Source organism: Colletes gigas, unplaced genomic scaffold (assembly GCF_013123115.1).
Source record: "Colletes gigas isolate AHSC1104 unplaced genomic scaffold, ASM1312311v1 Colletes_gigas_Sc00005, whole genome shotgun sequence".
In the NCBI taxonomy this organism is placed as follows: domain Eukaryota; kingdom Metazoa; phylum Arthropoda; class Insecta; order Hymenoptera; family Colletidae; genus Colletes; species Colletes gigas.
In genome coordinates, this window is record NW_025106634.1 from 6,073,633 (window position 1) to 6,544,637 (window position 471,005).

Below are 471,005 nucleotides of genomic sequence, written 5' to 3' on the forward strand. Positions count from 1 at the left end.
ATTAATTATTCCCAAGGTTCAATTATAAAACGATATTTGCTTGTGTGTGTTGAACAAGAGTACTTTACTCTGTATTTTACGCACACGATGTCGCATGTTCGGTTTCCGATTTGACGAACAAGTAGAAATTCTGAAAGAAGTGGAGTGAAAATTACAAGAAACTTAGTGGTGATAATAGTTATGATTCATATTAATATACAAAATCAAGTGATGGACTCTGTAACATTGGCACAATAAAATTAAAAATCTTCGAATGATATTGTTATCTGTTTTTTGTGTTAAAATATTGCTACACAGAATCGCCTTTGTTCGTTCATCTACATGTATAAATTATACCAGGAAATCCCATATTTATCATAAGAATTTGATATCTGTTTGCTGCTGATAATACTTGCGCGAGTGTGATTGAATAAGCTTGGTCAGCAAATATAATGCCATGTTAGTTCTTAATATCAGTTATTAGCTTGCACAATGTACCTAAATTTTCTGATATAAAATAAAATATGTTTTTCGATGATGTTACGTTATCGTGTTGTCATACTTTAGTGAATTATAACTGATTTCCTGGCTTTCGAACAGTGTTACGTAACCGCTCACCACGATTGTAGTATCAATAAGGAAGTTACGAGTGCGAATTGGTACCTAAAATTAAACGAACGAAATTGCTCGAGAGATTTAAAAGTTTCCTGATTGTAACGGGAAAACAATTGACATCGGATATATGCATCATCGTATTAAATACATAAGAATATACAATGCATAGTTCCTAACTTATATGCATCGTATCGAACTAGCGACGTGGGGCTCAAGTGTGTGGATTGGATTAAATAACGACCTTGATGACGTAGAAACTGTCTGCGTTCGTACAGTAGCTAAAGTCATGATGGTCAATGCACCTGAAAGCAGTTCGAAGCGGATTTATAGTTGATAGGAACTCACGATATCATCACTGAATACGTACGAAAAAGTACAAATTGCAAGGGATGCAACGAATCTTACAAAACTATTCACATACGTTTTTATTAAAGAGAAATTACAAGCACGATTACTGTCTTCGTATCAGTAAAAATGCAGTTATACGTATGTAGATGTTCATCGTTATCGGAAATAAGATACGATTTGGCCCTTGGTATTGATGAGCAGCTGCGTTATATAAAAATAAATGTGACATTAGTGTTTCCTATTGCTCAATTCGCCAGCCACGCGAAACAAAATTTTTCCGTCACTGTACGCTGTAAATAAAATAATTAGTCCAAATATTTTAAATATACGTTGTTAGCAGGGAGTGTCGTAGATAAAACTTTCTTTATTTGTTCCTTGCTATTAAAGTATCAAGAGACTTGTCTCTGATCTTATAATATTTAGACAGTAGTAACAACAGTATTACGTGAATCTTGTCGATCAACTCATAATTGTTAGCGTACTGCAAAGTGCTTCATTGCCAGGGTCGCTTGTACATTAGAACTACTAACGTCTCGTTCTAAGGTTTCTGCGTATAGTATCTACTGTTGGTATAGTAGCATAGATTCAATGTCAATCTCGATTAAAATAGACTAAGTTGAAAATGATAATAAATTATGTATTTCATGCCTATATTTCACAAATTCTTTAGAATAGAATAGAGTCACTAACGCTATTTGACAAGGCCATTGGAGCTACACACGTGTAATTAAAATATACGTTGGTTATACCCTATAATTATAGACATGTATAGCATAAACGGACGTAAATGTATAAGTTACCATGAACAAGCACAGAAATGTTTAATGATGGATTTTGCATGATTTTAATGCACAAATGTAGACCTAACACCCTCTAGTGGTTCTATGAAAAGCATATTAAATTAAGGAACGTGTGGAATATGAAACTGCGAAGTACACAGACGAATCAAGCCGGACATTTATGAAACGTCAGACTTACAATTAAATTACGATTTTACGGCATTTTACGGTAAATAACGTGCTTTTCGTCAAGAGTTTTCGTTTATCTAACAGTTCTTTATCGATGATCACAACGCAACGATATAGTGAAACTTTTGATTCGGTTTATCGTTCCACAGTGAAATCATTTTTTGTCTCAGGTTATGGCTTTCCACAATCTATCATTTTTGTTACGCTTTAATTAAATAATACGTATTTTTTGTTTGTCATCCGTTACTACTTTGTGGGAACCAGAAATTAGAGCCTTGTATGTTTGTAATATATCTGTGACAATACATAGATACCAAGATATGATTGTGTTATTTTTCAATTATAACAATTTATAAACATTATTGATAATAAGCGCTAATGCGCGTCAGACATCGTAGTACCTGACGTCAAAATGATGTTGAAATGAATAGATTAAACAATATTATACGTATATATGTGTTTATCTGTTTCATTTGTACTTATATTTTTTATTTTTAGAAAAAGTAAATGTTAAAAGGAGCATCTTACATAACATATTTTCTCTATTGTTTTAGAATGAAAATGCTGTGTACCTACATGACATTACTGAGTATTAATGCTGCCTGAAGATAAGGCATACATAAACAATATGACCGAAGGTTAATAAATATAATTGTTTGTAGTTCACTATATCTTTTGAAGTTTATTATCTTATGTGTTTACTTTACACAGTGATATCTATACATGTGTATATATTGTATGAACATGTATGTGCATATATACACATATATATATATCTATTGAAAGAGATACATAATAAATTAAATGATTATATTGTAGGAGGAGAAACACAACCAACTCCTGGAAATGAGGCTCAAACTGGTATGTTTCTAGTTTTAGTACAAATTTTTATACAAATGTGTTCTTTTCAAATTTTCATGTACTGAAAGTCAAGTATCAAGCTTAATATAATTAAGTTAGTGTTCATTGTAGGCATCTGTTACGTTACAGAATGGGGCTTCATCTGTTAGTCTCTAACATCATGCAGAATCAGTAGTGTTAGGACTGAGAATATTCCTTTAGTAGTAGCTTTTAGAATTTATCGTATAAAATAGTTGTGTTTAAAATATCCTTACAGTTTCGTTTAACAATAGTCGAGGGAAAATTCCAAATTTCCCAATGTGTAAATTTGTTTTTTTTATCAGAAGCCTTTGAACCCAGAGCCATACATGGCGAGGGATTACACGAAACAACAGCAGAATTGTCTTCTCAAAGTGTACCTGAACCTTGTCAAGACCTACTTACCGTTCATGGAACAACTCAAGGAGAAAGCAGCGATGCTGTCAGTATTCATACGGCTAGTACTTCGGTTTCTGGCAATGGTAAACTCACAGTTTATATCACAGTGGTTAATAAAATATGAACAAGCATTTAAAAAAATTTTATTGTATTTTAGAGTCAAGTTCTAGTAGAGTGAGTGCAATAACTGTAGTGTTACCTTGGGGTGCTCAGAAGGAAACAGTGAAGCCTCAACAAATGGGAGATATGGATCTAAGACCAGGAGAGTTTGTAATGCGTACCTTGTTTGCAGAATTCACATCGCAAGCAGAGAAAAAAATGGAGGCGGTCATGACAGAACATGTAAGTGACATATTTGTGTAATATTTACTTATATCTAATACTAAATATTTCACAGGAAAAACCGCTTTCAAAAGTTTTACAAAGAGGAGAAGATCCACAATTTGATCAACTCTTATCTGCATTTGGTTCAGTCGCAGAACATTGTTTGCCTTCTATCCTGCGAGCGCTATTTAATTGGTACGAACGCCAGTTGGTTGATCAAGGCAGTGATCAGAAAAAGCCTGCTCCTGGCAAAGAAGATCAAAAAGGGAAAAGGTGAGGAAATATTTTGAGAAATTCTATCAATGATTGTGAAAATCTGCAAATCAGTATTTTATTTCAGCATCATGTATACAATAGTATCAGGAAGCGTGGAAACAGTTGAAAGAAGTGAAGCAGACTTGCTTCAAGAACGGAGGGATCTTGCAGTTGAATTTATATTTTGTTTAATGTTGATAGAAGTACTACGTCAATTACCATTTCATCCTGGTCATGAAGATTTAGTAACCTATATAGAAAATATCGCTTTCAAACACTTCAAATATAGAGAAGGGTAAGGATTAATAAGCTCTGTAGAATTACTCTTCTATATTCTTTCTATATATTCTACGTTTCAGCATCCAAAATGAACCAAATGCGGCAAATATTCATATCATTGCTGACCTTTATGCAGAAGTAATAGGAGTTCTTGCACAGTCTAGATTTATGTCAGTTAGGAAACGTTTTATGATCGAATTGAAAGATCTACGCGCTAAAGAACCAGGACCTCATACTACTCAAAGTATTATTTCATTGCTAATGGGAATGAAATTTTTCAGAGTAAAGGTAATTAAATAATAGCAGTTACTTCATCATAGTTTTAACATTAATTTACGCTCATGTATTATTATATAAATATATAGATGGTACCAATAGAAGAATTCGAGGCCTCGTTTCAGTTTATGCAGGAGTGTGCACAGTATTTCTTAGAAGTGAAAGATAAAGATGTTAAACACGCTTTGGCTGGTCTTTTTGTCGAGATCCTAGTTCCTGTTGCTGCTGTAAGTTTACAATTTACAACACATTACACATATACACATCAATATGTTTGATCAACATTTATTGTTTCTCAGGCTGTTAAAAACGAAGTTAACGTACCTTGCCTAAAAAATTTTGTAGAAATGTTATATTCTACAACTTTAGATATGTGTACCAAATCGAAGCATAGATTGGCGCTTTTTCCACTTGTAACTTGTTTATTGTGTGTAAGTCAGAAAACATTTTTCTTGCAAAATTGGCATTACTTTCTAGCAATGTGCCTTTCACACTTGAAAAATCGGGATCCTAAAATGTGCCGTGTTGCTTTGGGTATGATTTTTGTACTAAGAAACGTTACCGTGTATTTAAACATTGTGTCCATTATTTATATTGACTTTGCAGAAGCGTTGTATCGTTTACTATGGGTATATATGATACGTATCAAATGCGAGAGCAACTCAGCAACTCAAAGTAGATTGCAAAGCATAGTAAATTCTTTATTTCCTAAAGGTTCGAAGGCAGTAGTGCCACGCGACACTCCATTGAATATTTTTGTAAAAATTATTCAATTTATTGCGCAAGAAAGATTAGATTTTGCGATGCGGGAAATAGTATTTGATTTGTTATCTGTGGGTCGGCCAGTAAAAATAATTTTAACTCCTGAACGGATGAGCATTGGACTACGAGCTTTCTTAGTCGTTGCCGATAGTTTGCAACAAAAAGAAGGAGAACCTCCTATGCCGCGTACAATGGGTGTATTACCTAGCGGCAACACCATACGCGTCAAAAAAACGTTTCTCAATAAAGTAAGTGTAACAAATAATTCTATTCATTATTTTATCGGCAAATATTTACTATGATTCTATATAATTTAGATGTTGACAGAGGATACCGCAAGAAGTATAGGAATGTCTTCATATTTTCCACATGTTCGACGGGTATTCGTGGATATATTACGCGCTTTAGATGTTCATTACGGAAGACCTCTTATGATGACAAGTACGCAAAATATGAATAAAGAACCAGACGAAATGATCACTGGTGAACGGAAACCTAGAATAGATCTTTTTCGAACTTGCGTCGCTGCAGTTCCTCGTTTAATACCTGATGGAATGACTGGTGCTGAATTAGTTGATTTATTATCTCGTTTAACTGTTCATATGGACGAAGAGCTTCGTGGACTAGCATATCAAAGTCTACAAACTTTAGTGATAGATTTTCCTGATTGGAGACAGGATGTTGTTCTTGGGTTCACTCAGTTTCTTGCTAGAGACGTTCAAGATACTTTTCCACAGCTTGTTGACAATGGCTTAAGAATGCTCCTGCAACTTCTTACAAGTTGGAAAAATGCATTGACAAGTCCCAGTATAAGATCTAAAGAGCAATCGGCAGAGAGTACAAGAACAAACGCACGTACGGATGGTATCATTAAAAAAAGTGAATCTGGACAGAAAATAGAGCCTGTCTCGAGTGTTTTCCATTTAGTCGAAGGTTTTGCATTGGTTATGCTCTGTAACTGTCGGCTTTATCCACGAAGAATAGCTGTTCATATATTACGCGAAGTCAAATATTTATTAAAGACGCTGGGTGAGTTATATGCAGATGGAAATTAATATAAAATTATTAAATGCTAACAAAAAATGCTTGTGTACTTTAGGAGCTTTGGAAGACGATCAATCTGTAATTGATGTGATAGATGCTTGTTGTCCTGTGGTTTTGGAAAAATGTTATCATATGTTGCCACCTGCAGAAAAAGCAGCAGCTGCTTCTACATCTAACGTCGATCTTCAATGGATAGCTGAAAGAAGCAGTTGTGTATGGACAGCAGGTAACAGTAATGTATATTTTTATGCAGTCGATTTAATTTTTAACGTTTACTAACATGTACATATTTTTTACAGGCCTTCATGATGACACTAGTACAAAGAGTTCGTCTTCTTTAAATTTAAATGGAGCAGATCCATGGGGAAGTTGTCTGTTTGCATTTTTAGAGAAGGATAGAGTACTTACAATGTGTCCTACTGCTGTCGCACATTCGTGGCCTATTGTTTTTACTAGAATAAATTCTCTCTTCTCAGTAATCGATCCTACGTAAGACTATATTAAAACTTTTAAAATTGACAAAATGATTTATCATTGCAAAAAAATAAAGTTTGTTTCTATCATTCTTTTTAGGCCTGTAAATGATAATAGAGCTTCTCTTCTGAGAAGTTCGACTGCAGTTCGGAAGCCCGTAAATGAAAGGGACGTCTATATGCACGTTTGGAAGAATTACTTAACTTTTGGTTATAGAGTTGTACCACCAGTGCCAAGTCCAGTTGTACGGTGTGCCAGTCCAGATCTCAGTCTCAGGTAAGTTGACAATTAGACAGTATTGCAGGAACATTAGTATCACGTCATTTCATTATTTATTATTCGTTCGAACCAGTTTGAAATTATTATATCAGACCATAAGGGTTGAGTATATTGTTCGATGATGTATTAGTTATGTAGTTTTAAGATTACATTAATTCTATTTGCACAAACCAATGATAGATCCTAACTATATATATTACATTGTGGAGTTTACAGTTCTATCATTAGAGCTTTACGTGTATTAAAAAAAAAAGAAATGGATTATCAGGTGGAATTAATATTATTTGGTATTAATTGGTGTGGGGTCGTGTCTGCTTATGTCTGTTGTATCACGGAAATACTTTATGGGTACCGGTTTTTTATTCGTTCCGTATAATTCTAACAAAAATTACAAATGCTGCGCACTGTGGAACATAAAATAATTCTTGATTATGACATGCATTTTTTGCTGTGGCACGCACGTGACGATTTGTATATCTAATGTCCGATATAACGCAAGAATGTCTAATCTCACGTAATGTTTTCTGGATTGTTCTGCACTTTGCCCCCGGGAATCTATCGTTGTACTACAGTCCAGAAAAAAAATGATAGAACGCTTGAAATACTTTTTATATTAAATAATCCTTAACAATAACAATTACCCAAAGTTTCTTTGCTAGATATTATTTTGGGAAAATGATCGTCTTCTGTTTACTAGTAAAAATAGAATTCGATCAAAACTTTGCAAGGACTTTTGATGATTTCAAGCGTCTTATCATTGTACTCAAACAAACGGAGTCACAGTTTACATTTTCTTCTGTAACTTTGTTGAAATATATTCTATATGGATGACCGTTAGTGTACAGGGTGATTTTTATAAAGTAGTACAAGCTATAAATCTTTTCTATAAATGGTTTTCTAAGAAAACAACTTGTAACTGTTTACGACGGTTCACCCTGTATAGAGTATGTAGAAATTGTATATTTTCTTGTTCTGATTTTACAAAATATACAAATCTATAAAGTGTTTCATCGTTTCGTCCCGCACTGTGGTAATATAAGGCGTCATACAGAAAGGAGGAGCACCAATTTGTACCAAGGCGCGCTTTGCACTCGGGAGCGGGACTCGATTTCGCACACTTTGTTAAAACGCACATCTCGCTTCATTCTCTGTAACATTTCTACTTCGCATGCCACTGGTCACTGTCTCGCACACGTACATCTGGATCTTAGAATAGTAGTTTCTGAGCAGTAAATAATGTCTGATACAAGGAGCATTGGTGGTACACTGTATTGCATACTCTAGTGGTCAGCATACGGTGGAGTTTGGTGTGTTGTGCATGAGTAAGGAGTTGAGTCAGAGCCTGGAGAATCTCGGCGGGGCGCAGACCCTGCCGGGTCGGTTCTCCGTTCCGTCCATTTCCGGCATCTACACCAGGCATAAGCGGACCAGGTGAGCCTAATTAACCATTGCGAACGACCATGCTTCGAAGTCACCCGGGATTTAAACGGTCGTTGGTAATTTGCACTACTTTTTCGTACGAGCCTTTATTTATTTGTAAGTCTTTTAGCTCGAATCCAACCTAACCCGCCTATTTACTATCTGTACCATGTATTTTTTATTTAATTTCCTTGCATAGCGTTACGACCGTTCCCGACCGCTTTAATCGAATATTATATTTATCAGTCGCGCACGATCTGTGTGTCTGTTAGCGTGTGACAAACGGCTAGAAAAAGATCACACCGATGTACGACAAAATTTCAACTTACTCGTAGCTCGTCGCCGGACAGCCTTTCCGCCGAACGGGGCGACAACAAGTCACCCGGTACAAATGCAAGTCCCGCGGCCTTGTACAAATTAACCGTACCTCTGTTGAGATGCGAGGTGGTGGATGTTAGAGATGCCGCTGTGCAGGCCATTGGCAAAGTGAACTCCGATGCTTTGAAGTAAGTAGACTGACGATAGATAGAGATGATACATTTTAAACAACGGTTATTACATTTTAGAGATTTGATGGAGGAATTGGTTCCTTATATTCGCGAAGCGGTTGACCGTAAACAAGAGAACATGAGGCGACGAAGACGAAGAGACGCTTTAAGATTACAGCTGGTGAGAGTGTTGGAATTAATTGCTGAATATGGAACATTCGGTATCTGGTTAGTCGCTGATTTCATGCTTTTCTATACATTCATCTCGACAAGTTTGAACAATGAACCAATCCCTCTCGTATACATTTGTTTAGCCCCGCAGTATTGGATCGCGAGACACAATCGCTTCATCCAACGTTCGTCGAATACATTGATGGCGCGCGTTTGTACTTGGAGAACGAAACCGACAAGGAGGCACCTGCCGTGCGCGACATAAAATTGCACTTCTGTAACTTCATTAGAAAAATGATCAAGAGCTTTTCGTGTAAGTAATTTATGCCTGGAGAAATATTCGCAATAATGTTCTGAAACGACTGGTATTCTTTGTATTACAGTGGAGACGTGTCATACGTTGTTAAAGAGAGATTTAAGACGGAACTTGTTTATGCTGTTCGCTAGTTGGGCTGGCCCCTATGGCCGACCGCTTTCGACCACATCCTCCCTGCACGAAGAAGAAAAATCTTGCACGGAATTACAGCTCTCGTCGCTACAAGCTATGAGCGGACTGTTGTGTTGCGGACCTTGTTTCAATCCGCAATCGCTTTCGGAAGAAGGGGCGATATTGTACCAGTGGTTAGACTTACTGTTAGCCAGCAAGGACGAGAAAGTAATTGTTAAATTATTCGTAACGTACATACGACTCACGTTTAATGTTAATCTCTTTAGAAAGACACGACGCTACATGCTCGACGATATTTCTCAGATTTACGCCCTCGCCCGTGAAACAGTGGTTTTGTTGTTGGAATGTAACCCAGATATTGGAACCCTTCTCGATTGGGTAGTCGACCGATGCTATACAGGAGCTCCTCAAGTAGCTGATGGTTGTTTCCTCGCCTTGGCAACCATATTTAGCGCAAGGTTAATGCCACATACGCTTCTTCAAGTATTTAAATATTTTTAGTCTAGCACGAATTTTATTTTGCAACATCCGATGTGTAATCTTTCTCAAACGTTTTAAGACTAAATTAAACTGTCTAACGTTTCATTTATTTTCACGTGATAAATCATCTTTTCTAATAATTTCTCACCAGACACCACAAGTAAATAATGGACAAATGTTTTTATTTGTTGGACATCGTTATAAGTGTACAAAAAACTCGGTTGTATCTCTCACGCAGAAATATAATAAAAAGTATGTTAACAATTTCTTTTTATAGAGAATACCCTTGCGATCATTATACGAGCATCATCAACGTTACCTTGATGAGCACGGGTTGCCCTCGTGCCCCTGTTCATGACGCGGCGCTTCAACTTCTCCAGCTGCTCGATCAAAGATTTTTCGGAAACGTGGGTCCTCTTCCAACTACGGAACCGGAGACCGGTATGTTTATAAAACATAATCGCTCGTTTCCTTTATATTCAACATGCCCCTACAATAGTGTCTAGGAAAAGAAGATTTCAGCATCATGTTTTAAATATTTGTAACATCCTTCACGGTGAGATAGTGATTGGTTCTTGAAATTCTTCCCGTGGTTCCTTGATCACGATCGTGTGTTGCATTATTTTGCCGCGCGATCGATGCTAAAAGTAAATACATTCAATACTAATTAACAAAGCCTGTAAACGAAGCAACTGTCGATTTAAATGCCTTATAAGTCAGGATCACAGGTCAAATATGGTAAACATTTAATGCTTGATATTTTATAACAGAATTAATTTTGCCTCAAAACCTCAAGTATTAACGGGTACCTACCATTTTGCGTTCCATTGCTAGACACCTGCGTGATGGTCAAGTTCCTTCGATGAAACCGCTTCAAGAATATGCAACGTATCGCTCTTCGGAAATTCTGCCCCGTGGCACAATACAAGATGAAATTTATCCCGAAGTTGGTGTTGAACAACAAATTGGAAACTTGTTGCGCCAGTTCCACGTAACGGGGTGCATTGCTCTCCTGAAACTATATTTTTGTTGTATATACAAGGTATGAGCAGAGCGATAGATCCGATAGAAAGTCAAAGGGAATATTTACGTGCAGAAACGCATGGATCCTCAAGACGTACGCAGGCAAGTTGAAGCAGAGAAAAACGCTGGAAACGACGAGGAGCATTTTCGTGATCTTTGTTTGCGCTAGATTGTTACGTGGGTTCTGCGCGGACGGTTGTCTTTCCTTCGCTATCCGCGGCTCGATGGTCAGAGATTTTCTAATTTTAATATGTCTATAGATAGCTCGCGCGATCAGCACGTTCAGGATGACTATCACGACAAACGGTATCGCGAACGTCAATACAGTGTCGATGACATTGTAAACGGCCGCCCAGGATTCCAGCCCTTCGGCCAAGTGGCCACATTCGGTCACGTTGCCCTTCTCATTGTGCTCGAAACGCGGCGCCGAAAACCATAGGACCGGACTGCATAAGATCATTGCCAGTCCTGTTAGCGCGGCGACCATAACTTTTGCCCTAGCCACGGTGCACATCGACCGACGATAGAACGGGTATTGCACGGCTATGAATCGTTCTATGGTAAACGCCACGACCAGCCAAACGCTCGTGAAACTACAAAGGGTGGTCAGATAGATGAAAAATTGGCAGAAGCCCGGTCGATTGAACAGACCGACTTCCAACATGTTCAACCAAACTACGAAAACCGATGCGAGAAAGCCGGTATCGCTGATGGCCAATGCACCCAGGTAGATGCTCGACGAGTATTGGCACAGTTTCGTTCCGAAGAATACGATCACGGACAGGCAGTTACCCAAAGAACCGAAGTACACCAGGATCGGCGTATAGTAAAATTGGATGCCACGGAATATGTTTTCTATCAGCTCGACCATCTTCGTTCGGTGATTTCGAGCAAGAAGGTTCCGTCGGTACCTCGTTCCGAGCCCGGAGTGTTCACGATGACGCGTGGCGTTCAAAAATATTTTGTTTTTGTTTATCAACTGACATCCCGCAGATAAAAATACATTTTAAGGGGATTTATATCTTTCACGTGCAGCATATCGGACTACCTTCTGTTTAGAACAAACTTTGGGAACGAGAGCAGAGAATGTTTTACAATGTTTTTAGTATATTGATAATGCGATAGTAGGAATTCTTCGATACCATTGATCCTTTTAAAATAATTTTAGCACGAAGCAGGATTTCAATTGTGCAGGATTTCATTTATCTTCTCTGTTACAGTAACGCGTTAGAATCATCGAGCTTTACCCAGTTTCTTAATCACTCGCTTTCAGTGATTGACCTTTTTCATATTTTCTGACTCTTTAAAGCAATCTAACAAGAAAACAATTCTGCTGGAAAGCCGCCAAATTCTCTTGATGTCTTCGAACGTTCACGAAGAAGTTCATAGTTTATTAGGATCCTTGAAACGAACGCAAAGAAAATTCTGTAGAACTTTAAAGAATCGTCGTGCGTCAATGAATATTCGATATAGCAATTGTACAAATTTTTTAGACGACTTACCGCGCACAGTATGGAAATACACTTTAACGGTTGCTTGTGTAAATGCATTCACTCAATTTTTATTTTCAAACTTATTAATGTATTTTGTTTGAACGCTCGATGATAATAGTCATCCAGTTTTTTTTTTATAATTTCACAACAAATGTTTAAATTGTTTACACGTGTATTTTCACTTAGAAATGTTTTCCGGTAAAGTGGTCCTGGGTAATGGATGAGCAACTTAACTAGTGTGTATACTGTGGGATGCCGTCTCGACTATTTCTGCATGGTGCATCGGCAACCGTTCCTGATAAAGTCCAATGCATCTAGCTTCTGCGCACCGAGGCGTTGTGCGAATTCTTGCCGGTTGCGTGAAATCCTAAAAAAAGATGAAAGCGAATTTTTATCTCTGATCATAATTCATCACCAGTATAGTAACAGACCTATAGGGCAATTATTTCCATTACAGTAGTGCGTTTCATTAAACGCCGTGGTAACGAAACTGCTAATTAGATTACCAATTGTATACTTCAGCGCGCGCTATTATGAAAATTGTACGCATGCAGTGTATAGTTAAAATTTAATGTATTCTCCGAGTACTGTTAAGGCAAAGTACGTTCTTTAATTTTATCGTTTCTTGTTTCAGGTCAGGATGATATCGTTGGTGGTTCATCGACTACGGCCACTTCTGCACCAGGACAACAAAGCAATCCTATCGGCGGGTTGTCCTCGAATGGAACAATTAAGGGTGGCACGCTCGACGTACTTCTGTCGACCACATATTGTCGTAATCAGATGTATCTTTCTCGTCAACTCGCTCAACTTCACCCGGAACTGACGATGCCTATGTTCAGCGGTGAGTTCCTCGTTCTCCGTAAAAAAAAAATTTTCGTGGAACACCCGAGATCAAACAACCAGACAAAGATGTTCGAGTGCTCGAAATATTCGGATGATTCGAATTCGAGCCAAGAAAAATTCGGTGCGTCCAAGTGGGCCGAGTATACATGATCGTTCGAGCAGCGTTGGGCAAAATGTGATCTGATTAACTCGAGTAAAGATAATTTGAGATTCGCAGTCGATATTACATTGGACAACTCAAACCTTTTGCTAGCAGTCAGCTAGAAATAATTCATCCATTTATAACTCCGCCTAATACCTCTTTCTCCAGATTGTATGTTTGCACAGAAAATATGTTTTGTTCGTGCCAGCTTTGAGCACCGTTTCCGACGAGCAATGATAAATTATATTACTCCACCGAATTCAGATGACATTTTACACCTATAAAAGCAAGTTCCTTTGTTTGATTATTTAAACGAGTCATCGTTTAATTTGATAAAAAAAACGGCAAGCTGTAAAATTATTAAAAAAAGAGTGAACGTTGAGTGGTTAAAAAGAATCAAGTTATAAGTCAATATCAATATATTTTTTAACATAAAGGCATTATACTAGAAAATTTTGTGGAAGATCCCACCGAAACTGACCCAAATACCATAATGCGAGCACACGCAGATGCAACTAATATTTCACTAAGAAAATTACCAGCATACATAAGTAAAGCTATGCGATGTATAATATGTACATTAGTTCTGTATCACTTTCAGAAATTACACACAGATTTCAAACAGCCAGAAGAGAAGTACGACAGCTGTTACTCCAATATTTGTTACCTTGGCTGCACAATATGGAACTGGTTGACCCTAATGTACCGCCTCCTTCCAATCCATTGAGTTATTACCAGGTAATGTTACCAGAGTATACAATAAATTTGAAAAATGATCCTATTTCCATTTGAAATTGACTGAAAATCAATCTCGGAATAAATTAATCAATGGTTCAAGGTAAAACTCCAACGATATCACGATAAAATTTATCGGTTTGTATTGTTCGATACGAAATGGACAAAAAAAAACAACACTGCCTCTGTATAATTATTAAAAAAAAAAAAAGGATTTGGAGGCGCCGGGTATCGATCCCGGTACCTCTCGCATGCTAAGCGAGCGCTCTACCATGTGAGCTACGCCCCCTTCGATCTGATTTAATTCACGTGTCGTTTTCAAGGTACAGCGTGATCTACTTTTTGGTGAAAGGATTATAAAAGGATTTTGGAGGCGCCGGGCATCGATCCCGGTACCTCTCGCATGCTAAGCGAGCGCTCTACCATCTGAGCTACGCCCCCGTTGATCTGATTTGCCTCAGAATGTCATTTTGTATGTGCACTGCGATCCACTTTTGGCGAAAGGATCAAAAAAGGATTCTGGAGGCGCCGGGTATCGATCCCGGTACCTCTCGCATGCTAAGCGAGCGCTCTACCATCTGAGCTACGCCCCCGTTGATCTGTTAACTTTGAAGGATCATTTGTCGAGTTGGGAAAGGATTTTCCTTAGTAAAGGATCATACTTATATTCTTGGAAGCACTGTACGCTCATTTTCTAAACCACTATACGCTGCTTGTCTATTATTGTACATCAATTGTATGCTACTCTATGCTATTCACTCCGATTAAATTTCATTTCTCATCTCTTAACAAAACATTGTTTTATTACTTCTAAGGGATCATCTGTGTATGTAACTCATTCCTTAAAAAGTCTAGACGATTATTATCACATTGATTGCCTAGAGGATTTTTATAAATATTTCTCTGGAATATACCTCACGATTTTTTTTTTTTTTATAATTTACTGTACGCTCACCATGGCACAGTATTTTTTTATCAACGTTTTTATTCTCGCAAGTGTTTAATCATTAGAAATAGAAATGTCAGTATCACTTGTATGCTAGTAACATGGCAGTCAATGTGTAATAAAATGTTTCGGTTAGAGTTGTTTTTTTTTATCGGCATATAACATTTATTTATCGCATTATCGTGTTCTAGAATGTTTTGTGTATGTATAAACGATGTTTTCAGATGAAAATTTGGGAAAAAAAGTATTTTGGAGGCGCCGGGCATCGATCCCGGTACCTCTCGCATGCTAAGCGAGCGCTCTACCATCTGAGCTACGCCCCCATTGATCTGATTTATCTCGAATGCCGTTTTGTATTTACATTGCGGTTTACATTTGGCAAAAGTATCAAAAAAGGATTCTGGAGGCGCCAGGTATCGATCCTGGGACCTCTCGTATGCTAAGCGAACGCTCTACCATCTGAGCTACGCCCCCTTCGATTTTCTCCCTTTTACAAATCACAGTATTTGGTTCATCTTTTTATTTCGATTTTTACTATTAAACCATCAGCTATAAAATATTACTCTGCGACAGAATTGTTGTATTTGCTTTTTTTGTGATTACTTTTGTAAGCGATTATATCTTTAATCGCCTACTGAAGTGGGTATCACAGATAAGGATGCATCAGATTTATAATGATGATGAGCATATAAATTGTAATAACTCGAACAAAATAATATACATTAGATAGAAATTGTACATACATTTTTCGAATTCAAGCGTGAATTCGGTCATCGCTAAAGTCAATACTGTGTCGTGCGAGTATGGGGGTATTTGGCAACCGTCCTGCAGACGTCTCGAAAGGGTCAATTACCTTCGAATTCAACCCCAGAAGCAATTATCTCGAGTATATGGTCGAGTGTTCTTAGATTAAAAACTCATCAATTATTTTAGAACGTTTAACTCTCCACCTTGTTTAAATTAAGATCTTTTAATGTAATTACGAGATCATTAACTAGAACGTAATGATTTGAGCATTTGTTAAATTAAATGTTAAATTTGTTTATACAGTATTATGCGAGTGACATGTCGCGTGGTGGAGCACGAAGAGAGGGTTGGGGTAGCGCCGAGGCAACGGAAATGGTGCTAAATAACTTATTTTACATAACTGCTAAGGTATAGTAAATGGTATAAAATATTAGGTCATCAAAAATATTTGCAGCGATTTTTAATCAAATTAAAAATTATACAGTTTTCCGACGAGCATCCCAAAGAGACGGAGGAACTTTGGTCAACTTTATGCGGCTGCTGGCCTAACAATTTGAAAGTGATAATTCGATATTTAATAATCGTCTCTGGAATGGCACCGCAAGAATTACTTCCATATGTAAGCCTATCTTCCACTGGAAATTTTATGGTATTTAACTAAGATTTAACAAATATTAACATACATTTCAGGCGAAACGGGTGGTGTTGTATTTGGCAAGAGCACGTCCAGATCGTTTAGTGGACGAAATGATGACGGAACTGCAGACAGTCGAAACATTAAATTGCTTAATCGAACGAACGGAAACTCCGCCGTTTTATAGATTAACCAGTATGAGAAAAGCTTCTTCTCACAGCGACGCACCCGCTGCTGATCCTGGAAATCCTCCTCGCGATCTGGGCGTCGAGAAGGGTACCATTCATACGAAAAGGCACTCGGGCGAAGACCCCGTCAAAACAGGGTAATTTTTGCTTAAATTGCTGTACGAATGCTCGCTCGTTGCATTTGTTTATCGATTGATTATATTAATAATGAATTGTACGTGTACAGCTCGAAATCCGATACCGCGTTACGGGCACTCGCTGGATTTCAAACCCCAAGGGCAGAAAAGACGAGGACTGCGAGCGGTCCGCCAGTTCTTCCAGACGATTTGTCCACTCCTACAACGGAAGCCGAGGTACGCAGACTATTTAATTTTAATTTGTTCATAATGTTCAGTCAAGGTATCAAGGTGGGAACACCAGGGAACTCGAGATATAACTTGAACAGGAAATTATAATTGATTTTACATCCTAGCTTTATGTTCATAGCGTTTGTATGATTGATTTCAGTTGACCACCGACGAATCCTGTTACGGAGCACGTAACGGACCTGCTGGAGTAAACGGAAAAATTTCGGCCGGCGGCGAAAAGTTTGATATTCCTCAACCGCATCCGCTACCGATGCCCGAGTACGGTGGATATTTTGCTCCGCTTACAGAGTATTTGCCGGATAGTTCGCAACCAATAAGCGGATTTCACAGGTAGAACGTTGTCGTTTATACAACAGGTCCCCGGAAGATTCGTTTGCTCGACGCATTTGTGAATTTCAGATGCAACATTGCTGTGATGCTGCTCACCGACGTCGTCGTCGACGGCATACAACTCGACTGGGCTATCCATGTCCCCTTAATGTTACACATAGTTTTTCTCGGCTTGGACCATTCGAGGCCTCTCGTAAGGGATCATTGTCGTTGTCTTTTGTTAAATTTATTAGTGGTCCTCGGAGACCATCGGGATCATCTAGGCGTCGCGCGAGTATTGTTGGCGTCAAAGACCGAACAATTGGGTTTAGGTCTTTCTACTCCAGCTTTGCCAGTACTCGAGCACAACTTCACCGAGGTTGATCCAGAGTTTGATAGTTATTTGTACGGTCCTCCGCCCGCACCACCTCCTACAACGCCTCCTCCGTCATCTTCGCCACCGCCGCCTTCTTCATCTCCTCCTCCGCCTCCCCCACCACCGCCGCCGCCACCACTTCCGCCACCGCTGCCGGAATCCTCCATATTTAATTCGACGCCTCCGCCCCCTCCGCCTCCTCCGCCGCCACCGTTTCCACCTTCTAATAACGGAACGCCTACGCATTCACCAATTCCGAACTCAACGTCCACCCCTCCGACATCAATGAATCACGTGAATCACTCGGTCACGGACAACTGCAAAGATTACTCGAACGCTCACGCATACGGTGAGGAGATGAAATGTCTGCGATTTTATATAATATCTAGACACGGGACTAATATTATCAATGCTACAGAGTCATCGGTATGTAACAATTGGACACCGACAACAGGATCAACAAACGTGGTACCTCCTGTTATTGTTACACCGGAAGATGCAAATAATTGGGTCGGTCCGCAACCTGGACCGAATATGCCAATCCAAGATGTAATCAAATCTTTGATAAACTTCCTCGCTTCTAGGTATGCTTGATCAAATTATCGGTGATTAGGAGAATACGTTTTCAGAATATGAAGTATCTTTTTCGATAGGATCAACCAACCACTGTGGAATTACGAAGATATGACTGCTAAAGTGTGGTGGGTTCGCAGTGCTGAACAACTAACAGTATTGTTGCGACACGTACTACGAGTATTTAGAGATTCCTTGCCTCATGCTCTGGTTAGTCAACGTTGGGCGCAAACCGCGTTGCAATTAGGCTTGTCCTGCTCATCCAGGCATTATGCTGGAAGATCGCTTCAAGTATTCAGAGCATTGCGAGTTCCTATTACATCTCGAATGTTATCTGATATCTTATCCAGATTGGTGGAAACGGTCGCTGAACAAGGGGAAGACATGCAGGTATAAAAAATTGGTAAAAATAACTCTGTTTTGTCGCTGTTGAAATGGCGTAATTCGTCCATAATTTTATCAACAGGGCTATGTGACAGAATTGTTATTGACACTCGAAGCAGCCGTCGACTCGCTAGAATCTGATTTCCGGCCTCTCGATTTTATGAAAGAAATATTTAAATCTACTCCGAATCTGAACAATAAGGACCCAGCATCGGGCGGTTTGATTGGCGGAAAACGCAGTCCAGGAGGAGGAAATGGGTATCCAGCCGGTCCGTGTATGTTTTCTCATCTGAATCAAGGTGGTCACACAAGGAGTACCAGTTACTCGGTCAGCTACTGTATGAAAAAGTCAAGCGGCGGTAATTTGGCAACGAGCGAAATGAAAGGTTTGTGACACCTATATCCGCTAATACCTTCACAAGTGACCATAGTAATCTTATTAATATTTACAGAATTAGATAACAGATGCAACAAATATCCAAATTCGAATCTTTCGCGTTCGAGATCGGCTCAGTCTTTGAAGTTATTGGGCGACTCGGCAACTCAAGATGATAAAATGACTATTTTGGCACAACTATTTTGGCTATCTGTATCCCTGCTCGAATCGGACTACGAACACGAATTCCTCTTGGCATTGAGATTGTTGAGCCGTGTACTGCATAGATTACCACTGGATCGACCAGATGCTCGAGACAAGGTCGAGAAATTGCAACAGCAATTAAGATGGAATTCGTTCCCGGGTGTACACGCATTATTGTTAAAGGGATGCACTAGTCCAAACACGTATGAACCAGTGGTAACATTATTGTCGCAGTTTACCCCGTTATTGGATCTGCCCGTTGTTGATCCCACTCAGAGCCTCGCATTTCCAATGAATGTTGTGTCGTTGCTTCCCTATATGCTTCTAAATTACGAAGATGCTAATGAGTTGTGCATCAGGAGTGCCGAAAATATTGCACAAGTAACTATTATACATCAATAACAGTTGTAATATTATACTCTGTTTCAGTTTAAACGTTACCAAGTTCGACATGTATTTTGTTTTGTAGGTGAGTGCTGAGAAGGGAAAGAAATTAGAGAACTTAGGCACTGTTATGACGTTATATAGTCGACGTACTTTTAGCAAAGAAAGTTTCCAATGGACAAAATGCGTTGTCAAGTATCTTTATGATACATACGCCCATCTCAGTTTCAATATGCTTGCTTTTCTGGTGGAAGTACTTGAGAAGGGCCCGGGAAGTGTTGCGTTACCAGTGCTCAGTATCATACATTGTATGTTACATTACGTTGATTTAGCTTCTCAGGCTGCTCAACCGATTAACACAGAACTTCTCAGAGTGATTTCAAAATATGTCGAGGTATGGGAATTTTTTCTAAATGCTAGCGAAGTCTAAGAAGCCACAATATTTGCAAACGTTTTTTGCATGTAGTTGATATGTCATGATGTAATACTAGGGTCCCCATTGGAAAGAAGCCCTTAAAATATTGAAACTCGTAGTCACAAGATCGTCAACTTTAGTAGCACCACCTACTTCAGTGCACGGTTCATCTTGGGAATCTTCTTTAGCATCTCCGCATCCGAGCTTCACCGATACCGAAATATTTACCAAAAAAGAGCTACCCGGTAAATTGATACACCTTAAAATATATTTTGCATGAATGTGAACGTTTAAAATCATTATATTCTGTTTTTCCTATTACAATGCGGAACACGCTCACTGCATGGATCGCTTATCTGACGATGCACAGGTTGCGATAAGAATAATAATAATAACAATAAGTTGTAAACTATCCACGAAATACAGTTATTATTTTTTTTAATCAAACTCCGTTACGTATTTATAGTTTATTTCGATCGACTTAGACTTTCAGACTTTTTCTCTCGAAATCTTCATTATTATACATTTCAAACGCTTTACCGTTCTCATACTTACATTTATATTTTCATAGAAAAGGTAAAAAGGTATTTGTTCAAATACATAAATTATTAAATTATTGGCTATATGTAAACGTTTAAGAATGTTTGACGATAAATTGAATTGTTACGTTGTATTTGTAAATAGGAAGGACTATGGATTTCACATTTGACTTGTCTCAAACGCCTGTAATTGGTAGACGGTGGTTAATACGTCAAGGTGTGGAAGAAAAGTCACTTGGTTCTCCTCGATGTTCATTGTCTCTATCACCAGCCGATAGCAATGCAGTTTCCGGTTGGAAACGACCATGGATGTCACAGGTTAGACAAAAATAAATATAAAATGTTAACATTATTTATATCGAAAAAAATTTATTCTTCAGGGTCGAGTTAGAGAATGTCTGGTGAATCTTTTAACCACATGTGGGCAACGCGTTGGACTACCAAAGAGCCCCTCTGTAAGTTTTTATCAGCTTAAAATCTTTGTCAAAAATTTGTGTGATTTATACATTCCCATCCACATTCCTATCCAGTAGTTTTCCTTCGAGAAATGATATCTTTTATTAAAACTGACTCTGGTTATGTACCCCTTTTTAGGATGAACACATTAGTTCAATGACATTATATAGCAAGGTAACAGGTTTCTTTAAATGCAGCCCGCACTCATTGTCACGAGAGTACAAAAATATCTGTTTCTACTCATATGTGATGTCTTATCAATACAAATTTAACCACGCTTCAATATGCTTTGTACAAATGTTTTGACCTGCACAAAATATTTCGAGACAGAAAAAGATTTCTTCTAATTTCTGTAGAATTCTTATTGATGCGCAGTAGATTTTTGTGTAGCATGTTATTTGTATGAAAAAGAGTATGTCGGAACACAATGTATACGTGCATTGTTGTAATTATTAAATTATTGCTATATCAGAGATTATGCAAACAAAGTCTGTATAAAAGAATTTCAGTAAACACGTACATGCACAATAATCGCTAAACTTCACAGCATCGTCACATAGTGGAAAGAAATGTTAAAATGTCATGTTGAATAAGGATCCTGTTGTTATTTTCTCATATTCCTGTTCATTAATTAAAAACAACAAATTTGTAATGCAGGTGATATTCAGTCAAAGTTCAGATTTAATGGAAAGACAATCATCCATGGCTTCTTCGACGGAAGAAGTTTCTGGAGCGAATAACGATTTAAGCGGAGGATCTAGAAGAGACGATGAACAATTTGGCGTGTTTAAAGATTTCGACTTCCTTGAATATGAAAGCGAAAGCGTTGAGGTAAGAATTTCAATTGCATAAGTCAATTTTCGTTATTATTTATATAATTTAATAGCATGCTAATATCTTTAAATTTATTAATATATTGCAGGGTGAAAGTACTGATAATTTCAATTGGGGAGTGAGGCGACGACCTCTTAGCGAAGGAGAAGAAAGAGAGCCAAGTTTGAGACAATTTGAAGAAAGTTTAAGTGAAAAAACTCAATCATCCAGTAAACATACCAGCCGGGTAAATAAATAATAATCAATTTTTAAATATAAGTATAAAATCGTAACGGTAGTTACTATAAAGTGATAATATTGAAATGGTAGCGCGGAGTCGCGGAAGAATCATCGGATGACGAGGCTGGTTCAGAATCACCTTTAGACGAAGTACCCGGTGGATCTGGAACGGGGCAAGAAGCGAATAATATTCCTGGAATGTTCCCTCCGTCCTCTCTTTCATTGATTCCTAGTCGCACACGTCACGATTCTTCGACAAGGTCTGACACATCGTAAGTTTCTCGTTTGAACATTAAATAGGTGCATTTAATTGATTTATTTTTATCGTGTGTATACAGTGGTTCTAGCGCTGGAGATTTAGGGGACGTAACGCCTTGCAACGCATCGCCAAATCTTTCGGCGTTAATGCCTTTTAGACAAGTGGTGCGAGACGATGCCGAGGAACTTTGGCGGCAACAAATTCAAAATCTCATTACGCAATCCCTATACAATACACTAGACTTTTTCCAGCTGTTAAGCAGGATTCTGAGGGTAAATATGTTCTCCATTTCAGCACATTAATAATAATTAATACATTTTTTATCACCGCCAGGATGTAAGCAGTAAATCTGTTACTCTCACGCGAGAAGCCAGTGCCTTATTGTGTAACGGCAGCCCAGCCGCCACCCAATTAGGTCATCATTTATCTAGTCACGCTGATCTGCTTAGCTCAAAGGCTGATCCACCTTTGATCTGGTTTTCGATTGCGATTTTTGCGAATCAACGACTGAACGAATCTTTACGCTTCGGGATGTTAGAAATCCAAGAGCATCTTGAAACGTTCCTCGACAAGAAAGATCACGCTACCGAAGTAAATAGCCGCTAATTAAATGTGTTACGTATACATCCCGTTATTAATACGAAATTGTTTACAGTGTTTGGAAGCTGCCAAAGCAGCAGCTAAACTCCAAGCATTAGGCGGTGGACATACTACAGAGGCAGGACTCGAGGAGATGCTCTTAGATTTAGGCAGAGCTCTTTACAAGCTTCATCTCCAACTATTACTTTTGATCGAAGCTTCGAATAAAATGTTATGCACTCTTATGAACGCCGCGAAGAACGTACAAATTCCACTCCAAGATATATCTACAGAAATTGCGAATATGAAAATTGCTCTGAGTAGAGCACTTGAGGAGAGCACAGAGAGCGAAAGAGGTACACCAACTCCAACGCCTAGTCCTAGTCCTCTGCCTGGCACTGGCGCTGTCGAAGAAGTTGCTCGAGTCGCGGAGCTATTGAGGAATGCACGATGGTGCCCTGCCCTTGAAGCTGTAAGACTGCACAGAGCTCAGTGGCCTGGAGATCCCTTTCACGATGACGATGATGTGACGACTGCTGTTAATATGTATTGCAAATACTTAGGGCAAGATAGATCTGGTACATACACTAACAACTGAATTACCTAAAGCTACGCAAGTATCGCGATTGATCGCCATGTCTTTTTTTACAGATATTTTTGTGGTTACACGAAAGGACGACGAGATGTCAGAGATATTCAGTAGATTAATGGAAAGTTTGTTCCAAATTTTAGCGGCTGTTACAGGTTTGGAAGCATCTACAAAGGCTGCTCGGTCTCAGCAAGATCATCCTAATAATTCAAAAAGTGACTGTTAACTTGATAAGTATTAATATCATATTATAGCAAACTATTTCTCTAAATTCAAGTCTTCGTATAATTTAATTGTGCGTGCGTTTTACCTGTGTATTTAGATATCTTATATACGATTATAGACGTATGTATGCGTGTGTGTATGTATGTATGTATGTGTGTATGTGTGTATGTATGCATATCGCGAATAATTGTCATAGTAATTAGAGAAACACGCACGAGCGAAAGCACGAAGTCGTCGATTTTGTCGTTTCTTTTTTTAACACGAATGCAATGATGAATGTATGTAACTATTCGACTAAATAAATTCTCGAAAACTTAACGAAACGGAATATCTTTTTCACAATCTCTGCATCTTAAAAAGATGCTTTTGGGTAAACAACGTTCTGTATTCAATGTTCTCCCCGAAACCGATAATCGATATCCTTACCAATATTATCGTACGACAACCGATTTTATCGAAAGACTCGTAAATCATGCAGTTGGAAACGCACTGAAGATTATATCGAATATGGTTTGTAGAAAAGAACTGGAATTTTCATTTCTACGATAAAAGTTACACTTTCTGATATAAATATGAAATTTACCAGGGCATCCTATCCAGTAACCGTTATTCTGGCAGAACTATGCGAAAAATGGGCTATCATGGGAACATGTGGCCTACGTGCGGCAGTTTTACCATTCGAACCGGACTAGAAAGCGTGATCGCAGAAATGGAGTCGTGGAATGCATCAGCAGTACAACTTTTATGAAAATATTTCTTTTTTACAAGAAGTGTACATGAATATTCTTGTACAAAACTTTTGTAGGCTTTGAAGGACTGGATGTTTCATGCGACCTTCATTGGTCTTGAATGTAAAAGTGGTACGGAATTTTACTCGTATCAAGTTCTTTGGAGTGTTCCAACTCCAGCGTATCCTGAACCCCAAGTAACGGTCAGCGTGTATTTCTACATCGCAGCAAGTCCCGTTTATCCCCATCATTTCCCCATCGATGTGAGTTGTTTATATTTTAACGATATGAAAATCATTTTAATGCCACGAGTTCATTTGTTACCAGGTCTCGTACGGTTACGAAGGATTCCAATTTTTACATGACTTAAACATGATCTTCAGACCGAAATGGTTGTACGATATCTTGGATATGAAAACGATGACGTTTAAATCTCTTCACTTTTAACACATCATAATTTTACTTTGTATATAAATCGACATTATTTGTTTGTAAATTTCGATCAATACGTGCACAACCTTAACAAACATTCCGATACTAAAACCCTCGAACAAGAGCTAATAGCAACGAGACTTCTGAGAAGCATATGCGGTACGCAAAGTGTCGTAAAAGTAAAGGTGTCATGTTCCTACGAATCAGACGTGCGCCCGGTGCACTTTGGTCGAGTACCGGACGTGGGTTTACATCAATTGGTCAAGCAATAAGAGCAGGTGACAGCCGCAATGGAAAACATACCTACCGCGGGTGCTGTTTTCACTAACATTTGCACGCCTCGCAATAACTCGTCAACGTCAACCTCATTGAAACGTTTCCAATTTGCAAATCCATTTACCACTATTTCCCAAACAAATATTTAGTTTATATTTATATTCGTAAATCCAGACTAAATCCGAATGCGTTTTCCAAGAATAAGTTACTGATAGTGTAGCTGGCAGAAACCAACGTGTTTAAAGAGTCTATTAAAGCTTAGAAATTAGGCGTTATTTTGAATTTCTTTTTTTCAAAAACTATTCAACATATCAATTTCAAACTTTGTGCATGTACTTATTTATGTTTTAATAAGCAGTAGGAATTTTGTCAAGCATCGATAATTGATTTTGCGTCGCCAGACTCTGTTGTTTCTTTATATGGCAAAATAGAAACTTTTACAGATATCCTGTTTATTTTAATTCAAACGATAGTGGGATATTTACTTTATACTTGTGTGCGTCAAATTTCAAACCAATTAGTTTATTAATTCCCGAAATATCATGCCAACCAGTTTGAAAAATGTCTTTCTAAGAAAGAGTAATTTAAAGTTTGGCGCACAACGCGAGTTACATATATATGTGTACGGAGTTCCGGTCAAAGTCCTGTAATATTGCCAATTTTCTGAATTTGATCGTACTCTTTGAAGCATAATGTTTCCAAGACTTGAAACTTTTTTTTTTTCGTTTTTATATGTTCTATCATGTTAAAAAATACTGTAATGCCAACCGATCTCTCCCGCGTGGTGTTTGCCGCGCACTTGTCGTTTCGAAAGAATCTATTTAAATTTCTACTGGGTACACCGAGGAGGTGTAAACCGTGCGTTGGTCTTTAGTACGGTTTCTTTGTGTGTTTTTACGCGCTATTCGGTTTCGGTGATACCGACGACAAATAGAAGACGATTTGAAAACCTGAGAGGGACTTTACCGTGGTTTCGTGCACATGGTGGTCGGATGACACTGGGAGGTCTGTGTTTCTCGGCAGGAGCCTGGAATATCGACAACCACGTGTCGAGCATATCCAACTGGATCCACGCGTCGTATACCCTTTTGGATTCACTAAATTGGACAATAAATTTTATCATTTAATATTTATTCGAGTGGCACCATTAACACATTAGTATACAAAATGAACCATATAAATTGATCATCGATTATTTCCTATGTTATCAAACCGTTGCAAATTGTCTTAAATTCTTTCCTTAGATCATTTGGTTCGGAGGGAATCAAAAGCTGGTTATAGAACATTACTTATAAATCATTCATTAGTGAAAAGAGCAAATATCCTTTTGAAGAGAACTGCGTATAGGTTTCTTTGGCCCAGCAGGTTGCAGGTTAGAAAAGATTTGACTTCCGAAACCCGAATGGAAACAGGTCAACAAGTGCGGATCTTTATAACTATCGTGTTACCAAAGCATTTAGACCTAATTTGAAGTACAAATAATATTTTTCATTTTTATTTTAAATGCATTCTGTTTGTACCAAGCTTCCGAAGACTGCCGCATGGTGGCTGAATTTTTAGATTTAGACGAACAAAAATAATACACGAGATACGGACTTTATACTCTAGCTATTTTGGAAAGACATAATTTCTCTTATTCTTGCCTAATTAGCCACTGTGCACCACCGGCATGTCGTGCATCCCTTGCATCCACGGCATGTGAAGAAGAGAAAAAGAGGCGGTACCCGCCTTCACAAACAATCGATGGAAATATGTGGGTCAAAAGTTAGTCGGCATTAGCAGTACCAACCACCGTCGCCTATTTATACGATGAAGATTTTTTGTCCGGGCCATGTCCTAAACATCACATCCGTCGAGGTGCTTCCTTCGTGGACCGCGTTTTACCGCGATCGCGGCTAACTGACGAAGGGAACGCAACAGGAAAGACGGAGAAAGAACGCGAAAGGAACCACCGCTTCAATTTCAGCAGCTTCAAACATCCGCTGCACCAGCCGCCGCCAGATCTCGTTTACCTCCCCGTTCGTTTCCCCTTTAGCTCCATCTCGAAGAGACACACGTTGTTCCTTCCTCTTACTTTCTTTCATTTTCCAGGGCCAAAGACACCGAATAGCACAATTCCAAATGGTAATCGAACCATAAAGAATTCCCGGCTACCATGCGTACCCTTTAACTTTCTGAATTTCCGGTGATCGGTAAGAGAAAAGAATTTATCAAACGTGACATAAAAGATATACAAAATGGCGACCTAGCAGAAGGGTAACTTTGAAAACAAACATAATACAGTTCTAGTTTGATCGGTGCCCTTTAACTTTCAGAACTTCCGGCGATCGGTAAGAGAAAAGAATTTCTTAACCGTGACATAAAAGATATACAAAATGGCGACCTAGCAGGAGAGTAACTTTGAAAATAAACATAATACAGTTCTAGTTTGATCGGTGCCCTTTAACTTTCAGGACTTCCGGTGATCGGTAAGAGAAAAGAATTTATCAAACGTAACATAAAAGATATACAAAATGGCGACCTAGCAGAAGGGTAACTTTGAAAATAAACATAATACAGTTCTAGTTTGATCGGTACCCTTTAACTTTCAGAACTTCCGGTGATCGGTAAGAGAAAAGAATTTTTTACACGTGACACAAAAGATATACAAAATGGCGACCTAGCAGAAGGGTAACTTTGAAAACAAACATAATACAGTTCTAGTTTGATCGGTGCCCTTTAACTTTCAGGACTTCCGGTGATCGGTAAGAGAAAAGAATTTAGTAAACGTGACATAAAAGATATACAAAATGGCGACCTAGCAGAAGGGTAACTTTGAGAACAAACATAATACAATTCTAGTTTGATCGAGTTTGAACCAAAGTCGAGTCGCGAGATGATTCAAGTATCATCCGGTCGTAGTATCCAACGGTCCATCGGATGACATCGGACGCAATGCACATCTGGAGCGAACCAAGTGGACAAGTCGACCTCCTTCGAGAGGAGAAACAAGAAAAGGGGGATGTCCGTCGCGCGTGAACGGTGAGACACGTACCCACGTGCAAGGCTTACGTCTTGAATCACCAGCTGCCGATTCGCCGACGACTCCAGGAACCCTGGAGACGGACTAAAATTAGCGGCGTGCACCCCCGCTTAGCCCTTACATGGCCACGTCACGGGGCACACGCACGGCTACTTTCAGAGAGGGTGAAAAAGGAAAAGAGGAAACAACGATAATCACCGTCTGACCGGCACGAGTCGATCGTGCGCGAAATGTCACAGCTGGGCCAGCCGGCCTACCAATCATTCGTACGGCCGGTATCGGTGATAAACGTGTCACCCTTGAGAAACAGTTAACGCGCATAAAACTTCGACGTAAATAGTTTAATCGCCGACCGGCTGCAAATGACGGATAAATTATTTCCCGTTATTGAGAGCAGTATTTATCCATTTCTTAAACATCTCTGCTCACTGTTCGTTAAATCGTTTAAAACCATGGTCGACGTACAGGATTGTACTTTGTCAAAATGTTTTGAAACATAGGTCCCTTATAACGTGTCATTTTGTGTCATAGGAAGGGACAGGAAGTACCACAGGATGGATTACCATCTAACCACATGGCTCCTACGTGAATGAACGGATTAATGAACGAACTCGCGGGACGTACGATAAGACAATCGGGAAGAAACGTCCTCGTTAAGGGGCCCGTCTTGTTTGAAGATAAAATACAATTAAGCTTTCAACTACTGCGTGCAAATGAACATTTTATAACCTGGGTTACAAGGAACGAAGATCGTGCAAGTAGTTGAACGTGGACATGGTAATCCGTAATGATTTCATCGACTTCGTCGCGTTTTGCTTCGAGGAATGTACCTGTAGTTCTAATTGTTTTAGCAATGGACGATCGGTAATCGTTGCAAGAACGCGGAACTTGAGAAGAATCAGATGCTCGGAAACGGTCAGGTCGGTTTCAGTTTAAAATTACGGGTCGTTTCGCGCTACTTTCGCGATCGATCTTCCGAGTCAAGCAAGAACCCGGGGGGATCTGTTTCTATCTCGTACGCGTACGTTCAGGTTCATTGTCCTCGATATCTGGTAGGCCACAGAACCCCGAAACGAGAGATCCTTTTGGTCTTGTCGTAGTACTGGAGCTCCAACTACATCTGCGCCGAGCGGATGCAGCCTGCATTTTATGGCCGCCCAATGCAACCGATTCTCATTCGTGCACCCGTACTCACACCCTCCTCCACTTTCAGCACACGGTACAACGACTTCTATAATTAGATTTCCTTCCCTTTAGCTTAGACACCTTCGAGCATGATCTCCGTTTGCCCCGCGAATCGCAAAAGTCCTCCACCTGGTTGGGAAAATCGCCCGTAGATCTCGCGCGATTAACGCTGCTCGATTCCGTTCGATCGGAAACGTTTCAGACGCGCTATCAATCCGTGAACTTGATCGGTACGATCACGAATACTCTTCTTTCGTGGCGTATCCCCGTTCAAAGGTCGACCAACCTATTGATAGAACCTTTTAAATAATCGACATGTTAACCCATTCGTGATCTAAGCCAGTTGTGACTCGTGCCACGTTTTCTATCCGAACGCTGATCGCGATGTCGTTGCTCGAATACCGATCTACATGTTCAACGTGCTGACATTAACGGCACACCCATCGACGTTACAGGTTTCATGCCGGCTATTTCGAACAGGTTGCGCTCGGATCTATTTTTCGATCATTGGCATCGACCGGATCCATGGATCCACGCTTCTGATGACAGGTAGCCAGAAAAATAATTGAAACGACGACGATTAAATCGAGGCGCGATCTATAACTGCTGTTTCACATGCCAAGACAAGGCATCCTCGTAATTATAAACGCCTAATCGCCGGTAATTGGCCAGCAGTTCCCAGAACCTTTCAAGTTTCAATTTCATGCATTCGAGCCGAACTGAAATTTACATTTAAAATAATTTCCTTCTTTCTTACGTGTATCTTTCTATCCGTTGCAAATTGCAATTAAAATCATCTCTATCGTTAATGTCACCGAGCGCCTTGTATTAATCGCTCTTGGCACAGGTCTCGTATGTTCCTAGCCACTCCTACTTGGTCCTTTGTGGCCATCGAAATATCGATCCTCGTATAAAGGATTTTAAACCACTGCAATGTTCTCTCATTACAGAAAGACGGAGGAATCGACGGAGAAAGATTCTTAGATTATTATTCCTAGATCGAAGGAAGGAATCTTATTGCGCAATATCGGCGCTTCTTTCAGATCATTGCCAAGTTCGTAATCATCGTCGTTTCTAGTTGGTATGAATGATCCGACGTTTTGAATCAAATTTTTCTACGAACAGTTCAGAGGCGAAAGTAGAAAAACGTTTCAAAAGCGACATCCATTTTTTGGCGTCGAACGAATACACTCGAACGTGTTGAATCGTATACGCGAAAAAAAAACACTGGAAAGACTGAAAAAATTGGATTAAAAATTTTGTACTACGGGCCTTGCAAGACTTTGCACGTTGTAGCAGCTTGGCAACCATATCCGATACGTCCCTGATCCGCATGCAAATAGGAGCTATACTTAGAGACGTCCGATTTCCCTCGTTACGACAACAGATCGCATTTTCGTCTTCATCGACCTTAATCATTTTTCGCAGAATTTACCCGCGATAATAATTTCACGGTATACCGTTGTGACATAATCGAATTTCTTTGAAACATACTTCTAACGTCGATATCGAACGTAAATCTTTTAAAATTCAGTTTAAGGTCGCTTCCTTTTACGGATTTTCTAACGTCTCGCTGTTGTATCCTCTCGGTTAACAGTTTCTAATGCTTCCCACGATATAACGTTAATAGTTACTAAAACAGCCTTACGAATTAAGATACGGTGGCCGGTGAGCGTCTACTTGCGCCTGGATCCTTCAATGGGCCACTAGAAAGAGGAAATCTGAATGGGCATCCACGTGACGTGCACCGTGCAGACGCGGAAGGTCACTTGAAAGCGTACAGCATTTTTGATGACACGGAAAGGGACCTAGTGGATGATTGGACATTAGATACAATCATAGTCTGAACTTGTGTATGTAGTAATTGGTTCCAGAATAGCTGACATGTGTGCAAAGAGTGACATTAAAAACGTAACATCACAAAATATATAAAACAACTATTAAGGAACTTAATGCAAGACTTAATACTTAGAAAGTTAAACAAATTAAACGGGTAAATCCACTTTCGATCTAGTCAAAAAAGAACATCTCTAGTGGTACCCTGCATTTTCAGATTAATTTTCAAATTATGCCACCTTAAATCATGAGGCATACCACCAGCCTTTCGTCCCATACGCGCGCGAACGTCGACTTAATTTTTCAATTAAAAATATTTCGAGTCCTCGACGCGTTGCGTTTCAAAAATTGCCGAATGTTTCAGATCGGATCTGTTTCGAAAGAGATGAATGAATATGCGAGCAAAGGGAAGCTGCGGTGGAAAAGGAAGCGCCATCAGAGGGGAGATAGGAAGGAAAGAGACGGAAGAAGGGCGCGTGTCGGTCGCGTGCCCGTTGCCGCTGGTGACTCGGTGTCTGCGACCCTCCTGCCCTTTAACCCCTCCTACGCTTTTCCACCGGCTGATTTCTGAGTGGGGGGCAACGTAACCACCAGACCTTCAAAGATACACCAACGTATCGATCACTTAATAACGCGATACGAACTATTAAATACATAGGTTGATATCAACTACTCCACCTTCTATATTTTTTATCTGGAAATAGTACTATCTGAGTATAGTATTTCCATAAATGTAAAGGAATTAGATGTACGGATGTGCTCTGAATCATTGCGTATGTTTTAGAAACGCGTATAAATTATTTCAAGTAAACTGATTAGAAGGTTGTAGAAGAGGATGGGGTGGAGAGAATTCGACGAATCCATCAGCGAACTGTTCAGGACCACGACCTCAGCTCCCTCATCGTCTAGTCCACTTCCTCTTCTTCCGTCCCCTTCATTTTTTCATCTCCTCCTTGAAGCCGTCTGGACGACGGCAATGGAAGAAAGAAAATCAACCGGGGAGGATCGAGGGTGGCACGTGGTCTGTACACGAGGCAATAGAAGAACCACCTACTGCAACAGGAGATGTATCCATTGGAAAGCAGACGCTTCATCGAACAATCATCGAACGGTATCCCCCCCCAGGTTAACGGATCGTCCTTCGAACCGTTACATCCTGGTGTTTTGCCGCGACAAAAGTCATCAACATTCTTCGAATTTCAAACGAGCAATAATCACCGCGATCATTAACCATATTTCTGTCACTGATAGATCAGTGGACTCCTTTTTTTTTTTCTACGAATATATCGCTTTTACTAATGTTCCTACGGCCATCGGTATTAATTAAGCGCCGGGGCTTTTTCAGTAATTCCTCCGCTCACGCTTCCGTCGGGCATTGCCTTAAGTAACGATCGTTTAAAGATCTCGTACTTGCAATCAGCTGATTGCCCGTTCAAAGTAAATTCCTGTACGCGTACCGGTCGTATTTAAATGCATCGTGCACGCCATTGTGAGCGGTCCTGGTTTTGTATTCGTTGCGCGCGTAAAAGAAGGAGAAAAAAAAAAAGGAACGAGGAAAAATTACGTGAATGTAAACCAGAGGTTTTACGAGAAAGAGAATATCGCGGTCTCTGTTGTTCGTTCGCCTCTCCCGTCTCGATCAAGATCGCAGACGGTCCGGCCGAGTGTAGAATTTCGTCGTGAAATTTTTGTGAATGAGCCCTCGTGACTCGCGCATTTTGAATGGAAACCGACGGGCCGGTTTTTACGAAAGCACTGTGCTGGCACAGGATGCGGGTGCGGACGAAGGGGGTGCTCATTTTTATCCTTTTTAATTCTTTTTCCTCGCTGCCGGAGGAGATAAGAGGGAGGGGGAGGAAGAGAGAATACGGCCAGCTGATCGCCTCCGCCTTTGAAAAGGTTTTGCAAAATGCGAGCACGTGCTCGTGTGCGTGACCCTCTTTAGATTTGCATGCCTGCTTGCCACCTGCGAAGGCAGTTCGTTCCACAGCCCGATCGGCACGCAATTAATCGCGGCGTTGCTGTGATTTTTCGTTCTCGACAAATTTCATTTAATTTTTTTACCGTACGACATTAAACGTCGTACAATTGTTTCGAGAATGGTAAGTTTCTATTTAACTTTTACACGATGAATTTCGAAGACCGCGGATCGAAGTGATTTTTGTGTAATAAAAAGCGTTCGTTTGATTTTTAACAGGAGGCAAGTGACTAAGAGTGTAACGATGAATCGCGATACAGAAGAACGATGTATAGAAATGGAATAAATCGACGGGGGCAAGAGGGGTGGAACAGGCGGCTGCTCGCTGTCTCCGGAAGGAACTGTCTCCCTTTATACCCAAAGACATTCCTCCAAACATGAACCAACGTGCTCCTTGACGGTGTTCTCCCCTCGCAGAAGCACTTCCACGGATGTCCCCACCCTGTGTTAACCTCTTGCACCCGAAACTAAATTAAGGGTCGTTCCGGTCCAAGTTTTTTTGCCCCCCGATACTCTCGTCGTTTTTTATTTGCATTTAACTAACTCTCTTTCTCGAGTGAATCACGAATCCGTCACGTTCACGAGCATCGAGCTTAACCATACATCCAACATCGAATATTATCGCGATACGCGTTCGATCGGTACGAACAATCCCTTCGGGAGTCTGAGAATTCGTAAAAACGCGACGAACAAATTATTCGCGTAGAACGAGTATTCGTGTAATGAGTCACGTACTGTAAATAGAAAATTGTCATCTAAGACCCCAGTGTCATTGCACCCTAGGTCCTAGAGGACGTGCACGGTAACTAGAAGAGGAGACAGATGAAAGTTGGAAGTACACGTAGACGGCTGAAAATCTCGCCTGGCTCGTTGCCAAGAACTTCGAATCTTGTCATCTTCTTCATCTGCGTCTCTTTCATTCTCCAGCGCACACTTACTATCTGCGTGCCTTCGCTGGAGGCAATCAATTAAATGGTTCTTGTTCCGCTTTCCGTCCTCTTTCTATACCAGAAAATAGTAACTTTGCAATGTACGATCTCTGTTTTCATCGATTCCTCTCTGAGAAAGGTATTTAGCTCGATAGTTATTACTGCTTTAACGATGAACAGTATCTTGGATCGTGGAGAAAGTCGAACAAAACAAAGAGGCTCGAAATTATTAAAATACTCGTTCGATGCTGTATACTATACCGTAGAATAAATTCTGTATTATAAACAAAGCAACGAACAATGATTTATACTTGAAAAGGTTTCTACAACCTCTCGAGACACAAATAAACACAAAGTTCTCGAGTAACAGCAAATATTGCTCCGAATTAGGAACGACCCTTAAGTATAGGGAGCGAAGGACGATCGTAAGAATATTAGGAAAGGGAAAGTGTGAAGGATGAAGTTGAAAAGATGCGAGAATTTTGTATCGCGTGCGTTGGTCCGATTTGAATTAGAAAATAGAATTCAGGAGGCCGCGTCATCCTCTGCGAATCCTCGAATCGTGAATTCAGAATTCCAATCTGTTCGTTCTACCTTGTCCCGCGAGTGACCGTGGAATAGAAGAGAGGTGGTTTACCCGAAGAACACGACAGCTGCATCGAGCCACCGGCCTGAAAATAGCACGGCAACCCCATGCCGAGGCCGAAGAGCGAAGTCGAAGCCCTCTCCCTACGTCGGTATACACCGCGGCTTAAAAAGCCACCCACCTACGAGCCTTTTAAATAGTGATCGCGTGCTTTTCCCTCCAGCAGAAACTTCTCGCTAAATGACATGGCCGAGGAAAGAGGGAGCGTACCGCCGTTGATTTATAAGAAGAACCAGGCGTTTCCGGATACTTCTCGAGACGATACCCGGTCACGCTCAACGGAACATTTATTTTTCACCGAACGATCGCTCCGAGTGGGATTACACCTAATGACTCTGTTTTCCTTATCGGGCGAAAAAACCGTCCCTTCCATCGTTTCCCCGGGTCGCTTTTTTCGCCCTTTGGCACGAGTCTGATTAACCGCCACGGATATTACACACATGTGAGAGTTCCGTCTGGTTTTGGTACGGCAAATTTAAAAAGATGTTTACAGCGGAGCCCCGATTCTCCAAAGAAATTAAGAAACTTTTATTCCCGAATAACGAACACAAAATTCTAGATAACGGAGTTTTTTAATCTTACATTTTTATTTGTTATTTGGAAATAATATTTTTAATAATAGTAATAATAAGGATAGCCATTTTTCCAGGCGTTTGCTCGTGTGTTGTGTGTGAAACCGAGCTGAACGATATTTTGCTAAATCCGTCGAAGCGCAAAAGTTACACGGGCGTTAAAATCAAGTAATCAGCGATATTAGCTGCCTAGGGCGCAAGTAGGCGAATATGCGTAAAAGTTTTCAATCTTGTTACAGTGAGTAATGGCGATACACGTGGTGTCGCGATACATCTAGTCAGCTCCACTCTTTCCTCGTGACGGTTTATACGTTCTTCCTCCTCCGCCACCTGGAGCTACTCCAAGTGCGCCGAAAATACGCGTTTTACGCGACACGTTCCATCGGGAACGCGTTCCGGGCACCTGTAGAATCCACGACCTGTCAATTAATAACGCAGAAACCACGAGGTGAAATATACCGAGCGCCTATCCGACGACACGCAGAAACCAGAATAATGACAATCCATCGTCGAGAAAAGGTTGGCGAGTCTCGGAATTGCGTCAGTTGAAGATGCTTGACACTCGTGATTTTATTTTTAGGCCCCGACGTCGATACCACGACGATTGCAATAGCGGCTCCGAGACACCTGTTCTTTGAATCGCTCTGAAAACAATCAACGTCGCAGATTCCAGGATTTATTCGGTTGGAAAAATAACTGGCAAGACGGGATGAAAAATATAACAGAGCTATCAGGATTTTACGAGTTCAAGTATAAATAGTTTTATACAACGTGATCCTTCGTAATTGGCAATAGTGAGTATTATAAAAGAGGACTGACTCGAGCGAGCCTCTATCATCTTCAAAAATATAAAACCTAAATCTAAGAACAGACAATATAATTGTAAATATAATCCTATCTATCTGTCTTGTGTCTCGCGTGAACAAAATGCGCCATTGGATAATTCCTTTAAAAGCTACGAGCTGTCGATGAGCATAGATCGTACAGGGATTGCATTTTTAGCGGCTACGGGACAGAGGTCGGAGAACATAGGCGACGAACGATGGAAGGTGGCAAGTAAATAGGAAAACGGCGTCGCTCTCGCTGTTTCATTGGTGGCTACAGGATAGAAGCAGGTTGGTGCGCTGGGTGGTTCTTCTGGAGTGACGCCAGGCGTCCGCCGAATTTAGCACCGCGACGCTGACTAACTCGTGTGGCATTCATTCAATCGCCGACCAAAAAGCCTGCTGCCTGCATAGCCTCTGTTTGCATGAGCGACGTCGTTCGCGTTGCACTTGTCCAGAAAACCGCAGTTTTCATTCCCTTACACCTTTTTTTCGCTCATCGCGCGTCCATTGGCGACGATCTAAACGCGTGCAAATCGGAACCACCCAGTATGTCGCGATCATGGTCGTTCGACTGTATCTTGCGCGTAAAACGTACGAGAGACGCTGTAATTGACGAAGTTCTTTTTGGAAATATTGTCGTCTGAGGTATTATTAGGCGAATAGGAAAAACGATATGATCGATAAAGTTTAGCTGAAACTATCGTATCACTTTCATTGCAGCATTGTTAAAATCATCTGCAATGTATGTATGTACGTATGTAGACTTTGATAGGAATTATATGTCCTGTTGTGTTCGACGTCATTAATTCTAAGAAATAGTTCAAGATCATCCGTATAAAGTAGATGTTTAAAAAAAAAAATCAACATTTGCTTCAAACTCTCCTTAAATTTGTAAATATTACATTCGTTGATCTGTGGAATTGAAATCTTTGTTAACAACGTTTTGCTATTAATAGAGGGTCGCAGAGAATCAAAGAGCGTATCTTATGCTATCTGCTTTCCGTCGAAGTGTAATATTTACCGTTCCGAAAGGCGCGAAATCCTTTGACGAAACCAACATATGGTGTCATAAAAACTCTTTTATCATTGAATCAATTGGCGTTAACTTTCCCGTCATCCGCGAAGATCGTAAGAACGCGATGAAATTCAGCGCGTGCTTGCTCATCGTTTCGCTTCCCGAAACATTTGCATCCCCGGTGACCAGACTTCGAGGAAGCTTCACTCAACTCGCAAGTAAAAAGTCCGCGTGTCCTGTTGTGTCGCTGTCTGCCATCTTTGCGCTTTTTTCCACATTCTTTTTCTACACCATGGGGCCTAAAGGAACCGCTAGCAGAACGACACGCTTCTTTCTCTTTCTTTTCTTCTCTTCTCGGTCCGGTGGCAGTTAATGAACATCGGACGCGTGCCGTCGGTCCCACAAAATCTGTCTACCAACGGTGGCTTCGCACAGAAATAGAATGCCTATCCTTTCGTTTGCCACTGGTAGATATCGTTCCGGTCTTTCGTTTCAGTTTGTTTCGTACCGTTGACAAACTAAGGTCTATAAATGCCAGTATTCACTGACAATGCATGGAAATAATTCTTCCTACCGTCTTACAGCTTCAAAAGCGTATTTTGGAATCCTAGCGACTATAGCACAGTTAACTCTTCATAACGTAACGTGACTCTGAAGATGCGAACCCATTCCACGTTTTTTAAAGCCCGATTTGATTCTGCATATTGTCAACCATTACGTCGGTATAGAGTGTTCGGGGATCGTGTATGAATCACGGGATCGTATTGAAATTTTCAACAGATAAACAAATATGTAACGAGCTACCTCTGGCCCACCTTCATCCGCGTGTTTCAACCCACGTCAAAGAGAAAATAAATCTTGAAATCGCTTCTTTCCAAACACGAACAGTCTAGCTTGCCACGAAAACTGAATATAATTTTCCAGTTCGTAATACTCGTGGTCGAGGCAACTCCAAGACATTATAGTCCGGACGTAATTGTTTAAATCTGTTACGTTGTTAGAATCTAAACACTCGAGACCATTCTGGAAATTGGTCATGCTTCTTTAGACATGTTTATCTTGATTAGTTTATGATATGTCGATCCATTAAAATGACTGGCGGATGGATGTGTTCCAAAATGCTATGTATCGATATCTCAAATATTTTGATAATTTCTACCGATGGTAAACATAGATCTTTCTTTAGTACAGCGCGTAAAATACTATTGTTGATCTTTTACATTCTTCGGCATAGACTGAATCTCTGTTCTTACATTTACGCGAGAATGATTAAAGAAGTTTTGTTAATATACTGCATTGATTTAAAATTATTTTTTTTCCAGATATATAGAACAGTCCACTAATGCGAACAATGGAGATTCTCCTGTATAGTGTATCGCAGCTTTCACGATATTTAACAAGAGTTAAAATGGATAAGTGAAGTAAGAATCAAAATTCTATGAAATCACGCTTATGGTGCAATTAAACCATTAACGTGTAAACCAGGGCCGTGTGTCTGGGCAAATTCGAGCACTGCCCTTGCAAACCAGCAGGCAGTCAACATTAATATAATATCGAATCTGTTTCCCCAGACTTCTGTCTGCACAATCACGATTTCGTAGAAACGTTTACACGGTAAGGATTGAAAAAAAGTGTGTATGCCAATTTGATAATTTATATGGACTCGCTGTATAACACATTTATGAAATAAATATACAACGTTTGTATATTTATGCGACTACCATCAGCAATGTTTTGTACAGGGTTTGTTTCGACGTGCAACGAGCTTCTGTGATCGCGTTGGTATACGCGCGACAATGTCCTCGTCGTGTAGGCAGAAATCGAAAAAGCGGACACGGTCGTGGACACCGGTGGTCGCACACTTCGCCACCACGCAAACAGAGGCAGCCGACAACGCGACACACGAGCCAATCGGGCACCCTTCTGAGCGCGTGCAGCGCGGCGCGCAGCAGCTGAAGAAGAAGAAGACGACGAAGACGACGACGAAGCGACGGCGGAGGGCGAGGGAGGCTGCGCTGCTATATGTAGCCCCGAATCTTAGCCGGAGCAACTATTACGCCCGAAATCCTCGAGGCGGACGCACCCCCTGTGTTCTGCGACAGGTACAGGGCACGGTCGCTTTCAACCAAAAGAACCTTTCGACTTTTCAAACCACGCGACATTGTTTCGTCCGGTTCGATAACATTCTCCTGTCCGAATCTACGAGTGATCGCGTGTGACAGTGGACAGTAGAACCGAAAATCCGAGGTATGATTTGTGGTGATTCGTAGAAGAGATTAGAGAGTAAAGGAATACGAAACGGGTGAAAATGCCGAGAGCTTTTCTCATCACCCACCGCCGATACAACGGCGTCGAAGAAGAGTTCGACGGGTCCGGAAGAGGTACGTTCGCTTTCGTAATTGTCTTCTTGAACGGTACCGCGAGCATTCTGTGCCAGAGCTTTCCACGATGGTTCGCGCTCTAGCTATATTTTAAAAATAAAGTTCTCCGGAGGACGTTCGCGAAAGAACGACGCGAAGTCTCTTTCCCTTTGAGCTTCAATTGATACGACGTAGCTTCGGGCGAGCTTTCGGTGGCGCGAGAATTGCGCGAGGTTCGAAGGGACGGCGCAAAAGTTCCATTAATGGCAATGCAAGCGCCACCGAGACGTAAACGCGTTTTGGTATCGCTACATCGTCGATTATCGTCAATCAAAGCTCGGTGCCAAGGGAATTCGCTGGTCGTTGCTTCGTGATTAAGGTGGTACATCGTGCAGATTTAAGAATAGGAGACGCTAGATGCGTCACGAAGCTCACGCGGCGCATACCGCCGCGATGCCGTCAACCCCTCCAAAGCTTTCGTGCAAACGCGAGACTTGTACATACACGCGCGTACACGCGTATACGTGTACACAGAAATACGCAGAAAATACGAGGGCCGGACGGAGAAAGAACGATAAGAAGAAGGGAGAGGTACAGATAGCTACTCTATTTCCGTTCTCCCCAAAAACAGAGCAGTCGGTTTACTCGCGAAGGTGCTTTGCGTTTCACGAGACGCCTCCGATACACGGCTCGATGCCGTAAATACGAATATTTTGCTTAAGTGTACGCGACAATCCAAAAGCCATGGTTGCATTTCACGCTAGGAGGAACTAGAAAGCTCATAGTCGAATGTAACTCTATAATTTTACAGCCGGCGAACGCTTACGGCGCTCTGAGCACCTGTTTGGTTGCGATAGAGAAGACGCTTTAAAACTCGAATCGTTACGATAAGTTTCCTTTCTCGATCGTACGGTAAAGATTGCAGCGATGTATCTGAAACTAGTCGAATATAATAAGATCGAGGTACAAATTAAAATTTCTCACCGTTTGATCGCAAGATTCCTATGGACGTTAGCCAGAAGCTTTCGAACCGTAGGAACCTTGCTAACGATGATAAACGATTCCGCGTGCCGCGATTCGATCGTCTGTAAAATCCGCAAAACGCAACACTCTGGCGCTCATTCTTCGCTTCGAGCAACACGTTACAATTTTGAACGATGAATGTAAAATGTTGTGTTTGAATTGTTATTATCTATTACATGTTTCCTAACCGAAACTTGGGCCATTTATAGACGCAAACTCTAAAGTAACAAACACTCGAGGCCTCTTTGACTTAGAACGACAGAATAGGAGAATTGAAACGGAAAATTGGTCGTGGATCTAATCGTTTCGATCTTTCGTGCAGATTTCAGCCCCGAGAGAGGGGTAAGACTGGCCGATTACAGCGGGAACCATCCAACGTCCGATGGCGCGAGCGAATGCGGCAGCGAGACGTCGTCGGAGTGTCCCGAGGAACTGTACAATCTAACGAAACTGGCGGAAGTGAGCCTGGCGGCAGCCGCGGGCACGCTAATTCATCCCAGCAACGTGATTTACCAGCAACCAGCCTCGCCCAGGTGCGCTCAGCTCTCGGACAAGTGCAGCAGGATCGTGTCGCCGCGATCGAAGAGGCAGGAGTCGCAGTTCCAAGATCACCCGGGTACGCTGGAGGACGAGCAGACCCTCGGCGAGAGGACGAAACTGTTCTTCGAGAGGATCGAAAGCGAACGAGAGATACTGCAAACCCACTCGGAGAGAAATACTGTTCTGGGTATCCGCGTATCGTCCCCTCGTTCCCATCGTTTGCAGGAGGAACGAGGTCTCGATGTCTCCGACAACTCCCTCGACAAGACCGAATTGGAACCGGCACCGTCGATACCGTCGATACCCGAAAGCCGAAGAACGACCTCGACCTCGACGGAGACGTCGAAATCCGAGGACAACGAGGACCACGAGTGCCCCGATTGCGGGAAGAAGTACTCGACTTCCTCGAACCTGGCCAGACACAGGCAAACGCATCGATCCCTAGGTGATAAGAAAGCCAGAAGGTGTCCACATTGCGACAAGGTCTACGTTAGCATGCCCGCGTTCAGTATGCACGTCAGGACGCATAATCAAGGGTGCAAGTGCCATTACTGCGGCAAGTGTTTCTCGAGGCCGTGGCTGCTACAGGGACACATACGCACCCATACCGGTAAGAATTCGTACGGAAACCCGTATAGAAACATGGCGTACCGCCTAACTGCGAAAGCAGAATCAATGGTATCTCGTTGTTTTTAATCGCTTAACGTCGTTTGTTTGTTCCTCTTGTATTAGGAGAGAAGCCGTTCAAGTGCACGATCTGCAACAAAGCGTTCGCTGACAAGTCCAACTTACGCGCCCACATACAAACGCACTCGAACACGAAACCGCACGTGTGCGGTCGTTGCGGCAAAGCGTTCGCCCTGAAGTCGTATCTGTACAAGCACGAGGAGTCGTCCTGTATGAGAGCGCATCATCGATCATCCGTGGAGAAAATAGATGGAAACGATCAGAAGGCTGCGTCCTCGTCGGCGAAATCGTGCGCGCCACTCTCGTCGTCTTTCGGCCGACTGCAGACGACACCGTGCCTCACGGCGTCCCCCACCAGCGTCATAGTTCCTCGTTTAGGTCTGAACCGCGACCAAAGAAACCCGTCGTCGGCGTTCTCAGCGATCATCAGGCACACCAGAATACCGGACGCGTCCGCGGTATCGCCGCCGTCGTTGAAACGTTCCTGCAGAGATAAAACACCGATCGAGGAGCACGAGGGGCAAACATCCGACGGCTCGACGAAAGACCCGGAGTGCGTGTCCAGGATGGTAATCAGAACGTCCGTTATATCGCCCAATCCGGAGCATCTGAGTCGCTTCAACAACGATAGCCAAAATTCTTCCAACGGTTTTGATTTTTCTGATCCGACGAGGTCCTCCGCGTTTTCAAGGCCAACCACGATGACCCTGAATTTGGCGATCGCGTAGAATCACTCGTCGCCCTTGAAATTTTAAACCAGGCACGCCAAACTTTTTCTTTGCCATCGTCAAAACTATCTTAACATGCCTGTTTTAAATATATCGAGGAAAATAGAGTATTCGTCTAAATTGATAAACGAAATCACGGCAAGTAGTTCCGCCGAGTAACGTGAGAACATTATTGTCGAATGTAGATAAGGCAGAATCAGTTCTGTAGTACACCAAAGACTACCTTAATTCCTACGGATTTTTCAAACGCGCAGAGGAACCGTTATCCAAAACCGAAGGCGAAACAATCATCGTTTCGCGGAGGTAACGAAGACGTCATTATTTGCTAGCAACTAGTGTCATTCCTACCGATATCGAGATAAGTCCATTAAGTTTTAGAAGTGAAACGTTTGAAATTGTATCGTTATACTTAATGGCGCCTTTTTACAGCGATTAACGCCCACATTTATAGATAAAGTGAAGTCAATTTTGATGACAAGTTCGATAGCACTACAAACAAGCACGATCGACAAAGATTACGTGACAAATATTATTCCATACACCTTCCTAATTAGGGACCATATAGCACATAGTATAGTAATGATAAAATCATGGATCATCAATTCCTAGTATCGTGCCTTAAACACTATTCGTATGTAGCAACATTTTTTTTTTAAAGACACATCGCGTCGTATGAAGGAACGAAAGTAATTTATTAATTTGGAGTGAAATGCAGTGCCTATTATATGCGTACTTACCTTAGTATTAATTGCGTCGATCGAATCAAAGTTCTCCGAGCTCTTCCAGGCAGCTAGAAATTCTTTAATGCTTGAAACTAACGTAAATTGCTAATAAACATCGATCGAATTATAGATACTCGTATTATTGAGAAATACCGTAAAAGAAACTATTTTTACTTTTATCTTTACACGACAAGTTACACTTTTAGAATCTCCCGTTGAAGTTACGCGTTTCTGTGAGTATTTTGTGCGCTAAACTAGGCGATCAACTACGATAGTCTGATGAACATTTGGAAGAAGTTGGTGTAGTTGAACCGCGCAATTATAAGTATTTGAATAAGTACTGAATAGTTAATTAAGATTTCTGTCAAAAACGGTAGATAAGGATAAATGTAATTTCGGGTCTCGTCATATTTGCTGCAAACGTATATCTAAGAAGGTAGTTTTATTTTGTAATGCATTAAACGCGTTTTTAAATACAAGAACGCGTATCGTCTGTGATTCGAAGTTGCGTAAAACAGAATTCGGCTGCTGTACACGCAGTTTCGTAGCCCTCTGTCGGCGGTATTGTAGAATATTTAAGAATTTCTTGTTTTCGATCCGTTACCAATCGATGGTATCGATCCGAGTGTAAACTAGTCCAATCCGTTTTGCTATTCCAAGCACAACCTATCGAATTTTTCTCGTAAATAGCATCGAACACTTTGCGTTTTATGTTCCATTAATTGTTCTCACGAGAACTTCTAAAACGACATGGTTGTGCAAGAATTCGAATAGCAACGGTTATGATAAAGATTTTCCGTAGTTTATGGATTTTGTTCAGAGTAAAATCGTACATTAGAGAATTGTGTTTGCATTAACCTGGAGCAACGGCGTACGCATGCGCGCGTGTCCTAGTCACCGATCTACCGCGAAGATCGAACATATGGATCCCGAGTTGTAATATTATGTTATATAGTCGTGTGAGTCACAAATTGTAAATAGCATTCCCTACATTATATATATATATATATATATATTGTATGTATGTATATATATATATATATATATTAGTACTTAGAATGACTCGCATCGTTAGTCCTTTTAATTAGCCCAGTTTAATGTATTGTTGTTTTACGTATGTAATGTGCCATTTGTACACCGGAGTGCCTAAGCAAACATTTTACCAATTTTTCTACGAATTGTAAAAGTCTTGTCTATTACAACGAGAAAATATATACATATCGCTATACAAGCATATCCGTGTGCGGAATATTTTTACATTAATCCTTTCTAGTAAAGTTGCAGGAATACAGACCGGGCCTCAAGATGAGATCAAGATCCGGAATTCACCGTGGCGGAAAAGATCTAGAAATGCTTGTCGGCTCGGTAAGGGTCTCGAAATATTCATCCGTTATTGTAAATAAAATAAAACTGAATACGCATCGGTATGTAAATTGTAAGAACGAAGATACCCTTTGTTTAATGAAATACACAACCCATGTTACAGTACCGCTGCTTATATCAGTTCTGAGACAGTATAAATAATCATGGATCTGTACCGGCGACACGCGTAAAACGCAGGCCCCGTTCGAAAGACGAAACCCAGCGTCAAGATTTAGAAAAAATGCAGCTCCTGTCGGATCGATAACGCCAAGTGCAATTGCACTTTTTGTAACAAGGAACGCGTTTCCAAACTGTCTTATAGAAAAGTTTGATGTAACGCAATTGGTGAATCGGTTTGCCCGTATAACGCGATTAGAAACCCATGGTTGCGACATACAAATTTACATAAAAGACTTCGTTCAAATTCACTTTGCTTTTACTCATCGATCTCATTCTAGAACCGATGAACCATACGATAGTTAATAGCGACTTCAAACGAAACAAACAACGACTTGCTGTATTTACCAAACGGATTGGAGTTCATAATTAGGGCAACGAAGGGGAAAGCATCTATCTTAGTCAGCCGACTATGGTCACATAAGCCGACTTTAGGTGATATCGTTTACGATTAGAAAGATATTTGCGTCTTAGTAGACTGCGAAATGGTACAGACCTGATTATTCTTGTCCGGAACAATTTCGCACAAACCAACGAGGGAATCCCGTCTTTCGATGATGTAAATACAAATATCAAAGGCGAACAAAATACTATGCGTTTAATGCTAACGATTACACGTAATTATTTTGAACAATGTATTTGTAGCATATCGGTATCGTACTTTTTGTATCGGTATTGTACTTAAGAGAAATGATTTGTTTCCGTTTACCTTAGATTTCCATTTCTGCTTCTCATATTTTTTACGAAAAATGTAATCGACCCGTTGCAATCGTTTTCCGACTTTGATTACGAATGAAATGCAACTGTTAGCAAAGGAGTAATTTCGTAAATGCGCATAGTCGCGTTCCAGTCCGGTAACGAGATCCGGACATCGCGAGACGACACAAGATAACGTAACATTTACAACAGTGCAGACGCACTTACATCACAATTTACATACCCGCGCGCTTCTTAGAATTTCTCCCTATCAAACCGTTCCCCCTTCTACGTTTTAATCCAAATCCTCGTGCTTCTTGATCTCTTCGCAAGATCGAGCACAAGTAAGCCGAAGAAGAGGAAGAAGAAAAGGAATAAGGTGTCTGGTGGGAGTCGACGATTCAACCTACCAGGATTATCGTCAAATAAGCGCGAACAGTCGCGGAGAAGATCTCGAACTAGGCTCCAGCCATGCGGCTGATCCTTATTATCCTGATCCTCTCCTCGGGGACAGGACTCCCGAGGTACTACGTAAGTTGTCAACGATTCTTTTTCTCGTTATGCTTTTAAACGACACTTAAACCATTTAAATAGTTTTGTTAGTTTATTTTCAATGTTTCGGTGGAACAGATCGTTTATTGGCAACGGAAGATTTTTATGCATACGAACGAATAAATTGTTAATTTATTTGCGTAATTTATTTATCAGCTCGATTCATCGATACAAATTAAGTATTTAACGACTAGAGTTGCTTGGAAGAAAGATTTGAAGATCAAAGTTCGTGTGATAAGTTGATAGGAAATAGCTCGGCCCATTCCAAATTCCTCTGTTTCGTGTCTTCTTTTTTGTTTTGCTTTCTTTGATGAGAGTATTATCCAACTCATTCATTTTCGCTCAATAAAAATTGTTTGACGTTAGATATTTGAAAACTGTAACGATATAAAATTGTCTGCACTGTTATCTTTCCTATTAAAATTTTATATTTTATTTCGATCGCTGCTTTATTCATTTTACAATTTGAATAATTTGTTTGCAGGAGAAGAGGCGCTTCGACCGTTCCGTTTACGATGATTTCGAAACACATATCATGAATATACATTTACCAAAAAAACAGTGGACATTCATCGATCATGAAACGGTAATATATGTTTATCTCTACGACATTTATATGAACGATACTTTCATTCATGTTTGATCTTTTGCAGCATTTCAAAGCGTACAAAGATAAAAAAGAAAACGACTGTTATTTGGAGAACCTGGAAGATAGCGTTGGTCTAGAAGAACTTTCAGAAAATAGATTCCAACAACGAAAACAAGCATCAAGAGTTCTGTATGCGTCAACGGAAGCTTTAACAAAATTAGAGGTGAAATAATATTACTTATAACAATAATGTTACTTTTATAAGAACAATATTGCTTTATTTTCTACAGGCTTGGCGAATAGCTGGGGGCAGAGTAGTTGATTTTTGTCAGGGACGACAAATTATTTTACTGCAAAGTACAATGCCCATAGTGATCCAAACAGTAGATCCTTTCTCCAATGTGATTCCGCAAGATGAAAACGATATCGTGACTAGAAGAGTAACTGACGTAGTTTTAACGCCTTTGATAAGTCGAGCGAAGAGGCAAATTATGCTTGAAGAACGACAAAAGTTAAATGAGAAATTCCGAGAGACTCGTATACGGCGTCAAGCACAGCAACAACCACGTGGAAAATTTCGAGGACAGACGCAGTCTCAGTATTTAAATATCGGTAATAACGATCAGAGCGAAGGCAAAGCTGAAGCCGAAGCCACTCAACAATCCTCCCGTGCACTTGTCAGTGAGTATTTCAAAAGGTTTCCATACTGATTTATCGGTCGATTTACACGCGAAACAAAAACTTTAAACCTGTCGTAAGGTGGAAGTAGAGGTATGGGCCAAGCGCAAAGTATGTCGTCGAGTGGTATTGGATGCGAAGATTGCCCAAAATATACTAGCGAAGCCGTACCAGACAGATACATCCAACATCCGGGCACCACGGGTACGAGTACTTTACAAAAGCAAAATTATTCCTATAGAAATCGATCAAAATGATCGAACATATCCCGATATGTTCTTTCAGGAACCGCAACCGGTGGAACTCATTTTCCCAACGTTTTTCCTACAATCGGACAATCAGGAGGTAGAATAGTTCACCCTGGCACTAGAGTAGACGCAACATATCCGGGTGGCGTTACACCGGGAGAAAAAGTATATCCAGATACTATTACACCAGGTATTGTAACAAATAAGATAGTATAACTTATCGAAACGCATTCATAGCAGGTACTACTTCGACTAGAAGTGGTATAATTTACTCTATTAGTGTATCTGATGCTCCAACAGGAGGTGGTGTAGTTTATCATGGCAATGTACCAGGTGGAACAAGAACTGGAGGTGGCGAAGTTTATCCTGGCGGTGTACCTGGTGCTAGAACGACAGGAGGTGGTGTAGCTTATCCTGGTAATGTGCCTGGTAGTACAACAACTGGAGGTGGAACAGTTTATCCTGGTAATGTGCCTGGTGGTACGACAACTGGAGGTGGAACAGTTTATCCTGGTAATGTGCCTGGTGGTACGACAACTGGAGGTGGAACAGTTTATCCTGGTAATGTGCCTGGTGGTACGACAACTGGAGGTGGAACAGTTTATCCTGGTAATGTACCTGGTGGTACAACAACTGGAGGTGGAACAGTTTATCCTGGTAATGTACCTGGTGGTACGACAACTGGAGGTGGAACAGTTTATCCTGGTAGTGTACCTGGTACTCGAACAACAGGAGGTGGTGTAACCTATCCTGGTAATGTACCTGGTGGTACGACAACCGGAGGTGGAACAGTTTATCCTGGTAGTGTACCTGGTAGTCGAACAACAGGAGGTGGAGTAACTTATCCTGGTAATGTACCTCATGGTACGACAACTGGTGGAATAGTTTATCCTGGCCCTGTACCTGGTAGTACGACAATTGGAGGTGGAACAGTTTATCCCGGCAATGTACCTGGTAGTACGACAATTGGAGGTGGAACAGTTTATCCCGGCAATGTACCTGGTAGTACGGCAACTGGAGATGGAACAATTTATCCTGGTAATATACCTGGTCTTAGAACAACAGACGGAGGAGTAGCCTATCCCGGTAGTATTCCTGGTGTTAGAACAACAGACGGAGGAGTAGCCTATCCCGGTAGTATTCCTGGAGTTAGGACAACGGACGGAGGAGTAGCCTATCCTGGTAGTGTTCCCAGTGTTAGAACAACAGATGGAGGAGTAGCCTATCCCGGTAGTATTCCTGGAGTTAGGACAACAGACGGAGGAGTAGCCTATCCTGGCAGTGTACCCGGTTCTCAAACACCAGGAGGCGGTGTAGTTTATCCAACCAATGTACATGGTAGTACCATAACTAGAAATGGTGTAGTTTATCCTGGCGGTGCACCTGGTACTACAACTGGAGGTGGTGTAGTTTATCCTGGCGGTGCACCTGGTACAACTCGAGGTGGTGTAGTTTATCCTGGTGGTGCACCTGGTACTACAACTGGAGGTAGTGTAGTTTACCCTGGCGGTGTACCAGGTACTACAGCTGGAGGTGGTGTAGTTTATCCTGGCGGTGCACCTGGTACAACTGGAGGTGGTGTAGTTTATCCTGGCGGTGCACCTGGTACAACTGGAGGTGGTGTAGTTTATCCTGGTGGTGCACCTGGTACTACAACTGGAGGTGGTGTAGTTTACCCTGGCGGTGTACCAGGTACTAGAACGACAGGAGGTGGAATAGCCTATCCTGTTAATGTACCTGGTAGTACAGCGCCTGGAGGTGGTGCAATCTATCCTAGCAGGGGATCAGAAGACACAATAACAACTAGTAAATTTGGTCCTTATCCCGGTTTAGTACCAGATAGTGATAGAACCTATTTAGGAAATACAGGGGACAGGGGAGCTACACGTGGTCAAGTTATAACAGAATCGAACGCCTCTGCAGATTCCAGAATATATCCAGGCCAAATTCCGGGAGTTCTGTATCCTGGAATGGTTGGAACAGGCCCATCAGTCAATGGCAATGTAGGTAGAACTACGACGACAGGGGCTGATGGTGGTATTGCTTATCCTGGTGGTGTTTCGCCGTCAGATAGACAATTAATATCAACTGGTGGAGATAGTACATCAGGAACACGTACTATAACACCAGGTGGTGTTGGTACATATCCTGGAACAGGTGATCGTATAAATTACCCCGGAGGTATTTCTACAGGTACTGGTGGTACAGGATTATACCCAGGTGGTGTTCTTCCAGGAATTAATCAACCAAGCGTTGATCGTGGTACCATATATCCTTATCCTGAAAGTACCCAAGTTAGACAAGGCGGGTATCCTCCTGGTGTTCAAGTAGGATCTGACAATACGCATCTTCAAAACATTGGAAATGGAGGATCAGGAATATTATATCCTAATACCGTACTAAAATATCCCGGAGGTCCCATGACACAGTACCCTGGAGCGGAAAAATATCCAAGCACATATCCTTCTGGATATCCACCGCAAGGACAATACCCTGGTGCGACGACATGGAATACTGGACAAGGTCAAACTATACCAGATATAACCGGAGGGCGTGTATCAGAGGAAATTAATAGACAAGGAGCTGAACGATATCCAAGTCCAGAACAAAATGTTAGACAACAATATTTAGGAGTACGGTATCCAAATGAAATGGGACCAGCAGGAAATACTAGAGAAATTTCCCAGTATTATCAACAAGCCGGTAGTTTTCCATCCACGGGTGATGACAATTCTGATTCTCAAGCGTCTAGTTCTGTAAAACAAACCGATTCAGGTACACAAGCTAGTGCGTCGGCTCAAGGGACGCAAGGTCAAGGTACAGCCCAATCTCAAGTGACAGGTACGTACAGTGGCTCTGGATCATTTGCGGCCCAGGCTGGTAGCAGTGATGTTAATAAAAGTGCTCAAACTGAAATTAGCGGCGATCAAAATGGTGCTACAAGCAATTCTCAAGGAACGGGTGGTTATGGAAAAAGTCAGGCTCAAGTTCAGCTGGATTCTGAATCTGGTGCTACGTTGACGGATGCACAGAGCAGCGGTTGGAATCATGGTACTAATTCTCAAGTACAAGCAAGCACAAGAGGTGGTATGGCGGACGCCCAAGCAAATGGCGAAGGGAGTACTTCAAGTCAAGCGCAAATTGGTTTTCAACCGTATCTTAAAACGGATGAGAAGCTTGAAAGACATTCGAGACCTTTCCGCGGAGGCGGAACAGCCTCCGCTCAGAGTGGTACAAATAGAGGTCAATCTCAATCTCAACTCGAAGGATCCTTCCAATATGGGATTACGTACACCGGCGCTGCGCAGGCAGGATCAGGATCCGGTGCAGTAGCTTCTAGAAAACCGTTTAATTTTAACCGCACAGATACAGAGCTATTCCATCCATTTAAACCGTACAATATTCCACAAATTGGAAAAAATAATAAGAGCGAGACAACAAATTTATCGTCGGACGCTGATTATGAATACAATCAAAGTAAACTTCCACAAGGTTTACAAACAAGTTCGAGTTCTCATAAAATAATTACTAGTAACGTAACGGGTGAACAGTCTCAGAATGGGGCTAACAATCAAAATCAGTCTTCTGAAAAATCACATGTAGACGATACTATGTACGAGTACGATGAAGAATATGATGGAGACGATTACGATACCTCGCAGATGCAAACTTCAATGACTTCGAAACAATCGAAATCTTATATCGCGGAACAAAATAACAGTGATCATCAATCGCAAATAATACAATTTACAACTGGAAATCGATACGATGTCCGTGTGAACCAGGATTCCAACACAGCACAGCCTGGTGATACACTTCAATTAGGACAATCGTTACCAGGGTACACAATTCCACCGGGTTTTCGTGGTAGAGTAACATCTATAGCTGGTGATGAAACTATTGCTCACGGTGACGGTAAATCTCAGTCTCAAACAGTTTCTTTAACTCCGATAGAACCAAACATTACTCGTGAGAATAAATCGCCTATTACGGAAGTCAGGTCACTTGAAACCGCTCATGAAAAATTAGCCAAAGATCATACTTTATTTAGAGATAAACACCAAAGACATGGTTTCCCTCGTATTAAAAATCAATTAACATCCATGGAGTACTCTAAGCCTACTACTAACGTGCCGATAAAATCAAGTTATTACACGGTAACAAACAGCTTTGCTGGCAAAATGGACGGTAGTAAAAATTCACCGAGGAAGTATGAACATCGCTATTATACCAAAAGTTCTACTTGTGGATACTTCACATTTTCGTGTAACGTTGTGTATGGTTCTAATGGCAGGACAAAAATCTGCAAGCCTAAAATGCCAACACATCCCGATGGTACACCTGTGAAATGTTAACTGAATGTTATTAATTCTGAAATCTCATATTGCTTAGGAAAATTTTCCTTCTCATTTTATTTTCGTACATTACTCCATAGTTTACTAACATTAGACATACTTTTTATTACAATTTAGACTATTCTTCTTTTTTTATCTTTTGCATTAATTACAAACACAAATATTTATGATCGTTCATACACTTTATGAATATACGCATAGTACTATTGTCTCTTACATACATACATAGTATATATCATTTTTTATTGAGGTAATTGTACTGAATGTACGTCATTATCAATTTAATAATGCATACATCTGCTACTAGTATTTATCCATAAATACTTTATCAATAAAACACATATTCCACAAATAAAAAGTTCTGCATTCTATTCTTCTTCAACTGTAAATTGCATCAAGTGATAAATATATATATTTCGAATATTTTCATTAAATTGACTACAGACAAATGCAAATTTAAATACTAATCATTCTACTTAAAATTAATATAATAATTACTACGTAACATAGATAGATACACGCACAAATGTTTTACCTATTTTACATGTATTTGTGACACCGTGGGAATCGTAAATTATAAATATCAGGTATCATAGATGGTACAGATCATCACTCATTTTTCAACTTCACCAGTCTTTAGGTAAGAGGCAAAATTTATAATTACATATATTATTTACCTATATACAATGTTTATATACATGCAATAAAAATATTTAAAAAATAATATGTTGGAATGTAAACTTTTTACATATATGGATATACAGGAAAATACTTTCAAAGCAAAAGAAAAAATATATATATAAAGATAAGTATATACAGTAGAACAAAGAACAAGTAAGTAATATAAATCTAAAAACATATCCTAATAATTTTAAACAATAATACAATACTGAAATAGGCAGTGATTTACCATTACTCAAGCTCACCTGTTAAATAAATTACTCTTGCCTATACCCTTAATAGTCATTTATACAATTAGAAAGAACTACTAAATCAACTGACAACATTTCCAAACATTTTGGAAAATTTAGGAAAAAATGCTTTTCACATTTCAAATCAAATATAATATTATCGAAATGAGTGAATACTAGGCTTGTTGAAATTCATACGCTGAAACAATATTTATACAATGTTACTTTAATTTTTAAATTATAACATACATTAATATGTTGTAACATACCATCTGCCAATTTTCCATCACTCTTTGTACGTAATTTGTCTTCAATATTTTCTCCTATTCCTACGTCTACTGTATAGGAATCAGTACTGATAACAAATTAATTGACAGTAAGTGTTCTACAATCTAACTAAAAAAATTTGAATATGAAATATTGTAAAAGTATCAATCAGTATTATTGTTATTTACCTATTTCGAAAGTGCTCCAATTGTACATTAGCAGATTCTAATTGTTCTAAAAGATCTTCATTCGCCCGTTGCAATTTACGAACACTATTAGCTGCAGCATCTACTTCATCCTGAGCTGCAGCTAACTCTTTCTTCAATTCTTCTACCCTTAATCTTACTCTTTTCACTTCTGCCTCATACTGTTCTGATCTCCTCATTGCATGCAAAAGCTCTGTTGTTTTCTCCTCCAAAGATTTTTTTAATATCTGCCAATTTTTTTAATTTGATCAATAAATATAAGGGTACAATAAAAATATATTCCATTTAAATGAAGATCAGACGTTAGTTCACGATACAAACCGTATTTCTCACTAAAAGTTCTTGTTGCAACTGTCTTGTATCGCTATCAGATGTGGAAACCGGACGCGTTCGTCGGGATTCTATTCTTTCTTGTAAATCATGTAACTCATTACGAAGTTGTTTATTTTCTCGTTCTAACGAAATTTTGTCTGTTTCTAAACGTTCTCGTTTCCCCCATTCTGCAGCATTTTCAGCTTGAAGCTTCTCTAACTATAATTATATAATTAACAAAAAATAAAAATGTTTTAAATATTTGTCTTGCTTGTATATCCGTATATGTTCTATTGATAAAACTTACTTCAGCTCTAAGCTCGGACAAACGACGATTCATGCCTTCTCTGCTTGAAGCTTCATCAATTAAATCAGCTTGTACATCACTAAGCTCAATCTGAAACCGATCTTTTAATACAAGTAGTTCCCTCATAGCTTGGGCTTTATTTTCTTCCAATTCTTCGCATTGTTTTCTTAATTGTATTATTTCTGCCTTTAATTTCTCTATACCGCGATGTAACGAATTTTTCTCCCTGATAAAAAGATTTTAAATCAGTTAAATAAATACAAGTCAGAAATAAAACTAAACAAATGCCATTTTATATAATTACTCTCTTTCCGTAGAAATAATTTTTGTTGCTTCATCTAATTTTTGTTGAAGAGCTAACATTTTTTGTGCAGAAAATTCATCATTACATGTTTGCGTTGAAGACTGATGCTTTTCTACATTATCTTCTACAGAACTAGCATCTGTAACTAATCTTGCTATATCTTTATCCAATGAATTAATAGAATTCTCTTTGTATAATTCAACCCTGTGTTTTGGCACTGCCCCTTGCAGCACATACTCTTCAATGTCTCTGTCTGGTAAAATATTATGACTTCCTAAACATATGTTAGATTCCTCAAATGAAGCTTCACACGTGAGTAAATCCTTCTGGGGATTTATACTTTCACTCTGTTCTACATTATTGTAAAATTTTAAAAGTTCATCTATACCTAATGTACTTCTTAATTGTGGATCTGATTCTAAGACAGTGAAAATTTGTTGGTCAAATTGCCCAGCATGCTTCAACAATATTGTATGTACTTTCTCCATTTCCTTCTTTAATTGTTCATTTTGTAATTCAAGTTCTTGGCACTCGTGTTTATAACTATTTGCATCCTTTACAGCAATTTCTAATTTTGATCTAAGCATCTTTGCCTCTTCTCTTGCCATATTCCTTTCATTCCGTATTTTACTCCATTTTTCTCGCCAATTAGCCGTGCACTCTGACCACCACTTCATTGTCTTTTCCATTTGAGCTGCTCGTGCTCGTGCTTCTTCAAGTTCTCTTTGTCGTAAAGCCTAAAAATATTACTCTAATAAATGAATTAAAGTAGTACACGATGGCAACATGTTACAATGCATTATCTATTATTATAATATTAATCGTGTATCAAAAAGAGTGTATATTATTATTTTATTAACGGTATAACAAAAATTTAATATATATATAAAATATAACTTGATCTATATATAAACTAATAGAACAAATAATCCAGTGACAAATGTAAAGAATAGTAAACAATTACCTCTTTGGTTTCCCAGTCACTATCCACATAACGCGACGAGGACGATACACTATCATCGTGATCTCTCATATATCGTCGGGAAGACGTTCCACTAGTTGTTGACTGTGCCATAGTAAATGAAAACGTAACCTATAATGCTGTTTTCTATTCTCTTTTGAATTATGAAATCACTTTATGAATTTATAGATAATTTAATTCCGATATCTTATTTACACTTTTATTTGTATCATATTCAAAATAATTGCAACTTAAGTACAGTTTTTGTGTAATTTTAATCTTCATACATCACATATATGCATCTGGTGCTGCATTCGTATTATCTATATATAAACATATATAGATACATTATGTACATATAGATGTTCTATAGTTAGGTACTCCGTAGAAAGAGAAGGAAAACGTGTATACGCACACAACAAGTATTCACCTTACTACACTTATTTACTTTTACTTTTTATTATGGCTAAATGCAACAGTAAATGAATTAATATACGTTAAGGAAAGAATGCTATTACATAAATTAATTAATTAATAATAATCAAAGAGAATATTGGTAATTTTATTGTCATCAACACATACGTACATACATTCGTATAATACTAAATATCTAACAAGTTAGAATAAATTCAGACATCATATAAAGTTATGTGCAACTGTGTATAGTAATACAAAGTGATTAGAGATAAGGACTCAAGCAAAAGTTTAGAAGTAATTCTAAGTAAAAAATGAGAAATATTTGTATTATAGATTAACCACAATTTTTGTATAATCAATACAGTATTGTAAATATACACTTAATTCGTGACAAAACGACATTGTATGAAAGAAGATAATAATGAATACTGTAAAAAATAATTGCGAAACTGGAAGTGGCTTGGAGGACCTTGGTATACCCGGACAAGTTTTTTTAAGGGATGCTCTAACAAGTTGTACAGATCCATTAAAAGCAATCGAAGAATTTCAATTAGAAAATGGCATTTTGCTGCCGTCATTACGGCCTATGTTACCTTTACTTGATCTTCATGGAGTGAGAAGATTGGATTTCCATGCATCAGTTCTCGAAGAACTACGAGAAAAATTAGTAAAAAGGATTACAGAAATTGGACCAGAAAGAGCTGACAAAGGTTCAGCAGGGGATAGAAGACTAAAAGAATTACTATCAAAAAGTTTTCCAGCTGTAAGAGTTTCAGCACTAAGGCCTGTTGTCATGTGTATTTTAAGAAACACACCACACATAGAAGATAAGTATTTACGTGTACTTGTTCGAGAAAAGGAACTATATAATGATGCAGACACGGAAGTAAAACGACAAATTTGGAAAGATAATCAAAGTCTATTTGGGGATGAAGTTTCTCCATTATTTAGTAGATACATTATTGAAAAGGAACAAATTCTGTTTGATCATAGAAACTTAAACAGTCTCTTCTTCACACCTTCTCCCAAGGTATATATGTGTGTATACATTACAATGAGCATTAGAATGCATAGAATTTGATTCATTAAAAATGTAAAAATCTATTCTAGGTGCGAAGGCAAGGTGAGGTAGTACAAAAACTAGCTCATATGATTGGACATAGCGTGAAGTTATATGATATGGTATTACAGTTCTTAAGGACTCTATTTTTACGCACAAAAAATATACATTATTGTACATTAAGGGCTGAATTATTGATGGCCTTACACGATTTAGAGGTAGATTAAATCAGATTGCATTATATAGTATTACATAGAATTAATATATTGATCAAAAAATTATTTAATATTTAGGTACAAGATATTATTTCTGTTGATCCATGTCATAAATTTACATGGTGCCTTGATGCATGTATCAGAGAAAAAAATGTTGACATCAAACGTTCACGTGAATTACAAGGTTTTCTGGATAGCATTAAGGTACAGCAAATTATATTTGTATTTTATAATACTAGCACTTATTGCAATAGGAAAGTGAAATGATCTACAGTTTTATACAGAGAGGACAAGAACAGGTGTTAGGTGATTTAAGCATGACATTATGTGATCCATATGCAGTAAACTTTCTTGCTAGCAGTGCAATAAAAATTGCACTTCATTTAATAAATGGTGAATCATTGCCTAGAGAAAATGCAGTTCTTGTGTTACTGCTAAGAATGCTTGCATTAGGCTTGTCTGCCTGGCAAATGATTGATTCACAAGATTTCAAGGAACCAAAATTGGATAGTCAAGTGGTTACAAAGTTTCTGCCAGCACTTATGTCTTTAATGGTAAATTGATGTGCATATTGTGATAAACACTTTCAAACTTACGTAACATAATCAACAATAAATAATTTATTTTTTAGGTAGATGATCAAATAAGGCAACTAAATTGTAAACTTCCACCTGATGAAAGAGAAAGTGCAATTGCTATAATAGAACATTCTGGTCCACCTCCTGATGCTTGTCAAGCGTATGCACAACTCTCAGGAGTTGCAGCGGTTTTATCTATGTATTATGCATTACATGTAGGAGGAGGAGGTGGAGTAGGAAGAGGAAGAGGCGATGCTAGAGGATTAATGAGGGTATTAGCCACTTTACCAAATTGCCAAGCACAACGTGCGTTCGAAGATCCATTTTTACACACTTTGGTAAAGCTATATAATTTATAACTTGAATAATCTATAAATAATATAATTACTTAAATATAATTATACTATATGAAACCAAATGTTTTTTTATAGGTATCTTTGTTAATATTAAACATGGCCGATGAATTTTCTAACGAATCATTTTGTACAGTCATATTTGATGAATTCTTCTTAGCAGGCTTAGGCAGAGACAATGTTACGCGTCATTTGTTAAAATTACTTTGGTACATTCATCCAAAATTACCACCAACTCGTCTACATACGTTAATGAAAGCACTTCAACCAACTAGTCAGGTACTGTTATTTAAAATGAAAAACAAAACAGAAATAATACATAAATTTTATCTATATTTATCATCTTAGCACAATGAAGCTGTACATAACCTCTATGAAGCTTTACGTGATAAAATTGGAAGCCGTTCTGCGGAAGATCAGTTAGGAACAGCAGTACAAATGGATACATTAGGACTTGATTGTCCACCTTCTCCACTCACTGGCGTACCTACACCGTCTTCATTGTAAAAACCAGAGTATGCACGTTTTTGAAATTTAAAATATTGAAAAAAAAAATGACTTGGTAAATTTACTTGCAAGCAATTGTATTTTATATTTTGTATGTTTTATCTTACTTAAATTGTAAGTTGAAAGACCAATACAAATTTTATATTTTCATACAACTGTGAAAAATCACATGGCAATATGTGTTTTCTATTTTTATTTTATTTTCATTAACTGCTAAATACAAAAACATTTATTTTCAAAATGATTACATTGTAATGTCAATTGAAATAATTTACATAATTTGAAATATATTAGAAACTGATGGTATCATCTATATTTACTATTTTGGTGTTATTAGTTAGTTCTGCCACTGTTCTATCTAAATAATTTGAATCCAATTTATATGACATTAAAATCATTGAAATATACATTGAGGCCTGTTTCTTGGACAGTAAAACTTTCAACTGTGGATCTATCATGCCTAACCTAAAAAATACAGTTAAATAATGGTATTTAATAGAATAACGAACTTATATTATTTTGTAATACTCACATTTTAATAATAATGAGGCCAACAAGAGTCCATTCAGCAGTTTTAAAAGTAATGTTTGTGGCAGATAATGAAAAAGTATTAACTAATGCTTTAATCAAAGCACTTTTCTCACTGGTATAAGTATAATGTGGTAATCCATTACCAGCTAGAGCCTGTATTAAATCCGGTAATCTGTAAAAACAACTAATTATTAATGTTCAGAAAGATACAAATTTATAATAATATTTACAAATTAAGAATGACATTACATCCTATCAAGTTTATCCAAAAAAATTCGACGTCGAAGTGCTTTGGGTGTGTGTACATCTATTAAAGGTAACAATGGGATAGGTTCATCCTTTTCTGTATCATCTGTGATCTTGCTTGAAGTTTCTGTAACCAAATCTCCTTTGTAGAATGCTCGTACCTAAAAATGATCTTCATATGAACCAGTAATCATTAAATAACAGTTTAAGTTATATTGATTATGCTTACTTTTAATTCTATTTTCTTTCCCTCTTCTTGAAGAACAGACAAATGTGGTAAAGGTTTCAAAGTACTTTTGGTTATATCTATACGATCATCTTTTTCATCTTCTAATTGTAATTTATTTAACTTCTTACATAAATGCAAGTATTTGTTATGCTGCCTTATATTATCTAGTAACTGCTGTTTAATGTCTTCTTCACCTGATAATAAACAAAGAGTATCTTCAGTAATCCACTCCTTCACACTACATTCAATGTGCATTGTAAGATTATAAAATTCGCTTGATTGCTTCTCTTTAACATGATGTTTTTGTTTATGTTTTTTATTTTTTTTATTTTCTATTTTTTGTTCAAGATGGTTGCTATCTTGTTTAATAGCAGTTATATTACATTCTGTTTCTAATACCTCACTTAATCTAGTTTGTTCTTCGTTATTAATCTTATTACAATCTCTGGCTTCATTAAGACAAGTAACGTCATTATTTAGGTCTTTGATAGTAGTATCATTTGTACATTGTTTAGGATTATTAGTTGTATCCTCCAAATGAATGGATTCATTTCTCACATATTCAGGATCTTTATCAGAAATCTTTAAAAATTTTTCTTTCATTTCTTCTGATTCTTGAATACTATCACTTATTTCTGTGGCTTTAATAATTGTTTGTGAACTTTCTAATATGCTACACTCATTATCAAATATGACATCCTTATTGAGAGGTTTGTCTTTCACATCTTCACATATTTCATTGTGTTCTACCAGTTTATCTTTGTTATCAGAATGTACTGTTATATTTGTATTCCACAAAGGAATTTCTTCTCCAGGTGTACTTCTTTCTAACAAATCTTTTTCTGGTAGAAGTTTAAATTCTGGTATTTCTTCTTTGTCTCTGAGCCAAAGTGGACTTGTTAACATTTGTTCCAACAGGTAATTACAAGCTCCATAACACCGGGAAGTACAAAAGTTTTTACGACGAGTTATATCGTAAACTTTATTTTTTCTTGTTGAAATATGATACTTTTGATCAATTACAGTTGTTAATGCATTGGAACATAATACATAGCCACATAATTTAATTATAGATCTTTCTTCAATCACATCTTCCATATGATTTTTATTAATGTACCTTAACTATGAAAATAATAATATAAATATCGATGAGCAAACCTTTAATATTATTTTATATTACTTACATTATACAAAAGCCACTGAGAATCAATATTAGGTTCTAAAAGTTGTTCAACAATTGTTAAAGCTTTAGCATCACATTGTTTCTTTTTAATTATTGCTAACTGCATTTGTGCCTTGCTTAAACAAAATCGTAATTGTTTAAAAAAAGCGTCATAAAGGTTTCCCAATATCTAATTTACATTAACAAATACATTTTCAATTATATTTATGATAAAACAAATCTTACCTCATTTTTTTTTTAACTTTTTTTCTTTCTGGTGGTTCTTGTTTTAGCGTAGACGTTGACATTTCGGAACAATAATTAAAAATGATAGCTGTGTATGTAATTTTAAACAATCTGTTTCAATCCGTAGGTACGACCAGAGCAGTGTGGCGGATTGAGTGCATCAACGACGACACTAATAACGACGAACTTCCTTAGCGTCTAACGAAGACATGAATGATCTACTGGAGGAGCCATGTTACGCGAGCTCGACTTTCCTTCTTGATCTTGAACAGTGGAAGTCCGTCTTCGCGTCAATGGCATACAATTTCGAATCTCGACTTCACTCAAGATCGAAGATGATCAAGAAGATGTTTCACGAATAGCGGCCAAGAGACAACCCGGGTTTTTTTGAAGACGAAGAAAGACGAAGAAAATCACATTTTTGGGAACAACTATGAGAGACATCTCTCATAAGGAATAACTCCGAAATAAAACTGAACATGATATATTTGCCTATATTATACAAATTGAATTAAATATTAAATAAACATTCTTTGTTATAAAATTAAAGAATTATTAGTAAATAAATCGTTTGAAAATAATTTCGAAAGTCTTACTAGATAGACTATATTCAAACGATTTATTTCCAAAGTATTGTATTATTCCAAATAATAGTTTTTTAATTTTATAACAAAGAATGTTTATTATTAGTCCTTTCGTAGACCAGTTTTAACTTTTATTTTGCATCGCTCCACTAGAGATCGCATGAACTACCAGGAGTATTGATTTTTTGTTTCAGTAAACAACTGAGCGCTGCCGATAGGTGCTGCCCACTGGTAGCTACTTGTCGACAAGTAGCATGCACATGAGGAAATAATGCTCATTCATAGAAATTAAAAATAATGCCTTGGCACTACTGAGCAGTCGAGATTCGAAATTGTACGCCATTGACGCGAGAACGGACTGCATTTGTTCAAGATCGAGAAAGAAAGGTTCGCACTCGTCTTCTTTCTCGATTTCCCGAAGTTGTGCGAAGAGCCGAGCTCATGTAATATGGCTCGTGCAGTAGATCGTGTCTCTATTAAACGCTAACGAAATTCGTCGTTACTAGTGTCGCTGTCGATGCACTCAATTATGCGAAATCTGACCACATTGATTGCAGGCTAATGTAAATGAAAATGAAATGATCGAAATTGTCGATGCTCAGTGATACAAATTTATGCTGTATGAGAGGAAAGTAAGAGGGATTGTTTTAGTAGCGTGTGAATGAAACCCTAGATGCTATTTAAACTTTATAACAGGTAATCAATCCCGTAAACAGATCATTATTTATTAAAAATGTATCGCTGCATTTTATTATTTGTGTACGTCATTTAAATAAAATATGAACAATACTAATTATGCATCGTGGATCTAGTAATGTCTGGGTATACTGATATTCAATATCAAAATGCAACGATACATATTTAATAATTAATAATTGAATTCTTCGATGGATAATCTATTTTAAACTTAAACGCGAAGCAATTTTATAATTTGGTTGAATTAATAACTTATAGTTTATTGTTAATTGGACCATATTCTAGTAAACTTTGTATCCTTCTAGATCCAAAAGATGATAGTAGTAACGTTGGTCAGCTTGTCTTTAGTATTAATCAAAAAATAGCAAATGTAATTTTGTTTGTCATATACAGTCTCTAATTTTAACAAAATCAAATCCATATATTATTCGTCCTTGTAACTAGGACAAAAATGTATTACCATTGCATTGTAATTAATATTATAAAGGTCAAAAATTTAATAGATAGATTTAGTGTGTCTGTATAACATATAACACACTCTAGTGGTAATTCAAAGAAACACTGAACCGGCTGTCTTGTAGAAGTAGAGGTCTACTGAAGTAAATGGAAAAAGAGACCAGTAGAGTGTGACTGATTGTATGGTGTGATCTTGAAGTGGTGTTACGTTTTCAGTATTATCTTGTTGTGCTCGCCATGACGTTAGTTTGAAATTGTATTTCAAAATATTAATCCCGATGTTGGTCGCAGGACTGTGCCAATGTAGTTTTCATGCTTTTAACGAGGAGAGAATCCGGGGAGGCAATTCGTGGATACCGAAGAAAGCTTCAAACACGTTTGAAGCTTTCGAGGTCGTATTCATGGAACTATGAACCTGGACTCGTTGTCTTTTACTTTGTCACAAATCAGTTATTTGGTTGCGAATTTAAATAAGAAAAATTTTCGGGACAGCTGCCAAGAAATATCAGTTGTAAGTAGACAAAAAAACCTGTTGTTCTACACATCTCTTATGCCCACCCCTTCCACTTTTCTGTTCATCACACGCCGTCCTCGAAACAGCGCAATATGCTTTCTGAACATTTTTATCAATTTCATTTAATTTTGTTCATTAAGACAAACTTTTTTATAGAAAAAATAATGCACGAATTTGTGTACAACTATAAATATTTATTAATAATTATTGATAATTTAGTATTCATGCGGCATGAAATACACCTTGAACTTAGCCTCTTTCCGTGATTTGTCTGTGTTCCAACGTATCATTTCGAACGATGAAACTTTTTTAGGTCTCTCAACACGCATTTCTCTCTCCATAATAATAATAATAATATAGTTATTTAGTAACTAAATCAATTTTTAAATACATATTTTGCTTCGCATTATTTTGAAATGATTTTTACAACCCTTCCTTTTCGCACTTCTATTGTTAAAAATCTAATTATACCTCAGAGTTTGTGTTTTATATATTTCCTTTTATATAAATATTCAATATATGATAGTTCAGTCTATTTTAAAACACATTGTATTCTAGCTGGTGCAGTGGAAGGGTCTGGAGGCAGACAGACACTTGCTGCGCTCTTTGCTCTCGTGCATCGATTTTTCAACAGGCGAGCCACCAGAATTAAGTGCGAAAGATTATTTTCAAGTGCAACTTCTAAAGCAAGAGTGTACTAATCTTCTTAGCAAACCCTCTTTTATTTCTAATCTGTGTTTTGCTATAGACCACCCACTTCATCAACAAAAGGTTTTTATTCTACTTTTTATTTAGGTTAAACTACCATAACAAGTTTTCATATATTAAAAATTTTTCTTTACTGTAATACTTGGGAAATTAGTTTTAATTAACTTCACTTTTTCAGACTTTGAATCCATCGCCAAAGTTTTTTTTACGTTTGAAAAAGGTACTTGGTTTAACTTTGGTACAAGAAGTTGCATTCGCAATTGGATTGCTGCATTCTGAGAATACTGAAATTTGTACATTAGCTCTAGAGCACGTACAAAAGCAGTTACCTGAATTGATAAAAAATTATATTAACTCTGAGACGAGCAATAAACATCACGAGGAAGGTTTGCACGATTCACTGCCTGAAGTTCTACATCTTATATTATCACAGGCTTTTCACTCAGCCAATCAATTTGGCCTTTCATCGGAAGCAAAAGAAAAATTTCTCAAGAATTTAAGGCGCGATTTTCCCCGTGAGCTGGTACCAGTGGTGCTAGCACCACTCTTGTATCCAGACAACGGGGAAACTCCGCAAGCCAAAATTGAATTAAACATGGCTGTTAATCAAATGGTAAAATAAATTAATGTTTGTCATTGTGCAGTTTTTTTTTGTTAAACTTCGAATTTTAATCTTTAGAATACATATAATGTATGCTTTTCAGGATGGGAATTCTCTAGTAGAATTGATTATGGAATTAGGATATGGATTTACTAGCAGTGTTGAAGAATGTCGATCAGCCTTAGCTGGCCTAGGTGCTCGAGAAATATCTCCAGCATGTGCTGCAAGAGTTTTAGCTCACATGGCACGTAGCTGCAATAACCTTGACGATGCTGGAGGTTTACAATCATTTTGGGGTAATTCAGGAGCTGCACAAGATGCAAATAAAGAAAAGTCTGCTGACAATGCTGCTCCTGGTACATGGAATGTTGAAATCTTTATTCAAGCTTTAAAAGAAATTGTATGTAGTAATAGTTGATATAATTATGGTATTCTAAATTTATCGTGTTAATTAAATATTAAGCTGTATTATTATTTCAGCAATCTACACTGTCTTGGAATGATGTGATAATTAAATTGGACCATGCAGAGTTTGTTATTAAAGATAGGCAGGGATTGAGTTTACTTATCACAGGCTTGAGGATGGGATTACAACATCAAGGATATCCACCAGATATGTTTCCTGTAGAACTTTTTTATCGTCATTGGGACAATGTAGAAGGACAATTCTCTATAGTACAACAAATTCTGAAGTGTCCCGATATATTTTGCTTCGCTGATTATCCATATCACTCAGTGACAGTTGATGTGTTAAAAGCGGCACCGGAAAGTGACAGTAAGGAAGCACAAACTTGGAGATCCTTAAATGTAGTTGAGTTGCTCCTACACATGGCAGAAAGAGGACTGTACGGACCAGTTCAAGAAATATTCAAATGGCCCATTCAGCACTGTCCTGATGTCCTTGTATTGGCATTATTACAGATTAATGCTCCTATCACTATATTGAGACAAGAATTACTTAGTACATTAATGCCTATTTTTCTTGGAAATCATCCAAACTCTGCTGTCATTTTGCATCACGCATGGCATGGCAATACTGTTAAAATAAAATCTATTATCATGCATGCTATGGCAGAGTGGTACATACGCGGAGATCACGACCAAACAAGATTGTCTCGTATTCTTGATGTTGCTCAAGACCTTAAAGCATTGACTCATTTGCTCACTGCTCAGTCATATCCATTTGTTATTGACTTAGCTTGTTTAGCTTCAAGAAGAGAATATTTAAAATTAGAAAAGTGGTTAACAGATAAAATCAGAGAACAAGGAGAGGTTTTTGTTACTGCTTGTGTAAAATTTTTACAACGGCGGTGTCCTCAAGTAATGGGACCTGGAATAAAAGAAGATCTTACAGTTCCAAAAGCAAGTCAACTTCCACAAGAAACATTAACAACTATGCTTGCTTGCTTACAAGTGTGCGCCGGGTATGTCTCATGTGTAAATTTTTAAATAAAAAATTTGATACATTTGAGAACACTTTTCCATTTTTGATATATTTCTTTCAAAGGAGTGTTTCTCAAGAATGTTCCGAGGCAATAATGGGTATGGTACAAAACTGCAGTTTAATGTTGAGTAAAACTACAATGAGTAGGCCCCCACCACCAGGAGTTTTAAGACATCGGGGATTAGAGCCATTTAATCCAGCTACATTAAGCGGACAGGTAACTAGTAGAACTATGTATGAACAATTTTTTTTTATATTTTACTGTATATGAAAACACATTCTATTTAATTCTATAGCTATTTTCTTCTAAACAAGTGGATCCACTTGGGAACTTGAGTTCAAGTCTTGCATCTATGGGTCTAGGATCCAGTCTTGGACCACCAAGCAGTTCCGCGTTCAATTTACCCGGTGCTCTTGGACCTTTGGTATCAGCGCCTGGTTCACCTTCGCGCCTTATGGGGCCTTCTCCAAGTCCATTTCCAATGTTGCCATTATCTTCTCAGTTGCATTCAGGGCCAGTTGGTACACAAGGGCCATCTGTTCTCCCTAGTAGTACAACGATTGGAGGATTAGGTCGTCTTGGTCCACCAACGGGCATTGAGAAAGCAAGAATACCCGAAACTTCAAATTTATTTCCTGATATGACACAAAATGTTTCCAAAGAAATTGAGGATGAAGCGAATAGCTATTTCCAACGTATATACAATCATCCACCACATCCTACTTTATCAATTGACGAAGTTCTTGATATGTTAAAAAAATTCCAAGATTCTGGTAGTAAAAGAGAAAGAGAGGTATTTAATTGCATGTTACGGAATTTATTCGAGGAATATCGTTTTTTCCCTCAATATCCCGATAAAGAATTGCAAATCACGGCACAGTTATTTGGTGGAATCATTGAAAAAGGCTTAGTTAATAGCTACATGACACTTGGACTGGCTTTGAGATTTGTTTTGGATGCTCTTAGGAAACCAGAAGGCAGCAAGATGTATTATTTTGGCATAACAGCTTTGGATCGTTTCAAGAGTCGTTTAAAAGACTACCAAACATATTGTGAGCACGTCAGGGCAATTCAGCATTTCAGTGAGTTCCCACCTCATTTAATTGAGTACATAGAATATGGATTACAGGGGCAGGAGCCTCCTACAAGACCTCAAGGTCCAGTTCTCCCAAAAACTTTAGCAGCTATGTTAGCACCTGTTACAACACCATATAAAACTATCACAACAACAACTATAACGACGAGTACCACTCAAACAAAATCGTCCACGACACCCACTACATCTCTCTCAGCTAGAGTAAGTAAAATTTAAATTTTATTGAACCCTCCTGCTGTATATTCCATACTTTAGAATTCATCACATAAGACGCTACAAAAAAAATATAGAAGCAACATGTTTTTCTGGATTATTTATAACAAATATAATCTAAAAAAAAAGTAATTATTTTTTAAATCATATTTCATAATTTTATTAAACAGTGAAAGGATTAAATTATTCGTTACATAGTATAACTATTTTTATAGTTTTTATCATTTTTCTTTTTAATTTTAGCCTTCAATTGCCAATGCAACAAATATTGATACATTATTAGTAGCAACAGATAAAGAGGAAAAGATTACTACACCACCAGAGGCTTTACAAGATAAAACAGCATTCATTTTCAACAATCTTAGCCAGCTTAATTTACAGCAAAAATGTGATGAAATTCGGGAAATTGTCACTGAAGAGTATTGGCCTTGGATGGCTCAGTATCTAGTAATGAAACGTGCAAGCATAGAACTAAACTTCCATGCCTTGTATTCAAATTTTTTGGACTGTTTAAAGTTACCTGAAGTAAATAAAATGGTTACTAGGGAAACATTTAGAAACATAAAGGTATTTGAAGGATTTTATTTTGCATGCAATTATTTTTAAAGCATCTGTGTTATTCCTTACTTTGATTGCAGGTTTTGTTACGAAGTGACAAAGGAATAGCGAATTTTTCTGATCGATCGCTTCTAAAAAATTTAGGTCACTGGTTAGGAATGTTAACTTTAGGCCGAAATAGGCCAATTTTACAAATTGATATAGATCTAAAAAGTTTGCTTGTTGAAGCATATCATAAAGGTCAACAAGAACTTCTTTATGTAGTTCCCTTTGTTGCTAAAGTGCTTGAAAGTTGCGCAAAAAGTCGGGTGTTTCGTCCACCTAATCCTTGGACAATGGCAATAATGAATGTATTGGCAGAACTTCATCAAGAACCTGATTTAAAATTAAATTTAAAATTTGAAATTGAAGTACTTTGCAAGAATTTAAGCATCGATGTTGGTGTGAGTTTATTAGCGATAAATGTTGTCTTGTATTATATACCAAAATTAATAATCCTATTATTATTTTACACAGGAATTGAAGCCCGCGCTTTATTTGAAGGATCCAGAAAAATTACGGAATTTAGAATATCAATTATCACATCCTAATAAGAAAGCTGAAGCAAAGAACAATCAGCAACAAACACAAGGTCCTATTGAAGAATTAGTTGGTCCTACTACAACTGGAACAATTGTTTCACAAGCACCTCCTGCAAATACAACGCCATCTTTGCCTACTGGTCCACCAGAACCGCGCTTCAACTATATGGATATATCCGTAACAAGCATTGCTAACATTTCTCAGCATATCACCATTAATAATCAGGTATAAATTGATGTTTATTCCGTTTTTATTTAATTCTCACATAATATTAACTATATCCTTTATAATTAATACAAATTTCAGCTTCCATTGTTCCAAACTCACCCGCATTTAAAGCAATTCGTTCGCCCAGCTGTTGAAAGGGCAATTCAAGAATGGATACATCCTGTTGTTGACCGTTCGATTAAAATAGCTCTAACTACTAGTGAGCAAATTGTAAGAAAAGATTTTGCATTAGATCCAGAGGAAGTTCGAATGAGAACAGCGGCAAGACACATGGTTCGTAACTTAACTGCTGGAATGGCTATGATCACTTGCCGTGATCAGGTAAGTTTTTAAAAACTTTTATATACATACATTGATTCTATGATTCCTGTGTAATAATCCTTTGCTATACATTCTTTCAGGTTCTGGCGTCAATTAGTACAAATTTAAAACAAGCCTTTCTATCCGCAATGATGGGCACAACTCCGCAGCAAAAAGAACTCGCGGAACAAGCAGCTAATGTAGTAGCCACTGACAACATGGAGCTTGCTTGTGCATTTGTACAGAAGACTGCTATCGAAAAGGCTATTCCAGAAATGGATAAGCGTTTACTGAATGAGATTGAATTACGGAAAATTGCACGTCAGGAAGGGAGAAGATACTGTGATTCTTTAGCTAAATATCAAGCAGAGAGAATGCCTGAGCAAATTAGATTAAAAGTAGGAGGTGTGACACCTCAACAAATGGCTGTTTATGAAGAATTTGCAAGAAATATTCCAGGATTTTTGCCACTTTCAGAACGCGATACGCAAGCTCTGTTAATGCCAAAACCCGTCACAGTAAGTGTTTTACACCGTACGTTCCTAATTCTTACACAGTAGAGCCTTGCTAATCCAAATGTCGGATACTACGGTAGAATTCGTAACTTAAAAGACGAATTCCTCGGCATTAAAATATTCAAACAGCCAAAATATTTTGAGTGCTGGAGTACAGTAAATTCTCGCTAATCTGGACACATTTAATTTGGTAAAGTTCATATTTTACATGGCACGCAGGACTGCAGGATTTAAAATGACAGACAAGTTACTCTATTGATGGAACAAACATTATATTCTAGTAAAAAATTTTCCTTCCTATTTAGTATTGTTATTAACTCTGAATGGAGCAGATGTTATTACTTATACCGTTTCATTTGTGTATTTCTTTATACACGTATCAGTTAATATATTTTATATAATTATCTTTTTTCAAGAAGAAACAAAATGGGGGAAAAAGAAAACATGTTATTTTAACTATCCTGAATAAGTTCATAGTGATAGAATAATTTAAAAATGCTGTTTTTAGCTGAAAAATTTAATAATTGTACAACAGACAATGTCAGGCATTATAAACCAAGAAGAAACTATAGAGCCGTGTATTTAAAATTTTAATATTAATGATGATGACAGTATCAAATAGACAAACATTGAAAAAATAAAAAAAAAAATTATTTAAATGACAGATTGGATGAAGTCTGCTGCTATCGGCAAGGCTAAGAATCTAACAGCATTAAAAGACTACATATGCATATTACCTGTTGTATATTACAACTAAAAAAATGCCTGATTCATACCACAAAGAGACATTAGAGGGAAGAGTTAAAATTTCCAAATGATCAGATCAATCCTTTGACGTCTACATCTATATCTCGTTCAGACTCCAAATTTTATGCTTGGTGTCTATTAGAAAGTTTTGCTTTTAAGAGTAAGACTTTAGTAAACAGAATTCAGAGTAATAGGTTCTTTTATACGGATACGCAGATGTTTGAAAAAAATTAGATGACAGACTAATTTTACGAGATAAAGTCTTTCAGGCTGTGCTAGGAACAGCTAGAGACACTGAAACCACAAATGAAAATATCCAAGATTGGCTCAAACTGAATAAAGGAGACCCTGATTTTCAATATCTAACCGAGGAAGAAATTATTGTAGATATTGTTAAGGCATTTGCTATAAAAGAAGTATCAAATAGTGCACTAGATAAACCAAAAGAATTTACAATTGAAAAACAACTTTTTAGTTCTTTAAAAAATAGCACTGATGCTGTAATCAATTATGTGTGGACTCTTTATCAAATCAAGAATTGCAAGCATATTATAAACATCTAAGAACTGTGAGAGCTATTCAAATTAAAAAAAACTGCAGCAGAGGTCTGTTTAAACAAAACTTGACAAAAATTGTATCTTTTATCAGTTTTTAAATAGATTTCCATCCAATTAATCTGGATTAACGAGGTTTTACTGTACCATAGTGTTTGTTATATATTTGAAATAATTTTTTTTTCTTGGAGGAACCTGCTGTAACTGCATTTGCCGCTAATCCGGCAGTTGCGGTAGCAACTGCACAACAGGTAGCTGCATACGCGGCAGCAGTAAGTAACGATGAAGTTGGAGCTATGTTAGAAAAGCTTGCAGCCGAAGTTGAAGTATTACTTGCTGCGATGGGCCCAGCTGTACCTCCTCCGCAACATGGCGCCCTTCATAGTTTGCTAGAATCTATTATCCTTACACGAAGATCAAGAGATGCAGGCGCTGCTATGACATTACTTAAGAAAGTAAGTTGTTTAGATTGCAGAGGATCTTTTACCATTTCGTAATCTATTCGGCTTCGAGATGCGAACAATTGATATTTAAAAATTTTTTAAATATAATAATCACACGTGATCAGCATGCCTGCAAACTATCCATCTTGAATTTCAGGCTGTAGAAGGACTATTAGATGGTCCTACAATTTCAAGCGGTGTGATAGATTCTGAAATTATACTGCGATATAGAGAACTTCATTTACGTATTTTGAAGTGTCTTCAAGATCCACGTGCTTATGGTATGCAGTGGACAAACAAACACGTCACTCGTTGTTTAACAGAATGTAGAGAAGAATTTCGATACAATTTTGAGGCTGTCGATTATCTTATAAGGTATATCGTTATTTATTAAACATTTCCAAATACGGTGTTTACTGAAACATTCAAATACAAACAAATTATTTATTTTCAGATCTCATTTAATTAGTCTTCCACAATATGACTTAGCTTTGGCTCAAGCTATAGATTCTGGAAATGCTATGGCAACAGCATTTGCTATGCAGTTGGTGCAGCTTTATTTAATTGACGAAAGACAAACTACACACGTCACTGAATCGGATTTGTTCCACACTATTGAGATATTAGCTAGAATGGCGCATCATAGAGCACCGCCCGAAGGGTTATTATTAATTTCAATGTAGTATTACTAATCAACGTAGGAATTAGTTCACAAATACATAAAATAGGTTTTATATATTTTCAGGATTTTATTGTTCAGATTAACAAGTTTGATAGATTCGTTGCGCGCCAATCATGATCCAGGTGTATTAGCGGACAGAGCACCCGCTGGACCGACGGCGCATATCCACTCTGGAATTCTGCAGGTGAGAGTAAGTAAATTCTGCGACTCTTGAGACTTCAAGAACAAACGTGTATATTTACAATACATGTTATTTGGCTTTTTTTCTTCGCAGGCGCGTGATTTCGATGATCCACCCGGATTGATGGAAAAAACGGAGTATTTATTACGCGAATGGGTTACAATGCATCATAACCCGACACACGCGCGTGATCCTACAAAAGCTTTCGGAATGTTTGTCCATCAAATGAACATTCATGGAATTCTAAAAACCGATGATCTCATAACAAGATTCTTTAAATTGAGCACTCAAATGTGTGTTGATCTATGTTATCGTGCTTTGGCCGAAACAAATGTAGCTCCATCGGTTGTTCGTGCAAAGTGTTTCCATTCATTGGATGCTTTTGTCCGTTTGGTCGCGCTTTTAGTGAAACATTCTGGGGACAGTACAAATACTCATACAAAGATTAATTTGCTAAACAAGGTTCTGGGAATTGTAGCCGGTGTACTACTGCAGGATCATGAGATACGTGGAACAGATTTCCAGCAACTACCTTATCACAGAATCTTCATTATGCTCTTTTTGGAGCTCTGTGCTCCCGAGCCTGTATTAGAAGCAGTGAATTATCAAGTATTGACTGCTTTCTGTCATACATTGCATATACTTAGACCAGCCAAAGCTTCCGGGTTTTGTTACGCTTGGTTAGAACTAGTTTCACATAGAGTTTTCATTGGACGTATGCTCGCGATTACGCCGCAACAGAAATGTTGGGGAATGTACGCGCAGCTTTTAATTGACCTGTTCAAATACCTTGCCCCTTATCTTCGAAATGCCGAACTTGCAAAGCCTGTTACTTTATTGTATAAAGGAACACTTAGAGTATTACTGGTATTATTACACGATTTTCCGGAATTCCTTTGTGATTATCATTATGGATTTTGCGATGTAATTCCACCCAATTGTATACAGATGAGGAATCTTATTTTAAGTGCGTTTCCAAGAAATATGCGCTTGCCAGATCCATTTACACCAAACCTGAAAGTTGATATGTTACAAGAAATAGCACACGCTCCGCGAGTGTTGACCAATTTTGCGTCGATGATACAACCTCTCAGTTTCAAAAAGGAACTTGATTCGTATCTAAAAGCACGTGCTCCAGTCACTTTTCTTTCCGAACTTCGCAGTAATTTACAAGTATCACAAGAAGCTGGCGTACGCTATAATATTCAATTAATGAATGCTCTAGTACTTTATGTTGGAACACAAGCTATAGCTTTTATTCGTAGCAAAGGACACACACCGAATATGTCTACTATCGCACATTCTGCACATATGGATATATTCCAGAATTTAGCAGTCGATCTTGATACAGAAGGGCGTTATTTATTCTTAAATGCAATTGCGAATCAACTTCGATATCCCAATAGTCATACACATTATTTCAGTTGCACACTTTTGTACTTGTTTGCTGAAGCTAATACCGAAGCGATACAAGAACAAATCACGAGAGTTCTTCTTGAAAGACTTATCGTGAACAGACCTCATCCATGGGGTCTTCTTATTACCTTCATTGAACTGATTAAAAATCCAACCTACAAATTCTGGACGCACGAGTTTGTTCACTGTGCACCAGAAATTGAAAAGTAAGTCGTCATAATGTTAAGAAAATTTCATGGTATCGTCTTCTAACATATGTTTCATCTTTCAATTTACACTGTTTCAGATTATTCGAGTCAGTAGCTCGATCGTGTATGGTTCAAAAACAAGTGCAGCCCACTCCGGAACCAGAAATCCCAGAGTGATAGGACGCTTTATTTTTCATTGTCGATTTATGTACAGTAAAACGAAGGAACGTAATTAATAAGAATCGCGTGTAAAAAGTTGTTAATGTACGAATAGATGTACTATACTTTGGGCTTAACTTTTGGTGGATAGATACTAAATAATCGTATATTAAGTGTATCAATTGATCTAGAATAAGTAAGACTACTATTATGTTAATATTTTAATAAAAATATTGTTGCATCGATCAAAAAGCAACGAACATTCAACCTCACAAAACGTGTCTTTCGAACAATGTACTTGAAATCGTATGTTACCATGACATTGTAATATTATAGCACAAATGTCAGTATAATGCGTATCATAATGAAGGAGAGTAAGTCAAGATAAGGGTGTTCAAGAAGTAATAGTGAGTTTTGTAGATTAAACTGAGTATAAATGTATTATGAGTAAGTGATATATGGAGTCAGTACCAAAATTAATATGTTGTGCTACATAAGTCATTTAGGGAGTACATGCAGAATGTATGGTGCATTTGGAAAAACTGTAATATAGTACATAATTACTAGTATACATTGATGTAATTTTTTAAGAATTGTAGCTACGAAAGAAGATAAAGCTGATTAATTAAAACGTGGTTTACGTGATCCTTTGTTTTAAGTGTTAAGTAGTAATTTATAACTCTCACTTATTAAATAATTTATTAAATTTTTTTTTATATACATTATTTGTACATAATTCAAAATTTATATTGTCAGAGTCGCACAAGGTAATGATCACGCGTTGCATGATAGGAGTCCCTTTCTTTATCAGGGAATTTGGTTGGTAAATTAGGGCTATGTAAGTGACATTTTGCAGGATACTTTATACCTGCTACATCTACTTCATAATCTCCCGATAATACGTATTCGTTTGTCACTTCTTGTCGTTGCCCTTGCGAATCGAAGTTTTGTATAAATCCAAGGCAAACCTACATTACGATCATATTACTTATTTTTTACATAAGACAATACATATTTTGCAATTTTGATGTAGTGTTTGAATTTTTTAAAAAATTTTCAATAATAATTATTATGGTAAATTAATATCACGGATCTATAAGTATACACGTTTAATAGATAATTATGAATATTATGTTAATACCTGTTTCTTAAACGTGAATCCGTAACCAGTGGTAGTTGTCATTCCACAATATTCTCCGTTTCTAAAGATGGGTTCATTACCCCAACACCATGTGTCCAATTCAAGATCATGATCGTTTAATAATAACTGTACATACTTCCTTTTTACACCTTCTTCGCGTTGTTTCAAGAGCGCTTCTTTTCCAATAAAATTCATTTCTTTCTATTAAACGTATAATTTATTAATATTTATCAATACTAATTTATTAATATTCTTTGTAAATTTCAGAAACACCCACATCAAGTTTTACTCTCCAGGATCTTCCACACTCTAAAGGTGTAGTAAAAGTATCTAAATCTTGGCCCCAGAAAGCGTAAAACTTTTCTACTCGCAACGCTCGTGTTGCATAATAACCAGCATGTTTTATTCCGTACTTAGCACCAGCATCTATCAATCTTGTATAAACATGTAATGCAAACTGTGAATACATAATATAAAAATTATAAATAATTGCAGCAGAATAGCCAAGAATAAAATATTTTGTGTTTAAGCACAGAATACTTACTTCGTTCGGAATATATAAAACATACCCAAGTTCTCCAGTATGAGTTAGATTCATTGTGCGTATTCCATTTGCAAGTCCGACGTCTAATTCCTTTCGTATGAATGATTATACATATAACAGGTATAAGATATAAAATTATATACAATATAATACTAATAATAAATACCTTAAACGTAAAAAATGGGAAGTTTTTAGGATTAAGATCTGTGTCTGTTAATTCTGACAATAGTTGCCTTGTTGCAGGGCCCATTATGCAGATTGCTGTATATGCAGATGTCACATCAGATACTGCAACTGAGCCATCAGCAGGCAAATGACGATTGATCCAATGTTTACAGCGAGTTTGTTGTATAGTCGGAGCGATCATCATGTAACTTAAACATTAAAAAAATAATTATATCTCATATTCAATAATTTAAGTACTTTATTTTGGTAACTTACTGATTAGGTGCTATGCGGGCTAAACTGCAGTCATTTTCATAGCCTCCACGATGATTTTGCATACCTGTGTGGATAATACTTCCCACCGGAACATCTACATCGTTTGAACACAAGTATTGTAACAGGTCTACTACTTCCAAATCATTTGACTAAAAAATTTCATAAATCACATGATTAATTATTGTGATAATAATTCTAAATAATGTCTATAATGATGTACCTTACCCACAAATCAATTTTAGTGAAAGAAGAATAATCGCTAAGCCCAATTCTTTCACGGCACACAGCATATTCTTTCGAGACTGATTCAAACCATGGCGGTTTGCTAAATGAATTTGTATATGCTATCTTATATCTTTGGAATCCATCAATCGTTTCCAAATCTGTGTAGCAAAGCAATCTGTATAATAAAATCCAGTTTTTTTTTTTATAATAGGAATAAATTACCAAGCAACATTTTATACAGCACTTAATAATTCCGAAATATTTGATTTTTGAATTATAAAATATTCACTTTTAAATTCAATATATTTCATAAAAGTGATATACCTACCGATTTCCTCATTTAAATCAAACCAGGTTGGTCGCTCATATCCCATTACCTGGCCAAAAATAGCACCTGCTTCTCGAAGTTTTGGATAAATTGGAGACATTCTCAAATTTCTACCTGTTTTAAATTCGTGATGTGGATATTGCAATCCATAATGCATCCCGGGAACTTCTTTTACTCGATCGCGTAAAAACTTGCGATTGTTGTGAAGGCCTAAGAAACGCGATACATCTAATTCGTACATATCTACAGACGTCGAACCATTGACTATTAATTCTGCAGTGGCTCGACCAACGCCACCAGCTGCCGATATACCCACCTATGAAAATTATGCTTATATATTTAAATTATATCTATTCTATTATCAAACGATCATTAATTTGACGCTATTTACCGTTTTCATACCAGCGGCAATGTAATAATTACGTATTTCTGGCGCTTCACCGACTATCCATTTACAGTCCGGAGAAAATGCTTCAGGGCCATTGCATAATCTTTCCAAAATTGCATTTCCTAAATCCGGAATTCTATGTAACATTTGTTCAAGTAAAATGTGAAAGTGGTCCCAATCTTCCGGTAAAAATCTTTCATCCGTACACTCTGAAATGCAATTTATGTTAGATTCACGTTAATGTTAAATCAATCGTGTATAAAAATTTATATCCAACCAGGTATTATTCCATCTTCGAATGCTGGTTTTGCAATAGGCTCAAAACCTCCAGCCAAAAGCCTACCATTATTTTCTCGAAAATAAATATACCCATCTAAATCTCTTACAACAGGAGTCATGGGATCTAATCCAGCAATAGCTTTTGTGTGTAAATAATAGTGTTCTACAGGATGAAGGGGCACCTAAAAAAGATTCGTTATTAAAAAAAAATTTTCATTCTTTCTTATATATTTAAAAATAATTACTATTATTGCAGGATACCAACCTTTACATACGGCTCGCTTAATTTACCTACATTACGTGCCCAAAATCCAGCGCAATTAACAAAATGTTCACATTGAACAGTGCCGCGCGTTGTTTCTACAGCCTCAATTCTACCATTTTGAGTAAGAACTTTTGTAACTTTGCAGTTTTCAAATACTTTAACACCTAAAAGTATTAAAAACTATGTATATTTATGGTCATTCATCTTCATAATAAATTGTACCTTTTTTTTTTGCCTCTCCTATTAATGTTAAGCAAATCTGATATGGATCTCCTACACCATCATCTGGTATCCATAATCCACCGACTAAATCATCCACTCGTAATAATGGACATATTTCCTGTACTTCTTTTGGTGTAACCAAATGACATTCAATATTACATGATCTGAAGATTAATACGGTATAATTTTACATGGTCTTTTTGATACCTGCACTTACTTAAGACTCATATATTTACAAATGATACCTACATAGACTGTGCTTTCATTCGTCTAAATACTGTCATACGATCTCTCGTGCGTGCTATGGATAGACTTCCACACTGTTTCCAGCCTGTTGATAAACCTTTTTGTTCCAGTTCTCTATACAATGCTATACTATCCTGTGCAAGTTTGACTTGTGAAAAACTTGGTTTAAACGCTCCAACTAATCCTGAAGAATGCCATGTTGTACCACCTCCTATTCTAAATTGAAATAAAGTAAATGGATGAATAAATTATACAAAATTCATGATATTTTTTATATAATTACGAAAAAATTAAATCTTTAAGGAATACACTTTGAAGAATATTTACCTGCCGCTTTCTATAATAATTGTTCGAGGACCTAGTCCCATAAGCGAAAGATGATAAGCAACAGCACCACCCATAGCTCCACCTCCACAAATAATGACTTTTGCATCTTTAGGAAGTGGATCATCAACATCTTCGTTTGATACTAAAGTAGATTTTGTACTGCTGTGTTTTACCCGTTGACGATTATAAAAAACAAAGTTGCTCCATTTTGTTACATATTTAGTACAAAACGACTTCGGATTATGCCACATTATAATAAATATAAATCTAAAAATTGTGATTATTTATATATAAAATTGACACGTATATTAATATGTTCATAATTCTTACGTGTTTATAAATAATTACATTTCTATTAAGGTTAGATTATCACAAAATACAAAGTATATATTCACTGTAAACCTTATTTCATATTTATTGTGAAATATAATTGACTTCGTTAAATTGAAAATTAATACTCGAAATGTAAGCTTATGACTTGAGAGACATTATATATTCTCATCATAATTTTTTTCGTAATAAAATAATGCTGAATGTAAGTAACCATTCGAAGTTCAAATTATTCCAAAATTTAATTAAATATAATTATTATCTACAATAACAATCGTCTTTTAAAAATACTAAAAAACTGAACGCTTATTCTGCATGAGTGCAGACAATAAAGGTTACGTAGAACATCAGTCTATTTAGTGATTAATACTGCAAGTTTATCAATTTGAAACATATTATAAAGTATTTTCGTAGAAAAATATATTGTAAATTAAAATATTATGATAAAAATAATTTAAAACCAGAATTTTAATAAAAAATTCGTATCTTGTAATTTTTGTTAAAAAAAATATTTCCAAGGTATAAAAAGATAAGAATGCCTAAATCGTCTATCAAAAATAAGTGAAATAAATAAAATATTTCAAAATTAAATATTATATATTACTAATTAGTGATATTAACAAAATTCTATTTATAGTTTTACAAATAAAAATAACAAATAGTAGTATACCAAGTAGTCATTAACATCAATAATTAAATTTTATTTATAAAGTGTGATGTAAAAAATATCGGAATTTTATTTACGTTTATTCAAATTGTTATAATTATCAGATAATAATAATACACATTGTTTTTGATACATTGTTAGTATTTATTAAATAAAATTCCATAAAAACAGATACAAACTGGGTAAATTTATTATTCTTAATCATTTTAAAAAATAGACTTTCAATAGTATTTATCAAAAGTAATTGCTGTTAGTTATTACTGCAAGTTAGAAAGAGGGAAATATTGTATCAATTTTTATGTGTACATAAAAAATGCGATGTATCGCCGAAAATATTTTTGTAATTATCTCATATAATTATACTTCATATACTTCATATCCTCCGAAATCTAGTACTGATAAGTAGGAGATAATTTCTCATGAAAGAAGAAATTGCAATGTAGAATGAGGTTTACAGAACAAATTCTACTCTACATTCTGCTCACACTTTTTCATAGTCCACCCCCTACCACGTTTTGTTAGACACTGTATATGTGCAAACGAAGTTATTAACAAAATTTTCATTTGTACATACATTCGGCTTAAACATTGCAAATACTTCTTAATACATAAGAAGTGAAAATTTCATATATTGTGCATGTTTGCAAATGTTCATAGTACGTGCGTGTTACAATATAATGCAATGTCAAAATTGATGCAGAGTGAAATGCAATAAATATCAATTCTAGTATCATGTTGTTTTATCTCCTGTAACGGCCCAAATAAGCTTTGCAGTTAGGACAATTGTGATGAACATCCATACATTCATCGATACAACAAGGAATTAAACAGCATCCCAGCCAACATCTGTGAAAATACATAAATATAAAACCATTGAACCTTTTAGATCGTCGATTTGAAAAAAACATCTTTATATTCACCCCATTAATGTAATTACAACACCAGATATATAAGCAATCATGCCAGGCTCTGTTTTTGTTGTAGTATCAATTTCTGCATGACAGTGTGGACAGATTGTATGTGTTGATCCTGGTCCAAGTGGAACAATTGTTGTAACAATAACTGGACCATTTGTATCTACAAAGTGATAAATACTCTTTAAGAATCGATTGGCTTAACATATTTAACTAAATTAAATTTCATAATAGAAAACATATATTTGTTATAAACATACAGGTTTCTGCAGGTGTAAAAGGGCTAGCAGGTGGAACACCACCCATTGTATTTGAATAACCAGGTGGTGCATATGGAGGTGGTTCATAAGGTGGTGGTGGCCCAGATTTATTCATAATGGTCCTGTACTATTTATATATAGAGTATCTACAATTAAACATGATTATGTAACTACATAACAATGAATAATAGCAGCAATGTTATTATTTCATATTTATTAGTACTGAAAATTATAAGTTTTAATATAGATTATATTATAAAAGGATATAAAGAAAATAATTTTCTAAAGTTTTGTAATTAGTCTTTTAATTGTAAATTTGTGTACACTACCTAAAAATATGAAAACATTGTAAAATAATGAAATGCACAAGTAAAATGAAAATAATTTCTCTTGTGAAATTATTAAAACTGAATTGAACCATCAAAATTCAATTTTAAATGTAACTTACAGTACGAATTAACGCATACAATGATTTATCAAAAGTAATAATAATGATTGCCTCATGAATGTACGTGAACTGATTGCGAAATTTAATGTCACAATTGACATCTTTGCCTATTTGAATAAAAGTGTAATAACATTTGACGGCTCTTTATTAATGTTTATACCAACGTATATTATAACAAGTTCCGCCTACCTTAACGAAATAATACTAAATTGGTCACTGGGTAATTATTTAGGCGATGTGTGAGTAATATCTAAATATGTATTCCATGTCTATAGTTTCAATAGTTTGAAGTGTAAACATGAGAAAGATAGCAAATTATTCTTATGCGCGTATATAGATGGCGTAGCATAAGTTTCATATATGGCGGCCCTACACGGCCTAGTACGCCTCTACATTCAGCAATCAAAGCTATAATAGTGTAGCAGAACTGTTCCACATTTACAGCAACCACAAGGAGTGATCCATTGGGACAAAAACGAGGGATGTACAAAAGAAAAGAAGACAGTTTTTGTTTAGAGTTTGATTTAAAAAATAGAATCGAGCAACTTGAATATAATTTCGCCCAAACTTTTATATCCTACATACATCGTTAAACCAATGAAAATAAAATGACCATTTATATACCAAAAAAACAACACATTCCTCAGCACGACTATGCCATCTTTGTCATTAGTGGTAACCTCTGGTCATACACCACAGAGTACACATTTACACAACAAAATTTTCACCAACGTAACAAATGTATGCAACCCATTACAAACGACCCTGAGATGCACATGAGGAAATAATGCTCATTCACAGGAATAATAAAAATGCCTGGGCATTTAGATGTTTAAGCTACTAGCGCTGCTTTTATTCAACATTTCGACAATAAAAAGAAGTTGCAATTCCGTACAATGGTGGAATGGGGGGATAATGTATATGTAGTATGTGTGCGTAAATGTCATGCAAGTGCTATGTGTACGATATATAGAACGCACAAAGATATTAATTAAACGTCAACACGTACGAATTAAATAATCCAAAATGGGAAAAGGATTTAATAATTACATGTGTAAAAAGTTTTTTCACCCAGCATCTCGGGACAACTTGAAACGAGTTCGTTCTTTCTTTTGTTGTGAAAAGTAATGTAGGTTATCCATACACGTCTCATGATTAAATTAACGATTGCTTTTTTATTAGGTATGGATGGCCGAACAGCAAGCTGAAGCTTATAAGAAAAAGCAAGAGGAATTACGGGTTCAGTATGAAAAGGAGCAAGATCTTCATAATAACAAGTGAGTCAAATGATTTTTTTTCCTGATGAAATTCAAGAACAATTTCTTCTAAATTTTATCCTATTTGTTACAGAGCTTTGCTCAGCAAAGAAAGCAAGGATAAGCTTAGTGTAAATTTCATGTATGAGCCCCCTCCTGGTGCAAAGAAAGAACGAGAAAAAGAAGATAACGAACCGGAGTATAAGTTTGAATGGCAACGCAAATACAATGCACCCAGAGAAAGTTACTGCAAAGGTGACAGTGAAATTAGAGATCAGCCATTTGGTATTCAAGTACGCAATGTACGTTGTATCAAATGTCACAAGTGGGGCCATATAAATACAGGTTTGTATATTAATTATAATAATATATGATCAGATTAAAGTATAAAACCATAAATTTGCATTTGTCAATAAATGTTGCTTTTAGATAAGGAGTGTCCTCTGTACAGTCAAGCAATGAGTGTGGTAATGGCAAATAATTCACAAACTCCAACTGCTCCAGATGCTTTAACTCTGGTTCAACAAATGAGGGAAGATGGTTTAGCTCTTAAAAAGTGAGTTCAAATTATATTGTTATTCCCTAGAAAAATTTTCACCTATTTTTCTTATTAACAAGTCCGTATTTTTTAAATAACTTTGTTTTATTCGCAGATCGGCGCTCAACGCTCAACAACATTTACGGGTTCCTGAACACGAACATCTTATGGTCTCTGATGATGAAGAACAATCGGAAATAACATTTTTAAAAACTCTCTCTAAAAAAGAGAAAAAAAAATTATTAAAGTAAATAATTTGCTTTATATATATTTTCAATTACAATTACTCATAGAGGATAAATTAAATTTCTTTTGAACATATCGATTACAGGAAATTGCAGCAACTTGAAAAAAAGACCAAAAAAACGAAGAAAAGAAAATTGAAACACAGAAAAATGAAACGCAAAGAGAGCAGCAGCGATACAGATAGCGATACAGACAGCAGTAGTAGCAGCAGTGTTAGTAATAGCAGTAACAGCAGCAGCAGTAGTAGTAGCAACAGCAGTATCACCAACAGTAATAGTAGTAATAGTACGAACTGTATTAATAATAAAAATCATGGTCATGCATCAAAAGAGTCTAAAAGGAAACGGCAAAAGAAGGAAAAAAGTTCAAAGATTTCAAACAGTGAAATTACGAACCATCATAAAAAAAAAGAAAAACGTCACAAATCAAGTAGTCGCAAAGAGGGACGTAAATATGAATATAAAAAAGAAGATAAATATAAAAAAAGTTTTCCGAAGGATACGAAAAAAAGTAAACATAGAGATTCAGTCAATTACAGAAAAAGAAAGGTCATAGAATTTGACGAGGACAGAAATAGTGAGAGGTGCGATAGAAAGAGAACAAAACGATCTTAAGATTAATTATGTTTTTTACACATTTCAGGTATACAATAAATTTAGATTATACGCAACATGTACGTGTGTATGTTCGAGCGCGTGCATGTGTGCTTACGCGTGTTTCTTATTCGTACAGAATCACAGAACACTAAGTAAAATAAGATGTACGAGGCGTGTGTAGCTTTTATATGTGTATAATGGAAAGTACAATGTAATACGAATAGCAGTTTTATTCTTATTACTCTGTATAATGTATCTCAAATAAACAACAGAAATTACTGCAAAACGTTAAAAAACTGTGCATTTTTTTAATAATATTCATGTCTGATAGGTATTTTATATAAGGAGTCGTTTGAAGAACATTTTCTTAAACAAATATTATTTCAACTGTAAATGGCTAAAATAGATAAGTTCTTAAACGGCTCAACATTTTAACAATATTTCATTATGCGTGTCTAAAATTATCATTATTAAATTTTTGTTTTGATGGGTTACATTAAAAAACAGTAACTCCTTAATAAATACTTAAATAGGACTACTATTGTAATATCACATACATGAAAGTTATGCAGTTTTGTAAGATTGCCAACAAGAATCTTAAAATAACTTAAAATAACAGATTAATGTTGGTAAAATTTGAATCGAGTTAAGCGTTAAGCTTTTCTGTATTTTCTTTTACTTGTAAATACCAAGAAGCAAAATATGTTCACTAAGATCCGGCAACTGAAAAAATCAATTTGGGAGATCTCTCACCAGTTGCAACGTCGACGAGAACTCCTCCACCTACTGCTTTGGCTAACAATGAGAGTGCTCAGAGTTTGGCAGCATTAAATGTAAGTAGCGACGATATAGCCGAGAGTAAGAGCTGTCCCTGATACCTAAATCCCTAAAGTTGACTATTTCGCTTGCTGGACCTTAGATTAGTGCTGTTTGCGTTATTTTAAATATGTATGTATCGCGAATCAGTACAGACATATACGTATATATTTGAAAACGTGGCACTCACTTCTACACATTATAATTTTATTATAGAAAAATGTAATAGAAGTGAAACATTCACTGCATTTCCTGTCTAAAGAAGCAAGAGGGCAATTTCCTATCTCTGAAATGTATACATATAGATGTGTATTATGACGTACGTACGTATGTATCTTACAAAGTATTAATTTCTCACTCTCAACAGTTTACTTTTATAATACAATGAGCTATTAACAAGACTTTTACATACTTATTTTCTAACACACGTGTGTACACGTTTTTTTTCTATGTAAAAGTTAATACTATCCAGCTGGTAGCTGTGAACACTTGGGCAGTTTGAATCTGTTGTGTAATTGTCACTTTCACAATGATTACATCTAGAGTAGAATCGGATTGGTTGGTGATTAGGGAATGATAATCCATTAAGTATATCAAGGCGATACGAATGCAGTTTGACAGTGTCGCCTCTTTTCTAAAAACAAAACTATTCCGAAAATTATATACAAGATATTACTGCTCATTAAATCACAATTAAGTATGAGCAAAAATATGTCTGTTTATATTACCCTTCCGATTCTGCTATAATATATATCAATGCAGTTTTTTCTTTTTTTTTCTTTTACACTGCTATTCTTTTATGTATCCTATATTATTTTGAAGGAATCAACATGTTATACAAGTGGCAGAACAATAGTTTCGAGTTTGGTTATGTCCGATACTTGAATAATTATCATAATTTTTGTGTAAACTCGATGTCTCTTTTTACCATACAAGACATTCGAACGATTTTAGAACGTACGTAAATATCCATTTTCGAAATCATTTAGTTTACTTAAAAAACGATCAAGGAATTGCACAATCTATAAATTCTTATAGGAAAAACAAAACAAAAATACAGTACATTCTTTCTTCTCTTTTGGAACAAATCTTTAGGTACACTCAAATCAATTTTCGTTGATCTAATTTTGTACACTAACGATAAACTCGTATTTGTTGACGAGTCTGATATTTTAAAAAATTTCATAACTCGGTGCAACGATGGGATAGCGTGTCATCAAAAATATCTTTTTTAGACCTTTCAACAGTACAGCGTCTTTCTTCAAAAGAATGCACTTGTTATCAAAAACCTACGTATATTTACATAACGAAAACATATGTAACTTTCCTTCTTCACATCGTAAACGATCATTAGTCACGCTAGGGCAGTCACAGGCCTGCGTAAAACTTTTACGCCGGTAGCACCACTGCTCTACAAGCGTAACTCTCCTTAGCGTTTAAAATTAATTGTTGCTATGTATATATATATATATAAGCAAATCGCGTTAAATTTGCTAAACGTGACTGTTGTACTACAGAAATATAAGTAAACCGAGAAAATGATGCTGCGAACATTTCTCCAAGTTTAAAGTCGGAGGACAACGTTTTCTCGCATACTTCTGTCACGATTCGATAGTTGACTTACATCTGTCATCTCGGTATCTTCCATATTATTTGAATCTACTACATGATGCCTAGAAATTAAAAAGAAAACAGTTGTTATAACGGATAATTGATTCAATATCCGCTACATTTATATCTTCTATTACAATAAGTAGGATATTGGACTTGAGAGTACCTGTGGTGATTAAAATGAGGTGTACGAAGATGGGCGTCAGGTGATCTTGGCGACAAGCTGTGAAGACTTCCGCTAAACCCTGTACATAAAAGACCTTTTCGAGGACTTCTAGCATTTACAACTCTTGGTTGCGAATACATTTCCTCTAGAACGCTTGGCGCCACATATGTAAAACCCTGTAAACATTTAATTTTATTTTGTTCTGTTATTTCAAGTAGATAATTTATTTAAACATTAAACATTAGAAGCACCATGTCACCTACTTGAAATATCATATTAGCAGATTCGCTTAAAGTACTTTCAACCGGAGAATCGACTGGTATAGTTGCCGTAAATTGTTCGTCAAATTGCGATGTGTCATCGGCACTTTTCTATAAATTTCAAAATGTCTTTAACATCATAATGTTATGTATTAACCAAAACTACTTACTAACGATGGTTTGAAGGGTGGTTCTAGTTTTCGTGAAATTACATCCTGCCAATTAATATGCTTAAAAAAGTTGTGATTCATAATTTGTTCAGCATCTTCGAAACCGGATCCCAATCTTTGCGACACTTGTCTCTGTAAGCGATATGCAAAACGAATTTATTATATAAACAACTTATTTGAACGATATTATATTGTACAAAAGATTTGATTGTGCAAAAAATTTCACGCTCAATACCTTTAATAATTTTCGTATTAAGTCTCTTGCATCTGGTGTTAGATATTGCGGGAGACTTAGTTTTCCCCGTAAAATTTTTTCAATTGTTTTCCTTCTATCATCTCCTGTAAATGGTGGCTGTAAACGAGAAATACGCAGAATTATTCTACCTACTTCGATCTTCTAAAGAAAGTTTAATATCTCGCTGTTTATTCAATTCGCGTACCATTCCAGTAAGCATGTCAAACATTAGCGCACCCAAACTCCACCAGTCAACAGCCTTACCATGTCCGCTTCTCGTTAAAATTTCCGGCGCCCTAAGCACGTTAGTGATAATAAGAATCAGAATATACATTATTTGAGGCAAATTATTTTTATGTGTAGTTTATTCTTGGCTTCAAGACTCAGCTGATTAATCAAATGATTAACGAAGTTGATCTATTATTTCAAAAACAACCATTTATGACTTCATCGAATAAAAGCACTACTCACATGTATTCTATAGTTCCACAAAATGTATGTGTCACTGTACCTTCTTGTATATGTTCTTTGCATAAACCAAAGTCTGTTAATTTAACATGACCTTCACTGTCTAATAAAATATTTTCTGGTTTCAAATCTCTGTAGCAACAGTTGATATCATTAGATATACACAAGTACATATTTTAAGTATCATTATCAAGTTTAAAAATTGTACCTGTATATAATACCCTGATTGTGAAGATGTTGCAACGCAAGTATGATTTCAGATAAATAAAAACTACGAGTAGAAATAGGAGAAACATTAATCTATTTTTTCAATTGGTCAACTATGTGTAAAATTTACATGTCAATCGTAGCAAACTAAACATTGCATAATGATCAGTTAACTTACCAAGCAGTATCTTCTAAGAAAATGCCTTCTCTATCTAAGTATGTGAAAAGTTCTCCGCCGCAAAGGTATTCCAAAATTAAATATAATTTGCCTCCAGTTTGAAAAGCATACATTAGATTTACAATGAATGGATGCTGTAATGAACAAAAAACTGAATAGCTATAATATTATCACATTTAATAAATTGTACTTACTTTTACAGCCTCTAAAATATTCCTTTCTGCCTTTGTGTGAGCTGTATCTTTCTGATTTCGTATAATAGAGGCTTTTCGTAATACCTACAAAAAAAAAAGGAATTGTAGAGCTTTTTCTATGTTTACACGCACACGCGCGTCACGCACGCGCGCGCGTGTATATATATTTACCTTCATAGCAAAAATACTGCCTTTGTCTTTCCCGGTAACTTTTTTCACTTGAAAAACTTTTCCATATCCACCCTCCCCAAGAATCTTGCACAATTCAAAGTCTTGGGGTCCAGTCTTTTCCTGTCCTGGGTTGACATTTTGTTCTGATAATTGAACTCGTTCTAAATTATCAGATCTGCAATAAATGTCAATATTCCGTTGTGACTTTTTTTTTTTTCTAGCGTCGGAAGGGTAGGGAGATACTTAAAATACTGTATGGTTTGGTTGTAAGGTCAATGTCGTTGACCTTCAAAAGATATATTACTTACTCTAATATAGTGTCTGCGTTTGTGGCGTGATTGTATTCATCCTAAAAAGAAAGGGAAACTAATGAGAGATCCAGTATCGCAGAAGAATTTATCAAATGCTCAGCAAAAAACGAACTTCTTTGCTTTCAAGAATATCATTGTCCGACTCGTCTTGATTTACGGAATCTCCTTCATGCAATTCTATGTCAAATACTCCTGCCATTCTCTTTTCGATGAAATCACATTTATGAGTTTCTCTCGTTAGTGGTTTTAATTGATCGTAACGCGTTCAAATAATGTAGGTACCTAAACGTATGTGCGTAAACGCGATGGAATGTTACTTCTATTCATTCGCGTGTCTCGCACTTATTTTGTCACGAACAGATTAAATTATTTACGACCGTCAGTCGCAAATTATAAAAAAAATCATTCGTGATATCGTGAAGAATGCTTATTCTCTTTTAGGAAATAATCAGACTGAAACGTAAGAACTTTATAAAAAAACACACGATTTACGTAGCCTATAACACAGGGCCTCGAACAGTACGAATAGGAACTCCGATCTAGCATGAAATATATTAAAGATGCACAGAAACTTTTACAAGGTTTCGACTCATCTGAAGTTAGACGCGAAGACTCGACGTTTTGCTTTGATTGCAAAACCCCAAATATATACTATATGAATTAATTATATATTCTCACTGTAATGCAAATATGTATACTATACATAAATATTCTCATATATTGTATAAAGTTCAATTTTCAAAACTTCAAGCCTTTCTCTGAATATTATTAAATCTATTTACACCAGTTTGTGTATTTGTTTTATCTTCAAGCTTATATGCCAGTATAAACAATAATTCTACAAAGAACAATATTATAAGAATTATTCCAAATACAATTAATTCAAATAATTAAATTTATCTGCACACCAGGGTGCATCACCGGTTGCCTATACCAAAATGGCTGAATGTGTTTGGAGCCATTATAGGTGATTTTTCCTTCCATTTTGTGATTCAGCTCTCTTAAACTAGACGCCATCGTTTAGGTCCGTGGTGTTACTTAATGTTGCTCAGTATGATTATTTAGTTCAATCATGTTCAACGAAAGCATCGTCTTGATTCGTTTATCTTCAAGTATGTTAAGTTACAAAGCGTTGATGCGTTAATCTAATGGTTATGTTTAATTCCACATAAAACTGAGGTAAGATTATCATTTATCAATATTTCTTCCGAAGTATCGAACTCTGATGAGACTGAACATTTTTTGCGCACCAGAATAAAATGGTGTAAGCTATTCGTGATTCTAGTTCAACACGATGCGCCGAAATTTCAAATACTTTCGTTTATTGTTTCGGTTAAGATAAACTTTGAGTTATTTTTATAAATGAATATCGATATTCTTTTTTTTTTAATACTTAATTATATTATTCTAATATTATTTTTTAATTTAAAAAATTTTCATTTCTCTCATTAATTATGTGAATTAATTATATAAAAATTTATGTTTCATATTATATGAAAATATATAAAGTTCCATAAACATTATTAAAGTACATTTTTTAGAATTTTCACTCCAACATGTCGATTCCACCGTACTTGTTGGGTCCAAATCCATGGGCCACCATGATGGCCCAACAACAGGCCCATGCCCAACTAGCAGCGGCTCAAGCTCATGCTCAGGCAGCTGCCCATGCACAAGCTGCACACCATGCTCATATGCAAGCTATAGCAGGGCCACCATTACCACAAATGCCTAAACAACCTGAAGTTTTATCCGAGGATAAACTTCAAGAGAAAGGTATGCATGATAAAACATGTAATTGCATATAAGAACAGAATTAATTTTATCCTTTCTGTGTTCTCTTCATGTGAATATTATTGCAGCTCAAAAATGGCAACAACTTCAATCAAAAAGATTTGCAGAGAAAAGAAAATTTGGCTTTGTAGATGCTCAGAAAGAGGACATGCCACCGGAACATATTAGAAAAATTATCAGAGACCATGGTGATATGAGCAGTCGCAAGTATAGACACGATAAACGTGTTTATTTAGGGTAATAAAATGTGCACATTTTAAATATTTTATATCATTAATCTGAAGGGAAATAGAAAGTAAGAAAATTTCTAACATTTTTAATTTTTCTATAGAGCACTGAAATATATGCCCCATGCAGTAATGAAACTTCTGGAAAATATGCCAATGCCTTGGGAACAGATTCGAGATGTAAAGGTTTTATACCACATCACGGGTGCAATTACATTTGTAAATGAAATTCCATGGGTTATAGAACCTGTATATATTGCTCAATGGGGGTGAGAGATGTTTTTATTTTTTTATCATTTACTTTTATAGAGTATTTAGTAAGTAACAAGTACAAGTGTACATATTTTCCCTTTTCATGGTATATAGTACAATGTGGATTATGATGAGAAGAGAGAAAAGAGATCGCAGACACTTTAAAAGAATGAGATTTCCACCGTTTGATGACGAGGAACCACCGTTAGATTACGCGGATAACGTTTTAGATGTAGAACCTTTGGAAGCCATTCAGATAGAACTTGATTCTGAGGAAGATGAATCTGTAGCATCTTGGTTTTACGAACACAAACCACTAGTCGGTACTAAGTGAGTATTAAAACTTTTTTTGACGACTATGATCATTTCTTTTTTTTAATGTATTTAATGATGAATCGCGTAGGGGTCCTGAAATCAACTGACGTGTGAGTTGATGGTTGGTAGTAACTACACAGTCTTGTCCGAGATGAGCACTGTGGGTTGCTATTAACTGGACAAAACGCTATACTGAATTATCTCCTTAGATATTAGAATATATATATTTTTAATATAGACTTCCTTTAATAGTTTATAATATTGCAGGCACGTGAATGGATCCACCTATAGAAGGTGGAATTTGACTCTACCACAAATGGCGACTTTGTACCGTTTGGCAAATCAATTATTGACAGACTTAGTGGATCAAAACTTTTTTTATCTTTTTGATCCAAAATCATTTTTTACTGCTAAAGCATTAAATATGGCTATACCCGGTGGTCCAAAATTTGAACCGCTAGTGAAGGATTCAAACGCAGCCGACGAAGATTGGAACGAATTTAACGATATAAATAAAATTATAATCAGACAACCTATCAGAACAGAATATCGCATCGCTTTTCCTTACCTGTATAACAATATGCCGCATTTTGTTCATTTATCTTGGTAAGTACTTTACAATGATGATATGCATTTGTAGTTTATTTTTTCCTTTTGTTGGATATTGTCCACACTAGTTTTGAGACTGGTTTAATTAGTATATTGTTAGTCTTACTAGCAGCGTGGTAAAGAAAAAATTAGGTGGTGATTGTTATTCGTAACCTTCGCGAAGTATAGAAGGGAACTGCTGAAATCACCTACACTCTTAGTAAATACGTGAAATTACATAGTAACGTGTAACTGTATAGTAATTCGTGTTAATATTCTCCAGTATGTTTGTTTGATATATTTACAGGTATCATGCACCAAATGTCGTTTACATAAAAACCGAAGATCCCGATTTACCTGCATTTTATTTCGATCCTCTGATAAATCCTATCTCTCATAGGAATTCATTGAAGGTAAATTTCAGATTTGTACAATGTCATTAAGTTAATTTGTGTAATTGTTACAGAACTTATGTAACTTATATATATTCGTTACATCTATTTTTTAGACTGTAGAACCACAAATCGAAGACGACGAAGATTTTATACTTCCCGAAGAAGTACAACCATTCCTTCAAGAAACTCCTTTGTATACTGATAACACGGCAAACGGTATAGCTTTGCTATGGGCACCAAGGCCGTTTAATACTCGTTCCGGCAGAACTAGAAGAGCTATTGACATTCCTTTGGTGAAGTCTTGGTATAGAGAGCATTGCCCACCAGGACAACCTGTTAAAGTTCGTGTTAGTTATCAAAAGCTGTTAAAGTACTTCGTTTTGAATGCTTTGAAGCACAGACCTCCGAAACCACAAAAGAAACGTTACTTATTCCGATCGTTCAAATCAACAAAATTCTTCCAAACCACCACAATAGATTGGGTCGAGGCTGGTCTGCAAGTATGCAGACAAGGATACAATATGTTGAATTTACTTATCCACAGGAAGAATTTGAACTATCTCCATTTAGATTACAATTTCAATTTGAAACCGGTTAAAACGCTCACCACCAAGGAGAGAAAGAAATCTAGATTCGGGAATGCTTTTCACTTGTGCCGTGAAATCCTCCGTTTAACAAAATTGATCATCGACTCTCACGTGCAGTATCGTTTAAATAACGTTGACGCGTTTCAACTTGCGGATGGATTGCAGTACATTTTCGCGCATGTCGGCCAATTGACTGGAATGTATCGATATAAGTATAAATTAATGAGACAAATCAGAATGTGCAAAGACTTGAAACATTTGATTTATTATCGTTTCAATACGGGTCCTGTCGGGAAAGGCCCTGGTTGTGGATTTTGGGCTCCCGGTTGGAGAGTATGGCTATTTTTCATGAGAGGAATCACACCGTTGTTAGAAAGATGGTTAGGAAACTTGTTGTCCAGGCAATTCGAAGGTCGACACTCAAAGGGAGTCGCGAAAACCGTAACGAAACAACGAGTGGAATCTCACTTTGACCTTGAATTGAGAGCGTCAGTGATGCACGATATCGTGGACATGATGCCGGAGGGAATCAAGCAAAATAAAGCTCGAACGATACTTCAACATCTTAGCGAAGCATGGAGATGTTGGAAAGCCAATATTCCTTGGAAGGTACCCGGCTTGCCAATCCCCATCGAAAATATGATCCTGCGTTACGTCAAAATGAAGGCGGATTGGTGGACGAACACCGCTCATTACAATCGAGAACGTATCAGGCGCGGAGCAACCGTGGATAAAACTGTTTGTAAAAAGAATCTAGGGCGTCTTACTCGACTCTATCTTAAAGCCGAACAGGAGCGTCAGCATAATTATTTGAAGGATGGACCATACATTTCCCCAGAGGAAGCAGTAGCTATATACACCACGACTGTCCATTGGTTAGAGTCCAGGAGGTTTGCCCCTATACCATTTCCACCATTATCTTACAAACACGATACCAAACTGTTGATATTAGCTTTGGAACGTTTGAAGGAAGCGTACAGCGTCAAGTCAAGATTGAATCAAAGCCAACGCGAGGAACTTGGTTTGATAGAACAAGCGTACGATAATCCGCACGAAGCATTGTCTAGAATTAAACGACACCTTCTGACTCAAAGAGCATTTAAAGAGGTGGGGATAGAATTTATGGATCTTTACAGTCACCTGATTCCCGTTTATGATGTCGAACCGCTTGAGAAAATTACAGATGCTTATTTGGATCAATACCTGTGGTACGAAGCGGACAAACGAAGGTTGTTTCCGCCATGGGTAAAACCTTCGGACACAGAGCCACCCCCTTTGTTAGTTTATAAATGGTGTCAAGGTATTAATAATTTGCAAGATGTTTGGGACGTCAGCGAGGGAGAGTGTAACGTGTTATTGGAATCGAAGTTTGAGAAACTGTATGAAAAAATTGATCTAACGTTGCTGAACAGGCTTCTCAGATTGATCGTTGATCATAACATAGCCGATTATATGACTGCAAAAAATAACGTCGTTATAAATTACAAGGACATGAACCACACGAACAGTTACGGGATAATCAGGGGGCTACAATTCGCATCGTTTATAGCGCAATATTACGGTCTCGTGTTAGACTTGCTCGTTCTTGGGTTACAAAGAGCTAGCGAAATGGCCGGCCCCCCTCAAATGCCGAACGATTTCTTGACTTTCCAAGACGTGGCTTCCGAAACGGCGCATCCTATCAGATTGTATTGCAGATACGTAGATAGGATACATTTATTTTTGAGATTTTCTGCCGACGAAGCTAGAGATTTAATTCAAAGATATTTGACCGAGCATCCGGACCCCAATAATGAAAATATCGTCGGTTATAATAATAAAAAATGTTGGCCTCGCGATGCTCGAATGCGACTTATGAAGCACGATGTGAATTTGGGCCGTGCAGTATTTTGGGATATCAAAAACCGTCTGCCCCGTTCTACGACTACGATACAATGGGAAAATAGTTTTGTCAGCGTCTACAGCAAAGATAATCCTAACTTGCTGTTCAACATGAGCGGGTTCGAGTGCAGAATTCTGCCGAAATGCAGAACCACGCACGAAGAATTCACGCACAGGGACGGCGTGTGGAATTTGCAAAATGAAATTACAAAGGAAAGAACAGCTCAGTGTTTCTTGAGAGTCGACGACGAAAGTTTACAACGGTTCCACAACAGGGTTAGACAAATTCTCATGGCTTCCGGTTCTACGACATTCACCAAGATCGTTAACAAATGGAATACAGCTTTGATCGGGCTGATGACATATTTCCGCGAAGCAGTTGTAAACACGCAAGAATTATTAGATCTATTGGTCAAGTGTGAAAATAAAATCCAAACGCGTATTAAGATCGGGCTAAATTCGAAAATGCCGTCACGATTCCCGCCGGTGGTGTTTTACACGCCCAAAGAACTGGGTGGACTTGGAATGCTTTCGATGGGGCACGTACTCATACCTCAGGTAAGTCACCGTTTCTAGATAGATGTATTGCTAGACATGATCGTATTCAACAAATATAAATTATTATTCTTCAGTCGGACTTGAGATGGTCGAAACAAACCGACGTTGGTATCACGCATTTCCGTTCTGGTATGAGTCACGACGAGGATCAACTGATTCCAAATTTATATCGATATATTCAGCCGTGGGAATCGGAATTTATCGATTCGCAACGTGTATGGGCCGAATACGCGTTGAAGCGTCAAGAAGCTAATGCACAAAATCGTAGGCTCACTTTGGAAGATCTCGAAGACAGTTGGGATCGTGGTATTCCTAGAATAAACACACTATTCCAAAAAGACAGACACACTCTCGCCTATGACAAGGGTTGGAGAATACGCACAGAATTTAAGCAGTATCAGGTAATACTTATGGCAATTTTAGAAGACGCGTTTCATTCATTCAGATCAAAGATTATATAATCGCGTTACTTAGGTCTTGAAACAAAATCCATTCTGGTGGACGCATCAACGTCACGATGGTAAATTATGGAACTTGAACAACTATAGAACAGACATGATTCAAGCTCTTGGTGGTGTAGAAGGCATTCTGGAGCATACTCTTTTCAAAGGGACATACTTTCCAACTTGGGAAGGTCTTTTCTGGTAAGAAGTTTTTATATTTGACAATTAAGCTGGAAGTAAGTTTAATAATAATGACACTTAATAAATCACCGCTTTTTTTTTGTTCATATCAGGGAGAAAGCATCTGGATTCGAAGAATCTATGAAATACAAAAAGTTAACTAACGCTCAAAGGTCGGGTTTGAATCAAATTCCAAATCGGCGGTTTACGCTTTGGTGGTCTCCAACTATTAATAGAGCAAACGTATACGTTGGTTTCCAGGTAAAATAGACATTTTGTTTCACCAATAAACTCCGGTTAATTTCTTTCTTTTCAACATAGTTGTATAATTGTCTATTTTTGTTAATTATTAGGTACAACTGGATTTGACAGGAATATTTATGCATGGCAAAATTCCGACCCTAAAGATTTCTTTGATTCAAATCTTCCGTGCGCATTTATGGCAAAAGGTGCACGAATCGATCGTGATGGATCTTTGCCAAGTTTTCGATCAAGAATTGGACGCGCTAGAAATTGAAACTGTCCAAAAGGAGACGATACATCCTAGAAAATCGTACAAAATGAATTCCTCTTGTGCGGATATTTTGTTGTTCTCTGCTTATAAGTGGAACGTTTCTAGACCGTCCTTGCTTGCGGATTCGAAGTAAGTATTGATTTCTATATGCCTAATTTGCGTTGTTATGTACGAAGGTAAATTCCCCTTTAAAATAATACTCTGTAATCCTTTAAACAGAGATCTCATGGATAACACTACAACGCAAAAATATTGGATAGACGTACAACTTCGATGGGGAGATTACGATTCTCATGACATCGAAAGATACGCCAGAGCTAAATTCTTGGATTACACAACCGACAATATGTCCATCTATCCATCACCAACTGGATTACTAATTGCAATTGATTTGGCATATAATTTACATAGGTACATATTTAGATATTTTAGTGATATTTTTTTTTGATTCTGTAATATATTCAATGACTATTTGTTAATGTTTCAATTTTGTTTGTCAGTGCATACGGCAATTGGTTCCCAGGATGTAAGCCTCTCATACAGCAGGCAATGGCGAAGATAATGAAGGCAAATCCGGCTTTATATGTGTTGCGAGAACGCATTAGAAAAGCGTTGCAACTTTATTCGTCGGAGCCTACGGAACCGTACCTATCTTCACAGAATTACGGCGAACTATTTTCGAATCAAATTATCTGGTACGTGTGTCATTTTTGTTACATTCGTTCGTAAAGAGGAGCAGGTGAATTTTTTTGCAAATGAACTATTTTTTGTTAGGTTCGTCGACGATACCAATGTTTACCGTGTTACAATCCATAAAACGTTCGAGGGCAATTTAACCACGAAACCTATAAATGGAGCTATTTTTATTTTTAATCCTCGAACCGGCCAACTATTTTTAAAAATCATTCACACTTCTGTTTGGGCTGGTCAAAAGCGTTTGGGTCAGGTACATAAATTACATTTAATCGTTTCGAACGAGGCGTATTCATAAAACTGTCGATTCACAATCAGCATCGTTCGATTATAGTTGGCGAAATGGAAAACCGCCGAAGAGGTGGCTGCGCTTATTCGATCTTTACCAGTCGAAGAGCAACCTAAACAAATTATTGTAACTAGGAAGGGAATGTTAGATCCTTTGGAAGTACATTTACTTGATTTTCCTAATATCGTTATCAAGGGATCGGAGCTTCAGTTACCGTTTCAAGCTTGCTTGAAAGTTGAGAAATTTGGCGACTTAATTTTGAAAGCAACTGAACCCCAAATGGTGTTGTTCAATTTGTATGACGATTGGTTGAAAACCATTTCTTCGTATACGGTAATTTGCTATTTCCCTCTTTTCTTTCTCTTTTATATATTGTGTAATTACTTAAATTCGTAAATTCGTGATTTTCACAGGCATTCTCGCGTTTAATTCTTATTCTTCGCGCGTTACACGTCAATACTGAAAGAACAAAAGTTGTCTTAAAACCTGATAAGACAACCATAACGGAACCTCATCATATATGGCCATCTTTGACGGATGATGAATGGATTAAAGTCGAAGTACAGCTAAAAGATCTTATACTAGCCGATTACGGTAAAAAGAACAAGTACGTTCCGAAATGATATTTCTAACTGTAAATATATAATGTAAATACCCCTTGTTAACTAAATTGTTGGTTTTTAGTGTAAATGTCGCGTCGTTAACTCAATCGGAGATCCGAGATATCATTCTGGGTATGGAAATTAGTGCACCGTCCGCTCAACGTCAACAAATCGCTGAAATAGAAAAGCAAACGAAGGAACAGTCACAGCTTACAGCGACGACCACCAGGACGGTTAACAAACACGGCGATGAAATTATTACTGCAACAACTTCCAATTATGAAACGCAAACGTTCAGTTCTAAAACCGAGTGGCGGGTGAGAGCGATTTCAGCAACAAATTTGCATCTCAGAACAAACCATATTTACGTGTCGTCCGATGACATAAAAGAGACCGGTTATACTTACATATTGCCAAAGAACGTTCTCAAGAAATTCGTTACCATTTCCGACTTACGTGCCCAGGTATGTGCATACATTATAAAATTTGTGTATATATTTAATTTAAGTTCATTTCGATTCGTTGTTGCTATAGATTGCGGGATATTTATATGGTATTAGCCCACCGGACAATCCTCAAGTTAAGGAAATCAGATGCATAGTTATGGCTCCGCAATGGGGAACGCATCAAACTGTTCATTTGCCTAACACACTTCCGAATCATCAATATCTCAAAGAAATGGAGCCTCTTGGTTGGATACATACTCAACCTAATGAATTGCCGCAATTATCACCACAGGTACGACGATACATATACGATACATAATCATTGGCCTCTTGTTAGTATATAATTTGTTCATTATCTTGTACATATGAAGTACTGTTACTCACCTTATTGTACATATTAGGACATATCTACACACGCGCGGGTAATGGCGGAGAATCCTATCTGGGATGGAGAAAAGACTATTGTCATTACTTGCAGTTTCACGCCAGGATCTTGTTCACTCACAGCCTATAAGTTGACACCAAGGTTTGTGTTTCTTGCTCCGTAGAAGATCAGTTACGCGCATTTTCAAATTTTATTCTATGGACGCTTCATTTTTCTTTTTGTTGAATTCTGTGTACGCTTGTCTTTTCAGTGGTTTCGAATGGGGGAAACAAAATACCGACAAAGGAAACAACCCTAAAGGTTATTTACCGAGTCATTACGAAAAAGTGCAAATGCTGTTGTCCGATCGTTTTCTCGGGTTCTTTATGGTCCCAAGTCAAGGATCTTGGAATTATAATTTTATGGGTAAGGCTGCTAGTATAAACTACATTTTATCGATGCGTACACGATTTACGTGAATAAAGTTTAATTATTTTTCTGAATAATTGTAGGCGTAAGACACGATCCGAATATGAAATATGAACTTCAGTTGGCAAACCCGAAAGAATTTTATCACGAGATTCATCGACCTGCCCACTTCTTAAACTTTTCGAGTTTGGAGGATGGCGACGGTGTCGGAGCTGACCGAGAAGATGTATATGCTTGAAGAATACAAGCAGAGAGAAATGAAAAGAAATCGATAAATCTGTATTTTAACACTTTCATAAGATTCCAATAAGACTAATTCACTTCGAAGGTTAGTTATAGCATAATCCAACAATGTTTAATCGAAGATCGAAACTTTGTTTTCAAATATGAAATATTTGCACTTGTATATACACGAACTGAGAACACGCAACTTACCGAACGTTGTAAAAGATGTTTCTTAAGAAATTGACAAGCGTATGAATCGAGATTGCTTCGTGATACAATATGTTTAGTGATTTTTTTGCCTTCGAGGAACATACGTATCTGGTTCGAGGAACATACTTTGCACACGTGTAGCGTGATTATATCTCGGTATAATCATATGCTTGAAATTTTTCGGTAAGTCGCGTATCTGTAATGTTTAGTTAACAGGTTGATTAGTATTATGTTAGGCGTAAACTTCGTGTTTGTACTATACTTTAATATCATTTTAGAATAAAAAATACATAATTTATACACATACGTATTATAAGGGAAATGTACAAAATTTTCACACATTTGACCTCGTAAGAATAGCAAATAACATACACATTAAAATACATTCGGCGACATGCTTAAATTATTCCCTTAGCATACAACGCTACTTGCTGAACTTTCCGATGCACAGATTCGAGCTTTGAATATTAAATTACAAACATGGAAAAGAAGAGCATGATTATAAGGGCTCCACGATTAAATACTTATCACGGACACGGTTTGTCCTGAAATCTCTGATAACGTTCGATTCTTTTCCGATATCCCATAAGTTGTTACATTGTGCTATTTGTAATCGTACAGCGCAAAGTTTAATTTAAGTTTCTCGAGTAGACACGAATAATTGTCACGACAAATTGAAAGGTTATGACGATAGCCATTAGCGATGACTAGACTACTTCTGGCCTCTTTTTTTTATCATTTTGTTGATATTCGTACCATTCTTCCGCGAGAAGAAGGCACAGCGTATTGGTCGAAAACGGTGGCAGCCAATCAGCTGACTTCAGCAAGAGTGGGGATGTAGACACGCTGTGCCTTCTTCTTGTAGAAGGACGATACTAGTCGAACCAGTAACATTTTTCCATAAAAACTTAGCGAAGGATATCGCGCTTTGAAATTAAGAAAATGCGCGAAAGCGATGATCAAATTACACAGTGTCCTACGCAATTGGGGAAAGCTATATCTCTAAAACAGTTAAAAGATACAAAAAAAAAGTATCACAAGGTAAAATAAAATGGCGTCGAACGATGCGGATGACATATTTTTGTATCTGTAACTATTTTAGAGATAGATTTTTCCAGTTGCGTAGGATATTATCACACCAACAATGGATAAATTAATCGAGCGATTATGGTAAAATGCGTTAAGCGCAATCGTTCTTATCGAACGTTGGTCTACCTGTACGCGAAGGTTCGCTCACATAAAGATTGAACTTTTCCTGAAGCGGTGCTGCCGATGTAGTGCAGGTGCGAGAAGCCGAACTATGATACGCGCTGCGAGTTGAATTTCTCGAAAGAACGTCAGTGCCACGGCAACCGAATCTTTTCAGGAGAAGACGCTTGATTTTATCCTTCCAAACGAAGATCAAGAAAATGATAACACCTTGCAAGGTATTTGTCAGATCGGTCAGATACCAAATGTAAGCCGGCGAATTGTTGCACAGCCAGGATACTATTTCCATTGACCAATTGATGCCCATTACAATGAACAGTTTCAGGTAGAGATTGAACCTGAAAAATTCCAAAAGTAAAAATTAGCGTACCTATAAACATTACGGATGCAGCAGATTTCAGCAGGTGAAATTTTTAAAAATACTTTTATTTTTACTTTTTAAAAAATTAGCGAGTAATTTCAAGAATATTAATTTTTCCACCCATGTGTATTAGGGATTTTTTCTTCCATTTGGCGAGTACTGTCTCTCCTGAAATCCTTCTTTTTAACACGCTGTATAAATATAAGAGGTAAGTGATGGTGGACTGGAATGTAAAACACAACCATGTGACCCTGCGCGAGATAGGGACCGGATGAGTATATTTGCTACTTTAGAGGAACTCGTCATTATGAAAACAAATCAAGGCATGGGAAAGTATTCGTTTGACTCGTTCTATGAGAAGATCCAGAAATAATTTTGCCGTCACAAACTTAGTTACAATAAGAGCAGCGCGCACGTATTACGGATGGTTTCGAATTATTGCGTACCAAGCTCGAGGATATTGTATTGATCGTTTTGATTATTTTCTTTACAGAATCCGATACTTAAGATCCTATTACAATTTTATGCTAAAATAGGAGCCTACATTTGGTCGGATAAATAAATGAAAGAGAAACGCACCACTGTTTGTTGTCGTCGTGGCGTCTACTGTCTACGCCTTTGAATTGATGGGCCATGTCTTGTTTGTGCTGTACGATCTTCAGTGCAGTCGAGACGAAAAGACATATGTTACATATTACCGTAACGCCCATAGGTCCGTAAAAGTATATCGCCTTCGCTTCGTTCGCTGAAATTCAATAACGATAACAATTATCAATCACAACTGAGAAGAACGCCCATAAAAGGTACAATTATTTCAAATAATTCTATCCATGTAGCCTAACAGCTGGCACGTCTGACTATACAAATTTTATAGGTGCCTATTCCGATCAAAAGGTGTCGTTTGAGAGAGAAATTTTTTTGGAAATGGGTTGCATCGAGTAATATTTATTTTTTTTTTTTAATTCACAAAAATTACCTCGAAAATAACCGTTCGAAGTAAAATATCCTCTTAACGTGTATTGAATCGAATAATGATAACAACGTTATCGTTATCATTTTCCTGCAAACAGGCGAGATCCAACATGCAATTTAACGTATTTCGAATCTCTGTATCGATGCAGAAAGATAACGAAGGTTTGTTAGAACTCGTAAAACCCAGTCTTAACACTAATGGCCGCACGTATCACGCGAAGACCGTTGTTCTTCGCTACTGATATTATAGATCAAAGTGAGATACACGAAGATGCTAGGAATATTATTATAAGGAATTATAGATGTAATCTCAACAAACGTAATAAGTTGAATGTTTAATGAAATGGTGACTGATACAGTAGATCACGCACACGCGATAATGGCCGACGTCTGCTAGCTCGCAAAGTCACGTATGCGTGACAGCAGCCGTCAAAGTGTTAACACGACAAGCAGGGTTGGGGAAATTTTATTTTCAAAGAACGAATAAAAATTTTTAGGTTCATTTGTTAAACTAGCATTTGAAATGCTTCGAAAGAATCTAAAGAACAACGTAAAAAAATAGACGAATTTTGAAACTCATCGGAACTAAAAATTTGTTTACAGCGTGATTGCGAATCATTTATACGATACGTGGTAGGTTTCGAGTATATGACTTACTTGTGAACCAGCAGCTCTGTTCACCGAATTGCGGTCGAATAAAATGATCCGGGATATTGGGAACGAAATCCATAATGGCGCAGACTCCGGTGAGAAGGGATGCGCAACCCCAAGCGTAGATCGAGTATATTATAAATTTCTTGCGCTCCCTTTGTTTCACGCTACCTTGCAGTGACCGGAAACCTCTGAAAATAAGTATCGTTATGTTACGGGTTTTCATTAATTTACTTTCATGCGACTCGACTGGACTCGATGCGCCACAAGAACACGTGGTACTTGTGGTTTCTACGTGAATCGAGTTGTAAAAACCGAATGCAATAACCATGTGGTTAATAACATTCTTGAATATTATTATCCTCTTACTTTTCCATCCATTCAAAAAAAAAAATGCTTTATTTCAGGTTTTTAACCCTTAAAGTTAGGGCACAGTAAGTTATTTTCCACTACAATGAACGATGAATACGAAACAAGACGTACAACCTGCAAGACAACCTGCACCCAATTTACACCTAGTGTATGGGTACATGACACGCGCTAACGGTCACACCCTTAGTTATGGCGCGTACATATCTACCTACATGTTTATACAAAAAAGGGCTTGGCAAAATGAACGCACAGTTGAAACAACAGTATCATCGTATTAATGATTATGCCCATACATTATACCCCCGTACGTGGACGTGCTATTACTTTCCGTGCGACGTTCTCACGCGATTCCATGAAACATTGCTCTATTCGTGGAACGCTTAAAAATACCGGTAAACCTGGGTGTAGTGCACGAACTCTAATTCGAACTCGGGAAAACCGACGAATATTTTTGAAAGTGTAATATTTACACAAACTTTTGGACGCTGAAACAATTTCTAGCGTGGTATAATTGTATCGTGCCAAGTATCGACGAATCAAAATCGAATTACTTATGAACGAAATATTCGTTACCCGCGAAACGTTTCTTTTCCCCGGATTATACGTTCGTATAAAATCGACCTCGGCGCCGGCAACGCGGTCGAAATCAGCATCGAAGCGAAGACCGTTTCTCGGCATTCGAGATTTGTTTAGACGATACGTCACGATTTGTTTGCTGTACACCTGGCGTTCTATAGATACTTAAGTGGATCTGAAACTTTTATAACAATTCGTTGGACCAAAGACGCGTTACGCAACGATGTTCGAAGAGATTGTTCCAACGATACATCGACCGATGCGTACTTTCACGCAACGATAATTTATTCCGTCGAACCAATATTTGGAACGACAATATTAGGGTCCACGCGGATGAAAACGCGCCGCGATAAAACGAAGGAGATATTTCACGTAAGATTTACCGCGAACGAGTTTATTTGGCTAATGATTTTCGCGTAAATCTCTCCGTATTTTTTTCTTTTTTTGCAACACGAACGCTGCGAATTATCGTTATTCGGGTATTATAAATCGTAGTTTTTCGAACGGTATAACGATATCCATCGTACGTCAACACTCGGAAAATAATATAGGAGGGAATACTTTGTGTGCAGAATCTAGATTACGTTTGTCAACGTCCTTTGTCAATAAATTCTGTCAGTGATGCTATCGTTTGATTCGCCGAGTCGAGTCGAGAGATATTACCGTCTCTTATACACGCGATAAATGGCACTCTGGGAGAGCCGTTCGCTTCGTGGACCGATCGAAATTAATTTAAGAATGTTTGCGGTGTATACACGCGCTGTCACGAACCGGATATTAATTCGCGTTCTAACGCAATCAATTTTCCTCGATGTTTGTCAACTATCAAATTTCTCTTCTTCGTGCAGAAGATTAATGGGTTACGTTTATAGCGCGTTCACGGCGCGCCGCGGGAAAGAAATTTTTAATGGCTTGATTAGCAGGGGAGCTAGCTACCACGCGTTCTCGATCGACGAGAGAAATTGGCGTCGGTTAACGCGCTTCTGGAGACCGGAACACAGTAATATACTGATTCCTTACCCCAGCCTTACTCTGTCGTTAATAGCCCATTGACTTAATTAAATCGATATTTGTCACTTTAGGTAATACTCACTTTTATGTACTTTACGCAAACAAGATTCGTATTGTTACCTAAAGATCAAGAGGATTTTATTGTAAACCTCTAAAAAAATCGTTCCTTATTTCTTACATTGTTTCTTTCGTATTTTTATAGTTTGCAGAAATTATAGAAACCATTTAAAAAATTCGATAGTTGTACTTCAATGAAAAATCGAAAAGACAGGAAGCAACATATAAAAACAAGTGGATAAAACGTTCGACTGGCTTACCCAAATGTCCACCAAATATCGAAGCACATGACGTTCAGCCAGAAAAAGCTAGCCAAGAACGAGAAATGGATGATGAAGGCTGAAACAGAGTACAATAAAAATTTTTAGTTTTGCTCACAGTTGCGTTTACGCGTAATATTTATTTGTTTATTCGTTGCAGGCGCAGAACCATTTCAAAGCGAAGAGAGAACACATATACAGGGTGTACAAAAAAAGAATTCAATATATATATGGTATATAGGATACACTGTGCTGAGTAAATAAGCTTTGGTAAACATAGGTCGAAAGGTCAACCGTTTCTGAGATATAAACATTTTTGTTTACTAGTATCAATCTATGTTTACCAAAGCTTTTTTACTGGTATACTATATACCTTATAAATGTTGAATGGTTTCTTTTGAACACCATGTATATGTAGATACATAGACACAAGCCACAGAGGTATATTTGTTCACAGAAAAGTAAAAAGATCGCCAAATTGCAGTATATGCGTAACAAGGCCAATAGCAAAAGAGAAAGAGAAGAAAGAAGTACTGCATGGTTCCACAGTTAAGTTTCCGAACGAACGACAACGAAGTAACATAATATGTTTAGTTTTTTTTTCATTTCTCTTCCTTTAGATTTGTTTTCGAAAACGTTGATCGTCCCGATCGCTGTAAAAAGTACCGTGCAACGTGTACCGAATGCGACGCAGACGGCGTTCGAGATCCGCTCCTGCGGTGTGATTTGTATAGTCGCGAGCATCACGTAGGCAACCAGCAGCGAACCAACGTATCCGCGTAGCGTGAACCCGTGCATGTTCTTCAGTTCAGGTATCATCGTGTAGACCAGAAAGGTGGCAAACAGGAACGGCGCCGACACGATCAATCCCACAGGAAACGCGATAATGACGTTCTCGTTATCCTCCTCGTCGAAACAGAGGATCACGTTGTACGTGTCGCTATCGACGATACCGAAGCAATACTCTGTCTGCTCTATGATGTGATTCTCCGTCTGCTTGTAGATCGTGCCATTGTCGAGAAACATGAAAGCGTCGGTGGGATACTTGTCCGGGTCGAGGTTGTACGCTTCACGGGCTTCGCAAGGATCCCGAATGTAAAAGTCAAGCTCGTCCCGATCTGGCGTTTCAGCGAGCAACGCGAAGCTGTTGGAATCGTAAATTGGCGGGAAACGAAAGATGCCATTCGCCTGGATGCACCCGTTACGAGACACTCGCATCCCGAGCGGGCAACACAGGGGAACGAGGACCCGGTTCGAATTTGTCATTTTGGCAACGTTAGAACGATTACCAACGAGCATCAACGTGTTCTCCGTAGTCTTCTCCGCGTTATCGAGCGAACCACTGAAATATCTGTTCGTTGCATTATGACCGGCACCGTCATGGCGTCGCACATCGTCCACGAGACTGTCCGACTCCCCACTCGCGGTGATCGTTTCAACGATCGAATACTCGATCCTAGTAAAATTGTGAGACTGCGAGGATGTTACGTTTGCCGGGAACACCGATCGCATTGACAGTAACCAGACCGTAAGAATCGTTATCCGACCGTGATCGACACTGAACATCTTGGTAGGTGCGTTCGTCTAAACCAACTACTTTATCGCGTGTCGTCCGGATTCCTTGCAACCGCACGCATTATCGCGTTACACGGAAACGGTCGGATGATTGGAAACGTCTACGCAGCCAGTTACTACCGAAGCAACAATTTTAGAAACTCTTTATACGTGAATCATTACGTATGAAACACTGTTACTTTGCGCTTGTCTGCTCTCTTTCCATCCATCGGACAGTCGATACACGTGTTACAGGTGTTGAAAGAAATTAATTGTATATGCGACGATCGTTCGCATAAAACGTAAATCCTCTGTACGTTTTATTTCCGCGAATGAAAACTCGCGAATCTTCCTTCCTCCATGAAAATGTACTCTTTCGTATAGCCATAGACTTTCCGGGCGAGATTTTCCATCGTAAGAAAAGTTTGCAAGATAATTATCTCAAACTATATATACTCTCTCGTTTGGAACCGAATCGGTTCGAATCGAATGAAACGAGTTCGGTACCTCGAGTCTCATTAGCACGCGAATGTACAGGATTTGAAACTTTCAGGATCGTCGTATTGTCGTTACGCGACTGGTAACAACGTTTAATCTGCGAACCATGATTCACCGTATTTCACCATGTTTCGGCCATTTTTATGAGGATGTGACGAAACGACGATACTTGTTCCGGAGAATGTACTTTCTCCTTTCCCCGTATCCGACCATTTGTCATGGAACATTCGAGCGTTGTCTCTTGAAAGTACGATACCGAATCGACAAAAATGGTTGATCGAATATAACGCGCAAACGGGCATAAAGGATGCTCAAAAAGAAGCCAACGTCTTTGCGTATCGACGATTGACGCAATACTAACTTGTAAGCATTCCATGCGACGATCGTTTGTGCGGTTCGTTCATTCTCGCTAGAAAACCGGTATCTCTGGTTCCCAAGTACAAGTGCGTGAATCCTCGCGTGCGCGCGTTCACGTTTTACCCGAGAAAAAGCAAGAGAGCAAATAAATTTTCGAACGTACGTAATTTACGCTCGTTGCAAGCTTTTTGCAAATTTCGTAGAGAAGCGTACGCGTACATTTCGATCGTATATTTCTTTCTTGTTTTCATTCGCGTCACGTGCGAAACCCACGAGTAGCCAGCGAACGGGTTGGCTCTTCGTTGTGGTTGCCAGTGGGTTTCGAATCTTATTATACGCTGTGATACAGTTCTAATACAGACTCCAAGTTAGGAATTAATCAAAGTTTCTTGAAATATCAAATTATGTATAGTTAACTCCTGACGAATGTAAGAATATTAGGTAAAAGTACAAAGGGGCAACGTCGTTTCGATTCGTTTCCTTATCTACTGTATGTACATACGAACACAGAGAATGACACCTCAGGCAAGCGTAGAAACGTAAAAAAGGAGCATCGAGGGGCTTGGCGAATCGAATCGCGAACCGATAAGATGATTTCCTTGCGATGCAAGCTTGCCCCGATTTTCGTACGTATGTATCTCTATAGCAACTGTCCTCGTTACTTTTCAATTTGAGAAAACCATTTTCGACAGGTAAAAGGAAACGCAGAGAGCAAGGGAAAGAGCGAAGAAAGAAGCAACAGTAACAAGATAGCGAAGAAGCAAAGGAGAAAGCAAGGCAGAAAGATCGTAAGCGCGGTGCTCACCTATCGCCGAGCAGAGGCCAAACGCAATGTAAAACAATTTGACCATCATGAGGAAGGTGTACGCGGCAAGGAGACAGGCGACATAACACATCAACGTCTTTCCATAGAGATTTCTCAGCTCCGGAATGATCGCGTACACCAGAAACGTGGCGAGAAAGAACGGGATTGAGATTATGATACCGACGCTGTGTACTTGCTCGCTCGGGGAACCGTCCAATGACAAGCAAACGATAGCGACGATCTGTTCGAAGGATTCGTTCCACTCGAGGCAGTAAGCCCCTGGTGGAAACATGTTCAACGTGGTTCGAAGCGTGCCGTTCCGCTCAAGAACAAACGCATCGTCCTGGAAGGTTTCCGGCTCGAGCACGGACTTGAACCTGTTCTCAGGACACGACATGTCTTCCACGAGAGCGAACATCTTGCCGATGTTGGAGATCGATTGGATTTCGGGGGCCAGCTGAGACCGCTCGAGTACGAGATCGTGACCGGGCAGCCCGTTCGGTAGTTGTTTGCAAATCGGCCGATCACCCGCTCCCAGCGCCTCGTTACGTCGGCAACACTTTTTCAGGCACGTTTGGAGTTTACACGGGCACCCGTACGTCTCGTTCTCAAAGACCCGATAAAATTCAACCGGGTATACCAGGTGGTTGTGCACTAAACTTCCGTTCTCGAAGCCGACGGTTTTATTTCGATCCAAAATAATTCCAGGAAACGGTTGGCAAAAGGAATCTCTCTTTGTTGTTGATTCTCCTTCGGTTTCCGCGGACCCGAGCCAGTATACGAGAGTTAACAAAATTACGCGAATTACGGTACGGACCCGCATCGTGAGGTTCGCCCGCCTCTTCGAATACGTTAAAAATTACGTTTCTTTTGTGTCTCGCGTTTACTCGACGGTTCGAAACGTTCCTAAAATTTTCGACGGATTGTCGCTACGTTTATCATAGTGCCGCGTCAACGATCGACGGGTCTTCGGTCGCTGTATACCCAATGAATCGCGACGAATAACTCAAGACGGCTCGGGACTGACTGCCCTCCGAATTTTTCGATCGTACTTGGTTGCCGCGTGCGCAAATACAGTATCAACGCCACCCGCCAAGCTTATTTACGGCTACGGAGTAGCTTCCGTCGGGCGACCAACAACCCTTTCTGACTCCCTTGTACCGTTCATCGATCACGATAAAAGCACAGACGAGGTTTGCGTGTGAACCTTATCATACACCGATAAATCTTATGGATTTTCATTTAAGGCAAGAACGCCCAAGTCTGCCATGGAATAGTTCATTGTCTTCCACGCTAGATGGCGCTTGTTTATCGGCCTTGTAGCCGTGATAAATTAGAACATATGTATGACTCTTTTGAATATCTGGATTACGCTTAATATAGACAAAGCATATTTTTATTGTGACTTTTTTCATTATACTAGACAAATGAATAAAGCTGAAATTTATGTAATTTCATTTTCTCTCTCGCTTCCTCTTGTGTTTATTTCTAAATCTGTTGGTAACGCTGCGAGTAACGCGAAAATGGTAATGGGGCTCTAGAGCTCCAGAGAGAGGGCCATAAAAATACATTGGGTGAAAGGTTTACTCGTATATCTTGTCTGTGGTTGTGTGTCACTGAGTTCAGTAAGGCAGAGAGGTTTTATGAGACGAGTACAATGGCGGCATCTGGTTAAGAGATTTCGTATTAAATGTCTTGTTGAAAGATGTAAGCACAGATGAGTGTAGCAGCGTACATTGGATTCGTTTCGGTTTTAACGTTGTTGGATTTGAGTGACGAGGTATGCGTGAGCCAGGTTATGATGACGCCGGTATCTGTGTTTCGATGCAAACGCGAAGTCTGTGATTCCTATACTTTACGTTAATTTATTACCAAGGATACACCGAATAACCAGAAAACATGTAAGTCATTGATTCGCGATAGATTTTGCCACAATGTTGCTACTTAGAAAAGTCAGAAGATTCTCTATCCTAATAAGAGGCATTATTCAAACGCTTTATCGCCATTGCATTTACTACTGCTCTACTTTGTTCCTGGTTAATTAATTATCCCTATCTTTGTCACTTTTGATTGCTTGTAATATTCTGTAACAACCTCTCTAAATTGATTTTCAGCAACACAAACAAAGGTGCAGGAATATGTTTTCTTGTATCGATAGAAGATCCAAGACCTAAAAACATGTAAATATGGCAGAAGGCGGAACGGAACCAAAGTCCAATGACAATCAATTATCTAAACTTCAGTTAGAAGTAAACGAGTGTCTTGGTAATTGGCTAGTGTACTTACAGGTTTGTTCAGTCACGATGCAATTTATATTGAGGAATGTAAAGAGCTAATTGTTTTATTTGATGCAGACGCTCAATGGCCTATGTACAGCTGGTACAAAGTTGGCTCAGTCCTTACAAACTCTCCTATCTGCTCATAATACATTGGCACAATGCAAACTGCCGGGACAGTGTCTTGCTGGTTGGGAAGAGCTCACGAGAGCAACGTATATAGCAAGCAACACCGTAAAGAATCACATTATTTCTGCCTTGAGGGATCATGAAAGTAGAGAAAGCAAAGGAGACAAACATGTAAGCAATCACTTTGTTCCAATTTAAATTACAAAAGATATACTTTTTACGTAATATAATATTATTTGCAGGACATACTTAGAGATAATTTATTAACTTTCATAAATCTGCAATATCAGTTCTGCGTTGCTTGTTGTGAATGCGTAGGTGAGAATCAATAATTATTTTTTCTTGATAATTATGTTTTGTTCTTCTTTGTCATACTTAATGAAATGGCTGTTACAGGTGGAATGGTTGAATGCTCTTGTTCGCAAAGTGGTACCACCGAATGCGATGTTATATCACTTCAACAATGTTTCGAAAGATTGTATAGTTCGCCGCCACCAGTGTCTTTGTCGTCGACACAACAATTGGTGCAAAGTTGTCATAGATCGCCTTTACCATATCCTTTATTTCCTCTGCAGGTAATTTTGTTAATTTAAGTATATAATTGTCGTCGGTGATTTTCTACGATTATCTAATTTTCTGCCATAGGTTCAGAGGAGGTGGTCTGAAACAGCAGCTGCAGAAATGTCGGGTGAAACAGCGGAGAACACGATGAGAAGGTGGTCTATGCCATGGGATTGTCGAAACATCACGGATTGGCCGCGACAGGATGTAAGGTTACGATTAAGGGTTCCTCATCGAGACATAAGTAGGTCCACTACGCCCGACACCACATGGAAAACATCCACCATGGCCAGTCAGGATGGCCTGCAGGAGGCAATCCAATTGTTATCTTGCAAACCAGGTACGGTCGAACGAAATAACAAACGTAACTTTCCAGTATTTGTTCCAAGAATAAATGTTATTTATTATTTGTATATAAAACTATCTTAACATCTATGCAGGAGTTAGACCCTTAAATCAACTATCGGCTTACGCCAATCAACATATTCCGGGTGTTACTTTAACAACGTGCAATTTCGAGTCAAACTATGACCCAACGATTTGGCCAGGATCTCGTAAAGTGGGTACATCGAGGTGTTGGCCCCATGATTCCCACTCGAACGACCATTCTGACCAATCGGGACGTCGTGAAAGTGACCAAAGTCCACACAGTGGAGAGCACAGAGATTCAGGTACTGTTTAATACGTATTAAAGCTTACTCGCTCACTGTTTTGCCGATAAGTTATTCATTGTACTCTGTATAGAACAAAGTGGAGCCAGCGGTAGTCACGCAGACAGCAAAGATAGCATTCATTCGCATATCGATCATAGAGAAATCGAACTCGGTACGTATGTACGTTCATAACGACGAGTAAAAACAATCGCGTATGGCATTTGATTTTTTTGTTCCATTAGGTACTGTAGATGTATTACCGTCTCGCAAAAGCAGCTCTTCAACAGATTCTTGCATATCAGCACATAGCCGTTCAGGATCCGAAAGCGCTGGTGGTGGGGTAATGCATGATTACAATTTAAAATAATTATAGCTATTGTTGTCGATTATCATTCTTACATATATATTAGCATCGATCTACGAGCGACTGCCGAATATTCATCGTACATTATCAACATTCATCGTTTCAGGAATGTGCGAGATCTCAGTTGTATTCGATGTGGAGCGGCAGTGATTTGCCTTTCATTAAATTACCAGAAAGCAATGAAACACAGGACGAACACCCGCCTGTATAAATATACGGTATTTGCAGGCAAATTTTCTCTTCTTTTAAACGCTGTCGATTTTTATCAACGGAAACGATTAAAATCGTTTGGAATCGTCGCATATGTAAGCGTGATACAGTAAAGCGCATTAATAGTGCGTATGTGAATCAATGTATACGGTTGTTGAAAAGACGCGTAAAACGCGATATTTGATGACCAATATAACAAAGTAGAGTTGAATGTGAAGTGTTTATATATATCACGCGATACATCGGTACATAATCATTCGAAGGATGGAACGTATAGCAAAGTCGATTTATTTATGAAACTTAAGTATAACGGTTTTTTTTTTTTTTTTTTTTTTAAATTATTTACGTTAGTTTAGCCACAAATAATTAGTCGATATCGATCCCGTTTCCCCTCGCTAGTCTATCAATTGTTTCCAGGGGAGAGTTGTTCATCGTTACCGTCGTAATGAAATTTAGGTCTCGGGTATCGCTCTTCGTAAAGCTTTAACGACACCCGCAATATTAAGTATTCATATTTATATATATTAAAGTTTTTATTTATATTTAACCGTATGAATTGGAAATTAAAAGTTGGGAAAAAAATTTCCTATTCGATCCTTCGTATTATCTCAATGTTGTGCATTGGCATTATCAAGTGCAGTATTAAACCATATCATATAAATTGCATTTCTTCCGACCTGATTATTCGTATGTACACCTATAACAGTAGTACGTATCGTCCATGGTCCTTTAAAGCATACACCTCTACTATCCTTTTACTACTGCTAAAGTATATTCTCCGTTATCTTCGCGATGTATGTGAACGCAGATTAAGCGCTCTGCTATTACACCGTAGAAGGAATCGACGTTAGAAAAACATGGACAACGTTTACTATCCGAGCGATAAAATCGGCAGATAACAGTACGCGTAAATCGGTCGAGAACGATTCAATACATGTACAACTTTATTCATATGGCACAGAAAAATAATAAAACATTCGACTCTACAGGACTACTTACATACATATTTAACAATTAAAAACGAGCTATGACCTTTACGCGCTTTGCCGTTACAGCCACGCTAAGAACCATCAACAACAAGTCTGATCATCGTTTTGTTTGCATTTGCTCGGTTAAATACGGATACGATATATCGGGATATCTGCGTCGATAGTCCATGGCTTTGAGCCAATTTAACCGTGATTATTTAAGTTACACACCTCCTAACTGGCGAATAATCCTTTTTAAGAGATTTGGGTCTACCTCGCTTTTTCGTATAACTTCTAACAATCGTTCAAGGAAGACGAAACGGTAATCGATTGCGGATTATCGAATTAGCTATCGAGTACGAACGTTTAGACTTTTACGAGCGAATATCGAAGAAGCATCGCGATTCGTAAGTCTGTCTCGCGAGAATATCGTCACCGGGATTATACACGCACCGTCGACACAACCACATTTTTTTTCAAGGGGGAAAGAGGACACGGTGTTAGTCAATCTCATCGTCGACCAAATCGTCCTCCTCCTGACCGTAGTCGTCGTACTGATCTTTCAAATCGTCCTCTTCTTTATCCAGTGGACAGTGGATACACCTCGACTCATTGATACCATAATTGATGCAGGTATCCCCTATGCACTCGCAGCAACCGTCATGGAACCATCTATAACTGGTAGCGCCCATACTTTGACAAGACGCCCGACACTTGTTCCAGGAGTTGCATTGAGCCATGAACGCAACGGTGCAATTGACCGTCATCACGTTGGTCTTTAGCGGGTGCACCTCCGCGTCGGCAGTCTCTGAAAGAACGAACAGATTTCCATGAGACGAAGATCGGACGGTAAAGCAGTTACGCACGGAACAAGAGAATTATGGACACCACGATACGTACGCATATGGTACTTCATCTCTTTCTCGTGTTTCGGTGTGAACAGGGACATATCAAAATCCACCGGAAACGTGAACGTGAGCCACCGTTCGTGCGGATCCGGCTCGGCGGTTAGCGCTTGAAACAGACCTGGCATCGGTTCGCTGAAGTCCTCCACGTGAGATTTTTTACTTAGCGGATTGTCCGTGATGTTTGGTTTCGGACATAGGTCTGCGAGCAACGAGCACACACGATTCAAGACGATAATAACGTTTCTTTATTACGCACAGATACAGGCCGAACGAATGAAAAGTACAGGAAACGTGTTAACTGCATCGCAGAGGGTGAGGTTCAGCGACATAACCTAACTTGTACTGTCGGTAAGAATCACATAGAATCGCGTAACAGTACAGATCGTTTTATAGACATACGATGTTCTTTAACTTGATAGAAATTTCGTGTTTTTATTCCGTCTTATTCAGCAGCAATGTAAAGAGACTCTAGACGTAAACGTTACCGAGGAAATATTACGTACATTCATATTCAATACCAAGCAAACAAACTCGTAGGTAATTAAAGAGCAATGTGTTTGGCATTGTTTGTTAAAACCACGTAAAAATTTTAGTGACTGTATGGAAATTTCGGGAAGCGTAGATCGAAAGTATATCCGGTGAACAGTTTTAGTGGTTCGAATGAAGCACAGATGCCGCGAAGATTCGAAATGATCGTTAAGAAGCGGAAGACGTTTGGCTTACCTACGCACGAGCAACACTCGTCGTAAAGGTAGCTGAGGCAGTTGAAGCATTCCTTGCAGCAAGTGCAGGTGACGACATCGCACTTGCAGCTCTGCGTAAGCATGCACTTGCTCACGACGCTGGCGCAGATTGCCTCGTTGCAGGCCTCGGTGTAGCTCCTCGCCGCCGCCAGAAGCAAGATTCCGATGATACCCACGACCAGCGTCCTGCTCCAACTCGTCATCGTGTTCTAAATAAACAGCCACCAACGGAGATTAACGTCCCACTGGCCTAGTGTCGGACACATGTATCCATCGCGATCGCTGCACCAGCGAGATAATTACGAACAGGGCCACCAGATCCACGTGCATCGGAAAAAGGTTATCGGTAACAATTAAAAACCGCGATAAATATGCGTCGCTTCCTCCAAACAACGTGACGTCGCGGAGGAGCAACAAGACGCGTGTCTACACCGTAAATCGCGTGCGTTGATTACGACCATGAAGCTCGATTAAGGTTATTAAGAATATTCATGAACATGAGTCAGGAGATATCATTAAGAGGAGGATGCGTACCAAAAAAAAAAAATAAAAGAAAAAGGAACTTTTAATCTCCCGCGTTTACGGGTGACCAGCTTATCACCGCGAATCGTTCATCGTAATCTTTCGCGGATACGAATCGATCGATGCGGCGTTCAAGCTCGATAACGACTGTATATATCAAAAACTTGATTCGTTTTTTTACCAAATATGGAGAGTATAGAATCAGTCGAGCATGGTGTTCGATGCAGCGGCGAATAGTACCGCGAGAGAAGGTGTCTCTACGTAGAAAGTATTTAAAATAAAAATTGTAAAAGGCGTCTTTCGACACCTTCGGTGGAAACGGCGTTGAAACGCGATCGAGAGAGGAGATTGTTGGCGGGTAAAGAGGCGGCCGCTAAGATGCAAAGTCCGATAATTCGATGCAAAATGATTGCACGCGTAACGATTACAGCTTTTGAGCGTGCCAATTAAACGAGTATTTATATCTCGCATAATCACGTCCTACGACATTTCGAGCGAATTATTATTGGAAAGGAATTCCGTTTCAACGACTCGTTACGTGAACCGATCTGGAAAAATTTCATGCGAACGTTACCTCTTAAAAATGTATTAGCACGTCGTAGCTTCGCTGCGGGTTATGATCTCGCGATATACTCGGAACGTTACCGGGAATATGTTAAGTGCATCCGATACCGTTTTCTGTACGCGAAAAATATCGAAAAGTTCGCGTCGCGTCCTCGCTCGATATTTCGCCGGCGCCTGTGCTACTCGAGCGAACTTTAACCGACTAACAGAACCGAGGCACGAGTCTCGTTTCTCACACGGAGTCCCCACTCGAAACGTTCGAAAGGTGCAGTCATAAATGAATACCGAACGGATGAATTGGTTTTACGATCGTTTCTTCCAGGTAATTGTTGCCCGTTGTCCCTTTGACGCTAGTTTAACCCGGTGCTACCCTCGACAAGCGCCACTCCATTAAATCTCCGCTATTCGTTGGACCAAACGCAACTCAATGAGCCAGCCGTGGTCGACGATTTCAAGCATTCGCAACAGGTGAACGCGAAGAAAGAGAGATAGAGATACGAAGAAGATATTTTAAAAAATTCTATTCCTGGCTGAATCGTTTTACAAACGTCAGTCAAATTAAAATTTCGTAAACAAGTCTAACATCTTGTTCGTCCGTTTGTCTCACAGAACATTGTATGCAGTTTGCAAACCGTACGCACGGACGCTTTGCATTCTTCCAAGACGTACAAGTTCACTGAATGCGATTGAACTTTCGAGCGTCGAATAGTAGCTGATTTTACATTCGCGAAGAAATATCTAACCGCTCGACACGTTCGCAAGGACGAAGAGGATATATCTTCTCGACGTTTTTATCAAGAAGAAATGTCTATTGCGACGTAACACTCCCGAAATTACGATCCTACGGAGGAAAGCAGCCGTCCTGGCGACGTATCGAAAACACACCGTCGCGATTCCGGTGAAACGACTGCAATTTTTATTCCACGAAGCGACTAATTGAAATGCCGCGGATGTCCTATGCAACGAAGGAATCACGACGGAGGCGCCACGCGCATCGAGGAGACGGGAGACCGAACGAACGGTTTTAGAAAAATTCCAGCTGTATTGAAATGTAAACGCTCGTCATCCAGGGACAGACGTGCTGCTTACAGCCTCGCCTTGTTCTGGCCCGAGGCGATGGAATAACTTCAATAACAAACGGCAATCGGCTTCGTGGAAGGCACCGTGGCGTCTACCTACGTTCGGATCGCAACCGAGGGCTTTCGAATCGCTCTCTTCTGCCCTCTCGCGTTTCGCCTTCCACGTTTTCTTTTTTTACTTGGCTGGAAAATCGTGTCTGGCCAATCGCCTGCACCGCAATAAAGGTATCGACTAGTCTTTCCTCCCGTGAAACTTAAATCTAGCAAAACCACTGCAAGCCTAATTTATTTTCAGAAATGAATTCTCCATTCGTCCAAAGTGCGTATTTCTAACGCATCTACGAATAGACGATCCTTACACACATTACGATTTATAAGGAATGTCGGCAACGAGGAATGATATTTTACAAAAATATGTGGAAAATAAGAAGAAAATACTCGATGAAAACTTGTCTTGGATCGTATGACCAGATGGAATTCCGCGGAGGCTATGATTAGACGATTTACGAGAACAAGGGATCCAATTTAAAAAAGCATCGACCGAAACAAATTTTACGCCTCTCTGTCGAGGAGTTTCTGTGCGTATCATTGCCATTGCTGTCGGCAAACTTTGTCGTCGAACAGTTTACTGCTTCGATAACGCTTATTTATCGTAAATTAGTCTGATATCGACAATATCGTCGTTCTCAGAAACCACAGGAAACGCAGGCTCGATTGATCGTGAAATGATCTACTGTCAGAGACAAATGCTATTCGCGAATAACGAATAAGAATTTCAACGGGTATCGGAGGATTTTTTAAATCGACGTTCAGGCACGAAAAGTTTGTTTACGAATAAATATAAAATTTTTAGGACAGCTAAGCTAGGAAACGCTTGGACAGGTTTTCATCGTTAAATTATCAAGCCACGGAGACCATATTTTTCATCGATCATGGATAATAGTAAGAATGCGCCGCAATCGAAATCCAATGGCGTTTCGCGGATCGGGGATTGCAGTGGCTCGCGAAGCTATTCATTCTCTAGCTGTGAATTCTGTTATTATCGGGGCACTCGAGTCTAGCCGATGTTCTTAAAATATCGTTAGGGCTACGGTAATTGGCAATGCGTCAGCAAAGTTTATAACATAACAGTCGTAGAACGATGTTAAACAATTTCACAACGCTCGTACGTTGTTAGCATTTATGATATTTGATAATTGTCATTCACCGTTCACTCTTCTTTTCGACAATTTCTTTTATCAGCAGAACTACCTAACTTTCTAGCTTTTTAAAAGGCAAATACAGCTTTTAACGTATCAAGTTATTTATTTTTAATTAGAAGATATATAGAAACACAAACATATTCGTTATATTCAAGGGAAATAAAATTCGTTCTACGTTTGTTGCACGATCCAACGTGACAGTTTTGATTTACATTCTTGTATTCGAATTAGTCTAAAACGCGATACGGTACAAAGAGGGATATTTCCCCGACTGGTTGGCAATGTGTTAAGCAAGAACTTGGTCTTTTCGAGTGGTTTCGCGTCTGGTTTGCAACACGTTGTCGGAAACTGTTACGCTTTTGCCAATACCGTGGTCGCGAATCGGGGCTTGTAGCGATACTTTGAAATGGTCGGGTTCGCTGGTGTATCTTGTTCGTTACGGTGTGCGATTGGCAAACGTTCTCGAACGCGTTCATGGTCCACTGTACGTTGCGAGATCTCGGTCGATCGGGGCAACGATTCGAAGCGCAGTTACCGCGAGCGGGGACCGATGGTGCGTCGCGATGGATAACAGATCTCGGAGACGAGGCCAGAAGAGCGCCTCCGTAGAGGCGTTCTCCGATTACCAGGTCGAGAGAAGAGGACGGTAGATCCGTCGACATTTACCTGGCAGTCCTGCGACGTGTTTCCAGCGAGCGAGGCGGTGGGCAGAGCGGTAAACCTATGCGCGGATAACTATTTTAAGAGCGCCCAACCGGTTCGCGTTGCGACTGCCACGAGACATATTTCCTCCGTGAGGTATATCCTTATCGTGGCTCGTCTCGGTCGCGAAGGGAACCGTCGCGTCGCTTTCACTTCCTGGAAGGTCCTTCGAGTCCGTGTTTCTGTATAGGCGAGCACACTCGCGAGTCTCATCCGTACCGTGCACGATTGATCTCGGGGATTTCGTGGTATCGAAAAACTGACCGATTCCGTTACCACCGGGCGACACTTTCTCCCGAACAACCGATCGTCTCTCGGCGTTCCTCGTGTTCACGGACGGGACGGACCGGTACGCGAAACTCTCTGATTCCGAAGGCGAATGGAAGACGGTAGCGTCGCAAGAGTCGAGGAACCGAATCGAACCGCGCCGCGGCACACTGGTCGCGAAGGCGATTCCAGCCGAAGCACGCACAGAACGGGCAAAACGAGGAAAAGGTATCCTCTGGAAATCAACGCGGAGAGAGATCTGTGACGGGTGCGACGAATCGAAGAGCGGCTCTCATTGGACTGAATTAAGGAAGGACGTGGACCGAGAGAAACGGAGAAGCGGAAAGGGAAAGAGGTGAAGGAGGAGGAAAAGGAGGTGTTGGCGATGGTAGCCAAGCGAGTCGGTTGGTGGTGGTGCTGCTGTAGCCGCTGGCGTAGTTGTTACCGTAAGTCGTTCCCGAACACGATGGTGGTAGTGGTTACTGATAGCGATGGTGGTGGAAAAGGAGAAGAGAGCGACTCCGCACGCAGTCTGCCCAAGACTCCGAACAACCAACCGCGCGAGACTGGTTTTCAATTTTTTTCCAACTTTTTGTTTTACCTGTTCCTCCGTTGTCTCCCTATCTTTCCCGTCCCTCTCTCCTTTCCCCCCTTTCTCATTTTGCCCGTCCTCGTGTCTCCTTCGCCGCCCCCGCCGTATCTCTTCCCTTCGGCTTCATTCCCCGTTTCGTCGTCCGGTTTTATCCATGGACCGATCATCCCTTACGGCGTGGCTCGAAGCAACGCACCGGTCGACAGCTCGAATGTACGGGCCTCGATTCTATCGGCGACACCAGGAACTTACGGTACCGCGGGTGCCGCGACGAGCAAGAAAACCATCAGGAAATCTTACGGAAGCGACTCTTCGCGCAGGACCGGAACCTCATCAGCGTTTGCCCCTCGTGCAAGATCCGACCAAGATACAAGGTACAAGGGTTGATCGTTAACTAAGCTCTTCTATCAACTTGTTTGCATCAATTATCGGATAATTAGTGTTACGTCTACTGAATTTTGTCCAGGACTGTAGGTGCAGCGCGCAGCCAACGAGACAGGCAGGCGAGATTAGTGTCAGGGCGAACGAACGAACGAGTCGAGGCGTAGCTTTCGAATCGGGAATCGGGCCGCGTGTCAGCCACGATCGAAAGGAGAGTGATCATCTATCGGGAAGGACTCGAATCGGTACGCCAGCCGCCGTCTTTACGAACGTTCTTAGCCACGAGACACGAGTCCATCGTGCAACCTCTCATTTCCCTCCTACTGCAATCAACGGCATTTAAGCCCCGGAGTTTCGAGCGTTTAAGTATTTAGCTGCTTCCGTCATATCTCGCCGTATACCGAGAACTTTTTTCTGTCCGGACGGACGCTACGGCTCCCTGGAACCCGCTTCTCGCGGCGCCGGTACGCGTTCACGAATCAGCCATTTCGCCTCGAATGCAGGTCCCGAGGTTCCTGCATTCTCCGATCGTTGCATCGTTTCGACCGAGAAAAATTATTAATATATGATATTTAATGGAAAATGTTGACGTTTCGATAGCTTCTTCAACATTGAGGAGTAACCAGAAGTCTGATGTAGAAAGAAACTCTGTCAAAGATCGTTGCTTGGTACGCAACTCATGAGAAATAACACTGTTATGCAACGATGCTGCACGGACCAGCAACCTCGTATCTCGCGACAGATTTAATTTTGATCGAGGAAACGTGGTTCGATGCACGGAAATCGGCCGCGAACTTTGGATTTTCGCCTTTGACAGGAAGAGACATCAATGCCCACGCAGGACAGTGGACGAATGAACAAAGGTAACGTCGACGTTGGTTCGTCCCACTTTACGCGTCGGAGCGAAATAATTGGTTACGCAGGGGCAAAAGCGAAGAAGCGCGGCCAAAGAGGGTGGGAAGAGAGGACCGGAGTAAGAGATCGAGAGGAACTCGTTCCCGGTTTACGCACGCACAGCGAGAGAGAGAAGGACAAAGTCGAAAAGACAAAAGAGGCGAGAGGAGACGGCGCAGGATAAGTCAGGTATACGAAGGTCGTTAGCTCGAAGAAAAATTAGCCGTTTGTCGGAGCGTTCTGTCCAAAGATGGGTCAATCAGATACGAAAACACTTGTCGGGCCGAGCATTGTCCAAAGGTAACAGGCCTACGAAGGATCGCGGACACAGGTATACTTTCGCTCTAATGACCGTTCGAAGAATTCTAAAGGTTCACGGGGTCTTGGAGCGTGTTCGCCAGGGTGGTCGGAATCGTTGACGAGTTCTCTTCGTTGCCATTTTCTTCCTGAGAGCCGTGGGCTACACCACGATTACGACGCGACCACGGTATTTCCGGACCACCGACTCTGCCTTCGACTTTAACTTTCGCGTACAGTGGACGAAATTTCTATACAAACAGTCCTTTAACTGATACAGCCACAGTTATATCGCTTTAAATATTCTATTTTTTGTAGTACTAATTATCTTGAGGCATCTTAAGAAATCTTAAAGAGCTCTCTGACTTTATTGCACGCAATAAAGTTCCCCACAAATTTGCTATCTGATTTGAATCGGGGTAAGTGGCAAATTTGTTTGCTTAAACACTCTCGAGTCTTCTTAGCGTTATATATTGCTGAAAAGTAAAGTTGTCTTCATGATTTTCTTCGATAAGACAAATCAAAACTGCGTTCATTGTCGTAGTTCTACAGTCAAGAATATTTCGAAAAACGAATCGGTCTTGGCTTTTTGCATTTAGTTCTCCTGGCGTAAATAGATTTGTAACGGATAGATTTATGATTAGAACCGCAACCGAAGGATCGTATTCGCCATTTCGATTACTGCTATTATTGCGGTGGACGTTATAAAACGATAAATTTTTCTGTGCCTTTGTCTCGTTCTTTGTGTTACGTACGGCTGACAGGGCAATTTTGTTGTACAGTACGGGTTTCGATCGGTTAGGGGCGTGGTCATAATCTCCGTTATATATTCTATTTCCATATATGCATTCGATCCTTTCACCTCCTGTTTAGATTTGTTTCGTCCGTCAAGGTAAAACTGCAGAAACACTTGTTCGACGAAAATTTTTATAAATATCTGCATGTAACAAGATAAAATCAGTTTACGTTAATGAGTTGCAACATCGCCCATAGGTGACTTTAAACGGAACGAAACAGATATTCATCGTATGTAATTATTAAGTTCCAGGTATAATTGAAACGCGCGGTGAAAAGCATCGCTCGTACAACAAACGATAGAGTAACCGAAAGAGAAACAAATGATCAGCAAAAACGCGATCACTATCAATGATTTGACCTTCAAACATTGAAAAGAGTTGTCAATCATAACGTCAAGTTGGATATCAAAAGCCAAATATTAAAGAAAAAACTTGATCGATCGTTTTATTGTGATCGCTATTATTTATCGAAAAATGAGTAATGATTCACAATTTATTTGTAAACAAACTTTCATTCGTGACTTTATTCGTCCGAATGTCGGTTTAAAAAAAAAACTCATTGGTGAATTGCAATTTACTTGCACTCTCCTTGTTAACAATCGGAAAGATATTATCTGTGAGGCCTCATAGAATTTTTCTTTACGAGTTATATCATTTTTACCATGTCTAATATCAAAATAAATCAATTTTAACGTTCCATTATCCGAAAAATCAATCGGAACATGTATGTTTCCTAATTATTTCGGATAATCGAGGTTCTGCCATAACACTGTACATATATACCTGTCGCCATCTAGCGCAGAAACGGTACAACTTTTACAATGCGACATTCTCGATCGCGTACATACATACGCACGAAATGTCGACGCATAGCTGAGACCGTTTATCCGTGAATAAATTAGTAGCAATCGGTACTGATCCGTACTGATCGGTACTGATCAGTACCAGTCTCGCGTTTCCGTTCGTTTTCTCGTTTGTGTTTTCTTTTTTAAGTTTGCGATCGTGACGTCAGCCAGTATCAATTACGGACGTCAGCGATTCTACAAAGCGGGACACCGAGTGGGGAACACCCATGGATCTTTTTTCGTGTCGGTGAAAATACCGCTACCGTGGTACACGTCATTATCCATTTTGGAAACAAACACGCGGCCGCGTGTCGCGATAGTCCTCTCATTTTCGCCGTAGTTACACGATCACCGAATATTTTCACGGGTTTATCGTTCGATCTTTCTTGATATACACATACGTATTGTACGCGTTGTCAATCTAATCTCGCAATTGATCAATCGCGTACGATTATATGTGATTGCGATTACTTACTTGTGCACCAAGATTATCCGCGTACTTTCATTGGTTAGATTTTATGCGAGAACAGCTGCGAGCCTTCTGTTGTGGTTGCGTCGAGTGAAAATTGTTACATCTCTACTACTTTCACCGAGGCCGATCCAAGTAACGGTAAGCCGTAATATTAAGAATATTTCGTTGTGTATGTATATTTTTTTTTTACGTGACCTCATTTAGTCTATTTCATTTTTAATTTGTGGACATTTCTCGCTTTTTATTTCCCCGAGTTTTGTCAGATATATTTCGCCATACGACGATCGTGATTACCAGAGAAATACGTGGATTTAGAGATTTCTAATTCTAATATATTTGATTTCTTGTCTGTTTAATAGTTGGGCGTAAACGTTGCATGTATCGAATGCCCCAAATGTGTAATCGAATTAGTGTATTTCTGGTGTGAATGCTTCATCGTGATATCTTTCGCGAGTAAACATCTGTTGCATGTTCGAAAAACAAGTTATCAGTGAATTTAATGAAAACGCGGTAAAGTGAAAAGGCGTAAACCAAACTGATGCTTCTAGTAAGTTGTTCTGGAATAGTCCCTAAATTGGAATAAGTATATTTTAAAAATTTAATGGCATTACTTGTTTTTACCTTGGTAGTCAATGTGTTAATGTGTTTAAAGTTATAATTGTTTCTAAATTTAATCATATTGTGTTTTGTTGTAGAAAAATGAAGTACTACCTGTTATTCATCTTAATAATTGCAACAGTACAGTTATCCGTTGCACCACCCGTCAATCAAAAGAATAAAGATGGAGAACACGACGGAGAAAATGAAATTGACGATGTGGATGAAATGGTACGTTCTTTTGCTAAACAATTAATTTCTATTTCATTGACAAAACTAATAATGTATGGTCTTTGCGCAGGCAGACATTATGGAGTATCGCAGGTACCTGATGGAAGTTGTGCAGGTATTAGAAAGCGATCCTGACTTCCGAGCAACATTGGAAAAAGCAGACGAAGCGGATATACGCGTGTGTTGAAATTACATTATTCCATAGTTAAGACTTTGAATTATTCTTTACTCCTACATGTATTTTTTTTTATCAGACTGGGAAAATAGCTGATCAGCTACAATTTTTGAATCACAATGTTAGATCAAGGTTGGATGAGATAAAGAGGGAAGAACTAGAACGGTTGAGACATCTGGCAACGAAGGAAAGCGAATTAAAAGATGGTCTAGATATCGATCATCTTAAGATAAGCGAACATTTAGACCATACTAATACGCGTACATTCGAAATACAGGATTTGAAGAAATTAATTGCCAAGGTAATAGAAAAGTATAGTCGGTGGAAATTGCAACCGGCAAATAGCGACGACGTATTCATTAGTTTTTTACACAGACCACAAAGGACTTGGCAAAAACTGATAGAAAACGACGAGAGGAATTTAAGCAGCATGAAATGGAAAGAAAGTTCGAGGAACAGGAAAAATTAAAAAGTAACACCATTAATCGAACTTTTAATTTATCGATTTTGTACTAATTGTATTTATTTCAGAAATGGACGAGCAAGAGAAACAAAAATACGAGGAAGAATTACAAGCGATGAAGGAGAAGCACAAGCCGCACGAACCCGTAAGTTGCGTAATACGCGTTGTCCATACTTTCGTATCTCTTACGATTTATAAGTTCTTATCTGTAGGTACATCATCCAGGTAGTAAGCAGCAATTAGAAGAGGTATGGGAGAAACAAGATCACATGGATACCGAAGATTTTAATCCTAAAACATTCTTTTTCTTACACGGTAGTAAAAAATTTACGTTAATTATTATTAGGTTAGGATAAACTGCTACGTAATATTTTTCGTCGAATGTAGCTATATAACAAGAAATATTTTAGACGTTGACAGTAACGGAGTGTGGGATCAAGATGAAGTTAAAGCACTGTTTTTGAAAGAACTGGACAAACTATATGCGCAGGGTGCAACGAATGATGATTTATTGAAGCGCGCGGAAGAGATGGAAAGAATGAGAGAGCACGTATTTAACGAAGCTGATCTAAACAAGGATGGACTTATTAGGTATGTATATATAACTTTTATTTGCTCTAAGTAATTTTTATAACTACACTGCTATTTCAGCTTCGAAGAGTTTGTAGAACAAACTAAAAAACCAGATTTTCAACAAGATCAAGGCTGGCAACCATTGGACGAGCAGCAAATTTATACTCAAGAAGAATTTGACGCTTTCGAGAAATATAAGCACGAGGAGATAGAAAGACTTATTGCCCAAGGAATGGTAAGTACCGAAATGTAGATAAAATTGTAGCAAGGTTTGATTTTGATTGATACAAATGTTTTACTGTATAGATTGCGTTATCTTTATTGCTTTAATACACATCTTTAGTTAGTAGCATGCAAAAAACTAACAACGTGGCTGTAAGTTTAAAGGTAACTATCTAAAAGGTACTGTTAGAACGAAAAATGTAAACTTGCGAAAATAAAGCGCGCCAAGCCCGGTGACACCCATCGCGCGTTATTTGTAAGACACTTGTAACAACAAAGGTTCAAAACTTGTTACCTGAGATAGCACATCGTCTAGTATTTTAATTTTGTTTCTAGATGAAGAATTTATAATTTCTTGAATCATTAATCGTTAATCTTTACTCATTCGTTTTGTTTCTCTTTTTTACGTCGCGTTGTTTGTAACGTTTTCGTAATGGATAATAACTAGCTTGTGCACTTTTTGTTGCTGTTATTAGCTACAACCAGATCAAGGTAATATACCTGCACAACACGAGTCGGTAAGTAATTGTAATGCTTTCAATAATATTTTGTTGAAAATACGTACGAAAGAAAAGGAAAATAATTGATATTTTAAGAGAGTAGAAGAAATCCCTAAGAAGCTTTGCTTTGTACTTAGTACGCTCTGTGCAGTTGAAAATTAACATTTATTAATGAAGCGACACATTATGATGCGAGTGTTGTCAACATTTTGCAGTTCCCACCGCAATACGCACGCCATCCAGTGCCTCCCCAGGAGTACGCACAACCAAGAGGACCGAATCAGAATATCCCGCATCAACAACAGTTCCAAGATCCAAATCATCTGCAATATCAACATCCACCGCAACCCGTTCATCAGCAACAGTATCCTAATCACGTGCCAATACATGGGCAAATGCCGCAACAGTACCCAGATATGTCGCAACACCAGCAATTCCAGGGTGAATTACCTCCGAATCAGCAACACCACCAAATGCAAGTACCTCAATCGCATGTTCCGGTCCAACACCACCAAGGACAAGTTCCGGTTCAGCAACACGAGCAAATGCAAGTAGCGCAGCCCCATGTACCGGTTCAACAACACCAGGGACAAGTTCCTATTCAGCAGCACGAACAGATGCAAGTAGTGCAGCCGCATGTACCGATGCAACAACACCAGGGACAAGTTCCGATGCAGCAACACGAACAGATGCAATTAGCGCAGCCGCAGGTTCCGGTTCAACAACACCAAGGGCAAGTACCGGTCCAGCAACACGACGGACAAGTTCCGGTCAAACAATACGGGCAGATTCCAGTTCAAGAACATGGACAAATTCCGGTACAACAAAATACCTTGAATCAAGTACCGCACAGTGTCGAAAGTAACGCAGTTCCGCCAATAAATAGCCCGAATCAGTTGAACTCGCAGCCCTCGCCCGTATTGGCGCACCAAGAAATTAATAGGAATAATATAGAAACTGGCGGGAAGGTGTAATCTCGAAATCTCTGCCGGAAAAGAAGGAACCCAGTTTCAGTAAGTATCGGAAGACATACAATGAGAATGAAATTTAAATTTAAAAGATAATACTCGAAATACTCTGCTTCGAAGATTTTCTTTCATGCATTTCTCCATTTTTATCTGCCCAACGATTCTATAGCGTCTTCGTACGATCGATATACAAAGTTTTGGCGTTGCGTTTTATCACGGAAGGTCAATTAATTTATTTATCATGATATGTAAATAAAATCTGTTTTCAAGAAAAGCAGACCTGGGTTAGGTTTTCTCGTCCGTTCGACTCCTCGATCCTTATTGTCCAGTAGAAACTCGTCGTTCCTCGAAATCGTTTTTATCGATGGGGGGTGGTTCAATGAAAGAGATCGTGTTTAATTTCTCATATTTATTATTGCATACTGTTTATGTTAGTATATTACTTAGGTATACGTGCCAAATAGCAACTTAAATGTATGATTGCGTGATTCATCTGTTTGTTTCACCCGTCAAGCACGGATAGGTAGGTAGGTAGGTAGGTAGGTAGGTAGGTAATATAACGCTTACTCCACTATATATAGGGTGTATTTATAATTATAGCATATGTCGGTAGAACGTCATCTTACATGCTAATCGGTAATAAATAAAAGAGGAATTTGTAATGGGTGACAGGTTTTTGCTTTGCATCCGTGACTAAAAAGTAAACTATCTCTCCAAAGCCTCGGTTCGTATCAAGGTGTTCGGAAGAGAACGGAAAAACAAACGTCGGTTTGCGATTCGTCACGGTTACATACACGTTATTTCGAGCGTCTCCGTTGAAGACACGCGCGCAACTATTCGTATATTGGTGTGTCGGTTTAATCAATTCTCGACTATCTACTCAAAAGAAATACATTGTTTAACGTAAAATAGAAACAATAATAACTATAAAAAGTATCGCCACCTGCAAAGAAACGTCGCGCTGGCCGTCCGTAGGACAGCCGAGCGTTTTTCTATAGGCCGCGACGATTTCGAACGTATCGATCGAGATTAGAAACAACAACGAAGACAGGATAGACGCTCACGACTCCGTGGTGTCGCACGAACCAAGGCTGAAACGCGATAGAGATACGAATTCGACGCGTAAAGTCGAACCAACCGGTCCTGTATCGGTCTCGTTTCCCCAATTATCGCGACGCATTGGTCGGAGGGCTGATACTCTCCAAAAAACATCATTCGCAAGCGCTTTGAAAAATATTTTGTCATCGTACCAAAATCGTCCCGCCTCTCGTTGAAGCGACCAATGCCGCCGTCGCGTCGGCGCGTTTCAGCGACAGATTCGAACGAAACGGAGGCCGTCGGATCATCCGAAAGTACGTAAAGTATCTTCACGACCGGACAAATAAATATATTACAGGTTACGATAATAAAGATGAACTTTGCCGTATAATTAACGTTGCATTCTCTCTATTTACAGTGAACGCGCGGTTGTGCCTGTCTGTCGCATAGCGTACTGTGTGTTCTCGAGTGTACTTGTTCCAAGAATGTGTCTTTCCTTTTCAATCGCACCCCTTCATCTACCGTTCCCTCTGTCGTTTTAATACTTTTTCGATCCCTCATCGAGCACAGGCGAAAGAATTTGGCCGTTTCTTTCCTCCGTCTCTTCGAAGGAGCGAAAGGGAACCTTCGACCTTGAACGGCCAATATCTTTCGCCTCCACCTACGCGACCAGTAACTCTTCCGATTCTGTCCCCCTTTCATGCATACGTTCGTAGGTAAGTGTCGTGTCGTGTGTGTGTGTGATCGTAGAAGTATCGGATGCGCGTGTGTTAGTGGATGCGTGTGTGTGTGTGTCGGATATTGGCAGGCGGCCGGGTGTGTACGATTAAATAATCAGTTTCTGAAAAATGTGCGATTCTATTGCTCGACTACTAGTTCCTGTAAATTAGGATGCCACCTAGAGTTTATTCTCGAACTGTTCTCGGTCGTTACTGCAGCAGAGAAACGGAAAACACGCGAGTCGAACGCGCCTTTTTCTCCCCCATTCTGTTTGCTACTCCGAGCGCGTTTCTTCTTCCGCTGTCGTAACGTTTCTCTCTCTTTCACTCTCTCGCTTTCTCTCTCTCTTTCACTCTTACTCGCTTACTCTCTCTTTCTCGCTCTCTCGCTCTCTTCCTCTCTCTCTCCGGCGAATGCCGTTACGCGTTACACGTCCTGTAAACTAGCTCGTAAATCGCGGATACGATACAACTACGGTTTGTTTATCGCTTTAATTCTTACAGTTTGTCGGGATTTCTTTCGGTGTCTTCTCTTTCTTTCGCGTATCAAGGGTGGCTTGTACGTCGTTTCGACCATTAATCGTAATACGATGTTACACCTCGAAGCTAAGGCGAAAATAAAGAAAAGAGTTTCGGCGCGTGCGTGATACATTTTTTGTTAGATCCTGTTTCACGGAGTCCCAAATAGTAGAACGAACGTTAGAAGTTTGTGTGTACAGGCGTTAACGTTCTGGCGGACCGCGACGCTCGAGAATCTTCCGACAATTTGCTCGTTACACCAGTGACCAATTATATCGTTACATTTCAATACATTAAAAACGGGCGGCTCGATCGAAATACCACTAATATATTACGTGTATTTTTCCAACAGGATCGAGCATCGTTTCTATCGCTACTCGTTACAGGGAACAACGGCGCACGAATCGACTGGATCGAATCAACGGTTCCCAATCGACTATACAACGAGAGAAATACAATTACGTTCGTCGTACGCGTTACCAAGCACCGCGCACACGGAGGAAAGCAGTTTTCTCGAGTATCACGGTTTCCAAACATTAACGCGAGCCGGTGTGGCCCTGGCCTGAGTGTTCCTCGCCTCTCGCGGGCTGAAAACGCTTCGCTCGCGAGTCCTCCCCGTTCGATTCTACGTTGCCCGCGCGTCCCAAACTTTCGCGAACGTCTCTCGATCCCCGTGTTTCGCGAAAGATGGAACGAGCAAGACGGATCGAGGGAACGGAAAACCCGAGAGACCGATCGATAAGCGAGCGAAACGTTAGAAGCCACGAGGACAAATGGGCAGGTGTTCCTCCTCCCCCTTTCTGTTTCTGGAAAGTAGTATACTAGCGTCACGCCCGTCCGTCCTTACGTTGCCTCGATAAAAATTCTAAGAGCTACTTTGTCTTCGACTCTACGGTCCTTATACTTTTGTCTAACTTAATCTCATCCTGTGAACTTTTGTTTCGTCCTCGACGACGTTTGAACGGAAAACTGTGCGCCATCTTCCTTCAAAGTAAAACGCATCCAGCAGCAACCTTATATAGCGTCAATATATCAATTTATGTATATATATATATACTTTTTTTTTGTCTCATATATATATTTACTTTACTTTGTGTTCTATATCAATAATAGCGTATTAGATGCTTTTTTTTTTTTGTTCACTTACACCTTATGTATGTAATATAAGTATCTTTGTTTTTTTTCTTCTTCATCTGTTCACAGATATATATCAAAATGCGTAAACGAAAGTTCCTCGAAATATCCGTTCCCTCCGTTGATTCAAGTTACACGCTCTTACCCTCCTCCTTCTCATCTTCGCTTGATCTCTCTCTCGCTCGCGCTCTCTCTTTCTTTCTCTCCCTCTCTCTCTCTCTTTCTCTTTTTCTCCCTTGTTCTCTCGCTCTTTCTCTCTCTCTCTCTCGTACAAGCGAATCGAAAGAAACGTTTACGAGAATATGCCATTCAGGGTATTACCGGTGATGAGTTGATCCGAAACAGAAATTTTGTCCGGTTTGCTTGTAAAGATCCTGTACATTCGCTCTGTCACGCACACAAAAGGATTCGTAGACACATTGCGTAATCGACGAAAAACTATTCCGCCGCGTCGTTCGTAAAGGAAAGCCAAAAGTTTTCGCAAAATATTCGAGTTCCTCCATTGGTTTCTAATCCTCGACTATTAACCGTGCGCGCTTATTTTCCTCTTTTTTTTGTTATATGTTTAAATTTCGCGCAGCGTCGCTGAGACTTCGAGACGAGACGAAGAGAATATACGTTACTCGGAAGAAATGTTCATTATTTTTACGCAACGTCCCCACAAATAATATTATCTGGTTTCCCTTTTCTTTTTCTCTCTAGTCACAAACGATTCATACGGTGATGCGAAATTTCGAACGACTTTTCATCATGTACAAGTGGTCACGGTCTACGGGACACGTTAAATTTTTTACTTTGGAAGGCACTTACTACTTTTTTTTTTATACAATATTAATTTTAATCTCTTCCACATTCTCGCCTGTTCACATGCCCCATCCTTTTCTCTCGCACACTCCCTCCCCAATCTCTCTGCCCTCCCCCTACGCTCTCTTTCACCCCCCGCCCCCCTCCCTCACCCCGCTAAAATTCTCGCAATTTCGTTCGCGGCTCTTTGAACTCGTATATTTTTTCTCTGTTTCTTTTCTCAAACCGATCTCTCAACCACCGTCGGCCGGGCTCGCGAATGTTCTTTCGCTACGGCCTTGCCGCGCCCGGTATTCGTTCAAATTTACCTTCTCGTTGAACACATTAAGCCTAAATTGTAATAAAATCTTTTAAAATCGCGACCTACCGTATTCCATCAGGTTTCCCCTACTTTCTTACATTTCCTCTCGATCGTTCGCTCTCCCGCGGCGTTGTTCCGATTCCCGCGGAAAAATAAAATCGTGCTCCGTCGAGGTACTTTTACCACCCCGTCGACCCGTGCGTAGTGCGCCCTAAACGTTTCCTCGTTTTTACGTCCAAAAAAATCTTTCGTATCAAGAATAACGCGTTTCAGAGTTTCCCCGAAATTTAATTTCCTAATCGCCGATAATAATACAACTTTGCTAATCGATCCGCCCTCGAACGCCTTCCTACAAACCGTTTTTTAAAGCTTCCGGTAGGGGAGTGGCACGAGAACAACGTTTCATTTTGTTTCGCTCCCGAAAAATTGTCTAGACAAACGGATAACACGACGGACAAACCTATGCGCTCCATTATTTTTAGTTATTTTTTTTTTTTTTCTTCTCTCTCGAGCAAAAGCGAAAAGCGATGGTCTTTTCCTTTTACAGAAGGCCACTTCGAATTTTTTTTTCTTGTTTAGTTTTTAATACTTACAAAGAGTCACTCGAACCGGTGTGCCAGCTTTAAAAAATCTGTACTTTTACGTCTTTTTTTTTAGAAAGTTCCGTTCTCACTTTTCTCTGTCTCACGCACCCTCATCATTCTTCCACATTCTCTCAGCGTTCTCCCTCTTTCTGACCCCTAAGGATGGCCGTGGGTCGCACGAAATCTCCGAATCGCGGTTCGTGGCAAGAACGATCGAGGAGTAGACGCGGATCCGGATTTACACGCCCGATCAAATCGTCGTTCTTCGATTGTCGAGGATCGAGGGTCCTTCGCGAAAAGTCGTACGCGCAACGTGTAAAATTTTGAAAAATAGCACGATCTTTCCGAAGCAAAAACACTCGTTCGCGCACGTCACGCCCATTCTCTCAATCCGTCTCGGACTAAACCAGTAAAACTCTCAACGAGCACACGTTACGCGCAACATCCACACACGCTCACGCACGCACGCACACACGCACACACCTATCGACGTTTTCTCCAGTTCCAAATTCAATGAATTTCGCGGCCGCGTCGCCGGTTAATTTTTTTTTTTTTTCATTTCCCTAATCTCTAAACCTTATAATTTTTATACTTGGCATACCCCAAATATGGCAGGAAGGCAATCTTTACGCTTAATAAAGTACAGCAATCGGTATTGTTCTCTCTTTTGCGTCCTCGGGTGTTCGCTCGAGCCGAACATACATATTTATCTGTTCTCTTTCGTTCCGTAAGAGGTTTTTATCTTTTTTTTTTTTCCCCCCTTCGTCTTCTCGTCTCGACGGACAGTCGTAAGCAGATCTCGCAGGTCGCGCGATCTCGTCGGACTGTTCGCGGTTACACGGACGCGCAAACGAACTACGATCCTCTCGAATTTTTGATTTCTCGACCGGATATAATATAGGCCGGGCCGCGGGATCGTTTCCTTTGCTGTTTACCCGGACGTTGATCGAGAACCGCGATCACCGACGAGACCCTCTTCATTGACCAAAAGCTGCGACGCGTCACGTTCGGAGTCGATCGATCGACGCGGACAGTGGCTCGCGACTCGCGATCGCTCGCCAATTACTATACATTTGGCATTAAACGTACGGTTATCGTATATGCGTGGATATATAAATCTCGAGTCGAAGCGTGCTAGTCGCTTCTCGTCGCGCGGAGCGTTTTCGCTCGGCCGAATAAATGGCGCGAGCAGGTAGCTACGGAACGTTTTCCTTCGAACAGGCGGTTCTGCGGCTGCTACGGCGGCGATCGAACGCGCGCCCGATCGATCCTTCACGGATCGAGGATCGATCGGCGGCGCTCGGCGTCGCCGGATGGCTCGCGGCGCGCGCCTCTCGTCCATTCGTCTCCCTTTCTCTCTTTCGTTTTGATTGTGAGCTGTCGATCCCGTTTCGAGATCGATATACATGGTATACTCTCGCGTCGCTGCGAGGACGAATCGTCGCGCGGGGAGATCGAACAACTCGAGCAGCCGCGCTCGATCGCGATCGAGCTATCGCTCGAAAGAGCAGGGGCCGCGGAGCGGACCAAGCCCGCCGCGAACGCCGATCCAACACGATTAGCTCTTTCGTCCTCGGCCCTGTTCGGCTTACTATTCGCAGCGGGAGTCGGTTAGCGGCTCCAGCTTCACCGGTATCTTGTCTTTGTCCTTGAGTCCGTGGGGACTCTTGACGAGGTCCGCGATGTCCTCCTGGAAGAGATTCTCGGGCCGCGGGCTCACGAAGCTCCGCGTCGGCTTGTAGGTCATTCCGCTGACGCCGATTCCGACCTCCACGCTGCTCGGTATGTGACCCGGGTCCATCAGAGGGCCCAACGGACTCGCCAACGGACTCTCCATCGGGCTCTCCGGCGGACCGCCGGACCCTGGACTGGCCAGACCCAGATTCAACGGCGAGTTACCGTTGTTACCGCCGCCACCGACGCCCACGCCGACGCCCACGCCTCCGCTGCCGTTGTTGCTACCGATAATACCGGCACCGCTGTTGTTGCTGTTGTGGTGGTGCTGGCTGGCCTGCATCGCCGCTTGCAGGTTCGACGAGAGGCTGGTCGACAGGTTCGCCGAGAGATTCGTCGACAGGTTCGTCGCCATCATGTCGTGCTGCTGCGAATGCGCCGCCGCTACCATGCTGCACATCTGATGCCGCAGACCTGCGCCAGCAAACGACCTCCATGTTATCCTTTCTAAATGTTAGGCATGGAAGGATTTGAAAAAGCGTGAGTTGGAACAACCGTTCGACAGGCTTTGGTGTCTGATCGAGTAACGTATCCGTCCTTTGTGTCTGTCGGGTGTGTTTCACGCGGCAGAGTCGAATGTATCGCTGGAAGATGAGACGGACCAGCCAACGAACATGTTTTTACTTGTATTCTCTTTTCCAGAAATAAGAGATACGATATGTCAAAGACTGTCGAGTATTGAATAACCCGTTGCAAGAGTTAAGAGCCAGAGTGGCGAAACTTTGACAAAACGCGACGATCGAAACACCAAGAAAAATCAAACGTTATGCCAAGATTGTCGGAGGAAAGGTTGGATCGCGAACCGTGTGTGCTGGGTGTGGAGATCAAGGACGAGAAGCGGAAGAAGAAGAGTTGGAAAAGACGTTACCTTGAGCGACCGCGGCAACCGCGGCCGCGGTCACGGCTCCGGGGCTGACCGCACCTTCCGGTCCGTTACAAGCCGCGTAATTCGCCAAACTCGGGTACATGGAGGTCGGTTCTTCCTTGACGATGTGCGGAGAGTGACCATCGCGGAACACCACTGCTCGAATCACTCCGCGGATGTGCTCGTCGGGCCAGACACCTAGTAGAATCCTCTGCGGCCTGCCTCTTCCCTTCGGGCGAAGATCTGAGCAACCCAGAAGCGCCGGAAATCGTATTTAGGGATCGAAAGCTGGCTCTATTGGAGTACTCGCGACGATCTGCCGTTTCTCGACACCCGACGCCCCCGACGTTCTTCGCGTTTCCGATTTATCCTTATATCGTTCCTCGTTAAATTACCTACCTTTCCTTCTACGTTGAAGCGCGAATCAGGTACCGTGCGAAAAATCGAGTTTCGAGCCAAGGCGGCATAAACAATGTACAGCGTGTAGGACTCATATGTTATCTGTATAGTTTTAAGAAGAAATTATGCATATCAAATGGCTGCGCTGTCGCTTGTCGGAAACTTTATAAACGTAATATATACAATTTTTGGAAAGTTTCATGCATAATTTCTTCTTGGAACTTGAGTGAAACGGGGTTTGCACTCCAAATTCATCCTTTTGCAAAACAAATTTAACACCGTGGTGTTCCATGTCAGGGCAACTGACCCTGCGCTAAAGCATCTGATTTGCAAAAGGGTGAATTCGATCTGTGAAAGGGTTAATTCGGAGTGCAAAGCCTGTGTCGGTCAAAATGATCCCCGCGAGTCCCTCCAAAAAACGAATTGGCAATTAATCGACGCTCAATGGACGCGGAGTGATCAAGGTCGGCGGGATTCGTTTCTCGAGATCGCGTTTCCGGTAGATCCGTGAGACGAGAAACGGCCGTGACGCGAGGGTTTAGTGAAAATGGCAACTAACACTCACCGGCCCCGCCGTCGGCGCTCGGACCCAGCATGTTGTGCACTCGATTAGCATAGAGAACGAACGTCGGGTACGGGATGTCGTATTTCCTGAAACAGAAACCACCAACGAGTCTTGGAAAAAATTCCTTGCTGTCGGTCGATCCTAGAGGGACGATCGATTTTCGTTAAGATTGCCGTTCGAGGGTCTTTGACCGCGTTTTTGCGTTCAAAGAAAGGGACTTTGTAATGGCAACGCGTACGTCGGCCGAGTTTTACGACCGGGGGATACAATTTCCGAGAACTCGCGTTCTTCGGAGCCCGACGCGACCGATTGTTTACTAGCTGCTCTGACTCGTTTGGGACGCGGTCGAATAGTACTACAGCCGACGAACGAAATTATCGGGTTAGGTCTGCTGTGTAAGGTCTCATTCTAGCACGAATCGTTACAACGAAATCATCCAGCGTACATTATCCACTGATGGATTTTATATTACTCCTAACATATTTAACGTATGCGTACGACAGGGATCGGTTTCGGGGTTTAAAATGGTTCGTGGATAACTTATATTCCGAATAGATGTTTGAATAACACTTTGAAATAATCATTTTTCGAACTTTTTCAACATTGGTTTTAGAAACTCCGGTATTGAGTGAAATCCAGGTAGAAAAGTGTGCCAAGACTCAAACAAGAGGGTACGAAAACACCGTGTAAGTGAATTAAAACTGCAGCGACTGTTTCTGGATGGCTGGATGACAAATCAACAATGGATCGACGAAAAGTTTGGGCCGTGCGAAACCTTATCTACTGAAAAGAGTGAGTAACAAATTCCTTGGAAAATACTCGTTTATTTAGTATTTACATGTACACACTTTGCGATAATTTTTCCAACGACAACGAAATTCACGAGCAAATATCGTAAACAAAAGGAACCGACGACTCTTATTCTTTTCGACATTTTTACTCTTAGCGAGAAGCAGAATTTTGTTAAAAGTTCTCTCGACTTGTTACAGACGCGAGTCTCGTAACCCTTGCTCGTCCATCGAATTTGCCGACAGTTTCGTTTAAAATTCGGCATTTCGTTATATCGGTCCGATGAACTTTCTTAGTTTAATTTACTCCGTCGCGCCGCAAATATCCACCTAATAATGAAATTCTTCTCAGCGAGTTCCTTAAACGAGGGGGGAAACGTCTGACGCGGACATAATCCAGACGATTCGACTGGTTAAATAGCGACGCGACGCGCTTCTCTATTCAGCAAACGTGCGAAATTTAGCTTTAACGGTGTTTGAGTGACGGAGAAACGACGACCGCAAACGAAAACGAACCGACCCAACCGATTTTCCATGATTCCAGTGCGAAATAATTCGCGAGACTCGCGAAAAACTCGCTGTTTCCATCGTGTTCCATAACTTCTGATTTCTTACGTCTCAAAGTCTCAAACGATCGTAAATTTAATCGCTATTGCGTTTCCTATGAGCAGATACTCTCGAATGCGAAGCTTTCGTTCTATAGAAACACGTTTCCTCTCTTTCTCTTTGGGCTTTACGATCGAATCGGGCAATCTGTAGAGTTTTAAAAAAAATCGACCCTCCTCTCGATCGAATCGTATTCAAAATATCGAGGACATAATAGTGAAACTCGAGAAACGTTTAGATATTTAATGGTAAGGAAAAGTGTGTTACCTTGCGGCTTGGCTCAAGGACAGTCCCTCTTTAAGGACGCTGAAGATCGCCTCCGCCATCGTTTCCGGTCGCCAGGATTTGAGGGGCCCGCGTTCCCTGAAGCGTAGATTGTGCACCAGGCTCTGATTGGTGTTCCAGCACTTCTGCCACATCGACTGCAGCTGATATTGGTAGCTGTCTGCTAGTTTACGCCCCCCGCGGAAAAGAGAAAACAGAAAAAGCACAGCTTTAGTAAATGTTCGCGTTTCGATCGGGGATAGGAGACGCGAGAGAAAAAATCGATAAGCGGTTATACGTAATATCGATCGCGACCAACTTTTCGATCGTTTCTCGGTCGGTTCCCGCGTGGTCGAATTTCGTTGTTTCGCGATCGTTCGAGAAGTTGGTCGCGCGATCAACGGCGAAAGAGTTGGCGCGAACGAAATGTAAATTTATTCGAAACCTCTCGAATCGTCACGGTGGATTCGTGTACGACCGAACGATTCGAGGGAATGGCGTAAATAGCGTATATAACCAGACACACGCAGGTAACTCGAGTCAAGGTGCAAGTATCACGTGGATAGGTTCCCTCGTAGCTGGTCGGCCGAAGCGTACCTGCGAACAGAGCATTGAAAGGCAAATTGCGGCGGGAAATCGGGGACGGGGAATAAAGACACTCCGCGTCGTGTACGTTAAACGTATCGATTGTATTATCGTTGGCCGTACAATCGCTGCTGAATAAAAGTGAGAGAATGAGTTCGTAACGGAACGTAAGCGCGCTCGTTTAATAGAAAATATTTTGCTTAACGTTAAACCAGTAATCGCAGGCTTCGCAACCGTTTGCCTCCGCGCGCGATACAACTCGAACATACCGGCTACGCCACGGACGGTTGGCCTCAATTCGCAACGATTATTTAATAGTTAACTTATTGGGTTTAATTGAGCATCCTCCAATTTGACGATTAATACAATTAATTGGAAAGACGGACGCGTGTACCGACGCGCACGCGTGCCACGGCCGGGGACCGCGAGTCGTTCCTCTCCGTGTTCCAAGGATCGCGATCGGGCAATCGACAGAAACCCTTTTAGGACCCTACCTTCGGATATTTCCCAATTTCTCTACATCCAAAAATTACTAACAATATTTTCAAAACCATAGACTCGATCGTTGTTGCGTCCGATAGGGAGCATTTCGGCGAAGAAACATTTTTGCACAAAGACAATAAAAGTAATTAAATATGAAAGAATATGCGTCGTGTTTGGTCTTGGCGGAGGCAATTTTTTTTATCGAATTAATTGTCCCGATGGCACGAATTTCCGGTGTTTCCGCAATTACGGCGCCTGCCGTGTCAGAGAATGCGTAACGGCAATAACGATCGAGTCTCCGGGTCGTTTGTAACTTCAGGGATGCCCTGTAACGCTGTAAATTCTGCATTCCTCGCATCGCGGCCTTCGCGAACGGGGCCCGTTTTCGAGCGACAAAAGGGACGGTAGTTCGGAAGCTCACGGAATTCTCCAAAGTATCGGAACCCCGTCGGCTTACGGTTATCTCGGCCGGAAGATCAATTAACGGCAGGCTTCCGGGTCGGAGGATTCGCGGACCCGGCGCCTGTACGTCGCGACGCGTCCACGAAACGCGAAACGAAACGAAAGAACTCGTTTCGGCGAGGTAGCGCTAACAATTCGACAGGCCGTTCCGTTACAGACAGGCTACCTTGGTGTCCTCGCGATTTATAAACGGTAAGAAAGGAGAAAAATAACGAAGGTGTCGCAAAGTGGACTGTCCGTAACGGGACTCCTCTGTATATTACGGAATGAAGAATCTTAACGCTAAAGTGTCTACGTGTCTCGTTGACCGAGTAACGCGTTTCTTCTCGTCGAGCGATGCTAACAAGGAGAGCGCAAGAACTTCGAGTCGCCCATTTTAACTGAAACTTTGCTACCAGGTTTCGAACACCCTCTTTACGAAAATGTACCATTGCTCCAGAAACTAAAGATTCTTTCAATTTTATTTATTTTTACATTTGTCCAACAGTTTTGACCGCGATGGTCAATCGAAAATTGTTTCTCGCAAAGAGGCTGCCCGAGTGAACCGATACGCGAAGTTTGAGGGAAATCGTCGACCCCGAGGGTCTTGCACGGTTCTTGTAAGAGTATATATTGCGAGAGTCGGACCGCGAATTCGTCGAATAATTGCTGGAGTTCGGTTTAACGCGAACTCTGATGCAATTGAAGCGCAATGACGCACGAGCGCCCGTTCGAGTATTACCGCGACGCGAAAGCGACTATCGTGTGTTTACCAACGGGACCACGAGTTAATTCGTGTTGCGCAATGTATGTACAAAGGACGCGTATCTCGGGCGGCACTGCGCTCTGAAAACTGTCGCTTATTCGCTACAGCCGGGACAAAAGCTTTTAACCGTTCAAGGTCGCTTCTCCGGAGCGGCAATCGCGTCGAGCACACGAGCTTCGCCTTTTACGGCCCTGTCTGTCGCCTGTGCATCGCGGTTCCTGCCGTCTTCCGCTTTCTTCTTCGCCGCTTCCACCCTCTCTGTTTCGTGAGACTAAACGTTCCGTTTCACGACCCCGAGCTGTTTAAACGTTTGCCCCGACTTCGGTTACAGCGATGGGATCGTTACCTATCGATAGTGATCGATTCGATGCCACAGTACTCGACAGGAAGTACTATTAAAAGGTGAAAAGATGACGAGCATGCAAGAATCGAAATTCCTTAGCATCGTCATCTTTCCAGCTCCGAATAGTAGGTAACACGCGGTAACACACGGTCGGTAACACGATAAAAAGCAGAGTAATTCGTGTTGATAAAGTAGGAAGACTGTAACGGGGTAGATGGCGCGATCGATTCGTTTTAAGCTCGTATTAATTGATAATCCTAACAAGTACTTGTTATCGCTTTGTGTCTTGGAGTAAAGAAGTAAAAAATTATAAAATGGCGTCGATCCCATCGCTGGTTGTAGGAATGCACGATCTTGTACGACAGACTACACTAACAACTATAATAATTTCGTACTCGACTCCCGTCGAGGATAAGGCTAATTTCATTACCACGAACAACATTCGCAGTCCATTTATTGCTATACGCGATCGGACGGTTTCGTAATCGCAAACAATCGTACAAAATAATCTCCGACGTTCGATTTCCGAGACTTGCCCGTCGTCGATAATCGCGCGCGACGCGTTATATATTAATTTCTAACTTGGGGGATCGTACGCTTTGCACCATAATCGTTGCTACTTGGACTCGAGTCGCCGACGAAAAACGACGGCTAAATTTACCCTAAATTCTATCGAGTGGAAGACGCCGAGCAGAAGGCACTAATGCTGTCGTCGGTTATAATCGTTGGCCGCGACAACGTAATATATATTATCGTTCTTATCACTATAAAACATTGCTATTAGTGCTATTATTGCTATCCGTTTATCGTTAATTTGATTGGTCCCGCTATAAAAGAGTAAGCGTAGATTTCGAACGCGAATTGGGTTCGTTCGCGAGTACGGAATGTGCGTGGAATGTGGAAAAATATGTCGATCGAAAAATAGAAGGATGGAACGCGAGACGATCGTCGATCGGTAAAATCTAATCTCTGAGAAGGTCTCGTTAAAAAAGGCACGTTATTCTCTATATAAGAGCCTCTGACGATACGAGACTTGCCTCCAGGCATGCCCGGGGCCAGGCTCGATCGCTTGGAGGCCCGTTCTGGAAGACGACGCCGCGCCGTCGAGAAATGTCTGTTCTCGCGAAGCGAGTCGATCCGTTCCATCGGTATCGAATCTCGACTATTTATTTACTGATCGTTCTCGTTCTCGTCGTTGAAGTAAAGCGAGACTATAGAGTGCTTTTTACAGAATGCCCACCACCAGCGGAAGCCCGAGAGACCGTTAAAGACGAAGCCTGGATCGCGTTTTCGCCGTAGCTTCTCCACGAAGTTCAGGATCGCGTTTAGGGACTTTTTGGTGCGACGATTGTAGGGACTGACGCTGATGTCGCAGCAGAACTCGAGGACGGCCGTCTCCTCGCTCGAGTTCAGTCCCGCCTCTTCGAGGACCATCATTCTCTTCGTCTTGCCGAGGATGTTGTCGTAGAGGGTGCCTTTCGGTATTCCGTATTTGGTGGACGCCTGGGTGAATCGCATCTTCTGAGTGACCACGGCCTCGATCGCTTCCTGGAGATCGTGCCGCGTCCACGTGGGCGCCTTCAGCTTCAGCAGGGTCGTATAGTCAGCTAGAAAACAGTCAGGGATTTCGACTTTTTGTTTGGTGACGCCCTGGCTGCACCCAACCCAGATCGACCGATCTTGGAGGTACATAGCTGGCCGGCGAAACACCCCTTTTCTTTTTTGCTTTTTCCGACGCCCCTAACCCTCCCAGGATCTCTCCGTACCCCTTTGCTTCTCTTTCTGCTCCCTTCGCGCGCCTCGTCGACTCTTTCCTTTCTCGAAAATCACGACGGGAGAGGGTGGTAAAGGCTCGTTATCTTAATATAAAATCGCGCGAAAGGGTCGAAAAGAAACGGGGATGCGGTTGGACGAGTCGGACGAACACACAATGGCGCTTGCTTTACAAAATTCGTTAAACCCTCGAAATACTAGCCCCTCCAAGTCGGAACGCGTTGATAGCAATATTTGCGCCGACAATTTTTTCAGAACTTGCAACGATCGATCGTATCTACGACCGTTCCTTTATCTTAAACTTCCTTTCGAACGCCAGCTGTATAATTACATTTGTTGCAGAATTAATTGCGTCGACCAAATTGGTTTCTCGGAAGCAGCGAAAAGTAAAGAGTGCGACCGGAGCAAGAAATCCATTCGTCGCGTGTGCTCGCGGTATCGCGTGTTTTCGCGTTTCCAATGCATGTACGACGAGTACCATGCGCGTCGTTGATGCAATTATAAATGAAAGCAATTAACAAAAAAAAAAAGAAAAAAAATATGGAAAATTCAATGAATGAGATTCAAACCAGGAGTACATAAACCGTGGGACTTATTCATCGGGATACTTGGACGAAAGAGATTCACAGTAAGATACATTAGGTCAAGTTGGGTTGTTCTAATTACTTGTGTCTCTAAAAGCATACGTTGCGCCGAATATTTAACGGATAGTAACAAGAAAATCACCCTGTAAAAGTTGTAGGACACTTTTAAAAATGTATATTTTAGTACGCGTTGCGTGGCGGGAGGGAAAGAACGCGCGTGGGAGTTTGCAGCGCAGTCGGTCGCGCGTTATCGATGACATTAACAGCCTCGCCGCTTGGTTATCTACCTAAATTGCTTTTCGTGTTGAAGCAACGCGCATCCCCGCGCTTTATTATCGTCAGGATAACGACGCGGCCCTTCTGCCGTCTCTGTCGTTTCTTTCTCCGGTTCGGTCTTCTCTATTTTCGACTCTTCTGCGTCCGGTCGAGCGTCCATTTCGGCCTCCCCGTTTCTTTCCTCCCTTTGTTCCTCGTCGTAGCTATCCTGATCGGTTAATCCATGAGCTATAGACCGGTTGGGAAAGCAGTCGACGGCGGAAAGGGAAATCTCTCGAGTGCAAGGAGCACCGAACGAATGTGTATCGCGCGACCTTCCGAAAATCGGTAGCGGACGTAGCGCGCACTTGTCCTCTCGACCTGAGATCTTTCGATCGATCGATTACTCGAAGAAGAAAGGATCGTTAGGTGGTATCACCGTTTCCTGAAATGCGCTGCCGCGAGACAGCGGTCAGAGACCATTAGGCAAGCGTGGAGAAACGTTGGGCAACTTACCTGCTATACTCGACGTGGAGGCTCCGAGCCAAGCGTGGGATGACTCCAACAACTTGGCCTGTAACAAGAAAAAGAAAAGAACGTTGTAGAGATTGCGTTTACGTCGAATACGTGCGAATAAAACGTAGAAATCGAGGGGAATCTTTAAAATTATCAACGCGTTGCTGAAGATACGTTCTTATATTGGGTCTGTTGCGTTACTCGATGGTCGTACGGCGGGATAGGGTTAAAATGGAGGCGGCGATCTCGGCGGGAAGAGTACGCGGAGGCTGGAAGATGCTCGACGGACGCGATCGCGGCGTAACCGCTTCCGGAGAACGGAGGCCCGCGTCTCTGTCGAGACAACTTTGCTAATATGCGAGGCTTTTCGGGACTCTAGAAAGGGGTTGCGAGACGCGCCGAAAGCGCAAGACACACGCAAAGTTGGCTCATTTGAAAAGTTTTCGTCCGCGGTCTGACGCGGCTCGCGATTTCCGCAATACGGAAGGTCCCAGCCTACCTCGAGACTTCTCATATATCCGAATCGTTCGTATCCGGAACCCACTCGGCTGACTTTTCAAATTAATTTTTAAGGGCCGAAGGGCCTCGCCTCTCGTTTGATACGCGCCTCGATCCTCTATCAAACTCGAAACCCTTCTTCTTGCCCCCCCCCACCCCCTCCACCCATCGTCGCTTTTTTTCTCGTTGCGTTACGCCCCGCGTTCGTTCTCCAGGATTTCGAACCCCCGCCTTCCGGCCTCCAGGAATTTCCGCTCGGAGGCCGTCGAGAGGCTCGCGCTTTCCACGAACTTCCGCGGAAATCTAATACCATTGTGTCTTCCGCTTCTTGTAAATTTTTACCCTCGGTTCAGCCAGAAATATAAGAATTTTTTCGAGACAGTACGTTCCTCTCAACAGCCTTGATATTTAGAAAAATATAATATTTCGTGGCCCCATCTTTAAAAGAAAATAACAATTTCCGAGCAATTTGGCCTCGGTACGTCGCGATAATCGATGCATTATCCTCGCGGAGGATGTTATTGTGCCTAAACGCGAGCGAAAATGAATGGCGGAACAAAGACCGTCGGAACGGGCTCTATTCGCCGTACAACGGAGCCGGCATTACGAAAGAATGTAGACGAAGCATTCGAGTTAATAATACTTGTAATAGTAATTCAAGGCGCGGCTGTGCGACGGTTCAGAACCTTGAATAAGAAGATAAGGTCCGTGATTGTCCTACGTTCCTTCGAGATGACGACGCATAATTTATTCATACCGTGGACGTATGCGCGACGCAAGACGTTACGAGAGACCCGGATTGGTGAACGGAGAATAATTAATGTTGAATTAGGCAGCTGTACTCTATGTGGAAAATGAACGCTAAAAATAGACGTATTAACGCATCCAGGACCGGAAACGAGATTCCTCTTCGTTACGAATCCTGTTACACTTATCAGATAAAAAAAGTTTCGTTTAAGCGTATACCAAAATACTAAGTTTAGCTAAAATCGCTGGTCCCACATCGTATCAAAGTACAGTATCTTCTATAATATAAGTTATTATTACCGTAAGACGAACGAACTATAGAATAAACAGTATTTGTGTGGAAATGTTAATCGTTGGTTTGCTAACAAATACCTGGAATAGGATCTGATTTAATTAGATTACTTTTAAACGGCCGGTAACGAGAAAGCGATACGCGGTAGGTAAAGGCCTCGGGAAATAATTAAAGCGATTAAACCGAACGCGCGAGCGTCGTTGATACGAGCGTTATTAATCTTGAGCAGAAAAATGAAATCGTCGAGGACAAAACTATCATGAATAGTCAGTAGGTTGAGACGATTCGGAGTGAGCGTGTAGAGGTGATCGATTCTGTCCATATAATGACACCAGGCTGCGCGCAGCGAATCGGAAAGAATTTTTGTTGAACGTTATTCTTTTTTCTCTCTCTCTCTCTCTCTCTCTCGACCGCGGTAATGCATTTCGCTCGACGGTACGATGAAATTACGCCCGGTACAATCGAGGTGAGAACGGAACAAGAGAGTTGCACGGTATTAAGTAAGTTTGCGAGCTATTAAAATCCTTCATAAAACGCTTGATAAAACCTAATTGTCTCGTAGTAATATCGATAACGGTGTGTATTGATATGCAGAACGAACGACAGAGACGAGTCGAATGTAACGCCAAAGTCGCGTACTATGTAAATGAGTGTCAGCGGTATGCGATTAAGCGCGTAAAAAAAAAAAGTTTAGCGTACCGTGTGACCGCGAAATATCGAGAGTAAGCTTATTATTATTACACCGACGCCCGTCCAGCCGCGAAACGAAAGTAAGAGATAAATATTTGAAACAATACTTTAGTCTTTCGTGTACGGAGGTAATCGAAGTATCGATTTATTTGTAACAATAGGTTACACGACGAAGTTAGTTTATTATTTAAAGTAATTTCGAGTAAAGTTTGTAACTGGATATTTTGAGCGAGCCTCGCGAAACATCGACGATAGAATTTTTTTTTTTCCACGCGACTAGGAATACGTATTCGCAATCGCGAATAGAGACTTAATAAGTTTTCAACGATGCATACAACATTTTCGGTTTATTTTTAGTCGCGGAATGTGCTAGGAAAATTTTATGTGTGGAAACCTGTTGAACGCTTATACTTATAATTTATATAAGTCCCTGCTACATCGTGTATTTGAAATTATAAATATGTATGATGGATGAGAAATACGTATTAATAATATACAATATACGTCGTACGATGTACAGGGTGTTCGGTCACCTTTGGGAAAAATTTTAATGGGAGATACTAGAAACTAAAATAAGACGAAAATCAAGAATAGCAATTTGTTGATTGAGGTTTCGTTAAAAAGTTATTAACGATTAAAGTTCCGCCTGCGAACTGTCGCTATAGAGTGGTTCTCACTTACGAATCTCTAAGGCTGTCGATACGTCACTAACTAGAGTTTTTTATGCTGAGTGAGAACCACTATCACCCGCACGCAATTTCTCCAATGCAAATTTGCCTCTCCCACTCCAGTGTTTTGTATTGTTCGGTATTTTTAGATATCCCGCGACCAAAAATACGAATGTCGACCTCTGTATCGTTTATCGGGAAATCAAGAAAACTGGTACAGCAGTGTTTGAATTATCAGGCACCCCGTTATCCGAATAACTATAACAGAAGATGGAAAAATTTTTCGGCGAAATTAAAAAATTTCAAATCATTCTAAAAAAATTATTTTTAGTTGCAGGGGTCAATTACAATCATTTTTTGTCGTTACACATACCCCCGAATTCCTACTCACTTTCGAGAAAAAAATTCGAGAAGGTGTGAAATTTTTCGACAAAAAAAAAAATTTCAAATCGTTTTGAAAAAATTATTTTCGGCTGCAGGGGTCAATTACAATAATTTTTGGTGAATAGACATACCCCCAAAATCTTACCCACTTTCGAGAAAAAAATTCGAGAAAGTGTGAAATTTTTCGGTGAAAAAAAAAATTTCAAATCGCTCTGGAAAAATTATTTTCGGCTACTGAGGTCAATTACAATAATTTTTGGTGAATAGACATACCCCCGAATTCCTACCCACTTTCGAGAAAAAAATTCGAGAAGGTGTGAAATTTTTCGACAAAAAAAAAAATTTCAAATCGTTTTGAAAAAATTATTTTCGGCTGCAGGGGTCAATTACAATAATTTTTGGTGAATAGACATACCCCCAAAATCTTACCCACTTTCGAGAAAAAAATTCGAGAAAGTGTGAAATTTTTCGGTGAAAAAAAAAATTTCAAATCGCTCTGGAAAAATTATTTTCGGCTACTGAGGTCAATTACAATAATTTTTGGTGAATAGACATACCCCCGAATTCCTACCCACTTTCGAGAAAAAAATTCGAGAAGGTGTGAAATTTTTCGACAAAAAAAAAAATTTCAAATCGTTTTGAAAAAATTATTTTCGGCTGCAGGGGTCAATTACAATAATTTTTGGTGAATAGACATACCCCCAAAATCTTACCCACTTTCGAGAAAAAAATTCGAGAAAGTGTGAAATTTTTCGGTGAAAAAAAAAATTTCAAATCGCTCTGGAAAAATTATTTTCGGCTACTGGGGTCAATTACAATAATTTTTGGTGAATAGACATACCCCCGAAATCCTACCCACTTTCGAGAAAAAAATTCTTTACCGCAAATATAATGTTTAAGAAACGTTTTTGGGTAGATTTTGTAAAAATTGTGGGTCAACGAGTTAGTTAAGCAGTACTTGGAAGGTATTTCCATCGCTAGCGAGTCAAAATCAGTTTATATTAGAGCGAGAAAGAAAGAGCTGTTCCGGATTAAGGGGAATGTGGCGGTACGAGTAAGTAGAATGTGGACGGCGTCGAGTAATTTGCCTTATAAAGGCTGACTATAACGTCTGACCCAATACGACTCGAAAGGTTCTTTTTTCTTCGTAGAATATACGCGGGACGTCATCGACAGAGGTTATTCTAGAAAATAATTTAAGTTTGCCGGTAAATTGCATTCTACGAAGCATCGACCACATCATTTATAAACATAAAGAAAAGTAAAGGGTTCGGTTGTTCTCGACGGATCGAAGGAACCCAGATATCGCGACCATTCAATAAGATAGACTATTCTTGATTAAGTATTACAACAATACGTTACAAATCTTAATTTTTGTGTTCATGTTGAATACATAAAAAATAGTATAGGACAACATATAAAAGAACAACAAAGTTTACCGCGTTATCGACTAGGTCAGTTACATCGTGGTGTTATAACCCGATGTACGAGCAAGTTAGTAGCATAATCCAGCAGGTTAATGTCTCCATACAGTTCCCGTGTAACTGATAACCTAACCTTAGGGTCAGAATCCCTGATTCCGATCGCGTTGGTTGCCAACGAAAAATTGTTGTTCGTCGCGTGGGAAATTTGGGCGATTTCGGGCAGCGGTAGGATACCGGTTAAATAATTTAGAGAGTTTCCGGTATCGAATGGTGCCCGGTAGCGGAGAAAACGTCGCGGCGCGGGCGATCGGACGATGCACGCGCGTCTCGAGGAAACCGCAGAACGAGCGGCGTGCATCGGTGCGCCGAGACGCAGACGACAGGGAAATCGAGTTTGCCGCGGTTACGAGTTCATCGCGCACACACGGCCCATCCTGTCGTGCGTGCATTTTTCATTGTCTCGTGTGTCCGTCCGTCTGTTGGCGGGGCGCGCCTCGAAGAATGCACGTTGCGGTGCACGCGACGCCGAGCGACGCGACGCACCCGCTGCCCCCGACCGCCGGCATTAACGAGAAAATTGCTCCTCGCATTCTTCCGACTTTTTCCCCTCTCCCGTTCCGCTCGTACCCGCTCGAATCGGCTCGTCGATTTCCAGGGGAAGGAATCTCGAGTTCTCGCGTTCGCTCGAACGCGATACTATTTCCGACCGGATCGACTCTATCCAGCGGGGGCGTTCGAACGGACGCGATCCACATTTTTTCCCCTCCCCTTTCGCCCCCCTGGACCGAATCCCTCCTAGCGATAGGTGTCTTTTTTGCTATTCGTTCTATTCTTTCACGCAAATCGTAAAATACTGAAAAGGAAGAAGTCTTGTCAGATTCATCAGTTTCCAGCGACGTTAGGGTAGCCATAATTCCCCGAACGTCGGTATCGTTGGCTCGCGTTCGCCGATGACGATCGAACGCATACCAAGATTAGCTTTCCTGTTTTACATTCTGCACGACACGGTGCCGCGATGGTAGACCATTTCTCGGGGCTGGAGTGTTGGACCGTTTAAACGATACAAATGGGTTCGCGGCGGTAACAAATGGGCCCGCGAAAGTTCGCTCGTGTCTGGCGCTAAGCAGCCAGCTTCCGAATCTTGTCGTTTCCCCGGGAGTCGGGGAGGGAGGGAAAAAGCTCGCGGAAAGTTTCTTTCGGGGGGTGGTGAAACTTCCACCGGTCGGAAATTTCGCAACGTCATCGCGGATCGCGCGACACATCGGTTGTTTTTCACGGGGGTTTCGCGATTTTCGTCGGGCGTCGGGAATCCAGAAGGACGGCGATAAACAAAAGTCGTAACCCGGAGGCGGACGAGCGACGGTTGGCCTAATTAAGAAGGGCTTCGAATTCACAGTTTCCCGAGCATTCTCACGGAAAATCCCGTGAACCTTCCGGCGAGGAGAATTTACGAGGTAGTCGTCTATCGTTGCTAATTCCTGCAAATATTTGCCGGGCAAGGATATAGGCGTGGGCGAGACGAGTAGGCGTCGGAAGGACGCGAGGGGGTGGTGGGAAGGAGGAGGGTAAACGAAAGAGAGCGGGAGAGGGATGTAGAGAGAGAGAGAGGATGTATGCACGGGGATTTGAGCGAACGCGAACGCGACGGGACGAGGACGAGGACGAGAACGAGGACGAGGACGGGGACAAGGACGAATGCTAGTCGGTGAGCAGGCTCGTTCTCTCCTTCGCCGGTGCCACAGACGCCCCACCGACGCCGTCGACGTCCTCGTGGCTCCCGTCGACCGGCTGGAGTTTCACGCGGCAGAATGCACCGCGCCACGGCAAATTTCTAATCAGATTAGCACGGATTAGCAAAGTTCGTTTGTTCTAATGAAATTCGTCTAAATTAACGTCGGAAGAGGGAGCGCCGCCGGAGGAGGAACACCGAGATCGGGAGAAAAGGGTAGCGGGAACGACGAAGGGTACGGAGACCCGCAGGGGCACAGGATCTTCCGAAGAAGCTGGATGGATCGCTCGAATCCTCCGCTCTCGAACCGATCCTCGCGTTACGAATCGACCAGACACCCTCTCCAACCCCTTAACGATCGATACGCGTTACGTTTTTAATCCAGTAGTAAGTTAAATCAGGTATACGATAGTATGAGAAGTACCGAGAGCAAGGAAACGAAACCACTGAAAGCACGCGGTAAAGCTGAATATTATATTTTGATGGAATTTTTAAGTATTTGTTTTACCGTCTAAAAACAAGCGGGAATTAAGCGGTTAATTTCGACCTTCGTGCGAAAACATCCGGGTCGCGGAAAAGAAATAATGGAAATTTCAATTTCTTTAACGGTTTGCCCGTGCAACGTTGGATTTTTATGAATTTCGCGAATATAACATTCGATGGGAATCAACATCGGAAGCGGACAACAATATTTACGGTTTTATGAAACGGCGCGTTCGGAAGTTTAAGAAAGGCCGAACGTGCAATAATAGATAGGAATATCCCGTGAGTTTGAAAAAATCTCTGAACCTAGTGGTCGAGGGCAATATTCACGGATGAGTCTATGTTAAATACGTTTAGATTCGATCGTATGAAGTTCAAGAAAATGGTGAATTCGAGGACAAGAGAGGAGCACGTGACAAAAGCGTGGTCGGGCAGCGTGGTACGATGCCACGGGAGAGAGACAACGGGGGAAAGAGTAAAAGAAAGAGAATAACTCGGAGCACGCGCGTTAATTGTCGCGGAGACGCGGAGAGAACCGTGGTCTCGCGCAAAAACACACGAGCCGCGAATCTGCGCGTCCACACGTCCCGCGCGCGTTTATCCCGACACACGCGATCCTCTCTCTGCCTCCAGCTCTCTCGCCACGCACGCGCTGATATTTTATTCACCGATATCGCGCTCAAACTATTCCACCGATAGTCGCCGCGTTCAAGTTTCCCTCTCTGTTCCTGTCAATCGTTTCTCCTCTCGCTGGCCGCGTGCAAACGAATACGAACGAGCCGTGTTTTATTCATCGGTACACAGGATGCGCCGAAAATAGCGGGTTTCAGCCGCAGGATCGCACCGCCCTATCAAATTCCCCGGTAATATTCAAGAAATTTTCGTCGATCTAGAATTTAAGAGGCTGTTCTGGCCTAGAATTTCCTACCGATATCGTTTTATCGTTACGGTTTTATCAAGTTCACAGCCGTGCGTTCGATTTGTTGTCAGCGAACGTTTAAAGAGCTCGTATTATCGAAGAACGAGCGTAAAACGATAGTATTTTTTATTTGTCCGCCTAGCAATGCCCCGAGTACAAAGTGATCGCGGTACTGAATAAATGAAACTTTATTCGTTTGACGTCGAATCGTGGGAAAAGGGCAGGAAGGATCGCGACGAAACTCGAACCGTATCTGCAGGATATCCCGACGTAAAACCTGAGCTACGCGACATTATTACCGGGGAAAGAGTGTGGAGGGATCGGCCATAAAACGCACGATATCTCTTTGCTGACTTTCATAGCTACAAACGCCACAACGAAGGTTGCAAATGAAATTTAGAAATTCGTTAGGAGTTTTTGATAAAAGAGAATATCGACTCTGGTCTTTTGAGTGCCACGGGGGTGGATAGCGACGGAGTTTACTCACGCCCGAGTAAAGAAAACAAAAGCGTTGCGCATCGAAAAGCGCAAAAGTAATTTTTTTCCCGCGCAAACATCGTTTGGGCTGTTTGTCGTAAAATCCCTCCCCGACGAACGAATTTGTTTACGAAGAAAAAAGACGGGAGTATAACGGAAACGCGGGGGGAGGAGGAGGAGGCGGGTGGATGCGCTTTCGAGCGGAAGTCGGGTGGCAGAATTTGAGGGTGGAGAGTGAAATTGTTTACAATTTACCGGAGGTAATCGAGAGCACGCCGATGCGGAGAACAGAGTCCCGTTGACGCATTGACTCGGCTCCGTCATTATCACTTAACGAATCGTCCGGTTTCGATTGGAACTACGGTTTTTAGCGAGGTTTATTTGTGTACCGCTGGTGGCTGTCGTCGTTTCGACGAGCAAACGGTCCGGCTCTCTCTTTCCGACGCTTCGCTCGTTTTCACGAGTCTCTTGCGCTCTTTGCCGGTCGGTGCTTTTTCGTCGTTCGGTTTTATTTCGAGCGGGACTCTACAGGTAGTCACGTACGGGGCACGGTCGATGGAAACGACCGTCCAGATAAATCCTCCTCTCGAATAGTCGCGCGGACGCGACGAAATATGCTGGCTTCCACCGAAAACCGGCCCGTCCCGCCACTCGATTTTAACGCCAACTCTCTCCGAAAGCGTTTAGTCCCGCGTATCCGATTCCCTATCGCGACTTACTCGATACTCGACAACGATCCCGCGCTTTTTCCCCAAATTCTTCGACAAAAAAACTCCATAGTTGGTTTTTCCTTGCGCTGCTCCTCTTTCGCCGCGGTGGCAATTATTGTAATAACCAATTTATAAGATGCCTTTGAAAAGAGGGCAAGTCGATATTGTAAACTCTGTCTGAAACGGCTCGAGTCATAAATTTGACTAATTCGAAAGCCAGTCTGTTCCTCCGTCGCGACAATGGGGCTCCGGGGTGTCGGAGTATTTTCGTACGTCGAAGGAATCGGACACACGCGGAGGATCGAAAGGCAGTCGATTTAGGAATAAAATCGAGAGGCCGGGCGTGCGAGTGTATTCGGCCAGAAGAAGGAGAATAGAAATGGAAAATTGCGTGCGCGTCGGTGATCTATCGGTGCGATAGATCGTTCTCAGGCTTTAACATATAAGGAATGGATTATCCGTTGAATAATGTGCCGGGCCGTGCTAAGCCGCAAGCAACGTCGGTGGTCGGCGAATTCGTACTCGCAACGCAGTGACGTGCGGGGTTGTGCGGGTGTGGGGTGTGTGGGGGTGTGGGGGTTGGGAGTGCACGGTTGCACGCGTGCAGTCGCGCGTGTCCTGGCGAACACACTCGGTTCGGTCAGATCGGGGTGTGTTCGACGCTGCGTTAGGAATAGGGATAGAAACGTGTACGGGCGAGGTCGGGAAGGGCTACGCGGAGTAGAGCAGCAGTAGCAGCAGAGAGTAAAGCAGAGTAGAATAGCGAAGAGAGAGAGAAGATGGTAGGCCGTAGCTGGCCGGAGAACGGAGTTAGCGCGATGTAAGCTCGCACGTATGTAGATAGAGTACTGAACTATGTATTAGAGTCGTGTACCTTCCGCATAGATATACCGGGGTTTGTACAGCGCAAGATTTGCCATTGGCGGGGCACCGGTCGTACTGAAATCCTTGCACAACGGGTGCTCTCGAAATCCGGACTGCTACGGGGCCGATATCTAAACGATACTTTACGATCGCACGCATATACCGGGGATTAAACCGATTCCCGGCCGGAACGTCGTAAATTTGAAAAATTTTTCTTCGTCGAAGCCCGAAGTGGCGAAAAAAGTTCGCCCCCGGTGTTCGTGGACGGACGGAGCGTGAATTAACGACCCCCCCCGCCCCCCTGCGCCCCTGGCATCGGCGGCCAGCACACGGACGGGGTTGAATTTATTTCGTCGGGACTGGAATCGAAACTCGGGTAAGCGCACGCGGTACAGAGCGGCAAAGAGCGGAGAAGAAACGAAGAGTACTCGTAAACCGAGTGTATACTATAAAAATACACCGGCAAGAAGCGCAAACAGAGGGAACAAAGGCGAGGAGAGACGAGAAAGAAAACGAGTCGATGCAAAGAGGGCCGTGCTCCGCTAACGCGAGAGATCATGCTCCGAAAGATGCTCGAGAAGCAGAACATTCTTTTTAAAGCGGAACCGAGGGGATCGCGGAACCGTCCGAAAGAAAAGGACCGCGAGCGGATCGGGGGCAGGCTGGAGGGAAGAATCGAGGAATTGTAGGCGGTACGCGGCCCCAACGGTAATTAAGATAAACAAGAGAGAGAATCGAAGGCACAATGGAAGGTTACGCTCGTAACGCAAAGAAAACAAAGGCGAGAAAGAAAAAATAATACTGCCGATTCCGTGCAAGGAGAAAGCCCGGAGAACGGGTCGAGACGGAGCGAGAAAACCCGAGCGAACCGAAGCCGAACGAGGGAACGCGTCAAGCGGGGGAGGAGGACACAGAACCGAGAGCGGCGGCGCGAACGACCGTAAACTTTAAATTTACGAAGTGATATACACGCCAAACATCCGGTAGATATTTAAACCCCGGTTTCACTAAATTCAACAATAACGTTCGACGCTATTTCGGGGCTAGCCGTGATTCGCTCCGACCTGCCCAGCCGTGTCATAACCGTTTAATACCATTCAAATAGGTACGACGTACCCAAAATGCTCGACTACGACCGGTAGCCACGCTCGTTTTCTATAAAGATGACGTGTTACGATTCGAAACGCCGTTTTGTTTACTATACGTTTTATTCTTATACGCATCGAGATCACCCTTACGAATAATGGTCTATATTATTTCAATTTTGCGAATCGGATATTTTGGTAACCGTAACGGGGCAAAGAAGGGGGACAAGGGCGTCGGTCGAGGGGTTAGGAGATTGGATTTTCGTGCTCGGAAGCGAATTATATAGATATGGATAGAATCGGTCGCGTGGTCCAAGTGCATCGGGATCGATCGGTTCGCGCGAGAAGCGCGCTCCTTTTCCCGAATGGCGAATGCCATCGAGTGCCCTTCGAGAACGATCGGAACGTCGATGGAGCGGGATAAGCGAATCGCGTTTGAATACCGTGTCAGTGATGCGGCACCGATTAGTATCACCGAGGAACGACAACGCGGTCGGGAAAAATCCTCCTCTCCCGTTTCGCTCCCCAAGGGTTTCGAGAGTTAATCGCGTTATTTCCGATGACTTCGCGCGGTCTGGAGGAAAAAGCGACGAGAGACGTCGACGCGCGGCGCTGCCCCTTGTGCCCTTCGTTCCTCCTCGTTCTTCGCCCGCGATTTTATCCGACAACCGTCACTCGGTTCTCTGTTTCACTGTATTTCCCTTTATTTTCCCGCGGATAAAAGGCCGGAGCACACGACAATAATTTCAATATGTATATTAACCCCTCGAGTCGACATTTAACCCTTCTATGCCGCGCGGTAATTTTTACCGAACGCGTTATGTCGCGAAAACCGCGTCAGCTAATTGGACGACGTTTTCAGGACAACTTTTCAATCGAAACACGAACGAAACGGCTCCGCCTTTTCCATCGATCTATCAACCCTTCGCGGAACGGACATTTTGGACGAACGTTGAGGAAACGCGGACAATTTTACCTCGATATTAACCGTACTCAATGTTTGTTCGTTTAAAACGATAAAAATATATTGTCTGGTGTGTCCAGACGTCCGTCTGTAACGTTTAAGTTCATCTATTTGGAAAGACCAATAAATATTTTATAATAATTGAAACTAAAGCTTCGCTTACTAGCTACGGCCACAGAAAATAGTAATAAAACGGAAACATTTTAATTCTTTACGACTCTCAGACTCTTCCGAGAGAAGAAAATTCTTTATTAATAATATATTTAAAGTTTTCACTCTATCGTATCCAAGCTATAACCGATTCGTGTATCATAACGTACATCTGCATAATTTGTATGCACTTATACGTTATTATATGCAAACCGTATGCAAGTATATGCAGAACGATGACGATGACGATACCGATACCCGTGACGATAAAGATGACGATGACGTTTTACACATTTTGCATATAAGTGCATATGCTTGGTATATTTGCATGTATTCCACACATTTGCATGCAAAATATGCATTTGCATATAAAATATACATTTGCATGAACATCCGCGATCTAATCAAATCCTCGATATCCGTATAATTTCATATACTAAGCTTTGTTTACGGGAATTCAATTAATTCCCAATTATCGTAAAATATTTACGTCTTTCCCGGCAGATAGAAATCACGCTCGAAGGAAAAAAGTCCGCAAGAAAGTCGCGCTGCGTTGCATCACGGATCTCTTGGAGAGAGAATTCGAAAATGGCGCGCGATTACGATCGATCGCGCGCTCGATTTCTGGATCCGTTCGAATCGAGTCTCGAGGCACGGAAGATTCGCGAGGATGGAATTACGTTGGCTCCGCGGTGACTTTTGTTCTCGACTCTTTAATCGCGGTGCCCGGTCCGTTAAAAAATATATATGTACCGGGCCGCCCGAGGGCAACGTCCTCGTCCGGTGATGAATTCAGAAGTCCACCCCCGCCTGCACCTGCTTCTCTTTTCCGCGACCTTCCGCCCCGTCACCCTCTGCAATCCCCCTCGGACGTTCTACAGATGCATCCGTCTCGTCGAAATTAATTATTAATCGACGGATCCGCGTCACGACGCGCGGAACGATACTCCCAGCCGCCGAATCGACAACCATTCTTTCCGCCGGCTTCCGGAAATCGCGCGTTCGGACGAATATTTCGAAAATATTCACACGTCCAGTCTAATCTGATCTGTAGTTAATAAATCAATTTCATGTGGATTAAATTTACTATTAAGAATGTATGCAAATAATAATAAAAACCCGCAATTCTCGCGATAAAAGGGAACGTTTTGTTCGGTGGTAGCGGGAAAATGGGAAAAAGAAGGAGATCACTGTTGGCGGAGTGTGAATATAAATGGAAGGGAGGCCCGTAAAAGGGGAGGTTTAAACGCGTGGTTTCGGAAAGAGTCGAAACGGAAGGCAACGACGCGATAACAAGATCGCTCGCGAGGAATCTGGTCGATGAAGGGGCAACGACGGAAACGAAAGCGACGACAGACGGAACTTGGCTCGAGAACGAGGTTAGAATAATTCGGACGAGCTCGACGAGCGTCGAATTAGTTTTTGTCGAATTAATCGGCCGGATTAATCCAATCGAATCGCGCCGGGAATCGATTTGGATTCAATCGAGTCGGCACCCCGCATTAAATTAAATCGCTCGAACGATATTGCCGAGACGTCGTGGTTTTAATCGGCTCGAATTAGAATCGGGCACGTTAATTGCCCGCGAATACGCGAACCGGAACCGGTGCTTCCGGGTGTCGTGATCTTGCGCGATTGCGAAACGCTTTTTGCCAACGATATTATTCCGCTCGAAACAAATTAAGTCGTTCGGGAAGTATTTTTACGTACGGGATACGAATAGGAAAAGTTTGTTGCCGGTGGCTAGCACGGTTCGCCGCCTTCGAACAACGCGAAAAAACGGAATTAGAATCAGGAACAAACCTGAAACGCCTAGACTTTCAGCGGAAATAATATTTCGCGAGATGTTTGAAAAATTTTTTAATCTTCGAACACGGTCTGCTCGGATCCAACGTTTGCATCTCGATAATGAAATTTGCAAACGATACAAAAGCATAATGTATTAGAAATCGCGGGATTCGCGTGCAAATCGGGCTTAAAAATGGCTGCTTCGATACACGTTGCATCAATCTGGGAATTATTTCTCCGTGGATCGTGCATAATTGAGACTGCAAAGGGTTAAAGCACGGTGATCGTCCCGTGTAACCGAGGGAGATGCATCACCGTAGACGGGAGAAGGGTAATTTATAAAACAGACGTCGGTACGATGTAATCGCGTAAATAAGGAAACAGTTTTCGTCTGTGACCCGGTCGCTGACTAATAAAGAAACAGCCGACCTCGGGGCAGAAAAATTCGATGAAATGCATTCAAACGAACCATTTATTCGCGGCAACGGGGCGCAACGTCTTTGTCCCGACGACCATGCTTCCAACGAAAAGAAAATGACCGCGATTGCCGTCGAAACAATAAGTCTTGGTCTTCTTTTCCTCGACGAACATCGATACTGTATTTTTACGGGAAATCGATCGTTCGAAAAACGTAACTAAATCGGTTTCGATAAAAATGTGTGCGATTAATTCGGTTTAAAAGTACGCGAGAAATTAATATTTCGATTTTTTTTTAATCAGAGAAGACAGAGGGAAAGTTTATCCAACTTTGTCCCCGTAAAATCGCTTCTAAAAGATTGCTCGTCCGTAGATAAACACCCTTGTGTATATATATATATATATATATTTTCTTGTTTGCGTTGTATCGGAGGGATTTGTCCCCCTTAGACCAACAAACGCATAAATAAATAAATATATTTATACGCGCGTTCTCGCAGTTCTATTATGCCATTCGTTTAATAGAGAGTTAAACGCTCGAAGCCCCTATCCTCCCATCAAACTCGTACCTGCACACCAATATGTCGTAGGATTAACACAGTTCTCTGACCCATAGCAACGAATAGGATTAAACGTTGGAACCGAAGGTTTACTTTGCGTTTATTTTGCAGCTGCAGGAATATTGGGATTGGGGACAACGAATCCGTCTGGGTAGAGCTCGATCGGTTAGAATATCCAGACTCTCCGAACGTACGTCTAGCTCGTGTTTTAACGGTTTGACGGCCACTGTCACGCGTCCGAGATTTTACCCTTTCAAATGTCTAGGTGGTTGTTATTTTCTTTGTTTCCGAAGAGGAATATTAACGCGTGCAAACGACTCGCGAGAAAAGCTAAACAATCTTAGGACGAGTCGTGCATCAAAGGGTGGAAACTGGTTGATATTATTCTGGGTGTGAGGGAGCCAGGTGGGTCGGAAAAAGCGGAGGAATCGTTTTGATGGGTTGGTCGCGAAACTGTGTGAGCTCGCGGGAGATACGGACGAGCCGGATTCGGACAGCGAAACGGTTTCGATCGACTTAGCGGTTAGAGGATAGGCTCGAGCATTATTCGTACGTGCCTGTGCCTCGGTTACGCGGGCTATCGATTCCTTGGTCGCTCGCCGGGGGTAGTAACGTTTCCCCTCGAAACACAAACACAGGGCCTCGCTGCATGCGCGATGCAACCCCATGGTATGCATTCGATACGCACGTAGGTTCCTACCAAGAGGAAAGAGGTCCCTGCATCGCGCGATCGATGTTTGATTGCACTTTATATCCCGCTGTGTGTTCTCTGTTACCCTATCTTCCCGTTGGTTTTCCCGTCCGCGAGTTTCGTTCCCGATTTCTTCGAAAGTTGGTTCGTTTCGAGTTTCCTCGTCGTACGACGTCACGCCCAACATCGAGGATCGCGAGTTCGCGGTTTACGGGGCTGTTCAGAGAGACAGAGAAAGAGAAAGAGAGAGAGAGAGAGAGAGAGAGAGAGAGAGAGAGTTGGTCGAGTCGTCGGATTCGGTATTCGTTTAGGCGGCGCGAATGCATAGTTGGTAATTAATTTGGTGGCAATGGATGCAGCCGTAGCGCGGCGGCACCGGAATACTTCTTTTTTTGCAGTTTCACCCGCGACGGCTGATGGATGATCCTCCATACATTTCGCAGCCCGCAAGAAAGGTAAGACAGCCCCGGCATCTATCACGAGCGAGTCTATATCGCCGGTGTTTCGCGGCGAGCATCTGCAGGAGGAGAGGCGGGCCGGACAGAGGAAAATATAGAGAGCAACGCGGGGCGAGACAAAGAAAGAAGGCTATTAATAGCTAGGGACGCGGGCTCGATGGTTCTCGCCTCGGTAGATCGACGATATTAATGGCAAGAAATGTTTATAACTTTGATAACGTTCTAAATTCCAATAATCTATTTCCGCGGGTAATACATTACGCGACCGGATTTTACCTCGGGACATCGAGACCGCGCTAATGGCAAAGTTCGCTAGCCCTGCGCGCCGATAGGGACTCGGAATAATAGTTTGGACGCCCGTCGGTCCCCGCACCGCTTACAACCGACGTCGATAATCCGTCAGGATAAGAGAGGACGAGTCGACGCATCGCGATCGCCTCGTTTAACCCTTTGCGGCACGCCGGCCCTCGCCTCGATTCAATCGCTCCGCGTCACGTTACATTTCCCAAACCAAAAGACTTGGACGTTTGCTACTCGTTACGAAGGAATCAATTTTTACTTAATTGTCTTTGGAAATACGCGTGCAAACCCATCCATCTAAAAATTTCGCCACCCGCAGAGAGCGGAACAGCGATTCCGAGGGTCAGTGCGATCGCATCGCGTTTCGAGACGCGGCGCCAAGTCGATAAATCGCGGAAGAATCGCGTAAAATGTAGGTTACCGAGCGGGGGATGATCCCTCCGCGATGGTCGCGGCGGCGAAATAATCGCGACGGACGGGCAGAGGACGGTGGGTAGATCCTCGCTCTGGGTATCCCTCCTCGCTTTCCCCTCGGGCCTTGCCTCGGTCTCCGCGCCGAAAGCCTGCTCCAGCTGCCTCCGCGCTCTGAGCGAGCCGCCCCCGCGCCCGCGCCCGCACTCTCTATATAATGTACGGAGCGCGAGCGAGATGAATGGCAAGACGGCGACGAATATTTCATGAGACGCATTAATATTGCAACGTCTCATCTCACGGATGTATCGAGGTAACATAATGCTCCGCTATAGATAGCTCCTTATTAAACCACGACGCCGCCGCGTTGAGCAACCTTCCGACTACGCTGCTCGCTGCAAAATCCCGCCTTTCCGTCGCTTCTCTCCATTCCGTCTGACGCTCCTCTCGCGAGAATCGCTCGGCCCCGCGACCCCATCGCGCGTCCACGTTCTCGTTCAGATGTTTTTCGTTGCAAATATGTTACACACGGTGGAAGAAACGAGCAAACTCTGCTGTCGAGCATGGGACACGTCTGTCGTCCACAGCTACAATGACTTCTTTTCGCGTTTGGACTCACCGATTCGGAATTTTCGATTAAGAGCTCGTCGGCCGGGAATCGTAGGATCGTCGATCGCGCGCGCGGCTTTTGTCTCGAGGGCGTTCGAAGAATTATCTCCGGCGACTGGTCGCGGACGAATATTGGAGGGAGTCGCGCGCGGGGGTGCAGATCGATCTTGGAGGCGAGCCGACTGCGTATCGGCCGTTTCTCCGCGATAAATTTTTCACCGTTCTCGTTGTCTCGTCGGCGGGTGGCACACGCGCGCGTAACTCACGCGTCCTGGCAGAAGGTTCGCGTTCCGCGTCGCGGATAGGCGATTCGGAAAGGACGGAAAGAGAGGAGCGAGAGACCGACCGGACAGGAAAGGGGCGCACAGAAGAGGGAAAAGAGTGGTAGTAAGGGTTGTCGAGAGGGGGATGACGAAGGCTGTCGGCGGTAGGTCGGGGGAGGGAGGAGGGGGGGGGCAGGTTGAGCAGGCAGGGAGCGGTGGGTGACACGGAGGCAGGGTGGAAGGGTGGAAGGAGAGGGAAAGCGAGGGCGAATGCTAATATTAAAAGTAATATTTCTCGGCCCGTCCGCGGCGCAGCGCCGCTTGGAATCGCGCTCTCGTTCTCCGCGGTTCTATTTATTTTTAATATAAATTAAACAATTTATTCTCCGGCGGAGGCGGAGGCAGCCACGGCGGAGCCGAGAGCCCGAGAACCCGGGAGGGTGGACCGAAGGGAGCGGGGAACAGGCTACTGAAATAGAGAAATAATGCCGGGACTGCAATATCGAATGAAATATCGTTCGCGATCTCCCCGCTACGGCCAGAAGGAAAATACAAGCGTATTCTTTCCGTACGCGGAGCCTGCGTGCGCCTGTAATTTCCGTCGCTCCCAGAGAAACGCTATTTACTTACGCCCCCATCCCCCTAGTCGCTCGCCAAACGACAATCAAATCCGGCTGCGTGAAAAAAAGCTGGTCGAACTTTTAGGGCACCGTCGTCGGACTCGAACCCCTAAAAAACTTAGGATTCTTCAAAATTATTTTTCGCGTCGCGACGCACGGCAAGATTCGAAACGTCCATCGGAAGTTGTAGGTGGCGATCGAGTCGGGTCTTGGAAAGTTTCTCTATTCACAATTAGGGCTCGTTGAAAGTTTGAAAAATCTCCCCCCCCCCTTCGAGCGTCCCGATAAATCGTGAATGTCCGGGAAAGTCTTGAAACGTTAAAATCTTTCGCGCTGCGATGCAAGTTACATCAACGTTTGAATTAGTGATCCGAGTTTCGTAATTACCGCGTTATAATTTTACCGTCCTCTTCCCGGAAACTCGGCCGAAAACGATTTGTATTTCGCGAGCTACGGTCCCACGAGTGGCTTCCCTTTACCGTCTTCGGGGCTTTAAACGTTTTCCTTTTTAAATAAAAGTTTCCCGTTGCGTTCGATAACGCTTTGCAACGGTGTCCGTTACCATCTGGATTTTCGCGCCGGTGTATTTTCGTTGACCCGCAAATTATCGATTGCACCAAGTCTTTAAAAGGTTCTCGCCGTAGTCACCCGACACTTAAATATACACAAGTATAGCGCCGACATTGACCCGCTTAAGATGATACACACCCTGGGGTGTATTCTCGACGATCAATCGGTGGTGGGCGAAACCGTAAGCAAATCGTGCCGTTACTATATCCGGAAACCAATTTCCGATCGATCGGTAGAAATCAGTGGTTTGTACGATTAACGAAAGTACGATAGTTTCGAGTATCATCGGTGCTGGCGATACGGAGCTTTTCGGCAAGGAAGCGAAGAAAGAGAAAAAAATAAAATGGAGAAAGTTTGAGGGAAACAATGGACGCGGTGAACCGGTGTCGAGGTAGCCAAGTCACGGCGGTGATTTACAAAGCGAGCCGTCCGGTTCGAGATTGTCCAGCGAAAAGGCTGGCTGGCAGGCAGGCAGGAGGGAAGGCAATGCACTTTATGATCGAATATAGCGAACGGTCGAGGGGTAGAGCGGACTTCTATGTATAGCGCGTCTGAATCATAAGCGACGCGTACGCTCGCTACCAAACTGTCGGTCCGCGTAGTACGTACAAGCGTACTTTCGTTTCTACGACCGTGCTCGCCTCTAACCGACTCCTTTATGCTCGCGCTGTTCATCGATAGCATAGCCTTGCCTCGACTGCTCGCGTCAAAGTACCGGCAAACCGTTGCTTTCGTTCTCTGGTTTCCACCCCCGCGATCCGCCCTTCGACAGTATACCAAACCTTTGCAAAGAAAGTTTACGCGTACAGAGATAGACGCCTCCCGACGCTGCGCGTCCTCGTTCGAAACGTTCGATATCAACTTGAAGATCTTCAGTCCGCTTATTTAACAATTTAAATCGCCCGAGTAAATCGTCAATTTTGGCGTTCGAGTCACGAGACCCGATAAAGCGTCTCCGTTCGATCGTAAATTGCAGGTTTCGGTCGAACAAACGGGTTACGGAGCTTAAGAATCCAAGTGTTGTTTGGCGTCGGGTCGCGCGCGTGTCGCGACGCCGCGTAATCGCGGAACGAAAAACAATTTGATCGCGAATCGGGAGCGGGAGCACGCCTGAACGCTTAGCGTGTCGGGTTTCTATATATTTTTTTTTTCCTCCTCGGACCCCGATAAGGGCTCGACGAGCGTGTCGCGGTACAAGCCCGTAAAAACTCGGCTGGCAAAATACGACGTGAACACGCTGTTTAACGGCCGTCTCGCGATTAACGTAACGCGTTCGCGCGATCGGCTACCGATAACTTTATCTCGCGCAATTACTTCGTTCGCGGATGTTGATCGTCCGTTAACGAGCCTCTTCCTCGAGGAAATCTCCTATTTCTGTTCTGTCAGCCGTTCTGGAAAATGCGTGTTCCTTCGGTGGTTTCGATCGATGCGAAACGGAATGCTCGTAGACCAGGTCGAATTGAAAAATTTTCGGGAAAGTTCGTCGGACGTCCTAATTATCGGCGAAAGTCTAACGTTGTAATTTTTCCTGGAGGAAACGCGCGGAATAAGCGAGCTTGGATCGTGGACGCGCGCAGATCGGAGCTTAATCCGCGTAATTACGATGCGAGAACACGACCCGAGGGGTCGAATCAATTTATCGGCTTAATTCGACTACCGAATCGTTTTCCGCGCGAGTTTATAAGCGGCATTCTTCTGCAACCTGTGCAAGCGTCCGTTGCTTTCCCTTTTCCTCCAGCCAGTCTGGCCTGTTCGTCTCCGATTCGCTTCCACGATCTTCGCTCTTCTCTCCGGTTCTCCGGTCCTCCGATCGTCCCTCTCGTCGATGCACCGGCTCTCTTCTCGCTCGGTCTACTCTCGCGCTAATGGTGTTGCGGCTATTACCGTGACGTGCTCCGCCTTTAATAGGTGTCGAGGCTCGTTTCTGAGCCACGATAATGTCCGCGGGCACCTTCGGCCGTGCGCGCTAATTACTCGACGATCGATCCGTTCCGGGATCGAAGCGGTATCCGATGCTCGGACACGGACACCCGCCGAACGACAAGACAAACCGTGTCGTCGCATTCTTTCCTCGTTCAAACCGTCCTCCCCCCATATCACCCAAGAAATTTCGACCAACGGACGCCTAATCACGACCCTTAAACCTTCCTCGGAGCGTACAGTTCGATATTTTGCAGGCTAGTGAAATTAGGAAATATCGAATATTCCAGCAACGGATCTTTCTACTCAGAGACAAGCAATATTTTGTCCCGCGTAGCATTTTTTCATTAATTTCAGTTTAGTTTCCTCTTTAAATTTTAACAAACAATGAAATTGATATTTTATAAATTCATACGAAATTGGTACAGAATTTATAAATTTAATAGACGATTATTATATCCACAAGCTCTGCTACAAATTAATACATAAATACTTGTATCGTTACGTTTCTAACAAAATGTGTGGTAAATCTGCGTTCCCCTCTGAAGTTCTTCCTCGTAAAGTTTCTTTTTCCAAGAGTCGATTCAACTCGTGCATTGTAAAGCGTCGGTGATCCATTAAGAAGAATCTTGATCTTATCACGGACGTTGGAAACACATGTTTCAGCGAAATACCGCGAGGTCTGTTTCGCGTTAAGGAATATTTATCCAGCCCCTGGACGAGTATCTAGCGCATTCAGAAACACCTGGCTGTGTTTTTCCTACGATATCCGCGAGTTTAATCGCGCATCTTCGTTTCCCATATCCCGTAGGCTGCTTTTCCACGAGGCAATGTTAGATGCTCCGCCTCTGCCGTCTAACCTATGAAGTTTGGACTTCCGGAACTCGATCTTACCTCGAAGCAATACCGTGCTCTAACTCGCAAATACATATAAGTTACTCAACGAGACGTGCTTCCGGTCTCGCTGTTCCACCATCGCCGCTCGTCAAAATTTCGTGGCTTTGCTTCTTTTAATATAAAAAAGAAACGTTCGAGGATCGAGGATCATTGCATAAGTACGTTCGAAAGATTGCGAGCATCGCTTCGTCCGTTTCACGACGAAAAATACCGAACCGGTATCGCTAACGGCATCAGACAAGCAAATTTAATTTGTGCAAAATGTAACAAAGGTCTTCGTTTATGTTACGCTTTGACGAACATGAATTTATATAGTTACCTAACGGAAAAACTTTGTCGCAGTAGAATGAGCGCCAGTCGAGTCTATTAGGGCAATATTCGATATGGAAATAGTTAAAGTCGGCAGAGTGTCGAATAATAAAGCCCCGAGGCTTTAGAGCCTCTTTATATACCGGGTATATATTGCAAAGTAGAGAGTAGAGGTAAAGACTACTCCGAGGCCGTGTATTTTCCCTGGCCCATCCAGCTCAGTGTCATTAACGAAGTATACAACTTTAATTATACTTTTTTTCTCCGACAGAAGCGAACGATACGCTGCGTGGAAATGGTAACATATTATTCTTAGTCCATTCATTAAGGCTGATTAGGTCTTTGTGCGCCGCGACGGGGCATCTAAGATTGTACCCGTTGGGAATTTTTATCACGAATCTTACTATTTGGTTATCGAATTTGTAAACTATAATGTATAATGCGGTGTCTGTCGAATAACGCGGAAATAAATATTGGAAGGATCGTCGAAGGGGTTAACAGGTTGAACGGACGGTGACACGGTGACCGAAAGAGTGAAATGACGCGCGCGTGACAGCCGCCGTGAGAGCGTTAACGAGGGGGACGTTTGCAAAGCGACGTGGACGTCGTCGTTGGTACCGGAAGTGGGCCGCGTCACGCCGCCACGCCTCCGAGAGATCGAAGGCTCGCGGCGGCATAAATCGCGTAATGCCCTGCCGGTTTCTTTTCTTTGCGGCTCGGTGTCCCGGGACACCGCGGGACCGTTTTTCGCGCGTATTGTTTTTGACTTCCGGCCGATAAAAGTGGATTCCGCCCACCGGGCAGCCCGCAACCGTGCACGGTGCGTTCCTATCGGTCGGTCGGATCAGAGGCTTCGGTAGCGAGCCGGAGCGTTCGCAATATCCCGTTCCCATCTCGAAACGACTCGCTCCCTCTCCACCCTCTTGGACGGCGTTCCTCCTCGGTCTCGCGGTTGCCCGCTACTCGAAGAAATATTATTTAAGCGCTTCCTGCCATATAAATAGTCCGTACGCGATGATAATTAAAGTCTCTCGGGACGGTATCGGGACCGACGATCTATCTGTTCCGGTGTACCGATACAAGCCGCGTCTCTGCCCCCTCTCACTCACTCCCTCTCTTTCTCTCTCTCTGTCTGTCTTTTCCGCGCGGACTCGGCAACTCATTTGAATATCGGCGGTCGTGCGAGGCGGCTAACAATGCCCGCGACCTCGGGATACCACGGCGACGATCGTTCGGTTCGTTTTCTGCGCGCCGTGGATTTCGCAGCCCCAGTTTTCCGAAGAGACAGAATCGAACGCGAACGAGATCGATTTCGACGGTCTCGTCCTCGGCTCGGGAGGCTCTCGGAAGGATGCAAGGGGCCGAGGAGGTGGACGACCGACAGATAGACAGAGAGAGAGAGACATAGAGTGAGAGAGAGAAGGGAATAAGGGGGGTTGGGGTGGGGTGGGGTGGGACAGAGGGCAGAGGGCAGAGGGCAGAGGGCAGAGGGTGGCGGAGCGGGGGTTGCAGGAATGGATCGCTGAATTTCTCGAATAATTAAGTTAGACCTCGGTGAGCTAGGGGTGGTCGCTTACCTACCAACACACAGTCTCATACATTATGTACAAGTGGTGGTACATGGTGCGCGCGTACACCCGTAGTCTGGAATGGCGGAGAACGAGAGGAGGAGGAGGGGCGTAGGAACGGAGGATGGGGAGGAGAGTGGCGGCGGAAGAGAGACGGAGAAACGCGTACGCGTACGCGAATGCGAGCGCGGTACCCGTGGCCGTGTTCCTGGAACTGGTCGGGGCGCGTACACGCGTACTTACGCGCGCGTAAGCTCACGTAAGCGCGTACGTTGCGACAGAATGTGTGTCGGGCCTTCGTACGTCCACCCTCTGCGAATCTCTCTCTCGTTCTCTCTCTTCTTCTCTGCCGTGTCCCCGGCGCGTCGGTGAGGCTCGCTCGCGCGCCCTATACTCGCCGCTATTGGATATATACTTAATGAAGCGTAAATAATTGAGTAATGTGCTCCAGGCCGTTCGATCGACGTTCCTATTGGTCGGTATTAATCTATTCCGGCGCATTAGCGGCCGGTATCTCCGCGAACCAGCCTAGGACCGCGCCTAAATACTATCCTGGACTAGCCACCGGCTACGCGTCTGCCATCGACCGCTCGCACGATGCGTTAACTCGCGTTAAACATCCCTCGAAACGATCCCCGACACACCCTCGCTTCTTACAAGACGCGTAACCCGTTCCTTCGTCGCCCCCTTGCTCCCTTGTTTTTCTAGTTTTTCGGGTAGGCGGATCCCACCCCCTCCTGTGTTTATCCCTTTTCCAAACGTAAACGTTAACGTTCGTAATCCTCTCGCGCGTAAACTTCTCTTAATCTGGACGATTAAGCGAGCCCCGGCGGCAGTTAATCGCGAAACTTGTTCGGATTTTCCGGCGACAAGGCGTATTTTATTCGAGTCCGTAACGCGTCGAGCCGGTCGCGCTATTCTCGTAACCAACGGTTGAAAACTAGCTTTAAAGGTTTTAGAGTCAGCCGCGCGATCGTTATCCATCGATCGTTCTAAACGTTTAATTACGCTTTTCTCCCCCCCCCCACCCCCCTTGCTCGACGTGTCTTATTCGTCGCGGTGTACTATGCAAATTCGACGGAATAATTCGTCGGAGACAGAACGCAATAAGAGCGTAAAATATGCTAGCGCTTATTCCGAGGCGTTAGCTACTTGGAGGAGCGAGAAGATTCGCCGACCGAAATAGCGATCGCGTCTAAGGAGACGGAAGGATCTCTATTCTTGCGGGATGGGAGTCCGTTATAGAAATCGAGCGAGCTATTTTCGAGGGCGAAGGAATTTACGAGGCTGTCGGGAAAGGAGACGACGGCGCGACGGGTCGAACAGGTAGCTTGTTGGAGACGGAGGCCGGAGGTTGGGGCTTCGAACGACGAGGGAAACCGAGAGGGAAGAGGATGGCTCTTACTATCTTTGGAAAAGTCGCGCGAATCTAACGAGCGGAGCCACAGGTGTTTTCCCCGTGAATATATATGGAGCTCTGGCGCCCCTCTCCCGCGGCTCGCTTGTTCTTCCGTTGTGCCGAGCCATCCACCAGCCTCTACCATTTTCGATTCTAAACGTCGCTCGTCAACCCTCCGCGATCATCCCGACGACCAACCTTTTTTTTTCCTTCCACGATCCAAGGTCCCTCGAATCGTTATTCTTACGCAAAATTCAACTTTACCTGACTTTTATCGCCTCGATAGTTTGCACAGCTCGAAGAAACTCTTTCCTTCGAACCCTTAATTTCCCGGTTTCCCTTTGCCGCTGCAAAACAGTCGAACGCGATGTTTTGTCATTCTAAATCACGCGCCCCCGCGATTACGATATTATGCAACGCGAGCCCGAGGTTTATTGTCGCTGGAAAAACGTCGAGTTCGCGTCGAACATATTTTTCTAATTTATCCTCCCGTTCTCTTTTCGTTTGCTTTTGTTTTTTTTTTGTTTTTTTATAAGCGCGCGCGCGTACAATTTGCTCTGTTTTACGATCGCACCAAAAGGAGCTTTCACCTGTTAAATAAATAAACGTTTCTCGATAAAATCGCGCGTTTCTGCGCCATCGTGCGCCAAAACATTCCGAACATCTTTTTTCGGATCTTCCATTTTCGGAGTATCGTGATTCACGATTTTATTCCGGCCTCGAGCGTATTCGAAACTTAGTTAACCGTTTTAGATACACGCGAATGTAACGCAGTTATACGAGTTACATTTACAGAAATAACGTTGCTGATTCTAATAACCGTCGAGAGTTTATCCTTTTATGTCACCGTGATCATTATCCTTGCTATTTTAATCGTTTGTATTATTAATTGTATCGCTTTGGTCCTCGCCACGGTTATCGTTATCCTTCTTCGACACTGTTCCGATAATCGATCCATCCTCGAGAACCGAGAAGAATGTTTCACCGGGAGAAGGTTCGCGGAAAATTCGAAGAACGCCCGAACAAATTGGGATGGAAACGTCAAGAATTCGGCAATCTGCCATGGAAACTAACGACCATTTAAACTCGACGATACGCGTTTCCGTTCCTCGGTGCTTCGCCTAAGATAAAACTTCAACGACCCCGCAACGCGTCGTTGTTTGACCTGTCTCCTTCCAATTTGCGTCAAATTGTCGTTCGTAAAAACTGGTCGAATCGTAGCTTTTATTTCGACGTCCAACATTATCGTTTCTTCGCTCTTTATTATCCGATTAAGTTGAGACAATACGCCCTAGACTTATTGATTAAAAGATACAACGTCTCTATTATTCTTTATTAGCAACTCTTAGAGAAAAGATACTCCGCGAGAGTCGTACTGGGTCAGCCATTACAGTCTGCCTTCGTAAGGCAGAACTACTTGATTCCACATAGTCAGGAATGTCTCCAAATATAAACCAAGATCTCTTACGATAGCCATGTCCGCATTTTTTATTCACATGAATTGACACATTAAACTTTTTAACAACCCGCTTTAATAGTAACGATTATTTAATTTTGGCTAATTAACGATTCACCGTTTGGGAATTAATTTATAAATGACGAAGATACACGGCTGGTGAAATATGCAAAAAGTCCGCGGGTTTCCCATGACTGGTCCGCGCGAATTAAACGAGAGAATTAAACTTTTACCTGTGACGTTCGGAAATTAGATGTGGATTCGTCAATGCAAAGGTTTTTAACTCACCTGGAACAAAAAAGAAAATATCCAGTTAGCGACAAAGAGCAGTTTTCGGTACACAAGGGCCGCGAGCGTGCAATTAATTTTGCCAAAATTCTAACGAGACGCTAACCCGAATACAAGGTGATTCTAGAAACTGGGACAAGTTGTAATCCTCCACGCGGGGGCCTAATTCTGCGAGCGTAACTGCTACGCAACTTAAGAATGTAATAAAAAATGTAAGGGAGCGGGTAATAAAGTGTTTAAACCTTCATGCCGGGACGTTTGAACACCTACAGGGATAAAGTACGAAATATCTCGTAAAGTATTGCGCTCGCAGTGGTCATATTTCAACGCTTTTATACGGGGAAACGACGAGAAGAATCGATTTATGTAAAAAGAGGAAGTTCATAGTTGAACGTAAACGAAAAAATTATGCTATCGAAAGATAGCCCCGCGCGGGAGATATAATTTTTTTTATCGAATTAATTTTTTGCACCTCCGCACGGAAGAGAGTTACAAGCTTGTCCTACTTTTCAGAAACACTCTGTATAAATTAATGTCCCATCAAGCGCCTATAAACGGCCGAATGATTTTTTAGCTTACGTTTTATTTGCGCGTTTTGTCCGCGGATTAAGCAACAAAGAGGACTATACACACGACGACCGTGGGACAATGGACAGATCGATAAAAGCCGTTAACTTTTTAATAGTGTGCTTTAAAGATAAGGATATTTCAATTTTCATTAACTTAAATGGACGCCGTATAATTCGGTATTTTAAAAATTTCCTTATTCTCGCGGAGCCCATACGCGAAGGAAAACTTTCAGCGTGCAGAACGGAATAGAATTAAATTGTTATTTTGTTAAATAACGTACATTTAACAAATTTTTTAATTAATATAAATGGCATCGTGTTGTTTACTATAAACATTCCACGTGTTGTTTACTAAAGAAATGCACCAAAACAAATAGCGAAAAGCACGAAGGGACTCCGGATGAGGTTTTTCATAATTTATTTAATACTCCGGTATTTCTACATTAATAGAGATAATTAGAAAAACCTGAGGTTAACGAGACGTGTGATCCGGAACGAAATAGGGGAACGCTGGGCGCAACTCTGGAAAGTAATAGTCTTAGATCTGACTCTGTATTTACTCTTTCCTGTATTTACACATTAATAAAATTAACGAAGAGAAGCTTTCCCGTGCAAGTACGTGGTGCAAAGTGAAATTAAAAATATTAAAACCTCCGCTACGAGAAGCAAATCCTTTTTTTGCTCGTTGCACAAGGCGTCTTGTTTGTGCCTCGTTGCAACGTGCCTCTATTCGGTTTAACGAATCTACCTGTTGATATCAATTATATTTCTAGAAAGAATTTGGAAGCTATACTTTATAATTAGAAACGAGATCTTTCTCTCTATCGACTCCCTATACTTTGCAAACTTGCTCTAGTTCCAGTTCGAGTTTAGGGTTTTTGTAATCTCCCGTATCTTTTCATCTCTTGTGTCCATGTTCTCTTAGGTTGCTCAACTTACTCGAAATCTTTGCGTTCGTGGCTCTGATCGTGTATAGAGTCGTTCTATAAACCACAAATAGCCTCGATATTCTTCTAAAACTTCTCCTTTTGGGGTTTGTAAATTTTTTATTTAGCCAACGATTAGGGCGAATAACAATTTATCACCGATTATTAGCGTACTTTGTAATGGGGAACCTTTCCGTGGAATAGATCACACGAAATAAATTATTACGTATCGATAGATATTTTGCAGGTATTTCGGGGGTTGGGCGGTTCTAGATCGGTGAACGAAGAGGCGAGCAAGTTTCGAGAGGATCCATCCAGAGCGATCCAGAGGGGTGGCGGAGGCCGAAGGTCGGAAGCACAGAGGGCGGATGGATGGCGGGCGAAATGCGCGCGGTCAAATGCTGAATATTAGCTGGTGATTAATTATTAATAGTATCGGGTGCTTGCTAATAGATATAATGTTATTGGACCGAAATCAGTTGTCCCTGGACGAAGAGGTCGAGCCTCGAACAATATCGAGCGACCCCGTTTGCCGTCGGAAACCGAGCAGCCGAGCGGGCAGGGTAATCGCGCGCATTTTTAGGCAACCCCCGCCTCCCCCCAGCCCCGTGCTCGTCTTCCTTCCACCTTTGTCGTCTCCGTCGTCCGGTTCTTTTCCGTCGCGTCGCCCTTCGGCTTCCCGTCTTTCGCTCTCGCGAACCTCATCTCGAGCGCTTATTACCGCCGGGCGAGGCAGGCGCGAACGACGGAGGAACGAAGTTTAGTTCGTAAAGCGGATCCTTGATGACCCGTCGCTGTTTTTCCGGAAGAAACGTCGGATAAACGACGTTACGCCTCATTTGCTGTCGGGGATACGGTCTCTCGTTCGGGAAACTTTGCACCCCGTGCCTTCGGGAACGACTCGACCTCGTCCTCGAATTTGGCGGGAAACGATGCAACCGCGGCGGAAGAGGACGGTAGTCGAGTACTCGCGAGAAAGCTCGAACATGTAGCCCTCTGTCGTCGAGACCTCGAATCGTTCGGTGGTTGGAACGGAATTTGAAAACGCGTTGGAATTTTTTTCCGGCTCCCGGGGAAGGCTGTTATCGTCTCGCCGCCCAGCCTTGGACGGAACACGAAATATTTCAGCGCGAAATCAAAGGCCGATCGAAAAATAATTCCGGGAAATTCCCTGGCTCTCCTGGCCAGGGAAGTTTCCACGGGGTTTTCTCCTCTGGCGCGTTCCTTCTTTCCGGGTAAACGTCGGAAAGCCGAAAGGAGAGTCTCCCTGGAAAGAAAGTTAGCTGGCTGTGGCGGTATAATACAGAATACCGGTAGGGTTTTGTAGGAAGGCGCGGGAGGAGAACCGGAGGGTGGCGGGTGGTCCCAAGCCACTTTCTTTGAAGCCGGCCGAGCCACTTGGAAAGGGTGGCACGGACTGCCGAGTTTGGGGCAGGTCGCACATCAAAGAGCGAAATACTTGAAGCCGAGATTCCCGTTCCCTCTCTGCTCCTTACCGTTCCACCCCCTCGGCACTTCCCTGTGGCGCAAACCCCCCTCCCTTCCCTCCTCCGCGGCTCTTCCTGTCTTCATCCTCGTCGACTGCGCGCCACCCTCCCCCTAAGGAGGGTATCATCCTCCCTGCGTTTCTCACCGATGACCTCCGTTCTATTGTCCGCTCTCGAGCAAAAATGCTCTCTTGGTTTTTGCATGCACCGGAAAAAGTCACCGCTACCGCGACTCGTTCACCCGAGGAGGCAATAAGGGAGTCGTCGCTTTAAAGCTGCTCTGCGCAGCCTCTTCGCCCCCAAAGGCCCTATACGACCGCCGGACTAGACCCTACGCGTTTCGACTACCCACCCACCATTCGCCGGAATTCGATTTCATCTCTCTTTATTACTATTTTATCATTTTATTAACCAGTCGGCTGTTTTTCACGAGCACGAATTGGTCACGAACAATTGGCAACGGTTAGAAAGTTTTTGGTGAATCAGTGGACCCAGCTGTGATTTCTGAAAATCGTATCAGCCCTTTGAACGTAGGATAAACGTGACTTTCAATAATATTTTTAACAATTAACGCAAGTTGTCTCGGCAGCGCGACCGTCGGCTATTAATCGGTTCGAGGACGCCATCTTCGCTATTTTAAATAACAAAAAGGACACGGTGGCAATACGTTTTACGTGGGTGGAGGCGCAGAGGGCACTCGATGGTCGACTATTGGTTTTTTAAACGGAATGTCCAATATTTTATGATAGAATTCGATGGACCAATGGATTTCCAGAATAAAAGTACGTCTATCCTGAAACTAATTGCTATTCAATATTCCGACTGCACGGTGTTTGTAAGCAGCGTTTCCTCCTGATGTTGAAAATAGAGAGAAAGTTGCCAAAATTCTAGCAGTTATTATTACGTGGAAAACTTTGCATCGAGGAGAATCGAAACGTACGGACTTAATTGATACAGAGCGAATATAATATCGGGCGGAACCGAAATATGTTTGGAAATGTCTGTCCTGCGCGCGAGATTGCTCGGAACAAAGGTTTTAACAATTATTTCCAACCCGTGGCACGTTTAAAACGTCTCGCGAGATCGGAGCGCGAGACTTCGAGATTATGTTTTCACGCGGGTTCGTGTTCCGCGCACATTATGTTATTTCGAATCCAAGTTTGCGTATGGATTCCGTCGGATACCGCGAAGAAAATTTGCGTGACGAAAAGCGAGATCCGACGATTACAGTTATTCCCCGCGATGGATGCGGTTTCGTTCGCAGCCCAGAAACTCGATAAGATAACGAAAGGGTAAAGCGTATCCTCGAGATACGTTTCGCCGTATCGTCGATCGCGAGGTTGCCACGGGCTCGCCATAATCCGTGCAAGGGTTGGAAACGGCGTTCGAATTAAAAAAAAGTTGTATTAATCGAAACCGTCGGTCGAAGGAGGGCGTCGGCGAGCTGAAAGAGAATCGAGCCCCGACCAAGGGGCGTAATAATAAAAATTGCCTGGACAAAGTTTCACCGTACACACCGGAATAATGCCGCACTCGTTACGCTGGTTCGCGTAACGCGATATAATATAATAAACAAACCACGGGCTCATTATTATTGCGGTGGAAAGCGGTCTCGAACGCTGTTTTGCTGCACCGGCCCGTTTTCTCCCGGGCGCCCTCCGTCCTTTTTTCATCCCCGAAACCTCCTCGAAACGCGTCGCAACTTTGCCGAGCGTTATAAAAATGAACGGCCGCGGATAACGTTGTCCCTACGAGTTATTAGGTCGTACAATAAGTAATGTGGTTTGCCCAGGACCGTGCAGTAATGCGATAAAACTGGACGCGACGCTCACCTATCCCTATTCGGGGTAAATCCACGCGAAAATGGAGACACTCGTTCGCGGCGTTTGCCGGAGTTTGACCGACTGCCTCCGAAAATAAAGGGGACCTTACGCGCGACGAACGAAATTATGCAAAAGTAAGGATTATTAGCGATATTACTCCCAGAAATCCATCGAGGGGGTCTGAAAACGAGCGCCAGAGTCCGAACGAGGGTTTTAGCAACGTCGATCGAACGCCCGAATCCGTTTTCGCGATAGCAACGGGAACACTGCCGGTCCATCGTTAATTCCAAAGAACAATGTTTTTTTTTAACTCCAATCGGAATCGAGCGAGCTGTTCGCCGATGATCACCGGCTGTGTCTATTTTTTTTTCGGCCCGGCCGTGTGCATTAATTCGTAATTGCGCGTCGTTTTTACGCGTCGAATCCGGCGATCGAAAAATGATTGTTTCGAGTTTGCCGAACGCGTCCGTTTGCCTTTTGTTTTGCGTTTTAGACGGAGCGGCCGGTCGGAGGAAACGGGAAAACGAATACGCTGACAAAGAGGGAGGGAGAGAGAGCGGAAGCTGGCTTTTTCGTGGCTTAAAATTAATATGCATGGACCCGACAGCGAAACGTTTATCTTGCCGGCTTGATTTCGTTTTGATACGCCGACAAATTGCCGGACTCTGCTCGTGTCTCTACTCGGTGTAATCTAGCGTCGAGAAAAACGAAACGCGGAACGAGATGCGCCCTTCCTCGTCCCGGAAAGGGAAAGAAAGAATCGATGCGCGGCCGCGCTAGCGACGGAAACTCGCAGACGGAAATCGGGGAACGCGGTGCGCGTGGACGGGGGCGGAAGCGGAAAAACGGTGGGAAAACGGCACGAGCGTGAAAAAAAATAGCCTCTCTATTTTTTCTTTTTTTTTTTTTTTTTTTTTTTCCGTTCCCCTGCGAATTTTCACCGCGAGACAATATTCAACATCTGGACCGAACGGAACGGCGATTAAAAATTAATAACGAATATCAACACCGAACCGGGGGCCGGTGGCGCTTCATTACCCGAAATTAAAAATCGTCGTTCGAATCGCGAATAAAAACTGGCCGCGGCAGCTTCGGTTCTGTAATTACAAATATCCACATGGCGCCTGTGGAAAAATCGGTAAACAGACTCGTGATCGATGGCTGCGCCCCTGCCCCTACCCGCGTGCCTCCCTCGCTGCTCGTAGTTTTTTCCGCGGTGCCGCGAATTACCATTGCAAACGTCCGGTGCCTGTGAAAGTCCCGAAACGTATGGGGTCTCGATATGATTTTCGAAATAAAAAAAAAAATATACGATCCGGAGAGAGTGAGAGAGAGAGAGATCCCCGGGACTTTATTATATCGGTGCATCTTTGGTTAACCCTTTGACCAGTTAGTCCGTACGATGAACTCGGATAAACTGTATTCATTTATAGCGAATCCAGCATCACGGCGTACGAAAACAGAGCGGGTAAAGCGCGGATAAAATGTTAGGAACGCGTCTCGGGAGAAACGTTATCGAGATAATCCGAGAGGCCGGGGAAGGATCGTAAAGCCGAAAATTCCGGCGGAGCCGGTCGCGGATCGTCATTCCACATTTAGCGGCACCAGCACGCGGAATCGGCGGTCGTCGGTGACACCAACACCGCGGCGCGATATTAAAACGACGGCCGGTGCGAAAATAATTACATTTCATAATTGGCTAAAATATCAGAAATGAAAATTAGTTTATCGAGCGCCGCGTTAATAATTTCGCTTAATCGAAGCGAGCGACGGTAGGCAGGCCGCCGAATGATATTCGGTGGCGCCCGAATCAGGTGTGTAACCCGGCATAAATGATCCGCGAATCCCGACGATCGACCTTTCGTTTCTTTTCCCTTTTGTTCGCGCGAGAAAGAACAGAATCTCTTTTTCCCTTTCCAGGTGGTCGCGAAACGCGGAAGGTGCACTCTTTCCCTCAGTTCGTGTCGCGTCGGTTCTCGTGGTTCGTTGGACGTTTAAATATACTCGCAACGATGGACGGGGGAGAAGAAAAGAATAAATATCGAAAATATTTCGATTTCGAGTTGTCGCGTCCGGTAAAAATGTAATTGCGCTCTTGCGCGTTGAGGGTCTTTCGCACGTGTCACCGGTCCTTCGGCTTTTAATCGCGATTATCAATTTCGGTGCAGAAAATAGCGGTCGTTTAATTGGCGTATGACACGCTTACCGATGCGGTAATTTAACGTCAGCCCCGGCGTTTACCCGATCCCGGGATCGCTGATCCTACGCTCGATTCGCGGGATGATCAAAGTTTCACGCGTGGTCGCCGTTCACCCAGACCAGATCGTCCCGGTTTAATGAGTTTGTTTAGTAATAATTACCCTCGCTGTCCCGTCGCGCGGCCGTTTCTCCGATCGAAACTGCACCCTTTAATCGCGCGATTAAACCACCTTCTTCTACGAAACCGCGATTCGAGCCGTCTGCTCGCTACCCTTTGCCACCGGTCCCGCTCTTCAACCTAACCCTTTCTCCGTTCTCCTTTTCACCGTAACCCTTTCCATCGTTGTATCGGGCTCTCTCGGTCCCCGGCCGCTCTCCGTCTCTCTTTTTTCCAAGCCCGATATTCGGACGATCGATAACGCCCCGAAGAAGGCAATGAAAAATTGTCTTTGTAAATTTATGGGTTTACCGGTATAATACACTTACGGCGGTATATCATTTAACGCGGGTTTTACGAATACAATGGGGTTCATTATTTTTAATTAAATTTAAAATTATATCGCACACCAGCGACTGAACGGTATTCCGCCGTACCGATGTAATTTATATTTATGCATCGCTGATTCATTCCCTGCGGTTTAAGTACACCGAGATTTTTATTCCGCCCCTTTAATTACTCAAATGCCGGCGAGCGCGCGTTCCAAGGATTTGCAACATAAATTTACTAAATAAATTAACTTTTGTTCGGCGAACATTGATAATACCCCACCGCGCTTTATAAACCGCCTGAAATAACGCGTGTATCGCCGCTCGCTTTCGGCGTTTTTGATTTCGCTTTGTTTCGCGCTCCCACGCCTCCGACAAACGTCCAAAGTAACGGAACGAACCGCTTCGACTGTTTGGCCGGCCAACAGAACAACGCGGCACTCGACCGAACGCCACGCCGGATGCTTGAAACACCCCCGCTTCAAACTTTTCGCCAAGGAACGCTGACGCTCGCGATATTCTCTTCGATCGTTTCCTAATTTTCAACGCCGCGCCGGCAAACCGGTTTCCCCAAACTATTTCACCCTCCCCGGGACTCCACTTTTGCCCAAGTTGAGAAACAAAGTAATCTGGAAATTATTGCGATTGCAAACCTTGGTCGTCTTTCGAAATACCAGGCCTTCGATTCTTATTTACTCGATGGACGGCTTTTAAACGTTAAAGGCGTGATCGATCGGGGGTTCCGGTGATTGCCAAGTATCGATAGGCGGAAAGAGCGGCGGCGAGAGTGTGGGATCGGTCGTGGAACACGCGAGAACGCGAGTCGATCGAATTAACGACGCTCGTAGGCGGAAGATTTTCGATGGCCGCAACGAACGCGATTTGTAGGTGAGAAAATAGGGGTGGTGTCGAGGGTCGCGGTGTCGGCTGGGCCGAAAAAAAAGCTTACGGTGATCAGGGTAAAAGCATTTTTAACGAGACTCGCGTGAAAATCGTTAGTTATTCAATCGGACGGGCGGGCGGGCGGTGGCGTGGTCCGTAACGAGCGGATTGATTAAGCCTAAGCGATTCTCGCTACGGCCCGTACCTTCCACCCTCGTTTCTTATTTTCCATTCCTCCTTTTTTCGTTTCCCGCGCCAATTAAACGCGCATCGAAAGTCATTAGCGTACCCGTAGGTGCTCGGGAGAATTTGATCTCGAGGAGACCGGGCTGCGCGGAACAGAGGAAAGACTCGGCGCGCGGGGGATACGTTCTTAATTGGAGTAGCCTTCGACGAATTTTTCGTGAATTTATGCTCGCGCCTAACAGTCCTGTCGTCCGTCCAACGGACTCGCACCGTTCCTTAACGAATATATGTATACGCTAATATATACGTGAAACTTAACGCGACGAGCCCCTACGAATTTCGCCGCGTCGCGTTTACCCGCGATCGATGCAGAAGCTAGCAATTGTCCCACCCAGACGCGGTTTTCTCTTAGACGGACGTTTACGAGGCTCCTTTATCGTCCTGGAATGCACATCTTACGACGGAATAAAGATTTCTCGGGAAACCCGCAGAATTTACGCAACAAAACTCCTCGCGAACGACGCAAGAAACGCCGGAGGTAAACGAGCGTTTACGGGTGCAACGACTTTTCTCGCGATCTATCTTTTTTTTTTTCTACCGGAGATTCCTGACTAATAACATTTAAACCTACGATTCCTCGCGTGAACGCGTAAACATCCAACGAAGGTGTTAAAAATTAAGGTGAGGGTGTCTTGAAATTCCCGAACCGTGTTGCGATCTCTCGATAGCGTTTCGTATAGAAAGAGTCCTGATGAGTTTGTCGAGCTTTGATTCGGCCGCACCTTGGCGATAGAACGAAGTAGGCCGAGCAACGGCGTCTCGCATCGGGAACGAAAATAAATTCCACGAAGAAAACAGACGGCCTGACAAAAATGCGAGAGTGCCGGGCAATTGGTTCGCGCCGGTGCTGGTCGGGGCTTGCTCGCGCGTACAAGCAGCAGCACGCGCGTTCCCGCGCGCTCGCCAGCGCAAATAACGGTCAGTATTTTGCAGTAATATTTCACCGGAGCAGTTGGTATTAATTCGTAATATGTTACCGGCAAACTATACGAAAGCCCGCGACCCACCCCCTTGGCCGGGAGTCCCTCCGCCTCCTCACCCCCGCGGTCCCTCCTCTCCTGGTGCCGGGTCACCCCTCGACCACCCTCGCCCGCGATGGACATCGTCCCGCGACCACCCTAATATATGGTCCGGTATTATTGCAATGCAATGGACAGAATACTGTCAAAATTTATCGGCAGCCGTTTTTCATGCGCCGCGTCAAATGAGCCGAGCGATTAAAGCGCGTGAATTAGCCCCGAAATTTTCGAGCGCTGTCGCACGACAAGGAACAAATGGAACCGGGACTCTAATAAACGAGCCAATTCGGAGGATCCCTGCTGCTCTCGATCTCAGATAAACGCGACCTTTTTATCCCTACGCGCGATCCTCCTCGACCGGCGCTTGCCCCTCCGGCGCTCGACGGCCTCGAAAACGATTAAAACACCTTGCAATATCGATCTATCTAATTTTCCACTCGTTTGTCTATCCATTCAACGACTCGGTTCGCAGCGAAACCCAAAATTGTTGAAAGAAACGTCCATCAAGGGGGCGATTGTCCAGGATTTAAACAATTTCTAGATGCCCGTGATTTCGACTAATCTATTTACTCGTCGGAACGGCAGCTATCGGTAGAACGCGACGATCAATTCCTGTCTCTTTTTCCAAACTTGAGCAGATTAAGAGTGCACGGCCGGGCAATAAAGTCGAATTAAAATACGCCCTAATCGAGTAAAGTAAATTCAAAGGATCTGGGCCGGTATTTAAAAACGAGAGGATCGGCTGGAAGAAAACGGTGATAGCCAGGAAACGGTCTCGATCTCCGTTTCCTCGCTCTGGCCGTGTTGCCCCGTCGACGTTTGCCCTTCTTTTCCCTCCGCCTTCCGTCGCTCGATTCGTTCTTTCGCTCTTCTCGAGGAGTTTCTTGCCGCTGCAATCTCAGGCTAAATTGCCAATCAACGGGGTATTATTTTCCCGTTAGTCTCCCTGGGCGAGGAGGAAAGCTGGAAGCTAGCGGGCCGACGTGCCCGATCGCCGTCCGATCCTTCGACGCCTCCTCTCTTCTACGCTTCCAAACAGTCTCTTCCTCGGTTAACCAACCGCTGCAAAAGATGGAACGGCCGGCCCAGAGAACCATCGATCATTCCCCCGTTCCTCCTCGAATCCACGAAATTTACGTCAAAGTTATTCCCGATAAAAATCCCCTCCTAATCCCTGATTCTCTTGTCTTTGCAAGCACCCTTTGTAACTCGATTCCCAGGGTTTCTTGAACGTGTACCGATCAGATAGCTGTGCGTTTGACCTGTACCTTCCTCGATAAGGTTCGCGCGATGGACCATAGCCAGCGACCGTTAGCCAAGACTCGGTGGATTTTGTTCGAGTCTGTTGCAAACGTGGCCTGGCGAAAAGACGCAGAGCGTAGGACGCGAGGCGTAAAGTTTGAGGAAGTCGAAGATCGGGCGAGGGCGCGTCGCGGGAAACGACGATATCCTCTTTAGCTTTAAACGCGTAACTCTCGAGTGTTGGGTTCTCTTAACCCGCTTCGGGTTGGCGCGGCGAGAGAGGCAAGCGCGAAGGGGATGCGCGAAGTCGAAGACAGCCGTTCCTGTGGGGGTGCGGAAAACCGGGGGTGGAAGAGAGGGGGTGGGGAAGGGGTAGGGGAAGGGTAAGGGAAGGAAAGAGAGTCGGGTAGTTGGCGTATTCGAAGCAACGAAGCGGCCGTCTGTATTTTTATATAAAATACTCGCGCGAGTCTCTTCCCTTCCCTTGGCTCTTCTCTCGCACCACCGCCGCCACCGCCGCCAGCAACAGCACCACCGCAGCCGCAACCACCCCCCGCAACACCCGTTCCTCGTCGGTGGTACGCCCGGTGCATTCAGGCATTTACATCAAGAGACTGCGCGACGATGATAATTAGTATATAAGAGGGTGGTTGAAACGCGAAACCCCTAGACCACGCTGTACTGACTTCTGTAGACCACTAGAGGGAGGTTTACCCTGTCCTGTCCCTCTGCCGCTATCCGTCGCGCAGCCACGAGAATAAAAAGTCGCGTAGGCACGTACGTATACTTAAACGTACGCGTGCCCGTGTATCCTCCATTCTTCGTGTTCTGCTTCCTCCTCTTCCGCCCACCGACACTTTTTCTTCTCCCTTACCCCGTCCCCCCCGTGGCCCCCTCGCCGTCGCCCCTGCCCCGTCCCATCTCTCATCTTCCCCGTCATTCTTGTTTTTTTTTTTTCCCCCTTTTCTTTTTTTTTCGTTCGCCAAACCTTCTTCCGTTGCGACCGCACTTTTCACAGACCTTCCGGCGAATTTACCTACGCTCGAATATGTGAATTCCGTACAACTCTCGTGCCGAGAGTATCGCAATTGCGATTAATTAGGACCGCCACGAGGAAGCTGGAAACGTGTCCGCCTGGGATTCCACCGACCGCGTTGATCATTGGCAATTACCGTACTTTCCCGACTTATTGTCTTCGGGGTAGGCGCGCGGATAAGGTGCTCCCAGAGGCGTGTCCGTTGCCAAACGGAGACGCGAGAACGTTTGTTACTTTGCGGTACTTCACACACGATCTATACGAACGTCTCGCGCATTTTTCACGATGGATCGATCGATATCTCCGTTGCGTCAAGTGCCCTACATCTGTACTTTGTAATTAGGCAATAAAGGCGTAGCAATAATAATAACAATAGTAATAATAATAGAAACTCTCATTAGCAGCGTACTCGGGGCTTCGATGAAATCGATTCCGGCATGCGTAATTCTGTTTCGCGCGATAGAAACTCGATCTCCAAAATATCGTTCGCCTCCGAACAAAGAGGGGAATGGCGGACATTGGGATATCAGGCTCGGTGGCGAGAACGAAAATAAGATTCGCGGAGGGCAGGGAAACGGCGTAAAAGTAGGCGCGCGTGTCGGATAAATGGTTCGAGGGAAACGAGTCGGTGAAATCGAAGCGGGAGAGGCCAGGAGGGATCGAGGATGCGTCTAGGGACGCGGAATAATGCGAGCGGAGGCGTCGAGGGGTGGAACGTCGCTCTAAATTACAACCGATATTAAGATCTCGCGATTGCGCGAAATGGTATGCAAAGCAATTCCGGTGGACACGCACGAACGCGTAGCTTACCCTGGACACGACCGAGAGACCGAAGGCGCCACGGGCCACCTCGCGGTCGAGAGAGCCTCCGGGGCTCCGACCGGAACTCCCTCCGACGATCCTCAAAACTAACGCCCGGTAACCTCGTTCCAAGGATCTCTGCATCGGTTCATCCTCGTCGCGAAACAGAGAGAACAATGAGAGACAAATATCTTTTATACGGATCTCTGAAAATATCGGTCTGATCCGTTGCGGGACTATTCCACTGCGAAACGCATACTTTTAGGCGATTCATTTTTTATTATTAGCGTGCTTGAATTTGTAATTTCCATTCTCTAGCAACAAAGCCAAACAGAAGCAAAGGAGCGATCTTGCAACGTACGCATCGACGTTTAACGCAATAATAAATCGACTAACCGAATCCGATGCAACGTTTACCGCTCTCGATTCCTTTTGACCGTCGCGAGACGCGAATTCGGTGAAATCGACGGATTTAAAAGCTCCGATCGACAAGTGCGGTCGGCGAACGGAACCCGTGGGGGTGGCTTGTTAATAATCGCGAAAGTACAGACGCATCGCTGTCGATCGGCGATAGTATTTCCAGGTAATTCGATTTCACGGATGCCGAGGCGGCGGGTACTTGAGCGTTTTCGAAATGGTTCGATCGACGCTTCGCGAGTCCGTATCGTAATCGACTGTGCCGCGCCCGGTAACGGATATCGAGTCGTCCTTCGTAGAATATTTATCGAATTCCGTGCACGAAATACTTGCGGGGGGGATCGAAACGGACCAACTTCACGAATGGTAACCGATTCGACGAAATTAACCCAGACCCAGTTCCAATCCGATTCCGACGTTTTCACGTCGTCTTCGCAACTTTGGTTTCCCTTCAAATTTAGCCCCCTTGTGTCGATTCGCGCGATTATACGTTGGTTTAGGAATTCCGGTAATTATTTAACCATTATTTATCCATTAGCAAGACGCGAGTGAGACCTTTGCGCCTAGACGCGTTTACAATTTTATCCCCCCCGTTAGATAAATACGTACGAGGTGGTAATCTCTGCATAGCTTGGGGGTTGAGTTTGCGTAATAATTGATGCAAATAAAGAGGAAAGCGTTGGTAGTTTGGAGGGGCGCGGGGTCGGCTGATAGGAGTGATTTGTCTGTAGCGCGTTAAGCAAAGAACGCGTCGGAGAGCAAAGGGATACTTTCGGGCGCTCGGTCGTTACACAGATATTATTATCCTCGAGAGACAATAGCCGATACACATCGATCCGACAATGTCGGACGATAGCGGAAAGGGAGGGCGCGTATAACAGAGCTGTCTCATTAACAACTTGTAATGGAACGGCCGTATCTATTGGTAGGTTTCTGCGCGTTGCAAGAGGAGAACGACGGTACCCTTCGTTCTCTCGCGTTTCATAAAACGAGCGGCAAAGGATAGAGAGGAAAAGGAAACAGGAAAGGGGTGAAAGGAGAAGGGAGGGTTAGGGGGTGGTGGTGGAAGGATGCGAGAGATGTCGAAGGGGAGGGCAAACCTTCGAGAATAGACGATACGAAAACGAGCCCAACGGCCGACGAACCAGCGGGAGCATACGTTCGTTGATACGAGAGACCGACCGGGGAACGAGTGCGCACACGTCCGATGGATGCAACTTCGCCATCCGCGCATCGGCCCGCATTGTGCACGCGCCATTGAAAACAACGAAACAATGCGTCGAAGCCAGGTTTTGTCCCGTGACTTCTCGCCCGTTTCGAAGCAGACCGCAGCCCGAAAAGGAGACGCGCCCCCGCCCCCGTTCCCGCCATCGCGTCGCGCCCTCAAACCCAAAAGACTGCGCCGTTTCGTGTACCCGAGTGTGTCTGCACACGCGAAATCCCTAACGACGCTCCTCCGATACGGCCATTGTGTATCTTCGACCGTCTTTTCAATTTTCGCCTCTAGCAGCGGCCGCAATTCCGCGCGACCGCCGAGAATACGGAACACCGCCCGCCAGCCTGGGCTGCCCATTGGAAATTCCTTCGAAATTCCTACCCCTTCAAATTTTATTCATTTACATACATCGTCTGGACGTACAAATCGTTATTATAGCAAAAGTTTCGCATGGTACAGTGGGAACTTGCAAGAGAGCGTGACTTGGATCTCAACGCAAGTAGAAACAGCGATTACTGGACAGACGTGTCAGAGTAACTCGTACGCAGACAAGGAGCAGATGTTGCTCTTTATTTGAGATTTGATTTTTTCATGCAACGTATCGTCCCATCTTCTGTCCTTCCGTTAGACAAATTTCCCACCCCCGTGTATCGGGAGAGACTAGTTTTTTCTTGGCATTCGGCGGATTAGCGGGGCACGGCGGTGATTTTTAGCGAGCGGAACCGTAGGTTATCGTTCGCGATCGTTACCCCGGTAAAACGGGGCCGGATTATAAGCGGCCGATAAACTCTTTTATTTTATTCGCGCCTCCCGCGCGCGAAAAACCGAGCGTCGCGCTATTCCACCTACCGTTTTTTCCCCCCTCGGTTGCATTTTATTTATTTCATTGGCCGCGGCGAACCGGCGATTTCGATGGCTATCGGGAGCGCCGTAATTGGCCGTCATTTGCGGCGAATCGGCCGCAAAAAAAGAAACGACTGGACGACGTCGCGGTTGGCGCAAGAACGCGCTGAAACTTGGCGCGCTTCGTCCCTGCCCCGTCGAACAGGATATGTTTACTAAACGGTTTCGCCCGTAAAAAGTTTGTTACGAGGCGCGATTGTTTGCTGATTTCGGAAATTCTGCGTAGAAGAATCGACCGAGGGGGAATTTCGAGAAGATCGACGCGTCGATTCCGCCGCGAGGGTTAACGACGAATTAACGACGCCGCGTTATCGTGCCGGGTGTACATACGCTGGTGTATATAGACCGGAAGCTCCTGCTCGAACTCGTGACGGCGGGTCTCGCAAACGGGCTAAAACGCCAAACTGTTTTACCACGACAACGTGCTAACGATTAACCCACCCGGCACACGTATCGTCGTACCGCGCGCGATACTACGCTGTACACGCGCGTACAACGTATCTCTTTCTCTGTTGGAAAACGAGCTCCAGCAGTGTCCGGCACAAACGCGTACACCTTCCATCTTTCTCCTCTCTGCTCTCTCTGCGCGGCTCGATTTTCCTCTCTGTTCTCTCCGCCCGGTCTCTTTCGCACCACGCTAAGCGTGTCGCCCTCGCCCTCGCCACCCTCGGCCACCCTCAACCACCCTCGCGCCGCACGCACCACCCCCGACCCACGCCTCGTCGACCCACCGATTCTCTGCCAGCCTCTCTTTCACCCTCCAGCGAGCCTCTCTTTCTCTCTCCGCGCCCCCGACACCCGATACTCGACACCCGATACCTAATTATGTTAAACGCTTCCGGATTTTGCGGCCGGATTATGCGGCCTCGTTGCCCTCGCGCGCCTCCTCTCTCACCCGTTCGCCGCCTCTCTCGTCCTTTTACGCTCGTCACCGTTCCCGCCCGCCTCGAAAAAGGATTTGTAGCCCCGAGCGTTCGCGCAAAATCGCCGAAAATCATCGCTCGTCCACGTGCTCCCTGTCCCTCGAGGCTCTCGACCAACTGTCGGCGTATCCTCTTCCTCTCTCCCGCCCGCCGGCCTGCTCGACGACGTTTTCCGGCTCTTCCGTTTCCACCGCTCGAGACAATGGTGAAATTTTTTAGATCGCGCGCATTCTGCCTTTGCGACCATCCGGGGCGAAACGTGTTGCGCGCCGAGCCCCAAAAGAATCCGCCCGAAACTACGAAACAAAGGGGTTGGCGCGAGCGTTTTAATTTCTCGGTAAACGCGAGGCAAGTTTGGCGCGTGCCAGATTCCACCCTTTCGGCGCGACGCCCGCTCGATTCGTTCCCGGCTCTTGTTTGGCCCTCGACCGTCGAAAACCGACATTCCGCGGAGTTGCGATTTTCCTGCGGACGCGTCCCCACGCCGTATCCCTTTATCTCCTTCCCTCTCCCTCTTCGCTCCTTCCTTCTTCGGGACAACCGTGCATCAACCCCTAACCTAACCAAACTTTTTCTCCTTTTTTATCGAGCGGTCGAAATGTGTAATTTAAAAAATCAAATAAGTACAGACGTACCGAGTTGGCCGATTCTTCGTCGTTTGGTTCGTTATTTGCCGTGCGACAAACACCATCCTCCTCTTGTTGAATTAAATTTTCACGGCAACTTAAGGGGGAACTGTCCCTCGCGCACACCCGCTTAACTGCGCCCTACACGTATACACGAACATCCCGACGCCCCGGAGAAAACGGACACCCGGCAACGGATCTCGCTGTTCTTTCCTCGAGCGTAAAATCGAATCACCGAAACTCCAGAACGGTCCCTCAAATTTTTCGTACGTTTCCACTAAAATTTTAGATACGTCAGATATTCTTTTTTTTTAATCCTAAGAAAATTTTTGTCGCCTCGGAGTAGGTTTAGTACAGGGAATACGCGTTAAAAGTTAAAACTTCCAGGGCGGATAACTCGATTTCAACATGCCGCGGACCCTTCGAAATTTTAAGCACCCGCGGATAATGCTATTAATAACGCGCTTAAAAGTTTAAAGAAATCCTAAGATGGACGTTTTTCCACGAACCTCCGTGTTAAATATAATTGTCGGGAACATGACTATAATGATGTAATAATAAAGAACGCATTGTACTTGTAATGTGTTCGTATACAGGGTGTTCGATCACACCTGGGAAAAATTTTAATAGGAGATTCTAGAGGCGAAAATAAGACGACAATCAAGGAACACCCTGTATAGTACCGAATAGTCAAATTTCCTTACTCGGTTCTCTCTGTAAATTAATCTCTGATAAAAAGCGAGCGCGTAAAACTTATAAACAGCCGTATAATCTGAACGTATAAATTTCTCGCATTCGCGCGAACGTTGTAAGCTATTATCTAACGAGCGTTAAACTAGGTACGTTCCATCCATTGAAGCTAACATACCGAATAACATTAGTGCCTTTCGGAGTTTCGTTATGGCCGACATTTTTCACGTACCTAACTTTGCCGTCCAATCACTCGAATTCTCGTCACGCGTATTTAAAGATTCGTTCGATAACATCGAATCTGGTATACGATGCTCTTACGCTACCGTGTCTGATCCCCGTGAATAGGAATTCCTCGACGGGATCGCGATTGCTCCACTGTAACGTATTTACCGAATAAATAAACTCCGATGCAGAAAGTATAAATTTACTTTCAAACTATTTCGAATAAATTTACGATTCGCGTAACCCGTCGCCGTGCGATAAAACGGAATTGCGATATCTGAGGGGTAATAAAAGTAATCATCGAACGCTTCGTTTGGGATATAACGCGACGCTTCGTTAAGGTCTACGCGCCATAAATTTGAAAACGTTCTAATCCGCGAAAGGGTATTAAAGAAATGATAGGTTGCATGCGACGTAAAAAGTGTTTAGCCTAGAAACGCAATAATCTATACTACGCGAGCCAACTTAATCTTGCGCAACCGGTAGACGCAATGTTTAAAGGTAATATACACGGTGAGACTGGCTCGTTAGCCAGTCGTAGATTACAAGATAACGTAATTGTTGCAACTCTTATTGCCACGACGAGACGTTACGGCTAACTTCGAGACTGGTTTGGCTCGACAAAAAAATAAAAATAAAATATGAATATGCATTTGCGAGCTAATTGGTTGTCTCAGGTTTTAATGGCCGGCAATTTGTCGGTGTATCCACTTCGAATTTGGAGGAAATATTTATCGCCCGAAAAGTCATTGGTTTTTATCATTTCTCAAATTATCAAGATATCGACCTCTCCTTGGCGAATGCCTCTCTAACGAAAATACTTTCCCCTACGTATCAAGCCCCTTATCAACGCAGTTTAATATAACATTCCGGGAGCTGTCGAAAAATAAAGTAATAAATTTAAGTGGAGGTGCGAATAAATAGCATTTCACCGCGGTACCTTTTACCTATAGAACTGACCTACATCCACCGACCGTGGACGCAATAAAATCCTTTAATATTACAACTGGTATCCGATTTCTTTTCGCGTGGTCTAAAACCGTGCCAGCGTATTAGAAATACGGCGCTCGGCGTCGGTCATTTTTCCCCGACGACTTGGACGCGCTTACCGCGAAATGCAAAAAAAAAAAATGTCGGTCGGGTTCGCGATTGGCGGAAACGGGAGGAAAAGAAACGACTGGCGTGTACTCGATAACGAATCGACAATACCGTATCGGATGTCGAATTTACGCTGCGAATTAGATAATGCCGGTGACACGTAGCTGCGGAGCGACGATACGCGTGCACCGCGCGAGTCGGAGGATTATCGCGACCGTTTCGGTTTAGTTTCGATGCGGCTCGCGATACGTTTAACTCGGCCAGGCTCTATCTCCGGCCGTTCTCTCTTTCGCGAACACGCGACAAATCTACCGGAAGACTCGTTCGACGCGAAAACTGTTCGAACGTAGACCCGGTTCCAGCGATCCGGTAAAACGCGACGCCGAAAGGAGCGCGGTTTTTACGCCGCCCCTCCACCCCCCTGATGGCGTCGTGTTCTCTCCCGGTTTTGTGTCCCCGTCGCGGCGCGGGGCCGGGCTTTTTTAAATATTTCTTTCCCCGCTTTGTAATTCGAGACTTAGCGTCGTAACGCGAGCCGGCAAAAACGCGTCTGGAGTGGGTTGTACTCGCAACGTGTTCAGGAATAATTAACGTTTGTTTTACAGTAGGCGCGTTCGCCAAGTTCTCCGCGAGCGTCGGTCCGTGATCGCGATTTTTACCCCCCCCCTTCCAGCCCCTCTCGAATCCGCGGATTTTTACCAGCCTCTGGATCGACGGACGATCGGTTATCGCGTATCGAGAGATCTCGTGCCCCGGGAAAGACGACCGATCCCGAGTTTTTCCGCGTTTGTCGCGACGGCACGCGCGCGCCTCGACGATATCCCGCTTCTTCTGGTTCGTTTTAATTGTCGGCGACCGGTCAACGAGGCGTAAACGTTGGCGCAACACGTGTACGGTCGCGTTAATTGCCCGATAAAAATCACAACACGCCAGCCGAGGCAAAGCACCGGCAGCAGCCTAGGTCGCGTGGTCGTAAAATTAAAAATGCCACGCTTCCGTCGAGGATCGCGTTAGTCGACCATTAATTCATTAATTATAAGGGCACGCGTGTCGCGACCATGCAACGCTGCTCAAAGCTGAATCGCAAACGGCACTCCCCCACTTCTTTCCCGCTTTTCCTCCTTTTCCGCTGTGTTTTCTGCTCTTCGTCGCTCGCCACGCGCGTTTCGTCTCGCCTCGGCTACCGAAAGAATTCCCAAACCTCGAGTATACAATAAAAGATATTAATTCTTTTGAGGGTTAACAATTTACCATTCCGTGTTTCCTTCGTTCCAGCCATTGTACAGGTTCGAAATAGATTCTTAATCAAGATGTAACGCGTTGAAAGTTTACTTGGACTTTTCTGCAATTAATTCGCGTAGAAATGAGAAGACACAAGATTTAAAATCGTACGATTTTGGCAACTCTTGACAATTCCGCCGTGAACAAGAAGTAATTCGCTCATTGGGACAAAAATCGCTGGTCGTGAAAGAGAGGAGATACGTAACGCGCATGCGATATTCCGAACACTTCCCGGCCATCTAGTAGTTTTGCAAAATGTTCTGCTTTAAATAGAAGTAATCGATCCTCGTTTACAATTATAAAGAGATCGTGTTGCTTCGGTCGCGTTGGATTATTTATTACTTTCGCATTCCTGCTAGCGGTGACTTTATTGTGGGAACATCGGGTGGATGCCAAGTAAATACGCGGATGGAAGGGCTACATGTACACACTATTCTCGAAACGTATCGATCAAAGTGTTGAAGCAACGACCTACAAACAATCGTTGTAAAATAACCGCGTTACGGTATCTCGTTATTAGTATCGATACTCTGTAATTTTTCCTTTTAAAATTTAAATTTCCTCACTTTGTGGAGCGTAACGAGAATAAAGTAAAGAGTTGGATTCGCGTATCGATCGGGCGTAAAATTTAAAAAAAAAATGTTGAAAAACCAGAGTTAATCGCCCCGGCCTGTAAACAGCTCGCGCGTCGATGTCGCGGGGGGGAGTGGATAATTTCACTTTCCGACGGATTTCGGGACCGCGGAAAAATTACAACGCGTCGTCGGTGTCGCGAACGAGTTAATTTTCCGGCGGTTTTTCGCGCTCGCGGGTATTTCGCGCGAAAGAGAACGCGAAACGAGGCGACGGAAGAGCCGAGTTTCTTCGAAGGTTAAACGAACGAAGTCGAAACTGCGACGCAGTTTCCTTCCCCGTTTTTCTCTCTTCCCCCGGCACCCTCCCTCGTCGGCCCGTTCTCTTTTTCCGCGGATCTTTTCACGGCGGCGGGGTTGGAGCGGCACGGGGCGGGCAAAGGTGGTCGGGGTGGTTTTACGACGAGCGAAACGCGCCGCTCGTTCCTCACCCTCGGCCGCTCTCGCTGCCGCTACCGAGACATAAACTTTATGGTGTTTATGAATATTTATATTAATCTACATTTTATGCCGGCGTCTACGCGGCCGTGCGAATGGAGAGTGCGTGAGGGGGACGAGGAAAAAAGAGAAGAGACCGAGGAAACCGGTGGAAAGGGGGGTGAGCGGGGCAGGGCGAGGCGAGGCGAGCGGGGCTTGAAAAAGGAAGGGAACGAGAGCTCGAGTTTTATCCAGGCGACGAAGGAGGCACCGACGATGAAAAACTTGGATAATATTTTCCATCGACGAGCAACCGAGCGTCTGCGCGGTAATCGTTTCTTTCGCGAACGCTGACTCGGGCCACCGGGGGCCGTGGAAAATTCGGGAGAACCGTTCTTTACACTCGAACCCCTGACAATCTCCGTGCCTCGTTCGACCACCGTTCCTCCTTGAAATCTAAATACCGTCGGGGCTAACCGACTTGGACCTTAAAAATGCATCGTCCCTAACGAGCCTATGGCCGGAGGGTGGGGGGGGATGGGGGTGGCGGTTAATTTCGATTCTTGGCTGTTCTTGGCGCGTTTTCCGCGGTCTTTGGAGCAAGAGCGGCCGGGGAACGGTAACGATAACGGTTACGGGAATGGGAAGTGGAACGGGAACGGGAACAGGAACGGGAACGGGAACGGTAACGGTAACGATAACGGCGATACGAGGGAGCAGAGCGAGTGGGCTCGGAACACCAGGGTACCAGGCGCGTCAGCGAGCGAGCGGAGCGGCTGGCCGCCGCAACAGGAAGTCTTCGGTGTTCGGCAACGACGCCAGATCGATATACCTCGAAGAGACTGAGGCTCCGCCAATGGCTATTATATCACGCGTATATATGCATCGCTCCGTGCATTGCTCGGTACACTGAATTCCCCGTACACAAATACGTCCACGTATGCCTATGCGTTACTTGAGCGCTCCGGCGCGCATACCTACGTCCGCGCCCCCGCCGCGACGCCGCTCGCTCCTGCACCTACACGCGCACGGAGGCGCGCGTGCACGCCGAGAGGACACGCACACCGCGGAAGCGAGTATAACTGGGCGGCCATCTTGGATATTAGCCAACCAGAACAATAGTATACACAATAGTACGCGAGCTAGCGAGCTAGCGAGCAGTGTTTGGTACCACCCCGACCCTCCGAGTTCTCTCATCCCATCGTTCCTACCACCCGACCCACCCCACCCCACCCTACCCTCCTCCCGCTCCTCCTCGGCTATTCTCCACCGCCACCTTCCGCCCGCTCCGTCGACGATCGCCAGGATCGCCTCTTTCGCAACCCCTACCAACCCTAACTTCTTGCCTCCTAACCCACTACCCACCTACTATAGGTGTCTGCAAAACCCTCTTCGAGCACCTCCGTCCGCCGTTCCTCCCAAGGAATTCGGACTCGATGGGATCGAACCTGATGGCCCCATCATCCACTTCCACTCTGCGAGTCCCACTCCCGCGACTATCGACAAAAAGACTCGAGGGTTGACGACATTTCGAGTTCGAAACAGGGCTAAAATTCGAATTTTACTGTTATTTTCCCCTCAATATAAGATCGATCCACCCAATAAAAGAGGTTAATTTCTGTGTGAAACGTTTTCAACCTCGAGACGTAACTTTTCCACCGCAAACAGCACCGCCTCTACAACCCTGTCCATCCTCTGGCATCCTTTATCAGCCTCTTATCCGGTGCACTCGATGGAACGCGCTGCTCGTTCCTCTCGAGGACTCGTTCGCGATCGGCTTTTCTTTCCTTCGGCCTCGCTGCCCACCCCCTCCCGTTTTCGCCGATAAAGATTTCCTGGAGGCGCGACCGCGCGCGAATTCCTCGCGAGAACGGAGCACGCTCGGCGATTCCTTTCGATAAGAATGCGGGGAAACAGGCTCGCGTGGAACGACGCACACCTGACGGACGCGAGGGAAAAAGCAACTTTCGAAACGCGCCCCGTTTCCTGCTCGGGGGGAGACGTTATCGAAAATTTGACGCACGTCCGTTCCGTTTCCCCAAAGTTGCATTGCTATTGATCTAAGGCGCATCGTTTCGCCGTCCGACGGCGGCGCAAGATACGCACGCCTACCAAACTGGGACGTATAAACCGAACTTTTTTCCAAATTCGACTTTGCTCGTTCGTATTGCAGAGATGCTTATTGATTCCATTTATTTAATAGAAGCAATAAAATGGATTTAGCAATGGAGAAACGAATAGGGGGTGAGTTTTAAAATTGTATCGCTCAAGATAATTTGTTTTCCATCCTCTATTTGATACTGGCTCGTACGTCATATTTATGTCGAAAACTGTAGCATGGTCTTTAAGAGAACAAACTAATTCATAAGCTCGTTCATAGCATAGGGTGCAAGGTACGGTGTACAAAAAAAATAGGACACAGGCGCACATATATTATTTGTATCGACTAAATATTTTATCCGTAAGATTCTCTCCCAGTTTTTCTCAACATATTCTTCTCATAATACCAGGTTTCTCTTGTTCCTCCGAGGCCTAGATTTCCGGAAGGGTTGAACGCGATTCACTGCTTTCCACGAGTTCCATACGTTCGAAAGTTGTATTAAAAAAAACCGTCTGCGCGAACAATGTTTGACGATGGATTCGCATCGCACGCGGGGCAAGCGGTGGGCGTCGTACCGAGGGTGTCGGGGGTAAGCAAAGGGGTACGGAAGCGAATATTTTCCGTGGATCTAGGAGTGAAGCGACGTAGATATTATTCGCGGGCGCAACAAAATTTCTCCGTCGACGCGCGAGAAGAGACGGGGCCGAAGGCCGGGAGGAATACGGGAACGGGAGGGTGGCTGCGAGGGGGATGGCGACGGCGACGGCGACGGCGACGGCGACGGCGGCGGATGCATTCTGCACCGACTGTACATCCTATTCGCGCACGTGAATATATTAGGGTGGTTCTGCTCCCCCTTGAAACTCAAACACATACAAATTAACGATATTACTCGTACGTACGCGTGCTTACTGTCTGCGTAGATCGGAGAGAGACATAAAACGCGGTTGGTACGGGTGTGCAGTATAACGCGGCGCGAAGGGGTGGAGGAGCATGTAGGTGTGCACGCGTTGCCACGGTGTGCGTACGACGGGGATGAAATATTATAATACGTCACTTGGCAACTGTGCCGCGCCATCGAGCGGTGTATACCAAGTTTCAAATACGCTAATTCGAAAGCCACCCCTCGCTCGCGCGTTCCCTGCAGCGCGCTCCGGAGTCGCGGGACTTCTTTTTCTCCTCGACCCATCGTGATCCCCCGCCTTCGAGCGCATCGCCCCAACCGTGACGCGGTTACGCGTCGCGACAGACCTTCCGTTCCGAGAGAAAAGCTCGCGCGAATCCTCGTTGGATTATTTCCCTCCGAAGTCCGATCGCGAGGAACGCGGCGAGTCTCCGGTGCTCCAGGAGACGTCGAGCCCCGTAGCCCCGAGTTTTTCGGCGGCCTCGTCTTTCATCCGGGTTTCCGCGAGCCTCGAGTAGGACAGTATTTTACACCCCCGTTCTATCCGGCGTCTGAGCACGGCCGTGGGGGGATCGCAACCTTGCTGGAACCACTCCGGCGAAGAACGCAAGCTAAATTTACACCGGTGTGAAGTGCACTAGCAGGCCTGCTACCGGAGCCATCCGATACGTGACTTCTCTAATTCGCTCGGCAGATAGGAAAGGTTACTCTCGCGATCGAGATCGAGAAATCCACTTTGCGCGTCGCGGACGACGTCTGTGCGTCGATGGAATCTCGAGTCTCGCGGAAATAAAGCACGCTCGGGGGATGAAAATCGTTCGGTTTCATGTGCTGGTAATATTGCGTGAATTTTATTAGCAACGGACACGTAAATTCCTCCCCCATTCGTAGGACAAATTTAATAATTTATTTAAAATATTTTTGGGAATTTACTGACAAAGGTGGTGTAAAAGAGAGGAAGAGCGTCGAAACGAAGCCGTGGGGAATCGGTTCCACGAAAGACGCCCGGTATACCGTGCCTATTCGCGAGGGTGTGGTTTGATTAACGACCTATTCGATAGCCCTGCCTCTACCCTTCGTGCGGGGATGCCTCGCATCGAGCGTACTATCGAATTCTACGTAAATACACTCGTACGAGAACGTAAGCCTGGCTCGTCGGCGTAAATGCGCCTATCTGCTCGGGCTCTCGTCCGCTGCGGCGACGAGGACGGAGAGAATCGGAGGGAAACAGAGCGTCCGCGCACTTACGTAGAGAGACGCCGGTGCAGAGAGCGGGACGCATTAATTTTACCAGCGGCGAATATTCGCAACTTTGGCAATTTCGGGGTGCGTTCGTGGAGCTCGCTCGAGCGGCTGCCGCGGACGGGCGATTCGCGATCGCGCGCCCCGCAAAATACTTTGACAAATTTGCCTCGATATCTCTGGAAAGTCCGCTGGCAGGCTCGAGACCGTGCTCTAATCGAAAGGAAACATGGCGTCGCATATAAATAAGAATTTATAGACGATGAAAAATGCGGACGAAAGTTGGAGTTTCGCTCGAGTTTTCCAGCACCCCCCCTCCCCCTCCACCGCTCGCCGCCACCCTCCTCGTGTTCCGCCCGCCCGCCTCCTCTCGCGCTCGCTTCCGCGTCCTCCTCCTTTCTCTCCCCCACCGCCCCCGTCCCCGTCCCCGGTTTCGTTTCGCCCACCCACGCCCCCCGCGCTTTCGTCATCCTTCTTCCCTCGCGCGCAGCCTCGCCGCGGGAAAGAAAGGGAGAATTTACGGGACGGGGTAAAAGTTTTGCGCGAAAAGCGAAAACTCTCGCTAATGGCTGTTTTTCTTGAGCGGAATACTTAAAAATAAAAGGCGGGCGAAACGGAGGAAATAAAAACGAGAGAGTTACTCGTCGGCGGCGGCGGTGGCGGTGGCGACGGAGGTGGCAGCAGCCGCTCTAGACCGGTCTTACCCTCTTCTGTGTTCGCGAAAGAAGTAAGAAGGCGTAATTTGCCGCTATTAGGCGACACCCTTCCTCCTCTTGGTCGTTCCTAAGCCACGCGGTAGAAACGGGGATCGAAGTCGACTCGGTTTCGTCGCTTCTGCTCGTCGGACGGCCGCTCGACTTCCGTCCTCGTGCCCTCCAGTAGTTTCATCAGGAACGGAGGACGAAGGGTGGCCTTCGATCGGCCTCCGATGTCGGACGCGTGCCTCCGCCGATACAAAAATATTCCAGCGGGAAAAAGAGTGTCGCGTACGCGATTCTGCGGCTGCTTTGCACGCTCGCTCTCGCCGGGTGGCTCTCGTCGGCGGGCAACTTTAATTATACGGCTACGGAACGAGGAGAGCGGTTCGATGCTCGGCCAGCATATCAAGATAATGGCTTCCATCGGGCGATGGTTCGTATATACCAATCCGCGGTAAGGGGTTGCGCTTGATTTCCATTGCATCGCGTTATCCCTCGCTAGCCGACCAGCCGACCAGCCGACCAGCCGAGCGGAATCCACTCTCTCTTCCTCTCTCCCTCTCTCTCTCTTCCATTCTCTCTCGCGAACGCATCCCTCTTCGCTGACTCTCTCCGCGCGATAGATACGCTCGTCTACCAAAGCATCGACGCTACCCCGAACCTATCGCAAATCGCAAATCGCGTTCTTCGCTTACGTCGCACCCTTCCATCAAATACCCCAAAATTCGATCTTAATTTGAACTCGATAACCTTTTAAAATGTTACCATACGCGAACGATAGAAGAATGCAATCGAGTTTCGACCATTAACAAAGGCTAAGAAGACGAATGTATAGGTTCTGGCCGACACGGAGCACGCGTCGCGAAACGACAAAATATTTTCGCGGGGGTGGTTTGTCCTTTTCGAGGCACGTACGCCGAGAAAAATATTCGCGAGGCAGCCGGGCGGATCGGGAACGATTGCCACGAAGACAATTAATTTAAATGTAATTTCCCCACATTTAATTCCGTCGGCGTTGCCACGGAACTTTTATAATCCCGTTTTTTAATCGGAACGAATTAATTTGCCGCGATATCGCATACGTTCGCGGGCGTCGAGAATCGCACAAAAATTTAATCGACGGGAAAAAAGAGGGGTTTTAATTATTTCAACGGTAAATTTTTTAGGAGCTCGCTCGTAATACGAATACAAATACATACCTCCACCGTCCGCGGGCAAACCAACTGATCGATGCAATCTCGTCGATTACAATATTCGCAGTTGCTAATTACCAATGCAAAAGAATGCCCCTCGAATATTACTGTACTTTGTGGAAATAAAAGAAAAGGTTGCCTCTGGAAAACAATAACCGGTTGAAAAATTTATCAACCGTTGATACGACCTCGGGTCAAATCGAAATTACAAATTTTTAATAAAGTAAATAATAATATTATTCCGTTAGTACAGAATATGGAAACTTTAGGTCGTAAAATTTATTAACGCCAGATTCGAATCGAAAGTGTTAAAAGTGGAAGGGAGAAGAGTTTCCAATTCGTTCGAATAAAGAGACATTTTGTTCGAGGGTAGTCGGGGTTGATCGTATTTTGCATGTCGCTTGTAAGATACGTCGTATACCTTTTCCTATGATCTCTGGGAACGATAGAGAGATAATGGTTTACCGGTACGAGTTTGACGCCGCTATAACGCGTACTGTATTAGAACAAAACGAATTCGGTGGGAGGGCTGGGGTGGCACGTTGACGTGCGTCAATTTGACGCGCACGCAATACGTCAAATTTGCTGCACCGCGTCGGATTTGCTGCCACAAACGTATTCTCTCTCCTTCCCGGTCCGTTCTCCCTTTTCCGCGTTCTATTCCACCCCTCCCCTCTGGCCGTGTCGACGAGCAGAGATCGAAGCGGGATTCTTATCGGAGAAAGGAAAAAATGAACGGGGAATAAATTGTCTGGTTTCTTCCTCCTCGTTCTCGCTAAGTCTTTAATCCTATCCACTCCAGCGTCCACCAGTGCCGGATAAAACACCCTAATTGTTACTTAACGCGCGCGTAGAGCTCGCTTCGGAGGAGGACGATATTTAAAAGGCGTTCTCGCGATCGATAAGCAGGTTACGACGTAATCGAAGAAACAAGCGTTCGCGCGGTACTTCCGGTGGTGGTGGCGCGAAACTTTTTGAAAATTATACAAAATCCAAGCAGAGATTTAATCGCGCGAATTTCCTCCGCCAACCCGTGGTAATCAAATATCGAACGTCGAAGGGTGGATCGTACAGATAATTAATTTTTGTCCCCCCCACTCCCAACCTGGCGATAGAAATAAAAATCGTAAGAAATCGCGACTCGAGGCTCGAAACGAATCTTTTCGAAGAGAGTCCAAACGATCACGGGATCATTTTCTAACCGAGCACGGTTACTCCCGTCGCGTCGGGTAATAATAACCAAGGGGGGAAGCTTGTCAGAGTATTTACCCTCGATTAAACTTTCGATGGCGAGAACGCGAGCTGGGATTTCTCGGAATTCATTTACACGGATTCTTTTCCGACGCTCTCCCCGGCATCTCGTACAGCTGTAACGCCCTTCCGTACCCTGATCGATTAATCGAACTCGAACTGGCTCGGGGGTGTTGTTAAGGACAGAGGGATTACAGTTTTTGTACTCGGGATTCAAGAAGATATCCATAGGCGTACCTTTAATTTTTTTTAAAACGCGTGTACAGTCTTGCGAACTTTTCGACAACCTACATGACACGGATCATTTATAATTTATGATAAATTCGACCTCCGAACGAGGGACGTTTTTGGTCGATACCAACGATAATGCGTCGACGGGGAATAATCGACGTAAGCTGTTTGAAAATCCATGTAAGTGACGTATCGTCATGAAGAGTAGTGCAACCAGGGGTTAGATGTTGACGAACGGTGCTTTTGAATGTCCCTTCTATCCAGACACTAGCTTGTTTTAGCGTAGAATCGAGACTCTATTTGCGTTTCATTTTAGCGCATACTTTGTAGGACTCTGTTTAATCTCTTTGGACAGCTGCCCTCGTTAATTCATCGTGGCATCGATGTAAATACTTCAAGGGCTTAATGTAAACGCTAACACAACTAAAAAATGGCCACGTGCCTCGACATGCGACACTCGAGGTACCAACAATAGTATTCCTGTTAATAATAAGTGCATTGCACTTTTTCATCGGATTTAAAGCCTTTAAAGTTCTTTTTTCACTGAGAAAAGTTTCTTCCAAATTGTATCCACTGGTACAGAAAAAAGCAAACCCTTTCGCGATCATTCGACCCCCGCGATGTTTCTGCCATTCTCGACTTTGGACAAAGATTGAGATTCGTGCGGCCTACAAGAAGCATCCCCTCGTCCCCGCGGATGCTGTAAATTCCGGTCCATCGTGTTTGGAACGGAGGACACACAGAGCCGATAGATTTTATCCCGGTGGGAGTACGCGAACGGAAAGACGGAAAAAGATGGTCGACGACATAGAGGAAAGGCGGGGAGGGGATAAGCGGAGCGAGACGGGGGCCAGAAGCGGAACGCGTCGCGCAGAGACTTACGAGGAGCATAACGCACACGAGTGCCGGGGCCTCTGCATGGCGGAAAGAATCCGTAGTGTAAATAAAGACCCGTTCGCAACGCTGGCGAATGTTTGCCGTATGCATTAAGGCGGTAAGAGCAGTGCCCGGCGGATAGCAGCTCCGCGTCGCGATGTATCGCGCACGGCACGGCACGACGCGTCGCGACCTACGGAAGAGGAAAGGATAGGATAGGGGCTGTGGGAGGAGGAGGAGGAAGAGAGAGAGAGTGAGGGGGGAGGGAGGGAAGAGAAGCTAAGGGACGGGCGGTTAAAAGGGGCCAGGGGATCGGCGACGATGCGGCTTAAGGCCTATGTAGCGCTCGGAAGCTTAACGTTTCGAGGGGCAAAGGGGCTCAGGACGTACGGTTGACACGGTCTCGCGGATGCGCTCGCTCGATCGCTCGCTCGCTCGCTCGCTCGCCGAAGCGCGCGCGCGCACGCGTGTATCGAACGCAACGACGTAGGCGTATATACGACGTGTATGTGCATATAGAGCCCCGAAGAGAGCGACGGTTTCGAGCGCAGCTCGCGCTCTTGGGGCCACCGCCACCACACCACCGCGCGCTCCCCTTTGTCTATGTCTTAGGGCTTACATATAATTCCGTGTTTGCGAAAAAGATCGGGAACCCGTATCCGGCAGAGTTAGACCGTCCCCCGTTCCCCATCCCCTTGGAACGTCCGCGGACGCGGATTTTTAATATGTCGTGCCGTAGGTGGATAAACGCGCGAATACGAGGACGCGAGACCGCGACCGTCGGCGCAGAGACGGTTTCAGCTTTCTCCTCCATCCCTCCAACCCTCGCCTACGCCTCGCCCCTCCGCCCGCCTCACTCGTCGCTTCTCTATCGAGGATCACCGTCGGAGCCGGCATAATTAAAAATAGCTCTATTTTAAAATGCTGATCGCCCGGCCGCCTCCTCTCTTCGCCCTTCCTCGTCTCCGTTTGTCCCCCGTTCGCGGTCCTGTTTCTCCGCCGACGAAAACGCCCGGCCGTAATATACCAGCGGCCGACGTGCTCTCCGCGCGTGTGTACCCTGGCGAGTAATTGCGCGACGACGACTGGCGGCGGAGTAAGTCCGCGGGTACCCCGTCGCTTTTCCAAGACGATCCCGCGAAATTGTGCCGCCGCAGACCCGCGTTGCTCTTTTTCAACCCCCCCGATCCCCCTCGAAGACCTCGACGATATTATTCCGAGGTATTTAGAAATTCCAGGCAGTCTCGGGGCTCGTTTTATCGCCAGGCCTTCTAACTCGAACTCTAACGGCCGATATATATTTTCCAGAAGCGCTCGGAGATGCCCGAGAGGAGAGGAGAGAGGACACGGGGACGAGAGGGAGAAGGAGGAGACCCAGCTGGATGCGGTAGGGTGGGCGTAGACGAGGCGGCGGAGATAGGGGGTGAGTTATAAATTATAAGGCATTAGGGGGCCGGGCTGACTCCGGTGGATGTGCTCGTCGGATGTGTAAGGGGATGATTATGCCTAATGGTGAGATATTACCCGACTGGTATTACTTGGACACGGGCGCGGCCGTGTTCTAATCTTTTCGACAGGATTTCCTACTTTTCCGCCATCGCGCTACCTACCTACGTTCCCGTAGACGAGTCGACGAAAAAAATAATCCACTCCCAGCGCCACGGTGACATCGTCGAGAGTCGCCGACCTGCTTACCGCCGCCCAGCCCCCGACTTTGCCCTCCGCGAACGACACACATGCTCCCCCCGACCCCCCTGATAACCCGTCGTTGTACAAGAATTTCCGGCCGCGCGGTCCCATCCATTCATCCGACGCCGCGTGTCGCGAAACCAGTCCAGCTTCTTTCCTTCTTTTTCACCCTCCAAGTTTAAAGGTGTCTGGAGGCGACTAGATCCTGATTTCGCGATCCGCCCGGCTGCACGCTCGTTAAACGTGACGCACGGCTCCCTTGTCTACGCGACACAATTTTTTTTTACCCCGCGACGTTGCGGCGTGAAACATCCCCTTGCCAGGAGATCGTCGCGTCTACTTTACCTTAAACAAAAATTAGTAAACGGAGATCGTGGATCGTGGCGCGAAGATTCGCGGAGACACGCATCGAAAGGCGGCCGATCGTTCGCGGTTAATTTATTTGCGAGCCCGGGACGCGGGATGGTTTTTCCTGACGGGGAGGCACGGTGTCGTCGCGAACCGTCGGTCACGCGAGCGGGTCGTTTCGACCGAGGGGGTGAGAAATCGACGATGAATCGAGAGTGGAAGGACGAGACCCTCCAGAGATTCCGCGCGAATCGTCCAAAGGGGTGAATGAGCAGGGGTGGAGGGGTAGGGGGCTGGCTGTCGGAGAAACCGCAAAGGAGAGAAAAGGAGGGCTGGTAGAGAGAGGGTGCGAGGCGGCATAAGGAAAGTGCTCGGGTTGGAATCGCCGGCGCACCCTAAAGCGGGCGGAGGCTCTCGAGAATCGTTTTACAGGTATATATCCATAACCGTGGGAGGGCAGTTAGACCCGTTAGCTAATATCTATTTCCTCCAACGCCATTTTTCTTTCGTTCGTAAAACGCGAGCCCGATGGGCGCGGCCGACACGCGGTCGGCACGTAATATGTACTTATTGCGGCCGCGCTTTGATGCAAAGTTTCGCGTTTGCTTAAGAAGAACGGCAAACGTAACGGGATACCGGTACGATGACCGGCTCGTACCGAATTCGAAGCTATTCTTAATTTTTCTGCCCGGTGCGCGCGTACGCTCAACTTGCTCGACCTTTTTGCGCTCGCGGCCGACGAAAGTTTCCTACGTTCGTGTATCGTTCGTTATTAAACGCTTCAACTTTCAAATCCCGTTATTAAAAGTGTAACGCTCATGGACGACGGTAACTGAACGCGCTGGTGTTCGAATCGATACACCGTACAACCGAACCGCATTTTTTGTTCCGACGGCGACTAATCTTCCGGTCGATGAATAAATTGTAGATCGTAGATTGCTCGATTCGCCAACGAACAACAATGTAACTCGCGCGAAACTTTCGCTCGAGCTTCGCGTTTTCTTTTTTTTTTTTTTTTTTTTTGACAAAACGTCGGGGATTTTCTTTCTGCGGCGTGGAGGGTGCCAGACGGGAGAACAGACACGCGAAAAGAGACGGTGGTCTCTCTCCCCGTGTCGGGCGTCGAACGCGATTCGAGGCCGCGAGAACGAGAAAACAGGCGTCGCAAAAATGTCGCGTGATTATCGGCTCGGGGTCTCGCGCCTTCGTGAGAATCACTTCGTCACACAAACCCGAGGTTACCGTCGGAGAAGACCGCCGCGTTATTTATAGGCGAGGCAACGACCACCGCCCGACGCGAAGATACCGATCGACCATTTTCTAAATCAGTTCCGTCGTTTAGTCCTCGTAAATCAAGAAACCCGCCCTCCCGGCGGCCATGGCTCCCGCGAATCTCCGATTATAATTAAAGGTGCTCGAACTAATAGAGGCCGCGTCACGCGAAATTTCGTGAACGCCGCCGTACGACTCGAAAACTCGATTGCTTGCTTTCTACGAGTGGCGAGAGTCCTCTCCACTCGACTCCATTATTTTAATCCACCCCCCTTGCCAATCGACCGATTAAGTTTTGGTTCGTCCGACCTCACCCAAACCAGCACTTTTCTATGATCGTTCGTATCATGTGCGTTTTATACGGGGTTCAGAGCATAGAATAAAATGAGTCAAGATAACAGGCGAGAAAGTTGATAACGATCGAAGCGAGATTCGATCAAACACGGACTGGAAAATCCAATGAAAAAACCAATTTTGATCTCTATCGGACCCGCGAATATTTTTTTTAATTTCGCTACTAACGCCGAAATTTTATTACGTATTTTTTAATCTGCCTTAAGCTTTTAAATCGTTCCGCGACTCGGTCGACCATTTTTTAAATATAAAATAAGTTGCAATTTGGAAGTCGCGACGGTCGTAAAAAGCAGTATGTTTTTAATTAAAACGTGTTCGACCATTTTAGGCCATCGTTGCTACGGACCGGATGCTTTATAAAATAAAAAATGCTTCGTACCACCGCTCCGTTGTTGCTATATAATATTCGTATGGAGAATATCAAGTATGTTTCTTTAATCTCACGTTGAACGAGGCACTCTTTATTTCCTGCATCATTGAATTTTAACTCTACCCACGATAACCCAAAGTGCAAGGTCGCGAACGTTTCGTTACATTATCGTAATTTTTATTCGCGTATTATGACGCCATATGTTTGTCAATTTTACGTGTTATTACAAAATTTGATAACACTTTCCGCGGTTCTCTCGCAGCGAGTCTGGTCTACGATGACTTTTATTTCTTCTTAGTTCGACTCGTGGATTATAAATTAAATTTGCACCGACTCGTGTTTATATTATGCACGTCGGAACGCCGGTGGAACGCAAAGAGTTAGAAGCAATTTGCACGACTGGAAATAGTACGTTTACGTTTTCCACTGGTTTCGCGCGCCATGTAATCGCACCGTCTCGACCGTCCGTTTCGATATCTCGCGACTCTCGATCGCCCGGCGCGAATTTTCAAAGAGTCCGTACGGCGAACAAGGTGTACGGACATCGGTGGGTAACGAGTAAAGTTCCGTGGACGGATCTGCTCCGGTTCGAGGAGTTGACGACACGCCGGCATTCCCAACGCGAGGAACGCGGCAAGATATTCAAGGTCGAGTTTCCGAGAAACTTCGCGGCCGATGTTTGCCCTCGCGAGGGATTCTCGAGGAGCCATCGAACGCGTACCTCCGGAAACCACCGACCCGGCACTTATTCATCCTCGTCGATAAAATCTCGCGACCGGCTTGCCAAGACGCGGCGAACTATTTCAAGTATTCGAAAATGTTTCGTCATCGGTGGATGCGTGCGTGCACGCTCTCATCTCGAATAGCATCGCCAGGAACTTTCCGTCTAGCGCCATTTTATGGGACTTGTCTCGGTTTCCAACTTTGTGGATCGATTTTAAATCAGCCACGGTACGTTTGCAAAAATCCGGCGGAGTAAATTTTTAACAATTTTTTATCGCTTTCGTAGTGGTATCGTTAAACGGAACAGCTTCGATTCGGATCGATGCGAGAACGGCGGGGAAAAGAAACAGTCCGAAAACGAAACGGTTGAACTGCGGAGGATCGTAAAATTGACGCGCGTGGGGTGATGGGCGAGGAGGTTTGAAAAGGCGAGAAGGAATCGCGAAACGCGGGTATTTACGTAGTCGGTTGTATATATTCGCGACAGGTGCGAGTGTGACGGCGACAGGCACGCATACGCGCGTTTCCCGTACACAAGTTGTACGCGTGTACACACATCGAGTCGACACGCATACGCGCACACCAGCCGGCGGAACAAACTTCGACATGAATTACTTAGATTAATTTAGTTGGGCGGCAGGGTGGTTGGCTGCCGTTGTTGCTTACTCTCCGACCTTCTCTATATCGCGCCACGATACATCCCCACGACCACCACCGCCGCCACCACCACCGCCAACCACCACCACCCTTGCCACCACTAGGTGCTGCTATCGATTCTAGCTCCTGCTTTCGCCTAATTTTAGAAGCCTCGCTCGAAGAATAGCGGCTGGCTCCTACCAGCCTCGAAGAATTCCAGAGTCGTCCTCGAAACCTCGAGGATCCTCGCGCCCCGACTTTTGCGCGGAAGCCCGGTAAAAGAAATCGGGAACGGAGAAGAGGGTCCGGTTGATATCGGTCGCGCAGAAGGCGGCTTCAAGGCGCTTCCCACGAGAAGCCAACCCCAAAGTTTCCGGCGTTGCGCAGCGACGCGCGAATAAATCAGCTGATGCATCAGCCGCGGGAATTTCGGCCAACGATAAATTTCGAGCGGCGTGTTTACCCGCGTGCACGCTACAAACTTTCGACTTTCGTGGGCTGCGAGCGTGGAAGCGAACGTCGAACCTACCAAAGCCCCCTACGGTTTAAATTCCCCGTCGGCCGTCCTCCCCCGACTCGTCCCAATTCACCCTGCTTTTCGTTTCTTATCTTCTTCGTCCTTATTTACAAGCCTCGATGCCCACGAATGCAATAGGCACTTTCCAGTCTCGTTTCTAGCTCGTTCCGTTGACGTAGATACGTAGTCCTCGCGAGTGCTGTTCGACAACAGCGGTGGTACCATAATACCGCTGCTCTAAACCTCGACTTATTTGTTCAGCGGGTGGGTCCGAAAGTCGAGGATCGAGATGTTGGGCGCGGAATCGAGCGCGAAGAAAGCCGTCGACGGAGCGCGCGATCAAAGTTGCAAAGAGGAAGAAGGGAAAAAACAGAGAGGAGGCCGGACGCGCGCGTTCCGCGTGGCGCGTCTACTCGGTGTCGCGGAAATAATAGATGAACCGGTTACTCGGACCGTGGCACCAGGGGGCTAAACAATGTTTTTCAGCCACTGAAATCCCCTTGAATTTTTTATCGGCCACCTATGTTTTAACCCTTTCGCCAGCCCGGGAGGAAGGTTTTTCCCTCCCCCCGTAGCCGTTCTCGCGTCCAGCTCTCTCCTCTGCTCCGCGCGCACGGCCCACCCGGTCGGCAAAGCGAGCTACGCGTCTCTCGCTTCTTGAATTATGTAGCCACGGTTGCGACGATCTCCGAAGCCCGCGGATCCGTGCGAGCGAGTCGTCGCGAGCGCGAAATAAGCTTCGACGTTAGCCGGCGATCGAGAAAACAGCGAATTCCAGGCACCGTTAACGGGGATGGGGGGCGCGGGGTTCGGTGTGCATGAATGTTTCAACCGGTCGATATAAGAGAGAAGGAAATATCGCTTCGCGTACGGACCCTGATTTCTCCTTCATCCCGCATTAACCACGCACCAAGGGGATGAACGACTTTTCCGATCAACAAGCACGATCGCCAAGAGGCTAGGAGAATAATGACAGGTTTTTTAACGAGAACGCTCTTTTTTCCTTTTCCTCTGTTGTTTCCCCCCTCGTGTAAGCAACCGTGCAATATTGATAAACTGCGAGCTACGTATTTCTCCCGTTGCATCGAGAGGGGAGAAGGAGGGTCGGTGCGTGCTGCCTAAGCGAGCGAGCGAGCGAGTGCGTGCGTACGTGCGTGCGTGCAAACTTTCCTGCCTGCCTGCCTGCCTGCCTGGCTGCCTGGCTGCCTGGCTGCCTGTCCGTCCGTTTAGCTGGCTGTTTGCCCCGTTTCGATGTCTAGGTGCATGCGCGCGAGACCACCGACACGCGTACGCGAGGGTGTAGAAGGCTACGCTTATAAGGGGGAGGACGAAGCAACAGAGAGAAAGGCAAATTCTCGGGGGTGGTTAGGGGGGGAGAAGGGAACGCAGAAGAGAGGAGGGTGCACGTAAAACCATTATGTAATTACATCTAGACCGGTCGGTCGAATGGACGAGCCGACGAACGAGCGAACGAACCAACGAACGAACGAAGAAACGACCACTGGACAGAGACGCAAGGAGCCGAGAAACCGCGGAACCGAGAGAGAGAAGGCGGCCGTCCCGGCGAGCCAGGAGGGCGAAAGAGGGTCGAGTTGAATTTGATTTCAGAGAAAAGGGTTGATACCGCCACCGAGCGTTCCGATCGCGTGATCCCAACCTGCCTTTTGTCGGATACGCGTTACGTACGTATCGTGAGACCGAACAAGACACGCGCCCGACGGACGACGGACGCCAACCAGCCAGTCAGCGAACGGACAACACCTCACGCTCAAACGTTTCTTTATCTTTGTTCGCGTAATCCTCGATGCGTCCCGGCGGCCAGGATTGCCCTACTGGCCCACCGACGCGTTAAAGTAGCCACGCAAATCTGCGTTTCGCGAGCTCTCGCGTCGCCGACGACACGACACGATGGGAATTCATTCGTTTATTCCCGGTCGGATTCCGACTGGCGTCAAACGCGAGCGATCTTTCCGCGCGATCGAGCTTAACGAGAGACGAAACGAACGGTAGGGAGAAGAGAGGTCTCGCGTACAAATCGAGGCAGTGGACTCGATGCGTCGGGATCCTGGTCTTTGATTTCGTCCTGACGTGTAGGCATTACGGGATACGCTTTGGTCAACCTCCCGTGGAAAAGGCACCCTCCTGGTCCTGGATCTCCATTACGGTAGTCATGGCGACCGCAATTGATTCCACGGGGGTGAGGGAGGACGAAGAGAACCGGAGAGAACCGGAGAGAACCGGAGAGACCGTGGCCGAGGGACGAAACGCGGCGCAAGGGTATTCGAGACGGCAGGAGGAAGCGAGAGGACAACGAAAAGGAGAGAGCGAGAGAGTGTTGGACGGTCGAGAGAAGGATCGAACGGGGTTAGAGAGAGGTCCAGCGGAGAGATCGACAGAGGGCATGGTGTTACTATGGTGGTGGTACACGGTACTCGCTTTATCCGATACAATGCAGGCTAAATAGCACCGGTCAGTTCTATGGCGTTGGATTAGAGATACGTCGCTCGTTTGAGGCGAGGCTGGCTGGCCCACCGCCGCCGCCGCCGCCCAGCCCCCTCCGCCGCCACCCCTCTCGACCGATTCCCGTTTCCATCTACCTGGTCCCGTGTGCTCCTGACGCGACTAACTCACCGCCACCGCGATTCACGACTAACCTCTGACCACCGCCACCGCCGCGTCGTCACGTTCGAATTACCTGCGTGCCACTCCGGCACTCGCCATTCCCCGCGCCTACCGTTTCCACCGTTTCCACCGTTTCCACGATCGGCAATCGATTACACGGATCGGCCTTTGGACGATCGCTCTTTCTCTCCAAACACGTCCGCGACGTCTGCGAGCTTTCGACGGAAGTGCCACCCTTCCGCAACACGAGCCCCTGCTGCCCTTCGGAACTCGTTCCCTCCGCCGCCTTCGCTCCTCTGCCCTTCGCGCTCGAAATTTCACAGATTTACGAACAATTAGTCGCGGAACATTTGAGCGGGCAACGAGAGAGATACCCAACGGTATGGAAATACCGACGACCGTGTCGGAACGCCGATGTAGAATCTATGCTAATCGAAAGATTTCAACCCTTCGAGAATGAAACGATTTTCAGTTTTACGCTCGACGCGGGCCTGCTGAATATTTCAAGATTCGCTCGATACCATCCTCCGCTATGGAAATTGTTGCCAACTTCCTAAACGAATCGTAATTCTCGAAACCGATTCTCCGACCCAACAAACTGGACGATCGTCAAAGGACCTGTGTCTATATACTCGTTCGAATAACATTTTAAGAATACGTGCAAGTTTGATGAAACGTTTCTACACCGGAAGTACTGTAAAAATCTCTGCGGGTTTCGAAGACGGTGAGAAGAGGAGGACTCGAGAGGAGACGATACCTGAACCTATTACGGGTCGTAGGGGACGCGGTGTCGACGTTGGGCTAGGTCGGGTTTTCTAGGCCCTCGCGATACGCCGGTACGTCGAGTATTTAGTAGTCGTTTGTGCTGTTCTCGGGCGAAGAGCGTGCACGAGCCGGCAGGATGCCGGCGTAGACGCGAACGAGAACAGATTGGAAGAAGAGAGAAAGGGAGTCGGGGGCGTCTGGGGGGGGTGGGTGAGGTGGGAGGGCGAAAGAAGAGAACGAGGGAGCCAGAGACGCAGCTATTGTCCAAAGTGCCAAAGTTACATGGCGCGTCGTAACTTACATCGTATTATGTAGGTACACGCGAAGCCGCCGCCGCCGCCGCGTATACCTAAGGTACACGACCGCTTAAGTTTCGTCGAGGCGCCTGCTATCTCCCTCGCGACGAGCACCGTAAACACAACGACGGAGGGTGAGCGAGGTAAAGGATGAGAGGCGAAGGAACGAAGATAGAGACGCGGCTACGTCGTCCGGCCGGAACGATCGATAAAAGTGGAATTGTCATAGCGCGAGATGGCAATAACGACCGGGGACAACGGCGACGACGAGGATAACAATGACACCCGGCGTAGCGCGCAAATAATCGCCCTTAGGCCCTTCCTCGAGGACGCGTACGAGGGGAGGCAGGACGCGCCGTCTACGGGGCGGACCGGCAGACTCCCCGCGACCCGACTTTTCATCCGTGACCCCGTGTCGAAGACGCTTCGAACGGAGAAATTCGCGCCAAGGGCGACGCGGCCCGCCGCGAAACGCGAGCGAGCAAAACTGTAACGATTGCGTAAGAGTGGCAGAGAGAGAGAGAGAGAGAGAGAGAGAGAGAGAGAGAGAGAGAGAGAGAGAGAGAGAGAGAACGTGTGTGTGTGGGCGAGTGTGTGTGCCTCGGACGCGGAAGAGAGCAGCCGGTGGCATTTTGTAAATTAAATTTTAAATATTAAAAATGAGCCGGCCGCGCTCTTTCTCCCTCGCCGCGGATCTCTCTTGCTTTCGCCTTCGGTGCCGCGAGCTTTTCCAAACGCCATCCATCGCGGGCTGCCCCTCTCGCCCTGCCGCCGCGACTCGACGCGAGCAACCCGCCTCCTACCCGATAACCTGCAACCCACTTACTCATTCGTCGATAATAATTTTATTCGAGGGTGAAAAATTGGTGTTTCCCCTCGCGCTCTTTCTCTGCCGCCCTTTACTCTCCGCCCTCTCTCTCTCTCTCGCTCCGTCCGTCTCTGTTGGTCACGGTCCGTCTGTCTCCGTCGGATCGTTGGCAGCCGTTTGGCCAGCGTTTCTCTCTCGACGAATATCCTCTTGTTCGCTTTTCCTCTGGTCTCTCGCGGCGCGACCGGCACAACCAGGTACCAAAGGTAGATCGGACTTCCCATGCATACTGCAGAGTGCTTTTGATCGGGCCGGACCCCAACGGAATGAAATATAAAAATCGCAATAAAGCGTCGCTACCGGTGCTGGGATGTTTCTGTTCCGTATCCGTATCCGGGTATTCGACGACGCTCTCTCCTCCCGACGCGAGCAAATACACCGACGATATTATTCGCGAGTATCGCCCACCCCCCCCTAACCCTCCTCCCCGTCGCGTCGGGGCTATTTTTTTCCCCCGAATCGGGCAACGACGCGAGGATCGTTCCTCGCTCTGCCGCTTGACAAATGGACGCGATCGAATAGTAAACCTGCCGTCGTCTCGTCCTTCTGGCGAACAACCGCGAGCCGTTTCGAGCCGCTGGAAACCGGCTCTCGCGACCACCGTGCACCGCACCGACGATCTTTTCTCCGCTCCAGCGCGACCAAACTCCGCCTAGCGCGCCAAACGCTTCGAATTTTTTCTGCAAATTAATTTCCGCCAGTTTGACGAGCACGGTTGGCCAATCGGTTGTTCCGAACGATCGAGAAAATGCTATCGAGACATAAAAAATTCAACCACCGGCGATATTTTCAACGAACTAAAAGCATCCATGCAGAAATTTAACCTCTCATTTTATAAGCTCGAAAGCGTAACAACGAATCGAGCCGCGGCAGCGCTCGGAAATAAGCTAGGATTAATTGGCCAAAATCAAATTGTAAGTAAAATCCATCAATTCGGTGAAGGAAAGGTTTTAATTCTTATCACTGTCTGATACACCCGGGCGAACTTACGTGCTAAATCTCTCAAATTTGCAAAATTCCACGAAGAATAATTGTCTCGGTCATTAATTTTGTACGATCAAAGGGTCTTACCCATCGCCGGTTTAAATTATACCTCCGAGAACTTGAGAGCAAATATGGATCGTCGGGATATTTCTGCGTGGCTCGTCGACTAAGCGGAGGAAAAATGTTTCGACGTTTTTAGAATCTTTGAAAAGAAATCCATACTTTCGCGGGTAGGAAAGACGCGTGTGTTCCAGGATTAGAACGCGGCTGCAAACTTCACGTCGATGTTCCAGCGAACTCAATGTCAAAAATGCAAAAATAAAAACATAATATACTTATGTATTCCGCGATAATTTCCATCGAATGTATTAATGTTTCCCTTGGCAACATCAGCCGATCGTAAACGAGTTGCAAGTACGTGTTTTGTATCGAAAAATAGCGTGACCCACTGCAGGATAGACAAAGGCCCATAATGGAATTAAAAATTTTGCGCTCGCAACGATTTCTTGGCTCAACTTTCTATTCGTAACTCATTTAACTGTAATTCGTCTTATATGGGTACCCGGATACACCCGGTTGTGCAACGAGCGTATAATTACGATCGAAGCTGATATATTTAAAATTCTTTGCATACATTTTTCACCGATCGTAAACCATGCATCGATGCAAAAATTCCCAAACAACGTGGCACCAAGATCTTCGTAACTATTAAACTAAATAGAAAAAGGGTCGGAAACGTGACGAAGATGTCGGACACGCGACGAGCGACCGCGGGGGGGAAAATAAAAGAGCGTTAAACGGACACGGAGCAAAAGCTCGCGTGCCCCGGCGATGGAAAGCGGAAAGCAAATAGGGGAAAACGGCCAGTTTCCCCGGGACCGGCGTAGTTCGGAAGAACGCACGGATCTTTTTGAATCGCGCGACGAACGAAACAGGAAATCGACGCAACGCCCGGAATTCGATAAATTCGCGATCGCTGGCGAGGGGGGGCGTTTCGTTCGCCGGGGTTCGAGCGTATAACCGTTCTCGGCCAGTATCGCTTCTTACGCGCGCGGCTTTATTTTCTTTTCCTTTTTTTTCTTCTTCTGCTCTCCGAGAGCGTAAAAAAGTCGAAAGAACGAGCCGATTCTGTTGGAAACGGGAAGGAGGAGCGACGTTTTACAGCCCCGAGAGTCGTCGTAAAAGTATGAAAGGCGAAACGCGAGGAAAGAAACAATGAAAAGGGGAACCGAATCGTTACGCGCCGGAATAATTTCTCTAAAGTCGCAATTATAATAAGCGACACTTAATTTAACGGCTGCCTTGCCTCGCCTCGCCTTGCCTCGCGTTTTAATGTCTTGCTCGCGAGACATTACCGACGGCAATTTCAAATTTCGCCGTGGCGCGCGATCGATGCGCGGCCGCTTCTTAAATTCCGCCGCGGAACTTCCCGGCCCGTGCAATATTTCGGCTCTCGAAGTCGTAAAAAAATATACCCTCGAAATCTCTATCGATCTCGCCTCTCTCCCTTCCCGTCGCTGATCGTCAAACTTTCCGCGCTGCGCGTCCTACCGACGATTTAAAGGGAAAACGAACAGTCCGTAACCTTTGCCGTCCGATTAAAAAATTATTTGGCATAGCATTCATTTTAAGTAATAAACTATTGTTCGTAAGACGTGGCTCTTACAAATCCATTCTTGTGATTTGCTTATTTTTCTGTCGAAAGTTCTGAACGAGAATCGTTAATTTTATTAGCGAGCGTAGGTAGATGATGTTTCATTAATACGCCCGTCATAATTGATTCGATCGAAACCCGTCGCTCCGGTTCAATTCGTGTCCACGTTATTATATTTTCTATTATTTAAAGTGTATATACTCTGTCGAAGAGGGTCGCGTAACCTTGCGATCGAAACGACGATTAATTAAATAATTCCCGGACCGTTCGAGCCCGATACGACGAATTTACGTTCGACTCTAAATTTACCAGATGGCATCGATCAGGCGGAATAAAAATAAGGAGCGAAAGGAAGAGGACGGGGAGCAAGAATACTCGGTGGTTTTGCTCGGTCGGAGATGGCGACGCGGATGGGCCACAATGGTCCCTCGTCCGCGCAGTACGACAAATGTTTATCGACATTCAGCAAATGTAACAATCGCTACAAAGGTTTATAGCAACTGCCCGCATGTATTGTTAGAACAGGTAGCTATCTGGTTGTGAAACGCGGCATAACTATAACGAAGGCAAACTCTGCTTGCTTACGGCGCTCGAAAGGACGCTGCGGTAAATTGCCACTTGCTCGACGTATCGGTTTAAAGTGCAAGAAAATCGTCGCCGAAGAAACGACTTTGTAGACCAGATAACGGAGTCCGGGGACGTCACGCGACCACTGCAAAATTCTACTTCGCGAAGTCTGTTCTTCGTTAACGAACCAACACGAACGAGCTGAGAATGCTACGAGTTTCGACGCACCTCAAATTTTTACGCCCTAACAAGTAATTCGTAATGTGAAGAAACGATTTTCTTCGATACTGGGTATATCTAAGAAAATAAAGTAAGACTTTGCAGTTATTAATTCAATCACTGTTAAAAGGGTTCTCGTATCGACACAGTTTCCCCGATATTTTTAAGATCTTATGAATTATTTCATCCCGAATTTTGTGGGTAATTGGGGACATCTCGCTTCGAAACGGCAACTTTCCTGCGACACGGAATATTAAAAGTGCAGATGAATATAATATACATACATATATAATTCGAGCCGATGGGATTAAGATTTGTGGCAAAATAATAAATGCCCGTTCTAAGAAATTTTATTATAAACGAGCGGCATAAATTCACGTCGCGGAAGAAACATTTTACAACACGCTCGCGATCCCTGAAATATTTCGCGGCGTCGAATCAAAGACCCGACAATTTCTTTGCCGCGAACGAAATAAATTATCGTTAAACGTTTTCGAGTACCAGGCAATACGTTTTATACGTCAGAAATAAATCATCGATTGTTCTTAGCCGATTAATAGCAATGTTCTAAAAGCGGCAACCGGTACTCGTGACTCGGGGGGTCATCTTTTCGACGACACTATAAATTCTAAAATAAATTATTGGTACACGTAGCATCTTAAAACCTGAAATTCTTTTCCCATGCTCAGCACATGTACATACTTGCGTAATCGTCGGTTATTCGCTTCTATCGCGCGTCCTATTGCAATTTACCTTCTTTTAATCGTATTTGTAATAAACTTATTTTTCGAATCGACGCCGTTACCCGAGCGCGCATTATCTGTAATTTCATCGTAAGAGAAAATCACCGGTCGCTTTGCTCCGTTTTCTCCCATTATGCCTACGCTCCATGAAGCTAAATAAAACACGTTGAGCGCGTTGAAAAATGTCAATCGATTCCCATCGAGAGATGGCTTTTGCCGTGCACCGTTTCGATTCCTATCGAATTTGTCTATAATTTTCGAAATTTAAATTGAAATCTCGTCCGCGTAAACGGCGCAACGACAAACAGCTATCGAAGAAAAACTAAATTGTTTTCTCGCCCATGGTACGTTTCGAGTTTTAGCGGTCGCGCGTGTGTGGGTAACCCAGCAGACGCCGACGCCACGCACACGTACGAACGGTCTACGTACGTTCGGATGCAGCCAGACTGATAAATGATTCATACGATATTTTTCTCTCCCGGACCCTGGCTCGGTCTCGCTATCTCGGCGAGCACGCCGTTCGCGAAGAAACTGCCGAGCATTAATATATATGTGTACACGTATACGCGCCTTTCTCCCTGTATGCGCGTGTGTATACACCCATATGTATATATATTATATATATATTTCATGTTTTATATTTGTTTCTCCCGGATATGCGTCCAACTTCGCACACGCGTACGTGTAGGTAAATACGGTTGCAACGTCGACGGAATTGTGTGGGTGGGAGAGGTCGTTGCGAGACCGTTCGTCCAACGACGCCGTGTCTCCTCCGAGATGAATGGCGCGAATAGTACGACTGCCTCCGACGTCGTACTGGCCGACCATCGCCAAGAATCTCGTTTATGCTAGCGATACATCGTTGAAAACGGAAGAAAAATTACGCGATACCGTGTAACAAACTCCTCGCTATCGGATCGTTTCGAAACTAAAAATATTTCCTTATCTCGCCCGTATAAATAAACGTATCTTGTTTATATCGGGACTGTTTACGTTTTGTCGAATCTTCCGACGCGACTCCGTGCGAGATTTTTTTCAAGCTTCGCAGAGGGTTGTCTGAACCCTTAAATAACATAATTCGTATCTCGTTCGCGGTCTGTTTATTATGTATTTTACGAGGTTTCTCGCATTCAGGCTTGGGATTCGATTCGTACCAAGGGCTTACTGCCCCGTTAATTAATGAAATAATAATAATCTTGTCGGGGGATTCGACGGGAAGGATCGACGATGGTCGATCCGGATGGCAACTCGGAACGAGGACGCCGGGAAAAGGAGGTTAATATCGCGGAAAGTTATACGCGACCTTTGACCGATATCGCGACAAATATAATATATTTTAGGATTTTCTGTCGTAAATTCGCACGTCCGTTCGTGAATAGTTGACGAGGGCGGATTCCGAAACGAACGGCCGTTTAAAAATGAAACGACTGTGAAATTTCTCGGGCGGGTTTTAATATCGAGTGGCCGAGAAATTGCCGGCGGCTTCGTTATTAATCGTCGCGGCTTAAACTGGTCTGGGCGACGCGTCGCGACGCCTGGAAAAAATGACCTACCTAATCGTCCGAGACCACGCATCGCGGCGTGCGATCTCTCGCGAGACGGATGTTTCGAGTCACGAGCCAGCGACAGTCTACTCACCTGAAACAGAAAGAGAAACCGCGCCGTTAGAAGGGAGCGATTCGTCGGTACGGAGAGTTTACCAAGGCAAGCGCGATACCTTCGATGATATCGTCGCAAACCCGGGAAATATAGACCGTCGGGAGGGTGGAGGGGACATCGTTTTATAACGCTCGCCGAAAGAGATTTAGTAGTTTTAATTTCGCGGCGGTGCCCCAGGCCGGTCCCCGCGCACCCCCGCCCGCCGCCCCGCGCACCCCACCCCACGAAACACAACCGTAGGAACAAAGACGCTTTCTCGTTATTCACCGTTATTATTATGTAAGCGTGAGTACCGGCGCGTTTAATGGGTCCGCGCAAAGAATCGGGCTCGCTCGCGGTTTTGCTTTCGAGCCTCGAGTAAACCGTTCAAATAAGACTGATCTCCGGCAATTCTTTTATAACGGTAAAACCGCGATGAAACTCTCCGGGGTTGGATTGAAACGCGGTGCCGTTGCATCGGTAAAATTTTATCGCAAATTGCTAACAAACGATATTTAAGAGTGTCGCGAATCCCAGAGGCGGAAGCTCGAAAGCTTAAAGATGCAGGATGAATGTTACGATCACGGGTGCCCAGAGGGGGTACCCAGACAGCGGTGGGTCGGGGGCGTAGGAGGGTTGGTGGTAGGCACAAACATACGGGTAGGCGCGCGCGAAGGGTGCAGCCGCATACTAGGAGGGAGGCCCGTCATAGGGCATGGCGTTCTGGCATAACTCAGAATTGCCTCGCTGCAAGGGTAGAATTGACAGTATAGCACTAACATTGTATGCAGCCGCGTTATGTATTTATGTAAATGCATACTCCCTCGTCCCCGACGCACGCGAGTCGAGCACTCGCGCGCACAGTTTCCCTTACGACCCTCCTCGAACCCGTTCGACCAGGGCCCCGGGTTCTCTCGTTTGCGACCGGCCGCCGCGACGCCACCGACGGCACCCAGCCAGCCACTCGCACAAACTATACCCCTCGCGGAGATATATTATACGCGCGTACACAGCCACTCGAACGATGGTCGCTCGGTGTGTGTGTCTGTGTGTGCGTGCCCGTGCACGGAATCAGCGTCAACGTGCACGTAACGCGCGTAAGGCGCGTGTAATCGTACGCGCGACCGACGAGGATGGACGCTCGATCTAGGCACGCCGCGACGCGACGAGGGGCAGAGAAACGATCACAGAGAGAGGGAGAGAGAGAGAGAGAGAGAGAGGATGTCGGAGGACCCGGGGATGTATTCGCATAAGCGGCAGCCAAGCCAAAGGATGGAGCAACGAGCCGCCGACGCCACCGACGCCACGACGCCGTCCTGCCACGCTACACGGCATATACCATACACCGATCACATTAATCAGAGGTTATTGCGCGCATTCCTAATCATCCGGGCCTCTAACTATTCCCAGACTCTGATTGGCGCATTACTCGGCATTTCCGGTATGATTCTGCATTCCAATTGGCCGAGCGAGCCGCACCGCATCTACGAATTTCAATTTGCCCGCTGCCGTTGACCGAGAGAACCACTCCTCTTCCGTCTCGGTCGCGTCTCGCCCGTCCACCCCCCGTCCACCCCCCGTCCAACCCCCGGGCCACTTGGCCAAAGGACATCGATGAACCACCGGATCGAGAGACGCGTGCGAAACCACCCCCTCGGTTTATCTCCAAACGACCGCTCATCCCCAACCGGCTTCGCGCTCTTTCCGTAACTTGCAATCTTTATCATCGTCTCACAAAAAAATATACATTTCTTTTTTTATATTTTTTCACACATTTTCTAACTCGAATTTCTCGAAAGCTTCGTACAAAAGTCACTGATTTAGGTGGCACAGAAGCCTGGGTTCAAAACGGTTCTAGAAACGGTGAGTTGTCAACCCTCCCTCCGTGCTGGCCTTGATATTTTTCGGCAATGTCTCCCATTTTTCTTAGGTATACGTTGAAATTGCAACGATAAAACGTTTTTACGCCATCGTCCATAAATTTATTCAATGTTTCCCAGGTTTACTGGAAGTATAAAATTCCGAGGGGGCACCGGGGTCCTCGACGAGCGACTAATTCTCGTTCACCGTGGACGCGTTTGTTGACTCTCGTTTCTTCTCCCTCGTCGAATAGTATGAATTTCAAAATATCGACGAACCTGTCGCGAGATATCGCAGCTGTATAAATCTGTCTCGAAGTACTATTTTTCTCACCGTAAAAACTCTTCGGCTGCGCTCGATTTTCCGAATCGCCCGACGGTTTATAAAAGACCAAAAAATTCGTTTAGCTGTGCCGGTTCCGCCATTCTCCGTTTCCTCTTCCCCGTGGTCATCTCATCGAAAGCTTCTGTATTTTTCATTCGAAGACGTAATATAATCGTACGGATAATTTCATTACGGACGAACAAGGAAAACATTCTTCGACTCCTCGTTCAACAACCCTTAAGGGGGTCGTTGCAAAAGCGAGGCTTTTAATCTCGAAATTTACACCGGTTTCAGCGGCGCGACAAATTTAACTAATTCGTCCATGATTCATTAGAACTAAGAATAAAAATACGAGCCCCGGTTTCCGGATCGACGACAAAGCAATTTCCTATGTACGAGATTTCTCGCGAGCCTGAATGTTTAATTTTAATTTCGGGGGTGACCTTACTCCCGCGGTGAATTGTCGTACAATTACTCGTAGTTTCTGTTTTCTTTCGCGCCCCTGATTTCTTTTTCCGTATCCGGTTGTTCGGTAACGACGACGCGGCGACGCGGCGACGCTCATTGTGGGCGCTAACCACTTTATCGTTTAACCGGTCGGCGGCGTCCATCCTCGCCCCTCGCTCGCCGTTCTTTTCCTTTTCTCCCGATCCGCCGCCCTTCGAGGCCCCGCTAATATTATATTATCCGTGTTTCTTCGTCTGGTTTTATAGTTTTTCATCCGTTCGACTCTCGATCTCCGTGCCCCCCCTCGTCCAGGTCCTTCGGGCCTTTCTTCTCGTCGCAGACGCCGTCCAAGTCAGTCGAGAGTTTCCTCAATCAGACCGTTACCGCGAAGTAATTCGCGTCGCTAACCTCGTTAAAGTCGAGGTCGGGCGCAGCCTCGAACCTCCCTGGACCGCTCTCGCGATTCCAGACTTAAACCCATTACCCGACGAAGGTTCCCGAGGGACTTTGAGCCCGCTCGAAACGGCCGCGTACACGCTTTCCCGTTCCCCGTCCAAGGATCGTGCGTGCGTACGATTACGCGACGAAAATAAAGAAATCCGTGGAAAGGGCGAAATCGAACCGTAATCTGTTCCTGGTATCGATATCAGGGGGGGAAAGAAAACGTCCCCCCCTCCTCCTACGAACCGTGCGAAATCGATACGTCGGACGTCGAATTATTTCCGCGTGTGTTGTCCGTACGGGGCAGTCGGTGCATTCTTATTACGTAGCTCTGGCAGAAAACGGAGCTATGCAACAGTAGCGAAGTAGCATGATCCGACAAGAATAACAATTTTGATTTTACAGCAGTTATTAGCGATACGCCTGTAGCCGACGTTTTCCTGCTACAATGTCCTCGGTGGAAAATGCTCGTGCAATAACGTCGACTCGCTTGCGAGAAATTGCATCGCGTTTCAGTTAATGTTACGTATTAGCCGGATCGGCCTACGAAACCGAATAATTGCGGCTTTATCTTGAGGGTGGGAGGAGGGGGGGGGGCGGGTGACGGTGGAGAGGCGGAGGGCGGCGTGGATGCACGAGGAATCGTTTTAACGACGCGGCGACTCGTCGAGCTCCTTCGCGGGACAGGAGATAATGGAATCCAACGAACGTTGCGTACCCGAGCGACGCATTACGAAATTACGATTTAAGCGGTGAACGAACGAGGACGATCGGTGAGCGAAAAAGGAGGAACGGCGAAAATGGGAAAAGAGGAAAATTGGGGTAGAGGCGGCGAACGGGCGGACGACGGGGGTGGGAGGAGGGGGGGGTGGTGGAAGAAGCACGCGAGAGCAGGGAATGCGCGAGCTTCCGGTTCGTCCCCGTCCCCGGGTCTCCAATATTCTTCTCGGTCGGCGATTGGAGATCGAATTGTCCGTTAATTGAAATGATTAATTGTCTCACCTCTGGCGCGGCCCTGGTCGAACGGTTCGCGTCCCCTGATTGCTTATTTACAAATAGGAAATTCGAAAATGTGCAGAATCGCGCGCGGCGGTCCTCGGTGGCGCGCGCGACAACGCGGAACACGGCGAAGAGGGCTCTCGTTCCGGGTGGGACGAGGAGGACCGATCGGTCGGGATGGTGTGTCCTGTCGAAAGGGAGACGGAGACGGGTTGACGATCGCGTTGGTGCGCGAGACACAGCCACGCTCGATGTAGTATCCGTTGGAAAAGGGGTGGCGGTAACTCGGATACTCGCTCGCTCACCGAGTTTCCACCGGTGGAGGATGGGGGTGGTGGCAGGGGCCACGAGGTGGAGGCCATACGAGGGCCGCAATATCGTAGGATATTACGAATTTGCTATTTTCCGCGGCGGCCGAATTGAAACTGGGATTGTTAATTACTCGGTGATTATCGCTGGCAGAATCGAAGTCGCGCCGAAATTGCAGAAATCGAAATTACTTTTACGATCCTCCTTCTCTGGCTACGTGCTCTCGACCTTTTTCGACCGTCCCGCGTCTCGACTTGGCCCGCCATCGCCACCCACGTTCACCGACCGTTTCTACTGCTCTGGTCCCCCCTTAACGAACGCTACACGTTTCCTCCGTCGAATCTTATAGAAATCTCGTTTTACCACGTATCAACGTACACGTAAACACGGAAGACTCGTAAGCGTAGTACGAATTTGCAACGAGGCGGTCGGCGCTTGTAACTCGATAATTCGTTCGGCAAATATTTACGAAGCAAAGGGAACCGTTCGCCATCGCGATTCGGTCCCACTCTTTGGACTCCTCGGTTGGCGATATTTCCATCGTCCGGACGTAAAATCGAAAGGGATTGGACGGGACCAGAGGCGAGCGAAGGTTATCGGACGTTTGCGACAGCGAGACGGTTTACCGAAGCTACGATTACGCATCGATCGCCGCTACTATTACGAAGAAAACGCGGTAGCCATCTTATAACCGCCATTTTAGGTGAACCACGACAAAGGTTAAGGTATCGAGGGGTGATCCACGCGTAAGAAGGGGTCGTTCGACGTTGCAGGCCAACGGAGCAGAGACGAAGGGTGGTAAATAGGAAATAAGTGACTGCCGGAGGGAGCGAGAACGGATTCCGCGGCAATTTCTCGTCTCCGCTCGTCATTGGCGAGAAATTGTCAAATCCCTGCCGCTTCGTCCCGACGCGTTCGTTTCCCTCCGTTCGCCTAATCGGTCCACCTCCTACGTCCCCCGTCCCCGACCCCTGTCCCCGCCCTGGCCCCCGACCGCGGTTTATCCATTCTACGATCATGAGCGAGCGTGCTTCCCCAAGGTAACGAGATTCCTTTATCACGGCTGCAAATAAAACTGCAGACGCGGAGGAACTCGATTCCGTTTCTCTTTATCCTCGGGTCTTTCCTCCCGGCGCGGACGCGCGTCCTCGGTTCCCTCGGAAAATAGAAAAAACCGCCCGCTGAAAACAGAAAGAACGAACGGGGGATGGGAAACGCGAGAACTCTTTCCACCCCCGAGAGGTGACCGCCGGTGATTTTACTCTTTTACGACGGCCCCCTAACGAATTTTCTAAAAATGGAATTTTCAATGCCATGACTTCGTAACGCGTCGAGACGCTCGCGAGCATTCGGCCGATTGGCCAGCGGACAGCCAACGAGACTCGAAACGCGGTGAGTTCTCCTTAAAATGGATTTCGTTTCTGCCCGTTTTCGCACGAAGATCGAGAGTCTCGCGATAACGGTACCGGAGGTTATCGAGGGACCAGACACGGGTGGGGGACGCCGGAAGAATCGAAACGAGGCGTCGAAGCGCGCGAAATATATTTATTTTTGGGGAGGATGTTGCCTCCCGGGTACAAGGGGGGGCGCGAGATTGAAAGCGTAATAGGTCAGCCATCTTGATTTTCCAACCCCGCGTCAATTAGTCGCGGCAGAAGGGTGCGAAGGAGAGCGATGGCGTCGCCGTGGCGAGGCTCGCCGAGGAGAGGGAGAGACAGGTCTCGGGGAGACGCGCGGAATCGCTGGTGAACGCGGACGAATGCGTTACCACCGTTTCCTCGGCTATATTCCAGAACCCGAGAATTAAAGTTCGGTTTCCGCGACGCCCGGAAATAACGCGACCTTTCGCCGAGGAATCGGGAAATGAAACTCGTATCCTTTCAAGATTCATACTTGACGCGCTCCGGTTTCGAAACACTTCCACCTTCCGGCCCTTTTGCGACGACTTTATCATTCGCGTTGCTCGTTTCTCGTCTCCTGGACGAAACGACGTTATCGAATTCCAAACCTCTCGCGGAGAACGCCCTCTCGTAATTATCGCCTATCGGACGACCCATAAAAATCCTAAATAGTTCAGCACGGCGACGCCATTGCCGCTGACGTTAAAATTTCAATCCATACGGTATTCTTAACTCTTCAATTTTTTATTACTCCGCCTCCGTAGTTCACCTTGATCTATTTGCAACGAAAACTAAATGCAAACAATGTATTCCTCCTTCCACTTGGATTATGTATACGCGTAACAGTTTGGAGTCGCAATAAAATGGCGACGACGTCGATAAAGCGCGCGAGGGGTTCAGCCCCTGGTATTTAGAAAACACGTTACAAAAATTCATGCAACGCTGAACGCTGAAATCGTTATAGAACCGATTGAGTCTTCGAATTGCCAAGAAATCCGTCACGATTGCTCCAAGAGTTTCAGGACAAATTCGTGCACTTTGAACCGTAAATCTGGGAAACATCCGAGCATGAACGCCTCGAGTATGAGTCGCGATGGGATTAACCGTTTAACGAGGAAGCGGAATTCGCAGAATCGGTTGGGCGAGAACGAACGAGAAAGAATTCTCTGTTGGCATCGTTAGGGTCGCCGGGACGCGTGGCGCCGCGACGCGTCGCGGTGGCTTTGAATTTCCGATTCCGCGGTTGCGGTGCGAGGTAGCATAAATAAGGCGCGTAGGAGTCCGTACGCGGATCCGTCGCGAGGCGTTTGCATACGGCCGCGCGCGATAACAACCTCCGTCTCCGACGAATCCGCCACCCCCCGACCCGGTCGGGTTAGGTCTGGGTGGCGCGGAGAATCGCCTCGCGCGCTCCTTGACACGTCGGCGAATACGAAAATGCAATTAAGTAGAAAATATGCGAGGTCATTGCATATTTGCGGGTACGTTAGTCGTTAGCATCACAAAGACCAGCGGCCCGGGGATCGTTGCATCGAAATGGATGGAGAAGTCTTTGGAGATTTATCTCTTCCGCGACCTACCCCCCCCCGTCTCCACCCCCGGGCGTGTGCCTACGCGCGGAACTAGTCGCCCCGACGCATTAATGCGCCACGACGCCGCACCTTTCATCGCGATTTCTAACTTCCGGCCCGTTACAAACACTCCCCCGGTTTTAACTCCCCGTTGGTCGATGGTTTTCTCTTCGATTTAACGAGCCCTCTATCGCGGAACGAATGCAAAACCGAAAACCCCTAACAACAATTTTCATTGAATTTCGATCGTAAGATTTAATCATAATCCCCGAAGCGTTCAGAATATTATAATTTAGAAGCAAGAGTTCGTAGAATTGGAAAACTGTCACGCGAGGCTGGGGCGTTTAGAAGGATCCGAATAAAGTAATTTTTCCTTTCGAATAAAAATTGAACGTTAATCCTGGAAATCGACGGGGAAATCAAATTCAATGTTCGTAGAATGTTACATTCGCGTAAAAGGCGTATAACGTTGGTTTTCAAAATTCAAAACTCCAAATTCATACAAAATTCAAACAGGATGGGAACGATGGAAATTGTGAAAAATGAAATTTTAAAAGACAAATCCGATGGAAATAAAACGACATCTCCTATCCGCGAATCCAACGCGTTCTACGTTTCGTCTATCGACGGCGGGAACAAAAATAGGTTTACGTTGAATCGGTAACAGGTTAAAGTTACGCACCAGTTATGGTTGCACTCTTCCAAATAGGACCCTACGAAATGCAACAAAGTAACGCGTATTATTATTAAAAATTATTATCAAAAAGAGTAGAAATTCATTGTCCTTCAACGTATTCGTGTTAGACTTCACTTTTGGTTAACGATTCTTTTAACATAAATTTTTGGGTAACCCTTATTCTTGGTCCCCGATCTCGAGTGTAAATAGCATATTACGACAAAGGAACGTATCGAAATCCAAACATCTGGCGAAGATTACCAGCGAGGAATCGCGCTCGGGCAAAAAGGTCTCGCAAACCGGATTTCAAAGGGAGGGATTTTTGCAGCGCGGCAGACAGTATCAAGTACTCGGTAAGATACACGATTTACGCAGGAGATTTAAAGCGGCGGTTGATTCAAAACCGCGCGGAGACGAAGAACTTGCCCAGAAGAAAGCGTGCATTGGACGTGTGCAGAAAAGGAGGAGAACTCGGTTGCGAAATATACAAATAACGGACCTGAAGGCCTCGACGGCAAAGAAAAATTAACACGTACGCTCGTAAATGAACCGACTGTATATTATGTGGCCTTGGTACGAAGAGAAATTTCCAACGCAGGGAGGAAACGAAGAAAGCAATGTGTGGTCTACTTTCAGCCACGAAATTTCTGCGGAGAAAAAGCCGACGCGCCAAACGTATCTTTCCGGTGCACGTGCCAGCCAGAGCAAAAACTATTATTCGGACTGTGCGCTACGTCCACTTTACAACGACTGGGCAGCTATATACGTTATTTTATTTTAATTAGCTTACGACGGCGCCTTTCGGAGTCGATCAAATTTTCGATCTATTCGACCGCAATCGATGGTCCCGGAAGCGTAGTAGAACCGTGGCGAGTTCTCGATCGGCGCGTTCGCGTAATTTTTCTATCGGTCGAGGTGCGAATCACGGTGTTCGCTTAATAAGTGAAACGCGCGATAATAACCGTTGCCGTTTCATGTTCCGGGGCAGTGGTAAAAAACCGAGACGGCCCGATAATTACTATTGCTACGTCTGTCCGAACGGACTAACGAGGCTCCAACGACCGCGGGCAATAAACGTCGAGAGCGCCAAAGAATGGAAGCGAGAACGATAATTAGGAATGTTAATTTGTCTAATAATTACCAGGATTAATAGGATGCTCTTATCCGATGCGGGTAAACGCGTAAAAGGAGCCGCGGGGGTCGGCTCCGTGGGAAATAGAAAAGTTTCGCGGCGTGGCCGTCCGACTTGTCGATGTCTCGAGACCCTCGACAGCCGGAACGAACCGCTTAATCGTCGTTTTTGCTTGGACGGAGAAAGCGGGGGCTATCGGGCCGCAGGATCGTCCGAGGGATTCCGCGTACGTTGGTCGTCCGGTGTCTCGCGGCGGGGTAAAAAAAAAAAAACCCGGTCGACGAAAGGAAAAAGGAACTCTCGCGGCTTATCGGTCGCGTGGAATGCCGGAAGAGGAGCTCGACGGTCCTCGACGCCGCGGCGTCTTAATTCCGCGGGCAAAGGGGACCGGGCGAACCAGAGATTCCATGCAAATACGATTCCGTTCCGTCCCTCCCCTCGTTTCGTTCCGCGGAGGGTGGGATTGCTCTTTTTTCCGTCCTCGTGCCCGAGCGATCGTCGGTGGAAAACAAAGGAATAAAAAGAGCCGAGGTTGAGGGTGATTCGCTGGCTGCGGCCGCGGAAAAGAGAGAAGAGAAGGCGGAAAAGGTGGTGGCGCGCGGCCCGAGGAACGAGCGCCAAGGTGGCAAGGAACAGGAGGAACGGTGGAAGGGGGGAGAGGGCAAAAAGCAAGTATCTTATTTATGAATATGTATGGGAGCCTCGAGCGAGCTCGAGAAGCTGACTACGGCCGACTACCACGAGCGACCGGTCGTCGTCGGAGCCCCGACCCAGCTGGCCGTGCTCGCTACGCTGCCCCAACCTAGAATCAAAGTGACATTAGCTGGATGTACTTGTACCGCCGCCGCCGACGCCACCGCGGCTTACCTACCTTTCGGAATTAATGTCCGCGCGGCACGATATACGACCGCGTGTACGCTCTTTTTCACGCGGCTTCCGTCCTACGTCGAAACGCCCCCCCTACCTTGCCCCACCTTTTAACGACTCTCGCCCAACGAACATCTTCGATCGAAACGGAAACGCTCGCTCGCTTTCCATTTAAACCGCGCGATCCTCCGCGACGGCATTCTACCCACCGTCCCCGTCGCCGCCACTGCCGCCAACGCCGCGAACCGCTATATTAATATTTTAATATAAATGCAAATCGCATTAGATCGCGCTTACCGATAGGGAGACTCGGTGCCCGCGGAGACGACGCCCTGACTAAGAGCGTCGAGAGAGGGTTACGAGGACCGAAAAGAGACCAGGACGAGAGAGGGAACCTCCTCGCGTAAGTAGCCTCGTACGACGCGCGATTTACCGCCTCCACCCCCTCACCCCCGTTCGCCCCCTGCGCCGATATTAAGGAACGGCCATAAGGTACTCGGCTTACGAAACCGCCTTACCAACTTCCTCCAACAACCCTCTTGTTTCATCGCTAGTTTCCCGCGAAACTTGCGTCGGTGACACCACGGAAAGACCGTAACCTAGCCGTAAATGATTTTTCTGCAACTCTCCGTACTTATTACAATATTCGCAAGGCTACGATCGAGAGTGTGCAACACCGATTCCTTACACTCCCCACCACAACGATACACCTATGTATGCCCCCTTATTGTCATAATTGCTACACCGGGCTCGGGTCGCCGACCCGTTCTCTCTCTACACAGGTTAATAAATCAGCTTATTGCCTGCCTCGACATTCCACGGGAACTAGACTTTTGCGTTTCATAAATCCACACCAGATTGCATAGAAACGGACTTTGCAAAGTCGACTGCTTTTGTATCTCTCAGTATCGACACAGTGTTAATCCTAGATTATCGAAATATAGGCGAAGAATCGGGTTTCTCTTCGATTGCTTCTGATCTTTGGACGCTTCCCGGCGAGGAGCGCGCGCCACGTTTGAATTCCAAACATTTAGCAGGCGGTCGTTTCCAGAAAATCTTTCGGAACAGCGATCCAGCCAATTTACCAGCGAAATGCGCGCGAACGCGAGACTCGGAAGGAGATTCATCGAAGCGTCGCGTCGTTGAAACGACCCGCCGGTACCCCAGATCCCACAATGAATCTTTATTCCATTCTGGGGACGTTAATTTCCTTGCCGACGATGTTTTCCCCGCCCCCGACATAATTACAGGCGATAATATAAAAACGAGCGTGAAAAGCCGGCGAATTCGAGCGACGCGATGGGGGAAAAAAGCGTCTCTCTCGCGGCGAATCTTGCGGAAACGGAGGCGATTAAAATACAGAAAACGATGAAAGCCCGTTGAAGAGGATCCGTGGGTTCTCGCGGTTACCCGTTACCCCGTTACTCGTTGCTCGTGCGAGTTATTAATTCCAGGCTGCGTGGTCGATTCTCGCTCGTTGCACCGTCGCGCTCGCCGCGAGTCTATCGCGACGCCCGACGCCCGTCATCCTTCATCCATCGTCGTCATCGTCGTCGTCGTCGTCGTTGCTCGTGGTCGTCGTCGTCGTAGCCCCCGACGGCGTCGCTGTCGATTCCGCCGTTGTATTCGCTGTTGCATCTGCGACTGCAACGGCGAAACCTACCGACGCGCCTTCCCATTTACACGACTCACCGATGCGCGATGCCATTCACGGGTGAAAATATGAAAACCCCATTATGCGGCAACCCGAGCTGTTGCTTTTTGTAGCCCCCAACCCCCTGCGCGATGCTCGGCTCTCTCGCCCTCCTCCTTCGTGTCTGCGCTCTTCGCGAGCACGCGACAGCCGCGGATACGCCTATGGATTTATCGTATATTTTCGCGTTACCCGCGGTAAGTCGTCTTCCGCCCCCGCACGCCACTCTTTTCTCCGTCGTCGCGACGATTTCGACGGCTACGTTCTGTGTTCCCCCTGCCAACCAAACCACCGCTCCACGCGTATCCCTTTCTGCGCTAAATCTACGCGACCAGGCCTCGCTTTCGCCCACGATCTTTCGAAAGGTTATTTATCTGCGGGGAAACGTCGAGAACAAATACATCGAGTTATTTAAGGGCTTGGAAATCACGAAAAACCAGCAATTATTTAAAAAACGTGTAACCGTTGTAACACGGTTGGGAAAGGGCGCGACGTTTACGGTCCGATTTCCGGTGTAGGATCGCAGCGTCGGAGAGAGTCGACGTTCCATGTTAAACTGCCGATCGTCGTACACGACGGTGCTTTATCATAAATTATAATTAACCGCATAAATATGCATTCGACCGTGGCATAATTCGACCAATAACAGTAAATTACTCACGAGGCGGAGCGACTCGTCGCTGGTGCCGCGGTAGCACGATCCCACCCCCGGCGTAGAGGGTTGCCCTACGTGCTGCCACCCTCTTTCCAGCAACGGCAACACCGGGAATGCCGACAACGAGGCAATAGACAGCAACGAGTACACCATCAGCAACTATGCCGTTCTATTCGAGGATGGAACGGTCGGTTGTGCGCGCGCACCCGGGCGGGCTTCGACGATAATGCGATTAATTGGTATTGCTAATCGCCGATAATTAATATAAATAGATGAGCACAATTATTAGTAGAGCGCAGCCCCGATTCGCCCGCATACAGGTGCAATTCGTTCTCTGCAGACCCGTCCGTCTCGCTCCATCTAACCGTTTCACCCACGCCACGTCTCTCATTGTTCCTTGTTCCCTTCGTTCGACCATTCGATCTCAGCCTCACCGCCAACGAGACGCGGTAGCCTTGATTATTCGATCGTCGTTTATCTAACGCGCCGGTTAACTCCTGCCCTCCCCTGCGACGCTTCGATTTACACCGAGCAAACAACCGATTCAACCGATTTTACTTAACCGAAACCAAGTAAATCGCGATTCGGAAAAAATTACGATGCACTCGTTTCGGGGAAAGTTGGCAAACAATTCCAAATAACAAGAGTCGAGTTAGAATCACCGATCGAGCGATCTATTGCTGAATTAGTTGAAAAGAAGGCAGCATCGTTGAGACTCGGAAGTCGAGCTTACAGGATAGGTTGGCGTGGAAATTCAGAAAATTTTTAAACATTCCGGGCAAATATAGCGACTCGTCCGTCGGGCAAAACCATTTTTGGTCCCGTGATACGGTTTGAGAGGGTGAAATCACCCCCTTGAAAAAATCCAGATTTTTCTTCCTCGTGGAATACCCCTAGAACCGTGACACGCATCGGAGTTTAAACAAATCTTCCTTTTACACGGAGATATTATCCAACGGTTTTATAGGAGCGATATTTAAATTATTTACCCACGCTTCGGGCAACTTTTCATCGTTTAAACGCAATTGAAACGAAGATAAAGTTCATCGAAATTAATCAGTGACACGAATCGTAACGACAGGAATATACATGATGCATTACTTGCAGCGTTATCTTATTAATAGAATGTTTTGCATACCGCGCGATAAATAATATATTGTACGAAGCCCTACTTTAACATTAAATGACGCAAAACGACACCGATGTCGATATCCTTGACGAACTTTTCTACGTACGCAAACGTGTTCAACTTCTAATCGCCGCCATTATACATTTATTTATTTAACGGGTAAAAACTATTATTTTACATGAATCTATGCAAATCGTACAGAGGTGTAATTATACCAACAAGATACGACGATGTAATTCTGATTTATCCCGACGCTCAAAAAACAATTTGCATTCCCGCGCATGCATTGTTTTTTTCCGCTAAACATCGAAGAAGTTGTGCTCCAAGAAAGCGGAAAATAAGCTGAAAATCACGTAAACGTTTCGAATTAAAATACTCGTCGCATCATGCAGGATGCATAAAAACGAGTGTTCCACAAATCCTCTATTTGGATACGTGCCTGAAAAAAAAAAATAAAACAATGCTCGCGTCGGTAAACCTTCTCTTTTTTTTATTCCAATTATATTCTTTTTGCTTCGATACACAGCGTTCCGAGCAACGAAGTAACGAACGAAACGATTTTTGGAGTCCTGATTTCGGAATCACCCCGCGTATTCTTGTCGCAGCGAATTTGATTGTTTCGATACATCGTGTCGGGTCCCTTTCATCGACATTTTTAGTTCTCGAAACGGAAAAATAATCTCGTCGTCGGTCGCCATCGAATTTGAGAAACTTTTGATCGTCTTTGCTATTCCAAGCTGAAATATTTAGTGGATAAAGTTCTTAACAACACGAGAAACAGTGTTCAAACTATGCTCGATTTTCATTCGCGAAACAAAAGTAATCTCTAGATTTTGAAGTCCGTCAAAATGGGTTGCTGGGTATCCGCATTTAAACCAAGCGTATTGGGAAATGTTTCTGAATCCAGACGAAGAAAGCTAGTTATGATTTAACGATTGCAATTTAATTATTTCATTGCCAGAGTGAAAACTGACATTCGTTTCTCGGGGAATTACATTATACGAGAATGTTCGCACGTAATTTTTCCAAATCTGGAATCCACACGTATCTAAAGACGGCATGGCCATCGTCTTTTTTGGAACGATTGAAAATGTTCCTTTTCGCGTGGAAGCAACTGCAGTATCCTGTCCACGAGTCCAACGGTGACTATTACGACCAGCATTCGATAGATACACTTGGTCGAATCAAATTTTCAAATATTCAGACGCGAGTTTTCCTGATTCGAAGCCCCGAACGTAAATGCTAGCTGGACGGAATAAAGTTTCCCTCGTCCTCGAACGAAGACATTTGCTGTTCGAAATAAACCTTTTCCTCCTTACGCGCCCTCGAAATTTTATAATCTAACTCGCGACACGATTCCACGCACCGTTTCGAGTCCACGAATCCACCCTTCGCTCGCCAACGAATTTGCGCAGGGAAAGGACCACCTGGTCCTTTGCTTTCAAGGCCCATAATCTTAAATTCATATCGCGCGCGATAAATCTCCTGTCGCGAGCTTCTTTCAACTTTTGCGGTACATATTCCGCGACGGAACGATGTTTATCTGCATTTGTTCCGCACTTCTCTACACTCGCTTACCACCTGTACAGTCGCAGGCAATTATTTAATCTCGCTCTTATAATTTAAGTTGACGTTTCTATCTTGATCGCCGACGGTGCATCCTGCGCGGTCGAAGCTGCTACCTTCTTCCGCCGAAACTGTAATTTACTTGGCGCAGTTTTGCGTTTTACGCGGTTACGGGCAAAAAATTCCAGGCCCCGTCGACCGAAAAAATTATATCGAAGCTGTAGAAACATCGCTGGATAATCGTCGCTCGTCTGCTTAAAAAAACTTGCATTACCCTTGTTGTTGGTGTTTGAATCGGGCCACAAACGCGAACCGGACATTTTCACGAGCGAAATACATTATTAATGGTTCTCGGAAATCGACTCGATACTGAACCTCCGCTCGAAAAAGCGTCGTTTGAAAATAACAGGCGAAATATTACAAAACCGAGCAACAAAGAGATATCGAGAGCGAGACCGAGCGGGATTTTTACTATTATCGCAAGACTTTCGATGTTCCTACTTCCGCGAGCGAAACTATCCTAGAATGGACAGACTTCTGAAGGCCAGTGGGTCGTTGAAATCTAAATATACTCGACAGGTGTTTGGAAAAATCACGAACCCCAACAGTTTCGTTGATCGGGCGGGGAAAGAGCCGCGAGATCGCGATCGATCGAAGCGATCGCGAGAAGTAGCTAGCAGGGTGACGCGGGCGCGTTCTCCCGTCGCAGAAATGATGGGGAGAGGCGGCGAGAAGGGGGTGGAAGAAAGAATTAGGTAAACCGCAGGGAGACTGCTTCAGGGGAATAATAATGGAGCCGAGCGTTGTATATTTTTTTATATTCGATGCGTCATATTTTCCGAGCCTCGAGACGCACGGGGCTCGAGGAGCACGATATTGAAAAAAAGAGTGCCACTTCTGACGGGTGCGCTCCGACCCCGCTCGACAGAGGAGAGGAAGCGTGGTGGCGCGTGTGGGTGGTTGCGGAGAATGGGAGATCGCGGAAGTGGTACGCGGTAGGGTGACTCGACTCGACTCGACTCGACCCGACCCGAACTCGACTCGACTCGACTCGACTCGGTTCGAGAGACCGGGACGCGACGAGAACCAGACCGAGAGAGAGAGAAAGAAAGGCTGTGTGGCGTATCGAGGGACAGAGAACCGAGAAAAGTGTGGAACGGACCGAGAAAATCGAGAAGGGAACAGAGACAGACGTAGAGACAGAAGAGGGTCGCGTTGGCAGACTTCACGCACAATTAATTTCCTGAATAATTCCTAATCGAAGGCGAAACCGAACGAGGCGTGGATGGTGGTTACGCTACCGATAAAGCGACAGCTGGCACTTCGAACCGCGCTCCTCGCCCACGGGTTTCCTCGTCTTCCTTGATAATTATGTGTACGTTAATTAATTGACTAATTATTATTCCGACTACGACGACCGGGAATTTCAAGACGAGAGGTTGCGCAGCTCGTTTCCTACGCGACCGAACCCGATCGGGAGAAGGGTGAGAGCAGCAAGGAACAGTCATTAACCTTGTACCCCTCCATTCTCTTTTTTTCCCCATCCCCCCAGCTAGATTTCTCGCAATCCCTTCGCGGATCCTCGATAAACGTTCGATAGAGATTAACGTCCCCTCGGACCAGATAAATAATTCCAATTAAAAACAATAACAATTTTCCCAGACCTAAACCAGACCCTCGACAGAGCGCAGCGCGAACGTCCACGCGAGTTTTCCTTCTTTTTTTTTCCGGCGCTCGTCAACGAGTATTCTTCGATGACACCCCCCGGAGCGTTCGACCCTTTCTCCTCCTCGCCGCGTTTTTTTTTTCTTTTCAATGTTCCTCTATTTATACACGCACGCATCTATCTATCCGACGATCTATCCATCTCCTTTCTCTCTTCGGCCTATCGACAGGTCGACGCATCGACGACAACCGCATACAGCGGCTCCCCACCTCCGGCCGTTCTGTCCCCATTGTCATAACCCATAGATGCGACCGTAAATCGACGGGAAAGCTGCAAGAACGTTCGATATATCAATCTACGTCGGCTCCTATTTGGTGGTAATTAATCACGTTCGTATCCGAGGGCGTACTTAGCATCCCGAGAGGCGGAAGCATCGGCTGGATGGCGAAACGCGTTCGGGATATCGGTCCGAAAGATTCCGAGACCGACGCCGCGTAAACTACCCCCACGAGCATCCCGCGTCTTCGCATCCTCCAAATATTTTAACCCTTTAACAATTACTCCGAACCTCCAACCTCTTTACATCAGAATCATGCTGGTTTTTCTCTTCCAAAAGAGATAGTTTTCTTTATGTGACAAAAACGCGTCTGTTGCGTTTCGCGTTTCGAGATACAAGTCAAGAGGGTGCAGCTGTGTGCTTGGCTTGTTTAGACAAAGTATAGGACCTATTCATTCCGTGCAGACGTACCTTCCAAGTGTTTCTAACAAAGCTTAAAAGTTATATCGTCCTAATTGTTTTTTTCATTCCACCACCTATTTCCAATAAATCAACTTACAATTTTCCTTACTTGGGAAACTCCGGAACATTTCTACGAACAATACAAGTCCACGAATTGTTTCCACCCCTTGCAATTTCGCTTGTTCCTCGGCTCACAGTAATATTTTAATTTTTACGAGCATGGAAATTTGGGTAAATAAATTCCTTACCTGGTCAACCAGTGACCGGACCCAAAATGAATTGTGGAAATACGGGTTTTTCCCGACGTCCCCTCCGAAAATGAATTTTGGGTCAGCGAACACGTGTTCGGGCCCAACCTGAAGGCCCCGTTACGGTTGACGGTGCAACGGTTGTGGGTGTCCCGTCGTTCCGGGTTTACAACTTCGTTTATAACGTCTTCGAAAGGAAGCCGTCAACTGGCTAAAAACTGCTGTAAACTTTCCGTTAGAAACCTGATCTGATCGACGCTTGAAAATATTTAAATAATTAACGCCGCGACAGCTTCCGTTCAATAGACTATGAAATCAGATTCTAATTACGAGATTGTTCGTCTAAAAAATTGCAACTGGCAGAGGTTGAGCGACGCTGCTATACCGATACTCTGTTGCAGTATACTTTTCCATTCCCCCGACCCGCGCCATCTGTCATTCTTTGTACTTTACGACTGTGAAACGAAGAAAATTATTGTGGACGAGAAAAATAAGAGTTTCTTTTGAGTATGCGTGCGTACGTTGGAACGTACGTCTATTAACATTCGATTCCGCCGATCTGATTTATTTATTTACAGGAAAAAACCTTCGGCACGGAGCATCGATCGGCCATATATTATAACTAAGGTGAAATTAAAGAATACAACGAAACGGTAAGGAGCGCGGTATCGAGCGGTGATAAATTATAAGTTATAAGGTGAAATCAGAGAATGTAACTAAAGACATGGAAGCGTATAAAACAAAGGAGCGAAAGAGAAAGAGAGAAGAAAAAGATAGCGCGTATCGAGTTTAACGATAAACGCAGCGTCGAGATTACGGAACGCTCATTTAAAAGAATAAATAGACACATCGAATAAGTTGATGGCACATTAAAGTTCGCTCGCTTGTAATTCCTTACGATCGAATTCGAGTTAACTGCATCGGTTTCTGAACGATCGGTAACGAAAAAGCGATACGTTACGTAAAGGCTACGAGTGTAATAATTAAAACCGATTAAACACGTCGCGCGAGCGTCGTTGATAAGATCATTAATAACATTCAACGGAAAAATTAAATCGGCGAGGACAAAATGATCATGAATAGTCAGTAGGCCGAGACGATTCAGAATACGAGCGCAGCCATGTTCGATTCTGTCCACATGGTAACACACGGTCTGCAATATACGAAGAAACGTTCGATGGTTGAACGATGCATAATTTTTTACAGCATTCCCAATAATAGAAATTAAAAATTTTACAAGCGTCAGGGTCTGTTCGGTGTTCGCGTTAAAAAATACCTTCGAAGTTTGAAATGTAGATCACCGGCGACGGCCATGACAGTTAACGCCGTTAATTATGCAATTTACGAGCACGGCTACTTGCCGTATTAATAGTTATTTATGGTTATTTCTGGTGAATTACAATTATAATATGTAACTATTATAATGTGTGTACGCCCGTGTTCTAATTCCTCATAATGTCTGTGATTAGAGGATTACCACCAACGGTTGAAACGGCACCGAAAATAACCGTATCAAACTGTTATATATCGGTTCTGAACTAAAACCGAAAAAATATCATAACCGTTACGGATATATATCGGTTCTAGCCCGTATCGATTTCGGATACTGTATCCGTTCTGTAACTGTTATTTTTCGGTTCGGTATCTATTCATTTCTATACAGATTTCGATACGGTTCTTAATTCATTCGTGAAAATATTAACACACAGGAACACGTGCTGATACTTTTTTCGTGTTTCGACGGTAACGACGAAAGTCTTAATTTCTATTACAGTATATGCATCTTACTAGTCCGTTCTCCGACACCTGTTACTCCACGGATCAAAGGATTGATCGTATAAATAAGTATCCAATAACAGTTATAAAATTTTTTCGACGCGTTCAAGCCCTGATCGCTACTCGTTTAAACGTATCGAATAAAAAGAAAGCGACATCGAGATTCGTGGATCGGTTTTCGGATAGCGGGCCGGTAGGCGACGCGAAAGAGAGAGATCGGGCCGCAGAAAATTTTTAATCGACGCTCATCGATTCCATTGTCGGTGGAAGCACGGCTCGTTGGTGCAAGTTTATCGACGAGAAATCCGCGCTCCTCGAATCTGCGTATAGTCGGAAGCGAGAAACGTTAGAATCGTTTCCATCGATTTTCTACGGCTCCGCGATTCCTTTTATTCCAACACCGAGGCGGTATTCCAGCTATTCGATATCAATCGCGAGTTCGCGCGCCTTCGCGAACACAGCTGTTATACTTGCTCGCCGCTTTATATCAATTTTACACCGAGCGGTCCTTTGTTCGCTCGAGCGCGCAACCAGCGGCCAATGCACCCCGACGCCGCGCTAATTTAAGGTTTACTTAAAGAGTTTATTTGCCGGTTCGAGAGCAGAACGAATCGGTTTCGTTCAACCCGTGTTCCGACCTCCGACGCGCCTCTAATTCGACGCTCGAACGATCCAGGAATCGAACGGCCATCGATCAGGCTTAGCCGGACGACGCCGCGGCCGTTCGAAAATTCCCAACTTCCGAGCGGTATACTAATTTCCAACGCGGCGTGTTACGCGGCCCGACGAGACGGGACGCGTTTAGGGTAATTCCGAAATCGTTACTCGCGAAACTGTGTCGCGATACGAGCAAAGGCCCACTTAACGCGAGCTATGTACCGCGTTGAGAACCAACGGTCGACAGCCACCTAATTAATCGGGGGCGTCTAATGGCGCGATGGAAAGTTCTCTGGCTCTAAAACGTACACAAATTTCACCAACCCTGATCCTTTATCGACCGCCAGCCGATTAATCGACTTCTGGGACACAGACCAGGTATATGAGTGGACCTTACATTCAATGGATTTTTTCGCTGGATACAATCCGTTGGATTATGATCATAGATGGTCAACAATGAGGTTCACACCGTGTCATAAACCCAATGAAGACCAAGGAAATGCCAGGAGGTTGGACCAATGAAATACTTTCTCTATTGTACATATTATATTTTCAGTATGGAATTTTTTCCTCGAAACTGAGTAGGATTTTGGGGATATGTCTATTGACCAAAAATAATTGTAATTGACCCCCCTAGCTGAAAATAATTTTTTTAAAACGATACGAAATTTTTTAATTTTGTCGAAAAATCTCACATCTTCCCGAATTTTTTTCTAGAAAATGGTTAGGATTTCGTGGGTATGTCTATTGATAAAAACTGATTGTAATTGACTCCCCTAGCTAAAAATAATTTTTTTAAAACGATTCGAAATTTTTTGTTTTCGCCGAAAAATTTATCCACTCAATGAATTTTTTTCTCGAAACTGAGTAGGATTTCGAAGGTATGTCTATTGACCAAAAATGATTGTAATGGACCCTCCTAGCTAAAAATAATTTTTTTTAAACGATACGAAATATTTTTTTTCGCCGAAACTGGATAGGATTTCGTGGGTATCTGTTGATAAGAAATGATTGTAATTAACCCCCCTAGCTAAAAATAATTTTTTGAGAACGATTTGAAGGTTTTCCATTTCGCCGAAAATGTTCTGCGCCTATTCTCTGTCGATTACTTTAATCTCAAGCGGCAGAGAAAGCGTTACGTGGGCTCGGGGCTTAATTGGAGGATAAGATCAAGAGGAATGAAAGGGGTAACGGTCAATCGGTGTTCGAGGGATCGTCGCGGCGCCTCGGGGACAACGGCGTAGCGTCGGTGAAAAGCGTCTCGAGCGCGGGAAGCGTTTTCCCCGTTCCGGGCCCGTCTATCTCCGCGCAGCCACGAATTTTCCTCGGCTCTTTTCGCGCCGCGTTCTCAGCGATTTGTTCCCGCCGCGCCTATCGTGGGATTCTCCCGGCCGAAAACCGCCGGCAGACCGGCAACGGAATGAGAAAAAAAGGAGGCAGAAAGAGAGTCGGAGGTCCGCGTTCAAAATAATGCGAAGCCTCCTTTATTCCTATCTCCCTCCACCGAGACCGTTCCCGCGCGCTCTCCGCCGATCCCAGCCACTTCGTTCTCGACGTTTCTTTTATTTCGCGCTTTCCGCCACGGCCAATGAAAGAGCCACTTCGCCTTTTGTCGCGCTTCGACCGTACCGAGACTCGTTTCGCTCGCTTCGAACGACGCGTATCCGCGATGATGCCGCGCTTCGCTTAGCCCGACGCGAGCCCTCGTCGAGAAACCGCGTCGCTATGAAAATCCCACCCTGCTCGGGGTATCTTTCGAAACAGGCTTTCTTACCACCCACGCTTTTTGCAATCGATGCTACATTATTCTATCGCAACTCGTACTTCGAGTCTTTCTGAAACGAAAGTATTTGGAGCTTGGTCGAATCATCAACCCCTTCGAAGCATGGAATATTTGGAACAGCAAATTCTTTACGAGTAAGGAACGACGGTAGGGGGATGGGGGCAAATAAAAGTGCATAATATCTCAAGGAAACTAATGAACTTCCATATTTCAAATTCCCGGTAATAATAGTAAAAAAGTATCTGAAACTTTGGTCTAATTGAAAAATGACATGGAGTAACGAGTTAGTTACGGTGCAGGCAATTTCGACGAGCGGTACTTCAATTTATCTTCGCTTCATTAAATTAAAGAAACAAGCGAATAATAAAACTATTTTCTTTTATAATCTAATCGGGAAAAGCATGATAGTCTTAGGTACCTTAGGAAATCGTTCGCAGCGATTCGTGTATTCAGTCGATCTTCGACGATGAAATTTCTCTATTGGTGGGAGCAATTGGTTATTTTTACGCGTGCTAGCCAGTACGGTGCTCCTCATAACGTCCCTTTCGCGCGAAAATGACCAGCGTTTCACTTTCCTAGTACGGGTTTAACGACTCTGCCAGTGATAAAACAATTCCCGAGATTCGCTGCCTGATTTGCACCCTTATTATTGCGTTACGTATGCGTGGCGTCACTTGATCGACAACAGCAAGCAACTACGCCTTAGTCGCGTAGATTACAGAGACTCCTAACCTCGATATTGCAAGGGTGAAAGGGTAAGAAGGAGAAAAAGTGTGGAAAAAGGCGACGTCGTAGGGAATGTAGGCTGGTGGAGGTCGATAACGCACGGCGCGGAGACGCGTACTTGGACGATCCGTCGTCTCGAATGGCCGGAACGATCGAACAATCGAGACGGAAACTAATCGCAGCAATTCGAGGAATTTGAAACATTTTTTTCCAGCGTAACCGCGGTCGACAGGGTGGTAGGCGGGTAGCGGGGAGTCGCGGTGCAGGAGAGGGCAGAGCAGAGGCGGCAAAGGGGTGGGCGGGGGAGTGCTTTCACGATTTTGAAAAAAAATCCATTTCGCGATAGAGCCGTCGCGGAATAGATACGGGACGCGGACGCGGCGCGGCGCGGCGGCGTAGGGCCTATACCGTGGAGGGTATAGGGTGGCCAGGATTGACGATACGAATCGGCTATCTGCAGGTACGCGCCGGATAGGCCGGGGGGAGGGGGCAGGGGGGGAACGAAGGGAGAAGGCGTAGGAGGAGGAGGAGGCAGCTAGCCGTGTGTGGCAGGATGCGAGCGTATGCGGATCCGCGAGAGGCGCACACGTAAGCGCGAGGCGCGTAGGTACGAGCGAGGCTGCACGTGCGTGAAGTTACACGTGGCTGGGTGGGTATCTCCGATATTTATGGGCAATATTTCCGATTCAGCTGCCGCTATCGAAGCCCTTACCAGTTCAACATGTCCGCAATAAAAAACTGGATAAAATTATATCCACATCTCGCCACGGTTTCGACTCGTTGAAACTCGTCAAAAGTTATGGAGCGGCGGGGATACGAGGAATTCTATTCTACTCCCTCCCTCCCTATTTTTCCCCCCTCGGTTCTTTTATATTTTGCACCGAGACTCCGATGCGCGCGAATCGATCGATTTCGAGCCGATAAAGCGGCCGTTTCTACTCGCCGCGAGCCCAGCTCTCGCCCGGCCCCCCCTCGCTCCCCGCCGTTTCGTTTCCGAGGGAATCCACGCGCTGGCAAAATAATTCCGAGGCGAAGTTTTCCCCGGTCGCCCGCGGCCAAAGAAATCGCCGAGAACTTTATTTTCCGCGTGCCTTTTCCGATCTCTCTCGTCCGAGGCTGGACGCCGGATAGGATAAGTCGCGATAAAATTAAATGGAAAGAGACACGTCGCGCGAGCTGAAACGTAGTCGAATTCCCGGGACCGAAGGAGGAACCGTAACGCGACGATCGAGCGCACCGAGCGCGACGACCGAGTTTCAAACGTAAAAATTCCAATTTGTTCCCAGGCTGGGCGCGCCGTTAAGGCCGCGACGAGCCAGAGAAACGCGTAATATATTACGAAACTTCGCCGCGGAGCTCGGATGCGGGGACCGAACGCTATATTATACGAAAGTTTTCCACTCCGTGAAAAATTCTTAACTTATGGATTTCGGGCTCGAGAAACTACGGCTCCCGCCGCCTCTTCTCCGCCGTCGATACAAGCGGGTGGAAAGCACACGCTCGCTCCTGCCACCCCCCCCCCTACCACCCCCTTTCTTTGCTCGTCGTTTCTCGTCCCGCGAGTCGCGCGAACGCCGCACGGAACAGATCGATCCGTCTTCGGCTCGGTTTTACGAAACTTTCTCGCTCTTGTTCTTCCCAGTTTCCCCGTCGTCTCGACCCCCTTCCACCCCCCCGCCTCCGCTCCTCCTACCGCTTTTCCCACGCACCACCCTCCGCGATCGACGGAAAATAATAAACAACCGCCAGAAAACCGCCACCCTCTTTCTATTCGCGTATCGAATTCACCCTTTCGCGAATCGAAGTTTTTCCGCGAACTTCTTCTGGAAAGTTGCAACGGGTAAATAAATTTCTAAACGCTACGTCTAAATTTGTAACGAGACCGGGCGTAAAAATTCATGCCAGACGGTCGAGTTGAAATTCTCGCCTTCCCATTAGCCTTCGCAACCTACATTCTACCGTTTAGCTCCGTATAACGACAAGAGATCACCCTCGCGTTGACCTCTTCAGCCTCATCGTTCGTTAAAATTAATTCTAGCCTACTGTCGCTCGGTCTATTCTCGACTTTGTATCTCGGTCCGTTCGCTTTAGGGGGAGAAGAAACGACAGTCTAGATCAGTGGTTCTTGATCTCTCCGAGCTCGAGGACATGGCTGACGAACGAATGACACGCGATAAGATTTCAGCACCGCGCTACGATCTAGAAATCTCTGCTCCCGATCGATAGTCTCTCTGGTACATTTTTAGTACGTCCTTTCCACGACGTAACGCCTGAAGAATTTTCTACTATTTTATAAATATTTCCAAGTGCACGGTTTTCGTGCCGAGGATCGAAATATTTTAAATTCGTCTGGTAGCCTATTCTCAAGCCACGTATGGGATCTTATTTCCGATGCTTCTACTTTTAGGCTAAGAGGAGGTCGAATTCGACCTTTAGCCTGTTCGACCTACCCTAGCGATGCTAGATAGAACCCGGATTCGGTCTCCGCGACTTATCCAGCCCACGGAGCGACTAGTTTTAGCGTATAAATGCATATATTAGGAAAAATTTGTTTCTCGAGGGCCAAAGAAATTCAAGGGGGACGTCTTGCCGCGAGCATAATTTTGTTCCGGGTTGGAATCGCTTTAAATACACAAATTTAACCGTGTTGGATGCATAATTATAAAAAATATCAAATATCCGAATAAGAATGCTCCCTTAAACGATTTCGTTTTTGCACGATGTTCTTCGAAACCTGGTGGCTACCGTGTAAAAAGAGAACTAAGCGCGCTAAAATAAAGTACAAAATATCGACGTGTTTTCTGTCCGACTATCAAAAATTGAAAACGTAAAAAATTTAAGATACGTATATATTTAAGAACGATTGGATAGGCGTTCTTGGTGCGCTGACGCAATCCGGGTTGTCGTTTCTTTCTCCATAAAGCCGGCTCCTTCGACGAAGCGACTGCCTAGAATTAAATTTATCGAACGGCCAGCCCGAGGAGGACGGTGATATTTTGTTGGTATGCGACGCTGGACGAAAGAATGTAGGCAGGGACGGTTAATAGGACGACAAGAATTTCGATTAGGCTTATCCGAAAGTGTAGGCTGACGTAGCGACGATACGGATCCCCCCGTACGGAAGAAATCCCCTTGTCGGCTATGAAATTTAGTTTACAACTTAATAAAAATAATACAGGAAACCGTCGACGGGAGCGCGTTGTCTCGAATGTGCACGGTTCGAAGTTTATCGATGAGAGTTGCTCGATTGACAGTATCGAGTATATTATAAGTTGGAGGCGAAGGAGGAGGAGCGGAGGGTGGGGTGGGAAAAGTAGGAAAGACAGATAGCTGGCGACGAGGAGAGAGAGAGAGAGGGCAAGGGGGGTACGGGAGCGGCGGAAAAACTTTTTAAATTCGAGACAAAATGCTAAAAGTTCCCCGAGGCCATGCATACGAAGCGGGAACTGGCGAGAAAAAGGAGCGAGGACGGGGCGTACGGGGGAGGAGGGCAGGGCCAGGCAGCGACCATTAACATAAAACAGAATGTGGGAAAAGCAAATATTGTGATAAAAAATAATAATAATAGGAGGCCGAGCGGAGAGCAAGCGGGGGAGGGAACGAGACCGAGCGAGCGCCCAACCCCTGGGGACGAAGCGGAACGACGGATACTTCGGCTTCGCGAATGCCGTCGTTCTCTTTCTCTCCTTCCAGCTTTAGACCCCCCCCCCTCTCCCCCTCCCCCTGCCCCCGTACAATCCTCCAGCAAACCCCTGTTCGCCACCCACAACCGCGCCTCCTCGCCCTCCCGTCTCCGTCTAGCTGCTCGTATAAATACAAGTATACGCTCGGAGTTTTCCCCGGGCATTTATGAAACTCATTCGGCTAGAACTAACTCTAATAATCGTTGAAACTAATGCTCTCTTTCGAGTACGTGTGCCACCAATACCAACCCCCGCCTCCCACGCCCGGTCTCCACCGTCTTCTCGCTCCCTCGTCACCGACCATCGGCCTCCTTCGCGCCGGACTTCCTAGCCAGAACCTCCTTCGACTCTTTACACCCGCAGTGGAACTCTCGCGAGGAACCGAGATTCCAACTGATCGGGGGAGTTGCACGCTAATTGCTGACTGCTATCTGTCCAAACGCACCGAGAGTAAACCAAACATCCAGCGGATCTCGAACGAAGAGACGCGTGATTTTCGAAAACGGACCACGACCGAGGAGGAAGAGAGAGGGAGTGTAGGCCGGGGAAGATGAAAAGATGGGGAGAAAATGGAGAATCCAGGCGAGGAGGAAAGAACCGGAGGGAACAGAGCGGCGTAAACCGTAACGATAACGATTATAGGAGCAGTTACCCTGGGACGTCCTTTCTTAACGATTACGCCGTTGAAAATTATTACGCGCAATAACGCTCTGTCGTTATTACTGTTATTGTTATTATTATTGCTATTATTACGAGCGTTATTATTACCGTTATTATTGCCGTCGCTATTACTATTATTTATATTATTATTATTTTTATCATTATTGCTACTGTTATTATTATTATTTCGCGCAGGACCGAGACTTACGATCGAGCACGAGTATCAGAAATTCGCGCGATATTTCCGAGCGGCTCCTTCGCCGTGCGGAATTACTTTGCCCCCCACTACACACCGCCCCCCCTTCCGCCAGCTCCACGCGGAAACTTAACTCCGAATCGCGGCCGTTGCGCTTCGCAAATTGACTTTTCCGCCCGCGTTTCCGCGTCAGCGTCGAAATCGAGACAACCCCCGGGAAGCCCCGGGTTCGCTTTCAACGAATTCGCGTTCAAATCCGCGGAATCGACAGCGCCGAGTCTTCGAAAGGGGGGTCTGTCAGGTCGAAAGACTCGTCCGACGTGCTGGATTTTTTTTTCCTTTTTTTTTATATTTTATCCAGTATCACCGAGAAGGTTCTAGCCGTCGATCGCACTCGCGGGGCTGACGTGCACGCGGAAAATACGTTTCGCCACAGGGGCAGGGGAGGATGCGAGCTCGGTTTATTTTTTTTTTACCTAAACTTCGACTCGTTTCCCTCTTCTCGATGGTTTATCGTGGTCGAAAACCGGCGAGAAAAAAATCCCACGGGCACCGCGGCGGTTCAAAAAGAATAATTAAGCGCGGACCGATCGACGTTGGGTCTTTAATTGAGATTTATCGCGAGCCGTAGCGACGATTGTCTTGGCTCCCGCGACGACGTTACGTAAACGCAGCGCGCGTTCGCTTACAATAAACCGCTCATCGATTACTCGCTAAGCAAACACCGTTCGTTCGTTTAAAACTGCGTGCTCGTGTCGCTGATTTCCTTCCCATCTGAAAATCAACGATACGCGACCTCATATCGATCTTCCGTTCGGTCGCAACGACGGATCCCCGAGTCCGACCCGGGCGCCAAGGGGTTGAACTCGCCTCCTGATTGGTAGGTAATAGTTTTCGCGAATTTGCATCCCGTCGGAGGACACCGGGAGCCTTCAAAGTCCGAATTCGACGGCGGAAAACAGCGACGATCGCGAACGGTTTGCCTATTTTCGGCAATTTCCGATTCGTAAATTGCTCGGGCAGGAACGGTCGCGCGCGTTTCGAGGAGACAAACTAGTTTTGTCCCCGCAATTCGTACGGGCGTACATACGCGCCTGCCCACCGACCATATTTCATCGAAATGATAATTGTAGCTATTACCGTCCGGCGACGGGCGATTTCTTTGTCGGCGACGTGTAATCGTTTCGACGAAAGCGTTTAACCAAATCCCAAGTCTCCGGGCTCCGATCGATTCGCTTCGTTGCCGCCGCGTTCGAGGATTCCTTTTTTATTTATTTTTATCTTTTTCTTTCTTTTTTTTTTTTTATGTTTCGTCGCGCTCCTCTGGCTTTTCATCGGAATCTCCAGGGGTGGGAGCGAACTACACGAAACAACCTTGTTGGCAAGTACTCCGACATGTATCTTGCATCGAAACCCGCCAGCGAAAAGATCTCGACGCAACGATAGCTCTGTTTACGCTGTATCGTTTTATACAATGTTCGATCGCTCCGTATGCAGTCGCGCACGCGTTGCGTTACGCATGAGGTTCGCCCAACGTAATTACACCTAAGTTGTTCCAAACGACGATACACGTACCCACTCTATCGCGTCTAATTACGCACAAAGGGGTTTTATCGAAACGCGCCAATTGTGAGGAAGGTTCAGGGTGGAAATTTCTTCTAAATATAGGCAAGTTTCTCCGAATTGAAACGAACTATGACATTTCTTTGGGGAAAACAAGCGACCTCGCGTTTCTTTCTGGAGCGATCGTTAACTTCCGGCGACTTGGATCGAGGCTCGATCGGAAATATTACGTTCCGTCGAATTCCGAGGGTGGATATTGTCCCGTTTCAACGACCGTGTCCGTAGCCGACGAATATACCGAATAATAAGGAGAAGATAAACATTTCTGTAATCGTTGATTGCGTTTGACGCGTCGACGATCGGTCGGAATTGTTCGGACGGTTCCATTTACGTGTCATTAAAGCGGCGAGTAACAATAATATCGGTGCACGTGCATAAACATTCGTATAATGATTATTCTATTTAACATCGCGGATCGATCCGCGCTACGGCTCGTATTTTTACGGGAAATCGAACGACGCGGCCATAAAGACGACGATGGCTCATCGTCGATGCAGCCGGTTCCGTATTGTTGCATTTATGATTCGTTAAATTACTATATATTTCGACAGCGGTTCTCAAACTTTGGCTACCGGGAACCAGACGTAAATACCATCTTTGGAATTTTATTTTTATGTCTCGGGGCCTGAAGCGTCCATTGGATCCTCCGCCTCCCCGGATGTCGCCTCGAAACCCTTGAACCGCGACTCTCGAAGAGCCAAACTCTCGACAGTCGATGTCGAGAGTGAAACCGCGGAGGCGCGAACGAACAGAGCTCGTCCAGGACGCGATGGAAAATAAAGGGAGCGCCATAAGGCTCTGGTTGCCTGTTCCACGGATACCGAACCAATTAGCATAACGTTTTGGAGCCGGTAAAAGGCAGCAATTGTTCGGATGTAAACCGATATCTGCTTCTCGCAGCGCATCACTGCGAACGCGTTCCCATTCCCGTTGGTTCTCACCCTTGTCTCCTCCCTCTTTTCCGCGACATTCACGCGTGTGTGTAACAGAAGAGCACGCGGCGAGGGAGAGAGAGGGAGAGAGAGAGCCATGTATCCGGTTCAGAACGTTCCCCAACGAAGGGGATTTCGCCAGCGGGAAACACAACGAACGAACGAACGAACGAACGCCCGTTCGGTCTGTTTCTCTCTCGCGCGGCTGGTCCACCCCATGCCGCGGCGCGTTTCCAGTTAAAACGGCCGAGTACTCGTGTTTAGATATCGTTAAACCGCATTTTCGACACTGCCATTATGTAAAGCACGTGGTGGAGGCCGATAAGTCGAACAATGGCGCGAGCTTGTGTCGCGCAGAACTGGTTTGGGACTTTTCGACGCCCGTTCTGCCCCGCTTTTTCGACCAATTTCCGATCGCGTTCTTTATTCCTCCGGCTATCTCTCCCAACCCCCTCCTTCTTCGCTCCTCGTCGTTCGCCGGTTATCCTTTCGCCACCCTCTTGCCGATCGAGACAGGAAACTTTCCCGTTGACAAACTCGAGAAAGTCGTCGCCGGACTCTCGTTCCCGTAGCTTAATTATCTCACCGTACCAAACGTAATTAGTGTCTCGTTGAAAATGGAACTTTTTGTCCGACGGTGGTGTCCCGCGATTAAAACACGCTCGTCGGGGGTTGTCCCTGACGACAACGACAACGACTTGTCCGTCTTCGTCGGGCAGCCGTTGCAGCTGCCTAGTCCGTCACTCTGCACGGTGCAAAATAATACTTTTTATTACCGCGATCTTTACGATCCGTACCGTATCAAGTATAAAGAAGATAATAAAGGAACAGGCGCGTGGATAATGGCTGGTATTATGCGTGTATTATTCGGTGCATTACCATTTTTATTGCCCACTTTTTTTACGATCTACTTCTCTTACGAGTTAGCATACGCCCGATCCGGGGACGCGTCGATCAAGGTCGATCTCGGTTCTCGTCCGAACGCACCTTTCGCCACGCATTATTCGTTACGATCCTTAACCGGCCCAACGTACACCTCTCCGCCGTAAGAAACACCCTTGGAAATCCTCCTCCCCCTGTCGCGGACTAATCGTGACACCTGTTAGATATCGTTCTAACCGATACGCATTGTCTCACGCGGATTTGCTGCTTAACGATACTCCGTGCCAGCTGTAAACGCGTGCCTTTCGTACCGCGTTGCACGTTACAATAGTTCAAAGCTTCTTTGTCGAGCTGTGTCGCCATTTCGAATTGGAAACATTTCCAGCAACGTCGCCGATACTGCCCCCGACGAGCATCGGAACGGAAGACGCTTGGGCCCCGTCCTCGAGTTTCGACCGCGTCTCCGGGAGTTGCATCGAACGAAAAATAAAAACAGTTAAATCCGTTCGCAAAGCAACTTCCATTTACGTTTCATTCGTAAATAAGAATCGATCGAGGGAGTTTTTCGAGCGACCGGGAGAGTCCGGCCACGCTCGGCCGCTGGCAAAAACTAGTTTACGAACGAATCTAAAATTTTCATTCGTTGTTCGTGAACAAAATTTGCCCAACTCCGGCCGTCTTGGTCGAGCGCGGCGGCCGTTTGCCAGTCGATCGCGAGCCCTCGCGGCCCGTGGAGACACGGACGTATAGAATTTGATCTAGCGCGTAATAAGGAAAGTTCTCGCGACCGTTACCTTCCCTTTAATCGTGTACAAGACGGAATCCTCGAATACATTGTTAACCGCAGTTACAAGTGAGACGACTGTAATGTTATAAAAAAAAAAAAGCGTGGAAAGCGGGGAGACCGTCGGAGCGACGAGTTGGCGGTCGTTTGGAGTTTCCCGCGTTGGCGCGTGCGCGGTGCTCGGGTTTCGGAGTTTCGTCGCGGCTCGAGGGTACGCGGGAGCGAAAGGAAGCGAATAAATACGGGTCGCAGACGTAGCGACGCGCGTCCGCGGTTCTCGATATAAATTGTGGCAGAAACAGGCGGACTCGGTATAAGTATGGTAACGATAAATCAGGAGTATCGACGTCCTGCATAGAATTGCAAATGAGACGCTGCCATCTTTAAAATAAAAAGTTATAACCGCCGCGGCTCTCTCTTGGTCGCGCACGCTCGCGAGTTTCGACTGTACGCGTTCTAAGCGTGGATGTACGGTGGAAGAGTCGATCGTAGGCGTGTGTGTGTGTGTGTGTGTAAACGCGTTGGGGAGGAAGAGGAGGGTCGAAGAAGAGGGCGGGGGAGAAATAAGAGAGAGACGGAGAGAGCGTGTTCGCGTGCGCGAGCGCGCAACGCGCGCGTAATACATACGATCTCCGGACAAGCAAGGAGAAAGAACTTAAAATGAATAATGTATCGTATATTTAATTCTATATATAAGTACCCGCGCGCGTACTCGCACACGAGCGTACGTACCAGCGTAACCCGAAGACGTAGGTGTCCCTCTCGCTGTCTCCCTTCTTTCTCTCTCTCTCTCCCTCTCTCTCTCTTTCTCTGTGGGATCGCGCGAGTATTGGTCTCTGTCTGTCGCGGTTGCCGCGCGGCCGCGATCCGACCGTGTGTGCGTGCACGCGCGAACCAAAGAGCGAAAGAGCCAGAGCGAAAGAGCAAAAGAGCAAAAGAGCGAAAGAGCGAGCTAGCGTGCCCGCGGAGCGGCTCTCCCGACGCTGTGTTTCTCCGACGAGAATGAAGTAGCATATTTTCTACGCGGAGGTCGTGACGAATCGACTTTCCAGCCGGCGACCGGAACGAAACAAAAATATTTTACCCGGGGCGCGCCTCGAGAGAAATAACAGCCCGCCCGAGAATAACTATCATTAAATTATTATCGATCGATAAGCGCCTCGTTATTGCCGGCCCGAGATTCTTTTTAATCCACCGGATGAAGTTCAACTCCGGTGAAAAAGCGTCGGGAGTACGGGGCCGATCTTCTTCTTTTTAACCTTTCTCCTCTTTTTTTTTCCACCTTCCCCCCTTTTTCTCTCTTTTTTTTACTTACTTCCCGGAAAATTATCCTCGTTAAGACGTTGGCCCGATCGCGTTGACAGGCAATCTTTAATTAGAATCGAACCCGACAACGCTCTACCACTCGATATTACCCCACCCCGGCCAATCGGGACAAACAGTGTGTAATTCCCTCTTGACTTCGTTCCAGTCCTTTTTATTTCTACATTTTTCTCGTTCCTTCAGCTCTTCCCACCTACTCAGCTCTCTCTCTCTCTCTCTCTCTCTCTCTCTCTCTCTCTCTCTATCGGTCTCCCGGCGTGGCTGCCGCCTATGCACGCGCGTCACCGCGAGTCGACCATAGTTACCGCAATGAAACGCTTCGCGTTTATTAATAATGTCGCGCGGTTGGACGTTTTACGATCGTCGCGAGTACTCGCGCGATATTTTTACCATCGCGCGACAAGGGACTATGGAACCGAACCCTTCGTTCCGCGATTCCTCGACGACCGCAACCAGCAATGGGATTCCAAGCGGTTCGAACCAAGTCCAAGTTATTTACAGGGTGTCCCGTACCGGGGAGAATAGATTCCAAAGGCACAGAGTTTCAAAGCATTATTATAGAAGAGGTCACTGACGTGTCTTTAATTTTGGAAACGATGGCCTGGGCTGACAGTTCTCACGCTCGCCGGCAGAGGGCTACATCGAGCTCGCCTCTCTCGCAAGTACGCGATCAGTGGCTTGTCGACAGCCATTTTGATTCATCGCGATAGAAAGAAGAGTCCACGCTCGGCACTTTATTAAATATTGATGTCTGGTCGGTCGAGCGATTAAGGGGTGCATCGTTGGAGCGTGTTTAGGGCGTCTGTTGGCGGCAAAGGCCATTCGGGAAAGACCGATCGAAGGAAAACGAGAGGAGACGTAGCCGCGAATGAGAACCCTTATGTTTTATTCGATACGGAGAAGCATGTCTCGCCGTTCGGTCGGCTCGGGCTGGCGCGTGACGTAACAATATAAATACAACCGCGCATTAACAAATTCCTTTTAATCTTATCGTTATACAATAAATATTGATACGAAACTTTGGTTGCGCTATCGTCGTCCGGGCACGATGTTACACATAAAATAATGTAATTCGCCTAATCTCCATCTAGCGGAAAGCGGCCATGAAGCGCCGCGAGTTCTTATCTTAACGAAATAACTACGCAATTAGCTCGGCCGCAGGCACCACCGAAACTTATTGTCCGCCTCGCGAGCTTCTTCTCCAGTCAAAATTCTCGCCTTCCTATTACCCGGGCCCCAGCCTCCGTCATCTTGCGTACGAGAGTACGACGACCACCACCCCCGCATTCGTTCCGTACAATTACCCGGCGATTCCGTCTAAATTGTCTTTACTCGAAACGTTTGTTGCGTACAATTTGATATTATCTTCGACTTACGGTCTGTACGTTGTACGAAGATAAGTAAACCTAACAAGACGTTGTTCAAGAACTGCAACGATGGACGAAATCCATCGTAGGCACGAAAATGATATCGGATTTTATCCGTGTTGGATTCACCGTTGCGTCGAAAGAACAGTCGAAGCAATTGTAAAGTAATTCTCCGGAACCGTGGAAGGGAAAATCGATTTCATCCCTTGCGAAAGTTATGGCTTCGATGTTCCGGGACGGTTGTTTCGAAAAATGGTATCGCGCGAACGTCAGAGATCGGGATTCGGCGGAGCTGCCCGTCCGCCGGCATTATTTTCAACCGCTTTATTATCCGGCAGCAAAATTATGCCACTGCATGATATAATTACATCGGAAGCGAGTGTCGTTTCACGCCCGAGTCACCTTGACGGATATTTTCCGTTCCGAGTCGACGTTGATCGGAGGAATTGTCGGTGCGCAACGCGAATTTCGCGTTTCCGATTCGTTGGCGAATATCTCGCGACCGTCTGATAAACGAAACGGATGTCGCGAGAACTTTTCGTGGACCCGTTGGGGTTTCGTCGAGCACAGTCCGCCGGAAAAACGAAGGGAAACGCGAGAAGAAGAAGAAGAAGAAGGCGTTGTCGGCGGGGGCGGTAAGAGGAATCGAGCGCGAGCGCGAACGCGAACGCGAAGGCGAACACCAGCGGTGGGTCGGTTGAGAGCCCCTGCATTAATAATATACGATACCCGTAATGGCATCGGGCGTATAGCAACGTATATATTGTATAATAACTTCCAAGGCCTTATAAACGTTTATTATTTACCGCGTAACGTAATGGCAAACGGGTCCCCACTTCTCAGCGACCGTTATTAAAAATAATACTGTAACGTTCCACCGCGAGCTTCCAGTTGTTCCCTCCCGCCCCCGTCCAGCCCCTCGCGTCCCGCGCAAAATTATTGCCTCGCGGAGTTTCAACGCAAGAGTAATTGTCCGTGAGTACGCTTTACCGCCGCGGCGACGAAAACTATTTAGCCGAGCCCGCGCGCAAGAACCGGAAACGCGATGCCCTCCTTTGCCCCACCCCCCCCCGGATGGCCGGTCACCCCCGCCCAACGGAGGACGCGTTTAACGCGAAAAAATTCGACCCGCCGAGCACTCGAACCTTTCCTTCCTTCCTGCGTCTCCTTTCGGTCGAACGAGAGAGCAGCCGCGGGGACTGCGAACCAGTTACGCGACGTTGGGTGATCGATACCTCACAGGGGATACACCCTAGTGAAATTAATTTCAATTCAAAACCAACGTAACCGACGCGGAGGCTAGAGCGCAACCCGAACGACGCCCCGTTCGCGCGTCTAAACCGTCGCGGGATTGTTCGAAAGACGCGACTTCGGACTTTGTTTAATATCTTGCAAAGTATCGGTTTAAATTTTCTTTCGAACGAACAAAGATGCAGTGATCGCGAGGAAAGAATGGTTGGGAGTTCTTAGTGTATAGGAATAATCGGTCTCCTGGTCGTTGTGGATGGTCGTGGCATGGGCAAAACGGCCGCGTAAAAGCAACGCGAACGATTGCGATTTCTCGTTAGTCGGGACGTCCGATGTCGACTGGCGGGGCCGCGATAGAGCGATGCTGGCGGATGGAACCGTTTGATTTGCAGGAATCGATAAAAATCCGCGGGATAAAAAACTCGGGATAAAAAAATGGTTCGCAGCCGGGGCCGACCGGAAAGCAGAGATCGAGGGGCGGGAGGAGGAGGAAGAGGGAGAACGATGCCAAGTGGAGGCGGAGGACGAGGAACAGGACGAGCAGGGATAATCTGATTTTCAGCAACTTTATACGTTGCGCTTCGATTAAAATCCAGCCACCGTGCAGGGCCAATACAGTTACGCCGCGCGTACCCGCGCCTCTCCTCCTCCAAATCTCCTCCTGGCCCTCCACGTTCGCCTCGATCCTCTTTCCGTTTCTCTTCTTTTCGGTGCCAGACGCTTCTACGCGTCCGATTTCGAGCGCGAGCGCGCTCCCTCGCGAGATCTCCGGAACCGGAAACCTCGTTTGCCGCGCAACCCCCTAATACGATTGTTCTCCGATCGACCGGACCGTTCGCCGGAAACAACATCCACCGCGGGGCTACGAAATATTTGCTACTTTTCCGCCAATACTTAAATTCGTGTTTCCTACACCGCTATCGAATTATGTATATCCATTCTGTCTCGCCGCCCCCCCTGGAAGCCATTTTTTCCCCCGATCGATTTTAATCGCCGAAAATCATATATTCGAGGCGGATTGGAAACCTAACGGCATTTAGTAACTTCGTTTTCGCTGGGGCTTGACGATCGCCGGCCAACCGGATGTAATATTTACAGATTTCGGAAAGGCTTTCGGGGCTCTGTCGATCGTAACGATATTAAAATTAAATTGACTGGCTGTTTAATGGAGTTTAGATCGCGGTAGTCGGAGCGTTTATGTCGACAAATTAAAGCGGCACTCGAGACCGGCATTTAAGGCCATTGCTTTTCATAATCCTTATCTCCGCCCCGTTGACAATCTAACCCGCGTTAAACGCGCACTTTATGCAAACGATCTTAAACTATTTCTTAGAGTTAACGACGTCCGTGCGAGCTAACGCGATCCAAACCGATCTCAATGGCGCTCGCGACACGTAAACAAGAGATCCGATCTGAACGTTTTCAAATGTCATATAACACGCTCGCGTACACGCTTTCGCACGCTCGATGATACACCATTAGAATCTATCGACAGTATCTGCGATCTAGGCGTAACCCACGGATGATAAATATTCCGTCGTTTTACATATTACAGACGTTGTTAAATGTTACCGTTCGGGTCGCTCGGTCTTATCAAGCTCCGTTGCTACGGTATCAAAAATCCTTTCGCCTTAATAATTCCGTGTAATTTTTCCGTTTAAAACTAGAATACGCGAGCGTAATTTCGTTTCCCCGTCAAATTAGATACCTTAACGCGATTCGTAGAGCCTAATATAGATTCTTTGGATCTATCAGCGATTCCGAAGTATTCGCGATGGGATAGATTTAACCAGGATTATAGTCGCGTTTTAAATCGTTTAAATATGCAAACGACGGGAGACATTTTCCCGATACTATTTTCTTGTTTCGAATCATTAATCGTATCGATTGATTTACGACGTCGGAATTAATTTGTTTTAACACGCTTGTCCTAGGTCGATGCAGTAATCGCCTCTTCTCGAAATACGAAACTTGGAAATTTTAATACTTACGTATCGCGTGGTGCTGCGAGGTTGTTTCCGGCGGAGGTGTAGATCGATTCGTTATCTTGTCCGAGATTCGATGGTCCTTGGAGCCCGGGGGGACGGGTTAGGAGCGATCGAAACGAGATCGAAGGAGGAACGAAGATAGAGCCGCGGATGATAGTTGGGGTGGGGCGGAGAGGAGGATGAAGAAAAGGCTGGAGCACGGCGAGTACGCACGCGTTATTGAAACGCAAATCACGTTGCGCAACTCACCGGCGTAGCGAGCCCGATTGGAATGTCTTGCATTAATAAAATATGAAGTATACAAAGTTATTAAAAGGAGTAAAGAGGAATTTAATGTTTATTCATAGCCGAGCGAAACGGATGGACGAGCGAGCGGATAGACGGCCGAGCCGCGATTCTCGGCATATTAAAAATCGTAAAATAACGTCGTTCCCTGGCGGGCGTGTTCGGCCCCCTGGGTCCTTTAACCCCCCCGGTCTAACATCTTTGATTCTAATCCGCGAGCTGTACGCGTGGCGCGCAGGCGATCGACGCCAGGAAACGAGGGCCGGGGTCTCGTTTCGAAATTCGCGGCGCCGCGGGGCAGAGAGCCGCAGCGCGTCGGAAGGGTCGACGAAATGATTTACTGGCGCGCAAACCTCCCGACACCTGGCTCGTTCGGTCGATAATTCCATCGTCGCGTACTCACCTGTAACAGAAAACAGAAGGGATCGATTAAAACGACTATCGATTCGCGTTAACGAGCCGACGACGCGGCCGAAGACTCGCCGACAGGCTCGCGGCGCGCCGCGCCGGACAGTTTCGCCTACGCGATCGAGAACGCGCGCTCGACCTCGAGCATGGTATTATATGCGTATAATATTGCGCAGAAATAATAAATTACGGGCGAAACGCGGACGGGCGTAAATATGTATTAACGCAATTACGTGTTACGCGCTGGAAATCGATTTCTCAACTAGCCGCGCAACCATCGCTGGAATCATTTTCAACGGCCCTCGGACCGCGTATATCTATTCCGTAATCCTGCCGGGAGACTTTTTATTTTTTTGCCCCATCGGCGGACTTTTTCTCCCCGAGACTAGGCTCGCGTAATTATTTTGCGCACGCGCGCTCGACGATTAAGAAACCGATGAATCGAAACGCGTTGTTGCGAATCGCCTCGATGACAGTCTGATTCGTCGTCCTGTAATGTTGTAAATCGCATTTTGCTCGATATTCCAGTGCCCGTTCGGCTTCGTTCTCGATCACAGATCCGCTGGATCGGAAAGAGCGCGCAAAGTTTCGGCTGGTAACTAGCAGCGTTCAATGGGCGAATAAGCTGGCGTCGATCGGACCATGAATTACTAAGCGGTCTTTGGCGCCAACGATTATTTATAACCGACGTCGAAATACGTGTACCGCTTCGAGCGGAATTCCAAGATCCGCGCGGATATAAATACGAGAACCGAGCGTTTCTCCGCGCGTCGCGACCGGGGAAACGCACGAAAGGGAACCACCGGGACCCCGGCGTGAGAGGCAGCGGTAAACAAAATTGCGGGGGCGGCGAAATCTCCGGGAGACGGGTTACTTAATATCGGAGAAAACGGACGATCGAACGCGGCTCGGGGAACATCGTGTCGCGGCATCGTCGGGGCCCGCGGGGGTGTAAGAGAGGATCGCGACGAGCCTATCGAACCGCGATTAAAATATAAAATGGGTTTCGAGGATTCGGACGGTGTTACGCGCCGTTTCAATTATTGTCACCCGGCAACTACACGCAATTTTTGTTCCCGGGGTTCGATCGCGGCTTTTCGTTCATCCGCGACCCTCCCTTTCCCCCCCGCCCGGCCAAACCACCCACGATCGCCTCGTCGCGTATCTCTCGATTTTTTTTTCCCGAGCGCCGATTTTTCCGCCTTTTTTACCAGAGCCGCGGGTACGGCGCAAAAATCCGATACCGTTTTGCGGAGGCCGGATTAGCGGTAGATCGCGCTACCGATTTGCCGCGCGCAACCCTCCGCCAGGACACCCGACGAACAAAATATTTCCTTTCCGTTCGAACGGAACGATCCAGCGGCTGGTGTTCCTCCAAGACGATATTTAGCGGCTAACGCGTTCACGACGAATCGAATTTCCAACAATTTCGAGCGGTTCGATTCGAAAGAGCGGGGAAAGAGCCAAGGGTCGGATCGAAGGGGTTGAGCGGGGGGGTGTGGTCGGTTCCCACGGTTCGCGATCCTCTGTCGCGGCGTCGAAGAGCGTCGCGCTCGCGCCAGAAAGGGGAATAAAGAGGAGACGGATAGAGACGCGAGCTCGTCGCCGCGCGGAAAGAATCTCGAGCGAAAAGCTCACTCGAGATGCCGCGAAAACAATGTCGAGGGTGGCCCGAGATATACCTAATTGTTGAGAGTACAGCCGGCGTAGAAGGAAAAAAAAAAAGGTGCCGGAGAAGAGGAAGAGAAAGGCGGAAGAATGAAACTGACACCGACTTCCCTCGAGCCCTTCCTCTTCCCCCCGCCGCGCCCCTGGCCCCCCGTTCCTCTTACCCCTTTCCGGGATCGGTCCTCTCTGTTCCGCGCGGTCGCGTACCTCCGCGTCCTCTCTCGTCTTTGCCCTAGCCCTCGCCCTCCTCGCCCTCTTCGGGCTCCGTCCCTCAACCCCCCGCGGCCCCGCGTCGGCACACTTGCTTTTTATCGACGGCGTACTTTAACCCTCGAGCCGCGGTGTGGGTGGGGTGGGGTGCGGCTCGGGCCAAGGGGGAACGGCGCAGGGGGGGGGGGGGTGGAACGTAGGTGGCGACGGAGGATGAGAACGGATCGCGACCGAGGGAGAGCAGAGGACAGACGCAGGACGGTTGCCGGCTGGTCGAGGGTACGGCCGGGGCATTAAACCCATTTAAATATAACCAATACCGGGGTGCCTTCTACCCCTCGGTTATGGATGATTTTTACCGTTCATTTGAATAACCCGTAAGCTGCATCGGCCCCGCGCAGACGAGCACGCACCCAACCAACACGGACGCGAACCTCGAGTATCCTTCTCTTTTCTCTTCGATTCTCCTCCTCTTGGCTCTATCTACCACTCACCCCCCTTCTAGCCATCGCCACCTTTTCTCCATCCCTTGGAATGCCGGCGCTTCTTCCATTCCGCGTTCGCGATGCCCTCCGATTCTTCGCCAATTTGCGACTCGCGATTCTCACTCGGTCCACCCTCAACGCGAAACGATCTGGGGGGTAAGATTGCCCGAAAACCAAGTATCCCAAACGATCTACTCCTACACCAAGTTTCATCGAGAAATTTTCTTCGATTTAACAATCGCCAAACTGCTTATTCGGTGATTCGAATCACCGTGCCCTCGTATGTATTAAATGTATTTAAAGTCGACTATAATTGAACCGGTGCCCGTTGAAATAAATAAATGATTCGGAACTCGGTTGTATTTTCGTTCCTATCGTCAACACCGTCTTACACAGAGATATTCCGGTTGTGTTCGGTGTTCGCAAACGAAAAATGACTAACTTTCGAACGAAGCGCACAACTGGCTATCGATTATTTATTTTCAACTATCGTACATGCTCGTAAAGTTCGTGTGGAAACCTGTTGTGCATTCGGTCAAAAATAAACCCCGCGCTGCTACAGATGCACGGTCACGACTAGCCGGGAGAATGCAATATTTGAAAATACTCTATCCTTAGGGGAGGATTGTCAATCATTCGACGGTCTATTTTTATAAAAAGCAAATACGATAGTTTGACGCGTCCACGTTTCTCTCCGCCGGTTCGCAACGTTTTCTACGTCGTGATAGCCGTGAATTCCTTCGATTTAAAATACGCTCGCGGGCACGCGTGGAGTGGTAAGTTGAAAATCGGCCGCGTTGCCCGAGGGTTTGAAGTGAACGCCAGTGGAAAGGTTTCGCGCTTAGCCGGACGGTAGGAAAGCAGGTTGCGCGAAGATAGCGAAGGACAGCCAGCAACGGGTAGCAATAGGAAACCAGCCGCTGGACTGGCGATGCCAGTGACCCTGGCAATGGCAACGCGAACGGCCGCGATCGCGGCTGCGGATGCAGCTGCGACGCTATAGCGATTGCATCTTTGCCTACGGCCACTACGTTCGCCCGCGACCTAAACGAACGCTCGATACTCTTGCCAAAATCGTGCCACCTACGATTCTTGCTTCGCTACGTCTTCCACTTGGTGCCAGTAACAATTTCTACACGAATTAATGTCATTCTACGTGGTAAAACATTCCAATTCCAAGCAGTGGTAACACGTGCGAGTGTTGGACAGCGACACTTTCCACACCGCAATATTAACGTATATTTATTGATACCTTTCATGTTGACGATTACCTTAAAATACGATTTTTCTTTTAATTAGAATATGTACTCATGCCATTGCATCAAACAAACTTAACATAAGTTGTTGAATAATAATATATACGCGTTTTGCAATTATTGGAAATAGGTGGTGGAATAAAAAAAACAATTAGGACGATGTAACTTTTAGCTAAGCTTTAGAAACACTTGGAAGGTACGTCTACACAGTTCGAAAGAAACATACAGAATGAGAAGGTCAGAAAATTCGTCCCGTACCCTCAGACCCAATCGGTCCTATACTTTGTCTAAACAAGCCAAGGAAGGGACACAGCTGCACCCTCTTGACTCGCAAAGGACGCGTCGATGGTTTTTCTCGCATAAGGGAAACTTTCTCTTTTAGAACAGAAAAACCAACATCTGACATAAGTCAAATTGACGACTTCCGTAAATCTAGTGTCAAATATGCGAGCTTCCGATTATAGTGTGATAAAGAAAGGTACGTGAACCAGTAGGGTACAAGACAAAAGGGGGGAGATATTAGAAACGTTCAGGGCAGCGAGGGGTAGGAGTTCCCATTAAAATGGAGCATATTTCGGGCTCGATAGTGTCCCGCATGGAGAAACGAACGGAGTTTTCGGTGGCAAGATGGAAGGTCCGGTTCGAGGGTGCAGGAGGAGAAGGCGCGTAGTCCGCTCGCGGTAAAAAAGCGAGCAAAGCGTGGACGCGCGGCGATGCGTTGCCGCGTGCGCTAGTACAAGTGGAGTGCAAATATCGGCCGGCCGATAATGCGAGGTCAATTCTCTCTCCCTCCTCCGACTTGGCTGTTCAAACCTCTCGAACGCTCCCTACGGCGTTACTTCCACTCGAGGAATCATAGAGGAACAGCACGAAATTGAAGCGAAAACCGCGCTGTTGGCTCGCGCACCGCAATCCGGAAGGAAGTAAAACCTGGTTAAGGGGAACGTGGCACTTGTCCGCGCGGTCCAGGGGGGAGGGGGAGGATCGTGATGGCCGCGCGCACGTCCTCCCTTTATCGGGGATTCGATCGAGCCGATCGCCACCGATTATCCGGCTCTTGGACCTTCCCTGCCAGGAGACGGTCGACCGTGTTTCCATTCGTCGAACAAAATTATGGAATCGATCCGACCGGAACGAAAACAAAGGCGAGGGTACGCCGCCCGGAAACCGGGCAGCTCTATCGCCGAAGGAAAAAACCAGTCGCGATCCGACGATCGATCGCCACGGTTTCTGATTAAACGGTTAACCCCTTCTGTTATTCCGTTTCTTTCGTTGTCTCGTTAGCGTTTCGCTGCGCGTTCGCGGGGAAACTCGGGAAGGCTGAAAAATCCGGCATTGTCGTAGCGTGCGGGCGCAATAATCGAGGTCGCGCGGTTGCCCAGCGCCCGAACAAAAAGAGCGGCGCAATTTGAATTCCGCGCGGCCGCGAATCGCCGCGCGGCGATAATTCTCGGTAGAATGGATAGAAGGGTTTTAAGGGTGGACAGGGGGGGAACGGGGCACGCAGGTTGGTCGCGAGAATCGTAACCGTAACCGTAAACGTAAAGCCGAAATGATAAACGCAACGGGTATACTTAATGGCGCGAAGCACCACGAGGACCAAAGTGAGGGAGAGAGAGAGAGGAGCGGAGAGTGTGCGTGCGTTTATCGCGGGCCGCGCGTATTTTGTGCGCCGATTGGGGCGAGGTTCCCGCTATCGTTTCGACCCTCTACGATCGCCTCGATGCACGAATCGTATTTATCATACGCGACCGATCGTACCGGATTCGCGATCGGCCATCGGCTCTAGATATCGCCCAGCGCGCCGCGGAATCGTCACTTTAATTGGCCGTTCCTCACCGGAGGATTTTAACGGCCGATCTCGTCGACGCACCGTCGAGCATTTGTTTTCGATTTCGTCCTCGTTTCTCCGATTATCGGCGGACCCGCTCCACCCTGGGATCTTTTATCGTTTTACAAAACGCGCCCTTCGTCTTCCTCGTCGCCACCAGTTCCAGGATTTTCAGTGATAAACGTAAACGTGCAGGGTTACGCGTCAACAGCTAAGGTTTTCTCGATCGCTCGACGGATTAAATAGCCCCCGAGCTGTCAACGCGTGGAAAAAGGTTAACAAGTCCACCGTCCACGACCTTACGCCCGGTGTTCTGACTCTCGAGAGTCGGCATCCAGAACAAGAGCCTCCACTCCTGCGTGTCCGCGCGAAAGGACCCTCGCTCTCGATACCGCGTTCATTAAAGAGCCGACAGCGACTCTCGAGAGCAAAACTCCACGATGGACAGCAGCCATTCGACTCGTTCGTTACCGCATCGACACACCCATGTTTGCTTACTGCCGTAACTATCATCGTGAGATCGTACGATGCCTGGCCGCTCTTTCTATACAAGCTAATAAGTTGCCTCGGACGTTGTGTAAAAACAGAATTTTTTTTACGTTTTCTTTGGATGGTAAACCGCAAGTTAAAAGCTCGTCCTTTTACAGAAAGTGTTCTTCTTCCATTTCCACGCGTTGCATCCGTGTCTCTGTCGAATCACTCGACCAGCGTGCAATTTCTCTGAATCATTTATAGACGAAGGGTACGCTACGCTTTCCAACTATTGTCGCGAGACAAAAGGGCAAAGGATTAACATCGGGAGATCGAGGGAACCGTGTATGGAAATTGAATGACATTCGCAACGTGATTTATAAAGAGTAAGATAAACATCGCACGCGACACGTAGCAGACAGTAAGTTATTCATGACGCTAACGTACAAAAATGTTTATATCTCAGGAACGATTGAGCTTTCGACCTGTGTTTACCAACGTGTTTTTACTCAATACGATGCATACTATGTGCTACCGTGTTCGTGATGAATGGGTTTTTGTTTCGAGCAGGCTGCACCGACGATGCACAAATCTTTTTCTCGATCTTTTTAATTTATAACTTAATAGTAACCACGGAACGGTCATTAACATAAATAAACTTCTGGAATACTTTACCGAGAATAATATAAAGCAACGTTTTCAGATATATTGTGCTGGCAGAATAGTTGTCAGTAATAATTAGTCTCCCACCGTTGAGCACGCGTTCGCATAATTCGACTATCGGATTCATCTAAACCTTAAGTATTCGTGACTCGACCACTACAGATTTTATACGATCGCGTGTATCTTTCCGTTCTGCGCAATTATGGGTATGGTTTTTTATTATTTTTATAAAATAATAAAACACGAAAGGGAACGATGGATTCGTCGAGTTCTGTTTCAGGCTGGCAAGATCGTAAATCGTAGGCGAATAATCGTATCCCGACATACTTTTCCACTTTCCGTTTATCCACATTTTTTCGCGCGTCCGTTCGATTTTTGGGATCGATACCTTTTCCCCTTGCCGTCGGATTCGACCGATTATTGTCCATTATTTGTTGGTAAATTGAAAATATATTGACTTTTGCGTCGGTGAATGTAATTCCAAATAAACTGTTCCTCTCGAAATCACATTCCCAAAGTATTCTACACGGGCAATTCTATTTCGCTCGTTCGCGACGTATTACGATAAAGTTTCGAAATCGAAATGATTCAAAGTGCATCGAAATTCCGCATAATTTCGTCCGTTCCCCGTGTACCCGAGCCACGTTCCTTCTTTCTTGGGATCAACGACGCGATGCTGGCCTGGACTCGCTGCGTTCGGTAATAATAGATAAAGGCATATCGAGCGTTTTCTATTTAATATTCGGCCGATGGAACAGTATGGGACAAAGGAAGAATCGGCGAACGATCGAGGACTCGTCGCGACAAAAGGAAAAGTTTGCGGACGCGTAGACGACAGAGGCTCGGTACTGGCGGGCTCCGGTGATAGAGATACCGAGACCAGAGACCGGCAGTCGTCAGGAAGGATCGTTCTCCGCGAAACGATGCCGGAATCAATAACGCCCGAAGTCATTCGACAGTCATCAGAGGCTCCCGTTATCTCGGCAGGGGCTGGCACCCTCGGTTTTTTCCCGGCGCAGCCGTCATCGTCATCCGCGTCCTCATCCACCAGCGGCGGCGGGAGTCGCGTACGCAACGGTCGTCATCATCGTGATCGTGATCGTGATCGCGATCGCGTTCCGCGAGAGCAGAAGGAACATCGCGCACACAGATAGAGGATCGCATCCGGGCCGAGGGTTGGTCGGTTCGCGGGTAGGCTGGGGTGCCGTATGGGTTAGCTCAGGGGTAGGATAACTGGGAGGAAGAACTAGGAGGGGGTGGAACGGGTATCGGTGCGAGAGATAGGCGGAGGTGGCGGAGGAGGGAGGGACGGGGGAGGGAAGGGGGGCTCGGCGGCGTTGTAGGGCTCGGTGGATCCCGGTTCCAGAGCCCTCGCCTCTCTCTCGCTTGGCAGGATGTAGGCGTATAACAATGACAAACCGTGAAACAATGCTGGGCGCCACTGGAAAAATTCCAAAAAACGCGAATAATAAAAATGAGAGCTCGCGTGCACCGCGTGTGTGGGTCCCGCAATGGTGGCGGCGGCGGCGGTGGTGGCGATGGCGGTACGATGCCTAGCGCGGCGCTGATGCGACGCTTCCAGCAGCGGCGGTGGTGGTGGTGGTGGTAGTGGTGGTGGTGACGGCGGCGGTGAGACAAAAAAAATGGGTAGGAACGGGAGAGGGTAGCAGGGGGGTGGAAAAAATGTAAAAGCCCCGGCGCGCACGGCGCTTCGTCGGGGACAATACGTGACGATGAATGCCTATTATATTTATCTGTAACAGGCGTTCCATAAAGCAAATAACACAGAAGTGTAGCGAGGAAAAAATCGGGCTTTTTTTTCGACGCGGCGCAGTGCCGCGAGGGCTCGCTCGACGAAAAAAAAGAAAGAAACGAAAGCAAGGGCGGAAAAGGGGACAAACGAAAATTCCAGTTCTATCCGAGGTTCGTCGATCCTCCCGGCGAGCTACCCAACCCCCTCCGGACCCCGTCGCCCTTTCAACGTTGCGCGGGCGGCGGACACGGTGCCAAGGCCCCGCGAAAAGCCTCGCTCCCTACGAGGAACCATTTCACGACGGTCCCGCGAGAGATTCGCCTCCATACCGCGACGAAAAAATTCATGGCTATCGAATTTCCGAGCGTCCAACCCCCCGAAAGAAACCACCGGTTTCAAGGATACGCGGGGGCGTTTCGTTTTCGAGACGTTGCCGGAGCATTTGCCCCGAGAGCTCGAGGCCGGACAATTTTATCCCGACGAGCGAGCGATGCTATTTACCTTATTTTCGCGGTTACCGCCGCGAGAAACGGCTCGCAACGAATCCGGGCGGTAAGCGCGAGTCGACTAAGGGAAATTCCGTGAACGGAATAACGCGGAAAAAGAGAGCGAGGCGAAAGGGTGAGGACGGTGGAGCGAGAACGGGAAAGGGCGAAGCGCCGGTGTGTGCCAAAAACTATAACCTGTTGCATACGGCGTCACGAAGCCCGAAAAACGCCCCTAGCCTCGTCCCTTTTACTCACCCCCTTAACCTTCCGCCCCTGTGTCGAGCCCAACTTTTCGCGGCACCGCGTTAAACCGAAGAATCTCTCCGTGTCGGATACTCGATATCCCGATATTCGCGATATCGAGCCATCGGTGGCTGCCGACGCGCCGGGCTTTTCTACTTTTTCGCGGCCGATGCGTTCTCCCCCCTCGGCAAAAAAGGCCAGAGAGCCCCGCGCAAGGCGAAAAAAAACGACGATACGATGAAAACGACATTGGCGATTTTCGGTCGAAACGATCGAATAATCGCCGCGGAAACGACCGCCCGGCCCGCCTCCTCGTTTCGCCTCGTTTTTCAATGATTCTTCTTTTCCGCGGCGCAACGCGTTCATTTATTATTACCCTGTGCTCCCCCACCCTTTCGCTGCCGGGGCTCAACGAACAAAACGACAACAATAATTATGCGATATGTTGGCAGAGGAGTCCGAGAGTGGGCAATTTGAGGGAGTCGTTGATTTTCTCCGAGAGCGGAGGGAATATTTTCCTCGTAAATCGACTGCTCCTCGAACGGTATTCTTAGGTTCCCCTGTTGGGTAACTGGTTGGTCCCGTGGGTTTCTTCTCCGCCGGCGGCAAAGCTGGATCGCGCACGCACGCACGCACGCACGCACGCACGCACGCAGGCACGCACAGCAGTCAGCCCAGCCAGGCGTGCTCGCGTGTATTTTTATGAAATCATTGTTTCGAATGACAATACACCGGGATGAGCAGCGCACAATGACTGCATCGACGGAGACGCATAGGCGGAGGGTGGTGGCGGAGACCGGAGACGGAGGTGGAGAACCAGGAGAAGGGAAAAAAGAGGGTAGGAGAGGGTAGCGGTACGCGGTGCAAGGAATCGAAGGAAGGGTAGGCGTACACAGAGCGTACAGAGCACACACAGCACAGAGCACGCACGCGATACGCGCTTCGTCGCCGCGGATCGTTCCTACGGCTCGTCCGTTCGTCGATCCGTCCGTCCGTCCGTCCGTCCGTCCGTTGGTACGTTCGTTGGTACGTTCGTTCGTTGGTTGGTTGGTTGGTTCGTTCGTTGGTTCGTTCGGTTCTTTGTGATGACTGTCGATGAAACGATGACATATTTTTCCGGCTTTCACTCCCGGGGTGCCCCGCGGCTCTTCCATTCACGCTTCCTCGCTTCGTCCCTCTGTTTCTCGAGCGTGGTCGCGGATGCACGCACGGACGCACGCGCATTCCCGATGCCTCGGGTGCAATATCTACTCTTCCACTCGCTCGTCTATCCAGCCCGCTCCTTTTTTTTACCCCCCTTTTACCTCCTCCACTTTTCCCTCTCTTTCTCCCTGTCTCGTTAAACCGTTCGACAGCCTCTCTTCCTACAATTTCATTGCCCCCGTATAATTCTACCGATCGACGTCCTTCTCCGGCCAGCTACGGATTATCGGGGACCAGCGGCGAATCGGTAACGCTGTCCTCTCCCGCAACATCGCCGCAAATCTTTTTAAACCGCTACAAGATCCGTGCTCGCGGACACGAACTTTGACTTGGACTTTGTCGCGATACCTTGTTAACTCTGGTAGCCGATTAACTGGCTACCGAAACGACGCGGGTTCGCGGAATTTTCGATTTTTTTTGCGCAAGATTGCGACGCATCGATCTCGCGGTAAACGAGCGACGCGGCTCGGTGGGTGGATATTTGTTTTATATACGATAAACGAAATAAAACGTCGATCTCGTAAAGCCGGGCACGATAAAACGGACACGGAAAATCTGGCGGTACGGTTGCGTATTCACGGGGGATACAGTCTCTGCACGTACATCCGAGAATTGTACGTTTGTCGCGCTCCGGGGGTGAGCCGGTGCCGCGGCTCCCGCCTATTGTACGTCGATTTTTTATCGTCCCATTTATTTGTACCGACCTTTATTAAACGATGAAAACTTTATTGCTAATTGCTGGGGGCGAAAGGGTTTTTATGGATGCTTGCTCGGCCGCGTTTTCATTTCGATTCCAGAGGATCGTTCCAGGTGGGGGGGGGTCGTAGGCTCTCCGAACACTGGGCAACCCCTTGCCGATCGAATATCGAGGAACGCTCCTCTCCTAAATACACACGGGGAGGGTGTTCATCGACGGAGGCGGCCGGGAAGCCCCGAGGAGGCCGTCCTCCTTTTTTCCCACCGTCTCGGAGGAACCTCGTTAATCCGCGAGACGATGTAATCTCGAGGCGATTCTAAGGACGCGCCGCGCGATAATTTAACGTCGTTTAATTCCGTCGCCAGGTAAAGAGAGTTTAATTAAATGAAATCGTCGGAGAATTAATCGTTCGATCGGCTAATCCGACCCAATACCGTAACGACGTTTCCATTAGCGGTCGGAGGGGGCGGCCGGATCGGGCCAAGACGTTTCTCCGGTTCCTCCGGTTCGCCGGGAGCCCGCGGGATCCGCGACGTTACGAGCCTCCCCTGGCTGGAAACCGGGCAATTTCCACCGGTGCCTCGGACTGGAAATTTACGACCGGTAATACGCGAGCGCGAAATAAACGCGGAAAAATAATAATTGTAAAAAAGTTCCGCGATGCGTGGACGCGTGCGCGGCAGTTCGGAGGGGGCCGTGTAAATCACCGCGCTCACGACCACAAACGCGAACGCCCGAGTCTTCGAGGGCAATTTCGACGCTTCTATTATTCCTTTCTCGCGTTTCTGCGCCCCCTTCGTCCCACCCCTCCGGCCATCGTTCTCGTTATACCATTATTTCCGTGTTTACACCCGGCTACGAACCTCCGCCGCCGTCGCCTCCTCGGCGTTCGAATTGTCCTGGCCACAATATTTTCGAAATAATCGAGACAAAGGTAGTCGAACCGACGCCCGCGACACACAATTCGAACCTACGTGGTTTCGAAACGCTGCCAAAGGATCAACGCCACCCTCCCACGCGCGGACAAAGTCGCTCTCGAGGGTAATGTTTTTCTCCATTCTCCGTCATCCCCTTTCATACATAGTATATCTCGGAACCACGGTGTCTTCTACGAACGTCGAGTCGAAAGTAAGTCTATTTTGCGGGAAATCGACTCGATTACTTTGACAAACGAAGACCTCGAACGAACAAATTTTATCACAGAGCAACCTCGCGGTTAAAGAATCCTTAAAATTCTTTCGAGAAATGGCCACTCGATTACAGTGACGATCGATCGCGTGGAAATTACTCGATGAAGGGACAAAAGAACGCGGGGACGATACCGTTTATTCCAGTATACGAATTAAGCTTGCTTAACCCTCTGCCTGTCCGGCCGCTCGAAAATTTCGAACGCTTAATAACGATTCATTTTTCAATGAAATATCAATATACATGCAAATTTAGATTGGCTGAGTGTAAAGTTCGCAAATGGAAATATGTTTTTTTCCCTTTTAAAACAATATAGAAAATTGCCCGGTTATAATTTTTTTCGATTGTTTCTATCGGGATATATCTGGAAATACAAAAATAATAAATAACAAACAAATCGAATCACGGTAACTTCGTTATCGGGCGATAGTTCCGATAGGTTTACATATTATTACGACTAATCGAGACACCATCGAACAATCGAAACAATTACACCGACAAACATTCGATTCTTTAAAAGGGCAAACATCGATCGTTCGCGAGGCGACAAAACACGTTATCTCGTTTGGTTTAATTCCGAAACACGAATCGTGCATCCCAAGTATCGGCTAGAGCCTGGTTTTATCGTGGAGGATCTGTAGTTGGTAAATCACTTTCCCCTCGGTGGATCGTAATCTGGTTCTCAAAACGAAAGAAAGAACGCGCGTTATGCCCGTTCATCCGGTGCACCGGGGAAGGAACTATTCAATTCATAATGTGTTTTTTCTGCGTAACGTTTCAGCGCTTCCGTCCGAGCCGTCAAGGAAGACGCGAAGCGTGTCACGATAGACAACCGTGCGTCCGTTTAGGCGGCGTTAGCCTCGACAAAGGGTGAACATCCTCCGCGAAATCTCTCCGTCGAGTTCTCGATCGCGCGTAGGACGACGAAAGCGGCGAAAAATACCCCGGTACGCGTCTCCCGCTCGCTCATGTTTTAATCGTCGTCGAGGTCGTTAAGATCCTTAAAGCCTCGAACGCGGAGCAAAAGAAGCAGAGGGAAGCGGCTCGCGAGGATGAAATACGGGGAACGTTGAACCCAATCAAGTGGCTGTCATAAATTTCCATCAAGCCACGCAACCCCGACCACGGTGCTAATGGTCGATACAAAATTGCTACTACCAGACACGGTTCGAAGGGAGCCGGGTGGGAGGAAAGGATTCGGCGAAAAGTCAAAGTCGATCGTCGATGGCGTACGGTTCCAACGACGTCTTCCGGTTCCCTCGAGAGGCGGGGGCGGGCATATTTATATCCAGACGCGCGGATCGGGCGTCGGTGGGGGGTCGCGCGGTACGCGAGAATATTTCTATAGAAACGGTTATACACTCGTAGAACATATTGAAACGCGTCGTTGGGGGCAGATGCGTCCGATGATATATTAACGCCAACTGTGCGGCCCATATACGCGAACAAACCCGCGATCCCCGTTCCCACGTACACGCATACTACGGGAATAAATTATAGAATTATCGTTTTATCGCCGTGCTCGCGTACGGATACACCGCGAGTCTACGCGTATGTTTCGGGTGGTGTCGTGCGCGAGCGCCAACGCGAATTGTCGCGCATCCCTCGAGGGCTAACCCTCTTCGCGCGCCCTCCCGCCCTCCTCCTCGGGTTTCCTCTCCCATCGAAATCGGTGCCGTCCTCTCGGCGTTGTGCGCTTTTTTCAGTTTTTTTTTTTTTTTTTTTTTTTTTTTTATTCATTCTCTCGGACGCGGGCGTAGATAATAAATCGCCAAGGCGGTACGCCAAATTAATATCGTAAATTCGTTACGGGCGCGATACCGCTTCCCGAAAGAGCGGCCCGGGGTGGCTAAAACATTCTCGACCGCGGTGTAATATTAAAAACAGGCGCGAAATGCGCGGCCGGAGAGGCCGGATGAAAAATAAGCGCGGTAATATTCCGCGGGGCCGAGCCCCTTCCTATTCGTTCGCAATTAATTGTTTGCCGCGCGAGCAATCCCACTTCGCGGTACCGAATATAATTACCTACCTAAATCATCGCTCGACCGTAAACTACCTACAACAAGGAGAAACCTGCGAGCAGTTTTCATCCAGCCGGACAGTTTTCGTCGCCCCAGTCTCGATACCTACAAAATCTTTCGCCGACTCGAGTAGTGGCTATTCGGTATTAATATTAATATTAGTTAAAGATCTCAAGGTCGAAAGATGCAAGTACAAGAGTCTTGAACTACTTCGAGTATCACAGATGACAAGGATAACGGTTTCGGAACGATCGAATATCGCGAGGAGATTGCTAGGATATCTAGGGCTCCGCCTGCGCACAAAACTCGCTTGGAAACAACGTATCCGTGAACAGAATCGAGGAAATCAGAGCGAAAAGGAAATATATGTCCCGGTCAACGAGTCGACGATCGAAGATTAAGTACCGAAACTACAACGAGATCCATATTTGTACCTACGGCGTGGAATCGTGGGGGACAGCCGCGTCTAAAATATGGAGGCGTCGCAGTCGATAATCCTTCTCCGTTGAAGCAGAGACGGCACGCTTGTTAGAATGCTACAGAACAGTCGAGGCGCGTTAACGTTGACGTGAAACTATTTTATTCGTGACGTAAAAAGATGGGGCTTGAAAAATACCGGCGAAGATTGGCTCCCTTTTGTTACACGGACCGATCAAATTAGTGGAATACCGACGCGAGAGGACATCGAAACAACTTCCACGAAACGTACAACGGAGAGACTCCACGCGTCTCCCTGGAGGGTCCTCGTCCGCATCTATTATCCCGGAGAGTATAAAACGAGCATTCGTGCGAGGATGTATGCGTATTGGGAAAACGAAAAAACACGGTCGCGCTAGATTAGGCTGCGTCTTTTCACAATCAAATTTCCATCGTCGAGCGTCGATGGTAGGATCGACTATTAAAACGTTAACCAAAATGGACGACGCGCTCGAGAAAGTTGAGGGCATTATGGCGGAAACGCGAGGCAGCAAATTCTGTTTTAAACTCGTGGAAACGGCCACCCAGGCGGTCGAAACGTCGATGAAAGTTTATGGCGATAATTGTATGTCCCGAGCACGAGTAATTTGGTGGGGGCATGGACGTTTCGAAGACGGTTAAGAGGATTCGAGCCGCGACAATTTGGTGGTTCTGTGAAAGGTGGATAGGCGAAACGCGGGGGTAGTTTGTTCGAAAGGGGAAAAGTTGCACCCGGAAGCCGGGGACGGTAATAGCTGTAAGAACTAGGGCCATGAAAGCCTCGAGAATCTGGTACGTGCAGGCCTCGACGCGACCGCAACGCGGCTCGTTTGCGTTCGTTCGTACAGATACCGGTACAGGCGTGCACGAGGATAGATTTACGCGCGATATAAATTTAAATAAGTCGTTATAAGTATAATTTGTTCGGTTGGTATCGCGACGCGAGAGACGCCCGGCACAACCAGGCTCGTTAAAATATCTACGCCACGCAGCCGGGAATATATTTTAATAATTCCGAATACATTAAAGTTTATCGTGGCTCGACCACCGTCGAGCCGTTCCGCTTCTCGAGCGCAAAATGCCCCAAAACGACCTGAATTCGAGCCGGTGGATCACTCGGCCGGCTCCGTCTCGCTGGAATAATTACGAGGGCGTCTTCCTGCTCCGTGCCCGTACGCTCCACGGACATTTCGGACCCAGGGATTCCCCCCTCTGGCCTCCGCTCCCCAGCTAGATCGATGCCAGTCCGTCTCGGGGACGAGAAATCTTTCGACGAGGAAGTATATCGTTCGGTCGGTGAATCGTACCGCGATCGACCACGATATCGCGAGGAACGCGCGTAGCGTCGCGGTGTTTTAAAGTCGCGAATTGAAACGAGCGAGGGCAAGGACGAGAGCGGGGGCGGGGGAGGGAGGAGGGAGGAGAAGAGAGGAGGAAGACGCTGGTCGCGGGAGACGAAGGAAGACGGGAACGGAGACACGCACACAAAGACGCCAGAAGCTTGCTCGACCGAAAAGTTTGCCTAACGGTAAAGCGATGAGTTAACATTAATATATTCCGTCGGAAAGTTTTTATAATATTCCCGGGCATTGTCTGCAGTGGAACAATAAAACCGCTGTTCCCGTTTACGACGGACGATTTTTCAACGAGTCGGAGAAACGAAGCGAAGCGAGACAAGACGAAGCAAGGAAGGCGAGACGCGGCGAGAACGGGACGGAGGAGGACGCGAGACGAAAGACGGAGAGGAAAAAGTCGAGGTACTTTCTAGGTGGGGGCGGAAGACGAGGAAGGTCCGATGGAAGGGAGCGAGAAGAGGAGATACGCTGTCAGCGCGGCGTGTACGGAGAGCGTCGTTCGCGGTACGTCCAAATTTTTCCGGAAGAAAACAATTGCTCGCGAATCGCGGAGACGCCCGGAGTCGAGGAATCTCGCCGAGAGGCCGGAGAGACCGTAACTTGTTGGAATTCCTGGCCGCGCGACGGAGCGAACGCGGAAAGAGAGAGGGCCGGATTCGAAAAGTTTACGGAATCGTTCTCTTAAAAATTTATTCGACGTCCGGTCGTTGTTAACCGACGCCCGCCGTAGCAGAGTTTCGTTTGATATTGCGTCGAATCGAGGAATGGCTGAGGTAACGGCGGCGGAGCGACTGTGGCTGCAGTACTGGCAGAAGGAATTAAAAGTAAACACGCAGGCTCACGCGTTCCTCCGGGTTAGAGTAATTACGAGCCACGCCAGCTGCCGCGAAGTTTAAATTATAGAAATTACAAAACGCCCGCACCTCTCCCTCGTCGACCCGCCGTCCCACCGACGCCCCCACCCGACCTCCTCGCCCCATGGTCCCCCCTCCCTCGCGGTCCGTCGCGCTCTCGCTTCCTCCTCTTTTCCTCGGGCACCGGCGTCTCGTTTCCTTTTTTTTTTTCCAGGAAACGATGTTTCTTTTCGCGGCGATACGAGTTCGCCGTCCAGCCGCGACCGAGATTCGCTCGGAGGGCACCGAGACGACGCGACCCATGGGAACCGGAGCACGAAAAGGGGCACCCGGGCGCAATAACGAAAAACGCGAGAAGGGAAAGGAAAAGTCGAAACGTCGAGAAGCAGCGCGGTCCGACTAGGTGCAGAAGGTGGATTTCCAGCTGAAAGCAGGTAGGTAACTCGGGTTGCAGGTAACGCAACGAAATAACGCCGGTGGAATTCCTCGAGGCTGCCGCGGCTAATGCCATCGGCCCTCTTTGTCTCGCAGTGCCATCATTTTTCTCCGGTAATATATTTTATTGCTATCTCGGTCTCCCTCGCACCGCCGCCTGCAGCCGCAACCTTCTCCACCCTCACCTGCGCCACCTCCGCCTTCTCCTCGTTCGTCCCCCCTCCGACCCCCCCAGGCCCCGCACCCCCGAGCCTTTGGTTCCCTGCACCCTGGCCGCTCTGCTCGGTCCCGTTCCCTTCCTTTGCTCGCACGGCATCTACGAACACCTTCGCTCCGAGACTCTCCACCACTACGCAACGCAATTCCACTCCCCTCGCTCTCCGCGAGACTTTATTATACCTTTCTGTCCCTTTTCTTTTCTCCGCCACCGCCCGCCGCCCGCGCACTGCCCCTGGGGACCCGACGTTCTGCTCTCGCTCTCTCGGACACCCGCTGGATTCACGGTGCTCGTTCTCCGTCTCTTCCTTTCCTTTCCAGCGCACGCATAGGCGCGTATCGAATCTCGCGTTCGTTCTCCGTCGCGCGACCACGGAGCAAGACGGACAGAAGACCAGCCAAGAGACACCGGAGACAAGCGACCCACGGGGAACCGAACAGGGACGACGATATCGGTGCCGCGGCGAGTGCGACGAGGAGCCAGATATAATTGTATCTAAATTATAATATACAAATAATAACAGCCGCGGCGGCAGCCCGACGCCAGAGTACACTCGATCGAGAAAGTTCTCGGCCGAGGATGCCGTGGAGATGGGCCACCGCGACGGCGAGGACTCCCGGAGAAAGCGCGGCGATTCTCACGAGCCGCGAATCCCAAATATTCGGTTCGTCGAACGTCCTCGTGGCCTCCGGGGGCCGCCTTGGAATTCGAGTCGAGATCGCGTGACGTCGTAACGCGCGCCACGCGTGCATCTCTCGACGACTCTATCGCCCCGGACCTCTCGGAGGAAACTGACGAAGACGAACGACACCCACCAGCCAGAGATGCCAGACGGAGGCCCCGGGTGCACCGGGGGACACCTCGTTCCGCTTGCTCACACTATGCCAGAGATCACGCGTACGTGAGCACGGACGAGTTTCGGAGGGTCGACGAAGACAAACTGACACATGCCCTCTTTCTCGATTCTCCGAAGCTGTACGAAGTAATTTCGGAGTGGGAGTAAGGCTCACGTCAATGGCATATGATTTGGAATCTCGACTGCCCAAGCATTTTTTGCTATCTGACTCATGTAGGCTCGTATAAGCAAAGTACCATAAAGAAAGAAAAATGTTCTCTCAGACCTTTCCTGGTATCTGCTAGCCCCTATTAGCCTCCACTGACCACTGCTGACCACTTCTGATATATCTGACAACGTATAGCGATTACTACTGGCTAGACTTCATCTACCAGACCGTGCCTTAGTCAAATGGCCCATTTAGAAATCGGCCGAAGAGTGTAGATATAGAAACAGAGGGTCGATCGAGCGCTTGCGAGAGAGACAAGAACGTAGCCCTATGGTAGCCAGTACGGGATGTGACGTTTGCAGGTGTGGCGTTTATGGTTTTAGGCCCATTTTAGACTTTGTTGTCAGGGGGACATGATATACGAAGAGGTAACACGCATTTTATAACTGAGGGAATGATTTGGAGGGGAAAAGAACGGTAAAAAATGATGAGAAAACAGAATTCTTATATTACACAAACGTTATTACATATACATGATGTCAGACGTATCAGCAGAACCAGCACAGGCTGGAAGAGGCTGACAGTAACCAGTAGTAATTGTTATACATTGCCAGAAGTATCAGAAGTGGTCATCAGTGGTCAGCAGAGGTCTCTAGACAAATGTGAGCCTTTCTCTCTCGACTCTCACGAGACGGTCTGAAATTACTTCGGGCAACTTCGGAGAATCGAGACAGAGGGCATGTGTCAGTTTGTCTTTGTCGACTCTCCGAAACTCTACGAGCTCACGTACACGTGATCTGGCATAGTGTGAGAAAATGGAATGAGGTGTCCCCGGTGCACCCTGGGCTCCGTCTGGCATCTCTGCCACCGGGACGACGCGCTACATTCCGCTCGCAGAATTTCGGTCCAACTTTACGCCTCGTTTGTCCACGTCGAGTATAATAAACCCTACGGGTCGCGTGCTCCCACATTCGCCCCCTATTTCTGCTCCCAAACTAGATTCTCAAAGTTCCCCAAAATTTCGAAAGTCCCGCCGAAGTCGGAAACTGATTTAAATCGGCTCGAACTGGATTTCCAGAGTGCCCAGGGAATTTCTAAAATCCTGGTGACCTTGAAAACCGGTTTAAACTGGACCCCCAAAGTGCCCAGAGAATTTCCAAAATCCTGGTGACCTTGGAAACTGGTTCAATCCGGTTTAAACTGGAATTCCAAAGTTCCCGGAGATTTCTAAAGTCCTCTTGACGTTGAGGATTGGACGTTTTCACCCGCGAACCCAAAATTCAAGGACTAGGAAGACGAAACAGGAGCACGCGTCGGTTTTTGGGCCCCACGCGTTTAGAGTACGGCTTACGTGTCCCGTGTCGCGTTGACAAACTTCCGGTGGACGAGGCAACGGGCAGAAGAAAAGTCATTTCGGCCAATATAATTTGTAGGAATTTATCCGATGCTGCCCGACGCTGGTAGCATCGAGTGGTCGCTGAACCGGTACTGATTAAAACAACAGAGATACGGACGGACGGACGGGGGAAAAAAGTACGCGTTAACGTGCAACGTAAACAATTAGTTTCGTGTTTATGTAAAAAGTAAAATGTATTTTACGACGAAATAAAAGAAGGAAGATTAAATTTTATGTTTCTCGACCACCCGCGGTCGTCCGATATTACAGAGAAAAAAAATACGTTGTTTGGCAAAATGATCGACGGTTACGTTCGTTTTAAACGCCTTTTCGAGCGTTGCGGGGCCGGGGAGGCGTCCACGATCGTTATTTACGGTTTTTAATTTTTGTCGTCGTATCGAGTTACAGACACGAAGTATGCCTAAGATATTCGGCGTGAAAAAATTAGGTTTGGAGCCGATCGAGGGGGGAATTTGGTTCGCGGGTGCGTGGCCCCTTGACACCTAAAGCCGGGGGACCTAAACGAGGCGTAAATCCTCGATAGCGCGATCGTGGAGATCGATGGACGGTGGGTTTCCTCTCGCCACGGCGCGGCTTGCCTCTTTTTCTCGCGATGCATTATTTGCCGTGTATCGCCTCCAGGAGAGTACCGCCCGCCGTCTGTCCCGTCTCTCTCACTCCCGTTGTTCCCGTTCGTCGGCTTTTAGCCTCTCTCTCCCTCCCGGTCTCCTTTTTCTCCCTTGGCCAGCAGCAGCGGCAGCAGCAGCACCGGAGGGATCTCTCCCGGCAATGCGCGTACAAAAAGAGAACGACGAGTTCGGGGTTAAGTTTTTCTTGTCTAAGAAGACAAGGAGATTAAAAGAGGGAGCGAGCGAGAAGAGAGGGAAAGGTGGAAGGGGGGAGGAGGGAGAGCAAGGGAAAGGAGGCGAGCCAACCATCTGGAATCCAAGTCGGTGGGTAAGAAAAATAAGCTTGGTGGGAGTAATAATAAAGAAATATGTTTCTCTTCGGTCAGAGCCCCGCCGCCTGGTCTCTCGTCTCTCCTTTTCTTTCGTTACGTGACCGAGCCGCGGCTCTCTCCTTTTCGCGAAACAGCCGCTCGTGTACAACGAGTAAACGCACCACGTTCGAATCGCTCGGTCTTGGTCTCTGTTGCTCCCGCGACGCGTTTTCGGACGGGCAAAGATAGTAGCCGCAGCCACTGGGTGCGCGTTAAACATTTTCGACTCGACGAAACTCCGCAACGACGCGCGGAAAAATCAACCGGTCGTTCTCACGCGAGCCACGATTTTTATCGCGCCCCGACACGAACGTACTCCGGGAGCTTTTCCGCGTGCCAATTTCACGAAATTATCGCGGCAACCGATCAATTCCAGCGCACCGATGCTGGAACCTCGACCATCCCGCTGAACAATACAAACTTACTCCTTGGGATATCTCGGCCAGTGCAATCTCGGGTCTCCCGATGACGCATCGAACCTGTCGTGGGTGCACGACGCAGTTAATAACCCAACGATTGGAAGAACGTGACCGATCAGCAACTCGCGAGTTAATTTTCCAAATAAAACGATCTCTTTTGTCGGGACGTTGTCCGAGTTTGGACGAGTTCGGCGCCGGATGTCGAAGCTAATCGAGGGTAAGGTCGGGGCAGGTGTAACCGCGTGTTTTCCTGTTCGAAAAAAAAAAGGGACGGCCCGCGCGGGACAGCGACGATCGAGCGAACGGAAACGGACGAGAAGCCAACAAGAAGAACAAAGAGAAAAGGGCGCCGAGTTCTCGGAAGGGTACGAGGCGTAGAGCAGTCTTCGCGCAATCTTCGTGAGACCTAACCTTTGGTAGTCGCGAAGAAGACGAGGCGAAGTAAGAAACCGCGAGGCGGAGCGGGCTCGAGTCGGAGGAAAAGGAAGCACGTTATATTTTATATGACAGCGTGATTGCATTTCCCAGAACAAACATCGGTCTGGCCGAGAGCTCCGCGCAACAAAACGTCGGCGTTAATCGCAACTCTTCGTTCCTGCTCTCTCGTCCGTCCTTCCTTCCTCCTCCTCCTCGGGCACGCTCGTTCCTGGCCGTATCCTCGCGAAATCGAGCAGGAAGAACGGTTCGCGAGCGATTCGTCGCGTTCGTCTTCCCACCGTCCGCGCGTTTCATCCTCGAGTTCATTGTTTTCCTTTTCGTTATGTTCGTTCGTCCGGTTCGCGCGCGCGCTCGCGCCTTTTTCGAGTCGTATCTTTCCTTCGAAACATCTGCCGCGAAACGCGAGAGATAATTAAAAACGCGCGAGCTTTCTTCCATCCGCGGTCGGAATAAGTTGGCTCGCAACTAATTTTCACGATTATTCCACCTTCTGGGTTCTCGCTATCGGTTCAAACAGCCGCCTCCGTCCGCCTGTTACTCGCGGCGCATTCCTCGCTCCTTTTGCCCGTAAAACGCTGCGGTCAGGACTATTTGTTCACGGACTTATCTGTATTTTATTATACCCGAAGTTTTCACGCTCCGCCTTATCTGCTCTGGTGTTTACTATACGATATTTATAGCTGTGCTCGTCTGTACTCGGCGCCGGTTATTACGGAGCTCGCTAGAAGAGAGGGCCGTTGTACCAAATACCGCGGGAACGAGCGAGCTGCTCGCTCGACCGGGGGAAAGAAGCCGGCGAGCCCTCCAGGAAAGAGGGGAAAAAACCAACCGAGATAGATAAATCATTTACTTTCTTGTTCGTGGAACGAGTTCTCTCGCGAGAACCGCCACGAACTAAACTACCAACGGCCGTTGGACGTGCGTCGAAACGACGGACGTTCTTTCCGGTCGAAGGCGAACGAAACACGTAGTTCCTCTTTCATCCCCCCCACGCTCTCGATCTTTCGAAAATAGTACACATCTCTCGCTAACGTTCGCGTCGCGGGACTCCGAACCAACGAACGTTAACGAGGGATCGGTGTGCTCCGGGAAATCGATATACGCGCGGAAAATGACCGTATTACGAGGTAACGAGCAAGGACGGAAGCGTCCGGAGGAACGATAAAAGCGGAAGGAAAAAATCGAGTCGTAGCGATCGAAGATGGGACGCGCGAGGCGAAAGAAACCGGAAAGGGAGGAGAAGAAGGCGGACGCGTTCGAAATGACGCGTCGTTTCGTGGAAATTGCTTAATCCTTGCCCAAAGTTTCGAATGGCTCGGCACGAAGCATTAATGTAACCCCCGTAAGTATCTGTCGGCCCGTAATGGCCCGTAATGCCGGTATTATTATTCGCGAAATGGTTTTTCTTTTGCAACGCGCACCGGGCGCATTAGAGGCGAGAGCGGGTCGTCTTTCCCCTCCCGAGGCCCCCTGGTTCTTGCACGACTCGCCAAACTCGACGATTACGCGACCGTCCAGCCAACAACTACCCTTAATTAACATTCCGCGACATTTTTCCACCGACCGCCTAAGTCCGGATATATGACCCTCTCGAATCGGATTATCGACGATTCTATCGATTCTTTCGCCGTAGCCTTCTTTCTCCGATCGCTAAGAAGAAAATATCATTCTCGATTCGATGGTGTATACAAGTAATATCACTTGTCCAGGGGAGGAATCTGCTATTCGAGATTCCATTTCGGCGTTTGTCGGAGCAACCGGTCTCGCGGGACAATACTCGATGTTCCGTAAGCGATTTCGAGTTCCACGGAGGGCGTTCTCGGGTTCGCGGGGTAATTAGCGAGGAAGGATCGCGCGAGGTCTCTTTGGAGGCGCGGAAGAGGGTTGGCGAACGTCGCCGGGATCGAGTCGAGTCGCAGCGGGGACGCGACACACGGATACGGTAGTACGGCAAGCCAATAATTATTGTTTTTACCCGGCAGCAGCGGGCCGCAATTAAAAACTGTTTATTTATTCAGGTCCGGCTTTTTAGTATTCGCCCTCACCCCAGAAAGGCTCCGGGGTGCGCGAGTGTGTGTGTGTGTGTGTGCACGCGGCCACGCGCGCCTACCTCCACCAACCAGCACGATTCAAACCGTTGTTTCCAATTTTCTCTGGCCGTGTCGTTTTCCAGGGCGGCGCGGGGCCGGTCGGAAGTTGCCGAAAAAATTCCCACTCCCGTCGATCGTTCGCCGAAGAGACATTGATCCCCTTCGTCCGTCCAACGCCACGGGTCATTTTCGACACTACGCCGAGCAGAGTCCTGCGATTTGGTCAGCTAGCTAGGTACTTCAAGACGATCGATTCTATATCGTGACGGTGGATGATAATAGCGTGTTGTCAAAGTCACGTATACGCGTCAGCGGCCATCAAAGGGAACAACGAACGTCCACTGTTTACAGTCGCTCGGAGGAAAGTTTCTAAAGGTTCCTATTTAGTTTGCACGTACGATGAAATCGTACCGGTAATCGCAAACGAGGGATCTAGATTCGAAGGCGTTAAGGCGGCAGAGTGAAAACCCCGATGACGTATCGGAGAACGGGTATGACGCGTGTGTGCGCGAGGAGGTATTCGAGGAAGGGTGTAGCGTCGCGGTGGCGATTTCTTGGTGGCCGCGGGCGACGGATCGTCGAAGCGGCGTCGGAACAGGTGGCCGAGCGGAAGAGAGATAGTAGCGCGCGTCGCGGTTCTATCGGGGATCGACGAACCGCGAGATTCGTACCCGAACGCTATCTCGCGCGTAGATTTATTATTTAATCTCGCGTCACGATATTTATTATTGCCCGTAACCCCGCGGGTCCATAAAAATATCACGCGTTATCGCGTACCGTCCGGTCAATAACGAATCGAAAATCGGGCGGTCGGTCGGTCGGCCGGTTCGGCGAGCGAATTTTTTCGAGAGCCAAGGAGAAGCCGCTGACGCGCTCGAGCGGTGTCGGCTCGAGGCGCGGCGAAGCGAGGCGAGGAGGCGAACGGAGAGTCGAGTCGAGCGAAGATGGAAGAGAGAAGCACGCGGAGGCGGGGGCGGAATCGGAGGAGGAGAAGGGGGGTTGGTTGGTGGGTGGGTGGGTGGAGGAGGAGTGTAGCGGGGGCAGATGAAAGAAACGCGGCACGATCGAAGCGGCTCGTCGCAACGCGAGGACACGGCGCGAGGAGGCCGCGGCGGGGCCACGAGGGGAACTTAGAACAAATAAAGCGATAAAATATATAATATTACGTCGTACCGCCGGCTGGCCGGCTCGTGCATTCCAGAGTGCATTGCCCTCGCAAATACTCCCTCGGCCTTTCCGACGAGGCACACGTCACGCCGGCCTTAATACGAAATTACTGCTAAAGCGTGCCGGCGCGCGTGTACGCTTTTCGCCGCGAATTTCTTTCACGATGTTTCCGCGGCTCACCTTCCATCCTTCCTCGTCTGCCCGCTGTCTGCTCCTCGCTCCTTCGCTCGCCCGCCGCCACTCATCCCCGCCACCCCCCCCCCGCCTCCTCTACCTGCCGATTTTCTCTCTTTCCGCCTTTCAATCACCCCTCCTCCCGCGCCGCGACGCCTTTTGCTCCCAAGCGTCTATACCCTTTCTGTCGCCGGCGCGTCCCTTGCTCCAAAAGACACCGCCCCCCCCCCCACCCCCAACCCCCGAACGTCGCTAGCTCGAGACCTTCGACCCCGTCTGCGCGAAACTTTCCCAAAGTTTTTCGACGCGACCAAACCCGGTGCACGGCTGCTACGCGACAAATATTACCGCTCGAAAGAAGGCTTATCGTTACCAAAAAATCTCGTCGAAAGAGTTAAAACGCACGCTAGGGTTTACAGAATGTCACTCTTATCGATAGAAAGCGACGAGATGAGTTACGATCGTCGAAGAGAAACTAGCTGCCGAAGGACGGCGTCGATTTTAGAACCAATTACGGTGCGTCGATTCAGGGACCGAGGGATCGTAAACAATTTGCCCGGAGGTTACGAAGTTCGTCCTGAATACGTAAAGTAAAAAAAATCGGTCGGTAGAGCGCGTGCACGAGGCTATACTGGCCCGGGAAAGGGAAGATCGGGTCGCGTTCCGCGTATTTTACATATCGAAGTAAAATAAATTCCATCCCGGCGGTTTAAACCGAGCTTCATTGTCCGTTAACGCATTACGCGCGGATCGCGTGTTTTTACGCATTTCTGGCCAGTGCCGTGCCGTTGAAAGCAATATTGATTTTCGCGTATAAAGAATAAAAGGCCCGTTACGAAATGTATAAAAATTTTAATGGAAGCGCCCGGAGACACGCGCGCCCGCGCGCCCGGTTTCGTAATTGTTCAAATAATTCCCAGGAAGTTTGCGCTTTAACGTCGCCGCGAATTTCTGTTTACGCAGGATCTGAAAATGGCCCCGTACGTAACGCGTTAAACAAAAGTCCCAGCCGACACAACTATATTACTCCGACCCACGGTTTACCGAACCTGCGACCGCGGAAGGAATTTACCCGTCCGAACCACCTTGCGTTTCGCGTTATTCCACCAGGAATTTCGGTGTTTGCCTGCTACTACCTCGAATCGCTATCAAATCACCCCTGTTTCTTCGAGACGATCTCGCGATTCTATACGGTTTAAAAAATTATCTTCTCCGGAGAATCGAAATTACAGATTCAAGAAGTTGGTTTCGTCGTGCCTGTGCTCATAGGTTGACTAATAAAAATATGAAGCCGAAAGAGGGTGTAAATCTCGCGGGACAATATCCCGGGCGAATATGGCGCGCGATCTATAATTATGGATCGCGGTAGCAACGTAGCCGAGCACGGTCCTCCGAGCACGAGGCCGCAGATAAACCTCCGCGTTTAGATAATGGAGCTGTTCGAGGGCCAGGCCGCGCCGCGCCGCTTCTACCTAAGGAAACGCCGAGTAAGAGGAAAGGAATTCCGACTAATTCCCGTTCCCGTCGGTTAGAACGGCCGCCCATCCGATTGGGAAACTTTTTAACGTTTCTCTCGCGGTAAATCATCAGGTTTTCGTAATACCCGGGAGACCATATTTCTCTAAATATTGTTGCTCAAGCGTCGGCGGCGCGGTCGCGGGGCACACCGACGACTCGATAACCGTTTTAAAATCCGCGGGGAATTAACCCCCTGCGCTCCACTGCCACGGTTAAGGCAAGGACGCGATTTCACCGTTCCGCTCTAGAAACTCGACCGCTCGGAATCACGCCGGCCGATCTGTTTCCCGATTCGACGCGGAGAACGAGCCGCGAGCTGCCCGCGACCAGCGAAAAATCGCCTCGACGTCTTTCTATACGCGGGAAAGGGCGCGCGTACAAAAACGATCGATCGTGCAAAATGTCTGGAATACGATCCCGACGAGCGCCTCACGGAAACCACGGAGAAAGGGACGCTTTAAATTGAAATAAAATAAGCGCGGAGACATCGAAACCGCGCGCGGCGAAAAGGACGAGAAAGGAGCCGAGAGCAAAGGGACCAGGACGATGTATAATGATATACAAATAAAATATCCGCCATGCTGCGGGCACCGGAACACCTATACTCGATCCTCTACGCAGTGTCTCGAAAGTAACCGCGCTTTCCTCCGTTGTCGCGTTGCATCCGGGTTACCGAAAAAACCGTTCTTCTCGCGTTAAATAAGAAATGTACGATTCCAAAAATGTTCGTGCGCGGAACGGAAGCGAACCAGAAGAGAAATGGGTACCGAGCGTCACGATCGCCAACGAGCAGGACAACGTCTATTATATTACGATATTTACATTTTTAGATCTACGGTTGGACGTCGATAACATATATTAATGGGATAGAAAAGAATAAAGTAGGCGATAAGGAAGATCGCGTGCGTAACACCGGGTAATGTATGTACGAATAAATTTCCGTGGCTAGTTGATTTCGTTGCAGAGAGAACAGAACGTTCTAAAGCTCGAGAGGAACAGACGTTAACGCATAAATTCTTGGCTGCGATGTAAATTCTGTTATAAATTTGAGAAATCACTTTTCAAATTGCGTGTATTTATATTTAAGATCGTCCCATTAACCGCCTCGAAGATCATTCGCCGACGATTCTGTTCTGGATCTGCCTGTTCCGCGGAAAATGGGTCCGATTCCCGTTAACGAACAGCGAAATATATTCTAAACAGAGGCGTAGAGCGAACGAAGCTTGCGGGAAACATTGCAATTTATCAGTCTTAGGACAGAAGGGACCAAGATTTTACCATTAATAAGCCCACAAAGGTAGACTGGATCGGCAATCAATCTGCGTAACTTCGAGGTGTGTAACTTGAGCGGAGTTAATACAGGATCGTAATTATGAGCTATTCCGTTCATTGTGCGACTCGCCTTATAGGCTGAAAAGCGCATAAACGTATGCTAGGCCTCTTTCTAGAAGGAACGGTATTTGGCCCGAGACGGAGACCATGCCGTATCGCGCTTATTCGTTACACGTTGAATAACAATTACAATTTCGACTCTAGAAACTCCGTTTCTCGGGCAACGAATAAATATTTAACCGTACGATCGAGGAAACTCCTACGCGTTGGTTTTTGTTCGTTATCTGTTATTCCGATCGAATTTTGCGCGTCTCTGCCTCGAGCGCACTACGTACACGGAATATAAAACTTAAGGATTCGAAAGATAACGTTACATAATTCCGTAATACAACGAGAGAAATTCAGAGAAGCGTTAAAGGCTTTGCTTTGCGAATGGAAGCGAGCAGGACGTTTCTAAAACAGTACACGAATTTGATTCTATTACGACTGCGTTTGTATGTCATAACGTGACATTTAGAGACGTTAAGTGTCATCGAGTTGTCATCGAGCCGGGACACAAACGCGTTTCGTTGCTTTACGAACCGCTTTAAATCATCCCCGTCTTGGAATTAAAGCCAGATAGAAGATTAGCCTCCGATAGCGTTAATTATTTTTTGCAAAATTATGTGGAAAATGAGTTTAGCAATAACGAGGTATCTTAGAAGAAAAATGGCCACGAAATATCGTGTAGAAATGATAAATAGAGTCGGTCTCGAGCGTGAACCTTGGGGAATATCACAAATAATGTTGATTTAGCGAGGTAAACAATTGCGCGCTTTAACCGATTGGGATCTATTGCTTAAATAATTACATAACCGCGATAGAAAGTTGCCGCGAGAGCCAAACGGAGGACAATCGTTTAGCCAGAGTGTTGCTATCGACGGTAAGAAACGATTTTTACAAGTCAAGTTAGCAACGATAGATTCTTTTATCCGCGAAACCATATCGAGATATCTGATACTCGTAAAAATATCCGTTCGATGCGCTTCTCGCGAAGCACGCTCCGTTTCATCAAAAATTCCAAGTCGACCCAGTCCCCTAATCGAGGCAAATCGATTCTCGAGAAGAAAAGCTTCGCCTCGGCTCATCTTCTCTCCGGTGCACGCGTATCCTTTGCCGCCGAGAAAGGAAAGCAAAAGCGAGAAAACGCGAATGGAAATCGAGTCGGGAGTTCCGTTTCTTCTCGTCGTTCTTTCCACCGCCGCCCTTTCGCCGCGAAATATCCCGTGTGTCCGGTGGCTCTGGATCTCCGAGCACGCGATCGCTCAATCCGCCGAGGAGAAAAACCGCTTTCCCGCTGCTTTCCGTCCGTTCCTCTCCAAGGCCTTTCCCGCTCGAAACGTTTAAACCCGCGGCGCGGTTTCGAGCCAGCGAGAGACGCGTATCGAGTTATCGCCGGTGAAAAATCGACCGGTCCTCGAATCTCGACGTATCGCAAAAACCAACCATAAATCTCGACTAGCCGGCTCCGTTATCTAGCGCCGATTCGATCGCGTTTTTCCCTCCCGGTGTCTTTGATCGACGAAGGATCGTCGCGGCATGCGCAAATTTCCACTTCGCGTCCCGTCTTTCGAAAAAACTAAATAAATACCGATGCAGGCATCTTGCGGAATCTGCACGACGCGAACTTTGCTCGATGTATTCCGTGGTGTTATTTATCTCGCGTCGAAATAAATAAATAAATGGATCGTTGTAATTGTTTCGAGATGAAGGAACGACGAGGCGTTCGCCAAGCGGGTTCTCGATCGCGTTCGATCGCGTCGGGCGCGTCGATCCTCGAAACGTCGCAAGAGCGGAGAGAGAAGTGGAAGCAGAATTTTCCGTGGGCACACCCCGTAGATGAGCACGGAGGCCGACGCCACCGCTGCCGCCATTGTGCACAGCGCAGAATAAATAACGCCGTAGTAAGAATGCCACAGGAGATATTATACGGCGACTACAGTGTGGCGCAGAAGTAGGCCACCATTACAATATTTTATTACAAGGCACTAACGTACAATCTAACGTGCTCGTATGCATTCGTAATGAACGTATATGAGTCGTGTCGAACCTACTCTCTCCTTCCCTCTCGTTCTCTTTCCTTCTCTGTCCCCCGGCGTCCCACCCACCGTCTCGCCACTACCGCGCTCTCTACGCACACCGAGTGTTTTATTGAAATTTATGACTACTCGCCTTTGTGTGGCCGGTTTGTGTGCGTGCTCGCATACGTGCACGCACACACGCGCTCCTAGGCGGCCGCAGTCCCTGCGTGCGGGCACATATGCGCTCCACGCTTCTCCGCTTCTACATATTATATGCGCGAATAATATATTATGTATAATCTGCATGCCGTATGCGCCTATGTTAAGTCCGAAAGCGAGCGGCTCCGCACCGCGCCGCGCCGTTCGCGGATCCCTGAGCCCGACCACTCTACGGGCCTCTCTCTCCTCCTTTTTTCCCTTCTTAATTGCACCTACAGCCCGCCGCTTCCGGTTTTTATCCAAACCGCTCCTAGCGAGCCGCCCGTGCCCCGCCGCCCCAAATAACAAAAATAGTTTACGGCTCGCGATCGCCCAGTTTACAAGACAGAGCTCTCCGCGGTGTGTGGGTCAACGGGCCCCGTTATCTCGCTACGAACACGGAACACTATACTCCGATCGAATCGAGCCCGGGAATCATGTTTCGGGACAAGCCGGGACAACCGAGAAACGTTCCAACCGCATCCTCCACGTTGCAACTTACGCTCTCTACGAGCACGCACCGTGACCAAACTGTACCGAGAAAATTTGGAAAAACTCTAGGCAAAGTTTGTTGTTTGCTCCGATCGGCCGTCGACTGGAACCGGGAGCCCCCTTCGCGCGAGTTTCCAACCCTTTCGAGAAGCATCCTGCGCGGTAGAGGCGCGCGCAGCGATCTATCGGTCCGTTTTCCGTCGGGCGACGTTCGAACCGACGCGGCGGGAAGAGGCTCGCGATCGCGATCGGTGTTTGTTGTTTGTTTTTCGCGAATCCCCGCGATCCACGACAGACGGGGAGTGTGTTCCGTGGAACGGTCTCGTCCGACGGTCAATGACTTCGAAGAATACATTTGGTGGGAACGAAAGCGACTCGAATCCATCGTGCATATCCGGCCGTGTACGATAGGAATCGCGCAAATTCATCTCGGCGACTGGTCGTATAAATAAAAGTTTATTTAAAGACGTACGCTCGTATACACGGTATAGCGTACGCGAGACCGGGCGTGGGGTGGGAAAGCGAGACGAAGAGGAGGATAGTGGAAGAGGCAGAACACAAGACCGCGTAGGTAGTTAGTTGGAGCGGTTGATTCGAAGCGTAGCCGCGCGCGGGAGCGAGTCGACGGGCGGAACGAGGACGGACGATCGGTTAAAGAAATGCGTAAGCTCGAGGAAACCGTGGATGGAAAGAGATCGCGATCAAAGGGGCAAAGAGGGCCGGGGGCAGAGCGCGGCCATGCGGTTTACAGTGAGCTTATAGTTTACGTTATAAATTATTATTATCGTATTTCATACGAAGAATAAGATTTATTAAAACCCTATAGATTACCGCTCGTACCAGGCAATATATTATGCGCCGTGTACCGTGCACCGTGCACCGTGCACCGTGCACCGGTACATTCGTAACCCAAGCTTCGACGCACACGCGTGCACCCACGTACCGCCGCGAGTAACGCGTACACGCTACAACCAGTCGTACCTCCTCGTCGCGAGTATTTCGTATCGCTCCGCCGTATCGAGTATTTATTCATTCTCGATCGTCGCTCGCGAAATTCTCTTACGCTCGCGATCCATGCACCGCCGCGACAACAAACAGCCCGATCGCGAACCTCCGCTAAATCACCCGATCCGCGAATCCACCAATTTCCCTGCCAAACGGTCCAAGAATATATTCCTTTTCCATCGACGCCCAGAGTCTCGTTGGGTTTTCGCGTTCGCGTTATCTTGGAAATCGAGCGCGTATCATCCTCCGTGGGTCCGGGTATGGCGACCATGGCTGCTTCGTGATTCGGGAAGAATGTAAATTCGTGCGAGGCGCGATCGAGAGCCGAGATACGCGCGTGTTCGGTAGATCGTAGTAGCATCTCCGGCGCGCGAGGCGAGCCGAAAGAATAAATATAGTTTAGACGGGCTTCGAGTGAACGACTCGGGACGTACGCTGCGCCGCGAGCATGTATTTGCTTACACAAACGCTCTTTTTTTCTTTCCCTTCCGCCGACGAGTAACAAATTTTTCAAAGAAATTCTTCCGCTTTAAACGCAGAGTGAACGGACGAGACCGGCGATCCCACGTTCCGCCGGTTGATCCTCTATACGCGCCTCTCGATCCTCGTCGCCCGATCGAATGAAAAATTATTGATAATTTTAATCGAGCCAACGGTCTTGGAAGACGACCAACACTGACCTAGTTTCGAAACTAGATATCGATCGATCTGCTTTCTTGCTACATTTTCGCTACGTTTCGATTTTATACGGAATAAGAATCGGTTTTTGTTTCTTTTGTTCGGGATAGTAGTTCTACCGGAGCCAAACGTACGCATCGTGCGCAACGACCATGAATTACTTCGACAAGATGAATTATTTATACACTTGAAAACACGTCCATAGGTTGGTAAAATATAAATAAGTCGGAGGGTCCTTACTTTGTTCCCTCGTCGTTCGTCGCCGATACGAGTCCGCGATCCATCGACTGCACGATCGAAAAAAAAACCTGGCTGCAACGTTCGAGGAGGGATGGGCGTAAAACTATTGCATTCCACATTTGTAAAAAGATAAAAAAGGATGAAAAAAACGTATAAAAATCTAGTCGAGTGGTTGACATTCCTCCCCCAAGGATAGGGCATTTTCAAATATTGCGTTCGTGCGGCAACCGTGCCTCTGGAGTACCGTGGTCAACCCCATCCCGATCGAGCGTGAAATTGTTACACGAACGTTAGTAAAATCTCAAAGTTTGAAGGATCTGCACGTTGTCAATTATTTTATTGTCTGGTCGTAAACATCTGGAGTGGAATATACTGGTCCACCTCATTCTCTCGCGATCTATAGATCGTCCAGCATCTCGAACGAGGAAATAAAATTTCACACAAAATTTTCACAGACAGGAGCTAGTAATCGTCGCTCGCGTGTGTGCAATTAACGCAATAAGTACCAGCAACGACGATTTTTCAGCACAAGATAACGAGGACTTAACTATCGGATAGCGGTTGGACGTTTACGCGAATTTGGATGGATAACCGTTGATTTATTTTCCAAAGATGAAATCTCGCACCGTGCCAACGTTGCTACCATACGTTTCTACTTTCATTTTTAAAAGTAAAATTGCAACACTCTGCTCGAGACTTTCTATTCCCAGACCACTGCAAACTGACTAAACAATCATCCTGATTGTAATATATCAGACGTACGCTCGCATAGTTTAATACATTTCGCTCGCCTACGTGTACAAATTTTGAAACTGATACGTTTAACAGTTTCCTGAAAAATGATCCCATCGCGTTTTTAGGGCTCGGAGCTAGACACACCCGTTCGGTTATTTTTCGAACGCCGCGGTGAAACTCTGACGAGACTGTTTGAACAGCGGCACGAGGGGGGGGGGAAAAAAATGAACCGTCAGGATAGCCCGGGTCACGGTCTCCCGTTGCAAGAAACAAAAGCGCAGAGACGGCGAAAAATAGAACGATCGAACGTTGTTTCTAAATAAACTTAGAACCGTTTCGTATTTATAATCGTCGGTTAATTTTCAATAACGCGTATTTGCGGCGACTTATCGGCCGTAGTTTGCACGAGCGTCGGTGTACGTTCCAAAGCCATTGCTTTCCCGGATATTGGCTGGAGAAAAAGTTACGAGTGGAACTGGTTGGATCTTTACAATTGAAATACGATGGATCTTGTTTCGACGAGTTTCTCCTCGCCTCGCGCGGTAGCGGTCCGCACGGCTCCGTTACTGGGTCGCGTATACGTTTGTATCTTATTATCTCGGTGTTTGCGATTACATCGAAATTTATCGCGGCAATCTCGTCGTCTCGCAGTCACCGGCCGCGTTCGGTTCCCGTTTCTCGCCGACCATCGATCTCGATCCGTCCAAGACGTTCGCTGAGCGCTCCACGACGTCCAGAGTCCCACGTTTGCGAAATTCCGCGGAGATCGCAACTTCCGGCGACGGCCGTCCCGCGAGACGTCGAGCAAAGTTTCGTCTTCTGGACGGGGGGGATTCTCGGATCGTCGATGAATTAGCACGACGGTTGGAATTCGCGCACGCGCGATCCCCCCCTCGACGTCATCGACGGTAACGACATTGAAAAATTGATAGATCGTTTCGAGCGAAAAATAATAGCTACCAATTCGAGGTTTTGTCGTTTCGCGCGTTTGCATTTTCGGTCCTTCGGGAACAACGGTTTGACAAATGTGCGAGCTTCGAACCAGGCTACGCGCCCAATGATTTTTCTTTCATAGAATATCATTTATTTATCGACTCGAGCGCGAACAAATGGACGAGTCCGTATCGTGCCCGGTAAAAATGCGCAATCGCGATACATCGCGTTATTCGTATTATCTCCCCCCTCCCCTCCTGAGTTTCTATGGTAACGTTTCTGTCTTTACGCCCCGGCATTATATCCCCGTATCAAACTTATAACGGTTTTTCTGTATTTCCCCCGGGCGCGAGACGCGACGCTTCTTTTTAATAATAATAATATTTTATTTACCGGTATAAACTGTCGGTATCGAACGCATAAAACGTAGAAACAGGGACGGGAATACCATTACGTTTCGCGTTCGACCGAGATACCACTCGGGCAGAACTGTTATAACCGAATATCTTTCGAACGCGGATGTTGATCCATGGGAAAAGTTTATGGATATATTAAAGTCATTTGCCGTCGCGCATATTCTTCTTTTTATTACGTTCGTTAACGATCTTGCGGATGTAATTATTTATTGCGTATCATCCGCGCCGACCGCCGACCGTTTAAAAAGTCTTGGAGAACGTTTCGAACGTCACCGACGCGTTATTTCTACGATCCCGATACGTATGTACTCGTCGCTTACAAGCTTCGCCGATAAAACGTTATGGTTTATTTCCAAATAAGACATACTTTTTAACGTTTCCACTAATCGACGATCGTATTCGGAATTACACGAGCCTACGCATAAAATAAGATTCTTTAAATACGTAACGACTTTAAAAAATACACCAAAGCAACGTAGAAGTAACTGTAAATACAGCAAGACTCGCGTATAACGCGCCAACGATACCACGACTACCGTTTTCTAAGGCAAATGTATAATTTTTTTTTTTTTTAGACGAACGTTAACATTATATCGAAGGAATGAAAAGTCGGTAAATATATTATTGCAGATAGAAGTATTTGATGAAAACACCGTTATCGCATAAAGGTTATCGACTATTAACTTGGACGCGTTACGGAAAACAGAACAAAAGGCAATAAAATTAATAGATTTTATTTTACTTTGTACGTGTTACCACCGTGTTTTGCAATCTACGTAGATTGTTTTCGTTTTTCATTTTTTCAAGTGTACCGATAAAGTGTTAATTTTGTCATTCGAACTGCTTCCTCAGCAATTTTACATCAGAAAAATGTCAAAACGCAAACAAAACATTCGTATTTGCTACGTAATATTATTTTATACAAACTACTCGTTAGCCTTGCTTTATTATTAGTTTTAAAGTATATTTATAGTTACGCTTATCGTTAATCGTTATCGCTCAATTATCGTTTCGTTTTTTGCAAATATTTTTCTGTTGATCTTCGATGTTGCCACACTCGATAGGGTTTTTATTTTATTTTAAATTATTATATTCAACGATTGTTGTTTCGCTCTTGTATTGCAAGGCTATGGGTTGTACGATTGAATTAAATATTTAACCGTAGATCGGTTTCTAAAGCAAGAAAGGCGAGAGCGAAGAGCAGTGCGCCCCAGCGACGAACTCTTATCTTTGTATAATAAACACCATGAGTTCGTAGAACCCCATGAACAAAACAGGAAAGAAACTTTAGATATATACGTTATCACTGTAGTTGATTTTTCGTGATATAATGAGACGGTTAGGAAATTCAACGCTATCGATCGTTACCTTTCCAAGAATAATGCTTCGGTAACCCAGGAAATGTTTTTTTTTTTTCAATTTATTCGTACCGCTAAATTTAAAACGTGGCCCCACCGTGGTGGTAGTACGTGCAAGGGAGGCGCGAAAGTTTTTTTTTTTTCCCCCCCGGACGCGTAACCCCGAAGATTCGGAGATCCGGTGTCCGTGTGTGTGCGCGCAGTTGCGCACACGCGACCGCCTGGAAACGTGTGGGTGCGCGATCCAACGTCAAACGCGCGCTCGCGAAGAAACATCAAAAAAACGCGTCGGGCACAAAGCGACGCGTACAGGGACGCGGAGCGTCTGTGGCGTGAAGGAGTAAGAGAGGAAACGAGCGAGACCGGGGACGAAGACGAAAACGAAGCGAAAGGGACGCCGGGGAGAGAGAGGGGGGAGGAATAGAGGCGGTAAGGGCAGCAGGATTATCATGGAACAGAGGCAGCCTAGGAAAGAAGAGGAAGAAGACGAAGAATGAAAGACGTCGCGAGGGGCAAAGAGCGCGGAGAAGAGAACGCGCGTGTGGCGGTGGTGGCGAGTGATGTGTAAGTTAGAGGCGAGGGGGTCGAGAGCAAAGGAAGGGGCAAAGGATGGAGAAAGAGGGGACGTATGTACATTAAAATATTATTCTCAGATGAAATACCGGGTGGGGCCCGGCGGCACAGCGCGCGTATATTTTTAGACCTTATATAAATACACGAATCATAATGAACGCGCCTCGTTCTCCCTGTGTGTGCTTGCCCGCTCCCTCGCCTCCTCGTCTTGCCCGCGCCACGGCCTCGCCTCGCCCGCGCCTCACCCCCCCCTGCCCCCCTTCTGCCCCGTCCGTAGCCCGCGACGCGCATCATCCGACTCTATCTCGCCGCGACTTCTTTGTAGAGACTTCTTTCCCTTTCTATGGCGCACCGGCGCGGCATCTCCTCTGTGCCGGGACGCGCGTTTCCTCCTCGCGACGCCAAACACCGCGCTTGGATGGTCCGAAGAAACGAGATCGTTTCTTTATTCCGGCTGGCCGGCCAAGCGGCCGATCGATCTGTCGCGTGGACGGGAGACTCGCGCGACACCGCGAACAGCGTGGGCGAGATCGATCGATCGCGCGCCTCTGCCCGCTCGACGCGACGTTAGGTGTGGTCGAACGCGAATCGATACCGCGAACGGAGACCGATCGAGGGTTAATCGCCGCGCAGATAAATCTGGGTCAACGGCCGGCGCGGGCCGTCGCGCGGCGCGCGGTCTCGAGCCAACGAAAACCGTCTGATCTTGGCTGTTTCGCGGCCCTCTCGGGAGAATCGGAGTTCCCGATCGCGAGCCTCGGTCACGCTCGCGCGATACACGCTTATCGGGGAGTAGGAGAAAGCGGAGGCCACTCGGGGCATCGGTTTACAACTCGTTACGGGCGACAAAGGTCGCTACCGCTTCCGTTGCGAGCCGGCGCGGCCGAGCGTGCCCGTACGCGGCAGAGAGGAAGGGAGCGCAGGAGGAATCCGCTCGTTCGCTCGCCGACAAACCTTAATCGCAAAATTACGTCCGGTTTAATTGCTTCGACTTGATTTACGGATCGAGCGCCGTCGATCTTCGAATTATCGCGCGCGCTACCGACGCATGCGCGCGGACGCTCGACACCCGCGATGCAACGCGACCCCCCGCTTTTCGACGCGCACCATTTTCGAACACAGCGAATCTCAAACCGAACGTAAATCCTGCCTCTCGACTTAAATTCCTCTCCAGGAGAACGCTCGCGGGTGAATATTAATTCTTTGGATCGTGTCCTTACGAATGAGAATTCATTTTATAACAGGGTCGGCTTCTTTGATTCTTTTTCCGTTACTTGGACGATCGTTATTCACCGCCGTGCGTGACTTATCATAACTTTTTCTCTTTCTTTTCCCGTCGTGTTTTCTTGCCGCGTTTACTCCGTTTCCCTTTCTTTTTCCGTTCCCTCGACCGTATTGCTTTTTGCGCCAAAGGATTCGCCTTGTATAAATAAATCAAAACGCTTGCTACTTTGCGAACAGCCGACGGCACTTTGCCGTCGCGCTCCTTTTGGACAGGAGGCCGCTTACGACAATTATACTGAAAAGCGAAAGAATCGCGAAATAAACACGGAATCCATTTCGAGAGGATATTAATCGCCATCCTGCAGAGCGTAATACGAACTTATCACGGTTGGAAAGCTGTTTTGAATCGTGCGCCAGTGCAATGGCGAACAAAATGGAGTACAAATAAATGATCTGGTACTGGTCGGAAGGTAATCGCTTCCGCGAACTTACCGAAACTTGGACCCTTGTTTGGAATACACCCTGTGCGAGGCTTCTTAAGAATAATCTCGCTTTGATCTCGTATGCTGCACGAACAAGTCGCGTAATGAGCGAGTGCGTACCAAGCGAGACGGCGCGCCGATGCGCGCGTTCTCCAGTCCCATCCGCGAGCGCTTTATCAAAAAATCGTGACACAATGACCCTATTGTCCGCGGGGAAAGGGCTAATTATACCGGCGAACCTCGAGCGAGCCAAAGACGCGGCGACGGGGACTATCTGCGCCTACTCGAAATGGCGAAAACCGCCGCGAAAGAGGTCGCGAAACACGGCCGCGAGCAAAGCTGAATTTCTCTCGATCGAATGACCGTTATGCCGCCAAGTTAATTACGATGAATTATGCTCGCGGCCTTTCCCAGCACACCTCGTGTACCGCGAGTTTCCGTCTTCGAGCGACGCTGCCAACGCGACGACGCTACGTGCTCCAAAACTTCTTCGAAACGGACCTCCTCGACGTCTTTTTCCCCTTTATTTGGCGACGCGTCGATCCCTCGCGCGCAGCAATCACCTTCTTTCGAACAATGGCGAGAAGCGCGATGAAACGACACGCGTTCTAATTCGTGCATCCACCTCCGCGGCATTACTACTTAATTATCGAGACCAGACGTTGAACAGTGACAGCGAGTGGTCCGTATCGATCGTGCATGTATGTACATTTAGAAACGTACGTTTACCGTGGTATTCGAATGAAAATACCGGCAACTTCCTCGAGTGCAGTTTTTCCCCGAGGAGAAACGACGTATCGTGTTCCTGATGGTCGTTTGGACTCGTTATCGAGGAAAAGTATTTTCCACCTCTGGAAATACTTGGGCGCTTCGGGTCGACGCGACCAAAGCGTTCGTCGTTTGCTCTCCCTTCGCGCGTTCCCACCTTCGAAAGAAATCCACACTCGACGATTCACCGAAAACGGAACATTATTTATCTGGATCGAAGACGAATCGCGTTTCGAGCGCTCTTGCGTCAGCAATTTGACGCTTTGACTCCGCGTTGCTCGCTACAAGGTATTATTACGCGGTGGCGAACGATAATATCGTATCGAACGATTCACCGAACGCTGCTGGGAAAATACCTTTTCGGAAAAAATACATATTCCCGGGTGAAACGCGAATAGGGAACCCGAAGAAGGTCGGAAAAAAACTAACGGCGCTCGTATTTGGCAAATTATTAACGTTCCGTGGTATTAACTTTGTACCTTTGAACGTTAATAGTCAGCCGCGGAGTCTTGTTCGCGATGGACTAAAGAAAACTATAAAATCGACTCGCGACGATTTCTAGAAAAATATGTTTTTAATGGACCTTGTGTCGCACCAATGAGATAAATCGGAAAAATTATTATTATTTTATAGAGACCACGGAACGAAGCAAAATACACGAGTTTAAAGCGCGCAAATATAGTAGAAAAATCAAATAAATCTTTAAAATTATTACCGTCGACGAAGATACGATTTTGAGAGTTAAATCGGCCATAAAGCGTTCTATGAAATCACCAATCTACGTTCCTCGCCATCGAGCAGGAACCCCCGGTATTGATATAAACTAAAAAAAGCAGAACGAGAGGCAGTCGAAAACCAACATTCGAACCGAACAACGCTCCTTCGATCACGACATCCATAGTTTAATTTCGAAAATGGTACGCGCGGGGGAGTAATTCGTTTAATAAAATTTGATAAAGTTGACTCGATCGCGTGCCCGCCAGGATAACCTGGACGATGAAAATTAAAATATATGTTCGTGCGATTACAAGATTTGTAAATGGCGAATTAGAAAGGTTGCGAAGCGTATCGTGCCCGAAACGAGCGTACGTTAATTTATTCCGCTCGCGTATCCGGAACACGATTCGTCGGACGATTTAATAATTATCGAACGACCGGTTGACGGGGCGCGTCGTTCGCTCGCAACGATCCTGCGTCGATCATTCGGCACTCGAGTAATTTTCATTCGGAAAAACTGCGGATTGGGTGGCTGTAGCGTGGACGAGGGGGCGAGAGGGGGCGAGGAGGCGCGGAGTGGCTGCGGCGTGCGCGTTTTAACGCGCGAAACAATATTTACAAAATGATGCGACCGCAGTCATCGCGGCGCTCGCATCGCGGGTAAATACACGAGGGGGAAACGATAAACAGAGCGAAAATTAAAACAACAAAGTCGGCCGGCGGAATCGCAACGGCGCGCGCGGCACACGACCGCGGACACCTCCACCGGAATCCTCCATTTCCGCTCGCGGCGAACATGGTCGCCGGAACTCGATTCGATCGACCCGCAGCCTTTCGATCGACGGAGAAACGTTCGAAATTAGAACCTCGAGATCCATGGATTTTCAAACACGTTCGACGCGTTCTTGCGATGCAAGCCAGACGCCATTTTCAACTTGGACGGCCACGTGTACAAAATCTTACCGCGGGAAAGATTATCACTATTTTTCAAACTGTTGCAACACGCGTAACAAGACTCGTTGATGTAATTCGTCGGTTCTCGTCATGCTTTCTATCGTCGATTTATTAGACGAACGTCTCGTGATTCGAACATGCCTCGCAACGTTTGTTCCAACAATTCTTTTTTCATTCGTGGAACGGTTTACGATTAATTTACACTCAAATTAGATGAATCATCCCGCAGAGAAGCGTACTGGGTTGCGCGCGCGTGCTCGCTCGGTGACCCGCGCGCATATCGTCGCACGAAGTATGTCACTGTATAAACATATTTCCGTCGTTATCGCGCACTCCCGTTCCACGTTATCGTCGTTTGCTTTTCTTTCGATCGTTTCTCTTGCTCGGTCTCTCCTATTGTTTCTCCCGCGAACGCGAGATACGGAGAAGAAATCGCCGTTGGCCCTCGCGAATCGCCAGCCGGTGCCAACGGAGAGGTCAGAATCGAGAGAGACACGGGCGACGCGATCTCCAACGTGCAAACTTTCTGTTTCCCGTGCGTAGCATCGTTGCATAACGCAGTCGTTTATCGTTCGACTTCTGAGTTGCATGCCACGCAACGATCGTCCGCAGAGTTTTCAAACGTTCGAAGGTTACACCCTCCAATCGCGCGTGGTCAGGACTTTTTCTCGTTTAATCGTTCACTGGGAAGCAGAGATCGCGAGGATCGAGAGAGGCAGAATCGCGGGGAGTAAAGGAAACGGAGCAGAGGTTGGTAAAAACGATCGTTCCGGCGTGTTTGCGATAAACCCGAATTTATCTGTTCAGGATGGAATAACGTTGACGGATGTTCCGGGGGTTGTCGGGGCTCGCACGCACCCCTAAGTGGCCGCGCCGCCGGGATATTATTCATTTTACCGTGGCGCGCATAGTCGAGCGTAACGCGGTCTATAACCGCAGTCATGGAAAAACACGCACACGCGAAGGATAATTACGCGTTAATAGCTCTTAATTTATGAAATAATTTATTATATAACGCGGGACGCGGTGGCGGCGGCGGCGGTGGAGTGCCAGCGGAGAGAGGAGAGCGGAATGCGGACGGAGCGGGAGGAGGCTGTGGGGGCAGCGGAGGCAGCGGGGGCAGAAATGCGCCGAGGAAGAGGGAGGCGGCGGCGGCGAATGCATCGGTGAGAACGGACCGACGCGTTCGCCGCGATGCAAGAAAACTATAGTCGAGAACCACGGTGACGATCGGGTATCATCGAAAAGAAAACAGAAAAACAGCGACAGCTCTATCGAATCGGCTATTATCCGACGTTTTGGCGCGAACGGAACGGAACGGGCCGGATCGACTTCCGTTTACCGCAGTGGAAGACGACGATCTTGGCGCGATGGAGCGCGAAACACCGATCGCGCTTATCTTAATCGATCGGCGATCAGAATATCGCGTTACGGCGCCATAAATTATCGATAAGCGGCCTTTCCGTCGGTCCAAGGATAATCGTACGTTGTAACTCCCGTCGAGAATATTTTCATCCACAGGCTTCGTGGCTCGCCGCTCCGACAGAGACAATATCCGCTTCCGGCGTGTCTCGTCTTCTCGGTTTCTCTCAGCCTCCGCTGTCGCGAAGGAAATAAATCGTACATCTCTTGTAATAAAATTGGTACCGTTACGAATACCACGCGCGTTATGCCCCCAAGTTTAACGGGCGCGTACGTGCGCTCGATGGCGCGCGCGCTCGCGCTCGCGCACCGCATTTTACGAAGGTTACCGTATTATTGCAGCCTTCGCAATCTGCATTGTTGGCTCTCCGCTTTTAATACTCTTTATTGTCTCTTTTATAACCAGAATGACGCGCTTCTTTCAACGCCGGATAAATTACACGCGGCATTGTACCTCTAATTTTAGAGAGAACGGGAACGGGAACGGGAACGGGAACGGGAAGGGATACACCTCTCGGACGCGCTCGTGTCGTTTCACGGGTTTCGCTCGAGATCCGCTTCCACCTCCGTTCGTTCTCCATTCAACTCCACCTCGGTGCCCGGCTATAAGCACCGCGCGGTCGCTGAATAAATAAACGCCGATGATCGATAACATTTTTCTTATATCGCTTCGTCCAATCGCGTTCGCCTATCCGCTACGCGACTAATTCGACGATTCCGGGTGGCTGCGTTCGATTTCGATAAGAAACACCCACTCCTCGAACCCCAGCGGACGCTTAACTCCTTTCAAAAGTCGCGATCTTGACTTTCACCCCCGAAATCTGCAACAAGTCGGTCCTACCAACGGCCAACGAACCGTGTACCTTAATTTTCTATTTACGCATCCGTTCCAACCGCATAAGATAATGCAAAGGGCATCCCCACCCCCGACGCCTTTCCAAGCTTTTTTCCCCGCAGCGAAAACTCGCGAATTGCGCAACGGTCACTCGATGAGACAATATTGTGCAAAACATAACGTATTCAGCGTAAGCGTTAAGTAGCGTTAAGTGGGTCGAATTTACTCTGCGTCTTATTATTTCTACTTTATATGCCAGCGCGGTGTTGGCTCGGTGTGCGCGTTGCTCGCGAGAGAGAGAGACGTGCGTGTGCGAAGCGTGCGTGCGCGGTAGGATGTGGCTTATTGCCGCGAATCTAGGTTATGTTATTCGCGACGGTAGGAAGTATCGTCGAGACGCGTACCAGCGGCACCGACGCTTCGACGCGACGCCCCGGTCCTTCGTCCTTTCGTCCACCCATAAACCGGGGAGAAACGATCGAAACGCGACCGGTCAAACGGACGGATCGATCCTTGGAGGTGTAGGGATTACGTTTCAGGATTTCTAGCGATCGGAAGACCGGTCCGTAAGAGCAGATCGATCGGTTAATATCGCGAAAAGATCGATTCGTAGAGCACGGGGGAGCGAGGGAGGGCGAGCTGGCTAGCCAGTCAGCCTGCTAGCTGTAGGTACTTATCTGCGTATAAAGCGGCACAGTGAAATCTGCATATAATATTGATGCAATTTGCCATTAGAATGGCGACGGCACGGTCTAGGATGTGGGCTCTATTCTGTATGCGGCGGCTGAATGGACCGGTTCAATTAGAGAATCATAAGTTGCCGCGTGATGGGGCCATCCTGCAGATATTACCTTCGTACGGCCCTGAACCGATGCGCGTCGTTTTTATTATCGGCGTAGTTTCGGTCCCGGTGAAATACAATCGGTGATTATATAAACCAGAATAATCGATGGGTATACTCGTTGGCGTAAAACTCAATTTTTATTAATTACGCCAAATTGAACGCATTTAAATTACATAATGCGAGCTCAACGTTTCCACGAACCTTAATCGTCGTTTCGCCACCCTCTGCCTCCCTCTCTCTCTCTCACTCTCTCTCTCTCTCTCTCTCTCTCTCTCTGCTATCTCCTCTCCTCGTCTCGCTCGATCCACGGACCGGACAATGCAGGTGTACGCTCGGACGTGTAACAGATTGTTCTCCGAGGGCGGTGCGTGTAATGACAGAGAACGAAGGCTTTTCCTTTTTCCTCCCTCCGGAGCCCTGCGTGCCTCCTCCCGCATTCTCTCGTCCGTCCTCCCGTCGTCGCGACGCGTCGCGTCGGCCCGAGTGCGCGATTATCAACGCGGACTTTAGAAAATAATGCTCCGAGCGTCGCCTTGACGCGAACGTTACGTTTATAATGGACAATCCGAGCCACGGAGCACCCTCGGGCTCTCAGCTACGCGTAAAAATACAACCCAAAGAGAGTATTCCTGCGCTGATATTTTCAACATTCTTGCACGATCGTATCGCTAACTCTCCTTTTTTTTCTTCATCCACCCACTTTTCGACTTTTCTATGCCAGCGGGTCGCGTTCGCAGCGACACTTGGATAACTCCGATCGAATAATCTATCCTCGACCATGTCTCCTCTCGAGTTCCATTTTTTTATTACGTTCTCTATCGTTCTGTACTGTTTTTATTATATCAATTCAATCTTTCTTCTATGTGCTACAACTTGACTCTTTACTCTGTCTCTTTGGCAACGTATTTCCTTTCTTCGCTTTTCAGAAACGAAGTTTGATTATCCGAACGAGACTCCATTATAGCGCGGCCGAAACGTCGTACGCTTTTTACGTTTAATAAACAAGGAAGTTTCGACCAGTGTCTTTCTGTCTTCGTCTCGATCGTCCGAAACCTACGAGCCGACGAAGATTGCCAAACGAACTTGGACAAATAAAGTCCACCTACCGTTTACGCAATTACTCATTATTAGTTGCAACAACCGACACACGGTTATGTTCCTACACGCTCGCGCGTTTCCACTCGCTGAAACGTACAATTTTATCTGCCCGAAGACGACGGAGAGCGTCGAAAATGCACGCGACGTCGCCAAGAATTCGACCGTTTAAATAGTCGCGCACCGGCACTCGGGAAATCTTATTTGAACTTTTTAATATCTAATATATTACAGAGTACGTTATGCCGCATCACGCGCGTTTGTATTCCTCGCTAATTACTATTTAATATTTGCAATTATTTACATTCGCGTACTGATATTGCATAAATGCAATTTGTTGACGTATATCCTAGAGGCAGTATTTGAATTACTATTATTGCGTAATTTAATACAAAATAAAATGGAAACGTCTCTTTAAAAATTCATTGTTATATTATTTGTAAAATTGCTTTATTTAACGCGGCCGAAACTACAAAAAAATTACGAAAAGCTCTCAAAGTCCTTTTGCGTTATTCGAAAGGAAATAAAATTCAATCATTACGTGAACTGTAGTTATTGCGTTGCAGTATCGCGATTTATATCGACACGGAATCGATAGTCGATTGTGTGCAGCTTCGAGGACCGCGATTCGAAAAGGTAACATCTTTGGAATCTCTTCGAAAATTCTACGATATTATTCCACCGGCTGATATATACTAGACGATCGTGATTTTCTATTTGTTCTGTTTCTTTGCGTACAATGTTGGTACCGTTCGAGATCGATACATCTATCGAATAGGCGTGTTTTTGTTTCTTGTTTTTCGATATTACGTTCGAGTCCGTTGCAATTGTTTTACTTGCGTGTATCGTAGGATCCCGATGGAGTTTGTATTCTTTATTTTCAAGAACCGCTTTCGGTACGATTTTCTTGCACGAGCTTCAGCATTATTCCTATTTCTTGTTATATTGTTTTCGTCGCGACGTTGCGCTCGTATATCGTATTGTTGCTAATATTTTCCATCCTCCTGTTACGCGATCTACGGTTTCTCGCGCGACACGACACTTTACGCGCCTGTCGAACGATATCGTTTCGTATTAAAGACGAATGATCGTGATATACGCGATGTCAGCGTACCACACAAGACCACGAAACAACAAACTAAATAAAAATTTTCGAAATAGAGTAGTGAAATTGATTCCGCGTATCCAACGAGCGGTTAGATTCCTGGATGGAGAGCGTTAAAGTAGGAACGAGCGTTAGCCGGTCGTATAATTAACCGATAGAATGGATCGTGGAACGATCGACGTTAGGATCGAGAGAAACTGCACGCTCGGACGTCGGAGTGACGGTTGACACGTGGCACGCGCGTGTACGCGATGGGCCTTTATATCCACGTAGGCTACGATCGTACGATCCTAATAGGATTTATAATCGCGCGCGGAGACGCGAGTTTGTGCAACGTCAATGTTAGACGACCCACGTCGTGTCACGACGACTCGCATTATGCGGCATTATGTGCGTATTACGGTAATAATAACGACAGTGACGACGACAACGACGACGACCCCTATCACGGTAATGAAATTCATTATCACCTTCTCTCTCTTGGATATACAGACACGCGCTTTCGCCTTTACGCTGTACGAGTATACCCTTTCTTTGCGTTACTCCCTCCGTCCGTGGACCGGAGTCAACCTTCCCGCCTCTCCTGCAACCGTCAAAGGAACAGAACGGGGTCACCAGGACTCTGGAATCTGGCTGGACGACGCGACAAACCTCCCCCCCACCGTGCAACATTTTAATTGCTATCGTCATCACGTTTGCGACTTTAACCTGTTTAATAACTCCCGAATCGAGTCTTCGGGTCGCAATTGCACGAAATAATTTTGCTAGCGAACGTATAAAAATCCAACCGTCCTAGGGTCTGCTATGCGGGCCATTCCCGATCACCATCTGCCCAGAATAATTAGGTTCGGCTAATTTGCCGAGGGTCTAAGGCCTCTCGAAAAATTGATTGTCACGTGGCTCGTTTGCCTCGTCCGCCTCCGTCCTCGATAGCAATCGACGCATCGTAAACTCACGGTTCGACGCTTGCACTTAGCGGCCATGCCAGATGCGCGACTCGAGTCTAATTTTTCTACGCCCCCGCGCGCCGCGAACCGAGCCGGCGGACGGTAAATTTAGAACTGTCCATCCGTACACATTTCCAACGGATTCGAAAACACTCCCGCGAACGTGGCCTCTTATTAGTCGTAATCTCGTCGTAATGCAATCTCGAGTAACAGCGTCCCTCTCTCCTTGCGATCAAATCAGGGACGTCGGATCGCACGTGGAGAGCTTTCGGCGGGCTCTGACCGCTCGAATAGCTTTTTAATTGCACAGCTGCCATCCACTCGAGCCGAAGAAACGTAAACGGTCGCGCGGTCGATTCACGCGGCAAGTATCCCTAACGAGAACCGATGCAAGAAGCGAGGCACTGACTTGGTCACGGATTTGTCCTGGATCGGTGTTAGGAAGGGCGAATCTAGTCGCGAGCGGCAACTAGGTCGTCGACTCGCACACGAATTCATCTTACTTTCGATCAATTCAACATTAGACGCACGGTTCTCGAGCTTTAGAACCGCCGTGTTGGATTAATTATTATTGTTCGTTCGTTAACGAGAAAAAGATTAGTAAAATAATTAATGTACCTGTGGTACCAGAAAACCAGATTCGAGATGACTGAACCCGACGAGACGATTCATCAGGATACCTGGATCGAATAGTTGGCGCGTAATCGCCTTACGTCGACGTTACGTCACCGTCGTGGAGGTGAACGGACAGGAAAATATGCGCATCGTATTGTGTACCGGATTTTTCGGTAACGGAGGAAACCGCGCGATAGAACAGAAGCATTATTTGCTGCGTCGACGCGCGTGATTTTCGCCGAGTCGCGGAATTTCGATTCGCGCGAGCATTTCGATACGATCTGCAAATTAGTTAGAATAAAAAATAAAAATAAAAAAAGGAAGAAAGAAAGGCGATGAACCGCGTCGAGAGTTAAACGTGGAATGAAATATTTAAAAGCTGCGTGAAATCGATACGGCGTAAAGCAAATGTCCGACGTTTCCATTCGGTCCCGTCATCTGTCACGAGTTTTTCAATGTTATTAGATTGCGAGTAATTTACGTCATAGACGTATAAGGGGACAGGAATTGTCGATGCGACGAAAAAAATAGGGAAAGAAATATGAGCGGTCATCGACGGGACTGACTGATACGTCCCGCAGTTCCTGGGAGATATTCCATTATTGTTTAACGAGTGTGTTTTCGAAGCAAAAGCGACGGATAATTGATATTTTGATGCGCGAAATTTCATCGGTCCCGCGAAATCCGTGCCCCGACGGTCAAATTCAATTTCTTCTAATCGAACGTATTTTTGAGTAACAAATAAACGTCTCGACGCTCGGTAAAAAGCTCACTTACCGAGTGTCCGTTGTAAACGCTCGAGGGAATTATTCGTCCCTCGAGATTACAAATGCCGATATATCGCGAATAGGAATCGATATCGTTTCTCAAACTCGACGCAACATAAAACGAGAACGAACAACCCCGCGGCCTAACGATGCACTAAGAATCGCCAAGGTCGTCAGACTTACGCATCGCCGAGTACGTTCAAATAACACGCTACGTGACCGTAATGAATAATGAAAGCCACCCACGCGCGTATTTACGTTGTCTTTCGTTTCGCGTTACCTCGAGTACGTGCGTACGACTTCGTTCTTTCAAAATTTCAATCTTCCCTGCCCTCGAAATTTTCGAAACCCGAACGGCTGTTGAAGTTAACCTTGAAAACTTACACACCACGTTGGAAGACATAAACGCCCGGAGTTATTGAAGTTGAAGATACGATGAACAAATGTTTAAGGAGCTCCGTCGAGAGATCTAGGAGATCCTGTTACATTATCTTATTTAATTTGGAGGAGGCAGACTTTGCCAGAGTTAACAGCATACTCCGGAAAATTGACTCTGCTGATACCAGTGATGATTTTAAAATCAAGAGACTAGATAAAGGGATTTTGAGTAAGAATCGTTCCGCTCCACGTTCCCAAAAAGCGAGTTCACTGATCCGGTTACAATTTCATGGATTGAACCCATTTCGTAGACAAGCATTAATTACAACGAAAGACTTCCACGGACAAATATAAAAGGTCACAGTCTTTTACAAATTGTTATAACAGTTGTTTCAAGAACACTACGATATTTAAAATGCATTTGCATCGTATAAAATACACAATAGTATGTCCTATTTAGATCGTAATCATACTCCAATGTTAAACATGTTTGATGTGTCAACATTGACGGGCTGCAGAATAATAATAGATTTAGTTAACATTCGCACGCCACTTTGGAAGAAATTTTCCATCGACTAACTTTTCTAAATGATGAAATTATGGGTCTAGTTAAGATATTGTTTTATTTTTTATATCGATGAAAATATTCGTTACTTTGGCAACAGCCCTTCGATGGATGTTGCGATGGATCTATTGCTATTTTACCGATTTCGTTACCGAAATCGTTACGAATTCGAGCAACGCGATGCAAGGGCACGCGGAACAGGTAAACCGTTCGTTTTTTCATTCTTAACTGGCACGAACCGATACTGCTCGTTACCACAGACATGCCAACATCGCACGGGAGTTCCTAGATGATCATTCATCCAAACACCGAACATGCACCGTGCAGGTGTATTTCGGTGATCGAACTAGAATTTCTGCATTCGTTCGAAATGAAACGGATGCTCGCGGTAAAATCGCGCACGCGTTTATGAATTTTTCATATTCTCAATTTCCGATTTCTTGACCAACGTGAATTTTAAGCGAAGAACACGCGCTCGAGACTCTATCGTTTCCGTCGAAATCGATTCGAACGTTCTCGGTTTCCAAAATGCTGTTATACAAAATCGAAAATACCATTCGAATATATTGATTAGGAATCTAATACTCGTAATTGTAGCTATTATTTTTCAACAACGATTCTTCGATAAAATCGTGCTTTGCGTATGTCTTTATAAACAAATATGTAGGTTTAATTATAGAATCGATGCGCAGATATTTATATCTGTTTTATACGTAGATAAATGCGCAATCGATTTCGTAGATTCGTATATTTGTACAAAATTTGCACGTTCAGAAGCGGTTCCCTATATGTAATAGTTATTCCGAATATCGGTTCTTCGTAACTGTTTTGCCAAGAACCGTTATATAACTATTTGAAACGGTTATTTTTGGAAGAGTTTCAAACCCTGCTTTAAATACACATTTCGCTAATCTATACACCGTAACAGCGACCGAAGGAATTCGCTTTTTATTACATCGTGGGGCACACTGTCAATTTCAGTCGTTCGTTACATTAGTAAGCAATGCAGTCCGGGTCAGTGACACCGTGTGTACGTTGTTTCAAGTATCGCGATATTCTAATTGTGTTCTTTCACGTTCAGCGATAGTCTGTTTTATGTTAATGTCGTTGTTGTCAAATCAAGTCAGTCATTTCTTTTCTACGTAGCGAAGGTGGATGCTTAAAGGAACAAGTTTTCGAATAGTCTTGAAATTTCCACAGATTCTTGATCAAAATACGCGTCGTTTGCCGTTTGAAACATTAAAATCCTCCAATCCGTTCTGAAGTTATGATTTTTTGAACATACGCATGACATTTCAGGCGTTAAGGAATTTTCTTCTCGAAAATGCGTAGGATTTCGAGGGTATGTGCAACGACAAAAAATGATTGCAATTAACCCCTGCAACTAAAAATAATTTTTCTAGAATGATTTGAAAGTTTTTAATTTCGTCGGAAAAAATACGCTTTTGAATTTTACCAAATTTGTTTGACCGTAACCTGTGAGAAGAGGACGGTGAAATCACCTCCGAATTTTCAAATCGTCCGCAAGGTGTAAGGTCTACTGGTATACCTGGTCCGTGGTTGCAGTTAAGCGGGTGGTCTCCGGTCTCGTCGGTAAGAATGCATCCGAACAATCGAGTTCCGACAACCGGGTAATTCGCTATTTCGCCGAACAGTGTCGTAGCATAGTTTCCGTTGGTGTTGCACGTACCGGTGGCCCGATGTTCTTCCTGAAAGTGCAGTGCCGACCGTTTGTAGCGAGCTAAGCAAACGAGAATGTCCCTGCATTCTTTACAGCAGACAGGCGCTTCTCAAGAGCGCCACTTTACTCTCTCCCTCCCCTCCCGGCCCCCCTTTTCGCCCCTCCCCGTCCTTGTTCTCTCCTTCTATCTTTTACCCCTCTCTCGAGATGACACGTCGTTGCGTTTATACAAGTAGGCGTGTGTAGTGGTGCGAGTGGTCGCGCTCGCGCAACGGCGATAACACCCGTATCTTTGCCGAGCCCCTGGCTCAACACCGGCGAGCACGTTTGCACTTGTTCCTCGAGTCGTATTTCGACGACCAGCAACGTCTACCGGGACGTCGGATTTTTCTACACGACGAGCTCGCCTCCGAGGTGTCATTGTCCGCGGATACCCGTAACTCGGCGTCGTCGGTCGCTGTCGCGATATTTTCGCGACTGTTCGACGCCGCGGGGGTCTCACCGACTCGCGAAACCAAATCTGCTAAAAAACGAAGGGCATTTTAGCAAGAGGATCGAACGGACTGGAGAATGCGCACAGGTAGGAAAGGAGGAACTTTCCAACGCGGTGGCGAAACTTTCGCGCAAGTATTTATGGTTCGACATAAACCCGGAATCCTATTCGGCGCTAAGTAGTAAACCGAAGCTAACGTTTCGTAACGCGGCTCGCGGTTTCGCGCGGAGGGAATTAAAAGGTCCGCGAGAAAAGCGTGCAAAGATGCTCGGCAGGTGTGCTCGTCCATAGTTTTCCGGTGGGTTCGCGCAACAAGTGCGATCGGATTGCCATCAAAATGCCGTTGTGTCGGGAGAAAAGACGCGTGGAACGCGCGGAGGCTGTCGGTTTCGAGTGGCTGAAAGCTCGAACCAGGTTGAAAACGCAGGTGGCGAGCGAAGAAAAAGAAAAAGAAAAAGGAAAAGGGAAGAAAAGGCGCGAGAGGGGTTAGGTCTTCTCCGATTGAAATGGTCGGCCGGACGTTAAGCGATTCGGGAACAAGACGTGGGGGGTTGGGGGAGGGGGGAGAGAGAGCCCTCGTGGAATCGCTGGTAGGAACAATTTCCGGCATTGTCGCGGGCGAAACAAAGTTTCAATTACCACTCCAGCATCGCCCAGTTGCTTCTTTTTAGTCGCGAGGCTCGAGTCCTCCGCGAGTTCTCGCAATCGCGACCGCGAACACCGGCGCGTTTCCCCCCCGGTTGCGCTTGTCCCCTGGCGCCTTTCTCTTTCCGGCTTCTCCGGCTCGTTGGCAAAGCGGAACGAATGAAAGAAAAGAGCGAAAGGCGGCGAGAAACGCGGAGGAGGAGAGAGGGTCCGCCGAGGGCGGAGGGAATGAAAGGGAAAAAGAAAGCGGCAACCACCGAGGACAGCGGACGCGCGAAATAAACGCGGGTCTCGACGTTTTTCAAGCAGTTTATTGCGAGAGACGGTGCGCGCGCGGCAAAAGTCCCACGCGGACTTCGGCGTCAATTATATCCGCGGAATAACTTAACGGTCCCTTAGAAACGCGCTGAATGGCCTATTCAGCCGTTCGTTGAAGGTTCTCGAGTGTTATATAATAAAGAGCGCGTTCGGTGCGGGCATGACGTAAGTTCGAGGGTGCGGACAACACCAGACCGGGCCTGGTGCCTGGCCTGGGTTCTTTCCTCGCGAATCGGAAGCACTAAAAAATCTCAGCCGCCGCCAGCAACGCGACGCCGACGTATAATTTTCTGTTTCGACGACGACGACAGAGACCGCGGCGAGGGGTGGCGAGGGGCGGGCAGACGGAAAGAAATAATATGGGCCTGGGACTTTGACGGTACGGCTGCAGCCGCGGAAGCGCTCGGCTAGACTCCGACCGCGGCCGCGAACAATCGCGGAACGTTATTACGAAAACAAGCGTAAAGTCGTTAACGGAGTGCGGTAACTCCGCTGTCGCGAGAATTCGCGTCTCGCGTCGCGTAAACAATCCGCGAACGACCGGTTGCAACCGGTGTATCGACTTTTCCGCGCCGCCTCTGCTCCTCCTCGTCCTTTCCGTCCTCCGACGAACCACGGAAACGGAAGACGGCCCTCCCCTCGCGGCCCCCCGGTGAAACTTGGTCGTCGTTTCGTGGCAAACTGCGGGTCAATCGAGAGATCGTGACCGGAATCGCGACCCTTATCCCGCGATTTCAAACCACCTCGGATCGATTACAATTTGCGCGTGTGGCGGGAAATTCGAATAGATTCGAGAACGCTTGGAACTTTTCGAAACCGGCGAATAAGAATATTGTTGTTGAAACCAAAATCACTCCGACTCGCGGACTCAAAGTGGGAGGATTTAGAAGCCAATGGAATTAATGGGGAATTCCTCGGGCGGACGGTTTCCCAAACATTGCAAACTTTCGCCCGATTCGGTGCATAAGCCGTATTCAGGTAGATCGTGCAAAACCGATGGTCCGTCGTCGTAATTTAACGAGCCCAAGATGCCGCCCAAACCGTTACGTCCTTTCGTAAATATGCCCCAACGTGGGTTTACGATACGTCAATCGCTATTAAAAGTAACGAAGGAACTCCCAGGTTTCCTTCTTCTAATTGGAATCTAAAGTTTTCGTAGCTACGAATCGACCGTAAATTCGTGAATCCTGTACAAAAATACGCACGAGGGAACACCCCGCGGTGTAATCCGCCAATTTATATGTAACCTTTCCGCAAATTAGTTCTTTTTAATGTAATGGACAGGAATATTTCTTTCGGCAATAGTCCGGCATAGGAACGAAGATCTGGATGCGAGGAAACAGTTTACGTACTTTCGAACGACCACTTTAACTACGTAATCAGTTTCTTGAAAAATGCATTCCTTTTACCGGTACGTTTAAAATTGCAACAGCTTCGTCGTACGACGACGATCGACTTTCGAATAAAATATATTCGCTGGTCCGATCGAATATTTTGAACATAGTATTTCACTTGGTTTATTTAAGAGTATGTCACGAAAATCGGCGCGTCACAAATACGCGACGCGCGGTAGCGAACGTGTTAATAAATAATTCTTAATACAGTCCTCTCTCGCGATAAGGCCGAGTACGGGACTATAAGAGAATATTTTTCCGAGAACTGCAGTACTTTCCAACCGTAGCTCTTATTGACCGACAGCGACTCGCGTTTTTCTTCAAACAAATGAAAATCGACGCGTACTTCAGCTTTATTTGCCCAAGAATGGGGTTAACGTTCGCGCCTAAACCGGGGGAACAGTCCCTGTTCGAGACGACTCCGTCCAGAAAAAGGACCGTGTCGAAACAAACGGTTTTTTTCGAGGCTAAAGTCTTCTCCGAAGACTGTTTTAATCCTTTCGATACGAAACTACTTGGTACAAAGTTTGCTAATCTCAAAAATAGCGAAGGAATCGTGACCGCGTCGTAAACTCGGCAGCTTTATCCAAACAACCCCTCCTCTATCTTCCGGTGGCATGTTTCGCCTAAACTCGCGAGACCTTTCAATTTCAACGAATAATTATGCATTGGATAAAGCTCCCTTGACGCTCGTGCTCCAAAATGCCCGACCAGAAAATAGTAAAAAAAATTGTTTTCTATCCTTTAAGAATTACGAAAGAATCCCTGAGATCTTCGAAGGCGCGATTTTCGACGCTCGAGCGGAATTTCTTAGGATAAGATGAGGCATTTAGCGACGCGCGATCGTGCAAAAGGTTTAACGCGCGACCGTTTAGGGGAATAGTTTCGAGGATTTTGAAACGCATCTCGAGCCAAACGGCTTTTGCACGGAGAGCAGGGCAACGATATCCCCGAGAGCTGAATTCCAGGAACGGCCGTTCGAGCGAAGGAAAAAAAAAAAAATAACGGAGCATAAAGGCGCGCGTAAAACGCTTTCGACCGGTTCGCGATAATCCGGCCGGCGAAACAATATCGTTTTTATTGTCCGTGTCTGGCTACGATAATAATATTTATTTCTGCGGCGCGTTAATTTTTTCCGGAACGGCACGGCAGCTCCGAGAAACGCCAACCGAGACCCGGTGTATCGTTAATAAGCGAACAATGGCGAATCGCGAGTCTTCCGAGAACGGTGGCGAATAGCCCACGACTCTCTCAACGTTTCTCGCGTATTCGTTTGGAACTTGGATATTTCCTTTGGAAATTTTGCTGCTGTTTTTTAAATCTTTGAAATTTGAAAGTTGGAAGGATGTATTATCGGAACGATCGATCGTTGTAAAAGTTGTAATGTACCGTGTAGAAATCGAGGGATTCGGATAACCGGTTGTCAACGTTGACGAGTAAAAGAAACGTTGGGGGTGAACGCGGTAAAGGGTTGAGGGATGGTAGGGAATTGGAGCGCGGGTGGAGGCGTTTGGGAAAGAAAAGCACAAGTAAAGGAGAAAGGCAAAGTCCGAGACGTGGGCGACGAAAGGGTGGACGATCGGAATCGAGGGAGAGAAGGGGTTGTAGAGGGTCGCGGGAAAGGAATAAAGGTGGACAAAGAGAGAGCCGACGACAGGGTCGGTGAGATAGAAAAGGCGAAAGAGAAGGCGCGTATTCCGAGCGTATATGCTTTCCTGGGTTTCCACGAGCGAAGAATATGACGGGCGGTGACGTCAGCCTGAATATTTGAAGGGGGCGAGACTTCAAAAGAACACGTGTTACGGTGCTAGGACGCCGTTTAAATAATGCAAAGTCAACTTACTCTCCTCTCGTTCCAGTATGCGCGTCTTTCTTTCTCTCGGTGTCTTTCATTGCCTTCTCCTTTCGCCCGGTGCTTGTATCTCTCTCTTTTCGTCTCCGTCGTCGGCTCGCTCAACTTTCCACCCCCTTCGTCGCGACGCCGCTCGAGCGTTCGTTCGTTCGGTCGTTCCTTCTCCGTTCTCCGTTCGCTCGGTTCGTCGTCTCTGTCTGACCCGATGGTCTCGGTGTCCCTCTGGCACGGTCGCGTCGCCTCGCGTCGCGTCGCGCCGCGGCGCGGTTCTCCCGCTCTTCCTCTCCCAACGCTCTCCGACGCTCGACTCGAGTCCGAACTTCGTAACGATCGATGTGCCACCCTACCGTATGTACCGAGCGCGATGAAACGTTAATGCAGCGAGGATCGCCCGTTCGTGCCAGGAATTTCGGATTTCCCTCCGACTCGTGCGCCCGTCGTCGATCGGTCCTCGACTATCCACTGGCCCCCGTCGCCGTTACAAATTAACGGAATCGAACTTTTCTGCCCGGCCGCGCTCCTCGACGACGCCTCGAATCGGATCAACCGGTGGCGGTGAAAATAAAAGGGTCGACAAATTCACCGAGAGAGACCGTGAAGTTTGAATAACCGGGGCGATAGATCGAAAGTCGAAGCGTAAAGCGCGCGGATCCGCGGGTATCCGCGGGTATCCGCGAGTCAGCGAGAGAACGGCCGAGGAAAAAGGAGGAAAAGAGGCGGAAGAAGAAGGATTAGAAGGCGAAGTGGCGGGAACCGTTGGTAGAAGGGGTGGGGGTTAACGAGAGAGGGAGGATGGTGGTGGCGACGGAGGAGGAGGAGGAGGAGACGGTGAATGAGTCGTGTGTGCAGTCGATGCGATGCACGTGCAGGTGCATCGAGAGTGGGGCGGCAGGAATTCGCGCTGTCGCACCCGCGCATTTACCCCACCCCCGCGTCGCAGGGCGCAGGATTATGGAACCACCCCTGTGTACGAGGCCCTCTGTTTTTAGTCCCGGTTTTTTTCACCGATTGGCCACCCGTCGTGCAGCCGGCGGTGCGCCGTTCGTGGACCGAATTCGCGTGGGCGTTCGTTCGCCGGCGCTCGAAACCATTCCGTTCGGTTCCCACGAACGGACGATTTCCCAGCCAACGAGAGGTACCCGAACACCGCGCGGCGTTCCTCGAGGCTGCTGCTGGCTGCTGCCCACGAGACAAAAGATGCGCGCGATTATCGATCACCGAGCTGGAAATCATGCCGGCCGATATTAAACTTCGAAATTACACCATTTTTCCACGGCCGCGTTCCCGTTCCTAACGGGACGACACGCAACGCGCGGTATTTCGCGATCGCGAAATCTCGTTAATTCTCGCGCGTCCTCGATATTAAAATTTTACGTCCGCCCCGCTCCTCGTCGAACGCCGGATAACGTACGAACGTTTGATCGCGTGAAAAAAAATCGGCGGGGATAAATTTTCGAAGGGTTTCGAGGGACGAGCGCGGAATAAGCAGCGAGGAAATCGCGAACGGTTTCTCTCCCGTGGGTCGGGTTCGCGTGCCACGCGACCGTGTCAACCGTGCAACTTCCCGTACGGGGGTTTTACACATGTACTTGCACGTTTTACGTGCTACGTGGCAAAGGCGCGTCAACGCCGCAACGACACTTTACGCTCGACGACCGAATACATTAACCTCCTCCTGGTGCCCCCCCTCCCGCCGCTTCCTCGGTTCCTCTTTTTCTTGCTCTTGCTGTTACTCCTCCTACACCTACTCGTGCTCCTGCTGTTTGCCGCCTCTTCCTTTCCCACCGACCCTTGCTACCCGCCGCTGCCTGCTGCCTGCTGCCTCTCCGCGTAACCCGTAAAAAAAAAGGGGCGAGAGATCCTTCCGACTCGCCGCTTCAAGGACGAAACTCGTACGGTTCGCGGCTTTTTGTTCGCGCCGGAGACACGGCGAGATTGCATCTAGGACCGCTTTGACGCGGTTCTTGGTACGTCGTCCCGGTATCGTCCGAGATACGGGTAGTACGCGCCTGCAGCCACTTTGCGACTTTGCCCTCGCCAACGAACGACAAAGCCGACGAACGCTGACGATAGGAAGCCGGAAACTGGCCGTTCGCGAAGGAAAGATCGACGACGTTTCAAGCTACTCGTGGGTCGGTTGGACGCGCGTTGTTCGCGGCCCCGTCGAAGACGAGTTCGACTCCTCCGTAGCTCTCCGCCGTTGGAAACGCGTTTCTAGAAATGTTTTTGCACGGAAGAAGTTTTAACGCAATTACCAGCGACTCCTGGCGCCTCTCTGCCCCTCTGCCACCCCCCGCTTTCGCACCCGCAGCCTCCGTCGAGCTGCCTTTCTGCCGTAGCTAGCCCTCCCCCCGCCCCTCGAACCGCCACCCGCTACTACCGCCGTAACAGCGTGCCAGTCTGTTCCTCCACCTCCTCCTCCACCTCTTCCTCCGTCATCCCCGCTCGCGCCTCCTCCTCCTTCTCTTCGCCTTCTTCCTTCTGGCCACCCTTCTTGCTCTTCTTACCCTCTGCTCCTATCCTCTTTCTTTCCCAACAGTCCTGCTTCTCCGCCCGGCAACTCGCCCACGAACCTACTTTGCCCTGTACTTTATCTTTATCCGTTTTTCACCCCCTCGCACCCTCGACTCGACTCGACTCGACTAGACTCTACTCGCTCTCGTCCTCTCGACCGCCCCCTCCGCCGCGCCTACCTTTGCTTACCCACCCCACTGTGCCGGCGCGCACGTCATTCCGCATTATTTTCATTTTATCGTCAGCAATCTTGGTTAATGCAATACCCCCCATCCCCCTCCCCCCATCGTCCGGGAACCCTGTTTTATTTTCTAGTTGAATATTCTATCGCGTCTCGTGGAAATCCCAGGGCCGAAAGGAAACCGGAGACCGGAAACCGGCGCAGCCCTTTCGTCTTCCGCGGGACTCGCGTAATTTTCGTTCCGAAAACGTGCAACGGGCAACGCGTCGCTGGAGGGTCGGAGCGTGAAACCGCCTTTAAAATTGTTCAAAGCCGGCTGGCGTCGCGACACAGTTTCGTAGGAGCGTCCGGAGTGCGGCGGCTGCCACCTTAATCGCGCATCGATCGAACGAGCACGACTTTGAAGGCACCCACGCCGTGAAACGAGTGCCGTGCTACACTCAAAACTATCGCTGGTCGCGCGCGCGGCCATTCCATCGACTTCGTTTCCGCGAGTCACCGCACCGTCTATAGCCCGGCAAGACATTGCTCGTATCGATCGCCGGATTAATTTGTAGTCCAGACAATGGGCCGCCATCTCGCCCGTTCTAGCCGATACGATGGACGGGAACGTTACGTTGTTTCGTTTATACTTTGCTCCCCGCCACCTTTGCTCCCCGCGCGCGACTTTCGAAAATCCATCCGATGGATCGCGGGAATCGGCGCAACCCGGAGGGGGAGATCCTCCCCGCGAGTGAACGCGATCTACAGCGAAGGAGCACCGTGCTCCGAATCTGCCTCCGTGGCTATCGAGCTTGTCTTCCGTTTTACGAGGAGGAACGGCTTTCGCCAGTAGGAATGGCGTTCTCGGGGAAGCAAAAAGCGGCGACAGGTGCGGATTTTGAGGACCAGTCGGGGCCAAGCAGCCGTCCGGCAACGATCGAGCCACGCGTTTTCTCCTTCGAGACGCAATCTCGACGGTACAATAGAACATAGAATTTTTTAACGGCCGGGTAGGAATATGAAACGAGGCGCGAGACAATGGCTTTCTCGAGACCGATTTGCCCTTATCTCGACCCGGTATTTCCTACAGGCTGTACTAATCTTGCTTCCGCGAAGCGACTCGCTCGCAACGCTAACTGTTTCCTTTTAATATCCGTACACTATTGTTCGGCCGACTTCCGAAATTGCTTCTTTTACCCCGTTGTTAATCTCCTTACGGGCGGATTATTTTTTTCCTAGTAAAATAAATCGTTACCGCCCCCCTCCCACCCCCCTCGGAGAAGCAATTAACGACCGAGCGAGCAAAACGACGCGAAAGGAACGAAGCGTCCCTGGGACGATTCTTTCGAAAATCGATGCGTCTCGACCATCGGCGTCGCCGACGATCGTTAATCCGTTGGAATCGGCCGGGAACTGATGCGAGAATCGTTTAGGTCGAATCCAATGAATCATATTTGCTACGAGTATCGCGACGTGAGTCATCGACGTAAATGAAATTATATTCTACCTCCTAATAGTAACGCTCGGCATTAACCGACGCGTCGTTCCGACAAACAAATTTGAGCGCGTGACTCAGCCAGCTCGTGCCGTCTCTACTATACAGGGTGTTTCGTAATAGATGGCACGATCGAAAAGATAGCAATTTTCGACGAAAGGCTAAACCAGAAGCATCCTACGTTTTCCAGCGACTCGTTGCAGATCGTTCTTAAACGTCGCACCAAACACTTTTATACGTACACCCGTTACTTTCTCCTATACGGAGTAAATATGGCGGCGATATCGACAGAGGCTAGGATAAAACGATTGTTTTAATATCATTTATTTAAACTGTATCCGGATGGTTTTTGGGTCAGCGATAACGAACCTAAAGTAGAAATTTATAACGGCGGATTTCCAAAATTCCAGAGTTTTTGGGTCGCCGATGACGAATCTAACGTCACATTTATTTTTAGAGGATCGACTAGCGAGATTTCATAAAGCAGTAGACTTCATGACCTACTACTAGGTTAATAACACCATGTGGCTGTAACTCGCTTTTGTATCCAACCTATACTTATTTTTAATTCTATATATTTATTTTCGCTCAATTATGAATTTCTTAATGTATACAAGTTTGGTACGATACACGCGTAATATTATTATTCGTGCTAGAAATCTTTTGTAATCCGGATCAGCGATATTGGAATTAGAAAAATCGACTCGAAAGAACCACGAATCCGTGAGAATTAAAAGAGCCATTATGGCGGCTTTTTCGGCCATTAGGTCAACGGATCTATGGAAGAAAGTAAAACGTACGCTTTTAAGACTTCTACGAATGGAACTGTATTATTGGTTCCAGTAAAATAAAACGGTACTTTTAGCGATCTTGGCGAATTTTTTCGCTCGATCTTCGCGAAGAGCGTCGACAAATACTCGAAAGAAACGTTGCACGTTTTGCGATAAAGTTTGCATTAAACTTGGACGAACTCTTATCGAAACCAAGAGTGAAAGAACTAAGAGCGATCGAGAAACAACGAAACCTTTTGTCGGGTGCAGTTAATGCCCGATCGTCGAGCGTGTTTCGTGCATTTACGACAACGATCGAGGGGCAGCTTCGATACATTTTTCCGGCAGTTAAAACAATTCGATGGATTTTACACAAATATTCGATGCATATTTTTTTCATCCGCATAATTTATTTTACATCCAACGTGGAAAAAATTCGATTCCCATCGCTTCGTCGAATACAACCCCGATAATTCGTTCCGCGAATCGAGGCGCAGCGGCTAAATACGAGAAACTGTTTGAACAATAAATTACTTGGTTGTGTACTACGACAGGATCATGGGGCTCGACAGTTTTATGCCGATTATGGCATCAAAGATTGCATCGACTCGATCGGTGAAGCGTGAAATGGAACATCGACTGCGAGAATTAGCAACTCGCGGAGGAAACTTCACAGAGTCTCGAGATCTAGATGTCCGGTCTCGATATTTTCCTGCTAAATTATTAACGATATCGAGAGGCTCGCGGACGCGAATTCCTGCACGCTGGCGAACGAGAAGTCCGCGGGCGTGTATCATCGTTGCCTCTGAACTCCGATTCAAGCTCGAAAGTCGCGGAACTCGGACTTTCTCGTCGCAATACGATCATTACTTTTCCTTACGCGCTCACCAACTCTCCTCCGTCTTCCGTAGACTCGGTGCCCGACTTTGGCGCAATCTTCAATAATAAATTCAACTTTGGTGATCGCGTTAACTTTGTCCATAATTCCGAGTCTAAGCAGCGTTAAAGCCTACCTTGAAATATTTGAACGCTTCGAGCGTCACGATTCAAAGGGAGATGATTTTTTCTCGCGTAGAACACGGTAACGAGAATGTTTAAAACACAGTGAGCAAAAGACCGGTCGTGGTTGCGAGGGGTGCCGGGACAAGGGACGAAAGATCCCTCGACTGTTGCCTTGCAGGTTATTTCCGTGGATCGCGCGTGCCCCGTAATACGCGGTCGACGGTCAATTTTTCTATTTTTTGGATTCGATGTCGGCGTCGGTGGAAACTCGAATGTACAGCAACGAACACACAGCGGGGGTTTTTATTGGCTGTAGAGGAGAACGGGTCGAACAGGGGCGATGCGGAGAAAGGGGTGACGAAGGGAGAATGTAATCGAATATCCTAGAATTTAATTCTATCGGTTCGTCCCGCGCGTTCGACTTTCATATCGCGCTTTTTTGCGACAGTCATTAAATCTAATTTATCGCGACACTCGTGCCGCGTTTCAGGGACGCGGCCCGAAACGAGGGTGCCTCGGGTTTCCGCGATTCGGAGCCGAAAGACCCCGCGGGTGCTGATCCGGTCGCAACGTTCTTTCACCGATACCAACTTTTCCGCGTCGCGCTCTCTGTTCCCGCGAGCGCGCATCGTTTGTTTCGATCCACCAGCAATTTCAATCCGCGCCGACCGGGTTAAAAGCCTCCGACTCTCGCCGAGCACGGCTGAGGGGGGGGAAAAAAGCGAGGGTTAAAAACCGTTTGTCCCGGTCGAACGGAGTTGCCGAAAATGAACGAGAGAAATGGAGATGTGAGAGAGAAAGGTATGAAAAAGACGACGATCGATCGATGATCGAGCGAGACCAGAACCGGCGTCGGGAGTGTCGTTGGCGGTGGCGCGGCAGAGATAACGACGAGAGGTTATAAATCTCCTTCCGGTCGGAATCGGGAGCGAAGCAATCTGCGGAATGGTCCGGTCATCCGTCCATCAAGTCACGCGTACCGCGACGTACAGTCTACGTATTAATATATCTGCGGCCCGCAGCGGAGATCCGCGCGCGCGTTAGCCTCGTACAACGCGTACAGACGCATCTCGTCCAGGGACGCTCTTGGCCCCGCGTACACGTTGTTACGATCGAGTGGTGCTGTGTGTGCATGCCACCGTACCTTGCCCACACGGTGTACGGTGCACGGTGTACGGTGTACGGTGTATGGCACGCGGTGTACGTCGCGTCCTACACGATGCGCGATGCACGATGCACGATGGACGATGGACGATGCGCGGGACTGGTCGTTCCCGTTCTACCTCCTGTTTCGGCCTCGCTCGGTCTCTCTCTCGGTATTTATGCGCGTTTCGATGGGAAAAGGCAGCGCCGCGCAACTCGGACGCGACGCAAGATAATTTCTGATTTACCGCGGCCTCGTCGGACCTGTCGGCCGCCGTACATCGCCGTAGATCCGTCCTCCGCCGTTTTCAAAATGGATTCGTTTCTGCCCTTACCCCCTCACCCCCTGTCCGCCCTCTCAGATATTGCATCACCGAACCTCTTTTCCGAGGCGCGAAGCGTCTACAGCTTCCGGTTTCCGGGGGGGGAACCGCCGTCGTCGTTGTCGTCGTCGTCGTCGTCGTCTCGACCGGTGAAAAATTAACGACAGAAGGGAGGACGCGGGTATTTGCCCCGTCGGTTCCGTAACGCGAAATCGCGAAACGATAAAGAGCGGTCGTCAACCCGGGGATGCTCCTGGCTCGTTACATTATTACGAGAAACTCCTTGCGGGGAATTTCCAGCTCAAGTTTGCGGCCGGGAATCGCGAACAAGTGTCTTTCCGCTGTCGTTCGGCTGAATGTTTCAGGGGCCGTTTCGCGGACGTTGCCGCTGGACGCGCTTACATCTTTTAACAACGAGCAGCTTTCTTTCCCGTCCTCCCCTCGGCTTTGTCCGGCCAGCCTCGGCATAACTTGCCGCAAAAATATCGAATCTCGATAAACGGTTTTTACCCTTGCGCCGATTTTAGCGAGTCGGCCTTTCCCCGAGACGTATCGGGCTCTTTCATAAGCAATGCGGTTTCTTATCTCTTTAAACAAACAACCGTATCTTATTCGTATCGAAACTGTTTATGAATTCTTTAGCGCCGCGCTCTCTTTCGATCGTCCTCGTCGTAGTTCGGATCCGATGATCGAACCGAGGCTCTCCGAACCACGGGAAACTCGTATTTCCAATGCCAGATTCACGAGAACTCGTCAATTTTATGGCTGTCAGATTTCATAAATATTATTCGTAAGCGATTCGGGTAACGTATGCTCCAATTAAAAGAAATACAGAATATTTTCGAAACTTATACTCCAGTTCCAAAAATATCAAGTCATTTAATTCGAGTACACAGAATTAATCTTTCCCAGAGGATTTCGAAATCCTACGCTCCGCCGACGCGCGTACAGCGTATAACACCCAAATGACTAATGTTTACCGATTAATATGTTTTATTAAGAATTTATACGAGCAAAATGTACAGACGAGCAACGCGTACGAATTCGTAGGCCACGTTTATGACTTACGCAAGTTTACGGCGGGTTAACGATCAAAATATATGGAGATTTGAATGCCTGTTTCTTTTCACGGACTGACGGAGTGCTCGGTTGCTATGGACCGTTGCTACGGACCGAATTTTCGGGCCACCCTCCCCTTCACCGTCTCGAACGAGCCTACTTAAGTCGAAATGCCCTGTAAAAACAAATTCTGCCGCGGCCAAACGTTCTGACTCCCAACCGCTATTTCCGAACCGAAAATGTTCCCGTCTCTCGACTTCAAAATTCTTGTAACGTTTAAGGGGCACAATTTCTCCGGCGGGTCAACGTTTCGTTATCCGGGTGGGAAAGTTTTGGAAAGCCAGCTCTCGGGCGTAACCGGAGGGTTCGGGAATATAAACAGAGAAGGCAGAGCCCGGCGCGTTTCGAGGGAATGGTCGAGAGCGATCGTGTACGAATCGGAGGATCGAGGCGAAAGGAAGCCGGAAAGAAATTCGTAAACGCGTATAAAAAGCTGTGCAGACCGTCGCGCAAACATCGAGGATCGGAGGGGCTGCCGTCGTGGCGACCGACGATGCCACGAAACGAAAGAAAAGGAGGTTCCGAGCGACGGAAGAAACCGAAAGATAGAACGAGACGGTGGCAAAAAATAAGCGGAGGGTCCAAGTTAAGTGCTCGAGCGCCTATGTGGTCCGGTTACCAAGGGATTATATTCCAAGTATTGCCATTATGCCAACAGTTTCCTAGGAAGGCAATTTTCGAAATATTTAAAATACATACAATTACCGCGGCTAAGCCGTCCCTTATTATAAAATAGTCTCCGCGCGTAGGGTGGCTACGTAACGCAACAGAAACGAACGACTACCGACGACTACGACTCCGAGAGAGGATCGTCCTCGTCCTTTCTTTACGCCGCGATCGCACCACGAAATTACAACCGTTGGACGCGCGTCCAGGTACCTACCAATTTCTTCCGGCTCCTCGCGACTCTAACCGTGAAGATGCTAGGCCCCATCGAATCTCCGCAAAAACTAACTATACCTGGATCCCCGTAGCCAGAAGCTATATACCGACGCGTACCCTGGGGCCTCGTGCCCTCGTACCCTGCGACGCCGTTGCGTGCCTATCTCTGCACCCGCGCCCAAACAACAGATACGACGACATCGTCACCGTTCAAACACGTTTACACTTCGCCGGACATTATGCATAATACTTTCTTTGCTCTCGATATCCGGGGGGAGGGGGCAGGAAATTTAAATTTCCCGCGCGTCTACTGTTCCTCGACGAGAAGAGGGGCACAGCTTGTTTATTCTCCCCCGCGTAATGCGTATCGAATAAATGCGTGAAACGCTTTGTTCAGACTTCGGACCAAGTACCATTGTATCGGTGGTATTAAAACAAATGCAACGACAAAAAGATTCGATCGCGTCGTTAATTGGATGTGCTGTTCCTCCGTTCCATAATTCCGCCCACCGTTGTTTATCTAGTATTTCAGTGCTGGCGATCCAGCATCCTCTCTTTGGTTTTTGCGCGCAGGGAAAACCGCGTCCGTGCCGGGGCGTGTCGATAACGATGGTCAGAATTCCACGGAAACTGACGGCGCAAATTCCTGTCCGAATCTTCCACTTTCGACAGATTTAGATTTCTAAACGGCCGGTCAAGGTCTAACAAGTTGCCTCGTATATACGATGGGAAACTTTTGCTAGTTTCTTGACGGTATTCTCGATCCTCTTTTTCAAGAGCAAAGATTTATCAAGATTTTATCCAATATCCCAACCTTAGTATACTTTTGTATTCTTGCTCCAGAACACGGACCAAGGGTTACGAACAGTTTTTATTCTGCATAACGGAACGCAATGTGCGATATTGAACTAATCAACTGGTACGGTAGAATATTTTTTCGGGTATTCATTCCCGTGAAATCGTAAAATTTAGAAAATCGAACGGAGAAAATATGCCATAAATATAAAAAATGCCCGCGACCGTCCTGCAACCAATAATTTCGAGAGTTATAAAAATAGTATTGGATAGAAAAAAATTTAACGCTCACGGTTTTGCGCGGGGTGAAAAAATATTCCCGATGAAACAGATCGCGGGAGCATCAAACTATTTGGTAAAAAATTTCGCTTTTCCGTTCGATCCGGCAAATGCACCCGTCACGTTAATAAGTTTGCGGATATTGAATTTGAAATAAAGCTATTTACGCCACTTTTCGAGAACGAGCAAGATTTCCAGAGCTTTTTTGTAGAAAGTGTAAGAAACGATCGTTGCTCGGAGACACTGGTATCGCGTAATCGCGCGAAAAACTCGCGTCGTGACGGATGAAAATTCGAACACGGAAAAGCCGTTTAACCGTCGCCGATACGAGTTATTTAAGTAGACGTATAATTAGACGCTCGAGACGCGCGTTATCTTTCGACAAGCATAATACAGACTTTGTGCAAATAAAGCGTGCTGCGAGCCAAGATACCGTTCGGGCGCGAGTAAAAAATAACCGCGCGTAAAGGCGAGAGGCGTCGGATCGCGCTCGAAAGTATCGACGGAAGCGATATTGGTTTCCGAATTGCGCTTGGAGAAAGGTCGCGAGGGGGGGCGGGGGGCGGACTTAAGATCGCAGCTGCGATAGAGGTGGAACTCTCGATCACCGTTTGACGGGTCTTGTAATCGACTCGCGAGCAACCGGGGTCCGCGCAGCGCAGACGGTGGCTTTTTCTCTCGCAGCGTTCTCTCGTCGAAGAAGGGTTCGGTCGGGCGTCACGCATTTTAATACATCAAGCTTTTCAATTTTCCCGCGGCTGGTATCGCGACGAGCCCCTGCCCGTCGAAACGACGCTCCTGATATATCGCTTAGGTGGCCCGTTACGCGTTCATCAACGCGAGAATCGATACGAGAGCGCGTAGACGATTGCGCTTTGTGTCCGGGAGCGGAGAACGCTCGGAAGCGCGCGCGAAAACACAATCAAGACCGGCCACGGCAAAAACACTAATTTAAACGGAACGAAGGAAATATGTAGTCGTATCCGTTGTGTATCAGGATGAATGGCGCTCGCTAGCTCGCTCGCTCGGTTACTACGATTCACGATTTACCGTTTTGCGCCTTTTTTCCCCTCCGCCTGTTCCCGGCGTTCGCTTCCTCTACCGTCCGTCGTGGAACGCGACAGGCGTTTCTCTACGGCCACCGGAGACGAACACAACGGGGATAGACAGAGGAGGAATGCTAAGTGTACGCGAGAGGATTTCCTAGGCAAAGCCGCTATTGCCAAAAAGGATAACGCGAGGGAAGATTAAATTTTTTTTCGACCCGGCCGACGCGCGCCGCGGCGTCGTCTCTCCCTTTTTTTTTTTCGCCAAACGGCTCCGTTCGTTTCTTTCCGCGAGCGTCGCCCCCCTTTCTTCGAGCTTCCGGGACCGCGAAATAAAACAGACGCGTCTCGATCGCGCAACTATCGTCGAACGATCGGCGAGTTAAAAGACAATTTATATTTAAATCCCGTTTCATAAAAGCTCTTAATCCCAAGGAAATCCGCCTCTCGCGGTGGAAACGATCCTTTGCGGCGACTAAATCTTTAATAATCCATCCTGGAGTCGCGGCCGCTCCTCGACGGGGTGGATTTTTCCGCGAGCGAGCCGCGCGTTCTTGCCGCGCCGTGGTCCGTTGCCAGTCATCGGTTTTACATGTAAGTTTTCCCGTGCAACGTTCCTTTGACGGATTTTCGCGGTGCACCGTTCGCGCTACTCGAAATACCAGAATCAACGCACCTCCTATTACGTTCGCCCGCATCAATTAGGCATTTTAATCGGAAAGGCCTCGCGCGCCGCTGCTGCGGAATAGTTGCGATATACTAGCGTATTACGATACGAGCAGGCATGCCCGGAGAATTGGAACGTGGTTGCGTTAACATAATGGAATTCCGCGGAATGTTATGCCCATTATACATACCCGATTGCATCATCGGACCGATATATACTCGCGATAGAAAAATAATACTCGGCCTCCGACGACCGGCTCTCTTCAATTTTCTAGATTGCCCGAGAAACAAGGATATACCTCGTCGTATTTGTCTATTACGCGCGCAACGCCGATCGATCTTGACCGTTTCCTAACGGGCACGATCAGTTACGCGATAATTATTTGCGATTTACGTAACCGGACGCCGACAGATTTTTCGATATCTCACGCGTGCATCGATCTACCCTAAGCTCCGATACCTTCGACCAAGATTCGACGCTGCCGTTTTTTTCCAATCTCTCCTCCTTGTCACGCGTTACCTCTTAAATTAATTCACGTTACAGGAATAACCGTTTTTTATTTATTTGCACGGCATTTAACGGTGATAATAATTGCAGCCCACATGTCCACGAGTTCAATTTTAATGCACCGTCTAGCCGAATCGGGAACTTCCAAACCCGAGGAATTTAAATCTTGTTTAGCGCGTCCGGATCCGCAAAGCAGAATATTCGATCTTGTTAACACCAACCGCGAGGAAGTAAATATTTTTGGTAGACCCCGCAACATCGTTTCGAACCGTATGCACGGAAAGTCACTCGTAACATCGATGCACCATAATTTCATTCTCGCACTTTTCCTTTCCTTCGTCTGTCCGTGCGCCTGTATTCCGCCGTGCTCGCAGCCTCTCTGACCCCCCCTTGGAAAAAAATAATAATAATCGCTCCGAACCTAAATTTCATATCTCCAGATACGCCCGCGCGGATCTTATCGCCAGATTATGCAATTTGATATAAACAGTCGCCGAGATAATTTGAATTTCTTTGAATCGTTCCTGCTTTAATTCTGGGTGGACAGATTTGGAGCACCGTTTTGGACCGACGCGGCGCTTACGTAGGGTTACGTGTCAAACTTCAAAGGCTTTGGGTCTGATTACTATTTTATGAACTGGAACTGTTCTGGGGGCGTGCCAAAAGAATCGAGACCACCAATGCCCGGGTACTACCTTATTATACACAAAGGGTTTCCCTGGCGTTGGCGGGGAACGATAGCCAAGTCATCGATACGATTACGACATCCTGTAATCGTTTCGATCGTCCCTGCGCAAAATTGAAACAGTTTTTTGGGGGAAACGGATACTTGTATTTGCAAGTATCTATGCTATATTCAAAAATGTATTCGAATCGTTATTTCGAGGCTGGTGCGTGGAGAGTCCCGTCGATCGGCGTCAGAGTTTCAAAGGTGCAAGGAGAGGATCCACGGTGACAGATCCGTGACACGGTGAAAAGGTTGGGATGGTTGGTCGATCGTCGATCGTCGATCCGGGTCCAAGGAGGTTTGGAGCGACAGACAGGGACGCCGGTTGCGAAACGAAGCGCGGTCGGTAGCTGTTCGTTTAATAACTTGCGCCGGTGGCGGACGATAAATAATGCAGGAGACACCGTCGTCCCGATGTAATTAACGAGAACAGTCGATACCCGGTGTGTGTCACGTATGCGCGAACGAGCGCGTAGTCAATATTTGTCATTCGTTTTAACAAAAAGAACGTTACAAAACGGTCGGATGCTCCGCGTCCAAATATTGACTGTGCTCATTGACGTTCATTGATACTCTCAATTAGTGCACACCGTCGAAGCCGATCGTCGGGTAATTGGACCTCTCCGGCAAAGGCACGATGGACCGTTGCCGTCCGTATGGTCTTTCGTTGGACGACGTTTCGTGTAAAAACATTCAAACGAGCCGACCCAACCCTCCAATTAAAAACGCGTCGCCTTCTCCCGCGCCTTTGCCGGCCACCGGCCGTCCCGGGCTACGCCAAAGTCATTTTCCGCGAATTTGCGGCGCGTCGAGACGCCACTCCGACGTTTCTGCCTGCCGCGAAACTTCCACGAGGAGAGAAAACCGTGACGGATCTCGTTAACGGCGAGAACCTAATTATCAACTTTCGAAAACGGTTACACGCTCCATAGATTTTTTTGCTCCCTCGGCCCTACGAGGACCCGTTCGTTCCCGGTGCCCCACCCCCCTGCCCCCGACCTGCTTCGCCCTTCTTTTGTTTCGTTCGCCACCTTCGCCAGCGCGCGGCAAACGCTTTCGCGCGCGCCAACTCGTTAAGGGACTCCTCCACTCCAGACCCACCGAACAAACCGTTTCTCTTTTTTCGCCCTTTTCTTCAAACTATCGGAAATCATTCGACTACGACTTTCAAAGTTACACCAAACGTCGAAATGCACGTTCGACGCCCTGAAACTGGGTCAATTTTGGTTCATAGATTATTTATATGCTCGTCGCAGCGATTGAAAAAGCAACCTTCTCGCGACAAGATTGGAAAATGGAGCATGTAACAAGTAGTAGTTTTAATAGAAAAATGACGTCAACGTTTGGCCAAAAACGACCAGTTTTACGTTATACGCATAGATTAAAACCCTGTTCTTCTCTACGCTACTTCTTCCCGATACCTCTGACAATTCGGTACGCCTATAAAGTAAATTTATATCATCGAAACGGAACCGTAACAAATTGTAAACGGTCTATTTTTATTTAAGAAAATGTTCCGCTCGTTTCTGTAAAATTCCGCTGTTTCTCGGTCTAACGGGTTAACTTTAGAAGCAGCATCTTTTCGCACGCTTTATTTTCTTTATCGCACCGATGTTTACCTTCTACCTATAATTCCGTCGAATCGCGCAATAATAGACGCTAAATAAATAAATCGAATAATAATATTTTCGTCTCGCTGCCCGGAGCTGTCGTACGATTTCGGAGAGATGGAATTTAAAAAATTAAAATATGCTTCCCCGAAACACGAGTGAAAAATATATATGTAACATATTATAGGATTTTGGAGCAAAAGACCCCCGTCGATGCGTTCGGGATCAACGTATCGATACGTAACCGTTCTATATTCCGGAGCCACGTGCTAGATGGTGGAGACGTTAATTTCATCGGTAAGATTCGCGTGGACGAGCACGGCTATACTGTTTACGCGACCGTTGACACGTGCTTTTTGTCGCGGTGTTTACGGAAGCCGCGCCGCATCGGGCAACGTTGTCCCCCGATCGATCGATCGCTCGCGATAAAAGATGCGTAATCGACTCACCCTTTCCTCCTCACGGATCATCTCGGCGATGCCGGGCTTAATCTCCAGATCGTCTCCGGGAGTCTGTTGACCGGCGACTCCCTGTTGATGATGTTGTTGCTGTTGCTGCTGCTGCTGCTGTTGTTGCTGCTGTTGTTGCTGTTGCTGTTGCTGAACGACGAGTTGCTGTCCGTGAGCGGTCAGGTGGTTGACGGAGCCGTGGGGACCGGAAGTCACGTGGCCGGGCACATGGTGAGCGGAGACGGAGTGCGAGCTCTGCTGTCCCTGCGGGGGCGGCGGCGGGGGCGGTGGCAGAGGCAACGATACCGGGAGTTCCTGAACGTTGATCTGCGGCGTAACCGAGACGCTGGGAGTGCCGGGGGACCCGAGGGATCTCGGGGTGGAACTGCTGGTGAGCATCCCGTGAATGTCGGGCACGATCACGCCTGCACCGCCGGAGTTGGGGTCCTGATCGTCGGGGATGCTTCCAGGCGCCAATCGGTCGGGGCTGCTGCCCGGTGGCGATCTCTCGCCGGATATTCGACGGCGTTTCTTCCTGTGCATCGCCGCCGCGTTTGCCGCCACCTCCTCCAGGCTCGACCTGGACGTCAATTCTTGCTCGCTGTTCACGTCCGCGAGGCCGCGGATCTTGAGGCTCTCCGCGACCTTGAGCAGCGGACCGATCTGCTCCTGCGACACGTTGATCTCGCCCTTGTACATGAACTCGACGGCGGCCTTCAACTCGGGCCACTTGATGTCCTTCATGATGACGATCGGGTGCTGGCAGGGATTGTCGAAGAACAATGCCTGGAAATACGGGCTGCACGCGGACAGGACCATCTTGTGCGCCTTGACGCTGTGCCCGTCGCAGGCCAGGGTCACGTCTACGAAGCTCTCGCTCTGGAGAAGCTGATCGAACACGTTGGTCAGATTCGTTTGGTAATTGTTCCACCTGAGGCAAAACTGCTGGGGCGACCCAGCGCCGCTCTGTTGCGTCATGGTTTCGGGGGATTTCGAGTCTCGATCGTTTCCTCTTCCGCTTCTCTCCTCGTGGTGGTGGTGCTCCTTGCGATCGCGGTCCACCTCCGCCGCCACCGCCTCCTCCTCCTCCTCCTCCGCCGCCTCCTCCTCCTTCAGACCGGCGCGGTCCTTGACGCCTTCTTCCTCCGTTTCCTCTCTTCGCTCCGTTTCGATCGACGGAATGTTCGCGTGGTCGTTTCACTGACCGGTCGCGACCGAATCAACAGCCAGGCCGCATCTGTAACACATAGGTACACAGCCACGCGCGAACCTCGAAATACGCGCGAACCCGGCGCGCCTCCTCGTGGCAACGCGCGCCTCTCCGTCAGACGTGCGCGACCTCGGGAATCCTTGTCCCGAGGATTCCGCGGACGAGCATCCTTTTCCTCCGGACTACTTCTCGATCACCGTTCCTCGTCGTTTCTTTTCCTCGCGAACGGGCTCCGTTCGTTATCGTTATCGTTATCGTTATTACGCGGTTTACGGAAACTGTTAATTCGATTTCGCGTCAATGTCCTCGCGCACGCTGTCCCGAACGCATCCTTCCCGACTTTAAGCCCGGCGCGAATCGATCCTAGATCGAGAGATCGCGGGCACCCGCGCGCGCGCCACTTTCGAATAAAGGGACTCTCGTTGGTCCTCCTACTCTCCCTAGTACTGCCCGCTGCTGCTCCCTAGAAACGTGTCCGTCTGTCTTTGTGTTTCCCGGTGACAGCTCCTGCGCTCCGAGAAACGTGGAGAGGCTCGGGTGTCGGGGTTCGCAGCAGCACCGACCCTATCGAAAATCACCATCGACACCAAACACCATCACCGAACGAACAGCACTGATCGAGAGCCCGATATCTCCGAGTATCGGGAGAGGATAAAGGTGCGCGCGGTTTACGTGGGTCGCGTGTACGTACACGCGGCGCGCTTTCAACGGACCGATGGGGGCGACAAAAAACGCAGGACGGAGGATGCACGATCTGCACCCCGTGACGAGCGCGTCGCAACTGAGAGGCTCGCCGCGGCGCGGCGCGGCGACGGTTCGCTCGAGCGGCTGTAGAGAGGCCGTGAGGCGGTCGAGCGCCGATATACCGCGCGTTCGCAGCCAGCGGTGCCAGCGTCGGTCGGCTCGAGGGGCGCGCGACCGTGCCAGAGAGAGACGGACAGAGCGCCGCGACGCGCGACCGAGAGCGACGGAGGGGCCGCGTACGACGGAAAGAGACAACCGATCGCAAAGAGAACGAACGAGCGCGGGTGGAGGAAGCGTACGTAGCTCGCGCGTCCTCGCGTTCCCCTCGCTCCGTCCTCGCATCGGCCAATCGGGAGCCTCGCCTTCCGATCGGACGCGCCGACAGGCGCCGCCCCTGGAGACCGCCTCATACCGCCTCTCCTTCTTTCTCCCTCTCGCGATCGGCCTCTCGCTTCCTTCACCGAGAAGAAGAGAATTCTCCCGCGGCAGATCGGAGAGGAGGCTCGCCGATCGGCCTCCCGAAACTCCGATCCACCGATCACGACGACGAGAGGCGAGCCGCGCCGATGCCGCTGGTGGTGGTGGTCACCGGTGCCGCCGTCGCTGACTGCTCTCGCGGTCCTACCTACCCTCCCCCTCTCCCCCTAACCCCTCGCGATCCTAGTCCTCCGCGGCGTTCCGCTTCCGAACGCCGTGACTCGCGCGCGCTTCCGCTACCTTCGATTTGCGCTCGCGAGGCCACGATCATGTCGCCTAAGTAAACGCCGAGTCTCGGGGTACCAGTGTTCCCTTCGACCGATCTCCCCTCGTCGGACCTAGATGATCATCCGCGATGGGAATTCGAACCGACGACCCTCTCTCGAGCACCCCCTCGCTCGCCTGACATTTTCTAGATCCATCCTTCTTTTGACAAGCGACGAGCATCCACGGAACCGGAAACCCGAAAAGCTCACGGTCCACGACGCAGGCCGAGCGTTTGGAAAATACGATGCCTCGTGGTGATCGCGAAGCGCAAGTTTGATTTCGCGGATCTCCGAAGGTGGTCCGCAAACAGGAGGATCCTCCGAGAAAACAAACCGGAATCGGATTTACGTCGGATCTGGGCAAAACCAACAAAGACCGTGGGAAAATTAGACGCGCCGGAATCATCCCGCGATCGTGAAAGTGCGGAAACTCGATAAGCGCGTTTTTACTACGAATCGTCTTACCGCGTCCGGGCGATCTCGATTCACGATTCGCCGTTTCACCGATCGACTAACGAGTACAGCGATAGATCGGATCGCTCCCGCGCGAGAAAATGGCTCCGTTCCCCGGTAATTATTATTTATTTACTTACGGTAAACCTGTTAAATACGTTAAACACATGCCTATGGCGTGTACAAATAATTCGCGCAAATAAGTTTTGTGAACAATCGGATTTATTTTTGTCACATGGTAATTCTGTATTAATCCATCTTTAAATTTTCCTCCGTATTAAATGCATACGAAGAAGAATCAGCCCGTTAAATAAAGAGTTATCATTGAATACATAAGCACGCAGAAACAGCGGTGCGAGATTAACGAGGAACGATATCAAGGAGATGAGAATATAACGCTATAATGACAAGTAGGGCGGGCTAGCTTTTCTTACGATAACTTTTTCATTTGCAAAAAAGTTAATTATCACGTCTAACGACAATTGCTCGAGCAAACGTTACGGATCGTTACAAGTACAGGGCTGTTATTCGTTTATTATTTCGGAGAACCTCTCGGTCGAGAATGCGGTTTCGTTTCCGGATGCCCGACCGTCGCGTCGCCCGAACCGATTGATCGAGCGATCGAGAAGATCCCCGCTCGAGAAAGAAGTTTCGGGTACGGAGTTGTCGCGAGAAGTGAGTTCAACGAGGTAGCAGCGGTAACTTTTGAGTCGGCAAGGGGCTTCTTCGACTCTGCGTTTTCCGGAAACGCGAACGAAGATCGCTGCCCGCGATCTCGAGACGAATTAAAGAACGGTCGATCGACCCCTCGTTGTCCGAGCTCCGCGACGGTCTAATCGAATCGCGAGGAGGGGGAGGGAAACGATTATTTAACAACGACGCTTCGCAGCCTGCCGTTTTCTCGAGACAAGCAAGAATATTAACGATCGTATTTAGGGAGTCGTGCTTCCCGATAACAAAGTTACGGCACGCCGGTAGAAAGGAGAGATGGCCGTCCTAATGAAATTAAGGGTACAAAGAGACGGTTCGCGTCTGTCCCTCCGACTCCGGCAGACACTCCTAAATGGCTATTAACGCGAATTTTGGGACTAGCTAGCGTCGTACCCTCTTCCTTCCCCCGATCGCCGGCGAACTAGTTCCCGCACGATCGACGTTCGATCTTTTCTTACTTCCGGGGAAAACTCGATTTTCCCTTTTACCTAATTTTTATTCGCGTCCACGCCAAGGGAGAAAACAACGCGCGTTCTTACTATCGCTGTAATCACTTACAGTTGCCTACCATATACGATGCAACATTTATCCGATTTCTAAAGTTACGTAACCACCACGTGTTGCACCGCTTCCTTCCTTTCTTGTTAGCTAAATCTTTTCCTAATAGAACATAGTTTAATCCACGTTTATTCTTTAAACTGAACGCTACGTTAACGTGCCCAGCGACGGGGGTTAAGCCACAGAGGTTCCATAACGTCGATAAAAAGAAAAGACAGCGAAAAAACTGAGAAATTTGCAAGCTCGGCTCGTAAAGTTCGCCGTCGAGTGCTCTTTCGGCTTCTTCTCGACTCGGCTCGCGTTTCGAGCGTAACGCGATTACGATTATGTCCCCGGGCTCGCTCGAGGAACAACGGGAATCGTCGCGCGAGGATAGGCGCGATATTAGAACAGTAAAAGCGCGAATCGGACGCAGCAATGGCAAACGACCGACGAGTCGTTGAACTTGTATTCGAATAACGATGCTCGCGGGATTTCCGACGAAGGAATATTGCTCGGTTTTTACGGGTCAGGCCGCGTAAACGGTGCGCGAGATTGCGTCGCGATAAAAGCACGTTATTTTCCCGTGGCTCGAGCCTCGTTCGCGGTAGCCCCGAAACGCCTACGCGACTTCCGGCCTCGAGGCTCCCGTCTTCCGCGCGGAACAACTGTCAGACTGTTGCAATCTTCCGTGTGCGGTATCCACCTTGGTATTTAGCTTTTGCTACAGTTTACGTAATTATGGGGAAAAACGTATACGCGTCGTACGAAGTCAGATAGCAAAAAAAAAAAGATTTACGCCATTGGGATTCTACTTTACTACCATGGAGAATTAGTCTGCTTTCTATCGCGTTAGCCAGGGAATTTCGTTCGTAAAGATTTTATCAAGTTGGAGAGCGCGCGGAGAGTCGTAAAAAGAAAAAGTGACTTTCGCGTTTTGAAAAAAAGAGCGAGCGAAGCGTATCGCGCTCGCGCGAACAAGGTTTAGGGTAGTATCCGTTAAGCCGTGGATCATCGCGGCGCAGCTACGTAGGGGTGGCACCGGCTATAACGCTCGTATTTCTCATATCGTTGAAAGTTTCAGCCCGTGCAAGCCGAGAGAGCGAGCGAGCGCGTTGTAAGGGTGCGCGGCGTGGCGAGGCGCGAGGCCGGCTCCGACTCCAGGGCGGGAAGGGGCCGCTGCCATAAATTTTACTACGTAATATTGTTTAACTGCAAACAGTATACTAACGCCCTACGTCCCGGCGAAATGGAAAAATTTCGACGCACGGTCGCCGCGCCGACAGCAACGAAGAAAACTCCGGCGGGCGGCTTCGTTTCTTCGACGACGGGAAACCAACGGCGGAATCGGGTTTTGGGGGTCGTTGACGAACTTGCAAATGCACCGATTCGCGCCGTTCGATCGAGACGGGGTCTCCGTGGCCGGCGACAGTACTTTCGCGACGGCTGCGCGCACTCTCGGGGGCCAGTTACGAAAAAATACGAGACGAGAAACGCCGCTGCTGCGAAATAAACTCGTAAACCATCCGCGTTGCGATTCCAGTTTCCACCCTTCTTCCAACCCCTGGACTAATCCAAGTCCGTCTTTTAGTCCGTTTGCAACGGTGATTGTTTAGCAGTCAACGTATCGACTGTTGTCATTTCGTATCAGGACTTGGAAAGTGAAATTGAAGAAACGACTCGTTCGGGGTAGGTCCCCGGCAGACTTGTCGCTGGAGGATGGACGAGGGTCAAGAAGCGATCGTTTGGGGAGGCACGAGGGTAAAATGTCGCGTTTGGCGAACGATGGGACGTCGAGGTAGACGCGCAGCGTCTTGAGAGAAGCGGTGCGTCGCGTAAGTAGACGGGATGGTACGAAATTAGCCATTTCCAGGGTAACCGTTACCTGGTCTGGCTCTGGCCGCTCCCCCCGGAATTACAGAGACGGCAGCAGCCGTTGTACGTATTGTACAAGAACAATGAGCAAAGAGAAATATTGATGATGCTGCTGCTGCCGTGTGGCTAAGCGCGAGAGCGAGAGCGGGCGAACGAACGGCGTAGCGTGTGCGTGTGCGTGTGCATGTGCGTGTCGTGTGCGTGTGTACGCGCGTGCAGCGTGAAAGGACCGTGCGTATACATCGGGCGGCAGACGAGGGACGAAGAAGGAGGAGCGGAACGCGAGAGGGTACGCAGCGACAGGGAGGAAAGGAGAGAAAGACGGCGAACGAGGGACGGAGGGTACGGGATGACGAAGAGAAAGATAGAAGAGGTGCCGTGCAGGAAGAACGGGCTAGGGCAAAGGGATAGAACGAGAAGAAGAGCGGGTAAGAGGAAGAGAGTTATATGCTTAATATTTCAGCATCGCGAAATTCTGCCCCTGAATCATTAATCGCCTACCCCTGCGGTGCCTAGCCCAAGCGAGCCTCCTCCAACCCCTCCTCTCCTCCTTCTCGCTCTCGCCCTCTACTTTCGCCGCCCCTTACGCCCTCGTACCCCTTACGCTCTATCTCTGTTCGCGCCTCTGCACCCCCCCCCTCCCCTCCCCCCTACCCCCTCCTCCCCCGACGCTTTACCTTTTGCTTTCGCTCCTCGGCTAGGAATGCTACCCCGCGCGCCTGAATATTTCGAGTCCTCGCCGAGGCACCGGTACGCTCCTCGGCTAAGCTGTAATTAACCCCCTGATTAATTACCGCGGCTCGATTCTACGATTAAGAGCGCGATCGCGACGTCCCCGGACAGCCGTCGCCTGCTTCTTCGCCCCGAGCACGTCGCGATCAAATTCGGACCGGTTACCCTCTCAAACACTTTCCACCGCTACCCTTTAACGTCCCTTTTCTTTACTCGTTAAGGCGACGTTTCACCACGCACCGAAACATTTTTTAAATTACCACCCCTCGTCGACAGGTTCTCAGAGATAAACTATTCATAATTGTCGGTGCGTCGAGTATGCCTGTAGGGAGGGTCGGTCGAGGGAAAAGTGAAATATTCGCGAAGGAAGAGCGCGTAGACCGAGGGTGCAAGGAGTTCGATTCGGTGGCGAGGATAGAGACGATACTTGGGCCTATCCTAGAGAGAGAGAAGGTTCTGGCAGCAGTCATTAGTCGTAGCCGCGGCGGCAGGGCGTGCAGGTTGCGCGCGAGGTTAACGTTGCAGAATGGGGTGGCATAAAAGGGGAGTGGGTGGGTGGCCGTGTGCCTGGCTTGTACCAAACAATGATATCGGGTATTTGATTTGTAACCGACGACAATACTGACTTGCGACCCCGCATTTCATCCCCCGTCTCTCCTCCCTCCTCCTCCTCCTCGTTCTCTTCTGCGCCATTCTCTCTATACCTGCATCGATACTACACCTACGCGTCTACGTTTGTTAGGCACGCGAATATACCTAAACGGCTACGCAACAAGGCTATCGATGCAAATACACTTTCGCGCGATCGGCTTTTTACTCTCGCGTGCCCGTTCGAGATACCGAACGACGTCGATGGAATCTCTGGATACGTTTTTACAAGTATTAAAGCAGTATAGTATACGGTTCCCTTTTTGCTGTAAAAAAAGTTGTAGATTTTGCGTAACGGCAGCACGCGATAATCGCGCAAAGCACTGGAAGCAGCGGCCGTGTGCGCGGGTGGAAAAGCTCTGCAGCCCCGTCGTACTCGAGAAACCGGAAGAAGGGAAAGAAGACGACGGAAGGGAGAAAGGAAGAGAAGTCGGTAGCCCGTGCCATTTCACGAACGTACGTACATATTTGGCAGAAGACAGCCCAGCCCCGGCAGCCAGGTGCAACGGACCTATTGACGTGTTAATTGCGCCTGAATAATTGAAGGGGGCCACCACTCGACAGCGGTGCTCTGTCCTTTTAAAATGTCTGCCGATCTTGTTAACCCGCTCTCTCTGAGAGCGATGTCGAGCAACCGAAACGATTCTTTCGCGTCTCAAAACGAATTCCAACAGTGATCCGTCGCGTTTTCGAAACTCTCGAACCATCAAAATCTATCTCAAGATATTACAGAGTTTCGAGAGTTCTAAGCTTCGAAACTTGGACGTAGAAACGCACAACGATCGATGCACAGTCGTTTGAATTTGTTAAGTATTAACGAAGAAAATTGGAAAAATCATCCGGATGGATCGAGCATTTATTTTCTAAAAATATAGTTTCAAGGAAGTGCAATGCGTCGAGCGAAAATCACGCGGATCGAAGCGGAGGAATCGCGAAAGCGAAGTCAGCGGCCAGCTCGATCGAACGAATAAAGAGTATCCGTGCGAAATGACCATTTTTCCGCCGATCGTTGAAGTTTAACCGAGAACGCACAGTCGACGGTGTACGTATATAGTTGTACGCAATCGGGAACAGGGAAAATGTTCGAGCCGAACAATGAATTATTGACGATTTAGCTGTGTATCGCCGGAAAGGAAGGGTTCTCGGTGATCGTAAGAATATCTAACCTCGACGTGGCTCCTTCTATTATTCAGCGGCTGTCATCCCCGTGTCGGGGTGAAACGCGCGACTAGAAAGCTCGAAAGCCCGATCGTACCACTTATTTCCGATCGCTCGACCGTCTATTCTATTCGCGCATGTTCTCTTTCCTTTTCTCGCGAGCCGCTCCCCCTTTCCTATATTCCCTTCCATATATAATTTCGTTGTTGTAGCAAAGTTTACGCGCACGGAACGGGATTTTCGTCCCGATCGGCGCCCAGTTCGGTTCGCCTTTGTAATAAGTTAACCGACCGCGCGAATTAATACGTTTTAAAATACGAGAAGGGATCCCCGTCGTCCGGCGACGCTCGAGAGCCGTGTAACTGCTTAAACAGGCCCTTTGTTCTGTCTGGACCTTAAACCGTACCCTTCTCGAACCCTCCGCGCTGTTTGCTTTGCGTCTGTTCGCCGTTTCCTCGGCTTAACCCCACACTTACAGATACAATTACCAAACCGATAAGTCTCGCCCGACGAGCTGGAACTTCCTGCACGCGTCAGGGGAGGGCGTAAGCTCGACTTGCCGATAAATAGGTGGAATATATGGAAATCGAAGACGCGGAAGGTTCTGGGGGCAATGTTGTTTCGGGAAACTCGCCGGGTGTCGCGACACGTTGCTGGACTCGTGGATGTATAGGAACGGGAATCGATGGGAATCGTGATTGATATTAGTCGCGCCACGCGGCACTTAAGAGGATTAAGGTCCGTCGTGGAGCTGTATCGGCGAAGAACAGCCGTGACCTACGCGGAGCGTGGTCATCCGACGCGCGGCTTAACCTTCGAGATGCCGAACAGGGACTGGACGTTGCTCGAAATAGCACCGAGGATCCCCATTCCGAGACCGACACACGCTGCAAACGTGCGTTTGCTGTCCGCGGTCCTTCGAATCTTCCGAGTTCGAGATCCTTTGCGAGTTTTTAAACACGTAGATTTCAAGGATCGAGCGTCCTTCGAAGATTCGACGCGCGAGCTAGACAAACCGACTTAAAAATAATCTTTACGATCCGACGTCGAGTTACCGCAGACCCGTAAACCGTGGCATTGTTGAGAATTCGACGCCCAAATCATAAAAGCATTCTCGTTCGGGATCGTTGCGTCTCGGACGTGAAATTCTCCGGAGGTCTGCCCTTTGGCCGGGCCTGGTTGAGAACGAATTTCGAAAAGGAGACGCGAGACGTGCTCCGTGGAGACGCTAGACCAGAGGATTCCAACGGTTGTTAAAAAATTGAACGCCCCGGAGACACCGAGTGCTCGTTCGAGCGTCGTCATACGCTCGTATTTCGACTATAGATTAAAATAGGGAGAACGTGATTCGAATGGGACGCTTATCTATTCCTGAAACACGGTTGTATTTCGGAACGACCGTTTACATACTTGATTCGACTGCCGTGGAAATAGATCTACGGGGAAGCGTTTCCAGTAGACAGAATCGTGTACCATATTGATAAATCTACTGTTGTGCCATTTAATAGCCGATTAAAAATACGAGTCGAGAACTCGATGCATCCCTTATTCTGATCGCCAATGTTTCCACCTCAAGATACAGTATTTATTCGCTCTTCTTAGGAAGCGTCGTTTGTATATATAATTTCAAAAAGACGATGCAAAGCAAGTTGGTTGGAACGAATAAGAAGATCCCTGACGTTTGATCGTTAGTGGTTAGCCGCGTCGAAGCGCGTTCTCCGACGTCAAACGACGAACATCGACGGATCTGGGCAACGGTAGGGCAACTAGGGGGTGCTAAGGGTCGAGAGGGTCCGCAGCCCTCAACCCCTTCTCCCATCGATAATATACGATCCTGCATGATTCTGCTTCGCGTATCACAATGGCCCTCTGGGCAACCTATTCTACGACCTAGCAACCTCTAGTTGCGTGTGTAGCACCGATCTACCGGTCTCCGAGCCTGTGGTAGATAATGAGTGATTAGGTAATTAGTTGTCCAATATTCGACCCATCCTACTACCTGTCCCCGTTCCCTGCTCGACCATTTCTGCCCACCGAATCGTTCTAGCTATTTACCCTCCTCCTTTATGCCGCCCAGCCACCCCTAAGACGACGGAATCGACTGGTTCTTTTCCGGATCGACGACGGTCCGCGGTGAAAAATGAATTTTTATCAAAGTTCCCGGCTTACGGCGGCTACGTCAGGAGGCTGACAAGCGATCGGGACTGGGAGGAGGTTAATTTTTTCCTCGAGGAGCGACCGCGCGCGAGAAAATGGAGTAACATTCGTTTCGGGTTAATATCGATTCGCAAAAGCGAGGGGTCGCGCGTCTCTCGGGCAAAAAAAGCGCGTCTCGCCGGTGTGCCGACCGGTATCCCTCCGACGTATCACTGCGTACGTCAGTCCTCCCCTTTTATAAATATAACAATTAAACGTACGGGGGTCGCGGCAGGAGAGAGACCGGAGACGGGAGCGACGGAGACGGGCGTGAACAGAGAAGGGGTAGAAATCAGGAGAGAAAGAGCGTGTGCACGACTGTTGGAACGATCAGCGCGAATATATCTTACACAACGTCAAACAGAAAGGGGAGATGCGATTGTACGGGGCTCGGGCCCGACAACCGTATCGGAAAGAACGCGATTCGCGTTTCGCAAAATTCCGTTATAACCGCGCGAACTTCCCGAAACTTTCGCGGGAAATTTCCGTTACTATTAACCGGCGGAACCGTATTCCCGTAACCGATCCGCGGCAAAAATGTAATTAACGGACCTTATTATTACGACTTGTCCCTCTTTTCAACCGGTGGAAAAAGTCCTTTGTTAACGGGGAGAAATTACATTTCGGCGCCCGATGCGTTTGCTTAACGAAACGGTGTAACTTTTGTTCGGACGGGAAATGGACGCGGAAAATACAAGATTGAACGTCGAAGAAAATAATTCTAGGTAGGGCCGTTGAATTTTAACGAGATTGCTAAAATAGTTTACGATCGTCCGAGAAGAAAGTTCGAAAGGGTTCCGTTGGTTCGTCGGTATCGAATTTTTTCCAAGACGCTGGAAACGGAACGAAATTGGATCGACCAGAGTCGGGCTGGATTAGATTGAATTAAGAGAAAACCGAGGTCGATAATCAAAGGAGGAACGTGGGCGAGGGAGTTAATTCGCGAAAGCAGCGGGACGAATTAAACGCGTGCGAGTTAACGCGCGACAAAATCATCGCGCGAGCGGTCGCCCGGACGGATGGTCCGGGTCATAACCATTTAAATTCCCGTGGCCGGATAAATTGTTGTATTAGTCACGGCAAGTTTATATTAACACGTCCCGGCGTTTCTCCTCCGATAACGAGTTCGCTTGGCCGTCGTGCTCGCGGACGGTTCCATTCGTCGGAAGCCGCAGCGATTCCTAAGTTTTCTGCCCGCTAAGAAAGCTTAGCCTTATTGTTTCGAGTTCCAATGCTTCCGCGGAATAGCCCAGCGACCAAACTAGGACCCAATCGCTTTCGTCGAGGCTTAAAGGAACTTTCCTGCTTTCAAGCCTTAAATTTAGAGACCCGAACTAGCAAACTTACATCGTTCCAACTTTCAGAATTGCTTTCGCGGAACTTTCAATTTGAAATACAAATTTCGTCGAGTCGATAGTAATAATTGTAATATACAGGGTGTGCCCGGAAATCGACGATGCATTTTACGCGAGTGCAAAGACAGGGGTCGATAGGCTTGACATTTTCGATGGTAAAATAAAACGATACTTACGGTTATCGGACCCCACCTTTGGGTTTACGATGCTCCTATCGCTATTGAAATTCTGGGAATTAGCTGTAACGAACGAATTAGTCGTTCGAGGGGCTGTAGTCGTACGTGGTATGGCAAAGGCGAGCCTGGAAAGTATTAGTATTCAATTGCGTTCAAAGTCCCCTAAAAGAATAATCAAATACCGAACATTCTCTCCTCAAAGGATACGTCGCTGAGCTCAGCCTCGGACAACTTTCGCGGACTGCTCGTACGTTAAACTTTCGCAACTCCGTTCATTCTTCGAACTTGAATTCAAGCTTTCAAGAAAGTGGAAAAATGCAACGTCTAATATTTAATATTTAATTTCTTTCGCGGATCGACACGATATTTTTGGTGTAATAAAGTTTGGAACGCGTTGGTGTTCCATCTCAATTTTCCCCGACACTTTTGTCGCGATTGCGGTCAATTTTTGGAATCTCGCCATCGGACAGAAAACCGCACATCGGGCTTTAAAACCGAGGAACGAAATCAATTTTTCGAAACTCGAGCAAAAATGTACCCTCCATGTTACGTAAAATATATTCGCGAGCATCGTAGGAGACAAACTATCGGCTTTATCAAAGAATAGCATAGCTAACGAGCGACACGGTCTCGTTTCGGGCCGATCCGCCTCGATAAATCTTGCACTCCATCACCGTTATATTTCTAACGCAATAAAACGTGGCCAACAAGTTGACGCTATTTAAACCGACTCCCAAAAGGCTTTCGATATCGTCGATCACCCAGTACTCATCGGCAACTCCGAACAATGGGCTCTCGCGGCAATGCACTTTCGTGGATCTCTAGCTATTTATCCGATTGGTCTCTTCCCGTTACGCTTAAAAATTGCTTTTGCGCAGCTTCGCTGTCGGGAGCCTCATCTATTGCAAAATTTTGCCACATTAACGCTACTGCTAATAAATACTCTGTTACCCAAGGACGTACATACGTATAAAATGGCGGAAGAGTGGTCGATAGATCGTACGCGAAGCAGAGATTTTCGAGACAGGATCGAGGAGAAACGACGGGCGAACAATCCCGCGCGTTAATCGAGCCGTTGCGACAAATCGAGATTGCGACAAATCGGAATTGCGTCAGTACGGTGCCAGGGCTATAATGCATATAATATGCGTGCGTTTGCGCGGCATTACAAGCCTCTGATGTAATAGTTTTATGATCGCTCGCTGCAATTTCTCGGTGACAACACTCGCTATTTCTGTCGTCGAGCCTGCGTCTAATGAACGTCGCCGTACGGGCATTGGGCACGTAGATGCGTGTATCGTCGAGGCGCGTAACGTCGTCGGTTTTACGGCGCGTCGAATTGTTTTCACGTGGCGGCGAGTTCCGACCGTACCGAGACGAATTTTCCTTGGTCCCGAGGAGAATCGAGCCCCGACGATCGAGAAGCAGCTACGTTGATTTTTCATTAACGCCGCGTCTGAAATCCCAATATTTTCCCCTCGAAATTGTTCGAACGTCGACGACGACTCACCTATACGTTACGCGTTCTCGGGCGTCGTCGATACCGTTGATAGTGGAGCTCGCGTTTTCTCCATGCGAGGTACATTGCTCTCCTCCGAGTCCACGTGCCACGTCGCTCCTCCTCCACCGGTGTCCTGCTGCAAAAACCAAACAACGATTAAAACCTTTTACAATTTTATTTCGTTAAATCGATACGTTTCCTCGCGGGCTCGTAAAGTAACGTAAAATTCATAAAGTTTTGCGAGAAATAAAAAAAAGGAAAGAGTCGGATACGAATTCAATAACGGTTTTTACGGGCGGTCGTTCACGGCGAACGATGCTGCGACGCGCGAAAGAAGCTGGCCCATATTCATGGACGCGATTCTCATCCTTGAATTTCCTACGGGGACATTAAGTTGGGAACGAAAGTACGATTTATCGGCCGGATGACGATCCCTTTAAAACCGTTTTCCCCTGATTTTACGCACAGACGAGTGGGCGGAATACGCGGACGAATGAAAAATCTTCCCTGGACAGATTTATCGGAGACCGTGGATTTACGGGCAGGTGGAAAAATTTGCGTCAAGATTTCCTCGATGGAACGGCGGGGGCGTGGGGGAGGGAGGGATCTAGTTTTATTTCCAATAGGTTTCAAGTTCGAAAGACAAACCGAAGCCGGAGAAAGGAGAAGGAAAGACGAGAGGAGGCGGGAGTCGGCGGAAAGAAACAAGGGGTAAGGGGTAGCAACGGTTACAGCAGAATAAACCTCTCAATAATGAGTTCCGCGAGTGAATTCCCTCGGTGCGGAGAGGCTCGAGATAATAAAACAGAGCGACTGGGACGCGACCGAGCGACGGTGGTAGTAACGGTAGTTGCGGCAGTGTTGGTCGACGAGGGCCGCCGAGAAAAGCCGGGGGTGCGCACCGGCAAGAGTAATAGTAAGAGGCAATAAAATATAATGAAATAACATCCAATCCAGGAGAGATATTGTGAAAATATTATTACTAACTTATTACTCGCTGGGCGCGGCGCACCACGCTCTCCACGTTTTTCTCCTTTTTTCTTCGCTCGCCTCCTACCGCTCCCCGACCACCTCTCGCCCCACTCTCTCTCTCTCTCTCTCCTCGGTTTCCCGACCGCTCCTGCCATCCCTCGGCCAGCTTTTCTAGCACGAGTTTCTCGATAAAAATTTCCATTCTACGTTACGTATACGTGGACGGGGCACTCTCTCTCTCTCTCTCGCTCGCGTACAAACACAGACTCCCGAGTTTCCCCGCGAAATTCCAACCTTTTCTTTTCGGTAGTTTTCCATCCCGTTTCACCGTCATCTTCTTACCGGTCGACTAAAATCATCGAGACTTCGACGGGGGCCAGGCCGGATTTGAAATGCAAAACGAACGTCGAGCAAATTATCCGACAGGAAAGATCGTCCGAGCAGCAGGAAAAAAAGAGTGATTCCGAGGAGAGATATCCAGGGAGATCGCACGCAGTGACGAAAGAGGGTTACATAAAAGACAGAGGTGTAGGTAGGTGGTGCACGGCGGAGGGACGGTACGGCGCAAAGGAACAGAGTATTAGCGGCTCGGGGAAAGAGGAAGAGGAAGAGGGATGCTAGCCTGGAACAATCCTATCTGACCGTGTAAATCTCCGGGCGTCGTAACGAAGCGGCAAATCGAAACTAAACGGTAGATCATGAATGGGAAATCAGAAAATAACGTTACGCCGCGCGAGGCCGCGCACTTCCGGCAGGGACAGCTCGTACAAACACGGGGGAATGTGCTCGCGAACCGCTCGACCGACTATACCTCCCGGACACGGCAGCTAACGCGATCCTCCTTCGACTATCGTTCGATTAACCCTCGCTTCGAGCCTTCAAGAGCCGGGCTTTGCTTCAAAACTGTTTCACCGAACGCGAAACGAGCTGCAACTTTGTTTCGCCGTTTTTTTCTAAACGATCGTTTCCGGCCTCGCGAATCAGCCGTATTCTCTCAGGTGTTTTCTAATTTGCAGCAGCACGTTCGCGGGTGGCCGTGATCGATCAGAATATTCGTAACGATGCGTCCGTACCAACGTTTCCGACTATTTTTATCGCTCCTCGCCAACAACGTATCAACTTCCTCGTTATCGGCAAGCTCGCGCGATATGTTTCAAACTGATTCAATCTAACACGGTTATCGGGCAAAATCTGGAAAGCCGAACCACTCGAGACACGCGAATCTATCCGCGAAATGAGTGAAATGTGTTTATAAATCACATTGTTTACCCGATACTCGTAACCGGGCTCGAGCGTTACGTGATCCACGCGCGATTCGTGCAACAACGCGAAGATCGAGCTATCGAACTTGAAGAAAAAACGCATACGCGAAATTTCGCCCCAAGTATCGCGTTCCCTATGCTCGTACCTCGACGCTTTTGTGTGCCGAAGGATGCAAAGGATCGATTTATGCAAAAAAAATGCACGGTTCGACCCACCGTTATCTTTACGTAAAGATGGCTTCGCGCCGGGGATTCAACTTTTCCCTCTGCAAACGATATTTTGAATAAAAACCTTCTGGAACGATTATACGTATTTTAGAAAAGGGAAATGTCTCGAAGATTTCGGGATTTTGCAGAGGGGAATCGTGCGGATTGGTGGCCTTTAGAAAATTTCAAGTCGAGTGGCTTGGCTCGGCTCGAACGATGCCCATTATTCGGGTTAGCGGTCTATATTCGCGGTAATTTGCAAGAGTGGGACGATTTGCTGGGAGAGCTCCGCTTATATAAATAATATATCGTTATGCGAAAGAGCGCGTAAGCGGGTGGCGAGGAGAGAAGAGACTCGTCCGTGTCCGATGCACGTGTCTTTGCATCGGATTACGTAAGCGCATCCCGTGCACGACAGCGTATGCGTCCGTCCCGTACACAGCCCAGAAGGAAATCGGTATATCGCGATGCAGTTTGCACGAATGCGTGCTAAGTATAATGTCTTTATCGTCGGGGGCGAACCAACGTTCCATGCCCAGTCACGAATTAAATAAGATCTTTTCGTGACGGTGTGCTTCCGTCGTTCGATAAACGAGTAATATCTTCATCGACGCAGGGCCCCGCCAGTCGACGCGACGTTCGCGTTTCCGTTATTACGAAAATCGGTAAATTCTCACGATATAGATATTATAAGAGGGAACGGTAGCGCGTACACGCGAAAAGAAGAATAATTCGTATCGACGTAACTGCTATTCCGTCGAACGCATAAATTAAGATCCTTTTACGAGGCTACGTTTCCGTTATTAGCTCGCCGCCTTCTTGGCTGCATCGTTTCGAGAGAACATTTACATAAATGTTCGTTGTACGGCTCCAACGCAACGGTGGGATATTTCCGACGCGCGGTGCTAATTCTTTTTCTTTCGCGGTGTATACGCGCGGATTCTCCAGCGTCCCGTTTACGCTCCCGATACGCGTCGTCGATTCTGTATATCCCAAGTTCGTGATTGCCCGGCCCTTCGAACGGCCAAAGAAAAATCTCCGACGAAGGGATTCGAAAACGCCACGAGTTTTTTTCTGACGGGGCAGTACGATTAAACGCGATTAGAAACGAGGTTCGTGACGAATCCCGGAACGCATAATGCCTTTTAATTCTCACGTGTCTGGCAACGTGGTGGCACGGATTCCCTCTCCTCGTTCCGCTGTCTGTTTCTCGTACGGTGTCCCCTCACCTTCGGCGTGATTCCGTTTCGAGTCTGTAGCGAGCGTTTAAATTGTAAATGTATCGTTGTTACTCCGTTAAACGATAGCTTTCGGTTGGTACGAGAAGGGACACGGTCGGTACGTGCTCGCCGCGCGAATGCGCGCATGTCTTTTCCGCAGGTGGACGAGCGTATGAATAAAACACAGTTTCCAGCCGAAGATTTGCCGAGTCGCCTCGGTATAACTAAATGTCTGTTGCATTTGCATCCGCATTACGAGACCGCGTATACCGTCCGGCTTGCGTAATATTATAATCAGCCTCGGGAAAATAAATAACTATCGCGTCTACCTGGTCGCCTCTCTCCGCCCCTCTCACTCTTTTTACCTAGCCGCTAGATAACTATCTTTCCGTTTCCTGTTGACGGGTCGCGGTAACTACGCGTTCGTGCGTACCGTACGCCCGAGGAATCTACCAAGACGCTAGACACTCTTTTTATCCCTACAAAATCCCATTACTCGCATCGATCACCTTTTTACGACTCGATCCTACCACAAAACCTCTCGATTCCACGCTAATAGTTTTACACATAAAACGTTTTACGTTTAATCCCTTCGATTACAAGGCGACCGAATTTCCCCATACATATTCAAGAACGTACCAACTACGTAACGTATCGCGTTCCTCTTATACCGTCGCTTTACGCAAATGATCCGACACTATTTTCCATTGTTAACGATATCACTGACCCTTGCAACCATCAATCTAGCCTTGACAATCTTATGTCCTGGCGCGAGGTGAACAAACTGTCTTAACCGCTTCGCGATCGTCGTCTTTTCTCCAGAACCAGAGTTCCGATGAGGGAAACTCGGTGAAAAGACGCGCAAATTTTTTCCAGCGCACGATTAAAAGCATTTGTTAGAGCATACGCGACAACGAAACTTTTCGTTGGCACGATTATGTATATTTGCGCCACCCGTATCGGTAGTTCCGATTTATCGCGCTCGATCGATCCTTCGTACTCGTGATTCTAATACGAATCTTCGGTTTATCGATCCTAGGTGCGGAATATGCAATTTTGCAAACATTCCGCGCGACTGTATTGACTTTTTCGAGCCACGCAAGTATAATTGCATCTCTTTCGAAACCTCTATCGAAAACGTAATTGCATCTCGTTAACCTACTTACTCGTCGATGTTTTATTTTAATTTATACAGAGCCGTGTTTCTTTTCTGTAAACACTTGTACATGCTGCTCGCTATTGTCGTATACTATCTTACGTATCAAAATGGGTCTCTGCTATGTTAATAGAGTATAATCTATTGTGCCACGTAGAAAGGAATGACTTTTCAGGAATTTCTAAAGGAGCGAACGATATTTCAGTCCGGGTTCTTTTTCCGTGGATTGTCCACGGACGGAACAATAAAATGGTTTACGCGCCAAGCATAGGGCAATGGATAGATCGATAAAAGCGATTAACTTTTTAACACATTATATACTGGAGACGCGTAAGTACCTCTTCCGCAGACTGTCCACCAACGGAGGCGTCTCGCTTGCGCGTCATAAGCGGTCGCTTATAATGCTGAAATCTTATATTCCATTCCTGGAATATAACTCTCATTTATATTAATGTTCTTCTACGTTTGTTTGTCTTATTTTCTCTCCGCTAGACTTGTTTGCCAGCGGTTTTGCGACGTTTTCTCATTACGTCTATTCCAATGAAACGGCTGCGGTTATTGGTTTCTCGTTAAAGTATTATTTAAATAGTCGCGCACAGCCCCATTTAAATTCATAATACGTTTGTCGTTTTAATTCTCGAAATTTTCCGTTTAAAATTTCAAAATGTCAAAACACGAAAGAGAGTTTATAATTTTCTGTCGTACGCTGACGATTCAAAAGTATATAACGATACGGAGAGCCTTGAGAGTTTGAAACGACCTCATTCGATTAGAGGAGTGGTCTGCAACGAGTAAGCTAACATTTAATTTATTCGAGTGCCACGCGATTCGATTTAATCTTAAAAGGAATACAATAATACATAACTATACTTTAAACGTCGTTCCATTGGCTGTTTCTTAATCGGTCTTAAACCATCTAATTAATTGCCTGCTGCCGGACTCTATTTACTGGATTATCACCTTGGGTAATAACCACCGTCAAATAATTGATCCGTTTGGCGCTTAGACGTTCGTCGCGAGTAACTTTCCAAAGTAAAATGAAAAATGTACGAGAATAATCCGACGATATTAAGGCTCGAGACACGCGTCTGCGAGGAGCAGGAGCGTGGAACAAAGGTATTCTTCTGGGAATATACGATGGCGATTAGGATTGGAGTATTTTCGAAGAACCGGTGCCGGTAGCGGACGGTCGGTCGAGCGTACGGTATGGAAACGAAAGTGTCGAAGAACCGGACGATGGTACGGAGAGCGTGTATCCGGCTTTCCTGCCGGTTAAGCGAGAATTAAGGCAAATTATTTCTGCGCGAGAGAGCTCGGAAGTCGTAAAAGCGAGCACGGCGATGGCCCCGAAATCAAAGAGGATCGGGACGGGCCAGCGTGGACGTGTATCGTTTTGTAAAATTCGAGAGGCGGTCGCGAGGCTCGCTCGTACGGTTCCAGGCGATGGCTCCTCTTTCTCCGCGAGGATATCTATTCCAGGCACTTGCACATAGGTTCCGTCGTGTACACAGAGAGGATCGGCAAGTACGTACGAACGCGCAAATGACAAAACACGTATTACGTGTAACTGGAGTCCGTGCTAGAGATCAATACACATAATAGAGGGTATCTATAGCGCGCGCAACCCGTGCTCATTTACTTAATTGTGTTCTATACGGTATAACCGAGGTATGGTGTGCGACTCGTGTAGGTACGCGGTTGCCTACACCCCTCTTACCGTTCCTCGCCGCTTTGGCCACCCTTCGGAGCACCGCTCCCGCACCCCACCCCACCTCCCCACACACCCTCCGACCGACCTCCCTCTGTTCCCTGCCACCCCTGATGTCCATAGGGCCGAGTGTGCGTAATATTCAGACGTATAACGTGCCGGGGCCTCGTAGGTACATTGGCATCAATTTATGGGGTGGGAGGGTGCACCAGATATATACGATCCGATAGGGTTGAATATCTCGTGCTTTTGTGCCCATCTACACCTCCTCGTTTCCATCTCTGCTCGTCTTTCTCTCGACGAACCTCCGCCACTCTCGCCTCGCCTCGCCTCGCCTAACCTTGCTACTACCACCCTCTCCCTCTTCGACCCTTTCAACCATTATCTTCTCGCGTATGCTTGCCTACCCTCCCCGTTCCTCTCTTCTTTCCGTCGTCTCCCCGCGTATCGTTTCGAAAGGAGGACGCCGAAAAAGGATCGCGAATCGAGTTATCGTCGATCGCGGACAGCAGACTGGAAAGAACGCGAGCGCGGCGCGAGCTTCGGATGGCGCGAATAATTCGCGTACGAGCGTAATTCGGCGCAACGAGCCGCCCACGACGGGCAATGCTAATAAACGTGCATGATATCGCAAGAATTTCGGAGCGAGAAAATCCGAAAGCGATCCGCGGGTCAGCCGGCCCGACAATTGCGACGAACGACGAACAACAAAATGTCGACCGCAATTATGCTGTAATTAACTTGGAAACGTACACAAGAGCGCTAGTAACTCTCTCGTCGTCTCTCTCTTTCTGTCTCGCGGAAATGCGCGACACGTACAAAAACACAGAAACGCGCGCGAACGCACCCACGCACCCACACAGAACACCGGCACCGGACGGTGCGGCGTGCTTCACAGGTGGTTGGGGATTTTTGTATTTCGCGGTTGGCACCACCCGGCGTTTACGCGTTTACACGCGCCGCCTGGCTGCATTATGCATGTTTGCGGTGGCAGAAGAGAATTCGAACCGACTACCTTCGATCTATCCTCCGGGCGTCTATCTTTCTTCGTCCGTTCGTTCTCGAGCCACCACTAATTCCAATTATCCCTATTTCCGTCGCACCGAGCCGTGGCCTTTCCAATTGTATCGCGGTCAACCGAGCCCCGATCATCCTACCCCCCCGATCCCCTCGCGTTACGTCCCGATTTCTACCCTCGTGCAACGCAAAACTTAGCCCGACGCAAGAAGCTCTCGAATATCGAGAATCCCCGATGCGAAAAGGTAGCCCGGGGATCGTATCGGTTTCGAGCTTGAAACACAGTTTAAATTAGTATTATCGCGACATGGACATCATCCTGTAATTACATTATTATTATACGTTTCAGTACTTTATTAAATATTTATTGGCTTGTTATTGCGCATCGAATACGGTATTAACGACACCCCGGGGAACCGTGTTTCAACGGACTTCATCGAACGTTTGGAATATTGCTTTGCGATCGTGTTAGTCCCTGGAAGGAGCAAGGAGGGCGAAAGAAACTCGAGAAAGAGGGCTCGAACCGCGTGAATGGTAAAGAGAGATACTAGACGGGGGTGGATGGTCAACGGTCGACGGTCGAGCGATCGGCATCCAAACGCGATGTCGCGGGGGTTGCGTGCGTTGCGCGGATGTACGTCAAATCAAAATGCACAATCCCGGCAAATCATTTCGAATATTTCATAATGGGCGCGAAATATCATTACCTGCCGCCTGTGTGACACCCTCCGCCGCTCCGCTGGCGCCCCACGCGCCCCCGCGTTCCACCATCCCTCGTGAATTCGCCGCCGGTGACTCTCTGCATCGCGAATATTACCGTCACAGAGAGAAACACCGACGAACGAGGAGAGACGGATGCAAACAGGGAACAACGAGGGAGAAGGAAAGAGACGAATCACCGAGCGAGAGATACGTGTCGCGCGTGTACGTATAGCGAAAAACACATTGCCGGGGCTTGCACACGGACACGCGCGAACACGGTGCACGACGGGCTATGCAACCGGGACTAAATTACGTTCCCCGTAACGCGTTTAGCCGCGAATCGCATTGCGAGCGATCCGTATAACCCGAATATCGGCCGCACGCCAGAGATAGGACCGACCGACCGACCGACCGATCGACGGATTCGTCCAGAAACGATCATTACACCCGTCGATGAGAGAATTCGCGCGATAGTTTGATACGAATCGATGGAAGAAACCCGTGCGACCCGGGAGGGCGAAAGGTCGATGTCTTCGTCGTCGTCGCGGTCGTCGGTGGTTTTGCTTTCGATCGTCGATCCAAGTTCCCAGAGTCGGCCGTTGATACTTACGATGTTCGAAAGCATCGATATCACGGTCCGCGGTAAGGGTTGGTTTAAATCAATGCATGCGCATCGAACTAACTACCTACCTACGTACGCCATCGACCTAGCCGACTAGAACTATCTCCGTCCCCTCTGCGAAACATTCGCAGCGGCGGGTAGCTGGGGAACAACGGCTACGTCGTCGACGTGAGAGTGCCAGCAGCCAGTAGCCAGCAGCCATCAGCAACCAGCAACCAGCAGCAGCGTGTAGTTAGTAGCCAGCAGCAGCTAGACAGCAGCAGCCAAGCACTGGTAACAGTGGCTTCCTCCGGCTGGTTCTCCATTTGCCTTCCTCCGTGCTTCCCGACCTATCTACCTAGCTACCTATCTTTCTCCCTGCCTCTCTCTGGACCTCGTTTCCTCTCTGGCTTCGTCCCTCTTCATCGACCTTCTCTAGCATCGTCGTTGAAATCACCACCACCATCGTCGGGACCATCAGCAGCAGCAGCAGCAGCAGCAGCACCGTATACACGGTACACTCTGGTACTACTCTGGAATCGCATCGTGGCCACTCCAGTTGCATTGCGGCCAACACCGATCCGCACACAACACCGAGTCCAGCCTCGACGACACACGTACCAGAGAAATACGTACGGGTCGCGCACATCCATCCAACGGAGCAACTCGCCGAACGATGCGTACATACACGTGCATGCGCGAGAGCACAACGGCCTAGCGTTGCCCTCTGCCTCCGGCCAGAGATATCGTTAGCATGCCTTGCTAATCACGGACTCGATAATAATACCGTGATTGATAGGACGAACCTCGTCCCTTCTCTTCGTTCGCCTCCACCACCATCTCTGCCTCCTCGTACAACCTCCTACCTCCTACCCTCTGCCCCCGACCCCCTACCTCTACCTGTTCCTCTACCTCTACCTCTACCTCTACCGCCACCGCCACCACCGCCTCCGCATCCACCTCTGCTTCCTCGAAACACCCGTGGAACGTTCCACCCCTCGAGAGAGCGGCCATTGCGCCCTTCTGACTTTCTCTTGTCCATTCTCTTTTCCCTCCCACCTGCCAATCCCTCCCCCTCCCTCCCTCGACCCCTTATACTTCTCTTTCGCTCCCTCTACCGTGCATCTTTGCATTTTCTCCTGCACGGTCACCAACCTGCGTCGGCTCTACGCACCATCCACGATCGCGAAATCCAACGCAAAGACGCATCCTCCCTTCCGGATCGACCCCCGGGCTTCTTCAACACCTTGACACGTCAACGCGAATATCTCGAGCGCATAAACAAATTATTCCAATCTTGTTTGGTGCAATATAATACAAATATGTCCCAAACGTACCAAGGCGCAAACTTGCTCGATTTTATCTTCCCGCTCGAAATTGTTTCGGAGCATCGAATTAACGTCAAATTACTCTCGAACGTCCAGAATTTCCCCTACAATAGTCTGCCTTGGAACGACTTCATCTTGCTCCACGGAGGCGAGCGAGGAAACGTTAACGCGATTGGGACGCTTAATTTATTATTGTTTTTAGCGACGAGCGCCGCGAATACCGCAATTGCTCGCGCCTTTTCTTCGCGGTTTGAAAAAGAACATCCCCGCGATTCGATATAACGAAGACGCAATATTCGTTGCTATTTTCCGTCGCATCTGCTTCGCGAGGCATTTCAGTGGTCGGTGGCGCGCGTGGAAATCCGTGTGTGCCAGCGAAGGAAACCAGAGCCGGGAGTCAAGTTAGAAATCCACTGCTAGGCGCATGTACGCGTTTTATATGGGTCGGACTGTCTCTCTTTCTCTCGATTCCTCTCCATTCCGCCGAGCAGAGGGTGCGCGCGAGTACGAACCAGCTATGCTGGCTATGATACCATTAGCATCAGTGATTAATGTATGCCGCAGCTTGTTTCACGGCAATGCGCGAGGTTCGTGCATACTCCGTGATTGACTCCTACCCGCACCACCGAGACTGAAAGAAAACTGGGGGCCAGATCGAAACTTACTTCTTAACGGCTCCCATCGGGGCCGAATTCATCCCCCAGGGCGCCAGAACCCGACAACAGTTTAAAGCTCGGCCGAATTTACGCCTCTTAACTTAAAAGTTTATACTTTGCTTTTGGCTCGAAGCATAGCGAACGCGACGGAGAGGCTTGGAAATATGTAAAACGACGACTCTTCGACAAAGATGATCCACCGAGAACCTTCTACGACGAGAAAGTCAAACCGAGTTCCGTTCATTTTTTCTAACTCGAAGCCATATACCGGGAAAGAATTTATCGCGTTTGAGAAAGAATTTGCGGGGAATGTCTACGGTGAAAAGCAGAAATTCTATCGTTGGAAAGTTGTCGATCCCGATCGATATCGACGGTGTAAAAAAGTACGCGTAGGGGTAAACGTCGCGCGGGTAATCCCGGTGCGCTGTTTTAATGCGCGATACGAAACGAGGGGTTTTAATTTCTTGGTACGTTATACGAGCGTCGATGTAAACGCATGTTTCTCGATAATTAATTCCTGGTTGCTGGTCGGAACCTATTCGAGGACACGCAGCGCGCGGCAACCCGATACGCAAAGATCTTCCCGGCCATCGCGAATCGAAGCTGCGGTATTGATCTACGAACACGCGTTGCCGGAACCTCGAAGGTTTCCTCTCTAACAGCCTAAAATACAGAATGCGCGAACGCTTCGATGGACAAGGTATGTATCCACGGTCGGTGAATTCTAACGTACCGAGTGTACCAACGAGTACCGATCGCGGAACTATCCTCGCACCATCGTCTCGAAACGTCCGGCTCGACGTACGTATTGGATCGCCTCGGCACTTTCTTTCTTTTTATTCTCGATCGCGAGAGCTCTTCTTCGATGGGAATCGAAACGTTTACAGCCTCTTCGCACGATACGGTTCCTCGACCGATTACGGTCATCTTCCCGAATATCTCTCGGCTCTCGAACATATGAATTACCCCGATTCAGTGCGGTGTGTACAAGCTTTTATATTCACGCAACCGCGAATCGGTCGTTTTGCCCAATTCCTTCACCCTCTTGCGTAATGCAAAATTAATTTCTTCTTCCTCGCAGAATGTAAATTACAAGCTTAACAACTTTTTTCCCCCTCGACGTTCGTTCCACGCGGAAAGAAGATTTCAAGAAATTGAACGTCGATCTCCTTTTTAGAAAATTCTTCGATCGTTTGTTTCCGCTAGCAGAATACAGAACAAAGTTCGAGAACGATGTTTTTCTTGGAGCGATGCATGAACTTAGATATTCGATTTTTTACACATTGGTACTTGCGATTATAATGAATCTCGATTAACTGATATTCATAGATTACGATCAGGGAAGAATTACCGTACGACATCGTATATTTATAAAGTTGACGTTAGTTTAACACAGTGTTTCTCAACGGCCAAGTTACACATTGCATCCACGACTCAGGATCTATCTCATTAAATTCAGCATGTTTTCAAATAGATTCGTCCATATTATTTTGTATATATACTATATTCTGGTGAAAATAATAAAAGATAAACAAATCCTCTGGCAAATGTGTACTCAGCCATTATCATCGTACGATTTATAGATCATTTATATTACACTGTAAAAACTTGTAAGACATCGATGCACGGTACCAAAGGCAGTTGGAAAATATGTCGTTCGTGGGAACGTAAAGTTTGAGAAACAATGGTTTAGCATATCACGTTCGATAAATACAAAATACTTGACAGGTGGAAAAAAGAATATGAAATTCAAAACGAGAAATAATTGTTCGCAACCTTGTTTGTTTTTATGCACTTTGTGCTCCTCGAGTGACGCAATATTTCTTGTCTTTAACGAGATTTCTTACGGTTCGCACGATATAATCAACGTAGCGAGCTAATTTCTCGGTAACAAGCGAACCCATACATCGAGAACAATAATAGATCGTTTTTTTTACAGAACCGTCGATTTCTTCGGTGTCGTTTTTCCTAGATTCAAACTAGATCTGACACTTTGTTCCCTTTCATCTTCGTTTCTCGTTTAGCTACCTTTTCTCGCGTTTTGGTGCTCCAACACCTGTTACCCGTAAACAAAATGAATTTGAAAAATAGTTGGCGAGCTCGATCGGAAGAGAGAACGGAAACGTTTCGACGCGAATCGTCGACCGTCGACCGTCGACTCTGTCGACTAATTTCCCGGAGGTTTTTGGGCATCGGTGAATAATAAATAAAGGCATTCGGCTAACGGAGGAAGCGAATCGAGAAGTTCGAAATCTCGAAGGATTTTGTCGTGCGGTTCGGATAGAAGTACATCGTGCGAGTGGAGGGGAATATGTAAACTGAGAATCGCATTAATATTCAGGCTCGCGGAGGTCTTGAGGAAGGAGAAACTCGTAGTAGGCAGGCAGGCAGGCAGGCAGTCGGGCAGGCAGTCAGGCATTCAGTCAGCCAGCCAGCCAGGCAATGAAGGAGGGGAGAGAACAGGTAGGTAAGCGGGTGGGCACGGTGCCGCGATCCATAAAAATGTCGGGGCTTCCGAGTGACGGCCGGAAACCAGGAGATGGACAGGGCCAATTGTTTATATTACTCGGGGCAACAATGGAAGTCCAGCGGCGTGTACCGTGTAGTATCGTAATACATGCTACGGTGCTTGCATTCTTTTTCCAGGAATTCGACCGTGCCTCGGTTGATGCGATAATGCCAACTAATGTTTCTTTTCTTCTTCCATTCGCGCTCGCCTGATTTTTATTGAGCCCCCCCTTCGTGGCTGTATGCGCGGGCCACGGGGCACGGGGCACGGGGCACGGTGTACGGAGGAGGCCGTTTCGTTCGGAAACGGAAACGGAAACCTTAGCGTGCCTGGCGTTTTTCCGCGTTTTTCAGCCGAGACCTCTCGCGGAAGTACGACATCGTTCGTCGAGTCGTCGCAACAGATTTCTTTGCTCGATTCGAAGGACGCGCGGTGGTGGCGGTCGAGGGGGGCAGCATTCCGCGGACGGAATTTTCTTTTCGATTCCGATACGAGGGACGAGGGACGGGGGAGCGGGGGAGGCACGCACGGCCGAAATTTCGTTCGTGAGAATTTTATGAGGTCGACGAGATCCAGCGTTGGGCAAGAAAACGGAAGCGGAGGGGATCGTCGGCGGAGGAGCGACGAAGAGTAAAGGAAACGGAGAGAGTAGGAAAGGAGGGAGAAAGAGGACGCGGGGGGTTGGCGGCCGTAGAGGTGGAAGAGTCCGCTACCTTTACAGTAAAGTTAAATCTACAGAGCGCTATGCTACAAAGCAGGTCTGGCCATTAGGTATTTATTAAGTTTAGAAATTTATAGATGCCTCCTGGGCGCGGGCCCCGTCAACCCCCTGCGAGTAGGTACGCTCCTGCCCCGGACCCCTTCCCGCTGCCACCGCCTCCGCCGCCTCTGCCGCTACCCCCGGGCTTCACCGTCTCCACGACGGCAGTCTCCACCCCCGGCCAGCCGCCAGCCAGTATTAAAATGAATTATTTAATTTTAAACTTGGTAATTTTTAACCGTATTATATCAGAAATTATTTACACGCCTGCTTCGGCGCTGCTACCCGTTTCTACTACCCACCCCCGAACCCCCAACTCCCCATGCCTCTTTCCTCGTCCCGGCGTTCACCCTTTCCTATTTTACTATTAAACTCGCCGCCACTTAGCTCGTATACCAACCGTGAACGTTTCTTTTTAGCTTATCGTCGCTAATACCGCCGATGCGTTTCTCTCCCAACGATCCAACGACTTTTTTCCCCCGTCCAAGGGGTTAATTCGATTCCACCGTCAATCGTACCAAACTTGTTCAATTTATTTCCTCGTTCACGCAATTTTATCGACGTTCAACATGGAGAACGATGAACGGTCGGTTTTCCATCGACGTTTCGCAACGATCGAGAGCCAAGAGTTTCTTAACATCGAATCCGTGTTGCAACGCGCAATAAAACAATGTAAAACGATTCAAAGTCCCCCAGTCCCGGTCACCGATAATCGAACCACCGGTACTAGACGAAGAGTATCTAAAGAAGAAAAAAAAAAAAATAGGCGAACGGGGACACTCTGGATAATTTGCGAGCGGGTATTTACTTAACGAGTCGATCGCTGAAATTACAACGCATAATTTAATACCGACACCGGTCAAATTTACTTCGTAAATAACGGTAAATAAACGAGCCGTTTAGTACGCGCGCGCCTCTAAAATTCGGCCCTTCCAGACGACCGCGGGCAAATTTGTCAACGTAAATCGCCGCGGTACGTCCGCATCGTTGAAATCTAATTGAAATCCTAATTGCCGCGATGACTTTTTTTTCCCCCCCGACGCCGCGGTCGGAAATTTGTTACGATGGCTCCGTCGATTTATGCTAATTACCGATGGCTCGGTAATATTAATTAATACTGTCGATAATATTGGAACTCCATCTAAACAAACGAGCGTGCACGACGCAGATCCTGCGTCAGTTGATTAGCGCCCGCCACGTTGTAGTTGCGCGCGCTCCAAACTATTCGTAAACGTGTGTGCGGGCTCGTCCACACATTTTACGTAAACACGCGCCCGTAGAGAAATAGAAGCAGCGGAAACGCTCTAAACCAGGCTTATACATGTATTCCCGCGTCTACGTAAACGCCGGTAGGTAGAAATGTACGCGTCTATTCGTAGCTAAAAGGTCCGAGGATCGTACGCGCGTACATTTGGATGTCGGTGGGCGTCGGTGAGCGTTCGTAGACAGGGGTTGCGATCGTAGGGACCGATACGTATAGTCGTATAATACATCCATACCGTCTGGCCACATACGCACGCGATATCGCGTCCAGTCCGCGCGGTATTAATTGTTACGACGAGAAAGGCAAATAATTATTATAATTGTCCGGTATAATAATAGGATTCAACGTTGGAATACCGCTTATACATCGTTCCTCGTAATAAAGCGGCCATCGATTTCGAGCCGGTGTCCATCGATATCGGTGTAGGCGCGCTGGTAACAGGCAAGCGCATGATACGCGTACGTAGCTATTTGGCCACGTAGTGCTCTGGTACGGGTGTTTGCGTAGCGGCATTGTGTGCGTACGGAGAACCGAACGGCGGGTGCGCGCGTATAACGCATATCGAATGTTTATATTATATGCACACACCTAACGAAAGCCTAAATATACTAGCCACCGTGTGGGATCACGCCTATAGGCGGCTATTTGAGCGATAAACAACCGGGCCCGACGTGTCACGCGGCGAATGGTAAAATGTATGTATACCGGGTGTACCGCCTACATTCTGCCACGTTGTTGGTGTATCAATTGTGATTAGGGACAAAGATCCGACGAATTATTCCCGGTCGGTCTCTAATCTGATAACCGAAGCCAGTACCGCGCGAACACGTCATTGCATCGATTGTTTCCGCGAGTGGGAAATCATAAAGGGCAATGAGTTCCAAGCGTCTTCATTGTCCGCGCGATAATGAAACGCTAATCGCTTCTGTCCGGTCGCTCGCGCTACCCGGACCCGTTCGGCCGCGACACTTTTCCTTCGAAACACACCAGGTGAGGCCTACGGCCAACGTCAACGTCGATGTCGACGAAGCCACTCGTAAAAATTTCTTGGACCGGTCGTCGACCTTTTTACAACTTCATCGAGCCGTTCCTCCTGCTCGCTACCGCAATAATATTCGACAGTTTGCACTCCCCTCTCGAAACGCCGCACCCCAAGGACCGAGGGATGAAAAACCGAGGGGTAGTCGGACGAATCAATCGCAAACACTAGAGGGTTTCGGCGTTTTCAGCGGTGGGTCACGGGACTGGGTTACCGGGTGCGTGCACCCTCGAATACGCTCTTTCTTTCAGCCCTTTTCGACGCGCTACTTCTCGCGCGCTGCTAAATTTACCCGCGCGTTTCGAAACCCGACTCGCCGTTTCGGAAACTTATTCGACAACTTATCTCGTCCCGATCGTGAAACGAGATACCCACACGGAAGGCAGTTTTACGGCCGCCAGATATCGGCTGTCCATCTTCGAAATATCATTTCGGATGTAAATTCCGGCTCGTCCGTTCGAATACAAAACGGCCCCGGCTAGATTCGACGTTCGGCGCGATCCCGATACGAAGAGGAACTTTTGGATTTCCATTTACAGGACGCGGCCTGATTGGACGAATCGACATCACCGACGGCTCGGTACACTCCCCGCAGGACACGTCACGCGCATTGGCACAGACTTATGGGTATAATTCATCGACATTACTCGCGACGGGGGTCGGACCACCCCAGCGAAACCCAGCACGCGTGTTTTAATCCGCACCGTACCCTACTATACTCTTACACGCTGCTGTATTTACGAGCTCGCGACCATTTGTCCAGCCCTCTTCCTTCGACTCCCCCGAGGTTCGATCGAATTAGACCCCTTCCGACCTTGATTCCTATCGATCATCAAACCGCGACCAAGAAACCGCGGAAACTCTAACCAGAGCTAACTATAAAGCACAAGCTGGGAATATGGACCATACTTTTACTATTTAAAAAACGTTAAATCTGTACCATAGAGGCAGAAATATCACATGTTGGACGGGTAGTTTCAACATTGGATTCCAGTGGGTCCTTTATCAACGAATGAAAAATGAATTTTTTTCAGTACAAACAGAAATACAAAATAAAAATAAATATCGAATTGTCAATTCTCGGAACTTACGGGCCAACCGAATGCGACTGTTCCCTCGATATACATGGGGTAGCGAAGTAAATGTACGAAAAGGGGAAAATTGTCGGATCGCGCTGGCGTCGAATGGTTAAGTCGAGGCGACAAACGAACGGTACGCTAAAACTCGTCGATGTCGTTGACCGACGACTGGACGTCGCGGTGAAACCGACCATCCGACGAAGCGGGAAGCAATGACGCGTGCGAAAATAGCGGAGGGTCGCCAATCACGAGGTGTCAGCCGCGACGAACCGTCATTACGCGATTACATTTTTCCTATCGCTCGATTTGTCTCCGGTTCACCGTCGTAAATCTCGATTAAGTTTCGATATTCGGAGTAGAACGTCGGCGCGCGGGAACAAAAAGCTCGCGAGTTCTCGCAGTTGTTTATCGAGTCGGTACCGGTTGAAAAAAGAAAAAAAAAGAAAAGTCTGTCGCGACGATACTCTCTGCCATTAGCGCGACGGTCTAGAAAACTGTACCCGTTTCCTCGCGAGTCGAAACAGATTTTTATATACGATAGCGATTAACGGGTACGGTTCCTCAACGCCCACGCTTTCTCAAGCTAATCGCCCGAAAAAATGTTTCTAGGCTATGCAAAACGCAAGTGCGTTTTTAATAAAGCGGTATATAAATATCGATTTGAAATCGGAAGCGAGCGGATGTTGCTCAGCAGTTTAGAGTCACTTAGTTACTCATATAATGAGTGTTTGTCTAAATAGCTAAGTTTTCCCATCGGGTTACGACCTCCTCGAACATTTCATAATTTATATCAACGCGCGATGGCCGCGTTGTTTACAATAATTTAACATTGACGAATATTCGTGATTGGGTCGCGAAAAATGGAGTCGGGAGAGCTGTTGGACGAAATCGGACGACTCCGAATCGTCGGAGCAGAATGGAAACGCGACGGAAATTTCGCGTACGAGCAGGTTGGACGTTATTGTTCGAGGCGTCGTCGCAGCGATCCCGCTTAGAAAACGCAGTGCTCGCTCGACCGGCAATCGCGTCGAAAATTACGCGGTTTCCGATACGCGTATTGAAAATACGGCCAACGGAGCGTGATCGCGCTCGCGTGCTACGCTCCACTCGGATTCTATAATATTAAAGGTAAACATCCTTGAATGCTCGCGCTCGTTAGACCGATGCATCCTGACCGCCTCGCGATAATGCCACGATGCAACTGGTGCGTCTTACGTAAATTCCAAGGCACGCACGAACAGAAAAATTCATGCCTGTCGCTGCGCGAGCGACCAGCGGGAAAGGGTTTTTCGCGGGGTAGGAACGACGCCCAGATTCCCAGATTTCGGTCGTGGCGGAGCGGAGAAATCTTAGAACGGAGGGAGGCTTTGGCTTTCACGGCGTAGTTCTCGAAACCGCTATGCGAATTCGTCGGCAGTAAAATCTCGTATGGATAATGAGTTTCCGTCTTTTTGCGGTGCAGCCGGGGACCAAGAGGAACGGAGTCGAAGAAGGATGAGGAGGGTCAACCGGGTAAGATACCACCGGCAGAAGAGGAAACAACCCGAGGGGAAAGGGAACAGGTAGAAAAAAGAGCGAAAGAAAGGACGGGACCAGAGGTGGACCACACACACATCGAGCGAACGTGACCGAGGCGATCCAGGTTCATATTGTAATGCGAAGGTATCCATCCTGCTGCATTATCGTACAGTCCGCGACAGCAACACGGTACTTCCGTGATCATGCTTTCAAGCACGAAACCGACTTACTACGTACAGAAGCCTCCTCGATCTGCTCGGTGACAGCGAACGATATACTACACGTAGTCGGTATCCCCCGTTCGACACCCCCTCGTCGCTCGCCGCTTTTAAATCTCCGCGTGCTTGCCTTCACGGACACCAGTTGCTCACCGGCGCAACGACATTTTTTCCCCGGCAAGAGAAAATCGAAACAATGCTGACCGCACGAAACGTAAAGAAATACGAAAAATCACGTCGTGCCCGAAGCTCGCGATCGGGCCCGATCTGCCTGGCGGACTGGCCAACTTGCAGCCAGAAACTCCCGGATAGATCCCGAGGAATACCAATTCGCCCGGCACGACTGTACGAAGATGAGATAAACGAATCACGTATTATTATAATGGCCAGTTGCTAAATGGTTTTTTTCAATCCGTCCAACCGCATCTTGGCTCGTATCTCTCTTCTGCCCTCCGGACTTCGTTTCTAGCTGCCTCGCCGTTCGTTAATGCTTCATTACAGTCGCGTAATGAAAATAATAAGAACAATCGTTTGTTCGAATCCGTATCTTCTCTTTTACCAACGTCAGCGGAATGGAGGACCGGAGGAAGATCGATCCGATTTGCATAAAGCCGTTGAGATGCACGGGTAAACAACGGACCCTGCCGATTTCTCCGCCCAACGAGAAGCATTAATTTTTTTCGGGGAGACGTCGAATGCAATCGGAATCGGAGGAGAAAAATGACGAAACGAGGGACGACGATGTCTCGGGATTCGCGAGTAGGAGTAGCCGCGGAAAGTGGACGCCGAGCATTTTCATTAGCATAACATTCTTTTAGTAATCTCGCGCAATACCTCCCCGCGAGCAACCCCACCACCCAGAAACCAGCAGCAGGCATGCCAGAGCCTATCATTATAGAGAAGGAATCATTGGATGATCTTAATCATGCGAACCGCTCTCCGTGCCTCCGTGCCGGCCAATCGCGTCGGCCGATTTCGAATAATGGTTTCCACCGGCGCTCCGCTAAACTCGGAAATATCGTACCGCCGTGGCTGCGGAACGAACGAGAAACTTTAAGATTCGAGATCGAAAGAGCTCGACACAAATTCCTCGCAATTGCATCCTACGAAAATACCATTTACTCCTAACGACTATTATACGGCGACTTTGGGGTCAACGACCCCTGTGCAACATCCAGCTTCCATTATCAAATAACGTTACAAAACCGTATAATATTACGCTAGAGCAAAATTTTTATTCGAGACCATCGTCTCAACTGCTAGTTCCATGGCGGTAAATCCTGTGACTCCCCGTGTGTTCTAGATTTCATCTGAGCTTGTTACGAGAGAATCACGAGGGTCGACCAGGTTGTTTTAAAGCCTTTGGCTCGTCTCGTCTGGTCGGACTTTGCTTTAAACGCGAGTACTAAAAACAGGGGTAGTAATAAGTCGTCGTCGGAAGCATATCCGAGGTGACCCCTTTAAAATTGCGTCCGGCCGTCGGTTCGTCGGGTTCTTCTCGCGACCGTTTCGCCCCTTTTTCGCTCGATCTCGATCTCTCTCTCTCTCTTCCCTGTTCCACGACGGTGCTCGGTGATCCCCTAATCGCAAGGTCGAGAGGCTCGATCGTGGCTCGACCTATCTCAATTCGTGACGCGAGGTGGCGAAGGGACGAGGTGCCGTAAGGGCTTCCACCCTTAAATACCAGACAGAAGCTTTGTGGCCGTTAAGGGGTGGCATGGGTACAGAGGGGGTGGAAGCGGTGTCGGCGGTTTTGCCGTGGAAGTGGAAGCGGCGTGGGACTCCATCCACCGCCGGCCCGTTCCGTTTCATCCCCGGGAAAACCCGTGAAAACCGCCACTTGTTGCATTACCTACCCTCCGTGCCTCCGCTGAACGAATATATATTTATACCTATATACATATTTACATATACAGGCACATGGTGGCGCGCGTACACCTCGGTCCGCGCACGTATTCGTTCGTATTTAACCGTATAAGCGGCTGTGCGGCTCCGCGTCATGGAATTTATATATCCAGCCGCGCGTTTATATCCGAATCTTTCCAAGGTCGCGTGCACCGAATCGCACACGAGATACGAAAAGGTCCTGAAATTTCCAAGGGGATCCTCTTCGATCGCTTCACCCCGCCGACGGAACGGCAGAGAATTAATGACTGTGTTACATCCTCCTAGCGAGGGGGCTAGCTACCGAGATGATATACGAGCGGCGTTATCCTACCGATATCCCGGCAGCATTCTTTCGCGAAGAAAGCGTCGCTGGTTCCGAAAGATGCGAAATCGCAGACACGAGTCGCAAGGACGCTGCGCCGCGCCTCGCCGGAGAGCAACGCGAACGACCCCCCGATGGAGGGGGGGGGGGGCTAAGATTTGCATTCGAAGCGTGCAATTTCGAGCGTTTTCGCCCCTTTTTTCAGCGTTCTGAATTTCTCCGGCGAACGATAGGTAGCTCTCGATTCTATGTGTTAGGGCACACACCCTGCATTTACTACCGGCTAGACGCAAAAAATGTCGACGTCGACTCTCGGAATAAAACGCGCTCTTTCTCTGTGCTGCGCAGCGATTTTCGATGTAGGCGCTGATCACGGGGGTAGGTAATATCAGTGCCTCGAGGCAACCACCGTCCAGGCCCTGTATATAAGCGTTATGCCGATCATGCTACCGGGTACCGAATCACCGAATATCGAAATTATCCCCCTGATGGTCCTCTCTCTCTCTCTCTCTCTCACTCGAACGCCTCTTTTTTCTTTTTTCTTTCTTTCGTCCTCCTTTCTCTCTCTCTCTCTCTCTCTCTGTCTCATATACACTCTTCCAAAGACCTAAGACTCGATCGATGTAATCATCGGTCTCTCACCTGCGGCCACGAATCGATACGCGCGCACGGTGCAGTCGCGGAAAAGACCGAAGGGAACGAGAATCGTCCTTCGTGCTCGGGATTCCGAACTTCTGCCTCGAATTCCAGGTACTGAATTTTCGAGTGTCCCGCGAACCAAACTACCGATTCGGCGAAACACGAATCTCGGTTAAGGATCGAGGCGATCATGGTCTGCGATCCCCAAAACGTTTCGTTTCGCCTTATGGACGTCTTATTATTATACAGGGTGTTCAGCCACCCCTGGGAAAAATTTTATTGGGAGATTCTAGAGGCCATAATAAGACGAAAATCAAGGATATCAATTTTGTTGATCGAGGCTTCGTTAAAAAGTTATTAAAAAATTTCAAATCATTCTGGAAAAATTATTTCCAGTTACGGGGATCAATTACAATTATTTTTGGTGAATAGACATACCCCTGAAATCCTACTCACTTTCAAGAAAAAAATTCGAGTACGTGGAAAAAATCGACAAAATTAAAAAATTTCAAATCGTTCTAGAAAAAATATTTTTGGTTGCAGGGATCAATTACAGTCATTTTTGGTGAATAGACATACCCTCGAAATCCTAACCAGTTTCGAGAAAAAAATTCAATAAATGGATAAATTTTTCGACAAAATTGAAAAGTTTCAAATCGTTCTAAAAAAATTATTTTTACCTGCAGGGGTCAATTACAATTATTTTTGGTGAATAAACATACCCCTGAAATCCTACTCACTTTCAAGAAAAAAATTCGAGTACGTGGAAAAAGTCGACAAAATTAAAAAATTTCAAATCGTTCTAAAAAAAAATATTTTTAGTTGCAGGGGTCAATTACAGTCATTTTTGGTGAATAGACATACCCTCGAAATCCTAACCAGTTTCGAGAAAAAAATTCGATAAGTGGATAAATTTTTCGACAAAATTAAAACATTTAAAATCGTTCTAAAAAAATTATTTTTACCTGCAGGGGTCAATTACAATCACTTTTGGTGAATACACATACCCCCGAAATCCTACGTACTTTCGACAAAAAAATTCTTCAGTATTCTTTATTTTCGACTTATTTTGGTCTTTAGAATCTCCCATTAGAATTTTTCGCAGAGGTGGCCGAACACCTTGTATAATATATTCTCATTCTTTTTTATTACAATAACGACGATGTTTAATGTACTTATGAATCGGTAGCAGAGAAAAAAGTTCCAGTCGACCGAATCGTTCCGCGCTATCGTTGTAATATCGTCGCGTTGCCTGTCGTTACGATGGCTCGAGCAATTGTTTAATTAATCGAGCGAACAAGCAACGTAAGTTAATGTCTAGTTGCGCATGGAATAAGTATAAGGCCGCGTATCCAGTTGTCGCGCAGCTAACTGTATCCCACTCATGCTCGCAGTTCCCTGACTCCGGCAGTATACGCAACGTGCGTCGGATATCACCGTAACTATCGTACAAAGTTTTGCGTTAAAAACAATTACGGTTCGAAACTATGAATTTATGCAAATCGAAAATTGCGGTTAACTCGCGTGAATTTCCACCGGCGAAGCAGTAACTATTTTTAACGATCGCGCCATTCGAAGGCGCGGTTCTGTCGGCCGTAGCGTACCTAGAAAGAAACGAAAACATCGTACGCGACGTAAATTATGTTTTCTCTGCGACGTTATTCGATGTTCAGATAAAACACGATTCCGTGCTTTTACCCGCACGCGTACACGCTGCGTAGCCTCGTAATCGTGGCAGCCGTTTCCCGTCGGTTTCAGCAAGAATTCTATCGGGCAAGAGTCGAGAAAATTTTATTCGACTCGCTCCTAAACTAACTGATCCATAAACAAGTGTTTTAAATCGACATACGGACTAAAGTTTGTTTAAAAACGAACAAAATATGCCCAACCGTGGTATCAAAGGATGAAGATGATAACGAGAGCGAGGTTTCCGGTGTGGAGGGCGTCTCTGCGATCGATATCGATCGGAATATGTCCTCGCGAGAACAGTCAGGGACGATTTTCTCGAATCGGAAGGTTTACGCGGCGACGCGACGGTGGCTACCGGCGAGCAATAGCGTGGACAACCTTAATTGCGATCGTAGGAATTTCGCAACCTCGACTGCGGAACATTTGCATGTTCCCGCGATTGCGGCTCGATTCGCGAATGCAGATTTCAATAGACACCGGCAGGAATTCTAGGTCAGCCGAGGTGTATTGTTGCTTGTAACGAGACAATTGCGACAACAGCGGTGCATTGTACCCTATCGCAGACCGGGCCCCGTTTCTCCTAACGCAACATCGTTTCATTAAATCTCCGAGCGACTGCCACTCCACTTTGCCGAAACAAAAAGTCCTGGAGGACGGGAGGGGGTGGGGTAGGGGGGACCATTAAAATTGCAAATTAACTTTTCGCCCTTTTTTCCGTGCCGTACGTTGCGCGCGCAATAAGTCAACGAAACGCAACTGCGAACGAACGAGCCGCGCCTTTCACGGCGAACGTTTCGGTGAAAATTTCGCGGCGATACCTTTAGAAATATCGTAGGAAACTGTTAATTTTACAGGACGATACCCGGTGTATTTCCACCGGGAAGAACGGAACCGCGATTCAACGTTTAAACGCCCCCGGAATTAATCGGTCCGGTGCGCGGTTCTTTTCACGGTAAACGGCTCGAATGGATGGAAGGAGCACGGCGCGAACTCGGAGGTCAGCTAAAAAAAAACAAGAAACAAAAGAAAGGAGAACGATCGTATTTTTACCGAACAGAAATTCGAAACCTAGGACGGAGAGAAAAAAAAAAAAAAAATAAGAAACAGTTCCTAACGTTGATCCGTGACGCTCGATGCGTGGATCGTTTTTCCCCTAGCTGTAAATTCTCCGTGTACGCGCGAACGATGCGAGATGCACGATAATGATACGGTATTTCTAGCATTCCGATAATTTCTTACGATAAATCACGTCTAAACGGGCCCGCGAGAAGGCATAAACACACGTTGCGATCAGGGCCCGGTACGTTGCCAGTCCGAACGCCCGAAGATTAATGATATTTTATAAATTCGAGACCTGCTTTGGTCGCGCCTCCCTGCTTTCCTCCTCCTCCTCCTCCTCCTCCCATGCGGATCCTCTCTTCCCGGATGGACGACTTACTTGTTCGGAACCTTCGAGCGATCCCCTCTGTTCCGAGTCGCGCCACTACCCTTTTGCTGCGACTTAACGCAATTTCGATCCACGGAGACCCTTTGAGGACTCCTCGCGGCGCAAAAGACGGAAGAACGAACGAGCGCGTACCTATATACGCGTCGCAAAGACATCGGGTACCGACGTCAAAAGTCCTGCATTAAATTACATCGCATTTCCATGGCAAATAGACGAGGGACGCGGTGCATATGCATACCGTTCCTTTGTCCGACGAATTGCGCCAAAACCGCCTAACGGGTGTCCTCTCGACAACTGTCAAGCACCATCCTTCCACCACCTAGGTCCACTTTCGATTCTTTCTCATCGAACAGCCTCCAAATACCCGCTAATTCTCGTGATTTCTGTTCTCGCGGAGCCTCGAGTTCTCTCGTGAAACGGTCTACCTCCATGGCGATTAACTTTGCGAACGGGACGACCGATTCGTGGTCCCCGGATTTTCAACGGAAGGGAAAGTTTTCGAATATCTCGCGCACCCTATAGAACTGGAGCGTGTGGCAAGATTGGTGCTCACGCACACGAAGCGTCTCTGGACGCGTGGTAGTTAAATCGAATTCTCTTGCTGTCCTGTCCGCCGGAGACACAAAGCAAAGGTTGCCCGAGTGGATGGCTCGCCCTGGGCGACCATCTAGCAAATTGTGGTATCTAAGTGCCCGCTGGAAACGGACCGCTTTATCGCTCGGCTCTCGTCTGGAATTTCGAATTTTGGAAAGTTATTTTACGTTCGCTTCGGGCTCTCCACCCTCCCCCGTCTCGACGACCCTGCAGCCCCGAAAGAAGCCGCGAGATTTCGATTTCGACCGTTTCGAAATACAAAGTCGAATCAAATTCACCTGAACGTAAATATAGCAACTCGACTCTAGGTTTCTTCACAAATCCAAGATAAAGGCTTGTATCGAGACTTGTATTACGACTCTCAACGCGAACGTTACAGATGATTTAACGCGGGGCCTGAGAATTCGCGGAGCTAATAGTACAAGCTGCGAGATCAGTGAAAGTGGATCGGGTAGAAAAGCATGAAACTGCGCGGCGGTTTCTAATCGACGTTCCCCTTATCGCGTTTCGACGATCGTACGTGGGAGAAGTAGACAAATTACGATTCGATCGAGCAAGATCGTAAAGGCTGGTCTGTCGTCTCGATTCCCATCGACGATAAGATCGCCGCACCGGGACGGGGGATTCGCGATGCACCGGGTAAAAGACACCGGGAGCCTGGACGCGGATGGGACCCGCTCGCTCTCAGAACTCGCATTACGCGGCGATAGCTTTCCACGGCGTTCGAGTAATTCCAGGCTCGAAACGTTCCATTAAAGATTCAGCATGTAATTGCGTATGATCGTAGCGGAGATCGTTCCCTTGGTCCGCGTATCCGTCTGGTCTGTTCGTTTCCTTCGTGCGTCTTGCTTCGTCCCGCGCGCCACTCCGACAGACGTGCCACGCCAGGCTACCCGAGGGATTATCATTGAACCGAATGATCGCGCGTAACCGTCGTACGTGAGGCAATCAGGCGACTGCGTGCCGGAAAATCCGTCTTAATGATGCCTCGAGCACCCTGCCCGGTGGTCCCGTCCCGTCCGTTCCGTTCCGCTCTCTCTAATACCGATTCCACCAAAACAAACCGATGAATAAAACGCTCCAACCTTTCCCCCTTTATTTACGCGGATACAACTATCGCCCATACGTGATACAGATGTCCGCGAAAGTATTCCAACGCCTGGTAGCCAAACCGACCACGCTTTGGCATCCACTCAACTTACGAGACACGCCCGAATACAAACCGATCCTCCTGTTCAATAAGTTACGTTAATAGATAGTCTTCTAGCGATTAAAAAGTGAGATTACGCTCGACGAGCAAACAGACGCGCGATTTATGGACGCGCGCAGCAAAATTTAATAAGCGTTCAAAGGTTCTGTGAAAAATTGAAGACAATCGAAAACTCGGACGCACGAAGAAGTTAGGAAGCGACTGGCGAAGACAACCAAATCGTTGCACTCGCGATGGCCGCCGACAACCCTGCAGTTAGCGCGAGACAGATGGAACGCGAGTCTGGAATTAGCAGATGGAGTCTTGCGAATTGTAACACGTCGTAAATATTAACCGTATCGCACGGGCATTCAGAAATAATTACATGCTATGGACTTCACGGATTGCCAATTGGCGGGTTCGACAACAAATAGTGACCAATCGTGCATTTTTTCGAGCATCATTATCCCGCGTTTTACAATCGTCGCGTCTAAATTTACGCAGTATGGGTAAAATCTAGCGTCTGTAAATTGGCGTCATTTTTCCGGAATCGTCACCTCGATTGTTTTCCTTCGAACGAAGGGATATCGGGCAGAAAAAGGGGCAAACCGCCATGGGAAAATTGGAACGAATCCAGAAACCGTAAGACCCTTGAACATACTTTCGAGCATAAAGGGTTGAAGTGGGAGTAAAAATTTGGGATAGTTTGAACGACGGGCACTCTCATTTTGGAAGAGGCGGGGGTGTGGCGGCGGGACACATCCACGCGAGGCAGGGACGCGTGACTCACCCTCGGCAATTAACGACGCCTTCGGAATAAAGAGATCGTCGACCGAAAGCTCCGGTAACCGTGGTCGCGCCACGAGTTTGCGCTCGACGCGGGGATTAATTTTCGAGCGTAATAGCAAACATTACCGTAACCTGTCGCGTTGAGAGTCGAAAAAGAGAAGCGACCGGCTCCGGGACGAGGTAAATAAAAGAAAAGGAGCGCGCGAGTTAGGGGGCCCCCGGTGTGGAGCGACGGAGAGAACAGAAGAGGGACGGGCCCGATCGGAGAGGAAAAAAGCAAAACGCTCGAGACGAAGACGAAGACGGAGAAGCAGGAGAGGAGCGTGCGCGTGGAATATTAAGGAGCGATTAACATAAGGGGACAGAAGCGTGCGTGTCTTCGCGATCGTGACGACGTTATCGATTGTCGTCGAGTTCTAGGTTCAGGCACGTATCGCATACACGCACTCGCGAACCGACAATGAACAGAGGACGAGGTTAAAGACACGCGCTCGCGACGAGTCGGCCTTACGGGAAGGGGGGACCCGGCAGCCCGAACAAAAAGAGAATCGCGCGCGGAAAAGAATGGGAGAAAGGACGACGAACGAAAGAAGAGGAGACGCTCGGGGACCGCGCGGAGAACTCGCGGTATTGTCAACCGCGAGGCCGTATACCGACGACGTCCCGCGTTACTGGTAACCATAACTGTACCTGCATTCCGATCTTCTGAATAACGCTGGAATAATACGCCTGGAAAAAGGATGCCCCTACACGAGTTCCTACGCTGACTCTCTTCGATCCAACTTTCCTCCGCGTTAACCTTGGACGTTTTTCACCCCTCCTCCCACGCCTTCGACGATCGAATTATCCTCTCTATCGCGAGTAATTAATATTTGGCTGCCCCGGAGTACGTTTTTAATCTATCGCGAATACCTTAAGGGTACCGTGTTCGAATCTGGACGCGTTAATGCTCGACGATGGGCTTCGTGATAGTCGAAAAAAGCAGACGATACGCCGGGATGAGGGGGAACAATGGCAATAAATAACGGGAGAAATTACGAGAGTGGCCGCTCGTCGGCCTTGCCTCGAAATTTTATCCGGGGTGCTCGGGGTCGCGAAAAATCGACGTTCCTGATAATTGGCGGGAACGAAGACGAGACGCAACAGAGCTCGAATCCGTTTCCTCTGGTCGCGTTTTTGGCCGTCGTCTCGGAGTGTCCGTCGCGTCGAAAAATAATTGCGTCTCGAAGCCAATGAATCGTACTTTCTCGAGATACACGCGATCGTGCGTTACTTTTCAACCGTCCCTCGTAGAACCGGCCTCGTAGAATAGACGAGGAGGAGAAGAGAGGAGGCGGGACGAGGAGCAAAGTAAGACGCGAGCAAGTACAAGTATGGTTCGATCGGTACATCGAGTATGTTGGCGCGTTTAAGCCGGTAAGGGACCCGATATCATTAATAATAATTATACAATTATATGTAGGTACGGCGTATCGAGCGTATAGTTTAGTGCCGTGTTATTATCCCGTTCTCTTCGAGTCCCGCGCGGAGCCCTGGTCAAGAACACGTAGCCTGCTCTCCCTATAGGTATATGTTATTACTTATAATATTTCATCGTCGGAATTGGTGGTTGCGCTTTGTTTATGCCATGGGAACGTCACGGGGTTATAACTAAGAGTGGAAAACGAGCGGAGCGAAGCCGAACCGAGCCGAGCCGAGCGCAGTCGTCCGCCATTCGTGGTCTCAGAAACGCGTTCGCGTCGGTTTCGAACTCTTAATTTCACCTCGAGCGACAATTTGCGCTTAGCGTTATCGCACTGTTTATACTTGTCGCTTTATTTCCGAGCAAATTAGGTGAAGCGACACTCTCGTCTGCTGTTAAGTCTGTATTAATTTTAAACTGTGTTATTTTTTAAATACACGCAGGAATCGAGTCGATGGTAATTGTAACCAGTCAGAGAAGAGAAGGTGGAAGGAGACGTTTTGACCGAGCGTAGGAGGAACCGAAACGGGACTCGGCCGGGTTCCGCGCGTCAATTTTTCCTCGAGTATCGGTATCCAAGAGCGCATTTTACGATTATGCAAACGTAACGTACGTTGCCGGAGCGTTCGACCCTTAACGAGCGGAGTCGCGTAACTTGTCGCGGTCCGAGGCGGAAGCACGAGGCCGGGAGATCGTTGGTCGCGCGACGGGCTTTTCCATTCGACCGTGAGAAACCGATTAAAACGCGAATCGACGAATCGCGGGATCTTCCGTGCCGCGTAGCCAGATATATCGACGGTTATCGATCCGAGCGCAGCGAGACGCGAATCGATCGGTCGAACGAGTCGAAAGAGGAAGAAGAGAGGAGCGGAGAAGGTTCAGGATGTTTCACCGGAAAAATTTATAACCCGGCTGATCGATTATAGGCAGAGGGATTCCGAGAACTACTATGCCTGATTAGAAAGCGAGGCATGCACACGAGTATGCATCTGCAGCCCCACCTATTCCTGCTCGCTCGTTCGCACCCTTTTACACGTGCACGCGTGTACGCGTCTACGTCTATATCCCCCTCTGTACAGTCGTCGGCCTTTATCTTCCGCGAGGGCTGAAAAATGATGGACTTTCCGGCATCCGAGGTTCTTTGAAGTCAATTTCATGTTGGAAGGAGGAAACGAAAGTCATACGTTCCGGATTCGCGGCAACGCGTTTTTACCCGACGACGAAAAAATCGCCTGCCTCCACGGTAAATAAAAATGGTCGCTTTAGCGGATATTCCGACCTTACAGGGTCCGGGCACGATCGCCTCGGTCACACACCCGCCGATAACTATCCTCGAATAAACTATAACCGCTTCCGTAAAACGCGACTTCTGATCGCAATTTCTATACTTTATTTAAGATGTATAGGCACATTTTGTTGCATAAAATATTCAAAATGATTCGAGATAAACGAGTCTCTTCAACCCCCGCGGTACAAGTAGTCGTAACGTTGATATAAACGTTGAGAAATCGCGGGAGGAGGATCCTGGGCCGGCGAATCGTGAGATTTCGTCGAACAGAAAGTTAAAAGACAAGCAATCCGGTGGGAACGGGAACGGGGATAGTTAGGGACGACTTGGATGTGGACGCATCGGTCCGAGCTTTTTAGTAGATGACAGTCTCCGGGGAGTCGAACATCCGGTATACAGAGTACGTGGAAAATATCTTAAAAGGTAGCATGCGCGGTACGTTTTTGCGCTTCAACAGATATCGAACGCATCCTTTCCATTGGCAAAAAAACCTGTCGAGTATCGCGCACGAGAACAAACGAGACGAGACTCGTATTTCATAGATGATTAATCCCCGCTGGATTGTGGAGTAACGAGAAACGGGCGATGGTAATTACGCCACGAGTAAAACACCGTTCACGCATAAAAGTAGCCAGCTGCGTCGGTTCGCCGTTCGGAAAAGATTCACGGCTCGGCCGGTTGCGTGCACGCGCGTGCACAACCGTAGGTGTACGTGCGCGCGTGGCCGGCACAAAGTGCGAGGTAATTAGTTTACGTCGTACGAATCGTGTAAACTTCGCTACGCATCGATTAAATGCCGGTGCTGGTGGCGCTGTCGCAGCCACGGCCTATCGTTCGAATAGATTTGCCCCGATCGACCTCACCCGGCACGTTTCACCTTTGCACGCCGATAGAAATTGGCAGCCCGAGCGACGCTCGAAACCGCTGCCGGAAACGCCACCCTCGCCATGGACCAACCGTCGTTCCTTTGCCTCCCAATCGCTACGCTCGATTCTCTCTTTTTCAAAAACTATTTCACCCTTCGAGTACGATTAATACGGATCAAGAGTCTGGTAGATATTCAACCCTCGATTAGGAGACTAAAGAAACGTTACGATAACAAGGTAGGGAAGAAAGGAGTTTGGTATCGAGGCGGGTGTGTCTCAAAACGAAGGAAAAGGAGATTTCGTCTCGTTTCTTTGTTCTTCGAAGCCGGCGTGAACTCCCTGGCGACCTTTGCGTCGGCTCTAGCCACGCGATGCCCGACCGACGGCCCCAGGAATTAGGTCAGTTTATCCCGCTAATGGGAAATATAAAGTTGTACAGAAATAAGCGGACAAATTAAATTTAATAGCCGTGCCCCGGCTGTAACATGTCGCGCATGTAAACGCGCCTTTGCTCAATACGCGTGGTTTGGTAGTGGGGCGCGGCCGGCTCTCTTTCGCTACGGATTATCGTGTCAACATCACCGTCTAAGGGATGGAAAGGACTCGACAAAAGACTTCGAATGGATCCGGAAAGGATCTTCTGGCACGGGCAGCTCCAGTAATCAGGGTCACTGCCCGTCACCTACTTCTTAAAGAGAGTAAAACCAATTTTATTTCTTTCGATTCGACCAGCAACGTACCATCCCACGATTGGATCGTTCAGTCTCGAACGGAGACACACAGAAAATAAATCAGAAGCTAAACGATAAATTCAGGCTTGCGGTTCTTTTCATCATCTTGAATAATGTTACACGGCAATAGGCGGGATCCGTCGGTGTGTTTGTGCTAGGCGCGCGTAATAAAACACGGAAGCTCGAGCGCGGCCGAGGCGGAGGCGGCGTCGCACTTTTCACTCGGCGACGCGTTACGTTGCGTTTACGTTAATTTACACTTTTCGGGCTCTGTGTCTCGTTCGCGTCAAAGACCAAGTGCGAGCAAACGAGACGACGATTGTTTTTCTCATTAACGGCAGAAGCACGGCGAGGAAACGAAAGTCAAAAGTCCGCGGCGGCCGTTTGTTTATTTCGATACGCGCCAGCGGAAGTTTCGCATAGTTCGCGGCTCTCGAGCATTACGCAAAATCGGACCTATTCCGTCGCATTTTAATTACACGCGGTCGAACGTATACGCCCCGACGCAGCCACCGAGGCCCTTAACCCTCGACCCTTTGCGTCGATTACCAAAATACAATCTAAATCCCCGGATAGAAAATGATGATTCTTCTTCCGCGATCGCGGCTAAATCCCGCGCGTCGCGACGGCCAATTCGCGCGCTCGTACGTTATTCTTCCGCGTCGTTGCGCCGTTTTTTATCGTTTCAATTATCGTCGCGATTCCTCGGCGCGCAAATTATTTTTTTTACCCGCGAGCGGCAAGGCACGGCCGGGCAACGGGTTGAACCTGCAGGCGATAAATCGCGGTATCGAGCGTTCCGGCAAATCGATCGCGTAGATTTACCCGGACCGGGTTATTTACGAATTAGCAGCGAAAGCGACGATTTCGGGCAATTTTCCGAATCGCGTCGCGCGTGCCGCGAAACGTCGATACCTTATAAATCGCTGCGTAATTATTACGTATCGTCGCGCAATTATCCCCGGTGTAAACCGGACACGGAGAGCAGAGCGGAGCGGAGCGCGCGCGGACTCGTTCGGTTCGTTCGCTCGGTCCCCGGGATTATCGCGAATAATTATCCAAGACACGGAGGAAACGAACTAGGATGGACAGGCGGGTCTGATCGTCGAGGAAGAGAAACGTTGTTCGTAGAAAGCGAGCTAAGTACCGTTCGCAAGGGAGGCGGGGGTGGGGCTGGTGGCGCGCGCGCCGTCGTAAATCGCGAATGATTCCGCTAAATTTCCATCTCGTCGAATGCGAAAGGGGATAGCAGGGACCACTGGTGGGTAGGACAGGGGTTGGGTCGTCGATGGTGCCGTTGGATGGATAATGGGCAGGGTGAATGATAATGCCGCGCGCACATTGTACCTTCCTGCGCGTCGCGTTTCTCTACAGGGTGTTCGCCGAGTGCGTGGATACGCCGCGACGCCGTGACGCCGCGACGCTCCGGCAAAGGCGAATTTCGGGCAGGGTCCGCGAGCGGCCTTGGCGCACCTCGATACCAAACGCCGAATCCGAGGGCCACCGAGCGAACAATAAAACCCGGCGAGCAAAGACTGGTAGCCGGAATACGGCCGGGCCGATCCACCAAAACCCAGAATTACCAAAATTATGGGCGCGCCGCGCGGGCACCGGCGACGCGAGAGGCGTGTTGCGCGCGGCCCGCTTTACTTTTTACTCTTTTTACCATCACCCTCTTACGGATCGTTTAAGGACGGTGATTCGAAATATTCGATCCGCCGATACCGTCGACGTTTCTGCGGTTCGCGAAACGTTTACACGAAAACGGTTTTTCTCGAGAGGCCGGGGAATCTTTGCCGCGGACGATCGACGTTCTAGAAAGAAATAAACGACGAGGAAGGAGAGAAAGATCGCTGTACGTGTACTTAGACCGCCTTGTGCACCGTACTGTTCCAGCAATGGCGAGTCGGTCACGAATACCTAATCAATAATTATTACCGCGATACTCTCTATTTTTGCGTCCTGGTCCCCTTCGCGTTCTCGGCGAAGCCTTCGTTTGCCGGAGACCCGCGAACCCCTCCACCGCCGCCGTTCGCCTTCCTCCACCTCCTCCTCCACCTCCTCCTCCTCCTCCTCCTCCTCCTCCTCCTCCTCCTCCTCCTCCTCGTCCTCCTCGTCCTCCTCCTCCCCCTCCAACTCCTCGTCCTCCTCCTTCTCCGCCGTTTCTTCTCCCTACGTGCACCGTGCCGCCATATTTGCATATTTATAAGGGAATGTAATCGCAGAGCTCGGTTTTCGCCGCTCGTCGCTCGCTACCGTGGAAAGAATTCTCGCAAGATGGCGGAAAGATTCGAGGCAGACATGCGATCCGATTTCCTGCTCTCCCTACCGATGCCCTCCCGAACAACGTATCATCAACCCGGCCGATCTAGAAGAAACAATCGTTCCTGCCTTCGTTCCCGTTCCCGTTCCCGTTCCCTTCGCGGAAACGCCAAACGGTAGAACGAAAAAATAACACCCGGCAACGGAACGCCTCGCCTCGCCGCGCCTTGCGCGATTTTTTTCTCTGGAAACGTTGGAACTTGGGCCTCCGCGGATATTTAGCCGGAACATCGAGACTTCTGGTTTCGGGCGCAAATAATCCACGCGCGGTGCAACGTCGTCGATAAATTCCGTCGACGTTGAACCGCCGCATCGCATCGCATCGCGCCGGTTGCTCGTCGGTTCTTTCCATCCTCCGCGATGCTCGAGGATCGATCGATCGTAGGCATCGTTGGCCGACGAGGCCTCTCGCGTTTGCTTTGCAGTGTGTAAACAGGCAGAAAAGAGGACAGAGGGGAACATCGCGTTCACGCTCGGGAGACGAACGAGGGAGTACGAGAAGAACTCGAGGAAAGAGAAACAGCGAGAACGGCTCTCCGGCTCGTTCCTAGAGTCCTCCTGCGGCTTTCGCGTACGTAGATAGCATTAAAACCGCTTTGGGTCTATCGTTCGACCGATTTAGAGGCGAGCCAATGGATAAGTGGCAGTTCCTCTGCTCGCACAAGGATCGAACCTACCCCACCGACTCGATACGAACGTGCTGCTGGTGCTCGTGCTGCCGTTGTCGAGCCGTTGTTCGCTGCCGCAACAGCTCGCGAATAAGCTACCGTACAAAAGCGGCGAGTCACGATCGGCTCGTTACCACCGATCCCCCTCGATATCGCGAATCATGAAATCATGAAAATCATCTGCTCTCCGAACCGACCAGCCTTCCTTCCTTCGCTTCCCCTTTTCTTCTTCGACCCGGCCAGTCCACGGCCTGTTCATCTCCACTCGCTAAACCATTTTCAACCGATTCCTCCGCCCCGCGTCCTTTCCACGAACCCAACAAACAATTCGTATCCCGTGCATTTTTCAAGAACCACCGTCGCGAATAGTTTAGGACTCTCGAGAGCCAGTTTCGACAAACTTGACGAGCTCCCCGCAGGGGGAGGACCCTCTACCCGGCGGTACTTGTGTTTATTACGCGTACAATAAAATCCCCGGTTATCTTTCGAATACCGGCTACAATCTAATTTCAAAGGAACAGAGAGCGCGCCGAATGGGGTAGAAACCCCGGGCGGCCTATTCGGCCGATCGGAAATGAAATTTCAAACGACGAAAGAGCCTCGTCACCGCCCGGAGAAATCTAACCTACAATTCGCATTAGGCGGCAATTTTTGCGCCGCGGGACACCGCACCGGCACCAGAACGCCGACGATCCTTAAACGATACGGAAAATTTGTCTTCTAAATAGAACGCGTAGCGCAACGAAATTTAAATATATAAATAGCTGAACCGCTCTGGCAATATTAAACGTCACAGTCGCGTGTGTGACCTACGCGACACACCAAGCGTTAGATAATTATTTATTTATTTATTTATTCATTTATACGGAATATACGCCTTAATATGTACATAAAATGCATTTAGAACATCCGGCTAAACCTCTAGGCAGATTCGATCGGGACGATCAAACCGACCCTACGCGAACTTCAATTTTCGCGGCAGACACCGGTTGGCCAAATTACCTGATCGGTGTAACTCGACTGGATCTCGAATCGATTGGATCAGACTTCAAACCGACTGTTTCTTCTTTCTTTTTTTTTAAATACAGATAACTTCGTTAACGCTACAGTTATGGATACCGATTGCATTAAAATCTGTTTTTTCTTTTAATTATGTTCGTATCGTTACGTCCACAAAGTTGGACGTAAATTGCTAACAAATAATATTTACGATTTTCTGCAATTTTATATATGAAATATTCATAATCCTATTTCCTCGCAACTTTCCATTCTTATAAAGATTCTAGCTCTGGCCGTTTTTTCCTACATATTTGTCCTCGATTACTTGGATCGAAAACAATCCTTGTCGGAATTAATGGCTCGATTAGATTGCAGAAGTTCACGATACAGATTTCCCTTCCAATCCTACCAAACGCATAACACGACCTTCTGCGAGTTTTTCCTACGTACTTGTTTCAATTTGAAACAATACTCGATGGAACTAATGGTTCTATTAAATCGCAAAAGTTCACGATACTACGTTTCAATCCACCGTACGTATAACAGGACCTTCTCGAGGCATAAACCTTCGAAGCAGTGTTCGTGCTTTCCGCGTAAAAAACAACGTGGTAAAAATTCGACGTTATTCCGTTGGCCAACCTAATAGAAAATCTCCGGAGCATTCTAATCGAAGCACTTCGATTTACCTTCGCCGTCGGCGAAGGACGCGCAATTAGATCGTCGAGTATTTTATACAAGAATGCGGGACACTATCGTATACGTAAAAATGCCCGTAGACTGTTCCCTCTCTTACGTAACTCGGCGTACGACTATATAATCGTATCGAGAGAATGCGTCTAAGGCAATCGCGATAACTTTTTCAGTCGTTGCGTGTCTAAACGCATTGTAACGGCGACCGCTTCTGCATTTTATTCATTTTTTTAACGCCGGAGAAAACCACGCTGGCGCAACGTAAAACGTAAAAAATGTACGCGCGTGTACGCCGACAGAAATAAGTACACGAAAAGAGTAGATTAGAAAGATACGTACAATACGAGCTGGTGATATTAAATGCAAGAGAAAGTACAAAGAGGTGGAAGAGATTTCCAGGCACGGTTCCGCTCGCCAACTGGACAATCGCAGTTCCTAACGAGTCTAGCATTTCGTCCGGATTACGCAATTACGTTCCGTTTACGCAGATTTTACAAACGATCTTGACGGTCGCGGATACTTTCTTCGAGATCGGCCGCGACATCGAAACGCATCAAGGCTCTTCCCAACGTCCCGATAAAACTTAGCCGCGCTCGATGTCCCCCGAAGTCTTCGCATTCGCCGCGCGATACGCGACCGATCGATCAACGATCTTGCAATCGAGCGAAAGTCGGGAGATTGCCGCGCTAATATTTTATATAATATATTCGTTAGCCTTGCTCGAAGACGACCTACTTGCGCGGTATGTAAATGTATGCGCGATAGACTCGATTGTATGTAAATAGTAATAGGAGGCCCGATGTTTTGCGCAACGCGGAGCGTTAGCAAGCTTCTTCTGTTTTTCCACGCGCGAACGAGACAATTATTTAGCGAATATCGAAAAAGAGACCGGCGCGACACGAGGCGCGATCTTTGCCGCGAAATTCGGTCGTCGGGGCCCGCGTAATCGACGGATTTTCGCGGCAAGAACCTCCTCCCGAAAGGCAGAGACCGAGACCCGGGTATGGTCGCGCGGTTTTCACGGCTCGGCGAACCCGAAGTGAACGGTAAACCGAGGTTTACGGACGATTGCGCGTCTCCCGATTTGTCCCGGCGCGCGACCCGACCACCGATCCGTGCACCCGCGACAGCTTTTCATCGCCGCATCTCGAATCGAATTTATGCGAATCGCGTCGCCTCGCGTCCCGTCGCTGCGCCCTACGCGCGTACAGCTACTTTTTTCGACTTTCCATCGGTCGTTGAATCGAGCACGGACTTTGTAATCGGGGGACCCCTTAACCGAGTAATCGCGTTTTCCTCTTATCCATCGGGGTTCCAACCACCCGTGGCCTCGATCCCCACGGGGGATTCCTCCTCCGGCCTGGTATTACCAGAAACACTACTTCGCGTGGCAATGCTCGCTACCCGCCTTCCCCAGGACCACTGTATCTCCCAAATATTTACACAATAATTGATCTACCTTCAGAGCATCGTAATTATCTAACACGACAGAGTATACTTCTAAATAAATATTTAAAAACATGCTCGAATGTCCACCAGTCGTGTTATCGTAACGTTTTTTTGTATAACAATGAAATGATTTACTTGGCGACTCGCCTCGAGTAGATCCGGTTTTTTCCCCCAACCGAGTATGTATATAAAGAGATGTATGCAGAGTTCTTTTTCATCGAACTTACGTCAAAAGTCACCATTAATAACATACAGTGCCTCAATCTTTGTAGCAACAGACTGTACCCCTTGGGGAAAAAAGTAATTGAAAAACTCGATCGATCGAACCGTCTAGATCCGGTTCTCGAGTCGAAAGAGATCGCGATCGAGGGCAAGAGGCTCGACAGGTGGGCGGCAAGGTGGAAGCCGGAGAACGAGGGTCGTTTTCGATCAAGTTTCCGGCGAAATATCGCCGCCGCGAGTCGGAAGGGGCGACCGGGAGGGGCACGAAGGAACGGGAGGGGACATAAATATTAATATAATAGCACTGATTGCGCTAGATCGCGGCGGGTGGGTTCGGGCGAGGAAACAACGCGTTGCAAATAACACGACGGGCAGAGATGGTCATGGCGAGAAACGAGGGGTTGTTGGGGCAGAGGGTGGCTCTGGGTTATGTCCGGTAGCATAGTGACATATCCGAGAGCAACGACGCGATGACGCGGTCGCGCGAGAGAGAGAGAACAGCGGTGGAGAGCGGGAGCGGGAGAGGACCGATAGAAAGAGAGGACGAAGGAGTCGAACGAGCTGGAAACAGACGAAACGAAAACGAGGAGCGAGAGAGGAGACACGGAGAGAGGGTGTGAACGCGTTCCACTTGGAGCAGTCGGGAGGTTTTCCGGAAGGGGCGAGGGTGGCACCACGGGCATTAAATATACACGCTGATTTGTCGTCCGCGGATTGTCACCTCTGATAGCTTTCATTTTGTTGTATATCGGCGTCGGCCGCGCTACGCTTTTCGACGTAATTCGGCCCGCTTGATTGACTTTTCAGCTGGCCTTTATGGCGATATTCGTTGCGCGAACGCGCTACTCCCTGCTTTTCCAGCCCCCCCCGGCCACCCTGCCCTTCGCCGTCCGCCCTAGACGCCTCTAGTAGATTTATCGGACAGCGAACGCGTGTCCTGCCGGTTTTTCGTTCGGTCCTAGCCCGTCAACGATCCCGTGACGGTCACCCTGACTTCTCGTCGCTAGAGCCCTACGGCCAGGGGCCGCCATTCCCGCGGCTGTCAACCACCGTCGGTTTCGACATGACGCGACGAAAGACACCCACCAAATTTACCGAAATTTGACATTTCTGGAAGAACGCTCGCTACCAAAACGAGTTCCTCGGTTTTCATTCGTCGATAGTACGATATGAATGAGATCAAAACAAATTTGAGACCCGGACAAGGAAGCTGCCAGTTGCCAAAGAATGGAGCCTGGCACCGAGAAAAGTGCGATCGACGGTGTACGAAAAGTTTGCGGAAGTGAATATAAGTAGCGTCAAGTTGCGAGCCAGATTGTACGGAGTTAGGTATAGAGTTATGGTAAACGCAAAGGTTAGTATTTATGGAACGACCAGCAACGGAGTCGCGTTACTCATCGGTTATAACATTGCGACATAGGTGAGAAAGTTTCTTGGCGATTATTTTGCGAACAATGGACTGAATGTAAATTGACTTATGGTCGGAGTCGTTACTACGATCGCCACTTTTGCGAAGAACAACCAAGGACATTGGTCGTCGCTATAGAAACAGGCCGAAAGTTGCAGATTTATCGAAGAGAAACCAGAGCATTCGACGCACTGTCGCTTGGTCAAAAGATTCCCAATTTTTCGACCATTCTAACCAAAAGGAAACCTAACAATACTCTTTCTAGAGTTAATTTTAAGGATCAAAGCCTTTTTATCGTAGGATTAATAACGTATTTCCCAACGATCATCGTAAGTTGTAAACGATGATTTTAGTATCGAATATAATTTTCAAGAATGACTAATTCGAGGCTAGAATCTAGAAAAAGTTGATCTCGATAGGCTACGCGTTCGATGTAAATTCAGTTGAGAAGCATATCCATCCAAAGTGACATTTTTCCGCGTTTGCTCCGCGACGGAATCGTGGCTGTGAGTCATCGAACGTACGCGAAAGATTTCTCGATCGGTCGGACGACGAGCGGGAATCGATCCTCGAGTTTCTCCGGCCGGTCTTTATCGCGAACCGAGCCGGCGGTGTTTTGTCAACATCCTTGGGCCCGCAGCGATTTTGAATAATATACGCGGTCGCGCATTTGTTTCGAGTCGCTGGAATTCCGGTCGTATTGTCCGCCGGCGAAAACAACGTTCCGTTTTTGCCGTTGTATTCCGCGCACGGCTCGTTGCATCGCGCGGAGAATAAACGTTTCTTTCTTCGTTTCCCAGAAATTCGTGGTACGCGAGGCGCGCGTGTCGCGTTCAGCGTCGGCCCGGCTAACGATCTCGCGTTTTGTTTTCAACTAACGGACGAACAGATACGTCTTTCGGCGTTCCCCGGTCTCGAAACGCGATGGCTCCGAAACTATGCTCCGTTTACGGTAAATTCAAAAGAGTTGCCGCTCGTACGCGGGCGCTGGTTCTTTTCTCGCGGCACGGTACCCTCGATACCGTTCGCTCGCCGCGCTTTCTGCCCATAAAACTTTTACCGTCTCATCCGTACACTTGCAACGTTAAAGCTGCGCTAACCCCTTGGAGCGCGCAATTAGAGCAATCGTAAATTTTAATGTTTCCCATTCGAAATTAATAGGAACGGGGTAACCTGACCCGGGGTAACCCGGGGACTGAGAAGCGTAAAAAGAGAGAAGGCGAGTACGGTTTCGGGCGGTATCGAAGGGCCGTGTTCGTCGAGCCGAAGATCGAAGCAGCGCGAAGGGCTGGCTGGGATAAAGTCTGTTTCGCTCGGTCGCTCGCGAGCGGTCGCGCGACTTCGCGATAACGTTACGCGGCGGTTATTGGAAATAGTCAGGTCGATCTACCCCACCGTGAAATACACACAGCTCGGCGAGCCTACGTCATACCTTGGCGTATGTACATTATTCATAGCCATCGGTGAAAAGGGCGCCAGCCGTATTACGTATGCCACAGGTTATTATGCCCTCTAAATGTTTAATGTGTTTGCCTTCCTTCTCCGGCCACCGACGTGGCTTTATGTTTTATTAACTAAATTACTATGTTTTTTTCTATTAGTTCTTCAACGCTCAATGTTGGCTCCATCGATTCGTCGCTTCTCGTTCTCCTCTCCTCGTCCCTCTTTTGTTTGCATTTCTCTTCTTTCAGTGCCCCTCGGTCCGTGGACGTCGTCGCCGTCGTCGGCTTCTCTGGTGTATCGTGCAATTTTATACGCCGTTCCTCGATTATATTTAATTGTTCTCCCCGCGCGTTTCCTATCAGGTCGCCTCGTATTTCGCGTTAAACGTTTCACCTGACCCGGAATATTCTACGCCACCAGACGAGTACAAAGGTAACACGAGTTTGCCTCGTAATAACATTTAGAAAGGAAAATTAAACGCGGAAACGGACTATCGGACCGGGGCCTCTCTTCTATACATCCCTACCCAAAGAATCCATGGATCGCATAAATTACCACCAGTTATCGTTATTCTATAAATTATCTTTTACTTTAACACTTTCACTGCCACCCACATATGGGTGACAGAATTTACCACTATCATACTAAAAAAATGAATTCGCAAGTTAAGACGTCGAGGGAAATGAATCTCGATGGAATTTGTGAATTTTAACAAGGTTACGAAAATAAGTTTAGTGTAAAATACAAATTTTAATCTTGCAGAATATTTATAGTTTTGATCTGGCAGTGAACGTGTTAAAGCTTCCTTAAAAGGGAATCACAGGACGGAGGTCGGTTTGATCCCCCCCAGCGAGTTCGAACCACTCCCTCGGGGATGTTTTTCCGTGGCGCGGAGCTGTACCTACATGTCTCATCGAGAATCTCCCGAGCACCGCGAGAAGACGAAGAGGAGCGATTTAGAAAAATAAATCGTTGGCCCCTCCGCGCGCGCGCGCGCGCGCAAGGTGCTCGGTTGTTTACAAAATTAATATCCGCCCGGCGTTCCTTGAGGATGCGGAGGAACGGCGAACGGGGTCGTTAAAACCGCGGATCCGGTAAAACGCGCAACACCGAAACGCGAAACCCGGCGGAAAGTTTGGAATTTACTGCTCGACATATTGGCTGCGAAAGCACACGAAATTAAGGCTAGTAAAACACTTTCCTGACACCTCGCACGCCCCTCGCCCTGCTGCACACCTACTGCCCCCCCCCCCCGCGACCCCATACCACTGCCCTTCTGCATACTCTTCTGTCTCCTGAACGTAACGTTCGACATAACTCCTCTTTTATATTTATCAGCGTTCGCGGAACGTATGGACCGAGCCGACGCTACCAACAATTTCAAGCTTACTTTCTTCCATTAAGCTCCCGCGCCTCGACTGCCGTTTTTCTCGTTTACGTGTTTTCCGGAATAACATCGACGCGATCGAAACGTTCTTTTATCCCTGTATCCGTCTTATTTTTACCTAATTGCTGGATACAGCCTCTACTAGACTGCCTATTACTATGCCATAATGTACCTTGATCGCCTAAACATTATATTATAGATCCTCGTCAGAAACTAAATGTGCAACGCTACGAATTAATAACAGAAGAACACAACAGTATGGTCCATCTAAATTACTTCCGGACCATATGTTTTATTTAATATGGAAATAAAGAGACGCGTATAAAATGTATATGGAGACAGAACCGCGTAACTCGAGGTCTCGCTATACTGGCTCTTAAAAAAGATTCCCAGTGTGCAATTTAACATTGCCGGCTTTAGAACATGAATCATCGAGTTATTTCAAGCGATTCCTCCTTAGGAATTCAAATCGGCCCGTACCGCGGCGAAAACGACGGAAAAATATGTTCAACATTGGAGAAAGTTGGGTTAATGGAAATGGCGGGCATTAATAACCGATTGGGAGATCTCCATCTTTCCGCCATGCTACAATGTGAGCTCGTAACACAGTCACAGAGTATCCAAAGGTATCCTTTCGCTACGCTGAATGCGTTTTAAATAATCGAAATTCCTTAAACGGGGAAACACATCGAATTTTCTAAATCCATTCTTAACAATTTCCGAAAAGAATTTCCAGATCACTCGTTCCAAGGACAACAATTTTCGTTCGTTGGTTTAATAAAGTTATTGCTTGCTACGAGCAGCCATTCTTCGTGGCATTTCCGATGGTCGAAAATAGCTACGTCTAAGGGTTGTAAAATATGTATTGCATCGGGGGTATAACGATATTAAAGTAATATTGTTTTTGCTAGGATATCTAATAAGCGATATCGTTCAGACACGATCCTTTCTTGAAACTAATTACTTTTCAGTGTGTTTGTTATCGATCGTGACAAAGAATAGCATTTTCAAATATGGAAAAGAATGTGTTGTTTATCGTTACGCAATCGTCTAACTTGGTCCCATATGATCAAAGCTACTCTGTAGAAGGAAACGTTGAACAGGAAAATTTGTTTACTATTTCTGTAAGTCATAACATTGAAATACGGATTTTACGTCGATCCTAGCAGAAATACGATGCAAATAAATTGAACAAATGTGTTTAAACTGAAACACTAACTTGCATCAGCAAGTAGACGGAAACCATTCACGTTGCGTAATAAGGCAACGGAATACGAAACAATAATATGATCGGTCGTTTTTCGAGCGTTTGGATTTTTATCGAAATCGTTTTGAAACAAAACGTTACGCTGGTCGTTTTCGCATAAAATTTCTGCGAAATTCGTACGATCGATCGATCGTTTGGAAAATGCGATAAAATCGCACGGGAACGATTTCGATTAAATATACGGGGCGTTAAAAAAAAAGAAGAAAAATTTTGCGCAATTTCGATGTTTGATGAAACAAAACGACATTTCACGCGAAACAATTTAATAGGTCCGTTAGACCTTTTCCCGGCCCTTTGTCGCGGCACCGCGATTCTTTCTGTGAATGTAAAACGTTTCTAGAAATGGGATTGGATTTAGAATGCGTCGTTACGAACGTAACGCTCCTTTATTCGTATTTCTGTCCCGCTGTTACATGCAACAGGCAATTTCGATAACTGCACCTTTTACATCAAAGCTCTACTATGTTCGTCAGAGGTTTGAGAATAACGCCGTTAAAAATTCCAGCCCGCAACGATATTTCCCGTTTTTAACTGTAAACTTTCAACGTTGATTCGACCGACGCAATGTTTTTTACTCGATTTATATGCAATTTCGGGTTTCGAACGTCCCGATCGGATATTCTCGTTTTTCCCCCGTTTCGAAAAATGATCAAACTTGGCCATCGGTTTCCGGCGGTCGAGTTGCAGTTTCGTTCGTAAGATGCACTCGAATTGCATATGGCTTCGAATGCATCGCGACGGTACTGCACCCGCCATCTATCGGTTGCTACAAACCGATAATACAGGCACCCGGCTTGCCCGTTTATTCGCGGCGTATTGTCGTTTATCGGTAAATAAACGTATTCGAAAATAACATGGACGAAAAATAGGAGGGGAAAAAGATGGAAGGTTATAAGAACGTAAAATCAAGAGACTTACCAAAAATGACGAATGAAAAATAAACGGGGGGTTACGGGAGTAACTGCAACAAACGAAAAATTGTACTTCAAATACAGCGTAAACGACACAATAAACACAAAACATCAACTTTCTGTGTATCATAGTTTTTATTGCCAGAATATTCTTGGATCGATCAGTTATAATGATTTACATGTTGCGTCGAGTGGTAAGAATAGCAACGGTAAGCGTAAGTGATTTTTAATTACAATCAATCTTGTCGCGCAAGCATCTAAATATATATCGTACGTGTCGCGGACACCTTTTTACACTTGGCGCGTTAACGAGCTGGAGCACCAAACGCAACTATTTTGACTTTTTTCAACGGGACAAATAAACTTTAGAGACGCACAATTGCAACCAACATCGTCGTGTCCACGCTTCGACGCATACAATTGAGAAGCGAGAACACCGAACGAGTCAGCGACCGCTCGTTAAATTATTATCCATCGCAGCGAAATTAAAGATAAATTGGCTGTCGTCGAATTTGGAAAGATCGGGTTTATACACAACTCGCGGTACACAACCACTTGTGGATCGTAGTCACCCAAAGATCGTGCTCCGGACGTCGGTGAACGCGGTATTTAACGCGAGGACATATGCGAATGGAAATTCGGAGCACGGATGCAAGATCGTCGCGAACCTATACACGGTATCGTGAAATACGGAAGCCGAGCGATCGAATACGACCGCAGGTTATCGTCGAAATTTCGACAAGAGTCTGCGCGTGTCAACGCCATGTCAAATTTCGAGGAGCGTTGCTCGGGAAAAGTAAAAAGAAGTCGACGATCTTACCGAAACTGAACAAAGAGGGAATTACGGGCTCCTCGTAACGTTCACCAACAAAAATTTCACATGGAAAAACAACACAGAATTCACAAAATACTCCGAACCTAGCGGCGAGATGTTTCCTGCAGACAACTGCATGTATACACAGTCGACGGTGCTGCCGCGCCTCGCTTACGCCGACCAGTAGAAACAAAATCCTGCCCGCGCTATTTCAAATACTCTAGCCGGACATAGGGTTATTTTAAAACCGACGAGAACATTCGACTCCCATAAACCGCCATATTTTTAGTCGACGTTTCGATTCGATAGAGTTTTACTCTTCCTCGTTCGAACAAACCACGAACCATTGACGATCTCGAAGCAAACATCGTTCGTATTATTATCAGAATATAGTCTGGTTCAAACGATATTGATTTAAACAAAATAAAACAACGAGCACGAGATTATCTCCTATAGTTATCGTTTTATTTCGATTCAAAGTCTAAACTGACGATACGCGAGCTAAAATTAAATAACACGCGATAAAATTCGGAGCATAATTGGAAGCGATTCGAAGGACCCAGTACTAGTTACAGCACTGGGTGCGAGGAGGAGAGAGGGATGCGGCTAAGGTTTCTTCGCGTCTCTCTCCCTTCCTCTCGTGTTCCCCCACTTTCCGAAATATAGATTAATAAGGGTAACGGGGTAGCCTGAAGAAGGGGTGTGCTAGCCGAAGGGTGTTGCGTAGCAAGTAAGAGGAATTGCCGCGATAAAAGAAGCTCGAAAGATCGTAAAAGACGTATACGATCGAAAAGGATGGCCACGGAATAAACGAAACACACAGAAGCAATACCCGGTGGAAAGAGAGCATGTAACGGGAACAGGGGTTGGCGAGTGGAAGGGAGAAAAGGGATGGTACCGACGGCAGTGAGGAAGCAGTAGCGCCTTTAAAGATGGCTTCCGTGGGTAGTAGCGTGCCGTGTAGCTTCCAAGCATAAAAATGATCGAAAACCCTTACGAAGCCGCCAGTGTCGGATAGTTCGCACGGTAGAGACGGTGGAAAGGATAAAATACTCGTTCGCGGTGTGTCGCCGCGGATCGCCGTAAGAATGTTCGCGATTTCGGAGCACTCGGCCGCTTGAAGAGGCGAGAAGAAGGATCTATCTCGGCGTGATGAGAGAGAGCAGGGGAATATAGCGGTGCTCGTCATTCTACCCCGTCTCGAGTGACAGTTGCTTACGTAACGGATTATTCTCGCTATGATAACGATATTCCAGCCGCGGACGTGAAACAAGAAACTATTTTACCAGGTTATTCGCGGCGCTGGCCAGCAGCAATCCGCTAGAAATAAGCATCGCGACTGACCTGAATTTTCACTGTCTGTTGTCGCGATATCGCGCACCACGTCACTGCTCGACGCTCCGCTCATCGTTATCTTTGTCTCGGATACGCCGGAAAACCACGTCCGAGCATTTTTCGGTCGAATGAAATTATGACAGCGGCGCTCGTCATGGAAAACGTGAATTGGGATCCTGGTGAGTAAACGGCGCATCGTAAACTAGCCGCTAGCGTTATTTTACCCTTTGTTTTCGCCGTTTGTTCTTTAAGCGACGCGTTACAAACGCCACATAGACTTAACGAACAATCCTGCCTACCCGCGCGTCGCGTACGCGGATTTTTACCGGTACGCGAAACTTGGAAAAACTTTAACGCGCCGCACACGACAGGTGCTTCGCGTCTATTTCTGTCGGAAAGTTTCAAAACGGTTTCACGCGAGCATTTTAAGTATACAATTGTAACAGAATAGCTATTTACTACCTACCCGTGTCCGCGTGTATTTTTACTATTCCTGAACGTTTGTCGCGCATTATTAACTCGCGAACGGAAACGTTCAGCGAGCGCAAACCGTTAAGTTCCCCTTTTCAGCGAAAAGAGTCCCTCGAAGCGGTCGCAGGAAATTAATTTATCGATCAGGTGCTAAATGTGTCGTGAACTGGATGTTTCCGTACCGTTCTCGAACCACGCCGAGATTCTTTTACAATACGAACGCCGATAAGAAACCGTGCACCAACGCCCGCGACTTTCGACGAACGATCGGCTACGTAGGATTTCGATTTTCGAGTAGGTTGAACGATCGTTGTCTCGTTTTCAGCGTTGTCCAAGCTCCTGAATTCTCTGCAGGAGAACAAGAACGAAATACCGAGCTGCACCGAAGAGGAGTTCGGATTCCTCAGCGATTTATTGCAGTCCAAGGAGTTGAACGCGTTGGTGAACGTTCACAATAAGATTGTGAACAATGTCAAGGACGACAAGTTCTTCCCGGTGCTCTCGAATTCCATGGACATCGACATCGAGGTTTTAGACATGCTATCGACCAAGACGCATCTCTCCAAGGACTGCAAGGAGCTCTTCCATCTACTCCAAAAACCTCACATACAGGTACTACATAAAATTTCAAATTTTCTAAGTTCCTTTTTAGTAGAGATCCAAAACCCGTATGCTTGTCGTTATTCTACTGTCTCTTTCGCCCAAATCGATATAATACCGAGATTGCTAGGATACCGAAACCAAAATAATTGGTATAGCTAAAACGTGCCCGAGATTTTTGTTAAACCGTACAGCTCCTTTTATATTATCCAGAGAAATGCAAGTTGCATCGATGTCTGAACAATTAATGGGAGAGAAACGTTGTCGCAGGGTCTATTGTGCGCCCACGATTCGGTTGCCCAGAAAGACTACTACCCCCGGTTGCCGGATATACCTCTGGAAGTCGACGAGGACGAGGAGACGGTGAAGATCGTGCAGCTGGTCAAGTCGAACGAGTCCTTGGTACGTCAGATAGGCCGCACGTTCGGTACTTAGAATGTTTTTGAGGTTTTCCCCTTGATTAACATGGTAAAGAGAGGATGTAGTACAAACTGATGGCTCACGATCGACGGAGCCGAATAAGGATAGAGAAACAACTAGAGATAGCGTAACCGTTTTAGCGTAATCACGTCGATTTGCATGGGAACTTGATCCTGATTAATCCTTTGTACCGACGTAGACGCGTCGTGTTCCCGTAATAAGTACCGTAGTATCGAATACATATCCTCGAGCATCGCGCGAGCGATGCTCAAAAACACTTCTTAAGTAATCACGTGTTTCTTTCATCGTCAAACTTGCTTCGAAGTGTGGCACTGGCATTGAACCGATCGTGGTAAGTCGCCTTCAAGCCAAAACATGTACAGGCCTGTAAACGTTTTTATACGTATCGTCGATTCGCAGTACGATTTTATAGCGTTTTAGTTCTCATTCTTTGTTTTTCTTTTCGTTTACGTTCTCCTTGTTTTCTTTTCTTTCGAGTTCGTTAGGTATCTAGTTAGAATAAATTTTTTTTTTATCCACTCTGCGATCTCCATACTGGAATGAGAATAGAGCGTGGGCGATAAACGAGCTGTAAATAGAACGCTGTTTGTTTTCCTTTACACTAATTCGTTGATTTCGCTTACATCTTACTTTACACACCCTGCGTCCATTTCAATCCCCCGTTGTTTTGTGTTTTTCTGTTTGTGATTTTTGCTTGTAAATAAAACGATTTCTCTATCGTAACAATTGTATCCTATGTTATTGTCCCGCATGTCCTCGTGTAAGTGTCGCTGATCTCTCGAGGTAACGCGACGCCGAATTTTCTTCGAATTTCCCGCGAAATTTCTCCCGGCGTCGTCGTATCTCGAGAAATTCCAAGCGAACGAGCGTCTGCACCCGACACCTTTGAACGCTGTCGCGGTTTTCGATCGAGTCACGTATCCGCGCGTACGATCGACGAATACGGTCGCGCGACAGCTTCGATCGAGCGCGTGCGTGATCGATGCTCATCTTTTTTTTTTTATTCTTTTTTTTTTTTATTATTTTTTAAGAGAAACGAAGGCGCTCCGTAACACGCGCGACTTACAACGCAATGAAAAATATTAGTTTGCACGTTGACAATAGGGGGCGACGATAAAAACGTGCGAGCTCACCGGCAAGATCATGATAGCGCGAATAATGCATGGCGGCGCGGCCGATAGATCCGGCCTCATTCACGTTGGGGACGAAGTCTGCGAGGTCAACGGCATCAGCGTCGAAGGAAAAACTCCGGACGGCGTTCTTAGAATACTGGTAGGTCGCTGCTTATCTCTCACCTTTCACCGGGTATTTCGATCTGGACGAAAATCAGACGGTTCTATCGAAAACCTAGATCGGAATGCCCCCTTCGTAACGCCGCTTCCTTTTGCGATCGAGCGTTTCGTTCCTCGATCAAAATTATCCTAGTGCGTGATAATTGCGCGCATAAAAGACACGTGTCGTATCTTTCAGCAAAATTCGGAAGGTACGATCACGTTTAAAATAGTGCCAGCGGACAGCAAAGGTGGTATTCGGGAGAGCAAGGTAAGTCCCAGAAAGCACAGAGTCCCCTCGTCCAACGGGAAACGTTTTCGAAAGCCTCTCCGGTTGGACGAGGACCCTAAACCCCGAAGAACGGTTTAAAAGAAACTGTTGTTGCGCGACAGGTGCGAGTGAGAGCGCACTTTTCGTACAAGGCCACCGAAGATCCTTACACGCCTTGCAAAGAAGCTGGACTGGAGTTCGCGAAAGGCGACGTTCTCCACATCGTCAGCCAGGACGACGCTTATTGGTACGACTCCAATGCCTAGATTCGTTGTTTCACCAACTATTACGCCAGTATTACGCCCCAATTATATTCGTTTCGAAATAGGTGGCAGGCCAGGCGCGAGGGTGATCGAAATACGAGAGCTGGCCTGATCCCCAGTAGAGCTCTTCAAGAAAGACGAATTATTCTCGAGAGACAGCAAAAGGAAAAGACCGACGACGACAATATAAGTAAGTCACGCGGTGCGCGGCGAAACATTGGATCATCCTGGAGCCGTTCGCGCGGCTTACGTTTTAAAACAACTCCATCGAAGTTCGATATTTTAATCATTAACGGCTTTCATCGCTTGCAATTTCCCAACGTTCTGCTCCATTTTTTCTAGTTTTAACGTGATTTGCAAGTTTACGAGCGAATACTAACGAACTGTAACGTTAACGCTAACGAAAATAAAAAGGAAGACTAAAACGATGACTGTCGGGTTTGTGACTTCAACGAGCTCAATGAGATTACGCGACGATTCCGTGAGCTGGTCACGGCTGATCTTAACGTATGATGGCCTGACGACCTAACCGTCGGTTAGGCTTGTGTTCTATTCCAGTGTCTTTGCCTTCATTGTGCCCCGGTCCCAGTACCTCTTCGCACGCCTCGTCTACAAAGTGCAACTTACAGGGGGTAAAAACTAAAAAAATCATGTATGACGCTGCAGAAAACGACGATTTCGACCGGGAAGAAATACCGACCTACGAAGAGGTCGCGAAGCTCTACCCGAGGCCGGGTCTGTACCGACCCGTGGTTCTGATCGGACCACCGGGAGTTGGCAGGAACGAGCTCAAGAGGCGGCTCATGGCCACCGATCCCGATAAGTACAAGACGCCCGTGCCTTGTAAGTTTCATCCCCCCAACCTTATTTAGCCCCACTAACTTCGTATTAAATTTCATCTCGAAGCCCGAGTAAAACGGAAATTCCCACCTCGAACGATCCCCTTCGTATCAAATTATTCGTCTTCGTTTGCAGATACCTCGAGGCCACCGAGACCCGGCGAAGTAAACGGCAAAGAGTATCACTTCATGAGCCGTGAAAAGATGGAAGAGGAGATCAACGACGGAAAGTTTATAGAGTACGGCGAATACAAGGGTAACCTGTACGGTACTAGTTCCGAGAGCGTCAGCTCGCTAATAAACGCTGGATACGTGTGCCTGTTGAACCCGCACTATCAAGCCCTTAAGATGCTTCGAACACCGCAAACGAAACCGTACGTGATTTACGTAAAGCCACCGAGGTTCGAGATATTGAAGGAGACGAGGAACGACGCCAGGGCAAGGTCCACCTTCGACGAGAGCAACTCGCGCGGTTTCACGGTAACCAATTATTTCGAAACGGAAACGTATCCCTTTTCGACCGCTTCTACGATCGTTCTCGTTTTTTTCAGGACGAGGAGTTTAACGAAATCCTGCACAGCGCAGCCAGGATAGAATTTCTGTACTCGCACCTGTTCGACGAAGTGATAGTGAACGCTGACCTTCCCATGGCGTTCGAGCAGCTGGTGAACGCGGTTCATCGAGTAGAGTCGGAACCTCTCTGGGTGCCTGCTTCGTGGGTTCAATAAATTATGCTTAGACCGAGGACAAGTTGGTCGCGTACAAGCAACAATATGTTTGGATACGTTACGCTCCCAACGCCGGACCTTATCACACACTTTCGTCGATGCTTCTTTCCCTCAGATTTTTCAGTAAAACGAATTCGTATTTTATCGTTCACTCCTCCATGACGTTTCCATCCTTGGGCATGTATAAGTGTTTTGCTGCGTAAGTTCCACGTTCGATTCGGGTTAAAGGAACATTTTCTTTCACGTTGGGCATAGATTCTCGAACCAGGTAGTCGAAAAATACCGATTACGTCTCCTTTACGTAGAATCTTTACTGCCATTAAACGTTTGCGATATCGACGGAAGGTTCTCGCGTCTCCGATCTTGTCGCGAGCGGCCAAGTTTCGAAGTGTATTTCGGGGAGGGCAGGCGAACCGCGTTGAACTTGTTGCCGTAAGTTTTGGGATCAACGATTGCAAATGGAAGATCGAACGCGATCCGGAATTTTCGGGCATCGGAATCGACGCGTCACCTTTGATCCCAATTGTTGTTGATTGTTGCCAAATATAAGTATCTTACCTAGAACACGGTGGGTATCGTCTCACGATTATTGTATTTTCCACTCGATCAGCATTGCCACGATATTGCTATTTTTTTCATAATTAAACGGCTGCCAGCGCGAGGAAAATTTATGCGCGCTATCGCGTCGGCGTTGCATTGAATAGTTCATCCTCGATGTAAACTCTGTATGTTACCGAAATATAGCATTACACTTTGAAATACTTGTTACTGTTTTTCCTATTCCGTTTCGAAGGCTTTCTCATTTTTTACCCTATCGTTCAAGCTTGAAACGCAGAAATAACCGAAAGACACCTTTTATCGTCCAGAGGAAATTAACTTATTTCCTGCGCAAAGTAATTTTCTAGGAGCGACGTTAGTAAATCTTGTAGCAGCGAATTTTTTAGCATTCGTCCGCCAGCGATAATTGTCAATAACGCGGTAAAAATGAATTACGAGAAATTGTCGATCCGTGAACTGTATACCCGCTAAATCGCATGCCGACGATTGCACTATCTTTGAAGCTGATACGTTGTCACGAGAAGGCACGAAAACCGATCCTTTTCACGTTGCCAGCATTGATTTTCAAACACGCGCAATCTTCGCGCCTCTTCCGATATTCAAGGTATCTTTAGTACAGTATTAAAAAGTAACGTACTCTATCGATCCCTCCTGACGATATATAATTCAATCGAGGACACTCGTAACGTTTCTTGCAGATATTTTATTGCAAATTTGGCAAGCGTTATTTGATTGAAATTATTTAGGAAACGTTATCGATCAAAATTACGGGAATATTTTTGATAGAATTTCGCAGTGCGACCGCGATCAATTTCAGCGTACCGTTTTCAGGGACGAGAGCCGTTCGATATCGTCGCGAAGCCGCAAGAAAACCCGTAGACATGGTAAAAAGAAAACGAAGGATTGACGCACTTCCGACGAAATTCGTGTTTCACGTTTACTCGAGGGCGAGTAAAAACAAATCGACCGGGACGAAACCAAGAAGTATTGGTTTCTTTAACTCGAGCATGGGTAGTTTGAAAACGTATTTACGCAACGCACACTACTCTCCGCGAACAGCTAGGAGGCTGGTAACGCGAAGCATTCGAAACACTATTTTTAGTAGACTCGGATTTTCTAATTGATCTTGAATCATCGGAGCTTTCGAGCACGTGCGTACGGATCGCATCGGGTGGCCGCGTGTTACCGTACCAAAATAGATCGTAACGATATCGAGGGAGACACACCTCAAGTGCAATAAACAATTCGACATTACCCATTTATTCGATGTTCTACGATCGAGGGAGCGATCGCGATCGTTCAAGGTACTTGGCCGAGCAACTTGCAGTCCTTGGTGGGGAAAAACTAAATTACTTTTGTTCTCCATTGAGCAGGTATCGAGGAGTAACACCTGGCTCGAGTCCGCGGCTGCGCGAACGGAAGAGCGTGCGGATACGACCCTCGTGATACTTTGAGAGCGAGGGTGCGAATTAAACTTTGGCCCAGTACTCAATCAACCCTTACACGAGCGGATCACTTCGTAACGGTTGCTCGATGGAATTAACGACGCCTCGGTACTTCGTCGACGATACGTTTTCTATACGAGGCTGGAAATTTCAAACGCGTAGCTGCTTCCTAAACGGCGATTGTATTTTTTAACGGTACGCTGTCGCGAAAGAAAACGCAACCGCGAAGCTTGCACGCTCGCGGGAACTCGACGATGTAGCGCTTCGATGGACGAAACCAAAACAGGTAAAATCCTTTCTCGAACTAAATTTTTCAAAATAAAACTTTGCGAAAGAATAACGAGCGCGTCGTCTCGTTTAAAATTTTATTTTACGGTTATTTTCGCGGAACAAGACGGTCGCGGAAGAGACGATCTACAGCGAGGAATATTTATTTTTCAGCTGCTCATCGCGGATTAAAGGACCACTAACGAGTTACGGTCATGAGATATTAAGCGACAAATTTACGGATCCCAACGGCTCGGTGTCGACCTCGTTTAAAATTAAACCGAACCTGGTCACCAGAGGAAAGAACTTTCTTACGTGGAAATGGGAACCGATCCATCGATCGTGGCTCTCGGTATCGTACAACAAGGTTCGCAGGAATTTGTCACCGAGGTTATTGCCGGCCTCGAAATGTGTCAATGACACGGTGCCGCACGTGATTATCACCAAGGCACCATTATTATTCTAGATGAACTCGCGTGCGTGCTATTGACATCGGCAGCCTTCACCGGTTCGTCGGGTTCCCTTATGAATTTTCATTAATCGTGTGTTGTATTTGGGGGAACAGGACCTGCAACGCGCCTCTTAATAATACCTTTAAAATGGCCGTACTGCTAGACTGCTCGTCGTTCCCAGAGAAACTTGTTTACCAGAAAATTACGTACCAAATGTTCGAGTGTTATTTTTAAGAGAATTCGAAGAAACGTAGATTTCACGCTTTGGTTGTTCTCAAAGTACGGCCAATCATCGTCGGAAAACACGCCCAACTAAAAGCTAATCAAACGTAACTTCCGTTTCATGCAGGTATTCGCGTTTCTCGGTAACAAAGTTACGAGTCGAAACAACGTTGCTTTATAGATCGGTCCAAGAACACGATCGTTTTAAAAAGCTCTAAACTCGCGACTGTTTTAAAAGGAAAATGAAAACTTACCTTCAAAGAAATAAGCTTCGATCTTGATTATGTTTTAATCGTAAGCAGATTAAATTGCGGAAAGTCACGAGCGGTGGTTCCATCAAGGTCGTGTTTCTTCTTTTAATCAGTTTGCAATTTCTTATCGCCACGAGCAGCGTCCTCTGAAAGAAACGATTTTTATTATACCATTCTACGATATAGGAAATGATAAAAATTCTTCTCAGGGATTAAGAAAATATCAGAGCTCCTTCTTTGTTAGTATCTTCGCGCATAATGAGATAATATTGTTTGTTGCGCAAAGTTTCAGCTCCCGTCCATCGAGACCTCTTCAACTATAATATTATCATGAAATTCATAATAAACGATTAGCGAAGAGGGAGCCAAGATGCAGATTAATATGAAGTTTACGGGAAACCCCGGGCACTAATATTAGTAAAAGAATATTAACAAACAAGGAGCGGATATTTTCTCGAATAAACAGAATTTATATTTTTGTTAACGTTAAGCTGGCGAATTTGAAATATCGCTCAAACGCGAAAAGCATGCAACCTTCCTCAAACTTGACAGGTGGAATGAAAATAGCTTCTTTGTAACTTTATCTTCATTTCTCAATAATGCCATAACTTCCTCGTGCCGCGAGCGCAAATTCGAATTTCCGCAGACAAAATACGCTTTAATTATTTTTGTTCGCGACCATCGTTTATGCTCCTTTCTTCTTGACAGATGTTTCGCGGAATACATTTTCAATTTCCGAAAAGCAACGTAAAACGCATAACGCGCTAGCGCGGCCGCTATCATTCTCTAATTAGAATTCGCAAAGAAAAACCGCTCGAACGACTCGGATTAGTCACGACGTAAAAATAGGAAATATTAAATAACAATCTAAAATTGTTTCCCGCGCGCCACTGTACAACGCTCGAAATTTATTCTGCAATGAAATCGATTTATTTCGTCTCTTCCATCTCTGTCGCCTTCTCTTTTTCATCTTATATCCGCGCTAAAGAGTCTACGCGAAAGTAAAGAGAGAAATTTAAGCTGTGAAATGTGAATTACCGAAAATCACAATTGTAAATACATCGGATGATATCTTGGTGTGGGGAATTTTCAGCGTACGAGGCTCGACGATCGACAATGACTTTGAGAGATCGTTAAACGTTTGAGAGTTTCGTCGAAGACGGCATAATCGATAGATTCTCGTGCATAAGAGGATTCAAAATATTGGCTTAACGCCAAAGATGAGGACGACAAGACTCTCGGGCAAGTGTAACGCAGCCAAAATAAGCACCAGCAAAAAGACGAGTGAACGCGGTCGCGTAAAGCTAGCTCTACGAGAGCGTCATCGCGTTCGTGAGTACCTATCGACACTGGGATCACGAGTCCTGATGACAAAAACCTACAAAATGAATCGAACGCGTCTCGAGCTGGCCGTCGACGCGATACCGTGTCTCGTTCGAAGATAGTTAACGCGATCGTGTTTCTCAAACGGCCGAACAAGAGTCGGAAAAACATTTCCGTGGAGCTGTTTGAACGGGGACCCGAGGGGGAAGAGCCGTTTCCACGATCGCGGCAACATGTTACAACGAATAGAGGACGATCAATCTGTTTAACGTCGTTTCGACCGCTGGCCGTGTTTACAGTACTCGATGAAGCCTGCTGGATCGTCGATGGCGTGGAATCGAGGGAACAAAGTGACAACGAGCAACGAGACCGTCTCCAGGAGGACTTCTTTGTCCAGTGGAATCAAGTACGACATCGGAGACAGCGTGCTTCTATCTACGGTGCAACGGAACGCTCGCCAAGTAAGCGATCTACTCGTGTTTCTCGACGTTTGCGTTTCTCTGCTTTGCTTTCTGCTTGCGTATAAAGCGAGCCTCGAAACGCGTCATCGCCGCCAAACTGATTTAAGCGTCGTTTATAAACCATTTCGCTCGTAGATCGCGCGCCGGACCTGTACCGTGATTTTTTTTTCACGATCGATGAGTTTAGCCGGGCATTTCTCAGCGTGGGTTTCACGTCCCACAGGTGGGCACTTTTTATTATTTAAACAGCCGATCGGAAAATTCCATTTAACTTCACCGACGATAAAAAGATAATTTTATTCTGGTCTATTCGTCGCTTCACCCTTATATTGATTTTTTCGACGCGTCGCTAACCACCTTTAAGAATCAACCGTTACAGTTTAAAAATTAATTCGTTGTTCCCTCTCTAAGATCCAAGACGAATTAATCCGAACTACTATATCCCGTATACTAAATAAATAAATATCGTAACATTGTTTCGAGCCGGTCGCAGAGCAAAGAGCCAAGAAAATCGAAGGCACATGCGCTCAAATCGCGGAGTAGGTTGCGTACGCGAGATCGGAGTACATGTGCCTTCGACTGCCTTGACTCTGTAGTCTATACGTGGTTCTTGACGCGGAACAGTCAACCCCTGATATCTCTAATTAGAGTCGATCTGAATTTATTTATTCAACCGGTCTAAGAGAAGAGAAATTAATCTCGAGGGTTCATCGAAAGAGGAAACGTCGCCCCCCCGGATATCGATAATATATCGAACTTTAATAGCCACCGACCGTCTCGTCGAGCTACTCGACGAGTTAACCGACATATAAATAGCGATTAGTCGAAACGGATACGGTAGAACTCGCGTGCACGTCTTGCGAGGCGATCCGGAAGGCACGACTCGCCGTCCAAGGAACTTCTCCTACTCCGGGACGCACCGACACTTGCCGCTCCGCGATCCGCGATCCGCGACACGGACGCGTCAGTGATTTCCGAGAGTTTCCGCGGGAACGTTCGAGTTTCAACGCGCTTTTCCCTCCCCGGAAGCTCCACCGCCAACGAACCTTCCGCGTTTATCGCAAGTGTTCGAGTACCATTTCGTTCGTTACCTTTTTGCTATCTTCCGGTTACCCCTAACCAGCACTCAACTTTCGCTTCGTTTCCTCTATATTTTTGAGTATCGTTGATCGAAACTCTTTGCGTCGATGATCAAGAAAAATATTCTGTAAGTTTAAATATAGAATCTGACGCGCAATCAACCCCTTGTTGTACGATTTGATCACAAGTTTCGAACGTGGTTGTTTAACTTTTGTTTGAATTTGTTCGCGGAACCGTGTTGATTGTAATATATCAGAGTTGGCGTAAAGAGATCACGACAAGGGGTTGAGGGGAGGTCCGAAGGAGTGAGGCGTATAATGTGGAGGGATGATTCGAACAGAAAGCAAGACGGATTGTCGAGGAGAGCTGGCAGGTAAACGGTCTCCAGTCCGCGCGGGTAAAGTGCAACTCTTCGCTAAAGGGCAGTACCTGCAAAGTGAACAACTACAGCATCGTCGCCTCTAGGGGAGAGCTCGCTCGAAATAACTGCGCGGCGAGAGAGACGCCGGCGCCGTGCATCGTTAACAAGAAGAGCAGGGCGATCCTCGACGCGAGCACCCGCGCCAAACGCCGTGATAGCTTTCTCGACGAGGAGTTCTCGGCCAAACAGCTCCCCCAGGACGCCGCAGGATCGAACGACCTCGGAAGGATACAGAAAGCCATTCGCAAGTCGTTCTCCGTTCCTATAAATCTAACAGAAGGTACGCCATTTTAACGTTCGTAGTTTTCCCTAAATCCCCGAGTCCTGCTTGCCACGCTGTTTCTACAAAACCGTAAAATACATTTCTTTTTTAAAATCAGAATACAAAAGTTTTTGAGTCGAGCTTACGGACATTTAAAATTTGCGGAAATAACGGAGTTTCTATTCCCGAGCGATAAAAGTATCGATCGAAGGTTCTTCGATGAACATTTTTGAAACGAAAGAAGCAGCGATTGGCAAGGACGACCACCGTGAAAGTATCTATTGCAAAGCGATGATGCTAACTGGTTCTGGACGGTCAGCCGACCTTGGAAAATGTCAGTCCACGACGGAAATTGCTTCCTTTCAGGCCTTTCAGCGGCGGAGAAGACGAGACGAAGGGCGACCGAGGAGGGTATTCTGAAAAGGTCTTCGGCTTTTTTGGCGAATCTCACCCACTCCGCGAGCAGAATCGCGAACGGTTCCTCGAAACAAGAGAAACCCTGCTCGAACGCGTACCGTTCGGGCGCCTCGCCTAAATACTCTACTCTGAAGGGATACTTCTCGATCCTGAGCAGCGTCCCTAGCGACCAGCAGCCACCACTGCGACGCTCGCCGAGCTTTCAAACGCTGCCGGTCGAAAGGAAGAAGAAAAGCCCCGCTCGCGTGAAGAAATCCGTGTCGTTCAGTTCGGACACGAGCTTCGAGGAAAAACGCTTGCCTTTCAAAAGAACCGCTGTTCACGACGTCAAGGTCTACCACAAGGGAGTCTTGCAAGGTACACCCCGCGTTTATACCGCTTTCACCCCGCCCCCCAATTGCAACGGCACTTCCGCGAGATTAGAGTCAATAAAAAGAACATTACGATCGCGTTTACTCTCTTGTTATCATATCCCCGTCCTCGTTCTCGCCATCGATCTACGAAGAATATACTTCCTCGGCTTGGTCGCCTTTTCCGGCCGCGGCCGCGGATTAGCGCGTCGTTCTTAACGTCATTGTTTTCTTTGGAAATCCTTCAAGGGGACGGATCTATATGCACGGTGCTTCGAATGCGCGAACAAAGGAACCAGTAATTGAAAAACAATACGACGCGTCGGACGTACGCGAAATCTCTTCATTTTTTTTCACACGGTTTTCGCCAAATTACGTAAACGTACGCGACTCGAACCGACGGCCTATTTATTGGTTCATCTATTTTCACGCGTTACGAAACGAGGGCTTCGGAAAAAATTATTTTAGCCCGCGTCTAACGTTTCTTCAGATCGCAGCGCGCTCGACGATAAGATCGTAAAAGTGCCACCGTCGTGGGAAACACCCTCCGAGGGCCGTTCGGCCCTTCTGAGGGCGGCCAGGGATGCCGACGACACGGCTCTCCATCAGATCGCCGCACGGGTCCGAAAATTTGGATTCGGCGACATGGACGTTAACGTGGTCGATAGCAGCGGCAGGGTAAGTGGTCTTTCCTCGTGCAACTTTCGAAATTGAATCGCGTAAACGCGCGTTCGATCGAAAACGTCGTTACGACTATCGCCGTTACCAGAAAACTCGAGCGTAAATTTACCAAACGAAACGCACTGAAGGGATAATGGAGTTTCCGCGACGCAAGTGTCGTCGTTTAACAATAAAACGAACGGACGTTTAACAATTACGTTTCAGATTTCGAATTTCACGGAACTCTTAAATATTATTTGCGTCGAATTCGTACGTGTAAACGTCAACCCAACGGATTACGACAGACATATGCGCAACGTCCGTAAATCTAGCGTCGTAGGTAGTCGAGGAACGAAGAGCATTTAATAAAACAGGAACGAGGGAAAGGCGCTATCTTAACGACCGTCGCGCTCGTCTTAATATTCCAAAGTTGCGACGCGTTGCTCGCGTTTCAAATTATTGCCGCAATAGAGTTCCGTGTGTAGAATTTCTCCCGCTGACCGCATTCCATATGCGGCGACATCGTGCTATAATTAAAACAAAATTGTTGTTTGTCCGTTCGAACCGAGTATGCGGTTGGCCCGCGTCGAAACCAGCGAATAGATAGCCGAGACGCGACGCGCGACTGTTTTCAAGCCGATCGACGAATCTTTCGAACTCGTTGTGTCTTCGTATCGACGCGAGGGGTCGTCTTCGTGGCGAAGTTAGTTTTCAGAGGTACCGCGGCTCGTTTCCTTCCGTGACGACTCGATCTGCACGGAACGGGAAACGTAAATTTACACGGCAAAAGGCGCCATCGATATCTTTCGAGGCTCGTTGCGTGCACGGTCCCGGAATCAGTGGTGGTCAAATTTAAAGATGCTACCGACCGAAAAAGGCCTCCAGGTACCAATACGAAAGATAGATTACGTTCACATCCGATCCGGATATTATTTGTTTCTTTTCCTTATTATAACAGACGGAACGAAATACGGGGTTTTCTTTCCAAGTAGTTTTTCTCGCGGGCGATAAATTTATTTCAAGGTTCGTAGATTACGTGCTTATTGTGATTAACCACCTCCGTCGGGCGTACCATCGAATAAAAAAAATAAAGGTTCTCTTTGTAACAGACTACCCCGCAAGTTCCGAATTTAGCACTGCAACTTGAACAATTGAAACATACTATGAAATTTTCTTTTCCCCTGCCAAGTTACGGATCGTATCCTCGACTTGTGACCTAATACATCGTACGTTGCGCGAAAATACGGAAACGAGCGCAATCTGTTTGGGAGTCACTGTTCCAAACGTTTTGGGTCACGGTCGCCGAATCGGTCGAACAAGGGATTAATTAGGTTCTTGCCGGCGATAATGAGTCCGTTCGAGCATCATAACATCGCTTTCGATTGGTATGTTTATAAATTCGGATCGTTGTTATCGTCGAGCTCGCGGATACTCGATGGTTAAATTTGTTAATGGCGACCGATTCTCTGCATCGAAGAATCTTTACGGCTAAACAAATCCGAGGGTTTCATCGATCCCCGGAAAGAATCGGACGGTTCTTTGTTGTGCGAAGCAATTACAGACCCGACGCGTGTTTGCCATAGTCCGCCGGATAAAGTAATAGCGTTTGAGCGATCGCGTCAACGTCAGTAACCACTTAATAAATTGACCCGGGTGACGTACAGCCTATTGTGCATCTTTCTAAGCCAAAGAATACGACGCGAGATTGTGCTGGACGACGAATCCTTTCCACGTTCCAATCTAAATCTACGTTTCTGAGCATTATTGTTCGGTGAATCGCGTAACGTTTGCGTCAGGATCGGGCAAAAGTGTTTGCAAACGCGTTGGAAACAAAAGGGGGAAAGGTAACGGGGCGCTCGACGTCCGTGGTTTAACGCGAAGGAACGAATAACGGTTCCTTTGAAAAGGCGGTTTATGTAATCGACGTGCTTTTCGAGCAAACTTCTGAGCAAGCCATCATCGAGGTTGTTTGTTTGCAATGCCAGACCGCCATAAGCTACATGGCTGGGAACGGTGCCTCGGCGATGTTGGAGCTGGCTCTGTCGTGCGAGGGGGTGGATCCGAATATTCCCGACAACGAAGGCAACACGCCTCTACATTTCGCCGCGCAAGCGGGTAAGCGATCACATTATGCTTTAAAAGGAACAGGATGGGACAAAGTGTTTTGGTTTTGCGCGAAATTCCGTACGCTAGATTGATAAAAGGGGGCGCCGGGTTAATAAATATTTGTAAACCCGTTCGGTACGAAAATAAGAAGATTCGATTCCGATCGAGTTACGTACGTCCTTCGCGGACAATTGCTTCCGCCTTCCGTCTCAGTGCTCGTATCGTCGACTACGATCGAAAGAACGCGGCCACGTGGCGGGCATAAACTTTGTAAACAAAACGTTTCTCGCGCCGTTAGAAAATAATATCTGATGCTCGATACGAGCGTAACGTCGAGCCGTGGACGCGCGACGCCCGTAAGGATGCCGTCGCGTCACCGGCCGCCAGAAATAGGTAACTGGCGTACTCGGCTACTTGAAACACGCGTGGTTTGCGGTGACGTACGTACCTCGACCGACGTTTCAAGCCAAAACGCGGTCGAACGTTACGTTTGCTTGAAATATGCGGGCACTCGAATCTTCGAAGGACGCCGGTTAACTCCGTACCCGATTTAATGCACGCCCCGTTTCCTTCGATCCAGGCCAAACGGAATGTCTGAACATACTCCTCCAAAGGTGCCAGGACATCGAGGTCGACGCTAGAAACGCGTCGGGTTTCACCCCGTTGATGAAGGCAGCCCTTCAAGGGAGGACCAAGTGCGCTAAAATTCTCTTGTTCGCCGGTGAGCATCGATTCCCTTTTCTTCTCTTTCCGCCGTTTAAACATTTCCTAACGCGCTGGATGATTCGTTTCTCATAGGGGCGAATCCAACCTTGAGAGACCACGGGAGAGGATTAAGGGCGGAACAGTGGGCCAGATTCTGCGGAAGATACGTTTGCGCCGAGGTGATCGAGAGGTTCGCCAGGCACCGGCTTTTGGAAAGGTCCACGTCGTGTCGATGGGGCAGCGAGCCCGAATTAGCGGCCAAAGTACTGCAGGGGAAGGTAAATGCGTTTCAGAGTGGAAACAACGCAACGCGCGAGGGTGCAGAGAGAATAATGAATAACAATCGATACAGTTGATGCCCATTCCTACGGCTCCCATGCAACCGCCGTCCTCGGGGCTGAAATCGAAGATAAGAAGGGTCTTTCGGACCACTTCTGGACCAAATCGAAATTTCTCGCTGGTTTCGCAGCTGACCAGCGCGGCCCTTTGCGCCAGCAGTCCCGCTTTACCGAAAGCCAGCGAAGTCCCTCCCGTGGTGAAAAGTCTTCTTCGACCTCTGAGCGTCCCGCAGTTAAGGTATGCATTCGAACCTGTTCCCTCGTTTTCGATCGATCTCTCAGCTATGTTCATATCGTCTTTCGTACCTTTCAGAGTGACGCTAGTATCCCCGCAAGACTTTATCGAGCAGTCCAAGGACAAGTTTGGATCGAATTTCACGGAAAAGATCGAGAACGCGGCGGTGAAGCCATCGCGGTCGAAGAAGAAGAACAAATAGATGGATAAAATTAATTAGAAAATTGGCTAGCGAACAAAGGTACGGAAGTCAAGGAAGATTACGTTCGTTACGTGTCTCCGGAGATAATATTTTCGATAAATGATTCGCGCGGACTCCGATTTTACTGCAGTTCCTATCGATCGACGTAATCTCCGCTCAATCTATGAATCTACGAACGTTTTCGAGTACGCCCGATGAACATTCGTGTATTCACTAACGTTGCGTAGACGTTCGCAAAGCCAGGGATCAAAAGGAGAGATAAATCATCCTTTTCCTTCCAACGCGGTTGATTTAAGTGCCGTTGTACGTTGTAAGCGTTGCTGCAAACTGTTTTCGATGGAAACGGTGAAGTCGAAGGTGTAAACGTTGGAAACGTTCGAACTTATTTTTGGTTTACGATCTCGATGGGCTGTACCGACGAGCATGAGCGCGTTAAACGCGTCGAAATTCAGGAACACCAAAGAATCGACTAGAGTTACGATGACTCATCGAATTCCGCCGACGAGTGGACGAAATAGTTCGAAAATGTTTCTCAATCGCCATCCATCGAATACGAGGCGCAAACATTATACGTGATTTTTTTTTTTTTTAAACCCAACACGCTCACAAGTACGCGAGAGCAACGCGATATTTTATAACTACGCAACGATCGTCGAAAGAACTTTTAAATAAATGTCTTGATATTAAAAATTTTGTACTTATTCGCGCAGCACTTGTTGCGCAGATATTTTTATATCGTCTCGGTTAAGGTAGGTCACAGTTGAACATTGAAATACTATACGGTGCTATTGTTGTTACGCAAACGAGAATTTTTAGGTACTACGCGCACGCTGTTCCTATATTTACACAAACAAATTTACATACACGTATAAACAGTTATGTTCGGCGCTTGCAAGCACAATGCCAATTATTTCGAATCGACAGTGTGTGGCGACAAAAGTACACACTGTTGAAACAAGATACGAGGTAGAATGAGATCGGTAGAAAAAGATCCGAACGTTTAGTCTGTGAGCCCCATCTCTGCAGGGTGTTCGGCCACGCCTTGGAAAAATTTTAATGGTAGATTCTAGAGGCCACAATAAAACGAAAATCAAGAATATCAATTTCTTGATCGAGGCTTAGTTAAAAAGTTATTAAAAAATTTCAAATCATTCTAGAAAAAATATTTACGGTTACGGGGGTCAATTGCAATTATTTTTTGTCAATAGACATACCCCCAAAATCCTACTCACTTTCAAGAAAAAAATTCGAATACGTGGACAAAGTCGACAAAATTAAAAAATTTCAGATCGTTCTGGAAAAAATATTTTTGGTTGCAGGGGTCAATTGCAATCATTTTTTGTCAATAGACATACCCCTGAAATCCTACTCACTTTCAAGAAAAAAATTCGAGTGCGTGGACAAAGTCGACAAAATTAAAAAATTTCAGATCGTTCTGGAAAAAATATTTTTGGTTGCAGGGGTCAATTGCAATCATTTTTGGTGGATAGACATAACCCCGAAATCCTACTCACTTTCAAGAAAAAAATTCGAGTACATGGACAAAGTCGACAAAATTAAAAAATTTCAGATCGTTCTGGAAAAAATATTTTTGGTTACAGGGGTCAATTGCAATCATTTTTGGTGGATAGACATAACCCCGTAATCCTACGTACTTTCGAGAAAAAAAATTCTTCGGTATTCTTGATTTTCGTCTTATTTTGGCTTGTAGAATCTCCCATTAAAATTTTTCCCAAGGGTAGCCGAACACCCTGTATAGTTGATCGGTTAAAAAATATATCTTAAGATTGTTATAGTCGAGTAAATGCCGTCGGAAAATTATTCGAACGCGATACGGGTCACTCGGACTTTCTATTACGGCGTTGTCTGCGATACTTCGCTTTGGAAAGAATCTCGTACGCCTGTTGAATCTCCATGAATTTCTCCTGAGCCTGTCGCTTTTCCTCTTCAGTGCCCTTTATCTTATCGGGATGATTGTCCCTCGAGAGAGCTCTCCAGCGAGAGGTTACATCGGTCTGCGTAGCTGTTTGAGAAAGACCCAAAACCTGCGAAAGAACCCGCCGTTGGTAGTTCCGTTTTTGCAGAAGAGTGCTCCGTAATTGCTACTTGTACACTTACTTTGTAAGCATTTATTTCACCCCGAGGATCGGTCAGATCCACCAGTTGCGCCCACGTCGCCCAGAAACCTTGATGCATCGTTTGGCTCCACATCGCCTCGAGGCTAGCCTAAAGGATAGAGAAACTTTATCAAATATCTGACACTTTAACGCGATGTATTCCGTGATTTAAATTAACCTTAAGATCAAGCCATATAGGAGATGTCAAGAAATGCTGAATAGCTTCGGATAGTTTGATCTCTTCGCCCTCACTGTCGGTTACAACAGCGTTGAATAGCAGGTAGCTGCCGATTAAAGACAGATACAACGTGACGGCTAAGCTGAGATAAAATGCCCTTCGCACGAAGCTTTTCCTCTTTCTTGGCTTCAGTCTCCATTGCTTACTGAACGTATCGAAACTTAAGCTGGAACACGCGACCATTAGAAATACCCACATGGTGTCGTCTCCGATGTAGGGCAGAGTGGGATAAATCAAATACGCCGTGAGGAGAGCGCCCCATATGGATCCCTGTTCTCTACCGATATTCCCTACCGTCCACACACCTGATCACACACAAGCGTTCAAATTTTAGAAAAACGAACGAAATAAAATATTATACGATACCAAACGCCTTAAAAAATAGATCGCAGATTCACCCGGTCGGTGTAAACGTTTACGAAATAAAAGTCATCCGTTTAGTTTCGCGACTACATTGTTGCGTCGCGTGGCACAGAGATGCTCTCGATGCGTCACCTCGTGCCCCGATTTCGAATGGAAGCATAAACTAATGTGTCTACGAGCTCTTCGAGTACCATTTTCCGGAAGTAGCTGTTATTTGGAAAATCGGGCCACGAGGTAACGCGTTGGAAACGCTCCGAATAGACCACCTGTTTACTTTGTGCCTTGCAACGCAACGACCATGAAGAATTTTATCAGCTAATTACCACGTCACGCGTAAGCACGCCGTTAACAATTATACAAGATAACTTGGGCAAAAATAAAACCTACCCAATGGTTTCGTACTTGGAAAATGTATGTTTCTTACCTAAAGCGACGACGAACGGCGTGAAAATCAGCAAATATCGAAAATTAATGCCGTATACTTCGTCCTCCGGAATGGCACTGCGGTACAATTCGGCCCACAAATACGCGACTGCCGTTTCGGCAACGAATCGCGCCGTAGCGAACGGCGGCTGAAATATCGAATGCAATTATATTATGTTAAATCATGGGTTTCGCAATTATATTTTATCGTCCAACGACGAACTCGTTAATCGTTATTACCAACGATTCGAATCAGTGTACAGCCTGTTCGGCGCGTTCGACAACATTTTCGCGAGATCGATCGTCGATCGTTCCTTTTTAAATACCTTGCGATTCTGTCGGACTTTTTGTTTGAAATCTTCGAGGAAACGAGGATCCTCGTTCGCGTCCGCCACGTACGAGGGAATCCTATAGATATCACGTAGCCATCCAAGACCCATGTATCCACCAAAACTGCTGAAGTACACGAATGCGTGGGCGTACTGTTCCAGGTACACGTGGTGTGCTCCAACTAGGCCTCCGAACAGCCACAGTACGTAAGTCCAAAATATCGATTTCTTCTTCTTCGTCGATCCCTTGTCCTTCCCGTCGATCTGTCCATTTCTCGAGTCCATCTTCGTTTCTATCGTTGTACTTAAATTACACGTTCTATCACACATTTGTCACCTCGGTCATCGAAACACCGGTCCGTGCAGCCGATCTGCCCTTTGTCCGCGATTTTTGTCGACTATAGCAGCTAAACGGCAACGTTGCACACTCGACAAGTTCTGGGTAGCCTTTGTTTTTAAGTCACGGGACTCCACTGGTATTGCCGTTTGCATCGATCGCAGGTTGCATTCCTTAATCGTTATGACGTTCTTTCTGAATTCTCCTAAGCGCGACACCGAACACGCGTCGATTATTTGTTCGTACGATCGTTCACTGGAGCATTTTTCTTGCCCGCAAGATCACAATAATCCTGAGTGCATTTATCAGTGGCAATTGGGGAACTACCGAAGCTGGTTCCGTCACGCCGGTACGTACCATTTGTGGTTCAACGCTCTGTCAAGTATAACGGTACCTTTACAGGACCGTAGCAACGGAACACCGTTGCTCGTGAATCCTCCGAAATATAGCAATTATTGCTTGCAATGTTTTATACTTAAACAACCAGTTCGAAGTAATAGTACAGAAATACTTTTCTCGTGTTTGCGTATGTTCTGGTTCGGGCCATAAATTACAGTTAATATTAGCGGTTTATTCAACTTTTGGCAAAGTACGAGGAAAAACGCCTTTTTGCCGTATTATAACGCCAGTTATTTGTGAACATTGCATATACAACGATTAAGATAAAATAGTAACACGATCATCGCAATTTAATCTGACCCTTGTCTTGTGCGCTTGAGATAGGGTCGAATAACAAATGCAATAATATTAAAAGGCTCGTCATTACTTTTATCAGCAGAGTACGTCTTCTACGACGAACATAATTATTTTACATGTTAGTTACAGAGATATATTTAATCGATTCGGTTGGATTTTGGTTACTTCGTTACGAAATCTTTATTTATATAGGAATTCTATTAGAGTACAATTACGAAATCTGATGTAATCACAATATTATTGCGATAAGTGTAGGTCGATGCATTTGTCTGAACTTGACCTACAACTATGGTTGTAAAACAGGTTTCTTCTTTGAAAGTAGATGTATGCCATTGAAGCAAAAGTCCCTAGAACAAATTACTTATTCCCTATGATGTTTGAGGACTCGTATAATGAAGTAACTTCCGTTTTTAACATTAATATGTATATAATACCCACGAATTACGTTTGTATTGCATTCGCCATCGTTCGAGCCAAATTGCATCTACGTACGAAACAAATTTGCATGATCGATGTATTATTTAAAACCAGAATTTCTTTCATCGAAGTTTCGTTGGGTAATGGACATTTTGTTCTTCAAATCCTGCGTTTTGTGTAGTAAAAGTCAATTTTTTCGGACGTGACGCTGTTCGTAACTGCAACGAAAATATGGGAACAATCTCGATCGAAGTTTTCTTTCGAAGGTAACATGGCGGCGTGCACGTGTCGTCTGCAATTCTCCGTTGAAAGCGATTGTCAGACATTCGATAGCCATCGCCTCGCGGCTCTCGGACGATACACGACGTTATCAGGGGGAACAAGGGCATTCTTTCTCGTGGAAAATGTGTGGTGATGGAAGGGTGCTGTCCGACAAAGAGAAGCCATAAAGAGTGGCGACGAACGGTGAAAAAAGAACGTCGCAGACGTCTGCGTCGCAAGGCGGCCGCCGAGCGGGAAGCGGATGCGGAACGACTGGCGGCAGCACTTGAAAGGAGCGCGGACTATTTGAATTGGATCAAAGAGCGCGAGGTCGCGGAAACGGAAAAAGAACAGAAAGAAAAGGAGGAGCACATCGAACGAGAGAAACTTTGGTTGGAGGAGGAGGTAAATATACGTTTATACAATATGAAAGTTTGCTAGTTCAATTTGAAAATCTGATCCGTACCGGCATTTTGTGGCAGCCTGTATATCGCGTATCTCGCTGATTATTCAAATTTTTTATTTTCACAATCGATAGTGTACGTTCGATTGGTTATAACGTCGTTATAACGTCAGAGCTTTGTTGTAACCATGAAAATAACACAGACATGTGGTTACCGAAACCTGCTAATTATTATACTTTATCTGTAAGCCGGACGAACAAATTTATCGCTGTCGCGGTGAAACTTGGAATAATTGTATTTTCTGTGATCGGTTTAGGTAAAAGCGCAGAAGGAATGGCAAATATTGCAAGAACGAAAGCAGAAAGCCCGACAGCAGCAGTTGGAGCAGGAGATGAAAATTCGACAGGAGTTCGAGGCGAAACAGGAAGCGATTCGCAAGAAACAGGAGGAGGAGAAACGTAAGAGAGAGGAGGACATTAGAAAGCGGGAACAGTTACTGAAGGAGATTGATGATTACATCGATAATGGGATCAAGACTCCGGAAGCTCTGCGCGAAGTCATCAACAGTCAACCTGGAAAAGAGCTTTGCCCCTTTTTCACGAAGACGGGTGCTTGCAGGTGAATAAAACATTCTCAGCGCACTTTGTTCATTAAAGGCAGGAGGAATGCAGAATTTTTAAAATTATTCTTTTCCAGATACGGCGATACCTGTTCGAGGAACCACCGAAGAGTATGTTTGAGCAAGGTGATACTAGTTCCTGGTTTTTACACGCACTTTTCCCTGGAAAAGAATTCCGCGGAGTACGACACGGACGTGGCTCTAGAATTCGAGAGTTCAGAAACGCGGCAACATTTTCGCGAATTCTACAAGGACGTCGTTCCGGAACTCGAATCGTTCGGAAGAATAAAGACTCTCAAGTACTGTTGCAACACCGAGGTTCATTTGCGGGGCAATCTGTACGTCGAGTACTATACCGAAAGGGAGGCAGCAAGGGCTATGAGAAAGTTGAAAGGTCGCTGGTACGCTGGCCGGCAACTGAACTGCGAGTTTGCCAACTTGAAGTCATGGAGAAGCGCCGTTTGTGGAATGTCAAAATGCCCGAAAGGGAGAGCGTGCAATTTTTTGCATACATTTAAGAATCCGCACGACGAGTACGATATCAAGAGTCCGCCTAGGTGGGCGAAACAGTCGGCTTCGTCATCTCAGGAAGTTACCAGCAGCAGAAGAAGCGAGCACAGGAGCAAATCGAAATGGGAGGAAGGCAGCGATACGGAGGATGGGAAAAACTGGAGATGGTCCGAGTCTCCTGAGCCCGAGCCTCAGCGTACGAGGAACACCGAAAAACGGCATCGTCGTTCCGACGAAAACATAGAGTATCGACAGAAATCCACGCGCGACAAAGCACACGATCAATCTGCCAAGGGAAAGCTCACCGAAAACGTAGACACGCCGGTCAAACGTCGACGATCGAGTTCCAGGAAGCACTTCGAAGACGAAAACAAAGACGACGACGTTTCGAACGGTCGCGAGTACTCGAGAAAGTACTCCAAGAAATATCAAAGAAGAAGAGAGACGGAGGACGACTACGACGAATCGAAATCGTCGAGGCATTCTTCTAGAAGATACTCGAAAACCGACGACAAAAGTTACCGTTCGAAAAGTCATAAGCTCTCGAACAAGTATTCGGGGAGAGAGAAGGACGGTCGTGAGAAAATTAAGCAGAAATCGAGAAATCGTCGTGATCTTTCCGAAGATTCTTCGAGGAAAAAACGCAAGAAGAACTCCGACACTTTCGACACCGAAGAAACTGACGACACGAAAGATCCACCGCGTTTGAAGTCCAAGTGGGACAAAGAGAATTCTGAACAAATTAGTTCAAACGGTACGGAGTCCTCCGATACGGATTCCTCGAGCGCAACCGAAGATAAGAAGACGGAAAGATCGAGGAGATCAAAGAAAAATTCTGCGGAACACTCGGACTACGAATGGGCCACTACGGATTCCGAAAACGAACATAAAATCAAAGAGAAATAATAAAGTGGACGTTTGTTTGAACAATTTGTAGTTGTGCTTAAAAACTTGTCGCGCACAAGAAACCGATGTAATTAGTGTAATTATATAAGAAAGTACGCTTTCATACCGAAGTGCATTTAACAATAAAATCATTTTTGTACTTACGATTAGTATGTTTTCCAAACATACATTGTACGACCATTACAATCGTTTTTTTTTTTTAATCGCATTGTTCTTTCATACGAACGAGTATCGCGATTAGGTCAATTAAACACACGATTGAGCGATACCTATTATCTTTCACACGTCCATCCATATCTACAATTTGACTCGTTTGATGGATCTATCGTATACCTTCGATTGTGATTAAATGACCAATTTTTTTTAATTGCGTCACGATATCAGATAAATTTTTTTATTCCGATCGAACGTTAGTAGAGACACGTTCGATATCGCGTCCAGATGTTTTAAACAATCGTACAGAAAGTTTCATGAACCAGTATTTCATAAATCGCGATAGATGCTAGTTGAATCTACAAATTGATCGACGCTTCCGATTGCTTCGAGGATTCGAGATGATCCTTTTAAGTACTTTATTGACGTTGTGCCTTGCCTTCCATCTTGGGGATTGCGTTGGCTTCCATGGATTTCACTTTCGCGGTCTGGAAGAACCGGAGTCTCCGATGTTCGATTCCTCGATCATAAAAGAAGGTTGGATCACACAGCCTCTCGATCACTTCAATCCGCGCGACAATCGTACTTGGTCAATGGTATGCGTAAAGTGAAGGTATTTTCGTAAGACGAGGACGAAATTTATGTGTCTTTTCATTTTATTCTGACAGCGATACTATGAAAACGACAGCCTTTTTAAAAACCGCGGACCGATTCTGATCATGATCGGAGGGGAATGGGAAATATCAACGGGCTTTTTAAAGACTGGTCTGATGTACGAAATCGCACGCACTTACAACGCAACGATGTATTATACCGAGCATCGTTACTACGGAAAAAGTAAACCGACCTCGTAAGAAATTCATTTCTGACCCCGACGAACGATCTTGCTCACCTTCGCGCTAAAACATTTTATCGACTTCCGCGTTATTCTTCGTATCTCGTATCCTTGGATCTTTTTTTTAGAGACGTTTCTTCAGGAAACTTACAATACTTGAGCGTGGACCAAGCGTTGGCCGATTTAGCATACTTTATCGAAACTAAAAAGAAAGAGAAAAGACTCCAGAACAGTAAAGTCTACGTCTTTGGAGGGTCTTACGCCGGAAGTATGGCAGCTTGGGCTAGACTGAAGTACCCTCATCTCGTTAAGGTATTTCCCTTTAATTTTTCTTTTCTTCTTTCACGGTGGATAAATATTTCCTCAACTAATTCCACAGGGTGCGTTGGCTAGTAGCGCTCCAGTTGTCGCAAAGGCCGACTTTCGTGGTGAGCGCGACAACCTTTTACAATTTAAACTTTCATGGCACGTGTAAAAAACCGGTTCTCTTTGTAGAATATTACGAAGTTGTGGCCAACTCGCTTCGCAGACATAGTCAAAAATGCGCGGACGACATTAAAACTGCGTTCGCCCAGGTCGAGGAGTTGTTGGCGGCCAAAGATGGCCCGCAGAAATTAAAATCTTACTTCAAGTAATTAACGCTCGTTTCTTTATTTCGTCGTATCGCGATCGTGCACCATGCTCGCGCTATTAACCCGATAAATTTCAGTTTATGCGCCGTACCAAACGTGAACTCTGGCAGCGACCTTGCACACTTCATGAACTCTTTGGCGGAGGTACGCTTTCCTACAAAGTAAAACGCGTATCGTGCTATCATTACGCACGTTCTGCTCAGAGTAACTCTTTATTTTCGACAGACGTTCGCTGGTATCGTTCAGTACGACAATGTGCAGAACGGACAAACGAAAATTGCTGCTTGCTGCAACAAAATGACTGCGCCAGACTTGGGTACTCCTCTCCAGAGATTGGCGTATCTAGTATCGGACAAAGACAGATGTTTGCCGAACAATTACCAACAATTTGTTAAAGTTTACGCAAACGGAACTTGGGAGTCGCAAACCGATATCAGTACGTCGTAATCGGCCGAAACAGTTTTATTATCATTTCCAATCATTTCGATAATTTCAGTGAGACTGTGGTACTATCAGACGTGCACCGAATACGGTTACTATCAAACCTCCAACTCGAAGAAATCTATTTTCGGATCTCTGTTCCCACTGAGTTATTTCACGAGCATTTGTACCGACTTATACGGCGATTAGTATGTATCGTAGACCTTGGTCTGGAAGAAATTACGTTCGTTCTCTGACTCGTTATGCTATAAATTGTCCCGTTGCAGTTACGATAGCGATTTCTTAAACACGAGGGTGAAAAGGACAAACATAATGTACGGAGGCTTGCAACCAGCTTTACGGAATGTAATTTTCACCAACGGAGACGTCGATCCGTGGCACGCCCTTTCGGTTCTTCGCGACGTGAACAAATTCTCGCCCGCCATACTTATCAATGGTAACGGGTCAAGATTACGCCAGGTATTCGACATCGACATTTAATTTCTATGATCGACGTTTTGGTTCTAGGATCGTCGCATTGTAGCGATCTATATAGCGACAAAGACACGGACGTCGAAGATCTCGTGCGTGCCAGGGCCAGGGTGCGCAAGATCATCGGCTCCTGGATCAAACCTTAAACTTGGAACTCGATTTACTTCGAAGAAAAAGAGAAAAGCGAGATAGATGTAGAAAAATATTTATTTATTTTCATCGATAGTCTTGATAAAATTCTGTGCAACTTATGTCTTAATTATGTAATAATGTCCATCCACAAAGGGCTAAACCGTAATTCTAATTTTTAAAATGTACTCGTAAATCTAATTGAAATCCCTCCGAATTTGGGCGATTCGTGCTTATTTGTAGGCTCGCTACGTTCGAGAGTAAAATTATAATATACAAATGTGCATTTCGCTAGTTCTAATAGCCGCTCGGTTAAAGTCGTAAGTAAATATTAATAATTGGTCGTGCTTGGGAAGCAATTCCATCGACCGAGATCAAAGTTTCAGCGTTGTTTTCCTCTTCGCGAATAATACCGTACCGATTTCTCTATACCGATTACCAAACGTAACTTGCTACAAGAAGAATGATATCGAGTTTATCTCGTCGACAAGGTAAATACAGTTAACGGCTGTCATGGTAATATATTCTCGGTGATCGATCTCTGTTGATCAATCCACTTCGAGCTTTCTGAAGGAACCACTGATACCGTACATGGTGGAATCGCTAGAGCCAATGTCCGAGCAACCAAAACCTTGTTTCAACGCCGACACTGCCCCTTCTCGAGCCTTCTCCGAGTACAACTCCAAAGACACTCTCATCTTGTCGTGACTCAGCAATACCGGTCTCATGTCCATCAACTCCTGCCTCCAAAGTGCTAAGCAAACAATTCGTTTCGCGCTATACGTACAACTACGTTTCATTCACTTTAAAATCGCGTTCCCCCTTCGCGATAACGTTATCGGAATAGTATCTATATCTGTAGCTGGATATTTACCGATCATTTCTTTCATAGGCATCGTTCCGCCGTATTCCTTGGGCAGCAGGTTCGTGTCCATTTTCTGATTCACAGCGTCCTCGAGGCTGGTATAGATCTTGACTCGCTTCTTTATCTTCTCGGAGATCAACGACATGCCAAAGTCGAGAGCAAATTTCACGGATGGGTGCGTATTGATCGCGTGAACTTCCTTGTGTCGCATCGGTATAGTCCTCTAAAAGAATTCATTTTTAAGGGTTCGCTAACAACATCGAATCCTGTGCAACGTCTTGAACGTTTTCAGAGCGGTTATCGGAATGTTTAAGCATTTGAACGTAACGATTTCAGAATGAGAAACCGAGAGGCTGGGTCTACGAAAACCGGTTACGGCGTCTGGTCGTTTCGGAAGCGTTACGAAACGCCGTTGCATCATTGTCCTTGAATCGAAAGCGCCTTGTAGCCGTAAAGTCGTTCCCGTTCGAGTTGCCGGAAGTGGTAAAAAGGGAAGTGCTCGTACCTCGCCGTTTTTTACGATGCGGACAGCCTCCTTCGGAGTGAAGAGCATCAGGTGCGGCAAACTGACGCCGGCCCCGTCCGCAAAATGCACGAAACCCCGTACTTGGCTCTCCTCGTCCTCCATCAGAGTCTCGTAAGTTATCGCGTGGATTCTACACATGTCGGCGTTCGAGTACTTGTGGGGATCGAAAACACCTGAAAGCACGTTCCACGCTTGAAACGCGAGGATAACAGATTTCCTAACGAATAAACATCGATCAACTAGTTGCAAAAGATATGAAAGAGTCGTTGATCCGTGACTGAAATCGAGAGCGTCGCGTGTAAATATTCGAGGCTGAAACGGAGAAGCGGAAACCCTCTAAAATTTGTCCGACAAGCCGTAAGGTATTATTTGGGTTCGAGAGGAAATTAACGTTTACCTGGTCTGGCGATTACAACACGGCGACCTTTCGAGTCACGTCCGGGTACGGCGAACAGATATCTGAAGCAATACAACGTAAACAGGTTATCGACGATAAGGACGCGTCTATTTCGTTTCGCCAGTCTTACCCCAGGGACAACAGCTCTTCCATCGTTTGCTCCGTGGCGTCTAAGTGATTGAAAGCCGGATGATAAACTTGCCGGAGAAGCAAGTACCTCTCGATGGCTTCCTCCGCCATCGGTACGTTGAACTTTTTACATCTCAAGAATCTCAGTAAAAATTGGGCGTCTGACGAACGAGAAACACAGAAATTTAAAGCACCAACGACGCTTCGAGCGCGCCTATCGAACCCTTAACCGGTATCGCGGACGATCTCGACAGCGGCTATCGTTTATTTAAATTATATTTTGGTAGATCGGGATACCGGTTGAGGGTTAACAGAGCGCGTAACGGAGGATACTTTGCGTCGTATCTAAAAGAAACTATACGTAATTCTCTCACCAAGGCGACAGTTTTGTATACGTGGGTTCAATTTAATCCAATTACGGATCTGTTCGACGGCCTGGTCCCGCGTATTTTTATCTTCCCTGAGCTCCTCCTTGGCCAGAATCTGCGTTTCCTTCGAAAGGGGACATTCGTAGTTGTCTTCCTCGGTTACCCACTCGATCGCTCCCATTCTAGTTAATTTACTCCTGTCCCGGATACAAGCGGCAGGCAACTTCAATTTTTTCGCGATCCAAATTATCGACCGATCGAATCGTTCTAAAAGAGTATTCGACGTTTATTATTAACGCTTCTGAAACAATGCTTTTTCCCCGTCGCTTTCGCCGAAACGGGGTCAAACGCGTTTCCTTGTCTTCTCGGTACGCAGCTGCCCTCAAACTGCGGCTTCAAACGAGCCACTGACATGGTTCCCGGCATCGTTCAAAGTCAAGCCATGAATGAAAGCGTATACCACGATCAGAACAGATAAACTGTAAACTTTCTTTCTCCTGCCGAATCGTGGATCGCAACGGTTTCGTAATTCTCGCAGGTACTATTGAACCCATCGGTGATTTGGTGACATAACAATTTAGTAGCTTTATGATATAATGTACGAACGCCGAGAAACATTACGTGTTCCGCGATACCAACATATGCCGTAAGTGAGTGACTCGTTTCGCAACAACTTTCTCCGGTTATGCAATCGGCTGAGTTGTGAGCTGTGCGCCCATCTTTGTTCCCCGATTTTGTACGGCCGACTAACACGGTTCGATAAAATATTCCACCTTCCTATTAAATAACGTTTCTGGTAAGTCTTCCTATTTTACAAACCAGCCAGATTGCGAAATACCTATTAAAGAAGCCGGTCTACTGATTATTTAAAGATCGCGCTGGACAGATTGCGGTCATTTTCCTAATAAGTAACTTCTTGCTAAAAAATTCCATGCTCCTGTTCTCAAGGATCAAAAATGTAAGGATGAAGGAGACTCGGTGCAAAATAACTGGAGCTCGCATCGAGACGAGATAAATGAAACCTTGTATCGCGAGGTCGATCGATGATTATTCAACGATTCTGTACTGCATAAATGTTGCACTAGACGTTTTGCATATGTAATATTATTTGATGACACGTCATGGCTGCGCCTTTGATATACCAAAAGTGGTAAACAATGTTACTGTCGTGGATCGTGACTCTTCCTCTATCGCTATAAATTTCATGGCAACGTTACCGATTTTTGCGAATTAAACATTTCGCACGCACAACGTCAATGAACGCAGCATATACTAATCGGGTTACCGTGCAACCGGGGAAGTAAACCGCTGCAACTATCTTCCGCGTAGAAAGTGCTACTTATCGCGTTATTACTCTTGGAATTCTTTCTTTGATACCAATTGCCGTTCACCCCGTAGCCAACCATGGTTTTTTTTTCATTGGAAACTATGCGTCATTAGGTCACCGCATTTTCATCGAGATTTCCCTTTGAGGAGAGATACTGATTCCGTGGACAATATTAATACGAATTAAAACACGAAACTGTTCCGATTTACGTAACCGACTTGTTTATACACTTTTTTACGTGTTTATTGCTTTAGGCAATATTACGAGTCGGATAAACAGTTCGGTGGAACTTACTATTTCTATTTCCATCGCAGCAACTATCGACTATCGTTTCTGCTTACACGGTGTATTACAACATTGCTAACTTGATTAGGGACATGTCCGGGCACACATGTTTTTTTTACGGAACAAACGTAATTCAGTGTTTTCAAGGATAACCACATCGGTTCAGACAGAGACATTGTTCTGTATCCTTGACACCTGAAATCGTCGACCTTCGAAGACAAGGTCGCTACACGTTATTTGTACTTAAAATTCCCGACGCGTCGGTTCTATTGAATTTCGTCACAGATCGTGATCGGAGTAACGCAATTAGAATTTGCTACGGTCTTAAAGGTGAACTACGTTTTCCTGACGGAACATTTAATAACATGGAGCACTGTTTCGATGATTAAAAAATGATAAAAAAAAATATTCGAAACGTCAAATGTTGGGAGAAACGACGTTGAAACGCAGATGGCTCGATGCATTGTTGCTAGAATTATTCTCAAGAGCAAAATAAAAGTAAACAAAGTATAAAATTTGAAAAACTTGCACGATCGTAAAAGATAAATCGATCGTCCTGGGTAACGTTTTAGAAACTTTAAGATTTTAGTATCGTCGAAAAACTCGAAACAAGTTTATTCCTAGCGATAAAACTACAAAAATTAACATACCCGAATCGCAGTCGCGCAGTTGAACACTTGGAGGAGACTGTCTCCTCTTGACTGTCGATCGCTCTTTTATAATTTCCAGTCGCACCTTTCTTCTGGCTCCACCTCCGGTGTTCTTGCTGTTGTGTGTTCTAGTGGAATCCGGGGACCCTTCAAGGGACAACTCACGCGATACCGAAACCTTTTGTCAATTACGTTCAATTGTCTCGGTCACGGGATGCCAAAAGTTTCTAACGTCGCGTGTCAAATGTCTCGTGATTATGCGTCAAAGCAAAACACTAAAATGCCTCGGTTTACCTAATTCCCCGTCTTTTATAGATACGTAGACAGGTATCATCGTTCGCCTAAACGAAGCGAGACAGTGGTTAATGTCGTAACAACTTTTTCCTGCCATCTTTGGGCCTGACAGGTTTTCTCACGAAACTTTCCGAAAATCATATTCTTCGTTCGAGCGTAAAAATCGAAATTGTTCGCGCGTGCGCGATGCGCGCGAATATGTAAAACATGCGAAATATAACATGTGTACATTATTAATATTCTTAAAAGCTGACATTTACGCGAGTGCACACATCGATGAAATAGTCACCGAAATGGTACTTTTTTTACTGTCTTATAATAACATTCTATCGAGAAAATTCGTTGCACCTTTTATACCGGAAAACGGACGCTCTGATCCATTACTCATTTGCTTCGGCAAAGTCAGACACTTACGTATATGAAAAGAAACTTTCGAGAAATTGCGATAAATTAGATATAAGAATGAAACGAACCGTGCAATGCGTTATTAATTATTTTTTCAAGGAAAGCTTTACAACCGAACGTAATCTTATAATCTCTTTCTGGATAGTAAGTTCTATCTACGATTTTAATTGAAAATTTTCTCTACCAGGCCACTTGAGAATATTAAGAATTCATAAAAATTTTACAGCTAGGAAATGTTTTCGTTGCACACTAATTGGGAAACTATTTGCATAATGACATTGACACTGATAATGTGTTTGCTATCAGTTGAGAGTATAGTTCGAAAATAAAATCCTATGGGTACGGTACATAAACCTGCATAAATTTCTAATGACTAACGCGCTGCACATAAACTGTTTCTACATTACGTCACTGATCCACGTAACAACCAATTATATGGGAAATTTCTTTTCTGCTAGATTCATTTCTGCGGTAAGTTCGACGGTACCTTATAAACATTTAGTGTTACAAACGAGGACAGGGAACGTTATCTTTATTCGGTACTAGTGTCGAAACAAACGTAACACAACATAGTAGAACGGAGCTTATTCTTCTCCTGACATTTACCCATAAGTAAAAATAAATATTTGCAATATAAGGACGAAGCAAGTACAAATATAAGACGCTGTATCTAATGGGGTGGGTTTTTACGGTTTTGCATAATGGCAATGATCGTACTAGCATAAGCTCACGTAATACTTGTTTTAGTACCGTTTTCTTACGAAGCTTTGACACGCAATAGCTCGAGCAGGTACAATCGGAAAGTGAAATGCTACTATAAACGCGAGAATGTTTCGACTAGGGATGGAGAAATTACGTGCGTGAAAGGCCTTCGTCAGTAAATGCGGTTACTCGAACGAAATTGATGCAACGTTCGCACTAAATGGTTTATCTCACGAAGTAAACAGAAACAACAATAAAAGTACATTTAATTTTTCTTTATTACACATGGGAAGTACCTTAATTTTAAAAATCACAGGCATACTCCATTATACTTGTACGCTATACAAAAATAATAATAATATCCTCTAATCTCAGACTTTGAAATGTTATATTGTTGAGCAATTTTAAATATAAATTATAAACGATACAAACGTGATAACGCTTTGGACGAGGAACTTTATCTAGTATTAAAATACGTAAATGCGATTGACGAGAATATGAAAGCTCGATTGTAACGTGGAACTAACATTGTAACATTCGAATATTGTTGTCGAAAATAGTTTTAAACTAAATAACAAAAGTCTTATTCCTTCTTATAAAGGAATAAAGGATAAAGGGACAAAAAGGAATATGTTTCTTAAAACTGAACGATTATTCTCAAATTCATTCTCTACCAATAATCTGTGTCTTCGCGTAAGCTCCTTTGCAACCGCTGCCCGAAAGTGATAAACTATGTTTAATCTCGTTAATTTGATCTTGCGATAGTTGCAAATCACTTTGTCGCGCCACATCCATTATGCACATCTCCAGTGCCTGTTCGCTTAAAGGTATATACGGAACGACAAATAAATCGATTTGTTCTCTGATAAATGCCTTGGTAATAATATCTTTGCTTTTCACTAAATCCACTTCCCGTTCTAAATAATCATCGACACCTTCCACGTTAAAAATGGCAAATACTGTAACGCAATTTTCTTTGTTTTTAACTAATATATCCAATAGAGTAGCAAAAATATCTAAATTTTTCAGTTTCAAATTCTCTATGATCAGTAATTCGTAAGAATCGAATGCGGTTAACTTGTTCTTGTCTTCCAATTTTAAATCGTACGTCAAAATTCTTTTTTTATGCGGGAAATTTTTTTTTATAATTTCGACGGTATAAGATTTTCCGACACCCGTCCCACCAATGAGACAAACGACCTTTAAATGATAAATATCCTGATTTAAAGCGTAGGTAATATCGGAAATTGCGTTCGTTTGTCCATATATCTTTTGTTGCATTTCAGTGGTAGCATTTGAGAACAGTGTAGCACGGTTGCAAAATGTGTTTGTAACAGGGTTCAAAAACAATGCAATTATTCCCACGATAATTGGAGTTATACATAAACATGCTAAGTTACAGTAGCACATGTTTATTTTTTTTTTTAATGGAACTTCTTTTTTTGGCACTAACGATCTAAGGTTCTTTTTTACTTCCGAATATGAAGTTTTAGTCTTATCTTTTACAGTGTCGCATTGTTCTGACCTGGATTCAGGACAGGGTACAGGCTCCTGTTTATCAATTGGATTTGTGTTGGTCGATGTAGGTTCCTTCGCAGGATTCACATTATCAATTTCCATATATTCTATTTCGTTTGACCTCTCATTTGGCTTAAGGTTTGACGATTGTATTACGTTATTGGGCTTATATAACGGCCAGTTGGGGGCGTTTAAAGTATCAGAATATGGAATCGTTGCCTGCCATTCTTTTCTATATTCCTTATCCACAGTATGCACCACCTCTGATATCTTCAATTGCCTGAAATTACAGTAAAATTTAAATTATCAGAGACAAAGTTATTTTCGTAATTTCATACTTCCACACACGCATTAGATATTTACCTGGTGTTTGCATTTTTGTAAAAAATTTGTTCACAACTGTATTGTCTGATCAAGTCAGATGGATTTTTAAAATAAGATTTTTCCACGTGAACTCTACGAGAAGACGGCAATTCGGAATAGCTAACAGCTTTGGTCAATTTACAATCAGTGTCTGAATCCAATAATTTCAATGTTGCAAAATGTTCTTCCATAACATCAAATATAATTCAGAATATCGTTTACAGTTGACGAGCAAAACATAACCTCAAAAATTCTATGAATTTTTCAATTTTCGTTTGTTTTTATCTTAAACTATGGAATATTTGCATAATATTTTGAATTATATGTTAAAGTCAATAATACTTTCAAGTTTTTAACATTTAAATATTATTAAACGACAACGTTCAACCTTAGCTGATAACAATCGTTCAAACCACCGTTAGCATTTAAAATACAATGCCCCTAAAAAAAGTGGGTAAATCGATTGTACGTAGATTATATATTAATTTAATATTTTATTGTTTAAATAAACTAACATAATAGTTACAGCAAATATAATGTTAGCAAAAATATGAGAAAACGTAAAAAAAGTTTAATTATATAAGATGGTATGGAATTATAGTTATAACGTTCAAGTGAAAGCCTTAAACTTTTCCAATTGTACATTTTAATTCAAATGTTAATTCGGTTATTTAGTTTTACAAAATTATAAGGATAAATGAAACAAGTGCTAAAAGATGTTTGAAAAACGCGCGCAATTCAGTTCGTTCGTTCCGTCGATCATGGTCCAAATTCTTGTGGTTCATGTTCAGGCTCAGTTTCTGCTCGTGTATTGACGAGCGAACACTGGATGGTTTAGGTGCGTGGTTATTTTGTGTTTTCGTGATGTGACATTCCTACAGCGAAAATAGTAAAAATGCAATCGAAACAACTGCTGATACAATGTCTCTGGATTGTGTCGATGTTCGTACTTGCTGACGCCAGAATACACAAACTTGAAATACGGGTTAGTTGACTGATTGTGAAGCAATAATGCATTATATTTATTGGCTGATTTATTGTTACTTCCTCGTTGCATCGATTATGTTTTACCAGTACACATAATTAACTGAATCATCTAATACATTCGAGTTACGTACAAACTCGTAATTTTTCGATAATGCTGTAAAGGAATTTAATAAATGAATATAGATATATTACCCGTAGCATCGTATTTACGGTGTCTCTGTGAACTACGTGTACTATATCCGAATGAAACTTTGAATACAGCATACGGTGGAAAAAAGTTTCTGAAAATAATTCGATAAGTTGTGAAACGGATGATGTATAGGTTATACGTCAATCGTGCTTCGAACGAACATCTCTTTTTCTCGTCGCTTAGTCATAAACTTTTGTTACGCAGTGCCTTACCCTTACGAATTTTTCATGTTACAGAAAGACATACGCAGATATATTGCCCTGAGTACGTTTGGTTTCTATAAGGGTGGTATTCTCGCTGTTCATTTGTCGAATTTCAAGGCCGAGCCTTTCGACGAAAATGCTGTGGTGAGTTATCGTAGCGTAGATGTTCGCGCAATGTATACTATGCGTCGTCCATTCACGGACACCTGTTTCCATTTTCCCTCATTCACACCGCTAAATTGCCGCTAGGAAAGTACTCGAAACCATTCTCTTTCCGAGTACTAACGCTTTCTGTACAGGTTCTGCCAAAACTCGCAGTACAAATTAAAAAGATCCGATCCCTCTCGTATAAACGAACCGAATATCTAGAATTTCTATTTCCGTACGAATATTCATTCTCGAGATAATCGATTTTGAAAATACATATCTGGGGTGCGCGCAAACGTAACTAACAAACTTGTAGGTCTTGATTTCGCCTATCTATCGCGCGTGCACGTAAACTACGTAACGTTTCCAGATAAAGAACTGTAATTCGATATTTAAAATCAATGTACGTTTTCAAGCTCGATCTTTTCTAAACAATTTTAATACCGATAAACACTTCGAAATATTTCGATATTTTCGATCCGTGAATAATCGATTAGCATCGATCAGTGGTCCCGAGATAGTTGCTTGGTAAAACGCCACGCTTTTTGTCGTGTTTTGTGGTTTCTAGAAAAATCGCCTTATATTATTTGTGTAATGTGTGTGGTTTGTGTTTTTTACGATTCAGTTTGGGTTCAGTTTGGATCGAACGTTAAACGACGCGATGAATCCGTATTTAGATAATCACCAGGAAAGATGTGTGCTACAAAATATTTCGAACGTCAAGACCGATCTCGAGCAGAGGAACAAGAACGCGGTCATATATTTCACAATGGACTTGAAGAACTCATTGTAAGTATAGACAAAGCGTTCGAATCGTAGCTAGTATTTCTTGTTTACAGTTGTCGTTTCACGGTTCGATTAAAATTAATATGTTTCAGGTTAAAAGTGAACTGCAGTCGGAACATTCATACTGCACACATCTACAGAGATACTGACATGTTGTTAGATTACCGAAGGAAGAGAGACTCTTTCCCGACTAGGTTTAGCGATACTGTTCTTTTCCCACGGAGAAAACGCTATACTCCACACGGTGTGTTAGACCTTTTCAGTTATTTTAATTTTTTGCCTATAACGTTCCGAGAACTTGACACCGTTTTCTAGTCAGGTTCTCGGAAAAATTTACCTTTTTCCGTTGCATAAAAAAAAGACGGACGATTTTAACGAAGGAGCAAGGGTTTGATTCGTTAGTCGTAGTGCGCTTTTAATTTTGGCAAGCCTCCAAACACAGGAAGTTGACGCGCGATAAACCGCGTGGAATGGGTGTCACGTGTTACCTCGCGACACGTTGAAACTTTCGCAAGTTTGCTAATCGATATTGCTATGATTTATGATGTCAGTTATACCCGGCAATATCAGAAATTCAAGGAATTATTGATTATTCGCGATAACGGTTCTCGTCGCTATAAAAAATGTAAATTTTTTAATTTGAGAATATTTCTCGACCCCGATTAGAATTTGTTATGGAAGTTAATCGCGCATTAACGACGCGTTACTTTCTATTAAACATTACCGTTTGATAAAATATTGATAAAGATCGAAATAGATCGGAAAAATTTAGGAAATGACACGGCGTTGCACAGCTCAACGTAGAAATGCTTATCGGTTTGAATAGTGCCGTAAAAATAAACATCCCTGCATCCGCGAGTTAATTTTAACGCGGTCCGTTACTAACATTAGAAATTCGGTTTCCACGTAACATGGAATAACAGGTGGAAAATGAAAAGTTGGCACGAACTACATCGATCGCGACCTTAGGATGTAGTTATTAATGTTAACTTTTACAACAGCAACAAAATAAGTACACTTTTCTTTATAACACGCTACACCTTTTTAAACGATCTTTCTCTACAGTATCGGTTACCCGCAAAGTGATTCTCTATTTTAAGTATGAAAGAATCCTTAAATGGGATTATACAATAGGGTTTGCCTACAACAGTTTATAGTCGGGCTCTGATCGATACTACGAACGGTACGACATTTTCGTTGTTCCGACATGTAAATAATATTTCGTATGTTTAATGTGGAGAATTGAAGAAATATCTAAACGAGATTATCCGAAGATAAATATTGATAAAACATTGATACGTAGATAGTTACCGATGCACAGTTTCCTATATAAAACTATATCGTTGGATTAACGGTAAAAATTGGGACTATAATATGCGTTCATGTTTAGAAGATATTTTGAACGAACAACATTATCGTTTGTTAATGCCCAAATTGCAAAATTGCAATAGCGTACCGCGCGGCCCGTGGAACTAAATACGAGTGTGATCGATATATTACGGAATGTGGATGTGAAGCGACATCGGTGATCGAACACCACCAAGATCAGAGACGCTATAATTAACGTGACTCGTCCTCAATCTTATAAATAACTCGAAACTCAAGTATTTTTGTGGGTTCGGTTAGGTAACTGTCTTCTAGAGAAATACATTTTATGCCAATGACCATTCAACCAAATTCTACCAAATTTTTAACCAAGTTCGATTCACGCGATAGTTTAAGGCGATTCACGGGCAAAGTAATAACCAGAGGTGTTCGTTTTCTTAGGTTACCGCAGTGTAATCTTAAAAAAAAAAACACAAATTTTACACGATAAGAGCGAATTACCATTGCAGGTGTCGATAAATCCGTTGTCGAGGAAGAGTTCGAATCTAGATCGGAAAGTAACGCTTGCCTGTTGCAACTACCACTGGTCGTGAAAACTATAAAAGGAGAAAAGTATTACAATACGAGCTTCGCGATGTATGTCGGCAGCGAGGAAGAAGAGGGTCTTTATAATCTTTACTTTCACAATTGTCCAAATTATAAATACAATTCTCAAGTCGCGTTAGACTTCACGGTAAAACACCTTCTTCTGTGAACTGTATCTATATACGAGCGTGTGTCTCGCAGGATTTTGACAGACATTCGATGATCTTTTACGCCCAATTTGCAGATACAAATATCGGAGATTAATAGCGGAAATTTCCTAAGCGCGGGGGAAATGCCTCTGCCCGCTTTATATTTTATGATGGCGCTATTATTCTTTTTGTCGGGTTGTTTCTGGGTATTTATTCTTAAAAAGAGCAAGTAAGCGATCCGTTGAAATTTGACCAGCGCAGTTTTACAGCCGCAACTTTTACACCTCAAAATTTTCTTCGTTTAGGCATCCCGTTTTCAAGAGCCACTACCTAATGGCAGTTTTGGTCTATTTGAAATCTTTGTCGCTGCTCTTCCATGGGATTAATTATCATTTTATTCAAACGAAGGGGGAGCACGTGGCTGCTTGGGCGATACTATATTATATCACGCATTTACTCAAAGGAGCCGTGCTTTTCATTACGATTGTTCTTGTTGGCACAGGATGGACGTTTATTAAACACATTCTAGTCGGCAAAGACAAAAAGCTCTTTATGATCGTGATACCGTTACAAGTTAGAGACAAAATTCTATTCGTATGTAATTCCGTTAAGGTAATCGTTTAGTAACAAACTTCCAACCCGATAGGTATTAGCGAACGTGGCTGAAATAATAATCGAGGAAAGCGAGGAGGGAGACATCGAACACGAGACTTGGCGGGATGTTTTTATTCTTGTCGACTTGCTTTGCTGCGGTGCTATTCTATTTCCAGTAGTTTGGAGTATCAAGCACCTACAGGAGGCCGCGGACACAGACGGCAAGGCAGCTGTGAATTTACGCAAGCTCAAGCTTTTTAGGCATTTCTATATGATGATAGTTTGTTACATCTACTTAACGAGAATCATAGTGTTCTTGCTCAAGGTAGAATTTTCGTTTTATCACGACGTTCGATCGTTTTGCTCGCGTAAATCAACAACTAAGTTTACGTATCTTCTTTGAAGATCACGGTACCTTTTCAATACGAGTGGCTGGACGAAATGTTCCGTGAAATGGCCACTTACGTATTTTTTGTCGTTACCGGGTACAAATTCCGACCAGCCTCCGCTAATCCGTACTTTACTTTAACCACCGACGAGACATCCCAGGCCGACGAAGATGACGAAATGGATGTCGTGTGAGTATTCACCGTTCAAACGTTTTCCTATAGGAATATTATATCGCAAACCGCGATACTTTACTCGTTATTTTTCGCTTTTGTCGTGTCTTCCAGCTGGACGTATCGTATTTTATCCAGTTTTAATATGACGCTACCAGTTTTTTTTCCAGTGTTTCCAGAGGTAGCGGCATCACGGAGGGTCTTAGCAAAGTTAGCAAAGTTAGCAAAGTCTTGAGGCCCACGACGTCGGACGTTCCATCCACTCAGGAGGAAAGGGACTCTTTGTTCAATAAGACAGAACCTTCCCACGAATACGATTGAATCGAATAGAAATTCTTCATAATATACCGATTTCAGTGTGGACGAAAGCGAATAGGACTCGCTTTCCCATCATGTGATATTTCGAAATAGTGCTAGCGGTTGAAACAACATGTAATACACAGAATGTCAGAACATGCTTGATCAAGAGGAGGAAGTGTGGGTAAAGGTAGCCTCGATCTCGCTCTCTCGATCTGTTTTTGTACCTTTTTGTTGAAGCAGATAAGCAAATACTTATTAAACGATCGTTCATTCTATCCCCTCCCTTCCCTCTCAAAATGGTGGTAAATATTTTTCCATTATTCGTTCTTCGTATTCGATTTTATCGGAGGCGTTTTGTTTTTATTTTATTTCGTCATCAATTTGTTTTTCTCTATACATCATATTTACCATGCGACGCGCTTCATTCCGAGTATCTTATTCACTTCTCGAAACGTAATCAAACTCGGACGTTGGAGTTCAGTGTAATCTATAATTATTGGTAGAAAATTGTCATAGATATTGGAAAAAAATTAACGTAGAAGACGATTTAAAAAGTTTAATGTTTTGAAGACGCGATGTTACGCGTGTACGCGTTAGGAGGAAATTTCGATGCAAGTCAGACAACAGAAAATTTAAGTTTTGATACGCATCTTGTAGCTGGTTTTTTTTTTTTTTTTTTAGGCATTTAGGAGAATCGTAAAACATTTCAACTTGTCTTTTCACACGACACGCTTAGTTTTTCCGAAGCGAAAAGCCCGATTCGCGGCAAACGATCTTGTGATAAACGATACGCGAATATCAAGTGTATCACGATCCATTTTTGTAAACCATTTGATAACCTTTTATGTAGAAATAATTCTGATGTCAGGAGAAAACGAAGGTAAAAAAATTGTACAGCGTTTAACGTGTCCCCACTGTGTAATACCAAACTATGGCTATTACCGTTATTACTACTTTTGTACACAAGTTATCATAATTATTGTTACATGTGTTACTATTAATATTTTATTGTGTATAATAAAAGGGACGCGTTACAAAATCAAGTTGAAATAATAAAGTGGATATTTTTATGAAAGCTCTCGTCTCCCTTGGAATTCGTTTCCCATAATACAAATGTTTACTTTCAATTCTATCGCACGAATATCAATTTTTTTACGTCAACAATTAGTTAGATACAATCGATCGATTAACGGATACGATTGAAAATTTAATAGCCGGAAGTAAGTCGCGATTAATAATCAGAAACGGCTGTTTCAAGCTGCGAAGCAAACGCGATTAATATTCTCTTGATCCTTTCTCTTCAGATTAGGGGTCAAAATTGACTCATCTCGGTCGGTGGACCGTTTTCAGGCCGACAATCGGATCGAAATCTACCCTGCGGGGGTGTGAATAATGAATTGCTCGGCATAGATGCTCGTGGATAGGAATCGTAAAGATGCAGCGGGGTTTGAATGATCTATACTTTCTGGGCATCGCAAAGTGCATTTAAACTAAGGCGTTCGCATTCTTGCCTGTCGTTATCGGATCCTCGAACGTTCGTGCGGGTATTCCGATTCTTATTACTACATCTTCGTCCCTTTTACCCCAGAAACATCTCATAATACCGCTAATCCATTCTCCTACATTCAACAACAAGGTTCTCCTGCAAGGTCGCTATCCCTGAGCGGTTACCTGGCGTAAATTCTTATCCTGTGTCCATCCGATTATCTTGTTTACCGTCGCGGAATTTTACAGAAACCGTTGTGCCCTTGCGCGACGGACCAAGGGAACGCTTCGCAGTCGTTACACAACTTTTGACTCGAACGGATCGCGTTTTCGAAAGTCTCCCAATTATTCTCTTGCTCTCTCGGATACCATGGAACGTTTCCGTTCGGTTGTACGCCGTATTCTGGAGCATGCGTCTCGGCGTCCCGCCGCCCGGTAGACGTGCCCACCGAACTGGCCGCGAAATTCTCCAGTCAGCGTCGCGACGCGCTTCAAACGTCTTTTTCCGCTTGTGCCGCCTTTTACTCTCGCGACACCCAGAAATCGGCGCGAAATCGAAAGGTCGACAAACTCTCGGCCAGCAATTAGCTATTTCTCATCAGGTTTACAAAGCACATAGGATTTTTGTTAGTTTTTCCAAAGGTACGTACAACTCGTTGCGAACGAATACATTTATTATACTCGAAACATCGGTAAATATATGTGTGTTTTCTTTTTAAAGAACAACAGAAGAGACCCAGAAATTATACGACCGCACCGGAATATTCCCTCGAGTCCTCTAGATTTTGGCGAATTTTTTTACGCCTTCCGCGACATAGATTTTCGTGGACCGCGTTGTGTTTAACATTGCACGTAATATATAGGAAGTTGTTTTTAGTTGAAAGTTTTGTTCGACGACCCAGTTACGGAGTAGGTACATTATTCCGAGCTTTATTTTCATTCACTGTCTCTTTTGCCGGAAGCGATGCTCCTACAATGTATTTGGTCTTATCAGATCCCGGTATAGGTTCCCTGTTTAAAAACACTGGTGGCCAGGTAGTTTTCTTTCACTGCTAATTTGCTTTTGTTATCCTTTACTCGTCGTCAGTGTGCGTGCGTGTGTGTGAAATAATTTGTTTGCGTTCCTTGAATTAAACAGTGCCCAAAAAGAGAATATTGATCCCGTGGAAAATATCACGGAATTTGTCCCCGACAGTCAATGTGTTAATCCGTGTACTTGGCCGAATAAACGGTTATCGGGACGGGTATGTATTATAAATACACGCGAAATGGGGATCTCCACTTATTATCGCGGCAGAGTATAATTTACGAAAGGGATGAGCGAGCGAAGATCCAGATGGGTCTCGTGGAATCTAACGCTGAATTATTAGGGGATTTCCTGGCACAGGGAACACTTTGCGCGCCGAATAACGGTGCAAATCAATATAAAAAGCATATTCCATTTACAAGAATCTCGTAAATAAGGCCATTTCCGAGGTCAGATGGTAAAACAAACGTCACGTTTTCGTCCGAAAGTTTGACGAATCGTGAGAAATGTGTTCTTAAGTATTTCTTAGCAAAGAGAATATTAAAATTTAATAACTCCAAAGGTCAGCTTATATCGAGGCCATTCCACAGTTTGACTATCCGTTTTTCCGATATTATCTTCCGAAAAGGATATAACTAAGCCTTAATAAAAATGTGACATCCGAGGTTTTGCCATCCGCAAATTTGTTGGCCCAACTTCGCGACACCTATGCTCCTAATGGAATCAGAAGTTTCTCGGGCAAGTTCTCGGGGTCGAAGTTACGCGGACCGGATACCGTTGTAATTTTTTACGTGTAATTCGGTGCGGAAGTCGCCTTGTTGCCCCGTGGACCGCGATCCCTTCCGGACCCTAGCAATCTCGCGCGTCCATTCGATCCTTCGGGTCGGAAAAGAAGTTGGCCAATTGGCGAGTAAATCACCGCCGAATCTCGACGTTAATGTACATGTTATCGATGACGTTTCTCCGCGCGGCGAGACAGCCTGATCTCGCGGCGTCGTTACGACCTCATTTGAAATCTATTCACGAGTCGCGTATCCGAGCGAAAACAGTGCGGGTTCCCGTCGAACTTAAATTAAAAATGTTGGACGCGCGACGTGAGCCGAATAATCGAATCGAATCGAATCGAATCATCCGCCCCCGATGGGCAAACGCACGATATCTCGAGCATCAACGACGTAACGGATATATTTATTATCACGCGAGCACCAGCGATGGATACGTGGACGGAAATTGATGCATCGACCAAGTTGCCAGCGTGATACCAAAACCGATGCCAATAAAAGTTTCGGCCTGGACGAACCGTTTATTCGAATCTTTTTATCAAACGTTTCGACGCTCGCGTCCAGGCTCGTTTCGCTAAACGATCGCGAGAACCCGATATCGATCCAGGAACATTAAGAAAACGAAAACGAAATTTTGAAGAGAAGAAATTATTTGCTATCTGTTTGAACTTTCGTAGCGTATTATCTCGACGCCATCGAATCCAGAGGTACGGTTTGCTCCGGATTACGCTACGAACGGGTTCGAATTAATTTCTGATTACGCACGTAAGTCACATACCATCCGAGTGGGATTACGTTTACAGTATGCCCGTAGATTTCGATTCTGAAATTAATACAGTCCTTACGTCGGTTCTATTTCCGGATCGGTTTCGTTGTTTCCTCTTATCTGAAACGTGTTTTGCGGGAGACCTTTCTGGTACTATCTCAAGGGCATCTTTTGCGTTTCACGCAGCCATTACCGAAAGTTGAGGGTGTTAGTCAAAAGGTAACGATCCCTGGCATCCGATAAAATTTTCATAACGGAGGGTCGCGCAAACAAGCATCCTTTTCCCCCGAACATATTTAATACCGTGGGGTTTAAATAATTCGTTCCGGGGCCCTTAGCGAGCCCTCTTCCGAGCTACAATCCCATAGCGCGATTGATTGTGAAAGCAGAAACTCGTAACGGATCGCGTCAAATGGCTGCCTCGGCTTTCCCCTTGCCTTTATCGCGAATTTAGGTTATCCATCCTAAACTTCCGGAAGCTACGAACAAAAAAGCTCCCAAGAAACCCTACTAAACCTCGCCATTTTTTATTTTAAATTTACGATATACCCTTCTTTCCTCTGCTTGGATTAACTTTTATTCGAACTTATGGAAGCGCCGGGATAAAGCCAACATAAACAACGACTACATTTAGTTTGGAGCGAACTCTTATTTTTGTCCAACGAGAACGCTCGGGTATTTGGCTGTATTCTAAACAATTGTTTAGTTACTTTAAAACGGATTTCGTGGCAAACGTTTTCTTGTTTACATTTTTACAAACGCGACGCTTCTTTCGGTTTCGAGTCTCGAAAAATGTCTTCGAGACTGATCGAACTACCGTCGATCGACGCAATTTAGAAGACGATTGGATCGAACCGTTCGGGATCGTGATAGGTGTGGTGGTATCGTATCCTCTAAACCGTACGACGATACATTCGAGAGGAAAAAAATTACTAGCTCCTCGTGGAAGAAATTTTCTCGACGGCGTATACCGTGCATGTTCGTGGATCAACGAAGATCCGATAAAGTCGGACCGAACGTTATTCGAAAAACACTTTTACACTTTTACGCGATATTTCGCCGATCAAACGCTTACCATAACGCTTTAGTATTTGCAAGGCTCCTTTAGATAATACGATATTGATTCTCACGATCGAATCTGGACTCTCGGATTGTAAATAGGTTTTTAATTACTCAGCCACCGGTCACTCGAGTCGGAAGGAACATAAACAGTACTTAGGGTGATTCGTTGATCTTGAAAAAAGTTTACGCGATTAGACTAAACGCGAGTTAGAATTTATTTATATCCTAATTGCTCGGCCAATGGCATCGAGGACCTTCGTTATCGAACGACCTTCGTAGTGGCGAACAAATGGAAAATTTTCCGTGCACCGAGCGTGTGCAAGGCATTTTCCCTCCACCCGTTGTGGCGTTTCCGCGAAACGATTGTGAAATTTCCAACGTATGGAAGAATTATACGCAGCATGCGACGGGGATTATAAACTGGACTCCATCAGGATCTTCTTTCACGTGGCTAGGTCCCGGCGATTGGATGCGGACGAAAGACGAATTAACGGGGTATTGAAGTTCTTCGGGCGAATAATCCGACAAAAGCGCTTTCACCGTCGCGTCGTCGACGAATCTCGCGACAAATTGCAACCACTCGGATACCATCGGTCAGGAAGTCGTTAAAGTTAATTATCGCGTGTCTCGTTCCGCGATGATTGCCGCGGCCGGCAATACAAAGCAAAGCGTCGAGTTAATTACGCACTATCGGGAGATCCGACTTAATCCGTGGAACGCGATCTGTTTCGCAGGTACATCGTGTCCGTACGAAGAATCCTCCGCCGCCATCGATCCCCTACAATCCCGTTTATTCCCGGTGCCAAGTTGTGTATTTGTTTTGCTTCCACCGTTCCTCGATCGATTATCTGTCGAACACGAATAACGAAACAGCCGTGCGTTCGAAAGTTTGTTGTTTAATTCTGTTCGTGGCGTTCGGATAACGCTAAAAACTGTACGCAAAGAAAAGCGGTGACTCAAAGTCCGTCCATGTTTACGCGGACCGTATCATATTTTAGTTTAAACAAAATCCATGGCACGGATGGGAAAAGGCGATCGATTTGACGTGGAATGACCCATATCGTATCTGTGCGGGGCTTGACCATCGACTGCATCTCCGTTTAGATGGGTTGCCGTAGGAAGCGACGAAGAGAATGCGAATGCATAATACACGAACCATCGGGTATCGAGTCGCAGCTGTTGACTAAATACGGGGACAAGATTCCGAGGAAAACTTAAACAGTATCAACCGAGTGAGTCGCACACGTGGTTAAGGAAACTGCAAACTTCCCCTCAGTCTCAGACTTTTCCAACGTGTTACGATTTTCCGTGTTGCTGACTCGATCATTCAATTTTCCCGGTGCCTTTCGCTTTTCTACGCGGGTTGAATAAATTTTTGACCAACCCGTTGCAGGACATTTTTTCAAACTATCAGGTTCTATCAGGGGTTGAAAGCAGTACATTACGTAATCAATTTTTACGTAGATCTAGGACACCTTCCGTTCGATTACGACGCGTTAAACGACTCTAAGTTCGGATCCCAGTCGCGGATGGTACGCGAGATGAAAGCTTTTTGACGGTTTCGTTTACGATCCTTGGGATATTCACGTCCGGTTTACGACCTTCGCAAAGTAGATAATTGCCTGCTATCGCGTAACGATCTCCCGACCACTGAAAAGGAATGACGAATTGAATCTCGAGATACCTTATCCACGTCTCTCTCGTAATTCGATCGCTCTACCATCGTTTTTCATCGATCGGACAGTCTTATTTCTCTGGCCCGTATAATATCCCGATTATCGTTCCATCTTTCTCCCCCTCCGTTCGAACCATCTTCCACTTAACGTCTGCGCGAATTCGAGCAAAGTTTCGTACGGCGAGCATATCGAACTGCTTGGCTGATTTACAGGAATCCATTTCTTGTATTTAAAATCTCTCGACGCTCGATTCTTTCGAACGTCTACGCAAGAGATCCCCCCCCCGGCAAAAAGATGGCCGCGTTGTCGGGGGAAGAAAAACCGACGGACGCCAGATGGAAACGGATATAATTCACGTTTCGCGGTAATAACAAAGTTTTCCGCGAGAAGAAGCACGGCGAATTGGAATCTCGGTTCGAGGATGCGGCGTGCGTACCGAAACGAGGGAACGGTTTAAAGTCGGTGGCGCGGAGCTCGAAGAAACCTCATCTCTCGCAATTAAAGCATCGGTCCGACACAAGGATGACCGATCGGGGAAATATCCTGCTGCCAGGGAACCGTTACGAGGTCGACTCCTTTGACATCGTTAAACATTCCTACGCGGAACGCTGCCACGAATTTAAGGTTCTGCCTGTTTGCATTTACTTTGATCTCGACCGGCTACGCGGAGATTCAGGAACAACGCATCGCTGCGACAATTGCATCCGGAATCTGACAAAGCCAAATCGCGAATTATCGTTACTCGGAGTTTCTTGTACCAATGGTTGAACCGTACGCCGCTTCGACGAGTCGTAGGGTTTAATTATGGAGAACTTTCGCTCCTTATTAACGCAATCTCCTCGAATTTCGCTACGCGCGAATATTCGGGTGTTCGAGCAGCTCGCACGGTCACCGATACGTCTTCGTGCACAATGAACTAGAACGTACTTTGGAAAGAGAGACAGAGTAGTAACTGGGAAGCCAGCGAAGCGTCTATCGGGAAAATAAATTTAGCGTGACGGCAACTTTTCTCGCAAAGGGTAAGTTTTACCCTGCGTCGAAATCTCGATGTACTTCCTCTCTATTTGATTACCGCTCGCGAAACGTCTTTCCGGCACGATTTCGTAAGCGTTCCACCGTTGATCGTTACGTGGCTCGTTAAAGTTACAGAAAATAATTAATTCGAAATTGTTTCGCGCAAATATATTGTATATTTTTACAGCGAATCTTGTAATTTGATCCGTGGCGTACGAGGCAAGTGGGATTAAAGAAGATTGTTTGTTTTCAGGCGAACGCGGCAGAATTTCCCGGCCGAGGAGCAAAATGGCTGCGTAAAAAAACTGTTCGTAATGGCGGGTTGATTCCCCGTGGAAATAGGTAGGGGTATCGTCGCCCAGGGAGCGTCGAAATTTACGCGAACGGCTTAAAGTATCTTTTTTTTTTTCGTAGTTTTGAACGGCCGCGATGAGCACGAGGCCGCCGCTGCACCTGTTGCTTTCGGGACAAATTCTACCGTGATCCTTAGACGGCCGTTCGTTGGAACTATTCTCGGTTATTGTTACACGATGAAAGGAACGCTGCACGCCGACAGGAGTTCGAGCCGAAAAAATGCACGAGTCGTACGACGTGGAACGGAATTTAATACGTAGAACGCGCGTTGGAACGCGGACGTGCGCGATCTAAGATGAGATGGACAATCTAATACAGTGTTTGGGCAGATGTAAATGTGAGAAAGAGAGAGAAAACGAGTGCACGCGCGAGAGGGGGAGAAGCAAGATGAACAACGTGGCGAACGAAACGGAAACACGGATATGCATTCTACCGGAAGACCTGGAGGTTCTCGAGGACCCTCGAACGCCGTCGTTGAGAAGGATCAGCTACGGCATTATCCTGCCTGCTATCTGTTGCTTGGGAATCATTGGGAATATCCTGAATCTGGTCGTCCTCACGCGACGCAATATGAGAGGAACAGCGTACATCTATATGAGGGGTAAGTCTCGTTTCGTTTATTCGCCCCGCGAAGAATTTAGAGCTACGTTTCGCGCCCGGTAGTCGAAGAAATAATATGCAAATAGGGTGTAATTATTGTCAGCGTCGGGCGTAAGTTTCGCAAGAAGCGACGCAAAACGAGAGAAGTAGGGTCGTTAGCAGAACGCCACGTAATATCTTGAAATAAAGTTATTCCATGTTTACATAATATTGGAATTGAAAGCGCCCTTTGCGTTTCAGGATTCGAAACATCGGCGATCGTTGTATTAATATTATTATTTCCGTTAACGAAATTTTGTTGCACGCGACTGCGATAATTAAAAAGTGATCCACGAAGCGAAGTTGTATCGAGCGTCGTAATTGACGCGCGAATTGTAAATTTGTAGTTAAAGGTAGAAAAATATGGAATCCCTGCCAAATGGGACGGTGGGTTCTGGATTTTGACTACGGGCCAAAGTATTTGCGACACTGTCGCGTTCGAATAACTTCTAAACTAGATTCCCGGTTAAACTTTTATTTCGCGGCTTATCTGTTAGACGCAGTCCCCGAATTCATTATCGGGTTAACTCGTGTCTAAGCCCGCCTTATAGTTCGAGTTTAAACGTTTAAACTTTGGAGGATATCCGTCATCAATACTGTGTTTCTTACGAGTTGTTTGAATTTTTAAGGTAAGGTATTTATTAGGTCGATGGAACGTTTCACCGACTTGAGTACGATCGGATATTTCGTTGATTTAACGAGATAACGATCGAAAGATGGTTGGCTAGGATTTCTGAATTTCCCGGTTTACCGTCTGAAAGCGAATATTCGGTGGTTTCCGCGGTGCCCTCGACGTCCAGGCTCGTTTCCGGCCAGCCAATGACAGTACATTAGGGGGAAATTACTCGGCAATTCGATTTCGACGTTTTCCTCGTTCCTGTCTCTTTGTTTCGAATGGATCCGCATTCGCGTCACTTTGGACGGTATCTCCACGTTCGAATGAATCCGTTGATACCCCCCGAGGATCGCGAACTGTCCCTAACGAACCGGCCACGCGCCGATTATAATTGTCTAATGTTTACCTGGCCGTCGTGTACTCACGGACGCGGTATAACGTGTAATATTCGGCTGCAATTTCGCCCCGCTAAAACACGCTATTATGGAAGCCCATGGTGAATCAAATTTGCATTTCGACAGAGATTAATTTATCGCGGATCGTTAATTCCCGTTATATTTAACGGGCAGGCGTGCGGCATTCGGATTACACTCGCTGTGAATTAATTACCGTTGCGTGCGACGCACGCACTTGCCTGAATCTCAATCGCGTTTTCCCCCGTTTTCTACCCTAAAACGCCACCGGAACTTTTCTCGAAACGCTTCGTTAAAATATTTTATCATCGAATAAAAAACGAAAAGATCGTTCTTCGTGATATTCCGTGGGTGGCGTCGCGACGGACGGAAATCGGGAAAATCAGGCTCGGAATGAAGTAGCAATCGGATACGACCATCGGTACCCGCAGAAACCGATCCTTCCCGGACGCGAGATATCGCGCGAAATTTCCGTTTCATTTCATTTTACAGAGGCGTCGAATTCTGCGCGTCGTTGTAGATCCCCTCGAATAAAAGTCGAGGACGATGTCGAAACGGAAGAGGAAACGAAAAGAACGCGGCCGTTCGATTACATTAACCCGCTCCGTACATTTTCTAATTTTTTATCGAGCTTCCTATTATTTTGTGGACGTCTTTCCAATTACCTGGACCGCGTCAAGAAATTGCAGCCTATTAACCGAGAAGGAACTATTACCTTCCTCCGTCTTTTCTCTCCCTAAACCATTATCACCTTTCCCATCGAGCTTCCGCAGTTTTTCCTACGTCGATTCATTTTTCATAGTTTGCACCCCCTATTCGGCCCTCTTCCGTCACTCTTTTTCCTCGTGTTCCCCCCCCCTCCCCCCACCCCTCGCCCGTTTCACTTGTCGCCGATCCTTCTTCTTCTTTTTTCCCCGATTTCACGGAGCTTTCACACTTGGCAGGTCGAATCCACCGTTCGATCTCGGGTCTCCGTCCAAGGTTTAATTCGTCTTGCCCCGAACGCGATTAAACTCGCTACTAATTGTAAGCTTTGCAAGACAATACAGCCCCCCTCCTCGCGTTTAATCGACCGCGTGCACGTGTATTATAGGCAATACCGTCGTCGCACGAGACGCGATAACGCGTTTGACGTTCACCCGATTGGTTCCGTTCGCACCGGTTCGCACAGCGATCCTAAGATCGATCCGAGATCCCGTCCAAGGGCGAGGGGAATTTTTGAACGGGACCAGATGGAAATTGGCAAACGGACGGACGATTAGCCGCGTTGTAAACGTCGCGGACAGATCGTGACGGGAATTTCGCGCCCCGAACCATCGGAAAAAAGCGTTTCGCGTTTAGAGAAATCCCTTTCCCGTGCGAATGCGAAATTTAAAAATCGAATTTAGGACGAGCGGGCCGAGCGTGTTTCGGCAATAAAAAACGCATCCGACGGTACGGATCGAATCGGGGGTGGGATCGAGACGCGGCGAGAATCGAAAGTTGTTTGCAGACGAGAACGGACATATAAATAGAGGGATATGGTTTCCGCGTACTCGACCCTACGAGTCTATCGATATGCACGATGTACATCAGCGGCGAGGGAGAGGTCGAGGACGTGGACGAGATCGAACTAAAATGACATGCCTTTGAGTATGGAAATGTTGCGAATACCGGGATATTGGGACAGAATTTGTGCGTAAGAAAATGCAATTTGAGACGTGCATGGAAACGACGAAGGCTACGATCGAATGTTACGTACATGGAAAATGGGGTCACACACGTATTGAGGCATCGTCGTTTCTATTATTTCTATCAATTTTCAAACGGTGAAAATAGCCCCCGAATTGGGGGCGTTGAGAATGTATACTATATTTACAAAGATACATTTTTTTTTATATAATTCAAAAATACGTAAGTACCCTAGACGTTCGAAAAATATATTTCGAAACATTCGATCGTAAAAATCGGTGCACGAGACTTTGATACGTTCCCTTATCAGATCGTATTGTCGAACTACTTGGGGCACACGCTCGTATACGCAGAGGATTATTGTGGATTTATCTGCGGTCGATCGTCTATCCCGATCAACCCTTCAAGCAAACCTCTACCTCGTTTATGAGTCGTTTAAATCCTCCCATAGACGCAAGGGTTAGCTCGATCATTTTACGAGGGGTCCTATCTCCGGAGGGTTGCATCGGACTCTTGCAAAAAAGAAAACTTGCTTGCTTCGATCGAAGTTTGGAGGGGCTGCTAAACCCTGAAACCGTTCGTTTATGACTCTGATAACGATCGGATGTCTAATTATTCGCGCTTTGGCGCGAGTGAGTTCACGATCGTGATCTTTAGATCAAGTAGATAATACGCGCGGAAGCCTTGGGTTGGCACTCCTGAGCTCTACGACGTGGAACACATACTCAATGATCGTCTTGCGATAAATTGACTCTTAACTACAAAAGTCTCGAGGATCGCACGTTTTTCTCAGCTAGTCCGTCGAAAAGATATCTAGATTGGTTCTTCTTTCCATTTTATACGAACACCTGTCTTCGCGTGGAACGATACATCGAAACGCGGGGGGCGCTTGTCCGTGACAGAGAGAAAACGTGATTGTCAAACGAAATAAAATCGATTCGTGTGATCGATCGTTTCTTTGGGGAAAAAATCGGTATCGAAGATACTTCTTATTTAAAATGAAGCGTCGTTTGTGTATAAATTGGCACTCTAATAAATGAATTTTAAGAAAGAAATTTTACGGGGAAGCGAATTTGGATCGAAAAGTGCATAACGGTTGGTTTCGGAGGAGATTTAACGCTGCAGGCATTGGAATGTAACCTGCATCGAAGAAAACAGTTTCGATTCTTGTCGCGTTCCAATAGCGGGCCAAATGCTGTGCGAGAAGACACCGCGAACCAAATTACGAGCCAATTTCCTTTCAAAGACTTTAGCGTCGTCGGTGAAACTGCACAGGCACATTTCCGTTGCAACGGAAGCTAAGCCCACGAATAAAAGATTGCAACGAGCTTCCAACAGAGTCGCTTAATTATATTTTGCCCGGGGAATCGCCGTGGAATCTTAAACGCGTCGCCATTATTTCGAATCTTCGTGCATTTCAGGTATAAAATAAATCGAGGCTCGTTTAGAATTCGCGAAAAGAGTAGTCGAATCGAAAGGGAACATAATTAAATACGCAAAGGACGACTCTAAATGCTTCAAATTGACCGTAAACGATGGTTTCGAGAATGTTTGCGATCCGTGGTCCCGGAATATTATCAGCCTCTTTTCGCGATATCGTGTACCGTTAATCTCCGGAAGGTTTTTATCGCGTTGGAGGGGTTAAAGTAAAAGGATCACCATTAATGAAGTTCGGAAGAATTCGAGGTGTTCGCATTAACTGGAATCGCAGTAGTCTCGTAATCCGAATGAAACGAAGTGTGCACGGCGCTCGGACTGTGCTTTCTCGGTTATCGTGCGACCTTTTCCGCCCGGAATCCCATTACCTTCTTCGGGGAGAGTAAAAAATCTCTCGTTCCGTCGACGAACTTCTTCCCCTTGGTATCCGTTTGTCAGTCGGTTCGTCGGTTATTGCCTCTTACGAGCCCGGAGGGTTTCCCCTCCTCGTGGAACATCTACATCGCCGGAACGATGATTTTTCCTTCGAACGTTGAGTTCACGTTCGCGTTCGCGTTCTCGTCGCTCGAAACTTTATGAATATTAACGAGCCCGCCACCGCCTGTTGCCGTGTTAAGCGCTGCCTCCAAACTACTAACAACTCCCTCTTAATCTAGAAGGTTACCGTAATTAGCATTCGTCTTCGAAGCGAAGTTTTCGCGACGATAACCGGGGCCCCGGTCTGTTTCGTCGCGAACACGGAATTTAAGCTAGCTTAGGCGAAATCGTAGACATCGGAAAACCGTGGATTTACGTCGCGGCTAAATTGCAGAAACTGAAAATATTACTCGAGGGGGACTCGAGCCGGCTCGTGGTCGGCAACGTTGGCTTAAGGGTGAGTTACGGTGACTGGAGACAGCTTCTCCTAGCCTACCCCTAGGGAAACTTTCGATCCAGATAGAATTCCTCCCAAAAACTCGCTCTTTGTTTATTCAATCTACTGGCTTCCGCTTGAATCTATTCGCAACCTTGCTTCTTCTACGCATTCTATGCAATTCTCTCTACGAAAGAAAAATTACGACTTTCGTGCTCGTGCTCGTGTTCGTGTTAAGAACAGCCCTTCTCGAATTGTCAAAACAGTCGGATCGATGCGTAGCAATTTAGCTCAGCTCGCGGAAAACGGGTTAAAACGGGTTAACGAGTAAACCAATTAGGGGTGACCGATAAGTACGAGTGGATGGCCAAGCCAGACGCATACTCCCGAACTAGGGGCTCGAGTGCGAACGATTCAGGGATCGTGATTCATTCACGCTCCTCTTCCCTTTTCCTCGTACATCATCGAGGAATTGGAACCGAGAGATTCGTTGAACCGGCTTCGTCGTATCTCTGGGACGCTATCTGTAAAACTGCCACCATACATTCGGCCCCTATATTCTTGGTCCGTTTCTCCAGCACGCGAGAAAAAGCAAAATATTCATACGGAAACGGTAACCTAGTAATAGAATAAATTAACCCGAGGGGTTCACCCTGTACAACCCCATCTGAGTATAACAAATCGATAAGAAGAATAACTAAAATACAATGCAATCTCGTACGAATTATTATGGCTAATTATTCCATTATTTATCGAAAAAAATAGAGGTTGAGGGATGGAGGTTGCAGTCGAATTTGCGATTTACGTCGAAAAGTGGAAGAACGCTAGCAGTCACGTTCGACCGTAGTCGACATCGAATAACACGGCCGGAATAACGTTGACTCGTTCCACTGAAAATCTTTTCACGTACATATGTCGCGCAGCGAGGTCCAAGGAGCGACGTCGACGAGAAGATGATTAGCGTTGTTGCAGCATCCTAATCGCCCGAGGACGATTTCGTTGAATGCGAACCCCGTCCTCGGGGATGCTCATCGCGTGCGTTGCCCGGCCACCGGGTTCCGGGACACGCGCGAATAAATTCCTTTTGCGGCGCGAACGCGTGTGCTTTTTTAAAACGCTCCGAGTCCGCCGTGAGCCGCGTAACGAACCACGCTACGTTGCTGTGTTTGCACAGTCGCTTTTCCTACGCTAATTAATTTTACATTATTCCCCCGGAAATCTTTGCGCTTTTATCGCGACGCCTCGCAACGGACAACTCGCTAATTTGCTCGCCCCGTGGCCCTCGCGATTTTTACGCCCCCGTAATTAGGCTAACCGACGCGAGATTACAGCCTGCTCGAAAACGTTTAGACACCCGGAGGGATCGTTTAGCGAAAATGCTTCGATGTCGATCGATCCCTGTGTTTAGTTATAATTGATCAAAATTGAGAAGATATAATTGAACGAACGTTAAGAAGCGTGAAACTATCAGCGTGTATAGATCCAGTTTATTTGTGTTGTTTGTGGGTAAAACGCGAGTCCTGATTCGGATTTCCAGCGCGTCGCGCGGGACTTTCGTGTTTATCGGCTCGACGTGCCGAGTGCATTAACGGTGGCGTTTCAACAAAGATGTCGCGGAATTAATTAAGAAGCCGCTTCTTGTAGTTTCTCTATCGCGTTCCCACCTTTCGATTTCTTGCACCTGTTATCTTGTGTTTCTTTCAGCGCCGTTAAGTCTATCCGTTGTAATCCGTCCTGCTCGCCGGCTCGCCGAGAAATTCAGGTCGTTTCTCTTTAGGAACACGCTCGATGAAGTAAAACCATGATTTACGTTAACTCGCATAACTGTCCCGCCGAACGGGCAGTCCGGGAAAAATGAAATTCTCCATCCCTCCATTAATTAAAACGATCTCTCGTTGATTGTCCTACTTTCGTTTCCGCGGCGTTTCATCGATCAAAAATAAATTAAACTAACCGGTTCGATGAAGATTTATATAGAATCGGTGCGAAATTTCGAAAACAAAATAATTGCGTTGTTAACAATGTTCAGAGGGGTCACGCGTAGAATTAATAATATCGTATTGTCCCATAAAACTAAGATATCATCGAACACACCCTAGTTTCTTTATATTAAGAAAAAAAGTTTGGCAAATGTGCGATCAGCGAGGCATGCCCGATAACTCGAACAGCCACCCTGCTGGCCAAAGGGAAGTCGACCCTCGATTCGATAACGTTAGGTCACCGGTTCGCTCGCGCTGGCTACTTGACTCGATAATCTGCGCGTCTTGATACATATTTTCTTTCCGAAACATCGATCGTTCGCCAGTGGAGGGGGTTTTGCAATTGTGTCAAGGAATTATCCGCGAAAAGCAACACCGAACTCTTCTTCGAATCCGACCGTTTCACCGACTTTCGTACAACGTACGATCTAGGCACGAGTCGCAATATTGGCGTATCGATCCGGTGCGTTTAATCGGATTCAAGACGGCGACAAGCGATATATTAAAAAATTAAAGAGCACATAGTTATCGTTAAATATTTACGAAGACCGTAAAAGGTATCCCCGCGTCGCTTCGTCCTAAGACACCAATTACGCGTTCGCCCGTTATTATTCCAAACAGCGCAATGAATTTTCAACGAAGGGAGTCGTAAGACAGGGGTTTAAAACCCTTTTATCGATAAACTCTGCTTTCCATTTGTCTCGCTTATCGGGGGAAGCTGCGAAAAAAAAAAAACAATCGAACGTCGATACGAAACGAGTTCGCGCGTCCGATTGAAATCTTAAGGGAAATTTAAAAGTACAAGCTGACGAGAAAAATGTCTCACGATCGATTCCTTCCATGCAAAATTAGCTTTTAATATTCGTCAACATTTAAGTTTGTATTTTCGATAGACGTTCGATGCGTCTTCTTTCCGTCTCGATGCATTTTTCATGTCTACGTACCGTCGACAGTACATTTTCAAACATTCCGAGCCCCGTATTGTACGATATGTATTCGTCGTTGCAAATGCAGCGCATCATTCATTGGTAGACCTTCGAGGGTGCATTCCAGCGTGAAATGCGTCTTTTATTAACTTTGAGATAACACCTTTCTCGGTAACATTCACAAGGTACATTTATTTCTGAAACGTTTTCGACCAACGTTAAAATGGACAGTTCGAAAGGGTCAAAGGGAGACGTCGTCTTCAAAATTGACGGGTTTGGTAATTAATTGGTATTCACGAGGCGGCGTTCACGCCCGTTATTTTATTCGCGAAATAACGAAGTTGCGCGATCGGCGCGAAGATGCATTTAATAGCTTCGGAGATCGTTTCTCCGTAGAGAGCGATAAACGCGCGTGATATTCCAAAGTCGTTTGCAAGTACCTCCTCCGCAGCTGTACTATTCATAAAAGGAAGCAAAAGGGATGCAACCGATCGTTTCCTTTGCGTCGAGACTCGTGATTTCTCAGATCCCCGGTCGATTTCTTTCGCTCCGTTCCCTCCCCCTCCATCCCCCCCGATCCTCGGGGCCAGACAAATGCACGGAATGCGCGCGCGAAAGGAATATCTATGTATTCCTGCTAATAAGGTTCGGCGCGAGGACGAGTCCGTCTATCCAAAGCCGATAAGACCATGCTGAAAAATTGTATGGAATCCTGGCTATTTGCCGCGTGCCGTTTCTTCCTTTTCACCTTTGTCGACTCTTTCCTCTAATCTCCCTCTTATCGGCGGGAAAATTTTACAGTCGAACCGATTTCGTCGCATCGACTCCTAGCCAGCGGAAATGGCGTATCGCGAAAGAGGGGTTTTTCTTAACGAGCCCGCGTCGACGAATCTTGCCGGAGTCGGGAGCGATTTTCGTTTCGTTTCCACTGCCTTGAATTTCGCGCCACGGAAAATTAAGGTAGACGTTGGATGACAGTTTGTCACCGGTTCCGTCGACGTTTGCGGAACGAATAATTTTCCGTGTCCGCGAACCAACCTGTCACCGCGCGTCGAAGGTGCCATTTATATCACGACCGCGAAACATGCAACGCGAAATTGATCGAAACGTCGGTTTCTCGCGAGCGTCCTTCCAAGACACACGGTACCTGGAACGGACGGTACGCTCCCGAGCAATATTTTAAACCGTGAACGTTCGGGGAACTATACATTTTATGGAGCGAAAGGTATCGTTATTGTTAAAATTGTCACGCGTGAAACGTCGAGGAGCCATAGAGGAATCCTACTTTTTGTTTCTTCTTTCGAGAGTGCTTGGAAAGAAACGTGGGCAGAATTATAGGAAGGGTCCGCGCGCTATCTTAAGGGGATGATGCAAAGGATGTTCATTTAGGGCGTAACGCGGAATTTGCATGAGGTCGGGAAGGAAGAGTGCGAGCACCAGGAGCCGGGGGTAGAAGCTCGTCAGCTCCTGGGCGAGGAGGAGACCGAGGCGGGGGCGAGGTTGCGTTTCCCTCGACGGCTAAACAGATTCAGTGGCCCCGATCTTAAGTTCGTTCTCCGTATTTTATGTTCGCGGTACATCCAAACGAACGTTCTCCGTTTACTTTCCCTTTCGTCGGATCTCTCCCGAGATTTCCATTCTCGCGACTTGCCCCGTACACGAATACCTGGAGATTGAGGAATCGAAACGCGAATCTGCGCGAGAACGAGAACGATACGCGTTTATCGTATCAGTTTCGAGTCCAATCGAGAGAGGACGAACGCGACATGATTCGCAAATCGCCCCTTCTCGTTCTGCTTCTTCTTAGCTTACGAATGTACGAACAATACGCGCGGAAAAGTTTTCGCCGAAACATCGGCGCAAGTTTCGTCGCGGCAGCTTCGGAAGAAAAGGTAACACGATTTTCCCATCGGTCGTCGCCGGATTTCGATTCTCGAGGCAATGGGCGACGGCGGTTTACAAAGCGCAAAGTCCACGCGAATCGCCTGTTTATTCCAGACCTCGATATTATTGGCTCACGGATTGGAAATCTGTATTTGGTTTTTGTTTCGATTTTCTGCGATCGGAGTCGGTCAAACTTTATTATTTTAGTCGATCGCGGGGGCGATTACGGTAGAACGAACGGCGCAAGAAAAGTGTTTCGACGACTTATTGGATCACGTTCGGTCAATTTCCATTTGGTTCGTTTCAAAAAGTAACATTCGAGACGCTAAAACAGAGGGGACACAGCTAGAATGTCCCAGGAGGTCGGCAGTGATCTGTGTCAGCGACTTCTCCGGCATCCGCGTGTCATCGGGGTTGGGATCGAAGATCCTGATAGCCTTTGAACGCTGACCATCAACCGACACGGTCCTCTTTATCGATGGTTCTAGCAAAAAAGGGGTAACGAAATCCAGGAAAATGTAAGCTATAATTAAAGAGAAACCGTGAGCGTTGATAAAACTGAAGATTCGTCGGGGAAATATTTCGATTAAGAGAACTGTTGCTCGTGTTTGAAGCGTGGTCGAAAAGAAACGAGATTTTGCTGCGCGCGAACCCCGGCTGCATCCCGTAATGAGATCGTTATGTAAATATTTGCAACGACGGTTAATTTTCTTCGATGAAAAACTCGATCTCGCTTTCTCGCGATTAAACGATCTCTCGTTAGCGTAAACGACCGGTCGATGGCTATTCGCCGCAAAATCGCGCGGCGCTGATTCCTTCCGGACCGAGTGCTCGGAACCGCAAAGAAAGGGACCTCGTCGACGCGATGATCGCCGCTGTCTCGGGCATCCTAATCGGCCGAGGACAATTTCACCGAGTGCCGTGGATTTCTCGTAATATGCACGACGTCACCGGGACGCGTTATTTCCCCAGTGGTTCGAGGACACGCGCGAATTAATTCCTTCGCGAACCCGTTTCGCGAGCTTTTTAAAACGCATCGCGGACGCGTCACGTAACGACCCACGCCACCCCCACCTCCCGGTCCGTCCGTGTTTGCACGCCGGCCTTTTCCACGCTAATTAATTTTAAACGCGAGGCAATTCTTTCGGCGCGTGTCCGCTCGCGGATTTCCCATCGTCTTTCGAGCCTGTCGCCGGATAAATTGTTATCCCCTCGGCAAAACTGTTGCCCGCCATGGTCGTTTTCAACCATTTTCGCCGGACGCGTCCTATTTTACCATCTATTTTATGCTATCGCCGCTCAACGTTCTTCCCTGACAAGGACGAACGCCTTCGGATTAACCCTTGAGAGACCAAGGCCAGACAGATTGTCCATCTCGCTTGCGGAACATTTTGAAAAATATTCTATTTATCCCATGCAAAATATCGACGAAACGTTCGTTTGTCGTTCCCTCTACTTAGGAATCTTTAATTTCCCAAGTTTGTAACATTTATTTCATTAAAATTCACGAATCCTGTCGACGTCTCAACTTGTAAATTCTGTCAGTCATATACAGGGTGATCGGCCACCCCTGGGAAAAATTTTAATGGGAGATTCTGGAGGCCAAAATAAGACGAAAATGAAGAATATCAATTTCTTGACTGAGGCTTCGTTAAAAAGTTATTAACAATTAAAATAAAAAATTTCAAATCGTTCTGGAAAAATTATTTTCGGTTGCGGGTGTCAATTACAATCATTTTTGGTCATTACACATACCCCCGAAATCCTACCCACTTTCGAGGAAAAAAATCGGTTAGGTGGAGAAATTTTTCGACAAAAAAAAATTTGTATAATCGTTCTGAAAAAATTATTTTCGGTTCCGGGGGTCAATTAGAATCATTTTTGGCCATTACACATACCCCCGAAATCCTACGCATTTTCGAGAAAAAAATTCCTTACCGAAAATCTAATGTGAGGCCAGAAATGCTTCCCTGAAATTACATGCGAATCTTTAAAATGTCATAACTCCTGAACGGATTGGACGATTCTAATGTTCCAAACGGCAAACAACGCGTTTTTTGATGGAGAATATGTAGAAATTCTAAAAATAATGGAAAAGTTGATCCTTGACCCCGCAAAATAAGAAAAACCCCGTAAAAATGGTCCAATTTTCATACAGCCATAACTCTTACAATAATGAATAAATTTCAATGAAACTTTTTTCTGAAGTAGAGCTCATGGGTGCCTACAGAAAAGTATTAGACAACTTTTCTGTAGGGCGTCAAACAAATTGACTAAAAATTAAAAACGAATTTCCAAGAAAAATCGACAGGGGGTAGGTGCCTAAATTTTTCGGCGAAAAAAAAAATTTCATATCATTCTAAAAAAATTATTTTCGGTTGCGGGGGTCAATTGCAATAATTTTTGGTCAATACACATACCCCCGAAATTCTACCCACTTTCGAGGAAAAAAATCGGGTAGGTGCAGAAATTTTTCAACAAAAACAAATTTTTCAAATCGTACTGAAAAAATTATTTTCCGTTGTGGGGGTCAATTACAATCATTTTTTATCATTAGACATACCCTCAAAATCCTACGCATTTTCGAGAAAAAAATTCTTTACCGAAAATATTTCCAGACCTTTTTAACGAAGCCTCAATCAACGAATTGGTATCCTTGATTGTCGTCTTATTTTGGCCTCTAGAATTTCCAATTAAAATTTTTCCCAGGCGTGGTTGAACACCCTGTACACGGCTGTGAAACGGTACAACGAACGAGGCTGCCGCGCAATAATCGAGGTTTTGCTCGAGTCGTTGCCGCATCGTTTAGCAGTCCCGCCGCATTATCCATCGTCCGAGACTGACGCGGAGATCGTAGCCGGGAAATTAATCTCGAGCGGCGGTTGATCTTGCACCGTTGGTAAAAATCTCCAGGCCGCTGGTACGGGATACGAACACTGCCGCTCCCTCGGGACTTCCAGTTCACCGCCACGCCGCTTCGTTTGATCGAAAGTCCGCCGCGTAACCGGGATCAATTTGTCATCCACTTGTGTTCGTTACGCGCGATATTAACACGGAATGGTTTATCACCGCGACAACTCGGCTCGTTTCGATCGAGTCGTTACGAGTTTTCGCGGCGATTACGCGTTCCGAGGCTGCGACTCGGTTTCTTTCTTCGACCTGCAATCATACTTCTGTCCAGAAGTATTCGCAAAGTCGTTCGTTGCCGATAAAATTATTACAAAGTGGTTCTTTTTGACATGGTAGTATAATTAAAAAGAAGACACATCTAACGATAGCTTTTCTTGGAAAGTTCGAATCTGTCTGTGGAGATATTCGAGTCCGTACTCTGTGGCGATCTTTATTTTTGACCTTATTCCCGTACAATACGAGCTTTGTCGGCTAACGGGGAAACTTGGTGCGCAACTTGCACCATACACGAGTATGGAGGATGCAAACAAATGCGCTAGTGCAATATCGGTAGAGAGACACCACGTTCTATTATAAAATGAGGTTTCGCGAGCTAGTAAATACGTGTAATGTATACTGGTTAGAAAATTCCAAGATACAACGAACACTATTCTTAATTAATTAATTGGGAGCTGCGTAACCTAAAGTTTGCATTTATTTATGTAATTTCGTTTCGAGGATTATTTTTTTGGATGCGTTAAGGGGAAAGAAAACGGAGCTGTGGTCTGACCCAGACACTGAGATCTGTACAACTCTGACCGAAAATTTGAGATTGCGATATACGCTGATACGATAGCACTGCGAAGGAACCTTGGGAAACTTAATGTAATAACTACTGGATGCCCCGAAGCGTTCAGAGTTGTTCAACGCCACGTTTGTATTTGACCGTACTATCAGAGAAATGGCACAGCCACTTTGCTGCTGGTCCATCGCGTCGCTTTTACCCCCTCTGATCCCCTTTGCTAATTTCTTCTTTCTCGCACGGATTCCAAAACCCATCCGGAAGATTCCATTACCGGTTATCGGACGCGAATTTAGCTCCCTCGGTTTTTAAACCGAACAAATGACTTGTAGGAACAGTTCAATTTGTTCGAAGGACGCTCAAACGCGCGCGGGCAAGAACGTACGTGCGTTTCTTAGATTATGCTTCTGCTTTTGCGCGTTTAAAAGGTTTCCTCGCGTTCCATTCCGGAATTTCATTCTTTTATGTGCGCAACGTCAGAAACTGCTCGAAAGGAGGGATTAAGGGGCTCTTGGGCTAAGTGGCCCTCTTAACCTCCGCATATCGTTGCTTCTCACCGGTGGACTACATTTATTGCATCAAGTTTATCGATTGTTTTTAAGCGACGCGGCTAACAATATCGTCGGTACAAATATTGACGCATCGAGCCTCTCAACAATTACCCCGTTTCTTCTAGCTGGAAACGAGCGATCGAACTTCTCAGCGTTACTTTCGTGTTTCTTTGAATCAAGTTTCGCGAAGTTATCTTTATCTTTTCGTTCGTTGTTGGTCGACGTTGTTTTGGAAGAAGTTATTCGTCGCTGGAGCCGCGTCGCGAAATTCTGACGGGCACGATGTTTGGTATTCGAAGCCCGCGACGCGGCAAACAACGAAAAGTTCGAACGTTGCGCGCTTTTATTCTCTCGTGGTTTCGTGGCACAGTCGATTGACGAGGAAGCGCGTGATCGGCATCGCGACCTCGTTGAAATCTTGCGGATCGAGGCAATTTTTCCACGGAAAATCGTGCCAATTAGCGGAATTACGCGACATCGAGCTCCCCGCGTTTCCTTTCCGCTTTTCGCGCGTCGTTACGACACTTTCTGACAAATATTTAAACAAACGTCGATCAGAGTTCGTTTCAAAAGCACCCTCCGACTAACTTGCTACTTGGAAAGTCAAAGATCTCAAGATCTTATTTGTAAAATGAGAAATATCATTAACAAGTAGGTTAAAGAATCCGAATGGGATTCATGCGGAACACCTGAGCGTACAGTAATCTCTTCGGAATAGCAATCATTATATCTTACTATCGGAGTTCTGTCCGTTATAAAACTAGATAGCAAGGAGAGGAAGGTGCCATGCATACCAAGTGATGCAAGTTTCAAGAAAAGACCAGGATGATTCACAGAGTCGAAAGCTTCGCGAGAATCGGTATATACAGCGTGTACTTAAAACCCTTTTCGAATGTTGTTACGTACGAACTGGACGTAAACTAGCAATTTTATTAGAACAGACGAATCATTTTCCAATTTTGTTGCTTCGGATTGCACGTTCGATACGCTAAAAATCATAAATCCAAGCGTTGGAATACCTTCGTTGGCCACTGTACGACTGGGCCACTCGCACCACATCCAATTACTCGTAAAACTTTTATCTCGAGCTCATTTTGCTATCTCCATTAAGACGAAATTACGCGTTAGGTATAAATTGCAATGTACGCCTGGTCGTCGTCGACCATTCTTATCCGAGACGCGTCTTTTATTAGCTGCGTCCGTTGCGATTCTCACTGACGATTCTTCTATTCGTTGGAGAGTCACCTCAAAGGAACTCGATTTTATCTCGGAAAAACTATTTATTATTTAAATACTTAAGAAGCTTGGTACATCTTGCGAGCCTACATTTTTAGTAGAGTAAAGTTTGTAAAAGTATTTAGGGGCCTAATTCGTCTCGATCGATCGTCGAAGGGAAGAAGGATTAACGAGACACCGACCCGTTTAATATCACGATTCGTTTGTCGTGGCTTATGTTACCAACTACTTCCGATTCCCAGGGTGTTCGTGTTTTCTCTGGAAGAGAGATAGATTTTCCCCCGGTAAGAAGAATTTCTGAAAAGATCTCGTAACGGTTGCGAGAAACTTTACTGTCCATTTCCGCTCGATGCTGTTTGCGGAACGAAGTACATATTGGAACACCGGGATTCATACGGGATCCAAATCCTTTTGATAAAATGTAACTGTATCTCGTGCTTTCTTTGCTCTCCGCTCGGCCACGTCCATTCATGGGAATGGATATATATGTATATATATTAAACAGAAAGGACGAGTTCTCGTCGGGTTCCCGGAACGTTTCGATCCGCGAGCGTTAATAATGCGAATCGTTTCGCGTTCGATACGATAAATCTCGTAGTTGTGGACCGTGCGGTCGCTTTAAAGTTCTAAAACCTCTTGGCCGAGCCACGCTCGATCAAAAAGTCCATTTTCCCTCGCCGCGGATAAACGCGTTTCTAACGAAGAAGAATCTAGCGGCGAGAAGAATTTCTCGGCGTCTCGTCCTCGTAGCGACGTCTTACAAATCGCGTTGTCTCGACAGATTTAATTTACGAAAGTCCCGTGGAAAGGACCGAGACAATACTCGTTCCGCGGGAATTTCGTTGAAACTCGCCGCGAAAGAGGCAATAATATCACCAGCCATGTCGTTCGCTTTATTCTCGGCATTAACGAAAAGACTGCCGGCTATCTTCTCGATACGTCGACGCGTAAAACACGAGGGATCGAGGTTTTCGGATGCGTGCGTGGAAGATCTATTATTATTATAACGTCTTTATTGGCGAAATACAGAAACTACGCCTAATCCGTTATACCATTTATCGCTTTGACGGAAACAATGCAACCGGGAAACTCCTTTGAGGTGGTGGTGTTTTAATAGTAGCGGGAAATGCGAGATATACCTAATACCACAAAGGCTAATGATGCGCTTCGTACAACATATTACTCCTTTGATTCTCTCCGCATCCATTTCCTCTGACATTATCTAGGCGAGCATTTCAACTTCACCAGCCTTTCTCGATTCTTTTTGTCTCGTACGGTTGATCGGGAAAATTAAGATTCACGAAAACTATTAACAAGCAATAATTACGAGGTACAGGATAGACTATGCATCATATGAAAGTTAGTGCCACACCAGTTCTTTGCTTAAAGTACACTGATCTTGTATGATAAAGTTAGCAATCATAGAAGAGTGCTATTATTAATAATTTTATTAGATATTAAATTCACAGCCATTAGCTCGGTGTTACCCACGAGGAAGAACATTCTATCGTGAGCAACACCGATTACCAGGTCTCACCACGTGGAGGTTGCTGCGATTGGAAACCCGAAGGGAAATGGATGGAATCCAAGTTCCACCTATCTCCCTTTTACATTCTTCTAAACTAGAGAGATAGAAGGAAGGAAATGTTCCTTCGATCTTCTAGTTTAGTTGTGTCAAGCAATTATTTGGTTAAAAGGGGTTGAAGCTACTTTAAGGGAGACGCGACGCGAACCGAAAAGCTAATCAAAAAGATCAGCTCGTTGCCTCTTGGCAAGTCCGATCGAAGGGGAAGTGCACCGGCCGAAATACCCTTTCCCTTGGATCGTTTCCACCAGAGGACGGCAACTGACCCTTCGAACTAGCTAAACGGCCGATCACTTGCTTTCTACATGGAAGCAGTGATGATCGGAGCAAGAAACGAGAGATCGAGAGAAAAAGAAGCTACTTGATAATCAATTGCTTGACACATACGCGTACAATGTAGTCGTCCACGCTTAAGTCTAGTTTAATTTTGCCAAGTAATTATTTTGTTTAAAGAGGGTGAAGCTAATGCGAGGGAAACGCGACTCGAAGCGAGAAACGAAAGAACGAGAGAACGAGAAGCTACTTGTTTTATAATTACTTGGCAATATTGGGAGACTTAAAATTAACGTCGAAACTCGAGTCTGGTCAAGTTGAAACTAAAATTCGGACGATAGAAGGGAACAGAGTTCCTTGGATATTCTGATTTAGTTGTACCAAGCAATTATTTGGTTAAAATCAGGGATGAAGCTAATTTGAGGGACACGAGACGCGACGCGACGCGACGCTGAACCGTGCAGCGGATCCGAGGATCGAACCTACTGCCCTTGCTAACTTAGATCTCTATAGGATAACGGACATTATCTGCGACTCCGAATCGAAGGTCTCCATTTCTCCAACGCAACCCGCCGGGAGCCCGAAGGACCCGACTCAAGTTGTCTGACAAAGAGAGAGTACCTTGAAACAGTGTCGACTTCCGCTGGAAGGTATGCGTTTCCGCAGAATACGGAAACTCCACACCTTCCAGCAGAGTACCATTTTCCCTCGATCGAGCTACCAAGGGAAGGCGATTAGATCTGTCGGACCAGCTACACGGCCGATCACATGTTTCAATCGATGAAACAGGGGTGACCGAAGCTAGGAACGAGGGAACGAGCGAGGGAGACGTTACTTATTCAATAATTGCTTGGTAGGACGCGGAAATATGTAGAATAAAGAAATCGTCGACGTTAATTTTAAGATTCGCGACGAAGCTTATGTCTAATTAACTTAGTATTAAAAATCCCTCAGTGGTTGTGGAGTCTTACTTCGATGTCCCTGCGAATAATCTGAAACTAAAATTGATACCCATATTAGTGACGTATGAAAGTAAATTTAATAAACACCATGCAAACTAAACAAAACGATGGGATAATTCTCGATGTTAAACCTACCTAAGGAAATGTACAAAATTTACACATGATACAAACAAAATATTCTATCTACACTTGCGTAACGAGAGATAGTTATTCATAGTATAATGTCGAAGTAAAATAGCAAACGATTGCAAAAATTATCTGAAGAACCAGACAAATTCCAACGACGAACAGAAACAAAGATTGAGCAGAATTGAAAATCCATCGATGAAATCAAAGAGTGGAAATATTCGAGAATTAAACGAAATATCTTAGCAAAACAGGACAAGAATAAAAATCTTGTTTCAATCAGTGACATTAGAATCCATAAAATAGTATGCAAAGAAAAATTATACCCGGGTTAACAAAATTCATAAAATAATAAGCAAACAAAAATGGTACATGATTCAACACAATCATGCCAATTCAAAAAATAAGGTAGTAGTAGAAATACAGGAGGAAAACATAATCAGATAAAACCGGACAGTCAAACAACATTGAATTATGACCAAACAAATAAAATAAACTGGTCATTTTGTGATAATAATATAAATAAGTCAAGTGGACTTACTACTTGTTGAGCATTAGTTACCAAGGAAGCGTCAAAGGTCCAGCTGTAACATAAGAAACGATTCGTAGTTTAGCAAAAGCGATAGATAGTCCCATAACGTTAAATTGGTATCAAACGACAAAATAGAAGTGGGGAGAGCAATTTTAAATGGTTCTTACCAGTTGTCATCACGGTCCGGCACTGGTCAGTAGTGGTCAGCAGTGGTCAGTAGTCGGATCTGCACTGTTCAGTACTGGTCAGTAGTGGTCAGCCCTGGTCAGCCCTGGTCCAGTGGTAGTGGTCACCGCTCCACGAATGGCCTGACTTAGGCCCGCGAGACCCGATCCCCCTGGATGCCCCAGGGTTACTGAAGAATTTGTCCACAGTAGTCTTCCTATATCCCTTTGACAGATGGTCGAGGAGTGGGGAGACAGTGTCAACGTGAAGAGTTAAGAAACGCTTGGTCTAAGAGAACAACACTATTTCGATTGGTCCTATTTCTTGACCATTCCTAAATCTTCACTGGACACCTGACCTCGATGTTCACCTCATTGTTGACCATCGATGACCATAAGGTAACCACTGCTGACCATAGAATAACCAATCACCCATTGAAACTATCACAAAGTCGAAGATTAAAGCTTTCTTACAAGGATCCCCTTACAATTTGATGCACGATCTTTTTAACATTTTGTTTCATTTTGAAGGAGTGTATCTCAAGACTAGGAGATAAAAGAATAAATGTTAATCGGGCATACATATAATTTAGGGTTATACTTACCACTGGATACTGAGTCCATGCTTATTCTAATACTATTAAGCATCTTTTGCTTCAAGAATGTTAGTTGACAGAAACTGTGATGTAATAGAAAAAAGCATTGCATGCAAAGTCTATTCTGTAGCTTGTCTGTGGTATTGCAGGACTGCACCATCCCCTAACACACTTAAAAATATAAAATATGGAGGATGCACAGATTTTAACGAAGAACAGGTGCGTCATTCTTGAAATTGTTAACATAGATTTTCGTATATCTTTATTGCTATTAATAAACGTGTTTTTTATCGACTGATATCGAGTACGAAGAACATAGGTGCCTGTATTATCAGCAGGCAACAACGAGCTTTTTTATCAATGGTTGAATACTGACCTACGACAGGTGAAATTTTGTAATTGTTACTCGACCATTCGTTGGCAAGGATAATTATTGTTCCGATAATAAAATATCGAGTGCATATTTCGAAAAACAAATGCAACCATAACGAATTATAAATAAATTGAAGAAAATCGGAAAGTGCAGTAAGTAACGATCGATACGATTCATGAGCTCATTGCGTCACGGTGACTGAAAATTTCCAATTTCAAAGGTCAAGGTTCGAATCCCACCGTTTTTAAATTTCCAACATCCAATTTTAGATATCGAGTTTTCGGTCGGAATCTCTGGACTTAAAAATCCAACTCTTATTATACTTTAATCTTGAAATTTCACAGCTCGCGCGCCTCTCGCCTAAAGGCAATTTCCTTGGCTCTCGACAATCTTCGTGTACGTTCTCTTAATTGAAACCTTTTCATTACGGGCGTGTTTTAATTCGAATCTTATGGTTCAACGGCTACATATCGTTAGAACTCTCTCGACGGGTTTTAATTGCGTCCATATTTTGGCGAGGGCGTAGCTCGCGAAATCTCTGTTCCGAGATTCGCGGGGATCGGGACAGGCTGGATAATTAACAAAGTTTGCCCCAAAGATCGTTATCGCGGGAAAAAGTATCTGGCGTAGGCCGTGGTGGAATATTTAAAAGATCGACTAGCTATAGTAGTCGCGATACACCGTTCGCGTTGGCTCGCGAACACGAGTCTAACTTTGTTATGGTTTGGTTGCAGGATACTCGGCAGCGGCTCTTCTCGCGATATTCTTCTGCATACCGTTCGCCCTGAGAGTCCTTATTCACAAAGAAACAGGACGGTGGAGCAATTGGCTCCAGGCCTTTTACCATACTCATCTCGAACTGTTTCTCGGGAACGGTTGCTTGGGTATGAATACTTTTTTATCTTTTCGCGGCATCGACCGGACCAGCTCGCTTAAAGTTACTTTAATTCCGTATCGCGTGTATCGTATCCTTCTTAGTTATCCTTTAACTACCTCTCCATGGCTTGTTTCTTTCAATTGTTCCTTCGTCTTTGTTTCAGTCCGTAAGAGTTTATTAAGCCACAAGTTCGTTTTAACGGTAAATGTATTACAGTTACATACAGACATTAAATAAAACAGCTGAGCGGTCGTGCTTTAGCGGTTAAGTGAAAAACCGATCGATTTTCTAGGGGTCGGAGTGATGATGTTGCTGGCGCTAACCGTGGAGCGTTACGTTAGCGTTTGCCATCCTGGTCAACACACACGGCCGCTCTGTGGTCCTCCGCATCTAACGGTGGTCCTCATCCCCCTGGCTACCTTTCTAGTTTATCTGCCGAGTGCGTTTCGGGGCGAAATTACGACTTGCCTGCTCGCACCTGGAGGCTCGGTGATTTATCAGAAGAGGGAGAACCAGTCGTTTCTCGACTCGATGTTCTATCAAGTAACCAAAGTTATTATCCTCGATAATTTACGGGGATACTCATTCACCGCGATTTATTCCTCAGGTGTACAAGGTGGCACTGGAGATAGTTTTCAAAGTGGCGCCGACGATCCTTCTCGCCGGCTTCAATCTGCGTATAATGATAGTCTACAGAAGGTCGTGCGACCGTCGACGGCGGATGACGCTGTCCAGGACCGTCAGCAGCGACGAAGACCCCAGAACGTACGCGGAGGAACGGAGGCTGGTCCTTCTCCTGAGCAGCACCAGCATCCTCTTCCTCGTTTGCGTCAGTCCGATGGTGATCCTGAACGTCACCCTCAGACAGAGCATTCTCAGTCACTATCCTTACCAGGTAATTCTCCGAGCGTAGATTCGTTAACCCTGCACGATCCAATCTCCTCGCGACGGAGATTGCAACCACCGCACCGTAATTCCACGACCGCCGAACCTGACCTAGAGACAAGCTGTATCTTTTAATCGCTCCCAGATAGAGACAATTCTCTGAATGGCTTTGAACAGAGAATACCTCGATATCGTTGCATCCAAATTTCGCAATTTATCCTCGTAGTTTAGACCATAGAATCGTTCATCGATCTACAGAGGCTCGACGAATATTTTCAGGTGTTTCGCGCCATGGCGAACTTGCTAGAGGTGATCAATTACTCGATGACGTTCTACATCTACTATCTGTTCTCGGAGGATTTCCGGAGCACGTTGCTCCGGACTCTGCAGTGGCCCTGGGGAAACAGCGGCCGTGGCGGAAGAGGGCTGCCGATGAAGCGTTCCCCGCTTCCAAGGCCGACCACCACGATCACCACGACCACGACTACACCGCCGACCACTGCCCTCGCCACCCCGGGCCACTTCACGCGTGCCAGCGTCTAGCTTTCCCGTACAACGGTTCCTTTAACATTCCTCCGTAAACGTCCATGCGATTCCAAATTCGACGGAACGATCTTACCAGGAATATTCGTCGAAAAGTTCAATTGGATTCATCGTTCGTATCGAATATTGTCGATTCTCGATTACATTCCCTCGAAATGGACACGGACACTGAAGTTTATTTTTTGGAATATAAGAATAAGTAACGCTAGTTGGAGTTTTCTTTACGTGTTATGAACGATTACGCGCTGAATCTTCGTGTACCTTATCGAACACGGCTGCTACGAGAACAAATATGGTGGATGTTTTACATATCGGGGTAATATGGACATTTGGATGGACGTTATGATACGTATTGTCCAGTGCAAGTGGTAAAGATCATTAGAATTGAAAACAACAGTGTGTATGGGTAATAACAAACTTAGAAATGGAAGCAAAATGTTCTTTATCTCGATATTATAAAGAGTTGAACGATAGCGGCCATATTTCCTGCAGTGCCTATATTACCCCGAATTCCCTTATCGTCGTCTTTTATTCGATGCGACTCCTTCCAATCGACGGCGCCGTCACATTTGTTCGGTGTCATTTTTCCGATTGAACGTCAAAGGCGTAAATAAATCGAAAACGATCCATCACCTTTAACATTTGGATCGAACGATTGCAAGAAATGTCAGAAATGGTGCATTTTACGTACGTTCGCGTATTCGTTATTCGTGAATAAAATTCGCCCGACTGTGCTGTCCACGGCGTAAAGATAAGTAGAAAAAGAGAATAAAATTTTGTTATTCAAGGTCTCGTTACCGAAAAAGTCGACTTTCTAAATTTTAAGTGATACGCGTGCGATAGAGTGCGACGCGCCGCAAGTAGAAAAGTAAACGTGTGGTCAGACGCGCCAGGCAGATCTTCAGACTCGATTAGCTCCGTAACGATGGCTCGAACGGACAAATGTTATCCGTTCTTTTCGACTTATTTTAACACGCAGAAGCCTGTCCCGCCCTGTACGAAACGCCAAATTCGCGAAAAAAAGCATCGAATGGATTAATGGAGGGAAATCCAGGTCGACCGATCGCGAACACTTTGCCTGGCAAAGAGTATTTCCTCCCGGACGTGTTTTAACGACCACGCGATATCGTAACGCGATATTGGATACGGTGCTAGACGCCACACGATCGGTGGGCAAATATTGGCGCGTTCCGCGTATTCGACGGCGACGTTTCGGACGAGTTCCGTCCGGAACATCCGTTAATTTCGAGCCCACGAACTCGTCGCCATCTTGGATAGATCGAACAGACTTCGGAGAATATTCCTGGCTCGCGAAATGTTCACGGTGTCCCGGAGAATGCGACGATCACGAGGGAAGTTTCGAAAGTTCGCGAAGATATTCTTAATCAACCCGAGCGGAACATTCCGGCGATCGATACACGTACTTTGTAAGAAACAAAGCAAGCGAAGTGGCGCGATATTTTCTGGGACGCCGTAATAGAACGACAATTCCAATTAAATTGTTCGCGAGTCGGTATTTCGCCGGCAGCATACTTTCCGCGTCTCCGCGAGTTTCGTCGGGCCAACAACTCAGAGAAATTCGAATTACCATACCGTGGTGGCTTCTTCGTATACCGAACGAGGGCTCGACGACTTTTCCGTCGCTCGTCTTCGTCGACCGCGAAGCCTCGGACCATTAAAACGGTCCAAACGTACGTTTATAGTTTCGAGCACCACCTGTCGAGTCTAACACGCTTTTTCTTTGTTTCCTCCGGCGCCGTGTCGGGCCATTTCGCGCGCAATGGCGTTTTCATTCGCAACTTTAACGCGATACGTTAGAAAATGGAGCGTACTGAGGCTGTCCGTTAAAAACTAACTGCGGAAACCGCGTTTAACGCGTTCGCCATCGCGCGTCGCATGCACCACCGTCCGTGAGCATGGTTGCACCTATGGCCGTCGGTTCGTATAACGTTAACGTTGAAAAACTTTAAACGGATCGAGGATACAAGTACCATCGTCGAAAAATAGATTAGAGCTCACGATACCTGAATATTCCAACTTATTCGAGTATAAAATGACAGTGTTTATGTTTCGTACAAATAGAATTGAAATTGCACGATCCATTTACACTGTTGTAACAAAAAGAAAGTGGTGTTGGAATGTTCAGGATTGCTGAAATTATTAGCCTTCGACCGGTGGCGTGGAAAAATGTCGCGTGTCGGAGGCAAAACTGTGAATACTTGTACATCCGACTGAATATTTTTTACTACACGGTAGTTGTTCGCAATTTAGGGAAATATTACATTGTAATAAAATAGACCTCTGCTTCGAGATACGTAAAATTGACAGGACGACACCGATCGAAGGTTAAAAATTTGTAAACGAATTGAAGTCTTTACGTTAGTTTATTACGATTTTCTATCGCGACACGCCCCGTTGGGAAATACTCGTACAGATTATTGAAAACACGCGTAACGTTCCTAAAAATAGCTTTCGAAAAACTAGAATCTGTTGTTCCAATCGCGTGTCAGCTATGTATAATAAATCCCATGAATATTTCACGATGCATGGTTCTGAAACGGCGTAACGCCGTTTCCGGGCTCGGTGCAATTAAATTTATGGAGGGTGGCGAGTACGTGACGCACCGATCCTCGCCAGAGACTTGCGTCAGCTATGCGTGACAGTGATCATTTTTTATTTCACGTACGTGTAAACGTTTCACTTGTACATAGTTAAAAGCATGCGGTGCATTAAATGAAATTACCAAGACTGTAACGCGGTCTGCGGCGAGCGGTTCTCCAACTTAATAGCGATGGCGTACGCGTTTAAGTACGCATCTCCTCGGTCACGATTATAGTTCCTTTTTCACCGCTCGTGCGAGCACACGACGCCATAAACGGGTTTATAAAACTATCCAGGCATAGCGCGAGTTATTAATTACTTAATGTTCTGATAATTACGCGGAATCCTGAAACACCCATAGTGTTCGTCAAGGTTGAAAGGTAGGCGAGCCAACTCGGTCGAAGTTTATTTTCCTGCTCGCAATATGGCCGTTAATTGGATATTCGCGAGCGAGTCGCGTTACGCGAGCAACGCCGGAAACGAGATAGATTCTCGTAATTACCGTAATTGCGGTTTAAAAGGAAACGTTCGTTCGCTCTGCGCAGACACGTACAAATCGCGGCGCGCGCCGCGGGGGCGTAACGAACAGCTACGCGTTAAGCTACTGTCGTTCATGTACAAATATATTTGTGATGTAGGGGAACGGGTTTAATAAAAAGCATTTACGAATCTCTCCCCTAACGTCAAAGAGTGACTTTCGTCTTGGCGGAATCAAACGTCCGACGTTTTTCGGGGTACAAACGTTCGAGTGAAATAACAAATGATCGCGTTGATTCGTTCTATTGCTACCGTTCGAAAAGGGTGAATCTCGTCGAGCGTTCAATTTCGTGAATCAGCGTACAATGAGCGTAGTTTCTCAAGAAATCGTAAGCAAGTTTGTTATCGTCCATTCATCGAAAATTATACGAATCGCAGCGGGACGGGAAATTGCCGTGATCCTGCCCGCGACCCCGAAGTTCGTTTCGCAGCCTCGGGCCCGTAAATAGCGGGTATTACATTTTGAAAACGACAACGAGGTCTTGTCAGCGACGAGCAGACAAACCGAGCGTGATATTTGAGAGGTTTTATGCGGGCAGACTCGTTCGCGGATCCTAAAACGTTCCCCGAGCGCCGCGTGGACGCGAACAAAGATAAGACGCCCCCGCAGTTTCAGCGCTAATTAAGAAAGGGCTGTCACAGGCCTGTTGATGATGCTTTCCGCTCGCTTCTCGATTACTCGAACGACAAAAACGCCTCCAACGTGAAAGGGGACAAAAACGTCGGCTTTCTTCGACGCCTGGAAATCGGAATGGAAGCTAACGGTGCTAATTTTCGTTTGTTTAAATCCCCGTTGAGATCGAGCGAATTTAATTAGGCGATCAATGAGTTTGCATGTATGCACAAGGAAGCTGGATGAAACGGTTCTCCTAGATCAGGGAATAACTGTAAGAGAAATGAGAAGTTGCGCCAGAAATATAGTTTTGGAACAATAAACGAGATTCTGCGCGATCGCCCGAGCGATAACGAAGTCGCTGCAAAATGGGAACCACGTTTCTTGACACCTCAATGGAAAGTTCAACGAGTAGACAATTGTCGGGAGTTATTAGTGATTCAGGAACGCTATTCGCATCGCCTTTAGGAGCGACTGCTGGCGACAGATGAATCGTGGATTCCGTTTTTCAGTCCGCGGGCGAAAGAACAGTCTAAACCAGTACTCCTACACTTTCTCTCCACCCACCGGGTCCCTTTTTACACTCCAACGGAGCCCATGAACCCTTTCTATGCCATGTTCCTCCGGAATAACGTTCTGAGAACTGAACGGAAACTCACAGATCGCTCTAAAAGACGAGTTACTCGTGAATATTGTTTGTGAGTAATTTATGTTGAATTTGATTAACATATATTCTAGTTAAAAGTATAAGAAACCTTACGAACGTAAACGAAGTACATATCTATCGAGATTTCTTAAAGCTAAATCTACCACGACCGGCTAAACAATTTATATTCTTTTCTGGTTACCTTCCGTTGTCAATTGGAAATACATAAGAAATATAAAAAAAAAAGAATTTTAAGTTTTCACTGTCACAAAACAGTCTAGCAACGCGTATTAAAAATATTAGAACTTTAGACGCGTGCAGCTCCGAAACTATTAGGGTTTTGTTAATTATTAAGACATCTATAGCAGCGGCAAGGCTTCATCTTTAAAATGGCTTTTGGTTTTTGACGATCCGACTATCCGTTTCCGAGATATCGTAAGTTATGTAAAAGGTAATTTCTTTTAATTCGACCGTCTCACTGCCCGGTCAGCGTACAATAGCCTATTAACGCGTATTAAAAATACTAAAACTTTAGACGCGTGCAGTTCCGAAACTACTAGTGTTTTATTAATTATTAAGCCATTGTCAGCGGCGGCAAGGTTTCCTCTTTAAAATGCTTTTTGGTTTTTGACGATCCGACTATCCGTTTTCGAGATATCGTAATTTATGTAAAAGGTAATTTTTCTTAATTCGACTATCTCTGTCTTCGTCTGACGCGTCGGACCTCTTTGTCGCACGTGCGTCGTGCTGACCTACCTTACGAACGTGACTGTCGTGACCTAGTTTCGGGCGTAGTATTTCCAAGAAATTACTACGCATTGTTTACTATCTACGCGCGAGATGAATGAACTCGCGCGCGCGAAAAGAAACCCTATCTCCGTAACCAGCCACCGCATCGACTTAAAATTAAAAACGTCATATCTCCGGAACTAATAACGCTATCGGCTCTCACAAACGCTCATTTTAAAGGGCATTTCATCCTCTATCCGATGACCATATCAATTACTATTATTTATGTTCTCTTCTATGTTTATTTTGCAATTTACTTTGAAGTTACATACTAAAAGAACTTTCAACTATTCCTATCGATTATACGACTTGCCTGCAATAAAACTGGATTACAAATTGTTTATTTAATTGAAAATTAATTTAAATTTGTATACAGGGTGTTTACATAATTACTATAGTTTTTTCAGATACATGATACGGTATATATGAAGTGTCGGTAGGTTTATTGTTAATTTCACGCTGTTGAATCATCGCGAGAGGCGATCGATCGGTCCAATTTATTTCCATGCAATCCGCAGATAGAATTTCTTCTGGTCGAGAGTCGTTTGTGGGCTCGGCAAACGGAGAATCATCGAGTCGAAAAATAAGGGCGAGCTTTATATTCTTAACAAAACGATATTACGCTCTCCTACGCGAAATGGAAAGACGTACTTACCAACGACCCGTCCTTGGTACGACAAAGAGTTATTTCGAGCTAAATGCAGGCATGACATCCTGTTTACGGCATATTCATTTCGCGCACCCTTCCGAACCACCCCCTTCCCACGTACTATTTTCCTTTTCAAGCAAAGAAGCGACATGTTTACGGGACTTTTATTCGCGGTTCAAACCTGACACGGATAAGCTCGACGAAAAGTAGCTCGAACGCCGTTGGATGGATTTCAAAGCGCACAGCGAATATTTATGAAACCCTATCTTGCCGTTTTGATCGCAACGACGTTACGGAATCTGCCAGGCACGACGCAATCGTGACTCCTTTTAAAGAAAACGCCACGGAATTCTCAGACAATTTCGTCTCTCGATACGTTCGCCGCCCGATCGAACGTTCTTCTTTTTTCTGTACGCTTTATCGTATGTGCGTTATCGAGTTTCGGGACTTTCGAGCACGTTTTGAAGAAATCGCTTCAAAGTCGAGACCAATTTTAATATTTATTCGATAAACGAATAACTGAATTAATTGTGAAATGGGATGTACAAGTATAATTTGCTCGGGTAAAATTTTTATTGACGTTATTTTTCAATGTTATAAGTGCGAACTTTCGTTTACAGGTCATGTATACGTATTCGCGTCGTCGAACCTTCCCCACTCCTCTTCCTGGTACCTGTCGAAATCCGTCACCGAGACTCTGACTGTCTCCTTCTAATTACGCCTCAGTCTCGTTCGAATTCCGGCACAGCCACCATCGCTACGCGAGTTTGCTGTTTTCCGTGAATTCAATCTCCCCAAACAGTAAGTCAACTTATACTACATGTTCTATTATATAACACATAAATGTTTGAAATACGCATTCTTCCATTTCCTCGTATCTCGTATTTTAGTCGCAACTTATTAAAGCTTCAAAATTTCCCAGTGTAACCCTTCCCCATAGAATATACCGCCAAAGTTTGCCCATTAAAAGCTAGGAAACTAACTCTGTATTGTTCCCGGTAAAAGTTTAAGTACTCTTTCGCGAGACTGTTACAAATTGCTGACCGAACGATAACAAATTTCTTGATCGATTAATTACTCGTACGATTTCTTTTGGCGATTGGCTAGAAAATTAACAGCGTGGAATTAATTGCCGAGGTTTGGTAGTCGAGAATCGAAGTATCCGGTTGGTGTTTCGGGGGCGAGTTTCGTCGTTTCGGATCGCGAAATTGGAGTAAGCAAAAGGCAAGGGACGCAATCGATGAGGCGATGCACCGTGTCAAAAATTTTTGGGCGACGTGGTCCGGGGGACGACAGTAGACAGGGTCATCTATGGTGGGGGGTCGGTCTTTGGGTGGGCGTTGCTGGGTCGATACAGGGTGGAAAGCACCACGGAGCTAAACGAATACTTGCTCTATCTCTTGCTACCCTCCTCGACGATGACCTTTCCTACGCACAGAATTACCTTACGACAATGGAGTCCTCTTCCTCTCGTCGCCTCGCATCAACGATCGATTGTTAATTGCACATGACCATTGATTCCAGCCAGAACCCACGTGGCGTGGAAGCCTGTTTTAGGATGACACTGGTTAGAATTCCTAGCATAGTTCTTGAGAAGTTTAAAGATTCATGTCGATCAACGATATTCACGGTCGCGAAAAAGTTGGAACTCCGTACACGGGAGATTCAGTAAATACAACAAATGTATGGTACAAAGAGAATGAAACCGATACAATATACACAACAGTTCCTCTCTTTGCACTTTATCTCTGAAAACTCGGCGAGCGTTCTAAACTTTGGACGTTCGCTCTGTTCGTCAGTCCCTCGCTTTTAACTTCGCCCTCCTGACTCGCTCGCAGAGTTATCGCTTTGTTAACCACGCGTGAATTTCTCGAATCCTTTGTTCTAAACGTTCTGCCCGTGCTACGTATTCAGAAAACGCTCTTCCTACCGCGGCAATATTAATTATTCCGATATTATCGATTTAATTAGAACCAAAGAAGCTGGAAACGTTGAAACGAAGAATCGGAGAACCCACGTTACGTTTCAGGAATTTCAGCGAATAACGAGAGTTGGAACGTTCGAAACACGCGTTCCAAAAGTGAAATTCGTTGTTTCGCTCGATTCGATTAAAATTCTTTATTGCGTGGAAAATGGCGCGTTTCGCGTTGTTTACGCCATTGCTTCGAGAAGCGTTATCTCGGTATTGGTCGAAGGAGGTTAAGTATAAGCACGTATTCGGGGTTAGTAATGTTTCGTACGTGCGAAATTGACGGCCGTGCAAATTGCTCGCCAGTCGTGTTCGAGGATAACGAGCCCCTCTGGTCGATTCTAACGAAGTCATTCTCGCGTTTGTCGACGTTGGAGACCCGGAGTATTCGCGACAGACAGGAACCAGCTTGATAAATTGGTCCATCGAGACTTTTTGTTATTTTTCTGTACGAAGTCATTCAAATTACCGTTAATTTCAACGCCGGTGTTCTCGTTCGACCCACGCACTAACTACAGAATTTTAGAAACATCATTCGATGATAGTTTTGTGTTGCTGGGGTTCCAAAGTACGCGAGAATCGCCGTCGAGTATTTGCGTCAATGTCCATTCCCGACGTTTCGAGGCAATTTCGTTCCAAGGAGGAAGTCTTTCGGAATGTTTTGTTTTAGTGACCCATGTTGCTCGTAGATTGATGGAACAAAACAACCAAGTATTTGCTCTGATAGATATATCAAGTCTTTTACACAATTTTTAATCTACTCGAATTCTTCTTTACTTTTCGTTAATACAGACGTTTGGTACATTTAAAAAAGAGCAGAATCCATACGATAGCTCTGGAGCGTTCATTACTTTTTGTTCAGATTCTCTTCCAGTCTTTAACTTCTCCATCTCCTCCGGTGTCTTTCGTACAGCTTGGAAACATTCTACAGTTTATCCCATCCCCCAAAACTCTTAATGCTTCTCCCTTAAATTCTCTCCTCCCTATCTCTTAAACTCCTTCACCCTCCAAAGTCTTGGAAGGCTCCGTACCTCGCAGCCGGGAAGATTTATTGGTTCCGCGGATGCTGTGCCGGCCTTTCAATTTCAGTTTCGTAGCGATCAGTACTACATCAGCTTTATTACGTTCTTGGTTCCCTTTTTGTTTAACATAGATTCGAAATCTCGAGATTGTTGATCCATGTAACGCCAGATCTGCTAAGCGCAAGATAGGAGATCGTAGTGTGTTCTCGCATTGGTGCAACTTTACATAGCTTGGCTCTGAGTCCTTCCAAATCCGCTGATCCTCTACTCTCCATCCTTTCTAACCTTGTTACTTTCTTTCGTAATAGAATCTTTCTTGACTGGTCTCAAATACTTTGGAGTTCGATTATTGCAGATCGAATTGTAAAAGCTATTCTTATTATTATAGCCAACTCAATGATCGATACTTGATTTGTTCTCTTAATAAGATCAAACTCAGGAGATGGATAGGTGAATATTATTGCAGTTTCTCGAGCACGATAGTACGAATTGCCAAAAGAAGTTTCATTAGGTGTTGCACGTCGCGTATGATTTATGCACGACGGTGCACCGTCCCATTTCAGCCTGACATTTCCTGAAGGAACGATTTTCTGACGAATGGATAGGTCCCGCGGAGCCTGGCTAACTCGATTTTAATTCTTTTTCACACCCTTAACGCTAGATTCACAAATATTTTTCTTTCGCTCATTCTTTATTTCTGTGGTTCATTCCTGTTCCCCACATTGCTATAACTCACCGTCCCCCATGATTCACTCCTTATCAACATCCTCTACTCCTTCAGGCGCGCAGTGACCGTATTTATTACGAAATCTAGCAAAGATAACTCTTTATTATGCCATCTTTTTTATTTCCTTTTATTCTCCCTGTTACATTTGGTCCCCATCTGCAGTTCTACCACAAATATGGAGTCGATTGTATCAACGGTTATAGTTTCCAATAACTTGAAAGAACCATTAAGAAACCCATTAAGAAAGCTTTTGTCAAGCATTTTGCAAAATTCTAATTACGCCGTCGGTTATTGTTGCTATTGTTATAATTGGTGAATGCAACGGTTTCGTCGGGTAGTTGGAAACTTGCTAGAGGTGGATGTTAGTCGCGGAGCATAAGTCGTGTACAGAACGTTTCGAGAACCCTTCATCCGTACTCGGGAAGAACGCGTTTGGAGGAACGGGACGCAAACTTGAACGCGTCGACGAAAGACGAAAGTTTCTTCGAGGAGTCTGTAAACGACGGCACGTCCCTGTGTTTCTACGCGAGTAATTTGCTTGCCAATGAACGCGGTCGCCGACCAGGAACAGTGTAACCTACCACGCGGTTCGTCGTTAAAAGTTAACGGACGCTGCGGCCGGACAATTTACCACGCCACCGGATCGAGCCTGGCGTCGCTCTTTACGAGCCCGATTCCTCCCTGCCGTCGCGACGCCCGCCTTTTAATGCAAATTCCAACGACCAGCACGCGTGCTCTATTCCCCTGCTATCCACGGTGTTTCGTTTCAACCGATCCTCCCTCGGACATTGTCAACATTTTCACCGAAACATCCAACGTCCAATTTCTTACGAACGCATTTATTTATTCGCGTCGTTCGTCAATGGCAGGAACCCCAAACGTAACAAAGTTAAAGCCCTTGTTTCAACAATTGTTTTTATTATTCGCTAATGATCGCGTTGATTGCGTTTAACAACGATTTGAGAAACGTTGGACCTTGGTCCTTCCCCTTCTTGGACATGCTTGGGGTTCCTAACGAAAACTGTCGAGCCAGGAGTTAAGTAGTTTCTAATCTAAGGGTTGTTCGGTCGTCCGAGGACTTTTATTGGTTCCGTATTAGGGGGAGGCTGTTTTCGAGGGAAAGTTGTCGGTCGTCTATCGGGGCCATTGCCAGACAGCTGACTCCGCTTCTCCGTTTGCTCCCCCTTCTGACCTTGTTTCCGTCTTTTCCGCGCGGTTATACGGCGTCAAGCACTTTTCTTATTACTCGGAAGATAACCCTGTTGCCCTCCGGTGAAGCGCCGATAAAGGAGCAGGAACTAAATCAAATCGTTCCCGCGACGGCCGCCGGAATCCGTTTCATCCCCGCCAGTCACTGCTTCCCCGAGTAATCCTGTGATCTTAACCCTTTGACTCCAAACGTCCCGGTACTTACGGCACGGGAAAAGTAGTCTGCCATTTTCGAACGCCAGAGAGAAGAAAATACCTTATTTTCGTTACCTCGTAAGTAAAGGAATTGCATTGGTTTTATTCGAGCAGGTTTGGATGGGTTTTTGGGCGACATTTTGTTAGGCACGAGGGCTCGCACGTGTTGCGGGAAACGCACGACGCGTGAGTCACGTGTGAACGAGCCAAGCGCGGCGATTTCCTGGAATCGTACCTGCAATTCGAGGGAGTGTAATAAGCGTCGTTAATAATCACTAGGATTGAAACGAACGGACGTTAAGACAACGTGTAATTATCTGATACCGCGAAACGCATCGGGGACATGTGGACGCTCGCACGTTTTCCGTTATCGTCGATTACAGTTGCCCGAGCAACGTTCGTTTTCATATCGTCGCACATGTTCGATATCCTCTCGACGCACCGACGCTCCGGGGGGGAAAATAAACACGCGTACGCGGGGAAACGACGAACAAGAAAGCTGAGATTTTTGCAGGAAGGGCTCTGCAACCCCTCCAGTAAAATTAAATTTATTTCGAGAGTCTGCATGCCAGTTGCAAAAAGATATTTAAATAGAAAAACAGCCTACACACCGAGGTCGTTTCAGGAGAGTCAACGCGAAGAGAATCGCGTCTGACGTAATATTGATCTATTCTACTGGCCTTTCGCTGACTCGGTTACAACTACGCCTAATTAATAGTCCTCCCCTACTTCGCGCTATTGATTTTTACGTGGCATTAAGATCATTCGAGTGTTCGTTTTGCAAAGATTCGATTTACCAGATTACCCCTTAAATAATTATAATAGCGAATCTATTTTAAGCAAAGAAGTAAACATTTCTGAGATAATCGAACATCCAGGATCGTTTCGAATGCAGGTTGTCGGTGGTTTTCCGATCGCGACGAAACGATCGTTTCAGCTTTAACGCGAACAAATTCGCTCGCATTAGAATTCCAAAACCGAACAGGGAAAATCCATTGGCCGAGGTACGTGAAAAAGCAAGTTGGTCGAAAGAGTGGCTTCCGTGGGAGTGCGCAGGTCGAATAAATCATTCGTTTGATGTCGCTGGACACGCTGTATTTATAGACCGACGGGGATGGCCCGTAAATCAAAACCGAAGACTGAAACGGACGCGATCTTGACCGAAATTTCGGTACAAATAACGCTGCGTTCCTCATTTGGGGGATGGCCGTCATTAGCGTCCAATGTTCCTTATCAAATATTCCCGTCCATATTCGCCGACTCGAGGAGCGAAAAGAACGTCGATGGACGGGTCAGCGATAATAGGAGAAACGGTCGAGGCAATGGCGGCGAGGACGATTCGATCGCCGCGATAAACAAGAAAGATACCGGTTCGTTTGGAGTTCCGTTCCGTTTCATTTGATAATGGAGGGTCACTAACAATGCCAGAGGGTGAACTTTCGCGAAAGCACCAGCCACTAACGTTATTTGCGAACCGAGAATTATGATCCGTCGCAGAGAAGAAAGTCGTGGCTGGCGCTCGCGTGTAAACAAGAGATGATGGAGGAAAGGTTTCGCGCGTTGATTTATCGAGCATCGGGAAGTCGCGGGAATCGTCACGACGCGTGACTATAAATATTAACGACTATTAACGGTAGCCAGGGAAAAGGGGAATCGATGATCCAAGCTACGATTCGAACGTCGGGATTTTACGGACGCCCTTTCCTCCGCGGGAATATTCCATCGCGAAATTAACTTTGGGCTCGATCGAGAGTGCTCGATAGAAAAACAATAACTCGATCACGGCCGAGCGAGGTAGCGGGGGCAGGAACGGAAACGTTCGCCGGTGAAAAACTCCAGACGCTAGACAATTTCTCACGCCGGGGGGTGGGGATTACTTCTCGTCTCGATCGCCTCTATTAATTTAAACGACGCTTTTTGTTTCCGTCGCTGGGGGAGTTCGTGATATTACCCTGCGCTCGTCCCGACAAAAACCGGAAGACGTACATAGGTTCGCGCGGCCGCGGTAAGAAAAATAGGGCCGACGCGAAGAGGGATGCCTGGCGCGTTTGTTATCCCCCCGGATGTGACTTAGCGGGAATAAGAGTAAACATGGAAAAATGTAAAGCAGCAGTACCGGGGAGCATCGTGCGCCTCGAGAAAATGCAAAACTGGAATGGAAAGCCCCGGGAAGAGATCGACGGGCGCGTTTACGGAGGGAGAAACCGGAAACGGGGAGAAGGCTTCGACGCTGAGGGATCAAGGAGGTCTTAAAAGCCGGTGAATTCGATAAAAAACCACGCGAGATACGACGGTAGCTATTAAGCCTAACCTATAATGGCACGGTGAGACGAGCGACAAGGAAAATGAGGATAATTACGAGTAACAAGAAGGGGAACGCTTTAGAAAAATATTTTATTCGTCGTAGGAGCAGTTTCGTGGAAAAATATATGTCCCCTTGACGTTAATGAATTTTTTAGAGGTTTTAGAATTAAATTATGGCAGAGAAAAGTTTGCATGGAAGAGTTCCGTACGCACGTCCAAACTCTAGAACCGTATTTTTCGAAATTACGTTCGTTGCGCTAGCGTGCTGGATAACTAAAATACCGTTAATGCAATTTTGATGAAATTTGGCACCGACATTCCTAACCGCATCGTC

At 45.7% G+C, this 471,005-nt stretch overlaps 26 protein-coding genes and 5 non-coding genes across 62 annotated transcripts; 15 read left to right on the forward strand and 16 right to left on the reverse strand.

Moving 5' to 3' along the window:
* Positions 1–1,847: 1,847 nt before the first annotated feature.
* LOC122395398 (protein furry) lies at positions 1,848–24,038 on the forward strand. 3 transcript variants are annotated; one of them, XM_043392933.1, is made up of 46 exons: positions 1,848–1,950; positions 2,465–2,548; positions 2,730–2,771; positions 3,095–3,271; positions 3,346–3,530; positions 3,586–3,785; positions 3,853–4,062; positions 4,127–4,334; positions 4,412–4,549; positions 4,622–4,856; positions 4,929–5,332; positions 5,402–6,113; positions 6,184–6,354; positions 6,428–6,617; positions 6,702–6,878; positions 8,166–8,312; positions 8,636–8,806; positions 8,867–9,016; positions 9,103–9,272; positions 9,343–9,614; positions 9,711–9,865; positions 10,165–10,328; positions 13,038–13,247; positions 13,993–14,129; positions 16,123–16,227; positions 16,304–16,438; positions 16,510–16,778; positions 16,868–16,994; positions 17,149–17,339; positions 17,409–18,043; positions 18,113–18,278; positions 18,348–18,657; positions 18,734–19,037; positions 19,104–19,612; positions 19,701–20,009; positions 20,107–20,275; positions 20,715–20,887; positions 20,950–21,024; positions 21,164–21,199; positions 21,683–21,856; positions 21,948–22,085; positions 22,169–22,350; positions 22,417–22,609; positions 22,671–22,928; positions 22,993–23,494; positions 23,568–24,038. In XM_043392933.1, exons 2-46 carry the CDS (start codon positions 2,506–2,508, stop codon positions 23,729–23,731), a joined length of 9,792 nt encoding a protein of 3,263 aa, XP_043248868.1. In that variant the 5' UTR covers positions 1,848–1,950; positions 2,465–2,505; the 3' UTR covers positions 23,732–24,038. The 3 variants fall into 3 exon arrangements, with proteins under 3 accessions (XP_043248868.1, XP_043248869.1, XP_043248870.1); XM_043392934.1 differs by lacking the exon at positions 21,164–21,199 and having other exon boundaries at positions 23,568–24,037; XM_043392935.1 differs by lacking the exons at positions 20,715–20,887; positions 20,950–21,024; positions 21,164–21,199; ... (5 more) ...; positions 22,993–23,494; positions 23,568–24,038 and adding an exon at positions 20,401–20,533.
* Trnaa-agc lies at positions 14,343–14,415 on the reverse strand. The gene has a single exon. It is a non-coding gene; the product is annotated as a tRNA-Ala (tRNA).
* On the reverse strand, positions 14,495–14,567 carry Trnaa-agc. Its single transcript has one exon. It is a non-coding gene; the product is annotated as a tRNA-Ala (tRNA).
* Trnaa-agc lies at positions 14,647–14,719 on the reverse strand. Its single transcript has one exon. It is a non-coding gene; the product is annotated as a tRNA-Ala (tRNA).
* Positions 15,323–15,395, reverse strand: Trnaa-agc. Its single transcript has one exon. It is a non-coding gene; the product is annotated as a tRNA-Ala (tRNA).
* Trnaa-agc lies at positions 15,474–15,546 on the reverse strand. Its single transcript has one exon. It is a non-coding gene; the product is annotated as a tRNA-Ala (tRNA).
* Positions 24,039–39,243: 15,205 nt separating the features above from the next.
* On the forward strand, positions 39,244–44,319 carry LOC122395024 (zinc finger protein 777). Its single transcript, XM_043392299.1, has 3 exons — positions 39,244–39,557; positions 40,882–41,709; positions 41,832–44,319. Exons 1-3 carry the CDS (start codon positions 39,485–39,487, stop codon positions 42,512–42,514), a joined length of 1,584 nt encoding a protein of 527 aa, XP_043248234.1. The 5' UTR covers positions 39,244–39,484; the 3' UTR covers positions 42,515–44,319.
* A 1,605-nt stretch (positions 44,320–45,924) lies between these two features.
* Positions 45,925–52,043, forward strand: LOC122395288 (uncharacterized transmembrane protein DDB_G0289901-like). Its single transcript, XM_043392731.1, has 7 exons — positions 45,925–46,002; positions 46,508–46,609; positions 46,677–46,835; positions 46,903–47,293; positions 47,372–47,494; positions 47,576–47,728; positions 47,839–52,043. Exons 1-7 carry the CDS (start codon positions 45,943–45,945, stop codon positions 51,891–51,893), a joined length of 5,043 nt encoding a protein of 1,680 aa, XP_043248666.1. The 5' UTR covers positions 45,925–45,942; the 3' UTR covers positions 51,894–52,043.
* Positions 51,820–55,397, reverse strand: LOC122394954 (coiled-coil domain-containing protein 102A). Of its 2 annotated transcripts, XM_043392162.1 has the most exons (9): positions 55,165–55,397; positions 54,589–54,937; positions 54,201–54,474; positions 53,897–54,122; positions 53,599–53,808; positions 53,260–53,504; positions 53,074–53,159; positions 52,820–53,003; positions 51,820–51,879 (listed from the first exon to the last, which is right to left on the reverse strand). In XM_043392162.1, exons 1-8 carry the CDS (start codon positions 55,273–55,275, stop codon positions 52,981–52,983), a joined length of 1,524 nt encoding a protein of 507 aa, XP_043248097.1. In that variant the 5' UTR covers positions 55,276–55,397; the 3' UTR covers positions 51,820–51,879; positions 52,820–52,980. The 2 variants fall into 2 exon arrangements, with proteins under 2 accessions (XP_043248097.1, XP_043248096.1); XM_043392161.1 differs by lacking the exon at positions 51,820–51,879 and having other exon boundaries at positions 52,981–53,003; positions 53,074–53,200; positions 54,201–54,937.
* Positions 55,398–55,653: 256 nt separating this feature from the next.
* On the forward strand, positions 55,654–61,139 carry LOC122394957 (negative elongation factor B). The gene is made up of 8 exons (XM_043392166.1): positions 55,654–56,608; positions 56,689–56,856; positions 56,932–57,057; positions 57,138–57,407; positions 57,485–57,769; positions 57,863–58,063; positions 58,133–58,299; positions 60,833–61,139. Exons 1-7 carry the CDS (start codon positions 56,000–56,002, stop codon positions 58,289–58,291), a joined length of 1,818 nt encoding a protein of 605 aa, XP_043248101.1. The 5' UTR covers positions 55,654–55,999; the 3' UTR covers positions 58,292–58,299; positions 60,833–61,139.
* Positions 58,582–60,878, reverse strand: LOC122395289 (putative RNA polymerase II subunit B1 CTD phosphatase RPAP2). Its single transcript, XM_043392732.1, has 6 exons — positions 60,706–60,878; positions 60,482–60,596; positions 59,298–60,419; positions 59,072–59,229; positions 58,824–58,994; positions 58,582–58,756 (listed from the first exon to the last, which is right to left on the reverse strand). Exons 1-6 carry the CDS (start codon positions 60,765–60,767, stop codon positions 58,582–58,584), a joined length of 1,803 nt encoding a protein of 600 aa, XP_043248667.1. The 5' UTR covers positions 60,768–60,878.
* A 1,323-nt stretch (positions 61,140–62,462) lies between the features above and the next one.
* LOC122395108 (CCR4-NOT transcription complex subunit 1) lies at positions 62,463–74,165 on the forward strand. The gene is made up of 18 exons (XM_043392439.1): positions 62,463–62,952; positions 63,514–63,726; positions 63,842–64,276; positions 64,368–64,664; positions 64,745–65,688; positions 65,772–65,925; positions 66,005–67,006; positions 67,262–67,585; positions 67,657–68,019; positions 68,093–68,383; positions 68,465–68,707; positions 68,788–69,204; positions 70,694–70,957; positions 71,103–71,320; positions 71,400–71,606; positions 71,691–71,817; positions 71,902–73,430; positions 73,511–74,165. The coding sequence occupies exons 1-18, from the start codon at positions 62,851–62,853 to the stop codon at positions 73,587–73,589; spliced, it is 7,209 nt and encodes a 2,402-aa protein (XP_043248374.1). The 5' UTR covers positions 62,463–62,850; the 3' UTR covers positions 73,590–74,165.
* Positions 74,166–74,297: 132 nt separating this feature from the next.
* LOC122395118 (pyruvate dehydrogenase phosphatase regulatory subunit, mitochondrial) lies at positions 74,298–78,446 on the reverse strand. 2 transcript variants are annotated; one of them, XM_043392474.1, is made up of 15 exons: positions 78,308–78,446; positions 77,978–78,244; positions 77,654–77,866; positions 77,405–77,568; positions 77,183–77,346; positions 76,916–77,099; positions 76,642–76,847; positions 76,251–76,566; positions 75,923–76,080; positions 75,698–75,846; positions 75,423–75,630; positions 75,257–75,346; positions 74,990–75,169; positions 74,713–74,913; positions 74,298–74,539 (listed from the first exon to the last, which is right to left on the reverse strand). In XM_043392474.1, the coding sequence occupies exons 2-15, from the start codon at positions 78,226–78,228 to the stop codon at positions 74,324–74,326; spliced, it is 2,700 nt and encodes an 899-aa protein (XP_043248409.1). In that variant the 5' UTR covers positions 78,229–78,244; positions 78,308–78,446; the 3' UTR covers positions 74,298–74,323. The 2 variants fall into 2 exon arrangements, with proteins under 2 accessions (XP_043248409.1, XP_043248408.1); XM_043392473.1 differs by having other exon boundaries at positions 78,326–78,389.
* A 711-nt stretch (positions 78,447–79,157) lies between these two features.
* Positions 79,158–80,918, reverse strand: LOC122395159 (LITAF domain-containing protein). Of its 2 annotated transcripts, none has more exons than XM_043392533.1 (4): positions 80,786–80,918; positions 80,149–80,294; positions 79,895–80,051; positions 79,158–79,820 (listed from the first exon to the last, which is right to left on the reverse strand). In XM_043392533.1, exons 2-4 carry the CDS (start codon positions 80,261–80,263, stop codon positions 79,715–79,717), a joined length of 378 nt encoding a protein of 125 aa, XP_043248468.1. In that variant the 5' UTR covers positions 80,264–80,294; positions 80,786–80,918; the 3' UTR covers positions 79,158–79,714. The 2 variants fall into 2 exon arrangements, with proteins under 2 accessions (XP_043248468.1, XP_043248469.1); XM_043392534.1 differs by lacking the exon at positions 80,786–80,918 and adding an exon at positions 80,597–80,775.
* A 423-nt stretch (positions 80,919–81,341) lies between these two features.
* Positions 81,342–83,252, forward strand: LOC122395097 (corepressor interacting with RBPJ 1). Its single transcript, XM_043392426.1, has 6 exons — positions 81,342–81,694; positions 81,779–81,873; positions 81,947–82,197; positions 82,282–82,408; positions 82,506–82,637; positions 82,722–83,252. The coding sequence occupies exons 1-6, from the start codon at positions 81,623–81,625 to the stop codon at positions 83,248–83,250; spliced, it is 1,206 nt and encodes a 401-aa protein (XP_043248361.1). The 5' UTR covers positions 81,342–81,622; the 3' UTR covers positions 83,251–83,252.
* A 2,338-nt stretch (positions 83,253–85,590) lies between these two features.
* On the reverse strand, positions 85,591–88,543 carry LOC122395096 (ribosomal protein S6 kinase beta-1-like). The gene is made up of 13 exons (XM_043392425.1): positions 88,132–88,543; positions 88,017–88,057; positions 87,709–87,883; positions 87,538–87,621; positions 87,344–87,477; positions 87,167–87,229; positions 86,962–87,090; positions 86,696–86,786; positions 86,491–86,607; positions 86,256–86,387; positions 86,089–86,196; positions 85,826–86,001; positions 85,591–85,721 (listed from the first exon to the last, which is right to left on the reverse strand). The coding sequence occupies exons 1-13, from the start codon at positions 88,216–88,218 to the stop codon at positions 85,613–85,615; spliced, it is 1,446 nt and encodes a 481-aa protein (XP_043248360.1). The 5' UTR covers positions 88,219–88,543; the 3' UTR covers positions 85,591–85,612.
* A 495-nt stretch (positions 88,544–89,038) lies between these two features.
* LOC122395474 (pre-mRNA-processing-splicing factor 8) lies at positions 89,039–99,400 on the forward strand. Of its 3 annotated transcripts, none has more exons than XM_043393091.1 (22): positions 89,039–89,198; positions 89,549–89,795; positions 89,882–90,050; positions 90,145–90,309; positions 90,407–90,622; positions 90,875–91,213; positions 91,503–91,608; positions 91,704–94,616; positions 94,691–95,017; positions 95,091–95,260; positions 95,353–95,500; positions 95,593–95,882; positions 95,973–96,164; positions 96,254–96,448; positions 96,528–96,699; positions 96,781–97,068; positions 97,149–97,342; positions 97,420–97,801; positions 97,872–98,075; positions 98,185–98,309; positions 98,419–98,573; positions 98,660–99,400. In XM_043393091.1, the coding sequence occupies exons 2-22, from the start codon at positions 89,576–89,578 to the stop codon at positions 98,812–98,814; spliced, it is 7,125 nt and encodes a 2,374-aa protein (XP_043249026.1). In that variant the 5' UTR covers positions 89,039–89,198; positions 89,549–89,575; the 3' UTR covers positions 98,815–99,400. The 3 variants fall into 3 exon arrangements, with proteins under 3 accessions (XP_043249026.1, XP_043249025.1, XP_043249027.1); XM_043393090.1 differs by having other exon boundaries at positions 89,561–89,795; XM_043393092.1 differs by having other exon boundaries at positions 89,039–89,194; positions 89,559–89,795.
* A 163-nt stretch (positions 99,401–99,563) lies between these two features.
* Positions 99,564–106,556, reverse strand: LOC122395476 (G-protein coupled receptor Mth2-like). Its single transcript, XM_043393093.1, has 5 exons — positions 105,161–106,556; positions 104,481–104,559; positions 102,211–102,395; positions 101,161–101,326; positions 99,564–100,558 (listed from the first exon to the last, which is right to left on the reverse strand). The coding sequence occupies exons 1-5, from the start codon at positions 106,044–106,046 to the stop codon at positions 100,192–100,194; spliced, it is 1,683 nt and encodes a 560-aa protein (XP_043249028.1). The 5' UTR covers positions 106,047–106,556; the 3' UTR covers positions 99,564–100,191.
* Positions 106,557–109,358: 2,802 nt separating this feature from the next.
* LOC122395375 lies at positions 109,359–111,915 on the forward strand. Of its 2 annotated transcripts, none has more exons than XM_043392878.1 (10): positions 109,359–109,595; positions 109,809–109,982; positions 110,049–110,270; positions 110,342–110,417; positions 110,496–110,674; positions 110,745–111,000; positions 111,101–111,331; positions 111,405–111,485; positions 111,556–111,653; positions 111,784–111,915. In XM_043392878.1, the coding sequence occupies exons 2-10, from the start codon at positions 109,881–109,883 to the stop codon at positions 111,886–111,888; spliced, it is 1,350 nt and encodes a 449-aa protein (XP_043248813.1). In that variant the 5' UTR covers positions 109,359–109,595; positions 109,809–109,880; the 3' UTR covers positions 111,889–111,915. The 2 variants fall into 2 exon arrangements, with proteins under 2 accessions (XP_043248813.1, XP_043248814.1); XM_043392879.1 differs by having other exon boundaries at positions 111,565–111,653.
* A 1,437-nt stretch (positions 111,916–113,352) lies between these two features.
* Positions 113,353–119,799, reverse strand: LOC122395376 (twisted gastrulation protein homolog 1-A-like). 2 transcript variants are annotated; one of them, XM_043392880.1, is made up of 4 exons: positions 118,540–119,799; positions 114,487–114,715; positions 113,756–113,962; positions 113,353–113,663 (listed from the first exon to the last, which is right to left on the reverse strand). In XM_043392880.1, the coding sequence occupies exons 2-4, from the start codon at positions 114,707–114,709 to the stop codon at positions 113,356–113,358; spliced, it is 738 nt and encodes a 245-aa protein (XP_043248815.1). In that variant the 5' UTR covers positions 114,710–114,715; positions 118,540–119,799; the 3' UTR covers positions 113,353–113,355. The 2 variants fall into 2 exon arrangements, with proteins under 2 accessions (XP_043248815.1, XP_043248816.1); XM_043392881.1 differs by lacking the exon at positions 118,540–119,799 and adding an exon at positions 115,878–116,132.
* Positions 119,800–122,692: 2,893 nt separating this feature from the next.
* On the forward strand, positions 122,693–127,120 carry LOC122395374 (nucleobindin-2). 3 transcript variants are annotated; one of them, XM_043392874.1, is made up of 11 exons: positions 122,695–123,258; positions 123,816–123,948; positions 124,019–124,126; positions 124,203–124,424; positions 124,499–124,595; positions 124,655–124,731; positions 124,799–124,901; positions 124,997–125,177; positions 125,238–125,394; positions 125,858–125,899; positions 126,097–127,120. In XM_043392874.1, exons 2-11 carry the CDS (start codon positions 123,820–123,822, stop codon positions 126,853–126,855), a joined length of 1,875 nt encoding a protein of 624 aa, XP_043248809.1. In that variant the 5' UTR covers positions 122,695–123,258; positions 123,816–123,819; the 3' UTR covers positions 126,856–127,120. The 3 variants fall into 3 exon arrangements, with proteins under 3 accessions (XP_043248811.1, XP_043248809.1, XP_043248810.1); XM_043392875.1 differs by lacking the exon at positions 122,695–123,258 and adding an exon at positions 123,506–123,667; XM_043392876.1 differs by lacking the exon at positions 125,858–125,899 and having other exon boundaries at positions 122,693–123,258.
* Positions 127,121–131,220: 4,100 nt separating this feature from the next.
* LOC122394971 (protein bric-a-brac 2-like) lies at positions 131,221–384,690 on the reverse strand. Of its 11 annotated transcripts, none has more exons than XM_043392202.1 (8): positions 384,528–384,690; positions 383,715–383,757; positions 338,832–338,958; positions 142,916–142,973; positions 137,173–137,350; positions 135,506–135,597; positions 134,551–134,790; positions 131,221–134,096 (listed from the first exon to the last, which is right to left on the reverse strand). In XM_043392202.1, the coding sequence occupies exons 5-8, from the start codon at positions 137,322–137,324 to the stop codon at positions 133,540–133,542; spliced, it is 1,041 nt and encodes a 346-aa protein (XP_043248137.1). In that variant the 5' UTR covers positions 137,325–137,350; positions 142,916–142,973; positions 338,832–338,958; positions 383,715–383,757; positions 384,528–384,690; the 3' UTR covers positions 131,221–133,539. The 11 variants fall into 11 exon arrangements, with proteins under 11 accessions (XP_043248137.1, XP_043248135.1, XP_043248139.1 ...); XM_043392200.1 differs by having other exon boundaries at positions 137,173–137,353; XM_043392204.1 differs by lacking the exon at positions 142,916–142,973.
* A 543-nt stretch (positions 384,691–385,233) lies between these two features.
* Positions 385,234–391,413, forward strand: LOC122394973 (MAGUK p55 subfamily member 7). Of its 6 annotated transcripts, XM_043392206.1 has the most exons (12): positions 385,234–385,740; positions 385,811–386,035; positions 386,653–386,939; positions 387,198–387,329; positions 387,673–387,699; positions 388,473–388,640; positions 388,839–388,910; positions 389,033–389,157; positions 389,239–389,363; positions 389,714–390,016; positions 390,149–390,492; positions 390,564–391,413. In XM_043392206.1, exons 2-12 carry the CDS (start codon positions 385,993–385,995, stop codon positions 390,738–390,740), a joined length of 1,803 nt encoding a protein of 600 aa, XP_043248141.1. In that variant the 5' UTR covers positions 385,234–385,740; positions 385,811–385,992; the 3' UTR covers positions 390,741–391,413. The 6 variants fall into 6 exon arrangements, with proteins under 6 accessions (XP_043248141.1, XP_043248140.1, XP_043248143.1 ...); XM_043392205.1 differs by having other exon boundaries at positions 385,234–386,035; XM_043392208.1 differs by having other exon boundaries at positions 385,234–386,035; positions 389,840–390,016.
* A 1,388-nt stretch (positions 391,414–392,801) lies between these two features.
* Positions 392,802–402,529, forward strand: LOC122395065. 4 transcript variants are annotated; one of them, XM_043392370.1, is made up of 11 exons: positions 392,802–393,029; positions 393,185–393,518; positions 395,029–395,719; positions 397,140–397,500; positions 397,849–398,256; positions 398,740–398,927; positions 400,895–401,024; positions 401,596–401,736; positions 401,814–401,998; positions 402,073–402,296; positions 402,372–402,529. In XM_043392370.1, the coding sequence occupies exons 3-11, from the start codon at positions 395,564–395,566 to the stop codon at positions 402,493–402,495; spliced, it is 1,917 nt and encodes a 638-aa protein (XP_043248305.1). In that variant the 5' UTR covers positions 392,802–393,029; positions 393,185–393,518; positions 395,029–395,563; the 3' UTR covers positions 402,496–402,529. The 4 variants fall into 4 exon arrangements, with proteins under 4 accessions (XP_043248305.1, XP_043248303.1, XP_043248304.1 ...); XM_043392368.1 differs by having other exon boundaries at positions 393,185–393,400; positions 395,558–395,719; XM_043392369.1 differs by having other exon boundaries at positions 393,185–393,377.
* A 1,636-nt stretch (positions 402,530–404,165) lies between these two features.
* On the reverse strand, positions 404,166–406,603 carry LOC122395068 (dnaJ homolog subfamily C member 22). Its single transcript, XM_043392374.1, has 5 exons — positions 405,963–406,603; positions 405,638–405,785; positions 404,791–405,155; positions 404,614–404,721; positions 404,166–404,540 (listed from the first exon to the last, which is right to left on the reverse strand). Exons 1-5 carry the CDS (start codon positions 406,293–406,295, stop codon positions 404,334–404,336), a joined length of 1,161 nt encoding a protein of 386 aa, XP_043248309.1. The 5' UTR covers positions 406,296–406,603; the 3' UTR covers positions 404,166–404,333.
* On the forward strand, positions 406,564–410,208 carry LOC122395066 (U2 small nuclear ribonucleoprotein auxiliary factor 35 kDa subunit-related protein 1). 2 transcript variants are annotated; one of them, XM_043392372.1, is made up of 4 exons: positions 406,564–406,651; positions 407,682–408,081; positions 408,397–408,698; positions 408,777–410,208. In XM_043392372.1, the coding sequence occupies exons 2-4, from the start codon at positions 407,830–407,832 to the stop codon at positions 410,113–410,115; spliced, it is 1,893 nt and encodes a 630-aa protein (XP_043248307.1). In that variant the 5' UTR covers positions 406,564–406,651; positions 407,682–407,829; the 3' UTR covers positions 410,116–410,208. The 2 variants fall into 2 exon arrangements, with proteins under 2 accessions (XP_043248307.1, XP_043248308.1); XM_043392373.1 differs by lacking the exon at positions 406,564–406,651 and adding an exon at positions 407,263–407,555.
* A 388-nt stretch (positions 410,209–410,596) lies between these two features.
* On the forward strand, positions 410,597–412,852 carry LOC122394965 (putative serine protease K12H4.7). The gene is made up of 10 exons (XM_043392185.1): positions 410,597–410,864; positions 410,937–411,118; positions 411,232–411,415; positions 411,483–411,531; positions 411,599–411,734; positions 411,813–411,879; positions 411,961–412,171; positions 412,232–412,364; positions 412,443–412,612; positions 412,684–412,852. Exons 1-10 carry the CDS (start codon positions 410,670–410,672, stop codon positions 412,791–412,793), a joined length of 1,437 nt encoding a protein of 478 aa, XP_043248120.1. The 5' UTR covers positions 410,597–410,669; the 3' UTR covers positions 412,794–412,852.
* A 465-nt stretch (positions 412,853–413,317) lies between these two features.
* On the reverse strand, positions 413,318–417,614 carry LOC122394968 (alpha-tocopherol transfer protein-like). Its single transcript, XM_043392189.1, has 7 exons — positions 417,324–417,614; positions 415,068–415,328; positions 414,695–414,854; positions 414,565–414,626; positions 414,147–414,340; positions 413,651–413,864; positions 413,318–413,530 (listed from the first exon to the last, which is right to left on the reverse strand). Exons 2-7 carry the CDS (start codon positions 415,240–415,242, stop codon positions 413,325–413,327), a joined length of 1,011 nt encoding a protein of 336 aa, XP_043248124.1. The 5' UTR covers positions 415,243–415,328; positions 417,324–417,614; the 3' UTR covers positions 413,318–413,324.
* Positions 417,615–419,180: 1,566 nt separating this feature from the next.
* Positions 419,181–420,883, reverse strand: LOC122394966. The gene is made up of 2 exons (XM_043392186.1): positions 420,606–420,883; positions 419,181–420,522 (listed from the first exon to the last, which is right to left on the reverse strand). Exons 1-2 carry the CDS (start codon positions 420,794–420,796, stop codon positions 419,388–419,390), a joined length of 1,326 nt encoding a protein of 441 aa, XP_043248121.1. The 5' UTR covers positions 420,797–420,883; the 3' UTR covers positions 419,181–419,387.
* Positions 420,884–421,421: 538 nt separating this feature from the next.
* LOC122394964 (protein GPR107) lies at positions 421,422–427,487 on the forward strand. 2 transcript variants are annotated; one of them, XM_043392183.1, is made up of 10 exons: positions 421,422–421,590; positions 422,019–422,129; positions 422,758–422,921; positions 423,011–423,162; positions 424,754–424,977; positions 425,074–425,207; positions 425,284–425,551; positions 425,625–425,897; positions 425,978–426,150; positions 426,291–427,487. In XM_043392183.1, the coding sequence occupies exons 1-10, from the start codon at positions 421,501–421,503 to the stop codon at positions 426,451–426,453; spliced, it is 1,752 nt and encodes a 583-aa protein (XP_043248118.1). In that variant the 5' UTR covers positions 421,422–421,500; the 3' UTR covers positions 426,454–427,487. The 2 variants fall into 2 exon arrangements, with proteins under 2 accessions (XP_043248118.1, XP_043248119.1); XM_043392184.1 differs by having other exon boundaries at positions 426,303–427,487.
* A 7,411-nt stretch (positions 427,488–434,898) lies between these two features.
* Positions 434,899–457,410, forward strand: LOC122394967 (probable G-protein coupled receptor B0563.6). The gene is made up of 5 exons (XM_043392188.1): positions 434,899–435,199; positions 455,840–455,989; positions 456,275–456,525; positions 456,590–456,877; positions 457,147–457,410. The coding sequence occupies exons 1-5, from the start codon at positions 434,899–434,901 to the stop codon at positions 457,408–457,410; spliced, it is 1,254 nt and encodes a 417-aa protein (XP_043248123.1).
* The last annotated feature ends 13,595 nt before the right edge of the window (positions 457,411–471,005 follow it).

Excerpts from the sequence above, each read along its gene's own strand:
- LOC122395096 (XM_043392425.1), bottom strand. The coding sequence starts at position 88,218 with ATGGCAGGAGTATTTGACATAGAATTGCATGAAGGAGATTCCGTAAAT. Across the intron at positions 86,608-86,695 it reads TTGACATGCTTACTGGAATG|CCACCATTTACAGGAGATGA; the intron begins GTACGCGAATTG and ends TCTCGTTTACAG. Across the intron at positions 86,002-86,088 it reads CTGCTAATATGATATTTCAA|GGTTTTACATATGTGGCGCC; the intron begins GTAGGTGACATG and ends AAATGTTTACAG.
- LOC122395398 (XM_043392933.1), top strand. The coding sequence starts at position 2,506 with ATGCTGCCTGAAGATAAGGCATACATAAACAATATGACCGAAG. Across the intron at positions 17,340-17,408 it reads CCAATAAGCGGATTTCACAG|ATGCAACATTGCTGTGATGC; the intron begins GTAGAACGTTGT and ends TGTGAATTTCAG. Across the intron at positions 23,495-23,567 it reads CTTAGGGCAAGATAGATCTG|ATATTTTTGTGGTTACACGA; the intron begins GTACATACACTA and ends CTTTTTTTACAG.
- LOC122395376 (XM_043392880.1), bottom strand. The coding sequence starts at position 114,709 with ATGACGAGTTGGAGCAGGACGCTGGTCGTGGGTATCATCGGAATCTTG. Across the intron at positions 113,963-114,486 it reads CGAGTGTTGCTCGTGCGTAG|ACCTATGTCCGAAACCAAAC; the intron begins GTAAGCCAAACG and ends CGTTGCTCGCAG. Across the intron at positions 113,664-113,755 it reads AGAGATGAAGTACCATATGC|AGACTGCCGACGCGGAGGTG; the intron begins GTACGTATCGTG and ends TCGTTCTTTCAG.
- LOC122395118 (XM_043392474.1), bottom strand. The coding sequence starts at position 78,228 with ATGTGGCATAATCCGAAGTCGTTTTGTACTAAATATGTAACAAAATGG. Across the intron at positions 75,847-75,922 it reads TCACTAAAATTGATTTGTGG|TCAAATGATTTGGAAGTAGT; the intron begins GTAAGGTACATC and ends GAAATTTTTTAG. Across the intron at positions 74,540-74,712 it reads GATTCACGTTTAAGAAACAG|GTTTGCCTTGGATTTATACA; the intron begins GTATTAACATAA and ends ATCGTAATGTAG.
- LOC122395066 (XM_043392372.1), top strand. The coding sequence starts at position 407,830 with ATGGAAGGGTGCTGTCCGACAAAGAGAAGCCATAAAGAGTGGCGACGA. Across the intron at positions 408,082-408,396 it reads AACTTTGGTTGGAGGAGGAG|GTAAAAGCGCAGAAGGAATG; the intron begins GTAAATATACGT and ends TGATCGGTTTAG. Across the intron at positions 408,699-408,776 it reads ACGAAGACGGGTGCTTGCAG|ATACGGCGATACCTGTTCGA; the intron begins GTGAATAAAACA and ends ATTCTTTTCCAG.
- LOC122395108 (XM_043392439.1), top strand. The coding sequence starts at position 62,851 with ATGAACCTGGACTCGTTGTCTTTTACTTTGTCACAAATCAGTTATTTG. Across the intron at positions 63,727-63,841 it reads ACCCACTTCATCAACAAAAG|ACTTTGAATCCATCGCCAAA; the intron begins GTTTTTATTCTA and ends TCACTTTTTCAG. Across the intron at positions 65,689-65,771 it reads TGCTTACAAGTGTGCGCCGG|GAGTGTTTCTCAAGAATGTT; the intron begins GTATGTCTCATG and ends TTTCTTTCAAAG.
- LOC122395097 (XM_043392426.1), top strand. The coding sequence starts at position 81,623 with ATGGGAAAAGGATTTAATAATTACATGTGTAAAAAGTTTTTTCACCCA. Across the intron at positions 81,874-81,946 it reads CAAGATCTTCATAATAACAA|AGCTTTGCTCAGCAAAGAAA; the intron begins GTGAGTCAAATG and ends TATTTGTTACAG. Across the intron at positions 82,409-82,505 it reads GATGGTTTAGCTCTTAAAAA|ATCGGCGCTCAACGCTCAAC; the intron begins GTGAGTTCAAAT and ends TTTTATTCGCAG.
- LOC122394971 (XM_043392193.1), bottom strand. The coding sequence starts at position 325,761 with ATGACGCAACAGAGCGGCGCTGGGTCGCCCCAGCAGTTTTGCCTCAGG. Across the intron at positions 142,974-324,783 it reads TGATCCGTGAGGAGGAAAGG|GCCAAGTTGTTGGAGTCATC; the intron begins GTGAGTCGATTA and ends TTCTTGTTACAG. Across the intron at positions 137,354-142,915 it reads CTCCACGTCGAGTATAGCAG|CAGACAGCTACCAATATCAG; the intron begins GTAAGTTGCCCA and ends GGCGTAAACTAG.
- LOC122395068 (XM_043392374.1), bottom strand. The coding sequence starts at position 406,295 with ATGTGTGATAGAACGTGTAATTTAAGTACAACGATAGAAACGAAGATG. Across the intron at positions 404,722-404,790 it reads CTATATGGCTTGATCTTAAG|GCTAGCCTCGAGGCGATGTG; the intron begins GTTAATTTAAAT and ends TCTATCCTTTAG. Across the intron at positions 404,541-404,613 it reads GTGAAATAAATGCTTACAAA|GTTTTGGGTCTTTCTCAAAC; the intron begins GTAAGTGTACAA and ends GTTCTTTCGCAG.
- LOC122395474 (XM_043393091.1), top strand. The coding sequence starts at position 89,576 with ATGTCGATTCCACCGTACTTGTTGGGTCCAAATCCATGGGCCACCATG. Across the intron at positions 89,796-89,881 it reads GGATAAACTTCAAGAGAAAG|CTCAAAAATGGCAACAACTT; the intron begins GTATGCATGATA and ends ATATTATTGCAG. Across the intron at positions 97,802-97,871 it reads TTTCCGACTTACGTGCCCAG|ATTGCGGGATATTTATATGG; the intron begins GTATGTGCATAC and ends TTGTTGCTATAG.
- LOC122394965 (XM_043392185.1), top strand. The coding sequence starts at position 410,670 with ATGATCCTTTTAAGTACTTTATTGACGTTGTGCCTTGCCTTCCATCTT. Across the intron at positions 410,865-410,936 it reads ACAATCGTACTTGGTCAATG|CGATACTATGAAAACGACAG; the intron begins GTATGCGTAAAG and ends TTATTCTGACAG. Across the intron at positions 412,172-412,231 it reads GGAGTCGCAAACCGATATCA|TGAGACTGTGGTACTATCAG; the intron begins GTACGTCGTAAT and ends CGATAATTTCAG.
- LOC122395024 (XM_043392299.1), top strand. The coding sequence starts at position 39,485 with ATGCCGAGAGCTTTTCTCATCACCCACCGCCGATACAACGGCGTCGAA. Across the intron at positions 39,558-40,881 it reads GTTCGACGGGTCCGGAAGAG|ATTTCAGCCCCGAGAGAGGG; the intron begins GTACGTTCGCTT and ends TCTTTCGTGCAG. Across the intron at positions 41,710-41,831 it reads ACACATACGCACCCATACCG|GAGAGAAGCCGTTCAAGTGC; the intron begins GTAAGAATTCGT and ends CTCTTGTATTAG.
- LOC122395375 (XM_043392878.1), top strand. The coding sequence starts at position 109,881 with ATGGCAGAAGGCGGAACGGAACCAAAGTCCAATGACAATCAATTATCT. Across the intron at positions 111,332-111,404 it reads TGGAGAGCACAGAGATTCAG|AACAAAGTGGAGCCAGCGGT; the intron begins GTACTGTTTAAT and ends TACTCTGTATAG. Across the intron at positions 111,486-111,555 it reads TCATAGAGAAATCGAACTCG|GTACTGTAGATGTATTACCG; the intron begins GTACGTATGTAC and ends TTGTTCCATTAG.
- LOC122394967 (XM_043392188.1), top strand. The coding sequence starts at position 434,899 with ATGGACAATCTAATACAGTGTTTGGGCAGATGTAAATGTGAGAAAGAG. Across the intron at positions 435,200-455,839 it reads AGCGTACATCTATATGAGGG|GATACTCGGCAGCGGCTCTT; the intron begins GTAAGTCTCGTT and ends GTTTGGTTGCAG. Across the intron at positions 455,990-456,274 it reads TCTCGGGAACGGTTGCTTGG|GGGTCGGAGTGATGATGTTG; the intron begins GTATGAATACTT and ends TCGATTTTCTAG.
- LOC122395374 (XM_043392874.1), top strand. The coding sequence starts at position 123,820 with ATGAAGTACTACCTGTTATTCATCTTAATAATTGCAACAGTACAGTTA. Across the intron at positions 124,425-124,498 it reads TGAAGAAATTAATTGCCAAG|ACCACAAAGGACTTGGCAAA; the intron begins GTAATAGAAAAG and ends TTTTTTACACAG. Across the intron at positions 125,900-126,096 it reads TACCTGCACAACACGAGTCG|TTCCCACCGCAATACGCACG; the intron begins GTAAGTAATTGT and ends AACATTTTGCAG.
- LOC122395289 (XM_043392732.1), bottom strand. The coding sequence starts at position 60,767 with ATGTCAACGTCTACGCTAAAACAAGAACCACCAGAAAGAAAAAAAGTT. Across the intron at positions 60,597-60,705 it reads AAAGTTAAAAAAAAAATGAG|CAAGGCACAAATGCAGTTAG; the intron begins GTAAGATTTGTT and ends ATTTTGTTTAAG. Across the intron at positions 59,230-59,297 it reads GAAAGAAAATAGAATTAAAA|GTACGAGCATTCTACAAAGG; the intron begins GTAAGCATAATC and ends GATCATTTTTAG.
- LOC122395065 (XM_043392368.1), top strand. The coding sequence starts at position 393,332 with ATGGGAACCGATCCATCGATCGTGGCTCTCGGTATCGTACAACAAGGT. Across the intron at positions 401,025-401,595 it reads ACATTTCGCCGCGCAAGCGG|GCCAAACGGAATGTCTGAAC; the intron begins GTAAGCGATCAC and ends CCTTCGATCCAG. Across the intron at positions 401,737-401,813 it reads TAAAATTCTCTTGTTCGCCG|GGGCGAATCCAACCTTGAGA; the intron begins GTGAGCATCGAT and ends CGTTTCTCATAG.
- LOC122394957 (XM_043392166.1), top strand. The coding sequence starts at position 56,000 with ATGAATACTGTAAAAAATAATTGCGAAACTGGAAGTGGCTTGGAGGAC. Across the intron at positions 57,058-57,137 it reads GTTTTCTGGATAGCATTAAG|AGAGGACAAGAACAGGTGTT; the intron begins GTACAGCAAATT and ends AGTTTTATACAG. Across the intron at positions 58,064-58,132 it reads CACTTCAACCAACTAGTCAG|CACAATGAAGCTGTACATAA; the intron begins GTACTGTTATTT and ends TTATCATCTTAG.
- LOC122395159 (XM_043392533.1), bottom strand. The coding sequence starts at position 80,263 with ATGAATAAATCTGGGCCACCACCACCTTATGAACCACCTCCATATGCA. Across the intron at positions 80,052-80,148 it reads TTTTACACCTGCAGAAACCT|ATACAAATGGTCCAGTTATT; the intron begins GTATGTTTATAA and ends ATCACTTTGTAG. Across the intron at positions 79,821-79,894 it reads GTTGTAATTACATTAATGGG|ATGTTGGCTGGGATGCTGTT; the intron begins GTGAATATAAAG and ends GTATTTTCACAG.
- LOC122394954 (XM_043392161.1), bottom strand. The coding sequence starts at position 55,275 with ATGGCACAGTCAACAACTAGTGGAACGTCTTCCCGACGATATATGAGA. Across the intron at positions 54,938-55,164 it reads GTGACTGGGAAACCAAAGAG|GCTTTACGACAAAGAGAACT; the intron begins GTAATTGTTTAC and ends TAATATTTTTAG. Across the intron at positions 54,123-54,200 it reads ATTATTTCTACGGAAAGAGA|GGAGAAAAATTCGTTACATC; the intron begins GTAATTATATAA and ends TCTTTTTATCAG.
- LOC122394964 (XM_043392183.1), top strand. The coding sequence starts at position 421,501 with ATGCAATCGAAACAACTGCTGATACAATGTCTCTGGATTGTGTCGATG. Across the intron at positions 422,130-422,757 it reads CTTTCGACGAAAATGCTGTG|TTTGGGTTCAGTTTGGATCG; the intron begins GTGAGTTATCGT and ends TTTACGATTCAG. Across the intron at positions 422,922-423,010 it reads ATGGACTTGAAGAACTCATT|GTTAAAAGTGAACTGCAGTC; the intron begins GTAAGTATAGAC and ends AATATGTTTCAG.
- LOC122395288 (XM_043392731.1), top strand. The coding sequence starts at position 45,943 with ATGCGGCTGATCCTTATTATCCTGATCCTCTCCTCGGGGACAGGACTC. Across the intron at positions 47,294-47,371 it reads ATCCTCCCGTGCACTTGTCA|GTGGAAGTAGAGGTATGGGC; the intron begins GTGAGTATTTCA and ends ACCTGTCGTAAG. Across the intron at positions 47,729-47,838 it reads TCCAGATACTATTACACCAG|GAGGTGGTGTAGTTTATCAT; the intron begins GTATTGTAACAA and ends ATGCTCCAACAG.
- LOC122395476 (XM_043393093.1), bottom strand. The coding sequence starts at position 106,046 with ATGTTCAGTGTCGATCACGGTCGGATAACGATTCTTACGGTCTGGTTA. Across the intron at positions 104,560-105,160 it reads CGCCGTCTGCGTCGCATTCG|CCTTCATCATCCATTTCTCG; the intron begins GTACACGTTGCA and ends ACTCTGTTTCAG. Across the intron at positions 100,559-101,160 it reads CACGACGACAACAAACAGTG|GTTCAATCTCTACCTGAAAC; the intron begins GTGCGTTTCTCT and ends GGAATTTTTCAG.
- LOC122394966 (XM_043392186.1), bottom strand. The coding sequence starts at position 420,796 with ATGGAAGAACATTTTGCAACATTGAAATTATTGGATTCAGACACTGAT. Across the intron at positions 420,523-420,605 it reads TACAAAAATGCAAACACCAG|GCAATTGAAGATATCAGAGG; the intron begins GTAAATATCTAA and ends CTGTAATTTCAG.
- LOC122394968 (XM_043392189.1), bottom strand. The coding sequence starts at position 415,242 with ATGGGAGCGATCGAGTGGGTAACCGAGGAAGACAACTACGAATGTCCC. Across the intron at positions 414,627-414,694 it reads GAAGAGCTGTTGTCCCTGGG|ATATCTGTTCGCCGTACCCG; the intron begins GTAAGACTGGCG and ends GTATTGCTTCAG. Across the intron at positions 413,865-414,146 it reads GCATCGTAAAAAACGGCGAG|AGGACTATACCGATGCGACA; the intron begins GTACGAGCACTT and ends GAATTCTTTTAG.
- LOC122394973 (XM_043392205.1), top strand. The coding sequence starts at position 385,993 with ATGACAGCGGCGCTCGTCATGGAAAACGTGAATTGGGATCCTG. Across the intron at positions 386,036-386,652 it reads AAACGTGAATTGGGATCCTG|CGTTGTCCAAGCTCCTGAAT; the intron begins GTGAGTAAACGG and ends TCTCGTTTTCAG. Across the intron at positions 387,330-387,672 it reads TCAAGTCGAACGAGTCCTTG|TGTGGCACTGGCATTGAACC; the intron begins GTACGTCAGATA and ends CTTGCTTCGAAG.